Source organism: Phyllobates terribilis, unplaced genomic scaffold, assembly GCF_046119375.1.
Source record: "Phyllobates terribilis strain yellow unplaced genomic scaffold, ASM4611937v1 Scaffold_183__1_contigs__length_3771566, whole genome shotgun sequence".
Classification (NCBI taxonomy): domain Eukaryota; kingdom Metazoa; phylum Chordata; class Amphibia; order Anura; family Dendrobatidae; genus Phyllobates; species Phyllobates terribilis.
Genome location: NW_027362943.1, coordinates 3,167,455 through 3,744,170, shown reverse-complemented (window position 1 = coordinate 3,744,170; position 576,716 = coordinate 3,167,455). Strand labels below are relative to the sequence as shown.

The following is a 576,716-nucleotide window of genomic DNA, read 5'->3' as shown; positions in this document are numbered from 1 at the left end:
CGTTATACTAGAACGTGGAAGAGGACATGACACTTCAGCGTGCTTACGTACTGGAGTAGATAATAGTGTAGAAAACCGCAGCACTGCTGGAATAGGTGCGCAAGTAGGGTCTAAAACCATACAAAAGGCAAATGAAACTTGGCAATCAAACAGACATAATTTTAAAGTATTTAATTGCAGTCCAAAACAGGTACAAACGTTTTGGTCCTCAAGACCTTCCTCAGTGTGTACTGCAGCTTAAACACAAAAAAAATAAACTACAAATATCAGACAAAAACATAAAAAGTATTAATGAAAAACTGTCATAAGGTATTTCTGAAATTCATAATCATCTGAAAATCCAAAACATTTACAGATTCTTCTCAGTCACCGGCTGTGGCTGCTTTATCAGTGGTGTAGTCCGGCCGTATCACAATCATGTGATCACCATTTTGCCTCTAGACCACAACGTTCTCCTCCACCCAAAACTGTTTGAATGACTTTGTGCATTAAAAGCCCTTTTCTATAGAACTTACAACCTGGAGGATCCACCTACCCCCTGGGATTAGAAGATTACAAAATCATAATAAATACACAGGAGTATAAGCCAAACATAAGACTGTTTATTAACACAAATAACACAATACATTACTGGTAAAAAGAGAGTATCAGACATAGGCAACATCACTCAGGAAGAATGTTGGACACCAACAGCATCATGAAGGAAAAAATGCTGCAATCATAGTCGTAGACAATGATTCCCAAAAAAACACTATGCATGGTCTACATATTCATGCTCATAAATAAATGAATGAATTCAATGGTGGCAATGAATCCTAACAAAGGAGATTTCCTTATGCTGTAAACCAAACCGTGATATACAACTGACCTGAGTGAGTCAAATAAAATAAAGCAAGGAATCAGTGTGTCCTTAACAACACACAAATGTGGTGACACAGGAACTTAGGTAAAAAGAATTGAAAGTCTGCCTGAAATATGTTATATGGATGAATCCAAGTAAAGAAAAGGCCCAGAGTATGCCTAAAATGTGACGAGATAAGGTGACCTGTGTGGCTACCAATGGGACACCCCCGATGCGCGTTTCGCGTGCAGCTTCCTCTGAGGGGTGATGTAAAGGTGTCAGGAGAAGGTTTATATATCATGGCTTACCAATGACAGGTGTTTGAGATGTTCACGTTGCCTGTATCCCACGCTGGAACAACCAGGGTCGGCGTCCCATGTCACCTCCGCCCGCCCACACCGGAAGAAATTTTGATGTGGACGGGGAGAGACAAGGTAGGGATGCATTGCCATGGCGATCTGTCACCTCCGCCCTCCCACACACGTGACCACAGTGCGGGTGGGGAGAGGCAAAGCTGGGACGCGTAACCACAGAAGCCCTGCTGGCAGGGAGCAATGGACCTGTGACCCAAGCCACCTAATACCACCCATGCACTAGATCCGAATGTGGGCGGGGAGAGGAAAGACAGGGACACGCAGACCATGGCAACCCGGCCAGGTAGGAGGGGATAAACCCGTGTCACCCCTCGCCTGCCCACAATAAACACAGTGCGGGAGGAGAGAGACAAAGCAGGACACGTAGCCAGGGAAACCAGCCCAAATATGTCAAGAGTGAGCGAATGACACAAATAAACTGAATGCATTTGAGAAGAATTCATCACGTACATAACTGCCTGAAGAATAGATATTATGGTGCAATTATAAGATAAGGGACACTTAAATGTGCAAAATATATGCAAGAAAAATTCAAGATATGCATAGCTGAGTGTTCATTAGATCAGTTCGTAAAGTGCATAGTGCAATGGTTAAACATGATAAAAAAAAAAGTGCAACGTGATGTATGAGATATAATACATAAAGTGAATAGTGCATGCACAACAACTCCAATATAAAATATAATATTAAAGTGCAGAATGTGCAAAACAATCATACTTAAAAAAAATCATACATTTTGGCAGTGAGACAACGTCAAACTAGTAGGAGACGTCCTCTAGTGCAGAGGTCCCCAACCGCCGGTCCGCGGACCAGGACCGGGCCGTTGGGGTTTTTCAGCCGGTCCGCGGGGAGAGGGGGCCCCTCCAGCCTCCAGCAGGGCCGCCATCAGGGCATGACTGCCCTGACTCCAGTATGGGGCCCGGCCGGTAGGAGCCCCCTCGGAGCCCCCCTCTTGTGCGTCTCTCTCCTCATGGGGCCCCCGGCCGCATGCTAAGCGCCGGGTCCGGGACATCTTAGCGCTGCGCTGCTGCGGCAGCACCTTCATGATTCCCCTGACTTGCGGTCATGTGACGGTGCCGTCACATGGCCGGAAGTCAGGAGAACCTGGTGTCAGCGATTTGGACGAGCGCCAGGATTCTGCAGGGATCGCATGGGGGTAAGTATAACAAGTTTTATTTTTTTTTTAAATACAATTAACTAGGAGTGGGGGGAATGGGAGATGCACATGGGGGGAGGGGAGAGATGAGAGATGCACATGGGGGAGGGGAGAGATGAGAGATCCACATGGGGGGGAGGGGAGAGATGAGAGATGCACATGGGGGAGGGGAGAGATGAGAGATCCACATGGGGGGGAGGGGAGAGATGAGAGATCCACATGGGAGGGAGGGGAGAGATGAGAGATGCACATGGGGGAGGGGAGAGATGAGAGATCCACATGGGGGGAGGGGAGAGATGAGAGATGCACATGGGAGGGAGGGGAGAGATGAGAGATGCACGGGGGGGGATGAGAGATGCACGGGGGGTGGATGAGAGATGCACGGGGGGGTGGATGAGAGATGCACGGGGGGTGGATGAGAGATGCACGGGGGGTGGATGAGAGATGCACGGGGGGTGGATGAGAGATGCACGGAGGGGGATGAGAGATGCACGGAGGGGGATGAGAGATGCACGGGGGTGAGCTGCACATGGGGGGGTGAGAGATGCACATGGGGGGGTTATGTTTACATAACTTTGTTGCCTTATGAAGGGCGGGGGGGGCCCCCAAAAATTTCTTGCACAGGGGCCCACTACAGTCTGTGTCCGCCCCTGGGATGAAGTAAATGCAGCTGAACAGCAGCTGTCAGGACAGCTGCCCTGTCCTGCTGCAGGGCGTGATGGGGCCTCAGTGATGCGGCTCCTGGCACAGCACATTATGTGGGGCTCCTGGCATAGCTCCTGGCGGGGACCTGGTCTACACTATATGATAAGTATGCACTAAACTCCAAATCCCTCCATTACCCCGCCCCCATATGACCAAAGCCCCGCCCACCCCACCCCCTCCTTGCTGGGCCATGGAAAAATGATCTTGCTTCAAGCCGGTCCCTGGTGCAAAAAAGGTTGGGGACCACTGCTCTAGTGGATGTGTTCATTATCAATGAATATAGGCGATAAGTTGGAAAAGATAATAATATAGTTTCTCTCACTGGTGACAAATCAATAAATTAGAACGCTTTACATCAAGACTATATAAAGACCACACATTCACTGTCATTTAAAAATTGCACAATTTTTCTTTTATTGTTATTGGTAAATAAACGTTATATATTAATAGAGAATCTTGAGTTAGGGATCATTTGCCTTATTGCAATTAGTTAATAACTGTTTTTTGACAGCTGACACCCGGCCCTCAATGCACCGCTCCTGCTACTTTAGCCTCTTAAAGCTATTGATATCCATCGCAGCATTTAGGAGGGAGCCCCCACTGCCCTCCAATCGGCGCCCCCCGCGCCATGCTGAACCGATGTCATCATGACGACATCCGGGTCATCAGAGCTAGCAAACTTATTACACCATGCTCAGAGCAAGTTTGTCTGCCAGTGCAGCGCTGACAGTTTGTAAAGCATAGCAAAGCTATTGCATTGCTATTCTTTATAAGCGATCAGACTGCAAAAAGTGAAAGTTTCATAGTGGAACAAAGTAAAAAAAATCACAAAATAATAAAAAAATATATATATATTTTGTACATAAATATTTTTATGATAAAAAAATAAACAAATAAAGTACACATAATTGGTATTGCTGCGTCTGGAACGACCCGACCTATAAAACTTCCCGCCAGTTAACCCCTTTATTGAACACCGTAAAAATGTAAAAAAAAACAAGGCAAAAAATGTTTTATCATACTGCCAAACAAAAAGTGGAATAAAATGTGATTGTGAAGAATATTCTAGAATAATCACATGTGCCCTGGTTGTCAGGTCTCCAGGCATAGTGTAATCCGACTCTCTTGAATTCCTGTGCAGCCAGCAAAGGGGGGTGAGAAATCCCCCTCCCCTGGCAGCTGTGAGCTGAGCTGACAGGCAGGCTTCCTGCTGAGATCCTCTCTTTGTTCTGAACATGTCCTATGTTGTGTAAGGTACTATACTTCAATACCGGGCTGTGGAGTGGAAGAACTATATGTCCCAGCTCTTCACAAAATGGATTTTCTAGCTCAGGGGAAGATAGTGAATGCCAGTCTGCTTCCTAGCCCACTCTAGCGTGTAGGGAAGAGGAGATACACGTCTTAGCCTTTTGGAACCTTCCTACAACTGCTGTGTTTGGTACCCACACGTAGCAGGGGCCCGGCCGGGTCCGTTGACACCAGAATCGGTTCCCTGGGACCATCCAGTAAGGAGGTATGGGCCACGTTAGTTCTGGGAGTCTCTTAGTCAGGAAGGAACAGGGGGTGGAGACTTGGGATGAACAGGGGCAGGTAATGGGAGTTCCCAGAGAGTTGGAAGGTCTGTGTAGCAAAAGCCTATTGTCTTTTCCCTGGGGAAGCTTGTGACATGCAGACTTGAGGGACAAGTAGGGCACACATTCTTCCCCATGTGGTCACCCAATCCCTGAGCCATGCTTTCCATCTAACCAGTAATTGACTTTAAGATCTGTTATGCTTGATGTACCATGTTTTTGTATTTGTAACTCTGCCCGCTGTATATATAAACCCTGATGTATATAGTAGATTGTTTAGTGAGCCCTTATGGCGATTAAATATATAATTTAATCTTGGGCTGTTCTTTTATCTCGAACCATGAACCTTACGTCTGTTGTTTGGTCCGACGAATGCACTACCGGGCTGGTTTCTAGCTCGATATAAGTCTGTTATATCAAATAGAAACTAGTGGCAGCTCTATCCAGGCCAACAAGGCTCTGCTTCACTGGAGTAGTGAAATAGCCTCTCAGCCTGTCAAGAGTGTGGGAGGGTGTGGGGCCACATCAGCGTCTGAGTGGACCACCTTGTCCCACTCCCTGGTGCCTCTCTGTACCCGCGTGGACAGGACGTGACGGTGTAGAACTGTGCCGATCTGACCTTACGCGTCCTTGGGGGGGGTGCGGAATGTCACGGTGCAAAGGGTAGATCCGTATCATGTGCTCCGTCTGGCGTAGTGTGACATCAGGTGGATGGCTGGGTGTGGATCCACCAGAAGAAGCGGCGACAGCAGGATTCTGCGGGGCCCCCCTGGTGCTGTTTCTTCACAGTGATCAAAAATAGAAATGTAAATAAATATGGTATCTCTGAAAACGTCATCTTGTCCTGCAAAAAACAAGCTGCCAGACAGCTCCTTCAGTGGAAACATAAAAAAGTTATAGCTCTCTTAGAATAAAGTGATGCAAAAACAATATTTTGTTTTATAAAATAGTTTTTATTGTGTAAAAGCACCAAAACATAAAAAACAAGAAATAAATGTGGTATCGCTGTAATCGTACTGACCCGAAGAATAATACTGCCTTATCAATTTTACCACATACGGAACAACATTTAAAAAAAACCCAATTCCTGAATTTCTGTTTTTTATTGATTCTGCCTCCCAAAAATTGCAATAGAAAGCGATCAAAAAATGTTATGTGCCCAAAAATGGTACCAATAAAAAAAATCAACTCGTTCCGCAAAAATAAGCCATTACATGACTGTCGGCAGAAATATGGAAAAATTATAGCTTTCAAAATATGGCGATACTAGTTTTTGCAAAATAATCATCTTTTAGTGTGTGACAAAAGCCAAACTTAAAAAAACTATATAAATATGGTATTTCTGTAATCGCACCGACCCAAAGAATAATGTCGTCTAGTCACTCATGCTGCGCGATGCAAAAATAAATAAAACTAATTCTTCATCTGCTGATTTGTTCATTCTGCCTCTCAAAGATTGCAGTAAAGCTCGGCTCACATTTATCCTGCACTGAGCGCTTATACCAGGGTTTCCATGTAAGTCTCTGAAATATGTGATACAGACAGAACTCTCGGCGGAAGACTCAATGTAATGAAGTAGATGATGGCACTGTGAATGCAGTCTAGCCTATGATCCGACAGTGTCCTGTCTATTTAGGCGTGTGTAAAAGTACAGTCGGCCACAGTTTTGTACACTTCTGAAAAGAAGGGATGACGCTGAATAGACGCCAGACGGAGTCCAGAGTAACTCTGCTGCCTCATTATAGTTAATGGATCCCTTGGGGGTTTCATCTGAATCCCGTCACTCAGAGATTTATATGGAAACCCCGATGTGAGTGCTCAGTGTAGAATGTAGGATAAATGTGATCCCAAATGTTATGTAACATGTTCCTAATAAAAGATTCAAATCAATCCACAAAAAAGCCCTCACTCAGGTCCATTATCTGTCAATGGAAATATTGGAGCTTCCACGGTACTGGAAGCACAGAGGCTCTGGAAAAGTGAAATGGCTCCTCGCCCCCCAAAAGAAATTCAGCAAATTCTGCTCTCCGATATTCAAAGGCTCCCCTCCCTTCTGAGTGAGCACCACAGTGTGTCAAAACTGCAGTTAGCGTCCATATGTTTGGCGTTTCTGTAGTGAAGAGAGTCGACCTAATTTACGGGTGCATGTCTCCAGAAGCATGATCTAGGTGCAATGTACAGGAACTACAATGTACTAGGCACTGCAACGTACTGGTCACTACAACTTCTGTTTGCAATTTTCACTCAGCAACATCCACTGCTGCTTGTTTCTGGAAAAAATCCATGGAGTCAAAATCTTCACTACACCTGTAGATAAATTCCAAAAGAGGTATATTTTCCAAAATGGGGGGATTCTGCTCTTCTAGTACTTAGGTGCTCTTTATATGGAGTCTTGCACAATGTATTTCTACATTGAGCAGAAATTGTGGGATAAATTTTGGTACAATTTTTACCCATTCCCAGTGTGAAAATGTAAAATCTGAGTCTAAAATTTAATTATTTTTTCTTTACTGCCCAATAGTATTAAATTCTGTGACCCACCTGTGGTGTCCATATGATTACTGCACCCCTATATGAATTCATTGAGCGGTTTAGTTTGTAAAATGGGGTCTCTTACGGAGGGGGGGTTCTACTCTTCTGGCACCTCAGGGGCTCTGCCAATGTGATATGGCACCTTCGAACCAGTCCAGCAAAATCTGAAATCCAATATGGCACTTTTTCCTTTCTGAGCTTTGCACTGTGCCTCAAAAGTAGTTTTCTTCCACATATGTGGTATTGGCATACTCAGGAGAAATTTTACAACACATTTTTTGGTCCATTTTCCCCTGATATATCCTTGTGAAAATGAAAAAAAATTTGTGGTTAAAATATTTTTGTGGGAAAAATATATTTTTTTCATTTTTACAGATCAAAGTAAAATTCTGTGAAGCACTTGTGTGTACAAGGTGCTCATCACACATCTAGATAAGTTCCCTGAGGGGTCAGGTTTCCAAAATGGGGTCACTTGTGGAAGTTTCCCACTGTTTAGGCAAATCAGAGGCTCTTCAAATGCGACATGACACTTGCAGACCATTCCATCAAAGTTTGTGTTCCAAAATGTCACTCCTTCCTTTGCGAGATCTACCGTGCTCCCAAACAGTAGTTTCCCCCACATGGAGTATCTGCATATGCAGGAGAAATTGTACAACAAATTTTGGAGTCCATTTTTTCCTGTTACCCTGGAAAAGATAAGAAATTTGGGGCTAAAATAAACACATTTTGGTATTTTTTTTTTTATTTTCATGGCTCAATGTTATAAGCTTCTGTGAAGCACCTGGGGGTTCAAGGTGCTCAAAGTGCTCACCACACATATAGTAAGTTCCCTGAGGGATCTAGTTTCCAAAATGGTGTCACTTGTGAGGAATTTCCATTATTTAAGCACATCAGGGGCTCCCCAAACGTGACATAGCATCCGCTAATTATTCCAGCAAATATTGCATTCAAAAAGTCAAATGATGCTTCTTCCCTTACAAGTCCCGCCGTGCGCCCAAACATTAGTTTTCGTCCACATATTGGGTATCGGCGTACTCAGAAGAAATTGCACAAGAAATTGCATGGTGCAGTGTCTCCTGTTACACTTGTGAAAATCCAAAATTTAGGGCTAAAAAAACATTTTTATGGCAAAAATTTGATTTTCTGTATTTTCACAGCTTAATATTATAAACTTCTGTGACACACCTGGGGGCTCAAGGTGCTCACCACACATATTTTTCAGACTATAAAACGCACCTTACCGTAAGACGCACCTCCGCTTTAGACAGCAGAAAAAAGAAAACCACTTCTCCACCATACGCTGCACTACCCTCACCTACTGTATCCTCACCCATCCCTTGTAGATTGTGAGCCCTTGCGGGCAGGCTCCTCTTTCATCCTGTACCAGTCGCTGACTCATTTTGTTCAAGATTATTGTAAGTGTATTTGCTATATATACCCCTTTTTCACATGTAAAGCGCCATGGAATAAATGGTGCTATAATAATTAATAATAATATAATAGGAAATAATTTTTTTCCTATTAATTAAAACTTCCCTGGTGGTGTAAAATGGAGGGGTCAGTATCACAAATTTTATGTACTAGAGTAGAATAGGGAGGTAATAAATCTATTGTTAGTGTCTCTCTGCAGTGCTACATACACAACATATGCATGCACATATACACACACGCATAGCTCTAATACATGCACATGTACACACATAGCTCTGGTACATGCACATATACGCACAAACAGCTCTGCTACATGCACATATACGCACAAACAGCTCTGCTACATGCGCATATACACACACGCATAGCTCTAATACATGCACATGTACACATAGCTCTGGTACATGCACATATACGCACAAACAGCTCTGCTGTATGCGCATATACACAGACAAACAGCTCTGCTGTATGCACATATATACACACACAAACCGCTCTGCTGTATGCACATATATACACACAAACAGCTCTGCTGTATGCACATATACACACACAAACAGCTCTGCTGTATGCACATATACACAGACAAACAGCTCTGCTGTATGCACATATACACAGACAAACAGCTCTGCTGTATGCACATATACACAGACAAACAGCTCTGCTGTATGCACATATATACACACACAAACCGCTCTGCTGTATGCACATATATACACACAAACAGCTCTGCTGTATGCACATATACACAGACAAACAGCTCTGCTGTATGCACATATATACACACAAACAGCTCTGCTGTATGCACATATACACACACAAACAGCTCTGCTGTATGCACATATACACACACAAACAGCTCTGCTGTATGCACATATACACAAACAGCTCTGCTGTATGCACATATATACACAGACAAACAGCTCTGCTGTATGCACATATATACACAGACAAACAGCTCTGCTGTATGCACATATACACACACACACAAACAGCTCTGCTGTATGCACATATACACACACACAAACAGCTCTGCTGTATGCACATATACACACACACAAACAGCTCTGCTGTATGCACATATACACACACACAAACAGCTCTGCTGTATGCACATATACACACACACAAACAGCTCTGCTGTATCCACATATACACACACACAAACAGCTCTGCTGTATGCACATATACACACACACAAACAGCTCTGCTGTATGCACATATACACACACACAAACAGCTCTGCTGTATGCACATATACACACACACAAACAGCTCTGCTGTATGCACATATATACACAGACAAACAGCTCTGCTGTATCCACATATACACACACACAAACAGCTCTGCTGTATCCACATATACACACACACAAACAGCTCTGCTCTATCCACATATACACACACACAAACAGCTCTGCTGTATGCACACATATACACAGACAAACAGCTCTGCTGTATGCACATATATACACAGTCAAACAGCTCTGCTGTATGCACATATACACAGACAAACAGCTCTGCTGTATGCACATATATACACACACAAACCGCTCTGCTGTATGCACATATATACACAGACAAACAGCTCTGCTGTATGCACATATACACAGACAAACAGCTCTGCTGTATGCACATATACACAGACAAACAGCTCTGCTGTATGCACATATACACAGACAAACAGCTCTGCTGTATGCACATATATACACAGACAAACAGCTCTGCTGTATGCACATATATACACAGACACAAACAGCTCTGCTGTATGCACATATATACACAGACACAAACAGCTCTGCTGTATGCACATATATACACAGACACAAACAGCTCTGCTGTATGCACATATATACACAGACACAAACAGCTCTGCTGTATGCACATATACACACACACAAACAGCTCTGCTGTATGCACATATACACACACACAAACAGCTCTGCTGTATGCATATATACACACACACAAACAGCTCTGCTGTATGCACATATACACACAGACAAACAGCTCTGCTGTATGCACATATACACAGACAAACAGCTCTGCTGTATGCACATATACACAGACAAACAGCTCTGCTGTATGCACATATACACAGACAAACAGCTCTGCTGTATGCACATATACACAGACAAACAGCTCTGCTGTATGCACATATATACACAGACAAACAGCTCTGCTGTATGCACATATATACACAGACAAACAGCTCTGCTGTATGCACATATACACACACACAAACAGCTCTGCTGTATGCACATATACACACACACAAACAGCTCTGCTGTATGCACATATACACACACACAAACAGCTCTGCTGTATGCACATATACACACACACAAACAGCTCTGCTGTATGCACATATACACACACACAAACAGCTCTGCTGTATGCACATATACACACACACAAACAGCTCTGCTGTATGCACATATATACACACACACAAACAGCTCTGCTGTATCCACATATACACACAGACAAACAGCTCTGCTGTATGCACATATACACACAGACAAACAGCTCTGCTGTGTGCACATATACACAGACAAACAGCTCTGCTGTATGCACATATACACACACACAAACAGCTCTGCTGTATGCACATATACACACACACAAACAGCTCTGCTGTATGCACATATACACACACACAAACAGCTCTGCTGTATGCACATATACACACACACAAACAGCTCTGCTGTATGCACATATACACACACACAAACAGCTCTGCTGTATGCACATATACACAGACAAACAGCTCTGCTGTATGCACATATACACAGACAAACAGCTCTGCTGTATGCACATATACACACACACAAACCGCTCTGCTGTATGCACATATATACACAGACACAAACAGCTCTGCTGTATGCACATATATACACAGACACAAACAGCTCTGCTGTATGCACATATATACACACACAAACAGCTCTGCTGTATGCACATATATACACACACAAACAGCTCTGCTGTATGCACATATATACACACACAAACAGCTCTGCTGTATGCACATATATACACACACAAACAGCTCTGCTGTATGCACATATATACACAGACAAACAGCTCTGCTGTATGCACATATATACACAGACAAACAGCTCTGCTGTATGCACATATATACACAGACAAACAGCTCTGCTGTATGCACATATATACACAGACAAACAGCTCTGCTGTATGCACATATATACACAGACAAACAGCTCTGCTGTATGCACATATATACACAGACAAACAGCTCTGCTGTATGCACATATATACACAGACACAAACAGCTCTGCTGTATGCACATATACACACACACAAACAGCTCTGCTGTATGCACATATACACACACACAAACAGCTCTGCTGTATGCACATATACACACACACACAAACAGCTCTGCTGTATCCACATATACACACACACACAAACAGCTCTGCTGTATCCACATATACACACACACACAAACAGCTCTGCTGTATCCACATATACACACACACACAAACAGCTCTGCTGTATCCACATATACACACACACACAAACAGCTCTGCTGTATCCACATATACACACACACACAAACAGCTCTGCTGTATCCACATATACACACACACAAACAGCTCTGCTGTATCCACATATACACACACACAAACAGCTCTGCTACATGCACATATACACACACACACACTATACATTACCACATCCTGCAGTTCCTGATCGGGACCTGTACGGAGGCTGCAACAGAAGAGCATCTGCAGGACATTCCACTTGATTAAGTTAAGTACCTTTCAGGACATGTGATCAGTCACATGACCTGAAAGGTGTTGGAATTCCTGTTGCAGAAGGTACTTCAGCTCCTGCAGCCTCTGTTCTGTCGGTAAGCTTCCTCTCCTGCTCTGCAGCAATCACATAGATTAGTGCAGAGAAGGAGAGTAGACAGCATCTCTCTCTGTGATCGGGGAGAACGCGGTGTCAGAGTTCTCATCCATCATAGGAAGCTGCCTCCGGACTATGACGCACACACTTTGTAACTAATTTTTCTTGTTAAAAATTGCATCTTATAGTCCAAAAAATATGGTAGATAAATTCCTTAAGGGGTCTAGTTTCCAAAATGGTGTCACTTGTGGAGGTTTTCCTCTGTTTAGGCACATCAGGGGCTCTCCAAACACGACATGACACCCGCAGACCATTCCATCAAAGAAACGTCACTCCTTCCTTTCTGGGGCATGGCATGTTTCCCCCCACATATGGGGTATCTGCGTACTCAGGAGAAATTGGACAACAAATTGTGTGGTGCAGTTTTTCTTGTTACCCTTGTGAAAAAGCTAAATTTGGGGCCAAAAAAAACAATTTTTGTGGGAAAAATTATATTTTCTGTATTTTCACGGCTCAACATTATAAACTTCTTCTGTGAAGAACATGGGGGTTCAAGGTGCTCACCATACTTCAAACAGTTGTTTCCCCCATGTGGGTTATCGGAGTGCTCAGGAGAAAAAGCACAACTAATTTTGGTGTCCATTTTCTCCTGTTACCCTTGTAAAACTAAAAAAAATTGGATGTAAGTTAAAATTTTTGTGAAAAATAGTTAAATGTTCTTTTTTTTTTTTACTTACACATACCATTAATTCCTGTGAAACACCTGAAGGTTTATCTTGCTTGATAACTTGGAAGAGGGCAGAAAAAGAGGTCTATTATTAAATTATTAATTTGAATATCTCAAACTTGAAACACCAACAGTACCTACCCTCTATTCCCTCCCGAAGGTCCATAAGGTCCTCAGTCCATTAAAGGGTCTCCCTATGGTTGCTGGAATAGATTCGCTATCACAAAATGTCGGAATTTACATTGACTGAATATTGTGTCCTTTTGAGATCTCCCTGCCTTCATATATTCGGCATACACCTCACCTGCTTACTCAACTTGAGGGTGTTGCTGTGGCGGAGAACACCTATCTGGCCTCCATTGATGTGGAGGCCCTCTACATCAGCATCCCTCATGAGGCGGGGATACAGACAGTTGGACATTTCCTAAAATCGAGGGCAGTGGAGTGCTACAATCACAACAGACTGGTGGAGGAATTGTTGCGGTTCACACTTACCAATAACTACTTAGTCTTTGATGGTAGGTACTTCCACCAGCTCAGGGTAAAAGTGTTGGGGAGCCCCTGTGCCCCCACGTACGCCAGTCTGTTCCTGGGCTGCTGGGAGGAAACCATCATTTTTGGGGATGAGGAGAGATGGCTGCACTTCCATGTTGGCCATTGGCCCAGATACTTCGATGACAAACTGGTGTTCTGGTCTGGCTCAGAGGTCGACTTTAGGCGATTTATGGAAGCCATCAACATAAACTCCTTTGGACTCAGGTTTACATCTGAATACCATAAATACAGCATAATATTCTTTGATGTTAAAATAAAAAAGGAGAAGGATGGTTCCATAGGCACATGCACGTATCGCAAACTTACTGCAACAAGTAGCCTTTTGAATTGGAATAGTCATCGTCTTGAGAATCTAAAGCGGGGTATTCCTAAAGGCCAGTTCTTACGAATAAGGAGAAATTACATTAACATCTGCACCTTTAGAGAACAGGCCAATGATTTGTACCATAGGTTCCGTGACAGGGATGTCCTACTCGAAGACCTTGGGAAGGGACAGACGTTCGCTTCTAGTCAACCCCAATAGTAAAAGACAGGAAAAAGAGACTGCAAGGATAATAGGCACTTTTGATAATGAGTCTGAAAGAGTCTCTCATATCCTAAGAAAACACTGGGGTATCCTATTATCGGATCCAAATGTCAAGAGGTTGATTCCTCCTGTTCCAAGCATTAGATGCAGAAGGGGTAGGCCTATTGGCGACCATCTGATGCATAGCCTATATCAAAGACCTACTGAACCAGGAACCTGGCTTGATAGAAAACCTTGTGGCTATTATAGATGTGGCAATTGCAGTAGGCGCGACTGGATTGTTGTTTTTAAAACCTTTTAGCAGCTCGACAACGGGCAGGCTTTATTCTCTGAGAGATTTTGGTAATTGCAGGGCATCAGGGGTGGTATACAAAGCTACATGTACATACCCGAAAGACTACGTGGTTAAAACCACGAGGGAGATATGAACGTGTGGGGAAACATTTAGGGGAAATTAGAAATAAGCGGGATACTCCCACTGCACATCACATGAATGAAATCCATGAGGGCCGACTTAGAGAAGTATGATTTAACATGATTGAACTCATAAGACCTAAATGAGAGGAGGGAATTAGATAAAACACCTCTTAGAAAAGAATCTGAATGGATATTGAGACTACAATCGGTATCCCCAAGAGAATTAAACGAGCAGCTCTCATATTTGTGCTTTCTGTAAAAGGCTATATGATATATAAATACCATCTGAATGTATACCTGTCGCCCCCCTCGCTTTGCTCTTCCTGAATTTTTGCCTCCTTTACCCTTGTGACAATATGGGTGTACTCGTGACAGGATGCCATTCTTTTTCCTCCAATCTGGCAGAATTCTCCATTGGGAAATAACTTTATCCTGTATCTGATTTATCTATATCTATTTAAGATTGGCAAGAATCTGCCACCAGTCTCCTTTGGAGTTGTTTTTGCCCAAGCCCCATCCTCCCCTTTAAATTGACTTTAATCCCTGTATAACATTAGGGACATGTGACAGACTGGGATCCTATACAAAATACATGCAAGGTCCATATTAATTCTCAGAGAGGGGATTTATTCATTTGTTCAGAAGACTATGTTTTGCTATGATACTAAAGGTCTAAATCTTTATATGAATTTCACTGTAATGAAACTGTATATATATTTATATCAGCGGGGGTAGTGAATGATATGTTTTTATATGGTGCGCTGGTGAATACTGCAACTCAAGTCTTAATCTCAATGTATCCAGGCTGTGCCGTGATTTGAAATATATACACCATATCCTGGCGGGGTTGTGTGTATGCAAATGCGGGGCATTGGTCTAATCCGGACCCCACGTTGGTAAGTCACACCCCGGAGATAACGCGATGGCACATGCGTGGTACCTCTCTCTGTGCTCTATTGTGAGACACACGTGTCACTTCCGGGGTGGAGGTGACGTTCTAGTGCATGCGCAGTATCTCTTCTGTGCGCGCCAATGTGAGACGCAACCGTCACTTTCGGAATAGACCGGAAGTGACATGGACGCGCTAAAAACATTTTTGAATTTGCAGCCTCTAGTGCCCAAAGGTATGTGATATGCGCAGTCCATATATGAGGACAGGAGACTGCCTTTTTAAAAGGGGAGAGCTAGAGAGAATGAGTATGTGGGACTCACTAAAGAGGGATGGATTAACCTATTTAAACACCGCCTTCCATCAAATCAATATAGCTTGCCTTCATCTACCATGCATTTAGATTGACACCTCTCTGGATCACTCACTATATGGCCTCCTGATGAACCGACCGAACAGGGAAACGCGTTAGGCGGTTTCCAGAATAAGAGATAAGTTTTACTATCTGGATATATTTATTGTTATGCAGTAGTTTAGTGTTATATATGTATTAGAGCAGGCCGTCACTCATTTCCTGAATATAGCTCACTCCATCAGGGCAAGACTGGGATAGTGAGGGACGAGGGCGCCAAACTCGCTCTCTAGGGTGCCAACCCCCATGATAGGCAGTATCAGAACAGGCTACAGAGAAGGCAAGTTAAGGGGATTATCATATATAGTACACTTGTGTTCATGTCTTTATGTATTGCATTGACTCTATTAAGTCCCATGGGGACATTGTTTTTTTAGTAGGACCACCATACAGTGACATGATTTTTATCCCTTTGATCACATGGGTTTGGTATTTTTAATAGTATCTCAATAAAAATGATACGTTTTAGAGGATTTATGTTTACACAACCATTGTCTCCTGTCTCCTTGCAAAACTTAAAAAAATTGGGTGTAAATTAAATTTTTTGTGAAAAATACTTAAATGTTCATTTTTTCCTTCTACATTCCATTAATTCCTGTAAAACACCTGAAGGGTTAATGCATGTCTTGAATGTGGTTTTGAGCACCTTGAGGGGTGCAGTTTTTAGAATGGTGTCACTTTTGGGTATTTTCGGTCATATACATATTGACAAATTAACCAGAGGGTAAAAAAAACATGGTTGATGGGTATATTAAAATATTACTTTTATTACTGTTTTACTAAAATGCGGTAAAGAAGTAAATTAAAACTACACTAGTTTGTCTGTGCCCTTACTATAATAATAAGTCTCTAGAAACTGTATAGTATTAGGATACATCTGATATCATGAGCTCATTATAGTCTTACTCTATGCTTGTAGTTCAAAGATTGGTTGGTCAGATTATTTAGGACATACACAGGTTCCCTAGTGCTAACTAAAATATATACATATCATCCCCAACAAGTTTCGCCATGTCTGGCTTCCTCAGGGGGCTGGGGCTATTAGTGGCTGAACAGAGCCTGTGCCGCCCAGAGCTTCTTTTTCTGATGTCTCCTCCAGCGCCGCCTACATATTGAATAAGACACTTCCTGGTGACAGAAACAGACGTCGCACAAGGAGATCCCAGAGGAGATGGGACACACCATTTTCAGAAGCCCTAATGTTACAAAATGGCAGAAAACCAGAGCAGTAGAAATCCCCATAAAGTGACTCCATTTTGGAAATTATAACCCCCAGTGAATTAATCTATCGGAGTAATGAGTATTTTGACTTCACAGTCACTTTCCTGAAATTACCACGCAATGGACGTTGGAGAGTGAAAATTACACATTTGCCGTTTTATAACCCAACACACAGTGTCCAGATTGTGTTTCAGGAGACACACACCGTAAATTAAGTGGGTTCTTCTCACTATAGTAATGCCAAATACATGGATGCTGAATATGGTTTGGACACACTGCAAGGCTCAGAAGTGAGGGGGGTGATCTGACTTTGGTAGAGCAGATATTGCTGGATGGGTTTATTGAAGCCATGTTGCTTTTCAAGAGCCTTTGAGCCACTAATAATGTGGAAACCTCTGGTTTTCCACTGACAGATGATGGATCTGAGTGGGGACTTTTTTTTTTGTGAGATGAGTAGAAGTTTTCATTGGTATTATTTTCGCCTACATAACATTGTTTGGTGGCTTTTTATTCCATATTTGGGGGGCAGAATGAACAAGCAATTGAACTCCATGCTCTACTGGTTCATGCTATGAGGTTGTCTATTAGACTGTAAACTGTCATTGTCGAGGTGAGGAGTACATTTTTTTGCAAAACTTGCCATTTTTTCAGACCGTTTAAATAGAAATGTTCAAAAATATAAAATTCAACAATTTTTTATTAAAAAATAATAATTGGTTTTATTCTTGGCAGATGTCTGTACCAGGAGATCAGAGGGACAGCTGACATCTTCAATTTTCAAATCAGATAAGTTTGATATCCAACAGAATACAATTGAAATGAATGCCATTTCTCCAGATTTACCATCATCCCTTCACAGCAAAGATCTGTCATCTGATCCTTTGAAACAGGTCCTGTCTTCTGATTCATTACCGACTACTAAGGAAAATCAAAGTCACAAAATAAGCATTAAAAAACGAACTGCTCCTAAAGCAAATAACTCATTTTCAGGTTCAGAATATAGAAATAGGTTTTCCCTTAAAAAGTATTTTCATAAACATAAAAAAATTCACACAGCAGAGAATAGATTTTCTTGTTCCACATGTTGGAGATGTTTTAATCAGAAATCAGATCTTGTTAGGCACCAGAGAACTCACACAGGGGAGAAGCCATTTTCATGTTCAGAATGTGAAAAATGTTTTAACCAGAAATCAGATCTTGTTAGGCACCAGAGAACCCACACAGGGGAGAAGCCTTTTTCCTGTTCAGAATGTGGTAAATGTTTTACACAGAAATCAACTTTTATCAGACATTGGAGAACTCACACAGGGGAGAAGCCATTTTCATGTTCAGAATGTGGGAAATGTTTTACAGTGAAATCAACTTTTATCAGACATCAGAGAACTCACACAGGGGAGAAGCCTTTCTCATGTTCAGATTGTGGGAAATGTTTTGTACAGAAATCACAACTTAATAAACATCAGAGAACTCATACAGGAGAGAAGCCTTTTTCATGTTCAGAATGTGGGAACTGTTTTACAGAGAAATCAAATCTTATCGCACATCAGCGAACTCACACAAGGGAGAAGCCATTTTCATGTTCAGAATGTGGGAAATGTTTTGCAAAGAAATCAAATCTTATTGCACATCAGAGAACCCACACAGATGAGAAGCCCTTTTCATGTTCAGAATGTTGAAAATGTTTTAACCAGAAATCAGACTTTGTTAAGCACCAGAAAACCCATACGGAGAAGCCTTTTTCATGTTCAGATTATAGAAAATGTTTTGTACAGAAATCACAACTTGGTACATACCAGAGAACCCACACAGGGGAGAAGCCTTTTTCATGTTCAGAATGTGGAAAATGTTTTAACCCGTAAGGGCATCTTGATAGCCACCGGAGAAACCACCCAGGTAATAATGCTGCAGCCACACCCAACTAGTCTCTGTACAGACTAGAAAGGCCCTAGCTGCACAACTAAAAACGCCACCACGGACCTAACTCCCTAATAGGCCGTTGATGAGTTTCTCCTGCCTCCTGAGGAAACAGAGGGGAGGTCGCAACACTGTGAACAAGGGGGAAGGAAAGTATGAAGAAATATATGAAAACACTGAGTGAGAAACTGCAAGAAAAAGTTTCCAGTTTGTCAGGGAGCGCTTCCAGGTGATTCATTACTTACTCCAAATCTTTCAGGAATAATCCAGTTTATTTTTATATAAACAACGCGTTTCGGCTATACATAACATTAGCCTTCATCAGATTTTACCTGATGAAGGCTAATGTTATGTATAGCCGAAACGCGTTGTTTATATAAAAATAAACTGGATTATTCCTGAAAGATTTGGAGTAAGTAATGAATCACCTGGAAGCTCTCCCTGACAAACTGGAAACTTTTTCTTGCACTTTCTGACGAGTCTCCTGCAAAGGAGCTCGTTTTACCTGTTTTTGAGCTGCAGGCCAGCAGATCCAGACAACTACTCCACTCCCTAAAAGACAGGGTTACATGCTGGATAACAAGACACCACAAAGGTGAGAGCAATTTTTAATTCTAATTCGATATTGTTAAAATATTACACTTAGATCTGCGCCCCCCTTTCTTTTCTCCTTTTCCCCTTTTTTTATTCATCCTGAGTGAGAAACTAAAACACATTCATATAGGGCAAAGAAGGCAAGCTAAGGAGAACCAAAAATAAAAGGAACAAGTATAATCTCCCAGAAACCTAACATTGTTAGAATGAAAAGATACTGGGAGGTAAAGCAAACTGACCGGGAGGACAGTTTCACTTTTGATGTGAAACTTACAAAATTCATCCCCACCAACTGTAAATGTAAAAACTGTCCATTTATAATGACCATGGACAAGATAAAGATTCCCAACTCCCATTAGCACCACAAGATCCCAGGGACTTTCAGATGCATCACATCTAATGTAGTGTACTTAATTATATGTAGCAAATGTCCAACTGGGGGTCTGTATGTAGGGGAGACAGGGTAAAAACTTAGAACAAGGATGAATTCTCATCGCCATACAATTAAAGAATAGACCTACTTGTTACCAAACATTTTTGTATACCTGATCACAGCATCATGGACATGAAACTAATTGTATTAAAAGGTAACTTCAAATCTCAGAGAGACAGAGTTATGACAACCTTTGACACAGAGCAGGAATGAATGTGTCACATGGATTTGTCTTTTTACATCAGCTAAGGAATGTGCTCCTCAGACCATTTAAGGGCATCACAATCATGAACCAAACCTCAGACACAGGACAATAAAACTTTCATACTCCTTATCTTTGAACTACTGTTCTAATAATTACGGCCACAACTGCTTCTCCCTTTTCCTAGTTCTGCTTCACGTCACTTGTCTTATCTATTGCATTATTTCTGTGCCCTGTTGTGTATAAATGTGACTCTTCAGATTTTGTGTTATATTATGCCTGATGAAGAGACCTGAGTAGTCTCGAAAGCTTGAAATTTCTTACCTTTTCATGGCTAACTGAAAAGATGGTATCAACCACTGATGACTCTCAAATTTTAATATTTTTCTCCAAACAGCAATTTTAAGATCTCTCCACAGGTGTTCAATGGGATTTAGAACCGGACTCATTGAGGGTCAGAACTCTCCAGCACTTTGTTTCCTTCCATTTTCTAGGTGCTTCTTGAAGTATGTTTGGGGTCATTGTCATGCTGGAAGACTAATGACCTAGGACGCAAACCCAGCTTTCTGACACTAGGCACTACATTGTGACCCATAATCCTTTGCTAATCTTCAGATTTCATGATGCCCTGCACACAGTCAAGGCACCTAGTGCCAGAGGCAGCAAACCAATTCCCAAACATCTTTGAACCTCCACCATATTTGACTGTATAGGTTGTAAATGTATTAATTATGTTGCGCACCATGGACAAAGGAACATCTGGATCTCTGAAGATGGACCTTGAAATTGTTGATATTTTTCAACAATTTTGGTTCTTAACTCCTCAGACAGTTCTCTTCTTTTTCTGTTTTCTCCATGCTTAGTGTGGCACACAATGCAAAGATTGAATCAACTTCTCCCTTTTTTATCTGGTTTTAGGTGTAATTTTCATATTGCCCACACCTGTTACTTACCACAATTGCATTTGAAGAAGCTTCACATGCTTGAAACTAAGTTCATTTATGTTCAATTTGCCTTTTTTCTCTATTTTATTGTGTTGTTCCAATACACACAAAGGAAATAAACAAGTATAACAAAATGTGTAATTGCAATAATTTTCTGGGAGAATTACTTCATTTCTGGAACAATTTCAAGGGATCCAACACTTTTGACCATGACTTGTTTTTGTTGCCTTTTTAATTTGTTGCAGCATATCATCCTCAGCTATATTAGGAGGCTTGTGGCAAACTCCAATTAGCAGCTTTCCATTATTGCCATTTCCATGCACATTTACCCAGACTGACTCTCTACATCAGGGATATAAAACTCAAAACATGCAGAGAGCCAAAATGAAAAACGTGGACAAAGTCGTCGGACAACCAGTTTACAGGATAATGGGCCCAACATAATCCTCCATACAGAATAATGGGCCCCACATAGTCCTCCATAAAGTATAATAGGCCCCACATAGCTTTCCATACAGTATAATGGGCCCCACAAAGTCCTCCATGCAGAATAATTGCCCCACATAGGTGTGGTGGTTCTGGTGTCGCGGGCTTTCCCTCTGTGCTTTCGTTGGTAAAGCATGCAGTGGATTCTGGGCTGTGACGTGCGGTGAAATCCCGTCCGCAGACCATCAATCAAGGGGGAGTGTGTCACTTGCTCACGCCCGACTGCAGCCGGAACTTGACATGACATCAGCGGATGTCGGAGCCGGCTGCAGCCGGGGTCACGTGATGCCTGGTGATAGCGCCGCCCACAGGCAATAAAGAACAAGGAATGTATTTACAATAAGACTTGTTGCTGCTATTTAAATCCATAGGGGCAATGTTAATAGTAGTGGACAACCTCTTTAATTAATTGGGAACAAAATCTCTCCTCCTCTGGCATGGAGGACTGTAATCCTGAAAAATTCCCAAACACTGGATGAAAACTACCGCAGCTAAAAAAAAGGCAAAGTCGCGATAACCTTAGAGGAATGTTTATTTAGAGCACGCTCGGTAAGGGGCGGAAACTCCACCCGGTCTTCCTGATTAGAGGACACAAAACATCCCTAATACTGCTCTACTTCCTGGTTCATTCTTTCTGTTTGACCATTAGACTCGGCATGATAGACTGAGAGAAAAGACAATGGATAGGGAAGGAGGGGAGGTGGAGGCTTACCATGCTGAGAGAAGGAATGACTTCAGCTGGAGAAATCCTGTGGGTGCCGAACCCATCGGTGATTACAGACCATGAATGGAGAAAAAAAGTAGAACCGGCACATCCAACCAGGACATATAAAAGGGAAAAAATTTATTTGGAGAAAAAAGTTAAATCATGGAAATAAATTCAGAAACCTCAGGAAATCCTGATGCGTTTCAGGTGCAGAACGCACCCTTAGTCATAGGATGTCAGAGGTAACACATAAATGCTGCTATATATCTTAAAGAACAATGTCCATTGACTGGATAATGAATTAATCAATACTGAGGTATCAGGTGTTTGCATACACATAATGTGAGTACATGGCGTTATAAGCTGACATGAATGACATAGATATATTAAATAAAAACAAAAAGACTACCGCAGGGAAACACAGCACCGTCTAACACCAAAAGAAAAAGGGCAGATTGTATTAACATCAGAAGTATGGATCCTAGCTGACTAACTCACAACTACCAAGAGAAGCAGCGCGGCTCAAAGAGGCACATAGCACCTCACACGAGACCACCGATATCCCGCCGGAGACACCAAGGACCAACATGTCCCAGCAATCCCGGAAACCTGTCTACAAATACGAGCACAGCAGACACGGCCAACACTGCAACACAAGTGCCAAACGCCATGTTACACGCAAAGAATGAACTAGAAGAACCAGCAATGTTAGAAGAAAAGACTGCATTGTATTGACATCAGCGGTATAGATCAGGGTAACTAACTGGAAGCCAACGAGGAATAAAGTGCGGTTTATAGGGGCACATGATACTACATCCAAATACACCGACTCTGCGATGAAAACACTAAAGGACAACATGTCCCAGCAAAACGTCCACCAATGCGGACACGACGAGCATGGCCAGCGATGCAACTCAGATACCACAACGTCGCCACACGCAAGTAAAATGATTCTAGCAATCTATACCGGCGGCCTGGATGAACGGATCTGCTGGCACCTTATTGGAACCTCTGAGGAACAACTGGTCCCAGGAGTCCTGACTGACAAACCATTGCTACCAATGCAGCAGACATGGCTGACAATGCAACTGAATGCTGCAACCTGGCCGCAGGTGAGTGGAATGAATGTGAACAATTGTAAAACAACAAAAGCCAACGATCCAATGGACCGGCCGTCTACACTACTGCGATAGACACAGATGGAAATATATACAAATTCCATAAGGGAGTTTTATCGTCTCTTACTAAACGCATTGCCAGATGATTACTAGGAGAAAAAACAAGTGTGAATGGTGTATCAGATAGTGATTCACAGGAAGCAGATACATCATTTACAAAAGAAAACTGAACGTGTGCACAGGGTCCGACTGGGGAATATATATAGTGAATCACAACTGATCATTAGACATTATATAGATTAAATGTCCACATTCCTGAATAAGGAAACACATTATTTTGATGTAAAATTTAAATTAAATATACATCGCCGAGCCGAAAAATGGGGAAAATGTTCGTAGATGAAAAACAAATCATTTTTGAAGTCCACACCATGGTGGTACTTTGTGTTTAAAGTCAAGATCCAATACGCTTCCCTCAGGGCCGGCTGCTTTTGCCAGTTGCCACCACAGGCTGCAAGATCGACCTTTTCGAGTCCAAAAGATGATTAACATGAAGTATCCTGTTTATGTATTATGGTAACATGTTTGGCCGCACCAGAATACCCTTCGTTGTTGTTGGTGATGTTGATGTGTTCGGCGATCCTCTTCTTCAGTTTACGTGTGGTATAGCCAATATGCTGAAGGTGACGGCTACTGCAGAATATACCGTATACCTCGTGACTGGACTCACAATTTATGTCCCCCCCGCAAGATTTTGACCTTTTTCAAACAATAAGAGATGTAAATCGCTTTACACGGTTATTAACAGTTACAAAACATTTCTTCAATGAGTCCGAAGAGTCTTCCACTCCTAATAACATGACAGCAGAGATTATGGAGCATAATGATGCTACACTTAGGCTAAGTGCCCACCATGCAGAAATGCTGCAGATTTTTTCTGCATCTCCCTGGCAGAAAAAACGCATGCGGATTTCACATACGTTTTTCCTGCCAGGTAGAAGCGTTTTTGCATGCGATTTTAGCATCACTTGGAAAAGTGCTTGACAACTTGGTCACACTATATAAATCCATGCAACCAGCATGGATTTATATAGTGTGACCAAGTTAATAGCTAAAAAAAGAATAAAAATGGTAAAAAAAAACAAAAACATTATACTTATCTTCTGATGGCCCGCGGTCTTCTCTCTGGTGCGTCTGGTCTCTTGTACGGCTCGCGGTGGTGTAAAAGGACCTTCCATTGCGTTATTTAGTCATGTGACAGGTCACGCGACCGCCGACGTCAGCGGTCACGTGAATTGTTACATGACTAAATGACGTCATGGAAGGTCCTTTAACACCACCGTGAGCCGCTGGGGAGCCAGGACGCAACGTACAGGAGACCGGCGGCCATCAGAAGGTGAGTATAATGTATATTTTTTATTTTAAATTCTTTTTTTTAACAGGTACTATGGTACCCGGGTCTGGATGAGAGTCTCCTCTTCTCCAGACCTGGGTACCATCCGCACTTTGAATTGCTTAATATCCGCATGTGCATATGTAGTCATGCGGATATTAAGCGTTTCAATGCAAGTCAATGGCAGCAATTAAGCTGCGTGTCCGCAAAATTAATGGACATGCTGTGGATTTTTCCGCAATGATAATCCGCAGCGGAAATTTCCGCAGCATGTGCATAGCACATGCGGATTATTATTGAGGACCATCGAGCACGTATTACCAAGCATTTTTTAAGTGTTTTCGCTGCGGAAATTCCTGGCAAAAACGCTTGAAAAACGCATAGTGGGCACGCTGCCTTACAGTCATTGAACAGACTGCCTTACTAACTTTGTCTTCGTTACAGGATCCAGATTTTTCTTTAAATAAACTACAAGACAGAGGAATTAACATCATCCCTGCATACTATCCTCTGCAATCCAGGGTTCCATCTTTAGTTTTATTTCAAACTCTAACTGAAAACAACCTTAAAAAATTACATGGTGGTATCTGTAATATGAAGTATAATAGTAATTTTGATATGCTCCAGCGGTTAGAGAACTTCAACAAAATGTTAGTATAACCATCCAGCAATCAGACAAAGGTGGACGTGTTGTGGTATTGGACACTGAATTGTATTGTAACATGGCTCTTTCCATCCTCAGCGACACAAACACCTACACCACCTTAAGGTCTGATCCTACTAATGCATTTAAATCTGAGATACCAGAATGTCTGTGTCAAGGATTCCACAGGATCACAATTAATCATAGAGACCACCCACTGTGATCTCTGGAGTGAACAGTTCTCTGCTGCTCCCTATTGTCTGGACAATTGCACAATTGGCCGACAATCAATATAGGTGGCTGCAGGCTGTTCTCACTATGTAGGTATCGGCAAGCTAGCAGTGAGCGTACGGCGTACACACCACCTTCCAACGCATGGAATATATGTATACACCCTTGTACGATCACTGTCACTTCACAATAACCCAAGAAAGATTATTCTTTGCCACCACCAATCTGTTTTTCCGGCCGATTGGACGCCTTATAGGTAGTGTGTGGCTTCGGAGGAGGAACTATTACAGAGCAAAAGAAACAGAACTATTAAATTTTATATTTAAAGAAGTTGTCCACTACGTTCATATCAATGTATGATCAGCCGGCTTGCGGCATTACTGTAATGGTCCAGGGTGTGTTTTGGCCGACCATGTACCTCCCCCAGGTGACTGGTCACATGACTGTGACATCAGCACAGGTCCTGTGTGTGCACTAGAGGATATATAAAACACTGGTAGATTTGAGACAAAGGTGAAAGGCGTGAGGCCTGTTCCCGTGTGGGACACCGCTAGAGTGTGAGGCCTAGTGAAGCCTGGTGAAGCCTGAAAGGCAGAGGCTGGATCCTTATGTGTAGGCGATGCCAGTAGCCTTGGAGGGCAAGAGGCTTGGAAGACAAGAGTCCTGGAAGGCAGAGGCTGGATGTTAGGTGTGTAAACATACCAGTAGCCTTTGAAGGTACGAGGGCTGGAGACCCCCATCTGTGAAGCCGTAAAGCCACAGCTGTGGCAGAACAAACCTGATGCAGCTCAAACCCGGCAAAGGTAAAAACACTGATGGATGTGGAGATTGATATTGTTACCTTGCTGAAGGCTGTATCTGGAGCCAAGTGGACATATCTGTCACTGGAAAGGCTCTTGGACATTATATGTGTAATATGTCGGTGAGCCACTGAGATGGACTCAGTGATAAGCAGTAGTGAAGTGTAATAAACTGCTGGATTGTGAAATACTGGAAAGGTGTTGTCTGGTGTGCTTTAATTGACTCGGTGAAGCGAGTGTCCGCCAGCATGATGACTAGTGCTGCCTTACAACTTGCACTCGTCTGGCTCATCCTTGGGTACAATTTCAAGATACCTGAAGGTGCCTCGTTCATCTGTACAAACAAATATACGCAAGTACAAACAAGATGGGAATGTCCAGCCATCAAACCGCTCAGAAAGGAGATGGGTTCTGTGTCCCAGAGATGAACAAGCTTTGGTCCGACATGTCCATATCAACCCAAGGACAAAAGCAAAAGACCTTGTGAAGATGATGGCGGAAGCTGGTAAGACTGTGTCAATATCCACAGTGAAACGAGTACTATATCAACATGAGCTGAAAGGCCACTCTGCCAGGAAGAAGCCATTACTCCAAAAGAAACATAAAAAAGCCAGTTTACTGTTTGCAAATGCACACAGGAACAAAGACCTTAATTTTTGGAGACGTTCTGTGGTCTGATGAAACTAAAATTCAACTTTTTGGGCATAATGACTATTGTTATGTTGGGAGGAAAAAGGGAGAAGCTTGGAAGCCTTAGAACACCATCCCAACTGTGAAACATATGGAGGGGCAGCATCATGTTGTGGGGTTGTTTTGCTGCAGGAGGGACTGGTGCACTTCACAAAATAGATGGCTTCATTAGCAAAGAAGATTATGTGGCAATACTGAAGCAACATATCAAGACATCAGCCAAGAAGTTAAAGCTTGGGTGGAAATGGGTCTTCCAAATGGACAAGGACCCGAAGCATACTGCCAAAATGGTAACAAAGTGGCTTAAGGATAACAAAGTCAATGTTTTGGAGCGGTCATCACAAAGCCCTGATCTCAATCCTATTGAAAATTTATGGGCAAAGCTGAAAAGGCTGCGAGCAAGGCGACCTACAAACTTGGATCAGTTACATCAGTTTTGTTAGAAGGAATGGGCCCAAATTCCGACCAACTATTGTGAGAAGCTTGTGGAAGGATATCCCAAACGTTTCACCCAAGTCATTCAGTTTAAGAGCAATGGTACCAAATACTAATGAAATGTATGTAAACTTTTGACTTTGCAGTAAGTAATAAAAATGCCTTAAAAACATTCTCTCTCATTATTCTGGCATTTGGCAAATAAAAAAAATGATGGTAATCCTAATTGACCTAAAACGGGAAAGGTTTATTTTGATTTCATGTCAGATATAAAGAAAAACATGCAGATGTGTCTTTTTATATAGTGTATGCAAACTTCTGATTTCAACTGTATATATTGTATCATGTGCCCCAAAAAATCTGCACTTTATTCCTTGTTGGTTTTGAGTTAGTTACTCAAATCTATACCCCTGATGTCAATACAATGCAGTTTTTTATTCTAAGGCCCCGATCCCACTATCAGTATTCGGTCAGTATTTTTTCTCAGGAATGGGGGATAAATGCAGAATTGGTGACTTGTTTCTATTATACCTTTTCTCTGATTGTTCCTCACCTGGTTTTGGCTCCCACTCCTGAGAAAAAAATACTGACCGAATACTGACCAAATACTGATAGTGGGGCCGTGGCCTAAAATCTCTAGTGTTTCTAGTTAGGTAAGGATGAGGTTGCTTTATTATTTAACTTTCATTGCAGGGGACATTGGCTTCAGCTGGAATGGGCGTTATGGTAAGTAGTGTTTAATTTAGAACAATAAAAGGTCTCTGTGTTTATTTCAAATAAAATATTTTATTCATGGTGTTGTTGTAGTTATTTCACATATCACTTTCACTATGGGGTTAGTAATGGGGGTGTCTTATAGACGCCTCTCCATTACTAAGCTGGGCTTGATGTCAGCTGGCCTTATAAGCTGACATCAACCCCAACCCTATTACCCCACTGCCACTGCTACAGGGCAGTGGGCAGAGCGGAGGCTAAGTGCCTGAATTGGTGCATCCTATGGATGCGCCACTTCTGGGGTGGCTGAGGGCTGCTGTTTCTAGCCTCGGAGGGGGACAGTATTCATGGACCCTTCCTAGGCTATTAATATTAGTCCCCAACTGTCTGCATAGCCTTTGCTAGCTGTTAAAATAGGGGGACCCCAAGTCATTTTTTGGGGGTCCCCCATTTTAATAGCCTGTAAAGGCTAAGTATTCAGCTGGAGGGCTGATATTAGTAGCCTGGGAAGCTCAGTGGGTATTACCCCCTTCCCGGGCTTCAAAAATCTGCCCCAGCCGTCTGCTTAACCTCTGCTAGACTATAAAATTACGGGGGACCCCACACCAATTTTTTTAAATAAATACTTTAATTTAACAATAAATGACAAGTACAGTAACCAACACTGTCACCGTACTAATTATATACATGACTGACACCTTTCTATCTATCTATTCTATGTGTATAGCTATTCTTTCTATTCTAAATTGTCGGGTACTAATGTATTGTAACTGTATGCGGCTGATGAATAGCCGGCTTTTAAAGAGACGGGTGTGTGAAAATCGGAGGGCACTCGCATGGTCCGAGTGCTGTGCGATTTTTTTTCACACACTCATTGACTTGATTGACTTGCATTGGCGAGTCTCGTCCGAGATACATGGCAAATCGCAGAATGCTGCGAATTTGTTCTCAGCCCGATTTCAGCTGAGAAATCGGGCTGAGAACAAATGAGATGTCACTCATTCATTTTTTATTGCTCTTTCCCAACTAAAGCAGAGAGGGAAAGTGCGCGGTTGATGCTGGGCTGTGATGTGCGGTGAAACCCCGACCACAGCCCATCAATCAGACAACTAAGACAAGAACACACACATTTTGTGTGCCCCTAACAGGGGGATCTTCATGCGATCAGATAGACAGATTACAGGCTGGGGCTGGGGAAAACAAAGCAGTCATGTACACATTGGTACCAATGACAAAGTTATAGGGAGGTGAAAGGTCTTTAAAAATGATTACAGGGAATTAGGAGAGAAGCTGAAGTACAGGTGGTGTTTTCAGAAATACTGCTGATTCCACTACGTCACTAGAAAGTCAGCGGGAACTTAAGAAGATAATTCTCAGGAAGAAAGGGTTTGGGTTCATGGAGAACTGGGCTGACTTCTCTGTCGGCTACAGGCTCTACGATAGGGACAGGCTGCACCTCAATGGGGTGCATGCAGATGTGCTGGGGGAAAAAATGGTCAGATGAATGGAGGAGCTTTCAAATTAGTATTTGGGGGAAGGGAGGGTAGCTATGCAAATAAGGGGGTAGAGTAGACAGAGAGAGTGAGACATTCAAGGAAAGTAAGAAGGCGAGTAGTAGTAATAAATGTGCTAATAGTATTAAATGTCTGCAGGCAAATGCAAGAAATCTTGAAAACAAAATGAATGAATCAGACTCTTAGGTCAGCCACAGATTACGATGTGGTGGGCATTACAGAAACCTGGCTGGATGAAAGCCATGACTGGGTGACAAACATAGAGGGTTACACTGCATTCAAACGGATAGGAAAGAAAAATAGGTAGAGGGGTGGGTATTTTCATTAAAACCAATTTAAGACCTCAAGCTCAATGATGACATGGGGGGCAGCTTCAACAATGTACAGCACACATGTCCAACTTTTGGTGATTATATTTGACCCACGACACCAGAACCACTACACCTATGTGGGGCCATTATTCTGCATGAAGGATTTTGTGGGGCCCATTATACGGTATGGAAAGCTATGTGGGGCTCATTGTACTGTATGGAAAGTTATGTGGGGCTAATCATACTGTATGGAGGACTATGTGGGGCCCATTATTCTGTATGGAGGACTATGTTGGGCCCATTATACTGTATACTGGTTGGTACACGACAATTTTTCATTTTGGCCCTCTGCATGTTTTGAGCTTTACATCCCTGATGTAAAATCAGTTTGGGTAATGTACATGGAAATGGCAATAATGGAAAGCTGCTAATTGGACTTTGCTACAAGCCTCCTAATATAGCTGAACATGAAGAGGATAATATGCTGCAACAAATTAAAAAGGCAACAAAAACAAGTCATGGTCAAAACTGTTAGAATTGTTCCAGAAAATGAAGTAATGCTCCCAGAAAATTATTGCAATTACATGTTTTGTTATACACATTTATTTCCTTGGCATGTATTGGAACAACACAAAATACAGAGAAAAAAAAGGCAAATTGAACATAATTTCACACAAAATAGGTCGGACAAAATTGTTGACACCTTGCCAAAATTGTGGGTAAACAACTTTGTTTCAAGCATGTGAAGCTTGTTCAAACGCAACTGTGGCAAGTAACAGGTGTGGGCAATATGAAAATCACAACTAAAACCAGATAAAAATGGGAGAAATGGATTCAATCTTTGCATTGTGTACATATGTGTGGCACACTAAGAATGGAGAAAACAGAAAAAGGAGAAGAGAAATGTCTGAGGACTCAAGAACCAAAATTGTTGAAGAATATCAATAATTTCAAGATTATAAGTCCATCTTTAGAGATCCGGATGTTCCTCTGTCCAAGGTGCGCAGCATAATCAATAAATTTATAACATATCAAGTCAAATATGGTGGAGCTTCAAAGAGGTTATGGGGTTGTTTTGCTGCCTCTGTTCAGGTACTTTGTGTGCAAGGAATCATGAAATCTGAAGATTAGCAAAGGATTTTGGGGCATAATGTTGTGCCTAGTGTCAGAAAGCTGGGGGGCTTCCAGCATGACAATGACCCAGAAAATAGATGGAAACAAAGTGCTGGAGAGTTCTGACCAGCAATGAATCCGGATCTAAATTCCATTGAACACCTGTGGAGAGATCTTAAAATTGCTGTTTGGAGAAAAATATAAAAATTTGAGAGTCCTTAGTGGTTGATACCATGTTTTCAGTTAGCCATTAGTCAGTAAGCTTTCGAGACTACTCAGGTCTCTTCATCAGACATAGTATAACACAAAATCTGAAGAGTCACATATTTATACACAACAGGGCACAGGAATAATGCAATAGATAAGACAAGTGACGTGAAGCAGAACTATCAGTATGGGAGAGGGAGAAGCAGTTGTGGCTGTAAATATGTGTGGACACAAGTAGATCTATTCTTTTATTGTGTGGCGATGAGAATTCATCCTTGTTTTAAGTTTTTGCCTTGTCTCCCCTACATACAGACCCCCAGTTGGACATTTGTTACATATAATTAAATTCATTGTGAAAAAGCAAAAAGTACCTGGGATCTTGTGGTCCTGATGTGAGTTGGGAATCTTTATCTTGTCCATGGTCATTATAAATGGACGGGTTTTACATATACAGTTGGTGAGGATGAATTTTATACGTTTCACCACAAAGGTGAAACTATCCTCCCGGTTAGTTTGCTTTCCCTCCCAGTACCTTTTCATTCTAACAATGTTAGGTTTCTGGGAGATTATACTTGTTCCTTTTATTTTTGGTTCTCCTTAGCTTGCCTTCTTTGCCCTATATGTGTTTTTGTTTCTCATTCAGGGTTTTCATATTTTACTTCATACTTTCCTTTCCCCTTGTTGGCAGTGTGTTGCAGCCTCCCCTTTGGTTCCTCAGGAGGTATGAGAAACTCCTCAACGGCTTATTAGTTAGTTAGGTGTGTGGTGGCATTTTTAGTTGTGCAGCTAGGGCCGTTCTAGTCTGTACAGAGACTAGTTGGGTGTAGTTGCCACATTCTCCCCTGTGTGGATTCTGCGGTGGTTATCAAGATGCACTTTCTGGTTATAACATTTCCCACATTTTGAACATGAAAAAGGCTTCTCCCCTTAGTGACTTGTCTCGTGCTTATCAAGATCCGATTTCTGGTTAAAACATTTCCCACATTCTGAACATGAAGTAGGCTTCTTCCTTGTGTGAGTTCGCTGATGTCTGATAAGAGTTGATTTCTCTGTAAAATATTTCCCACATTCTGAACATGAAAAAAGCTTCTCCCCTGTGTGAGTTCTCTGATGTCTGATAAGAGTTGATTTCTGTGCAAAATATTTCCCACATTCTGAACATGAAAAATGCTTCTCCCCTGTGTGAGTTTTGTGATGTTTGATAAGAGATGATTTCTCTGTAAAACATTTCTCACATTCTGAACAGGAAAATGGCTTTTCTCCTGTGTGAGTTCTCTGATGGTTGATAAGAGTTGATTTCTTTGTAAAAGATTTCCCACATTCTGAACATGGAAAAGGCTTCTCCCCTGTGTGAGTTCTCTGATGTATATTAAGATATGATTTCTGGTTAAAACATTTTCCACATTCTGAACAGGAAAATGGCTTCTCTCCTGTGTGAGTTCTCTGATGTGCGATAAGATTTGATTTCTCTGTAAAACATTTTCCACATTCTGAACAGGAAAATGGCTTCTCTCCTGTGTGAGTTCTCTGGTGCCTAACAAGATCTGATTTCTGATTAAAACATTTCCCACACTTGGAACATGAAAATCTATTCTTTGCTGTGTGAATTTTTTGATGTTTAAGAAAAGACTTTTTGAGAGGAAAACTATTTCTATATTCTGAACGTGAAAATGGCTTCTTTGCATTAGAAGCAGTTTGTTTTTTAATGCTTATTTTGTGACTTTGATTTTCCTTAGTAGTCAGTAATGAATCAGAAAACAGGACCAATTTCAAAGGATCAGATGACAGATCTTTGCTGTGAAGGGATGATGGTATATCTGGAGTAATGACATTCATTTCAATTGTATCCTGTAGGATCTGAAAATTATCTGATTTGAAAATTGAAGATGTCAGCTGTCCCTCTGATCTCCTGGTACAGTCATCTGCCAAGAAGAAAACCAATTATTATTTTTTAATAAAAAATCCTTGAATTTTATATTTTTGAACATTTCTACTTAAACGGTCCGTAAAAAAGGTAAGTTATATAAAAAAAAATTCACTTATTCACCAGGACAATGACTGTCTTATAGAAAACCTCACAGGATGGACCAGTAGAGCGTGGTGTTCAACTGTTTTTTCATTCTGCCTCCCAAATATGGAATAAGAAGCCACCAAATGATGTTATGTAGGCGAAAATAATACCAATAAAAACTTCTACTCATCCCACAAAAAACAAGTCCCCACACAGATCCCTCATCTGTCAATGGAAAAACAGAGGTTTCCACATTATTAGTGGCTTAAAGGCTCTTGAAAAGCAACATGGCTTCCATAAACCAATCCAGCAATATCCGCTCTCCCAAAGTCAGATCTCCCCCTCACTTCTGAGCTTTGCAGTAGTTGATGTGCCTAAATCACATTTAGCATCCATGTATTTGACATTACTATAGTGAGAAGAACCCACTTAATTTACGGTGTGTGTCTCCTGGAGCACAATCTGGGCACTATGTGTTGGGTAATAAACTAGCCCATTTGCAATTTTCACTCTCCAACGTCCATTGCGTGGTAATTTCTGGAAAGTGACTCTGGAGTCAAAATAGTCACGTCTTCTATTGATTAATTCACTGAGGGTTATAATTTCCAAAATGGAGACACTTTATGGGGATTTCTACTGCTCTAATATTCTGACATTTTGTTATATTACGGCTTCTGCAAAAGGTGGGTTCCATCTCCTCTGGGACTTCTCCTCCTGCTTCGACTTGTGTGACGTCTGCTTCCGTCACCAGGAGCCGCCTTAGAAGTTGGAAAATAATTTGTAAGGTCCATTTGTTTCCTGTTATCCTTTGTGAAGAATTCCAAAGTTATCACCACATAAAGTGACACACGGCAGATTTGAAAAATGGGCCCTGATTAGGAACAGAAAACTGGCAGCAGGAAGAGGTTAAATCAGAGTATTTTGGGCACTAACTACTGTAGTCAAAAACTGAGTATAGACAATAACACATCTACTGAAATGATCAAACTCAACAGTCTCCATCAGTAAGCAGTGAGTAAGTAGTGGTAAACCTCTCGGGGGTAATGGGAGTATGGGGCTCGGTGGCTCTTGGGAACCTAAACTATGATAAGAACCAATATTTTCTGTCAGATGAGTGTCAAGAAGAAATATTAGACATTTAAAGTGAACCTTTTTATAATACTGCAGAGCTGAGGTATCTTAAATTTAGACCTCGGGCATTTGGAAGAGGTAATGGAGATCTTTTTGAAAGACTACCAGGGAGTTACAGAGTCACATAAGTGAGGCCGGCCGATCCCACCACAATGAAACCTGTCATAGAGAGGGAATTTGTAAAAAAAAGAAAGAATATATAAACATGTAACATCCCCAACAACAACGTATGTATGAGGGGAGAAATCCAACACTAAACCGGAGTCACGCTCATTTATGGTGGACCATTGGAGCAACTATGACTCCTGACCAGAAGAGTAGAGAAAGTATTAGTGCCCCCATTTCAGGAGAGATTGTGCAGTAATCTGAATTCCTTAGGATTGAAAACATAATGGAATTTATGACGTGGAGTGAATCCATGAAACCAGGGCTGGAGCCAACACATCTCCTGCAGATGAATAAATGTATATTACAGCCATCAGCCACGCTCAGCTTAGAGATATATCATGGCACAGGTGTAATGTTTTTATGTACGTTATCGCAATCCTATTTGAAGTTAGTTGGTTTTAAAAGAAATTGAAAAGTCAGGATAAAGGGAAACTCTGTTGTTATTGTACAGAAATTCACACTTGGCCCTCACTGCACATTTAATGCTGTTGATCATAAAAGTGAAGTTTGGTCAGAAAGACTGGACCTGGTCTTGTAGGGACCATATGAGCACATTCAGCAGCACAGAAGGGAGAGAAGGTAGATTCATCCAATAAGATATCAGGGATCTAGGAAGCCAACAGCATCATTACCCTCCGCTTTCTCTTACAGACCCATCATTATATTTTTCTTCAAGTGATTTTCTAACTTGTCAGCACATTCTGCGTACGCTGTCATTAGGCTTTATAGTTTACAGATCTTGGCAGGTAATGTCTCCTAATCCCAGGGGGTAGGTGGATCCTCCAGGTTGTAAGTTCTATAGAAAAGGGCTTTCATAATTTCCCAAAGTAATTTGAACATTTTCGGACGGAGGAGAATGTTGTGGTCTAGTGGCAAAATGGTGATCACACGATTGTGATATTGCCGGACTACACCACCGATAAAGCAGCCACAGCTGGTGACTGAGAAGAATCTGTGACTTCTCTGTATTTAGTGGTTACTACTCACCTGGGTAGTCATATGTAGGAATCTCCTCTTTACACCGCTCATCACCCCTCACATATGTCTTTGTAGGATTAATATTGGTCAGATCTTCACCCTGAAACAAATATTGTAAAAGTCACAGACAGATGGAGAAGTCCCATCTATGATCAGCTCTAATCCTGCCATCTCCACCGCTCTCATTACACTAGTATAAAACATAATAATGGTGGATAAAACAAGACTGAATACAAAATCTTTACAGCCGTCTACACATCATAGGGGAGATCTCATGACACCTTCTCTCCATCTACCTGATGATCCTGAGGAACATTGGAATCTTCTTGTTTACAGTCCTGTGGAAGAAGAGGATGGGGACATCTCTCTGGTGTTGTCCTCTTACTGGATAGATCTGGAGGAAACACATACAGGGACTGAATTCATTCTTTACATACAGATAATTATAGGCCGTGTGTATTTAGGCCTGTCTATTACCTGGTGATGTGAGGGACTGGGGAACCTCCATCATGACGTCCCTGTACAGATCTTTGTGTCCTTCTAAATATTCCCACTCCTCCATGGAGAAATAGACAGCGACATCCTGACACCTTATAGGAACCTGACACATACAATGATAAGGTCATCTCCCCAATCACTTCATAGCATTACTGTATAATGTCCCAGCATTCCCAGCAGTGTCACCTCTCCAGTCAGCAGCTCAATCATCTTGTAGGTGAGTTCTAGGATCTGGTCATTGATGTCCTCATGTATCAGGGGGTGAGGTGGAGGCCCCGTGATTAATCTCTGGTTATGGAGAGACATATTAATAAATCTCCCTCCAGACATTTCCAGAGTCCTCACCTCTCCAGTTCTGTCCATCTGTTATTCCCATAGATAAGAATGATGTAATGTGACGTCATCAGAATCTCTCACCTCTCCAGTAAGCCGGAAGAGGATCTCTAGGGTGAGGTGTAATATCCTCTCCGCCATCTTGTCTCTGTCCGTATCCATCTTTGATGGATAAATCAGGAAAATTTTCTTCTATAGAAGATCTTCACTGAGAGGATCCGATATTGTAGAGACCTGAATGAGGAGAAGATAAGTTGATGGAACATCATAAAAATCCTGTGTAATAATACATCTATTGGAGATAATGAGGGGAAACATATAAGGAGATTTATTATTTCACAGTATTTAGTTTTTTCTTTACATCTAGTAATAAAACCTTTATATTTTAGGCCACAGACAACAAGCAGTTTCTTCCTCGGAGTCTGCAGCTGAATACGTTTCTCATAGACTCATCTTCCATAAAGCTAATTCTCATCTAATTTTCTGACACTGGAATTGACATTGAGAATAACCTCGGCACTCAATGGATCTTACAGAAATTTTTTTTTTTTAATGCAGTCCAAAAACAAAAGTAAACGTTTCGGTCGATCTGACCTTAATCAAGAACTATTGGAAATTGCACAAAGAACAAAACAATAAATAAAAGAATAATAATAAATAATAAAATAAAAAAGCATATACAAATGGATCATAGCGCAATAACATGATAATATCTCTTGTTTAACCTGAACAATAGACATGCTGTCAAACAGTGCATAATATTTCATCAAACCCCATTAATGCAGATACAACATCATAGTATAGAGCAAGTATATATACAAATTGAAGAGAGGTGACACCTACTAGACTGCTGGATGGTATTCAAAGGTAGGAATTCAAAAGTGTGGAGATATGGTGACACTGGTTACTTGGGTCTGCAGAAAAGAGCAGAGAGTGGCAGACTCAGAGTTAACCGCTGAGAGGGACTGTGGAGGCAGAGATAGACCGAATAGAGCTGGACGTAGCATACCTGTGACCCCTAGTTCCTGGTTATAAGGTGGTGCTGCACGTAGTGGCATAGAGGAACGCGGTGTCCACCGCTAGTTCCTGGTGCTGTGCGCGTTGTCCTGCAAAAAGCAAACATGGCATCCAAGAAGGCGTGACAGAGTTCGGGTGAATGCCCTTCCTCCCCAAGTACTCGATAGTATGGGGCTGCCTAGTTCCTACAATACTGAAATGCCTAATAATGGTGTCTGGGCCTGCAATGTACGAAAGTCTATTAGGCCGGGCCAGAGGCAGCGTTCCATAAGTTACCTTTTAACGCCCCATAAACATTAGACTAAAGTTGCATGGAAGCACTGATTTTGGGGGTTTTGGTTGACTATATAATGTATTTGGGGGCCTCCCGACAGTCAGTCATACAAACCACAGGAAAGCTGGAATATTTGTGCGTATGGAGGAGTCTGGAGAGATAGCCGTCTGTCAAATGACCGATCAGTCAACACTTATCTCATGTGTATGGGGACGTTACTATTGCACAGGTAGTGATAATACACGGCACTACAGTAGTACAGTGCATCACCGGAGCGATCAGAGGCTTGTATGTTGTATGATGGCACTAATGAGAGTGGTTTAAAAAAGTTTATAAAAAAAAAGGTTTAAAAAAGTTTTAAAGTGAAAATATCACAGTTTTAGCAAAAATAAATATCCATCACTATAGGGAAAACATGGATATAATGGGAAAATGGAGAGGGAGGTCAGCTCACTGTTTATTCAATGTACCTTGTCTGTAGATCACCGCATGGAGCCGCCCTGATCAGGGACATTTCAAGGTTCAAGTAGAGAAAGGAGGAGAGATGGATTCTCCAGCATTGTCTAGATTGTTAAAACCTCACATTTATTGTGAGTTCATAAAACCTGTTGTGATGGCATACCACCAAGTGCCCACACACCAAACCAATGCTTATTCCTGATTTGTAACATGTGAGTCTCTGTGATACTTTTATATCATTCACTTTCCTGGGTGTCCGATTACTGAGCACTTCTCAGACAATTTAACCCTGTATTGTATGGAAGTAAAAGATAATACACAAATACAACTCATGCATGAGACATTCAATAAAATCACTGGAAATCAAAAACAAATACAATTAATTGTACCGTAATATTAATCCTGTCTGATGTTCATTCCCTGTGGGGCTCTAGTGTGTAATTTTAATATCCAATATGACTTTCTATTTAAGATTTTTCTTTTCATATCTCCACCTCTTAATGGTTTATAAGCCTTTTCTATTCCTAATATCTGAAGGATCTAATATCCCCTTTATGTTTTTGTGAAAAGCGTCTTGAAACCACAGACAGGTTTAATGCTGTGGGATTGATTGCGTCAGATAAATGTCTTCTAATACATGTTTTTAGTGGACCTGACATCCATCCCGCGTATTGTAGTTTACTCTCTATACACTCTATTAAATAGATGACCCCTATAGTGTTACAACTGATGAAATTGTGTATTGCAAATTGTTGTCCTGTTAGGTTTTCTTCAAATGTGTCGGTTTTATTAACATAGTTGCATGCTTTACAGGGTGTATGTCCACATGTAAAAAAAAAGCCCTTATAGGATAACCAAGTCACCAAATACCAGCCCATTAAGACATACTTTGTCACTCTTGTATTCCCTACTGATTGAATCCCTGGACTAGCCTAAAACACACTTCCAATCTCAATGGGAGAGAGATCTGAGTTGCACCTTAATGAGAGATCAGTGGAAGTGAATCTTCACCTTGACACACATCAATCAGCTCGCGATTTCAGGAGGCCAGCTATAAACTGCTTTCTCGGTGGTATAGGGTCCCAACTCGCCTACACTCTATATTCCCAGATGCTAGTCCCATGTGTTGGAGATGTGGGGAGGAGGAGGGTGACCTGCTACATATTTTCTGGACCTGTAAACTCCTTTTGTTAGAACTCTCCTGTTAGGTTTTTTCTATTATGCTGGTCACATGACCGTTTTTGCCTATTTAATCCTGCTCCGCCCTTCTGGCCTTGCTGGACTTCATTGTAATTTCTACTCTTAAGCTAGCCAGGTGCTTTGTTACCTTTCTCAGTCAGTTTAGCTAGGTCTTTTGACCTCTATGTTCTATGTTGTTTGTTTGTCTTTTTACTGCTACAATTACTGCTAGGAGGTGTCCATCTTTCTCCCAGTCCCTAGTTCTTGTAGGGATCCCTCCCTCACATCTATAGGTCTTCGTTCAGACTAGCTGAGGACTTTAGCGGGTCTGATCGCAGGATCAGGTTCCCCGTTACATCGTAGGGATCTAGCTTAGTTCTATTGTAGGGACAGATCTCCTGTCTTTCCTTAGTGCTTGTAGCAAATCATAACACCTTTCTCCTTTCTGGGGAAAAGTTCTACTAGTGATTAGTAAATTCACTGATCTTATTTCAGACCTTGACCCAGCTTTCGTCCTTCTCCATCACAGCAACATCCCTTTAAAAACATATAAAAACTCGATACTGAGACACTTGATCACGTCTGCTAGAGCATGTATTCCCTTGCTATGGAAAAGTAACACTATGGTTCTCCAAAATAAATGAGATTATGCTAACGGACGAACTCCCCTCCATGATCAATAACTCCCATAATAAATTTTATAAAACATGGTTCTACTAGAGTTTAAATCTTCCGCTGATTACCTTGACCTAATAGGGGAAAGCTAAGTCTATACTTCAGGAGCCTATTTGACGTTACCCTAACCCTCTTACCCATACATCCATTCCCCCACTTCCCTTTGTCTTTGTGTGTATTTGTGTTTTTAGTTTTAACTACTCTTTCTTTCTTTTAGAACCCTTATTTGTTAATCCACATAAATATGTAATGACTTAATGTTTAAGTCTGAGTCACCACGCTGGTATATCCTAAAACACATTGAACCAATGTTCTACCAGGGACTTTACTTTGGATTGTGTTAACTTCTTTCATTTTCAAATGTTTTGGAAATACTGGTTATTGTTATGGTTATGTGGTCATGTTTGACCTACTACTTGTTGCACAACTAGTACCCGGTGTTTGCATTTGTATTTCCTTTTCAAAACTTAATAAAGATAAATTTGTAAAAGGATAATCAAGTCACATTGCGTTTGATATTTTTTTATTGAAAAAAAACTAGGTGAAAGTTTTCCGCCAAGTGTAGAAGTCTTTTTGGATACAAAACTCAAACAAAATATGCAAACGAATTTACAAAGTCTGGAGGATGGATCTCAGACATCAAAAAACTAAGTTTGAAAGAGATATCAAAGACAACGAGTCAAATTCAATTTACACATGGAAATGAAACAAACCAAGACCTACTGTTCAGAAATACAGGTCACACAATAAATTCAAAGGAAATAGCGGAGAGCGGAGGTCAGCTTCACAAATCCCAATGTGTCCATGGGTTCCTCTAATTATAATTCTCCGAGGACTTATCTGATGCATCAGTGGGATCAACTAAAGACAGATGGAACAAAAATAAATTCTCAAGTATTCCCCACAATTCAGCACAAAACAACGGGCGGGCAGAAAGCTCAAACGTGCCCGGACATGTGCGTTCCATGCCGGAGTGCATCACGGTCTCCTATCTGTGAATGCGCATGTCCGGAAGCATGCGTTCCACGCATATGATATTGGATTGCATACCACCAACATAGAAAAATCCTATCTCTGAGATCAGCGTCATGAGAGACTAAAAACAAGTATTGCACATCCTCCCATCATACAATAGGCGTGTAGATCTACTTTATCACTACATAAAATATGGGATGATGGCCCACAGTATACTCCTAAATGGTCAAATTTGACCCTTATTGCATAGAGATACACAAGGATCACCACACTTGTTAGTTACTAAATAGTAGATGTGGGATATAACTGATAAGAAATAATTCTGATATAGAAGCTCAGATCTCTTGATGAAGTACAACAATATGTGAACCTCATTCACAGGGAACTGAGTAGCAATGGGTAGAGTATAAAATCCAAAAATGTAATCCAGAATGGGGCTGTATTCATACAAAACAGGCGTAGGAAATTTGCTCATTCAGTCCCTTAGGGGCTTGTGGATCCAATCTGGAAATCCACTCACTCTCCTTTTTGAGGAAACATCTTTTGCGATCACCTCCTCTCACATTGGGTTTAACCACCTCAATGATACAAAAGATGTCTCTGGTTTCACCTCGATGTACGAGTGTTCATGTGTCTCACTAATGGGGTGTCCCGACCATGACATATATCACCCAAATGCTCCCCCTCCCTCCTCACAAACTCCCTCTTGGTCTTGCCTACAAAAACTAGGGGGCAGATGCATGTGGCCATATATACAAGTTCTGAGGTTTTACAGTTGGAATAATCCCTCGGAAAAAAGTTTTTACTCGTGGAGGAACTTGAGAAAGATTTACATGGTCTCATCCAATTACATGTACAACTTTCTCCAGATCTAAAGAAACCACAGACTCTTCTATCCAGCCAAGTCCCCTTGGGTGCAGGTTTTTTGTAGAAACTATGCACTAAATGGTCCCTAATTGACCGAACCTTTCTGAAAGTTATTGTGGGAGTAGATCACACAGAACCCTCAGGTCCGTGTCAGCCACAAGTATATCCCAGTGTTTTCTGAGGATATTAACACTAGAACTACTGATGGAGTCATTTTGACTCCTTTCGTTTTTTATTTCTCTTCTGTGACTACATTTTTCAGAATTCCGGCTTGAAACTCGGTGACTTTTCCTCAAATATGATGTGAAAAAAGATTTTGTGAGAATAAATAATTTTGGTGAAAAATTTGCGCGTTTTTTTCAAAATTTACCAAGAACTACTGAAGGGAGTCATTTTGACTCCCTACTATATTTTGAGGTCCTTTTGTCACTAAATGTTGCTATAAAGTTTTGTGCATAATTTTTTCACTCTGTCTTATTTACCCTGATGTTCATATAGATGTAGTTCAATTTACATGTCAACTTTTCACATTTTCCTTGTGTTTTACCTGCTTGTATTACTGTGTAATGCTGAACAAAATAGCTTGTTTACTCTAGGCTCTTATCTTATGCTAATGAAGGGTGGTGTTTTTCTAAGGTCCTAGCAGGAGACAGTGTTCTGGATAGTAACTTTACTTTCAGTTCAGCTGAAGAGACAAAGAGAACAGAAGCAGACATACGAGCTCTGAAGTCTCATACAGGTATGAATTGTTATGAAATAGTTTAGCTGTCTGTCAACTGATTCAGCCCACCTACTTTTGAAGGTGGCAGAACAGTTATTATTTCTTTTAGTTTTCATTTCATTTCTATGTTTCAGCAGGGAACTATATAGAATTATGGAATTTGTGAGGAATATGGAGAGAAGACGTTTGATAAAGCCTCAGGATATGCTGGCTACTTTGCAATCCATACCGGAGGATGAATCGGAATCCGAATTGCAGGAACATGTATTTGATTCTGACAGTGATGAAGATTTCATTCCTCAGAACATATCAAGTGAATCTGAAGACTCAGAAGGAACAAATCCAGAAGGTAAGTAGTTATGTGTATTTATTGGTTCTTCCACACACTGAGTTAGGGCCTGTGCACACTAGCAGAATTCTGGCTGAATAGCCATCTGGATATTCTTGCCGCAATACAGGCTGTACCTGCCCGCTCATGCCTGAAGCTCCGCTCCGAACCCCGGGCTGGAGCCGCTGTCAGGGACAGAGCAGCGCTTGCTTACGCGCGAGCACAGCTCCGTCCCAGACAGCGGCTCCAGCCCGGGGTTCGGAGCGGAGCTTCAGGTATGAAACTCCGCTCTGTACCTGAGCGGGCAGGTACGGGCCGGATTGTGGTGAGAATATCCGGTCGGATATTCCGCCGCTAATCCAGCCAGTGTGCACGGACCCTTACAAAACAAAAATTCTAAATATTCATCAACTTTTTTCCAGATATTCCAAGCACATCAACTGGGGATCGGGCTCATCCAGTTATGTTGCCTCGTGACCATCCTCCTGGTCGTGGACAGAAAAAATCAGCAAAACGTCCCAGAAATGAAAGAACAACAGATAACGATGGCGGCGAAGGTAATGCAACAACAAACACCAGAGAAGGCGAATCTGAAGGAATACTAGTTTCAGCGGATGGTATTCAATGGAAACCTGTTGAAATTGGAGAACACTTGCCTGGTAGGCGTGACAGCCAAAATATTCTTCGAGAAGCACCTGGCCCTACAGGATACGCCAGAAGAAATATCATTATCGATAGTCCTTTGAGCGCATGGCGTTTATTTTTTGATTCATATATATTGACACATATAAAGAACTGTACGCTTGCAGAATTCTGCATGCAGGAACAATAATTTACAGTTTACTCTATCTGATGAGGAGCTAGATGCATTCATTGCGATATTCTATGCTCGTGGAATATCTGGCACGAACCGTCACTCGATTAGCAGTATTTGGTGTAATGACTGGGGAATACCGTTTTGCAAAGCGACAATGTCTAGGGACCGCTTTGTTGAAATTATGAGGTTTCTCAGATTTGATGAGAAATCTACTCGATCGGAGAGACTGCAAACGGACAAGTTTGCTCTATTTTCTACTGTGTGGGACAGGTTTATTGAAAATTGTATTGCGTGTTACAAACCTGGCCCATACATAACGGTGGATGAGCAACTTTTCCCAAGCAAAACTAGGTGTCCATTCACGCAGTACATGCCTTCCAAACCAGATAAATATGGCCACAAATATTGGCTAGCTGTTGATAAGGAGAGCAAATATCTGGCAAATGGCTTCCCTTATCTAGGCAAAGATGACACACGCCGTGCTGAGGACCGTTTAGCTGACCATGTGGTAATGAAGTTATTGGACCCGTTTTTGAAAAAAGGTCGCAATGTTACAACCGATAATTATTTTACTTCAGTAAAATTAGCTAAACAGCTAAAAAGCAAAGGAACAACCATCGTGGGAACACTGAACAAGATAAGGCGAGAAGTGCCTAAAGAAATAAAATCCATGAAAGAGGAATTGTACAACACTAAAGTGTTTAGAAATGAAGACAATTTTACACTTACAGTATATCAAGGAAAGCCCAACAAAAATGTTGTCATTTTGAGTTCCGTCCATCCAGATGTTGTTGTTGCGTCTGATTCCGCTAAAAAAACTCCAGAAACGGTAAAGTTTTACAATGAAACAAAATATGGAGTAGATGTAGTGGATCAGATGGCACGAAAATATACCACACGAACATGCACAAGGAGATGGCCTGTTCATGCATTTGAAAATGCCTTAGACTTTGCGGGTATAAATGCATGGATAATATTCAAGGAGATTACCCACCAAAAAATGTCACGCAAGGCATTTTTGCAAACGCTTGTGAGAGAGTTGAGTGGTCCTTATGTCACAGATAGGGAAAAGGGTTCCACGTCCCAAGTTTCTACATGCTCAGAAGTGATGGTTCAAACAAAATTTTGCCAGATCAAAGAAAAGTGCAAGAAAAATAGATCTGTCGGCAATTGTAAGACTTGTGGTAAGTCTTTGTGTGGGTAATGTACTGCCATAAATCAAAGGCAATGCCTAAAATGCGAAACACCAAATGTTTAGAAGGTGAATTCTGCGCCATATTTTCATTTTTATGCTCCTCCACCTACATTTTCTCTGCTTTTTGTTCTTCAGTTGTTGTTTATATGTGTGCACTTGAATAAAAAAAAATGTTTGAAAAACGTCTATTATAATTATTGTTATTTTCTGTAGAAAAATAAGAAAAGCAGAAAAAAAACAATCAAAAGCATTACTGTTGGATCTCACAATAATAATACATTACAAAAAATATAATTATTAATAAATAACCACAAATGAAACTCTAAAAATAAACGAAAACAAGCAAGGAGTCAAAATGACTCCTTTCAGTAGTTCTAGGCGGGGTCACGAGTCCAGTAGTCCTAGTGTTAAAGATACGGTCACTCTGATTGTCGTAAGTTTTTCTTACTTGTGTTATCCCATCTTTTTCTTGGTCTCTTGGTTAGGTATGGAGGAGTGTCTGTCTCTCCCATTTTTCTGCAAACAATGATGCGGAATCCAAAATGTGCCAGGAGTACCCTTTTTGCCTGAATCTGGTGTTCAGGTCTATTGCCTGTATATTAAAATCTGTGACATTATGGCAGTACCTTTTCAACCATAAAAATTAGCTCTTGGGTATTCCTCTTTTTATGGGGATGAGGTGGTGGCTATCCCACTTCAATAGTTTATTAGTGCTTGAAGGTTTATGGTAGATGAGTGTCCCTAGGATCCCAGCCTGATCTTTCTTGATTAGTACATCCAGGAAAGGCAACTGGTGATAATTAAACTCAGATGTAAATCTCAGGCCCACTCTATTGATGTTGAGTTCCCTGACACATTCAAAAGATTGTTCATTCGTTCCTGACCAGATGATTAAAATGTAGTCAATATATCTATACCACACCCCAATAAATGGATGCCACCACTTATGATCATCCCTGAATATTGTGGTTTCCTCCCACCAGCCCAGGAATAGGTTAGCATACGAGAGAGCCCAGGGGCTCCCCATCGTAGTACCCCTGAGCTGGTGGAAGTACTTCCTGTCAAAAAGAAAGAAGTTATGAAAAAGACAAGAGTGAATTTTAGAAGATCCTCCATGAAGTCATTATGTCGGCTACACTCTATTGGCCTCAATTTCAAAAAATGTCTTACTCCTCTGATACCATCATCATGCGGTATATTACTGTACAAAGCCTCGATATCTAGTAAGGCCTGCTCCCCTACATGCATGTATACATGCTCGAGGGTCTACATGGAGGGGAGCAGCCAAAGGGAAAACCAACTCCAGAGGAATTATTCCAACTGCAGGACCTCAGGTGGTACTGGGGGAACATTATATTGTGGGGGTCATCATACATCCTGCATAAAGGGCATAATGTGGGCATTACACTGAGGGGGGGCATCATACATGCTGCATAAGGTGCATAATGGGGGCATTACACTGTGTGGGGCATCATACATCCTGCATAAGGGGCATAATGGGGGCATCATACATCCTGCATAAGGGGGATAATAGGGGCATTACACTGTGTGGGGGCATCATACATCCCACATAAGGGGCATTACACTGTGTGGGGGCATCATACATCCTACATAAGAGCATAATGGGGGCATTACACTGTGTGGGGCATCATACATCCTGCATAAGGGGCATAATGGGGGCATTACACTGTGTGGGGGCATCATACATCCTGCATAAGGGGCATAATGGGGGGCATTACACTGTGTGGGGCATCATACATCCTGCATAAGGGGCATAATGGGGGCATTACACTGTGTGGGGGCATCATACATCCTGCATAAGGGGCATAATGGGGGCATTACACTGTGTGGGGGCATCATACATACTGCATAAGGGGCATTACACTGTGTGGGGGCATCATACATCCTGCATAAGGGGAATAATGGGGGCATTATACTGTGTGGGGGCATCATACATCCTGCATAAGGGGCATAATGGGGGCATTACACTGTGTGGGGGCATCACACTGTGTGGGGGCATCATACATCTTGCATAAGGGGCATAATGGGGGCATTACACTGTGGGGCCAGTAAAGGGGTCCTGTACTATGAGAACAATACGTTTCCCTCCTTCCTGTCTCCATAGTTGGGTCGTATGTATCTATTACAGGAAACAGAACAAAAACCTTATGATTCTTATAAAGGGGCAACACAAGACCCCAAAAGAGTCTCCATGCTGAAGGGGTTAATGCCCCCTGCGCCCAGTAATGGGGTCTCCACATACCTCCACCTGCAGAGCCGCCACCACATATATGGCTGCTCTGTGCGCACAGGAGCTGTGATGAGGTCACAGGAGGGGAGGAGTCAGGGGTCACATGATCAGGGGCCTCAGTGGATGCAGGACTCTGCTGTGCTGGTTGTCATGGTGCTGGATGAGCTGAAGTTTATGTGTGGGGTCAGGAGGGGTTTACAGTGTGGATGTAGCAGAGCCGCGTGTGTACGAGGTGTACGGAGCAGAGCCGCGTGTGTACGAGGTGTACGGAGCAGAGCCGCGCGTGTACGAGGTGTACGGAGCGGAGCCGCGTGTGTACGAGGTGTACGGAGCAGAGCCGCGCGTGTACGAGGTGTACGGAGCGGAGCCGCGTGTGTACGAGGTGTACGGAGCAGAGCCGCGTGTGTACGAGGTGTACGGAGCAGAGCCGCGTGTGTACGAGGTGTACGGAGCGGAGCCGCGTGTGTACGAGGTGTACGGAGCAGAGCCGCGCGTGTACGAGGTGTACGGAGCGGAGCCACGCGTGTACGAGGTGTACGGAGCGGAGCCACGCGTGTACGAGGTGTACGGAGCGGAGCCACGCGTGTACGAGGTGTATGGAGCGGAGCCGCGTGTGTACGAGGTGTACGGAGCAGAGCCGCGCGTGTACGAGGTGTACGGAGCAGAGCCGCGCGTGTACGAGGTGTACGGAGCGGAGCCGCGTGTGTACGAGGTGTACGGAGCGGAGCCGCGTGTGTACGAGGTGTACGGAGCGGAGCGGCGTGTGTACGAGGCGTACGGAGCGGAGCCGCGTGTGTACGAGGCGTACGGAGCGGAGCCGCGTGTGTACGAGGCGTACGGAGCAAGGCCGCGTGTGTACGAGGCGTACGGAGCAAGGCCGCATGTGTACGAGGCGTACGGAGCGGAGCCGCGTGTGTACGAGGCGTACGGAGCGGAGCCGCGTGTGTACGAGGCGTACGGAGCGGAGCCGCGTGTGTACGAGGCGTACGGAGCGGAGCCGCGTGTGTACGAGGTGTACGGAGCAGAGCCGCGTGTGTACGAGGTGTACGGAGCGGAGCCGCGTGCATAAGAGGCGTACGGAGCAGAGCCGCGTGTGTACGGAGCGGAGCCACGCGGGTGCGAGGTGTACGGAGCGGAGCCGCGTGTGTATGAGGTGTACGGATCGGAGCCGTGTGTGTACGGAGCGGAGCCGTGTGTGTACGAGGTGTACGGAGCGGAGCCGCGTGTGTACGAGGTGTACGGAGCGGAGCCGCGTGTGTACGAGGTGTACGGAGCAGAGCCGCGTGTGTACGAGGTGTACGGAGCGGAGTCGCGTGTGTACGAGGTGTACGGAGCGGAGCCGCGTGTGTACGAGGTGTACGGAGCGGAGCCGCGTGTGTACGAGGTGTACGGAGCGGAGCCGCGTGTGTACGAGGTGTACGGAGCGGAGCCGCGTGTGTACGAGGTGTACGGAGCAGAGCCGCGTGTGTACGAGGTGTACGGAGCAGAGCCGCGTGTGTACGAGGTGTACGGAGCAGAGCCGCGTGTGTACGAGGTGTACGGAGCAGAGCCGCGTGTGTACGAGGCGTACTGAGCGGCAGAGCCGCGTGTGTACGAGGTGTACGGAGCAGAGCCGCGTGTGTACGAGGCGTACGGAGCGGAGCCGCGTGTGTACGAGGCGTACGGAGCGGAGCCGCGTGTGTACGAGGCGTACGGAGCGGAGCCCCGTGTGTACGAGGCGTACGGAGCGGAGCCGCGTGTGTACGAGGCGTACGGAGCGGAGCCGCGTGTGTACGAGGCGTACGGAGCGGAGCCGCGTGTGTACGAGGTCTACGGAGCGGAGCCGCGTGTGTACGAGGTGTACGGAGCGGAGCCGCGTGCGTAAGAGGTGTATGGAGCGGAGCCACGTGCGTACGAGGCGTACGGAGCGGAGCCGCGTGCGTACGAGGCGTACGGAGCGGAGCCGCGTGCGTACGAGGCGTACGGAGCGGAGCCGCGTGTGTACGAGGCGTACTGAGCGGAGCCGCGTGTGTGCGAGGCGTACTGAGCGGAGCCGCGTGTGTGCGAGGCGTACGGAGCGGAGCCGCGTGTGTACGAGGCGTACGGAGCGGAGCCGCGTGTGTACGAGGCGTACGGAGCGGAGCCGCGTGTGTACGAGGCGTACGGAGCGGAGCCGCGTGTGTACGAGGCGTACGGAGCGGAGCCGCGTGTGTACGAGGCGTACGGAGCGGAGCCGCGTGTGTACGAGGCGTACGGAGCGGAGCCGCGTGTGTACGAGGCGTACGGAGCGGAGCCGCGTGTGTACGAAGTGTACGGAGCGGAGCCGCATGCGTACGAGGTGTACGGAGCGGAGCCGCGTGCGTACGAGGCGTACGGAGCGGAGCCGCGTGCGTACGAGGCGTACGGAGCGGAGCCGCGTGCGTACGAGGCGTACGGAGCGGAGCCGCGTGCGTACGAGGCGTACGGAGCGGAGCCGCGTGCGTACGAGGCGTACGGAGCGGAGCCGCGTGCGTACGAGGCGTACGGAGCGGAGCCGCGTGCGTACGAGGCGTACGGAGCGGAGCCGCGTGCGTACGAGGCGTACGGAGCGGAGCCGCTTGTGTACGAGGTGTACGGAGCAGAGCCGCGTGTGTACGAGGTGTACGGAGCAGAGCCGCGTGTGTACGAGGTGTACGGAGCGGAGCCGCGTGCGTAAGAGGCGTACGGAGCAGAGCCGCGTGTGTACGGAGCGGAGCCACGCGGGTGCGAGGTGTACGGAGCGGAGCCGCGTGTGTATGAGGTGTACGGATCGGAGCCGTGTGTGTACGGAGCGGAGCCGTGTGTGTACGAGGTGTACGGAGCGGAGCCGCGTGTGTACGAGGTGTACGGAGCGGAGCCGCGTGTGTACGAGGTGTACGGAGCGGAGCCGCGTGTGTACGAGGTGTACGGAGCAGAGCCGCGTGTGTACGAGGTGTACGGAGCAGAGCCGCGTGTGTACGAGGTGTACGGAGCAGAGCCGCGTGTGTACGAGGTGTACGGAGCAGAGCCGCGTGCGTAAGAGGCGTACGGAGCAGAGCGGCGTGTGTACGGAGCGGAGCCACGCGGGTGCGAGGTGTACGGAGCGGAGCCGCGTGTGTATGAGGTGTACGGAGCGGAGCCGCGTGTGTACGAGGTGTACGGAGCAGAGCCGTGCGTGTACGAGGCGTACGGAGCGGAGCAGCGCGTGTACGAGGCGTACGGAGCGGAGCCGCGCGTGTACGAGGCGTACGGAGCGGAGCCGCACGTGTACGAGGCGTACGGAGCGGAGCCGCGCGTGTACGAGGCGTACGGAGCGGAGCCGCGTGTGTGCGAAGTGTACGGAGCGGAGCCGCGTGTGTACGAGGAGTACGGAGCAGAGCCGCGTGTGTACGAGGCGTAAGGAGCGGAGCCGTGTGTACGGAGCGGAGCCGCGCGTGTACGAGGTGTACGGAGCGGAGCTGCGCGTGTACGAGGTGTACGGAGCGGAGCCGCGTGCGTAAGAGGCGTACGGAGCAGAGCCGCGTGTGTACGGAGCGGAGCCACGCGGGTGCGAGGTGTACGGAGCGGAGCCGCGTGTGTATGAGGTGTACGGAGCGGAGCCGTGTGTGTGCGGAGCGGATCCGTGTGTGTACGAGGTGTACGGAGCGGAGCCGCGTGTGTACGCGGTGTACGGAGCGGAGCCGCGTGTGTACGAGGTGTACGGAGCGGAGCCGCGTGTGTACGAGGTGTACGGAGCAGAGCCGCGTGTGTACGAGGTGTACGGAGTGGAGCCGTGTGCGTAAGAGGCGTACGGAGCAGAGCCGCGTGTGTACGGAGCGGAGCCACGCGGGTGCGAGGTGTACGGAGCGGAGCCGCGTGTGTATGAGGTGTACGGAGCGGAGCCGTGTGTGTGCGGAGCGGAGCCGTGTGTGTACGAGGTGTACGGAGCGGAGCCGCGTGTGTACGCGGTGTACGGAGCAGAGCCGCGTGTGTACGAGGTGTACGGAGCGGAGCCGCGTGTGTACGAGGTGTACGGAGCGGAGCCGCGTGTGTACGTGGTGTACGGAGCAGAGCCGCGTATGTACGAGGTGTACGGAGCAGAGCCGCGTGTGTACGAGGTGTACGGAGCAGAGCCGCGTGTGTACGAGGTGTACGGAGCAGAGCCGCGTGCGTAAGAGGCGTACGGAGCAGAGCCGCGTGTGTACGGAGCGGAGCCACGCGGGTGCGAGGTGTACGGAGCGGAGCCGCGTGTGTATGAGGTGTACGGAGCGGAGCCGTGTGTGTATGAAGCGGAGCCGTGTGTGTACGAGGTGTACGGAGCGGAGCCGCGCGTGTACGAGGCGTACGGAGCGGAGCAGCGCGTGTACGAGGCGTACGGAGCGGAGCCGCGCGTGTACGAGGCGTACGGAGCGGAGCCACGCGTGTACGAGGCGTACGGAGCGGAGCCGTGTGTGTGCGGAGCGGAGCCGAGTGTGTACGAGGTGTACGGAGCGGAGCCGCGTGTGTACGAGGTGTACGGAGCAGAGCCGCGTGTGTACGAGGTGTACGGAGCAGAGCCGCGTTCGTAAGAGGCGTACGGAGCAGAGCCGCGTGTGTACGGAGCGGAGCCACGCGGGTGCGAGGTGTACGGAGCGGAGCCGCGTGTGTATGAGGTATACGGAGCGGAGCCGTGTGTGTACGGAGCGGAGCCGTGTGTGTACGAGGTGTACGGAGCGGAGCCGCGTGTGTACGAGGTGTACGGAGCGGAGCCGCGTGTGTACGAGGTGTACGGAGCAGAGCCGCGTGTGTACGAGGTGTACGGAGCAGAGCCGCGTGTGTACGAGGTGCACGGAGCAGAGCCGCGCGTGTACGAGGCGTACGGAGCGGAGCCGCGCGTGTACGAGGCGTACGGAGCGGAGCAGCGCGTGTACGAGGCGTACGGAGCGGAGCCGCGCGTGTACGAGGCGTACGGAGCGGAGCCGCGCGTGTACGAGGCGTACGGAGCGGAGCCGTGTGTGCGGAGCGGAGCCGTGTGTGTACGAGGTGTACGGAGCGGAGCCGCGTGTGTACGAGGTGTACGGAGCGGAGCCGCGTGTGTACGAGGTGTACGGAGCGGAGCCGCGTGTGTACGAGGTGTACGGAGCGGAGCCGCGTGTGTACGAGGTGTACGGAGCAAAGCCGCGTGTGTACGAGGTGTACGGAGCAGAGCCGCGTGTGTACGAGGTGCACGGAGCAGAGCCGCGCGTGTGCGAGGCGTACGGAGCGGAGCCGCGCGTGTACGAGGCGTACGGAGCGGAGCAGCGCGTGTACGAGGCGTACGGAGCGGAGCCGCGCGTGTACGAGGCGTACGGAGCGGAGCCGCGCGTGTACGAGGCGTACGGAGCGGAGCCGTGTGTGCGGAGCGGAGCCGTGTGTGTACGAGGTGTACGGAGCGGAGCCGCGTGTGTACGAGGTGTACGGAGCGGAGCCGCGTGTGTACGAGGTGTACGGAGCGGAGCCGCGTGTGTACGAGGTGTACGGAGCGGAGCCGCGTGTGTACGAGGTGTACGGAGCAAAGCCGCGTGTGTACGAGGTGTACGGAGCGGAGCCGCGCGTGTACGAGGCGTACGGAGCGGAGCCGCGCGTGTACGAGGCGTACGGAGCGGAGCAGCGCGTGTACGAGGCGTACGGGGCGGAACCGCGCGTGTACGAGGCGTACGGAGCGGAGCCGCGCGTGTACGAAGTGTACGGAGCGGAGCCGCGTGTGTACGAAGTGTACGGAGCGGAGCCGCGTGTGTACGAGGAGTACGGAGCAGAGCCGCGTGTGTACGAGGCGTAAGGAGCGGAGCCGCGAGTGTACGAGGCGTACGGAGCGGAGCCACGCGTGTACGAGGCGTACGGAGCGGAGCCGCGCGTGTACGAGGCGTACGGAGCGGAGCCGCGTGTGTACGAAGTGTACGGAGCGGAGCCGCGTGTGTGCGAAGTGTACGGAGCGGAGCCGCGTGTGTACGAGGAGTACGGAGCAGAGCCGCGTGTGTACGAGGCGTAAGGAGCGGAGCCGTGTGTACGGAGCGGAGCCGCGCGTGTACGAGGTGTACGAAGCGGAGCTGCGCGTGTACGAGGTGTACGGAGCGGAGCCGCGTGCGTAAGAGGCGTACGGAGCAGAGCCGCGTGTGTACGGAGCGGAGCCACGCGGGTGCGAGGTGTACGGAGCGGAGCCGCGTGTGTACGAGGTGTACGGAGCAGAGCCGTGTGTGTACGAGGTGTACGGAGCAGAGCCGCGTGTGTACGAGGGGTACGGAGCAGAGCCGCGTGTGTACGGAGCGGAGCCACGCGGGTGCGAGGTGTACGGAGCGGAGCCGCGTGTGTATGAGGTGTACGGAGCGGAGCCGTGTGTGTACGAGGTGTACGGAGCGGAGCCGCGTGCGTACGTGGTGTACGGAGCGGAGCCGCGTGTGTACGAAGCGTACGGAGCGGAGCCGCGCGTGTGCGAGGTGTACGGAGCGGAGCCGCGTGCGTACGAGGTGTACGGAGCGGAGCCGCGTGTGTACGAGGTGTACGGAGCGGAGCCGCGTGTGTACGAGGTGTACGGAGCGGAGCCGCGTGTGTACGAGGTGTACGGAGCGGAGCCGCGTGTGTACGAGGTGTACGGAGCGGAGCCGCGTGTGTACGAGGTGTACGGAGCAAAGCCGCGTGTGTACGAGGTGTACGGAGCGGAGCCGCGCGTGTACGAGGCGTACGGAGCGGAGCCGCGCGTGTACGAGGCGTACGGAGCGGAGCAGCGCGTGTACGAGGCGTACGGGGCGGAACCGCGCGTGTACGAAGTGTACGGAGCGGAGCCGCGTGTGTACGAAGTGTACGGAGCGGAGCCGCGTGTGTACGAGGAGTACGGAGCAGAGCCGCGTGTGTACGAGGCGTAAGGAGCGGAGCCGCGAGTGTACGAGGCGTACGGAGCGGAGCCACGCGTGTACGAGGCGTACGGAGCGGAGCCGCGCGTGTACGAGGCGTACGGAGCGGAGCCGCGTGTGTACGAAGTGTACGGAGCGGAGCCGCGTGTGTGCGAAGTGTACGGAGCGGAGCCGCGTGTGTACGAGGAGTACGGAGCAGAGCCGCGTGTGTACGAGGCGTAAGGAGCGGAGCCGTGTGTACGGAGCGGAGCCGCGCGTGTACGAGGTGTACGAAGCGGAGCTGCGCGTGTACGAGGTGTACGGAGCGGAGCCGCGTGCGTAAGAGGCGTACGGAGCAGAGCCGCGTGTGTACGGAGCGGAGCCACGCGGGTGCGAGGTGTACGGAGCGGAGCCGCGTGTGTACGAGGTGTACGGAGCAGAGCCGTGTGTGTACGAGGTGTACGGAGCAGAGCCGCGTGTGTACGAGGGGTACGGAGCAGAGCCGCGTGTGTACGGAGCGGAGCCACGCGGGTGCGAGGTGTACGGAGCGGAGCCGCGTGTGTATGAGGTGTACGGAGCGGAGCCGTGTGTGTACGAGGTGTACGGAGCGGAGCCGCGTGCGTACGTGGTGTACGGAGCGGAGCCGCGTGTGTACGAAGCGTACGGAGCGGAGCCGCGCGTGTGCGAGGTGTACGGAGCGGAGCCGCGTGCGTACGAGGTGTACGGAGCGGAGCCGCGTGTGTACGAGGTGTACGGAGCGGAGCCGCGTGTGTACGAGGTGTACGGAGCGGAGCCGCGTGTGTACGAGGTGTACGGAGCGGAGCCGCGTGTGTACGAGGTGTACGGAGCGGAGCCGCGTGTGTACGAGGCGTACGGAGCGGAGCCGCGTGTGTACGAGGCGTACGGAGCGGAGCCGCGTGTGTACGAGGCGTACGGAGCGGAGCCGCGTGTGTACGAGGCGTACGGAGCGGAGCCGCGTGTGTACGAGGCGTACGGAGCGGAGCCGCGTGTGTACGAGGCGTACGGAGCAGAGCCGCGTGTGTACGAGGTGTACGGAGCAGAGCCGCGTGTGTACGAGGCGTACGGAGCAGAGCCGCGTGTGTACGAGGTGTACGGAGCAGAGCCGCGTGTGTACGAGGTGTACGGAGCAGAGCCGCGTGTGTACGAGGTGTACGGAGCGGAGCCGCGTGCGTAAGAGGCGTACGGAGCAGAGCCGCGTGTGTACGGAGCGGAGCCACGCGGGTGCGAGGTGTACGGAGCGGAGCCGCGTGTGTATGAGGTGTACGGATCGGAGCCGTGTGTGTACGGAGCGGAGCCGTGTGTGTACGAGGTGTACGGAGCGGAGCCGCGTGTGTACGAGGTGTACGGAGCGGAGCCGCGTGTGTACGAGGTATACGGAGCGGAGCCGCGTGTGTACGAGGTGTACGGAGCAGAGCCGCGTGTGTACGAGGTGTACGGAGCAGAGCCGCGTGTGTACGAGGTGTAGGGAGCAGAGCCCCGTGTGTACGAGGTGTACGGAGCAGAGCCGCGTGCGTACGAGGTGTACAGAGCAGAGCCGCGTGTGTACGAGGTGTACGGAGCAGAGCCGCGTGTGTACGAGGTGTACGGAGCAGAGCCGCGTGCGTAAGAGGCGTACGGAGCAGAGCGGCGTGTGTACGGAGCGGAGCCACGCGGGTGCGAGGTGTACGGAGCGGAGCCGCGTGTGTATGAGGTGTGCGGAGCGGAGCCGCGTGTGTACGAGGCGTACGGAGCAGAGCCGTGCGTGTACGAGGCGTACGGAGCGGAGCAGCGCGTGTACGAGGCGTACGGAGCGGAGCCGCGCGTGTACGAGGCGTACGGAGCGGAGCCGCGCGTGTACGAGGCGTACGGAGCGGAGCCGCGCGTGTACGAGGCGTATGGAGCGGAGCCGCGCGTGTATGAGGCGTACGGAGCGGAGCCGCGTGTGTGCGAAGTGTACGGAGCGGAGCCGCGTGTGTACGAGGAGTACGGAGCAGAGCCGCGTGTGTACGAGGCGTAAGGAGCGGAGCCGTGTGTACGGAGCGGAGCCGCGCGTGTACGAGGTGTACGGAGCGGAGCCGCGTGCGTAAGAGGCGTACGGAGCAGAGCCGCGTGTGTACGGAGCGGAGCCACGCGGGTGCGAGGTGTACGGAGCGGAGCCTCGTGTGTATGAGGTGTACGGAGCGGAGCCGTGTGTGTGCGGAGCGGATCCGTGTGTGTACGAGGTGTACGGAGCGGAGCCGCGTGTGTACGCGGTGTACGGAGCGGAGCCGCGTGTGTACGAGGTGTACGGAGCGGAGCCGCGTGTGTACGAGGTGTACGGAGCAGAGCCGCGTGTGTACGAGGTGTACGGAGTGGAGCCGTGTGCGTAAGAGGCGTACGGAGCAGAGCCGCGTGTGTACGGAGCGGAGCCACGCGGGTGCGAGGTGTACGGAGCGGAGCCGCGTGTGTATGAGGTGTACGGAGCGGAGCCGTGTGTGTGCGGAGCGGAGCCGTGTGTGTACGAGGTGTACGGAGCGGAGCCGCGTGTGTACGCGGTGTACGGAGCAGAGCCGCGTGTGTACGAGGTGTACGGAGCGGAGCCGCGTGTGTACGAGGTGTACGGAGCGGAGCCGCGTGTACGAGGTGTACGGAGCAGAGCCGCGTGTGTACGAGGTGTACGGAGCAGAGCCGCGTGTGGACGAGGTGTACGGAGCAGAGCCGCGTGTGTACGAGGCGTACGGAGCAGAGCCGCGTGTGTACGGAGCGGAGCCACGCGGGTGCGAGGTGTACGGAGCGGAGACGCGTGTGTATGAGGTGTACGGAGCGGAGCCGTGTGTGTATGGAGCGGAGCCGTGTGTGTACGAGGTGTACGGAGCGGAGCCGCGCGTGTACGAGGCGTACGGAGCGGAGCAGCGCGTGTACGAGGCGTACGGAGCGGAGCCGCGCGTGTACGAGGCGTACGGAGCGGAGCCGCGCGTGTACGAGGCGTACGGAGCGGAGCCGTGTGTGTGCGGAGCGGAGCCGCGTGTGTACGAGGTGTACGGAGCGGAGCCGCGTGTGTACGAGGTGTACGGAGCGGAGCCGCGTGTGTACGAGGTGTATGGAGCGGAGCCGCGTGTGTACGAAGTGTACGGAGCGGAGCCGCGTGTGTACGAGGTGTACGGAGCAGAGCCGCGTGTGTACGAGGTGTACGGAGCAGAGCCGCGTGTGTACGAGGTGTACGGAGCAGAGCCGCGTGTGTACGAGGTGTACGGAGCGGAGCCGCGTGTGTACGCGGTGTACGGAGCGGAGCCGCGTGTGTACGAGGTGTACGGAGCGGAGCCGCGTGTGTACGAGGTGTACGGAGCGGAGCCGCGTGTGTACGAGGTGTACGGAGCGGAACCGCGTGTGTACGAGGTGTACGGAGAGGAGCCGCGTGTGTACGAGGCGTACGGAGCAGAGCCGCGTGTGTACGAGGTGTACGGAGCAGAGCCGCGTGTGTACGAGGTGTACGGAGCAGAGCCGCGTGTGTACGAGGTGTACGGAGCAGAGCCGCGTGCGTAAGAGGCGTACGGAGCAGAGCCGCGTGTGTACGGAGCGGAGCCACGCGGGTGCGAGGTGTACGGAGCGGAGCCGCGTGTGTATGAGGTATACGGAGCGGAGCCGTGTGTGTACGGAGCGGAGCCGTGTGTGTACGAGGTGTACGGAGCGGAGCCGCGTGTGTACGAGGTGTACGTAGCGGAGCCGCGTGTGTACGAGGTGTACGGAGCAGAGCCGCGTGTGTACGAGGTGTACGGAGCAGATCCGCGTGTGTACGAGGTGCACGGAGCAGAGCCGCGCGTGTACGAGGCGTACGGAGCGGAGCCGCGCGTGTACGAGGCGTACGGAGCGGAGCAGCGCGTGTACGAGGCGTACGGAGCGGAGCCGCGCGTGTACGAGGCGTACGGAGCGGAGCCGTGTGTGCGGAGCGGAGCCGCGTGTGTACGCGGTGTACGGAGCGGAGCCGCGTGTGTACGAGGTGTACGGAGCGGAGCCGCGTGTGTACGAGGTGTACGGAGCAGAGCCGCGTGTGTACGAGGTGTACGGAGTGGAGCCGTGTGCGTAAGAGGCGTACGGAGCAGAGCCGCGTGTGTACGGAGCGGAGCCACGCGGGTGCGAGGTGTACGGAGCGGAGCCGCGTGTGTATGAGGTGTACGGAGCGGAGCCGTGTGTGTGCGGAGCGGAGCCGTGTGTGTACGAGGTGTACGGAGCGGAGCCGCGTGTGTACGCGGTGTACGGAGCAGAGCCGCGTGTGTACGAGGTGTACGGAGCGGAGCCGCGTGTGTACGAGGTGTGCGGAGCGGAGCCGCGTGTACGAGGTGTACGGAGCAGAGCCGCGTGTGTACGAGGTGTACGGAGCAGAGCCGCGTGTGGACGAGGTGTACGGAGCAGAGCCGCGTGTGTACGAGGCGTACGGAGCAGAGCCGCGTGTGTACGGAGCGGAGCCACGCGGGTGCGAGGTGTACGGAGCGGAGACGCGTGTGTATGAGGTGTACGGAGCGGAGCCGTGTGTGTATGGAGCGGAGCCGTGTGTGTACGAGGTGTACGGAGCGGAGCCGCGCGTGTACGAGGCGTACGGAGCGGAGCAGCGCGTGTACGAGGCGTACGGAGCGGAGCCGCGCGTGTACGAGGCGTACGGAGCGGAGCCGCGCGTGTACGAGGCGTACGGAGTGGAGCCGTGTGTGTGCGGAGCGGAGCCGCGTGTGTACGAGGTGTACGGAGCGGAGCCGCGTGTGTACGAGGTGTACGGAGCGGAGCCGCGTGTGTACGAGGTGTATGGAGCGGAGCCGCGTGTGTACGAAGTGTACGGAGCGGAGCCGCGTGTGTACGAGGTGTACGGAGCAGAGCCGCGTGTGTACGAGGTGTACGGAGCAGAGCCGCGTGTGTACGAGGTGTACGGAGCAGAGCCGCGTGTGTACGAGGTGTACGGAGCGGAGCCGCGTGTGTACGCGGTGTACGGAGCGGAGCCGCGTGTGTACGAGGTGTACGGAGCGGAGCCGCGTGTGTACGAGGTGTACGGAGCGGAGCCGCGTGTGTACGAGGTGTACGGAGCGGAACCGCGTGTGTACGAGGTGTACGGAGAGGAGCCGCGTGTGTACGAGGCGTACGGAGCAGAGCCGCGTGTGTACGAGGTGTACGGAGCAGAGCCGCGTGTGTACGAGGTGTACGGAGCAGAGCCGCGTGTGTACGAGGTGTACGGAGCAGAGCCGCGTGCGTAAGAGGCGTACGGAGCAGAGCCGCGTGTGTACGGAGCGGAGCCACGCGGGTGCGAGGTGTACGGAGCGGAGCCGCGTGTGTATGAGGTATACGGAGCGGAGCCGTGTGTGTACGGAGCGGAGCCGTGTGTGTACGAGGTGTACGGAGCGGAGCCGCGTGTGTACGAGGTGTACGTAGCGGAGCCGCGTGTGTACGAGGTGTACGGAGCAGAGCCGCGTGTGTACGAGGTGTACGGAGCAGATCCGCGTGTGTACGAGGTGCACGGAGCAGAGCCGCGCGTGTACGAGGCGTACGGAGCGGAGCCGCGCGTGTACGAGGCGTACGGAGCGGAGCAGCGCGTGTACGAGGCGTACGGAGCGGAGCCGCGCGTGTACGAGGCGTACGGAGCGGAGCCGTGTGTGCGGAGCGGAGCCGTGTGTGTACGAGGTGTACGGAGCGGAGCCGCGTGTGTACGAGGTGTACGGAGCGGAGCCGCGTGTGTACGAGGTGTACGGAGCGGAGCCGCGTGTGTACGAGGTGTACGGAGCGGAGCCGCGTGTGTACGAGGTGTACGGAGCAAAGCCGCGTGTGTACGAGGTGTACGGAGCGGAGCCGCGCGTGTACGAGGCGTACGGAGCGGAGCCGCGTGTGTACGAGGCGTACGGAGCGGAGCCGCGCGTGTACGAGGCGTACGGAGCGGAGCCGCGCGTGTACGAGGCGTACGGAGCGGAGCAGCGCGTGTACGAGGCGGAACCGCGCGTGTACGAGGCGTACGGAGCGGAGCCGCGCGTTTACGAGGTGTACGGAGCAGAGCCGCGTGTGTACGAGGTGTACGGAGCAGAGCCGCGTGTGTACGAGGTGTACGGAGCAGAGCCGCGTGTGTACGAGGTGTACGGAGCAGAGCCACGTGCGTAAGAGGCGTACGGAGCAGAGCCGCGTGTGTACGGAGCGGAGCCACGCGGGTGCGAGGTGTACGGAGCGGAGCCGCGTGTGTATGAGGTATACGGAGCGGAGCCGTGTGTGTACGGAGCGGAGCCGTGTGTGTACGAGGTGTACGGAGCGGAGCCGCGTGTCTACGAGGTGTACGGAGCGGAGCCGCGTGTGTACGAGGTGTACGGAGCAGAGCCGCGTGTGTACGAGGTGTACGGAGCAGAGCCGCGTGTGTACGAGGTGCACAGAGCAGAGCCGCGCGTGTACGAGGCGTACGGAGCGGAGCCGCGCGTGTACGAGGCGTACGGAGCGAAGCAGCGCGTGTACGAGGCGTACGGAGCGGAGCCGCGCGTGTACGAGGCGTACGGAGCGGAGCGGCGCTTGTACGAGGCGTACGGAGCGGAGCCGTGTGTGCGGAGCGGAGCCGCGTGTGTACGAGGTGTACGGAGCGGAGCCGCGTGTGTACGAGGTGTACGGAGCGGAGCCGCGTGTGTACGAGGTGTACGGAGCAAAGCCGCGTGTGTACGAGGTGTACGGAGCGGAGCCGGGCGTGTACGAGGCGTACGGAGCGGAGCCGCGCGTGTACGAGGCGTACGGAGCGGAGCAGCGCGTGTACGAGGCGTACGGGGCGGAACCGCGCGTGTACGAGGCGTACGGAGCGGAGCCGCGCGTGTACGAGGCGTACGGAGCGGAGCCGCGCGTGTACGAGGCGTACGGAGCGGAGCCGCGCGTGTACGAGGCGTACGGAGCGGAGCCGCAAGTGTACGAGGCGTACGGAGCGGCGCCGCGCGTGTACGAGGCGTACGGAGCGGAGCCGCGCGTGTACGAGGCGTACGGAGCGGAGCCGCGTGTGTACGAAGTGTACGGAGCGGAGCCGCGTGTGTGCGAAGTGTACGGAGCGGAGCCGCGTGTGTACGAGGAGTACGGAGCAGAGCCGCGTGTGTACGAGGCGTAAGGAGCGGAGCCGTGTGTACGGAGCGGAGCCGCGCGTGTACGAGGTGTACGGAGCGGAGCTGCGCGTGTACGAGGTGTACGGAGCGGAGCCGCGTGCGTAAGAGGCGTACGGAGCAGAGCCGCGTGTGTACGGAGCGGAGCCACGCGGGTGCGAGGTGTACGGAGCGGAGCCGCGTGTGTACGAGGTGTACGGAGCAGAGCCGTGTGTGTACGAGGTGTACGGAGCAGAGCCGCGTGTGTACGAAGGGTACGGAGCAGAGCCGCGTGTGTACGGAGCGGAGCCACGCGGGTGCGAGGTGTACGGAGCGGAGCCGCGTGTGTATGAGGTGTACGGAGCGGAGCCGTGTGTGTACGGAGCGGAGCCGTGTGTGTACGAGGTGTACGGAGCGGAGCCGCGTGTGTACGTGGTGTACGGAGCGGAGCCGCGTGTGTACGAGGTGTACGGAGCGGAGCCGCGTGTGTACGAGGTGTACGGAGCAGAGCCGCGTGTGTACGAGGTGTACGGAGCAGAGCCGCGTGTGTACGAGGTGTACGGAGCAGAGCCGCGTGCGTAAGAGGCGTACGGAGCAGAGCCGCGTGTGTACGGAGCGGAGCCACGCGGGTGCGAGGTGTACGGAGCGGAGCCGCGTGTGTATGAGGTGTACGGAGCGGAGCCGTGTGTGTACGGAGCGGAGCCGCGTGTGTACGAGGTGTACGGAGCAGAGCCGCGTGTGTACGAGGTGTACGGAGCAGAGCCGCGTGTGTACGAGGTGTACGGAGCAGAGCCGCGTGTGTACGAGGCGTACGGAGCGGAAGCCGCGCGTGTACGAGGCGTACGGAGCGGAGCCGCGCGTGTACGAGGCGTACGGAGCGGAGCAGCGCGTGTACGAGGCGTACGGAGCGGAGCCGCGCGTGTACGAGGCGTACGGAGCGGAGCCGCGCGTGTACGAGGCGTACGGAGCGGAGCCGCGCGTGTACGAGGCGTACGGAGCGGAGCCGCGCGTGTACGAGGCGTACGGAGCGGAGCCGCGCGTGTACGAGGCGTACGGAGCGGAGCCGCGCGTGTACGAGGCGTACGGAGCGGAGCCGCGCGTGTACGAAGTGTACGGAGCGGAGCCGCGTGTGTACGAAGTGTACGGAGCGGAGCCGCGTGTGTACGAGGAGTACGGAGCGGAGCCGCGTGTGTACGAGGCGTAAGGAGCGGAGCCGTGTGTACGGAGCGGAGCCGCGCGTGTACGAGGTGTACGGAGCGGAGCTGCGCGTGTACGAGGTGTACGGAGCGGAGCCGTGCGTGTACGAGGTGTACGGAGCGGAGCCGCGCGTGTACGGAGCCGAGCCGCGCGTGTACGAGGTGTACGGAGCGGAGCCGCGCTTGTACGAGGTGTACGGAGCGGAGCCGCGCGTGTACGAGATGTACGGAGCGGAGCCACGTGTGTACGAGGTGTACGGAGCAGAGCCGCGTGTGTAAGAAGTGTACGGAGCGGAGCCACGTGTGTACGAGGAGTACGGAGCAGAGCCGCGTGTGTACGAGGCGTATGGAGCGGAGCCGTGTGTACAAGGTGTACGGAGCGGAGCCGCACGTGTACGAGGTGTACGGAGCGGAGCCGCGCGTGTACGAGGTGTACGGAGGGGAGCCGCGCGTGTACAAGGTGTACGGAGCGGAGCAGCGCGTGTACGAGGTGTACGGAGCGGAGCCGCGCGTGTACGAGGTGTACGGAGCAGAGCCGCGCGTGTACGAGGTGTACGGAGCGGAGCCGCGCGTGTACGAGGTGTACGGAGCGGAGCCGCGCGTGTACGAGGTGTGCGGGCGGAGCCGCGTGTGTACGAGGTGTATGGAGCGGAGCCGCGCGTGTACGAGGTGTACGGAGCAGAGCCGTGCATGTACGAGGTGTACGGAGCAGTCGTGTGCACGGAGCAGAGTCGTGTGTACGAGGTGTACGGAGCGGAGCCGCGTGTGTACGAGGTGTACGGAGCGGAGCCACGTGTGTACGAGGTGCACGGAGCAGAGCTGCGTGTGTACGAGGTGTACGGAGCGGAGCCGCGTGTGTACGGAGCGGAGCCGCGTGTGTACGAGGCGTACGGAGCAGAGCCGCGTGTGTACGAGGTGTACGGAGCGGAGCTGCGTGTGTACGAGGTGTACGGAGCGGAGCCGTGTGTGTACGAGGCGTAAGTAGCGGAGCCACGTGCGTACGGAGCGGAGCCACGCGCGTACGGAGCGGAGCCGCGCGCGTACGAAGCGTACGGAGCGGAGCCGCGCGTGTGCGAGGTGTACGGAGCGGAGCCGCGTGTGTGCGAGGTGTACGGAGCGGAGCCGCGCGTGTACGAGGCGTACGGAGCGGAGCCGCGCGTGTACGAGGCGTACGGAGCGGAGCCGTGTGTGTGCGGAGCGGAGCCGCGTGTGTACGAGGTGTACGGAGCGGAGCCGCGTGTGTACGAGGTGTACGGAGCGGAGCCGCGTGTGTACGAGGTGTATGGAGCGGAGCCGCGTGTGTACGAAGTGTACGGAGCGGAGCCGCGTGTGTACGAGGTGTACGGAGCAGAGCCGCGTGTGTACGAGGTGTACGGAGCAGAGCCGCGTGTGTACGAGGTGTACGGAGCAGAGCCGCGTGTGTACGAGGTGTACGGAGCGGAGCCGCGTGTGTACGCGGTGTACGGAGCGGAGCCGCGTGTGTACGAGGTGTACGGAGCGGAGCCGCGTGTGTACGAGGTGTACGGAGCGGAGCCGCGTGTGTACGAGGTGTACGGAGCGGAACCGCGTGTGTACGAGGTGTACGGAGAGGAGCCGCGTGTGTACGAGGTGTACGGAGCAGAGCCGCGTGTGTACGAGGTGTACGGAGCAGAGCCGCGTGTGTACGAGGTGTACGGAGCAGAGCCGCGTGTGTACGAGGTGTACGGAGCAGAGCCGCGTGCGTAAGAGGCGTACGGAGCAGAGCCGCGTGTGTACGGAGCGGAGCCACGCGGGTGCGAGGTGTACGGAGCGGAGCCGCGTGTGTATGAGGTATACGGAGCGGAGCCGTGTGTGTACGGAGCGGAGCCGTGTGTGTACGAGGTGTACGGAGCGGAGCCGCGTGTGTACGAGGTGTACGTAGCGGAGCCGCGTGTGTACGAGGTGTACGGAGCAGAGCCGCGTGTGTACGAGGTGTACGGAGCAGATCCGCGTGTGTACGAGGTGCACGGAGCAGAGCCGCGCGTGTACGAGGCGTACGGAGCGGAGCCGCGCGTGTACGAGGCGTACGGAGCGGAGCCGCGCGTGTACGAGGCGTACGGAGCGGAGCCGTGTGTGCGGAGCGGAGCCGTGTGTGTACGAGGTGTACGGAGCGGAGCCGCGTGTGTACGAGGTGTACGGAGCGGAGCCGTGTGTGTACGAGGTGTACGGAGCGGAGCCGCGTGTGTACGAGGTGTACGGAGCGGAGCCGCGTGTGTACGAGGTGTACGGAGCAAAGCCGCGTGTGTACGAGGTGTACGGAGCGGAGCCGCGCGTGTACGAGGCGTACGGAGCGGAGCCGCGCGTGTACGAGGCGTACGGAGCGGAGCAGCGCGTGTACGAGGCGTACGGGGCGGAACCGCGCGTGTACGAGGTGTACGGAGCAGAGCCGCGTGTGTACGAGGTGTACGGAGCAGAGCCGCGTGTGTACGAGGTGTACGGAGCGGAGCCGCGTGTGTACGCGGTGTACGGAGCGGAGCCGCGTGTGTACGAGGTGTACGGAGCGGAGCCGCGTGTGTACGAGGTGTACGGAGCGGAGCCGCGTGTGTACGAGGTGTACGGAGCGGAACCGCGTGTGTACGAGGTGTACGGAGAGGAGCCGCGTGTGTACGAGGTGTACGGAGCAGAGCCGCGTGTGTACGAGGTGTACGGAGCAGAGCCGCGTGTGTACGAGGTGTACGGAGCAGAGCCGCGTGTGTACGAGGTGTACGGAGCAGAGCCGCGTGCGTAAGAGGCGTACGGAGCAGAGCCGCGTGTGTACGGAGCGGAGCCACGCGGGTGCGAGGTGTACGGAGCGGAGCCGCGTGTGTATGAGGTATACGGAGCGGAGCCGTGTGTGTACGGAGCGGAGCCGTGTGTGTACGAGGTGTACGGAGCGGAGCCGCGTGTGTACGAGGTGTACGTAGCGGAGCCGCGTGTGTACGAGGTGTACGGAGCAGAGCCGCGTGTGTACGAGGTGTACGGAGCAGATCCGCGTGTGTACGAGGTGCACGGAGCAGAGCCGCGCGTGTACGAGGCGTACGGAGCGGAGCCGCGCGTGTACGAGGCGTACGGAGCGGAGCAGCGCGTGTACGAGGCGTACGGAGCGGAGCCGCGCGTGTACGAGGCGTACGGAGCGGAGCCGCGCGTGTACGAGGCGTACGGAGCGGAGCCGTGTGTGCGGAGCGGAGCCGTGTGTGTACGAGGTGTACGGAGCGGAGCCGCGTGTGTACGAGGTGTACGGAGCGGAGCCGCGTGTGTACGAGGTGTACGGAGCGGAGCCGCGTGTGTACGAGGTGTACGGAGCGGAGCCGCGTGTGTACGAGGTGTACGGAGCAAAGCCGCGTGTGTACGAGGTGTACGGAGCGGAGCCGCGCGTGTACGAGGCGTACGGAGCGGAGCCGCGCGTGTACGAGGCGTACGGAGCGGAGCAGCGCGTGTACGAGGCGGAACCGCGCGTGTACGAGGCGTACGGAGCGGAGCCGCGCGTTTACGAGGTGTACGGAGCAGAGCCGCGTGTGTACGAGGTGTACGGAGCAGAGCCGCGTGTGTACGAGGTGTACGGAGCAGAGCCGCGTGTGTACGAGGTGTACGGAGCAGAGCCACGTGCGTAAGAGGCGTACGGAGCAGAGCCGCGTGTGTACGGAGCGGAGCCACGCGGGTGCGAGGTGTACGGAGCGGAGCCGCGTGTGTATGAGGTATACGGAGCGGAGCCGTGTGTGTACGGAGCGGAGCCGTGTGTGTACGAGGTGTACGGAGCGGAGCCGCGTGTCTACGAGGTGTACGGAGCGGAGCCGCGTGTGTACGAGGTGTACGGAGCAGAGCCGCGTGTGTACGAGGTGTACGGAGCAGAGCCGCGTGTGTACGAGGTGCACAGAGCAGAGCCGCGCGTGTACGAGGCGTACGGAGCGGAGCCGCGCGTGTACGAGGCGTACGGAGCGGAGCAGCGCGTGTACGAGGCGTACGGAGCGGAGCCGCGCGTGTACGAGGCGTACGGAGCGGAGCGGCGCTTGTACGAGGCGTACGGAGCGGAGCCGTGTGTGCGGAGCGGAGCCGCGTGTGTACGAGGTGTACGGAGCGGAGCCGCGTGTGTACGAGGTGTACGGAGCGGAGCCGCGTGTGTACGAGGTGTACGGAGCAAAGCCGCGTGTGTACGAGGTGTACGGAGCGGAGCCGGGCGTGTACGAGGCGTACGGAGCGGAGCCGCGCGTGTACGAGGCGTACGGAGCGGAGCAGCGCGTGTACGAGGCGTACGGGGCGGAACCGCGCGTGTACGAGGCGTACGGAGCGGAGCCGCGCGTGTACGAGGCGTACGGAGCGGAGCCGCGCGTGTACGAGGCGTACGGAGCGGAGCCGCAAGTGTACGAGGCGTACGGAGCGGCGCCGCGCGTGTACGAGGCGTACGGAGCGGAGCCGCGCGTGTACGAGGCGTACGGAGCGGAGCCGCGTGTGTACGAAGTGTACGGAGCGGAGCCGCGTGTGTGCGAAGTGTACGGAGCGGAGCCGCGTGTGTACGAGGAGTACGGAGCAGAGCCGCGTGTGTACGAGGCGTAAGGAGCGGAGCCGTGTGTACGGAGCGGAGCCGCGCGTGTACGAGGTGTACGGAGCGGAGCTGCGCGTGTACGAGGTGTACGGAGCGGAGCCGCGTGCGTAAGAGGCGTACGGAGCAGAGCCGCGTGTGTACGGAGCGGAGCCACGCGGGTGCGAGGTGTACGGAGCGGAGCCGCGTGTGTACGAGGTGTACGGAGCAGAGCCGTGTGTGTACGAGGTGTACGGAGCAGAGCCGCGTGTGTACGAAGGGTACGGAGCAGAGCCGCGTGTGTACGGAGCGGAGCCACGCGGGTGCGAGGTGTACGGAGCGGAGCCGCGTGTGTATGAGGTGTACGGAGCGGAGCCGTGTGTGTACGGAGCGGAGCCGTGTGTGTACGAGGTGTACGGAGCGGAGCCGCGTGTGTACGTGGTGTACGGAGCGGAGCCGCGTGTGTACGAGGTGTACGGAGCGGAGCCGCGTGTGTACGAGGTGTACGGAGCAGAGCCGCGTGTGTACGAGGTGTACGGAGCAGAGCCGCGTGTGTACGAGGTGTACGGAGCAGAGCCGCGTGCGTAAGAGGCGTACGGAGCAGAGCCGCGTGTGTACGGAGCGGAGCCACGCGGGTGCGAGGTGTACGGAGCGGAGCCGCGTGTGTATGAGGTGTACGGAGCGGAGCCGTGTGTGTACGGAGCGGAGCCGCGTGTGTACGAGGTGTACGGAGCAGAGCCGCGTGTGTACGAGGTGTACGGAGCAGAGCCGCGTGTGTACGAGGTGTACGGAGCAGAGCCGCGTGTGTACGAGGCGTACGGAGCGGAAGCCGCGCGTGTACGAGGCGTACGGAGCGGAGCCGCGCGTGTACGAGGCGTACGGAGCGGAGCAGCGCGTGTACGAGGCGTACGGAGCGGAGCCGCGCGTGTACGAGGCGTACGGAGCGGAGCCGCGCGTGTACGAGGCGTACGGAGCGGAGCCGCGCGTGTACGAGGCGTACGGAGCGGAGCCGCGCGTGTACGAGGCGTACGGAGCGGAGCCGCGCGTGTACGAGGCGTACGGAGCGGAGCCGCGCGTGTACGAGGCGTACGGAGCGGAGCCGCGCGTGTACGAGGCGTACGGAGCGGAGCCGCGCGTGTACGAAGTGTACGGAGCGGAGCCGCGTGTGTACGAAGTGTACGGAGCGGAGCCGCGTGTGTACGAGGAGTACGGAGCGGAGCCGCGTGTGTACGAGGCGTAAGGAGCGGAGCCGTGTGTACGGAGCGGAGCCGCGCGTGTACGAGGTGTACGGAGCGGAGCTGCGCGTGTACGAGGTGTACGGAGCGGAGCCGTGCGTGTACGAGGTGTACGGAGCGGAGCCGCGCGTGTACGGAGCCGAGCCGCGCGTGTACGAGGTGTACGGAGCGGAGCCGCGCTTGTACGAGGTGTACGGAGCGGAGCCGCGCGTGTACGAGATGTACGGAGCGGAGCCACGTGTGTACGAGGTGTACGGAGCAGAGCCGCGTGTGTAAGAAGTGTACGGAGCGGAGCCACGTGTGTACGAGGAGTACGGAGCAGAGCCGCGTGTGTACGAGGCGTATGGAGCGGAGCCGTGTGTACAAGGTGTACGGAGCGGAGCCGCACGTGTACGAGGTGTACGGAGCGGAGCCGCGCGTGTACGAGGTGTACGGAGGGGAGCCGCGCGTGTACAAGGTGTACGGAGCGGAGCAGCGCGTGTACGAGGTGTACGGAGCGGAGCCGCGCGTGTACGAGGTGTACGGAGCAGAGCCGCGCGTGTACGAGGTGTACGGAGCGGAGCCGCGCGTGTACGAGGTGTACGGAGCGGAGCCGCGCGTGTACGAGGTGTGCGGGCGGAGCCGCGTGTGTACGAGGTGTATGGAGCGGAGCCGCGCGTGTACGAGGTGTACGGAGCAGAGCCGTGCATGTACGAGGTGTACGGAGCAGTCGTGTGCACGGAGCAGAGTCGTGTGTACGAGGTGTACGGAGCGGAGCCGCGTGTGTACGAGGTGTACGGAGCGGAGCCACGTGTGTACGAGGTGCACGGAGCAGAGCTGCGTGTGTACGAGGTGTACGGAGCGGAGCCGCGTGTGTACGGAGCGGAGCCGCGTGTGTACGAGGCGTACGGAGCAGAGCCGCGTGTGTACGAGGTGTACGGAGCGGAGCTGCGTGTGTACGAGGTGTACGGAGCGGAGCCGTGTGTGTACGAGGCGTAAGTAGCGGAGCCACGTGCGTACGGAGCGGAGCCACGCGCGTACGGAGCGGAGCCGCGCGCGTACGAAGCGTACGGAGCGGAGCCGCGCGTGTGCGAGGTGTACGGAGCGGAGCCGCGTGTGTGCGAGGTGTACGGAGCGGAGCCGCGCGTGTACGAGGCGTACGGAGCGGAGCCGCGCGTGTACGAGGCGTACGGAGCGGAGCCGTGTGTGTGCGGAGCGGAGCCGCGTGTGTACGAGGTGTACGGAGCGGAGCCGCGTGTGTACGAGGTGTACGGAGCGGAGCCGCGTGTGTACGAGGTGTATGGAGCGGAGCCGCGTGTGTACGAAGTGTACGGAGCGGAGCCGCGTGTGTACGAGGTGTACGGAGCAGAGCCGCGTGTGTACGAGGTGTACGGAGCAGAGCCGCGTGTGTACGAGGTGTACGGAGCAGAGCCGCGTGTGTACGAGGTGTACGGAGCGGAGCCGCGTGTGTACGCGGTGTACGGAGCGGAGCCGCGTGTGTACGAGGTGTACGGAGCGGAGCCGCGTGTGTACGAGGTGTACGGAGCGGAGCCGCGTGTGTACGAGGTGTACGGAGCGGAACCGCGTGTGTACGAGGTGTACGGAGAGGAGCCGCGTGTGTACGAGGTGTACGGAGCAGAGCCGCGTGTGTACGAGGTGTACGGAGCAGAGCCGCGTGTGTACGAGGTGTACGGAGCAGAGCCGCGTGTGTACGAGGTGTACGGAGCAGAGCCGCGTGCGTAAGAGGCGTACGGAGCAGAGCCGCGTGTGTACGGAGCGGAGCCACGCGGGTGCGAGGTGTACGGAGCGGAGCCACGCGGGTGCGAGGTGTACGGAGCGGAGCCGCGTGTGTATGAGGTATACGGAGCGGAGCCGTGTGTGTACGGAGCGGAGCCGTGTGTGTACGAGGTGTACGGAGCGGAGCCGCGTGTGTACGAGGTGTACGTAGCGGAGCCGCGTGTGTACGAGGTGTACGGAGCAGAGCCGCGTGTGTACGAGGTGTACGGAGCAGATCCGCGTGTGTACGAGGTGCACGGAGCAGAGCCGCGCGTGTACGAGGCGTACGGAGCGGAGCCGCGCGTGTACGAGGCGTACGGAGCGGAGCCGCGCGTGTACGAGGCGTACGGAGCGGAGCCGTGTGTGCGGAGCGGAGCCGTGTGTGTACGAGGTGTACGGAGCGGAGCCGCGTGTGTACGAGGTGTACGGAGCGGAGCCGCGTGTGTACGAGGTGTACGGAGCGGAGCCGCGTGTGTACGAGGTGTACGGAGCGAAGCCGCGTGTGTACGAGGTGTACGGAGCGGAGCCGCGCGTGTACGAGGCGTACGGAGCGGAGCCGCGCGTGTACGAGGCGTACGGAGCGGAGCAGCGCGTGTACGAGGCGTACGGGGCGGAACCGCGCGTGTACGAGGCGTACGGAGCGGAGCCGCGCGTTTACGAGGTGTACGGAGCAGAGCCGCGTGTGTACGAGGTGTACGGAGCAGAGCCGCGTGTGTACGAGGTGTACGGAGCAGAGCCGCGTGTGTACGAGGTGTACGGAGCAGAGCCACGTGCGTAAGAGGCGTACGGAGCAGAGCCGCGTGTGTACGGAGCGGAGCCACGCGGGTGCGAGGTGTACGGAGCGGAGCCGCGTGTGTATGAGGTATACGGAGCGGAGCCGTGTGTGTACGGAGCGGAGCCGTGTGTGTACGAGGTGTACGGAGCGGAGCCGCGTGTCTACGAGGTGTACGGAGCGGAGCCACGTGTGTACGAGGTGTACGGAGCAGAGCCGCGTGTGTACGAGGTGTACGGAGCAGAGCCGCGTGTGTACGAGGTGCACAGAGCAGAGCCGCGCGTGTACGAGGCGTACGGAGCGGAGCCGCGCGTGTACGAGGCGTACGGAGCGGAGCAGCGCGTGTACGAGGCGTACGGAGCGGAGCCGCGCGTGTACGAGGCGTACGGAGCGGAGCCGCGCGTGTACGAGGCGTACGGAGCGGAGCCGTGTGTGCGGAGCGGAGCCGCGTGTGTACGAGGTGTACGGAGCGGAGCCGCGTGTGTACGAGGTGTACGGAGCGGAGCCGCGTGTGTACGAGGTGTACGGAGCAAAGCCGCGTGTGTACGAGGTGTACGGAGCGGAGCCGGGCGTGTACGAGGCGTACGGAGCGGAGCCGCGCGTGTACGAGGCGTACGGAGCGGAGCAGCGCGTGTACGAGGCGTACGGGGCGGAACCGCGCGTGTACGAGGCGTACGGAGCGGAGCCGCGCGTGTACGAGGCGTACGGAGCGGAGCCGCGCGTGTACGAGGCGTACGGAGCGGAGCCGCGCGTGTACGAGGCGTACGGAGCGGAGCCGCAAGTGTACGAGGCGTACGGAGCGGCGCCGCGTGTGTACGAGGCGTACGGAGCGGAGCCGCGCGTGTACGAGGCGTACGGAGCGGAGCCGCGTGTGTACGAAGTGTACGGAGCGGAGCCGCGTGTGTGCGAAGTGTACGGAGCGGAGCCGCGTGTGTACGAGGAGTACGGAGCAGAGCCGCGTGTGTACGAGGCGTAAGGAGCGGAGCCGTGTGTACGGAGCGGAGCCGCGCGTGTACGAGGTGTACGGAGCGGAGCTGCGCGTGTACGAGGTGTACGGAGCGGAGCCGCGTGCGTAAGAGGCGTACGGAGCAGAGCCGCGTGTGTACGGAGCGGAGCCACGCGGGTGCGAGGTGTACGGAGCGGAGCCGCGTGTGTACGAGGTGTACGGAGCAGAGCCGTGTGTGTACGAGGTGTACGGAGCAGAGCCGCGTGTGTACGAAGGGTACGGAGCAGAGCCGCGTGTGTACGGAGCGGAGCCACGCGGGTGCGAGGTGTACGGAGCGGAGCCGCGTGTGTATGAGGTGTACGGAGCGGAGCCGTGTGTGTACGGAGCGGAGCCGTGTGTGTACGAGGTGTACGGAGCGGAGCCGCGTGTGTACGTGGTGTACGGAGCGGAGCCGCGTGTGTACGAGGTGTACGGAGCGGAGCCGCGTGTGTACGAGGTGTACGGAGCAGAGCCGCGTGTGTACGAGGTGTACGGAGCAGAGCCGCATGTGTACGAGGTGTACGGAGCAGAGCCGCGTGCGTAAGAGGCGTACGGAGCAGAGCCGCGTGTGTACGGAGCGGAGCCACGCGGGTGCGAGGTGTACGGAGCGGAGCCGCGTGTGTATGAGGTGTACGGAGCGGAGCCGTGTGTGTACGGAGCGGAGCCGCGTGTGTACGAGGTGTACGGAGCAGAGCCGCGTGTGTACGAGGTGTACGGAGCAGAGCCGCGTGTGTACGAGGTGTACGGAGCAGAGCCGCGTGTGTACGAGGCGTACGGAGCGGAAGCCGCGCGTGTACGAGGCGTACGGAGCGGAGCCGCGCGTGTACGAGGCGTACGGAGCGGAGCAGCGCGTGTACGAGGCGTACGGAGCGGAGCCGCGCGTGTACGAGGCGTACGGAGCGGAGCCGCGCCTGTACGAGGCGTACGGAGCGGAGCCGCGCGTGTACGAGGCGTACGGAGCGGAGCCGCGCGTGTACGAGGCGTACGGAGCGGAGCCGCGCGTGTACGAGGCGTACGGAGCGGAGCCGCGCGTGTACGAGGCGTACGGAGCGGAGCCGCGCGTGTACGAAGTGTACGGAGCGGAGCCGCGTGTGTACGAAGTGTACGGAGCGGAGCCGCGTGTGTACGAGGAGTACGGAGCGGAGCCGCGTGTGTACGAGGCGTAAGGAGCGGAGCCGTGTGTACGGAGCGGAGCCGCGCGTGTACGAGGTGTACGGAGCGGAGCTGCGCGTGTACGAGGTGTACGGAGCGGAGCCGTGCGTGTACGAGGTGTACGGAGCGGAGCCGCGCGTGTACGGAGCCGAGCCGCGCGTGTACGAGGTGTACGGAGCGGAGCCGCGCTTGTACGAGGTGTACGGAGCGGAGCCGCGCGTGTACGAGATGTACGGAGCGGAGCCACGTGTGTACGAGGTGTACGGAGCGGAGCCGCGTGTGTACGTGGTGTACGGAGCGGAGCCGCGTGTGTACGAGGTGTACGGAGCGGAGCCGCGTGTGTACGAGGTGTACGGAGCAGAGCCGCGTGTGTACGAGGTGTACGGAGCAGAGCCGCGTGTGTACGAGGTGTACGGAGCAGAGCCGCGTGCGTAAGAGGCGTACGGAGCAGAGCCGCGTGTGTACGGAGCGGAGCCACGCGGGTGCGAGGTGTACGGAGCGGAGCCGCGTGTGTATGAGGTGTACGGAGCGGAGCCGTGTGTGTACGGAGCGGAGCCGCGTGTGTACGAGGTGTACGGAGCAGAGCCGCGTGTGTACGAGGTGTACGGAGCAGAGCCGCGTGTGTACGAGGTGTACGGAGCAGAGCCGCGTGTGTACGAGGCGTACGGAGCGGAAGCCGCGCGTGTACGAGGCGTACGGAGCGGAGCCGCGCGTGTACGAGGCGTACGGAGCGGAGCAGCGCGTGTACGAGGCGTACGGAGCGGAGCCGCGCGTGTACGAGGCGTACGGAGCGGAGCCGCGCGTGTACGAGGCGTACGGAGCGGAGCCGCGCGTGTACGAGGCGTACGGAGCGGAGCCGCGCGTGTACGAGGCGTACGGAGCGGAGCCGCGCGTGTACGAGGCGTACGGAGCGGAGCCGCGCGTGTACGAGGCGTACGGAGCGGAGCCGCGCGTGTACGAAGTGTACGGAGCGGAGCCGCGTGTGTACGAAGTGTACGGAGCGGAGCCGCGTGTGTACGAGGAGTACGGAGCGGAGCCGCGTGTGTACGAGGCGTAAGGAGCGGAGCCGTGTGTACGGAGCGGAGCCGCGCGTGTACGAGGTGTACGGAGCGGAGCTGCGCGTGTACGAGGTGTACGGAGCGGAGCCGTGCGTGTACGAGGTGTACGGAGCGGAGCCGCGCGTGTACGGAGCCGAGCCGCGCGTGTACGAGGTGTACGGAGCGGAGCCGCGCTTGTACGAGGTGTACGGAGCGGAGCCGCGCGTGTACGAGATGTACGGAGCGGAGCCACGTGTGTACGAGGTGTACGGAGCAGAGCCGCGTGTGTAAGAAGTGTACGGAGCGGAGCCACGTGTGTACGAGGAGTACGGAGCAGAGCCGCGTGTGTACGAGGCGTATGGAGCGGAGCCGTGTGTACAAGGTGTACGGAGCGGAGCCGCACGTGTACGAGGTGTACGGAGCGGAGCCGCGCGTGTACGAGGTGTACGGAGGGGAGCCGCGCGTGTACAAGGTGTACGGAGCGGAGCAGCGCGTGTACGAGGTGTACGGAGCGGAGCCGCGCGTGTACGAGGTGTACGGAGCAGAGCCGCGCGTGTACGAGGTGTACGGAGCGGAGCCGCGCGTGTACGAGGTGTACGGAGCGGAGCCGCGCGTGTACGAGGTGTGCGGGCGGAGCCGCGTGTGTACGAGGTGTATGGAGCGGAGCCGCGCGTGTACGAGGTGTACGGAGCAGAGCCGTGCATGTACGAGGTGTACGGAGCAGTCGTGTGCACGGAGCAGAGTCGTGTGTACGAGGTGTACGGAGCGGAGCCGCGTGTGTACGAGGTGTACGGAGCGGAGCCACGTGTGTACGAGGTGCACGGAGCAGAGCTGCGTGTGTACGAGGTGTACGGAGCGGAGCCGCGTGTGTACGGAGCGGAGCCGCGTGTGTACGAGGCGTACGGAGCAGAGCCGCGTGTGTACGAGGTGTACGGAGCGGAGCTGCGTGTGTACGAGGTGTACGGAGCGGAGCCGTGTGTGTACGAGGCGTAAGTAGCGGAGCCACGTGCGTACGGAGCGGAGCCACGCGCGTACGGAGCGGAGCCGCGCGCGTACGAAGCGTACGGAGCGGAGCCGCGCGTGTGCGAGGTGTACGGAGCGGAGCCGCGTGTGTGCGAGGTGTACGGAGCGGAGCCGCGCGTGTACGAGGCGTACGGAGCGGAGCCGCGCGTGTACGAGGCGTACGGAGCGGAGCCGTGTGTGTGCGGAGCGGAGCCGCGTGTGTACGAGGTGTACGGAGCGGAGCCGCGTGTGTACGAGGTGTACGGAGCGGAGCCGCGTGTGTACGAGGTGTATGGAGCGGAGCCGCGTGTGTACGAAGTGTACGGAGCGGAGCCGCGTGTGTACGAGGTGTACGGAGCAGAGCCGCGTGTGTACGAGGTGTACGGAGCAGAGCCGCGTGTGTACGAGGTGTACGGAGCAGAGCCGCGTGTGTACGAGGTGTACGGAGCGGAGCCGCGTGTGTACGCGGTGTACGGAGCGGAGCCGCGTGTGTACGAGGTGTACGGAGCGGAGCCGCGTGTGTACGAGGTGTACGGAGCGGAGCCGCGTGTGTACGAGGTGTACGGAGCGGAACCGCGTGTGTACGAGGTGTACGGAGAGGAGCCGCGTGTGTACGAGGTGTACGGAGCAGAGCCGCGTGTGTACGAGGTGTACGGAGCAGAGCCGCGTGTGTACGAGGTGTACGGAGCAGAGCCGCGTGTGTACGAGGTGTACGGAGCAGAGCCGCGTGCGTAAGAGGCGTACGGAGCAGAGCCGCGTGTGTACGGAGCGGAGCCACGCGGGTGCGAGGTGTACGGAGCGGAGCCACGCGGGTGCGAGGTGTACGGAGCGGAGCCGCGTGTGTATGAGGTATACGGAGCGGAGCCGTGTGTGTACGGAGCGGAGCCGTGTGTGTACGAGGTGTACGGAGCGGAGCCGCGTGTGTACGAGGTGTACGTAGCGGAGCCGCGTGTGTACGAGGTGTACGGAGCAGAGCCGCGTGTGTACGAGGTGTACGGAGCAGATCCGCGTGTGTACGAGGTGCACGGAGCAGAGCCGCGCGTGTACGAGGCGTACGGAGCGGAGCCGCGCGTGTACGAGGCGTACGGAGCGGAGCCGCGCGTGTACGAGGCGTACGGAGCGGAGCCGTGTGTGCGGAGCGGAGCCGTGTGTGTACGAGGTGTACGGAGCGGAGCCGCGTGTGTACGAGGTGTACGGAGCGGAGCCGTGTGTGTACGAGGTGTACGGAGCGGAGCCGCGTGTGTACGAGGTGTACGGAGCGGAGCCGCGTGTGTACGAGGTGTACGGAGCAAAGCCGCGTGTGTACGAGGTGTACGGAGCGGAGCCGCGCGTGTACGAGGCGTACGGAGCGGAGCCGCGCGTGTACGAGGCGTACGGAGCGGAGCAGCGCGTGTACGAGGCGTACGGGGCGGAACCGCGCGTGTACGAGGTGTACGGAGCAGAGCCGCGTGTGTACGAGGTGTACGGAGCAGAGCCGCGTGTGTACGAGGTGTACGGAGCGGAGCCGCGTGTGTACGCGGTGTACGGAGCGGAGCCGCGTGTGTACGAGGTGTACGGAGCGGAGCCGCGTGTGTACGAGGTGTACGGAGCGGAGCCGCGTGTGTACGAGGTGTACGGAGCGGAACCGCGTGTGTACGAGGTGTACGGAGAGGAGCCGCGTGTGTACGAGGTGTACGGAGCAGAGCCGCGTGTGTACGAGGTGTACGGAGCAGAGCCGCGTGTGTACGAGGTGTACGGAGCAGAGCCGCGTGTGTACGAGGTGTACGGAGCAGAGCCGCGTGCGTAAGAGGCGTACGGAGCAGAGCCGCGTGTGTACGGAGCGGAGCCACGCGGGTGCGAGGTGTACGGAGCGGAGCCGCGTGTGTATGAGGTATACGGAGCGGAGCCGTGTGTGTACGGAGCGGAGCCGTGTGTGTACGAGGTGTACGGAGCGGAGCCGCGTGTGTACGAGGTGTACGTAGCGGAGCCGCGTGTGTACGAGGTGTACGGAGCAGAGCCGCGTGTGTACGAGGTGTACGGAGCAGATCCGCGTGTGTACGAGGTGCACGGAGCAGAGCCGCGCGTGTACGAGGCGTACGGAGCGGAGCCGCGCGTGTACGAGGCGTACGGAGCGGAGCAGCGCGTGTACGAGGCGTACGGAGCGGAGCCGCGCGTGTACGAGGCGTACGGAGCGGAGCCGCGCGTGTACGAGGCGTACGGAGCGGAGCCGTGTGTGCGGAGCGGAGCCGTGTGTGTACGAGGTGTACGGAGCGGAGCCGCGTGTGTACGAGGTGTACGGAGCGGAGCCGCGTGTGTACGAGGTGTACGGAGCGGAGCCGCGTGTGTACGAGGTGTACGGAGCGGAGCCGCGTGTGTACGAGGTGTACGGAGCAAAGCCGCGTGTGTACGAGGTGTACGGAGCGGAGCCGCGCGTGTACGAGGCGTACGGAGCGGAGCCGCGCGTGTACGAGGCGTACGGAGCGGAGCAGCGCGTGTACGAGGCGGAACCGCGCGTGTACGAGGCGTACGGAGCGGAGCCGCGCGTTTACGAGGTGTACGGAGCAGAGCCGCGTGTGTACGAGGTGTACGGAGCAGAGCCGCGTGTGTACGAGGTGTACGGAGCAGAGCCGCGTGTGTACGAGGTGTACGGAGCAGAGCCACGTGCGTAAGAGGCGTACGGAGCAGAGCCGCGTGTGTACGGAGCGGAGCCACGCGGGTGCGAGGTGTACGGAGCGGAGCCGCGTGTGTATGAGGTATACGGAGCGGAGCCGTGTGTGTACGGAGCGGAGCCGTGTGTGTACGAGGTGTACGGAGCGGAGCCGCGTGTCTACGAGGTGTACGGAGCGGAGCCGCGTGTGTACGAGGTGTACGGAGCAGAGCCGCGTGTGTACGAGGTGTACGGAGCAGAGCCGCGTGTGTACGAGGTGCACAGAGCAGAGCCGCGCGTGTACGAGGCGTACGGAGCGGAGCCGCGCGTGTACGAGGCGTACGGAGCGGAGCAGCGCGTGTACGAGGCGTACGGGGCGGAACCGCGCGTGTACGAGGCGTACGGAGCGGAGCCGCGCGTGTACGAGGCGTACGGAGCGGAGCCGCGCGTGTACGAGGCGTACGGAGCGGAGCCGCGCGTGTACGAGGCGTACGGAGCGGAGCCGCAAGTGTACGAGGCGTACGGAGCGGCGCCGCGTGTGTACGAGGCGTACGGAGCGGAGCCGCGCGTGTACGAGGCGTACGGAGCGGAGCCGCGTGTGTACGAAGTGTACGGAGCGGAGCCGCGTGTGTGCGAAGTGTACGGAGCGGAGCCGCGTGTGTACGAGGAGTACGGAGCAGAGCCGCGTGTGTACGAGGCGTAAGGAGCGGAGCCGTGTGTACGGAGCGGAGCCGCGCGTGTACGAGGTGTACGGAGCGGAGCTGCGCGTGTACGAGGTGTACGGAGCGGAGCCGCGTGCGTAAGAGGCGTACGGAGCAGAGCCGCGTGTGTACGGAGCGGAGCCACGCGGGTGCGAGGTGTACGGAGCGGAGCCGCGTGTGTACGAGGTGTACGGAGCAGAGCCGTGTGTGTACGAGGTGTACGGAGCAGAGCCGCGTGTGTACGAAGGGTACGGAGCAGAGCCGCGTGTGTACGGAGCGGAGCCACGCGGGTGCGAGGTGTACGGAGCGGAGCCGCGTGTGTATGAGGTGTACGGAGCGGAGCCGTGTGTGTACGGAGCGGAGCCGTGTGTGTACGAGGTGTACGGAGCGGAGCCGCGTGTGTACGTGGTGTACGGAGCGGAGCCGCGTGTGTACGAGGTGTACGGAGCGGAGCCGCGTGTGTACGAGGTGTACGGAGCAGAGCCGCGTGTGTACGAGGTGTACGGAGCAGAGCCGCATGTGTACGAGGTGTACGGAGCAGAGCCGCGTGCGTAAGAGGCGTACGGAGCAGAGCCGCGTGTGTACGGAGCGGAGCCACGCGGGTGCGAGGTGTACGGAGCGGAGCCGCGTGTGTATGAGGTGTACGGAGCGGAGCCGTGTGTGTACGGAGCGGAGCCGCGTGTGTACGAGGTGTACGGAGCAGAGCCGCGTGTGTACGAGGTGTACGGAGCAGAGCCGCGTGTGTACGAGGTGTACGGAGCAGAGCCGCGTGTGTACGAGGCGTACGGAGCGGAAGCCGCGCGTGTACGAGGCGTACGGAGCGGAGCCGCGCGTGTACGAGGCGTACGGAGCGGAGCAGCGCGTGTACGAGGCGTACGGAGCGGAGCCGCGCGTGTACGAGGCGTACGGAGCGGAGCCGCGCCTGTACGAGGCGTACGGAGCGGAGCCGCGCGTGTACGAGGCGTACGGAGCGGAGCCGCGCGTGTACGAGGCGTACGGAGCGGAGCCGCGCGTGTACGAGGCGTACGGAGCGGAGCCGCGCGTGTACGAGGCGTACGGAGCGGAGCCGCGCGTGTACGAAGTGTACGGAGCGGAGCCGCGTGTGTACGAAGTGTACGGAGCGGAGCCGCGTGTGTACGAGGAGTACGGAGCGGAGCCGCGTGTGTACGAGGCGTAAGGAGCGGAGCCGTGTGTACGGAGCGGAGCCGCGCGTGTACGAGGTGTACGGAGCGGAGCTGCGCGTGTACGAGGTGTACGGAGCGGAGCCGTGCGTGTACGAGGTGTACGGAGCGGAGCCGCGCGTGTACGGAGCCGAGCCGCGCGTGTACGAGGTGTACGGAGCGGAGCCGCGCTTGTACGAGGTGTACGGAGCGGAGCCGCGCGTGTACGAGATGTACGGAGCGGAGCCACGTGTGTACGAGGTGTACGGAGCGGAGCCGCGTGTGTACGTGGTGTACGGAGCGGAGCCGCGTGTGTACGAGGTGTACGGAGCGGAGCCGCGTGTGTACGAGGTGTACGGAGCAGAGCCGCGTGTGTACGAGGTGTACGGAGCAGAGCCGCGTGTGTACGAGGTGTACGGAGCAGAGCCGCGTGCGTAAGAGGCGTACGGAGCAGAGCCGCGTGTGTACGGAGCGGAGCCACGCGGGTGCGAGGTGTACGGAGCGGAGCCGCGTGTGTATGAGGTGTACGGAGCGGAGCCGTGTGTGTACGGAGCGGAGCCGCGTGTGTACGAGGTGTACGGAGCAGAGCCGCGTGTGTACGAGGTGTACGGAGCAGAGCCGCGTGTGTACGAGGTGTACGGAGCAGAGCCGCGTGTGTACGAGGCGTACGGAGCGGAAGCCGCGCGTGTACGAGGCGTACGGAGCGGAGCCGCGCGTGTACGAGGCGTACGGAGCGGAGCAGCGCGTGTACGAGGCGTACGGAGCGGAGCCGCGCGTGTACGAGGCGTACGGAGCGGAGCCGCGCGTGTACGAGGCGTACGGAGCGGAGCCGCGCGTGTACGAGGCGTACGGAGCGGAGCCGCGCGTGTACGAGGCGTACGGAGCGGAGCCGCGCGTGTACGAGGCGTACAGAGCGGAGCCGCGCGTGTACGAGGCGTACGGAGCGGAGCCGCGCGTGTACGAAGTGTACGGAGCGGAGCCGCGTGTGTACGAAGTGTACGGAGCGGAGCCGCGTGTGTACGAGGAGTACGGAGCGGAGCCGCGTGTGTACGAGGCGTAAGGAGCGGAGCCGTGTGTACGGAGCGGAGCCGCGCGTGTACGAGGTGTACGGAGCGGAGCTGCGCGTGTACGAGGTGTACGGAGCGGAGCCGTGCGTGTACGAGGTGTACGGAGCGGAGCCGCGCGTGTACGGAGCCGAGCCGCGCGTGTACGAGGTGTACGGAGCGGAGCCGCGCTTGTACGAGGTGTACGGAGCGGAGCCGCGCGTGTACGAGATGTACGGAGCGGAGCCACGTGTGTACGAGGTGTACGGAGCAGAGCCGCGTGTGTAAGAAGTGTACGGAGCGGAGCCACGTGTGTACGAGGAGTACGGAGCAGAGCCGCGTGTGTACGAGGCGTATGGAGCGGAGCCGTGTGTACAAGGTGTACGGAGCGGAGCCGCACGTGTACGAGGTGTACGGAGCGGAGCCGCGCGTGTACGAGGTGTACGGAGGGGAGCCGCGCGTGTACAAGGTGTACGGAGCGGAGCAGCGCGTGTACGAGGTGTACGGAGCGGAGCCGCGCGTGTACGAGGTGTACGGAGCGGAGCCGCGCGTGTACGAGGTGTACGGAGCGGAGCCGCGCGTGTACGAGGTGTGCGGGCGGAGCCGCGTGTGTACGAGGTGTATGGAGCGGAGCCGCGCGTGTACGAGGTGTACGGAGCAGAGCCGTGCATGTACGAGGTGTACGGAGCAGTCGTGTGCACGGAGCAGAGTCGTGTGTACGAGGTGTACGGAGCGGAGCCGCGTGTGTACGAGGTGTACGGAGCGGAGCCACGTGTGTACGAGGTGCACGGAGCAGAGCTGCGTGTGTACGAGGTGTACGGAGCGGAGCCGCGTGTGTACGGAGCGGAGCCGCGTGTGTACGAGGCGTACGGAGCAGAGCCGCGTGTGTACGAGGTGTACGGAGCGGAGCTGCGTGTGTACGAGGTGTACGGAGCGGAGCCGTGTGTGTACGAGGCGTAAGTAGCGGAGCCACGTGCGTACGGAGCGGAGCCACGCGCGTACGGAGCGGAGCCGCGCGCGTACGAAGCGTACGGAGCGGAGCCGCGCGTGTGCGAGGTGTACGGAGCGGAGCCGCGTGTGTGCGAGGTGTACGGAGCGGAGCCATGCGCGTACGAGGCGTACGGAGCGGGGTCGTGTGTGTGTACGAGGCGTACGGAGCGGAGCCGTGTGTGTACGAGGCGTACGGAGCGGAGCCGTGTGTGTACGAGATGTACGGAGCGGAGCCGCGTGTGTACAAGTTGTATAATACCTTATTGCCTATTCTCCGATGCTCATGTCACCTGTAAAGGAGAAAAAATTATAAACCACCATAATACTCGCCTGTCGGGCGTAATCCACCATTCACTGATGTGACTGCTCTACACAACAGCCGGCTTCACACTACCTGTCATTTATTTATTTACACACTGAGACTGCGTGTGTCTGTGTAGCCGGCTGTCATGTACGCCCGACAGGTGATTATTATATATTTTTTATTTGTTCTTGTTTACAGGGGACAAGGGCATCATTAGGTGTTATACTTGCCTAACTCTGTTTTTTATTTTTAAATAAATGTGTAAAATGGTGTGGACTTTTATTTCAAATAAAGGAATGTATTCAGGCTGTGTGTTTATTTCCAAACTTTTTCTATTGGGTTACTAATGGAGGCTTCTAATTGAAATGGAAATAGAAGTGCCCTGAGAAAGTTCACCGGAGTTGATCAGCTGATGAACCCCGGTGATCTCAGTTATGACACCGCCACTGCGGTGTAACCAGCTGTCTTGTAGAGCAGTCACCGATGTGACTGCTGATGTGGATTACGCCAGACATGTGAGTATTATGGCAGTTTGTCATTTTTTCTCTTTTACAGGGGACAGTGCATCGAAGATTAGGCGTTAAAGGTGAATATTATAATGCTTTTTTTTTTAGAATAATAGTAATAATAATCATTTTTATTTATATAGCACCAACATATTCCGCAGCACTTTACAATTAAGCGGGGACATGTACAGACAATAAATTCAATCCAAGCTAAGATAGTTTAAACAGTTACATCACGAGTGAGGTCCCTGCTCGCAAGCTTACATTCTACAAGGGAATAGGAGGGACACAATAGGTGGAAAGTGCTTGTTATTTCAGGTCTGGCAATTATGATAAATAGGGATTTTCGTATAAAACTGCATGATCCGGTCATCAGCCTGTATGTTTAAGTGCAATAATCAAGTATCGAGTGCAGTTATCGTGTGCATGGAGGGTGTGGAAACAGATGAATGGTAGGGAGGAGACAGATGAATGGTCTTTTTTTTTTCTTTTCCAGGGGACAAGGACATCGGGGATTAAGTATTAGGTGAGTATAAGGCTGAGTTCACACGATGCGCATTTAATGCGTTTCCGCGGCGTTTTTGCAGTTGCGTAAATGCCACGGAAATGCATGAAAAACGCATGGTAGAAGGGAAGCAATGTTCCCCAATTGAAATCTGCATGTGCTGTGCCCATGATGCGGATTTTTCCGCAGCGTAAACGCTGCGCTCAAAAATCCGCAGAATGTCAATTAATTTTGCGTAAACGTGGCGTTTTCGCCGCCATTGACTTGCATTAGAACGCGCCAATTCCGCAAGACTGCATCTGTACTTGCGTTATTGGCGCGTTCTAATGTGCGGATGGTACCCGGGTGTAGAGGAGAGGAGAGTCTCATCCACACCCAGGTACCATTAAAAAAGCTGTAAAAAAAGAATAAAATAAAAAATATATATATATACTTACCATCTGTCGGCCCGCGCAGCGCTCCTGCTTGGTTCCCGGCACTTTGCAGTGAGTTGAAGGACCTGCGCTGACGTCAGAGTCATGTGACGGGTCACGTGACGCTGACGTCGGCAGGTCTTTCAATTCAAAGTTGCCGGGAGAACGGTTTGAGCAGGACAGCGCGGGCCATCAGAGGGTAAAGTATACATGTATTTTTTATTTTTACCATTCTCTCGGGTCACACTATATAAATCCATGCTGTTTGCATGGATTTATATAGTGTGACCTAGTTGTCAAGCACTTTCCAGGTGATGCTAAAATCACCTGGAAAGCGCTTGTCAATCCACATGCGGAAACGCATGTGAATCCGCATGTATTCCGCAGGAAAAACGCATGCACAATCTGCATGCGTTTTTTCTGCCAGGGAGATGCAGAAATGATGCAGAAATTTTCTGCTTCATTTCTGCATCGTGTGCACATACGCTAACTGTGTTTTTTCTTTCAATATTTATTTAAATTTTTTCTTTCTGTACTTGAAGCACAGGTGCCGGCTGAAGTCTATTCCCATCAGCGGCCCCTGCTCTCGCTGTAGCGAGACACCTTGCCTACAACAGGCATAGGCTGATGGGAGTAGTAAACTCTAATCAGCCGACGCCTGTGACCAGCGGTAAGCTTTTTATCGACGGTCACAGCTGTGGGCCTAAGCTATCAGAGCCCGCAGTTCTCTGACCCGTGGTAATGATTTTACCGCCGATCAGAGCCCATGTTTCCCACACAGTCAGGCAGATGACAGCGTGGGAAACCACAGATGTTCGGGCCTCCCCATTTATATGAATGAGGTTTAGGTTCAGATACCGTTCGGGTACCCAAACCACCAAACCAAAGGTTTTTTTAGATGTTCAGCAGGACCCGCCGAACCCGAACATCCACGGTATCGTTCATCACTACTCATCAGTTAAAGGTGCACAAATCTCTCCTGTAATGTGTTCAACCTCAAGAGTTTAATTTTCGTTTCAGTTACAGTAAGCAGAGGAACACGTGCGGGCTGGATCTTATGCATATATAAGGCCATACAGGAGATAGGTAAAGATAAATCATTCCATTACTCTCATCAGTGTAAGCAATCAGCAATCATTCCATTACTCTCATCAGTGTCTCAGGGGCCTCAAATAGGCTATGTGCGCATGATGCGGATTTGAAGCAGAAATTTCCTGAGCGTTTTTGCCTCTCCCTGGCAGAAAAAACGCATGCAGATTTTACATGCGTTTTTGATGCGTTTTTACATGCGTTTTTTGAAGCGTTTTTGTACATCAATGAATGCTTTTTGGAGCTAAATAAAGTTATTTGGTGGGACATTGCTTAAACCCTTGGATTACCATAAGAACTGGGGTGAGTATATTGGTTCATTTAAATTATTAAAGAATGGGTCTGTTGTATTTCAAATAAAGTGTTTATACTGTGTCTGTGTGTTTTTTTAACTCTTTACTTTAATTTAATTAAGTTTGGTCATGAAAAGGTCTGATTGACACCTTGACACGACCAAACTAAAGAGCTAGGTGTCAGCTAGTCCCATTCACCCAATCTTCATTAGCATTTCTATTCATGTAATTTATGAGGTTGCTGTGAGCTGCTAATTTTAGCCTGGGAAGGTGCCATTAGGCAGACATGGTCCTTGGCCATAATTAACATCTCACAGCTGGTTCGTTAGCCGCTATGTCCCTTCGATCAGCACTCAGCAGTTCTTTGGATACAACATGTTGTTGTTGCGTCCAAAATGCGGTGTTCTAATGCCGCACTTTTGTTGTCGGTGCATGTGAATCCACCGCATATAATGACACTTCAATCGGTTAAAATCTGCAGCGGAGACTGGCGTGTCCAACTACAGAAATTGGCATGCTGCGCTGAGTTTGGGTACGTGGCTACTGTCAGGAGCCGCTGCAGGTTTGGCGCTGCGTGTTTATATAGCATCAAACCCACAGCGTCCAGATGTTACAGTATAGTGGATGGGATCTCTAGAAATCCCATGTCCACTACCAGAATGACAATATTTGTGGACTACGTTGCGGCAGATGGGCTTTGGTGACTAATTTATAAAATGGATGCAATTGCTTTATTTGGCCACATTTGCAAAAATAAGAGCGAATGACTCTATGTCTAATCAATTTTTCTTGCACAGAGGTAGAAGACAAGGGTTCCCCCTGTCTACCTTATTATTTGCAATAGCAATTGAACCTTTTGCGGCAGTAATTAATAAAACGTCTGAGATAAATGGATTTAAATATGGGACCAAGGAAGAGAAAGTGGCATTGTATACAGATAATTTACTTTTATTCCTAGGGGATGCTCGGGAGTCTATGGAGAGCAGAAAGGCAAATATTTCTAGTTGATTTATTCCTTCTAAAGACCATACTAAGCACTAGGGGGCACTCAATAAAGGTGGAAGAATGGCCATTCCAGCAAACAGGAAAGGGTTCTTTAGTCAGTCAGACTGTGGATTGGCCTACCACAAACGGTAGTAATGGTAGACACTATAACAACTTTTAAAAAAGGGCTGGATGATTTCCTCAGTACACATAACATTGTGTGTTATAGATAATTTAGTGACAACAAATGTAGAATTGAAGGAGAAAGGTTGAACCTGATGGATCTAGGTCTATTTTCATCCTATGTAAGTATGAAACATCCCCATGTTTCTGTATGGCGACCTCCACACCAGGATATTTAGGACCTATGTGAGAAAATTCACCAAAATGAGGATGAAAACCATAATTTAAAAAAAAAAACGGCAAGAGTCCAGTGGACTGATTGATCCGAATGTTAAAGGTGAACTCAGCAGGAAGCAAGAATGAAGACCAGTCCTCCTGCTGAGCCGCAAAAAGACCTTAAAATGTGTTCTAAAGATTGACTGGCCCTTACTTTCTGACCTTTGGTTTCAGGGTGGTAGGCACAGGAAAATGTCAAGTTAATCCCCAGTTTTTTACAAAAAGCTCTCCAGAATTTGGAGACAAATTTCACTCCCTTAGCAGACAAAATGTTAAGAGGAATTCCATGCAATCTCAATGACAAATAAACAATGTGTCTCAGCATTAGGTAACCCTGACAAAGGAACAAAATGAGCCTGCTTACTGAATTGTCAACCACCACCCAAATAATAGTCTTACCACCAGACAGAGGCAAATCCGTGATGAAATCCATGGACAGATGAGTCCACTAATTTTCTGCAATTGGCAATGGAGCAAATACTCCGGCTGGGAGATTATCACAGGCTTTATCTCATGCACAAACTTCACAAGAGGATACAAAATCTTTAGTATCGTTATTCATAGGCGGCCGCTAAAAAGCCTAGTAATTAGTTTCCACAAATCTTTGACCCCAGGATGACCACTCAAGGTGGAATCATGAAACTCCTGCAACAAACGCAATCTTAGGTACACAACTACTAATAATTTGAACCTAGGAGTGGTGGAAGGAGCCACCAATTTACCTTTTTACGGATCTCAGCTTTCAACTCTGAGGATACCAAAGAAACCACAATGGCCTTAGGGAGAATGGAGGTTCTGGAGCAGAAACTGAAGTTAAACTCTGTAATAGCGCGTCAGCCTTCGTATTCTTGAACCCTGGCCTGAACGTGATAGAGAAATTAAATCTAGAGAAAAATAAGGACCCTCAGGCCTATCTAGGAGTTAGCCATTTAGGTGGTTCAATATACACTAAATTCTTATGGTAAGTGACTTGATGAACTGCCCCCTCCAGAAAACGTCTACATTCCTTAACCCCATTCTGACATTATCAGTAATGGTACGTCCCTGTGCCCTATAGACCAGGTACGTACTATTACGACTGTGTGATCGTGTCCACACAGAGGCTGCCGCTGACACCCGCCACGCAGTGTCAGGAGTGTTGACCGCACCGCTCCCTGCACTTTAACCCCCTAAATGCTGCAATCGCTGCAGCATTTAGCAAGTGAGCAGGGGGACAGATGCCCCTCTATTCTTGTATCACAAATCCTGTGCTGTCAGTGCAGGGTCCCGATCATTGCCATGGTGACCCGATGTTGTCATGACTAGCATTGAGCGAATTTGTTCGACATTTCAAATTCGGGTTCGGAGTTCCGGCTTGTTCACGCCAAAAAATCGTCTTCGCCCACGAACATCCTTGATTTGCAACGCTGTCACGCAGAAACATCTGCGTGACAGCATTGCAAATCAGGGATGTTCGTGGGCGGAGCCGATTTTTTTGCGCAAACAAGCCAGAACCCCGAACACGAACCCGAACTTGAAATGCCGAACAAATTCGCTCAACACTAGTCATGACGACATCTGGGTCACCAGGCCCCAGTAAGTTACTTTGATCATGCGCAGTGCATGTTCAAAATAACTTGTGTCTGTTGTATAGCAGTGATCCTGCACTGCTATTGTTACAATTTATGTTGTTTTACTATCTGCCATCTTGTTTTGGTTTGCTGGCTTCTAGTCTTTTCCTCTGGTGCTGGGTTTCTTGGTCACGTGATCTCTGCACTCTTTATTACCCAGCACCTGGCACCCATTCCCTGCTGGACATCAGTGTTGTAACGCTCGTGCTCTGGCTAAGTAGCCTGGTTTAGTTTTTCTTGCTTTGGACTATTGTTATCCTGGGACTTCTTGTTCCACCAGTTTTGTTTCCTTTAATTTTTGTTTCTGCAACTAACTTTTCTGTTAGGAGGTCTCCTGCTTTTGCTCCCAGTCCTTAGATCTTTTAGGGACCCCTTTCCCTTTCCTACAGGTCTTCGTTTGAGTTCAGTGCAGGAGTTTCGGTGGGGCTATTCATAAGGAATAGGGCACCCACCCCAGTGTAGGGTAAAGCTGAGTCTCAGTGCAGGGAATGCTATTCCCTCCTATTCCTTAGTTCTAAGTTGCAGTACATAACAGCTATACATATAACTGTGATCAGACTGCAGAAAGTGGAAGTCCCATCCATAGTGGGACTAAGTAAAAAAAAAAAAAGTTATAAAAATATTACAAAATATATAATTATCTATATTAAATATATAGATATGTATTTTATTAAATGTAATATGTATATCATACACACAGCTTGTTGAAACCAGAAGTTTACATACACTATATAAAAAGACACATATGCATGTTTTTCTCAATATCTGACATGAAATCAGAATAAACCTTTCCTGTTTTAGGTCAATTAGGATTACCATAATTTTTAATATTTGCCAAATGCCAGAATAATGAGAGAGAGAGAATGTTTTAAGGCATTTTTATTACTTACTGCAAAGTCAAAAGTTTACATACAGTACATTTCATTAGTATTTGGTACCATTGCCCTTAAATTGAATGACTTGGGTCAAACATTTGGGATATCCTTCCACAAGCTTCTCACAATAGTTGGTCGGAATTCTGGCCCATTCCTCCTGACAAAACTGATGTAACTGATCCAGGTTTGTAGGTCGCCTTGCTCGCACTGGCCTTTTCAGCTTTGCCCATAAATTTTCAATAGGATTGAGATCAGGGCTTTGTGATGGCCACTCCAAAACATTGACTTTGTTATCTTTAAGCCACTTTGTTACCATTTTGACAGTATACTTCGAGTCATTGTCAATTTGGAAGACCCATTTCTGCCCAAGCTTTAACTCCCTGGCTGATGTCTTGAGATGTTGCTTCAGTATTGCCACATAATCTTCTTTTCTCATGATGCCATTTATTTTGTGAAGTGCACCAGTCCCTCCTGCAGGAAAACAACCGCACAACACGATGCTGCCCCCCCTATTCCGTGAGGGATCTAGTTTCCAAAATGGCATCACTTGTGAGGGGTTTCCACTGTTTAGGCACATCAGGAGTTCCCAAACGCGACATGACGTCCGCTAATTATTCAAGCAAATTTTACATTCAAAAAGTCAAATGGCGCTCCTTCCCTTCTGAGCCCTGCCGTACGCCCAAACAGTGGTTTCCCCCACATATGGGGTATCGGCATGCTTAGGAGAAATTGCACAACAATTTTGTGTTCCATTTTTTTCCTGTTACCCTTGCGATGTGGTTTTCATCACCATGAGGGGTGCAGTTTTTAGAATGTCACTTTTGGGTATTTTCTGTCATAAAGGCCCCTCAAAGTCACTTCAAATGTGATGTGGTCCATAAAAAAAAAGTTTTGTAAATTTTGTTGGAAAAATTAGAAATCGCTAGTTAACTTTTAACCCTTATAGCTCCCTAATAAATAAATTTTGGTTCCAAATTTGTGCTGATGTAAAGTAGACATGTGGGAAATGTTATTTATTAAACACCAGCCATATCAAATAAAGTTTACCACTATCATGGAGTACAATATATCACGAAAAAAACAATCTCAGAATCAGTGGGATCCGTTGAAGCGTTCCAGAGGTATTACCTCATAAAGTGACAGTGGTCAGAATTGTAAAAATTGGCCTGATCATTAATGTGCAAACTATCTTCAGTGGTAAAGGGGTTAAAGGCTGATTTAACAACGAGTTACTCATAATTCTTAACAGCATAATTTCCTTTCTGCAGACGAAAATTTTCTTGAGAATAATGTACATGGCTGCAAATTGGTCAGAGCTTTGGAACCCTAAGAGAAAATGACCTCTACCCCGACCCATGAAGCATCTACCTCCACAATGAATGGTTCTTGGAGATGGGGTTGGATTAGAACAGGAGCAGACATAAAACACTCCTTAAATTTTTCAAAAGCCCTCATAGCATCCGGTGGCCAAACCTTGAGATCCGCCCCCTTACGTGTGAGGTCAGTAATCTGAGAAAAACCCCTAATGAATTTCCTATAATAGTTGGTGAATCCTATAAAACCTTACAATGCGTTCAGGTCACTAGGTTGGAACCAATCTATTATGGCTTTCACCTTCCCAGGATCCATCGCAAACCCATCAGCCGATAAAATGACCCGGGAATGAAACTTCCTGAACAGAAAAAAAAAACATTTCTCAATTTCATCAAAGAATTCTCCCTCAATCTTTGAAATATTACACGGACATGTTCCTGGTGAGAATCCAAATCAGGAGAGAAAATTCTATATCATCAAGATAAATCACAAGAAATCTCCCAAAGTAATCAGAGAAATATCATTCAGAAAGTGGTGAAATCCTGTTGGTGCATTGGAGAATCCAAATGGGAGGACGAGATTATCGAATAAACCCTCAGACGTTAAAGACGCCGATTCCCACTCATCACCCGTCATGGTGCAAATCAAATTGTAATAAGCCCCTCATCTCTGCTCCGTACACCTTGTACACACGCGGCTCCGCTCCGTACACCTCGTACACACACGGCTCTGCTCCGTACACCTCGTACACACGCAGTTCCGCTCCGTACACCTCGTACACGCGCGGCTCCGCTCCGTACACCTCGTACACACGCGGCTCCGCTCCGTACACACACGGCTCCGCTCCGTACGCCTCGTACACGCGCGGCTCCGCTCCGTACACACGGCTCCGCTCCGTACGCCTCGTACACGCGCGGCTCCGCTCCGTACGCCTCGTACACGCGCGGCTCCGCTCCGTACGCCTCGTACACGCGCGGCTCCGCTCCGTACGCCTCGTACACGCGCGGCTCCGCTCCGTACGCCTCGTACACACGCGGCTCCGCTCCGTACGCCTCGTACACACGCGGCTCCGCTTCGTACGCCTCGTACACACGCGGCTCTGCTCTGTACGCCTCGTACACACGCGGCTCCGCTCCGTACGCCTCGTACACACGCGGCTCCGCTCCGTACACCTCGTACACACGTGGCTCCGCTCCGTACGCCTCCCACACACGGCTCCGCTCCGTACGCCTCGTACACGCGCGGCTCCGCTCCGTACGCCTCGTACACGCGCGGCTCCACTCCGTACGCCTCGTACACGCGCGGCTCCGCTCCGTACGCCTCGTACACGCGCGGCTCCGCTCCGTACGCCTCGTACACGCGCGGCTCCGCTCCGTACGCCTCGTACACGCGCGGCTCCGCTCCGTACACCTCGTACACACACGGCTCTGCTCCGTACACCTCGTACACACGCGGCTCCGCTACATCCACACTGTAAACCCCTCCTGACCCCACACATAAACTTCAGCTCATCCAGCACCATGACAACCAGCACAGCAGAGTCCTGCATCAACTGAGGCCCCTGATCATGTGACCCCTGACTCCTCCCCTCCTGTGACCTCATCACAGGTCCTGTGCGCACAGAGCAGCCATATATGTGGTGGCGGCTCTGCAGGTGAAGGTATGTGGAGACCCCCCATTACTGGGCGCAGGGGGCATTAACCCCTTCAGCACGGAGACTCTTTTGGGGTCTTGTGTTGCCCCTTTATAAGAATCATAAGGTTTTTGTTCTGTTTCCTGTAATAGATACATACGACCCAACTATGGAGGCAGGAAGGGAGGAAACGTAGTGTTCTCATAGTACAGGACCCCTTTACTGGCCCTACAGTGTAATGCCCCCATTATGCCCCTTATGCAGGATGTATGATGCCCCCACACAGTGTAATGCCCCCATTATGCCCCTTATGCAGGATGTATGATGCCCCCCACAGTGTAATGCCTCCATTATGCCCCTTATGCAAGATATATGATGCCCCCCACACAGTATAATGCCCCCATTATGCCCCTTATGCAGGATGTATGATGCCCCCCACAGTGTAATGCCCCCATTATGCCCCTTATACAGGATGTATGATGCCCCACACAGTGTAATGCCCCCATTATGCCTCTTATGCAGTATGTATGATGCCCCCCACACAGTGTAATGCCCCCATTATGCCCCTTATGCAGTATGTATGATGCCCCCACACAGTGTAATGCCCCCATTATGCCCCTTATGCAGGATGTATGATGCCCCACACAGTGTAATGCCCCCATTATGCCCCTTATGCAGTATGTATAATGCCCCCACACAGTGTAATACCCCCATTATGCTCCTTATGCAGTATGTATGATGCCCCCACACAGTATAATGTTCCCCCAGTAGAGCCTCAGGTCCTGTAGTTGGAATAATCCCTCTGGAGTTGGTTTTCCCTTTGCCTGCTCCCCTACATGTAGACCCTCGAGCATGTATACAGGCATGTAGGGGAGCAGGCCTTACTAGATATTGAGGCTTTGTACAGTAATATACTGCATGAAGATGGTATCAGAGGAGTAAGATATTTCCTGAAATCAAAATCAATAGAGTGTAGCAGACATAATGACTTCATGGAGGATCTTCTAAAATTCACTCTTACTCATAACTTCTTTTTGACAGGAAGTACTTCCACCAGCTCAGGGGTACTGCGATGGGGAGCCTCTGTGCACCCTCACATGCTAAAGTATTCCTGAGCTGGTAGGAGGAAACTACAATATTCAGGGATGATCATAAGTGGTGGCATCCATATATTGGGGTATGGTACAAATATATTGACTACATTTTTATCATCTGGTCAGGGACGAGTGAACAATCTTTTGAATTTGTCAGAGAACTCAATATCCATAGAGTGGGCCTGAGATTTATATCAGAGTTTAATTATTACCAGCTGCCTTTCCTGGATGTACTAATCAAGAAGGATTGCAATGGGACCCTAGGAACACTCATCTATCATAAACCTTCAAGCACTAATAAACTATTGAAGTGGGATAGCCACCACCCCATCCTCATAAAAAGAAAAATACCCAAGGGCCAGTTTTTACGGTTGGGTACTGCTCTAATGTCACAGATTTTAATATACAGACAATAGACCTGAACATCAGATTCAGGGAAAAAGGGTACTCATGGTACATTTTGGATTCCCAGAAAAATGGGAGAGACAGACACTCCTCCATACCTAACCTAGAGACCAAGAAAAAGATTGGACAACACGAGTAAGAAAAACTTACGACAATCAGAGTGACTGTATCTTTCATATCCTCAGAAAGCACTGGGATATACTTGTGGCTGATCCGGACCTGAGGGTCCTGTGGGATCTACTCCCACAATAACTTTCAGAAACGGTCAGACAATTAGGGACCATTTAGTGCATAGTTACTGTCAGGGAAATATTGAGAAAGTATTAACAATTTCTCTCTGTCCCTGAAACCCCTCTTCATCCCTCCCTTATCCACCATTTGTCACCAGAGGAGAGCTGACACTCCAGCTGTTGGTATGCAAAAAACAGTACAAGAAGTTCAGTAGCCTATTCTACTTAACATACAAATGCATCTCCTCTTAGCACAGACCTGGGATAGATTGACACTTTCCAGCATAGGGGCAGAGATGGAAGGAAAGAGGAAATGGCTCGTTTAGGCTCAAAAGGGGTTTAACAAAGACTGCAGAATCTTCGGAATAACTAAAGTTTCATAATTCTCAAAATGAAGGGACCCATATTTTTAGTGACAGGGTCAGCTTGGGAATGATATGGATATTTTCCTGTCTCTGTAGGTCCCTCTGGGGGGCTGTGGCGCAAAAGTCCCAAAATAACAGATCGCAGCTATACCGTGTGAGGTCTCTTGAGAAAGGTAAAATCATAATGGAAAAAATGGTATCACTTTCGGGCCTCTACGATCAACCCACAATAAGTTATCACAAAAAACAGATATCTAATAAAGATATGAAGGCTGGAGACCAGCCCCCGTAATGTCATCCCAGGGGGTGTGTGGGCCGGTCTTTCACTTCAGCATAAAAGAATCTGCTGAGGTTGGAGTAGTATTCTTTGCGGGAGTATGTATTTATTATAGCAACGGATCTTGCTCGATAACAGTCAAATCAAGCTTAGTGTCTCCCCTTCACCTATATTGAATTGTCTCAGCGATCATTATAGTAAGTCTTCTTTAATCCTACTTATTTATTGTATTGTCCACTTTTGTAAAATCTTGTATATTTTTCATAATACTGCCTCCCTTTTGGATTAAATATAAAATTTAATAATTATTTTTCTTTTTTGCTGTAATTGGGCTATCGTGAAGCTGACAGTGACCGTACGGGGGCGTAGACACATTCCATGCGTTGGAATCTGGAGGTGTGATGCCATATGCTCACTGGTCGCTTGCCGATACCTACGTAGTGGGTAGTCGGGATCGTGTGCTCGCCACTCCTTGATGAAATCCGGACAGAGTAACGGCAACGGTGAGATATTGTGTGATCTCCCCGGTGTCGTCACTGTGGAACCCTGACAATTTTTATAAAAAACCTGCACCCAAGGGGACTTGGCTAGATTGAGGAATCTACCGTTTCTTTAGATTTGGAGAACATTGTCCATTTAATTGGATGGATCCATGTAAATCTTTCTTGAGTTCCTCCATGCTTAAAATCTTTTTCTAGTGGGATTATTCCAACTGTAATTCCTCAGGACTAGTATATATGATCACACCTGCCCCTAGATTATGTAGGCAAGATCAAGAGGGAGTCTAGGAGGAGTGCGGGGGGGCATTTGGGCAGTATACGCCATGGTTGGGACACCCCATTAGCGAGACATATGAACAGTGTACATTGAGATCAAACTGGAGACATCTCCTTTTGTATCATTGAGATGGTTAAACCCAATGTGAGAGGAGGTGATCACAATAGATGTATCCTCAAAAAAGAAAGTAAGTGGATTGTTATACTGAATTCACTGGCCCCTAAGGGACTCAATGAGCAAATTTCTTATGCCTGTTTTGTGTGAATACAGCCCCATTCTGTATTATATTTTTAGATTGTATACTCTACCCATTGCTACTCAGTTCCCTGTGAATGGGGTTCACATATTATTGTACTTCATCGAGATATCTGAGCTTCTATATCAAAATTATTACTTAGCAATTATTCCACATATACTATTTATTAATTAACAAGTGTGGTGATCCTTGTGTATCTCTAATTGTGCAATAGAGGTCAAATTTGACCATTTAGGAATATACTGTGGGCCATCATCCCATATCTTATGTAGTGATAAAGTAGATCTACACGCCTATTGCATGATGGGAGGATGTGCAATACTTGTTTTTAGTCTCCCATGACGCTGATCTCAGAGATAGAAAAATCCTATGTTGGTGGTATGCAATCCAAAACCATTATACGTTCTGGTGTGGAACGCATGCTTCTGGACATGCGCATTCGCAGATAGGAGACTGTGATGCACTCCGGCGTGGAACGCACATGTCCGGGCACGTTTGTGCTTTCTGCCCGCCCGTTGTTTTGTGCTGGATTTTGGGGAATACTTGAGAATTTATTTTTGTTCCATCTGTCTTTAATTGATCCATCAGATTTGTCCTCAGAGAATTATAATTAGAGGAACCCATGGACACATTAGGATTTGTGAAGCTGACCTCCGCTCTCCTCTATTTCCTTTGAATTTATTGTATGACCTGTATTTCAGAACAGTAGCTCTTGGTTTGTTTCACTTCCATGTGTAAATTGAATTTGACTCGTTGTCTTTGATATTTCTTTCAAACTTAGTTTTTTTGATGTCTGAGATCCATCCTCCAGACTTTTGTAAATTCTTTTGCATATTTTGTTTGATTTTTGTATCCAAAAAGGCTTCTACACGTGGCGGAAAACTTTCAACTAGTTATTTTCAAGAAACAAATATCAAACGCAATGTAACTTGGTTATCCTTGGTTAGGTTTTTTTTTAATTTAGATTGTGAGCCCCAATGGGGACAGCGATGATAATGTATGTAAAGCTCTGCGGAATATGTTGGCGCTATATAAAAATAAAGAATATATATATAATATAATGTGGACATACACCCTGTAAAGCATGCAACTATGTTAACCGCTTCCCGACCGCCCACTGTACATAAACATCCGCGCTGCCTGGGCTCTGTGCAGCGCGGACGTTTAAAAACGGTGGGTGGTCTCGCAGCGCTCAGGACCCCCAGGGTCCTGCAAGCGCTCCGAGAGCGGTGCAGAGCGTTAGCTCTGACAGGGAACATCATCGGGACCTGATTGGATCAGGTCCCAGTGATGTTAACCCTTTGCTGTCTTCTATATGCCGCGATCTATAGTGATCGCGGCATATAGAAGACAGCAGGAGGAGAGGGGGTGGTATACTTACCTCTCCGAAGACCCCTGATACCTTCCAGGACCTTGGGTTGCTATGGCAGCTGAAGGTCACATGACAGCCTCCAGCTCTGCCATATATGGTGTCCTGCCAGTGTCAGCCTGCAGCTGAAGCCTGGCAGGACACACTGACTGTGTGAAGATCTCATGTAATGTAATATATGTCTATTACATTACATGAGATCAGCGATCAGAAAAATAAAAATTAATGTCCCATACAGGGACTAAGTAAAAATGTAAAAAAAAGTAAAAAAAATGTTTTGAAACTGTTAAAAAAAAAATACAAAATAAATTAAAATAAATAAATAAAATATTAAACCGATAAATACGTATATTTATGCAAAAATAAAAAAAGTACACATATTTGGTATCGCCGCGTCCGAAACAACCCGAGCTATAAAACTGTCACACTAATTAACTCCTTCTGTGCACACCGTAATAAAAATAAATAAAAAACGGAGCAAAAAACTATGCTTTTTCCTCATATCGCCAAACAAAAAGTGGAAAAAAATGCGATCAAAAAGCAAAATGGAAATAAAAATGGTACCGCTGAAAACGTCATCTTGTTCCGCAAAAAAAAAGCCGCCATACAGCTCCATCAGCCGAAAAATAAAAAAGTTATAGCGCTCAGAATAAAGCAATGCAAAAAAAATATTTTTTCTATAAAATTGTTTTATTGTGTAAAAGCGCCAAAACATAAAAAAATATACAGTAAGTGTAATATCGCTGTAAACGTACTGACCCGAAGAATAAAGCTGCCTGATCACTTTCACCACACGCAGAACGACATAAAAAAAAACCTCAAAAAACAATTCCTGAATTGTTGTTTTTTGTTAATTTTACCTCCCAAAAAACGGAATAGAAAGCGATCAAAAAATGTCACGTACCCAAAAATGGTACCAATAAAAATGTCAACTCGTCCCGCAAAAAACAAGCCGTCACATGACTCTGTCGGCCGAAATATGGAAAAATTATAGCTCTCAAAATATGGCGATGCAAAAACTAGATTTTGCAAAAAAAAAAGCGTCTTAGTGTGTGACAGCTGTCAGTCATAAAAACCCGATATAAATCTGGTATCTCTGTAATCGCACCGACCCGAAGAATAAAGTAATCTAATCAGTTATATCACACGAGGAACGGCGTAAAAAAATAAATAAAATCAATTCTTCACCTGCTACTGATTTGTTTATTATGTCTCCCAAAGATCGCAGTAAGGCTCTGCTCACATTTATCCTGCGCTCTGCGCTGAGCACTTACGCCAGAGTTTCCGTGTAAATCTCTGAAATACGTGATTCAGACGGAACCCATGATGGAAGATTCCCTGTAATGAGGCAGATATAGGCCACTGTGAATGCCGTCTGGCCTGTGATCCCACGGTGTCATTTGTTTTAGGCGTGCATAAAAGTGCGGTTGGCCACAGTTTTGTGCACTTCTGAAAAAAAGGACACCGCTAAACAGAGGCCAGACGGAGTCCAGAGTAACTCTGCTGCCTCATTACAGTGAATGGATCCCGCAGGGGTTTCATCTGAATTACATCACTTTGAAATTTAGATGGAAACCCCGATGTAAGTGCTCAGCCTAGAGCGCCGGATAAATGTTACGTAAAATGTTCCCAATAAAAGCTTCAACTCAGTCCTCAAAAAAAGCTAGTCCCCACTCAGGTCCGTCATCTGTTAAAAATATAAGGGACTTCCAAGTTACTGGTAGCAGAAAGGCTCTGGAAAAGCGAAATGGCCCTTGTGTTAGAACCTTGCTCTTAGTTTTTTTTTCCTTTGCTGGTCACATGACCTTGTTGGCCTATTTAATCCTGCTCCGCCCTTCTGGCTTTGCTGGACTTCATTGTATATCTACTTTCTAGCTAGCCTGTGCTCTTTGTCTTGCTCTGTTAGTTTGCTTGGTCTACTGACCTCTATGTTCTATATATTTTGTTTGTTCGTCTGTCTGCTACTATTTCTGTTAGGAGGTGTCCCTTATTCCTCCCAGTCCTTAGTACTTGTAGGGATTCCTTCCCCACATCTATAGGTCTCCGTACAGACTAGCTTAGGACTTTAGCAGGTCTGATCGCAGGATCAGGTCCCCTGTTACATCGTAGGGATTAAGCTGAGTTCTATCGTAGGGACAGATCTCCTCTCTTTCCTTAGCTCTGGTAGCAGAACATAACACCTTGCCCCCCAAAAGAAATTCAGAAAATTTTGTGCTCCCAAATCCAAATGCCTATTCTACAATAATTTGTTCTCCAATTGTCAAATAGCACTCCATCCCCCCCCAGATCTCGCCGTATGGCTGAGCGGTACGATACAGCCACATATGGGGTATTGTCACTTTTAGAAGAAATTGTGTGACTCATTTCGGCACCATTTTTACCCATTGCCCTGTGTGAAAATGTAAAATCTGAGAGTAAAACATTTTTTTGTGGTAAAAATATAATTATGCTTTTTTCACTGCCCAATGGTATAAATTTAAAAATTAAAAAATACTCACTACTTCCCTAGATGAATTCCTTGAGAGGTGTAGTTTACAAAATGGGGTCACTTGTGGGGGTTCCTGCTGTTTCGGCATGTCAGCGACTCTTCAAATGTGACATGGTGTCTGCAACCTATCCCAGCCAACATAGCGCTCCTTTCTCTTCCGAACCCTGCCGTACACCACAGCAGTGGTTTTCCCCCACATATGGGGTATCTGCGTACTCAGGAGAAATTGCTTAACAAATTTCATTGTGCAATTTCTCCTGTTACCCTTATGATAATACAAAATTAGGGAATGAAAAACATTTTTTGTGGGAAAAATGTGAAAATTTTATTTTTATGGCTCAATATTATAAACTTCTGTGAAGCACCTGGGGGTGCAAGGTGCTCACCACACATCTAGATAAGTTCCCTAAGGGGTCTAGTTTCCAAAATGGTGTCACTTGTGGGGGGTTTCCACTGTTTAGGAACATCAGGGGCTCCCCAAATGCAACATGGCGTCCGCTAATTATTCAAACAAATTTTACATTCAAAAAGTCAAATGGCGCTCCTTCCCTTCTGAACCCTGCCGTGCGCCCAAACAGTGGTTTGCCTCCACATATGGGGTATCAGCGTGTTCAGGAGAAATTGCACAACAAACGCCATGGTGCAATTTATCCTATTACCCTTATGATAATGCAAAATAAAGGGATGAAAAATGTTTTTGTGGGAAAAATGTGAAAATTTTATTTTTACAGCTCAATATTATAAACTTCTGTGAAGCACCTTGGGGTTCAAGGTGCTCACCACACATCTAGATAAGTTCCCTAAGGGGTCTAGTTTCCAAAATGGTGTCACTTGTGGGGGGTTTCCACTGTTTAGGAACATCAGGGGCTCCCCAAATGCAACATGGCGTCCGCTAATTATTCAAACAAATTTTACATTCAAAAAGTCAAATGGCGCTCCTTCCCTTCCGAACCCTGCTGTGCGCCCAAACAGTGGTTTTCCCTCACATATGGGGTATCAGCTTGCTCAAGAGAAATTGCACAAACAATTTTGGGGTCCATTTTTTCCTGTTACCCCTTTGAAAATAAAAAAAATTGGGTCTAAAGTAACATTTTTGTGAAAAAAGTTAAATGTTAATTTTTTTCTTCCACATTCCAAAAATTCCTGTGAAGCACCTGAAGGGTTAATAAAGTTATTGAATGTGGTTTTGAGTACCTTGAGGGGTGCAGTTTTTAGAATGATGTCACTTTTGGGTATTTTCTGTCATAAAGACCCCTCAAAGTGACTTCAAATATGATGTGGTCCCTAAAAAAATGTTTTTGTAAATTTTGTTGGAAAAATGAGAAATCGCTGGTCAACTTTTAACCCTTATAGCTCCCTAACAAAAAAAAATTTTGGTTCCAAAATTGTGCTGATGTAAAGTAGACATGTGGGAAATGTTATTATTAACTATTTTGTGTGACATATCTCTCTGATTTAAGGGCATGAAAATTCAAAGTTTGAAAATTGCAAAATTTTCAAAATTTTCGCCAAATTTCCGATTTTTTCACAAAACGCAAGTGATATCGAAGAAATTTTACCACTATCCTGAAGTACAATATGTCACGAAAAAATAGTCTCAGAATCAGGGGGATCCGTTCCAGAGTAATTGCTTCATAAAGTGACAGTGGTCAGAATTGAAAAAATTGGCCCGGTCACGAAGGCAAAAACAGGCTCTGGTGCGAAGTGGTTAATAAAACCAACACATTTGAAGAAAACCTAACAGGACTACAATTTGCAATACACAATTTCATCAGTTGTAACACTATAGGGGGTCATCTACTTAATAGAGTGTATAGAGAGTTAACTACAATATGTGGGATTCACGTCTGATCCACTAAAAAAATGTATTAGAAGACATTTATCTGACGCAATCAATCCCACAGCATTAAACCTGTCTGTGGTTTCAAGACGCTTTTCACAAAAAAAATAAAGGGGATATCAGATCCTTCAGATATTAGGAATAGAAAAGGCTTATAAACCATTAAGAGGTGGAGATATGAAAAGAAAAATCTTAAATAGAAAGTCATATTGGATATTTAAATTACACACTAGAGCCCCACAGGGAATGGACATCAGACAGGATTAATATTACAGTACAATTAATTGTATTTGTCTTTGATTTCCAGTGATTTTATTCAATGTCTCATGCATGAGTTGTATTTGTGTATTCTCTTTTACTTCCATACAATACAGGGTTAAATTGTCTGAGAAGTACTCAGTAATCACTGGACACCCAGGAAAGGGAAGGATATAAAAGTATCACAGAGACTCACATGTTACAAATCAGGAATAAGCATTGGTTTCCTATGCGGGCACTTGGTGGTATGCCATCACAACAGTTTTATGAACTCACAATAAGGCTATGTGCCCACGTAGCAGATTTGATCCAGAGCGTTTTTGCCTCTCTCTGGCAGAAAAAAACGCATGCAGATTTACATGCGTTTTTTCTGCCAGAGAGAAGCATTTTTTCAGCGTTTTCGCATGCGTTTTTTCAAGCAGTTTTCCAAGCGATTCTGAGCATCTCTTGGAAAGTGCTTGACAAGTTGGTCACACTATATAAATCCGTGCAACCGGCATGGATTTATATATTGTGACCAAGTAATAGTTAAAAAAAGAATAAGAATGGTAAAAAATAAAAAAAAAAGATTATACTCACCTTCCGATGTCTTCCCGGTGTCATCTCTGCTGCGTCCGGTCTCTTGCAATGCTCGCGCTGTTGTGAAGGACCTGCGGTGACATCATTGAGTCATGTGATGGGTCACATGACTCAGTGACGTCATGGCAGGTCCTTCACAACAGCGCGAGCATTGCAAGAGACCGGACGGCGTGGACAAAACACCGGGATGACATCGGAAGGTGAGTATAATCTTTATTTTTTGTTTTAAATTCTTTTATTTACATATTCTATGGTACCTGAGTCTGGAGGAGAGTCTTCTATCCTCCAGGCCTGGGTACCATCCGCACATTAGAACGCGCCAATTATGCAAGTACAGATGCGGAATTGGCGCGTTCTAATGCAAGTCAATGGCGGCGATTACGCTGCGTGTCCGCAAAATTAATGGACATGCTGCGTATTTTTGAGCGCAGCATAAACGCTGCGGAAAAATACGCAGCATGGGCATTGAAAGTGCGGATTTTCATTGGAGACCATGGGGGAAGGTTTACCAAGCGTTTCCCAAGCGTTTACGCTGCGAAATTTCCGCAGCGTAAACGCTTGACAAACGCATCGTGGGCACACAGCCTCAATGTGAGGTTTTAACAATATAGACCATGCTGGAGAATCCATCTCTCCTCCTTGCTCTACTTGAACCTTGAAATGTCCCTGACCAGGGCGGCTCCATGCGGTGATCTTCAGACAAAGTGCATTGAATAAACAGTGAGCTGACCTCCCTCTCCATTTTCCCATTATATGCATGTTTTCCCTATAGTGACGAATATTTATTTTTGCTAAAACTGTGATATTTTCACTTTAAAACTTTTTTTAAACCTTTTATATAAACTTTTTTAAACAACTCTCCTTAGTGCGATCATACAACACAGAAGCCTCTGATTGCTCAGATGATGCACTGTACTACTGTAGTGCGGTGTATTATCACTACCTGTGCAATAGTAACGTCCCTATACACATGAGATAATTGTTGACTGATCGGTCATTTGGCAGACGGTTATCTCTCCCGACTCTCCCATACACACAAATATTCCAGCTTTTCTGTGGTCTGTATGAGAGAGTCGCCTCTAGCCGAGGACTATCTACAGGAAGAACAAACATTTTAGCCTCTGAAATTCAGGATCATAGATCCTTCTCTGCCCTGACATTATCTGTTGGGAGGCCCCCAAAAACATTATATAGTTTACCAAACCCCCCCGAAATCAGTGCTTTCATGCAGCTTTAGTCTAATGTGTCTGGGGGCGTTAAAAGGTAACTTATTGAACGCTGCCTCTGGCCCGGCCTAATAGACTTTCGTACATTGCAGGCCCAAACACCATTATTAGGCATTTAAGTATCATAGTAGCTAGGCAGCCCCATACTATTGAGCACTTGGGGGAGGAAGGTCATTCAGCCGAACTCTGTCAAACCTTCTTAGATGCCATGTTTGCTTTTTGCAGGAGCAAGTGGTTAAACTGCCAGGGATTTTATTGCAGCCACACCTGTGCCATCCTTGCGGTGTACATCTATGTTCTGGTGCTCAAAAGAATTCATATAAGAACAAACACAAATGTTTAACATGTTAAAAAATGACAATGTGTCTTCTGCTTTTTGCATGTTTTTTTTTTTACAAGAATTGTTGGTGACAGTTTTCTTTTGAAACTTTTTAATATCTGCTTTTTTCAGTTTTTTTTTCTTGTAATATAGGAAAGCCTAAGGCCAGAAGTAAACCCCATAATACACTGTACATGTAGACTTTAGTATCAAATAATTTCTGTCCACGGTGTTTGTGCAAACAAAACAGCTTTTATAAAAGCCTCACACTTCTGTGTGTGAATCAGACATGAGATCTAACTTGATAAAAGATTACAGTCTGGGGAAGATGGGAAACTTTCATATAGATGGCCAGTGGTGCAGTAGTCAGTGACGGACTCTGGCCAAATATGGTTTTAGAGCCTTAGTAGAAGATGTTGCCTCATCATGACGTAGTTATTTCTCATGTCACTTGTAATGAATATCTCCTGCAGTATTGCTAATTCCAATTCCATTGTCGGAAAATGAGACAAGAATTAGCGTTATGGAAGGTGTCATGAACTCACAAAGAGACGACACCGGGGAGATTACATAATCTCCCACCGTTGTCGTCACTCTGTGGGGATATGTGTATATGCCCCCGTACGGTCACTGTCAGCTTCACGATAACCCAATTATTATTGTTCGCTGCCACCACCGTCCAGATTTGAAATATAATACAGGCCTGGTCGGACGCCTGCGTTCTGGTAGGGTATATGGCTTCGGGGGAGGGAACGATTACAGAGCAAAAGAAACAGGACTATTACATTTTATATTTAATCCAAAAGGAAGGCAGTGTTATGAAAAATATACAAGGATTTTACAAAGGGGACAATACAGTACAGAATATACAGTTACACAATATAAACAGGATTAAAGAAGACTTACGTAATAGATCGCAGAGACAATTCCGTTTAGCTGGAGGGGGGCGCCCCACTTATTGATTTGACTGTTATCGAACAAGATCCGTTTATTATAGTCTCTATACCCCCCTGGCAATGAATACTCATCCATCCTCCTTGGATTCTTTTATGCCTAAGGGTAGAACTGCCCACACAGCACCTGGGATGACATTAAGGGGGCTGGCTCTACCATTTTTTCCGTTATGAATTTACCTTCCTTTAGATACCACACATGACATAGTTGTTGTCTGTTATTTTGTTACTTTTGCACCCCAGCTACCCGGAGGGACTCACAGCTACGATAAAATAAGCATATTGTTCCTTGGCTGACCCTGCCACTAAAAACATGGGTCCCATTATTAGCGGAGTTATAGAACTTACAATATTTCATATTTCGTATCAGCTCCGGACATCCTGGAGTTTGTGTTAAACCCCTTTGAAGCCTAAATGAGTTTTCCTTCAATCTCTGCCCCTGCTGGAAGGTGTCAACCTATCCCAGGTCTGTGCTAAGGGGAGATGCATTCCTATGTTAAGTGGGTCAGTAGCACCTTTTGTGCTGCATTTGTCTACAAGTGACTTCTGCTGTATGTGTTAAATTGCATGGAAACAGTTGATTTGGTCCAAATGGTGGATAAGGAAGAGGTGAGAGGGAAGAGGGGCTTGGGAGAAATTGTTAATATTTTCTCAATATTTCCCTGACAGTGAGTCTATGAGAAACGTATTCAGCTGCAGACTCTGAGGAAGAAACTGCTTGTTGTCTGTGGCCTAAAATATATAGGTTTTATTACTAGATGTAAAGAAAAAACGAAATACTGTCAAATAATAAATCTCCTTATATGTTTCCCCTCGTTATCTCCAATAGTTGTATTATTGCACAGGATTTTTATGATGTTCCATTGGCTTATCTTCTCCTCATTCGGGTCTCTACAATATCAGATCCTCTCAGTGAAGATCTTCTATATAACAAAATTTTCCTGATTTACCCATCAAAGATGGATATGGACAGGGACAAGATGGAGATGGCGGAGAGGATATTACATCTCACCCTAGAGATCCTCTTCCGGCTTACTGGAGAGGTGAGAGATTCTGATGACATCACATTTAATTATTCTTATCTATGGGAATAACAGGTGAACAAAACTGGAGAGGTGAGGACTCTGGAAATGTCTGTAGTGAGATTTATTAATGTGTCTCTCCATAACCAGAGATTAATCACAGGACCTCCACCTCACCCCCTGATACATGAGGACATCAATGACCAGATCCTAGAACTCGCCTACAAGATGATTGGGCTTCTGACTGGAGAGGTGACATTGCTGGGACATTATACAGTAACACTATGAAGGGATCGGGGAGATGACTGTATCATTGTATGTATCAGGTTCCTATAAGATGTCAGGATGTCGCTGTCTATTTCTCCATGGAGGAGTGGGAGTATTTAGAAGGACACACAGATCTGTACAGGAACATCATGATGGAGGTTCCCCAGTCCCTCACATCACCAGGTAATAGACAGGACTAAATACACACAACCTATAATTATCTGTATGTAAAGAATGAATTCAGTCCCTGTATGTGTTTCCTCCAGATCTATCCAGTAAGAGGACAACACCAGAGAGATGTCCCCGTCCTCTTCTTCGTCAGGACTGTAAACAAGAAGATCTCAATGTTCCTCAGGTAGATACAGAGAAGATGTCATGAGATCTCCCCTATGATGTGTAGACGGCTGTAAAGGTCTTTTGTTCAGTCTTGTTTTATCCACCAGTATTATATGTTTTATATTTGTGTAGTGAGAACGGAGGGGATGACAGGATTAGAGCTGATCATTAGTGTTGAGTATTCCGATACTGAAATATCTGGTATCGACCAATATTTGCGGTATCGGAGTTCCGATACTGAGTTCCGATACTTTTAGAATATCGAATACCGGAATCGGAAGTTCCCATAATGCCTGTGCTCTGCAGTGTCTCTGAAGGATGACAAGCTGGATGGCAGCGCTCAGCTTACTGTACTTGTAATTTAGTGTTAAAGGATTTATTAAAAAAAATAATAATGTTTTCATGCACCGTCTCTTTAAAAAAGCCGTCCAGCAATTCAGCAGCGGCATACATCGGTACCCGACAATTTAGAATAGAAAGAATAGAGCATCACACATAGATTAGATGCATAGAAACATGTCAGTCACATATATAAGAAGTACAGTGACAGTGTTGATTACTGTACTTGTCATTTAGTGTTAAAATAAAGGATTTATTAAAAAAAAAAATTGGCGTGGGGTTCCCCGTAATTTTAGTCTCTAGCGGAGGTTAAGCAGACGGCTGGGGCAGATGTTTGAAGCCTGGGAAGGGGGTAATACCCATGGAGCTTCCCAGGCTACTAATATCAGCCCCCAGCTGAATACCTAGCCTTTACTAGCTATTAAAATCGGGGACCCCCCAAAAAATGACGTGGGGTCCCCCCTATTTTAATAGCTTGCAAAGGCTAGGCAGACAGCTGGGGGCTGATATTAATAGCCCAGGAAGGGTGCCATGAATATTGGCCCCCTCCCAGGCTAGAAACACCAGCCACCCCAGAAATTGCGCATCCATAGGATGCGCCAATTCTGGCACTTAGCCTCGCTCTTCCCACTGCCCTGTAGCGGTGGCAGTGGGGTAATAGGGCTGGGGTTGATGTCAGCTTATAATGCCTGCTGACATCAAGCCCAGGTTAGTAATGGAGAGGCGTCTATAAGACACCCCCATTACTAACCCCAAAGTCAAAGTTAAAAAAAAACACAAACACCCAGAATAAAGTCCTTTAATTGAAATAAACACACAATTCTTTATTGTTCTAAATTAAACCATACTTACCATCACACCCATTCCAGCTGAAGCCAACGATCTCCTGCAATAAAAGTAAAATAATAAAGCAACCTCATCCTTACCTTTCCATGGTTCCCACGACGGCTCCAGCTCTGCTACATTCACATGACAGACTGGATCGCAGCCGAAAGCTGCCATCCAGCTTGCCATGCCGCAGACACTGAGAAGCTCCTCAGTGAAGCTCCTCAGTGTCTGGCTGTGACGGCATAAAGATGAGCTGAGGTCATGTCCAATGAACTCAGCTCACCTCATGCACGTTACTGACAGCGTTGGAAAATTCTCCTGCGCATGCAGTGAGCATGAGAGAATTCTCTTGCTGAAGCGCTGAGCGCAGGAGAATTTTCCCACGCTGTCAGTGACGTGCATGAGGTGAGCTCATGTCCAATGAACTCAGCTCACCTCATGCACGTCACTGACAGCGTGGGAGAATTCTCCTGCGCTCAGCGCTTGAGCAGGAGAATTCTCCCACGCTGGAATGGCATTGAGATGACAGGCTGGATCACAGCTGAGCGCTGCCATCCAGCTTGTCATCCTTCAGAGACACTGCAGAGCGCAAGCATGCCTGCGCTCTGCAGTGTCTATGAAGGATGGCCTGTCATCTCAATGCCATCCCAGCGTGAGAGAACTCTCCTGCTCAAGCGCTGAGCGCAGGAGAATTTTCCCACGCTGTCAGTGACGTGCATGAGGTGAGCTGAGTTCATTGGACATGACCTCGGCTCATCTTTATGCCGTCACAGCGAGACACTGAGGAGCGCAAGCATGCCTGCGCTTCTCAGTGTCTGTGGCATGGCAAGCTGGATGGCAGCTTTCGGCTGCGATCCAGCCTGTCATGTCAATGTAGCAGAGCTGAAGCTTTCGTGGGAACCATGGAAAGGTAAGGATGATGTTGCTTTATTATTTTACTTTTATTGCAGAAGACATTGGCTTCAGCTGGAATGGGCGTGATGGTAAGTATGGTTTAATTTAGAACATTAAAAAATTGTGTGTTTATTTCAATTAAAGGACTTTATTCTGGGTGTTGTGTTTTTTTAAATACTTTACTAGAAATTCATGGCGGTCATGTCTAATATTGGCGTGACCCCATGAATTTCGGGATTAGGTCCAGCTGATAATGCCAAGCTGGCCCTAACCCCTTTATTACCCAGTGAGCCACCGCACCAGGGCCCTGGATGAGTTGGGTACAGCGCCTGAGTTGGGTACAGCGCCATAAGATGGCGCTTCTATGAACGCGCCATTTTCTGGGGTGGCTGCGGACTGCAATTTGCAGCGGGGGGGGGCCCAGAAAGCTTGGGCCTCCCTGCGCTGCGGATTCCAGCCCCCAGCTGCCTAGATGTACCTGGCTGGACACAAAAATAGGGCGAAGCCCCACGTATTTTTGTTTTTAATTATTTCATGAAATAATTAAAAAAAAAGGGCTTCCCTATATTATTGTGCCCGGCCAGGTACAAATAGGCAGCTGGTGGTTGGGGGCAGCCCGTTCCTGCCTGCTGTACCTGGCTGGACACAAAAATATGGCGAAGGCCACGTCAGATTTTTGGTGAAAAATTCAATAAAATTTAAAAAAAAAAACACATTTAGGGACTGCATCTTTATTAAGCCATCCACGTGAGGGGTTAATAAAGATGCAGTCCCTAAATTATTATTTGTTTTTATTATTTTTTAATTAATTTTTCCCAAAAATTTTGACGTGGGCTTTGCCATAATTATGTATGCCAGCCAGGTACAGCATCCAGAAACGGGCTGCCCCCAACCACCAGCTGCCTATTTGTACCTGGCCGGACATAACAATATAGGGAAGCCCTTTTTTTTAAATTATTTCATGAATTTCATGAAATAATTAGAAAAAAAAAAACGTGGGTCTTCGCCCTATTTTTGTGTCCAGCCAGGTACAACTAGGCAGCTGGGGGCTGGAATCCACAGCGCAGGGAGGCCCAAGCTTTCTGCCCCCCGCTGCAAATTGCAGTCCGCAGCCACCCCAGAAAATGGCGCGTTCATAGAAGTGCCATCTTCTGGCGCTGTACCCAACTCATCCAGGGCCCTGGTGCGGTGGCTCACTGGGTAATAAAGGGGTTAGGGCAGCTTGGCATTATCAGCTGGCCCTAAGCCTGAAATTCATGGGGTCACGCCAATATTAGACATGACCGCCATAAATTTCTAGTAAAGTATTTAAAAAACACAACACCCAGAATAAAGTCCTTTAATTGAAATAAACACACAATTTTTTTAATGTTCTAAATTAAACCATACTTGCCATCACGCCCATTCCAGCTGAAGCCAATGTCTTCTGCAATAAAAGTAAAATAATAAAGCAACATCATCCTTACCTTTCCATGGTTCCCACGACAGCTTCAGCTGTGTGATGCTCTATTCTTTCTATTCTAAATTGTCGGGTACCGGTGTATGCCGCTGATGAATTGCCGGCTTTTCATGTCATTCTACATTATTCTTAGTTGTTTTCCTTCATGTAGAATTAACCTACAAGGAAAGAAAGGGTTTATTTTTATTCCGATATTTGTGTCCCATTGACTTGCATTGGTTTCCGGTATTGGAATCGGCGATATCCGATACATTTTGGATATCGGTCCGATCCAATCCGATCCGATATTTCCCGATATCGGAAGGTATCGCTCAACACTACTGATCATACATGGGACTTCTCCATCTGTCTTTGACTTTTATAATATTTGTTTCAGGGTGAAGATGTGAGGGGTGATGAGCGATGTAAAGAGGAGATTCCTACATATGACTACCCAGGTGAGTAGTGACCACTAAATGCAGAGAAGTCACAGATTCTTCTCAGTCACCGGCTGTGGCTGCTTTATCAGTGGTGTAGTCCGGTCGTATCACAATCGTGTGATCACCATTTTGCATCTAGATCACAACATTCTCCTCCGTCCGAAAATGTTCAATTTACTTTGGGAAATTGTGAAAGCCCTTTTCTATAGAACTTACAACCTGGAGGATCCACCTACCCCCTGGGATTAGGAGACGCTGACTGTTACCTACCCAGATCTGTAAACTATAAAGCTAAATGACAGCGTACGTAGAATGTGCTGACAAGTTAGAAAATCACTTGAAGAAAAATATTATGATGGACCTCTAAGAGAAAGCAGAGGGTAATGATGCTGTTGGCTTCCTAGAACCCTGATATCTTATAGGATGAATCTACCTTCTCTCCCTTCTGTGCTGCTGAATGTCCTCATATGGTCCCTACAAGACCAGGTCCAGTCTTTCTGGCCAAACTTCACTTTTATGATTGATAACATTAATTGTGCAGTGAGGGCCCAGTGTGAATTTCTCTACAATAACAACAGAGTTTCCCTTTATCCTGACTTTTCAATATCTTTTAAAACCAATTAACTTCAAACAGGATCGCGATTAACTATACAAAAAGCATTACACCTGTGCCATGATACATCTCTAAGCTGTGTGCGGCTGATGGCTGTAATATACATTTATTCACGCCTGCAGGAGATGTGTTGGCTCGAGCCCTGGTTTCATGGATTCACTCCACGTCATAAATTCCATTATGTTTTCAATCCTAAGGAATTCAGATTACTGCACAATCTCTCCTGAAATGGGGGCACTAATACTTTCTCTACTCTTCTGGTCAGGACTCATAGTAGCTCCAATGGTCCACCATAAATTAGTGTAACTCCAGTTTAGTGTTGGATTTCTCCCTTCATACATACGTTGTTGTTGGGGATGTTACATGTTTTTATATTCTTTCTTTTTTTATACCTTCATTCTGTATGATAGTTTCATTGTGGTGGGATTGGCCTGCCTCACTTAAGTGACTCTGTAACTCCCTGGTAGTTCTTTCAGAAAGATCTCCATTGCCTCTTCCAAATGTCCGAGATCTAAATTTAAGACACCTCAGCTCTGCAGTATTATAAAAAAAGTTCACTTTCAATGTCTAAAATTTCTTCTCATCTGACAGAAAATATTGTCCCATACGATAGTTTAGATTGCCAAGAGCCCCCGAGCCCCATACTCTAATTACCCCAGAGAGGTTTCACCACTAGTTACTCATTTTTCTCTGATGAAGACTGTTGAGTTTGATCATTTCAGTAGATGTTTTATTGTCTATAGTCAGTTTTTGACTTCAGTACTCCTCTGCTTTAACCCCTTCCTGCAACCAGTTTTCTGTTCCTAATCAGGGCCATTTTTCAAATCTGACGTGTGTCACTTTATGTGGTGATAACTTTGGAATTCTTCACAAAGGATAATAGAAAACAAATGGACCTTACAAATTATTTTTCAACTTCTCTTGAATCTGACAATACCCTATATATGGTTGTACACTACTGTCTGGGCACATGGCAGGTTAAGAAGGGAAGGAGTGACATTTAGCTATTAGGAATGCAGATTTTGCTGGAATAGTTCGCAGACACAATGTATTGGGGGAGCTGTTTATGGTCACCTGGAAGCTCAAAAGATGGCTACCACGAACAGGCTTGCCTTATCTATCCGTTTATAGATTTCAAAAATTACTTTGCTCATCACCCTTTAACCCCTCTACATGGATCTGGACTAACACAGAGACCCCTAGGCTTGGGCCACGGTGTTACCTGGTATTCGGTGGAGTGAGATGGGAAGAAGAATAGTCAGGTAACCGGGTCACAACCAGGAGGGCAGAGAAAATACAAAATCAGAAGACACAAGAGTAGTCAGTAAACGGGCCGAGGTCACAACAGGAAACAAATACACAAGTCGGGACCTGAGCACAGAGGACTGAACCAGAGGAGAACAAGGCTGTATCTGGCAGCTTCCGGCAATATGCTTCCAGCTTTAGTAGGGTGCGGTGCTTTCCAAATGGCTGAAGCAGGGAGCAGATTACTCCAGCTGGACAGCACACACCCCCATACTGCCAGACTGGATGGTACTACTGGTCCCAGCAACCCTAATCTTAGTGGTGGACAGAGCCTGCGCCACCCAGAGCTTCTGGTTCTGACGTCTCCTCCATCACCAGCGCTGCCTGCAAGATGAATAAGGCGGTGCCTGGTTAGAGAAGCAGACGTCACACAAGTCGAAGCAGGAGGAGAAGTAGATGTCCCAGAGGAGATGGTACACACCTTTTGTAGAAGCACTAATATGACAAAATGGCAGAAAACCAGAGCAGTAGAAATCCCCATCAAGTGACTCCATTTTGGAAATTATAACCCTCAGTGAATTAATCTATAGGAGAAGTGACTATTATGACTTCACAGTCACTTTCCAAAAATTAGCACACGGTGGATGATGGAGAGTGAAAATTGCAAATATGCTATTTTATTACCCAACCCATATTGCCCAGATTGTGCTCCAGGAGACACACACCGTAAATTAAGTGGGTTCTTCTCACTATAGTAATGCCAAATACATGGATGCTAAATCTGTTTTGGGCACACTGCAAGGCTCAGAAGTGAGGGGGAAACTTAACTTTGGGAGAGCGGATATTACTGGATTGGTTTATGGAAGCCATGTTGATTCTCAAGAGCCTAATAATGTGGAAACCTCTGTTTTTCTACTGACAGATGATGGACCTGAGTGGGGACTTGTTTTTTGTGAGATGAGTAGAAGTTTTTATTGTTATTATTTTTGCCTACATAACATTGTTTGATGGCTTCTTATTCCATATTTTGGAGGCAGAATGAACAAACAGTTGGACACCACGATCCACTGGTTCCTCCTATGAGGTTTTCTATTAGACTGTGAACTGTCATTCTGTCAATAACTTCCCATTTCTACAGACATTTTAAGTACAATTAACACAAGAATCCCATAGACAAATAAATAAAGATTGCATACCACTTCTAAATCAATCTAAACAAACACATCCCTGGGCTACATGCTAGTCCAGGGAAATGAAGAGATATATGCTCAAGTTTAAAAATCAATTTTATTAGACACAAATCTAAAAAATAGAGGAATATTTAAAATATTTTAAATATTCCTCTATATTTTAGATTTGTGTCTAATAAAATAGATTTTTAAACTTGAGCATGTATCTCTTCATTTCCCTGGATTACCATATAGCCCAGGAATGTGTTTGTTTAGACATTTTAAGTAGAAATGTTCAAAAATATAAATTTCAGGGACATTTTATTCAAAATTAATAATTGTTTTTTTTTCTTGGCAGATGACTGTACCAGAAGATCAGAGAGACAGGAGATTTTTAATTCTGACGATCTTGAGATCCCACAGGATACAATTGAAGTGAATGCCATTACTTCAGATATACCATCATCCCTTCACAGCAAACATCAATCATCTGATTCTATGAAACACATCCTGTCTGCTGATTCATTACCGACTACTAAGGAAAATCAAAATAAAATAAGCATTAAAAAACGAACTGCTCCTAAAGCAAAGAAGCCATTTTCACATTCAGAAAATGGAAATAGTTTTACCTTTGAAAAGTCTATTCTTAAGCATCAAAAAATACACACAGCGGACAATAGATTTTTTTGTTCCAAATGTGGAAAATGTTTTAATCAGAAATCAGTTTTTGTTGATCACCAGAGACTTCACATAGGGGAGAAGCCTTTTTCATGCTCAGAATGTGGGAAATGTTTTAATCGTAAAAAGTTTCTTGATAGACACAAGAGAATTCACACAGGGGAGAAGCCTTTTTCTTGTTCAGAATGTGGGAAATGTTTTAACCGGAAAGATCATCTTGATAGCCACCAGAGAACCCACACAGGGGAGAAGCCCTTTTCCTGTTCAGAATGTGGGAAATGTTTTAATCGTAAAATGAATCTTGATACACACAAGAGCACCCACACAGGGGAGAAGCCCTTTTCCTGTTCAGAATGTGGGAAATGTTTTAACCAGAAATCAGGTTTGATTAAGCACCAGAGAACCCACACAGGGGAGAAGCCCTTTTCCTGTTCAGAATGTGGGAAATGTTTTAATTATAAAATGATTCTTGATAGTCACAAGAGAACCCACACAGGGGAGAAGCCTTTCTCCTGTTCAGAATGTGGGAAATGTTTTAACCACAAATCAGGTTTGATTAAGCACCAGAGAACCCACACAGGGGAGAAGCCCTTTTCCTGTTCAGAATGTGGGAAATGTTTTAATCGTAAAATGATTCTTGATAATCACAAGAGAACCCACACAGGGGAGAAGCCTTTTTCCTGTTCAGAATGTGGAAAATGTTTTAACCTGAAATCCAATTTGATTAGGCACCAGAGAACCCACACAGGGGAGAAGCCTTTCTCCTGTTCAGAATGTGGGAAATGTTTTAACCACAAATCAGGTTTGATTACGCACCAGAGAACCCACACAGGGGAGAAGCCCTTTTCCTGTTCAGAATGTGGGAAATGTTTTAACCAGAAATCGGGTTTGATTAAGCACCAGAGAACCCACACAGGGGAGAAGCCCTTTTCCTGTTCAGAATGTGGGAAATGTTTTAATCGTAAAATGAATCTTGATAGTCACAAGAGAACCCACACAGGGGAGAAGCCTTTCTCCTGTTCAGAATGTGGGAAATGTTTTAACCACAAATCAGGTTTGATTAAGCACCAGAGAACCCACACAGGGGAGAAGCCCCTTTCCTGTCCAGAATGTGGGAAATGTTTTAATTGTAAAATGATTCTTGATAGTCACAAGAGAACTCACACAGGGGAGAAGCCTTTTTCCTGTTCAGAATGTGGAAAATGTTTTAACCAGAAATCCAATTTGATTAGGCACCAGAGAACCCACATAGGGGAGAAGCCTTTTTTCTAATCTTTTTTTTTAATCCAATACATTTTTATTGAGATGTTTTTCATTAGTTTTTTTTTTTTTACAAAACAGGAAACCAGTACATACAATAATAAAATAACATACCATAGGATGACATACGTGCATCTCTCCTATATATCCTTTCAGCTTGCCCATTACCGTCTGATAACTTGCAATTACTATATCTTACAATTAACATTCTTGAAATCTCTTATATAACCATAATATTGTAATAAACATTATAATCCTATACACATATAGGTGTGCTATATTACCCATACCACATTTAATGAATTCCAATATACATTACAATGAAACATTAGACCTCGCCATTAGCCTCCTTCTCCCATAAGTCATTGTCTCTCCAACAATAACCCCCTTGATGGCATTCCAGGTGTATCCAACCATAAGCCCCATATTTTCTCAAATTTATTCATTGAGTTTCATTTTTTATATACCCCTTTTTCTAATCTGATAATATTATTTACCCTGTTTTTGCGTTCACTAATTTCTGGAGGTGAGGGGTTAATCCATTTGGATGCAATATGTTTCCTAGTTTTAAATAAAATATGTGAAATCCCTATTGAAATTGGGTCAAATTCCATATAATCTTCTGATATACCTAATAGGCATTTTTTGGGTCTGGTTGAATATCTATTTTATATACCCTCTGTTAGGCGTCAGTCTGGTGGTGGATTTGAAATGGGTCCAGGACCTTCTGTGGTCTCCCATTTCAGTCCAGCCAGGGCTGATGCTGCTCAGCATCACCATCAGCCTCAACACCTAGCTGGTCCGCAAGCACTGTTTATCTCCCAGGTAGTTGTGCCTAGCAATGTTACATAGTTAGTAAAGCCGAATAAAGACTTGCGTCCATCAAGTTCGACCTGTTAGTTCTGTAATTGCTAAAGTTGATCCAGAGGAGGGCAAAAACCCCAAATGATTTGGCCAATCTTCACCTGAGGAAAAATTCCCTCCCGACTCTGAAACCAGCAGTCAGAATAAATCCCTGTATCAACCTACTATTTTATTCTATTTTTAAGTATATGCAGAAATCTGCCTGGTATCTAGAAATGCATCCAGTCCCCGCTTGAACTGGTGTAGTGAATCCGACATTACCGTCTCCTCACTCAGTGAATTCCATATTCTCACTGCTCTTACCGTAAAGAACCCCTTCCTATGCTGGTGCTGAAACCTTTTCTCTTCCAGTCTTAGTGAATGCCTTCTTGTTACCATAATATCCCTCCTTTTGAACAAATCCCGGGCAAGGTCTCTATACTGTCCCCTAACATATTTGTACACATTTATTATGTCCCCCCTCAACCTTCTCTTTTCCAGGCTGAATAGTCCTAGTTTTGCCAACCTCTCTGGGTATTGCAGTCCCTCCATTCCCCTTATTAATTTTGTTGCCCTCCTTTGTACCTTTTCCAGCTCATTTATATCCTTTCTATATATTGGGGCCCATAACTGAGCACAGTATTCCAAGTGTGGTCTGACCAGAGCTTTGTACAGTGTTCTCATCCTTTGCAGCTATACCTCTTCTGATACATCCCATTACCCTGTTTGCCCTTACAGCAGCGGCCTGACTTTGGGCACTCCAATTTAGTTTGCTATCAATCAAGATGCCCAAGTCCTTCTCCATCTCTGAATTCCCCAATGATTTCCCATTCAGTGAGTACTGGTGACTTCCATTTTTCCTTCCCATATGTATGACCTTACATTTCTCCTCGTTAAACCTCATTTGCCATTTAATGCTCCACCTACCCAGCTTATCCAAATCCCTCTGTAGGTCTTCACTATCCTCTTTTGTATTAATTGTTTTACATAACTTTGTGTCATCTGCAAATATTGCTATTTTACTATTTATCCCGTTGACTATGTCGTTAATAAAGATATTAAATAACATTGGGCCTAGTACAGACCCCTGTGGTACCCCACTAGTGACGCTTACCCAATCTGAGTATATTCCATTTATAACCACCCTCTGCCTTCTATCCTTTAGCCAGTTAGCTACCCACTTGCAAACATTTTGCCCCAGCCCCATCATTCTCATTTTGTATACCAACCTATTATGTGGCACGCTATCGAATGCTTTTGAGAAGTCGAGATACACGACATCCACTGGTTCCCCCTGATCTACTCGAGAGCTAACCTCCTCGTAGAAGTCAATCAGGTTAGTTTGGCAGGAGCGATTCCTCATGAATCCATGTTGGTTCGGGGTTAATAGATTATTAGCATCAAGATGCTCCATAATTGCCTCATTAATAAAGCCTTCAAAAATTTTGCCCACAACGGATGTCAGACTCACCGGCCGATAGTTTCCGGTGTTACTTTCTGCTCCCTTTTTGAATATTGGCACTACATTCGCCTGTCGCCAATCAAGTGGTACAGACCCAGTCTCAACAGAGTCCTTAAATATAAGATATAACGGTCTGTCTATCACATTACTTAGTTCCCTTAGTACCCGTGGGTGTATGCCATCAGGTCCTGGTGATTTGTTTATTTTAATGTTACTGAGGCGTTTCTGTACCCCAGCTTGGGTTAGATTTGTCATACTTAGTGGAGGATTAAGCTTGTCACTTCTCATTTCGCCTGTTAGTTCTTTTTCCTTTGTGAAAGTTGACGAAAAAAATTTATTTAATAGATTAGCTTTATCCTCATCTTTCTCTATGATTTTGCCTTCCTCACTTTTTATCGGTCCAATATTATCCGATTTAATCCTTTTACTATTTATATACGTAAAGAACAGTTTGGGATTTGATCTACTTTCCCTAGCAATACGTCTCTCTGTTTCCTCCTTTGCTATTTTTATTTGTTTTTTGCAGGTTCTCATTTTTTCCTTGTAACACATTAGTGCCTCCTTGCTGTTTTCCTGTTTTAATCTCTTGAATGCCTCTTTTTTGCTATTTAACGCCCCTTTTACGTTCTTGTTCAACCATATTGGTTTCCTCTTATTTCTGGCCCTTTTATTCCCATACGGTATATATCTCTCGCACTGAGTATTCAGAATTCTTTTGAAGGTTTCCCCATTTACTATTCGTATTCCTTTGATTAAGAACTTTGTCCCAGTCAATAAGTTGAAGGCTTTCTTTCAGCTGATCAAACTTCGCCCTCCTAAAGTTTAATGTTTTTGTTGTTCCCTTATTGATAACCCTACTGAAGGGCATTTTGAAGTCGATAATATTATGGTCGCTATTACCTAGGTGCCCCCCTATCTGTACCTCAGTTATTCTATCAGGCCTATTAGTCAATATTAAGTCCAACACGGCCTTCCCTCTCGTTGGTTCCTGCACTAGTTGGGAGAGATAATTATCCTTAATATTTGTCAAGAACCTTTTTCCTTTCTGCGATCTACAGGTTTCTGTTTCCCAGTCAATATCCGGGTAGTTGAAGTCCCCCATTACAATCACCTCATTATGTTTTGCTACTTTGTCTATTTGTCCTAATAGCAGTTTCTCATTCTCCTCTGTTATATTGGGTGGCTTATAGCAGACCCCCAGTAATATTTTATTATTATTTTTTGCCCCCTCTATCTCTACCCACATGGACTCGACCCCCTCTTCTCCCTCTCCTATATCTTCCCTTAGTCTGGGCTTTAGACGTGACTTTACATATAAGCAGACTCCTCCGCCCTTCCCCTGTTTCCGGTCCCTTCTAAATAAACTATAATCTGTTAAATTTACCGCCCAGTCGTAGCTATCGTCTAGCCAAGTCTCTGTTATACCTACGATGTCATACCTCTCCTCCGATATAAGCGCCCGCAGCTCATCCGCCTTATTGGTCAGGCTTCTTGCGTTGGTCAGCATGCAAGATAAAACTTTGGGGTTATTTAGCATCCTATTCTTCTCTAACGATCTAACTGTACTATCCCCACCCCCCTCTCCACCCTCATTATATTCACTTCTCCCCTTCCCCCTTGCTTGCCTCACATCCCACCTATTTCCTTGGTTCCCCCCCCCGTCTCTAGTTTAAAAACTCCTCCAACCTATTAGCCATCTTCTTCCCCAGCACTGCTGCACCCTCCCCATTGAGGTGCAGCCCGTCCCTACGGTAGAGCCTGTAGCCGACAGCGAAGTCGGCCCAGTTCTCCATGAACCCAAACCCTTCTGCCTTGCACCAACTCTTTAGCCACTTATTCACCTCCCTAACCTCCCGTTGGCGCTCCTGTGTGGCTCGCGGGATTGGTAGTATTTCTGAGAAAACTACCTTGGAGGTCCTTGCCCTAAGCTTCCTACCTAGATCCCTGAAATCATTTTTAAGGACCCTCCATCTACCACTCACTTTGTCATTGGTGCCAATGTGGACCATGATCGCTGGGTCTTCGCCAGCCCCACCCAGTAACCTGTCAACCCGATCCGCGATGTGCCGGACTCGAGCGCCAGGGAGGCAGCACACCGTTCGGCGATCCCGGTCTTTGTGACAGATTGCCCTGTCTGTCCCCCTAATAATAGAGTCACCCACTACCAGGACCTGTCTAGCCTGCCCTACACTTCCCCCCTCCCCCTCATTACTGGAGCATACACTCCCCCGGCGGTCAGATAATCTGTCGTGCTCCAATAATACCGGTTCTGAACCAGCCTTCCTATACTTCTTCCCTCTATCCCTTCTAACTGTTACCCAGCTCCCTGCCTGTTCAGCCTGCGCTTCCCCACTAAGCTCCACCCCCAGTGTTGACCCATTGAGTGTCTGCTCGGTGAGCAGCAAACTCCGTTCCATGTTGTCGATGCTCCTCAGTACCGCTATCTGAGCACTTAGATCCAGGATTTGGGCTTCCAAGTGCACGATATGCTCACATCTCTCGCAGCAGTATGGATCCCTGAGCGGTAGCTCAGGGAATGCATACATTGCGCAAGATGTACACTGCACGGCTCCGGCCAACATGGACGTCATTCTAAATATGGGGATACAGTCAGTATATATGTACAAGTACAAAACACAATTATTTATATATAGGTGTATGGACGGGGATCAATTAGGGATGTGCAAGTGTATCGATTAGATATCGGCGCGGGATCAGTTAAGTATGGACGGGGGATCAATTAAGTATCAATTAAGTATGGACGGGGGATCAGCTGAGTGGGTCAGGTGGATTAATTAAGTATGGACGGTGTGTCAATTAACTATGGACTGGGATCAATAAGTATGGACTGGGGAAATAATTAATTGTGGACTAGGGAATCAATCAATTAATTATGGACAGGGGGTTTAATTAAATAGGATGGGGGTAAAGCAAATAAATAGGTATGGACGGTGGGTCAATTAACTAAGGACTGGGGATCAATAAGTATCAATAATATCAATAAATATGGACTGGGGAAATAATTAATTGTGGTCTGGGGAATCAATCAATTAATTATGGACAGGGGTTAATTAAATATGGTGGGGGATAAGGCAAATAGATAGGGACTGGGGATGAGTAAAAGTGGACAAGGGGAATCTATTAAATAGGACAAGGGGGATCAATCAATTATGGGCTGGGGGGGTCAATCATTTAAATGTGGTCAGGGGGATCACTTTAATATGGACGGGGGGTGGTCGGGGATCAATTAAATGAGGACGGGGGGTCAATTTAATGTGGTCAGAGGGATCAGTTAAATATGGACGGGGGTGTTCAGGGGAATCAATTTAAATATGGACGGGGGTGATCAATTAAATATGGACGGGGGGGTAATCAATTAAATATGGACTAGGGAATACAATACAATTACAATACAGATACAATACAGTACAGTACACACTTGGGTTCAGTAGGGCCGCTTATCGCGGCCTCCTGCCCCTCACTCACCTCCTCTAGGGACACTGCACGCTATCACAGCGCGCTTGTCCCTCCGGTCGCCTCTTACCGGTCCTCCTGATCACCTCCTGGTCACCACCACCTGGCACCCTCCGCTGGCCGGCACTGCACGCTGCCACAGCGCTCTCTTGCGCTCGTCCCTCCGGTCGCCTCCTACTGGTCCTCCCGGTCCGCTCGGTCACCTCCGCCTGGCTCTTCTTCCTTCCCAGGAGCTCTCTCCACACACAGCACAACTCTTGCAGCACACGGCAGGCTCCGCCTCCACCACTTCCTGTCAGGCCTCCTCCCACTTCCTTCCAGGTGTAGTGAGAGAATTCTGGAATCCATGCCCTTCTTAAATTTTAACAGTGAATCACTCATTACAACTTCATACGGCAGAGAGTTCCATAGTCTCACTGCTCTTACAGTAAAGAATGCCGGTCTGTGATTATGATTAAACCTTCTTTCCTCCAGACGTAGAAGATGCCCCCTTGTCCCCGTCTCAGGCCTCAGAGTAAAAAGATCAGTAGAAAGGTCTTTGTACTGTCCCCTCATATACTTGTACATAGTAATAAGTAATATAGTAATATAAGTAATATATCAAGGATAATTATCTCTCCCAACTAGTGCAGGAACCAACGAGAGGGAAGTCTCCACACTCCAGAGAGTATAATGCACTCGCCATGGTCCTCCATACATTATAAGGCACTCGCCATGGTCCTTCACACAGTATAATGCACTCGCCATGATCCTCCATACAGTATAATGCACTCACCATGGTCCTCCACTCAGTATAAGACACTCACCATGGTCCTCCACATAGTATAAGACACTCACCATGGTCCTCCACACAGTATAATGCACTCGCCATGGTCCTCCACACAGTATAATACACTCGCCATGGTCCTCCACACAGTATAAGACACTCTCCATGGTCCTCCACGCAGTATAATGCACTCGTCATGGTCCTCCACGCAGCATAATGCACTCGCCATGGTCCTCCACGCAGTATAATGCACTCGCCATGGTCCTCCACGCAGTATAATGAACTCCCCATGGTCCTCCACGCAGTATAATGAACTCCCCATGGTCCTCCACGCAGTATAATGCTCTCCCCATGGTCCTGTATACAGTATAATGCACTCCCCATGGTCCTCCACGCAGTATAATGAACTCCCCATGGTCCTCCACGCAGTATAATGCTCTCCCCATGGTCCTGTATACAGTATAATGCACTCGCCATGGTCCTCCACACAGTATAATGCACTCGCTATGGTCCTCCACACGGTATAAGACACTCCACTCGCCATGGTCCTCCACATGGTATAAGACACTCGTCATGGTCCTCCACGCGGTATAAGACACTCGTCATGGTCCTCCACGCGGTATAAGACACTCGTCATGGTCCTCCACGCGGTATAAGACACTCGTCATGGTCCTCCACGCGGTATAAGACACTCGTCATGATCCTCCACGCGGTATAAGACACTCGTCATGGTCCTCCACGCGATATAAGACACTCGTCATGGTCCTCCACGCGGTATAATGCACTCGCCATGGTCCTCCACGCGGTATAATGTGTAATGCACACGCCCGGACTGACTGGCGTGTGCGTGTTTATGTAGTGATTCCACTGTGCCATGAACCGGAGAGTGCCTGGAGGGGCATAACTAAGTATCTGCCCGATCCGACCAAGGTCGCACAACGGCATACGACGCCAGTGCACCAGGGAGGAACCGAGCAGAGGAACCAGGGTCTACTCCAGGTCAGACTCCGGACACGGCTGTTGACCCACACCGGGGAATACAGGAACAGGCAGACTAGGGCGCAGGCTGGGTAGGGTCCAGTACAGACTGGGAGACAAATTTGAAACCTCAGACGCGGTGGACAGAGCTGAGCAAAGCGAAAACCGCAGACGCGGTGGACAGAGCTGAGCAAAGCGAAAACCGCAGACGCGGTGGACAGAGCTGAGCAAAGCGAAAACCGCAGACGCGGTGGACAGAGCTGAGCAAAGCGAAAACCGCAGACGCGGTGGAAAGAGCTGAGCAAAGCGAAAACCGCAGACGCGGTGGACAGAGCTGAGCAAAGCGAAAACCGCAGACGCGGTGGACAGAGCTGAGCAAAGCGAAAACCGCAGACGCGGTGGACAGAGCTGAGCAAAGCGAAAACCGCAGACGCGGTGGACAGAGCTGAGCAAAGCGAAAACCGCAGACGCGGTGGACAGAGCTGAGCAAAGCGAAAACCGCAGACGCGGTGGACAGAGCTGAGCAAAGCGAAAACCGCAGACGCGGTGGACAGAGCTGAGCAAAGCGAAAACCGCAGACGCGGTGGGGACAGGGCTCTGTACACACGGAACAGACTAGAAGGGAAAGGCAGAACCAGATACCCACAGGGTACTTGCAGAGAAGTAGCGAGTGGACCACAAACTCACAAACGGAAGTACAGTGACAACGAGCAGGAGTTAGGTACGAGTTCAGACTCTGCAGAAAAAAGGGAAAGTGCGAACATAGAGAAAAACAAAACAGGCTAGGAGAGTATTCAGACAAGAACAGACACAGCAGCAAGATACAGGAGCGGGTCTAGGTATGCGGTCCCTAGAAGGCGGAACGAACAGGCAGGAGCGAGTTCACACAGGCCTGGAAATACAGCCTCCAGGATAGGCAGAAGACAACAAGCTAGAAGATAATACAGACTGGACACAGTTCAGACACGGGAACCGATACCGAAGGCAGGAAACATAAACGGGACCTGGCATATCAGTGACCAAAGGCCAACTGATAGAACACAATGCTCAGGCAGGGATTCATTGGAGCAGCTGGGTTAAATACCAGATGGCAGACAGCAATAGGCTGAGGACGCACAAGGGGTGTGCCTGCAGCAGGTACAAAAAGCAGGAAGTGATCGGGTGCCGTCCTTAAGCAGCAGACACAGAGGCAAACAGACAGCATGGAGGGAAGCCAGGCTAGCAAACTGGACTGGAGATCAAGTGCGCGCTCTTGCACAGTGGGAGATGGACCACTATGCAAGGACGCCGCCAGGTATGTTACATAATGCACTTACCATGGTCCTCCACGCGGTATAATGCACTCGCCATGGTCCTCCACGCGGTATAATGCACTCGCCATGGTCCTCCACGCGGTATAATGCACTCGCCATGGTCCTCCACGCTGTATAATGCACTCGCCATGGTCCTCCACGCGGTATAATGCACTCGCCATGGTCCTCCACACGATATAATGCTCTCTTCATGGTCCTGTATGCAGTATAATGCGACAGTATAATGAACTCCCCATGGTCCTCCACGCAGTATAATGCACTCCCCATGGTCCTCAACACAGTATAATGCACCCCATGGTCCTGCGTAATGCAGCCCCCCATAGGGTAAAATGCAGCTTCCCCCCACTATAGGGTAAAATGCAGCCCCCAGTCCTCCAGTTTTATCAGTATTCACTGATTTATAAATAAATACATACTTACCGCTCCTCGTTCCCTACTGCTTCAGTCTCTGCAGCGCGTCTGTGTCATCACCTCAGTAGCTGCCAGCTCCACTGTCTGACAGAGCGTGGAGCGTCATCACGCCGCTGCGTCAGACGCAGAGGAGGAATGATGGGAGAGAGAGTGTCACATGACGTTCCCTCCTCCATCATTGCTATCAACCAGGGCCGACTCCAGATTTTCGTGGGCCCCGGGCGAAAGAGTCTCAGTGGGCCTTTTAATACATACACCATTCATGATGCACAGATACCGTAGAGAAATATAGGTATAGTACACAGGGCCCAGGCTGTCCCCTCATCCTTCATATACTGTATGCAAACATGCACACACACACATTACGCAGACATGCGCGCACACACAGCACGCAGACACGCGCACACACACACAGTACGCAGACATGCACACACAGTACGCAGACATGCGCACACACACAGTACGCAGACATGCGCACACACACAGTACGCAGACATGCGCACACACACAGTACGCAGACATGCGCACGCGCGCACACAGTACGCAGACATGCTTGCGCGCACACGGTACGCAGACATGCGCACACACAGTACGCAAACATGCGCACACACACAGTACCCAGACATGCGCACACACACAGTACGCAGACATGCGCACGTGCGCACACAGTACTCAGACATGCGTGCTCGCACACGGTACTCAGACATGCGCGCGCACACGGTACGCAGACATGCGCTCGCACACGGTACACAGACATGCGCGCACACGGTACGCAGACATGCGCGCGCACACGGTACGCAGACATGCACACACACAGTACGCAGACATGCGCGCGCACACAGTACGCAGACATGCACACACACAGTACGCAGACATGCGCACGCGCGCACACAGTACGCAGACATGCGCACACAGTACGCAGATATGCGAACGCGCGCACACAGTACGCAGACATGCGCGCGCACACGGTACGCAGACATGCGCGCACGCACGGTACGCAGACATGCACAAACACAGTACGTTGACATGCGCGCGCACACAGTACGCAGACATGCACGCACACAGTACGCAGACATGCGCACACACAGTACGCAGACATGCGCACACACACAGTACGCAGACATGCGCACGCGCGCACACAGTACGCAGACATGCGAACGCGCGCACACAGTACGCAGACATGCGCACACGGTACGCAGACATGCACACACACAGTACGTTGACATGTGCGCGCACACAGTACGCAGACATGCACGCACACAGTACGCAGACATGCGCACACAGTACGCAGACATGCGCACGCGCGCACACAGTACGCAGACATGCGCACGCGCGCACACAGTACGCAGACATGCGCACGCGCGCACACAGTACGCAGACATGTGCGCGCACGTTACGCAGACATGCGCGCGCACGTTACGCAGACATGCGTGCGTGCGCACGTTACGCAGACATGCGCGTGCACACGTTACGCAGACATGCGCGCGCGCACACGTCGCGCACACGGTAAGCAGACATGCACATGCACATACACAAACAGATACACAGATAACTACACATACAGACATACGTACATATTTGAACACATTCTTAAAAACACATAAAACAGACATAAATATATATATATATATATATATATATATATATATATATATATACAGTCATACACACTGACATACACACAAGACACATTAGAAATATACTTAATATGGGGATTGGTGAATCTGGCGACAAGCCTGTGTCCAGTCCAGCTGTGCAGGGCCGCCGGCTTGTCTGATGGCCATCACAGGCCCTGGACCATCCGAGCGGTCCACTCGCCGTTGGGGCCCACACCGCTTCCCCAACATCTCCGCAGGGAGGACCTCCGGCGGTGTTTGATTGCTGGCACTTCATCAGGGCCCCCCTCCTGCTCCACCGGCGCTGCTTAATTGACGGCACTTCATCAGGGCCCCCCTTGGGGCCTCTCTTCATCAGGGCCCCCATCGGGGCCTCCCTTCGTCAGGAACCCCCTCGGGGCCTGCCTTCATCAGGGGCGACGGCAGGGGCGACACAAGCACAATTAAAAACGCAGTGTCGCCCCTGCCGTGTCATTACTACAATACACAGCCACACAGCGCACTGCCATGCCTGAAGACAGTGCCGGTGGGAGGCGGCGGCGGCAATCAAGCAGCTGAGCGGTGAGTGAAGGAGGGGGGGACTGCTATGGGGCCCCCCCAGCTCACGGGCCCCATAGCAGTCGCTTGGCCTGCCGGATGCCACTGGCCGCCGTACTTCCTGCTGGGTTAAGCAAGTGACTTTTAATGGAGAATTTTTGGCATCACTAATCATGTTTTCTGTCATGCAATTTTCTTGTGTAAATACGGTTGAAAAAAAATCATTTGGCATATTCACTTTTTCCTCATCCACATCCACCATTTCACCCAGACTATTTTTAAGGGGGCAAACACTATCATTTTTTAGTTTTTTACTATTTATCTAGTTAAAGAATATTTTGGGATTATTTTTACTTTCTCTGGCAATGAGTCTCTCTGTCTCAATCTTTGCTGCCTTGATTTAGTTTTTACAGAATTTATTTAATTTTCTGTATTTATTTAATGCCTCATCACTACCTACTTGCTTTAGTACTCTAAATGCTTTCTTTTTGTCACTTATTGCGCCCCTTACAGCTCTATTTAGCCATAGTGGTTTCCTCCTATTTCTAGCATGTTTATTCCCATAGGATATATATTGTGCACAGGTCCTATTCAGGATGCTAATAAATGTCTTCCATTTGCTTTGTGTAGTTTTATGTCTCAGGATAATCTGACAGCAACACCTCAACTGTTCTTGGAATCAGCATAGGGTATTAGTAATTTATTAACTAATTGCCATAAGCAAATAATCCCTCAACTCAAGATTCTCTATTAATATATATATTTACCAATAACAATAAAAGAAAATTTGTGCAATTTTAAAATTACAATGAATGTGTGGTCTTTATATGTTCTTGATGTAAAGCATTCTAATTTATTATCGGAGATAAAGACAAAAAGCCGGCACCTGTGTATTTCAATTACCTTGCGCTGCTGATACTGCCTGTGAGCGGCGCTATTGGTGGCCGCTCGCAGGCAGCACGTGACCCCCGGCTGCAGCCGGCGCTGACATCCGCTGATGTCACGACAAGTTGCGGCTGCAGCCAGGGGTCCCTCTTCCGCGTTCCACCAGTGGCTGCTGGGTCACACCCGGCTTCCACCACGCGCTCTCATTCACTGGGAAAGCGTGCGGTGGATGCTGGGTGTGACGCAGGGGAATAACTCCGCCCACAACCCAGCAGCCACCGCGGGGACCCCAGCGCTGAGTCACGCCTCTCTTGTCGTGACGTCAGCGTGGGGTCATGTGCTGACTGTGAGTGGCCACCTGCTCACAGGCAGTATCAGCAGTGCGAGGTAATTAAAAGGAAGGTTGTATTTATCATTAAAACACACTGGCATTTTTTTAAAAGTACCGAACAACCCCTTTAAGCAGCAATGTTACAAAAGCAGCCAGGACACCTCATCCCATGCAAGTCGGGTGCATATCTCAATGGAAACAGTGAGCTATCCTCTGTGTCAGTAAGAGGATAGATAGCACTCACCGACTGTAAAAATACCAGTCTTTATTTCATCACTTTAAAACCTAAGAGCGGGGGAGTATGTGGAACATATTGTGGATGACGGCCGTTTCGCGCTTCCTTGCGCTTCTACTTGTCTCAAGATGAATGCTATCTATCTTCTTACTGACACGTTCTAATTAGTGATGAGCGAGCATGCTCATTACTCGAGATGCGCGAGCATGCTCGTTACTCGAGATGAGTGAGCATGCTCGTTACTCGAGATGAGCGAGCATGCTCGTTACTCGAGATGAGCGAGCATGCTCGAGCGAGCACCTAGTATCTTCAGCATGCTCAGAGTAATGTTAAAATCACTCCCGTGTGCATGATTTGCCACTGTTTGACAGCTTTAATACATGTGAAGAATGCTTAAGAAGCAGCCATTTCTCACATGTATTAAAGCTGTCAAGCAGTTGCAAATCATGCACACAGGAGTGATTTTAACATAACACCGAGCACGCTGAAGATACTCGGTGCTAGCTGAAAGGGTTAACAGAACATACTCGCTCATCACTAGTTCTAATTTATTAATTTGTCACCAGTGAGAGAAACTATATTATCTTTTCCATGGTATCACCTATATTCATTGATAATGAACACGTCCACTAGAGGGCGTCTCCTACTAGTTTGACGTCTCACTGCCAATAGTTCCCATATAATGAGGGACTAACCACATTACTGGTAGCAGAGAGGTTCTGGAAAAGTGAAAATGGCTCCTCGTCCCCCAAAAGAAATTCAGCAAATTCTACTCTCCCTAATGCAAATGCTCCCCTCCCTTCTGAGCACCACAGTGTGCCCAAACCGCAGTTAGCGTCCATATGTTTGGCATTTCTGTAGCGATGAGAGTCGGCCTAATTAACGGGTGCATGTCTTCAGAAGCATGAGCTGGGCACTATGTACAGGAACTACTATGTACTGGGTACTACAATGGCAGTTTGCAATTTTCACTCAGCAACATCCACTACTGCTTGTTTCTGGAAAACACCCATGGAGTCAAAGTCTTCACTACACCTGTAGATAAATTCCCAAAGGGATATATTTTCCAAAATGGGATCACTTGAGGGGGGATTCTGTTCTTCTAGCACTTAGGGGCTTTGTATATGGAGTCCTTTGCTCTAGGAGGCAAATAGCGCTCCGTCCTTCCCGAGTCTCGCCGTGTGGCTAAGCAGTACTGTACAGCCACATATGGGGTATTTCTACATTGAGCAGAAATTGTGCGATTAATTTTGGTGCCATTTTTATCCATTTCCCAGTGTGAAAATGTAAAATCTAGGACTAAAACAAAATTTTAGTGGGAAAAATATTATTTTTTCTTCACTGCCCAATAGTATAAAATTCTGTGCCCCCCCCCTGTGGTGTCAATATGATCACTGCACCCCTAGATTGATTCATTGAGAGGTTTAGTTTGTAAAATGGGGTCTCTTATGGGGGAGGTTCTATTGTTCTGGCACCTCAGGGGCTCTGTGATATGGCACCCTCAAACTAGTCCAGCAAAATCTGAACTCCAATATGGCACTTTTTCCCTTCTGAGCTTTGCACTGCGCCTCAAAAGTAGTTTTCTTCCACATATGGGGTATCGGCGTACTCAGAAGAAATTACACAACAAATTTTGGGGTCCATTTTTTCCTGCTATCCTTGTGAAAATGAAAAAAATTGGGGCTAAAACAACATTTTTGTGGGAAAAATATATTTTTTTCATTTTCACAGATTAGCGTTGTAAAATTTTGTGAAGCACCTGTGGTTTCAATGTGCTCACCACACATCCAGATAAGTTCCCTGAGGGGTCAGGTTTCCAAAAAGAGGTCACTTGTGGAAGTTTTTCACTGTTTAGGCAAATCATGGGCTCTCCAAATGCGACATGACACTCGCAGACCTGAAAGATCTTGAAATTACTGTTGCAGAAGGTCCTTCAGCTGCTCAGCTCCTGCAGCCTCCGGTTTCTGTGATTGGGGAGGATGCGGTGTCAGCTTCCTCCTCCATCACAGGAAGCTGCCTCCGGACTATAAGACGCACACACTTTTTAACGAGTTTTTTTTGTTAAAAAAATGCATTTTATAGTCCAAATAATAAGGTAGATAAATTCCTTAAGGGATCTAGTTTCCAAAATTGGTTCACTTGTGGAGATTTTCCTCTGTTCAGGCACATCAGGAGTTCTACAAACATGACATGACACCTGCAGACCATTCCATCAAAGAAACATCATTCCTTCCTTTCTGAGCCGTGTCGTACGCCCAAAGAGTAGTTGTCCCCCACATATGGGGTATCTGCATACTCAGGGGAAATTGCACAACAAATTGTGTGGTGCAATTTTTCTTGTTACCCTTTTGAAGAAGCAAAATGTGGGGCAAAAAAACATTTTTGTGGGAAAAATTAGATTTTCTATATTTTCACGGCTCAACATTATAAACTTCTGTGAAGAACATGGTGCTCACCATACTTCTAGATAGGTTCCTTGAGGGGTCTAGGTTCCAAAATGGTGTCACTTGTGGGGTGTTTCCACTGTTTAGGCACATCAGGGGCTCTCCAATCGCGACATGGCGTCCGCTAATTATTCCAGCAAATTTTACATTTAAAAAGTCAAATGGCGATCCTTTTCTTCTGAGCCCTGCCATGCGCCCAAACAGTTGTTTTCCCCTACATGGGATATCAGCATGCTTAAGAGAAAATGCACAACAAATTTTGGGGTCCATTTTCTCCTGTTGTGAAACTAAAAATTTCCTTCCACATTCCATTAATTCCTGTGAAACACCTGGAGGGTTACTAAACTTCTTGAATGTCGTTTTGAGCACCTTGAGGGATGCAGTTTTTAGAATGGTGTCACTTTTGGGTATTTTCTGTCATATGCATATTGACAAATTACCGAGAGGGTAAAAAAAACCCTGGTTGAGGGGTGTATAAAAAAATGTCTTATTACTGCTTTACTAAAATGTGGTAAAGAAGTAAATTAAAACTACACTAGTTTGTCTGTGCCCTTACTGTGATATTAAGTCTCTAGAAACTGTATAGTATTACGATACATCTGATATCATGAGCTCATTATATTCATTATAGTTTTCCTCTGTCTGCAGTTTATAGATTAATTGATCAGATTATTTACTAGGACATACACAGGTTCCCTAGTGCTACCAAAAATATATACATAGCCACCCCAACAAGTTTCGCCATGTCTGGCTTCCTCAGGGGGCTGGGGCTATTAGTGGCTGGACAGAGCCTGCGCCGCCAAGAGCTTCTTCCGACGTCTCTTCCATCACCAGCGTTGCCTGCAGAATGAATAAACGGTAATTACTTACCGGTAATTTGATTTTCCTGAAAGCCATGACAGCACCATACGAGAGTGTAGGATCCGCCCCTATTACCGGACAGGAAGCCATGAGCACAAAATAAAAAGGCAACTCCCACTTCCTCCTTCAATGTGTTTTCCAGGAGTCAAGTAAGAGTCACCCAATTCATCATCATTTTTATTTATACATTCACTCAAGCACATTCTTCATTGTGAGAAGAGAAGACTAAGAACCATCAACCAAAAGCCAGAGGGAGGGAAAATTAGGGTGCAGTCATGGGTTTCAGGAAAATCAAATTACCGGTAAGTGATTATCGTTTTTCCCTTCCCCCATAACAGCACCATACGAGAGACGAAAGCAACGGAGCCCTTCAATAGGGAGGGAGCACCCATGTAGGATCTTACACCTGAAGAAAGATCCCCGAAATATCCTAGTTCAACAGATTGTGATTTTTTTAGATATTATTCAATCTTCCTTCTTGAAGCACTATCCACATAATCTCTATCGATTTGGAGCTTAAACCAAAAGCACCAACAAGAGTAAAAAGGATTTTTACAACACTCTTTCCTCTTTATCTCCCAGAGAAGGGTCTATATTTAGAGACCTCACTTATATACATGGTTGAATATCTTTCACAGATTTGATTAGATATTCTGTTTTCATTAAATCAACTAACCAACAACTGAAATATATAAGAACTGGTACTAAGACTCAGCGTGTAATAGAAGCAGAAGTTAATCGATTCAGGGAACCTGGTAACCTTAACCAGGCTTTGACTAGGGTTTCAACTTTAATTTTGTTGGCATTTTCAATTGAAGGTCCCACTTAAGGCCAAGATCTGGGCCCTAAACCTTTTCTAGGGTCAATGATCTCATAATTATTCAAAACTACCCAACTCTATGCTACCAAGAGTAGATAGAGCATGCCAGATTGCCAAAATGGGGATCTCAAAACCAGCAGAAATATTTAGTACTTTATATCCCTTAAGGTGTAACGTTAAGTCCCCCCAGGAAATGTATTTAAGCCGAACGGACACTTTTATAGTTTGAGATTTCCATCCTGGGGAGTTTCTGGCTACCACAATCTAGCCAAGTACCAAGAGCTAATACAACTAGAAAGGGTAAGATACAGATCTGAGCTATTCCAAAAGAAAAGTCACAATCCACCGTTCATTCAGGAATAGTGTTGAGCTATACCTTCCGATATCGGGAAATATCGGATCGGATTGGATCGGACCGATACCCAAAAAATATCGGATATCGCCGATACCGGAAACCAATGCAAGTCAATGGGACACAAATATCGGAATGCCATCCCAGCGTGAGAGAATTCTCCTGATTGTTTAAAAGCCGGCGGGCGGTGAAAAGCCGCCGGCTTTTAAACAATCACACAGCCCCATACTGCTTCCCCGCAGCCTCCCATCCCGATCCTCCGCTCCCCCCGCCGCTTCCCATCCCGATCCTAAGTTAGGACCGGGTGGGGAGCGCAGCACCAAGGAGCGGGGAGCGAAGGACCCGGGCGGGGAAGCCAGCAGTGAAAAGACTATACCGCCGGCTTTCCCGTTCTGTGCTGCGCTCCCCGCTCCCTGATGTATGTGGTATAATGTATGATTGGTGTGTGCGCGGTGTCTGCGGGTGTCTGCGTGCAGGCAGACATAGGCCGATGTGACACTACTACTCCCATCGGCCTATGTCTGTCCCCCGTCCACTCGTGCCAGCAGGATCAGCTTGATGGGAGCAGTAGTTCCCATCAGCCTGATCCTGCTATTTAAATTGCCCTACTGTGTCCTTTAAACTGCCCCATATGTTATTTTGGCCCCCATAGGTTTATATTTTTGGCCCTATACATGTTTTATTTTTTTAGGCCCCCATATTTTTTTGTTTTTGATCCCCAATAAATTTTAAATACATTTCATTGGTGGCCAGTGGTTACCTAAAATAAATTAGTTTATACATTACCTGTCCCCACCGATCGCCACATAAAATAAAGTAAAAAATAAAAAAATACACCTATACTCACCTAGACACCTAATTCCCCAAAGCCATCAATCTCCTGTAATAAAATAATAAACCACAATTTTATCCTTACCCCTCTGTAGTAGTCCAAATTGAGTGTCCCACGATGATCTCCAGTTTATAGCAGCCACATAAAATGTGACCGCTCTAAACCGCTGCCGCCGCTACAGTGACGGGGCCGTAAAGCAGCCCCGTCATTGCATAAGCTGGTTCGCCGGAGTTCAGGCAGCGCTGCTCCAGTGAGCTCCTTTACGGCCACGCTGACCGTGAGAAATTCCCACGGTACAGCAGGGCCGTAAAGGAGGTCACCGGAGCTGCACTGACTGAATGCACTCCGGTGACCTCAGTCAGGGGCTCACGCTGCCGGGAGCAGACGTGTTCCCGGCAGTGTGAGCATACAGCAGCAATGACAGCTGTCACATCTCCAGATGTGACAGCTGTGCATGGGAGATCAGCGCAGGAACGTGGACAGGTAACTATTTTTTTTTTCTAGTAAACTAAGAATTAAATAAAATTGTGTGTTTTATTTCAAATAAATTATTTTTTTTCTGGGTGTAGTGTGTGTTTTTTCTTTTTAACACTTTGTAGGTTAGTAATGATGGGGGTGTGTTATAGACTCCCATCATTACTAACCTGGGCTTCATGGCAGCTGGCGCTGACATGAACCCCACCACTATTACCCCCTGCCACCACACCAGGGCAGTGTGAAAAAGCGAGGCTAAGCGCCAGATTTGGCGCACAAATAGGATGTGCCAAATCTGGGACGGCTGAGGGCTGATATTATAGCCTGGGAGGGGGCCTATAACCATGGCCCCTTTCTAGGCTATTAATATCAGGTCGCAGCTGTCCGCCTAGCCTTTGCTGGCTCCAATTTATATGGGGACCCTATTTTTTTTTGGGGGGGGGGGGTCCCACCTGTAGAATGGGCTGTAAAGGCTAAGCTAACTGCTGCGGACTGATATTAATAGCAAGGGAAGGGGCCATGATCCTTGGCTACTTCCCAGACTATTAAATCAGCCCTCAGCTTTCCCTCTTTTCCTTAAAAATATGCGTGAGCCCACCCTTTTTTTTATTTTTTATACATTGAATAGGGGTTGGACTAGGAAATGACATCAAATTGGCCTTTTTTTTTCTTCACTAACTTTATTTGTATTCAAAAACGCGTCAAAAACGCACATAGAATCCGCATGCCTTTTTCTGGCAAGGAGATGCGGAAATGGTCAGGAAAATTTCTGCTTCATTTCTGCATCGTGGGCACATAGCCTAATATTGGCGTGACCCTATGAATTTCGGGCTTAGGGCCAGCGGATAATACAAAGCTGGCCCTAACCCCTTTATTACCCAGTGAGCCACCGCACCAGGGCCCTGGATGAGCTTGATACAGCGCCAGAAGATGGCACTTCTATGAACGCGACATTTTCTGGGGTGGCTGCGGACTGCAGTTCGCAGCAGGGGGGTCCCACAAAGCTTGGGCCACCCTGCGCTGTGGATTCCAGCCCCCAGCTGCTTAGTTGTACCTGGCTGGACACAAAAATAGGGCGAAGCCCCACATATTTTTTTTTTAATTATTTCATGAAATTCATGAAATAATAATAAAAAAAGAGGGCTTCCCTATATTGTTGTGTCCGGCCAGGTTCCAATAGGCATCTGGGGGTTGGGGGCAGCCCGTTCCTGGATGCTGTACCTGGCTGGTATACAAAAATATGGCGAAGCCCATGTCAAAATTTTTGGGATAAATTAATTAAAAAATAAATAATAATTTAGGGACTGCATCTTTATTAACCCCTCAAGTGTCATTTAGCCTGGGAAGGGGGTAATACCCACGGAGCTTCCCAGGCTACTAATATCAGCCCTCAGCTGAATACCTAGCCTTTACTAGCTATTAAAATGGGGGACCCAAAAAATAATGACGTGGGGTCCCCTTATTTTAATAGCTAGCAAAGGCTAGGCAGACAGCTGGGGGCTGATATTAATAGCCCAGGAAGGGTGCTATGAATATTGGCCCCCTCCCAAGCTAGAAACAGCAGCCCTCAGCCGCCCCAGATTTGGCACATCCTATTTGTGCGCCAAATCTGCCGCTTAGCCTCGCTCTTCCACGCTGCCCTGGTGCGGTGGCAGGGGGTAATAGTGGTGGGGTTCATGTCTGCGCCAGCTGCCATGAAGCCCAGGTTAGTAATGATGGGCGTCTATAAGACACCCCCATTACTAACCTACAAAGTGTTAAAAAGAAAAAACACACACTACACCCAGAAAAAAATAATTTATTTGAAATAAAACACACAATTTTATTTAATTCTTAGTTTACTAAAAAAAAAAAAATAGTTACCTGTCCACCTTCCTGCGCTGATCTCCCTTGCATAGCTGTCACATCTCTAGATGTGACAGCCGTCATTGCTGCTGTAAGCTCACACTGCCGGGAACACGTCCGCTCCCGGCAGCGTGAGCCCCTGACTGAGGTCACCGGAGTGCATTCAGTCAGTGATGCACCGGTGACCTCCTTTACGGCCCTGCTGTACCGTGGGAATTTCTCACGGTCAGCGGGGACGTAAAGGAGCTCACCAAAGCAGTGCTGCCTGAACTCCGGCGAACCAGCTTATACAATGACGGGGCTGCTTTATGGCCCCGTCATTGTAGCGGAGGCTGCGGTTTAGAGCGGTCACATTTTATGTGGCTGCTCTAAACTGGAGATCATCGTGGGACACTCGATTTGGACTACTACGGAGGGGTAAGGATAAAATTGTGGTTTATTCTTTTATATTTTATTACAGGTGATCGATGGCTTCGGGGAATTAGGTGTCTAGGTGAGTATAGGTGTATTTTTTTATTTTTTACTTTATTTTATGTGGCGATCGGCAGGGACAGGTAATGTATAAACTAATTTATTTTAGGTAACCACTGGCCACCAATGAAATGTATTTAAAATTTATTGGGGACCAAAAACAAGCAAAAAAATATGGGGGCCTAAAAAAATAAAACATGTATAGGGCCAAAAATATAAACCTATGGGGGCCAAAATAACATATGGGGCAGTTTAAAGGACACAGTAGGGCAATTTAAATAGCAGGATCAGGCTGATGGGAACTACTGCTCCCATCAAGCTGATCCTGCTGGCACGAGTGGACGGGAGACAGACATAGGCCGATGGGAGTAATAGTGTCACATCGACCTATGTATGCCTGCACGCAGACACCCGCAGACATTGCGCAGACACCGCGCACACACCAATCATACATCATACCACATACATCAGGGAGCGAGGAACGCAGCACAGAACGGGAAAGCCGGCGGTATAGTCTTTTCACTGCCGGCTTCCCCGCCCGGGTCCTTCACTCCCCGCTCCTTGGTGCTGCGCTCCCCGCCCGGTCCTAACTTAGGATCGGGATGGGAGGCTGCGGGGAAGCAGTATGGGGCTGTGTGATTGTTTAAAAGCCGGCGGCTTTTTACCGCCCGCCGGCTTTTAAACAATCAGGAGAATTCTCCCACGCTGGGATGGCATTCTGATGACAGGCTGGATCGCAGCTGAGCGCTGCCATCCAGCTTGTCATCCTGCAGAGTGCAGGCATTATGGGAACTTCCGATTCCGGTATCCGATATTCTAAAAGTATCGGAACTCCGATACCGCGAATATCGGTCGATACCCGATATTTCAGTATCGGAATGCTCAACACTATTCAGGAATGATCGTATTTACACTATTCCCCTATAATAGCATTAATTCTGCAACTTTATAATCCAACCATGTAGATTGTTAGATGAAAATAGTTCAAATGAAAAATTGATTAGTTTTCAAGCAAAGAAACTACGTAAACTGAGTGATAACCATCACCTCTGATACACTTTTTTTTTTCAAAGCAACTCATTCTGAAAGAGATCTAGATCTCTTATGGTATTGGTCAAATCTCAGATGGTCTTAAGCTAAGGTATTAGCATCCCGTCCCGTTAAACATGTACCTTAAGTATGTATCATCCTGTGCTTGAGTAATAATCAGAACAGTCTTACCTCAGTGTGAAGGCATTCGTCTTAACTAGCAAAGATGCTTCTCCTTCACCACAGGAGTCTCACCGATACAAGGACATTTTAACTCATCCACTAATTCCTCCTTTTATAGGTTTATTGCAGCGCTGCCGTCTTATCACTCCAAGAGCGCACTGACTGGATATTTAACCAACTCGCCACTTAGTTGAGTCTACCAGTTTATGACTTTAATCGCAAGAATACATAGTGTAATATGGTTCCATTGACTTAATTTCCAATTTGTCCATCTGCACTTCTAACTGGGAGGATACACTGGTCTTGAAATAATTTTACCAGATCCTGCATAATCATGTCTGTCGGGCAACTCCATTAGGAAGATGGACTGAGATATTTACTGGTTCGTCAGTCCCATACCAGCGAGTCCAACTCATACCTCCCTTAGTAGGGCAGGCCGTTAGTGCTGCCCGACTCAGTACAATCAAGTTTATCTTTCCATTCCGAATCAGGAGGGTAGATTGAGGCAATTTTTGGATTATCAACCATAGTTACCAGTGAGTCCAGCTCGCACTTCCCTTAGGAAGGCTGATCGGTATAGTGCTGCCTTACTTGGCACAATCAAGTTTATCTTACCATTCCATACCAGGAGGGTAGATTGGGGCAATTGGTAGTCTATCAACCAACTCATACCTCCCTTAGGAGGTCAGACCGGTATAGTGCTGCCCTCTTGGCACAATCAAGTTTCTTATCACTGTAAGCCAGAAGGGTAGATAGGGGCAAATGTTGGATTTTCAGCCCCCCACCGGTGACTACAACTCGCAGCTCCTCCTACCATTTCCTATCAGGGGGATATGGGGTATAGAGAGTTTAATCACTTGAGGTCCAAAAGGTCATTCGAAGTGGTTTCTTTTAAGCTTAGCGTAGCCATGTTCCTCTTGCACCTTCAACCAGGAGGGAATGGGGGGAACTGAGCTGCTGATGTTTATCAGCCAGTTCATCTAAAGAGATGGAGGCCTCTCATATGATGAGAGGTTGAAAAAGTTGAGCTTGTTTAGCTTAGAAAAATAACTCCTCAGAGGGGGATCTCATTTACATCTATAAATATATGTGTGGTCAGTACAAAGGACTAGCACATGACTTATTCCCTCCAAAGACCATACTAAGGACCAGGGGCACTCATTACGGGTGGAAGAAAGGCGATTCCAGCACCTAAAATATGAAAGGGTCCTTTACTGTCAGACTGTGGAATGCCAACCACAAGAGGTAGTAAGGGCAGACACTAACAGCTTTCAAAAAAGAAAAGGCTGGATGATTTCCTCGATACACATAACATTGTGGGTTACAGTTAAATTAGATAAAATATTACACCTATAGTAGTACATTTGATCCAGGGTTCTAGGACTGATCGCCTTTTCTTGGGGTCAAGAGGGAATTTTTTTTTTTCCCCTTGATGCTAATTGCTGAATGTGTCCTGGGTTTTGCCTTCTTCTGGATCAACAGTTTTTAGGTATAGGGATTTTAGTAAAACCATTATTACAAATACAAAAAAATAAAACTAATTAAAAATTATAAACTGGTTCATTATAATTGTAATAGTGAAGTTATAATAAAAAAGGTAATAATACATTTGTGAGGCCTAGTTCCAGTAAGTTAGTGTCAGAGTACAATTGGGGGAGAAAGGTTGAACTTGATGGACCTAGGTCTTTATTCAATCTATGTTACGTTACTAATGATCCCAGATTGTGAAGATAAACTGAACTTAAATTGGTATTATTCTTTTAGCGCCCCCATTCACACCTTTACCAAGAAGACCACTGGGACATAGATGTTAAATGCAGACTAGTTCAATATTCTATCCAAGTATGAGGGATTGACTGGACCTGTTACTCAGCAGCTATCCTTTGGACTGTATTTAATAGAATCAACCCAGACCGAGGGCATCGTCCAGAGACCTTCCTTACCAATATTAGTAATATTGCTAGTAAAGGATAGTGAAGTTTTGAGACTTTAGTGAAACAGATCTACAAGCCCCAAGTTGTCTGGCTAACCAGGCAACCCCCCGTGAGGCAGACATCTGAGGAAAATCCTAGACCTAACATGGCAGATTTTTCCGCAACTATGAAGCGGTCTGAAAAAACCTTCAGACAGGCCAACGTGAGTCATAAACCTACACCTGAATTGGCATGAGGCCTAGCCGAGAGGCTCAATACGCAAGCCATGAGGACTAGCCGTGAGGCTCATTACTCAAGCCATGAGGCCTAGCCGTGGGGTTCAATATGCAAGCCATGAGGCATAGCCGTGAGACTCAATACGCAAGCCATGAGGCTCAATACGCAAGCCATGAGGCCTAGCCGTGAGGCTCAATACGCAAGCCATGAGGCCTAGCCGTGAGGCCCAATACGCAAGCCATGAGGCCTAGCTGTGATGCTCAATACGCAAGCCATGAGGCCTAACCATGAGGCTCAATGCGCAAGCCATGAGGCCTAGCCGTGAGGCTCAATACGCAAGCCATGAGACCTACCCATGAGGCTCAATACGCAAGCCATGAGGCCTACCCGTGAGGCTCAATACGCAAGCCATAAGTCCTAGCCGTGAGGCTCAATGCACAAGCCATGAGGCCTAGCCGTGAGGCTCAATACACAAGCCATGAGGCCTAGCTGTGAGGCTTTATACACAAGCCATGAGGCCTAACCATGAGGCTCAATACACAAACCATGAGTCCTAGCCGTGAGGCTCAATGCACAAGCCATGAGGCCTAGCCATGAGGCCTAGCCGTGAGGCTCAATACACAAGCCATGAGGCCTAGCTGTGAGACTTTATACACAAGCCATGAGGCCTAACCATGAGGCTCAATACACAAGCCATGAGGCCTAGGCCAAACAAACGTAGGTAGGTACGGAATCATTAAATTTAGATTCTTCCAGGCTGATGTTATCATTTCAGCGCCCAACTGGGCCCCTGCTCATTGCCACTCACATGAGGTAGCTATAGAACTTAGCATGGTGTTCCATGATTCACTGGTGTTCCATGATTTATGGCTGCTCCAGCCGTGAGCTCCAGGCTTCTACATCCTTGAGGACAGGAAACACATTGAAGGAGGAAGTGGGAGTTGCCTTTTTATTTTGTGCCCAGGGCTTCCTGTCCGGTAATAGGGGTGGATCCTCCTCTCTCGTATGGTGCTCTCATGGGGGAAGGGAAAAAGGTGGCTCCTGGTGACAGAAGCAGATGTCACAGTAGGAGAACCCACCATTTGCAGAAGCCCTTATATGACACAATGGCAGAAAACCAGAGCAGGAGAAATCCCCATAAAGTGACTCCATTTTGGAAATTATAACTCTCAGTGAATTAATCTATAGGAGAAGTGACTATTTTGACTCCACAGGCACTTTCTGGAAATTAGCACGTGGTGGATGTTGGAGAGTGAAAATTACAAATATATAATTTCATTACCCAACACATAGTGCCCAGATTTTGCTCCAGGAGACACACACCGTAAATTAAGTGGGTTATTCTCACTATAGTAATGCCAAATACATGGATGCTAAATGTGGTTTGGGCACACTGCAAGGCTCAGAAGCGAGGGGGAGGTTTGACTTTGAGAGATAAGATATTGCTGGATTGGTTTATGGAAGCCATGTTGCTTTTCAAGAGCCTTTGAGCCACTAATAATATGGAAACCTCTGTTTTTCAGATGATGGGCCTGAGTGGGGACTTGTTTTTTTGTGAGATTAATAGAAGTTTTTCTTGGTATTATTTTTGCCTACATAACATTGTTTGGTGGCTTTTTATTCCCTATTTGGGAGGCAGACTGAACAAACAATTGAACACCACGCTCTACTGGTTCATGCTATGAGGTTTTCTATTAGACTGTGAACTGTCATTGTCTTGGTGAATAATTCAATTTTTTTGCATAACTTGCCATTTTTACAGACAGTTTAAGTACAAATGTTCAAAAATATATAATTACAAGGATTTTTTATTAAAAAATAATAATTTGTTTTATTCTTGGCAGATGACTGTACCAGGAGATCAGAGGGACAGCTGACATCTTCAATTTTTAAATCAGTTGATCTTCAGATCCCACAGGATATAATTGAAGTGAATGCCATTTCTCCAGATATACCATCATCCCTTCACAGCAAAGATCTGTCATCTGATCATTTGAAACAGGTCCTGTCTTCTGATTTATTACCAACTACTAAGGAAAATCAAAGTCACAAAATAAGCATTAAAAAACAAATTGCTCCTAAAGCAAAGAAGCCATTTTCACGTTCAGAATATAGAAATAGTTTTCCCCTCAAAAAGTCTTTTCTTAAACATGAAAAAATCCACACAGCAGAGAATAGATTTTCTTGCTCCAAGTGTGGGAGATGTTTTAATCAGAAATCAGATTTTGTTAGGCACCAGAGAACTCACACAGGGGAGAAGCCATTTTCCTGTTCAGAATGTGGGAAATGTTTTACAAAGAAATCAAATCTTATCAAACATCAGAGAACTCACACAGGGGAGAAGCCATTTTCATGTTCAGAATGTGGAAACTGCTTTACAGTGAAATCAAGTCTTATTGCACATCAGAGAACCCACACAGGGGAGAAGCCATTTTCATGTTCAGAATGTGGAAACTGCTTTACAGTGAAATCAAGTCTTATTGCACATCAGAGAACTCACACAGGGGAGAAGCCGTTTTCATGTTCAGAATGTGGGAAATGTTTTATAAAGAAATCAAATCTTATTGCACATCAGAAAATTCACACAGGGGAGAAGCCATTTTCATGTTCAGAATGCGGGAAATGTTTTGCAAATCGATCAAATCTTATCAGCCATCAGAGAACTCACTTAGGGGAGAAGCTATTTTCATGTTCCGAATGTGGGAACTGCTTTAAAGAGAAATCAAAGCTTATTACACATCAGAGAACTCACACAGGGGAGAAGCCATTTTCATGTTCAGAATGTGGAAACTGCTTTACAGTGAAATCAAGTCTTATTGCACATCAGAGAACCCACACAGGGGAGAAGCCATTTTCATGTTCAGAATGTGGAAACTGCTTTACAGTGAAATCAAGTCTTATTGCACATCAGAGAACTCACACAGGGGAGAAGCCGTTTTCATGTTCAGAATGTGGGAAATGTTTTATAAAGAAATCAAATCTTATTGCACATCAGAAAATTCACACAGGGGAGAAGCCATTTTCATGTTCAGAATGCGGGAAATGTTTTGCAAATCGATCAAATCTTATCAGCCATCAGAGAACTCACTTAGGGGAGAAGCTATTTTCATGTTCCGAATGTGGGAACTGCTTTAAAGAGAAATCAAAGCTTATTACACATCAGAGAATTCACACAGGGTTGAAGCCATTTTCATGTTCAGAATGTGGGAAATGTTTTATAAAGAAATCAAATCTTATTACACATCAGAGAATTCACACAGGAGAGAAGCCATTTTCGTGTTCAGAATGTGGGAAATGTTTTGTACAGGAATCAAATCTTATTAGACATCAGAGAATTCACACAGGGGAGAAGCCTTTTTCATGTTCAGAATGTGGGAACTTTTTTACATTGCAATCAACGCTTATCGAACATCAGAGAACTCACACAGGGGAGAAGCCATTTTCTTGTTCAGAATGTGGGAAATATTTTGCAAAGAAATCGAATCTTATCAAACATCAGAGAACTCACACAGGGGAGAAGCCATTTTCATGTTCAGAATGTGGGAAATATTTTGCAAAGAAATCAAATCTTATCAAACATCAGAGAACTCACCCAGGGGAGAAGCATTTTTCATGTTCAAAATGTGGGAAATGTTTTAACCAGAAAGCGCATCTTGATAGCCGCCGGAGAACCCACACAGAGGAGAATGCCGCAGCTAAACCCAACTAGTCTCTGTACAGACTAGAAAGGCCCTAGTTGCACAACTAAAAACGCCATGGACCTAACTCTCTATTAGGCCATTGAGGAGTTTCTCGTACCTCCGGAGGAACCAGAGGGGAGGCCGCAACACACTGTCAACCAGGGGAAAGGAAAGTATGAAATAAAATATGAAAACCCTGAGTGAGAAACTAAAATACATTCATATAGGGCAAAGTAGGCAAGCTAAGGAGAACCAAAAATAAAAGGAACAAGTATAATCTCCCAGAAGCCTAACATTGTTAGAATTAAAAGGTACTGGGAGGTAAAGCAAACTGACCGGGAGGATAGTTTCACCTTTGTGGTGAAACTTACAAAAATCATCCTCACCAACTGTAAATGTAAACCTGTCCATTTATAATGACCACGGACAAGATAAAGATTCCCAACTCACATCAGGACCACAAGATCCCAGGTACTTTCAGCTGCATCACATCTAATGTAGTGTACTTAATTATATGTGTAGCACCCTGAGGATTCGGCTGCTACAGGGGTATTGCACCTCAAGCCAGAGGTGTGGTATTCCACTCCCGGGTAAGGATGGAGTGTGGAACTGAGCTCAGTAGGCTGCATGCACTACATACATCCCATTTCCGGGGGACAGATCGACGGTACTCCCACTTAATATATGTGCAGGTACGACAGTGTCTGTCCCTGGCTGGAGTGGGAGGGGGGTGGAACATCCCAGTAGTGTAGGGGCAGATAGGGGGAGCAGTCTGGGTAGTGCTAGGAGCTCATTGGGTGCTGGTCACCTGAGCTCACACATAGAGGGAGTATATAAGGTGGGAACCATCTTAGATCAGGGTCAGTCTTCTGTAGAGGGACAGTCAGTCAGTCTGTCAGTCTTTTTGCAGAGTCAGAGGAAGAGAGCAGAGGAGAAGAGCAGCTCCAAGGCCAAGAGAGAGAGAGGAGAAAGAAGGACCCAGAGGGGGAGAAGAGGGAACTCCAAGATCCCAAAATTAGACCAGAGGGTGAAGAGTTGGCACAAGGGTACCGGATCCCAAGCTGGTGGAGGGCACTAATCCTCAGCCAGAGACCGGAGGTCGTGGGCAGGATCTGCCACGACCACCCACTAAATCCACCCGGAAGGCAGACCAAGAATAGGGTCAGGGAACCCAGAGACAAGGGTTTACCAACAAGAGGCCCGAGGGAGCCGGACTTAGGTGGATCCCTGGTGGGGAAGGCCAGAGAGAAGGACAAGTCAGAAAGGGAGCTCAGGACCACGCTCCAGAATCACCTGGGGGTTGGCCGAGTCCAGAACCTGGTGGACGCAGCACGGCTCGGGCGGTCACTCAAGGCCGGAGTGACCAAACAAAAGCAGTAAGTAAAAACCCTGAACTGCACAGCCCGACTCTGAGTCTCATTACCATCCTCACTGCACCTCCACAACCACCATCCTCTGCAACTGACCCCCTGAGGCTATACCCCTCCCGTTGGGGGTTATACTATCAGAAGCTGCACACACACCATCAGCCTCAGCGGACCCTGCTGCAGCGGCGGCCGTAGTGACCGCAAATCAACGGGTGGCGTAGTCGACACTAAAGAACATCCAGCAACATCTGTAGGACTGCCACACACTGAGCTTGACACCCTGGGCACGGACCGGGTCACCGCCACTCGGAGACTACAACCCCCATCTGATCCGGCTCCGGATATCCCCCAAACAACACTGGCCCAGGGGGCGCGTCATATGTACCAAATGTCCAACTGGGGGTCTGTATGTAGGGGAGATGGGGCAAAAACTTAGAACAAGGATGAATTCTCATCGCCACACAATAAAAGAAAAAAAGAATAGATCTACCTGTGGCCAAACATTTTTTATCCCTGATCACAGCATCATGGACACGAAATTACTTGTATTAAAAGGTAACTTCAAATCTCAGAGAGACAGAGTTATGACAACCTTTTACACACTCGGAGCAGGAATGAATGTGTCACTTGGATTTATGTCTTTTTACTAGTGATGAGCGAATACTTTCGGAACTATTTGTTACTCGCACGAATAGTACACAATTCAGGCTATTCGACGAGTCATTAGCTATTCACCTCGGTATATTTGAGTGACCCGCCCAGCATGGTTGGCGCTTTATTTGTAGCCAATGAACATGCTGGGCTTGCTTGCCAATCACAGTAATGCCGTTGCCATCTTTGTTGTGGCATTACTGTGATTGGCTGGCCTTACAGCATCGTAGGGGGATATTTAAGCCCTGCCGGCGCCATCTTGCTCATATTACATCAACGTAGTGTGAGCGTAGGGAGAGTGAAAGCAGCGTATAGGGAGTGTCTTTTAAGAGCTATTTAGAATGAAGATTAGTTCTCTGTTAGGTTGAGATAGCGCAGAGTGAGATTTAATACGAGGGAGAGGAAAAGGGCGGCAGGGTGTTAGCATTGCAAGTACATGCTGCAGATCTCTGCTAGGTTGCATTGTGTATAGTCAGAAGCATATAAACCAAAGAACATGGCGGTATAGATAAACCATAGTTCATATGTGGGCACTCCCAATAAAGTACAAGCTACAAAAAGAGTGGAGTGACTGAGCCCCAAAAAGAGTCAGGTCACCATCATAATGTTTTATTGTGTATCCAAAATCTAAAAAGAAGGTCCCAACAACACAACCAATAAAATAGTAGGTCATGGGTGAAAACTACAAAAAGGACAGAGACAGCCATGTGACTCCACAAATATGGGTACATTAAAAGAAGTGACAATATTATCAATCCAAGTATCAATAATTCCAGTTACCAAGTAAATGGACAACGTAACTTACAATTAATTACCGTATATTCCGGCGTATAAGACGACTTTTGAAGACTGAAAAATCTTCTGTCTAGTCTGGGGTCGTCTTATACGCCGGTAATGCTTTTGAACTTTCAGAAATTGACATGCGGGGATACTCTGGGGGTGTTAATAAGCTGCCGTGGCCGTATCCCTGCCATGTGGGAGTTAATATAAGGTGGAGGGAGTTAAAATACAGCGGCGGTAGGTCCAGACAGTCAGCGCTTCTGTGCTGAAACTGACACATCGCTGCGTATTCCCAGCTCCGGACACAGCGCAGGGCTTCTGTGCCGACAGCTTTCACTTGTCACAGAAGCGCTGCGCTGTGTCCGGAGCAGGGAAGTTCGCATCGCTTCTGTGACAATATATGAAAAGCCAGCAATTCAGCAGCGGCATAAGCCGGCACCCGACAATTTAGAATAGAAAGAATAGAGAATCACACATAGATTAGATAGATAGAAACATGTCAGTCACATATATATGAAGTACAGTGACAGTATTGCTTACTGTACTTGTCATTTAGTGTAAAGGATTTATTAAAACAAATATTAGTGTTTTCATGCACCGTCTCTTTAAAAAAGCCGGCCGGCAATTCAGCATCTGTACCCGACAATTTAGAATAGAAAGAATAGAGCATCACACATAGATTAGATAGATAGAAACATGTCAGTCACATATATATGAAGTACAGTGACAGTGCTGGTTACTGTACTTGTCATCTAGTGTTAAAATAACGGATTTATTTAAAAAAAAATTGGCGTGGGGTTCCCCTTAATTTTAGTCTCTAGCGAAGGTTAAGCAGACGGCTGGGGCAGATGTTTGAAGCCTGGGAAGGGGGTAATACCCACGGAGCTTCCCAGGCTACTAATATCAGCCCCCAGCTGAATACCTAGCCTTTACTAGCTATTAAAATGGGGGACCCCCCAAAAAAATGACGTGGGGGTCCCCCCTATTTTAATAGCTAGCAAAGGCTAGGCAGACAGCTGGGGTCTGATATTAATAGCCCAGGAAGGGTGCCATAAATATTGGCCCCCTCCCAGGCTAGAAACACCAGTCGTCAGCCGCCCCAGACATGGCGCATCCATAGGATGCGCCAATTCTGGCACTTAGCCTCGCTCTTCCACGCTGCCCTGGTGCGGTGGCAGGGGGTAATAGGGTTGGGGTTGATGTCAGCTTATAATGCCAGCTGACATCAAGCCCAGGTTAGTAATGGAGAGGCGTCTATAAGACGCCCCCATTACTAACCCCATAGTCAAAGTTAAAAGAAAACACAAACACCCAGAATAAAGTCCTTTAATTGAAATAAACACACAGTTCTTTATTGTTCTAAATTAAACCATACTTACCATCACGCCCATTCCAGCTGAAGCCAACGATCTCCTGCAATAAAAGTAAAATAATAAAGCAACCTCATCCTTACCTTTCCATGGTTCCCAGGACAGCTTCAGCTCTGCTACATCGAGATGACAGGCTGCACCGCAGCAGAACGCATCCAGCCTGTCATCCCGCAGACACTGAGAAGCGCAGGCATGCTTGCGCTCCTCAGTGTCTCGCTGTGACGGCATCCAGATGAGCCGACAATGAACTCAGCTCACCTCCTGGACGTCCGTCACTGACAGCGTGGGAAACTTCTACTGCGCATGCGGGGAGCAGGAGAATTTTCCCACGCTGTCAGTGATGTGCATGAGGTGAGCCGAGTTCATTGGACATGATCTCGGCTCATCTGGATGCCGTCACAGTCAGACACTGAGGAGCGCAAGCATGCCTGCGCTTCTCAGTGTCTGCCGCATGGCAAGCTGAACGGCAGCGTTCTGCTGCGGTCCAGCCTGTCATGTGAATGTAGCAGAGCTGGACCGGTCCTGGGAACCATGGAGAGGTAAGGATGAGGTTGCTTTATTATTTTACTTTTATTGCAGGAGATCGTTGGCTTCAGCTGGAATGGGCGTGACTGTAAGTATGGTTTAATTTAGAACAATAAAGAATTGTGTGTTTATTTCAATTAAAGGACTTTATTCTGGGTGTTGTGTTTTTTTTAATTACTTTACTAGAAATTCATGACGGTCATGTCTAATATTGGCGTGACCCCATGAATTTCAGGCTTAGGGCCAGCTGATAATGCCAAGCTGGCCCTAACCCCTTTATTACCCAGTGAGCCACCGCACCAGGGCCCTGGATGAGTTGGGTACAGCGCCAGAAGATGAACTCTATGAACGCGCCATTTTCTGGGGTGGCTGCGGACTGCAATTTGCAGCGGGGGCAGAAAGCTTGGGCCTCCCTGCGCTGCAGATTCCAGCCCCCAGCTGCCTAGTTGTACCTGGCTGGACACAAAAATAGGGCGAAGCCCCACGTCTTTTTTTTTTAAATTATTTCATGAAATAATTAAAAAAAAAAGGGCTTCCCTATATTGTTGTGTCCGGCCAGGTACAAATAGGCAGCTGGTGGTTGGGGGCAGCCCGTTCCTGCCTGCTGTACCTGGCTGGACACAAAAATATGGCGAAGCCCACGTCAACATTTTTGGGAAAAATTAATTACAAAATTAATAATAATTTAGGGACTGCATCTTTATTAACCCCTCAATTGTCATTTAGTGTTAAAATAAAGGATTTTTTAAAAAGAAAATTGGCGTGGGATCCACCATCATTATAGTCTCTAGCGGAGGTTAAGCAGACGGCTGGGGCAGATGTTTGAAGTCTGGGAAGGGGGTAATACCCACGGAGCTTCCCAGGCTACTAATATCAGCCCCCAGCTGAATACCTAGCCTTTACTAGCTATTAAAATGGGGGATCCCAAAAAAATGACGTGGGGTCCCCCCTATTTTAATATGTTTATGAGTGACAGTTTTCCTGCTATATACCTGCATGTCATAAGAATTTAAATTAAAAAAGGACCATGTTAAATTCAAATCTGTTTTTTTTTAATTTTTACCGGTGTTTGATATGCGTTGGAAAAGGGGTAGTCTTATACGGTGAATATATCCTAAACTCTATATTTTAACAGGAAAGTAGGGGGGTCGTCTTATACACCAGGTCGTCTTATACGCCGGAATATACGGTACATTAAATGTCCTATGTTAATCCATTCCTGGACACTTCAACATGAATAAACAACCAAAATATCCAGATCAATATATACTAAACGTCTGGACAATGAAGAGATACCAGCAGCATATAAAAGGTATAGATTTTATTTCATCAAATTGATAAAACCAATTAACAAGACAGGGCAACAACCTCTATAAAGGAGCGACACATACATGAACTAGGATGGAAAATTAACCCCCTAAAAAGGCCAAAAAATTGAACGTCACTAGTAAACAAGAAATTAATTAATATAATGCCATATACGTATACATACAATGCACTTGTTACTAAGTGACATGAATCATACACATGATGGTAACATAACTTAATTTAAATCAATACTGAAGAGACTATCCTAATGAAAAAATACAGCCTAAAATGTCAAAGTTTAAGGTGCCAGTGCTTCAGTGACTATGATGGTCATACAGGTAATAGATAGGTATGTCATGATGTAAAACAGGCCAATGAATACAGGTAAACTGCAGACTGTGATATTTCAGTTTTTCTTTTTTAATAAATTTGCAAAAATTTCTACATTTCTGTTTTTTTTTCAGTCAAGATGGGGTGCACAGTGGACTTTAATGAGAGAAAAATGAATTTTTTAGAATTTACCAAATGGCTGCAATGAAACAAAGAGTGAAAAATGTAAAGGGGTCTGAATACTTTCCGTACCCACTGTATATATTAGTATAAAATAACCCCTATACATTTAAAACCCACATCTAACATAGTGATACAATAATTCACATAGACGACTATATTGTCACTGTAGTCTTCTATCCCACACGTATAGGGTCATCCGCGAGGATAGACACGCAACTGCCTTGCTTGTACAGTTGAGCTGGTCCCCCAGCCACTGGAAACGGACATCCCGCACGACCCATCAACCCAGGCAAAAGCTTTCCTAAGGATGATTAAAAACAAGCACCAATACATATACAATAAAACCATAAGATATTAAAAGAAACCCCATCTACTCATTAGGGTCACCTTGCCGCTGGTGGGACGGCTTGTATACTTTTTTTGATCAAAAATAGTTCACTAAGTACCCTATATTTATTATGCAACTTTGCTTTACATTTATATATAATTATGGTAGGGTATGAGATATATTTTTGTCTTGCTTCTTTTTTGCTAGTGTGAACATGCCTCTGTTTCTTGTATGTCTGCCATCTTAGACCTCAGTTCACATTGTCTGGTTTTTTGACTTGTTTGCATTCTGTGCAATTTAAGGGTGTGGCATGCCCTTTGTTGAGCTGATTGGTATATATGTAGCTTACCACGGGCCTAGGTGGTCTGGAGTTGGGACCCGGTCCTATTTGTCTACCCTTTTATATGCATTACTTCAACTTTGATATACAGTAAGGTTTTTAATATAGGCAGTATAGGTACCGTCCCAATTTAGGGTCACCTTGCCGCTGGTGGGACGGCTTGTATACTTTTTTTGATCAAAAATAGTTCACTAAGTACCCTATATTTATTATGCAACTTTGCTTTACATTTATATATAATTATGGTAGGGTATGAGATATATTTTTGTCTTGCTTCTTTTTTGCTAGTGTGAACATGCCTCTGTTTCTTGTATGTCTGCCATCTTAGACCTCAGTTCACATTGTCTGGTTTTTCCACTGTATATATTAGTATAAAATAACCCCTATACATTTAAAACCCACATCTAACATAGTGATACAATAATTCACATAGACGACTATATTGTCACTGTAGTCTTCTATCCCACACGTATAGGGTCATCCGCGAGGATAGACACGCAACTGCCTTGCTTGTACAGTTGAGCTGGTCCCCCAGCCACTGGAAACGGACATCCCGCACGACCCATCAACCCAGGCAAAAGCTTTCCTAAGGATGATTAAAAACAAGCACCAATACATATACAATAAAACCTTAAGATATTAAAAGAAACCCCATCTACTCATTAGCCTCAATTATAGGAAGGAACTGAACCCAAAGCTTTCATTAAGTCCAGCCGGTGCTAGGGTACCCCGTCGATAGATCCACTTACTCTCCAATTGTGATAAAATCCTCCCCAGGTCCCCTCCTCTTGCTCCCATGGTGACTTGATCAATATCTATGATGCGGAATTCTCTTGGGCTGCATTGATGGTGATGTAAAAAAGGCGTGGTAAAGTTTTGAGTGCTAGGGTCTTCCACCATTTTGGCTTTGATAATATCCCCAACATGCTCTCTTACTCAAATTTTTAATTCTTTAGTAGTAAGTCTGACATATATCTTTTTACAAGGACATTGGGCATAATGAATTACGCCCTTCGAGGTACAATTTAAATGTGCCCTTATTTCTAATGTTTTGGAGCCACCAAAATTATCAAACTTCTTTGCCTTCTTGAAATAACCACACGCCTTACAAAGTCCGCACGGGAAAAAAACATTAATCTCTTTCCTGTTATCCTGTTTATCTCTACATCTCTCCAGATCATAGTGACTGTGAACCAACAGATCTTTTAAGTTTGGACTTTGCTTCGCCACCATTGAGGGTGCTGGGGGGAGGATTTGACGGAGGATAGGATCTGTTAATAGAACTTGCCAGTGCTTCTGTAAAATTGATCTCACTTCAGGCCACTGATTGTTATATACCGAAATAAATCATACCTCCTCCGATTTGTTGTATTTTTTATTGCCATAAATTAATTGATCTCTTGGGGTTCGTGCTGCTATCCTGTAACCCCGTCTGATTAAGCTACGGCTATATCCCCTCTTCAAACCGATTAGCCAATTCTATCGCTTGTTCCTCAAATGTTTTCTCATTAGAGCATATCCTCTTGGCCCTAAGGAACTGACCTATTGGAATTCCTCTTATGGTGGAGGGTGGGTGTGCCAATTCTGCCTGTAACAACGAGTTTGTCACAGTTGGTTTCCTAAATATGTCAGTAGTAGTGTTGAGCGAACATGCTCGACACTGCTCGGTACTCGCCCGAGCATCACGCTACTCGGGATGTTCGAGCACCGAGCATTTCCGGTTTACTCGGGCGGGAGCTCGGGTCTCCGCCCTGCATGTTTGGCGCTCTTTACAGAGCCAATGAACATGCAGGGATTGCCAGCCAGTCACTGTAATGCCGCAGCCATGTTGTTTGTGGGCATTACAGTGATTGGCTGGCCGCACAGCGTCACCTCGAGTATTTAAAACCGGGCGCCGCCATTTTGGACACAGTCGCTCCGGATCAGACAGTGTAGGGACAGCGCTGCTGATTTAGGGAGAGATATATCCTGCAAAATAGTTAGTGTAGGGTCTGTAAAGGCTGCCAGATCAAACAAACAGTCCTTCTCAGGACTAATATCCATCCCAGGTATATCAGGCAGGCAGGCTGTATAGGAGACGCAGTGGTTATACCAGCAAACGCTGCATTACAGTCCTGTGTGCTGCTCCTGTTGCTGAAATTGCTGGACTTAGCTCCAGGTCCCGGGGGCCAGGAAAAATCCTTTTTTTTTTATCTAAATCCTCTTTTTTTTTTCCTCCTTCACAATGTACAAATACCCATATTATTAACCTTTTGGTGTCCCCCCCCCCCAAAAAAAAAAAAGTGTGCCTCTGATTTTTCAGACACAAATATATCTGTTGAAAATAGTCTGGTGTAGGCCAGAGAAATTGAAGTGTGGTTTTGCAGTTCTATGGGCCATTTGTATGTGAAAAAAACAGTTTGAGTGTGTCGCTCACTGTTCAGCCGCAAATATATATATATTTTAAAAAGCCTGGTATACACCAGTAAATTATTACTGTGGTTTTGATGTTCCACGGTAAAACATCTCTATTATCCTGTTTTTGGCATTTTTTGCTGTATAAAAATAATAATAGTGTCTCCCTGATTTTTCAGACACAAATATATCTGTTGAAAATAGTCTGGTGTAGGCCAGAGAGACAGAAGTGTGCTTTTGCTGTTCCACGGTAAAAAATCTCTATTATCCTGCTTTTTGCATTTTTTGCTGTAAAAAAAAAAAAAAAAAAAAGTGTCTCCCTGATTTTTCAGACACAAATATATCTGTTGAAAATAGTCTGGTGTAGGCCCGAGAAATACAAGTGTGGTTTTGCAGTTCCACGGTACAAACCTCTGTATTATCCACTTTTGGGCCATTTGTATCTAAAAAAAAACAGTTTGAGTGTGTCGCTCACTGTTCAGCCGCAAATATATATATATATTAAAAAGCCTGGTATACACCAGTAAATTATTACTGTGGTTTTGATGTTCCACGGTAAAACATCTCTATTATCCTGTTTTTGGCATTTTTTGCTGTATAAAAATAATAATAGTGTCTCCCTGATTTTTCAGACACAAATATATCTGTTGAAAATAGTCTGGTGTAGGCCAGAGAGACAGAAGTGTGCTTTTGCTGTTCCACGGTAAAAAATCTCTATTATCCTGCTTTTTGCATTTTTTGCTGTAAAAAAAAAAAAAAAAAAGTGTCTCCCTGATCTTTCAGACACAAATATATCTGTTGAAAATAGTCTGGTGTAGGCCCGAGAAATACAAGTGTGGTTTTGCAGTTCCACGGTACAAACCTCTGTATTATCCACTTTTGGGCCATTTGTATCTAAAAAAAACAGTTTGAGTGTGTCGCTCACTGTTCAGCCGCAAATATATATATATTTTAAAAAGCCTGGTATACACCAGTAAATTATAACTGTGGTTTTGCTGTTCCACGGTAAAGAATCTCTATTATTCAGGTTTTGGTAGTTTTTTCCGTAAAGAAAAACAGTAGTGTCTCCTGACTGTTGTGACACAAAAATATATCTGTTGAAAATAGTCTTGTGTAGGCCCGACATCCCAGTGTGGTTTCGCAGTTCCACGGGTCAAATCACTGTACTATCCAGTTTTGGGCCTTTGATATCTAAAAAAAAAGCAGTTTGAGTGTGTCGCTCACTGTTCAGCCGCAAATATCTCTATTTAAAAAAGTGTGGTATACCCCAGTAAACAATAACTGTGGTTTTCCTCTTCCACGGTTCTAATCTACTCTTTATTACCCTTTTTACATTGATAGTGCAAGTGTAAGCTATTTTACTTCATTTACAATGGGCAAGGCGCGTGGCAAGGGACGTGGAAGTGGACGTTCTGGTGATGGTTCGTGCAGAGGACGGGGCCGTGGCCAAGGTGAAAATGTGCCACAACCAACAGCCACATCTTCTCGCTCCCACTTCTTGTCCGAATTACTAGGGAAGCACAGAACAACACCAGTATTGAGAACTGATCATTGTGAACAGGTTATTAATTGGATAGCAGACAATACTTCCAGTTACCTGGGCACCACCACCTCCGGTCTGTCTTCCACACGGTCAACTCTTAGTAGCCGTGAGTCTCGACCGCATACTCCTCCTCACCCTGATGCTCCTTCCTCCCACCATGCCGAGTGTCGTCAGACAGCAAGTGATCCCACACTTGGACACTCTGAAGAGCTGTTCACTGGTCCATTTCCATATTTGGGCCCCTCGCCTGATACGCTTGAAGTGGTGGAAGAGGAGATCCCATGTTGCGATGCCCAAACATTTGAACAGCCACGGCCACAGGAAGTCGACGTTGGCAGTCTGTCACAAGAGGTGGACGATGACGAGACACAATTGCCAGGAAGTGAGGAGGAGGATCGTGGTGCGCAAGTGGAAGAGGAGGAGGTGGTGGATGATCTAGTAACTGACCCAACGTGGAAGGAGGACATGCAGAGTGAGGCCAGCAGCACACAGGGGGAGGGAGGCAGAGTACCCCAACAGGCAGGAAGAAGCAGTGTGGTGGCCGCAGACAGAAGGCAGGCAACCGTTCCCCGTAACACCAACACGAGGGACATTGCCAGTACAAGCGGTAGGTCTTCCAGAGTCTGGAATTTTTTTAAAGACTCTGCTGATAACCCCAAAAAGGCCATATGTTCCACCTGCCATGCCAGCATCAGCAGGGGTGACAAAACTACCAGCCTGACCACCACCAGCATGATCAGGCACATGGCAGCAAAGCACCCAACTTTGTGGGGCGAAACCCAGGGTCCACAACCAGTGTCAGCGGGTGTCACCACTGCTTCTTCCACTGTTGTGCGTGCAATAGAACCCCCTGTTGTGTGTGCAAGGCAATCCCCTGTCCATACTGCATGTAAAGATGCCTCCTCCTCTCAGTCTTCACTTGTTATGGCAGTTTCTCAAGAAACAGCATCAACGTCCACGTCCACGTCCCACCGCAGCGTTCAATTGTCCATATCCCAGACCTTTGAACGAAAGCGGAAATTCACAGCTAACGCCCCACAGGCCACAGTCCTAAATTCGCACATTTCACGACTGCTTGCATTGGAAATGCTGCCTTTTAGGCTGGTGGAGACGGAATCCTTCCGCAATGTTATGGCGGTGGCCGTCCCTCGGTACTCGGTCCCCAGCCGACACTATTTTGCCCGGTGTGCCATCCCCGCACTACACAAGCACGTGTCCCAAAGCATCTGCCGTGCCCTCAACAACGCAGTTACTGGGAGAGTCCACCTGACAACGGACACGTGGACAAGTGCTTGTGGCCAGGGACGGTACATCTCTCTGACGGCACACTGGGTAAACATAGTGGAAGCCGGGACCCAGTCGGACCTTGGGACGGAACACATCCTCCCCACACCGAGGATTGCGGGCCCTATGTCAGTCAGAGTTGCCCCCACAGTGTACAGCTCCTGCGCATCCTCCTCCTCCTCCTCCTCCTCCTCCTCCTCATGTTCAGCCTCCATCTCAGATATCACCACATCAGTTACAAGCTGGAAGCATTGCAGTACTGCCTCCGCCAAGCGGCAACAGGCTGTGCTGAAACTCATAAGCTTAGGTGATAAACCTCACACTGCTTGTGAGTTGTGGACAGCTGTGAAAGAGCAGGCAGATCTGTGGCTGAGACCGCTGAACCTACATCCCGGCATGGTCATGTGTGACAATGGCCGTAACCTGGTGGCGGCTCTGAGGCGAGGTGAGATCGCACACGTACCATGCCTGGCTTATGTGCTTAACCTCGTGGTTCAGCGGTTTCTTAAATCGTACCCCGAGTTGCCAGATCTGCTCGTGAAAGAACGCCGCCTGTCAGCTCATTTTCGCAAGTCGGCTACAGCTGCCGCTGCCCTTGCTGTGTTCATAGAATCATGTTGCAGCAGCGTTTGCAGCTTCCGGCACACCGACTGGTGTGTGATGTCCCCACACGTTGGAACTCTATCCTCCACATGTTGCAAAGGATTTGTGAGCAGAAGAGAGCAGTTGTGGAGTACCAGCTGCAACAAGGCCGTCGATATTCAGGTCAGACTCCACACATAAGACCTCAGGAGTGGACCTGGATGTCTGACATATGTACCATCCTGACAAACTTTGAGGAGGCCACCAAGATGGTGAGTGGCGATGACGCCATCATTAGTGTCAGCATCCCACTTGTCTGTCTTTTGCAACGCTCTCTGCAGAGAATTAAAGAGGAGGCATTGCAGCCAGAGTATGATGAGATGGATCAAGATGCCGTAGTGGGCGATTACACACAGCCCAGCCTCATCTCATCCCAACGTGCATTGGGGGACAATGAGGGAGAGGAGGAGGAGGAAGAACAGGAGCTGCTATCATGCGTTGTAGACGGTAGTACCTGTACAAGTGTCATACCGTCGGTTCAGCGTGGGTGGCCTGAGGACAGGGGGGAGGAGGAAGAGGAGGAGGAGGAGGAGAGCATGGTCAGTCGTCATCTTGGTGAGTACACGGAAATCTTGCCCGTTACCAGTCTGGCACGCATGGCTGACTTTATATTACGCTGCCTTAACCGTGACCCTCGCGTTGTCAAAATGTTGGGTGACAGTCATTACTGGTTGGTGACACTTGTAGACCCCCGCTACAAGGAGAACTTTCACTCTCTTATTCCTGAGGTGGCGAGGTCTACAAAAATGGGGCAATACCAGAAGGCCCTTGCTGCAGAACTCTTAAAAAAATTCCCATCTGAACACGCTAGCGGCAGAGGTCACAGTTCGTTGCCCAACCAAGGCGTACAGGCGAGAGAGATGCAACTCCAATCCAGCAGACGCAGGGGAACACTGTCAACGTTCTGGGACAGTTTTCTGACACCCGCCCAGCTTACAGGCCCTGAGGCGCAGGGTACTCTCACAAGGAGTGGAAAGTTTCAAAAGATGGTGAGGGAGTACCTTGCCGATCGTACCAGCGTCCTCCGTGATTCCTCTGTGCCTTTTAATTATTGGGTATCCAAGCTGGACACTTGGAATGAACTCGCTCTGTATGCCTTGGAGGTCCTGGCCTGCCCTGCCGCTAGCGTGTTATCGGAGCGTGTTTTTAGTGCCGCTGGGGGAATTATAACTGATAAGCGCACTCGCCTGTCAACTGACAATGCTGACAAGCTGACCCTTATCAAAATGAACAAGGGCTGGATTGGGCCAGACTTCTCATCACCACCAAATGACAGCAGAGTAACATAAAGTCAAATCCACTGTGTTATTTCTGGAGGTGTATTCACATGCACCGCTTCACACCCACACATGGGTATCCGCTTCCTCGTTTCGGCTGTTTAATCTTCTTCTCCTTATCCTCAGCCTCCACCACCACTATACCACCAGGGTGCCAGCATTGCAAGTTCCTCCGTCCTAATTTTTGGCAGCTTTTGCTGGGAAAGCATAAGCAAATACCATGGGACACCCACTCCCCAATAATGGGACTTATGTTTGTAATATGCTGTACTGCATGGCTCTTGTAAGGGGCATTGCAAGTTGCTCCGTCCTAATTTTTGGCAGCTTTTGCTGGGAAAGCATAAGCAAATACTATGGGAGACCCACTCCCCAATAATGGGACTTATGTTTGTAATATGCTGTACTGCATGGCTCTTGTAAGGGGCATTGCAAGTTGTTCCGTCCTAATTTTTGGCAGCTTTTGCTTGCAAGGCATAAGCAAATACTATGGGACACCCACTCCCCAATAATGGGACTTATGTTTGTAATATGCTGTACTGCATGGCTCTTGTAGGGGGCATTGCAAGTTGCTCCGTCCTAATTTTTGGCAGCTTTTGCTGGGAAAGCATAAGCAAATACCATGGGACACCCACTCCCCAATAATGGGACTTATGTTTGTAATATGCTGCACTGCATGGCTCTTGTAAGGGGCATTGCAAGTTGCTCCGTCCTAATTTTTGGCAGCTTTTGCTGGGAAAGCATAAGCAAATACTATGGGAGACCCACTCCCCAATAATGGGACTTATGTTTGTAATATGCTGCACTGCATGGCTCTTGTAAGGGGCATTGCAAGTTGCTCCGTCCTAATTTTTGGCAGCTTTTGCTGGGAAAGCATAAGCAAATACAGTCATGGCCAAAAGTATTGAGAATGAGACAAATAGTAATTTTTCCAAAGTTTACTGCTTCATTTTTGTAATGGCAATTTGCATATACTCCTGAATGTCAAAGAGTGATCAGCTTAACAGCAATTACTGTACTTGCAAAGTCAATATTTGCCCAGAAAATGAACTTTAACCCCCAAAACACATTTCAACATCATTGCAGTCCTGCCTTAAAAGGAGCAGCTAACATCGTTTTAGTGATTGATCCATTAACACAGGTGTGGGTGTTGATGAGGACAGGGCTGGCGATCAATCAGTCATGATTAAGTAAGAATGACATCAGTGGACACTTTAAAAGGAGGCTGGTTCTTGGTATCATTGTTTCTCTTCAGTTAACCATGGTTATCTCTAAAGAAACACGTGCAGCCATCATTGCACTGCACAAAAATGGCCTAACAGGGAAGAGTATCGCAGCTACAAAGATTGCACCTCAGTCAACAATCTATCGCATCATCAAGAACTTCAAGGAGAGAGCTTCCATTGTTGTCAAAAAGGCTCCAGCGCGCCCAAGAAAGACCAGCAAGCGCCAGGACCGTATCTTAAAACTGTTTCAGCTGCGGGATCGGACTACCAGCAGTGCCGAGCTTGCTCAGGAACGGCAGCAAGCTGGTGTGAGTGCTTCTGCACGCACTGTGAGGCGGAGACTCTTTGAGCAAGGGCTGGTTTCAAGGAGGGCAGCAAAGAAGCCACTTCTCTCCAGAAAAAACATCAGGGACCGACTGATATTCTGCAAAAGGTACAGGGAGTGGACTGCTGAGGACTGGGGCAAAGTCATTTTCTCTGATGAATCCCCTTTTCGATTGTTTGGGACATCTGGAAAACAGCTTATTCGGAGAAGAAGAGGTGAGTGCTACCACCAGTCTTGTCTCATGCCAACTGTAAAGCATCCTGAAACCATTCATGTGTGGGGTTGCTTCTCAGCCAAGGCAATCGGCTCACTCACAGTCTTGCCTAAAAACACAGCCATGAATAAAGAATGGTACCAGAATGTCCTCCAAGAGCAACTTCTCCCAACCGTCCAAGAGCATTTTGGCGCCCAACAATGCCTTTTACAGCATGATGGAGCATCTTGCCATAAAGCAAAGGTGATAACTAAATGGCTCATGGAAAAAAACATAGAGATTTGGGGTCCATGGCCTGGAAACTCCCCAGATCTTAATCCCATTGAGAACTTGTGGTCAATCATCAAGAGACGGGTGGACAAACAAAAACCAACAAATTCTGGCAAAATGCAAGCATTGATTATGCAAGAATGGACTGCTATCAGTCAGGATTTGGTCCAAAAGTTGATTGAGAGCATGCCAGGAAGAATTACAGAGGTCTTGAAGAAGAAGGGGCAACACTGCAAATATTGACTTGCTGCATTAACTCATTCTAACTGTCAATATAACCTATTGGTACTCATAATATGATTGCAATTATATTTCTGTATGTGATATAAACAACAGACAAACACTAATAAAAACCAGAGGCCAGCAGATCATGTGAAAATATAATTTTGGTGTCATTCTCAAAACTTTTGGCCATGACTGTACCATGGGACACCCACTCCCCAATAATGGGACTTATGTTTGTAATATGCTGTACTGCATGGCTCTTGTAAGGGGCATTGCAAGTTGCTCCGTCCTAATTTTTGGCAGCTTTTGCTGGGAAAGCATAAGCAAATACTATGGGAGACCCACTCCCCAGTAATGGGACTTATGTTTGTAATATGCTGTACTGCATGGCTCTTGTAAGGGGCATTGCAAGTTGCTCCGTCCTAATTTTTGGCAGCTTTTGCTGGGAAAGCATAAGCAAATACTATGGGAGACCCACTCCCCAATAATGGGACTTATGTTTGTAATATGCTGTACTGCATGGCTCTTGTAAGGGGCATTGCAAGTTGCTCCGTCCTAATTTTTGGCAGCTTTTGCTGGGAAAGCATAAGCAAATACTATGGGAGGCCCACTCCCCAATAATGGGACTTATGTTTGTAATATGCTGTACTGCATGTGACGCGCCCCCTGGGCCGTGTGTACACGTGTGTGGGATACCCGGTGCCGGGTCTCTGGGGTCTGTAGTCTCCGTGGCGGTGACCCGGTCCCGTGGCTCAGGCTGGTCAAACCAGTGGCAATCTTTCTTAGGTTTTGAGGTTAATTGTCCGATTGCGCCACCCGTGGATTGCGGTCAGGGAGTACCACCGCTGCGAGGCAGACCGCTGAGGCTGGTGTTGTGTGCGCAGCATAAAATGGGATAACTCCCCTCGGGAGGAGTATAGCCTCAGGGCAGTGAGTGTGGATGATGGGGGTGATGGTGCACGAGCGCAGCAGGAATGACTCAGAGTCTTTGCAGTGCAGTTCAAGGTCTTTACTGATGATTATAAGGTAGACCCTCCCGGGAGTACTGGCTAGCATAAGAGGCCTGGTCAGTCTGTGAGCAAGCAGGAGTTCCCCTGGCCAGGTGGAGTTGTAGGCCTCCCCGTCTGTCTGCACTCTTCCTGGCTACCTTGCTGTAAGCGGGTAGAAGTAGCCCACGTCCCTGAGTGTACCGTGTAGTGCTCACCCGTATGGCTGGTGACTTGGGGCCTTCTGTTAGCCTCCGCTCCACGACGGCGGTGCTGGTCCCTTGCTTGTGACTGAGCCTCCGGGCTTCTATGGCCAGAGGACCTGAAATCCACTGCCGGCGGGTTTTTGCTGCTGGATATATAAGTCCTCACAGCTTCGGACTCCTGTGTCCGGTTCCTATTGTCTTCTGCCAGGGCGAGCTCTGCTCAGCTTCCAGCCCCTGGTCTTTAGCTCCTAGCTGCTACAGAGCTCCTTGCTGTTACTTTCCCTTGCTCTCACTCTGACTCTGACTGTTCTCTGTTCTCTGACTCACTCAACCCCACCCCAGATCCAGTTTATAAGGGCAGAATTCTCCCCTCCCAGGACTGGGGCAGGAGGATGTTGCATGTTTAAGGGATCTTGACCAGGAAACCTCCCACTTGCTCTCCGACGTAATCTCTATTATTGTGGTGACCAGACCCCTGGGGTGCCACACATGGCTCTTGTAAGGGGCATTGCAGTACCTCATAATTTTTGGAAAGCCTTCCATTCACTGCTTAGGCCAACTGTGCACAGGAGACCCAGTTGCTATAAATGGGAAAAAAAGGTTTAGTTAACGCCCTCTGACCTCCATGTCATTTCCAAGGGGCATTGGAGTGGCTCGAAATTTTTGGTAGGCATTGCACTCACTGTATGCCCTATAACTGTGTAGCCGAACTGCTCCTTTTGTTACAGAAACATATCCTACAAGACATATCTGGTTGACTGGCCTGATATTGATGTGAATGGTCCCTGTTCCTCCTGCTCTTTCTCCTTTGCCACTACCTCATCCATCATTTATCACCTGAAGCTTTGTTTTAACGGGAGTCATAGAACTTGAATAGTAGCAGGAAAACATCCAGCAATCCTCGGAGGAGGTAGGATATGCGCCAAAACGCTGACCTCCTCAGGCCTAGCCGCTACTACATACATGCGCTTGCATTACAACAAAACAAAGCAGATGCTAACTTCTATCATCCTCATCATGCTCCTCACCTTGGCACTCTCAACTCCCCTGATGGAGAAGCCAGGGCCCACCGGAGGAGTCTGATAGTCCGGTGGGCTCGGCCAATGCTGCCCTAAAGCAGGCCAGGCTAAGAAAAGTGTGGGAAAGGTTACCGGTACAAATAGGGGTGGCTGGGGACCGAGTATGGACACCCGGCCACCCCCTGGAGGCTGGGGAGCAAGCGGGGACACCCGGCCACCAGGCGGCTGGGGACTGAGTATGGATACCAGGCCGCCGACACAACCATGGCGTGGTGGCCAGATTCCGCCTCCACATGCCTAAAAGGCCCAATTTAAAGTGCAAACAAGCAAGCAGTATGGTAATGCAGCCTTGGGGTGGGTGGGTGGCAGGCTGCATACTTGCGCTTGCATTGCAAGGAATGGGAGAGGTACAATTGAACACTGCCCTGGGACAAGGACTTGAATGGGGATAGTTGCAAGTCTGCAACGACAGGTGCAAGGTGGGAGGCCTCTTCGCATGTACCATGAACAGGGGTTTGGCATGCACACACTACAGCGGAATAGACTCTCCTTCCCACTAAATGCACTGGGGAGGGCACAGGTAATGTTTTGGTATACGCGCTTAATCTTATGTATAAGGCACACCAGGACAAATAGGGGCGGTTGGGGACTGAGTATGGATACCTCGCTGCCGAAGCAGCCATGAGGTAGTGGCCAGCTTCGGCCTCCTCTAAACTAAAAGGCCCCATTTCAAGTGCAAGCTAGCAGTATGGAATTGCAGTCTGGGGGTGGGTGGGTGGCAGGCTGCACACTTACACTTGCATTAAAAGAAAACATAGCAGATGCTAACTTCTGTCATCATCATCATGCTCCTCACCTTGGCACTCTCAACTCCACCGATGGAGAAGTCAGGGCCCACCGGAGGAGTCTGGTTCTCTGGTGGGCTCGTACAATGCTGCCTAAAGCAGGCCGGGCTAAGAAAAGTGTGTGGGGGGATGTTCCAAGGAGAAATGGGGGTGGCTGGGGACCGTTTATGGACACCCGACTGCCCCTAGGCGGTTGGGGACCGTGTGGACACTCGGCCGCGGGGCGGCTGGGGACTGAGTATGAACACCCGGCTGCCGGGCGGCTGGGGACTGAGTATGGATTCCAGGCTGCCAACACAGCCATGACGTGGTGGCCAGATTCCGCCTCCACATGCCTAAAAGGCCCAATTTCAAGTTCAAGCAAGCAAGCAGTATGGTATTGCAGCCTGGGGGTGGGTGGGTGGCAGGCTGCATACTTGCGCTTGTATTGCAAGGAATGGGGGAGGTACAATTGAACACTGCCTGGGACTAGAACTTGCATGGGGATAGTTGCAAGTCTGCATCTTCTGATGCGGCAAGGATCACTTATGATGGGCACACTTTTAGACAGTGACCTGGGAGTCAGAGATGCTTCCAGGGGTCTTCCCCATGCTGTTCCCATGTCTTTTCAGCACTTTATGCATGTGTCACACAGCACATGGCCAGATAAGGTTGTAAAATGTTAAAATGACATTTCCCGGTGAATGCATTTGTCATAGTTGAAAGCAATACAAAAGTGCAAAAACGCATAAAAAATGCTACTTGTGAACATAGCTGAAGGTGTGGAGGAGTATTTTTGTTTTTGGTCATTTATTTTAACTTATACACAAGTCTTTTCCCTGGAAAGGATGTTCCTTAACATATTTCACAGGAAAAAAGTTTCACTTTCGTTTTATTGTGAGCCTGTAAAAGTGGCTTAATACCTCTGACCACGTTGTTGACAGCAGTGACCTGGGGGTCAGAAATGCTTCCTGGGGCGATCCCCATGCTGTCCCCATGTCATTTGAGCACTGTCACTATCGTTTTGGGCACTTGTTAGGCTTTTAAAAGACTGCTGGGGGTGCCACCGCAAAAATGCTCGAGTCTCCCATAGACTAACATTGGGCTCGTTGCTCGGGTCGAGCACCCGAGTATCACGGCGAGCTCGGCCCGAGCTTCGAGCACCCGAGCATTTTAGTGCTCGCTCAACACTAGTCAGTAGTTATAATACCATTCTCAGATACCCCGATTTTTAAATCCAAGAAGTCCAGACTTCTTCTGAATTTATATGTTAGCAGAGTATTCAAATTGTTATCATTCAGCTTGGTTATAAGCCTCTCCAAATCTCTGGCCTTAGCCTCCCAGACAAACCATATATCATCAATGTATCTCATCCTTCCCTGGACCAAGTCCATCTCAACATTGGTATCCCCCTGGAATATATCCCGCTCCCACGCCCCCCAAAAAAGGTTGGCATAAAAGGGGGCACAGGAGGCCCCCATATTGGAGCCCTGTTGTTGTAAGTAGATGTTCTTTTTGAAAATAAACATGTCGAAGGACAAATTCCAGGAGGACCACGAGCAGCTTGGCCAGGGACTGCTTGAGACCATTTGACCTCAGATACCACGATACTACCCTAATACCATCTTCATGTTTGATGGACGTATAAAGTGTCTCTACGTCTGCAGTGACCATGACTATATGGTCACCGAGGCAGAGGTGATCCAATCTTTGTAGGGTGGCCTTGTTATCTTGTAGGAGGGCAGGCCAGAGACCAAGGGCTTCAAGTAGTGATCAATTACACTAGATATAATTTCACACAAACTGCCGATACCGGCAACAATTGGCCTACCTGGCGGATCAATCAGATTTTTGTGATGTTTTGGAATTAAGTAAAAGGTGGCCAAATGGGGCTGTAGTTTGCGCACCATATCCAACAGTTCTTTTGGTATCACACCCTGTTTGAATGCCCCTTCGAGGATAGACACCAATTCATCCTGGAAAGAGGATAGGGGATTATGAGAAAGTTTTTTATAACAATGGGGGGTATTCAGAAGTTTATATGCCTGCTTTTTGTAAAGGCTGACTGGCCAGACGAGGTTTCCCCCCTTGTCCGCAGTTTTAAAAATAACATCTTTCAATTTTTGGAAATATTTTAGCGCCATTTTTTCCATTTTACTTAGGTTAGATTTTCAAGGCGTACATTGTGAAAGATTCTCAATTTCCAAAGTGACCATCTTAGTGAATACCTCAATGGCAGGACATAGGCTGAGGGCTGGAAATTTCTTAGATTTGTTACATAGATTACGGAGAAAGTCACTAACCTCTGAATTACTTTCTCCAGAGATTCCAGGGTTTCCAATGCTTCCCTTTCTTCTCTGGTAGGAAATAGGTCATGTAACGCTGTTTTGTAAAGTAATTTTTTGTAAATGAGTTTCCTTGCAATTAGATGTGTATCTTTCACCATCGTGAACTGGTCTAGATGATGAGAGGGAGAATAGGTAGGGCCCTTCTCTAAGAGTGTTAGTTGAGTTGTGGATAAGGTATGGATAGATAAATTAATTACCTTATATCTGTCACCACCTACCTTTTATATGCAGCTGATATCTCTTCTTTGTCCAGACGTTTACTATATATTGATCTGGATATTTTGGTTGTTTAACGTAACTTACAAGCACGGTATACAATCATGCATATGTGTTATCCTGGCACAACTTTGTGGACAACGCCCCCCGAAGAACCTCATGCGAAACGCGCGTAGGGGCCCCAACGAGACACCGGTCCATACAGCACTATGGGTATGTTATGACTCATCTTTATGTCAGTGTCAATTTCTCTTCCCAAGCAAGGTTAGTATATTTCTGGACATCATAGAAGGTTACACGTCTTATGGGCACCTTTACTGTTATGATGCCAGGATAACACATATGCATGATTGTATACTGTGCTTGTAAGTTACGTTGTCCAATTACTTGGTAACTTGATTTATTGATACTTGGATTGATAATCTTGTCACTTCTTTTCATGTTCCCATATTTGTGGACTCACATGGTTGTCTCTCTGTCCTTTGTGTAGTTTTCACCTATGAACTACTATTTCATTGGTTGTGCTCCATTTAGGAGTGTCCGTGGGACATCCTTTTCATATTTTTAATACACAATAAAACTGATTTTTTATCTGGAACAATTATGATGTTGACCTGACTCTTTTTTGGGCTCTGACACTCCACTCTTTTTGTAGGTTGTGCATTGTGTATAATGTAGGAACAGATTATGGGAGTAGGGAGAGAGGCAGGGTTTCATATCCAGTACCATAATATACCAGCATGTACTAAACAATTTTTTCAGCTAAATAATATTCCTGGCCTATTGCTGAAATAGCATATATTTATCTAGCAGTTGTGCGACTGGCACAAAGCCTGCTGAGATACGCAAACGTCGCTATTTACCAGTAATTTTCCTGAGTCTGCTGCTGCCGTGTCTAATAAAGCTAAAACAAATTACCCACACATTGCTACATACTGGGACTTTATACATAACACATCTGTGAGGCTACTTGTGAAAAATAAAGCCAGGGATTTTTTTTTCATAAAGCGTTCAATATGGGAAAGGGTGACGTTAAAGAACGGGGATGTGGATGTGGTGGTGTTAAATAATACTTCTTTCTGTATTATTTTTCTCTATCGAGGACTTCGCAAAGTATCAATATCAAGATTTTCTTATAAAAAAAATATTGATTTATTCTTGGATTGTCCATTAAAAATAATCAGATTGCAGCAGGTACATACAATAATTAGATAGTTACAGAGTGATTGTCCATAATTAGCTTAATTGTTGAGATTCACCCATCTTTCCCTTGGATCCTGCACGTGTGTCCGGGTAAAGAACGTGTTTCCTGGGCCTACATTAGTTGCTGGTTTACACACGGATCCTTGTCTTGTGTCCTGTGGAATGGCAAGCCACCTCCCTTTCTCTAACATGGGCTTTTATAGCACCTGTTATTTTGTATATGGTAGTGAACTAAAAATACACACACAAATAGCGCATGTCAACTAGACACCCTTAGCACGAGGCTGATGCAATCTTGTATAGAACTCAGAATTAAGAATAAAATGAATATCCATAATTAATATTTAACAATAATTAAGAATAAAATAAATATCTGTAATTAATATTTAACAATTCCCCCTTTTGAGGATGAAAGACATCTGAAATCCTCAAAGAAGATAGGTTCATCATTAGGATAACAGGATCATTTTTTTCTTCTTCTTCCTTGGCAATGTAGCACCCTGAGGATACGCCTGCTACAGGGGTATTGCACCTCAACCCAGAGGTGTGATATTCCACTCCCGGGTAAGGATGGAGTGTGGAACTGAGCTCAGTTAGCTGCATGCACTACACACATCCCATTTCCGAGGGACAGACCGATGGTACTCCCACTAGAGAAATGTGCAGGTACGACAGTGTCTGTTCCTGGCTGGAGTGGGAGGGGGGTGGAACATCCCAGTAGTGTAGGGGCAGATAGGGGGAGCAGCCTGGGTAAAGCTAGGAGCTCATTGGGTGCTGGTCACCTGAGCTCACACATAGAGGGAGTATATAAGGTGGGAACCATCTTAGATCAGGGTCAGTCTGTGAGACGTCAGTCTTTTGTAGAGGTTTGGTCAGTCTGAGAGAGCCTGAGAAGCAGAGAGAGAGGAGAAAGAAGGACCCAGAAGGGGGAGAAGAGGGAACTCCAAGAACCCAAAATTAGATCAGAGGGTGAAGAGTTGGCAACAGGGTACCGGATCCCAAGCTGGTGGAGGCTACAGCACACCTTAGCCAGAGACCGGAGGTCGTGGGCAGGATCTGCCACGACCACCCACTAAATCCACCCGGAAGGCAAACCAAGAATAGGGTCGGGGAACCCAGAGACAAGGGTTTACCAACAGGAGGCCCGAGGGAGCCGGACTTAGGTGGATCCCTGGTGGGGAAGGCCAGAGAGAAGGACAAGTCAGAAAGGGAGCTCAGGACCACGCTCCAGAATCACCTGGGGGTTGGCCGAGTCCAAGACCTGGTGGACGCAGCACGGCTCGGGCGGTCACTTAAGGCCAGAGTGACCACAAGAACAGCAGTAAGTAAAAACCCTGAACTGAACTGCACAGCCCGGCTCGGAGTCTTCTTAACATCCACACTGCACCACCACTACCACCATCCTCTACACCTGACCCCCTGAGGCTATACCCCTCCCGTTGGGGGTTATACTACCAGAGCTGCACAAGCACCATCAGCCTCAGCGGACCCTGCTGCAGCGGCGGCCGTATTGACCGCAAATCAACGGGTGGCGTAGTCGACACAAAGAACACTAATAACATCTGTAAGGACTGCCACACACTGAGCTTGACACCCTGGGCACGGACCGGGTCACCGCCACTCGGAGACTACAACCCCCATCTGATCCGGCTCCGGGTATCCCCCTAACAACATGGCCCAGGGGGCGCGTCAGCAATATCATTTAATGTCCATAATAATAATAATATCAATATCGGATTATTGTTAGATAATGATGTGAATTCATGTTATGGTAAGCCGTGACTAATATTCATTTAACATGTATAATTATACTTCCCTATATCTAAATTGAAGCAATCGCGGGTCCAATCGTCATCATCTGATGTCATCGGGTCGTCGTCTCGTCTTCTTCTTGGTTCTTTTATAACACAGTCTTTAGATGAAAACTCCTTTGAAATAAATTATAGCGTGTAGCTATTGTACAGTTCGTAATTGTGTTCATCATTGTGCAGTCCATAAACTGTGCTCTTTATTAGAAAGATCATGTGTGTCAATTGATAAGAAAACAAAGTCCATGGATGAAATGTAGCTTTAATATCTGTGCGATGTCACCTGGACTTACGTTGGATATTCTGGAATCTTCCGTGTGTCCACACTGGTCTCGTGTCACTTTTGGAACAGATGTGACGTCTTTGGTCAGCAAAGCAAGGGTTAACTTGACACTTCCCTGCTTTATATAGCACCATAACCAGTACTCAGTCCTTTATATACAGGACACATATGCCAGGTATTACCTGTTCACCAGCTTTCATTGAAGCGTTGCAGGTGATAAGAAACCACTGGAACGTGATGAAACTTGAGCACAACCCAGTACATATAGGATCATCGTCCTCTGCGGTCCTGGTGATCAGTGGTGTGAATTGTATCTGACACAGTCTATTATAACACTCAGCATTCACAACATCTTTACCTTCTGAGACTTCCGGATATCGGTTGCTTCTTCTTATAACCTTTGAGAATCTCTTTGATTAATAAATATTTAAAGTCTTTTATTAAAATAGAATTCATAATTGCGATGTCTTGATTGAAGTCTTCATTCCCTAATCGGATACCAAATCTGGCAATTTTCCTAACCTATAATATCACAGCGTACCATAGCAATCAATAATATCCATCTAATTATTATCAAAATATCAAATTAATTATGTTTGGAATAATAAACAATAATAGATAGTAATTCATTATTAATCAAGTTATTAATCAAGTTCTCCATGTGATAGAATATTTTTGTGTCATGGGTGTAATTACCTTTTCCAACCCATAGATGTCAGTGTGTTTTGAAACAAATGTTTTTATCTTTATTAAACCAATAATACCAAAGAATGTATACTCATGGACCAAAATGAATAAATATATGAATGAATGACTTGTGTTTACTCAGAAAATGTAAACATTTTTTCTTCTTATATTCGAACCCCCTCATTAAATTTAATGAGGCAATATTCTTGTACTAGACATTACTTTATTAAATATTAATGTGTTTTCTCAATTGAGATATTGAACTGAAATAATAAAATCAAAAAAATGAGAATTATAAATGAAAAATGGAAAAATAAAAAAATAAGTAAGAATAAAATTTAAAAATGAAAAATAAAATAAATAATAATAATAATAATAATAATAATAATAAAAATAAGGCCTTAATATGTTAATGACAAATGCAGAGTAATTATATTCTCCATGAAAAATACCCTTATTTCCATTATCTGGATGATTTCATATTTGTCATAACCTTGTATTACCAAAAATGATTCAATTATGCAACTTTGCATGTAATACCCTTCTTAATTTTACCATTGTACCTTATTAATATTTCTTCTTCATTAAAATGTGTGAAAAAAAAGTATTGATCAAAAGTGATTATGTAATCAGGATCAAAAAACACATTTTCCCCTTAATAGCAAAAATTATTATTTTATAAAATAATTTATGTATCAGAACCAAATTAAAAAATAATTATTCTATAAATATTTTGCATAAATTTCATATGAATGTGTAGCATAGATTTGTCTGAAGCGGTGTGTACCTATTTAGGTAACCATTAAAAAAACAACCTTTAATATTATAAAATTATCATGTGGAAAATTATTCTAAATGTAAATTTGCTTTGTAAACCATATTGATGTGTAGTTGCCCTTATCCACTATTAACTAAATCAAGAAATAATAATTACTAAAGAAATATAGAAATATATATATAATGTAGATAATAATTAATTATGTATTATAATTTTTCAGAATTAAATATATATTAGTACATTCACATAAAGAAACGTTTTTTTTTCCTTGCACACGAGGTGAGGCCTGTCACAAAAATCATACTTAGCAGCTGCTCATTTACTCATCTGTCAAACATTCCACATATGACGTTATAGATATATTTATACCCAAAATTTTTGTATAATTTATCAATGCGCATAGTAAACTATTAAATGTAATGTCTTAATATTTCTTTGAATATTCCCCAAGTACATATAATATAATATGAGAGTAATTCACTGAAATTTAAGACACTTGGAAAAAAAATACTCTTGACTTGCAAAAATAGGAATGTCTTAGATTCTTTTTTTACTGGCTACCAGGTTTTAAGTTACGTCAGCTGAAAATAGAATGAATGGGATTCTATACTATTTGCTCAAAGTTCAAAGGCCGCAGCTGTCACACGTCATGCTGTAAAGCAAACACTTCATGCACAGAAAATATTAATAAGTGTTACACATAATATAGTTCAACTAGTTATATTGTTATTTTAAAATGTTATACACATAAAATCATGCAATTTTTTCCAACTTCCTGTGTGAATAAAGAAAAATCCATTTAGAGTTTGATCAAATCCTGCTTTGTAATGAAAACTCTAAGGAAACATAAGAAATAAAATTAAATATCAAATTCATAAAGAAACAGAATTATTTAAATATCTTATACATATATTGGTTGGTTCTAATATAATTCAAAATATTGCTACTTTAATTTATATATGAGGTTCTAATTTATTAAATTTTAATTATTACTATAATTATATCTATAAATACAATTATACACAATCTCTACTGTATACAAGTGTGTGTATATATATATATGAACTAGCAGATACTATGTAACGATACAATTTTACTTTATAAAATAATAAATAACTAATGATATATTGTATAACACTTTGATGCAACATATAATTAGTTTTTTCCTTAGCCATTCCCTAAACAAAATCTTCTTTCTCTGTCAAAAATGTCTAGAAAAGCTCTGTTTAGAAAAGACATTTTTTCATCCTTAAAGAGAGTCTTCAGCTTATATTCCATTATGTCATTCTGAGCCGGTCCCTGTCTGTCAATTTCAGCCATTTTTATTTTTAGGCGAAGACGGCCAGAACTTTGAAACTGTGAAGAAATTGACTTTTGCATCATCTGATATGGCTTATAACATATATGAAATCTTCTGCGTATTTCATAACATTTCATTATGGGGATGACTCAGTCTAGGAGAGTTTGATATTGGCTTTTGAGAAGATTTTACCTTTTCTGGTTTTATAAATTTAGCTTGATTTATTTTCTTTTCACGATTTTCGTGTTTTCTAACAAAATCAAGCAACTGCGCACATTCAAATAAAGAAAATTTTTGTGACACAATTAGTGTTGAGCCACCCCCGTGTGTTCGCCGAACTGTTCGTCGAACTGTTCGTCGAACACCGTTAAAACCAATGGCAGGCAAACAAAAACACATAGAAACACATAGAAAACACCTTCAAAGGTGTCCAAAAGCTGACAAACTGCTCAGAAGACATAACTAACACATGGAAAAGTGACAAGTACATATAGTCATGCGAAAAGAAAAGAGGTGGAGGAGTAAAAGGAGGGGGAGACACAGATATAGGCATGTCATGCCCTTCTAAAACCCAAAAAGTGAGACGCCGACACGGCCAGTCCGTTACTGCCCGTGCGACCTCCGTGTCGCCGGGTTTGTGCCAGAGCCGCGGTGGACCCTGACGTCCAGCCCCCCTCTCCCAATACTGGTGCCTGTCCGCTGGTGGGTCGAGCGAGCCCCCCTGTGGTGGAGGCAGGTCTAAGCTTTTTCATTTAAATTGTCTCTCTAATTTGAATGAATACACTTTAAATCCTTTTACAAGGATCTATTGGAGGGCAAGTCTCATGCCAGCAGCCGCGTAATTCCAGCTCCAGTAGCGTCCACTAAAGCTGCTGCAGTTAAAAAGTTTTTATAAGGATCGAGCTCGGCTGTCCACCGCAAGGTGTCCTACCGCCAGTCCCAGTCCCTATGCCTTGGGGTGCCTCCTGATGCTCTTCACTGAGTATCCCGGGGTCCCGAAGCATTTCCTTTGAAAAAATGAAGTGTCCAAACTACAGGTAGTGTAGCTTGCTTAACAGCTGGGATAATCCGCTGACTAGCAGACACTGCTACTAGGCACAAAGTATTTCCTGGGCTAGATGCAGTTAAAAATTTGTAATTAGATACTCTCGTTGGATGCTGAGAAAGCATTCCATAGAGTCTCCTGGCACGCCATATATTATTCTCTTAAAAAGCTTGGGGTAGGGGTCTAGGGGACCCTTTTTTAGCCAAAATCACGGCCCTGTATCGCAATACGTCACCTAGGCTGAAGATAAATGGAACTGTAGCACCCCGAGGGCTCGGTTGCTACACAGGTATTGCACCTCACCCAGAGGTGTGATATCTCACTCTCAGGTAAGGATGGAGTGTGGATCAGGACCCCGACACCTGCATGCATTACACCACATTGCCGTGGGGCAGGGCGACCAATATGCCCCTGAGATGGGCACGACAGTCCCTGTCCCTGGCTGGAGTGGGGGGAGGGAACACTGAGGAAGGGGAACCCTGTAGTGCAGGAGAAGGGAGGAAGCAGTTCCTGGGTGCATTGAGAAGGGAGTATAAAAGGTGGGCACCATCTTAGTTCAGTGCAGAGAAGTCTGAGCAGAAGTGACAGGGAGCAGGGGCTCTGCATGAGCTCTGCTCCGGAGGCGGGCCTAGTAACAGAGGCCCAGGCCTGGAAGAGGGAGAAGGAAGGAAGAGGAGCGGAGAAGGCACGAGGAACGAAGGGATCCCAGGGGTGCAGACGGGTGAGTCGTCACCGCACGCCTGAATCCACTTGCGTGGAGGGGTCAGGCCAAAGGGGGAGACCGATCCCCGAAACTAGTGGAGGCAGGAAACGACCCTCAGCTACAAACCGGAGGCTGTGACATTTTATGTGGCGCAGCCCCTCGCTACACCCGCTAGGAAGGCACCACATAGGGTCAGGGAAACTGGCGCCAAGTTTACCAAGAGGAGGCCCGAGGCAGCCGGACAGAAGCGTTGGTAAGAAAGGCCAGACAAAGGACACACAAAGGGGGTCCTGTGAAGCGCTCCAAAGTTATCTGGGAGTTGTCTGAGCCCCTCACCTGGTGAGCACAGTACGACGTGGGCAGCCGTTACCTGCAGAAGTGGTCTGGATAATAAGAACTGTGAGTAAAGGCCCTGGACTGCATCACTGACTCCGTGTCGTTACTGCTGCTGCCCTGCACCATCACCCCCATCTTCCGCATACACTGCCCTGAGGCTATACTCCTCCCGTGGGGAGTTATACTACGCTCTGCTGCACCCACAACACCAGCCTCAGCGGTCTGCCCTGCAGCGGCGGTTCACTCTGACCGCAATCCACGGGTGGCGTAGTCGGACATTTAAACATCAAAACCACATAAATAGTTCCACCACTGGTTTGACCGCCCTGAGCCACGGAACCGGGTCGCCGCCACGGAGACTACAACCACCAGCATCCACCAAAAAGGGTCCGGCTCCGGGTGTCCCAAGGCCCAGGAGGCGCGTCAGAACATTTTCATCACCTTTCATAATCACCAATGGGACAAGGCAGGGATGTCCTCTGTCCCCTCTCTTATACATCCTAGTGACGGAGCACCTGCTCTCATCAATTCGCCATAACCCCAATATTAGGTGGATTGAGGTGGGAGGCACCAAGTACAAGTGCTCTCTATTTGCTGATGATGTCCTAGTATATATCACTCAATCACATATATCCATCCCTGCTGTTATGGCTGAAATAGATCACTTTGTTACATGGTCAAATTTTAAAATCAATGCAGCGAAGTCTGAGGCCCTCGATGTCTCCATCCCCAAATCCATACAGGATTCCATCCAGTCCAACTTTCCCTTTGCCTGGCCCTCACAGGGTATCAAATTCTTAGGAATTCCTATTCATAGAGACCTCTCCCATCTATGTTATCTTAATTTTGGGCCCTTTATTGAACAACTCCATACAGACCACGGTTGGCAAGTTAGAACTGTAAGATTCACTACGTGAACCACTGGTGTTTTGTGGAAAAGCACATGTACACTGTGTTCCAAATTATTATGCAAAAAGTGTTTAGGAGTGATAAGGTAAGAATTTTTTTGTTTGTCAGTTAAACTCATTGATGGTGATGTGTGTCAGGGCTCTTTATATCACTGTAAGCAATTGCAGACACCTGTGCTAATTACCAAGCAATGTGAACTGAGGTCTAAGATGGCAGACATGCAAGAGATAGGAGCATGTTCACACTAGCAAAAAGAAGCAAAACCTACAAAAGACAAAAATATATCTCATACCCTACCATCATTATATATAAATGTAAAGCAAAGTTGCATAATAAATATAGGGTACTTAGTGAACTATTTTTGATCAAAAAAAGTATACAAGCCGTCCCACCAGCGGCAAGGTGACCCTAAATTGGGACGGTACCTATACTGCCTATATTAAAAACCTTACTGTATATCAAAGTTGAAGTAATGCATATAAAAGGGTAGACAAATAGGACCGGGTCCCAACTCCAGACCACCTAGGCCCGTGGTAAGCTACATATATACTAATCAGCTCAACAAAGGGTATGCCACACCCTTAAATTGCACAGAATGCAAACAAGACAAAAAACCAAGCAATGTGAACTGAGGTCTAAGATGGCAGACATGCAAGAGATAGGAGCATGTTCACACTAGCAAAAAGAAGCAAAACCTACAAAAGACAAAAATATATCTCATACCCTACCATCATTATATATAAATGTAAAGCACAGTTGCATAATAAATATAGGGTACTTAGTGAACTATTTTTGATCAAAAAAAGTATACAAGCCGTCCCACCAGCGGCAAGGTGACCCTAAATTGGGACGGTACCTATACTGCCTATATTAAAAACCTTACTGTATATCAAAGTTGAAGTAATGCATATAAAAGGGTAGACAAATAGGACCGGGTCCCAACTCCAGACCACCTAGGCCCGTGGTAAGCTACATATATACTAATCAGCTCAACAAAGGGTATGCCACACCCTTAAATTGCACAGAATGCAAACAAGACAAAAAACCAAGCAATGTGAACTGAGGTCTAAGATGGCAGACATGCAAGAGATAGGAGCATGTTCACACTAGCAAAAAGAAGCAAAACCTACAAAAGACAAAAATATATCTCATACCCTACCATCATTATATATAAATGTAAAGCAAAGTTGCATAATAAATATAGGGTACTTAGTGAACTATTTTTGATCAAAAAAAGTATACAAACCGTCCCACCAGCGGCAAGGTGACCCTAAATTGGGACGGTACCTATACTGCCTATATTAAAAACCTTACTGTATATCAAAGTTGAAGTAATGCTAATTAGTTTGGCAGGTGTGTCCAATGAAAGGCAAGACTACTTAAGAAGGCTGTCCCACATTATTAAGCAGCCTACATTTTCTGCCAAAATGGGAAAGAAAAAGGATGTGTCGGCTGCTGAGAAGCAACAAATTGTGGAGTGTTTAGGTCAAGGCATGACTACAATCAACATTGTGCGATGATCAGGATGAAGTGTCTTGGCAATCAAGAATTATGTAGCTGATTCACAGTACACACGTGTGCGTGCTGATAATGGAACTTGAGGACTCTTTCCTACAGGCAATTACGTCAGGTTAAAAGAGCAGCGGCAAAAAAGCCTTGTCATAGCAGCAGACAAGTTTTTGAAGCTGCTGGTGCCTCCAACGTCCCCCGAACAACAAGATGCAGGGTCCTTCAGAGGTTTGCAGCTGTGTGTAAGCCATCCTGTCGACCTCCTCTATCCACTGCACACAAGTAGAAACGGCTCCAGTGGGCTAAACAATACATGAAGACTGACTTCAAAACTGTTTTGTTCACGGATGAGTACCGTGCAACGCTCGATGGTCCAGATGGATGAAGTGGAGGATGGCTGGTTGATGGACACCCCACGCAAACACGGCTACAGCGCCAACAAGGAGGAGGTGGAGTAATGTTTTGGGCTGGAATCATGGGGAGAGAGATTGTCGGCCCCTTTAGGATCCCTGAAGGGGTAAAGATGAACTCCAAAATGTATGTGGAGTTTCTCAAACAGCACTTCCTGCCATGGTTCAAGAAGAAGAACTGTGTATTCCATTTTCATGAATGATAATGCACCGTCTCATGCTGCACATAACACATCTGCATCTCTGGCTGATATGGGCATAAAAGGGGACAAACTTATGGGGTGACCCCCATGCTCCCCTGACCTCTACCCCATTCAGAACCTCTGGAGCATCATCAAAAGGAGTGTCTATGATGGCGGGAGGCAGTTCACATCTAAGCAACAGCTCTGGGAGGGTATTCTGTACTCATGCAAAACAATTGAAGCAGAAACCATCCAAAACCTGACAAATTCAATGGATGAGACAGTTCAGAAGCTCCTTTTGAACAAGGGGTCCTATGTGCAAATGTAACATCACCTAGAATGAAGTTTTGAGTTGAAAACTGTTTGATTTCAGTTTCTAATAACCTGCTAATGCTTATAATTTCAAAAATGACCATTTTGTTGTTCTTTATTAAAATGAAAAGGTTGATCGAAGAGTGTGGGGGATCTAAGGGTGTGGCAACCCAGTAGTCAGGATTACTTCGAATTCTGAGAATCTGAGGGTCATGTTGCAGGTAGTGCAGCAAGAAGGCACTCATGTGTCTTGCGCATCTAGGTGCCCCAAAATTATTTTCCGGGCTAGATGCAGCTAAAAATTATTATTAATTTTAAATCTGGTGGAGCTTAGTATAGATGGCCTAATAGAATCAGTACTGCACACTGCTACAAAGCCCAAATTATTTTCCAGCCAAGATACAGATAAACATGATTAGTAATTTTAAATCTGGTGGAGCTCAGTATAGATGGCCTAATAGAATCAGTACTGCACACTGCTACAAAGCCCAAATTATTTTCCAGCCAAGATACAGATAAACATGATTAGTAATTTGAAAGCTTAAAACGGTTGGTGAGGTGATTTTAACAAATCATCAAGCTTTTACTCTCCCCAGGATGACACAGGGGTAGAAAAGTCGTTTCGGATCCATGATTTGTTCATCTTTATGAACGTGAGTCTGTCTACATTATCAGTGGAGAGCCGCGTGCGCTTATCTGTCAGCACACCACCAGCAGCGCTGAACACACGTTCAGACAGAACGCTGGCTGCAGGGCATGATAAGATCTCCAAGGCGTAAGTGGCAAACTCCGGCCATTTATCCAGATTGGAAGCCCAAAAAGAGCAAGGGTCCAGTGACACAGTCATGGCTTCAATGTTTACTTGGAGATACTCCTGTACCATCGTCTCTAGGCGTTGACTATGTGTCAGACTTCTTGTCTCCTGTGGCCTTGCAAAGGATGGGCTAAAAAAGTGGTGAAATGATTCCGCAAAATTGATGTTAGCAGCAGATACTGTGTTTCTGTTACGGTTTGAGTGCTGAACACTCGACGGTCCCACGGTTGGCAAGTTGGAACTGTGACATTCACTACGTGCACCACTGGTGTTTTGTGGAAAAGCACATGTAAGATTCTGCAACAGTCTCTGCTGATACTCCTGCATGCGTGCATCCCTTTCTATGGCAGGAATAATTTCTGCAAATTTACTTTTGTACCGGGGATCTAACAGTGTGGCAACCCAGTAGTCAGGATTATTTCTAATTCTCACAATTCGAGGGTCATGTTGCAGGTAGTGCAGCAAGAAGGCACTCATGTGTCTTGCGCATCCAGGAGCACCAAGTCCCTGTTGTGTTGGTGGCGAGGTAACAATCATGCTTCCTTCCTCTGTCCTCTCCCCCCAAACTCGCACAACAGAAATGTGATCAAGGTCTCCCTCATCTGATGAGTCTTCCATCAGTTCGTCCTCCACTTCTTCCTGGGCTCCTGCACCTTCGTCACTAGTTTGGCTGCTACCATGCGCCCTGGTAAAACCATCTCCCCCACCCTCACATGCCTGCCGCCTTGGTGCTGCCGACCGTCTGGACCTTGCAGATGTTAGCCCTTCCGCATACAACTCCTCCTCCTCTACTTCCTCCACCTCCTCTTGTGCCACCACCTGACTCCGAATTGTGTTTAACATGTGCTCCAGCATGTAAATCACCGGAATAGTCATGCTGATAATGGCATCGTCAGCACTAAACATCTTCGTCGCCATTTCAAAACTGTGCAGAAGGGTGCATAGGTCCCTGATCTGAGACCACTCCTCCAGCGTGATTTGCCCCACCTCTGGATCTCGTTGGCCCAGGCTATACGTCAGAACGTATTGCACCAGGGCTTGTCGGTGCTGCTACAGTCGCTGCAACATGTGCAGAGTTGAACTCCACCGGGTAGGCACATCGCATTTTAGCCGGTGAAGTGGCAGGCCCAACGACTTCTGTAGAGATGTAAGTCGCTGAGCTGCGGGATGCGAACGGCGGAAGTGAGCACACAGTGACCGTGCCCTCTGCAGAAGGCCATCTAGTCCGGGATAGTGGGCTAAAAATTGCTGGACAACCAGGTTCAACACGTGAGCCATACAAAGCACGTGTGTGACATTGCCCCGGCGAAGGGCCGCACCCAGGTTTGCAGCATTGTCGCACACGGCCTTCCCTGGTTTCAGGTCCAGTGGAGACAACCATTCATGAAATTGGTTCTCCAGAGCTGACCACAACTCCTCAGCTGTGTGACTCACATTTCCCAGACATTTCAAAGTAAAAACCGCCTGATGACGGTGAGCCCTGCTGCCAGCATAGTAAGGAGGTGTGCAGGATCCCTTCTGCGCAGTTAGAAAGCTTGTGGCATGACCAGACAGGCTTTGGGTGCAGGTGGAGGACCCAGAGGAGGTTGAGGAGGCAGAAGCAGTGGAGGAACTTTGAGATAAAGAGGATTGACACACAACTCGTGGGGACGACAAGACTTGGACAGCAGCCCCTTGTCCTGCTGTCACCATAGTTACCCAGTGCCCAGTCAGCGACATGTAACGCCCCTGTCCATGCCTACTCGTCCAAGTGCCTGTGGTGAAATGCACCCTGTCACACACACACAGAGTTTCTCAAAGAAGCGGTGATGTTGTGTGCGACATGCTGGTGGAGCGCAGGCACACCTTTCTTTGAGAAGTAGTGCCGACTGGGCATCTGGTACTGGGGCACTGCGACGGACATAAGGTCTCGAAAATCCTCTGTGTCGACCAGGCGGAAAGGAAGCATTTCTGTAGCCAAGAGCTTGCAGATGGTGAAATTCAACGTCTTAGCTTTCTCATGGCTAGGAGGAAATGGTCTTTTACTTGTCCACATCTGAGGGACAGAGGGCTGGCTGTTGTGCTTAGACGGGGTTGAGAAGGGTGTCCCCGGCAAACTGCCTGTCTGTGAGGAAGATGCAGGCGGACATGTTAGGTTGCCTTGATCCAAAGGTGGTGCTATCGATGCCGGACAGCGCTCAACACCAGCTGGTGTTTCCACCTCCAAAGAAAATGATGACCTGCCAATCACGCTGGCTGTTGTGGGTAAAGAGGTGGCAGGTCTGCGTCCCAAAACAGGTGTGACTGCTGTCCCCCCAGTCACAGAGGATGAAGAGGCTGCGGATGCACAAGATGTGGCAGACGGTTTTTGGCCCGGCCGGCTAGGCCGCATTGTAGCACAGTGAGCTTCCCACTGCAACTTATGCTTCATGTCCATGTGCCGGTTCATGCATGAAGTACTCAAACTATGTATTTTTTGGCCTCTACTTAGCTTTTGCTGACAAATGTTACAGATAACACGAGTTGGGTCATCTTTATCGATCTGAAAAAATGCCCAGGCTATGCAAGGCTTAGCACCCATGTGACCTGAAGAGCCACCACGACTTGTGGTCAGAGGCAGAGCTGTGTTTGAGGATGCAGTTGCTGACGTGCTTCCAGTACTACGTCTCTGTCCAGGAAGGTGCAACCTGACCTCGTCGTCACTAGCATCCTCCTCCACCTCCTCTGCTGACCTCATCTCTTGGCTGACTGTGGGTTGACAGTAAGTGGGATCTCCAACCTCATCATCATCACCCTGTGCGTTATCACACCCGTCGTCCTCAGAGCCAACCTGTTCCTGCCCTGACAAAAAACTAAAGTTGTCGCTCCAATCAGGTATTTGAGTCTCATCATCGTCTTCCTCATTGTCTCCACCAACAGGAGTTTCAGTCTGGGAATGAGGGTCTACATTATGGTCAGAACCTTCTGCGTCTGGTCCTGGATCCGACTCATAAAGATTCTGGGCATCAGTGCAGATCATTTCACAGAAGCTCTGGAGCCGACCTCTGATTCCCAGGCTATAGTATGAGTAAACAGCTCCGCAGACTCAACCATCTGTTCTACCCCATACTCAGACGGGTAGCTGGAGATTTGGGAGCTGTGAGGAAGCAAGTGCGATTGGGGTGACACCTCTGAGGACTGGAGTATTTGTGATGTTGAAGTTGATGTGGAGGAGAGCCCACTTAAAGGAGCACTTGATATCCGTTGAAGCACCTGCTGTTTTTGTGCCTCATCTGGAACTTGTAGCGATTGGCGTGGCCGTAAGAAAGGGATCTTATCACATTGTCCGCTAAAAGAAGTAGACATTTTAGTTTGGCTGGAAGATGGTCTTTCTTCTGCAGATGTTACTGTTGCTTTAACACCTGCCCCACGGACACAACCTTTTTTTCCCCTTCCCAACACGCCTATTCCCCTTTCCACCAGCAGCAGGCCTTTTTCCACTCATTTTGGTGTTTAACTAATTCACAACTCTGGAGTTGTTTGCACAAAAAAACAATGGATGGGAACCGAGCAGAGCTGAGTGGCCAAACTGTGGCATTAGGCCAAAAGTATTGGCTGGGTTAGATGCAGATAAAAATGATATTGAATTTGCAACCTGATCGAGGTCAGTATAGATGGACTAATAGACCAAGTCCCACACACTGCTAGAAGCCCAAATATTTTTTCAGAGCTAGATGCAGATAAAAATTATTTTTAATTTGCAACCTGGTGGAGGTTAGTATAGATGGACTAATAGACCAAGTCCCACACACTGCTAGAAGCCCAAATATTTTTTCAGAGCTAGATGCAGATAAAAATTATTTTTAATTTGCAACCTAGAGGAGGTTAGTATAGATGGACTAATAGACCAAGTCCCACACACTGCTAGAAGCCCAAATATTTTTTCAGAGCTAGATGCAGATAAAAATTATTTTTAATTTGCAACCTGGAGGAGGTTAGTATAGATGGACTAATAGACCAAGTCCCACACACTGCTAGAAGCCCAAATATTTTTTCAGAGCTAGATGCAGATAAAAATTATTTTTAATTTGCAACCTGATGGAGGTCAGTATAGATGGACTAATAGAATGATGCTATGCCCAAAAGGTTTTACTTCACTAGGTGCAGTAAAAAAATTGGTATTCTATACACAGGTGGTGTATCTTGCAACACAGATAGGCTACTCCACTGACTAACACACTCTGCAATAGGCCAAAAAGGATTAGCTTTGCTAGATTTAGCCAAATGCTGTGAAAAAAACTTGCACAGCACTGGCACAGACCTGCCTGGCAAAAACTGATAGGAACTGATGTAACTTAGTCCTGAAAAGGACTGCAATTACAATTAGTCTTTACTCCCAACCTATCTATTTAAGAGCACAGACCTGCCTGATAAAAGTCGTAGGAAATGATGTAACCTAGTCCTTAAAAGGACTGCAATCACAACTATTCCCTACTCCCAAGCTATCTGTAGATTTGTGCGAAAATTGGCTTGAAATTAACAAGGTATAGCGCACACAGCAACAGCGGTGCCGTTTAACACGCAGCAGTGAGAAAATGGTGGCGACAGGGAAAATGGCTGGGTCTTATAGGGCAAGGACATGTGACATACACTGCCAATGACACATGCCCTTGCTTGTGTGAAAAAAAGCACTTCGCTCCGTGTGTGCGCTGCTGATAGGCTGACAGACTGCACCTCCCCACTGTAAATGCGGGAAAGAGAAAAAAAAATGGAGATCTTCATTATTCCTGCAGAGATCCTTCCCCTGGCCCTCCCCCCGCCCCGCTGTACACTCAAACTGCGTATTAACATTAATTTTCATCATTACTGAGAAAAAATCCAGTTATGATTTTGGTGCACGAACAGTTATCGAACATAACCTCGAACAGCCGAATTTTTTTCAAATCGTTCGTGTTCGCCGAACGGCTCGAACACCGCCCAAAACAGCTCGAATTTGAGATTGGTGAACAGTTCGAGTCGAACAACGCTCATCTCTAATGTACAGACAATAAATTCAATACAAGGTGAGACAGTTTAAACAGTTAAATTAGGAGTGAGGTCCCTGCTCGCAAGCTTACATTCTACAAGGAAATGGGGGGGACACAATAGGTGGAAAGTGCTTGTTATTTCAGGTCTGGCAATTATAATAAGTCAGGATTGTCATATAAAGCTGTATGATCCGGTCATCAGCACGTATGTTCAAGTGCAATACTCAATTACCGAGTGCAGTTATCGTGTGCATGGAGGGTGTGGAGACAGATGAAGAGAAGGGAACAGATTCTGAATAGTATTTAGGAGGGAACAGGGGAAAGTTAGTTTACTGAGTATTTGAGGTGGTAGGCTTGTTTAAAGAGATGGGTTTTTAAGGCGCGCTTGAAGACATCAGGGCTAGGCATCAATCGGATCGTCTGGGGTAGAGCATTCCAGAGAACTGGCGCAGCACGAGAGAAGTCTTGGAGACGGAGGTGCGAGGTTCGGATTATGGGGGATGTTAGTCTTAGGTCATTTGTGGAACGGAGGGCACGTGTAGGACGATAGACTGAGATGAGAGAGTTGATATAAGGTGGTGCAGAACTGTGGAGAGCTTTGTGAGTGAGAGAAATGAGTTTATAGTGGACCCTGTAGCGAATGGGTAACCAGTGTAATGACTGGCACAAGGTGGAGGCATCAGTGAAGCGGCTGGACAGAAATACAACCCTGGCTGCCGCATCCAGGACAGATTGGAGAGGGGAAATTTTGGTAAGAGGGAGACCGATCAGAAGAGAGTTGCAGTAGTCCAGACGAGAGTGAATAAGAGCGACAGTAAGAGTTTTAACAGTTTCAAAAGTGAGAAAAGATCGGATTCTGGAGATGTTTTTAAGATGCAGGTGACAAGAGCGAGTGAGTGATCGGATATAGGGAGTAAAGGAGAGGTTAGTGTCGAATATGACCCCAAGGCAGCGGGCGTGCTGCTTGAGAGTTATGGTTGAACCCTCCAAGGTAATTTCGATGTTAGGTAGAGTTAGGTTAGTAGAGGGGGAAAACACAAGAAGTTCAGTTTTGGAGAGATTCAGTTTAAGATAGAGGGAGGACATTATGTTAGACACAGCAGACAAACAATCCTTGGTATTTTGTATTAGGGTAGGGGTGATGTCAGGGGAAGAAGTGTATAATTGGGTGTCGTCAGCATAGAGGTGATACTGGAACCCAAATCACCTAACTCTGGGTTAAGTTGTCTCTTTGTTTCCGGATAAATAGACCCCATGTCATGATACACTCAGGTGGGACAATGTTGACTGTATTGAAGGTTTTGCTCCGATCCTACACCTATTCCAACACATTTGGTTACCTTACTTTCTGTTACCTCAGCGAAAACCCTTCAAGAGAATAGATGTGGAATCAGACTGTACATTAGCAGAATAATTGGCTAAGATAACAACACTCAAATAAGTGTCTACCCCTAATTTTTTCTCAGGAGAACTGCTACCGAAACCTGAGGTTGTGAAACGTGCTGACTGGGTCCTTGTGAAGGTGATAAAGAAGAAACACTGGCACCAGCCTAAGTGGGAAGGTCCTTACCAAGTCCTATTGACCACTCCCACTGCTGTCAAAATTGCTGAACGTACATCATGGATACATCTGTCCCACTATTAAAAGGGTTGACGGAAGTCTAGGGAAAGTTAGGCAGGGAACAAACCCAGTCTCCTGAAGCATAAACCCGGCTACAAAGGGGGGTTCTCCAAAAGGGAGAATTCATCTCAAACCGGTGAAGACACCCACTTCCCTTTTCCCGGTGGACGGAGACAGGGTAGGCAGTAGAAGAAAAAAAAGATGTACTAGGGACAGTTATTTTGGGAATCCTACACATGGTTATGGGAAATTGGAAGGTAATAGATCCAGCAGGGTGGGAAAGTCCAGAGGGTTGGAGAGGTTTTGGATTTAATAATTTAAATCTCACTTTTGAAGTAGGTCAGACGGTCACCTTTTTGATGGACTTCTGCCTGTTATATAAAGGATGTGAAGATGGAGAACAAGCTGCCAAACTAACTGGGTCAGAAAAATATGTTTGTGTTATAAACCAAAATAACAGGGGAGTAAGAATGTTTACTAGTTGGTCGCTTGCTGGATGGACAACCAAGACTATGGGTATAAAATTTATGGCCACACAGATTTGAAATCCAGGTTCCTCATTAGGAAAAAATAAACTTCCCGTTGCACAAAAAAGGATGATTGTAGCAAAATTAGTATTAATCTTAAAAAAAACCTAAGATGAGAGACCAAAGGTTATATGGTATTGGATCTGATGCATCAGGAACAGACCCAATAGGACATTTCTACATAAAAGTTCAGAATAATACCAAAACACGCCCGAAGGAAAGTATGTCAGAAAGAACCATAATGGAGTCCATGGGTCCCACAGGTGGGTTCACTAACTTAATCTATGAAGATAAACTAGCTCTAGAGACAATCTATGAGGAGAAAAATGAATGGTTAGAATTGCTTAGATATACTGCAAAAAGCCTTAACAAACTAAACTGTGTAGCTTGAGCAACAGCCAGACCACAGCTAGGTACTGTCCCTTTTCCCCTACATGATCAGGAGGACCCAGAAGGGTTACAGTACATAATTAAACTATATGGAAAACTTCCTGTCTCCTCAGATAAGGAAAGAAAATGCAAAACATTATCACTTTTATTTCCCCCACTTAAAAAAACAGATATCCAACAACAGGTGATTGCTTATCCTGGTAACTATACTTGTTTCAGTCTTCCTGGGAACGGACATGACGAACTCCAGGACGACTTTTGTAGAGAACTAATCAATGTTTCCCACAACACCAACTACTCAGTCATATGGTCAAAACGGACCACCCTGAGAGAAGACATATGGTGGTCATGTGGTGACAAAAGAATACCAGCCAGATTGCCGTATGGTTCTAAAAGGGATTGTGCGGTTATCCAGCTAGTCATGCCCTTCCACCTATTGTCAACAGGAACATGGTCAAAGGTATGTGGTGGGAGTAGACAGAAGCGTGACACCCCCCCGAGAATCCTTAGATTTTAGTGTATACATAGATGACATTGGAGTTCCCAGAGGAGTGCCCAACGAATACAAGGCTAGGAACCAGGTAGCAGCTGGGTGGGAGTCCATCATATGGTGGGTGACAATAAATAAAAATGTAGACTGGATAAACTACATATACTACAACCAACAGAGATTTGTTAATTACACTCGAGATGCAGCTAAAGGGATAGCTGAGCAGCTAGGACCAACTTCCCTCATGGCTTGGCAGAACAGAATGGCATTAGGCATCCTCTTAGCAGAAAGAGAAGATGTATGTAGTATGTTGGAGGATTTTGTTGCAATTTCATCCCTAATAATACTACAGCTCCTGATGGTAGCATCACCAATGCCCTTGATGGACTGACTGCCCTATCTAATAAACTGGCTGAGAACTCTGGATATGTTGACAATTTTTCTTCCTGGATTGAAGGATGGTTTGGGAAATGGTCTGGCCAGGTCACTTCCGCGCTGATGTCTCTGGCCATTGTGGCCAGTGTACTCCCTGTTTGTGGCTGTTGTGCTATACTGTGCATTAGAGGACTCGCACAAAGACTTATTGACTCTGCCATAACAAAGACTATGTATGGAGGAATGGAGACTATGGAACCTGATGATAATGATTCTGAACATTATACCTTCCCCGAAAATAAACAAGACTCTGAAATCCGATGGGTCCTGTGAAAACCGTAATAAGAGAACAAAAGCCCTGATGGGTACAGAGATGTGATATTGACATTTACAAAAGGGGGAATGTTATAATCATTTTTGTAATAACTATATAATGTGTGTATATATATGTGTGTGTATATATATATATATACAGTATATATACAGTATATATAGTGTTACTGAAAGGTCCTGGAATGAGTGGAAAGTAGACAGATGTTCTCTTTGCGGTCAGAAACAACTGACTCTGAGATGTGTAGAGACACTAATCATTTCTTTGGAGAAACAGGATGCTTAGAATATAATCTATAGTCGGCTGCAAGAATTCATTTCCGTTGCCTCTTATCTGATTTTGCATTATATATATACTAGGAATAGGCCGGATGCTATTGCATGGGGAGTGCGGTGAAATGAACCTCTGTGTACCCTTAGTGGTGCTAACAGGAGCAGTGGCCATGTGTCACACCATTTGCGCTTTCCATCATCCCTGTTCTATATCATCCTTCCGCATTTGTGTCTTGTATTTGTTGCATCATTTGACGTCGTTCACACCTGTGCACTGTCTCTTCCTTGCTGTGTGCTGTATTTTGGTGTCTGGTGTTGTGTTTCTTGAGTGATGGTCACTATGTGGTGTCTCCCTGTGTGCGGGTTTACACTATATGGTCTCTTGGAAGCTGTTGTGACTATAATTGGATGTGGTCCATTGTTTTGTGTATTTTGATGTGTGTGTGATTGTCCGTTTCCAAGGTGGAGCAAAAAAACAGAAAGGAAGTGAAAGGATCCAATTTATTATCATGTCACAAATAATGGCAACGCTTCATACTTTACATAATAGGAACAGAAAGACAATCCATAGAAATGTTATTAGATTCTATTTTTATGTATTAGATAGATAGATGGAACTATGAAACCTGAAAGACATACTGATAGGATGTTTAGATTGTGAGCCCCAATGGGGACAGTGCTGCAAATGTATGTAAAGCACTATGGAATTAATAGTGCTATATAAATGAATCAATATTATTATATGATATAATTATATTATTTATGTATATATGGTGAAACTATGTAAGTATGTATCTATAATGTCTCCTCAATCTATATATATACAGTACAGACCAAAAGTTTGGACACACCTTCTCATTTTAAGATTTTTCTGTATTTTCATGACCATGAAAATTGTACATTCACACTGAAGGCATCAAAACTATGAATTAACACATGTGGAATTATATACTTAACAAAAAAGTGTGAAACAACTGAAAATATGTCTTATATTCTAGGTTCTTCAAAGTAGCCACCTTTTGCTTTGATGACGGCTTTGCACACTCTTGGCATTCTCTTGATGAGCTTCAAGAGGTAGTCACCAGAAATGGTTTTCACTTCACAGGTGTGCCCTGTCAGGTTTAATAAGTGGGATTTCTTGCCTTATAAATGGGGTTGGGACCATCAGTTGTGTTGTGCAGAAGTCTGGTGGATACACAGCTGATAGTCCTACTGAATAGACTGCTAGAATTTGTATTATGGCAAAAAAAAATCAGCTAAGTAAAGAAAAACAAGTGGCCATCATTACTTTAAGAAATGAAGGTCAGTCAGTCCGAAAAATTGGGAAAACTTTGAAAGTGTCCCCAAGTGCAGTTGCAAAAACCATCAAGCGCTACAAAGAAACTGGTTCACATGAGGACCGCCCCATGAAAGGAAGACCAAGAGTCACCTCTGCTTCTGAGGATAAATTTATCCGAGTTGCCAGCCTCAGAAATCGCAGGTTAACAGCAGCTCAGATTAGAGACCAAGTCAATGCCACACAGAGTTCTAGCAGCAGACACATCTCTACAACAACTGTTAAGAAGAGACTTTGTGCAGCAGGCCTTCATGGTAAAATAGCTGCTAGGAAACCACTGCTAAGGACAGGCAACAAGCAGAAGAGACTTGTTTGGGCTAAAGAACACAAGGAATGGACATTAGACCAGTGGAAATCTGTGCTTTGGTCTGATGAGTCCAAATTTGAGATCTTTGGTTCCAACCACCATGTCTTTGTGTGACGCAGAAAAGGTGACCGGATGGACTCTACATGTCTGGTTCCCACCGTGGAGCATGGAGGAGGAGGTGTGATGGTGTGGGGTGCTTTGCTGGTGACACTGTTGGGGATTTATTCAAAATTGAAGGCATACTGAACCAGCATGGCTACCACAGCATCTTGCAGCGGCATGCTATTCCATCCGGTTTGCGTTTAGTTGGACCATTATTTATTTTTCAACAGGACAATGACCCCAAACACACCTTCAGGCTGTGTAAGGGCTATTTGACCAAGAAGGAGAGTGATGGGGTGCTACGCCAGATGACCTGGCCTCCACAGTCACCAGACCTGAACCCAATCAAGATGGTTTGGGGTGAGCTGGACCGCAGAGTGAAGGCAAAAGGGCCAACAAGTGCTAAGCATCTCTGGAAACTCCATTCAAGATTGTTGGAAGACCATTTCCGGTGACTACCTCAAGAGAATGCCAAGAGCGTGCAAAGCAGTCATCAAAGCAAAAGGTGGCTACTTTGAAGAACCTAGAATATAAGACATATTTTCAGTTGTTTCACACTTTTTTGTTAAGTATATAATTCCACATGTGTTAATTCATAGTTTTGATGCCTTCAGTGTGAATGTACAATTTTTGTAGTCATGAAAATACAGAAAAATCTTTAAATGAGAAGGTGTGTCCAAACTTTTGGTCTGTACTGTATATGATATGTCTAAGGGGTGGCGTTTCTCCTTATGGAGAGTGACACACCGGCTCTGGCACGTCAAGGTAAGGAGGCTTATTCGCCATGCAATGCTTCTCTGGGAAATTGAATATGCAAATTGCCTCTTCAGAGAAAAAGACCTCCGTCCAGAGCCTCTCACCAGCCAAATCAGTTCTCATACTTTGCACTGACGAGGGCCAACAGCCCGAAACGCCGTGTCTGCAAATTGAGATTCTGATTTGGCTTTTATCCTAAGTCATATTGCACGACTCGTTAAAGGGTTGATTGTGACTTGTAGGATTGCTGCTTTCAATAGGTGGCGCTATAGAGTACAAGTCCTCTTTTTCTCTGAAGAGGCAATTTGCATATATATATATAACAACATTAACAAACATATATATGTATGTGTTTAGCTATGATGTATGTACTGTATGTACTAAAATATAGAATTATTTAAAGTATATAATATCTATCATATATCTATGTATAATATATGTCTAAAATCTACAATTTTTTAAGATATAGAGATATATATGAATATATATCTATGTAGCGATGTCTCTATCCACATGAATTAGAGCCAGAGGAGGAGATATGGTGAACAGCCGTCCCACCCATCTCTTCAGCTGTTCACAAAAAACCGAGCGCAGTGAAAAGACAAATAAGACTCTCAGCATCTTTGACACTGTAGTTACAAATATGGGTTTCCATCACCAACTGTTTAAAAGTTGATGATGCATATCTCCTCTGTGATGACCTTAAATACTTCTATATATATGTATTTACAACAAAATTAATGGTGCAAAATATATGTTATCTATATACAGTACAGGCCAAAAGTTTGGACACACCTTCTCATTTAAAGATTTTTCTGTATTTTCATGACTTTTAAAATTGTACATTCACACTGAAGGCATCAAAACTATGAATTAACACATGTGGAATTATATACTTAACAAAAAAGTGTGAAACAACTGAAAATATGTCTTATATTCTAGGTTCTTCAAAGTAGCCACCTTTTGCTTTGATGACTGCTTTGCACACTCTTTGCATTCTCTTGATGAGCTTCAAGAGGTAGTCACCGGAAATGGTTTTCACTTCACAGGTGTGCCCTGTCAGGTTTAATAAGTGGGATTTCTTGCCTTATAAATGGGGTTGGGACCATCAGTTGTGTTGTGCAGAAGTCTGGTGGATACACAGCTGATAGTCCTCCTGAATAGACTGCTAGAATTTGTATTATGGCAAGAAAAAAGCAGCTAAGTAAAGAAAAACGAGAGGCCATCATTACTTTAAGAAATGAAGGTCAGTCAATGCGAAAAATTGGGAAAACTTTGAAAGTGTCCCCAAGTGCAGTTGCAAAAACCATAAATCTCTACAAAGAAACTGGCTCACTTGAGGACCGCCCCAGGAAAAGAGGACCAGGAGTCACCTCTGCTTCTGAGGATAAGATTATCCGAGTCACCAGCCTCAGAAATCGCAGGTTAACAGCAGCTCAGATTAGAGACCAGGTCAATGTCACACAGAGTTCTAGCAGCAGACACATCTCTTCAACAACTGTTAAGAGGAGACTTTGTGCAGCAGGCCTTCATGGTAAAATAGCTGCTAGGAAACCACTACTAAGGACAGGCAACAAGCAGAAGAGACTTGTTTGGGCTAAAGAATACAAGGAATGGACATTAGACCAGTGGAAATCTGTGCTTTGGTCTGATGAGTCCAAATTTGAGATCTTTGGTTTCAACCACCATGTCTTTGTGCGACGCAGAAACGGTGAACGGATGGACTCTACATGCCTGGTTTCCACCATGAAGCATGGAGGAGCAGGTGTGATGGTGTGGGGGTGCTTTGCTGGTGACACTGTTGGGGATTTATTCAAAATTGAAGGCATACTGAACCAGCATGGCTACCACAGAATCTTGCAGCAGCATGCTATTCCATCCGGTTTGCATTTAGTTGGACCATCATTTATTTTTCAACAGGACAATGACCCCAAACACACCTCCAGCCTGTGTAAGGGCTATTTGACCAAGAAGGAGAGTGATGGGGTGCTACGCCAAATGACCTGGCCTCCACAGTCACCAGACCTGAACCCAATTGAGATGGTTTGGGGTGAGCTGGACCTCAGAGTGAAGGCAAAAGGGCCAACAAGTGCTAAGCATCTCTGGGAACTCCTTCAAGATTGTTGGAAGACCATTTCCGGTGACTACCTCTTGAAGCTCATCAAGAGAATGCCAAGAGTGTGCAAATCAGTCATCAAAGCAAAAGGTGGCTACTTTGAAGAACCTAGATTATAAGACATATTTTCAGTTGTTTCACATATTTTTGTTAACTATATAATTCCACATGTGTTAATTCATAGTTTTGCTGCCTTCAGTGTGAATGTACAATTTTCATAGTCATGAAAATACAGAAAAATCTTTGAATGAGAAGGTGCGTCCAAACTTTTGGTCTGTACGTGTATATTCCATGCATTATAATCAGAGGTGTATATACCATGTTTTTTTTTTTCTATATAATATTATACATTATAACCTTTTCTTTTTCTTTTGTTATTTTAATCTCAATTTTTCAATATTATTTGTTTTTATTCTTTTATTTCGACAACCTATAATTTCTTTACTTTGAAAAATTGGGCGTGAGGAACTATCAACACGCCCATATGATGGGGCAGTCGAACATATAAATTGTAACTCCCTACATGTATTTGTATACTAGGATTAAGAACTTTTGGTGTTCGATACGCGTACAGGATGAGATAGAAAAATGCAATGTGCCTAAGAACTAACAGGCAGGTAATTGCTCACTATCTGCCTGTTCTACCCTGTGGCGGCTCTGATCACACCTGAACTGCTCCTAACAGCGATTCTGCTGATTCACGTCAACAGAACAGCTCTTCCTCTTCCCGGCTGCTCTATCAATGAGGCGAGACTGCCAACTTCATTCTCATTGACAGATGGCTCCCTGCAGTTAGGCAGCAGGGAGCTAGCTGTCAAGTCAGCATGACATCGGCAGTCACACCCCATCAACAGAGCAGACAGGGAGCTGCAAAATCACTGGCAGGAGCGATCCGTGACCTCTCTGAAATGGCAGAGATCGGCACCGGGCCCAACAGGCATATAGTTAGCAAATACTTACCTTTTAGTTCTTAGGCCCATGGTAAAAAAAAAAAAAATAGTCGCGGACAACCCCTTTTAATAATTAGGAGCAGGAATTCTCTGAATGATGCTATAATCAAGAAAACATGAAATTCTCTGCTGCCCAGTCAGTCTGCCCGGTCTGTTACACCATGATTACCGAAACCTCGACTGAGTCCACCACCCATTTGTATTACCACATACCCGGCTCTGCTTGGCCTCTGTTACCAGGCCATTGGCTTGTCTGACTGCTCTTTCGTTTCGCCCTGGTACCACTTATCTGCATCTCCAGAAGTTTCCCATTTCTCTATTATACTTTTCAAATTACATTTTGAGACTTTCTCCTCCTGTTGTTGCACATATTTTCTTTCCCTTCATCTGCACAGGTATCATTAATCTATCAACTATAATGGCCGTACCAGGTCCTGCAGGTCCTGTATCCCGTACACATGACGTGGGCAGTGCACGGCATGCCGCTAGTTTTTATTCTGAGTGCTCTTATATACGGTGTTAGTTTTACACAATGTTGAGCCTGTGATCTGCAGAGTGAAATGTCTGACTGCTAGAACAGAAGTGTACGGCAGATTCTACAGCATGGATACATAAAGGACGTCCTGGGGGAATATACCTCCCTCCAACACTCGTCCAGTTCCTGCTTCACACTAGAGACATTTATAATAACTCCAGGACTATGGAGCTGGTCATTTTCTCATAATCTGTGGCCATTATTAGTGATCTCGCACTGTACGGTAATATCAGCCTGGAGGTTGTGATGTATTTAGTGTAATAGCGCCATCTAGAATATACAGTATATATCAGGCGATACCATGCTTTCTATAGTTAGTCGTCTTCTGTGCCCTCTATAGCTATCTATTATACTTTATATTTCTTTATAATAATTTATAATAAATTACTCGATAATTTTACAGCTTTATGATGTTTATTAATCTGCTGTAATTATAAAAGAAAGTCCAACCTTACAGTGGACACAGGTGGAAGTGTCCTCCATGATGGTGTAGGCTGAGGTGGAGCAAGTATATAGTCAGTGGGGGATCAAGATGACCAGTATTCCCCAGGGTTCCTTGTTATCAGGGAGGGACCCGGTGTATGCAATCAAAAGATCTTATCCTCTGACCGGCTGTGTGCCATCAACAGGTAATGATCCTCTGTCCGGCTGTGTGCCATCAACAGGTAATGACCATCCGGCAGTGCGACATCAACTGGTCATCACCCTCCAGCTGTGTGCCATCAACAGGTAATGACCATCCGGCAGTGCGCCATCAACAGGTAATGACCCTCTGGATATGGCCATCAATAGGTCATCACCCTCCGGCTGTGTGCCATCAACAGGTAATGACCATCCGGCAGTGCGCCATGAACAGGTAATGACCATCCGGCTGTGTGCCATCAACAGGTAATGATCCTCTGTCCGGCTGTGTGCCATCAACAGGTAATGACCCTCTGGCTATGGCCATCAATAGGTCATCACCCTCCGGCTGTGTGCCATCAAATGTTTTTATCTTCTGTCCAGTTTTCTGCCATCAAGAGGTAATGACCCTCCAGCTGTGGGCCATCAACAGGTCATCACCCTTCGGCATTTAGGCTTCTTGTCTTCTGTAAGATGCGATTCTTGAGTCTCCTGATGCTAAAAAATATTTAAAAAATCACCGATTAAACTAATAATCTATCTTGTACATAAGCATCACAATTTATAATCTATCTAGTGCATAAGTATGACAATTTAGCTCACAGAACATACACTATGCTAAAACATTAGACCCTACAAGCAGAAATTTGCTAAACTAACATAAATATAACTGACAAATCAGTAGAAAAATCGCTACCAATGGCACAGCTCTCTTCACATCAACCTGTAACCATAGTAGATAAGAAATAGAGGACAATGCTCATAGTCAGTTATCAACAATTCGGCATGGGGCATCCCACTAGAGACATTATAATATCTAGTAGATTATAGATGGCAATAGAATTTACCAACAATCACATAGTACGCCAAACTCAAGTACATAGTATGCCAAACCTCGACACTTTTTCCTAAAATAGGTTCATCAGAAGCACATACTAGACAGTGATACTTAGCAAAGCGTTCATAGATATATGCGCCATATGATAAGGTGCTAAAGTGCAAGTGTGTGACAAAATATCCATTCGATTTCAGGTGCAATGCTGCATTGTATGTAGTAAGATAGTGCCCATCAGACAGCATGTATAGGACTAACCTGTGATGAAAACACGAGCAATGGGAAAGTTCAAGCAGTTGCCTTCTCAATCTTCCTCGCCTCTAAGACACCTAAGGAAACATCTTCTCCTCTTGATTTTGGGTGGAGGTGTTGTAGGCATTTCAGGCTCTGGCATTCTAGGTTCTGACATACTAGGTTCTGACATGCTAGGTTCTGGTGTTCTAGGTTCTGGTGCTCTTGGCTCTGGAATTCTGGGTTGTTGGCTTCTCTGAAAAATCAGTGACCTCTCTTTATGCTCTGTGGAACTTCGAGCTCTTCTTCCTATATTGTGTGGGATCGTTCTGACCCAGACAATATCACTGAATGCCACTTTATAGTTGCAGCTAGGAACCTTTTTCGCATCCTGCGGTGCAGGAGCCATGGATGGAGTAGAACATTTGCCATTGGGCAGGACAGGTGTTCTCCTGGAGTCTTGCTCCTGAATCTGAGGGATGCAAATCGGCTCCTTACAAGCACTTTGTTCCTTCAGAATGGTTTTGTTCTCAGGAGTTTTCTGATTGTTTCACCAGGTTCAGACATTGCCCACTTGCTCAGGACAAGACTTAAGGCCAAATACTCTAGTATTGTCAGTAGTGTCATCACCGCAACAAAAACTGCGTCACGGAAGAGCCAAAGAGGAAGATTGATGGAAGCTTGATAGGTGCTTCTCCTGAGATCCACGGGTAGTGGGTCATCCTATAATAAAGAAAAAAAACATAATAAAGTCCTGTATATTTATACCCAATCCAGTCAAACAGAGAGCCCTTGTTATTATACAGTGATGGATACATTATCAAGCAACTTTCAGAAATATCCCATTGAGAAGATCAGGAAGAAGTTTGGGATTCACCTCCAGGGTCCATGGAATATTATTTACAGTTGGACTTTCATATGACGGACGGTCACGTGTCCAGTATGAGAAGTCTTGCAAGAGGCGATATTCTCATTAGCTGATCCTTGTGACCTCCATATTGATGAGAACATACTCGCCCTCAGTGTACTGTAATGTGGGGGGTAGAGCAACGTAAAGCACAGAAATGATAGGATGATACTCATCATCTCCAGAGGTCTCTCAGCACCAAGGTATGGTCGATGAGATACAAGCTGCAGATGGGCCGAGGCTTCTAATATACCCAGGGGTGACATCACAAAGCCCTCTGTGACATCATTGCACAGTTCTATCCATCATGTCACTGATACTTTGGACCTAACTAAATGTCTAAAAGAGAACCCTTCCACATGATTTCCAATCACGGAGCAGCTTCAGTTTTTCAAGAAAAGTTTAAAAAATATAATCTGTGCTGTGATTGGTCACAATGGCACATGAAGAAGAACGTCTTTAGATCTTTTAAAGGGAAAGTGTCAGCAATTTTTTTACAATTGTAAAATTGTAAAGTATTTATATTTATATATAAATACACATATATATTTAAAAAGGTTTTAATGGTATAAAATCTGAAAAAAATATTTTAACTGTTTTGATGTTTTCATCTTGTAAACACTAGGGGGAGCAGCTGCTGACATTTCCATAACAACAGAATACAGCTAGCTCGCATTACGACTGCAGTAAAAGTGGGCGGGATCTGCTCACATGGGTGTGATGTCACTCCTCCCCTTCTGGGCGTTTGCAAAAAGGTAAATGAGACTGTAGTTTAGGATCACAGTGCGGAGCGATCACTGGTGACTGCAAAGTGATATATAAGGGACAACACCAAAGTCATTAATCACTACAAGGACAAGGCAGGAATGTGGGAGTCAGAGGGGTCACCCCACACTTATATCCCCTCTGACTGTCACTTCCTAAGCTCCTTTCCCTGCCATAACCTCTTATTCCCGCAGGTAAATTCTTACAGGACCCTCCTCCCCATCCCCTTCCCCTGCCGCAGCTGATTCTAAACGTCCTCCATATGTAATAATAGACAGGTACTCACCGGCAGCCTATGGTAATTCACGGCGTAGAACAGGGTACAGCACAGAAACAATATGGCGATCCTCATTGTCTCCAGGGGGTATCTCAGCACCAAGATATGGCCAATGAGATATGAGCTCCAGGTGGATGGAGCCCCCTTATATACCCCAAGAGTGACATCACAACGCCCTCTCTGACATCATCACCCACAACATTCCGTCACATGACATCACCCAGCACCAGCATCATGTGACCCAGCATAAATAGAAACGGTCCCTGTTGCCTATACCAACCATTCAAAACAAAGTTTAAACTTTTCCAACAGCTAAAGGCGGCTCTGTGATGGCAGTTTCTTCTTGTGGACGGTTGTGATAAATCTGCAGAACATCTACATAACGCAACATGTAGAAAATCCTGTCTTTTCCCCTCTGTTCTTCCTCTGGTGCTACAGAGACGGATAGAAGGAGCTTTTCCAGACCTTACAGTGCACAATATGGGACCTAATCACTGATATCCCAGATCTCCTCAGTACAAGCATACCGCCAACCTATGAGGACTAGAAAGAGGGCGAAACCATGCGGCACGCGTAGTCTGACCACGCCCCTATCCACACCCCAAGCCACGCCCTTTTTATACCTTGGCAGGAGGAGACGTCTGTACAAAGCGCAAGTTATCAAAAGGCTGAAGGAACACTTTATCAACATGAATGAAGGTTTTGAAGGGCATCCACTGTCCCGGCACTACCGGAAGTTCCACAACCAATCTTATAAGGACACTAAGTTTTGTGGGATCCGATTAGTCCCCAGAAAATGGAGGGGAGGTGATTACCTGAGATTAATGTCGCGGATGGAATCCAAATGGAGCTTCACATTAAATAGCTTGGCTCTGAAGGGCCTTAATCACGAGAGTCAGCTGTATGCCTTCAACTCGCAGCGGTATATACTGTATGTATTTTTTATCCCAGTACCAATTGAACATTTACATTGCACTTTTATGAACCTCCTTATATTTTATCAATATAATATGTCTTTTGGATATATTCCTTTGAATCCACCTATTTTATATATGTATTTGTTTCTATACATTGATACCCCTATTGGAGATACAATATAATGTTTTTATTTTTCTCCTTCATTTTTTCCTTTTTATCTCTTGATGGTACTAAGTGCCGAATTTATACTATCCTTGTAATATACACTGATTAACAGACTGTTTTTTATAGCCATCAGAAATATAAGTATATCATTTTTATTCATTTTTAACTAATTGTGAAAGTTTGAACAAAGTCTTTTTTATTATTATTTTTTTCACACACAGTCTATTCTTATTGGAATTCTATCTTAGATCTATTGCACCTCCATATGTCCTTTTGCACCGTCTTGATAGTATTGGATCTTCCTCCATTTCTTTGGTTGTATTATCTTTGTGGGGGGCGTTTGGACTTTATTAGGTTACCAGTTTGACTACCAGCGAGAAGCTGACGAAGAGGAACTGTGAGTCCTCGAAACGCGTAGTTTTTTTTGGCCTATACAGGACATCGAAGGAGAAGGAGAGAGTCAATGCACAGGGATAAGCCCTCCTGATATCCAGAAGATATATATAACCATATCATATTATTGATACAAAATATAAATGCACAGAGTCAATAAAATCACTTAAAAACACCAAACCCCATCCTTACTTTGCAAGATACCTATTCCAAAGGTGTATCTAGGTTTTCTGGCACCCGGCGCAGCAGGGGCTGGCTGGCACATTTTAGCCTGGGGGGCAAGCACACAGCAGTGGCCCATGAATAGTGGCCCATCCTTAACATGTTTATTACCAGATGCATCATAAGCCTATATTCACACGACCGTATTGTCTAAGTGTTGCCCGTGAAAAAAGCTGACAGCACTTGGACCAGTTCAGATGAGTGTTTGTAGTGGTCAGACATAGTACATATTATTCTTATGTATTACTATTTTTAAAGCAGACATACCTTTTTAGAGATGTAGTACCAGGGGCGGACCTACCGCCCGTGCAGCTGGTTCATTGAACGGGGACCCCCGAGGGAGAGGGGGCCCCTCCAGCCTCCAGCAGGGCCGCCATCATGGCATGACTGCCCTGACTCTAGCATGGGGCCCGGCCGGTCATGGCCCCCTCGGAGCCCCCCTCTTGTGCGTCTCCTCATGGGCCCCCCCCCCGCAGGACCCCCCGCCGTCACATGACCGGAGATGTGCCTGCGCTCAGCATAGGCCCCATGCTGAGCGCAGGGACATCTCCGGTCTTGTGACTGCGCCGGCACAATACTTACCCCTCCCCGTGCCTCCACAGCGTCTGCCGCGTCCTCTGACTGTGACGTCTCAGGTCAGAGGGCGCGGTGACGTCTTTACACCGCGCGCTCTCTCCTGAGCTGTCACATCACAGAGCGGGAAGACGCGCGCAACGCTGGAGTCCGGATCAGCAGCAGGTAAGAAGTGAGGTGAGTATTTGATTATTTTTTTTTTTTATGTATGGGGGCATGGGGCATTTAATGGTGGGGGGAGAGTGGGTGTGACATCCTGCATGGGGCATTATATGGGGGAGGTGGTGTGACATCCTGCATGGGGCATTATATAGGGGGGGGATTGGCATCCTGAATGGGGCATTATATGGGGGAGGGGGGAATTGACATCCTGCATGGGGGCATTATATGGGGGTAGGGGGGAGGGATGTGACATCCTGCATGGGGCATTATAAGAGGGGGAGGGGGGAGTGACATCCTGCATGGGGCATTATAAGAGGGGAAGGGGGGAAGTGACATCCTGGATGGGGCATTATAAGAGGGGAAGGGGGGAAGTGACATCCTGCATGGGGCATTATAAGGGAGGGGGGCGTGACATTCTGCATGGGGCATTATAAGGGAGGCGGTGTGACATCCTGCATGGGGCATTATAAGAGGTGGAGGGGGGAATTGACATCCTGCATGGGGCATTATATAGAGGGTGGGTGTGTGACATACTGCATGGGGCATTATAAGGAGGGGGGGTGACCTCCTGCATGGGGCATTATAAGGGAGGGGGTGGTCTGACATGCTGCATGGGGCATTGAAAAGGGGGGAAGTGACATCCTGCAAGGGGCATTATATGGGGGGAAGAGGTGACATCCTGCATGGGGCATTTTATGGGGGGTAGATGTGACATCCTGCATAGCGCATTATAGACGGGTGTCATCCTGCATGAGGCATTATAAGGGGGTACAGCCTGCATGGAGCGTTACATGGGGGCCAATATTCTGTATGGAGAGTTATATGGGGACCAGTATCCTGTATGGAGCATTATATGGGGACCAGTATCCTGTATGGAGCATTATAAGGGGGTCAGTATCCTGTATGGAGCATTATATGGTGCCCATATTACTGTATGGAGGAGCATACTGTCCGGTCTGCACTGTGCGCTGTGAGGATTCGCCGGTTTCTGAGCTATTGTAGAATTTACAATAGATATCGCTTGTGTAATGGGGCATTATAAGGGGGGAACAGCCTGCATGGAGCGTTATATGAGGGCCAATATTCTGTATGGAGCGTTATATGGGGGTCAGTATTCTGTACGGAGCGATATATGGGGGACAGTATTCGGTAGGGAGCGTTATATGGGGGCCAGTATTCTGTATGCAGTGTTATATGGGGACCAGTATCCTCTATGGAGCGTTATATGGGCACCAGTATCCTGTATGGAGCATTATATGGGGACCAGTATCCTGTATGGAGCATTATAAGGGGGTCAGTATCCTGTATGGAGCATGATATGGTGCCCATAATACTGTATGGAGGACTATACTGTCCGGTCTGCACTGTGCGTTGTGAGGATTCGCCGGTTTCTGAACTATTGTAGAATTTACAATAGATATCGCTCATGTAATGTAGTAAGTGAAATCCTTGGCCTTGTACTATATATATATATTTCTCTGCGGTTTCTGTGCATCATGAATCATGGTATGTGTTAAAGGGGCCCACTGAAACTCTGTCGCCCAGGGCCCACAAAAACCTGGAGCCGGCCCTGCTTTGGTGTGAAGGAATCAATATTTCACTGCTAATAGGTGGAAATGAAAGGATGCAGAGCAGGAGCAAAGCACAGAGCTTCCATGTGAAGAGGCTGTCAGCAAAAGGTCCTTTTTAAAGGGGAATCTGTAACACTCCCATCATCTGCTCCTGAGCTCACATCAAAGACAGTCTGTATTATATGTATTTTATATGAGCACTGCACTTGGCTTTTTCTGGCAAAGAAGATGACACACCTGATCTGCCGCTCCATTTTACAATAGGAAGAAAAGTGCCCTGTCAGGGATAAAAATTCCCCATTCTTCCAATCGGTACAGTCCCAAATGGTCAGACTGTGTCACCCTGGCCTGGATGCCACAAAATCTAATAAAGCTGTGTCCGAGAGCAAGGGGGAGGTTCTCTAGTCAGGGGAACATTAGCATGCAGTACCTCCTGTCTCAGGCCAGTAGGGGGAGCAGGCTGCCCCTATAAAAGCTGGTGCTGGGGGCAGGGTTAGGGAGAACTGGATGACCTGTCTCAGTACTGAGACATGTCCCGGAGCAGAGCAGGGACAGAAAGTTGTATTGCACCTAAGAGGAAGTGTGGCAGGAGGAGAGCCACAAGCCAGAGACAAGAGGCAAAGTGAGCCTGTCTTGGCAGATAAAGGACTTAATTCACCAGACTTTGGTGTCTGAGGCTGGGAGGATTCCACATCCCACAGCAGATAACCAGTCCGCAGGGGACTGTATGTTCCTTGGCCTAAGAAACCTGGAGGCTCTGCCACAACAGAAGGGACCAGTAAAGCCGTACCAGGCCGGGAGCAGAAAGGAACCCACGTCGCAGGCCATACAGGCGAGAGTACACGGAAAGCTCAGAAACGTGGGCTGTTACCCTATAAGGAGGAGATAGCCAGAAGGAGCACAGAAAGCACGGTAGGCCTACACCCTCACCCTGACCAGGGCCAATCTCCCAATTGCTCTCAGACATCCAGGTCCCCTCCTAGCCGGGACTGTTTATGGGTCAGTTTACCTGTTGTAGTAAAGACCCTGGACTGCAACCTGTTGTCTGTGTGCTCCTTCGCGCCTCCAGCACTACCGGTAATGGGACTCTCACCACCATCACTCCCACCATCCATTATACTGCCCTGGGGCCGCACTCTTCCCGTGGGGAGTCACACCATGCCAGCTGCATACATCATCATCCCCAGCGGTCTGCCTTGCAGCGCGGTTCCTAATGACCGCAAATCCACGGGTGGCATAGTCGGACATAATCATCAGCACATAACGGACTACCACCGGCCTGACCACCCTGAGCCACGGAACCGGGTTGCCACTACTACTCCCACCGTTTCCCTATTGCCCGGATCCGAGTGCCCCACGGCCCAGGGGGCGAGTCAGCTTTGGCGTAGTCGGCAGGATTTTGTGCCCGCCACCACCGTGTACTGTGTGCCTTCAAAAGACTGTCATACCTGCCGTGGTGAAGGTTCCCGCCATCCGGAGCCGTTTCCCGCCATCTTCAGTCGGTTCCCTCCATCTTCAGCTGTTTTCCCGCCATCCGGAGTCGTTTTCCCGCCGTCGGACGCCATCTTCAGGACGCCGCGCGGGAAGAAAAGGGGCGTGGACGCCGAAAGCACGCGAGACCCGAAGCTCCGCCCCACGCACCGATTCTGCGCAAGGTCCTGGAAGGGAGAGAGAGCGACGCTGACGTCATCAGGACGCGACGCAAGGTCCTCGTCCAGAGCAGCAGCAGCGGAGCCGCGGCCTACAGAAGAGGACCGTCGGAAGGTAGGCCACGCTTAACTAGGGGGAGGAAGATGTCAGATACAGAGGCGCCCACTACCACCAAAGCAGCTGCAGCAGCGGTGATGCCATTTTCCCTGCCTTACATCCCTGGAGCGGCCTGGCTGCCTAAGTACTCAGGGGAGCCCCATGCCCTAACTGACTTTAAGGAAAGGCTGTACAGTTTGTTCCAAGTCTACCCCCTGACAGAGGAACAGAAGGTCAGCATAATAACAGGGCAGTTAACTGGCGCAGCCCAAAGGGAGGTAAAATCATGGCCCACTGAGGAGAAAAGGACCGTGAAGGGTATTCTGGCCCGGCTGCGGGGTACCTTTGACACACGTACCTCCGCTGAAATTAAGATGAGGTTCTATGGATGTAAGCAGTGGGCACAGGACAGCATCAGAGACTATGCGCTAAACTTGCAGGAAGCCTTGAAGGCCATCAAACAAGCTGACCCTGGCAGCGTGCAGGATACGGATAAGCTACTAACAGAACAGTTTATAGAAGGTCTGCTGTCTAGCTCCCACAGGACCCAGCTGCGCCTCATGTTCTTCCAGAACCCTGACCTGACCTTTGCCCAATTCAAGGACAGGGCCATAAGGGTGCTCCGTGAACCCGCAACAAGTGGCGCTATAAACTCCCGGCGCCCAGCTCTTACCTACCACCAGGAGGCGGTGCCCTCCTCTATGGACTCCGTGGGGGTTGACGCACAGGCCCTGAACCAAGCCCCGTCGAAAGATCTGCATCACCAAGTCCAGGAGCTGACCAGGAGCGTTGCGGCGTTGACCAGGACCGTCCAGGCGTTACAAGTAGACCCGTCAAGACCCATCGAGCTGGCTTCAAGTTCGGAGGATGTCCCGTGGCATCGACAGAGGAGGATCCCGCCGTCCAGAGGGAGGCCCACAGACCGCTACACAGAGGATGGACAGCCCATTTGACGCCGATGCAGCCAGCCCGGACACATTTCCAGGTACTGTAATTTAAATGGGTCCAACCTGGGGCAGAGGGCCAACCCCCAGGCATAAGATCACCAAGCCTTTATAAGTACGTTGGGGGGCGCCTGGTTTTACCCGTGGTGCTGGACGGTATCCCCATGAGCGCCTTGCTGGATACTGGGTCGCAAGTAACCGATGTTACCGATAGGATACCGAAGCTCATCAGTTCCAAGGATGTCCACCCATTTCTTCTGATACATGTTGGCACCAATGACACGGCAAAGAAGGACCTACCGACAATCTGCAAGGACTTTGAAGCATTGGGGTAGAAAGTAAAAGAACTGGATGCGCAGGTAGTTTTTTCTTCTATCCTTCCAGTAGACGGGCATGGCGTCAGGAGATGGAACAGGATCCTTGATGTGAACAACTGGCTGAGACGATGGTGCAGACAACAAGGATTTGGATTCCTGGACCACGGTGTGAATTACCTCTATGACGGACTCCTTGCCAGAGACGGACTACACCTCAACAAACCCGGGAAACACACATTCGCCAGGAGACTCGCAACACTCATCAGGAGGGCGTTAAACTAGAAGAAGAGGGGATGGGAAGAAAAATGCCGGACACGAACATGCAACCAGAGAACATACTAATGAAAGATATGAAGTGCGACAAAGAAGGTCCAAGACAAGATACTTGGAAGGGAGGTAAGAAAATTTCTAATACAATCCACAGGGAGAAGATTGGAACAAAACAAAATTGTGTAAACTGCGTGCTAGCAAATGCCAGAAGCCTGACAAACAAGATGGATGAACTGGAAGCAGAAATATCTACAGGTAACTATGACATAGTGGGAATAACCGAGACATGGTTAGATGAAAGCTATGACTGGGCAGTTAACTTACAGGGTTACAGTCTGTTTAGAAGGGATCGAAGAAGTCGGAAAGGGGGTGGAGTCTGTCTATATGTAAAGACGTGTCTAAAGCCTACAATACGGGAGGATGTATGGGAGGGAAATGAGGAGGTCGAGTCCTTATGGGTGGAGATACATGGGGCAAAAAACAATAATAAAATTATCATAGGAGTCTGTTATAAACCACCAAATATAGCAGAAGCCACGGAAAGTCTATTAATGAGACAAATAGACGAAGTAGCAAAAAATAACGAGGTGATTATTATGGGGGACTTCAACTACCCCGATATAGACTGGGAAACCGAAAGCTGTAGATCTCAGAAAGGAAACAGGTTTCTGTCAATTATCAAAGACAATTATTTGTCACAACTTGTGCAGGAACTAACTAGAGGGACGGCCCTTTTAGACTTAATATTAACTAACAGGCCAGACAGAATTACTGAGGTGCAGGTCGGGGGGCACCTGGGAAATAGTGACCACAACATTATACAATTCCACATGTGCTTCAGTAGTGTTAGAACTCTCCTGTTAGTTTTTTTTGAGTTTGCTGGTCACATGACCATTTTTGCCTATTTAATTCGGCTCCGCCCTCCTTGCCTTGCTGGACTTCATTGTATTTACTACTCTTGAGCTAGCTTGGTGCTCTGTTGCCGTTCTCTGTTAGTTTTGCTAGGTCTTCTGACCTCTATGCTTTTTGTTGTGTGTTTGTCTTTGACTGCTACTATGTCTGCTAGGGGGTGTCCAACTTATCCCAGTCCCTAGTTCTTGTAGGGATTCCTCCCTCACATCTATAGGTCTTCGTACAGACTAGCCGAGGACTTTAGCGGGTCTGATCGCAGGATCAGGTTCCCCGTTACATCGTAGGGATCTAGTTTAGTTCTATTGTAGGGACAGATCTCCTGTCTTTCCTTAGTCTCTGTAGCAGATCATAACAGTAAGTCCAGCCCAAAAAAAAAAAAAAAATTTCTCTAAAGAAAGACCTCCAGTTTTCCATCATGGTCTCGGTTCAAGATTTGGCTCAACGCTTGCAGGGACTCTCTCTGGAGGTGGTCAAGCTCCAACAACACGTGAGTAGCTGTCCTGGAGCACATTTTGTTGAACCAAAGGTACGTCTGCCTGATTTATTTTTTGGCGAACAACAAGATTTTTTTTCTTTTAAAAATGCTTGTTTATTGTATTTTCGTTTGAGACCCGGATCCTCTGGTGATGAATCACAGCGCATAGGGTTCATAATGTCACTTTTGCGCAAAGATCCTCAGGGATGGGCCTTCTCTCTCCAACCTAGTGATCCGTGCTTTAGATCAGTGGATAGTTTTTTTTCTGCTTTGGGTTTGTTGTACGATGATCCTGATCGTGTCTCATCTGCTGAGTCTGAATTAAGACGTTTGAGGCAGGGATCGGGTAATGTGGAAAAATATTATTCTCACTTCCGTCGGTGGTCTGCCCAGGTGGGGTGGAACGATTCAGCTTTGAAAAGCTTGTTTCTTGCAGGGCTAGGTGAAAGGGTTAAGGATTTACTGATTGCTTATCCCACACCTGGAAACTTGCAGGAGGCAATGCAATTAGCTATACGGGTGGACAGGAGACTGCGTGCAAGGATTAATGAGAGCAAATCCTCTGCTATGTCAGCTCCGAGTCTTGAGAGGGTCTGTGCTGACAATGGAGAGCCGATGGAGATTGGGGCGATGGCACCCCGCTCTCAGGAAAAAGACCGCAGGCTTTCTGAAAGCTTGTGCTTCTATTGCGGAAATTCTGGTCATTTTATTAAGAGCTGTGTGCTTCATATGAAGAAAGAAAAAAAAATGGTCAGTCATGCCCGTATTGCCTGTTTAAATTCTAAGGGAGTATTCCTATCTGCCACTACTGCTGCTCAGGATGAATTAATTGAATTTCGGGTATTTTTGGATTGTGGTTCTACTCTGAATGTGATTGATGGGGGATTCTTGGAAAAACTTAGATTAGAACCTAAAACTTTGTCATCCCCTATTTCTGTGGTTTCTGTTGATGGCTCTCCCTTGAAGAGTGTTACTCACAAGGTCTGTGAATTTCCCCTCACTATTAATGGTATTCATCAAGAGAATTTGGATTTGGTGGTATTGGATAATTTGCCTTCTCCAGTAATATTGGGGTTACCCTGGTTAAAATTGCACAATCCTGTATTGGATTGGTCTACCAATGAAATTAAGTCCTGGAGCCCTAAGTGTTATGACAAGTGTTGTAACGGGCGCATTGCTGCTGTGGAAAAAGGGGAATTACCTGTACCTATTCAGGATTTTTGGAGAGTTTTTTCTGAGGAGGAGTCGCAAATTTTGCCTCCCCATAGAGACTATGATTGTACCATTGAATTTGTCCCTGGAGCGACTCTTCCTAAAAGTCGTTTATTTAATCTGACTATTCCTGAGAGAAAGGCTTTGGAGGAATACATACAGACAAGCTTGGCCGCCGGTCACATTAGGCCTTCCAAGTCTCCTGTGGCTGTTGGATTTTTTTTTGTAAAAAAGAAAGATGGCGGTTTACGTCCTTGTCTGGACTTTCGTGAGATTAATAAAATTACTGTACGCAATCCTTACCCACTGCCATTGATTCCTGATTTATTTAACCAGTTAGTGGGGGCCAAGTGGTTCTCTAAAATTGATCTCCGGGGGGCATACAATTTGTTGCGCATGAAGGAGGGTGATGAATGGAAGACTGCTTTTAACACTCCTGTGGGTCATTTTGAGAATCTGGTGATGCCTTTTGGTCTTACTAATGCTCCTGCATTTTTTCAGAATCTTATTAATGACATCCTTAGACCTTTAATCGGCAAAAATGTGGTTGTGTATTTGGATGACATTCTGATTTATTCGCCTGATCTGGAGTCTCATTGGCGGCGCGTACGTGAGGTATTACAGTTATTAATGGACAATTCGCTTTTTGCTAAGCTGGAGAAATGTGAGTTCGCTGTACAGAGAATTAGTTTTTTGGGCTACATTATCTCCAGTGAAGGTTTTGAGATGGACCCGGTTAAAGTTCAAGCTGTGCAGGAATGGCCTAGGCCTATTGGTTTGAAATCGATACAGAGGTTTTTGGGTTTCGCCAATTATTACAGAAAATTCATAAAAAATGTTTCTATTATTGTCAAACCGCTGACCGATCTCACCAGGAAAGGTGCTAATGCGGTTCAGTGGACTTCTGAGGCCATTGAAGCTTTTGTGTTTCTAAAGGAGAGGTTCACCTCTGCTCCCATCCTTATGCAGCCTGATGTGACTAAGCCGTTTTTGGTTGAGGTTGATGCTTCTTCGGTGGGGGTCGGTGCGGTGTTGTCTCAGGAAAACAAGGATGGAGTACATCCCTGTGCCTTTTTTTCAAAGAAATTTTCTGAGACTGAACTTAATTACGATATTGGTAATCGGGAATTGCTGGCGATTAAACTCGCATTTGAACACTGGCGTCACCTCTTGGAAGGTGCTGAATTTCCCATTCAGGTTTTCACTGATCATAAAAATCTGATCTATCTTGATGCTGCCAAGCGCTTGAATGCCCGTCAGGCTAGGTGGGCACTTTTTTTCTCGCGGTTTAATTTTTCCGTTACTTACATCCCGGGTACCAAGAATGTTAAAGCGGATGCTTTGTCTCGCAGCTTTTCTCCCATGGTCGGTGTTGAGGAGGAAGAGGAGACCATTTTACAAGAAGGTGTTGTGATTGCTGCTTTGGACTCCGTTTTGGAGGATGAGATTCTTAAAGCTCAGGAGAATGCCCCATCTAACACTCCCCATGGGAGGTTGTTTGTGCCTAGGACCTTTAGGAGAGATTTGTTTGTTGAGTGTCATGAGTCTCGGTTGGCAGGTCATCCAGGAATTTCTGAGACCAAGAGACTTGTGGGTCGCAGTTTTTGGTGGCCTGGATGGCAGAAGGAAGTCATTAAGTGGGTGCGCCAATGTACTGTGTGTGCAAGATCCAAGTCTTCGCATGCTCCTGCTGCGGGGTTGCTTTGCCCTCTGGAGGTTCCTAGTGCACCTTGGACACATCTGGCTATGGACTTTATTACTGACCTTCCCCCCTCTGAAGGTTTCACGGTCATCTGGGTGGTCGTGGACCGTTTTAGCAAGATGTGTCACTTGGTTCCCTTCATCAAACTGCCCTGCACTAAGACACTCGCTAAGGCCTTTGTCAAGGAAATTGTCAGACTACATGGTGTTCCTACTGACATTGTTTCTGATAGGGGACCTCAGTTCGTGGCTCGTTTTTGGCGTGCCTTTTGTGACAGGTTGGGAGTTCATTTGTCGTTTTCATCCGGATATCATCCTGAGTCTAATGGCCAGACAGAAAGGAAGAACCAGGATGTTGAGCAGTTCTTGCGTTGTTTTGTGGCAGACAATCAAGAGGGGTGGTCTGAGTTTCTGCCACTTGCTGAATTTGCTCTTAACAACCATACATCCTCTTCTGCTGGGTGTTCGCCTTTTTTTTGTTGTTCTGGGAGACATCCGTCTTTTGGGTCATTCTCCAAATTGGTTTCGGCTGTGCCTGAGGAGGAGAGTTTTTCCGGTGATTTGGAGAGAGTTTGGACGGATGTGCGTGGTAATCTTCAGGAGGCTAACAAAAAAATCTAAGAGGTACTTTGATAGGAAACGGCAAGAGGTTTTGTTTGCTGTTGGTGACATGGTTTGGTTGTCCTCTAAGAATCTGCGATTGAGGATTCCTTCTAAAAAATTGGGTCCCAAGTTCGTAGGGCCCTTTAAGGTGCTTCAGATAGTTAACCAATCTGCTGTTAGGTTGGAGGTTCCTACGTCCTGGAAGATTAACCCGGTGTTTCATGTTTCTCTATTGAAAAAAGCTGATGTGTCGGATGGTGACGCCTCTGCCACTGTTCCTCCGGTGGTGGAGGACGGGGAATATGAAATTTCCCGCATCCTAAATTCTAGACGGTATAGAGGGAGTTTGCAGTATCTCGTCGATTGGAAGGGTTTCGGACCTGAGGATAACTCATGGGTGAGGGCGGATGATGTTTCTGCTTCCAGACTTGTCAGAGCGTTTCACAGGAGGTTTCCTGGTAAGCCTGGGCCTAGGGGATCCGGAGGATCCTCTTAGAAGAGGGGGTACTGTTAGAACTCTCCTGTTAGGTTTTTTTTGAGTTTGCTGGTCACATGACCATTTTTGCCTATTTAATCCGGCTCCGCCCTCCTTGCCTTGCTGGACTTCATTGTATTTACTACTCTTGAGCTAGCTTGGTGATCTGTTGCCGTTCTCTGTTAGTTTTGCTAGGTCTTCTGACCTCTATGCTTTTTGTTGTGTGTTTGTCTTTGACTGCTACTATTTCTGCTAGGGGGTGTCCAACTTATCCCAGTCCCTAGTTCTTGTAGGGATTCCTCCCTCACATCTATAGGTCTTCGTACAGACTAGCCGAGGACTTTAGCGGGTCTGATCGCAGGATCAGGTTCCCCGTTACATCGTAGGGATCTAGTTTAGTTCTATTGTAGGGACAGATCTCCTGTCTTTCCTTAGTCTCTGTAGCAGATCATAACAAGTAGGGTGCCCAGCAAGGGAGTCACAAAAACACTGAACTTCAGGAGGGCAAAGTTTGATCAGCTAAGAGATGCCCTTCACCTTATAGACTGGGATAGTATCTTCAGTAATAGGAGCACGGATAGAAAATGGGAAATTTTCAAAACAGTCCTACATAGTCACTGTAGAAGGTACATACCTTATGGGAATAAAAGGGCTAGGAATAGGAGGAAGCCAATGTGGCTAAATAAGGAAGTCAAGAGGGCAATGAAAAACAAAAAAAGGGCTTTCCGTAAACTTAAACAAGAAGGCAGCGAGGAAGCACTAATATCTTATAGGGAAAAAAACAAAATCTGTAAGAAACAAATAAGAATAGCAAAAGAGGAGACAGAGAGACTAATTGCCAAGGAAAGTAAAAAGAATCCCAAACTGTTCTTTAACTATATAAACAGTAAAAGGATTAAAACTGATGGAGTTGGCCCATTGAAAAATAACCTGGGTAAAATCATAGAGGGCGATGAGGGTAAAGCAAACCTACTCAATAGCTTCTTCTCCACTGTTTTCACAAAAGAAAACAATTTATCGGAGGAAATGCAAAGTGATAAAGTAAACCCTCCGCTAAATATCACCCACCTAACCCAGGAGAAAGTTCAGAAACGCCTAAATAATATCAAAATAGACAAGTCACCAGGCCCAGATGGCATACACCCCCGGGTACTAAAAGAATTAAGTAATGTGATAGACAGACCGCTGTATCTTATATTCAAGCACTCTTTATGGACAGGGACTGTCCCACTAGACTGGCGCCAAGCAAATGTGGTACCAATATTCAAAAAGGGGTCTAAAAGTGACCCTGGGAACTATAGACCAGTCAGCTTAACGTTTGTTGTGGGTAAATTGTTTGAAGGATTTCTTAGAGATGCTATTGTAGAATATCTTAATGATAATAACTGTCTAACTCCATATCAACATGGATTCATGAGGGATCGCTCCTGCCAAACAAACCTGATGGCCTTCTACGAGGAGGTGAGCTCACAGCTGGCCCGGGGAGAGTCAGTGGATGTTGTATACCTTGACTTCTCCAAAGCGTTTGATACCGTGCCACACAAAAGGTTGGTTTATAAAATGAGAATGCTTGGTCTGGGGGATAATGTGTGCAAGTGGGTAAATAGCTGGCTGAGTGATAGAAGCAGAGGGTGGTTATCAATGGAGTAAGCTCAGGGTGTGTCAGGGTTACTAGCGGGGTGCCTCAAGGGTCTGTCTTGGGCCCTATATTATTTAATATATTTATTAATGATCTAGTGGAAGGGTTGCATAGTAAAATAGCAATATTTGCAGATGATACTAAACTTTGTAAAGTAGTTAATACAGATGAGGATAGGGCACAGCTACAGGAGGATTTAGATAAATTGGGGAGTTGGGCCAAAAAATGGCAAATGGGGTTCAATGCCGATAAATGTAAGGTCATGCACATGGGAAAGAAAAACAGCAGTCACCCATACATATTAAATGGGAAACCGTTGGGGAAATCTGACATGGAGAAGGACCTGGGCGTCTTGGTTAATAGCAAATTAAATTGGAGTGCCCAGTGTCAGGCAGCAGCTGCGAAGGCAAATAGAGTCATGGCATGCATCAGAAGAGGAATAGGGGCATATGATGAGAACATTGTTCTTCCTCTGTATAAAGCGCTGGTAAGGCCGCACTTAGAATATTGTGCACAGTTCTGGGCTCCGGTGCTCAGGAAAGACATATTGGAGCTAGAGAGGGTACAAAGGAGGGCGACTAAGGTAATAAAGGGAATGGAGGGACTAGAATACCCAGAGAGGTTGTCAAAATTAGGCCTATTTACGTTGGAAAAGAGAAGGCTTAGGGGAGACCTCATAAACATGTATAAATACATCAGGGGGCAGTACAGAGATCTCTCCCATGACCTGTTTATACCAAGCATGGTGACAAAGACGAGGGGGCACACTATGCGTCTGGAGGAAAGGAGGTTCCTGCACCAGCATACAAGGGGATTCTTTACGGTCAGAGCCGTGAGACTCTGGAACTCTCTGGGAGAGGAAGTGGTGATGTCCAACTCACTTAATGAGTTCAAGAGAGGCCTGGACGCCTTTCTTGAGAACAATAAAATTACATCTTATGCTTAGTGATAGTTAATTAATCCAGGGATTTAATCTGACTGCCAGATTGGTGTCGGGAAGTGAATTTTTCCTCAATGAAGTAAATTGGCCTATACCGCATGTTTTTTTGTTGCCGTCCCCTGGATCAACGCTGCGGAATAGCTGCAGTGCACAAGAAATAGGCTGAACTGGATGGACGCTTGTCTTTTTTCGGCCTTATAAACTATGTAACTATGTAACTATGTAACCACTATCCCTCATGTACTTTTTAAGCAGTATTGGACTGATGCTGATATCACACGGTATCCAGACAGTAACTTGAGCATCATCGCCAGTAATGGCTTGCCCGTGCCGCAGATGGGGTTCAAGGAGATGACCATTAAAATTGGTAAAGTTGAACTGCCGGCACAGGGAGTGATTATTGTGGACATTGACCGTCGTGAAAGTCACCCTAAAATAACTGTGGGTACTAACGTGATTGAAAATTGTCTTTCAGAGGTAATTGTAATCCTACAACAGGTGGCGGTGAATGCTAGTTCCAGCCAACAGAGAGTCCTCAACAAGGAGATAAAAGCCCTGATGAGACGGCAGCAGGTAGAACTGTCTGGTGGTGAGATCGGTAGCGTAAGACTGAGTGACCCATTCCCCATTTCCATGCCTCCCAAAAGTGAAATGATTATCTGGTGTCGGACTGCAATTGGGTTGAGAGGTAGAGACTACCAAGCCATGGTAGAACCCGTGTACTCGGACAGCAGGCCCACCATTTTGACAGCCCGGGGGGTGGTTGATGTCCGTCATTGGAGGGTGCCCGTTCGCATTCTCAACATTGGGGAGAGAGAGGTACACTTACCCAGGTACGCTACACTTGCCAAACTGTTTGTTGTCGAACACAAAGCTATCAGGGCCGTGGAGCCTTTGCCTCCATCTCCACAGGCGGAGGGTAATGGCTCCCAGAAACAAAAGGAGGACTGGTGCCAGAAACTCCATGTGGGTGCTGACTCCACTCCCCTGCACCAAAAGCAAGGAGTCTACCGGGTGGTACAGGAGTACGAGAGAGTCTTTAGTAAGCACCCGCTAGACTTCAGCAGAGTAAAGGGAATAGAACACCACATCCCCACAGGGAGCCACCCACCGATAAAAGAAAGACACAGACCTGTACCCCCTGCACATTATCAGAACGCAAAGGGCATGCTAAAGAAATGAAAGAAGCTGGGGTCATTAGAGATAGCTGTAGCCCCTGGGCAGCCCCCTTGGTTCTGGTGAAAAAGAAGGATGGCAGCATGAGAATGTGCGTAGACTATAGACAAATCAACCATATCACCCACAAAGACGCATATCCGCTGCCTAGAATAGAGGAGTCTTTAGCCGCACTAAAATCAGCTAACTTCTTTTCTACTTTGGACCTTACTAGCGGGTACTGGCAGGTTCCTGTGGCAGAGGCTGACAAGGAGAAGACCGCCTTCACCACCCCGATGGGACTGAGTGAGTTCAACTGTATGCCCTTCGGGCTCAGCAACGCACCAGGGACCTTCCAGAGGCTGATGGAGTGCTGTCTAGGGCACCGAAACTTCGAGACGGTCCTCCTTTACCTGGACGACGTGATCGTCTATTCAAAGACCTACGAGGACCATCTAAAGCACCTGGCCGAGGTGTTCGAAGCCCTGGCAGACTACGGCCTGAAGGTGAAACCATCGAAGTGTCACCTGCTGAAACCGAAGGTCCAGTACCTAGGGCACGTGGTAAGTGAGGAAGGAGTAGCCCCCGACCCTGACAAGGTCATGGCAATCAAGAGCTGGCCAAGCCCCTCGAATATCAAAGAGGTGAGACAGTTCCTCGGGTTGGTAGGCTACTACCTAAGGTTCATCCCCGGGTTCACTAAGATGGCAGCTCCTATGCAGGACCTCCTGATCGGACAGTCTAAGTCCAGAAGTCAAAAGCCACCCTTCAAGTGTGATAAACCGGAAGAGGAGTCCTTCCACCAGCTAAAGATGGCGCTCACAGGGGACGAGATCCTGGCCTACCCTGATTATGGCCAGCCTTTCATTCTCCACACAGACGTCAGTAATGTGGGACTGGGAGCCGTACTGTCCCAAAACCAACAGGGCAGAGAAAGGGTGATCGCGTACGCCAGCCGGAAGTTGAGGCCCATCGAGAGGAACCCGGAGAATTACAGCTCCTTCAAGCTAGAATTCTTGGCGGTGGTGTGGGCCGTGACGGAACGCTTCAAGCATTACCTGGCCTCCGCAAAGTTCACGGTGTACACGGACAACAACCCGTTAACACACCTAGACAATGCAAGACTGGGTGCCCTGGAACAGCGGTGGATGGCCCGTCTCTCCAACTATGACTTCGTGATCAAGTACCGGGCAGGCAAAACCAATGCCAACGCTGACGCCCTATCGAGAATGCCTCAGTTACCTGAAGGTGACGAAGACCCAGAAGAGCTGGAGGAGGTAGAACTCCCCGCGTTTCACCGGTATGGAGCCGCTCAATACTCCCACCGCGTGAAGGAGGAGGATCTAACAACTGTGATGATCAATCCCCTACCTCACCACAGCTTGGCCTAGACCCAAGATAGTGACCCTGCCATCAGCCTAGTGAAAGATCTGCTGACCCAGGAAGACGCCCGCATGGATCCGGATGCTCCAGAGGAAGCCAAGCAGCTATGGAAAGAGAAGAGCAAGCTGTTCCTCTACGAAGGCAAGCTGTGCAGAAGGATTGTCAACCACCACACGAGCTGATCTGGCAAGTCGTGGTTCCAAGGCGGGATGCAGCTATGGTCCTGGGGGCTTACCATGACAGAGCGGGGCACTTCGGTTGGAAGAAACTAGAGTTCCTGCTGAGAGGACGGTTCTTTTGGGTCGGTATGGGAGGGGCTGTAGAGAAGTGGTGCAGAGACTGTGGCCCTTGTCACCTAAGGAGGAAGGACCGTGCCAGCCAGAAGACACCCTTGAGGCCCGTCATCACCACGCAGCCTCTTGAGCTGGTAGCTCTGGACCACGTCAAGTTGGCCCCAAGCCGGTCAGGATACATCTACGCCCTGACAATCGTGGACCACTATTCTCGTTTTCTAGTGGTGGTCCCGGTAAAGGACTTGACAGCCCAAACAGCGGCCAGAGCCTTCCAGCAATACTTCTGCCATCCCCACGGGTATCCGGAACAGGTCCTGAAAGACCAGGGTCCAGCGTTCGAAGCTGAAATCTTCCAAGACTTCTGCAACCTCTATGGCTGTAAGAAGATTCGGACAACGCCTTACCATCCACAAACCAACGGGATGTGTGAGAAAATGAACAATATAGTCATTGATCTCCTGAAGACGTTGCCCCTGGAGGAACGCAGCCTGTGGCCAGAAAAACTGCCGGATCTGATAGACTTATACAATCATATCCCGGTGAATGCTACAAACTGCACCCCAGCTTACCTGATGCGAGCCAGACCAGGTAAGCTGCCCGTAGACCTGGAGATGAGAGTCCTAACTCCTGAGGACACCTCCCCGGATGCGGACTGGGATACGGAAAGGCAACTGCAGTACAAGAAGGTACAGGAAAGTGTGGAGAAGAGCCTGGCCCAGGTGAGAGAAAGGCAAGAAAGACTCTTCAACCAACACGCCCCTGCTGGTCCCCTAGAACCAGGTGAGCAGGTCCTGAAGCGGAAGAGAAGGCTTCACAAGTTGGACGACCAGTGGGAAAGGGAACCCTACACCGTACTGCAATCTGATCACGACAACCCGAAGGTGTGCGTGATCACCAAGGACGGAGGAGAAACCACTAGTACCGTCTCCAGAGAACACCTCAAAAGGTGCCCCGAGCAACTCCGTAGTGCAGAAGAGGATCAGAGTGACCTTGAACCCGCAGAGGACAAGGAAGAAATGATCAGCACCGTTCTCGGAGAGTTCCCTCAGTCCTGGACTCGGATAAACGATGCCATAGTGGTACCCGTCCTGCATTTCTTGAAACCGACTGAGCAACAACCTGCACCAGAGCCGGAAGACACAGAGGAGCAAGCAGTTCCAGAGGCAGAAGAGCCTGTACCAGCAGCCCAGGAGAGTCAACCCTCTGCTGACAGTGAGCCTGCCATGCCTGCGGTAAGCCAAAGGACCCGCAGACAGCTGCCTGCCCTGCCTGTAAGTCCAGCTGGTAGCTGTACCCCTAACGCTAGTGGGGAAAGCCAGGTCGGTCCACCACCAGACAGTGGGTTAAGGAGGTCAACCAGGAGCACAAAGGGGCAGATACCCGCTCGCTGGAGAATATAGAGTGCACTAAAATTGTAAATAACCCTGTTGCCAAATGTTGAAATGTTTGCAAAGTTACATGCATGTTTGGTAATTCTGTGTTTCAGTTTCTTGCAGTTACCGTAAGGACTCAAAAGTTATGGACTTTTTTATAACCGGGACCTTGTATGGACTGCGTTCGGAGCCTAACCAAGGGATGAACTAAGACTGTAAAGGACTTGGGGTAGGACAGACCCCCACCTGGTTAAGGCTCCCCGTTGTGTTGGTGATATGGACACCCGGTCACAGACCACACTGTGACCTTAAGAACTCAATCTGTGCGTCACTTTCCTGATAATGTTTTATAGTCATGTATATTGTCTTTGTTTACTGTTTAGTCCCGGAGTACTAAATCTTACTAGGGGGGAATGTGTCACCCTGGCCTGGATGCCACAAAATCTAATAAAGCTGTGTCTGAGAGCAAGGGGGAGGTTCTCTAGTCAGGGGAACATTAGCATGCAGTACCTCCTGTCTCAGGCCAGTAGGGGGAGCAGGCTGCCCCTATAAAAGCTGGTGCTGGGGGCAGGGTTAGGGAGAACTGGACGACCTGTCTCAGCACTGAGACTTGTCCCAGAGCAGAGCAGGGACAGAAAGTTGAATTGCACCAAAGAGGAAGTGTGGCAGGAGGAGAGCCACAAGCCAGAGACAAGAGGCGAAGTGAGCCTGTCTTGGCAGATAAAGGACTTAATTCACAAGACTTTGGTGTCTGAGGCTGGGAGGATTCCACATCCCACAGCAGATAACCAGTCCGCAGGGGACTGTATGTTCCTTGGCCTAAGAAACCTGGAGGCTCTGCCACAACAGAAGGGATCAGTAAAGCCGTACCAGGCCGGGAGCAGAAAGGAACCCACGTCGCAGGCCATATAGGCGAGAATACACGGAAAGCTCGGAAACGTGGGCTGTTACCCTATAAGGAGGAGATAGCCAGAAGGAGCACAGAAAGCACGGTAGGCCTACACCCTCACCCTGACCAGGGCCAATCTCCCAATTGCTCTCAGACATCCAGGCCCCCTCCTAGCCGGGACTGTTTATGGGTCAGTTTACCTGTTGTAGTAAAGACCCTGGACTGCAACCTGTTGTCTGTGTGCTCCTTCGCGCCTCCAGCACTACCGGTACTGGGACTCTCACCACGATAACTCCCTCCATCCATTATACTGCCCTGGGCCGCACTCTTCCCGTGGGGAGTCACACCATTCCAGCTGCATACATCATCAGCCCCAGCAGTCTGCCTTGCAGCGGCGGTTCCTAATGACCGCAAATCCATGGGTGGCGTAGTCGGACATAATCATCAGCACATAACGGACTACCACTGGCCTGACCACCCTGAGCCATGGAACCGGGTTGCCACTACTACTCCCACCGTTTCCCTATTGCCCGGATCCGAGTGCCGCACGGCCCAGGGGGCGAGTCAAGACCAATCAATCACTGACCAATAAGATATCACCTCTCCTGTGGATCCTATGGAGTTATCACCTCTCCTGTGGATCCTATGGTCATAACTTGTTTTCACCAACAAAGTCCTTTACTGCAAATTACCGTAATTGTACATCCCAGTTATGGTAGCGCACAGTAAGAGGTGCAGGAGCCTCCTGTATTTTACAGCCGACGCTCCACTATAATCAGGATAATGGCTAACAGGTTTTCATATACAGCTGTAGTGTGGGCCCCTAGAATCAATTCCTATTGGGGCCCCAGACATCCCAGTTTGATCCTGGTTGGGGGTGGGGAGGGTAATTTTGCACCCTGTCATAAAGAAAAATTGTAAAATCCAAAAGACATCTCTGGAGAGGGGACATTTCACCCTCACATTGAACATATAGGATTATAACTAGAAAAGTGAGAAAGAGCTGACACTTCAACCTCTATTGACGTAGGGCCTCCTGCCGTGGTCAGGTAAATTCAACAAAGAATCTGATGAGAACCAGCCAACAAGTCTAGAATTTGCATACTCAGAGGCGGATAAGTACATTTCCGAAGCAAGGGCTTCCTCTTTTCAAAGGACTTGTCTCAGAGACTCTGAAGACTGTGGTCAGTGATGAATATTGGGGTTTGCATCGATCCAATATTCATGGGAGATGTATTTTCGACATCGTAGCAAAGGGACGATCATAACGCATTCACTCACATCATTGTAAGGCCAGCCGAACACCCCCAACTTAATATCGTTTAGATGGATAATGCTATCCATGCCATGTTTCATCTCTATAGAAAGGTAAAATCATGATAGAAAACATGACCATGATATTTCCCGCCTGAGACCTCCATGGGCGAAGATATCCTGAAAGTTGGGGATCTCATAAACTTCTAAAAGATCTAGCACACCTATGATAAGTCCTCATATGAGCTCACCAATAGAAGGTATGTCGGTGTAACCGTGATCTTATTAAATCAGAGCTTGGATTTTGGTCATTGGTCAGTCCTGGAAGGTACAGCTTGCTGTAGTTGTATCTGTTTTCCTAAGGAGTTCTTCTAAGGAGTGCTTCCTTGTGCTAAGCTCTGAGCTATTTCTCTGACACAGGTTTAGCACTTTTCTTTTATTATCTTTTTGATTTTATGTTAATGTATATATCATATTATTTGTATCATCTTTGTGTATTTTTTATACACACTGCCTACTTTTCAAGATTAGATCACTTGTTTTTATTCTGTTATTCCCACACCCTATCATTTCTTTACTTAGAAAATTGGGCGTGAGGAACGATCAACCCGCCCATATGATGAGGCGGTCAAGCATGTAAATTGTAACTCCCTACATGTATTTCTATAGCAGGACTAAGAACGTTTGGCGTTCGAAACGTGTAGGTTTCACAGAGGTCTCCACCTTTATTTATTTTATTTTTGCAATGTGTATATCTTTTTAATGGATTAACAATAAAATCACAATTTTATCTGCAATTGGATCTGGAAGCTGGCGCATCACAATGTCGGTGGTGTTATGATCTGCTACAAGCACTAAGGAAAGACAGGAGATCTGTCCCTACAATAGAACTAAGCTGAATCCCTACGATGTAACGGGGAACCTGATCCTGCGATCAGACCCGCTAAAGTCCTCGGCTAGTCTGAACGAAGACCTATAGATGTGAGGAAGGGATCCCTACAAGAACTAGGGACTGGGAGATAGATGGACACCTCCTAGCAGAAATTGCAGCAGTAAAAAGACAAACAAACAACATAGAACAAAGAGGTCCAAAGACCTAGCAAAACTGACTGAGAAAGGTTACAAAGCACCTGGCTAGCTAAAGAGTAGAAATTACAATGAAGTCCAGCATGGCCAGGAGGGCGGAGCAGGATTAAATAGGCAAAAAAGGTCATGTGACCAGCAAGATAGAAAAAACCTAACAGGAGAGTTCTAACAGTACCCCCTCTTCTATGAGGATCCTCCGGATCCCCTAGGCCCAGGCTTATCAGGAAACCTCTTGTGAAACGCTTTGACAAGTCTGGAAGCAGAAACATCATCCGCCCTCACCCATGAGTTATCCTCGGGACCGAAACCCTTCCAAGCGACGAGATACTGTAAACTCCCTCTATACCATCTAGAACCCAGGATGCGGGAAACTTCATATTCCCCGTCCTCCACCACCGGAGGAACAGTGGCAGTGGCATCTCTATTAGATACATCAGCTTTTTTCAATAGAGAAACATGAAACACCGGATTAATCTTCCAGGAGGTGGGAACCTCCAACCTAACAGCAGATTGGTTAACTACCTGAAGCACCTTAAAGTGCCCTACAAACTTGGGACCCAATCTTTTAGAAGGAATCCTCAACCGCAGATTCTTAGAGGACAACCAAACCATGTCACCAATAGCAAACAAAATCTCTTGCCGTTTCCTATCAAAGTACCTCTTAGATTTTTTGTTAGCCTCCTGAAGATTACCACGCACATCCGTACAAACTCTCTCCAAATCACCGGAAAAACTCTCCTCCTCGGGCACAGCCGATACCAATTTGGAGAATGACCCAAAAGACGGATGCCTCCCAGAACAACAAAAAAAAGGCGAACACCCAGCAGAAGAGGATGTATGGTTGTTAAGAGCAAATTCAGCAAGTGGCAGAAACTCAGACCACCCCTCTTGATTGTCTGCCACAAAACAACGCAAGAACTGCTCAACATCCTGGTTCTTCCTTTCTGTCTGGCCATTAGACTCAGGATGATATCCAGATGAAAATGACAAGTGAACTCCCAACCTGTCACAAAAGGCACGCCAAAAACGAGCCACGAACTGAGGTCCCCTATCAGAAACAATGTCAGTAGGAACGCCATGGAGTCTGACAATTTCCTTGACAAAGGCCTTAGCGAGTGTCTTAGCGCAGGGCAATTTGATGAAGGGAACCAAGTGACACATCTTGCTAAAACGGTCCACAACCACCCAGATGACCGTTTCACCCTCAGAGGGGGGAAGGTCAGTAATAAAGTCCATAGCCAGATGTGTCCAAGGTGCACTAGGAACCTCCAGAGGGCAAAGCAACCCCGCAGCAGGAGTATGTGGAGACTTAGATCTAGCACACACAGTACATTGACGCACCCACTTAATGACTTCCTTCTGCCACCCAGGCCACCAAAAACTGCGACCCACAAGTCTCTTGGTCTCAGAAATTCCTGGATGACCTGCCAACCGAGACTCATGACACTCCACAAACAAATCTCTCCTAAAGGTCCTAGACACAAACAACCTCCCATGGGGAGTGTTAGATGGGGCATTCTCCTGTGCTTTAAGAATCTCATCTTCCAAAACGGAGTAAAATGCAGCAATCACAACACCTTCTTGTAAAATGCTCTCCTCCTCCTCAGCACCGACCATGGGAGAAAAGCTGCGAGACAAAGCATCAGCTTTAACATTCTTGGTACCCGGGATGTAAGTAAAGGAAAAATTAAACCGCGAGAAAAAAAGTGCCCACCTAGCCTGACGGGCATTCAAGCGCTTGGCAGCATCAAGATAGATCAGATTTTTATGATCAGTGAAAACCTGAATGGGAAATTCAGCACCTTCCAAGAGATGATGCCAGTGTTCAAATGCGAGTTTAATAGCCAGCAATTCCCGATTACCAATATCGTAATTAAGTTCAGTTTTTTGAAAAAAAGGTACAAGGATGTACTCCATCCTTGTATTCCTGAGACAACACCGCACCGACCCCCACAGAAGAAGCATCAACTTCAACCAAAAACGGGTTAGTCACATCAGGCTGCATAAGGATGGGGGCAGAGCTGAACCTCTCCTTTAGAAACACAAAAGCTTCAATGGCCTCAGTAGTCCACTGAACCGTATTAGCACCTTTCCTGGTGAGATCGGTCAGTGGTTTAACAATAATAGAAAATTTTTTAATGAATTTTCTGTAATAATTGGCGAAACCCAAAAACCTCTGTATCGATTTCAAACCAATAGGCCTAGGCCATTCCTGCACAGCTTGAACTTTCGCCGGGTCCATCTCAAAGCCCTCGCTGGAGATAATGTAGCCCAAAAAAATAATTCTCTGTACAGCGAACTCACATTTCTCTAGTTTAGCAAAAAGCGAATTGTCAATTAATAACTGTAATACCTCACATACGCTCCGCCAATGAGACTCCAGATCCGGCGAATAAATCAAAATGTCATCCAAATACACAACCACATTTTTGCCGATCAAAGGTCTAAGGATGTCATTAGTAAGATTCTGAAAAAATGCTGGTGCATTGGTAAGACCAAAAGGCATCACCAGATTCTCAAAATGACCCACAGGAGTGTTAAAAGCAGTCTTCCATTCATCACCCTCCTTCATGCGCAACAAATTGTATGCCCCCCGGAGATCAATTTTAGAGAACCACTTGGCCCCCACTAACTGGTTAAACAAATCAGGAATCAATGGCAGTGGGTAGGGATTGCGTACAGTAATTTTATTAATCTCGCGAAAGTCCAGACAAGGACGTAAACCGCCGTCCTTTTTTTTAACAAAAAAAATCCAACAGCCACAGGTGACTTAGAAGGTCTGATATGACCGGCGGCCAAGCTCGTCTGTATGTATTCCTCCAAAGCCTTTCTCTCAGGAATAGTAAAATTAAATAAACGACTTTTAGGAAGAGTCGCTCCAGGGACAAATTCAATGGTACAATCATAGTCTCTATGGGGAGGCAAAATTTGCGACTCCTCCTCAGAAAAAAACTTTCCAAAAATCCTGAATAGGTACAGGTAATTCCCCTTTTTCCACAGCAGCAATGCGCCCGTTACAACACTTGTCATAACACTTAGGGCTCCAGGACTTAATTTCATTGGTAGACCAATCCAGTACAGGATTGTGCAATTTTAACCAGGGTAACCCCAAAACTACTGGAGAAGGCAAATTATTTAATACCACCAAATCCAAATTCTCTTGGTGAATACCATTAATAGTGAGGGGAAATTCATAAACCTTGTGAGTAACACATTTCAAGGGAGAGCCATCGACAGAAACCACGGCAATAGGGGATGACAAAGGTTTGGGTTTTAATTTAAGTTTTTCCAAGAATCCCCCATCAATCACATTCAGAGTAGAACCACAATCCACAAATACCCGAAATTCTATTAATTCTTCCTGAGCTGCAGTAGTAGCAGAAATAAATACACCCTTAGTGTTTAAACAGGCTATACGGGCGTAACTGACCTTTTTTTTTTCTTTGTTCATACGAAGCACACAGTTCTTAATGAAATTGTCAGATCCACCGCAATAAAAGCACAAACCTTCAGAAAACCTGCGGTCTTTTTCCTGAGAGCTGGGTGACATCGCCCCAATCTTCATCGGCTCTCCAATGTCAGTACAGACCCTCTCAAGACTCGGAGCTAACATGGCAGAGGATTTACTCTCATTAACCCTTGCACGCAGTCTCCTGTCGACCCGTATAGCTAATTGCATTGCCTCCTGCAAGTTTCCAGGTGTAGGATAAGCAATCAGCAGATCCTTAACCCTTTCACCTAGCCCAGCAAGAAACAAACTTTTCAAAGCTGAATCGTTCCACCCCACCTGAGCAGACCACCGACGGAAGTGAGTACAATAATTTTCCACATTACCTGATCCCTGTCTCAAACGTCTTAATTCAGACTCAGCTGATGAGACACAATCAGGATCATCATACAACAACCCCAAAGCAGAAAAAAAACTATCCACTGATCTAAAGCACGGATCACTAGGTTGGAGAGAAAAGGCCCATCCCTGAGGTTATTTGCGCAAAAGTGACATTATGAACCCTATGCGCTGTGATTCATCACCAGAGGATCTGGGTCTCAAACGAAAATACAACAAACAAGCATTTTTTAAGGAAAAAAAATCTTGTTGTTCACCAAAAAATAAATCAGGCAATCGTACCTTTGGCTCCACAAAATGCGCTCCAGAACAGCTACTCCAGAGAGAGTCCCTGCAGGCGTTGAGCCAAATCCTGAACCGACACCATGATGGAGACTGGAAGTCTTTCCTTAGAGAAATTTTTTGGGCTGGACGTACTGTTATGATCTGCTACAAGCTCTAAGGAAAGACAGGAGATCTGTCCCTACAATAGAACTAAGCTTGATCCCTACGATGTAACGGGGAACCTGATCTTGCGATCAGACCCGCTAAAGTCCTCGGCTAGTCTGAACGAAGACCTATAGATGTGAGGAAGGGATCCCTACAAGAACTAGGGACTGGGAGATAGATGGACACCTCCTAGCAGAAATTGCAGCAGTAAAAAGACAAACAAACAACATAGAACATAGAGGTCCGAAGACCTAGCAAAACTGACTGAGAAAGGTTACAAAGCACCTGGCTAGCTAAAGAGTAGAAATTACAATGAAGTCCAGCATGGCCAGGAGGGCGGAGCAGGATTAAATAGGCAAAAAAGGTCATGTGACCAGCAAGATAGAAAAAACCTAACAGGAGAGTTCTAACAGGTGCATATGCACCTTCTCTTTTTGATTGAGGAGAAGGTGACTCCTACAGGGTGAGATAGAAAAATGCAATGGGACTAAGAACTATCAGGCAGGTAATTGCTTATTACATGCTTGTTCTACCCTGTGGTGGCTCAGATTGCTCCTGGACCGCTCCTAACAGCGATTCTGCTGCTTCATGTCAACAGAACAGCTCTTCCTCTTCCCGACTGCTCTGTCAAAGAGGCGTGACTGCCAACTTTATGCTGATTGACAGACGGCTCCCTGCAGTTAGGCAGCAGGGAGCCAGCTGTCAATCAGCATGACACCGGCAGTCACACCCCATCAACAGATCAGAGCGGGAGCTGAAAAATCACTGTCAGGAGCGGTCCGTGACCACTCTGAACCAGCAGATCTCGGCGCCTGTCACAACAGGCACATAGTTAGCAAATACTTGCCTGTTAGTTCTTAGGTCCATGGTAAAAAAAAAAAAAAAAGTCCCGGACAACCCCTTTTAATATTAAGGAGCAGGAATTCTCCGCATGATGCTATAATCAAGAAAACATGAAATTCTCTCCTGCCCAGTCAGTGTGCCCGATCTGTTACACCATGATTACCAAAACCTCGACTCATTCCACTGCCCACTTGTATTACCACTTACCCGGCTCTGCTTGGCCCCTGTTACCAGGCCATTGGCTTGTCTGACTGCAAGTGCACACTTCTGAACCGGGAGTCCCTGTGGATTTTCACATCCCCTCAATTTGACATAATGAATTTCAGTGACACAGAGGATTGTTCGGCTAGACTGAACAAACTAGCATCTATTTTTGATAATAAACCGTCAGTGGTGACAACAGAACCGGATGAATTTAAAGATCTCATGTTCCAGATGGAAAACAAAATGACCAGAGAACTTAAAGTTTGATGGGATCTCACAACCTTGGACACATATATAAAAAAGGAAATGATCCCTAGAGGTCTGCGTTTAAAAGAAAGTCGCCACCACTATATACAATGACGGTTTTCAAGAAGATCAGAATGCGATGGGATTGTATTAGGCAGGTGATGAGCAGTGCCTGGTTTTCTCCACACATACCACTTAGAATTATCATTAAAAAGTTCTATCTTTGTCTCATCAGACCAGAGAATCTTATTTCTCATAGTCTGGGAGTCCTTCATGTGTTTTTGAGCAAACTCTATGCGGGCTTTCATATGTCTTGCACTGAGGAGAGGCTTCCGTTTGGCCACTCTGCCATAAAGGCCCAACTGGTGGAGGGCTGCAGTGATAGTTGACTTTGTGGAACTTTCTCCCATCTCCCTACTGCATCTCTGGAGCTCAGCCACAGTGATCTTGGGGTTCTTCTTGACCTCTCTCACCAAGGCTCTTCTCCCACGATTGCTCAGTTTGGCTGGACGGCCAGGTCTAGGAAGACTTCTGGTGGTCCCAAACTTCTTCCATTTAAGGATTATGGAGGCCACTGTGCTCTTATGAACCTTGAGTAATGCAGAAGTTCTTTTATAACCTGGGCTAGATGTGTGCCTTGCCACAATTCTGTCTCTGAGCTCCTTGGGCAGTTCCTTTGAGCTCATGATTCTCATTTGGTCTGACATGCACTGTCAGCTGTGGGGTCATATATAGACAGGTGTGTGCCTTTCCAAATCAAGTCCTATCAGTTTAATTAAACACATCTGGACTCCATTGAAGGAGTAGAACCATCTCAAGGAGGATCACAAGGAAATTGACAGCATGTGACTTAAATATGAGTGTCTGAGCAAAGGATCTGAATACTTATGACCATGTGATATTTCAGTTTTTCTTTTTTAATAAATTTGCAAAAAAATTCTACATTGCTGTTTTTTTCAGTCAAGATGAGGTGCAGAGTGTACTTTAATGAGAAAAAAATGAACTTTTTAGAATTTATCAAATGGCTGCAATGAAGCAAAGAGTGAAAAATTTAAAGGAGTCTGAATACTTTCCGTACTCACTGTATGTATCTATATACACTGCTCCAAAAATAAAGGGAACACTTAAAACAACAGAATATAACTCCAAGTAAATCAAACTTCTGTGAAATCAAACTGTCCACTTAGGAAGCAACACTGATTGACAATCAATTTCACATGCTGATGTGCAAATGGAATAGACGATAGATGGAAATTATTGGCAATTATCAAGACACCCTCAATAAAGGAGTGGTTCTGCAGGTGGGGACCACAGACCACATCTCAGTACCAATGCTTTCTGGCTGATGTTTTGGTCACTTTTGAATGTTGGTTGTGCTTTCACACTCGTGGTAGCATGAGACAGACTCTCCAACCCACAGAAGTTGCTCAGATAGTGCAGCTCATCCAGGATGGCACATCAATGCGAGCTGTGGCAAGAAGGTTGGCTGTGTCCAGAGGCTGGAGGCGCTACCAGGAGACAGGCCAGTACACCAGGAGATGTGGAGGGGGCCGTAGGAGGGCAACAACCCAGCAGCAGGACCGCTACCTCCGCCTTTGTGCAAGGAGGAACAGGAGGAGCACTGCCAGAGCCCTGCAAAATGACCTCCAGCAGGCCACAAATGTGCATGTGTCTGCACAAATGGTTAGATACCAACTCCATGAGGGTGGTATGAGGGCCCGACGTCCACAGATAGGGGTTGTGCTCACAGCCCAACACCATGCAGGACGCTTGGCATTTGCCACAGAACACCAGGATTGGCAAAGTCGCCACTCGCGCCCTGTGCTCTTCACAGATGAAAGCAGGTTCACACTGAGCACATGTGACAGACGTGACAGAGTCTGGAGATGCCGTGGAGAGCGACATCCTTCAGCATGACCGGTTTGGCAGTGGGTGAGTAATGGTGTGGGGTAGCATTTCTTTGGAGGGCCGCACAGCCCTCCATGTGCTCGCCAGAGGTAGCCTGACTTCCATTAGGTACCGAGATGAGATCCTCAGACCCCTTGTGAGACCATATGCTGGTGCGGTTGGCCCTGGGTTCCTCCTAATGCAGGACAATGCCAGACCTCATGTGGCTGGAGTGTGTCAGCAGTTCCTGCAAGATGAAGGCATTGAAGCTATGGACTGGCCCACCCATTCCCCAGACCTGAATCCGATTGAGCACATCTGGGACATCATGTCTCGCTCCATCCGCCAACGTCACGTTGCACCACAGACTGTCCAGGAGTTGGCGGATGCTTTAGTCCAGGTCTGGTCGGAGATCCCACAGTAGACCATCCGCAACCTCATCAGGAGCATGCCCAGGCGTTGTAGGGAGGTCATACAGGCACGTGGATATATATATATATATATATATATATATGCCTTTTTGTCATTCTAGTAGTAGGGCCATAATTAAGACATGATTTGCTGAAGCGTGTAGGTCTGTAAGCTATGATAGTTGCACATTTGCTGTATTCTTTGTGGAGCAGTGTTTTATATGGCTAATAAAAGCTAAGTTTTAATATTTTTTCTACTAAACAAACCTTTACGCTGGATCATTTGCACTTTTCCCTTGTCTGACTACACTTACGTTTCGCCATGGTACCACTTATCTGCATCTCCAGAAGTTTCCCATTTCTCTGTTATACTCTTCAAATTACATTTTGAGACTTTCTCCTCCTGTTGTTGCACATATTTTTTTTCCCTTCATCTGCACAGGTATCATTAATCTATCAACTATAATGGCCGTACCAGGTCCTGCAGGTCCTGTATCCCGTACACATGACGTGGGCAGTGCACGGCATGCCGCTAGTTTTTATTCTGAGTGCTCTTATATACGGTGGTAGTTTTACACAATGTTGAGGCTGTGATCTGCAGAGTGAAATGTCTGACTGCTAGAACAGTAGTATACGGCAGATTCCACAGCATGGATACATAAAGGACGTCCTGGGGGAATATACCTCCCTCCAACACTCGTCCAGTCCCTGCCTCACACTAGAGACATTTATAATAACTCCAGGACTATGGAGCTGGTCATTTTCTCATAATCTGTGGCCATTATTAGTGATCTCGCATTGTACGGTAATTTCACCCTGGAGGTTGTGATGTATTTAGTGTAATAGCGCCATCTAGAATATACAGTATATATCAGGCGATAACATGCTTTCTATAGTTAGTCGTCTTATGTGCCCTCTATAGCTAGCTATTATACTTTATATTTCTTTATAATAATTTATAATAAATTACTCGATAGTTTTACAGCTTTATGATGTTTATTAATCTGCTGTAATTATAAAAGAAAGTCCAACCTTACAGTGGACACAGGTGGAAGTGTCCTCTATGATGGTGTAGGCTGAGGTGGAGCAAGTATATAGTCAGTGGGGGATCAAGATGACCAGTATTCCCCAGGGTTCCTTGTTATCAGGGAGGAACCCGGTGTATACAATCAAAAGATCTTATCCTCTGACCGGCTGTGTGCCATCAACAGGTAATGATCCTCTGTCCGGCTGTGTGCCATCAACAGGTAATGACCATCCGGCAGTGCGACATCAACTGGTCTTCACCCTCCAGCTGTGTGCCATCAACAGGTAATGACCATCCGGCAGTGCGCCATCAACAGGTAATGACCCTCTGGCTATGGCCATCAATAGGTCATCACCCTCCGGCTGTGTGCCATCAACAGGTAATGACCATCCGGCAGTGTGTCATCAACAGGTAATGACCATCCGGCTGTGTGCCATCAACAGGTAATGACCCTCTGGCTATGGCCATCAATAGGTCATCACCCTCCGGCTGTGTGCCATCAACAGGTAATGACCATCCGGCAGTGCGCCATGAACAGGTAATGACCATCCGGCTGTGTGCCATCAACAGGTAATGATCCTCTGTCCGGCTGTGTGCCATCAACAGGTAATGACCGTCTGGCTATGGCCATCAATAGGTCATCACCCTCCGGCTGTGTGCCATCAAATGTTTTTATCTTCTGTCCAGTTTTGTGCCATCAAGAGGTAATGACCCTCCAGCTGTGGGCCATCAACAGGTCATCACCCTTCGGCATTTAGGCTTCTTGTCTTCTGTAAGATGCGATTCTTGAGTCTCCTGATGTTAAAAAATATTTAAAAAATCACCGACTAAACTAATAATCTATCTTGTACATAAGCATCACAATTTATAATCTATCTAGTGCATAAGTATGACAATTTAGCTCACAGAACATACACTATGCTAAAACATTAGACCCTACAAGCAGAAATTTGCTAAACTAACATAAATATAACTGACAAATCAGTAGAAAAATCGCTACCAATGGCACAGCTCTCTTCACATCAACCTGTAACCATAGTAGATAAGAAATAGAGGACAATGCTCATAGTCAGTTATCAACAATTCGGCATGGGGCATCCCGCCAGAGACATTATAATATCTAGTAGATTATAGATGGCAATAGAATTTACCAACAAGCACATAGTACGCCAAACTCAAGTACATAGTATGCCAAACCTCGACACGTTTTCCTAAAATAGGTTCATCAGAAGTACATACTAGACAGTGATACTTAGCAAAGCGTTCATAGATATATGCGCCATATGATAAGGTGCTAAAGTGCAAGTGTGTGACAAAATATCCATTCGATTTCAGGTGCAATGCTGCATTGTATGTAGTAAGATAGTGCCCATTAGACAGCATGTATAGGACTAACCTGTGATGAAGACACGAGCAATGGGAAAGTTCAAGCAGTTGCCTTCTCAATCTTCCTCGCCTCTAAGACATCTAAGGAAACATCTTCTCCTCTTGATTTTGGGTGGAGGTGTTGTAGGCATTTCAGGCTCTGGCATTCTAGGTTCTGACATACTAGGTTCTGACATGCTAGGTTCTGGTGTTCTAGGTTATGGTGCTCTTGGCTCTGGAATTCTGGGTTGTTGGCTTCTCTGAAAAATCAGTAACCTCTCTTTATGCTCCGTGGAACTTCGAGCTCTTCTTCCTATATTGTTGTGAGGGATCGTTCTGACCCAGACAATATCACTGAACGCCACTTTATAGTTACAACTAGGAACCTTTTTCGCATCCTGCGGTGCAGGAGCCATGGATGGAGTAGAACATTTGCCATTGGGCAGGACAGGTGTTCTCCTGGAGTCTTGCTCCTGAATCTGAGGGATGCAAATCGGCTCCTTACAAGCACTTTGTTCCTTCAGAATGGTTTTGTTCTCAGGAGTTTTCTGATTGTTTCACCAGGTTCAGACATTGCCCACTTGCTCAGGACAAGACTTAAGGCCAAATACTCTAGTATTGTCAGTAGTGTCATCACCGCAACGAAAACTGCGTCACGGAAGAGCCAAAGAGGAAGATTGATGGAAGCTTGATAGGTGCTTCTCCTGAGATCCACGGGTAGTGGGTCATCCTATAATAAAGAAAAAAAACATAATAAAGTCCTGTAGATTTATACCCAATCCAGTCAAACAGAGAGCCCTTGTTATTATACAGTGATGGATACATTATCAAGCAACTTTCAGAAATATCCCATTGAGAAGATCAGTAAGAAGTTTGGGATTCACCTCCAGGGTCCATGGAATATTATTTACAGTTGGACTTTCATATGACGGACGGTCACGTGTCCAGTATGAGAAGTCCTGCAAGAGGCGATATTCTCATTAGCTGATCCTTGTGACCTCCATATTGATGAGAACATACTCGCCCTCAGTGTACTGTAATGTGGGGGGTAGAGCAACGTAAAGCACAGAAATGATAGGATGATACTCATCATCTCCAGAGGTCTCTCAGCACCAAGGTATGGTCCATGAGATACAAGCTGCAGATGGGCCGAGGCTTCTAATATACCCAGGGGTGACATCACAAAGCCCTCTGTGACATCATTGCACAGTTCTATCCATCATGTCACTGATACTTTGGAACTAACTAAATGTCTAAAAGAGAACCCTTCCACATGATTTCCAATCACGGAGCAGCTTCAGTTTTTCAAGAAAAGTTTAAAAAATATAATCTGTGCTGTGATTGGTCACAATGGCACATGAAGCAGAACGTCTTTAGATCTTTTAAAGGGAAAGTGTCAGCAATTTTTTTACAATTGTAAAATTGTAAAGTATTTATATTTATATATAAATACACATATATATTTAAAAAGGTTTTAATGGTATAAAATCTGAAAAAATGTTTTTAACTGTTTTGATGTTTTCATCTTGTAAACACTAGGGGGAGCAGCTGCTGACATTTCCATGTAAACAGAATACAGCTAGCTCGCATTACGACTGCAGTAAAAGTGGGCGGGATCTGCTCACATGGGTGTGATGTCACTCCTCCCCTTCTGGGCGTTTGCAAAAAGGTAAATGAGACTGTAGTTTAGGATCACAGTGCAGAGCGATCACTGGTGACTGCAAAGTGATATATAAGGGACAACACCAAAGTCATTAATCTCTACAAGGACAAGGCAGGAATGTGGGAGTCAGAGGGGTCACCCCACACTTATATCCCCTCTGACTGTCACTTCCTAAGCTCCTTTCCCTGCCATAACCTCTTATTCCCGCAGGTAAATTCTTACAGGACCCCCCTCCCCATCCCCTTCCCCTGCCGCAGCTGATTCTAAACGTCCTCCATATGTAATAATAGACAGGTACTCACCGGCAGCCTATGGTAATTCACAGGGTAGAACAGGGTACAGCACAGAAACAATATGGCGATCCTCATTGTCTCCAGGGGGTATCTCAGCACCAAGATATGGCCAATGAGATATGAGCTCCAGGTGGATGGAGCCCCCTTATATACCCCAAGGGTGACATCACAACGCCCTCTGTGACATCATCACCCACAACATTCCGTCACATGACATCACCCAGCACCAGCATCATGTGACCCAGCGTAAATAGAAACGGTCCCTGTTGCCTATAGCAACTATTCAAAACTAAGTTTAAACTTTTCCAACAGCTAAAGGCGACTCTGTGATGGCAGTTTCTTCTTGTGGACGGTTGTGATAAATCTGCAGAACATCTACATAACGCGACATGTAGAAAATCCTGTCTTTTCCCCTCTGTTCTTCCTCTGGTGCTACAGAGACGGATAGAAGGAGCTTTTCCAGTCCTTACAGTGCACAATATGGCACCTAATCACTGATATCCCAGATCTCCTCAGTACAAGCATACCGCCAACCTATGAGGACTAGAAAGAGGCCGAAACCATGCGGCACGCGTAGTCTGACCACGCCCCTATCCACACCCCAAGCCACGCCCTTTTTATACCTTGGCAGGAGGAGATGTCTATACAAAGCGCAAGTTATCAAAAGGCTGAAGGAACACTTTATCAACATGAATGAAGGTTTTGAAGGGCATCCACGGTCCCGGCACTACCGGAAGTTCCACAACCAATCTTATAAGGACACTAAGTTTTGTGGGATCCAATTACTCCACAGAAAATGGAGGGGAGGTGATTACCTGAGATTAATGTCGCGGATGGAATCCAAATGGTTCTTCACATTAAATAGCTTGGCTCTGAAGGGCCTTAATCACGAGAGTCAGCTGTATGCCTTTAACTCGCAGCGGTATATACTGTATGTATTTTTTATCCCAGTACCAATTGAACATTTACAGTCATGGCCAAAAGTATTGAGAATGAGACAAATTGTAATTTTTCCAAAGTTTACTGCTTCATTTTTTGTAATGGCAATTTGCATATACTCCTGAATGTCAAAGAGTGATCAGCTTAGCAGCAATTACTGTACTTGCAAAGTCAATATTTGCCCAGAAAATGAACTTTAACCCCCAAAACACATTTCAACATCATTGCAGTCCTGCCTTAAAAGGAGCAGCTAACATCGTTTTAGTGATTGATCCATTAACACAGGTGTGGGTGTTGATGAGGACAGGGCTGGCGATCAATCAGTCATGATTAAGTAAGAATTACATCACTGGACACTTTAAAAGGAGGCTTGTTCTTGGTATCATTGTTTCTCTTCAGTTAACCATGGTTATCTCTAAAGAAACACGTGCAGCCATCATTGCACTGCACAAAAATGGCCTAACAGGGAAGAGTATCGCAGCTACAAAGATTGCACCTCAGTCAACAATCTATCGCATCATCAAAAACTTCAAGGAGAGAGCTTCCATTGTTGTCAAAACGGCTCCAGGGCGCCCAAGAAAGACCAGCAAGCGCCAGGACCGTATCTTAAAACTGTTTCAGCTGCAGGATCGGACTACCAGCAGTGCCGAGCTTGCTCAGGAATGGCAGCAGGCTGGTGTGAGTGCTTGTGCACGCACTGTGAGGCGGAGACTCTTTGAGCAAGGGCTGGTTTCAAGGAGGGCAGCAAAGAAGCCACTTCTCTCCAGAAAAAACATCAGGGACCGACTGATATTCTGCAAAAGGTACAGGGAGTGGACTGCTGAGGACTGGGGCAAAGTCATTTTCTCTGATGAATCCCCTTTTCGATTGTTTGGGACATCTGGAAAACAGCTTATTCGGAGAAGAAGAGGTGAGCGCTACCAGCAGTCTTGTCTCATGCCAACTGTAAAGCATCCTGAAACCATTCATGTGTGGGGTTGCTTCTCAGCCAAGGGAATCGGCTCACTCACAGTCTTGCCTAAAAACACAGCCATGAATAAAGAATGGTACCAGGATGTCCTCCAAGAGCAACTTCTCCCAACCGTCCAAGAGCAGTTTGGCACCCAAAAATGCCTTTTCCAGCATGATGGAGCACCTTGCCATAAAGCAAAGGTGATAACAAAATGGCTCATGGAACAAACCATAGAGATTTTGGGTCCATGGCCTGGAAACTCCCCAGATCTTAATCCCATTGAGAACTTGTGGTCAATCATCAAGAGACGGGTGGACAAACAAAAACCAACAAATTCTGGCAAAATGCAAGCATTGATTATGCAAGAATGGACTTGGTCCAAAAGTTGATTGAGAGCATGCCAGGGAGAATTACAGAGGTCTTGAAGAAGAAGGGGCAACACTGCAAATATTGACTTGCTGCATTAACTCATTCTAACTGTCAATATAACCTATTGGTACTCATAATATGATTGCAATTATATTTCTGTATGTGATATAAACATCAGACAAACACTAATAAAAAACAGAGGCCAGCAGATCATGTGAAAATATAATTTTGGTGTCATTCTCAAAACTTTTGGCCATGACTGTACATTGCACTTTTATGAACCTCCTTATATTTTATCAATATAATATGTCTTTTGGATATATTCCTTTGAATCCACCTATTTTATATATGTATTTGTTTCTATACATTGATACCCCTATTGGAGATACAATATAATGTTTTTATTTTTCTCCTTCATTTTTTCCTTTTTATCTCTTGATGGTACTAAGTGCCGAATTTATACTATCCTTGTAATATACACTGATTAACAGACTGTTTTTTATAGCCATCAGAAATATAAGTATATAATTTTTATTCACTTTTAACTAATTGTGAAAGTTTGAACAAAGTCTTTTTTATTATTATTTTTTTCACACACAGTCTATTCTTATTGGAATTCTATCTTAGTTCTATTGCACCTCCATATGTCCTTTTGCACCGTCTTGATAGTATTGGATCTTCCTCCATTTCTTTGGTTGTATTATCTTTGTGGGGGGCGTTTGGACTTTATTAGGTTACCAGTTTAACTACCAGCGAGATGCTGACGAAGAGGAACGGTGAGTCCTCGAAACGCGTAGTTTTTTTTGGCCTATACAGGACATCGAAGGAGAAGGAGAGAGTCAATGCACAGGGATAAGCCCTCCTGATATCCAGAAGATATATATAACCATATCATATTATTGATACAAAATATAAATGCACAGAGTCAATAAAATCACTTAAAAACACCAAACCCCATCCTTACTTTGCAAGATACCTATTCCAAAGGTGTATCTAGGTTTTCTGGCACCCGGTGCAGCAAGGGCTGGCTGGCACATTTTAGCCTGGGGGGCAAGCACACAGCAGTGGCCCATGAGCATAGGCGGATTATAATGAGGGCAATCCGGGCGACCGCCCGGGGCCCCGAGCCTGCAGAGGGCCCGCGGCTCCAGGTGGGGTGTCTAATGCCGGATTGCCCTCATTATATGTGCGGGCCGCCGCGGCACATAGCGGTAGCAGTGGCGGGAGGGGGGGGCCTGGACCGCTCCCCCAGCAGCGGCCGCCGCTACTTCTTCATCGGCCGGGCCAGCACTGCAGCAGTTAACTTCCCTGTACTGGCCCGGCCGCGTCACTGCTAGGAGACACGGCCCTGTGCGCGGCTGTGTCTCCTAGCTCTGACGTCACGCAGTGTGCCCCGGCCTGCAGTGCTGCACCGGAAAAGAGAGAGAGCAGGCAGGAGGAATGGAGCCGGGGGATGGTGATTGTGTGTGTGTGTGTGTGGGCAGATGTGTGTGTGTTTGTGGGCAGGTGTGTGTGTGTGTGTGGGCAGGTGTGTGTGTGTATATGTGTGTGTGTGTTTATATGTGTTGGTGGGGGGGGCAGGTGTGTGTGTGTTTTTGGGCAGGTGTTTGTGTGGGCAGGTGTGTGTGTGTGTGTGTGTGTGTATATGTGTGTGTGTGGGCAGGTGTGTGTGTGTGGGCAGGTGTGTGTGTGTGTGGGCAGGTGTGTGTGTGTGGGCAGGTGTGTGTGTGTGGGCAGGTGTGTGTGTGCGGGCAGGTGTGTATGTGTGTGTGTGTGGGCAGGTGTGTGTGTGTGGGCAGGTGTGTGTGTCTGTGTGGGCAGGTGTGTGTGTCTGTGTGGGCAGGTGTGTGTGTGTGTCTGTGTGTGTGTGTGTGGGCAGGTTAGAAAGTCTTGCCCTGTTGAACACTACACCTGACTTGAGGCCACCACCTCTTGGTTGTCCAATGTTCTTGCTTCTCTAGGGCTCTTCTCAGATATTCATTATACCAGCTCCCCAGAATACCAAAGCTAGGGTGGGAGACCGCGAGCCCTGGTGGTGGTCATAACTGCGGCCACCCAGGGGCAATACTCCATAACAACAATCCCCTGAGGTGGTGTAGGATGTAAGGACCTATTCACACTACATTCAGTGCTGCATTCAGGTCTTTACACAAGGCTTACAACTGAATCCCTGAAATTCAGGATTGTGCTGTCTGAAATGAGACATCTGAAAGCAGAGCAAATGGAGCCTAAAGATTCAGACTTTAGCCTCGGTTTGCCTTTGTTCAAATCAATGGCTATGTCAAGGCCCATCTGAATGCCATTTTTCAGGGATTTAGATAGAAGCCTGGAAAGATGAGATGAATGCATTGCAAAATTCAGTGTGAATAGGCCCTTATATCTGGAGTCTTGATATTGATGCCACATGCATTTTACTTGTTTTTAACTTAAAAAAAAATACACACACACAAATTATACACACACACACACACTATACAAATGTGGCACCCCAGGGGTCTGGTTTCCACAGTAACGGCAATGTTATGTCTGAGAGCAGGTGGGAGGTCTCTTGGTCAGGAATCCTATGCATGCCACACCTCCTGCCCAGTCCTGGGAGGGGAAGAACTTCCCCTATATAAACCTGGGGCTGAGGCAGGGTTAGAGAGTTCAGAGGGAGAGTTCAGCCAGGAGGGCTGACAGGGAGCTGTGGCTCCGGCTGGGCCCAGCTCCTGGGCCATGCCAGAAGTAGAGACAGAGAAGAGAAGCAGCTATGGGAAGAAACAACAGGAGCTCTGTGGGAGCAGTGTTACAAGGAGTCAGGGGCTGGCAGATGCAGAGCTCGCCCTGACTGAGAAGAGTTATCACCGGACCCGGAGTCCGAGGCTGTGGGGACTAACTCCTACCCAGCAGCAGAATCCGTCAGGCAGGGGATTTCAGGTCTTCTGGCCAAGAAACCCGAGGGCACGGTCACACGCGTGGGACCAGCACCGCCGTCGTGGAGCGGAAGCTACTAGAAGGCCCCGAGTCACCGGCCATACGGGTGAGCACCACACGGTACACTCAGGGATGTGGGCTACTTATACCCGCTTCTAGCAAGGTAGCCAGAAGAGTATCGTTAGTTTGGGAGGCCTACAACTCCGCCTTGCCAGGGGAGATCCCATCTGCTCAAGGACTGACCAGGCCCCAATCGCTAGCCAGTACTCCGGGAGGGTCTATCGTTGTCACCAGTAAAGACCCTGAACTACACCGTACCGTCTCTGAGTGGTTCCTGCTACCCCCATCATCCACGTCGGCTGCCCTGAGGCCATACCCCTCCCGTTGGGGGTTATACTATCACGCTGCACAATCCTACCACCGGCCTCAGCGGTCTGCCCTGCAGCAGCAGCTCCTTAGCTGTACTCAACGGGTGGCGTAGTCGTCCAACATCTACCGCTAATACAGCGCCACTTAGTCTGACTCCCTGGGCACGGACCGGATCACCGCCACGAGACTACAACCCTCAAGAGATCCGGCTCCGGGTAAGCTCCCACGTGCGCAACGCAGCGCGACACAGGCCCAGGGGCGCGTCACATACACACACATTATACACACACACACTATACATACACACACACAGATGTGTGTGGGCAGGTGTGTGTGTGTGTGGGCAGGTGTGTGTGTGTAGGCAGGTGTGTGTGTGTGTGTGTGATGTCTGTCTGTTTGTGTGTGTGTGTGTGGGCAGATGTCATTGTGTTTGTATGTATTTTTGTGTTTCAAATGTGTTTATGCGTGTCTGTAGATGTTTTTGTGTGTGTGTATGACTGCATGCGGCCTCCTGCTGAGTATAGTTGGCGCCGTGCGGCCTCCTGATGTCTCTGGGGGGGGGCGCCGTGCGGCCTCCCGCTGTGTATAGATGGCTACGTGCGGCCCCCCGCTGTGTATAGATGGCTACGTGCGGCCCCCCGCTGTGTATAGACGGCCACGTGCGCCCCCCGCTGTGTATAGATGGCTACGTGTGCCCCCCGCTGTGTATAGATGGCTACGTGCGGCCCGCCGCTGAGTATAGGTGTCGCCGTGCGGCCTCCTGCTGTGTACAGATGGCTACGTGCGGCCTCCTGCTGTGTATAGATGGCTACATGCGGTCTCCCGCTGAGTATAGATGGCGCTGTGCGGCCTCCTGCTGTCTCTGGGGGGAGCGCCGTGCGGCATCTATACTCAGCAGGAGGCCACACGTAGCCATCTATACACGTATACTCAGCAGGAGGCCGCACGGCGCCATCTATACGGCGCCATCTATACACAGCAGGAGGCCGCACGGCGCCATCTATACACAGCGGGAGTCTCGGTGCTTTGCAAGAGCAGTCAATAAATTCTGCTTGACTAATTCTGAGCACCATAAAGTCTGGTTCGCTTCTAACCTGCTGTCTTCATTTTCAGCTTGCTGAATTCTAACTCATTTACTGTCATTCGAGACGATGCCTTTGCTGGTCTCTTTCACCTTGAATACCTGTAAGTGCTCCACTTAATGTCATATTTTTGATTCTGTTCTTCTTCATCTTTTGGCATGTGCAATTGTATGAGCAAGTATTCATATGAATTTATGACCTACTTAAACCTTTGAGGACCTTAAATTTTATTCAATCAAATTTTTTTCCAGTTTAAAACTATGGGACATATATGTGCCTTGGTCCTCAAAGGGTTTTTAAAGGAGCTGCAAACATAAATACGAAAAAAATAATTCAATTAGTGCTTTTTGTGTTCATTTAATTTTTATTTGAAGTCCATTTTTTTTATATACCTTGAAATTAAGCCCTACCCCATGGAATGAAGCCCTACCTACATGACATCTGAGAGCTACATGGATCCCGCTTGTGAGGTGCCTATCCGTCACTACTATTCAGTTTTAGGGTCCACTCACTAAGCCATATATTCTCTCATGCAAGAGAATAGGGCCAATTATGCTAATGACACTCGGCTCAAACTCTGTCAGCACAGATATGGAGAAGATGGAGAACTTAATTTCTCCATCTTCTCCATAGTCTCTGTGAGTGTTCATCGGACTGCACTTGGATGACATCCGAGTGCAGTCCAATGTTTTATGTGCACCCATAGACTTGTATGGGTGCACATGGTCCGAATATCGAATGAGATTATTTTCTCATGCCAATAATCGCACTGTCCCATAGTATAACATAGGGCCGAGTCCTATCCGATAAAACATCACATAGCATTCGGCCGTGTTATACGACAGTGTGAGCGAGCCCTTAGAGTCAAGGAATATTTACATGCAGATGATGATATTACTCTCCAAGTGTATATTTTTTTAGGCGAGTTCATAGTAAATGCTTTGTCTTTTTGACATGTGATCAACTAAAGAACAAGAAAGATTTAGGACCTTCCCTATACAGAAACGGAAAATAGTTTGGAGGACTTGCATGTCCTTTTTTATTTATTATGAGAAAATCATAAAAGATCCCGTTTTTTAACCATGCTGTGACTTTCTGCTGAGGGAGAGGGAGAGAGCTGCCCTATTCAGAGTCTGTAATAAGACCTGCTGACAAAAGTGTTGAAGATACAGTCTAATGTGAATTAACAATGAAAAAAGTTAATTTCACAAATGGCTTGTATTTTTTTTAATACAAACTTTTTTGTCTTTACAGCTCCTTTAAAGGGAATCTGTCATCAGGTTTTTGCCACCTAATCTGAGAGCAGCATAATGTAGGGTTAGAGGCACTGATTCCAGTAATGTGTCACTTACTGGGCTGCTTAGTGTTGTTTTGATAAAATCATTGATTTGTCAGAAGGTAATTATCACTAGATGACTAGTAAGTTCTGTAGGACCCCACCCCCATCACTGATCAGTAGATTTCTGTGTACACTGAGCATGGGCAGAAAGCTGCCAATCAGTGGTGTGGGTGGGGCTATACAGAGCGCAGCATTCAGAGAGCTGCTAGATCTGCAGCAGATAAAACGGTGATTTTCTCAAAATGACAACAAGCAGCTGAAAAAGTGACACATCGCTGGAATCAGGGTATCTGCCCCAATATTGTGCTGCTCTCAGATAAGCAAGCAAAATTAATATTGTGCCAAATTAATTTCCCGTGAACTATCACATGATCTATCACAGGGGATCATGTGACATGTCACGTGATAAATCAGGTGTGGGGGGGGGGGCCCGCGCCTTCTAAACTGCCCTTGCTACTCTTAATCCACCCCTGGGTAAGTATAATGTTTATTTTTATTTTTTACCATTTTTATTCTTTTTTTTTAACTATTACTTGGTCACACTATATAAATCCATGCCGGTTGCATGGATTTATATAGTGTGACCAAGTTGTGAAGCACTTTTCCAAGTGATGCTAAAATTGCTTGTAAAAGCGCTTGATAACCCGCATGCGTAAATGCATGCAAAAACGCTTGACAAACGCTTCTATAAGGCCGGAAAAACGCATGTAAAATCCGCATGCGTTTTTCCTGCTAGGGAGATGCGGAAAAAATCTACAGCATTTCTGCATCGTTGGCACTTAGCCTTAGGAGGTATTTTTGTCCACTTTGATCTTAATGAACAACATGGAGCATATAGTGGCTACTGTGATCCATTTACTAACAAGGATTTCATCTTCAAGTTCTAAAGTGGGAAAAAGCTGGATTCTCAGACTCCTAGGAATTATTTTTTGATCTAGATAATTCTCAAGTGCAGTTTTGGTCCACCAAAGTTTGGTTTTCTTGAATAATAGATTTTTGTATTGACGTATGGTTTCTTTATTTGAGATGGAGGTGTCACTAAAACCACATTTACTACCTTTTTTAAAAATGTCTATAGCCTTAGATTGCCAGACCTGTTCTCTGCCTTTAAGATCCATTTTGGATTTAATCAAACAATTTTTTACTTGGACACTCTGTAACGACAGAAATAATTCAGATATCAAAAAACGTCCAATATCACTAAGAATTTAAATTCAGTGGTGTCACCCTACATGTGGAACAGCATAAAAAAAACTTCCTGAACTGTTGGTTTTTGTTTATTCCTCCCAAAAATTGGAATAAAAAGCCATTAAACAATGTCACATGCCAGAAAATGGCACCAATAAAAACTTCAAATTGTCCGGCAAAAAGCAAACCTTTACATGACTTTGTCGGTCGAAATATGGAAAAATTATAGCTATAAAAATATGGCGATGCAAAAACTAGTCTTTGCAAAAATAAGTGTATTTTAGTGTGACAGCAGCCAAACATAAAAACCCGATATAAATCTGGTATCACTAATCGCACCGACCCAAAGAATAAAGTAGTCTAATCACTTACCGTATTTTTCGGACCATAAGACGCACTTTTTTCCTCCCAAATTTTGGAGGAAAATGGGGGGTGCGTCTTATGGTCCGAATGTTGGGGGTGGGTGGTGTTTATATATGTGGGGTGTGGGGGGAGCGGTAGCGGTGCAGGAGCGGGGCACAGGAGGCAGCAGCCGCCCGCTGCAGCCTACACTGTCCCTGCTGCTAAAGAAAATGAATATTCACTGCTCCCCACGCCCCATGGGACGTGGGGAGCACTGAATATTCATGCTCCTTAATAGCGGTACACAGTGTAGCCACGCTGCGGCTCCTGCTGCTGCCGGAATCACCTGTGCACTCTGTTAAAGGGCATGAATATTCAACCTCTCTCCACGCCCATGGGCGTGGGGAGGGTTTGAATATTCATGCCCTTTAATGAGCGAGCACAGGAGATAGCCAGCAGCAGCCGCAGCGCAGCTCCGCTGTGTGCCGCTATGAAGGAGAGTGAAGTCACTGCTCCCCGTGCACACAGTCCCGGCGTGGGGAGCAGTGTCTTCCGGCAGCTGAGCTTTCTATGTGAGCCGCGCATCGCAGTGACGTCATGCGCGGCTCACATGGAAAGATCAGGGCAGGCAGACAGGACGCAGCGCTGGAGGAGAGAAGAGAGGTGAGTAGGAGTGTTTATTTTTTTTTTAATGTGCAGCATGATGGGGATTAGGGGTGCCATGTATACCAGGACAGGGATGAGGGGTGCCATGCATACCAGGACAGGGATGAGGGGTGCCATGCATACCAGGACAGGGATAAGGGGTGCCATGCATACCAGGACAGGGATGAGGGGTGCCATGCATACCAGGACAGGGATGAGGGGTGCCATGCATACTAGGACAGGGATGAGGGGTGCCATGCATACTAGGACAGGGATGAGGGGTGTCGTGCATATCAGGATAGGGATGAGGGGTGCCATGCATACCAGGATAGGGATTAGGGGTGCCATGCATACCAGTATAGGGATGAGGAGTGCCATGCATACCAGGATAGGGATGAGGGGTGCCATGCATACCAGGATGGAGGGATGTCAGGCATACCAGGATGGGGATGGGGACCACGTATAAAAGGAAGGGGGGGGCACATATATCAGAATATGGGATATTGTCAGAATTGGGGGACATTACCCCTATACTAGTGTCAGCAGAAGACCCCCTCCCCCTTAAAAGTGCATCATGACCACATTTTTTGCTTACATTTTTTTTTTCCTCCTCTAAAACCTAGGTGCATCTTATGGTCCAGTGCATCTTATAGTCCGAAAAATACGGTATACCACATGAGGAACGGTATAAAAAATAAATAAAATCAATTCTTTACCTGCTGCTGATTTGTTCATTCTGCCTCCCAAAGATCGCAGGATGGCTCAGCTCACATTTATCCTGTATTCTGCGCTGAGGGCTTACACCGGGGTTTCTGTGTAAATCTCTGAAATACATGATTCAGATGGAACCCCCTGCGGAAGACTCCCTGTAATGAGTCAGATGGAGGCAACGTGGACGCAGTCTTGCCTGTGATCCCACGGTGTCTGTCTTTTAATTAGATGTGCATAAAAGTGCCATTAGCCACAGTTTTGTGAACCTCTGAAAAAAAGGACAGCGCTAAACAGAGGCCAGATAGAGTCCAGAGAAACTCTGCTGCCTCTTTATAGTGAATAGATCCCTTGGGGTAGGGTTAGGGTTGTGTTAGGGTTAGGGTTGGGGTTAGGATTAGGGTTACAGTTAGGACTAGAGTTGTGTTAAGGTTAGGGTTATGTTAGGGTTGGGATTTTTTCAAAAGTAAAGAAAAAAATGATGAGGATATGGCGATGTCACGGGTGTGTCGCCACGAAGATCGTCACGATTACACAGCCTGACTTCTCGCAGCTGAGTTTTTGGTGCTTTGTGTTTTTCGGCAGTGAGGGAGTTAATTCTCTCTCTCTCTGTGCTAGAGGAGGTCCAGCCTCGCCCAGCTGCAATCAATGCTGCTGTAGTGAGACTCCTTCAAATGCCCGCCGGTCTGTTAGGGAAGTGTCGGTGAAAGCATTTCATGCAGACTAACAGAGCGGATCGTGGTATTTGGAGTTTCAGAGATAAGTGTATTCGGAGAGTTTTTTCCCTTCCTCGCTTTATCATTTATCTCCTTTCCCGTTGGTGTTCCCTCTGTTGTAGTTGTGTAGTTTTTGTATGCAATGTGGTTTTGGTTTTTCCCTTGTACTGTCTCGTTCGTCAAAGTACTGAGTGTGGGCATATTATTACTCGTCCCCTTTTGTTGTGATCGGGGTCCTTCTCAGGACTAGATTACTTAGGTGCAGGGATCCTCAGGAGGTAGGGGTTACGCTGGCGGCCTGGACCTCTGTACCTTTAACAGTACCTCCAGGTAGAGGGATTAGTCAGGGCCCCAGCTTAGGGTCAGCTTAGGCCCCCTACCTCCAGTACACAGAGACAGCGTGACATTTTCACCGACCACTTAGATTTTCTCCAGCTACCATGGATCCAGTAGCCGGTCTAGCTCGGCAGTTGCAGAGTTTGTCCATGGAGCTGGCGGACGTTAGGTCCAAGGTTTTGTATCCTCAGGAGCAAGCCGGACCAGAACCTAAAGTAGCTCTCCCTGACAGGTTCACTGGGGGGCGGGACAAGTTTTTTGTTTTCCGGGAGGCATGCAAGTTGTACTTTCGGCTGCGGCCTCGGTCGTGAAGAACAAAGGGTGGGAATTGTCATCTCGCTCCTACAAGGGGACCCACAATCTTGGGCGTTCTCTCTTCCCTCGGGTTCCCCGGCTCTCCAGTCAGTGGATAGGTTTTTCGCTGCTCTGGGACTCGTATATGATGACCCGGATCGGATCTCCCTTGCTGAGTCTAAGTTACGTAGGATCCAGCAGGGAGATCGTCCGGCGGAGGAATTCTGTTCGGAGTTCCGTAGGTGGGCCACGGACACCCAGTTGAATGACCCGGCTCTTAGGAGCCAGTTTTGTCAAGGTTTATCCGACAAATTACAGGATGTGTTGGCACAGTATGACTCTCCCGCGTCACTGGAAGCCGCTATGGCCCTTGCTATTCGCGTTGACAGACGGCTTCGGGAGAGGTGCAGGATAACTCCACCCCCTGTGATGACTCCACCTCCTACAAGGTCCCCTCATATGGTGGTTCCCCTGGTCAGTCCAGAGGAGCCTATGCAATTAGGAGGGACATCATTTCGGGGGAGGGGACCGGTGGTGCGCCATAAGACAGGAAGGTGTTTCTTCTGTGGGAGAAAGGGACATTTTATTGGGGGGTGTCCATCCCGTCCCTTGCAGAGTGAAGAGTCGTCGGAAAACTGTTGATCCCAGGTTGTGTGGTGGACGGCAATCTGGGAGTAGGTATTTCGTCCCTAGGTTCGTCTCAGTTTCTCGTACCTGCGGAGGTGGTGGTGGGTACGAGAACTGAGAGGATATCTGTTCTTCTGGATAGTGGGGCCGGGGCTAATCTGGTGGACGCTCGGTTTGCCCGGGTTCAAGGTATGCGGTTGAGTGAGTTGGCTAAACCCATCCCCATATTCTCGATCGATGCCAGGCCTCTCGGTCAGGGAAGTTTTTTGCAAGCTGTGCATAACGTAAAACTTCAAGTGGGGGCGATACATAAAGAACTGTTGTCTTGCTACGTGTTGGAGGGTCTTCCCACTCCTATAGTGTTGGGCCTTCCTTGGTTAACTAAGCATAACCCGGTTATTAATTGGCAATCCAGAGAGATAAGCCAATGGAGTAAATTCTGTAATAAAAACTGCATGAACACGGTCATCGGTGCGGTTACTCCTTGGGTCTTACCTCCATTTCTGGCGGACTTTGAGGATGTATTCTCGGAGAAAGGGTGTCAGGAACTACCTCCTCATCGCGAGTATGACTGTTCTGTAAAACTGCTCCCTAAGGCCAAGTTACCTAAAGCTAGGTTGTATAACCTTTCTGGTCCTGAGAGGCAGGCCATGAAGGATTATATTTCAGAAAGTCTGGCTAAGGGGCATATTAGACCTTCATCTTCACCGATGGCTGTGGGGTTCTTCTTTGTTAAGAAGAAAGATGGAGGCCTACGCCCTTGCCTGGATTTCCGTGAACTTAATCGGATTACGGTCCGAGATCCGTATCCGCTCCCACTTATTCCCGATCTCTTTAATCAGATCGTGGGCGCCAAATGGTTCTCTAAGTTGGATCTTAGGGGGGCGTACAATCTGATTAGGATGAAGGAGGGGGATGAGTGGAAGACGGCGTTTAACACTCCGGAGGGGCATTATGAGAACCTTGTCATGCCATTCGGTCTGACTAATGCCCCGGCGGTGTTCCAACACTTTGTTAATGACATTTTTCGCCGCCTGGTGGGACAGTTTGTTGTCATATATCTGGATGATATCTTAATTTACTCGCCGGATCTGGTGTCTCATCAGGAGCACGTTAGGCAGGTGTTACAGATCTTGCGGGATAATAAACTGTATGCCAAATGGGAAAAGTGTGTGTTCGCCGTACAGGAACTCCAGTTTTTAGGCTTCCTGGTTTCAGCGTCCGGTTTTCGTATGGACCCTGGGAAAGTGCGGGCAGTTCTTGAGTGGGATCGGCCAGAGAATCTTAAGGCACTACAACGTTTCCTGGGGTTTGCTAATTATTACCGGAAGTTCATTCGTAATTTCTCGTCCATGGTTAAGCCTCTCACAGACATGACTAAAAAGGGGACGCATTTTTCTAGGTGGTCTGACAAGGCTTGTCAAGCATTTTCCTCCTTGAAAAAATGTTTTGCCTCGGCACCCATACTCATTCAACCTGATGCGTCACAGCCATTCATTGTAGAGGTAGACGCTTCCGAGGTAGGGGTGGGAGCAGTATTGTCACAAGGTTCGTCCCCTGGTAAGTGGCATCCGTGCGCCTTTTTCTCTAAAAAAATTGTCGTCCGCTGAGAGGAATTACGATGTCGGCAATAGGGAACTCTTGGCCATTAAGTTAGCTTTTGAGGAGTGGCGCCATTTTTTGGCGGGGGCAGTCCATCCGGTCACCGTCATCACCGATCACAAGAACCTGCTATATCTGGAGTCCGCGAAACGTCTGAATCCCAGACAAGCTAGGTGGTCATTGTTTTTTACCAGGTTTAATTTTGTTGTTACATATCGTCCTGGGTCAAAAAATGTAAAGGCGGATGCCTTATCTCGTAGTTTCCCTGGGGCCGGGAATACGGACGACCCGATTCCTATCCTTCAGGAGGGGGTGGTGGTTTCGGCAGTATGCTCTGAGCTGGAGGAGGAGGTATTGGAGGCTCAGGGGGACGCCCTGTTGGACCTCTGGGGAGACTGTTTGTTCCAGATCAGTTGCGACAAAAGGTGATCGAGGCACACCATAACTCAGTTTTTGCAGGACACCCGGGGAGTAAAGCAACTGTGGATCTCCTCTCGCGTCGGTTTTGGTGGCCTAACTTACATAAGGAGGTGGTAACTTTTCTCGCTTCCTGTGGGGTTTGTGCGCGCTCTAAGACCTCACATACCCGTCCGTCTGGGGCCCTCTTACCTTTGAAGATCCCGGAGCGTCCTTGGACTCATCTGTCTATGGACTTTATTACGGACCTCCCTCCGTCTTCGGGTAAAATGGTCATACTCGTTGTAGTGGACAGGTTCAGCAAGATGGCACATTTTATCGCTCTTCCTGCTCTCCCTAATGCTAAAACTCTTGCGCAGGTGTTCATTGGGGAGATTGTGAGGCTTCACGGGGTACCCACCGAGGTGGTGTCTGATCGGGGGTCTCAGTTTGTGTCCAAGTTCTGGAAGGCGTTTTGTGCACGGCGGGGGATGCATTTGTCGTTCTCATCGGCTTTTCATCCTCAGACCAATGGTCAAACGGAACGAATGAACCAGAGCTTGGAGACATATCTCCGGTGTTTTGTGTCAGAGAACCAGGAGGACTGGGCTTCTTTCTTACCTCTGGCAGAGTTTGCTCTTAATAATAGGCGGAGCGAGTCCACTGGTAAGTCCCCGTTTTTTGGGGCATATGGTTTTCACCCCCAGTTTTGTACTTTCAGTAGGGGGGGCTCTTCGGGGGTTCCTGAGGAGGAACGATTTTCCTCATCACTCGCTTCAGTATGGAGAGGGGTGCTGAAGAATCTGAATACTATGGGGAACCGATACAAACGTATGGCTGATAGGAGGAGAGTGTCTGGTCCGGACCTAAGTGTGAACGATCGGGTATGGTCGTCTACCAGGAATATAAAACTTAAGGTTCCCTCCTGGAAACTGGGTCCCAGGTTCATCGGGCCGTACAGAATCAGTTCTATAATTAATCCGGTGGCATTCCGTCTTGACCTTCCCCCTACGTTTAAAATTCACAACGTGTTCCACAGATCGTTGCTTAAGAGGTATGTGGCGCCGGTGGTACCGTCACCTTTACCTCCCCCTCCAGTGGTGGTCAATGGTAACTTGGAGTTCCAGGTATCGAGGGTCATCGATTCACGCTTTAATCGCCGGTCCCTTCAGTACCTGGTTCATTGGAAAGGGTATGGTCCTGAGGAGAGGATGTGGGTTCCTGCGTCGGATATTAACGCAGACCGATTAGTTCGGGCCTTCCACACGACTCACCCGGATAAACCTGGCCCTGAGGGTCCGGAGGCCCCTCGTAGAAGGGGGGGTACTGTCACGGGTGTGTCGCCACGAAGATCGTCACGATTACACAGCCTGACTTCTCGCAGCTGAGGTTTTGGTGCTTTGTGTTTTTCGGCAGTGAGGGAGTTAATTCTCTCTCTCTCTGTGCTAGACGAGGTCCAGCCTCGCCCAGCTGCAATCAATGCTGCTGTAGTGAGACTACTTCAAATGCCTGCCGGTCTATTAGGGAAGTGTCGGTGAAAGCATTTCATGCAGACTAACAGAGCGGATCGTGGTATTTGGAGTTTCAGAGATAAGTGTATTCGGAGAGTTTTTTCCCTTCCTCGCTTTATCATTTATCTCCTTTCCCGTTGGTGTTCCCTCTGTTGTAGTTGTGTAGTTTTTGTATGCAAGGTGGTTTTGGTTTTTCCCTTGTACTGTCTCGTTCGTCAAAGTACTGAGTGCGGGCATATTATTACTCGTCCCCTTTTGTTGTGATCGGGGTTCTTCTCAGGACTAGATTACTTAGGTGCAGGGATCCTCAGGAGGTAGGGGTTACGCTGGCGGCCTGGACCTCTGTACCTTTAACAGTACCTCCAGGTAGAGGGATTAGTCAGGGCCCCAGCTTAGGGTTAGCTTAGGCCCCCTACCTCCAGTACACAGAGACAGCGTGACAGGCGACTAGTGTTGAGCGCAAGTGACATACATAACATAGTAACATAGTTTGTAAAGCCGAATAAAGACTTGCGTCCATCAAGTTCGACCTGTTAGTTCTGTAATTGCTAAAGTTGATCCAGAGGAGGGCAAAAACCCCAAATGATTTATCCAATCTTCACCTGAGGAAAAATTCCCTCCCGACTCTGAAACCAGCAGTCAGAATAAATCCCTGTATCAACCTACTATTTTATTTTATTTTTAAGTATATGCTGAAATCTGCCTGGTATCTAGAAATGCATCCAGTCCCCGCTTGAACTGGTGTAGTGAATCTGACATTACCGTCTCCTCACTCAGTGAATTCCATATTCTCACTGCTCTTACCGTAAAGAACCCCTTCCTATGCTGGTGCTGGAACCTTTTCTCTTCCAGTCTTAGTGAATGCCCTCTTGTTACCGTAATATCCCTCCTTTTGAACAAATCCCGGGCAAGATCTCTATACTGTCCCCTAACATATTTGTACACATTTATTATGTCCCCCCTCAACCTTCTCTTTTCCAGGCTGAATAGTCCTAGTTTTGCCAACCTCTCTGGGTATTGCAGTCCCTCCATTCCCTTTATTAATTTTGTTGCCCTCCTTTGTACCTTTTCAAGCTCATTTATATCCTTTCTATATATTGGGGCCCATAACTGAGCACAGTATTCCAAGTGTGGTCTGACCAGAGCTTTGTACAGTGGAAGAACAATGTTCTCATCCTTTGCAGCTATACCTCTTCTGATACATCCCATTACCCTATTTGCCCTTACAGCAGCTTCCTGACTTTGGGCACTCCAATTTAGTTTGCTATCAATTAAGATGCCCAAGTCCTTCTCCATCTCTGAATGCCCCAAAGAATTCCCATTCAGTGAGTACTGGTGACTTCCATTTTTCCTTCCCATATGTATGACCTTACATTTCTCCTCGTTAAACCTCATTTGCCATTTAATGCTCCACCTACCCAGCTTATCCAAATCCCTCTGTAGGTCTGCACTGTCCTCTTTTGTATTAATTGTTTTACATAACTTTGTGTCATCTGCAAATATTGATATTTTACTATTTATCCCGTTGACTATGTCGTTAATAAAGATATTAAATAACATTGGGCCTAGTACAGACCCCTGTGGTACCCCACTAGTGACGCTTACCCAATCTGAGTATATTCCATTTATAACCACCCTCTGCCTTCTATGCTTTAGCCAGTTAGCTACCCACTTGCAGACATTTTCCCCCAGCCCCATCATTCTCATTTTGTATACCAACCTATTATGTGGCACGCTATCGAACGCTTTTGAGAAGTCGAGATACACGACATCCATTGGTTCTCCCTGATCTACTCGAGAGCTAACCTCCTCGTAGAAGTCAATCAGGTTTGTTTGGCAGGAGCGATTCCTCATGAATCCATGTTGGTTCGGGATTAAAAGATTATTAGCATCAAGATGCTCCGTAATTGCCTCTTTAATGAAGCTTTCAAAAATTTTGCCCACAACGGACGTCAGACTCACCGGCCGATAGTTTCCGGCGTCACTTTTCGCTCCCTTTTTGAATATTGGCACTACATTCGCCTGTCGCCAATCAAGTGGTACAGACCCAGTCTCAGAGTCCTTAAATATAAGATATAACGGTCTATCACTTTACTTAGTTCCCTTAGTACCCGTGGGTGTATGCCATCAGGTCCTGGTGATTTGTTTATTTTAATGTTACTGAGGCGTTTCTGTACCCCAGCTTGGGTTAGATTTGTCATACTTAGTGGAGGATTAAGCTTGTCACTTCTCATTTCTCCTGTTAGTTCTATTTCCTTTGTGAAAGTTGTCGAAAAAAAATTATTTAATAGATTAGCTTTATCCTCATCTTTCTCTATGATTTTGCCTTCCTCACTTTTTATCGCTCCAATATTATCCGATTTAATCCTTTTACTATTTATATACGTAAAGAACAGTTTGGGATTTGATCTACTTTCCCTAGCAATACGTTTCTCTGTTTCCTCCTTCGCTATTTTTATTTGTTTTTTTACAGGTTCTCGTTTTTTCCTTGTAACACATTAGTGCCTCCTTACTGTTTTCCTGTTTTAATCTCTTGAATGCCTCTTTTTTGCTATTTAACGCCCCTTTTACGTTCTTGTTCAACCATATTGGTTTCCTCTTATTTCTGGCCCTTTTATTCCCATATGGTATATACCTCTCGCACTGAGTATTCAGAATTCTTTTGAAGGTTTCCCATTTACTATTCGTATTTCCTTGATTAAGAACTTTGTCCCAGTCAATAAGTTGAAGGTTTTCTATCAGCTGATCAAACTTCGCCCTCCTAAAGTTTAATGTTTTTGTTGTTCCCTTATTGATAACCCTACTGAAGGGCATTTTGGTGTTTTCAGAAATACTGCTGATACCACTACGTCACTAGAAAGTCAGCGGGAACTTAAGGAGATAATTGTCAGGAAGAAAGGGTTTAGGTTCATGGAGAACTGGGCTGACTTCTCTGTCGGCTACAGGCTGCACCTCAATGGGGAGAAAGCAGATGTGCTGGGGAAAAAAAATGGTCAGATGGATGGAGGAGCTTTCAAACTAGGATCTGGGGGAGGGAGGGTAGCCGTGCAAATAAGGGGGTAGAATAGACAGAGTGAGACATTCAAGGAAAGTAAGGAGGCGAGTAGCAGTAATAAATGTGCTAATAGTATTAAATGTGCAGGCAAATGAAAGAAGTCTTGAAAACAAAATGAATGAATTAGACTCTTAGGTCAGCCACAGATTACAGAAACCTGGTTGGATGAAAGCCATGACTTGGTGTCAAACATAGATGGTTACACTACATTCAAATGGATAGGAAAGAAAAATAGGTAAACGGGTGGGTATTTTCGTTAAAACCAACTTAAGACCTCAAGCTCAATGACGACATGGGGGGCAGTTTCGACAATGTACAGCACACATGCCCAACTCTTGGTGATTATATTTGACCCACGACACCAGAACCACCACACCTATGTGGGGCCATTATTCTGCATGGAGGACTTTGTGGGATCCATTTTACTGTATGGAAAGCTTTGTGGGGCCAATCATACTGAATGGAGGACTTTGTGGGGCCCATTATTCTGTATGGAGGACTATGTGGGGCCCATTATACTGTATACTGGTTGGTCCACAACTTTGTCCAAGTTTTTCATTTTGGCCCTCTACATGTTTTGAGCTTTACATCCCTGATGTAAAGTCAGTATGGGTAATGTACATGGAAATGGCAATAATGGAAAGCTGCTAACTGGACTTTGCTACAAGCCTCCTAATATAGCTAAACATGAAGAGGATGATATGCTGCAACAAATTGAAAAGGCAAAAAAACAAGTCATGGTCAAAAGTGTTGGATCCCTTGAAATTGTGCCAGAAAATGAAGTAATTCTCCCAGAAAATTATTGCAATTACATGTTTTATTATACACGTTTATTTCCTTTGCGGTTATTGAAACAGCACAAGAAAACAGAGAAAAAAAAGGCAAATTGAACATAATTTCACACAAAACCACATAAAATAGGTCGGACAAAATTATTGACACCTTGCCAAAATTGTGGGTAAACAACTCTGTTTCAAGCATGTGAAGCTTGTTCAAACGCAATTGTGGCAAGTAACAGGTGTGGGCAATAAGAAAATCACAACTAAAACCAGATAAAAAAGGGAGAAGTTGATTCAATCTTTGCATTGTGTGCATATGTGTGGCACACTAAGCATGGAGAAAACAGAAAAAGGAGAAGAGAACTGTCTGAGGACTTGAGAACCAAAATTGTTGAAAAATATCAATAATTTCAAGGTTATAAGTCCATCTTTTGAGATCCGGATGTTCCTCTGTCCAATGTGCAACATAATCAATAAATTTACAAACACATACAGTCAAATATGGTGGAGCTTCAAAGAGGTTTTGGGGTTGTTTTGCTGCCTCAGGTCAGGTACCTTGACTGTGTGCAAGGAATCATGAAATCTGAAGATTAGCAAAGGATTTTGGGGCACAATGTAGTGCCTAGTGTCAGAAAGTTGGGTTTGCGTGCTAGGTCATGGGTCTTCCAGCATGACAATGACCCCAAACATACTTCAAGAAGCACCCAGAAAATGGATGGAAACAAAGTGCTGGACAGTTCTGACTAGCAATGAATCCGGATCTAAATCCCATTGAACACCTGTGGAGAGATCTTAAAATTGCTGTTTGGAGAAAAACTTTAAAATTTGAAAGTCCTCAGTGGAGGATACCATCTTTTCAGTTAGCCATTAGTCAGTAAGCTTTCTAGACTACTCAGGTCTTTCATCAGGCATAGTATAACACAAAATCTGAAGAGTCACATATTTATACACAACAGGGCACAGGAATAATGCAATAGATAAGACAAGTGACGTGAAGCAGAACTATCAGTTTCGGAAAGGGATAAGCAGTTGTGGCGGTAAATATGTGTGGACACAAGTAGATCTATTCTTTTTTTCTTTTTTTGGGTGGTGATGAGAATTCATCCTTGTTTTAAGTTTTTGCCTGGTCTCCCCTACATACAGACCCCCAGTTGGACATTTGCTACATATAATTAAGTACATTACATTAGTTGTGATGCAGCTGAAAGTCCCTGGGATCTTGTGGTCCTGATGTGAGTTGGGAATCTTTATCTTGTCCGTGGTCATTATAAATGGATGGGTTTTACGTACACAGTTGGTGAGGATAAATTTTGTAAGTTTCACCACAAAGGTGAAACTATCCTCCCGGTCAGTTTGCTTTCCCTCCCAGTACCTTTTAATTCTAACAGTGATGAGTTTCTGGGAGATTATACTTGTTCCTTTTATTTTTGGTTCTCCTTAGCTTGCCTTCTTTGCCCTATATGAATGTGTTTTTGTTTCTCATTCAGAGTTTTCATATTTTACTTCATACTTTCCTTTCCCCTTGTTGAGAGTGTTTTGCAGCCTCCTCTCTGGTTCCTCAGGAGGTATGAGAAACTCCTCAACAGCTTATTAGTTAGTTAGGTGTGTGGTGGCATTTTTAGTTGTGCAGCTAGGTTTTTTTTCTAGTTTCTACAGACACTAGTTGGGTGTAGTTGCGGCATTCTCCCCTGTGTGGGTTCTCTGGTGGCTATCAAGATGCGCTTTCTGGTTAAAACATTTCCCACATTTTGAACATGAAAAAGGCTTCTCCCCTGTATGAGTTCTCTGGTGCTTATCAATATCTGATTTCTGGTTAAAACATTTCCCACATTCTGAACAAGAAAAAGGCTTCTCTCCTGTGTGAGTTCTCTGATGTTTGATAAGACTTGATTTCTCTGTAAAACATTTCCCACATTCTGAACATGAAAAAGGCTTCTCCCCTGTGTGAGTTTTGTGATGTTTGGTAAGAGTTGATTTCTCTGTAAAACATTTCCCACATTCTGAACAGGAAAATGGCTTTTCTCCTGTGCGAGTTCTCTGATGGTTGATAAGAGTTGATTTCTCTGTAAAATATTTCCCACATTCTGTACAGGAAAATGGCTTCTCCCCTTTGTGAGTTCTCTGATGTTTATTAAGATATGATTTGTGTCCAAAACATTTTCCACAATCTGAACATGAAAAAGGCTTCTCCCCTGTGTGAGTTCTCTGATGTTTGGTAAGATTTGATTTCTTTGCAAAAGATTTCCCACATTCTGAACATGAAAATGGCTTCTCCCCTGTGTGAGTTCTCTGATGTACAATAAGATTTGATTTCTCTGAAAAACATTTCTCACATTCTGAACAGGAAAATGGCTTCTCTCCTGTGTGAGTTCTCTGATGGTTGATAAGAGTTGATTTCTCTGTAAAATATTTCCCACATTCTGAACAGGAAAATGGCTTCTCCCCTGTGTGAGTTCTCTGATGTATACTAAGATATGATTTCTGTACAAAACATTTCCCACAATCTGAACATGAAAAAGGCTTCTCCTCTGTGTGGTTTCTCTGGTGCTTAAGAAAACTAGATTTCTGGTTAAAACATTTTCCACATTCTGAACATGGAAAAGGCATCTCCCCTGTGTGAGTTCTCTGATGTATATTAAGATTTGATTTCTGGTTAAAACATTTTCCACATTCTGAACAGGAAAATGGCTTCTCCCCTGTGTGAGTTCTCTGATGTGCGATAAGATTTGATTTCTCTGTAAAACATTTACCACATTCTGAACAGGAAAATGGCTTCTCCCCTGTGTGAATTCTCTGATGTGCGATAAGATTTGATTTCTCTGTAAAACATTTACCACATTCTGAACAGGAAAAAGGCTTCTCCCCTGTGTGAGTTCTCTGGTGCCTAACAAGATCTGATTTCTGATTAAAACATCTCCCACACTTGGAACAAGAAAATCTATTCTTCTCTGTGTGAATTTTTTGAGGTTTAAGAAAAGACTTTTTGAGAGGAAAACTATTTCTATATTCTGAACGTGAAAATGGCTTCTTTGCTTTAGAAGCAGTTTGTTTTTTAATGCTTGTTTTGTGACTTTGATTTTCCTTAGTAGTCGGTAATGAATCAGAAGACAGGACCTGTATCAAAGGATCAGATGACAGATCTTTGCTGTGAAGGGATGATGGTAAATCTGGAGAAATGTCATTCATTTCAATTATATCCTGTTGGATCTGAAAATTATCTGATTTGAAAACTGAAAATGTCAGCTGTCCCTCTGATCTCCTGGTACAGACATCTGCCAAGAATAAAACCAATTATTATTTTTAATAAAAAATCCTTGAATTTTATATTTTTGAACATTTCTACTTAAACTCTCCATAAAAAAGGCAAGTTATATAAAAAAAAATTCACTTATTCACCAGGACAATGACTGTCTAATAGGAAACTTCATAGGATGGATCAGTAGAGCGAGTTCCACTGTTTTTTCATTCTGCCTCCAAAATATGGAATAAAAAGCCACCAAACAATGTTATGTAGGCGAAAATAATACCAATAGAAACTTCTACTTATTTGACAAAAAACAAATCCCCACTCAGATCCATCATCTGTCAATGGAAAAACACAGGTTTCCATATTACTAGTGGCTCAAAGGCTCTTGAAAAGCAACATGGCTTCCATAAACCAATCCAGCAATATCCACTCTCCCAAAGTCAGATCTCCCCCTCACTTCTGAGCTTTGCAGTAGTTTATGTGCCTAAGTCACATTCAGCATCCATGTATTTGGTATTACTATAATGAGAAGAACCCACTTAATTTACGGTGTGTGTCTCCTGGAGCACAATCTGGGCACTATGTGTTGGGTAATAAAATAGCATATTTGCAATTTTCACTCTCCAACATCCACTGCGTGCTAATTTCTGGAGAGTGACTGTAGAGTCAAAATAGTCACTTCTCCTATAAATTAATTCACTGAGGGTTATAATTTCCAAAATGGAGTCACTTTATGGGGATTTCTACTGCTTCTGCAAAAGGTGTGTCCCAACTCCTCTGGGACGTCTACTTCTCCTCCTGCTTCGACTTGTGTGAGGTCTACTTTTGACACCAGAAGCCGCCTTATTCATTCTGCAGGCGGCGCTGGTGATGGAAGAGACGTCAGAACCAGAAGCTCTGCGAGGCGCAGGCTCTGCGCAGCCACTAAGATTAGGGTTGCAGGGACCAGTAGTACCATCCAGTTTTGCAGTATGGGTGTGTGTGCTGTCCAGCTGGAATAATCTGCTCCCTACTTCAGCCATTTGGAAAGCACCACACCCTACTAAAGCTGGAAGCATATTGCCGGAAGCTGCCAGATACAGCCTTGTTCTCCTCTGGTCCAGTCCTCTGTGCTCAGCTCCCGGCTTGTGTATTTGTTTCCTGTTGTGACCTCGGCCCGTTTACTGACTACTCTTGTGTCTTCTGATTTTGTATTTTCTCTGCCCTCCTGTTCTGACCCGGCTATCTGACTATTCTTCTTCCCATGTCACTCCACAGAACAGCAGGTAACACCGTGGCCCAAGCCTAGGGGTCTCTGTGTAAGTCCAGATCCATGTAGAGAGGTTAAAGGGTGATGAGGAAAGTAATTTGTGAAATATGTAAATGGGGTAGTTAAGGCAAGCCTGTTCATGGTAGCCATCTTTTCAGCTTCCATGTGACCATGAACAGTGCCCCCAATACATTGTGTCTGCAAACTATTCCAGCAAAATCTGCATTCCTAATAGCTAAATGTCGCTCCTTCCCTTCTTAACCTGCCATGTGCCCAGACAGTAGTGTACAGCTGTATATAGGGTATTGTCAAATTCAAAAGAAGTTGGAAAATAATTTGTAAGGTCCATTTGTTTCTTATTATCCTTTGTGAAAAATTTCAAAGTTATCACCACATAAAGTGACATCTGTCAGATTTGAAAAATGGGGCCTGATCATCTGCACATTCTACGTACGCTGTCATTTGGCTTTGTAGTTTACAGACCTGGGCAGGTAACGGTCAGCATCATCTAATCCCAGAGGGTAGGTGGATCCTCCAGGTTGTAAGTTCTATAGAAAAGGGCTTTCACAATTTCCCAAAGTAATCTGAACATTTTCGGACGGAGGAGAATGTTGTGGTCTAGCGGCAAAATGGTGATCACAAGATTGTGATACAGCCGGACTACACAAACGATAAAGCAGCCACAGCCGGTGACTGAGAAGAATCTGTGACTTCTCAGTATTCAGTGATTACTACTCACCTGGGTAGTCATATGTAGGAATCTCCTCTTTACACCGCTCATCATCCCTCACATATGTCTCTGTAGTATTACTATGGGTCAGATCTTCACCCTGAAACAAATATTGTAAAAGTCACAGACAGATGGAGAAGTCACATCTATGATTGGCTGTAATCCTGCCATCTCCACCGTTCTCATTACACAAATATAAAACATAATAATGATGGATAAAACAAGACTGAATCCAAAAATACAAAACCTTTACAGCCGTCTACACATCATAGGGGAGATCTCATGACTCCTTCTCTCCATCTACCTGATGATCCTGAGGAACATTGGGATCTTCTTGTTTACAGTCCTGTGGAAGAAGAGGACGGTGACATCTCTCTGGTGTTGTCCTCTTACTGGATAGATCTGGAGGAAACACATACAGGGACTGAATTCATTCTTTACATACAGATAATTATAGGCCGTGTGTATTTAGTCCTGTCTATTACCTGGTGATGTGAGGGGCTGGGGAACCTCCATCATGACGTTCTTGTATAGATCTTTGCGTCCTTCTAAATACTCCCACTCCTCCATGGAAAAATAGACGGCGACATCCTGACACCTTATAGGAACCTGACACACACAATGATACCGTCATCTCCCCGATCCCTTCATAGTGTTACTGTATAATGTCCCATCATTCCCAGCAGTGTCACCTCTCCAGTCAGCAGCTCAATCATCTTGTAGGCGAGTTCTAGGATCTGGTCATTGATGTCCTCATGTATCAGGGGGTGAGGTGGAGGCCCCGTGATTAATCTCTGGTTATGGAGAGACACAGTAATAAATCTCACTCCAGACATTTCCAGAGTTCTCACCTCTCCAGTTCTGTCCATCTGTTATTTCCATAGATAAGAATGATGTAATGTGACGTCATCAGAATCTCTCACCTCTCCAGTAAGCCGGAAGAGGATCTCTAGGGTGAGGTGTAATATCCTCTCCGCCATCTTGTCTCTGTCCATATCCATCTTTGATGGGTAAATCAGAAAAATTTTCTTATATAGAAGATCTTCACTGAGAGGATCCGATATTGTAGAGACCTGAAGGAGAAAAAGATAAGCTGATGGAACATTATAAAAATCCTGTGTAATAATACAACTATTGGAGATAATGAGAGGAAACATATAAGGAGATTTATTATTTTACAGTATTTAGTTTTCTTCTTTATATCTAGTAATAAAACCTTTATATTTTAGGCCACAGACAACAAGCAGTTTCTTCCTTGGAGTCTGCAGCTGAATACGTTTCTCATAGACGCACTGTCAGGGAAATATTGAGAAAATATTAACAATTTCTCCCAAACCCCTCTTAAACAGTGTATAATATTTCGTCAAACCCCATTAATGCGGATACAACATCATAGTATAGAGCAAGTATATATACAAATTGAAGAGAGGCGACACCTACTAGCCTCCTGGATGGTATTCAAAGGTAGGAATTCAAAAGTGTGGAGATATGGTGACACTGGTTACTTGGGTCTGCAGAAAAGAGCAGAGAGTGGCAGACTCAGAGTTATCAGCTGAGAGGGACTGTGGAGGCAGAGATAGACCGAATAGAGCTGGACGTAGCATACCTGTGACCCCTAGTTCCTGGTTATAAGGTGGTACTGCACGTAGTGGCTTAGAGGAACGCGGTGTCCACCGCTAGTTCCTGGTGCTGTGAGCGTTGTCAGGGGCAGGATGGTATCAGCTGACCAATTGCCACCAATCCCGCAGTGCTGTGTAGTGTGCACTTCGGAAGTGCACGTGTGACGTCACCGGAAGTGACGCGTTGCTCCCAGGAAGCTGTGCGTTCCGCAGGCTGGTGTAAATGCGTTCCAGTGAGCCGGAAGTTTGAGTGCCAGGGAGAGAGAATGTGGGTTCCACCAGTATAGAGCATAAGACCCAATGGGCATGAGGCAGAGCCTTTGTTGGAGTGGAGAAGGATCCAGGAGAGGGGACAAGAGTGTGCCAGAGAGGAATAATCTGCAATAAAGGATACAATATATGAGTAGGATATGGAGATCAAAACATGTATATTATTGACCTATTCAAATTGAAGACCACATTTCCAAATGTCAAATACATTTCAACATAGGGTCACATAAGATCCCTGGGTGACAAGTTTCTCTATACCAATTGTTCAATGAGAACCAAACTCCAATCATAAAAAAACCTTATATAAAAAGCCAGTAGTTCATAGTCCCTATTAAGGCCTTTCGACTCTAAGAACTGTAATTCATGAATCTAGTAGGCTTATCTACGTTTGAGAAGGCTCACTCGGTCGCTTCCCCGACGTGGTGTCAAAACTTGTTCCAATAACTGGTATTTGAATTGAGAAATACTATGTCCTGCCGTGATAAACTGTTGGGGAATGGGTAACATTAGGTTTTTGCACCAAATTGTGGACTTGTGCTTTGAAATCCTATCCATTATGGGCTGTGCCGTCTCCCCCACATAGATTCGGCCGAATGCACATTTAATAAGATATACCACATATGAACTGTCACATGTAAAGTACCCTTTGATGTTGTATATTTTGCCAGTTTGTGGGTGATGAACAATGCTACCCCTGAGGACATTGTTGCATTGACGACATTGGAGACATGGGAATGTGCCCATTTTGGGATTCTGCAAAAAACATTGTTTAGGACCTAGGTACGCTGCACCCAAATCGGCACATACCAGAGAGTCTCTAATATTGGTTGCTCTCTTAAAACACGGTAGGAAGGGTTGTTGGAACGCAGGGATCGTGGAATAACCGGTTTGTAAGATGTTCCTGTGTTTCCTAATGGTTTTATGTAAGATGTAGGCGAAGGGGTGTTACGTGTGAACAAAGGGGATTCTGTCCTTCTGTCCTGTTTGGACGATCAGTTCTGGAATTCGACGCCTGGGGATGCAAGAAGCTAGGTGGATAGCCTCGTTCAGTGAATTTGGTCGACATTTCTTGTAACCTCTGATTGCGGATAGTTTCACTGGACACAATCCGTTTGACCCTCTGAAATCGTGATGTAGGTATAGATTTCTTCATCGACCTTGGATGATTGCTAGAAAAGTGTAATAGGCCATTGAGATCGGTGGGCTTGGAATAGTGGTCAGTTAGGTGGCCCTGTGTATCCTTGATCACCATGGTATCAAGGAAACTAACACGGCTTGAATCATATGTCATGGTGAAGCGTCTTGAAACCACAGACGTTTAATGTTGTGGGATTGATTGCATCAGATAAATGTCTTCTAATACATTTTTTTTAGCGACTCTGACGTGCATCCCACATATTATAGTTTACTCACTATACATTCTATTAAATGCACTGCTCAAAAAAATAAAGGGAACACTCAAATAACACATCCTAGATCTGAATGAATGAAATATTCTCATTGAATACTTTATTCTGTACAAAGTTGAATGTGCTGACAACAAAATCACACAAAAATCATCAATGGAAATCAAATTTATTAACCAATGGAGACCTGGATTTGGAGTCACCCCCAAAATTAAAAGTGGAAAAACACACTACAGGCTGATCCAACTTTGATGTAATGTCCTTAAAACAAGTCAAAATGAGGCTCAGTATTGTGTGTGGCCTCCACGTGCCTGTATGACCTTCCTACAACGCCTGGGAATTCTCCTGATGAGGTTCCGCAAACTCCTGGACAGTCTGTGTTGTAACATGACGTTGGTGGATGGAGCAAGACATGACCCAGCTTTTGTCCTTCTCCATCACAGCAACATCCCTTTAAAAACCTATAAAAACTCGATACTGAGACTCTTGATCACGTCTGCTAGAGCATGTATTCCCTCGCTATGGAAAAGTAACACTATCCCGACAATCTCACTATGGTTCTCCAAAATAAATGAGATTATGTTAAGGGAGGAGCTCACCTACACGATCAATAACTCCCATGATAAATTTTATAAAACATGGTCCTACTGGAGTTTAAATCTTCCGCTGATAACTTTCCCCTATGAGGTCAAGGTAAAGTCTATACTTCAGGAGCCTCTCTGACGTTACCCTAACCCTTTTACCCATACATCCCTTCCCCCACTTCCCTTTGTCTTTGTGTATATTTGTGTTTTTGGTTTTAACTACTCGTTTTTTCTTTTATAACCCTTATTTGTTAACCAACATGAATATGTAATGACTTAATGTTTAAGTCAGAGTCACCACGCTGGTATATCCTAAAACACATTGAACCAATGTTCTACCAGCGACTCTACTTTGGATTGTGTTAACTTCTTTCATTTTGTTTTCAAATGTTTTGGAAATACTGGTTATTGTTATGGTTATGTGGTCATGTTTGACCTACTACTTGTTGCACAACTAGTACCTGGTGTTTGTATTTGTATTTCCTTTTCAAAACTTAATAAAGATAAATTTATGAAGGATAACCAAGTCACAATGCGTTTGATATTTGTTTCTTGAAAAAAAAACTAGGTGAAAGTTTTCCGCCTTTTTGGATACAAAACTCAAACAAAATATGTAAAAGAATTTACAAAGTCTGGAGGATGGATCTCAGACATCGAAAAAACTAAGTTTGAAAGAGATATCAAAGACGAGTCAAATTCAATTTACACATGGAAATGAAAAACCAAGAGCTACTGTTCTGAAATACAGGTCGCACAATAAATTCAAAGGAAATAGAGGAGAGCGGAGGTCAGCTTCACAAATCCTAATGTGTCCATGGGTTCCTCTAATTATAATTCTCTGAGGACTTATCTGATGTATCAGTGGGATCAACTAAAGACAGATGGAACAAAAATAAATTCTCAAGTATTCCCCACAATTCAGCACAAAACAACAGGCCGGAAGAAAGCTCAAATGTGACCGGACATGTGCGTTCCATGCTGGAGTGCATCACGGTCTCCTATCTGCGAATGCGCATGTCCGGAAGCATGCGTTCCACGCCGGATCGCATAATGGTTTTGGATTGCATACCACCAACATAGAAAAGTCCTATCTCTGAGATCAGCGTCATGGGAGACTAAAAACAAGTATTTCACATCCTCCCATCATGCAATAGGCACGTAGATCTACTTTATCACTACATAAAATATGGGATGATGGCCCACAGTATATTCCTAAATGATCACATTAGACCCCCATTGCATAATTAGAGATACACAAGGATCATCACATTTGCTAGTTACTAAATAGTATATGTAGGATATAACTGATAAGAAATAATTCTGATATAGAAGCTCAGATATCTCGATGACGTACAATAATATGTGAACTCCAATCACTGGGAACTGAGTAGCAATGAATAGAGTATAAAATCCAAAATGTAATCCGGAATGGGGCTGTATTCACACAAAACAAGCATAGGAAATTGGCTCATTCAGTCCCTTAGGGTCTAGTCAATCCAGTCTGGAAATCCACTCACTTTCCTTTTTGAGGATATATCTATTGTGATCACCTCCTATCACATTGGGTTTAACCACATCAATGAAACAAAAGGAGATGTCTCTGGTTTCACCTCGATGTACACTATTCATGTGTCTCGCTAATCGGGTGTCCTGACCATGGCATATGTCACCCAAATGCCCCCCACCCTCCTCCTAGACTCCCTCTTGGTCTTGCCTACATAATCTGTCCAAACACAAAAAATAAAACAAGAACCGGCAACTTTGTACGGGGAAGACAATTGGTCCAGGAATAGTGTACCGATGTCATACAATAAAGAAGTACGTTTTACGGACCGGTGAGTGCTACCCTTTCTTCTTATTTGCTTACATGTTACCTACATAATCTAGGGGGCAGGTGCATGTGGCCATATATACAAGTCCTGAGGTTTTACAGTTGGAATAACCCCTCTGAAAAAAGTTTTTACTCGTGGAGGAACTCGAGAAAGATTTACATGGTCTCATCCAATTACATGTACAACATTCTCCACATCTAAAGAAACCACAGATTCTTCTATCTAGCCAAGTCCCCTTGGGTGCAGTTTTTTGGTAGAAACTATGCACTAAACGGTCCCTAATTGACCAACCCTTTCTGAAAGTTATTGTGGGAGTAGATCACACAGCACCCTCCGAGCTGGGTCGGCCACAAGTATATCCCAGGTCACTCTGATTGTCATAAGTTTTTCTTACTCGTGCTACCCCATCTTTTTCTTGGTCTCTTGGTTAGGTATGGAGGAGTCTGTTTCTCCCATTTTTCTGCAAACGATGATGTGGAATCCAAAATGTACCATGAGTACCCTATAATCCCTTAATCTGGTGTTCAGGTCTATTGCCAGTATATTAAAATCTGTGACATTATGGCAGTACCTTCTCAACCATAAAAATTGACCCTTGGGTATTCCTCTTTTTATGGGGATGGGGTGGTGGCTATTCCACTTCAATAGTTTATTAGTGCTTGTAGGTTTATGGTAGATGAGTGTTCCTAGGGTCCCATCCCGTTCTATCTAGATTAGTACATCCAGGAAAGTCAACTGGTTATAATTAAACTCCGATGTAAATCTCAGGCCGACTCTATTGATGTTCAGTTCTCTGACAAATTCAAAAGATTGTTCACTCGTCCCTGACCAGATGATTAAAATGTAGTCTATATATTTGTACAATACCCCAATATATGAATGCCATCACTTATGATCATCCCTGAATATTGTGGATTCCTCCCACCAGCCAAGGAATAGGTTAGCATACGAGGGGGCACAAGGGCTCCCCATCGCAGTACCACTGAGCTGGTGGAAGTACTTGCTGTCAAAAATAAATAAGTTATGAGTAAAAGTTAATTTTAGAAGATCCTCCATGAAGTCATTATGTCTGCTACACTCTATTGATCTCGATTTCAATAAACGTCTTACTCCTCTGATACCATCATCATGCGGTATATTACTGTACAAAGCCTCGATATCTAGTGAGGCCTGCTCCCCTACATGCATGTATACATGCTCGAGGGTCTACATGTAGGGGAGCAGCCAAAGGGAAAACCAACTCCAGAGGGATTATTCCAACTGCAGGACCTCAGGAGGTACTGGGAGAACATTACACTGTGTGGGGGCATCATACATACTAAATAAGGGACATAATGGGGGCATTACACTGTGTGGGGGGCATCATACGTACTACATAAGGGGCATAATCGGGGCATTACACTGTGTGGGGGCATCATACATACTACATAAGGGGCATAATGGGGGCATTACACATACTACATAAGGGGCATAATAGGGGCATTACAATGTGTGGGGCATCATACATACTGCATAAGGGGCATAATGGGGGCATTACACTGTGTGGGGGGCATCATACATACTGCACAAGGGGCATAATGGGGGCATTACACTGTGTGGGGGGCATCATACGTACTGCATAAGGGGCATAATGGGGGCATTACACTGTGTGGGGCATCATACATACTACATAAGGGGCATAATGGGGGCATTACACTGTGTGGGGGCATCATACATACTACATAAGGGGCATAATGCATTACAATGTGTGGGGCATCATACATACTGCACAGGGGGCATAATGGGGGCATTATACTGTGTGGGGGCATCATACATCCTGTATAAGGGGCATAATGGGGGCATTACACTGTGTGGGGGCATCATACATCCTGCATAAGGGGCATAATGGGGGCATTACACTGTGTGGGGGCATCATACATACTGCATAAGGGGCATAATGGGGGCATTACACTGTGTGGGGGCATCATACATACTGCATAAGGGGCATAATGGGGGCATTACACTGTGTGGGGGCATCATACATCCTGCATACGGGGCATAATGGGGGCATTACACTGTGGGGGCATCATACATCCTGCATAAGGTGCATAATGGGGGCAGTACACTGTGTGGGGGGCATCATACATCCTGCATAAGGGGCATAATGGGGGCATTAAACTGTGTGGGGGCATCATACATCCTGTATAAGGGGCATAATGGGGGCATTACACTGTGTGGAGGCATCATACATCCTGCATAAGGGGCATAATGGGGGCATTACACTGTGTGGGGGCATCATACATCCTGCACAAGGGGCATAATGGGGTCATTACACTGTGTGGGGGCATCATACATCCTGCACAAGGGGCATAATGGGGTCATTACACTGTGTGGGGGCATCATACATCCTGCATAAGGGGCATAATGGGGGCATTACACAGTGTGGGGGGCATCATACATACTGCATAAGGGGCATTACACTGTGTGGGGGCATCATACATCCTGTATAAGGGGCATAATGGGGACATTACACTGCGTGGGGGCATCATACATCCTGCATAAGGGGCATAATGGGGGCATTACACTGTGTGGGGGCATCATACATCCTGCATAAGGGGCATAATGGGGGCATTACACTGTGTGGGGGCATCATACATCCTGTATAAGGGGCATAATGGGGGCATTACACTGTGTGGGGGCATCATACATGCTGCATAAGGGGCATAATGGGGGCATTACACTGTGGGGCAGTAAAGGGGTCCTGTACTATGAGAACAATACGTTTCCTCCCTTCCTGTCTCCATAGTTGGGTCGTATGTATCTATTACAGGAAACAGAACAAAAACCTTATGATTCTTATAAAGGGGCAACACAAGACCCCAAAAGAGTCTCCGTGCTGAAGGGGTTAATGCCCCCTGCGCCCAGTAATGGGGGGTCTCCACATTCCTCCACCTGCAGAGCCGCCACCACATATATGGCTGCTCTGTGCGCACAGGAGCTGTGATGAGGTCACAGGAGGGGAGGAGTCAGGGGTCACATGATCAGGGGCCTCAGTGGATGCAGGACTCTGCTGTGATGGTTGTCATGGTGCTGGATGAGCTGAAGTTTATGTGTGGGGTCAGGAGGGGTTTACAGTGTGGATGTAGCAGAGCCGCGTGTGTAGGAGGTGTACGGAGCAGAGCCGCGTGTGTACGAGGTGTACGGAGCAGAGCCGCGTGTGTACGAGGTGTACGGAGCGGAACCGCGCTTGTACGAGGCGTACGGAGCGGAGCCGCTCGTGTACGTGGCGTACGGAGCGGAGCCGCGCGTGTACGAGGCGTACGGAGCGGAGCCGCGCGTGTACGAGGCGTACGGAGCGGAGCCGCGCGTGTACGAGGCGTACGGAGCGGAGCCGCGCGTGTACGAGGCGTACGGAGCGGAGCCGCGCGTGTACGAGGCGTGCGGAGCCGCGCGTGTACGGGGCGTACGGAGCGGAGCCGCGCGTGCACGAGGCGTACGGAGCGCAGCCGCGCGTGCACGAGGCGTACGGAGCGCAGCCGCGCGTGCACGAGGCGTACGGAGCGCAGCCGCGCGTGCACGAGGCGTACGGAGCGCAGCCGCGTGTGTCCGAGGCGTGCGGAGCCGCGCGTGTACGAGGCGTACAGAGCGGAGCCGCGCGTGCACGAGGCGTACGGAGCGCAGCCGCGTGTGTCCGAGGCGTGCGGAGCCGCGCGTGCACGAGGCGTATGGAGCGCAGCCGCGCGTGCACGAGGCGTACGGAGCGCAGCCGCGTGTGTCCGAGGCGTGCGGAGCCGCGCGTGTACGAGGCGTACGGAGCGGAGCCGCGCGTGCACGAGGCGTACGGAGCGCAGCCGCGCGTGCACGAGGCGTACGGAGCGCAGCCGCGCATGCACGAGGCGTACGGAGCGCAGCCGCGCGTGCACAAGGCGTACGGAGCGCAGCCGCACGTGTACGAGGCGTGCGGAGCCGCGCGTGTACGAGGCGTACGGAACGGAGCTGCTAGTGTACGAGATGTACGGAGCCCAGCCGCGTGTGTACGAGGTGTACGGAGCGGAGCCGCGTGTATGAGGTGTACGGGGCGGAGCAGCGCGTGTACGAAATGTACGGAGCAGAGCCGCGCGTGTACAAGGTTTACGGAGCGGAGCCACACGTGTATTAGGTTACGGAGCAGAGCCGCGCATGTGTACGAGGCGTATGGACTCCGGCGATGACACCGCACCTTTCCAGGGACATGACAGCTGATCAGTACAGCTGTCACGTGCCCCTAACAGCCACAGGTGCAGTTGCGATCCATCCATGGCTGTTAACATGTTACAGGGAATTTGTCACCCCTGGGACCTATCTGACCTCTAATATTGGGATCCAGGTGATAGAAGTATGAATCTATACTCACCTGTATGTCCCATATTAGAGGTCTACTTGCTGTGTAATAGCTTTTTATTAAATTAGTTTTGGCAAGCTTCACGCCTATTAGCTTCCTTTCCTTATCCCCCCTCCTCCCCTGCTCGTCACAGGGGCCTGTGACGTGCAGTTCCCGGCCGGATCCCGCGCCTGCGCAATTTGCCCTGTATGGACGGCGCTCTTCTTCCTGCCATCTGTGTAGCCAGGTGGAGCAGGAAACTTGTGCGCAGGCGCCGGTGAGTCACAATTGTGAAATTGCACTTTTTTTGCAATTTCACCACACTTTGAATTATTTTCCTGTTTTCCAGTACACAATGGTGTTGTTCAAAAGTACAACTCGTCTTGCAAAAAACAAGCCCTCACATGGCCATTGACGGAACAATAAAACATTTATGGCTCTGGAGAGAAAGGGAGCAAAAAACGAAATGGAGAAGCCCAAAGTGGTAAAGGGGTTAATATCAAATAATTATAAAAAAAAAAATAGAAAAGCGTTAGAAAATATTTGTTTTTATTTCTTTCATATAGGAATCGAAGAAAACCGGCGTATGGATCTTTTCCAGCCTGGGTGCCGGGTTATCTGGGCCCATCCATCCAGTGTTGTTCATATGGTGCGAAATCTCTTCCCAGATCCCCTGAATTCCTACCTGGGATGTAAATTCCCTCAGGACCGACCCGCTGAATTCACGTCTTATCAATGAACATTTACATTTTGTTCATATTTATCCGGAACTTTTCGAAAACCGTTTAAATGGTTAACATTTCTGATTAATTCTATCATTTATTTCAGTTAAATGTACAATATAGATTTTTGGCAATGTTCACACTCTGCATCTGAGGCTGAATGGTCCACAATGTACATTATATAATCATTGTCATAGATCATTTTATAGAGAAATTCATAAACATTTTGAAATATAATAAATAGATAGTGTGGAGACATGAGGGTCAGTGGGTGGTCTCATCTTTAGAAAACCATATGGACCACGGCTCACCCCACTGAACGCCCGCTCTCCTTTCCCGTGGACACTACTCAGACCAGACAGGGTGAGGGTAACACAGTGCGCCAATAACTTATTGCACCAACACCAGCCGGTCACATACAGTACAGCCCCAGCAAGTACATAAGATTGTGCAGATGACATAATCTCACCTTTCCGCTGGCTCTGAGCAGCTGTGACTTTGGAGCGTCCAGGGCCGACTATCCCAACTTCTGGCCGGCAACCAGGGAGGAGGTAGCGGCAAGCTTAGGAAGCTGAGTGAGTGCAGTGAGGTACATAGCCAGGTGACCTGATTGTCTCAACCTGGATTCTCCAGCGTCTTTGAGGGGTCAGTGATGATCAGTGGAGCAGATCTGTGTTCCTCCAGCTGGTCGGTGGCTTGCTGTAGAGTGTGTGGGAAAAGAGGCAGATCCTACTTTTCTAGGTCACACCTCATATTCAGGTATTTTCCCACTGGATTGGGAGAAGGTCGTCTCTCATTGCTCCAGTGTTCATAGTTTGTCCTTCAATATTTGCAGAACAACCTTGAACTCACTAATACAATAGGTAGACAGCAAAACTAACAATGATCAATCTGTCAGTTAGCATGTGCCTTTGTTCCACGATGACAGCAGGACAATAAGCTGTAGGGGGCGCTATAATCTGTACACAGCAGCCATTCAAGATTCCAACAATTATTTACATCTACAACTAGAGTCACCAACAATAGCTCATGTCCCTGTGCCGACTGACTAACTGCATTTGGCAGAATTAAGAAGAAATGCTGGGTCCTCACATAGATATATATATATATATATAAATATTCAACTATATACAGTATATATAGATATGGACATAAAGTTCAAGTACAGTTGAAACCAGAAGTTTACATACACTATATAAAAAGACACATCTGCATGTTTTTCTCAATATCTGACATGAAATCAGAATAAACCTTTCCCGTTTTAGGTCAATTAGGATTACCATCATTTATAATATTTGCCAAATGCCAGAATAATGAGAGAGAGAATGGTTTAAGGAATTTTTATTATTTACTGCAAAGTCAAAAGATTCCATACAGTACATTTCATTAGTATTTGGTACCATTGCCCTTAAACTGAATGATTTATGTCAAGCGTTTGGAATATCCTTCCACAAGCTTCTCACAATAGTTGGTCGGAATTTGGGCCCATTCCTCCTAACAAAACTGATGTAACTGATCCTGGTTTGTAGGTCGCCTTGCTCGCACCTGCCTTTTCAGCTTTGCCCATAAATTTTAAATAGGATTGAGATCAGGGCTTTGTGATGGCCACTCCAAAACATTGACTTTGTTATTCTTAAGCCACTCTCTTACCATTTTGGCAGTATGCTTCGGGTCATTGTCCATTTGGAAGACCCATTTCCGCCCAAGCTTTAACTTCCTGGCTGATGTCTTGAGATGTTGCTTCAGTATTGCCACATAATCTTCTTTTCTCATGATACCATCTATTTTGTGAAGTGCACCAGTCCCTCCTGCAGCAAAAAAAATCTACAACATGATGCTGCCACCCCCGTTTTACAGTTGGGATGGTGTTCTTATGCTTCCAAGCTTCTCCCCTTTTCCTCCAAACGTAACGATGGTCATTAAGCCCAAAAAGTTCTATTTTAGTTTCATCAGACCACAGGACATGTCTCCAAAAATTAAATGAGTTGTCCAGTACTTTTTACTATGGCCCAAATGTATTTACCCTGTTAAGATAAGGGTTTTTGTAAATACTTTTCGTTGTCGTTCTGACCTGTGAGCGGCGCTATCGCTGACCACTCTCAAGCATCACGTGACCTCCAACTGCAGCCGGCTCTTCCTTCTGCTGATGTCACGTCAAGTGAGGTGAGACATCAGTGACAAGGTCCCCGCAGTGGATGCCGGGCTGTGGGCAGGGTTACCCTGCGAGTCGCACCCAGCATCCACTGCACGCTTTCCCAATGAGGAGAGGGAAAGTGCGCGGTGGATGCTGGGTGTGACGCTCGGGGTAACCCCACCCACAGCCCATCACTCACTGTGGAGCGCAGCACTGAGTCACGCCCGGCTGCAGCCAGAATTTGACGTGACATCAGTGGATGTCAGAGCCGGCTGCAGCCGGGGGTCACCAGAGCGGCCAAAAGGACAACGAAAGGTATTTACAAAAACCCTTATCTGAACAGGGTAAATACATTGGGGGATATTTGGGCCATAGTAAAAAGTACTGGACATCTTTAAGGTCTTTGCTACTGTGCAGATTTGCAAACATTAATCTGGCTCTTTTATGTTTCTTTTGCAGTAATGGCTTCTTCCTGGCAGAGTGGCCTTTCAGCCCATGTTGATACAGTACTCATTTCACTGTGGATATTGACACAATCTTACCAGCTTCCGTCATCATCTTCACAAGGTCTTTTGCTTTTGTCCTTGGGTTGATATGCACATGTCGGACCAAAGCAAGTTCATCTCTGGGACACAGAACCAGTCTCCTTCCTGAGCGGTATGATGGCTGGACATTCCCATCTTGTTTGTACTTGCGTATAATTGTTTGTACAGATGAACGAGGCACCTTGAGGTATCTTGAAATTGTACCCAAGGATGAGCCAGACTTGTGCAAGTCCACAATTCTCTTCCTTATATCTTGGCTTATTTCTTTAGACTTTCCCATGATGCTACACAAAGAAGCAGTGTGTTTCAGGTGTGCATTAAAATACAGCCACAGATGTGTCTCTAATTAACTTTGCAGTAAGTAATAAAAATGCCATAAAACATTCTCGCTTCCTCATTATTCTGGCATTTGACAAATATTATAAATTATGGTAATCCTAATTGACTTAAAACGGGAAAGGTTTATTCTGATTTCATATCAGATATTGAGAAAAACATGCATATGTGTCTTTTTATATAGTGTATAGAAACTTATGGTTTCAACTGTAGATAGAACTTTATTCACACAGATACAGTTGAAACCAGAAGTTGGGCCCCGCTTTATGTATAATTTGATCTCATTGTTTCCTTATTGTCTTAATTAATTCACTTAGACGGGCATTTTATAGGTAGCTTTTAGACGGGTAGCTACCTTCTGTCCTCGAATCATCATGATTTTATTATGTCTTGCTAATATCTTAGGCCTAATATATCAGGCCTTCTTGCCCCTTTTGGGGGCATGATTAATTTTTACATATTACTGACTTAGACATGTAAACATTAGTTTATCTTAGATCTCTTGCTATGAATTTTTATATATTTTTAATCATGATGTCCATTAGATACATATATACCCGCAATTATGTGCTCACTTGCCCTATATTGATTATTTTATATTAATATGCTGTTCTCCAGCACATGTCACTTTATCTTAGTATGCCTGTGCACTTGTCACTTTATCTTAGTATCCCTGTGCACTTGTCACTTTATCTTAGTATCCCTGTGCACTTGTCACTTTATTAAAATGCCTATTGATTTTCACATATGTGTTTTTTGCTGTATTTTCAGCACTAGTCACTTTTTTGCACCTATGGTAATGCCACTACATGGAGATAACTTTAAAGGGCATTATCATTTTTTCATTCTTATCCTATCCTACTCTTTCCTGGCACCGGCCCTGGTGCCGGTCCATTCATATAACTTTAATTAGCATCTTCACTTTCACCACACTCATCATTGTATTCACTTTCCACCAGTAAGAGGCTAGGCAGCTTTATTTATTCTTTATTTTTCATATTTTCAAAGTGATTTATTACACATCATTATGTTTCTCATTAGATATAATCCCCTCAGTGTATCATTGTGCATCATTTTCCCTGCAACACGGCCCCCCTTAAATTATTCTAATATATTCATAACTCATCATTTCATAATCTATAATTCATTATATACCTACAGTACAGACTAAAAGTTTGGACACACCTTCTCATTTAAAGATTTTTCTGTATTTTCATGACTATGAAAATTGTACATTTACACTGAAGGCATCAAAACTATGAATTAACACATGTGGAATTATATACTTAACAAAAAAGTGTGAAACAACTGAAAATATGTCTTATATTCTAGGTTCTTCTAAGTAGCCACCTTTTTGCTTTGATGACTGCTTTGCACACTCTTGGCATTCTCTTGATGAGCTTCCAGAGGTAGTCACCAGAAATGGTCTTCCAACAATCTTGAAGGAGTTCCCAGAGATGCTTAGCACTTATTGGCCCTTTTACCTTCACTCTGCGGTCCAGCTCACCCCAAACGATCTCTCTTGGGTTCAGGTCTGGTGACTGTGGAGGCCAGGTCATCTGGCGTAGCACCCCATCACTCTCCCTCTTGGTCAAATAGCCCTTACACAGCCTGGAGGTGTGTTTGGGGTCATTGTCCAGTTGAAAAATAAATGATGGTCCAACTAAACGCAAACCGGATGGAATAGCATGCCGTTGCAAAATGCTGTGGTAGCAATGCTGGTTCAGTATGCCTTCAATTTTGAATAAATCCCCAACAGTGTCACCAGCAAAGCACCCCCACACCATCACACCTCCTCCATGCTTCACGGTGGGAACCAGGCATGTAGAGTCCATCCGTTCACCTTTTCTGCGTCGCACAAAGACACGGTGGTTGGAACCAAAGATCTCAAATTTGGACTCATCAGACCAAAGCACAGATTTCCACTGGTCTAATGTCCATTCCTTGTGTTCTTTAGCCCAAACAAGTCTCTTCTGCTTGTTGCCTGTCTTTAGCAGTGGTTTCCTAGCAGCTATTTTACCATGAAGGCCTGCTGCACAAAGTCTCCTCTTAACAGTTGTTGTAGAGATGTGTCTGCTGCTAGAACTCTGTGTGGCATTGACCTGGTCTCTAATCTGAGCTGCTGTTAACCTGCGACTTCTGAGGCTGGTGAATCGGATAAACTTATACTCAGAAGCAGAGGTGACTCTTGGTCTTCCTTTCCTGGGGCGGTCAACATGTGAGCCAGTTTTTTTGTAGCGCTTCATGGTTTTTGCAACTGCACTTGGGGACACTTTCAAAGTTTTCCCAATTTTTCGGACTGACTGACCTTCATTTCTTAAAGTAATGATGGCCACTCGTTTTTCTTTACTTAGCTGATTTTTTCTTGCCATAATACAAATTCTAACAGTCTATTCAGTAGGACTATCTGCTGTGTATCCACCTGACTTCTGCACAACACAACTGATGGTCTCAACCCCATTTATAAGGCAAGAAATCCCACTTATTAAACCTGACAGGGCACACCTGTGAACTGAAAACCATTTCCGGTGACTACCTCTTGAAGCTCATCAAGAGAATGACAAGAGTGTGCAAAGCAGTCATCAAAGCAAAAGGTGGCTACTTTGAAGAACCTAGGATATAAGACATATTTTCAGTTGTTTCACACTTTTTTGTTAAGTATATAATTCCACATGTGTTAATTCATAGTTTTGATGCCTTCAGTGTGAATGTACAATTTTCAAAGTCATGAAAATACAGAAAAATCTTTAAATGAGAAGGTGTGTCCAAAATTTTGGTCTGTACTGTACATCGTTTCCTATTGAGTTCCCCTTTTTGTATTATTGCATCATTTCATCTACACAACCCTTAGTAATCCATTGATTTCAATCCGCATTTATCTGCGTCACAGAGACAGTGTGCATGCTCCGCTCTCGATGTCTCCGGGACTTCTGATGGCGCTCATCACATGACCCGCTTGCGTTCCACGCTTGCGGTCATTGGGCGCCGGAAGGAAGATTCTCATTCAAAGAAGCAGGTACAACAGCGTCATGCATCTATTAAGTCTCACATGAGTCGGGCACTCTGGGACTCCCATTGGCCACCTTTATATTTAAATATTTTAGTCACCCTTCACCCTGACATGCCCCCGGAAGAAGCTGGCAGCAAAACGCGCGTCGGGGTGAGAGGACGCAGCTGGTGACTTCTTCCACCGTCCAGGATTACTACGCTCAGCCTTACATACAAGTGTCACCTCTAGGTTACCCTCTGATTATACCTATAGGCATTTGCCATTCATATCCCTAGGCTCCCATACCAATGTTGCATCTATGCCTCACTTGTTCACTACACAAACACTGATCCTAATCACTTAGCATTATCCCTGTCAGGTCTATACTGTATGCATTTGCATTTGATATTTGTACTTTCTGGTTTGGAATTTTTTTGCTATCTAAGGCCTCTTTCACACGTTCATGTTTCTAGTACGTGTGGTGACAGTTTCTACGCGTACTGGAGACACTGACACATGTAGACCCATTCAAATCTCTGTGTCTGCGCACGTCAGTGTGTTTTTACGGATCATGTGCTCCACACGCTGACATGTCAATTTTTTTGCGGATACACGGTCCGCAAAACGTCCCACATGGATGACATCTGTGTGTTATCAGTGTGACACGTACCGGCGCCAGGGAATCAATGCTACAGTTTGCGCTGTTCCCAAGCGCCAGGTGCTGAACACTGCCCTCATCATGGTTACTGCCGGCACTGCGATCAGCACCAGCAGGCACAATGATGAGGGTAGTAGTGTCTGCTCCCCCAGTGTCCACCAGTGTAAAAATAAGATTAAAATAATAAAATTCATATAGTCACTTGACCAGAGATGTCCCCCGCTGTAATCGTGTGACTGCTGACGCTGAGGAGCCGAGGAGAATGAGCTCAGGAGCGGTGTCCTGTCACTCAATGAGTGCAGCTCCGGAGCCGCTCGCTAGAGCAAGTCATTCTACCAGGCTCCTCTGCTGAATGTCCCTCACTACCAGCGCCCCTATGACAATGACTCGCCCCCTGGGCCGTGGGGCAATCGGATCCGGGTAATAGGGGGAACGATGGGAGTAGTAGTGGCAACCCGGTTCCGTGGCTCAGGGTGGTCAGGCCTGTGGTAGTCCGTTATGTGCTGATGTTTATGTCCGACTACGCCACCCGTGGATTGCGGTTATTAGGAACCGCCGCTGCATGCAGACCGCTGGGGCTGATGAGGTGTGCAGCTAGGGTAGTGTGACTCCCCACGGGAAGAGTGCGGCCCCAGGGCAGTATAGTGGATGGTGGGAGTGATGGTAGTGAGAGTCCCAGTGCTGGTAGTGCTGGAGGAGCAAGGAGCACACAGACAACAGGTTGCAGTCCAGGGTCTTTACTAGAACAGGTAAACTGACCCACAAACAGTCCCGGCTAGGAGGGGACCTGGATGTCTGAGAGCAACGGGGAAATTGGCCCTGGTCAGGGTGAGGGTGTAGGCCTACCGTGCTTTCTGCGCACCTTCTGGCTATCTCCGCCTGATAGGGTAACAGCCCACGTTTCCGAGCTTTCCGTGTATTCTCGCCTGTATGGCCTGCGATGTGGGTTCCTTTCTGCTCCCAGCCTTGTACGGCTTTACTGGTCCCTTTGGTTGTGGCAGGGCCTCCAGGCTTCTTAGGCCAAGGAATATACAGTCCCTTGCGGACTGGTTCTCTGCTGGGGGATGTGGAATCCTTCCAGCCTCAGACACCAAAGTCTGGTAAAGTCAGTCTCTGATTTGCCAAGACAGGCCTGCTTCGCCTCTTGTCTCTGGCTGGTGGCTCTCCTACTGCCACACTTCCTCTTAGGTGCAATCAACTTTCTGTCCCTGCTCCACTCTGGGACACGTCTCAGTGCTGAGACAGGCCATCCAGTTCTCTCTAACCCTGCCCCCAGTACCAGCTTTTATAGGGGCAGCCTGCTCCCCCTACTGGCCTGAGACAGGAGGCATTGCATGCTAATGTTCCCCTGACTAGAGAACCTCCCCCTTGCTCTCAGACACAGCTTTAATTACACTTGTGGCATCCAGGCCAGGGTGACACATTCCCCCCTAGTGAAATTTAGTACTCCGGGACTAAACAATAAACAAGGACAATATGCATAACCATAAAACAATAACAGAGAGACGACGCACAGATTGAGTTCTTAAGGTCACAGTGTGGCCTGTGACCGGGTGTCCATATCACCAGAACAAAGGGAGCCTTAACCAGGTGGGGGTCTGTCCTACCCCAAGTCCTTTACAGTCTTAGTTCATTCCTGGGTTAGGCTCTGAACGCAGTCCATACAAGGTCCCGGTTATAAAAAGTCCATAACCTTTGAGTCCTTACGGTAGCTGCAAGAAACTGAAACACAGAATTACCAAACATGCATGTAACTTGGCAAACAATTCAACATTTGGCAACAGGGTTATTTACAATCTTAGTACACTCTATATCTTCCAGCGAGCGGGTATCTGTCCCTTTGTGCTCCTGGTTGACCTACGTAGCCCACTGTCTGGTGGTGGACCAACCTGGCTTTTCCCACTAGCGTTAGGGGTACAGCTACCAGCTGGGTGTACAGGTAGGGCAGGCAGCTGTCTGCGGGTTCTTTGGCTTACCGCAGGCATGGCAGGCTCACTGTCAGCAGAGGGTTGACTCTCCTGGGCTGCTGGTACAGGCTCTTCTGCCTCTGGAACCGCTTGCTCCTCTTCACCTTCCAGCTCTGGTGTTGGTTGTTGCTGTGCCGGTTGCAGGAAATGCAGGATGGGTACCACTATGGCATCATTTATGCGAGTCCAGGACTGAGGGAACTCTCCGAGAACGGTGCTGATCTTTTCTTCCTTGTCCTCTGCGGGTTCAAGGTCACTCTGATCCTCTTCTGCACTACGGAGTTGCTCGGGGCATCTTTTGAGGTGGTCTCTGGAGACGACACTAGTGGTTTCTCCTCCATCCTTGGTGATTACGCACACCTTTGGGTTGTCGTGGTCAGACTGCAGTACGGTGTAGGGTTCCCTTTCCCACTGGTCGTCCAACTTATGTAGCCTTCTTTTTCGCTTTAGGACTTGCTCACCAGGTTCTAGGGGACCAGCAGGGGCGTGCTGATTGAAGAGTCTTTCTTGCTTCTCTCTCATCTGGGCCAGGCTCTTCTCCACACTCTCCTGTACCTTCTTGTACTGCAGTTGCCTTTCCGCATCCCAGTCCGCATGCGAGGAGGTGTCCTCAGGTATTAGGACTCCCATCTCCAGGTCTACGGGCAGCTTACCCGGTCTGGCTCGCATCAGGTAAGCCGGGGTGCAGTTTGTAGCATTCACCGGGATATTGTTGTATAGGTCTATCAGGTCCGGCAGTTTTTCTGGCCACAGGCTGCGTTCCTCCAGGGGCAACGTCTTCAGGAGATCAATGACTATATTGTTCATCTTCTCACACATCCCGTTGGTTTGTGGATGGTAAGGCGTTGTCCGAATTTTCTTACAGCCATGGAGGTTGCAGAACTCCTGGAAGATTTCAGCCTCGAACGCTGGACCCTGGTCTGTCAGGACCTGTTCCGGATACCCGTGTGGACCGCAGAAATATTGCTGGAAGGCTCTGGCCGCTGTTTGGGCTGTCAAGTCCTTTACCGGGACCACCACTAGAAAACGGGAATAGTGGTCCACGATTGTCAGGGCATAGATGTATCCTGACCGGCTTGGAGCCAATTTGACGTGGTCCAGAGCTGCCAGCTCAAGAGGCTGCGTGGTGACGATGGGCCTCAAGGGTGTCTTCTGGCTGGTGCGGTCCTTCCTCCTTAGGTGACAAGGGCCACAGTCTCTGCACCATTTTTCTACAGCTCCTCTCATGCCGACCCAAAAGAACCTTCCTCTTAGTAGGAACTCCAGTTTCTTCCAACCGAAGTGTCCCGCTCTGTCATGGTAAGCCCCCAGGAGCATAGCTGCATCCCGCCTTGGGAGCACGACTTGCCAGATCAGCTCGTGCGTCCGGTGGTTGACAATCCTTCTGCACAACTTGACTTCGTAGAGGAACAGCTTGCTCTTCTCCTTCCATAGCTGCTTGGCTTCCTCTGGGGCATCTGGATCTAGGTGGGCGTCTTCCCGGGTCAGCAGATCTTTCACCAGGCGGACTGCAGGGTCACTATCTTGGGTCTCGGCCCAGCTGTGGTGAGGTAGGGGATTCATCATCACAGTTGTTAGATCCTCCTCCTTCATGCGGTGAGAGTGTTGAGCGGCTCCATACCGGTGAAACGTGGGGAGTTCTACCTCCTCCAGCTCTTTTGGGTCTTCGTCACCTTCAGGTAAGTGAGGCATTCTTGATAGGGCGTCCGCGTTGGCGTTGGTTTTTCCTGCCCGGTACTTGATCACGAAGTCATAGTTGGAGAGACGGGCCATCCACCGCTGTTCCAGGGCACCCAGTCTTGCATTGTCCAGGTGTGTCAACGGGTTGTTGTCTGTGTACACGGTGAACTTTGCGGAGGCCAGGTAATGCTTGAAGCGTTCCGTCACGGCCCACACCACCGCCAATAATTCTAGCTTGAAGGAGCTGTAATTCTCCGGGTTCCTCTCGGTGGGCTTCAGCCTCCGACTGGCGTATGCGATCACCCGTTCTCTGCCCTGTTGGTTTTGGGACAGTACGGCTCCCAGTCCCACATTACTGGCATCTGTGTGGAGAATGAAAGGCTGGCCGTAATCAGGGTAGGCCAGGATCTCATCCCCCGTGAGGGCCATCTTTAGCTGGCGGAAGGACTCCTCTTCCGGTTTATCCCACTTGAAGAGTGGCTTTTGACTTCGGGACTTAGACTGTCCGATCAGGAGGTCCTGCATAGGAGCTGCCATCTTAGTGAACCCGGGGATGAACCTTCGGTAGTAGCCTACCAACCCGAGAAACTGTCTCACCTCTTTGATGTTCGAGGGGCTTGGCCAGCTCTTGATTGCCGTGACCTTGTCAGGGTCGGGGGCCACTCCTTCCGCGCTTACCACATGCCCTAGGTACTGGACCTTTGGTTTCAGCAGGTGACACTTCGATGGTTTCACCTTCAGGCCATAGCCTGCCAGGGCTTCGAACACCTCAGCCAGGTGCTTGAGATGGTCCTCGTAGGTCTTCGAATAGACGATCACGTCGTCCAGGTAAAGGAGGACCGTCTCGAAGTTTCGGTGCCCTAGACAGCATTCCATCAGCCGCTGGAAGGTCCCTGGTGCATTGCAGAGCCCGAAAGGCATACAGTTGAATTCGCTCAGTCCCATCGGGGTGGTGAAGGCGGTCTTCTCCTTGTCAGCCTCTGCCACAGGAACCTGCCAGTACCCGCTAGTAAGGTCCAAAGTAGAAAAGAAGTTAGCAGATTTTAGTGCGGCTAAAGACTCCTCTATTCTAGGCAGCGGATATGCGTCTTTGTGGGTGATACGGTTGATTTGTCTATAGTCCACGCACATTCTCATGGTGCCGTCTTTCTTTTTCACCAGAACCAAGGGGGCTGCCCAGGGGCTACAGCTATCTCTAATGACCCCAGCTTCTTTCATCTCTCTTAGCATGCCCTTGGCGTTCTGATAATGTGCAGGGGGTACAGGCCTGTGTCTCTCTTTTATTGGTGGGTGGCTCCCTGTGGGGATGTGGTGTTCTATCCCCTTTACTCTGCCGAAGTCTAGCGGGTGCTTACTAAAGACTCTCTCGTACTCCTGTACCACCCGGTAGACTCCTTGTTTTTGGTGCACGGGAGTGGAGTCAGCACCCACGTGGAGTTTCTGGCACCAGTCCTCCTTTTGTTTCTGGGAGCCATTACCCTCCGCCTGTGGAGATGGAGGCAAGGGTTCCACGGCCCTGATAGCTTTGTGTTCGACAACAAACAGTTTGGCGAGTGTAGCGTACCTGGGTAAGTGTACCTCCCTCTCCCCAATGTTGAGGATGCGGACGGGCACCCTCCTATGACGGACATCAACCACCCCCCGGGCTGTCAAAATGGTGGGCCTGCTGTCTGAGTACACGGGTTCTACCATGGCTTGGTAGTCTCTACCTCTCAACCCGATTGCAGTCCGACACCAGATCATCATTTCACTTTTGGGAGGCATGGAAATGGGGAATGGGTCACTCAGTCTTACGCTACCGATCTCACCACCAGACAGTTCTACCTGCTGCCGTCTCATCAGGGCTTTTATCTCCTTGTTGAGGACTCTCTGTTGGCTGGAACTAGCATTCACCGCCACCTGTTGTAGAATTACAATTACCTCTGAAAGACAATTTTCAATTACGTTAGTACCCACAGTTATTTTAGGGTGACTTTCATGACGGTCAATGTCCACAATAATCACTCCCTGTGCCGGCAGTTCAACTTTACCAATTTTAATGGTCATCTCCTTGAACCCCATCTGCGGCACGGGTAAGCCATTACTGGCGATGATGCTCAAGTTACTGTCTGGATACCGTGTGATATCAGCATCAGTCCAATACTGCTTAAAAAGTACATAAGGGATTGTGGTTACTTGCGACCCAGTATCCAGCAAGGCGCTCATGGGGATACCGTCCAGCACCACGGGTAAAACCGGGCGCCCCCCAACGTACTTATCACGCCAATTATAAGGGCCTGGTGATCTTATGCCTGGGGGTCGGCCCTCTGCCCCAGGTTGGACCCGTTTAAATTACAGTACCTGGAAATGTGTCCGGGCTGGTTGCATCGACGGCAAATGGGCTGTCCATCCTCTGCGTAGCGGTCTGTGGGCCTCCCTCGGAACGACGGGATCCTCCTCTGTCGATGCCACGGGACATCCTCCGGACTTGAAGCCAGCTCGATGGGTCTTGACGGGTCCACTTGCAACGCCTGGACGGTCCTGGTCAATGCCGCGACGCTCCTGGTTAGCTCCTGGACTTGGTGGTGCAGGCCTTTCAACGGGGCTTGGTTCAGGGCCTGTGCATCAGCCTCCACGGAGTCCATAGAGGAGAGCGCCTTCTCCTGGTGGTAGGTGATAGCAGGGCGCCGGGGGTTTATAGCGCCACTGGTTGCAGATTCACGGAGCACCCTTATGGCCCTGTCCTTAAATTGGGCAAAGGTCAGGTCGGGGTTCTGAAAGAACATGAGGCGCAGTTGGGCCCTGTGGGCGCTAGACAGCAGACCTTCTATGAATTGTTCTGTTAGCAGCTTATCGGTTTCCTGCACACTGCCAGGGTCAGTTTGTTGAATAGCCCTCAAGGCTTCCTGCAGATTTAGAGCATAGTCTCTGATGCTGTCCTGTGCCCGCTGCTTACATCCATAGAACCTCATTTTAATCTCAGCGGAGGTACGTGTATCAAAGGTACCCCGCAGCCGGGCCAGAATATCCTTCACAGTCCTTTTCTCCTCAGTGGGCCATGATTTTACCTCCCTTTGGGCTGCGCCAGTTAACTGCCCTGTCAATATGCTGACCTTCTGCTCCTCTGTCTGGGGGTAAACCTGGAGCAAACTGTATAGCCTTTCCTTAAAGTCAGTTAGGGCATGGGGCTCCCCTGAGTACTTGGGCAACCAGGCCGCTCCAGGGATGTAGGGCAAGGAAAAGGGCATCACCGCTGCTGCAGCTGCGTTGGTGGTAGTGGGCGCCTCTGTGTCCGACATCTTCCTCCCCCCTAGTTAAGCGTGGCCTACCTTCCGACGATCCTTTTCTGTAGGCCGCGGCTCCGCTGCTGCTGCTATGGACGAGGACCTGGCGTCGTGTCCTGATGACGTCAGCGTCGCTCTCTCTCCCTTCCAGGACCTTGCGCAGCCTCGGTGCGGTTTTGACGTCCACGCCCCTCTTCTTCCCGCGCAGCGTCCTGAAGATGGCGTCCGATGGCGGTAAGCAGCCGCGGATGGCGGGAAGACGGCAGAAGACGGCGGGAAACGGTCCAAGATGGCGTCCGATGGCGGGAATCGGCTCCGGATGGCGGGAAACGACTCCGGACGGCGGGAAACTTCGCCACAGGTAAGTTACAAAAGTCTTTTTCAGGCACGCAGTACCCCGTGGTTGCGGGCACGAAATCCTGCCGACTACGCCAAAGCTGACTCGCCCCCTGGGCCGTGGGGCACTCGGATCCGGGCAATAGGGGGAACGATGGGAGTAGTAGTGGCAACCCGGTTCCGTGGCTCAGGGTGGTCAGGCCTGTGGTAGTCCGTTATGTGCTGATGTTTATGTCCGACTACGCCACTCGTGGATTGCGGTTATTAGGAACCGCCGCTGCATGCAGACCGCTGGGGCTGATGAGGTGTGCAGCTAGGGTAGTGTGACTCCCCACGGGAAGAGTGCGGCCCCAGGGCAGTATAGTGGATGGTGGGAGTGATGGTAGTGAGAGTCCCAGTGCTGGTAGTGCTGGAGGAGCAAGGAGCACACAGACAACAGGTTGCAGTCCAGGGTCTTTACTAGAACAGGTAAACTGACCCACAAACAGTCCCAGCTAGGAGGGGACCTGGATGTCTGAGAGCAACGGGGAAATTGGCCCTGGTCAGGGTGAGGGTGTAGGCCTACCGTGCTTTCTTCGCTCCTTCTGGCTATCTCCTCCTGATAGGGTAACAGCCCACGTTTCCGAGCTTTCCGTGTATTCTCGCCTGTATGGCCTGCGACGTGGGTTCCTTTCTGCTCCCAGCCTTGTATGGCTTTACTGGTCCCTTCGGTTGTGGCAGGGCCTCCAGGCTTCTTAGGCCAAGGAATATACAGTCCCTTGCGGACTGGTTCTCTGCTGGGGGATGTGGAATCCTTCCAGCCTCAGACACCAAAGTCTGGTAAAGTCAGTCTCTGATTTGCCAAGACAGGCCTGCTTCGCCTCTTGTCTCTGGCTGGTGGCTCTCCTACTGCCACACTTCCTCTTAGGTGCAATCAACTTTCTGTCCCTGTTCCACTCTGGGACACGTCTCAGTGCTGAGACAGGCCATCCAGTTCTCTCTAACCCTGCCCCCAGTACCAGCTTTTATAGGGGCAGCCTGCTCTCCCTACTGGCCTGAGACAGGAGGCATTGCATGCTAATGTTCCCCTGACTAGAGAACCTCCCCCTTGCTCTCAGACACAGCTTTAATTACACTTGTGGCATCCAGGCCAGGGTGACACAACAACTCCTCCTGGCAGGGGAGAAAGAAATGGTAAATGGCATGGCTAAAATTTGCCTCAACATCCGTCCCTCTTTCTATTCTACTTGTACACACACGGCTCCGCTCCGTACACCTCGTACACGCGCGGCTCCGCTCTGTACACCTCGTACACGCGCGGCTCCGCTCCGTACGCCTAGCACAAGCGCGGCTCCGCTCCGTACGCCTCGCACACGCGCTGCTCCGCTCCGTACGTCTCGTACACGAGCTGCTCCGCACGCCTCGTACACACAATTTTGGGCAAAGTAGCAGTGTGTGGTACTCATTGTATTAGGCTCATTGTATTAGGCTGCATCTAGCCTGGAAAATAATTTTGGGCATAGTAGCAGTGTGTGGTACTCATTGTATTAGGCCATCTATACCAAGCTCCACCAGCTTTGAAATTAATAATAATTTTTAGCTGCATCTAGCCCGGAAAATAATTTTGGGCATAGTAGCAGTGTGTGGTACTCATTGTATTAGGCCATCTATACCAAGCTACACCTGCTTTGAAATTAATAATAATTTTTAGCTGCATCTAGCCCGGAAAATAATTTTGAGCCTGTAGCAGTGTGTGGTACTCATTCTATTAGGCCATCTATACCAAGCTCCACCACCTGTGTATGTAATAAAATTGTTTTACTGCTTCTAACCCAGCCAATCCTTTTGGGCTAGTACCACAGTTTGGCCACTCAGCTCTGCTCGGCTTCCATCCATCATTTTTTGTGCAAACAACTACAGAGTCGTCAATTAGTTAACCACCAAAATGAGTGGCAAAAGGCCTGCTGCTGGTGGAAAGGGGAACAGGCGTGTTGGGAAGGAAAAAAAAGGTTGTGTCCGTGGGGTAGGATTTAAAGCAACAGTAACATCTGCAGAAGAAAGACCATCTTCCAGCCAAACTAAGATGTCTACTTCTTTTCGTGGACAATGTGATCCAATCCCTTTCTTACGGCCACGCCCATCGCTACAAATTCCAGATGAGGCACAAAAACAGCAGGTGCTTCAACGGATATCAAGTGCTCCTTTAAGTGGGCTCTCCTCCACCTCAACTTCAACATCACAAATACTCCAGTCCTCAGAGGTGTCACCCCAATCGCACTTGCTTCCTCACAGCTCCCAAGTCTCCAGCTGCCCATCTGAGTATGGGGTAGCACAGATGGTTGAGTCTGCAGAGCGGTTTACTCATACTATAGCCTGGGAATCAGAGGTCTGCTCCAGAGCTTCTGTGAATCCAGACGAGGAATAGATCTGCATTGATGCCCAGAATCTTTATGAGTCAGGTCCAGGCCCAGATGAAGAAGGTTCTGAGCATAATGTAGACCCTTGTTCCCAAACTGTAACTCCTGTTGGTGGAGACAATGATGAAGACAATGATGAGACTCAAATACCTGATTGGAGTGACAACTTGTGTTTTCGGTCAGGGCAGGAAGAGGTTGCCTCTGAGGATGACGGGTGTGAGAACACACAGGGTGATGATGATGAGGTTGGAGATTCCACTTACTGTCAACCCACAGTCAGCCAGTCAATGAGGTCAGCAGAGGAGGTGGAGGAGGATGCTAGTGGTGACGAGGTTAGGTTGCGCCTTCCTGGACAGAGACGTAGTACTGGAAGCACGTCAACAACTGCATCCTCAAACACAACTGTGCCTCTGACCACAAGTCGTGGTGGCTCTTCAGGTCACATGGGCTCTAAGCCTTGCATAGCCTGGGCATTTTTTCAGATCGATAAGGATGACCCAACTCGTGTTATCTGTAACATTTGTCACCAAAAGCTAAGTAGAGGCCAAAAAATCCATAGTTTGAGTACTTCATGCATGAACCGTCACATGGATATGAAGCATAAGTTGCAGTGGGAAGCTCACTGTGCTACAATGCGGCCTAGCCGGCCGGGCCAACCACCGTCTGCCCCATCTTGTGCATCCGCGGCCTCTTCATCCTCCTGTGATTGGGGGGACAGCAGTCACACATGTTTTTGGATGCAGACCTGCCATCTCTTTACCCGCAACAGCGCCAGTGTGATTGGCAGGTCATCATTTCATTTTGAATTGAAACACCAGCTGGTGTTGAGCGCTCTCCGACATCGAGAGCACCACCTTTGGACCAAGGCAACCTAACTTTTCCACCTGCATCTTCCTCACAGACCGGCAGTTTGCCGGGGACACCCTACTCAACCCCGTCTAAGCACAACAGCCAGCCCTCGGTCCCTCAGATGTGGACAAGTAAAGGACTATTTCCTCCTAGCCATGAGAAAGCTAAGAGGTTGAATTTCACCATCTGTAAGCTCTTGGCTACACAAATGCTGCCGTTCCGTCTGGTGGACACAGAGGATTTTCGAGACCTTATGTCTGTCGCAGTGCCCCAGTACCAGATGCCCAATCGGCACTACTTCTCAAAGAAAGGTGTGCCTGCGCTCCACCAGCATGTCGCACACAACATCACTGCTTCTTTGAGAAACTCTGTGTGTGACAGGGTACATTTCACCACAGACACTTGGACGAATAGGCATGGACAGGGGCGTTACATGTCGCTGACTGGGCACTGGGTAACTATGGTGACACCAGGACAAGGGGCTGCTGTCCCCACAAGTTGTGCGTCAATCCTCTTTATCTCAAAGTTCCTCCACTGCTTCTGCCTCCTCAACCTCCTCTCGGTCCTCCACCTACACCCAAAGCCTGTCTGGTAATGCCATCCGCCTTCTAACTGCGCAGAAGGAATCCTGCACACCTCCTTACTATGCTGGCCGCAGGGCTCAACGTCATCAGGCGGTTTTTACTTTGAAATGTCTGGGAAATGTGAGTTACACAGCTGAGGAGTTGTGGTCAGCTCTGGAGAACCAGTTTCATGAATGGTTGTCTCCACTGGACCTGCAACCAGGGAAGGCCGTGTGCGACAATGCTGCAAACCTGGGTGCGGCCCTTCACCGGGGCAATGTCACACACGTGCCTTGTATGGCTCACGTGTTGAACCTGGTTGTCCAGCAATTTTTAGCCCACTATCCCGGACTAGATGGCCTTCTGCAGAGGGCACAGTCGCTGTGTGATCACTTCCGCCGTTCACATCCCGCAGCTCAGCGACTTACATCTCTACAGAAGTCGTTGGGCCTGCCACTTCACCGGCTGAAATGCGATGTGCTGACACGGTGGAATTCAACTCTGCACATGTTGCAGCGACTGTGGCAGCACCAACAAGCCCTGGTGCAATACGTTGTGATGTATAGCCTGGGCCAACGAGATCCAGAGGTGGGGCAAATCACACTGGAGGAGTGGTCTCAGATCAGAGACCTATGCACCCTTCTGCACAGTTTTGAAATGGCGATGAAGATGTTTAATGCTGACGAAGCCATTATCTGCATGACTATTCCGGTGATTTACATGCTGGAGCACATGTTAAACAGAATTCGGAGTCAGGTGGTGGGACAAGAGGAGGTGAAGGAAGTAGAGGAGGAGGAGTTGTATGCAGAAGGGCTAACATCTGCAAAGTTCAGACGGTCGGCAGCACCAAGGCGGCAGGCATGGGAGGGTGGGGGAGAGGGATTAACCAGGGCGCATGTTAGCAGCCAAACTGTTGAGGAAGGTCGAGGAGCCGAGGAAGAAGTGGAGGACGAACTGGCGATGGGCATGGAAGACTCATCAGATGAGGGAGACCTTGATCACATTTCTGTTGTGCGAGGTTGAGGGGAGAGGGCAGAGGAAGGAAGCATGATTCTTACCTCGCCACCAACACAACAGGGACTTAGTGGTCCTGGATGCGCAAGACACATGAGTGCCTTCTTGCTGCACTACCTGCAACATGACCCTCGGATTGTCAGAATTCAAAATAATCCTGACTACTGGGTTGTCACACTCTTAGATCCCCGGTACAAAAGTAAATTTGCAGAAATAATTCCTGCCATAGAAAGGGATTCACGCATGCAGGAGTATCAGCAGAGGCTGTTACAGAATCTTACATCTGCTTTTCCACAAAACACCAGTGGTGCACGCAGTGAATCTCACAGTTCTAACTTGCCAACCGTGGGACTGTCGAGTCTTCAGCACTCAAACCGTAACAGAAACACAGTATCTGCCGGTAACAGCAATTTTGTGCAATCATTTCACCACTTTTTTAGCCCATCCTTTGCTAGGCCACAGGAGACAAGAAGTCTGACACATAGTCAACGCCTAGAGACGATGGAAAAGGAGTATCTCCAAGTGAACATCGAAGCCATCACTGTGTCACTGGACCCTTGCTCATTTTGGGCTTCCAATCTGGAAAAATGGCCAGAGCTCACCACTCACACCTTGGAGATCTTGTCGTGCCCCGCAGCCAGCGTTCTCTCTGAACGTGTGTTCAGCGCTGCTGGTGGTGTGCTGACAGATAAGCGCACGCAGCTGTCCACTGAGAATGTAGACAGACTCACGTTCATAAAGATGAACAAATCATGGATCCGCAAGGACTTTTCTACCCCTGTGTCATCCTGGGGAGAGTAAAAGCTTGAGGATTTGGTAAAATCACCTCACCAACCGTTTTAAGCAATTCTGGGGCAATTGATGCCACTTAAGTGGTGTCTGTGCCACAATTTTTGGAAACAATGGAGACTCCTTTTGGAGTCCCCTTGCTGTGTTTTACGTGACGTTGGCATCGTCAATTCCAGGTGGGTTGGGTCACCCCCCCCCCCCTTTTTAACTGTAAGAAACTACATACACTATGGCTTGGGGTAACACAGATGGTTGAGTCTGAAGACCAGTTTACTCAGAGGTCTGCTCCAAAGCTTCAGTGTCTGCTAGTCAGCGTAGAATTTTTAACTGCATCTAGCCTAGGCAATACTTTGGGCGTAGTAGCCCAGCTGCGAAGCAAGCTGCACTGCCTGTGTATCTAATAAGAATTTTTAAATGCATCTAGCCTAGGCAGACTGTGAAGACCCCCAACCAAACCCAGATGGGTGAGGATCGGTCACAGCTTTATTAACTCTTTATACTCATTCCATTATAAAGGCATTTTATTTCTAAAATAATTCAGCTTGTTGCAGCATGCCCTGGGTCTCCACACCGGCAAGTTGGCCAACAAGTGTAACTCTCCAACATGTTCTTTCTATTTCCAGGCCACGGAGGATCCTGCGTACTCGTATGCAGGACTCTGACCCCCATCCATCACTCTTAACGCTTGTTCCACTCCGTCCTGGAGTCCTGACAGGAATATGTCCAGTCCAATATCCATTAAGTGAACACCGTCGGGCCGTATGAGGCCTGCTTTATCTCCTTCCAGTTGTCGGTGTTGTATCACTACACAGCCTCTGTCTCTTCTAAATTTTGCCATCCCAATATTTATTACCCGCCTTGTCCGTTCGATGGCCGTGATGTCTCGCGCACCTTGCCATACCGCTATCGGCACAATCTCTGACCATACTATAGTTAGTTTTGTGAAAAATTCTCTGAAGCGCTCAGTGTCTAGTTTCATTATTGCCATTAGTTATGCGCTCTTGTGATGACCTAGGTCGTTTCCCCTGGCCTGTATAACTAAGATGACCGGACCTCTTGCCTCTTTCCCTACCTTGATTACCTCCATTAGTACCCGTGGCCATAGCAGACCTCCAATACCTCTCCAGTTGAAATATGTGTTAAGAAACTAATTTCCTCCCGCCTGGGCGGACTTTCGCCCTTTTTCTGCCAAATATATATACGAGTGGCCTATCACCCACACTGTTGGCTTAGCATCACCTGTAAAAGAGACAAACCACGTTAGGATAACAAGTCCGATCTTATGTATCTCGCCAAACACGTGGATCGCCATCTCCCTATCCTCTGAACTTCCGTTTCTGACAGTCCTGCTCTTACTGCTTCCGTGGCCGCGCCTATGCGGAATGAGTGTGTCCCATAATCTTTGGGGTGGTTCCCTGCCGATGTTATGCATTTATTAAATATAGCTTGGAACTGGTATCTTGATAATGGCATTCCATCAATGTGTGATAGGAAGAAATTACTTTGTGATCTGATGGTTATATATGTTTTTACTATTGTTACCGAACTCAGTGTACCGTTTGTGGGTTGTAGAAGTACCCAAGTGCCCCTGCCCGCTGGAACTGTTTTCGATTGGCGTATGCGTAGAAGTATTGCATTATTGGCTATGACTACGTCCTGGTGTAATAAGCCTGCACTGGTGGTAATTTTGGATTGAGGGACTAATTCGCTTATGCATAGCGCCCCGAAGAAGGCGATCGCAAATGCAGTAGACAGTAGTGTTGCTTCAAATTGTGAGTGTCATGTTAATGGTGTTAGGGATATGATGTGAGAAATCAGTTTTAGAGACACGGAACGGGACGTCTACACTCGACTTGGCTGACCCCTTTTCCACCCTTTTATGGATTGTCTGATGATGAATCTCTTTGTCACATCTCCCCAATTCAGTAGTTGGAAGTGAAATGCTACTCCGGTCAGACACAGCTGCGCTGACGCCCCTGATATGCCCCTCATCATTAGCTGGTGGAGAAATTCTATGGTGACTTGTAATCTGGCTTGTTCACATTGGTCAACCCGTCTGCCTGCTACTAGTCGTGTCCACTCTTCCCATGCCTTACCGTATGCTTGCCACGTCGACGGGGCAACTGACGCTCTGATTAATGGCATCAACTATTCGCCACTAGATCCCATAGGGAGGGTGGGCAACTGTTGCCCGATGGGTGGGCGTTGGGGATAAGATCTGTGAAAATCTGCCAATTGAATTGTGATAAAGCGTTAGCAGCAGCTTTAGACCCCTCAGCATCGTGGCTAGCACGGACCCATACATTGTGTTTTAGGCACAGGAATGCTAGCCGGCGTAGTAGGCCTAGCACTGGGAGAGACGATGATGCCATCTTATTAATGCAGTGTGCTAGGCTGGTGTTTTTTGTTATGAAGCATATATTTTTGTTAGCCAGGCGTGCGCCCCATATTTCTATTGCTACCACTATTGGGAAGAAAAATTATTTTCCGGGCTAGATGCAGCTAAAAATTATTAGTAATTTCAAAGCTGGTGGAGCTTGGTATAGATGGCCTAATACAATGAGTACCACACACTACTACTATGCCCAAAATTATTTTCCAGGCAAGATGCAGCTAAAAATTATTAGTAATATGGAACTGGTGGGGATTAGTATAGATGGCCTAATAGCATGAGTACCACACACTGCTACTATGCCCAAAATTATTTTACAAGCAAGATGCAGCTAAAAAATATTATTAATTTCAAAGCTGGTGGAGCTTGGTATAGATGGCCTAATACAATGAGTACCACACACTGCTACTATGCCCAAAATTATTTTCCAGGCAAGATGCAGCTTAAAATTATTATTAATTTCAAAACTGGTGGAGCATGGTATAGATGGCCTAATACAATGAGTACCACACACTGCTACTATGCCCAAAATTATTTTCCAGGCAAGATGCAGCTAAAAATTATTAGTAATTTGAAAGCTGGTGGAGCTTAGTATAGATGGCCTAATAGAATGAGTACCACACACTGCTAATATGCCCAAAATTATTTTACAGGCAAGATGCAGCTAAAAATTATTATTAATTTCAAAGCTGGTGGAGCTTGGTATAGATGGCCTAATACAATGAGTACCACACACTGCTACAGGCCCAAAAGGTTTTACTTGGCTAGGTGCAGTAAAAAATTGGTATTCTATACACAGGTGGTATATCTTGCAACACAGATAGGCTACTCCACTGACTAACACACACTGCAAGAGGCTCAAAAGGATTTGCTTAGCTAGATTTAGCCAAATGCTGTGAAAAACACTTGCACAGCACTAAAACAGACCTGCCTGGTAAAAAGTGATAGGAACTGATGTAACCTAGCCCTCAAAAGGGCTGCAATTACAACTAGTCCTTACTCCCAACCTATCTGTCGATTTAAGTGCACAGACCTGCCTGCTAAAAGTGCTAGGAACTGCTGTAACCTAGCCCTTAAAAGGGCTGCAATTACAAACTAGTCCCTACTCCCTACACCTTTCTGTCTATTTAAGAGAAAATTTGCTTGCAATTCAGTTACACAATATAGCGCTAACAGCAGCAGCAGTGCCGTCTAACACTCAGCTGCAGCAGTGAGAAAATGGTGGCGACGGGGAAAATGGCTGGGTCTTATAGGGCAAGGACATGTGACATACACAGCCAATGACACATGCCCTTGTTTGTGTGAAAAAAAGCACTTTGCTCCGTGTGTGCGCTGCTGATAGGCTGACAGACTGCACCTCCCCACTGTAAATGCGGGAAAGAGAAAAAAAAATGGAGATCTTCATTATTCCTGCAGAGATCCATCCCCTGCCCCTCCCCCCGCCCACTGTACACTCAAACTGCGTATTAACATTGATTAACAGTATTACTGTGAAAAAATCCAGTTACGATTTTGGTGCACGAACAGTTATCGAACATAACCTCGAACAGCCGGATTTTTTTCAGATCGTTCGGGTTCGTCGAACGGCTCGAACACCGCCCAAAACAGCTCGAATTTGAGATTGGCGAACAGTTCGATTCGAACACCGCTGGGAGGAACAATTTAATGATCAAGACATTGGTGTTAAGATAAGAGAAGGTTGGGGAAAAACCTGTAAAGCAATAACTTATGAAATGTGGAGGGAAACCCAATTTAAGATCATTCATAAAGCAAGATCCGCCTTTGATCTCCCCAAAACGCACCTTAAACCTGATAGAATTACTTATTGTCCTAAATATAAAGCTCTTTCTATGGTCTTGTTACATGGACTTTTGCTGTATCCAGAATTATGCATCTGGGGGGCTATTCTAGATTGCATTAAAGAAATGTGGAACTTTAAAACACAACTCCCTCTTGTTTGTTTAAGATCCCCCATTATTATTATATGTTTTGGTTCTATTGGCAAAGCGTATGTTACTAGGTTGTTGGTTGGAACCTTCAATCCCGACTTTACAGGATTTTATCTCACAATTAAATCTATTATATCTAGAAAGAATAGACGCAGAAAAAAATAAACTCACGAGCAAATACTTTGTTAAATGGAAAAGTTTTATTGGAAAACACTGTAATCAAGAAGAAATCACATATTGTAACGTCGTTTGTTAACTCTGTTTGGTGTCACACTGAGACATTGAGAGGGTCCCTAGGAAAACTACAAGACCCAACAGATGATTCTGCAAATATTGTTTGATACATAAGAACCTATTGGGAAAAGTAATAGATATTAGAACACATAATGAGAAACCAACTTGCATAAAGGTGTGAAATGGTTAGACAAAGATTAATAATGAATAGCATGTAGATCAGGGAAAGGAAGGAGGATGAGAATAAGAACAAATTAGAAAGGAAGGATTGATCCATGTCACAACGTATGGCTGAAAGCTCAAGAATCAACAGCAAGACCCATTTGGATTGATTTCTTATTGTGTTTATGTTTGGATGTGTTTTGAATTATCTTTACAATAAAAACAATAAAATGTTTTAAAAAAATAATAATAATAAAACTATGGGAGGCCATGAAGGCCTATTGTAGAGGAACACTTATAAGAGATATTATTAGATACAAAGCTAAAACTAAATAATTCACACAAGATTTCCAAAATGGGGTGCAACAGGCTGAGGTGCAATACACCCTAAACCCATCAGCTGGTAATGGCCGGGAGTAAGAGGCAGCTCAGAGATTATTTCATGATCATCTTATCTCTAAGGCAGAAAACAAGCAGTTCTTTACAAAGAAAAATATTTTTAACAGGGGGAAAGTGTGGAGCATCTTCTTTATACCGTAGATAAATCACAGGAGGGTCCATCTTATGTCACGGAAAATAGAGACACCACAACAGGAAACAATAATGTGCTAAATGCCTTTCATACTTACTATTCTAATATTTATGAATCAAGATTTAGAGGAAATGAGGATGAACTTGGATTGTTTCTTGAGGATAAAAAATTACCTAAGTTTAAAGAGGAAAGTAGCTCCTAGGAAATCCACTGACAATGTCTGATCTTGAGGATGCATTACAGTCCCTTGCTAATGAAAAGGCACCCGGCTCTGATGGACTGTCATGAGTTTTTAAAAAAATATAAGGATCTCCTAATCCCTAAACTATGAGATACTTTTAATGAAGCATTAGAATAGGGTCACATACCAAAATCTACGAATGAGGCAATTGTAGTGATCCTTTTGAAACCAGGGAAAGACCTGCTGTCATATCGTCCCTTTTTTCTTCTATCGGTAGACACTAAAATTATTGCAAAGGCTCTGGCAAATAGATTGTTTCACATTATTACAGAGATTATTCATCAGGATCATAATTGCATGTGAAACAAGAGGAAAGAAGGAAAGAATGTATGCTATGCAAAGAATAATAACATGATTTTAGCAAGCAGCAAAAATGAAGTAACTATAAAAGTAATTATAGCATGGATATCGATATGTCCTTTACAGCGGAAGCTGGTAAGATTGTGTCAATATCCACCATGAAACGAGTACTGTATCAACATGGGCTGAAAGGCCACTCTGCCAGGAAGACGCCATTACTCCAAAAGAAACATAAAAAAGGCAGATTAATGTTTGCAAATGCACACAGGAACACAGACCTTAATTTTTGGAGACATGTCCTGTGGTCTGATGAAACTAAAATTGAACTTTTTGGACATAATGACCATTGTTGCGTTTGGAAGAAAAAGGAAGAAGCTTGGATGCCTAAGAACACCATCCCAACTGTGAAACACGAGGGTGTCAGCATCATGTTGTTGGTTTGTTTTGCTGCAGGAGGGACTGGTGCACTTCATAAAATAGATGGCATCATGAGAAAAGAACATTATGTAGCAATACTGAAGCAACATCTGAAACATCAGCCAGGAAGTTAAAGCTTGGGCGGAAATGGGTCTTCCAAATGGACAATGACCGAAAGCATACTGCCAAAATGGTAACAAAGTGGCTTAAGGATAGCAAAGTCAATGTTTTGGAGTGGCCATCACAAAGCCCTGATCTCAATCCTATTGAAGATTTATGAGCAAAGCTGAAAAAGCAGGTACGAGCATGGTGACCTATAAACCTGGATCACTTACACCAGTTTTGTCAGGAGGAATGGGCCCAAATTCCGACCAACTATTGTGAGAAGCTTGTGGAAGGATATCCCAAACGTTTGACCCAAGTCATTCAGTTTAAGGCTAAGTGCCCACAATGCAGAAATGCTGCAAATTTTTTCCGCATCTCCCTAGCAGGAAAAATGCATGTGAATTTTACATGCATTTTTCCTGTCAGGTAGAAGCGTTTGTCAAGAGTTTTTGTATGCATTTCTGCATGCGGGTTATCAAGCGCTTTTCCAAGAGATTTTAGCATCACTTGGAAAGTGCTTGACAACTTGGTCACACTATATAAATCCATGCAACCGGCATGGATTTATATAGTGTGACCAAGTTAATAGTTAAAAAAAAGAATAAAAATGGTAAAAAATAAAAAACAAACATTATACTTACCTTCCGATGGCCCCCGGTCTTTCCTCCGATGCGTCCGGTATCTTGTACAGTTCGCAATGGTGTAAAAGGACCTGCGGTGACATCATTTAGTCATGTGACAGGTCACACGACCGCTGACGTCAGCGGTCGCGTGACCTGTCACATGACTAAATGACATCACCGCAGGTCCTTTTACACCATTGCGAGCCGTACAACTGACCGGACGCATTGTACAGGAGACCGGGGGCCATCGGAAGGTAAACATAATATTTATTTTTTATTTTAAATTCTTTTTTTAACAGGTACTATGGTACCTGGGTTAGGAGGAGAGTCTCATCTTCTCCAGACCCGGGTACCATCCGCACATTGAATTGCTTAAGATCCGCATGTGCACATGTAGTGATGCGAGTAGTAAGCGATTCAATGCAAGTCAATGGCGGCAATTACGCTGCGTGTCCGCAAAATTAATGGATATGGTGTGTATTTTTCCGCAATGATAATGGGGACCATGGGGCACGTATTACCAAGCATTTTGTAAGCGTTTTCGCTGTGGAAATTCCGCTGCAAAAATGCTTGAAAAACACATATTAGGCACGCAGCCTAAGGGCAATGTTACCAAATACTAATGAAATGTATGTAAACTTTTGACTTTGCAGTAAGTAATAAAAATGCCATAAAACATTCTATCTCTCTCATTATTCTGGCATTTGGCAAATATTATAAATTATGGTAATCCTAATTGACCTAAAACCGGAAAGGTTTATTCTGATTTCATGTCAGATATTGAGAAAAACCTGCAGATGTGTCTTATTATATAGTGTATGGAAACTTCTGGTTTCTACTGTAGGTGATATCCAGACGTCTACTGATCCTATTCTGAACATTATTGGAGAGTTTGGTGAATGGTCAGGACTGTCCATTAATCGGGATAAGTCGGTTATTCTACCATTTGAGGATATCCCTAATTCCAGCATATTAGAACATACACGAATACAAACGGCTGAGAAATTCTAATACCTTGGTATAAGTATAACAATAAGATCTCCGGATTACATTGTACTGAATCTATATCTTCTTCTGGAAAAGTATAAAAAGAAAATCGATGTGTGGTGCAGATTACCATTATCAGCTGTAGGAAGAGGGAACTTATTAAAAATGATATTGATGCCCCAACTCTCATACATTCTGCATAATGCCCCTATTTGGATCCATAATTCCCATTTTCAGAAAATTCATAGCAAGTTTCATTCTCTTATATGGAAAAATAAATCATCTAGGATAAAATGTGAATAACTACAAAGTGACAAGGAATCTGGTGGATTGGCGATTCCTAATGCACTAATATATTATATTGTAGCACAATTGTCACATTTGGGTGGGTGGCAAAGCGCTGCAAACCCAAATAGTATTAAGGAGTTAATTACCTCAGGACACCGTGGAATATTCCTATTCATATAGTGGAACTGAATGACCTCGCACACAAGAAATCACTATACCCTACACTTGCTCTACTCTACAAGGTCTGGGATAGGGGTAAAGATATAATGGAAATAGGAGACTGCAATGAATCTACACCTATATGGTTTAATAATAAATATGCTGAGTTCTGTAAATTAGAGGGATTTTGGAGTTTGGTGGATAAAGGAATATATACGATATAAAACGTTATCTGAAGGGAAACTTAAGTCCTTTGATCAATTAAAGGGGGGATTTGGGTTGACAAATAAACAATTCTATACATCTCTACAGTTTCGGCATTCATTTAATGCACAATCAAGATGGACTCCCTTTTGGGTAGAAAATAATACTTTTGTTAAGTTGGTATTAGAGAAGGGAAATACTAAGGGTCGTATTTCTGATATTTTATTGAGTCCTTCTTGATAATTATTTAACAATATTTCCTTCTCCAGCTAGACAAAAATGGATGGAGATAAAGGTCCAATTTCTGAGGATCAATGGAGAGCGGTATTAGAACTGGTTCCCCAATTATCTTTACATGAGGGGCAGAGATTTTCCCAGATCATATTAATACATAGGAAATATAAGACGCCTAGATTCCTATGTAACATAGGATACCGGACTGCTGCTGAACGTCCAGGATGTAACATGGATGCTGCGGGCCTATTACATCCGCTATGGGAATGCCGGGAGTTAGGTAAATACTGGAAAGGAGTTCTGTCTATTATAAAGAGGGTATATAAAATAGATATTCAACCAGACCCAAAAAATGTCTATTAGGTATATTAGAGGATGATATGGAATTTAACCCAATTTCAATAGGGATTTCACGTATTTTATTTCAAGCTAGGAAACATATTGCATCCAAATGGATTAACCCCTTATCTCCAGAAATTAGTGAAGTCAAAAATAGGATAAATAATATTATCAGATTAGAAAAAGGGGTATGTAAAAAACTAAACTCCGTGAATACATTTAAGAAAACATGGGGCTTATGGTTGGATACACCTGGAATGTCATCAAGGGGGTTATTGTTGGAGAGACAATGACTTATGGAAGAAGGGCAGTATTGGCGAGGTCTAATGTTTCATTGTAATGTGTATTGGAATTCCTTAACATGTGGTATGGGTAATATAGCACACCTATATGTGTATAGGATTATAATGTTTATTACAATATTATGGTTATATAAGAGATTTCAAGACTGTGGAATGTTAATTGTAAGATATAGTAACTGCAAGTTATCAGATGGTAATGGGCAAGCTGAAAGGATATATAGGAGAGATGCATGTATGTGATCCCTATGGTATGTTATTTTATTATTGTATGCACTGGTTTCTTGTTTTATAAAAAAACAAAAAAAACAACTAATGAATAAATCTCAATAAAAATGTATTGGATTAAAAATAAGATTAGAAAAAAGGCTTCTACCCTGTGTGGGTTCTCTGGTGCCTAATCAAATTGGATTTCTGGTTAAAACATTTCCCACAATCTGAACATGAAAAAGGCTTCTCCCCTGTGTGGGTTCTCTGGTGCTTAACCAAATCCGATTCATGGGTAAAACATTTCCCACATTCTGAACATGAAAAGGGCTTCTCCCCTGTGTGGGTTCTCTGGTGCGTAACCAAAGCTGATTTAAGGTTAAAACATTTCCCACATTCTGAACATGAAAAGGGCTTCTCCCCTGTGTGGGTTCTCTGGTGCGTAACCAAAACTGATTTATGGTTAAAATATTTCCCACATTCTGAACAAAAAAAAGGCTTCTCCCCTGTGTGGGTTCTCTGGTGCTTAATCAAACCTGATTTCTTGTTAAAATATTTCCCACATTCTGAACAGGAAAAGGGCTTCTCCCCTATGTGGGTGCTCTTGTGTCTATCAAGAATCATTTTACGATTAAAACATTTCCCACATTCTGAACAGGAAAAGGGCTTCTCGCCTGTGTGGGTGCTCTTGTGTCTATCAAGAATCATTTTACGATTAAAACATTTCCCACATTCTGAACAGGAAAAGGGCTTCTCGCCTGTGTGGGTTCTCTGGTGGTTATCAAGATGCTCTTTCCGGTTAAAACATTTCCCACATTCTGAACAGGAAAAGGGCTTCTCGCCTGTGTGGGTTCTCTGGTGGTTATCAAGATGCTCTTTCCGGTTAAAACATTTCCCACATTCTGAACAGGAAAAGGGCTTCTCCCCTGTGTGGGTTCTCTGGTGGTTATCAAGATGGTCTTTCCGATTAAAATATTTCCCACATTCTGAACATGAAAAAGGCTTCTCCTCTGTGTGGGTTCTCTGGTGATCAACAAAAACTGATTTCTGGTTAAAATATTTTCCACAATTGGAACAAAAAAATCTATTGTCCGCTGTTTGTATTTTTTGAGGTTTAAGAATAGACTTTTCGAGGGTAAAACTATTTCCATTTTCTGAACATAAAAATGATTTCTTTGCTTTAGGAGCAGTTAGTTTTTTAATGCTTATTTTATTTTCATTTTCCTTAGTAGTTGGCAATGAATCAGAAGATAGGACCTGTTTCATAGGATCAGATGATTGATGTTTGCTGTGAAGGGATGATGGTATATCTGGAGTAATGGCATTCACTTCAATTGTATCATGTGGGATCTCAAGATCATCCAATTTAAAAATCTCCTGTCCCTCTGATCTCCTGGTACAGTCATCTGCTCAGAAAAAAAAAACAATTATTAATTTTGAATAAAATGTCCTTGAAATTTATGTTTTTGAACATTTCTACTTAAAATGTCTAAACAAACACATCCCTGGGCTACATGCTAGTCCAGGAAAATGAAGAAATATTTGCTCAAGTTTAAAAATCAATTTTATTAGACACAAATCTAAAAAATAGAGAAATATTTAAAATATTTTAAATATTCCTCTATTTTTTAGATTTGCGTCTAATAAAATTGATTTTTAAACTTGAGCATATATTTCTTCATTTTCCTGGACTAGCATGTAGCCCAGGGATGTGTTTGTTTAGATTGATTTAGAAGTGGTATGCTATCTTTATTTATTTTTCTATGGGATTCTTGTGTTAATTGTACTTAAAATGTCTGTAGAAATGGCAAGTTATTGACAGAATGACAGTTCACAGTCTAATAGAAAACCTCATAGGATGAACCAGTAGAGCGTGGTGTCCAACTGTTCATTCTGCCTCCAAAATATGGAATAAGAAGCCATCAAAAAATGTTATGTAGGCAAAAATGATACCAATAAAAACTTCTACTCATCCTACAAAAAACAAGCCCCCCACTCAGGTCCATCATCTGTCAGTGGAAAAACAGAGGTTTCCACTTTATTAGTGGCTCAAAGGCACTTGAGAATCAACATGGCTTCCATAAACCAATCCAGCAATATCTTCTTTTCCGAAGCCAAATCTCCCCCTCACTTCTGAGCCTTGCAGTGCGCCCAAAACACATTTAGCATCCATGTATTTGGCATTACTATAGTGAGAAGAACCCACTTAATTTAAGGTGTTTGTGTATCCTGGAGCACAATCTGAGCACTATGTGTTGGGTAATAAAATGGCCAATATGCAATTTTTACTCTCCAACATCCAGGGCTAATTTTCGGAAAATGCCTGTGTAGTCAAAATAATCAATACTCCTATAGATTAATTCACTGAGAATTGTAATTTCCAAAATGAAGTCACTTTATGGGGATTTCTACTGCTCTGGTTTTCTGACATTTTGTCATATTAGGGCTTCTGCAAATGGTTTGTCCCATCTCCTCTGGGATCTGATCCTGTGAATCGGCTTCTGTCACCAGGAGTCGCCTTATTCATTCTGCAGGCGGCGCTGGTAATGGGAGTAATTAGAGTATGGGGCTCGGTGGCTCTTGGCAATCTAAACTATCTTAAGGGACAATATTTTCCGGCAGATGAGTTTCAAGAAGAAATATTAGGCATTCAAAGAGAACTTTTTATAATAGTGCAGAGATGAGGTGTCTTAAATTTAGAGCTTGGGCATTTGGAAGAGGCAATGGAGATCTTTTTGAAAGGCTACCAGGGAGTTACAGAGTCACATAAGTGAGGAAGGCCGATCCCACTACAATGAAGCTATCATACTGAATGAACTGGTAAAAAAAAAAAAAAGAATATAAAAACATGTAACATCCCCAACAACAACGTATGTATGAAGGGAGAAATCCAACACTAAACCGGAGTTGCACTCATTTATGGTGGAGCATTGGAGCTACTATGAATTCTGACCAGCAGAGTATAGAAAGTATTAGTGCTCCCTGTTTCAGGAGAGATTGTGTAGTAATCTGAATTCCTTAGGATTGAAAACATAATGGAATTTATGACGTGGAGTGAATCCATGAAACCAGGGCTGGAGCCAACACATCTCCTGCAGGCGGGAATAAATGTATATTACAGCCATCAGCCACGCACAGCTTAGAGATATATCATGGCACAGGTGTAATGTTTTTAGTGTAGCTTATCGCAATCCTGTTTGAAGTTAGTTGGTTGAAAAGAAAAAGAAAAGTCAAGATAAAGGGAAACTCTGCTGTTATTGTACAGTGTCTTGTAAGGACCATATGAGCACATTCAGCAGCACAGAAGGGCGAGAAGGTAGATTCATCCAATAAGATATCATTGTTCTAGGAAGCCAACACCATCATTACCCTCCGCTTTCTCTTACAGGCCCATCGTAATATTTTTCTTCAAGTGATTTTCTAACTTGTCAGCACATTCTACGTACGCTGTCATTTGGCTTTGTAGTTTACAGATATGGGCAGGTAACGGTCAGCGTCTTCTAATCCTAGGGAGTAGGTGGATCCTCCAGGTTGTAAGTTCTATAGAAAAGGTCTTTCACAATTTCACAAAGTAATTTGAACATTTTCGGACAGAGGAGAATGTTGTGGTCGAGCGGCAAAATGGTGATCCACGATTGTGATACGGCCGGACTACACCACCGATAAAGCAGCCACAGCCGGTGACTGAGAAGAATCTGTGAGTTCACTGCATTTAGTGGTTACGACTCACCTGGGTAGTCATATGTAGGAATCTCCTCTTTACACCGCTCATCACCCATCACATATGTCTCTGTAGTATTAATATGGGTCTGATCTTCACTCTGGAACAAATATTATAGAAATAAGATGGAGAAGTCCCATCTATGATCAGCTCTAATCCCGTCATCTCCACTGTTCTCATTACACAAATATAAATATTTGTGGATAAAACAAGACTGAGCACAAGACCTTTACAGCCGTCTACACATTGTAGGGGAGATCTCATGACACCTTCTCTCCATCTACCTGATGATCCTGAGGAACATTGGGATCTTCTTGTTTACAGGCCTGTGGAAGAAGAGGACGGGGACATCTCTCTGGTGTTGTCCTCTTACTGGATCGATCTGGAGGAAACACATACAGGGACTGAATTATTTTCATACGGATAATTGTAAGCTGCGTGTATTTAGTCCTGTCTATTACCTGGTGATGTGAGGGGCTGGGGAATCTTCATCATGACGTCCCTGTACAGATCTTTGTGTCCTTGTAAATACTCCCACTCCTCCATGGAGAAATAGACGGCGACATCCTGACACCGTATAGGAACCTGACACATACATTGATACCGTCATCTCCACAATCCCTTCATAGCGTTACTGTATAATGTCCCAGCATTCCCAGTAATGTCACCTCTCCAATCAGAAGCTCAATCATCTTGTAGGTGAGTTCTAGGATCTTCTGGTCATTGATGTCCTCATGTATCAAGGGGTGAGGTGGAGGCCCCGTGATTAGTCTCAGGGGTTTTCCCCATCCCTCAGACACAGGGTCCTGACAGCACTCACTAGAGGTCTTCTTCACTACTGTGTAATCCTGGTTAAGGAAAGACACATTAATAAATCTCACAACAGACATTTCCAGAGTCCTCACCTCTCCAGTTCTGTTCATCTGTTATTCCCATAGATAAGAATGATTAAATGTGATGTCATCAGAATCTCTCACCTCTCCAGTAAGCCGGAAGAGGATCTCTAGGGTGAGGTGTAATATCCTCGCCGCCATCTTGTCCCTGTCCATATCCATCTTTGATGGATAAATCAGGAAAATTTTCTTATATGGAAGATCTCCACTGAGAGGATCCGGTGTTGTAGAGACCTGAATGAGGAGATGATGAGCCGATGGAACATCATAAAAATCCTGTTGGTATAATACAACTATTGGACATAATGAGGGGAAACATATAAGATTTATGATTTTACAGTATTTAGTTTTTTCTTTACATCTAGTAATAAAACCTTTATATTTTAGGCCACAGACAACAAGCAATTTCTTCCTCGGAGTCTGCAGCTGAATACGTTTCTCATAGACTCATCTTCCATACCGCTAATTCTCGTCTCATATTCCGACACTGGCATTAGCAGTACTGCAGGAGATATTAATTTCACGTGACATGAGAAATAACTACATGATGAGGCAACATCTTCTACTACGGCTCTAAAAACATATTTAGCCACAAACCGTCACTAAACACATCAACACAGGCTGTCTGTATGAATGTTCCCCGTCTTCCCCGGACTGTAATCTTCTATCAAGTTACAGCTCATGTCTGATTCACACACAGAAGTTTGAGGATTTTATAAAAGCTGTTTTGATTGCACAAACACCGCGGACAACAATTATTTGATATCAAAGTCTACATGTACAGTGTATTATGGGGTTTATTTCTGGCCTTAGGCTTTCCTATATTACAAGAAAAACCCCAGAAAAAAAGCAGATATTAAAATGTTTCAAAAGAAAATGGTCACCAACAATTCTTGTAAAAAGAAAAAACATGCAAAAAGCAGAAGACACATATTATTTTTTAACACGTTAAACATTTGTTTTTGTTTTTATATGAACTCTTTTGGGCACCAGAACATAGATGTACACAGCAAGGATGACACAGGTGCGGCTGCAACAAAATCCCTGGCAGCTTAACCACTTGCTCCTGCAAAAAGCAAACATGGTATCTAAGAAGGTGTGACAGAGTTTGGCCCAATGCCCCTTCTTCCCCAAGTGCTCAATGGTATAGTTCCTACAATACTTAAATGCCTAATAATGGTGTCTGGGCCTGCAATGTACAAAAGTCTATTAGGCCGGGACAGAGGCAGCGTCCAATAAGTTACCTTTTAACGCCACCCTTAAATATTAGACTAAAGTTGCATGAAAGCACTGATTTTGGGGGTTTTGGTCGACTATATAATGTATTTGGGGGCCTCCCTACAGATGCAGTCAGTCATACAGACCACAGGAAAGCTGGAATATTTGTGTGTATGGGGGAGTCGGGAGAGATAGCCATCTGCCAAATGACCATTCAACCAATACTTATCTCATGTGTATGGGGTCGTTACTATTGCACTGACAGGCAGTGATAATACACGGCACTACAGTAGTACAGTGCATCACCTGAGCAATCAGAGGCTTGTATGTTGTATGATTGCACTAATGAAAGTTGTTTAAAAAAGTTTATAAAAAGGTTTAAAAAAAAGTTTAAGTGAAAATATCACAGTTTTAGCAAAAATAAATATTTGTCACTGTAGGGAAAGCGTGCATGTAATGGGAAAATGGAGAGGGAGGTCAGCTCACTGTTTATTCAATGCACCTTGTCTGAAGATCACCGCATGGAGCCGCCCTGGTCAGGGACATTTCAAGTAGAGAAAGGAGGAGGGATGAATTCTCCAGCATTGTCTATATTGTTAAAACCTCACATTTATTGTAAATTCATAAAAACTGTTGTGATGGCATACCACCAAGTGCCCACATACCAAACCAATGCTTATTCATGGTTTGCAACATGTGAGTCTCTGATACTTTTATATCCTTCCCTTTCAAACACCTGGGTGTCCATTGATTACTGAGTACTTCTCAGACAATTTGACCCTGTACTGTATGGAAGGAAAAGATAATTGTCACAGTTCCACCCCTCACTGTGTCTGGGATGCAGTTACTGACAGCTCAGCCGTCCAATCTTGTACAGGGGCATGCTGGAGCTGTCGGTACTTTGATTGACAGCTCGGTGGTCCAATCTGGTACAGGAGTGTGCTGAAGCTGTCAGTGTGTTGATTGACAGCTTGGCTGTCCAATCTGAGGCTGGGAGGCACTGGCTATTTCCAGGTGTTCATCATTCCAGGTGAATGCTAGGCTACATAACTGAGCTGTTTCTCCCTGACCTCTGCCAGACCTACATTCAGCTAGTGTGAGGTTTGTTTCTCTGTGCCTAAGTGTTCTTTGTATTGATATTCTGTTGCCTGACCTTGGACCTTGCTCTGCCCATCCGTCTGTTTAACTCCTTCTGCTCTGATCCGCTATCCTGGTATTCTGACCAACGTAACGTTACCTGACTATGCCTTTGCCTCTTCCCTCTGTTTATGACGTACCCTCCTGTTTTTTTACTCTGGACCCCTCGACTATTCTGTCTCACAGCTTGGCAGTGAAAAGTGACTCAGTGTCACATTACGTCTGGCCAATACGTTTTTCTTTTTCATCTGTATGGAGACTGTTCACACGCTCTGTGACCATATGGCGAATTTGAAGCTGATGACTCAGGATCTGGCTAAGAAATGCCAGAGTCTGGAGTCATCACAATGTCAGTTGCAGGGTCAGATAACTAATCTAATGAAAATCTCGGATAACCCTCCACTGCCGGCAGTGGCTGTGACGTTAGTACCCTCTGATGTACAGTTGGTCTCTCCTGAATCTGTATTAGACCTCCATGATAAATTTTCTGGAGAGAAAGACCAGTTTAGGGTCTTCAGGGAGAGCTGTCAGGGGAGGAGTTCTAGCCGGTGGGAATAATCATGTCCCTTCGGCAAGGGTGCCCTCAGACCTGGGCATTTTCCTTGTCCCCACAAGCCCCAGAACGGTTTTCTGTTGACGCCTTCTTTGACAGTTTAGGACTGATATATGACGAACCCAACAGGATCCAGGTCGCTGAGGCTAAGATCCTGGCTCAAGGGGGTCGCACAGCTGAGGACTACTGTACTGAGTTCCGGCAGTGGTCCACTGCAGTTCTATGGAACGATGCAGCTCTCAGGTGCCAGTTCTACAAAGGCCTTTCTAAAACCCTTAAGGACGCCCTGGTCCTCCATGAAGCTCCTTGTTCCCTGGCGGAGGCCATGACCCAGGCCATATGAATGGACTGTACAATCCATGAGAGACGTGAGGAACAACAAGCTGCCCATTATATTCTCCCGGAGCAGGTCCATTTACCAGAGGTGGAGCCATTGGAGATTAAAGTTGCCAGTCTTCGTGTTGTAGACGTAGACAAGATCTCGGACTCTGCCTGTATTGTGGTCTCGCTGAACATTTTCTCAAGAATTGCCCTACTTGCCCTCAGGCTAGCACACCATCAGGAGAACGTCCGAGTCTGGGTGATGGCCAAGGAGGTCACCCAGACTCCCACGTACCTTTTTCTGCTAAAGTACTGATAAATACAGTGTTATGCTTTGAGAACCAGGTGTTATCAACATTGGCTTTCATTGACTGTGGGTCTGCTGCTAACTTTATTGATTCGGGACTGGTTCTGAAGTTAGGGTTAGGGACAGTTCGTTTAGAAAGACCCAAGCAAATCTTTGCCCTTGACAAGACGCCATTATCTAGGAATTTGATCAAGAAGGTAACAGTGGATTTCACGCTTCAAGTGGGAGCACTCCACCTTGAATCCTTCTCATGTTTTGTGTTGGATAATTTACCTGTTGGGTTGGTACTAGGGCTTCCATGGTTGCCGATTCACAATCCTGTTATTGATTGGTGTCAGAGGGAGATTGTTAAATGGGGCCCTAATTGTTGCAAGAAATGTTTAAAAACTGTACAAACATGCTCCACTAGTCTGAAGGGTCTGCCGGGGTACCTGAAGGACTTTGGAGATGTGTTCTCAGAGAAAGAGGCGGAGATACTACCTCCCCATCATCCTTATGATTGTGCTATTGATCTTATTCCTTGTGCCAAATTGCCTAAAGCTCTCCTTTACAATTTGTCTGGGCCTGAATGGGCAAGAATATGCTAACAAAAGTTTACAGAAGGGTCATATCCGTCCTTCCTCCTCTCCGGTAGCTGCCATTTTTTTCTTCGTAAAAAAGAAAGATGGGGGTCTCCATCCTTGTCTCGATTTCCGAGAACTCGACAAAATCATGGTTAAAAATACGTACCCACTTTCACTCATCCACAACCTATATAATCAGCTTCTGGGGGCCATGGTGTTCTCTAAACTTGATCTTAGAGGGGCTTACAATTTGATCCGCATCCGGGAGGGTGATTAGTGGAAAACAGCGTTTTTAAGGTCTGAGGGTCTGTTTGAAAACCTTGTCATTAGTGTTGAGCGAATTTGTTCAGCATTTCGGAGCTGATTTTTTGGCGTGAAAAAGTCGGAACCCTGCACACAAACACGAATTTTAAATGCCAAACAAATTCGCTCAACACTACTTGTCATGCCATTTGGGTTACTAAATGCACATGTCCGTGTTGTGTTACAAAGATTAAGTGAGAACTCTTTGTGTGCTAAATTAGAGAAATGTGTTTGTTCTGTTCAGGAAATTTCATTCTTGGGGTTCATCTTGTCAGCAGAAGGGTTTAAGATGGACCCTTGGAAGGTACAGGCCATAATTGACTGGGTTCAGCTTCGTGATCTCAAGCCTTTGGAGCATTTTGTGGGATTCGCCAACTATTATAGGAAATTTATCAAGAGGTTTTCTCAGATTGTATAACCTCTTACTGACCTTACACGTAAGGGGGCAAATCTCAAGGTGTGATCACAGGGTGCTGTCAGGGCTTTTGAAAAATGAAAAGAGTGTTTCATGCCTCTTCCCATTCTGATCTAACCGGATCTCAAAGAGCCATCCATTGTAGAGGTGGATGCTTCGGAGGTCGGAGTGGGGGCGGTTTTGTCGCAGGGGTCCAAAACTCTGACTAACTTGCGTCCATGGGCTTTTTTGTCTAAATAATTTTCGGCAGAAAGAAGTTATGATGTTGGGAATCGTGAGTTACTTTCTGTAAAATTAGCCTTTGAGGAATGGAGGCATTTTTTGGAGGAGCGGTTCATCCAGTTACTGTGGTCAGTGATCAGAAGAATCTAGCTTACATTGAATCAGCTAAAAGATAAACTCCCACAGAGGCATTACATTCAGACCGGAGTCTAAGAATGTGAAAGCTGACGCATTATCTCGTAGTCTCGATTCAGTTTCTCCTCCAGAACCTCCATCCTCCATTATTCCTCAGGGTATTGTGGTTTCTATGGTAACCTCAGAATTGGAAAAGGAGATCCATAACGCCCAGTCATTGGCTTCTCCCGACACTCCAGGATCTAAATCATTTGTGCCTGTGTACCTAAGATTGTGTGTGTTACAAGAATTTCATGATTCCGTCTTAAGTGGTCATCCTGGGGTTACTGCTACATGGAAAGTCATTACCAGACTTTTTTGGTGGCTGTCCATGCATAATGATATCAAAGATTTTGTATCTGCTTGTGATGCCTGCGCACGCGCTAAAGTCAGTCACATCCGGCCGTCCGGGGAATTGGCTCCACTGCCAATTCTAGAAAGGCCATGGACTCATTTGTCCATGGATTTCATCATGGATTTGCCTCTGTCTGGTGGGAAAATTGCTATCTGGGTGGTAGTTGACCAATTCAGCAAACAAGCTCATTTTGTTCCTTTGTCAGGATTACCTAATGCAGAGACACTCTCCAAGTTGTTTATTTCTCATATTGTAAGTTACGTGGTATCCCTCTTAACATTTTGTCTGATAGGGGAGTACAATTTGTCTTCAAGTTCTGGAGAGCTTTTTGTAATAAGGTCAGGATTAACTTGTCCTTTTCATCTGCTTACCACCCTGAGACCAACGGTCAGACTGAGAGGACAAATCAATCTTTGGAACAAATTTTAAGGTGCTTTGTGGCAGCTCAGCAGGAGGACTGGTCTTCGTTTTTACCTCTTGCTGAATTTGCATTTAACAGTCGAGTACAGTCTACTGGAACCTCTCAGTTTTTCTGTAATTATAGATTGAATCCCCATTTTGGTGAATTTTCTAGGATTAGTTCTAAATGTCCTGGGGTGGAAGTCGCCGTACAAATACTTGGAGATGTCTGGAAGGAGGTTCAGAAGAATATTGGACCACTTAGACTCGCCAAAAACAGAAGGCCGATAGAAGACGTTCAGTGGGTCCTGTTTTTAAGATCGGGGATAAGGTTTGGTTGTCATCCAGGAACTTTAAACTTCAAGTGCCGTCTGCAAAATTGGGTCCAAAGTTTATTGGTCCAAATGAGATCGTTGAGGTGGTCAATCCAGTGGCATTCAGATTAAAGCTTCCTCCATCCCTTCGCATCCCTAATGTCTTCCATAAATCCCTATTAAAGGCGTTTATCCCTTCGGTATTATCTCTCTCATCCCCGCCTCCTCCAGTGTCAGTCGACGATGGCTTAGAGCATGAGGTTCAGAGGGTGGTGGATTCTCGTAGGGTCCGAAATTCCCTCCAATACCTCATCCACTGGAGGGGATACGGACCAGAGGAGAGATCCTAGGTCCCTGCTTGAGATGTGAAGGCCGATCAGTTAGTCAGGGCCTTCCATCTAAAGTTTCCTGGGAAGCCTTGGGGTCCAGCGGCCTCCCTTAGAAGAGGGGGTACTGTCAAGGTTCCACCCCTCACTGTGTCTGGGATACAGTTACTGACAACTCAGCCATCCAATCTTGTACAGGGGCATGCTGGAGCTGTCGGTACTTTGACAACTCGGTGGTCCAATCTGGTATAGGGGCGTGCTGAAGCTGTCAGTGTGATGATTGCCTGCTCGGCTGTCCAATCTGAGACTGGGTGGCACTTGCTATCTCCAGGTGTTCATCATTCCAGATGACTGCCAGGCTACATAACTAGCTGTTTCTCCCTGACCTCTGCCAGACGTACATTCAGCTAGTGTGAGGTTTGTTTCTCTGTGCCTAAGTGTTCTGTGTATTGAAATTCTGTTGTCTGACCTTGGACCTTGTTCTGACCATCCGTCTGTTTAACCCCTTCTGCTCTGATTCGCTATCCTCCTGGTATTCTGACCAACATAACGTTACCTGCCTAAGCCTTTGCCTCTTCCTTCTGTTTATGACGTACCCTCCTGGCTTTTAACTCCGGACTCCTCGGCTATTCCGTCTCACAGCTTGGCTGTAAAAAGTGACTCAGCGTCACAATAATACACAAATACAACTCATGCATGAGATATTCAATAAAATCACTGAAAATCAAAGACAAATACAATTAATTGCACTGTAATATTAATCCTGTCTGATGTCCATTCCCTGTGGGGCTCTAGTTTGTAATTTAAAAATCCAATGTGACTCTCTATTTAACATTTTTCTTTTCATATCTCCACCTCTTAATGGTTTATAAGCCTTTTCTATTCCTAAAATCTGAAGGATATGATATCCCCTTTATACAAAGTAACATAGTAAAGTAGGTTGAATAAAGACCTAGGTCCATCAAGTTCAACCTTTCTCCCCCAATTGTACTCCCTACGCTAACACTAAACTAACTTAATGGAACCAGGCCTCACAAATGTATTACCATTTTTATTATTACTGCACTATTACAGTTACAAATGAACCAGTTTGTAATTTTTTAATTAGTTTTATTTTTTGTATTACTCATATGGTATTACTAAAATCCCTGTACTTAAATCTGTTGATCCAGAAGAAGGCAAAAAACCCAGGACACATTCAGACAATTTGCATCCTTCTTGACCCCGAGAAAAAGCGATCAGTACAAGAACCCTGGATCAAATGTACTACTATAGGTGTAACATTTTGTATAATTTAACTGTAACCCACAATGTTACCTGTGTCAAGGAAATCATTCAGCCCTTTTTTGAAAGCTGATATAGTGTCTGCCATTACTACCTACTGTAGTAGGGAATTCCACAGCCCAACTGCTCTTACTGTAAAGAACCATTTCCTGTTTAGGTGCCGGAATCACCTTTCTTTCACCTGTAATGATTGCCCCCTGGTCCTTAGTATAGTCTTTGGAAGGAATAAGTCATGTGCTAGACCTTTGTATTGACCACACATATCTCTATATATGTAGATGAGATCCCCTCTGAGGCATCGTTTTTCTAAGCTAAAGAAGCTCAACTTTTTCAACCTCTCATCATATGAGAGGTCTACCATCCTATATAATAATCTAGTTGCCCACCTTTGAACTGACTCTAACTTCTGAATATCCTTTTTAAAATGTGGAGCCCAAAACTTGATCCCATATTCCAGATGTGGCCTCACCAGTGATTAATAAAGGGGTAACAATACGTTGGGATTGCAGGATTTTATTTCTCTTTTTATACACCCTAAAATCTTGTTTGCTTTTGCTGCTTGACATTGAGCACTGCTGCTCAGCTTACTTGTAACCAGAATACCCAAATCCTTCTCCTGTTCTGTAGTCCTGAGTATACTCCCACTTAATGTATATGCAGCAATAGAATTACTCCATCTTATGTGCATTACTCTACATTTATCTACATTAAACTTAATCTGCCAAGTGTTTGTCCATTCAGTCATCTTATCCAGATCGTTCTGCAATATCGTAATGTCAAGATCAGATTTTAATATCCTACATAGTTTGGTATCGTCAGCAAAAACTGGCACTTTACTTACAATCCCATTCCCAAGGTCATTAATAAAGAGGTTAAAAAGAATTGGTCCTAGCACAGATCCCTGTAGCACCCCACTGCGGACTATGTCCTATTTAGAGAATGTACCATTTATGACGACTCTTTGTTTCCTATCATTTAGCCAATTCCTTACCCATCTACATATAGTTCCCCCAAGTCATTGCTTCTGTAGCTTCAGTATAAGGCTGCTATGTGGTACAGTATCAAATGCCTTTGCAAAGTCCAGGTAAATCACATCAGCCACATTACCAACATCTAGATTTGCACTTATCCCCTCATAGAACCCCAACATGTTGGTTAGACACAACCTATTTTTCATGAATCCGTGCTGATTATCATTTATTATATTATTCTCTGCAATATATCTCTGCAGGTCATCTCTTATGATGCCCTCAAAAACTATGCACACTACTGATGTCAGACTTACCGGACGGTAGTTACCTGGATCCACCCTCTTACCTTTCTTAAATATCGGTACATTTGCTATCCTCCAATCCTGTGGCACTACCCCTGTTACAAGAGTGTCTAAGAATACGAGATGCAGGGGTTTGTCAATTACTGAGCTCAATTCCCTCAGTATCCGTGGATGAATACCATCTGGTCCAGGAGACTTGACAATGTTTAATTTGCTCAGACGCAGGCGTACTTCTTTTTGTGTTAAACTAGTTATATTAGGAGGTGAACTTTGATTTTTGCCCTCTTGAAAGAACCCTGAAACAGACTGTTTGTTGGTGAACACGTATGAAAAGTGTCAGCTTAATATCTCAGCCTTTTCTTTGTCCTCTATAATTATCTTGGTATTATTGTCTTTTAAGGGGCCAATACCATCTGATTTACTCTTTTTGGCAATGGAATTTAATGTCTCTGTCAATTTGTTTCTCTGTAGATAATTTTGCTAGGTTGATTTCTTTTTTACATTTCTTATTTAGGTCTTTATACTACTGAAATGCTATTTCTGTATTCTCGGCCTTCAAGATTTTGAATGCCCTTTGTTTTTGTCTTATTAAACTTTGTACTGTCTTATTTATCCATAATGGTTTATTTTTATTCCTGGTTCCTTTTTATTCCAGGGTATAAATTTTCTACAGGAATCTAGTAGTATTTCCTTAAACATGACCCATTTACATTTGGTATTCCCAGTTACCATGATATGGTCCCAGTCTACACAATTAAGCTCTTCCCTTAATTTGTTGAAATCAGCTTTCCTAAAGTTCCAGGTTTTAGCATTTTCGTTTTGAAATGTTTTATTAAATATTACATTGAAACTTATCATATTATGGTCGCTGTTTCCCAAATGCTCCCGGACCTCTAGATCTGAAATTGTATGTGGTCTATTTGACAGCACCAGATCCAGCAGATTACCTCCCCTGGTTGGTTCATCTACCAACTGAGAGAGGTAATTGTTCTGAACTGTGGATAAGAATTTGCAGCTTTTAGCACAAAAGATTCTATGTCTCAATGAAAATCTGGATAGTTAAAATCCCCCATAATAAGGACCCTATTATTATTTGCTGCATTTTTAATTTGTTCCAACATTTCGTCCTCTAGAAGTTCAGCTATATTAGGAGGCTTGTAACAAACTCCTCTTAGCAGCTTTCCATTATTGCCATCCCCATGTACATTTACCCAAATTGACTCTACATTGTCGCAGCTCCCACCAATGTTGTCATTGAGCACAGATTTTAAGTTGGATCTTACGAAAATACACATCCCTCCACCTTTTTTCTCTTTCCTGTCCTTTCTAAATGTAGTGTATCCCTCTATATTTGTCACCCAGTCATGGCTTTCATCCAGCCAGGTTTCTGTAATACCCACCACATCGTATTCTCTGACCGACAAAAGAGTCTCCAGTTCAGCCATTTTGTTTGCAAGACTTCTTGCATTTGCTAGCAGACATTTAATACAATTAGCAAATTTCCTACTCCTACTCAACTCCTTACTTTCCTTGCTTATCCCAGCCTCCCTAGATCCTCCATAGCCCCTACTCTCCCACTCTGTCTAGTCTATCTAACCCCTTATAAGCATGACTACCCTCCCCCCAGATCTTAGTTTAAAAGCTCCCCCATCCGTCTGACCATTTTTTCCCCCAGCAAAGCTGCACCTTCCCCTATTGAGATGCAACCCATCCCTACCGTAGAGCCTGTAGCCAACCGCGAAATCGGCACAGTTCTCCATGAGCCCAAACCCTTCCTTCCTGCACTAATTTCTAAGTGACTGATTTATCTCCCTAAGCTCCCGACATCTTTCTAGTGACGCAGGTGGCACCGGCAGTATTTGTGAAAACACCACCTTTGAGGTACTGGTCTTCAGCTTCCCTGTACTCATTTTTAAGGACCTTCCACCTCCCTCTAACTTTGTCATTAGTACCAATGTGTACCATGAACGGTGGGTTTTCCCCAGCTCCACCCAGCAATCTGTCTATCCGATCCGCAATATGTTGAACCCGAGCACCCGCGTTATGTTTTTGTGAAAAGTGTCTTGAAACCACAGACACGTTTAATGTTGTGGGATTGATGTCGTCGGATAATTGTCTGCTAATATAGTTTTTTGCGGACCTGACGTGCATCCCACATATTGTAGTTAACTCTCTATACACTCTATTAAATAGATGACCCCTATAGTGTTACAATTGATGAAATTGTGTATTGCAAATTGCTGTTCCATTAGGTTTTCTTCAAATGTGTCGGTTTTATAAACATAGTTGCATGCTTTACAGGGTGTATGTCCACATTTAAAAAAAAACTTATAGGATAACCAAGTTACATTGCGTTTGATATTTGTTTCTTGAAAATAACTAGGTGAAAGTTTTCCGCCAAGTGTAGAAGACTTTTTGGATACAAAACTCAAAATATGCAGAAGAATTTACAAAGTCTGGAGGATGGATCTCAGACATCAAAAAAACTAAGTTTGAAAGAGATATCAAAGACTACGAGTCAAATTCAATTTACACATGGAAATGAAACAAACCAAGAGCTACTGTTCTGAAATACAGATCACACAACAAATTCAAAGGAAATAGAGGAGAGCGGAGGTCAGCTTCACAAATCCTAATGTGTCCATGGGTTCCTCTAATTATAATTCTCCGAGGACTTATCTGATGTATCAGTGGGATCAACTAAAGACAGATGGAACAAAAATAAATTCTCAAATACTCCCCACAATTCAGCACAAAACAACGGAGAGGGGCGGGCAGAAAGCACAAACGTGCCCGGACATGTGCGTTCCACGCCGGAGTGCATCACGGTCTCCTATCTGCGAATGCGCATGTCAGGAAGCATGCGTTCCACACCGGAGCGTATAATGGTTTTGGATTGCATTCCACCAACATAGGATTTTTCTATCTTTGAGATCAGCGTCATGGGAGACTAAAAACAAGTATTGCACATCCTTCCATCATGCAATAGGCATGTGGATATACTATATCACTACATAAGATATGGGATGATGGCCCACAGTATACTCCTAAATGGTCAAATTTTCTCTCTATTGCACAATTAGAGATACACAAGGATCACCACAGTTGTTAATTATGAAATAGTATAAGTGGAATATAATTGATAAGTAATAATTCTGATATAGAAGCTCAGATATCTCGATGAAGTACAACAATATGTGAACCCCATTCACAGGGAACTGAGTAGCAATGGGTAGAGTATACAATCCAAAAATATAATCCAGAATGGGACTGTATTCATACAAAACAAGCATAGTAAATTTGCTCATTGAGTCCCTTAGGGGCCAGTGAAATCAGTCTAACAATCCACTCACTTTCTTTTTTGAGGATAGATCTATTGTTATCACCTCGTTTCACAATGAGTTTAACCATCTCAATGATACAAAAGGAGATGTCTCCAGATTCACCTCGATGTACACTGTTTATGTGTCTCTCTAATGAGGTGTCCCAACCATGGCGTATGTCACCCAAATGCTCCCCCACCCTCCTCCTAGACTCCCACTTGATCTTGCCTACATAATCTAGGGGGCAGGTGCATGTGACCATATATACTAGTCCTGTGGTTTTACAGTTGGAATAATCCCACTGGAAAAAAAGATTTTAACCATGGAGGAGCTCTAGAAAGATTTACATGGTCTCATCCAATTACATGTACAATGTTCTCCAAATCTAAAGAAACTGCAGATTCCTCTATCTAGCCAAGTCCCCTTGGGTGCAGGTTTTTTATAGAAATTATGCACTAAATGGTCCCTAATGGACCGACCCTTTCTGAAAGTTATTGTGAGAGTAGATCCCACTGCACCCCTCAGGTCCGGGACAGTCACAAGTATATCCCAGTGTTTTCTGAGGATATGAAAGATACAGTCACTCTGATTGTCATAAGTTTTTCTTACTCGTGTAGTTCAATATTTTTCTTGGTCTCTTGGTTAGGTATGGAGGAGTGTGTGTCTCTCCCATTTTTCTGCAAACGATGATGTGAAATCCAAAATGTACCAGGAGTACCCTTTTTCCCTGAATCTGGTGTTCAGGTCTATAGCCTGTATATTAAAATCTGTGACATTATGGCAGTACCTTCTCAACCATAAAAATTGGCCCTTGGGTATTCCTCTTTTTATGGGGATGGGGTGGTGGCTATCCCACTTCAATAGTTTATTAGTGCTTGTAGGTTTAAGGTAGATGAGTGTTCCTAGGGTCCCATCCCAATCTTTCTTGATTAGTACATCCAAGAGCGGCAACTGGTAATAATTAAACTCTGATATAAATCTCAGGCCCAGTCTATAAATATTGAGTTCCCTGACAAATTCAAAACATTGTTCACTCGTCCCTGACCAGATGATAAAAATGTAGTCAATATATTTATATCATACCCCAATATATGGATGTCATCACTTATGATCATCCCTGAATATTGTGGATTCCTCCCACCAGCCCAGGAATAGGTTAGCATATGAGGGGGCACAGAGGCTCCCCATCGCAGTACCCCTGAGCTGGTGGAAGTACTTCCTGTCAAAAGAAAGACGTTATAAGTAAGAGTGAATTTTAGAAGATCCTCCATGAAGTCATTATGTCTGCTACACTCTATTGATGTCGATTTCAATAAACATCTTACCCCTCTGATACCATCCTCATGCAGTATATTACTGTACAAAGCCTCGATATCTAGTAAGGCCTGCTCCCCTACATGCAAGTATACATGCTCGAGGGTCTACATGTAGGGGAGCAGGCAAAGGGAAAACCAACTCCAGAGGGATTATTCCAACTGTAAAACCTCAAGACTTATTCCAACTGCAGGACCTCAGGTAGCATTATACTGTGTGGGGGCATCATACATACTGCATAAGGGGCATAATGGGGGCATTACACTGTGGAGGCATCATACATCCTGCATAAGGGGCATAATGGGGGCATTACACTGTGTGGGGGCATCATACATCCTGCATAAGTGGCATAATGGGGGCATTACACTGTGTGGGGGCATCATACATCCTGCATAAGGGACATAATGGGGGCATTACACTGTGGGGGCATCATACATCCTGCATAAGGGGCATAATGGGGGCATTACACTATGTGGGGGCATCATACATCCTGCATAAGGGGCATAATGGGGGCATTACACTGTGTGGGGGCATCATACATCCTGCATAAGGGGCATAATGGGGGCATTACACTGTGGGGGCATCAAGGGGGCATTACACTGTGTGGGGGCATCATACATACTGCATAAGGGGTATAATGGGGGCATTACACTGTGGGGCCAGTAAAGGGGTCCTGTACTATGAGAACAATACGTTTCCTCCCTTCCTGCCTCCATAGTTGGGTCGTATGTATCTATTACAGGAAACAGAACAAAAACCTTATGATTCTTATAAAGGGGCAACACAAGACCCCAAAAGAGTCTCGGTGCTGAAGGGGTTAATGCCCCCCTGCGCCCAGTAATGGGGGGTCTCCACATACCTCCACCTGCAGAGCCGCCACCACATATATGGCTGCACTGTGCGCACAGGACCTGTGATGAGGTCACAGGAGGGGAGGAGTCAGGGGTCACATGATCAGGGGCCTCAGTGGATGCAGGACTCTGCTGTGCTGGTTGTCATGGTGCTGGATGGATACTCCGGACCCCCGGCGTGTTAGGAGCAGACGGGGTCTTTGTCCCTGGAGCTTCTCTGCTCGGTATAATGAGACTCTGATCTTGTTCTTATAAAGAGGGTTGGAGTAGAATAGAAGCTGCCTGAATATGAGGACCTTGTCTGATCTCTATGTCCTTGTGTACAGAGCTATGGAGATGGCGCTATTCTCTGTATAATAGATGTGATGTCTCTGGAGCCCTAATATTCCTGTACAGGGGTCTCTGTAGAGATAATCTTACCCCAGCATTATGGATTGGCAGAAAGGAGAAAGCGGATTGGTGACATTTTATTGTAATTTCCCTTTAAAAAAAAACAAAACCTGTAATAAAAAATAACTGATTAAAAAAAGTGGTTCATTTTCCCCCATTTTGTCTGTAGGAGGTAAAGAGCCGAGGCTGAAGATGCTTTATCTCCAGAAGTCTACAATAGAGGGAGGATTGGAAACTCCGAATGTCCTTGTCTATTTTGGGATTATGAGTTAGGAAAAGGGGCAGGAGAACATTTTCGATTTTGTTTTGGGGGCAAGAGATGTAATATTTGTCCATATAGTGTAAATATATGAATACAGGTAGGTCCAGAAATATTTGGACAGTGACTGAATCTTTGTGATTTCAGCTCTGCAGCCTACTTATTAGGATTTAAAATGAAACAACTGAGATACAATAGAACGGGAGACTTTCAGGTTTAATTAAATCAGTTCAACAAAAATATTCTGTGAAATGTTTAGGAATTGCAACCATTTCTCTACGAACCCTCCTCATTTCAGCAGCTCAAAAGTAATTGGACAAATTAACTTTACCATAAATACAATGTTCATGTTTAATACTTTAAAAGACCCAAGATAAAAACATAGTAAGTAAATACTCTTGCAGTAAATGAACAACAACAGTGAGTGCATGAAAATAATATAAGGTGCTTAGTTAACATAATTTTGATCAAAAAAATGTAAAAGACATCCCACCACGCCTCGGTGACCCTATTCGGGACGGTCCTAACCTCTAATATTAAAACCTTACCATTTGTCAAGTAGAGTGTACGTGGATAAGGACTGAGAAGTACCGAGACCCGGCTAATTGTCACCCAGCCATGGGAAACTGCATGAATATATTGTCCAGCTCAAAGAAAAGGCAGGCATGTTTAATACTTTGAAGAGAATCCTTTGCAGCAATGATGGCCTGAAGTCTGGAAGCCATGGATGTCAAAGGCTGGGTTTCCTCCTTTGTGAGGCTTTGCCTCCTTCACTGCAGTGACTTCAGTTATTGCTTGTTTGTGGGTCTTTCTGCCTTATGTTTTGTCTACGGCCTGTGAAATGCAGCTCGATGGGGTTGAGATCTGGTGACTGACCCGACCATTGCAGAATATTCCACTTATTTGCCTTAACCCCTTTACCCCCGAAGGTGGTTTGCACATTAATGACTGGACCAGTTTTTACAATTCTGACCACTGTCACTTTATGAGGTAATTACTCTGGAACGCTTCAATGGATCCCACTGATTCTGAGACTGTTTTTTCGTGACATATTGTACTTCATGATTGTGGAAAAATTTCTTCGATATCACTTGCGTTACTTTGTTAAAAAATCGGAAATTTGGTGAAAATTTAGCAATTTTCAAACTTTGAATTTTCATGCCCTTAAATCAGAGAGATATGTCACACAAAGTGATGAGCGAGTATGTTCGGTTAACCCTTTCGGCGAGTATTCTCGGGTGAGTACTGAGTATTTTCAGTGTACTCGGTGATATATTTGAATCACTCCCGTGTGCATGATTTGCGATTGTTTGACAGCTTTAATACATGTGAGGAATGCGAAAGAAATAAGCATTCCTCACATGTATTAAAGCTGTCAAACAGTTTGATGTAGGTATATTTCCTCTCCCACAATTAATTCAGCTTCACACAGACAGAGGCTGGAGGAGGAGTTGCAAGTGTCAGCAGGGGAGACATGCAGCTCTGCTATATCTAGTTCTTCAATAGCACTGGCACAGTTCACCACCTCAGATGAACCAGCATCAGGCAACTTGCTTAGAGATATGCTGGTGGCAGAAGTTCTATGCAGAAGGACTTTACCACTTTATTATTGACTATTAGTGATGAGCGAGTATGTTCGGTTAACCCTTTTGCCGAGTATGCTCGGCCGAGCACCGAGTATTTATAGAATGCTCGGGCTTTAAGTTTTCGTTGCTCCATGAACATGATTTGCAACTGTTTGACAGATTTAATACATGTGAGGAATGCTGGAAAAACAGGCATTCCTCACATGTATTAAATCTGTCAAACAATGGCAAACCATGTTCACGGAGCGACGAAAACTTACAGCCCGAGCATTCTATAAATACTCGGTGCTCGGCCGAGCATACTCGGCGAAAGGGTTAACCGAACATACTCGCTCATCACTATTGACTATACAAACTGTAACTAAGGAACTAGATAAGAGAGTATCTCACATGGAAAATAAAATGGCAGCCTTTGCGAAATCACACAACAAGCTGATAGCTGCACATAATGAACTCTCAGATGAATTGTAAGCAATACAAACTAAACTAGTGGATTTAGAGGAAACAATGTAAAATTGCGAGGGATACCAGAAGATGTGCCTCCTCGAGAACTGGAGATTCCTTCAAGGTCTGATTTAAAGAAGTGCTGGCTCCAGCTCTAATGGGGTTAATCGACAACTTCCTGTCTCCTGACTTCCTGTGTTCTAATACTATAACATAGTAACATAGTAACATAGTTTGTAAAGCCGAATAAAGACTTGCGTCCATCAAGTTCGACCTGTTAGTTCTGTAATTGCTAAAGTTGATCCAGAGGAGGGCAAAAACCCCAAATGATTTAGCCAATCTTCACCTGAGGAAAAATTCCCTCCCGACTCTGAAACCAGCAGTCAGAATAAATCCCTGTATCAACCTACTATTTTATTTTATTTTTAAGTATATGCTGAAATCTGCCTGGTATCTAGAAATGCATCCAGTCCCCGCTTGAACTGGTGTAGTGAATCCGACATCACCGTCTCCTCACTCAGTGAATTCCATATTCTCACTGCTCTTACCGTAAAGAACCCCTTCCTATGCTGGTGCTGAAACCTTTTCTCTTCCAGTCTTAGTGAATGCCCTCTTGTTACCGTAATATTCCTCCTTTTGAACAAATCCCTGGCAAGGTCTCTATACTGTCCCCTAACATATTTGTACACATTTATTATGTCCCCCCTCAACCTTCTCTTTTCCAGGCTGAATAGTCCTAGTTTTGCCAACCTCTCTGGGTATTGCAGTCCCTCCATTCCCTTTATTAATTTTGTTGCCCTCCTTTGTACCTTTTCAAGCTCGTTTATATCCTTTCTATATATTGGGGCCCATAACTGAGCACAGTATTCCAAGTGTGGTCTGACCAGTGCTTTGTACAGTGGAAGAACAATGTTCTCATCCTTTGCAGCTATACCTCTTCTGATACATCCCATTACCCTGTTTGCCCTTACAGCAGCGGCCTGACTTTGGGCACTCCAATTTAGTTTGCTATCAATCAAGATGCCCAAGTCCTTCTCCATCTCTGAATTCCCCAATGATTTCCCATTCAGTGAGTACTGGTGACTTCCATTTTTCCTTCCCATATGTATGACCTTACATTTCTCCTCAATAAACCTCATTTGCCATTTAATGCTCCACCTACCCAGCTAATCCAAATCCCTCTGTAGGTCTGCACTGTCCTCTTTTGTATTAATTGTTTTACATAACTTTGTGTCATCTGCAAATATTGATATTTTACTATTTATCCCGTTGACTATGTCGTTAATAAAGATATTAAATAACATTGGGCCTAGTACAGACCCCTGTGGTACCCCACTAGTGACGCTTACCCAATACCCACTTGCAGACATTTTCCCCCAGCCCCATCATTCTCATTTTGTATACCAACCTATTATGTGGCACGCTATCGAACGCTTTTGAGAAGTCGAGATACACGACATCCACTGGTTCCCCCTGATCTACTCGAGAGCCAACCTCCTCGTAGAAGTCAATCAGGTTTGTTTGGCAGGAGCGATTCCTCATGAATCCATGTTGGTTCGGGATTAAAAGATTATTAGCATCAAGATGCTCCGTAATTGCCTCTTTAATGAAGCTTTCAAAAATTTTGCCCACAACGGACGTCAGACTCACCGGCCGATAGTTTCCAGCGTCACTTTTCGCTCCCTTTTTGAATATTGGCACTACATTCGCCTGTCGCCAATCAAGTGGCACAGACCCAGTCTCAACAGAGTCCTTAAATATAAGATATAACGGTCTGTCTATCACATTACTTAGTTCCCTTAGTACCCGTGGGTGTATGCCATCAGGTCCTGGTGATTTGTTTATTTTAATGTTACTGAGGCGTTTCTGTACCCCAGCGTGGGTTAGATTTGTCATACTTAGTGGAGGATTAAGTTTGTCACTTCTCATTTCTCCTGTTAGTTCTATTTCCTTTGTGAAAGTTGTCGAAAATAAATTATTTAATAGATTAGCTTTATCCTCATCTTTCTCTATGATTTTGCCTTCCTCACTTTTTATCGGTCCAATATTATCCGATTTAATCCTTTTACTATTTATATACGTAAAGAACAGTTTGGGATTTGATCTACTTTCCCTAGCAATACGTCTCTCTGTTTCCTCCTTCGCTATTTTTATTTGTTTTTTGCAGGTTCTCGTTTTTTCCTTGTAACACTTTAGTGCCTCCTTACTGTTTTCCTGTTTTAATCTCTTGAATGCCTCTTTTTCGCTATTTAACGCCCCTTTTACGTTCTTGTTCAACCATATTGGTTTCCTCTTATTTCTGGCCCTTTTATTCCCATACGGTATATACCTCTCGCACTGAGTATTCAGAATTCTTTTGAAGGTTTCCCATTTACTATTCGAATTCCTTTGATTAAGAACTTTGTCCCAGTCAATAAGTTAAAGGCTTTCTTTCAGCTGATCAAACTTCGCCCTCCTAAAGTTTAATGTTTTTGTTGTTCCCTTATTGATAACCCTACTGAAGGGCATTTTGAAGTCGATAATATTATGGTCGCTATTACCTAGGTGCCCCCCTATCTGTACCTCAGTTATTCTATCAGGCCTATTAGTCAATATTAAGTCCAACACGGCCTTCCCTCTCGTTGGTTCCTGCACTAGTTGGGAGAGATAATTATCCTTAATATTTGTCAAGAACCTTTTTCCTTTCTGAGATCTACAGGTTTCTGTTTCCCAGTCAATATCCAGGTAGTTGAAGTCCCCCATAACAATCACTTCATTATGTTTTGCTACTTTGTCTATTTGTCCTAATAGCAGATTCTCATTCTCCTCTGTTATATTTGGTGGCTTATAGCAGACCCCCAGTAATATTTTATTATTATTTTTTGCCCCCTCTATTTCTACCCACATGGACTCGACCCCCTCTTCTCCCTCTCCTATATCTTCCCTTAGTCTGGGTTTTAGACATGACTTTACATATAAGCAGACTCCTCTGCCTTTCCCCTGTTTCCGGTCCCTTCTAAATAAACTATAATCTAATAAATTTACCGCCCAGTCGTAGCTATCGTCTAGCCAAGTCTCTGTTATACCTATGATGTCATACCTCTCCTCCGATATAAGCGCCCGCAGCTCATCCGCCTTATTGGTCAGGCTTCTTGCGTTGGTCAGCATGCAAGATAAAACTTTGGGGTTATTTAGCATTCTATTCTTCTCTAACGATCTAACTGTACTATCCCCACCCCCCTCTCCACCCTCATTATATTCACTTCTCCCCTTCCCCCTTGCTTGCCTCACATCCCACCTATTTCCTTGGTTTCTCCCCCCCCGTCTCTAGTTTAAAAACTCCTCCAACCTATTAGCCATCTTCTGCCCCAGCACCGCTGCACCCTCCCCATTGAGGTGCAGCCCGTCCCTACGGTAGAGCCTGTAGCCGACCGCGAAGTCGGCCCAGTTCTCCATGAACCAAAACCCTTCTGCCTTGCACCAACTCTTTAGCCACTTATTCACCTCCCTAACTTCCCGTTGGCACTCCTGTGTGGCTCGCGGGATTGGTAGTATTTCTGAGAAAACTACCTTGGAGGTCCTTGCCCTAAGCTTCCTACCTAGGTCCCTGAAATCATTTTTAAGGACCCTCCATCTACCACTCACTTTGTCATTGGTGCCGATGTGGACCATGACCGCTGGGTCTTCGCCAGCCCCACCCAGTAACCTGTCAACCCGATCCGCGATGTGCCGGACTCGAGCGCCAGGGAGGCAGCACACCATTCGGCGATCCCGGTCTTTGTGACAGATTGCCCTGTCTGTCCCCCTAATAATAGAGTCACCCACTACCAGGACCTGTCTTGCCTGCCCTACACTTCCCCCCTCCCCCTCATTACTGGAGCATACACTCCCCCGGCGGTCAGAGGATCTGTCGTGCTCCAATAATGCCGGTTCTGAACCAGCCTTCCTATACTTCTTCCCTCTATACCTCCTAACTGTTATCCAGCTCCCTGCCTGTTCAGCCTGCACTTCCCCTCTATGCTCCACCCCCAGTATTGACCCATTGAGTGTCTGCTCGGTGAGCAGCAAACTCCGTTCCATGTTGTCGATGCTCCTCAGTACCGCTATCTGAGCACTTAGATCCAGAATTTGGACTTCCAAGTGCACGATATGCTCACATCTCTCGCAGCAGTATGGATCCTCGAGCGGTTGCTCACGGAATGCATACATTGCGCAAGATGTACACTGCACAGCTCCGGCCAACATGGACGTCATTCTAAATATGGGGATACAGTCAGTATATATATACAAGTACAAAACACAATTATTTATATATAGGTGTATGGACGGGGATCAATTAGGGATGTGCAAGTGTATCAATTAGATATCGGCGGGGGATCAGTTAAGTATGGACGGGGGATCAATTAAGTATCAAGTATGGATGGGGGAATCAGCTAAGTAGGTCAGGTGGATTAATTAAGTGAAAAGTAAAGTAAAGAAAGAATGAAATACAGTCAGCAATTCAGTCCTAAGTCCTCCCTTCCAAACTCCCTGAATCCAAAGTCACTGAAAAACAAGTCACACACTTACTTTCGTTCGCACTTACGCTCCGGACACAAAACTAAGAGATTTAAAAAGTTTTTTTTTTTCCTTTTCCAGCAATGTACCCTTCACCTCAATGCACTTCCAAAGGACTTGATGCCCAACCAGCTGCCCCTTATAAACCCTTAATTATGACCCCTTCCCCTTAATTAACCCCTTGTGAGTAAATCTACACCTCAGGATTTTAGTGCAATGTAGTTAACCCTTAAATACACAGGTAGTAAACTAAGAAACTAAAACTGTAGTGAGAAATTAGATTTTAAAAAGCCCAATAAATCTAAACAGGTAGAAAAGCACTCAGCAGGTCACAATGCAGCACTCACCGCAATTCACACAGGTATTTTCTGCAGGATTCCCAATACCTCTTCACTGAAAAACAAGTCACACACTTACTTTCGTTCGCACTTACGCTCCGGACACACGCAGCTCGTTCACACTCGCAAACTAAGAGATTTAAAGAGTTTTTTTTTTTTTTTTTTTTTCCTTTTCCAGCAATGTACCCTTCACCTCAGTGCACTTCCAAAGGTTCCATCATGCATTGCACTGGCCTGTAAGCCAGCACCTAGCACACCCACCCTCCTCACCCTCCTCTATCTTCAATCTGTAGCATCTTATTGTGACACAAGCAACTATGGCTGAGGAGACATCACATCAGTGTCACAAGCTCCAGCACCAAGGACGGCACAGCCATGGTAATAAAGCTTTTATCTTTTGCTCTTTGTGATATATTTCATAGTATATATAGATTAGTATAGATATGTGATATAGAGAGATCTCACTGTACATATGTCTCATATAAGTAAATGCACACTACATATGTGGGTATATATGTCAATCTACATATACTTGTGTGCATATTATATGTGTGTGTATTTTACACCATAAGGGCTCATAAACAGGAGAGACCCCTGTTTCAGAAACGGTATATGGGCCCTTTGCAGTACAAGGGTATGTGCACCCTATCAGTATTCGCTGTGTGCAATCCGCAGCGGCCAGATGTTACAGCATAGTGGATGGGATTTCAAGAAATCTTATGCCCACTATGCGTCTCTGTGCACATGCGGATCACCCGCGGACACGGACATGCGGCGTGTCTTTCCAGACCGCTGCATAACAATTTCTCTTGCGGAGCCGCTGGTCTATCACTACAATGTATTGGATGCAGTGAATCTGCATGGTTCAATGAACACAATGAACATAAAGTATACTGCGTTCAAATCACTGACAGTACAGATGGTGTGCACATACCCTTACAGCTCATCATAATGCACAATTCCACCTTCTCTGGAGGTAGAAATGACCCCCCCCCCCCTTGCCACTTGGCTGCACAGATTGCACCAGTGTTATGTCAACCCTGATATACATACACAAATATATATATTTTTATGTGTATGTATGTAAGTAAAAAAATTGTTATTCATATACATATATTATACACTTGAATATTTTGATGCAGCGTCAGATATGTTTATATATATATATATATATATATATATATATATATATATACAGTACAGACCAAAAGTTTGGACACACCTTCTCATTTAAAGATTTTTCTGTATTTTCATGACTATGAAAATTGTACATCCACACTGAAGGCATCAAAACTATGAATTAACACATGTGGAATTATATACTTAACAAAAAAGTGTGAAACAACTGAAAATATGTCTTATATTCTAGGTTCTTCAAAGTAGCCACCTTTTGCTTTGATGACTGCTTTGCACACTCTTGGCATTCTCTTGATGAGCTTCAAGAGGTAGTCACCGGAAATGGTTTTCACTTCACAGGTGTGCCCTGTAAGGTTTAATAAGTGGGATTTCTTGCCTTATAAATGGGGTTGGGACCATCAGTTGTGTTGTGCAGAAGTCTGGTGGATACACAGCTGATAGTCCTACTGAATAGACTGTTAGAATTTGTATTATGGCAAGAAAAAAGCAGCTAAGTAAAGAAAAACGAGTGGCCATCATTACTTTAAGAAATGAAGGTCAGTCAGTCCGAAAAATTGGGAAAAATTTGAAAGTGTCCCCAAGTGCAGTTGCAAAAACCAGATGGTGTCACTGTGCATCGGTTTAGCTGGCGGGAAGCACCCCAATTCTGGCCATTATGTAACGGGACCCGTGCTACATGAAATTATGTAACTTCCTGCATGAGTATTTATCCATCTTTCGCTGGATCTTTTATGCCGAAGGGGGGACTTGGCCACACACGCCCCTGTGATGACCTCACATGGGCTTGGCTCTAGCCTTCATGGTTTTATTAAAATATCTTATTTCTGCGATAACTCCTCGCTGGTTGATTGCAGAAGTTAGCAAGTGATGCCATATTTTTTATTACGAATTTACCTTTCTTTAGAGACTACACATGGCATATCTGTGACTGTTATTTTTGTACTTTTGCATTATAGCTCACCAGCGGGGTGTGCAGATACTGAAACATATGCGTATTGTTCCTTAGCTAACCCCACTGCTAAAAATGTGTCCCATTGCAATCGGTATTATAGAAACCCCAATATTCCATATTTCATGTCGGTGCCGGCGAGACTGCAGATTTCTGTTGAGCAAAAAGACTTTCAAAATGAGGGTGACCCTGCTATTGTGTGAAGTGTGAAAGAATTCCTTTGAAACTCAAAGGAGCTGTATCCTCCTCACCAAGGTGTCTATTCATCAACTCTGTCTTTCCATTTGATGTGCTAATTAGCCTGGACACTTGGTGGCTTCTGCTATTTGCATATGAGCAACTGGTTATAACTCTTTTGACAAATAGTATAGTGGAGGGAGGAGAGAGAAATTTTCTATGACAATATATATAAAACTATATATGAACTTTGAAGGGTTTGTCCACTATTCTAACAGCCACTTCTTAGTCTGTATGTTTACTCAATTCCAGTGCCTGCACGTTCCAATGGTGTCGGCACTGTGTCTCTCCCAGCGATTGCGTCACAGTGTGACCTCACTGGAACCCTGTGGTCAATCAGTGGTCGCTTCACTTTTCCCACCTTCTGACCAACCACTTCTATCTGTAGAACGTGAACGCTGATACTGCTTTTTCTCTTCCTCTAGATGTAAGCGATTTTTACTAAGGCGAAGACAGTGAAGCAGCCACTGACCGCCCACAAGGTTCACATAATGTTACACTGTGACAAAATCACTGGTAGACACAGAGTGCCAACACCATTGGAAGTATTCAAATCACATACTTGCACTCACATGATGCTCGCTCCCTGTGTGTGTGTGATATGAGGAATCACAAGTCTCCATTCACCCCGAGTGACTACAGACTTGTAGTCTAATGATGGACAACCCCTTCAAATTAGTCTGTTAGCAGGGTGGCTAGGCATGAGATGATGGATGGCAACTCGTTCTCATGCACCCTGATGCACAGACTGCTGTCATGGGTATAACGCTGGTTACATAGTGAATGGAACATACTCTGTGCATCTTATAGACCACAAACAGTTTATGTATCATATATCAAAGGGATTGTTCAGTACTTGTGCATTACTTTATATTTATGGCCTCTCCTTCAGATAGGTCATCACTGGGGTGGCGATACGACATCCAGCACCCTCACCAATCAGCTGTTATTGGCACCAACAGCGGAGAGATCTGCTCAGTAGCGGAGCTGCCTCACTCCCACTGTACGGCAGCCACAGTGTGGTGCTACAGATCTAACCTTGTTCATTTCCATTAGGGCAGATGTGCATTACCCGGCCATGTCCACCAGGTAGTTGACGTTGCTGTTGACGTCTGGCCGCTGATGCCAATAACTGCTGATTTTATATTTATCACCTATCCTTAGGCTAAGCCATCAATGTAAATTACTGGACAATCCCATTAAATACAGTATACTGTAAATGGAATATGCATAGTGCTAATATTAATGTCTAATATTATTGTTGGTTTTTTTTAACACTAAAATAATTTACTTTTACATGTTGTGTTTACCAATAGAACTTTTGCTGCTGAACTAATTGATTATGAATCAGAGTCAGACATTGATCCAGCTTCCGAGGTAACAATTTGTTAAGTATAATTCTACATTTTCATTCTAAGGTCTATTTAGTTGCATTATTATTATGCTAATTATGTGTTTTATTTTTGCAGGAAGAAACAGAGGATGATGGTGATGATGATCATGAAGTCAGACCAACTTCAACTCACCCCCCTCAAGGCTCTAACTCTGTAGGTATATTAGTTAGCACATAACCTTGGGATTACATTGATTTCTAATTGTTCATTGATAAAGTAATTGATTAGATCACAGTTCGGGGTCTCCTGAAGCAAAGTCTATGGTGCTGACGCCGCTGCTCCATCACAGTTTAGTAAGTGGTGGTGCCGGATGCTGCAAATCTTCTCATGTTATATTTTTATTACGTTTTTCAGCAGTACCGAGCTCCAGCTAATAACGTTTGGTGTACTGGTGTGGCAACGCTGTTCTGCATTGTACACTTTTACTTCTAAAGTATAAAGTTGAAATAAATAGTTTATCTTGGTTGCTACATTCCACCGCAATCTAATATGTATTGATGACCTATCTTAAAAAACAAAACCTCTATCAAAGGGTATAAACATATACTGTGTGTAATTTTTTTTAATCCATTCATGTTTTTAACTTATAATGTTAACCAAAATTAAGAAAACATTTTTGAAGTGCAGCTCACCAGTCTGTACCATAAGAGGAGTTATTTGTTCTTTTTAAGGGATGGCAAGCCTTGCTAGACAGACTGCAGAGTCGTGTTGATGCAGAAAACTGACTTAACCCATGGTGTTTCCAAAATGATCCACAGTGAGGAACGTCCAACTCAAACACCAGATCCACATGGAAGATTGTTGAGCACAGATAATGCTCTGCAATGCCAACAGTAGAAGAAGGCGTCTGCAGCCTTGAGTATCAATCTATGTCACATATTTTAGAAACTCACTAATGTGTGACGGACGATCCGCAGCTCAACACAGAGATTCTGTCAAGAGACTTTCAAATACGGATTATTCAGTCTGTCCGTCAACTGACAGAAAGACAATGTAATCGACATGAGAATTCATAAGTAATAATCATTAAAATGTTCTCTAAATATCAAAGGCCAGTTTATCACATACATAAAGCAAACACTGTGCTCTCATTTGAATACTTGTCCCAACCACTATACATCCTGCCCCGACCACTATACATCCTGCTCCGGCCGCTATAAACCTTGCCCCGGCCGCTATAAACCTTGCCCCGGCCGCTATAAATCCTGCCACGGCTGCTATACATCCTTGTCCGGCCGCAATACATCCTTGTCCGGCTGCAATACATCCTTGTCCGGCCGCAATACATCCTTGTCCGGCCGCAATACATCCTGCCTCAGCCGCTATACACCCTGCCCCGACCACTATACACCCTGCCTCCCAACGACTATACTCCCTGCCCCCCGACCACTATACACCCTGCCCCCTGACCACTATACATTCTGCCTCGGCCACTATACATTCTGCCTCGGCCACTATACATCCTGCCCCGGACACTATTGTCACGGACGTGGTTTGTGGAACCACTGTGCCACGGACTGCGGAGAGCCTGGAGGGGCGTGACTAAGTGAGCACCGGACTGTTCACTAGAGCCTCTGATGGTGATGTTAGACTTGGCTCCTGATGAACGCCAGATGCCACTTCAGGACAGACCAACAGACGCGCAGCACCTAGACCCAGTAGGACAGACTGGATGGAGCAGCAGGCTGGGTTTGCACCAGAGTGCAGGGGGCAGGATTTGCACCAGAGTGAAGCAGACAGGATTTGCACCAGAGTGCAGCAGGCAGGACTGGTATGCAACCTTAACAACTTAGACTGTGAAACAGGAAGGTTGCTCAGGCATCTCCCTAGTGAGGGGGAAGCAATATATATGTAATGTCCCACAGCCATTGACTGGGGACGTAATAGCAAGTGCATGTGCTGGCCCTGTAAGAGGGCGGGAGCACATGCGCACATGCCCTAAGCACATGACTGGAAGCCTTGCTGGAAGCAGACGCAGCACGGGGGAGGGATGCATCAACCGCAGCGCTGGTGAGTGAAGTGACATGCCGGAGACCCTGTGTGTCAGAGCAGGAATCCGGCGTGGTGCTAACAGTACCCCCCCTTTAATGCCCCCTCCTCTTCAAGCCATCAAGGAAGTTCTGCAGGAGAATCGGAGCGTGAATGTTCTCCTTAGGCTCCCAGGACCTCTCTTCGGGACCAAATCCCTTGCAGTCAACCAGGAAGAAAGTCTTGCCTCTCACCTTCTTCATGGCCAACATGTTCTCCACCTCAAAAACATCATCCGAGGCGGTTGGCGCGGGCGTGGTACTGGGATCCTTGAAGAAGGGGCTCAGGATGACCGGCTTCAGTAGAGATACATGGAAACAATTTGGAGTCTGTAATGAAGGAGGCAACTTCAGTTTATAGGAGACCTTTTTGATCCACTTCAGCACTTTGAAAGACTCGATAAAACGAGGACCCAACTTGTAAGAGGGAGCCTTCAGCTGGACGTACCTGGACAAGAGCCATACCTTGTTGCCAGGGCAGAAGCACGGAGGGTCCAGGCGCCTTTTGTCTGCATGTCTCTTTATACGGGTGGAGGATGCTTCTAGAGTGGCTTTGGTGTTCTCCCATAACTTTCCAAAATCCTTGGAGAGGACATATGCTGCGGGAACATCAGAAGGAACTGTCACCGGGAGGTCGAACCTCGGGTTGCCGACCGAACACAATGTAGAAAGGAGACTCTCCTGAGGCTTCACCAACGTGATTGTTGTACGAGAACTCAGCCCAGGGAAGTAATTTCACCCAATCATTGTGGTGGGCATTGACGAAGTGTCGCAGGTAGTTGCCCAGGACCTGGTTGACACACTCCACCTGCCCACTGGACTGAGGGTGATAGGCCGAGGAGAAGTCCAAGACGATATCCAGATGTTTACAGAGAACTCGCCAGAATCTGGAAGTGAACTGCGAACCTCGATTGGACACAATGTGACGAGGAAATCCGTGCAGGTGGAAAATATGTTTGATGAAGCTGTCGGCCAGTTCAGGAGCAGACAGAAGAGCAGGCAATGGGGTAAAATGCACCATTTTGGAGAAGCAGTCCACAACTACCCAGATGACAGTGCTACCCTCGGATACTGGCAAATCTGTAATGAAGTCCATTGCTATGTGCTGCCATGGACCAGATGGCATTGGTAAAGGCAGGAGAGAACCGGTAGGAAGTCGTCTGGGGACTTTATTGTGGGCATAAATCGGACAGGCAGCCACATAATCATAGATCTCCCTCCTCATAGATGGCCACCAGTAGTGGCGAGAAATCAATTGTAGAGTCTTCCTTTGTCCCGCGTGATGAGCCACCTTGGACGAGTGGCCCCATGACAAAACTCGCTCCTTCTCGGATTTAGCCACAAGGGTTTTTACAGGGGGAATTTGTGACTGGCTGACTGGAGTGACAGTAACCATCTTGGATGGTTCGATGATAAATTGAGGATCCTTCTCTTGGTCCCCAGACAGAAATGAGCAAGAGAGGGTATCAGCTCTGACATTCTTGTCTCCGGACCTGAAATGTAACAAAAAGTTAAAGCGGGCAAAAAACAAAAATCACCTGGCCTGGCGTGGATTAAATCTCTGGGCAGACTGGAGATACGCCAGGTTCTTATGGTCCGTGTAGATGACCACTGGATAGACTGCGCCCTCCAGCAGGTATTGCCACTCCTCCAAAGCCATCTTATTGGCGAGTAACTCCCAGTCACCGATGGAGTAGTTACACTGTGGAGCAGAGAAGGCCTTGGAGAAGAAACCGCAGGACATTCGTCGGCGACTCGAGGAAGATTTCTGAGTGAGCACAGCTCCAGCCCCTAACGAGGATGTGTCCACCTCTAGGAAGAACTGTTTGTTCAAATCCGGACGATGCAGAATGGGAGCGGTGGAGAAGGACTGTTTAAGAGAGCGGAAGGCTTCCTCAGCCTCAGAGGACCAGTTATTTGGATCGGCTCCTTTTTTGGTCATGGCAGAGATGGGAAAGGTCAGAGTGGAGAAGTGAGGAATGAATTGTCGATAATAGTTAGCAAAGCCAAGAAAGCTCTGCATTGCTTTGACTCCAACGGGCAGCGGCCATTTAATGATGGAAAAGGCTTTCTCAGGATCCATCCTGAGTCTGGTATCTGAGATAATGTAACCCAAGAAGGGAAGGGCGGACTGTTCAAAAACGCATTTCTCATACTTGGCGTAGAGTCGATTCTCCGTAAGACACTGAAAAACTTGCCGAACTGCTCGTCTGTGGGATGCCAGATCAGGGGAAAATACCAAAATATCGTCCAGATACACAACAACGCAGGAATAAAGCAGATCCCGGAAGATATCATTGACTAACTCTTGAAAAACTGCCGGTGCATTACTGAGACCGAAGGGCATCACTCGGTATTCATAATGTCCGTCCCTGGTGTTGAAGGCCATCTTCCACTCGTTTCCCCGGCGAATGCGGACTAGATTGTAGGCGCCTCTTAAATCTAATTTGGTGAAGATCCTGGCACCCCTTAATCGGTCAAACAATTCAGGGATCAGTGGGTTAGGGTATTGATTTTTCACCGTGATTTGGTTCAGACCACTATAGTCTATACAGGGTCGGAGTGATCCGTCTTTCTTTTTAATGAAGAAAAACCTAGCCCCAGCAGGAGAAGAGGACTTCTGAATGAACCCCCTGGCCCTATTCTCCTGAATGTAGTCCGACATAGCTTGAGTCTCAGCTGGAGATAGGGGGTAAATTCGGCCTCTAGGGGGTGTAGATCCGGGAATCAAGTCGATAGGGCACTCATATGGCCTGTGAGGTGGCAAAGTCTCTGCTTCCTTTTTGTCGAATACATCGGCAAAGGACCAATAGGCAGATGGCAAACCGGGCAGCGATGCTGAATAAGACGGGGCCTTGGCCGGACGCACTGAAGCCAGACAATTCTATTGACAGGAATGTCCCCAGCGGAGCACCTCTCCAGTCCTCCAGTCCAACACAGGTTCATGCTGTCGTAGCCATGGTAGGCCTAAGAGAAAGGCGTGAGACATGTGGAAAAGGACATAGAACACTATCTTCTCAGTATGAAGCATTCCAATACGGACCTCAAGTGGTTCAGTAGCCAGAAGAACCATCTCCCGAAGAGTTCTCCCATCGACAGATGTTATAGCCAGAGGGTTTTGTAGTGGATGAACTGGGATTTGGAAGTGATCCACTACTGCCTGGAGGATAAAATTTCCTGCTGCTCTGGAATCCATATACGCCTTCTCAATAAACTGGGATACACCGGTTGTCACAGCCACAGTAAGGGTCAGGGGTAGAGAGTTGTCTTTTCCGTCTAGGGAGGCCTCTCCTACCGACCCTAGATGCTGGAGTTTCTCCGGCTTCACCGGACAGGCTCGAATGGAGTAGTCCATGTCTCCACAATACAGGCACTGGCTTTTAGAGTGGCAATCCTTCTGACGCTGACTGGCAAGGGCAAAGCGGTCGATCTGCATGGGTTCAGGTGAAGCCTCGACAGGGGAGAGCGAAAGAAAAAGCGGCCTTTGAAAGGACTAAACCAGGCGCCGTGATCCTCTTTCACCTGCTACCTCACGGACAAGCTCTCGGAAACGAAGGTCTATACGGATGGCGAGGGCGATCAGGTCGTCGAAAGTAGTTGGAAGGTCTCGACAGGCTAGCTCATCCTTAATGTTTCCGAAAAGCCCCTCCCAGAATGTCGCCACCGAAGCTCTGTTATTCCATCCGAGTTCAGGGGCCAGAGTGCGGAAGCGTACTGCATATTGTCCCAATGATGAATTGGACTGACATAAGCGGAGAAGAGCGCAAGCTGAGGAGGTCGTTCGCCCAGGTTCATTGAATACTTTGCGGAAAGCCTCCAAGAATACTGGCAAATAGGAGATGATCGGATCCTCTGTCTCCCATAATGGGTTCAACCACGCCAGGGCCTCGCCTCCAAGGTGCGACATAAGGAATGCTACCTTTGCTCGGTCCAACAGGAAGTGGTGAGGAAGAAGATCAAAGTATAGACGACACTGATTGATGAACCCGCGGTAGAGCTTTGGATTGCCGTCAAAGTGTGGTGGAGCTGCAAGTCAGGGGCCTGGACCTCAAACTAAGCAAACAGTCTGAGAAGTTTCCGGAAAAGACATGGCTGCTTGAACATGAGGGGACTCTGGAGAGATGTTTAAGGCCTCCAACTTGGTAGTCAGGCACTGCAACTGCATTGACAACTTTTCCTGCATGCCTTTCTGTCAGCAGAGTTCTTGTTACATGGTCTGATCAGGTGGGATCCGGGGTCCAGCGGGATTCATAGCCTGGGCAAACTGTCACATAAGTGGTTTGTGGAACCACTGTGCCATGGACCGCAGAGAGCCTGGAGGGGCGTGACTAGGCGAGCACCTGACTGTTCACTAGAACCTCTGATGGTGAGGCTGGGTTTACTCCAAGTGCAGCAGGCAGGATTCGCACCAGAGTACAGCAGGCAGGATTCGCACTAGAGTACAGCAGGCAGGATTCGCACCAGACTGCAGCAGACAGGATTCGCACCAGAGTGTAGCAGACAGGACTGGTATGCAACCTTAACAACTTCGACTGTGAAACAGGAAGGTAGCTCAGGCATCTCCCTAGTGGAGAGGAAGCAATATACATTGGCTGGGGATGTAATAGCAAGTGCATGCGCTGGACCTTTAAGAGGGAGGGAGCGCGCGTGCCCTAAGCACATGACTGGAAGCCTTGCTGGAAGCAGACACAGCACGGGGGAGGGAAGCATCAACCACAGCGCGGGTAAGTGAAGTGACACGCTGGAGACCCTGTGTGTCCGAGTAGGAATCCAGCGTGGTGCTAACAACTATACATCCTGCCCCAGACATTATACATCCTGCCCCGAGCGCTATACATCCTGCCTCGGCTGCTATACATCCTACCTCGACTGCTATAAATCCTGCCCCGAACATTATACATCCTGCCCCGGCTGCTATACATCCTGCCCCGGCCGCTATACATCCTGCCCCGGCCGCTATACATCCAGCCTCGGCCGCTATACAGAGAAAATGTCAGTGAAAAAAACTGTCAATCTGCACCGCCCCATTGAAAAACATGGGTGAGTGTGTTATCCAATAAACCATCAGATAGCTCTTGTGATTTATAAGGTGGTGAGAGCCCTAATGCTAATTATCTGCAGATCACCACTATATCTGCAGGAAAATAGTGTTTATAGACTTGTTCCCTCTAATCAAAATAATTACAACCTTCTTTACATCTATACGCTATACAATGTCAAATAGAAAAATAAAATATAGGTAATTTACATTCTAACACCCAGGTATCTGTGACTATCGGCGTACAGAAGTCTCACCAGCATGAGATATGGTTTTTTGGGAGAACCCCATCGTGTGCCCATTCCTTCATGTGCAGTTAATACAATAAGAGATAAATATCCTGACCCTGAAGGGGAGGACACTGGTGTTGCGTGGCGTCCCCAACATCCACAGGTCAACCTACCCACACATATAAATTTTTAATAATATTATTTTTTTGCTTCGATTAAGCTTTAATTCACAGACTGCATATTGTCTGAGGTCGGTGACTGACAATAGTTTAGGTCTGTGACTGCAAGTATTTTACATTCGTCTGAACGAGGCTGTTTCATATGTATTGGATAGTTGAGTGTTCCAAATTTATTAGCAGTTATGTAGCATGTGTACATTCTGTAACTATTTTTTATTCGTGTTTAATGATTAATAATTAAAAAATTGAATTAATGTTTCTACTATTTAAACTATATGTTCCAATTTTTATTGTAACTTATGTTAAAATAAATACAAAATATGTTTTTGTACATGACTGGACATTTTAATTATACAAGGTTATGAAAATATTCACCGTAGATGTAGTGTTAAGTGTAAAAAATTTTTTATTAATTAACAATATTTTTAATTAAACATAATATATTTAGTACAAAAACAATAATAACTTGCTTTAAAAAAAAGTTTTTATACAAAACGTGCTGAACCAGACCATGCATTAAAAGGGTTGAGCGGTCATCAAATACAAGTCAGCAGTCACTCTGTGGCCAATCAGCCGCTTCACTCTCCCACCTTCTGACCAACCACTTAAATTTGTAGGACGTGAGAGCTGATGCTGCTTTTCCTTTTCCTCCAGATGTAAGCGATTTTTACTAAGGTGAAGACAGTGAAGGGGCCACTGGCCGGCCACAGGGTTCACATAACGTTACACTGTGACGCAATCACTGGGAGACACAGTGCCGACACCATTGGAAGTATTGTAATCACACACTTGCAGTCATATGGCCGCTCGCCCCATGTGTGTGATGTGGGAATCACAAGTCTGCATTTACATACAGTCACTACTGACTTGTTGCCCGGTGTTAAAGAACTCCTTTAACTACAAGTATTAGTTAGACTGTTATTTTTAGACATGACATGTTGTTAAACTTTAGTAGTGGGTTGCCCGCTCTTCAATAATTTGTCGTTTATCCGGCTTCGGGACAGAAGCAATATTTGGTGGTAACTCTGTGCGTTTCGATCTCCAGGTGCTTTGAAGTTCCTGTTTCATAATTCGAATGTCTTGTAGAATATCTTGATGTGGGCTCATATAAACATTTTACAACCGAGCTTTGCGTGCTTTTGAAAATTCAAGATGGTGTCTAACGCTGTCAGTGCAATAAGTTGTTTCATTGCCATGTTCCACCACAACCTTCAACCTACTAACATTCCTATTGTGGTCCAAGGCTGCCAACTGGCTGCGAGCAATCATGCCATCAATAAAGAGATGTAAACGCTTAGGCTGGTATTTTAAAAATACACTAATACAATGCCAATTCTCCTGTGTGACAGAAGTAGTTGGTCTGTCTTATGTTCCGTAGAAGATTTTTATTTTCTACTATTCCTTTCAGCAGGGTCATGGCAGTTGATGTAAGCTTCAGCCATTTGATATTGTCCAATTTCTCCGCAGTGAGTGGTAAATGCTCACATGCAATATAGGGTTCAGGACCAGACCACTCATGGATATTTTTCACATGTTGCAACATTGATTTCCATTGTAAGATCACTTGGTCAGCATTTCTTCTGCAGGTACACTATGACTACTGTTGAGCGAATTTGTTCAGCATTTTAAATTCGATGTTCAAGGGCAGAGACGATTTTTTGGCGCGAACAAGCTGGAACCCCGAACACGAGCCTGAATTTGAAATGCTGAACAAATTCGCTCAACACTAACTATGACCACCATAAATTATTAGGTTTTTTTTTTTACAAATTCTTTATTTATTGAATTTTATAGCCAAAAACATAAGGATAACACTTAGAAACATAGATCAATATAAACAAATGAACAAATAAACACATTTTTACGCAATTGGTACAAATGTTTTCAAGAACTAGTTATAGAGTCTTGACTTTATAATTGGCGTATGAAAAAAAAATATTGCATATCTAGATTTCCTCCTGATAGATAAAGGTGTCTAAAACATAGTTAGCTCATATTGTTATCTAGGTTATGTTACAAGAACCAACTTCAATAAGTAAGATGTCTGATAAGTAGATACAATGTATTATGTGGATATTAATCCACCATGTAAAGGTCCAACTATTAGAACTCTTTTTGACTTATAGGACTAGAGGAAAATATGTTTTTATATTTTAGGAATAAATTCTTGTGACCATGGCGACCAAGATTTTAAAATTAGCGTATGTGTGTGTGCCTCCCAACTCGAGATTGCTTCCATCCAGTAGATCAGTCTGACTTTGTCTTGCCATTCTGAATGCGTAGGGGGAATAGGACTTTTCCAATGTATTGGTATTAAATGTTTGGCAGCCCCGATCATTAAAGTGAGAGGGTCATGTTTTTTAAGCTGTAAAATTAGGGGAGGGGCAAGAGAGTAGGATTTCTTTTAGAGATATAAATTTGGGCATGATAAGCAGGGATCTGAGCAGGGCTGTGGAGTCGGAGTTGTGGAGTCAGAGTCGGAGTTAGTTTTGGTCGGAGTCGGTAGAAATGTACCGACTCCCATCTCCAGCTTTTAAAAAAATGTATTAATATTTCAGAATTGAACTTTCATATGAATTTTATAAATGTTACTCAAATATATATGTTCTATCAAACTATGAACAACAGTGATAAGCAGTTCTGCTGGAGATAGAGACATTTCTTACTTCTTGTGTGTCACTGTTCTCCACTGCCCTTATCTAATCTTATACTTGGTTAACTTCATGCTGCCCCAACCCCCCTACTTACAATGTATGAAACTGAAAGTGAAAATGTGTTGCAAATTCTTAGTAGTAAAGCTCCTCCTCTAGACTAGATGTTTACTAGGTGTGCATCTTCCAAGCATCTCACAGCTGCTACTCAGAAGAGGAAGACTGTAAGAAGTATTATCCTTTCAACAAACTTTGCATCAGTTAACTGTGAGTACATGAGGAATAACAGTATTACTGACCACTATATCAGTTGTACGACCTGGCAATAATTTTGTACAATTGTTTTTAGGAAAAACAATTGTCATTTGGATTGTGAATGCAGAATTAAAAACCTGAGAATGTCAAAGAAGCGTCACATTAAATCAGCTGTATTTGAACATTTCACCATCACTCAAGATAGAAAACATTATGTCTGTCAGTGTATGACAAATGATCCAGACGAAAACAAATGCTGTGAAGCCAAGATCAGTGCATATTCAGGCAAAGATAAAAATGTTCCTACGAGAGCTTCTAATCTAAAGAGACATTTACAGCGCTTTCATCCAGAAGTAATGAAAGCAGTGGATGAGAAAGACTGCATCCAAACCAATGAGCCAGTGCCCAGCTCTTCCAGCCAAACAAAGGAGCAGAGAACTTTGCAGCCATCAGTTGCAAGATATTTTGTCAGTGACAAAGTTACTGTAACAATGACAGTAGATACATTTAAAAAACAGATCATAGAGCTTGTTGTAAAGGATAGTGTGCCTATTTCATTATTTTCACGACCAGCTTTTATGTGTCTGAATGGGGAAATGGCCCGCAAGCTTGGTGTTTCTCTGGAGAGTGAGAGTATTAGAAAATTAGTAATCAAAGAAGCTTTTAAACAAATGGAAGAACTTAAAAAAACTCTCAAGGGACGCTTTCTGTTTCTTAAAATGGATGCCTGCACACGTCACAGAGTGAACTATTTTGCCATCAATGTCCGATTTGCTTGTGACAAAAATGAAATAGTTACCAAGACATTAGCAGTAAAAGACACCAAAGCTCATCACACCAGTGAGTTTCTCCAGGTCTTGGTGGAAAAGGTTCTGCAAGACTATGAACTTAAAAAAAGAGCAAGTTCTTTCTGTCATAACTGACAATGCTTCAAATATGATAAGTACTATTAAGCTAATGAATGAGAGTAATGATGGTGACCAGCAGCTAGAAGAACATTCTGGGTCCACAGACACAGAAATGTTTGAAATAGAGGAACACAGTATTGTAACTGAGGAGCAAACTGAAGTTGCTTCAGATGAACAGCAACATGATAGTTTAGATGATCTTGTTGAAACTGTGTCAATACGTTCTTTCATTCATCACATGCGCTGTGTTGTGCGTACGCTACAGCTGGCTATAAGAGACAGTCTGCATGAAGGACATGCTGCTGCACTGATTGGCAAGGTGAGAAAATTGGCTACTGTTGCCAGAACCCCTAAAGTTGACTCAATTTTGAAGAGACGTGCTGGAAAAGGGGTAATTATTGATCAAGCCACACGATGGGGCAGTACTTACTTAATGATTCAGCGCTTGGTTGAACTTAAAACCTTTCTTGTAGACATGGCTAACCCTCAACTGACGCTTGATTGCTAGAGCACCCATTTTTAGGGACTAAAAAATTACAAGCAGAGGACTTAACTCCAGGTATTTTCTTAAAGGAGTGGAAGAACCTGATGTTTCGCCTGTCCCAAAGAGGAGGGTTAATTGCAAGTGGCATTGCTACATCAATGAAACGGAGAGAGGAGCTACTATTACAAAATAACATTCTTTTGGCAGCTGTTTATGTAGACCCAATGCATCGGATTCTTCTAGATGATCAACAGCTAACTAAAGGAAAAGAAGCTCTGTTTGAAATAGCAGTAAGGATGAAAGGGTTGCAGAACAGTCAAGAGGAACAAGAAGAATTTGGTCGTCCTGCCACATCTTCACCCTCATCATCAACTGATGAAGAATTTAATTTCGAAAAATATTTGGATCACAAGGACCGTGCAAAGCGTTCCCGCATAGAAGAAGAGTCATCCCCATCAAAGAACACAGCCAGTACATTTCAGCAGAATTTTTCATGTGCACTAAAAGAAACTGAGAAATTTGACCATTCATCAAAAATAACAGTGCAACAAGCGATTCCTCTGTATCCTGACATTGTCAGAGATGTTACCCGAGTGGTTACTGCTTTGCCACCAACCCAAGTTAGTGTAGAGAGGTTGTTCTCTGCTCTCAAAATAATTAGATCAGATTTGAGGGCATCCATGAAGGAGGATCTGACAGAGGCAATACTTTTTCTGAGGACAAATTTATAGATTTCTTCTTATTAACTGCATAACAGTGTTTATTGCATATTTACTTACAAGAGTTTAGAAAAGTTTAGAAAAGTTATTTGCTATATTCTAATTGTATTCTAATAAATATAGTTTTTGCTCTAAGTGGTCTGATTACTTATATGATGGTGAGAAACTGAATAAGCACGATGTTAATATTTTACAACAGTAAATTTATTGTTACGAATTGGCCATTTATGAAGGAGTCGGAGCCAGAGTTGGAGTCGGAGCCGGAGTCGGAACCTGATAAAATCCAGGAGTCGGAGTTGGAGTCGCAACTGTGGCTTACCGACTCCACAGCCCTGCATGTATATGCAGTAATTGAATAGAAGAATGGTAGCACTCACCATAGGTATGTGGGATCTGCAATCTTTATTTGGATACACATAAAGGAGAAGCGGTGCAGGAGGAGTGCGGGGAAGAACGTTACTGGAGTTATTTTTAATTTTCACGGCTCATGAAGCACCTTGGGGTTCAAGGTGTTCACCACACATTGGAAAAAATGAGAAATTGATGATAAACTTTTAACCCTTCTAATTTCCTAACATAAAAAAAATTATGTTTCAATAATGGTGCTGATGTAAAGTAGACATATGGGAAATGTTATTTATTAACTATTTTGTGTCGCAGAACTCTTAGGTTCAATGGCATAAAAATTAAAAGTTTGAAAATTGTGAAACTTTCTCCAAATTTCCGATATTTTCACAAATAAAAGCAAAAAATATCGTCCTAAATTTACCACTAACATGAAGAACAATTTGTCATGAAAACTCAATCTCAGAATCAATGGGATCCGCTGAAGCTCCAGAGTTATTACCTCATAAAGGGATGCTGCTCAGGAAGGTGAAAAAACAGGCTCTGGGGAGAAAGGGTTAATAGGACTTACAGGAGGAACCGGTCCAGAAAGCAGAAGATCCATCAAGTACCTGCCACATACAGTGGAACTAGGAGATGAATAATGGTGTTGTGTGAGGACTTCTCTGGGCTTCTGTCCTTCATCCTGCAGTCATCTGAATGGATCTAATGTGGACGGGACCCAGTTAAGCCGCATTCTGTCCATAGCTGTTACGTCACTGTTCACACCACACGAGACCCCAAAAGAGTCTCAGTGCTGAAGGGGTTAATGCCCTCCACGCCCAGTAATGGGGAATCTCCACATATCTCCACCTGCAGAGCCGCCAACACATATATGGCTGTTCTGTGCGCACAGGACCTGTGATGAGGTCAGATCTCAGGAAGTTCATTCAGGATGCTCAGGAAGGTTTACCTATGAACAAGCTTTATGTACTGCCCTCTTTACGTGTAGCTCTTCTTAATGAAGAACATGATTCCGTTTTAGCTCGGCACGCGGGTTCGTCTGCCACTTGGAGATCTCTTTCTAGGTCCTTTTGGTGGCAGAATGCTCTTAAGGATATTGGAGAGTATGATTGGAAATGCAAAGTCTGTTCCAAGGCTAAAGCCTCTCATCAAGCTCAGTGGGTTATCTCTTCCCTAACGATGTTCCGTTGCAGCCCTTGACCCACTTGTCCATAGACTTTGTCAATGATTTGCTTAACTCTGGTGGTATTATTGTTGTGTGGGTGGTGGACCGTTTGAGTAAAAAGGTTCTTTTGGTCCCGCTTCAAAAGTTGCCAACTGCTAGGATCTTAGCAACTTTGTTCATTTCTCATATTGTTAAATTTCATGGTGTTCCCAAAAACATAATTTTTGATTGAGGGGTTCAATTTCTGTTTAGTTTTAGATCCAGATTGGGTAACAAGCGGTTTTTTTTCTCTCAGTCTATCATACCGAGACTAATGGTCAATCAGAAAGATGAACCAGGAAATAGAGCAGTATTAGTGATGTTGTGTCTCCTCTAATCAGGAAGACTGGGTGGAATTTCTGCCCCTTATCGAGTGTGCTCTAAATAACCGTTCCTCAAAGGCTACCAGGACCTTGCCTTTTTTTAGCTGCTGTAGTTTTAATCTAGTGTTTGGGAATATTACAGGATTACAATCTTCCCTGCCAGAGGAGGAGAGATTTTGTCCCCAACTAATTAAGGTCTGGAGGGAGGACAAAAGGGATTTTTTGGTAGCTAGTGACCAGGCCAAAAGTGGTGCTAACTGCAGACGTAGGAATGCTTCTATCTTTAGGGTGGGGGATTTTGTGTGGTTGTCCTCAAAATATCTGTGCTTAAAGTTCACATCTAGAAAGTTTGCACCTAAATTTGTAGGTACTTATAAAATTATTACAAATTTAAATCCTGTGACAGTTAATTTGCAACTTCTTATTACCTGGAAAATCATAATTCTTTCCATTCTTCTCTTTTCAAAAAATTTGAGGGGACCTCAAGACATAAATGAGGTGGATTTGGAAGGGTGTCGGGAGTATGAGGTAGAGCGAGTTCTTAGTTCCAGGTGGGTCAGGCGCTGTCTGCACTATCTCGTTAAGTGGAAATTTTATGGTCCTTACGGTAGCTCCCAAGTTAATATGAGGGATCTTCCTGCAATCAGATAAACAGATTATTGGGTGGGGCTGGGGAAAACCCAGCAGTCATGGTACACATTGGTACCAATGACAAAGTTAGAGGAAGGTGGAAGGTCACAGGGAATTAGGAGAGAAGCTGAAGTACAGGACCTCTAAGGTAGTGTTTGCAGAAATACTGCCGATTCCACTAGCGTCACTAGAAAGTTAGCGGGAACTTAAGGAGATAAATAATTGGCAGGATAAAGGGTTTGGGTTCATGGAGAACTGGGCCTACTTCTGTTGGCTACAGGCCCTACTATAGGGACAGGCTGCACCTCAACTGGGGGGGTGCAGATGTGCTGCAGTGAAAAATGGTCAGATGGATGGGGGAGCTTTTAAACTAGGATCTGGGGGGAGGGAGGTTTTTTGTACAAATAAGGGGATAGAGTAGACAGAGAGAAAGACAGTAGGGGTCAATGAGGATTTAGGGGGCTGGGACATTCAAGGAAAGTAAGGAGGCAAATAGGAGTAATAAATAGTTAATAGTATTAATAGTATTAAACGTCTGCTGGCAAATGCAAGAGGTCTTGCAAACAAAATTAATGAATTAAGAGACTCTAATGTCAGCCACAGATTACGATGTGGTGGGCATTACGGAAACCTGGCTGGAAAGCCATGACTGAGTGACAAACAGAGGATTACACTACATTCAAAAGGTTAGGAAAGAAAAAAAGGTAGAGGGGTGGGTATTTTCATTAAATCCAACTTAAGACCTGTGCTAAATGACGACATTGGAGTGGAGCTTCGACAATGTAGAGTCAGTATGGGTAAATGTACATGGAAATGCCAATAATGTAACGCTGCTAATTGGAGTTTGCTACAAGCCTTCTAATATAGCTGAACATGTAGAGGATGAAATGCTGCAACAAAAACAAGTCATGGTCAAAGTGTTGGCTCCCTTGAAATTGTTCCAGAAAATGAAGTAATTCTCCCAGAAAATTATTGCAATTACACATATTTTGTTATACATTTTTATTTCCTTTATATGTATGGGAACAACACAAAAAACAGATAAAAAAAAGCTAGGTGAACATAATTTCACACAAAACCACCAAAACTGAGCCGGTCAAAATTGTTGGCACCTTTTGTCAAAATTGTGGGGTGTGGGTAAACAACTTTGTTTCAAGCATGTGAAACTCGTTCAAACTCAATTGTGGCAAGTAACAGGTGTGGGCAACATGAAAATCACACCTGAAACCAGATAAAAAGGGAGAAGCTGATTCAATCTTTGCAATGTGTGCATGCTTGTGCCACACTAAGCACGGAGAACAGAAAGAGAAGAAGAGAACTGTTTGAGGACTTGAGAACCAAAATTGTTCTAATCTTGAAATTTTTGATATTTTTCAAGTCCATCTCCAGAGATGCGGATGTTTCTTTGTCCATGGTGCACAACATAATCAATACAATTACAACCCATGTCACTGTAGCTAATCTCCCTGGATGTGGACAGAAGAGAAAAATTGACGAAAGGTTGCAATGCAGGATAGTCCAGATGGTGAATAAGTAGCCCCACCAAAGTTCCAAAGAAATTCAAGTTGTCTTACATGCTTAGGGTGCATCAGTGCCAGCATGAACTAACCGCTAACATTTGAATTAAATGAAACGCTATGGCAGGAGAATAAAGAGGACCCCACTGCTGACACAGAGGCATAAAAAAGCTACACTGCAGTTTGCCAAGATGCACATGAGTAAGCTAAAACCCTTCTGGGGAAGTGTCTTGTGGACAGAGGAGACCAATATAGAGTTTTTCGGTAAAGCAAATCGTTCTACTGTTTAAACAGAATGAAGCATACAAAGAAAAGATCACAGTAACTACAGTGGAATATGGTGGAGGTTCAAAGATGTTTTGGAGTTGTTTTGCGGCCTCTGGCATTGGGTGCCTTCACTGTGTGCAAGGCATCATGAAATCTGAAGATTACCAAAGGATTTTGTGTGGCAATGTAGTGCCTAGTGTCAGAAAGCTGGGTTAGCGTTCTAGGTCATGGGTAGCCAGCATGGCAATGACCCCAAACATACATCAAGAAGCACCCAGAAATGGATGGAAACAAAGTGCGGGAGAGTTGTGAAGTGACCGCCAATGAGCTTGGATCTAAATCCCATTGAACACCTGTGGAGAGATCTTAAAATTGCTGTTTGGAGAAAAATATGAGAGTCTTCAGTGGTTGATACCTTTGGCTAACTGAAAAGATGGTAACAAATTACAAGCTTTCAAGACTACTCAGGTCTCTTCTTTAGACATAGTATAACACAAAATCTGAAGTGTCATATATTTATACACAACAGGGCACAGGAATAAAACAATAGATGAGACAAGTGGCGTGAAGCAGAACTATTAGTATGGGAGAGGGAGAAGCAGTTGTGTCCATGAATATTGGAACAGTTCATTGATAAGGAGTGTGAAAGTTTTATTGTCCTGTGATTGAGGTCTGGTCCATGATTGTGATGCCCCCAAACGGTCTGAGGAGCACATTCCTTAGTTAATGTAGAAAGACATAAATCCATGCGACACATTAACTCCTGCTCTGTGAGTGTGTCAAAGATTGTCATAAGTTTGTAATTCCACATTTTTCTGTCTCTCTGAGATTTGAAGTTACCTTTTAATACAAGTAATTTCATGTCAATGATGCTGTGATCAGGGATAAAAAATGTTTGGCCACAGGTAGATCTATTCTTTTTTCTTTTATTGTGTGGCGATGAAAATTCATCCTTGTTCTAAGTTTTTGCCCTTCTCCCCTATGTACAGACCGCCAGCTGGACATTTGGTACATATAATTAAGTACACTACATTAGAAGTGATGAAGCTGAAAGTACCTGGGATCTTGTGGTTGTCTCCTGATTTGAGTTGGGAATCTTTATCTTGTCAGTGATCATTATAAATAGACAGGTTTTACATTTTTTCTGGCTGCAGGGAAAAGTTCCTGTAGCTGTTGGAGAGGACAGGGAGTTTCTGATAATGATGCTTCTTAGATTTGGGGGCTGCCTAAATCACAGAAGTGCTGGGTCTGGAAATATAGATTGTAATCAGCATCTTTTTGTAATAATGGTTGTAATTTCCATGCAGATCCCATTGGCATCTCCAGATTTGGATTGTAGGTGACTACTAGAGACTCCAGATTGCTTTCTTGTTTAGTTTTGAAATGTAGGAGATGATTCCTTGATATTCTGGTGGCTCTTGCAATCTGGTTTACAATTGTTCTTGTATGGTAGCTCTCGTTCAAAAAGGCCTTTCTGAGGCCACCAAGGTGTTAATTTCAGTACAGGAGTAGTTGAGTGTTAAGTTGATGGTGAGATGAAATTGATTAAAGTGTTCATGGAACGTCTTAAGCTGTTGCTGAGATTCTGTCCAGATGATTAAAATATCGTCAATGTAACGGTAGTAGGCAAGAGGCCTGATGGGACATGAGGACAAGAAGTCACTATAAAGCTTGGCCACAAAAAGATTTGCATACTGTGGAGCCATTTTACTTCCCATTGCTGTACCAGTCTCCTGTAGATAAATGTTATCAAATTCAAATAATTGTGAGTGAGGATGAATTTTGTAAGTTTCACCACAAAGGTGAAACAATCCTCCTTGTCTGTTTTCTTTCCCTCCCAGTACCTTTTCTTTCTACCACTGTTAGGTTTCTGGGAAGTTATACTTATTCCTTTTATTTTTGGTTCTCATTAGCTTGCCTTCTGTGCCCTATATGAATGTGTCTTAGTTTCTCACTCAGGGTTTTCATATCTTCACACTTTTCTTTCTCCTTGTTGACAGTGTATTGCTGCCCCCCCTCTGATTCCTCAGGAGGTAAGAGAAACTCTTCAACTGCCTATTAGGGAGTTAGGTCTGAGGTGTTATTTTTAGTTAGCCAGGGCCTGTCTGCACAGAGACCAATTGGGTGTAGTTGCTGCATTCTTCCCTGTGTGGGTTCTCTGGTGGCTATCAAGATGTGCTTTCTGGTTAAAAGATTTCCCAAATTTTGAACATGAAAAAGGCTTCTCTGCCCGACTCTCCTGAATCTCTTTTGCTCTTTATGATCCCAACTAGTCTCACAAAATACAAAAGGTCTTTAGTAAGCTACCTTATACAGGCTGCTAAGAATATCATTCCTCGTCACTGGAAAAGTACTTCTCCACCTACTCTGGAGGAGTGGTTCTGTGACATAGCTCTTCTAAATAGGATGGAACATTTGATTGCCCGATCCCCCACTGGTTGTGATAGATACTGTGAGACTTGGAGAAACTGGATTGAATTCCAGGAATCCGATGCCTACCGTCTTACATCACACTGATGTGACCCACCCTTTTCTCTGGTGCGTTTCTTCTCTGTCCGGATTGTGCTCCGCATTGGTTCGCGCCTGGCTGCACTATGTATGGTTTCCATTGGATTTTACAATTGTAATACTGATGGCCTAAAATGTTCCATTCCTTCCTTTTTCTTCCTATAACTTGATGTTTTATTGGACGTTATACTTATATTCTATGATATACTGATGCTGATATTGTCCTGGTTATTGTTTTTTTTTTTGTTTTGTTTTTTTGTATTTTTGTAATTGAAAATGATTTAACCTTTCAATAAAAATTGAATTTTGAAAAAGGCTTCTCCCCTGTGTGACTTCTCTGATGTTTATTAAGAGTTGCTTTCCGCGTAAAATATTTCCCACATTCTGAACATGAAAAAGGCTTCTCCTCTGTATGAGTTCTCTGGTGAATAACAAGACCATATTTCTGTTTAAAATATTTCCCACATTCTGAACATGAAAAAGGCTTCTCCTCTGTATGAGTTCTCTGGTGTATAACAAGACCGTATTTCTGTTTAAAATGTTTACCACATTCTGAACATGAAAAAGGCTTCTCCCCTGTGTGACTTCTCTGATGTTTATTAAGAGCTGCTTTTCGTGTAAAATATTTCCCACATTCTGAGCATGAAAAAGGCTTCTCCTCTGTATGAGTTATCTGGTGTATAACAAGACCGTATTTCTGTTTAAAATGTTTACCACATTCTGAACATGAAAAAGGCTTCTCCCCTGTGTGACTTCTCTGATGTTTATTAAGAGCTGCTTTTCGTGTAAAATATTTCCCACATTTTGAACATGAAAAAGGCTTCTCCTCTGTATGAGTTATCTGGTGTATAACAAGACTGTATTTCTGTTTAAAATGTTTACCACATTCTGAACATGAAAAAGGCTTCTCCCCTGTATGAGTTCTGTGGTGTTTAACAAGATTGCATTTCTGTTCAAAATGTTTACCACATTCTGAACATGAAAAAGGCTTCACCCCTGTGTGAGTTCTGTGGTGTTTAACAAGACTTGATTTCTGGTTAAAACATTTCCCACATTCTGAACATGAAAAAGGCTTCTCCCCTGTGTGAGTTCTCTGGTGCCTAACAAAATTTGATTTGTGGTTAAAACATTTCTCACATTCTGAACATGAAAAAGGCTTCTTCCCAGTGTGAATTCTCTGGTGAATAACTAAATCTGATTTCTGGCAAAAACATTTCTCACATTCTGAACAGGAGAAAGGCTTCTCCCCTGTGTGAATTCTCTGGTGACTAACTAAATATGATTTCTGGTAAAAACATTTCTCACATTCTGAACATGAAAATGGCTTCTCCCCTGTGTGAGTTTTCTGGTGCTTAACAACATTGGATTTTTTTGTAAAACATTTCCCACATTCTGAACATGAAAAAGGCTTCTCCCCTGTGTGAGTTCCCTGGTGTTTAACAAGATCTGATTTCTTGTTAAAATATTTCCCACACTTGGAACAAGAAAATCTATTCTCGGCTGTGTGAATTTTTTGATGTTTAGGAAAAGATTTTTCGAGAGGAAAACTATTTCCATATTCTAAAAATGTCTTCTTTGCTTTAGGAGCAGTTTGTTTTTTAATGCTTAATTTGTGACTATGATTTTCCTTAGTAGTCAGTAATGAATCAGAAGACAGGACCTGTTTCAAAGGATCAGATGACAAATCTTTGCTGTGAAGGGATGATGGTATATCTGGAGTAATGGCATTCACTTCAATTGTATATTGTGGGATCTCAAGATCTTCTGATTTAAAAATTGAAGATGTCAGCTGTCCCTCTGATCTCCAGGTACAGTTATCTGCTAAGATAAAAATCTATTATTTTTCAATAAAATATCCTTGGGTTTTATTTTTTAAAATTTCTACTTAAACTGTCTATAATAATGGCAAGTTATGTACCGTATTTTTCGGACTATAAGACACGCCGGACCATAAGATGCACCAAGGTTTTAGAGGAGGAAAATAAAAAAATAAAAATTTAAGCAAAAAATGTGGTCATGATGCACTTTTAAGGGGGAGGGGGGTCTTCTGCTGACACTGGTATAGGGGTTATGTCCCCCAATTCTGACAATATCCCCCATCCAGGTATATATGCTGCCCCCTTCCTTTTATACGTGGTCCCCATCCCCATCCTGGTATGCCTGGCATCCCTCCATCCTGGTATGCATGGCACCCCTCATCCTTATCCTGGTATGCATGGCACCCCTCATACCTATCCTGATATGCATGGCACCCCTCATCCCTGTCCTAGTATGCATGGTACCCCTCATCCCTGTCCTGGTATGCATGGCACCCCTAATCCCTATCCTGGTATGCATGGCACCCATCATCCCTGTCCTGGTATGCATGGCACCCCTCATCCCTGTCCTGGTATGCATGGAACCCCTCATCCCTGTCCTGGTATGCATGGCACCCATCATCCCTATCCTGGTATGCATGGCACCCCTCATCCCTGTCCTGGTATGCATGGCACCCCTCATCCCTGTCCTGGTATGCATGGCACCCCTAATCCCTGTCCTGGTATGCATGGCACCCCTAATCCCTGTCCTAATATGCATGGCACCCCTAATCCCCATCATGCTGCACATTAAAAAAAAATAAACACTCCTACTCACCTTTCTTCTCTCTCCTCCAGCGCTGCATCCTGTCTGTCTGCACTGATCTCTCCATGTGAGCCGTGCATGATGTCACTGCCATGCGCGGGTCACAAGGAGAGATCAGCTGCCGGAAGTCACTGCTTCCCACGCCGGGACTGTGTGCGCGGGGAGCAGTGACTTCAGTCTCCTTCATAGCCGGCACATAGCGGAGCCACGCTGCGGCTGCTGGCTATCTCCTGTGCCCGCTCATTAAAGGGCATGAATATTCACCCCCTCCCCATGCCCATGGGCGTGGAGAGAGGTTGAATATTCATGCCCTTTAACAGCGGGCATAGGAGAAAAAAAAAGGAGGAAAAAAGTGCGTCTTATAGTCTGAAAAATACGGTAAATACATTGAATTAATTATTCACCAAGACACTGACATTTCAAAATCGAATAGAAAACCTCATAGGATGAACCAGTAGAGCGTGGTTTTCAACTGTTTGTTCATTCTGCCTCCCAAATATGGAATAAAAAGCCACCAAGTTATGTAGGCAACAATAATACCAATAAAAACTTCTACTCATCTCACAAACAACAAGCCCCACTCAGGTCCATTGTCTGTAAATGGAAAAAAATCATAGTTACCGGTAACAGGATTTTACAGAGCCCATGATAGCACCACCTGAGAGATGGTATCCGCCCACCCAGGACAGGAAACCTGCTGAATAAAAAAGGCGGTACCTCTCCTCCACATCAGTTTTGTTTTTGAGCATGAGAGGACCTCCAGACAGTATGTTAGTACACAACTACCACCAATAAAACATTTCATACTATACACCCATATATAGAGAACACCATAAGTGATCAAAAAAGGGGAGGGGGGCATATGAGGGTGCTCTCATGGGCTCTGGAAAATCCCATTACCGGTAGGTAACTATGATTTTTTTCCCCTTCTCCTATGATGGCACCACCTGAGAGATTTATATAGAACAGACACCTTAGGGATGGATCACCGCTTGCAACACCTTTCTCCCAAAGGATAGATCAGCAGATGAAGAAAGATCAAGCCGGTAATGGTTATAGAAGGTAGAAGGAGATTACCATGTTGCTGCCTTACCTATGTTATCAATGGACACTTCCACCTTCTCAGTCCAGGAGGCTGCACTAGCTCTGTGGAATGGCCCTTCAGTTTCTCTGAAACCGGCACATTACTAGGGAAATATGCTAAGCTAACGGTGTCCCTGATCCATCTAACTATAGTTCCCCTTGTAACTTTAAGTCCCTTTCTAGCTCCCTGGAAGGAGACAAATAAGGTATCACTTCTCCTCCAAGGCCTTGTTACCTCCAAATACTGAACCAAAACCAGTCTAACATTTAGAGTTTGCAGCCTCTGTTCCTCTAAATCTTTTGGGTTAGGATACAATGAGGGGAGAATGATCTCCTGTGTTCTGTGGAATTTGGAGGCCACCTTCGGAAAATAGGCCGGGTCTGGTCTTAACGTAACTCCATCTACAGTGACCTGTGTAAAAGGATGATTTACTGACAGAGCTTGTAAGTCACTAACTCTACGGGCTGATGTTAGCGCTATCAGTATCGCTGTCTTCAGAGTGAGAGTTCTTTCTGTCACACTTCCTTAAGTCTCAAAAAGGAGACTTAGTCAGGGCTTCCAGGAACAGGTTTAGATCCCAGGGAGGCATTCTCGGGGTAGCAATAGGTCTGGATCTATCGCACACCTTTTTAAACCAGATAACCCATCTATCTGCTGCCAAATTATAGTTATATAAAGCTCCAAGCGCTGATACTTGCGCCTAAAGGGTACTGGTAGCCAACCCCATATCTAAGACCCTTTGAAGAAATTCCAGAATAGCTTTAATAGGAATTTTAACCTTAGCTGACTGCGCCGAAATAGATAGGAATTTTGCCGATGTCCTACCATAGATCTTAGTCGTCACAGGCTTCTTGCTTTTGAGCAGAGTAGTGACTAGACCTGGGGAAAACCCTTCCTGGATTACTAACAACCTTTCAAACTCCAGGCCATCAAAAGCCCGACCTCTGAGCATGGAAGACTGGGCCTTGCTTGAGGAGATCTGGAGCATCTGGAAGGACCCATGGATCTGACTGGGACATCCTCTTTATCTAGGTGAACCAGGGTCTCTTGGGCCAGAATGGGGCGATTAGTATGACCCTTGCCTGTTCCTCTCGGATCTTCCTCAAAATCGTTGGCATTAACATTAGCGGGGGGAAAGCATAGGCTAGGCCAAAGCTCCAGGGTATTTGTAATGCATCTACTTTCTTTTGGATTTAAGGAGCAGAAGATCCTTATTTTTCTGTTTCATTTGTTTGCGAAAAGATCTATTTCTGGTTGACCCCAGCGATCCACAATTTGCTGGAATACTGTTGGATTCAGCTCCCATTCGCCCTGCTTCAGTATATTCTGACTCAGAAAATCTGATCTTTAGTTTTCTTTGCCTCTTATATGCAGAGCCGAGTGTTATATTCTGCTACCAGAGCTAAGGAAAGAGAGGAGATCTGTCCCTACGATAGAACTCAGCTTTATCCCTACGATGTAACAGGGGACCTGATCCTGCGATCAGACCTGCTAAAGTCCTAAGCTAGTCTGTACGGAGACCTATAGATGTGGGGAAGGAATCCCTACAAGTACTAAGGACTGGGAGGAAAATGGGACACCTCCTAACAGAAATAGTAGCAGACAGACAAACAAACAAAATATATAGAACACTGAGGTCCGTAGACCAAGCAAACTAACAGAGTTAGATACAGAGCAGAGGCTAGCTAGAAAGTAGTTATACAATGAAGTCCAGCAAAGCCAGAAGGGCGGAGCAGGATTAAATAGGCCAACAAGGTCATGTGACCAGCAAAGGAAAAAACCTAAGAGCAAGGTTCTAACAGTACCCCCCCTTCTAAGAGGATCCTCCGGATCCCCTAGGACCAGGCTTATCAGGAAATCTCCTGTGAAACGCTCTGATAAGTCTGGACGCGGAAACATCATCTGACCTCACCCAAGAGTTATCCTCAGGTCCGAAACCTTTCCAGGCCACAAGATACTGCAAACTACCTCTATACCGTCTAGAGTTAAGGATGCGAGAAATTTCATATTCCCCGTCCTCCACCACCGGAGGAACAGAGGCAGAGGCGTCACCATCCGACACAACAGCTTTTTTTAACAGAGAGACATGAAATACCGGATTAATTCTCCAGGAGGTAGGAACCTCCAACCTAACAGCAGATTGGTTGACAACCTGAAGCACCTTAAAGGGCCCTACAAACTTGGGACCCAATTTCTTAGAAGGAATCCTCAACCGCAGATTCCTAGAGGACAACCAAACCATGTCACCAACAGCGAACAAAACCTCCTGTCGTTTCCTATCAAAGTAGTCTTTAGATTTTCTGTTGGCCTCCTGAAGATTACCACGCACATCCGTCCAAACTCTCTCCAAATCACCGGCAAAATTCTCCTCCTCAGGCACGGCAGATCCCAACTTGGAGAACGACCCAAACGACGGATGTCTCCCAGAACAACAAAAAAAAGGCGAACAACCAGCAGAAGAAGATGTATGATTGTTCAGAGCAAATTCAGCAAGTGGCAGAAACTCAGACCACCCCTCTTGATTGTCTGCCACAAAACAACGCAAGAACTGCTCAACATCCTGGTTTTTCCTTTCTGTCTGGCCATTAGATTCAGGATGATATCCGGACGAGAACGACAAATGAACTCCCAACCTGTCACAAAAGGCACGCCAAAAACGAGCCACGAACTGAGGACCCCTATCAGAAACAATGTCAGTAGGAATGCCATGAAGTCTGACAATTTCCTTGACAAAGGCCTTAGCGAGAGTTTTAGCGCAGGGCAGTTTGACGAAGGGAACCAAGTGACACATCTTGCTAAAACTGTCCACGACCACCCAGATGACAGTAAAACCCTCAGAGGGGGGAAGGTCAGTTATAAAGTCCATAGCCAAATGTGTCCAAGGAGCACTGGGAACCTCCAAAGGACAAAGCAACCCCGCAGCAGGAGTATGTGAGGACTTAGATCTAGCACATATAGTACATTGACGCACCCACTTAATGACTTCCTTCTGCCATCCAGGCCACCAAAAACTGCGACCCACCAGTCTCTTGGTCTCAGAGATTCCGGGATGACCTGCCAACCGAGATTCGTGACACTCAACAAACAAATCTCTCCTAAAGGTCCCAGGCACAAACAACCTCCCATGAGGAGTGTTAGATGGGGCATTCTCCTGTGCTTTAAGAATCTCATCTTCCAAAACGGAGTCCAAAGCAGCTATCACAACACCTTCTTGTAAAATGTTCTCCTCTTTCTCAGCACCGACTATGGGAGAAAAACTGCGAGACAAGGCATCCGCCTTAACATTCTTAGTACCAGGGATGTAAGTAACGGAGAAATTAAACCGCGAGAAAAACAGTGCCCACCTAGCCTGACGGGCATTCAGGCGCTTGGCAGCATCAAGATATATCAGATTTTTATGATCCGTAAGAACCTGAACGGGAAATTCCGCACCTTCCAAGAAGTGGCGCCAGTGTTCAAATGCGAGTTTAATAGCCAATAATTCCCGATTACCAATATCATAATTCAGTTCAGTCTCCGAAAATTTTTTTGAAAAAAAGGCACAGGGATGTAATCCATCCCCGTTATCCTGAGACAATACTGCGCCAACCCCCACAGAGGAAGCATCAACCTCAACCAAAAACGGCTTAGTCACATCAGGCTGCATAAGGATGGGAGCAGAGGTGAACCTCTCCTTGAGATACACAAAAGCTTCAATGGCCTCAGAAGTCCACTGAACCGCATCAGCACCTTTCCTGGTGAGATCGGTCAGAGGTTTGACAATACTAGAAAATTTTTTTATGAATTTTCTGTAATAATTGGCGAAACCTAAAAACCTCTGTATCGATTTCAAACCAATAGGCCTAGGCCATTCCTGTACAGCTTGAACTTTAACCGGGTCCATCTCAAAACCTTCGCTGGAGATAATGTAACCCAAAAAACTAATTCTCTGTACAGCGAACTCACATTTCTCCAGCTTAGCAAAAAGCGAATTGTCCATTAACAACTGTAATACCTCACGTACGCTCCGCCAATGAGACTCCAGATCCGGCGAATAAATCAAAATGTCATCCAAATACACAACCACATTTTTGCCGATCAAAGGTCTAAGGATGTCATTAATAAGATTCTGAAAAAATGCAGGAGCATTAGTAAGACCAAAAGGCATAACCAGATTCTCAAAATGACCCACAGGAGTGTTAAAAGCAGTCTTCCATTCGTCACCCTCCTTCATGCGCAACAGATTGTATGCCCCCTTAAGGTCAATTTTAGAGAACCACTTGGCCCCCATTAACTGGTTAAACAGATCAGGAATCAATGGCAGTGGGTAAGGATTGCGTACAGTAATTTTGTTAATCTCACGAAAATCCAGACAAGGACGTAAACCGCCGTCCTTTTTTTTTACAAAAAAAAATCCAACCGCCACAGGAGACTTAGAGGGCCTAATGTGACCGGCGGCCAAACTTGTCTGTATGTATTCCTCCAAAGCCTTCCTCTCAGGAATAGTAAGGTTAAATAAACGACTTTTAGGAAGAGTCGCTCCAGGGACAAATTCAATAGAACAATCATAGTCTCTATGGGGAGGCAAAACCTGCGATTCCTTCTCAGAAAAAACTCTCCAAAAATCCTGAATAGGAACAGGCAATTCTCCCCTATCCAAAGCTGCAATACGCCCGTTACAACACTTGTCATAACATTTATGGCTCCAGGATTTAATTTCACTGGTAGACCAATCCAGTACAGGATTGTGAAATTTTAACCAGGGCAATCCCAATATTACTGGAGAAGGCAAGTTATTCAAAACTACCAAATCCAATTTCTCATGGTGAACACCATTAATAGTGAGAGGAAATTCACAGACCTTGAGAGTAATATTCTTCAAAGGGGAACCATCCACAGAAACCACAGCAATGGGGGATGATAAAGGTTCGGGTTTTAAATTGAGTCTTTCCAAGAATCCCCCATCAATTACATTCAGAGTAGACCCACAATCAACAAACACCCGAAATTCCATTAATTTTTCCTGAGCAATCGTGGAAGCAGCTAAAAATACACCCTTGGAATTTAAACAGGCAATACGGGCATGACTGACCATTTTTTTTTCTTTCTTCATACGAAGCTCACAGCCTTTAATCAAATGACCAGATTTTCCGCAATAGAAACACAAGCCTTCAGAAAATCTACGGTCTTTTTCTTGAGAGCGAGGTGCCACCGATCCAATCTCCATCGGTTCACCACTGTTAGTACACACATTCTCATAACCAGAAACTGACATAGCAGAGGATTTGCTCTCATTAACCCTTGCACACAGTCTCCTATCCACCCGTATAGCTAATTGCATAGCCTGTTGCAAATCTTCAGGTGTAGGATAAGCAATTAGCAGGTCTTTAACCCTTTCATTGAGCCCAGCAAGAAATAGACTTTTCAGAGCAGAATCGTTCCACCCTGTTTGAGTAGACCAACGACGGAAATGAGTACAATATTTTTCCACATTACCTGATCCCTGTCTCAAACGTCTTAACTCAGTCTCAGCTGATGAGACACGGTCAGGATCATCATATAATAGCCCCAAAGCAGAAAAAAAACTATTCACTGATCTGAAGCATGTATCACTAGGTTGCAAAGAAAAGGCCCACTCCTGAGGCTCTTTGCGCAAAAGTGACATTATGAACCCTATGCGCTGGGATTCATCCCCAGAGGACTTGGGTCTCAAACGAAAATACAATAAGCAAGCATTTTTAAATGAAAAAAATTCTCGGTGTTCACCAAAAAATAAATCCGGCAAACATACCTTAGGCTCCAAGAAATGTGCTCCAGGACAGTTACTCACGTGCTGACGGAGCTCGGCCACCTCCAGAGAGAGTCCCTGCAGGCGTTTAGCCAAATCCAGAACCGACACCATGATGGAACAGAAAAATCTTTCCTTAGAGAATTTGCAGGCTGGACTTACTGTTATATTCTGCTACCAGAGCTAAGGAAAGAGAGGAGATCTGTCCCTACGATAGAACTCAGCTTTATCCCTACGATGTAACAAGGGACCTGATCCTGCGATCAGACCTGCTAAAGTCCTAAGCTAGTCTGTACGGAGACCTATAGATGTGGGGAAGGAATCCCTACAAGTACTAAGGACTGGGAGGAAAATGGGACACCTCCTAACAGAAATAGTAGCAGACAGACAAACAAACAAAATATATAGAACACTGAGGTCCGTAGACCAAGCAAACTAACAGAGTTAGATACAGAGCACAGGCTAGCTAGAAAGTAGTTATACAATGAAGTCCAGCAAAGCCAGAAGGGCGGAGCAGGATTAAATAGGCCAACAAGGTCATGTGACCAGCAAAGGAAAAAACCTAAGAGCAAGGTTCTAACACCGAGAGCATAAATTGATGTTCTGCAAACTGTAGAATCTGCTCTTTCACTAACAGGAGAGGTCGGGATCTCGTGCCCCCGATGATTGACATAGGCGACTGTTGTCCTGTTGTCTGACATGATTCGGATGTGTTGTCCCTGTAGTTGGGAACTGAACTTCATCACTGCACTCTTTACCGCCGACAACTCCTTCATGTTTTGAGGAGAAGCCTTTCTCGCTGTTCGACCAGACTCCTTGTATTACACGATCTCCCAGATATGCTCCCAGCCATCTGAGCTTGAGTCCGCTGTAATTATGTCCCTGACCTGATACGACCAAAGAACTCTCTGTGACAGGTTCTCCCGATCCAGCCACCATGCGATTGAGATGATGGCTGTATTGGAAAGTGTCATCTTCCTGTCCAAGTGTCCCCTGAGTCTAGAGACATAATTCTGTTTTTCTTGTCTTCCGGTAGCAGACAAGTCTATCCCTCTGAGTCCAAGATAAGCCCTAAAAAAGACGGAACCTTCCGAGGCTCCAGGCTTGACTTCTCTAGATTCAGTATCCATTCAAGATTGATCAGGCTGGCTCTGACTCTTGTCAATGCGAGTTTTCAATGCTCTCTTGATCTGCATACTACCAGGAAGTTGTCAAGGTAAGGGACAACTAGAGTATCTTGTTCTCTCAAATGCGCCATTACTTCCAAAATGATCTTCATAAAGATTCTTGGAGCCATGGAGAGGCCGAAGGGCAGAGCTGTGAACTGAAATTGCCTCACACGATTGATGATATACACAGCTACTCTCAGATACTGCTGGTATCCTGTATGGATTGGGACGTGGTAATAGGCGTCCTTTAAGTCGAGGACACTCATATAACAACCCGGGAAAAACACCTTAATGGCTGATATTATACAGTACAGACCAAAAGTTTGGACACACCTTCTCATTTAAAGATTTTTGTGTATTTTCATGACTATGAAAATTGTACATTAACACTGAAAACTATGAATTAACACATGTGGAATTATATACTTAACAAAAAAGTGTGAAACAACTGAAAATATGTCTTATATTCTAGGTTCTTCAAAGTAGCCACCTTTTGATTTGATGACTGTTTTGCACACTCTTGGCATTCTCTTGATGAGCTTCAAGAGGTAGTCACCGGAAATGGTCTTCCAACAATCTTGAATTAACACATGTGTTAATTCATAGTTTTGATGCCTTCAGTGTGAATGTACAATTTTCATAGTCATGAAAATACAGAAAAATCTTTAAATGAGAAGGTGTGTCCAAACTTTTGGTCTGTACTGTAGATTCCATCTTGAAGGGTCTGTAGATTAGAAAGTTGTTTAGGCCCTTCTAGTTGATTTAGGCCCTTCAAGCCGTCCGGCTTCTTTATCAGAAACAGGGGCGAATAGAATCCTTTGCCCTGCTCGCTTATTAGTCTCTCTCAGAACCTTCTTTTCCACTAGGTTTACTATCTCTTGCTCCAGGGCTGTTAGCTCTCTCGGCCTCCTGGGAGACGAAATCCTGAAGGTCTGCAGGAGAAAGGATCTGAATTCCAGTCTCAGTCCTGTCTTTATAATCCCTAATATCCAGGCACTGGATGTAATTTTTTCCCAGGTAGGCAGGAAGTGGGACAGTCTTCCTCCTACCTGGGGAGGCCCATCACTTAGGGGTTTTTCTGTTCTCAGAGGAAGGGTCTCCGAACATGAAGCCTCCACTCCTTGTCCTTCTATCTGCCCTGGTCTCTGGAAAATTTACCTATTCTATACTTCCTTTTACGAAAGGAAGTCTTGTACTGAGGCATCAACACACTGGAAAACCCGTGTTTCTTATCTGCGGCTTTATCCAGTATGTGATCCAGAGCTTTGCCAAAAAGAAACTCCCCTTCACACGGGATTGAACACAGTTTCATCTTAGACTGTACATCACCTGACCAGCTCTTGAGCCACAGAGCTCTGCGAGCTGCGTTGGATAAATTCGCTGATCTGGCGGCCAGCCTTACTGAATCTGCCGACGCGTCCGCGAGGAAGGCAGCCGCCCCCTGCATTAGCGGAAGACTGGCCAGGATTTTTTCCCTTGGAATGTCCCCTTTAATCTTGTCTTCTAGCTGCTGCAACCAGACCATCATTGACCTGGCTGTGCAAGTGGCTGCGACTGCCCGTTTCAATGCTCCCGCTGGTCACTCCCAGGTTTGTTTTAATAAGGTTTCCGCTTTTTTATCAAGAGGATCCTTGAAAGCTCCTAAATCCTCAAACGGCAGGGCGGATTTTGTTTTAGAGAATTTTGATACTGTCACGTCAATTTTTAGGGTTTTATCTCACCTGGTTGATTCTTCTTCCTCAAACGGGTATCTTCTCTTTGAAGGTGATGGTAACTGCCCTCTCCTAGCAGGTCTTTTCCATTCCCTGTCGATGAACGATCCTCTCATTGACGGGGAATGTGCGCCTCTTCTTCTGATCCAGACCCCCAAACATGATGTCCTGAACAGTCTTAGAGGTCTTGGTATCGGCTATGCCCATAGTTGTTCTGATGGCTTTAATCAGCTTATCTGTGTTTTGCGCTGGAAAACATGGCCTACCTCCTGTATCGCTATCTGAGGAAGATGATGATGAGGATAACGAGTAGGTAGGAAAGGAAATAGACTTCCCCTTGCCCTGGAATACTACAGATTCCTCTGAGTCTGATGTATGACGTTTCAGCTTCCTACTCTTTTTACGTGTAGCCAATGTCTTTAGGGAGTCCCTAACCTCCGTCTGGATTAAAGATTTTAAATCCATAGCAAAATTAGGTGTTTACTCTGATATGGTTTCTTGGATACAACTCGAGCAAAGCTTTTTAGTATAAGTGCTGGGAAAATTAACACCGCACACAGCTCACACCCCTTGTTATTCCTCTTGGCACTACACTTTTGGGGTTTTTCCTAGTACAAAAAATATGGTGAACTTTCACGTAGATCACTCACTACTCTGCCGTTCAGGGTACCGGAGATTGAGGCTGGATCAATTCATATAATTGCTCCTGGCTGGAGGTTGTGGACTCGCGACCTGCCCTGCTCCTCTGGCTGGTCTTGCTGCCGCTTGTCCGACTGCCACTGCTGCGGCCTTGATGATGGAGCTGCTGTTGCTGCTGAGGCTGCTTTGGTGGCTTCTGCTGCTGCTGCTCTGGAGATCGCACCCTACTAAAGCTGGAAGCATATTGCCGGAAGCTGCCAGATACAGCCTTGTTCTCCTCTGGTTCAGTCCTCTGTGCTCAGCTCCCGGCTTGTGTATTTGTTTCTGTTGGGACCCCGACCCGTTTACTGACTACTCTTGTGTCTTCTGATTTTGTATTTTCTCTGCTCTCCTGGTTCTGACCCGGCTACCTGACTATTCTTCTTCCCATCTCACACCATAGAACAGCAGGTAACACCGTGGCCCAAGCCTAGGGGTCTCTGTATAACGCCAGATCCATGTAGAAGGGTTAAAGAATAATGAGCAAAGCAATCCCTGGGATCTGGAAAACAGGGTAGATAGCGCCAAACCTGTTTGTGGTGGCCATCTTTTGAGCTGCCAAGTGACCACGATACATTGTGTCTGCAAACTAATCCACCAAGATCAGCATTCAAACAGCTAAATGCCACTCCTTCCCTTCTTAACCTGCCTTGTGCCCAGACAATAGTGTACAACCGTATATAGGGTACTGTCAGATTAAAGAGAAGTTGGAAAATAATTTGTATAGTCCATTCATTTCCTATTATCCTTTGTGAAGAATTCCAAAATTATTCCCGCATAAAGTGACACACATCAGATTTGAAAAAATGGGGCCTGATTAGGAACACAAAAGTGGCTGTGGGAAGGGGTTAAATCAGAGTATGTTGAGCACCAACTACTGTAGTCAAAAACTGACTATAGACAAGAACAAATCTACTGAAATGATCAAACTCAACAGTCTTCATCAAAAAATGACTAATGGAGTTTGGCCAGAAAGACTGGACCTGGTCTTGTAGGGACCATATGAGCACATTCAGCAGCACAGAAGGGAGAGAAGGTAGATTCATCCAATAAGATATCAGGGATCTAGGAAGCCAACAGCATCATTACCCTCCGCTTTCTCTTACAGGCCCATCATAATATTTTTCTTTAAGTGATTTTCTAACTTGTCAGCACATTCTACGTACGCTGTCATTTGGCTTTGTAGTTTACAGATCTGGGCAAGTAACGGTCAGCGTCTCCTAATCCCAGGGGGTAGGTGGATTCTCCAGGTTGTAAATTCTATAGAAAAGGTCTTTCACAATTACACAAAGTAATTTGAACATTTTCGCACGGAGGAGAATGTGGTCTAGCGGCAAAATGGTGATCACACGATTGTGATACGGCCGGACTACACCACCGATAAAGCAGCCACAGACGGTGACTGAGAAGAATCTGTGACTTCTCTGCCTTTAGTGGTTACTACTCACCTGGGTAGTCATATGTAGGAATCTCCTCTTTACACCACTCATCAACCCTCACATATGTCTCTGTAGTATTAATATGGGTCAGATCTTCACCCTGAAACAAATATTGTAAAAGTCACAGACAGATGGAGAGGTCACATCTATGATCAGCTCTAATCCTGCCATCTCCACTGTTCTCATTACACAAGTATAAAACATATAATACTGGTGGATAAAACAAGACTGAGCACCAGGGCTGTGGAGTCGGTAAGCCAAAACTCCGACTCCTCAATTTCCATGACACCGACTCCAAGACTCCCTCATACATGGTCCATTATTAAAGTGATAAATTTACTGTAGCACAGATTCATCTCATCTAAAAGTCCAGACCCTTAGATCAGGAATACGACAGACATTTATAGGACATTTCATAACTTTCCCAAATTCTTATGAAAAAATATTCCCCACAAACTGCATTGAACTTCTGTACCCAATTTATTATATATTTTAGGAGTCGGTCCATTTGATACCACTCCGAATCCACCAAAATGGGCTCCGACTCGGACACCACAGCCCTGCTGAGCACAAGACCTTCACAGCCGTCTACACATCATAGAGAAGATCTCATGATATCTTCTCTCCATCTACCTGATGATCCTGAGGAACATTGGGATCTTCTTGTTTACAGTCCTGTGGAAGAAGAGGACGGTGACATCTCTCTGGCGTTGTCCTCTTACTGGATAGAACTGGAGAAAACACATACAGGGACTGAATTCATTCTTTACATACAGATAATTATAGGCCGTGTGTATTTAGTCCTGTTTATTACCTGGTGATGTGAGAGGCTGAGGAACCTCCATCATGACATCTTTGTACAGATCTTTGTGTCCCTCTAAATACTCCCACTCCTCCATGGAGAAATAGATAGCGACATCCTGACACCTTATACGAACCTGACACATACAATGATAATGTCATCCCTCCGATCCCTTCATAGCTTTACTGTATAATGTCCCAGCATTCCCAGCAGTGTCACCTCTCCAGTCAGCAGCTCAATCATCTTGTAGATGAGTTCTAGGATCTTCTGGTCATTGATGTCCTCATGTAGCAAGGGTTGAGGTGGAGGCCCCGTGATTGGGCTCAGGGGTCTTCCCCATCCCTCAGACATAGGGTCCTGACAGCGCTCACTAGAGGTCTTCTTCACTACTGTGTAATCCTGGTTATGGAGAGAGACATTAATAAATCTCACTACAGACATTTCCAGAGTCCTCACCTCTCCAGTTTTGTCCATCTGTTATTCCCATAGATAATAATGATGTAATGTGACGCCATCAGAATCTCTCACCTCTCCAGTAAGACGAAAGAGGATCTCTAGGGTAAGGTGTAATATTTTCTCTGCCATCTTGACCTTGTCCATATCCAGTTTTGATGGGTAAATCAGGAAAACTCTCTTATATAGAAGATTGTCACTGAGCGGATCCAATATTGTAGAGACCTGAATGAGAAGAAGATAAGTAGATGTAACATCATAAAAATCCTGTGTAATAATACAATTACTGGAGATAATTAGAGACAAATATGAGGAGATTTATAATTTTATACTATTTAGTTTTTTTCTTTATATCTGCTAATAAAACCTATATATTTTAGGCCACAGACAACAAGCAGTTTCTTCCTCGGAGTCTGCAGCTGAATACGTTTCTCATAGACTCATCTTCAATAACGCTAGTTGTCGTCTCATTTACGGACACTGGAATCGGCATTAGCAATACTGCAGGAGATATTCATTACACGTGACATGAGAAATAACTACTTCATGATGAGGACGACATTTTCATCTTCTTCTACAGCTCCAGAAACATATTTGGCCAGAGTCCATCACTGACTACATCACCACCCGTCTATATGAATGTTTCCCGTCTTCCCCGGACTGTAATATTCTATCTCGTTAGATCTTATGTCTGATTCACACACAGAAGTTTAATGCTTTTATAAAACCTTTTTTGTTTACACAAATATTGCGGGCAGAAATTATTAGATACCAAAGTTTCCAGGTAAAGTGATTTATGGGGTTTATTTCTGGCCTTAGGCGTTCCTATATTACAAGAAAAACACCAGAAAAAAAGCAGAAATTAAAATGTTTCAAAAGAAAATTGGCACCAACAATTCTTATAAAAAGAAAAACACATGCAAACAGCATAAGACACATTTTGTTATTTTCTAACACGTTAAACATTTGTTTTAATATAATTAATTCCTTTGAGCACCAGAACATAGATGTACACCGCAGGGATGGCACAGGTGCGGCTGCAACATAAACCCTGGCAGTTTACCCAATTGCTGCTGTCAAAAGCAAACATGGCATCTCAGAAGGTGTGACAGAGTTTGGCTAAATGCCCCTCCTCCCCCAAGTACTCAATAGTATGGGGCTGCCTAGTTACTATGATACTTAAATACCTAATAATGGTGTCGGGCCTGCAATGTACGAAAGTCTATTAGGCCGGGCCAGAGGCAGCGTCAAATGAGTTACATTTTAAAGCCCCCATACACATTAGACTAAAGTTGCATGGAAGTAATGAATTCGGGGTTGGCTAACTATATAATGACAGATGATGTCAGGGCAGAGAAGGATCTGGCATCCTGAATTTTAGAGGCTAATTGTTTGCTTTTCCTGTAGATACTCCCCTGCTAGAGGAGTCTGGAGGTGACCCTCATACAGACCACAAGAAAGCTGGAATATTTGTGTGTATGGGGGAGTCTGGAAAGATAGCCATCTGCCAAATGACCGTTCAGCCAACACTTATCTCGTGTATGGGGCTGTTAAGTACACTACTCAAAAATATAAAGGGAACACTTAAACAACACAATGTAACTCTAAGTCAATCACACTTCTGTGAAATCAACCTGTCCAGTTATGAAGCCACACTGATTGTGAAGCAATTTCTCCTGCTGTTGTGTAAATGGTACAGACAACTGGTAGAAATGAGAGTCAATTAGCAAGACACCCCCTATAAAGGAGTGGTTCTGCAGAACATTTCTCTGTTCTCATCCTTTTTGGCTGTTTTGGTCACTTTTGCATTTTATCATTGCTCTCACCCCTAGACGTACATTAGCATGAGGCGGTGTCTACAACCCACAGAAGTAGCTCATGTAGTGCAGCTCATCCAGGATGGCACATCAATGAGAGCTGTGGCAAGAAGGGTAACTGTGTGTCAGCACAGTGTCCAAAGCATGGAGCATATACTGTACCAGGAGACAGGTTGTAACGGGTCTGGGAGGCGGAACCTCTGGGCTACTATACAAGGGAGCGGTCCTTGTAAGGGAGCGGGTGGCGACCAGGCAGGCAGTCACAGCAGGTGACCGGGACAGTCTCTGGGTGTACGGGCAGGAGGTCACGGCAAGTGATCAGGGCAGTCTCTGGAAGAACGGGCTGGAGGTCACGGCAAGTGACCGGGGCAGTCTCTGGAAGAACGGGCTGGAGGTCACGGCAAGTGACCGGGCAGTCTCTGGGTAAAGGGTAGGTACGACCTGTGATGGCTGAACCTCCAGGTAGGCTAGCAAGGCAGATGGAGGATGTGTGCTCCCAGGTGAGCAAGCGGGAGTCTCTGGAATAGCAGGTGGTCACAGCACGTGATGGCGGAGCCTCCAGGTAGGCAAGCAGGCAGGTAGCGGAGAAGCGCTCCCAGGTGAGCGGGCAAGAGTCTGGAATAGCTGGTGGTCACAGCACGTGACAGCGGAGCCTCCGGGCAGGCAAGCAGGCAGGTAGCGGAGAAGCGCTCCCAGGTGAGCGGGCAAGCTGGTCCATAGACAGACTGACCGGAGTTGTAAGGCAGACCGTCGGACCTCAGGCAAGCAGGCAGGTAGCTGATGTGCGCTCCCAGGTGAGCGGGCAAGTTGGTCCTTAGACAGACTGACCGGAGTTGTAAGGCAGACCGTCGGACCTCAGGCAGGCAGGCAGGTAACAGGAAATCAGGCAGGATTAGGACAGCAAGCTGGCAGGAATCTGGCAGGTAACTGGCAACGGGACCTGAGGGCTGAAGCAGAGTAGAACGGTGCAACAACATTGCTCGGGCACCTCCATTTTGGAGGAGGTGCCTTATATATGGTAAAGTCCTCCGGCCATTGGCCGGGGACTCCTTAGGACGGCGCGCGCGGCCCCTTTAAGAGGGAGGGAGGGCGCGCGCGCGCGCCCTAAGCACAGTGGCCGGGAAGGAGCGCGCGCTGCCAGCAGAGCGGGAGAGGGACGCCGGGCACGGAGCAGAGCGGTGAGGGGAACAGCGTCCCTGCCTAGCAGAGGGCAGGGACGCCGGCACTACACAGGTCAGTACACCAGGAGATGTGGAGGGGGCCTTAGGAGGGCAACAACCCAGCATCAGGACCGCTACCTCCTCCTTTGTGCAAGGAGGAACAGGAGGAGCATGCCAGAGCCCTGCAAAATGACGTCCAACAGGCCACTAACATTTATTTGTCAGCTCAAACTGTCAGAAACAGATTCCATGAGGGTGGTATGAAGGCTCGAAGTCCACAGGTGGGTGTTGCGCTTACAGTACAACATGGTGAAGGGTCATTGGCATTTGTCAGAGAACACCAAGATTGGCAGATTCCACATTGGCGCCCTGTGTTCTTCACGGATGAGAGCAGGTTCACACTGCACACATGTGACAGACGTGACAGAGTCTGGAGATGCTGTGGAGAACGTTCTCCCACACGACCGGTTTGGCAGTGGGTCAATAATGGTGTGGGGAGGCATTTCGTTGGAGGGCCGCACAGCCCTCCGTGTGCTAGCCAGAGGTACCCTGACTGCCATTAGGTACTGGGATGAGATCCTCAGATCCATTGTGAAACCGTATCCAGGTGCAATGGGCCCTGTGTTCCTTCTGATGCAAGACAATGCCAGGCCTCATGTGGCTGGAGTGTGTCAGCAGTTCCTGCATGATGAAGGTATTGATGCTTTGGAACGGCCTGTCCATTCCCCAGACCTCAATCCAATCGAGCACATCTGGGACATCATGTCTTGTTCCATCCACCAATGCCACATTGCATCACAGACTTTAATTTGGTGGATACCACAAAAAAGGTCTGTCGCGGCCTATAACCGCCAGACAAGAAGAGATTCTGACAATATAAAAATAACAATTTTATTCAATATAAATTAAAACAATACATAAAAATAGGCAAGGGAAAAACCTCCAAAAATCAGGGGAATGGAAACACACTGATGGTCCACTGCATACACATAATGTAACTGATGGTACTAGTGGGATGAACCTCAGTATAGTAAACGGTAGCACCCAAACCAAATGACAGGTATACAAATCCGAGAAATACTGTACTCAAGTATAGCGTCAGTGCGACAATAAGAGCATATTCTCGGTATGTATACAATCAATATAATCCAAAACATCAGACAGAATAAAAAGTAAGCGCGTCATGACACGCCCCAGAAGAAGCGACTGAGCGAAACGGCGTCCGTCGGGTGTGGGGAGGACTCCTCTGGTCTCCTGCATTCTAGGATCCACCTCTGCATCAGGTATTAGCGTTCCCTTTCCATTTACTAAGTACACACCATATTAGGGCTTTTATGTATAGCCTTTACAGCTTACTTTTTATTCTGTCTGATGTTTTGGATTATATTGATTGTATACATACCGAGAATATGCTCTTATTGTCGCACCGACGCTATACTTGAGTACAGTATTTCTCGGATTTGTATACCTGTCATTTGGTTTGGGTGCTACCGTTTACTATACTGAGGTTCATCCCACTAGTACCATCAGTTACATTATGTGTATGCAGTGGACCATCAGTGTGTTTCCATTCCCCTGATTTTTGGAGGTTTTTCCCTTGCCTATTTTTATGTATTGTTTTAATTTATATTGAATAAAATTGTTATTTTTATATTGTCAGAATCTCTTCTTGTCTGGCGGTTATAGGCCGCGACAGACCTTTTTTGTGGTATTAGAGTTTGGAAGCTGTCTGACCTCATGATATTTGGACCAAGTTTGAATTTTTAGTTTGGTGGAGTCATATTTCCCCACTCTGAAGGCCGTATGCTGCCATTGTACTTGGCAGGCCCAGTCCAGATGGTATGGAGATAAATGAAGAAGACCAAAGTCCAAAAATAAACTTTACTTTACTTAACAAGAACTTGATGACAAGTATATATATCAGATAGCAGGCACAACACTTTATGAATGTTTCTCCTTCATTATGCAGAGTCAAGAACTTTATGGTTACATGTGGCGGTACATAACTTTTGTTAAAAGCTACAACAGTCCAGCAAGCCATTATGGGAAGGTCCATCATCCCTGTGAGGACCATACAGGTTGAGATGTGTCGTTACAGCCCCTCAGGGCAACTCAGAGCTCCCAGTTGATTTGTGAGGACCTCACTGGCTGAGGTGCATCGGTACGACTCCTCACTAGTACTTTCAAAGTCCATTCGATGAGGGCCACACACTCATTGCTGTGGCACTGCATCTTCAGCTCTTTTTAGGAGAACAGATGTCCCAGTTATGCGACACTGTAGCTTCCTCTCTAGTATAGACAACTGTTTGTTTAAATCTTGTTTGTCTAAGATAAGGAATCCTTCCTTAACTTAATTCCCTTTACTCACAGTGGTATGTAAAGGTTGAAACACCCATGGTCAAAATTACAAAATGATAAATGGGCCGATGCAAAAGTTTGGACACCCTGATTGGTTAGTACCTAGTAGCACCACCTTTTACAAGTATCACAGCTTGTAAATGCTTTTTGTAGCCAGACAAGAGTTTTTAAATTCTTGTTTGAGGGATTTTCATCCATGCTTCCTTGGAAAATTCTTCCAGTTCTGTGAGATTCCTGGGTCGTTTTGCATGCACTGCTATTTTGACGTCTAGCCACAGATTTTCAATGCTGTTCAGATCAGAGGACTATGAGGGCCATTGTAAAACCTTCATCTTGTGCCTTTGAGGTTGTCTATTGTGGATTTTGAAGTGTGTTTAGGATCCATTATCCATTTGAAGAAGCCATCCTTTTTTCAACTTCAGATTTTTTACAGATGGTGTTATATTTGCATCAAGAATTTGTTGAAACTTCATTGAATCCATTCTTCCCTCTACTCGTGAAATGATTCCGTGCCATTGGCTGCAACACAACCCTAAAGCATGATTGATCCACTCCCATGCTTAATGGTTGGCAAGATGTTATTTTCTTGAAATTCTGTACCCTTTTTTTCTCCATACATACCTTTGATCATTGTGGCCAAAGAGTTTTATTTTAACCTCATCAATCCATAGAACGTGTTTCCAAAATGCATCAGGCTTGTTTAGATGTTCTTTTGCATATTTCTGACACTAAATTTTATGGTGAGGACGCAGGAGAGGTTTTCTTCTGATGACTCTTTCATGAGGCTATATTTGTGCAGGTGTCCCTGAAAATGTGCAACAACTAAAGAGTCTGCTAAATCTTTCTGAAGGTCTTTTGCAGTCAAGGGGGTTTCTGATTTGCCTCTCTAGCAATCCTACAAGCAGCTCTCCCTGAAATTTAGCTTTGTCTCCCTTGCTGTTAACTTAACGTGCCAGAGCTGGTGTGTCACTGTCCATAAGGAGAAACGTTACCCCATAGACCTCAGTCCAGAGCCTCTCACCTAGCCAAATCAGTTCTCATACTTTGCACTGATGAGGGCCAACAGCCCGAAACACCGTGTCTGCAAATTGAGATTTTGATTTGGCTTTTATCCTAAGTCATGTTGAACGACTCGTTAAAGGGTTGATTGTGACTTGTAGGATTGCTGCTTCCAATAGGTGGCGCTATAGAGTACAACTCCTCTTTTTCTCTGAAGAGGCAATTTGCATATTGCTGTTAACTGCAATTTCTTAATTACATTTCGAACTGAGGAAAGAGTGTAAAGGGAATTGTACTAAAATATGCATGCATATATGTGTATTTGCACGCTATCATGTACAGTACAGACCAAAAGTTTGGACACACCTTCTCATTTAAAGATTTTTCTGTATTTTCATGACTATGAAAATTGTACATTCACACTGAAGGCATCAAAACTATGAATTAACACATGTGGAATTATATACTTAACAAAAAAGTGTGAAACAACTGAAAATATGTCTTATGTTCTAGGTTCTTCAAAGTAGCTACCTTTTGCTTTGGTGACTGCTTTGCACACTCTTGGCATTCTCTTGATGAGCTTCAAGAGGTAGTCATCGGAAATGGTTTTCACTTCACAGGTGTGCCCTGTCAGGTTTAATAAGTGGGATTTCTTGCCTTATAAATGGGGTTGGGACCATCAGTTGTGTTGTGCAGAAGTCTGGTGGATACACAGCTGATAGTCCTACTGAATAGACTGCTGAATTTGTATTATGGCAAGAAAAAAGCAGCTAAGTAAAGAAAAACGAGTGGCCATCATTACTTTAAGAAATGAAGGTCAGTCAGTCCGAAAAATTGGGCAAACTTTGAAAGTGTCCCCAAGTGCAGTTGCAAAAACCATCAAGCGCTACAAAGAAACTGGCTCACATGAGGACCGCCCCAGGAAAGGAAGACCAAGAGTCACCTCTGCTTCTGAGGATACGTTTATCTGAGTCACCAGCCTCAGAAATCGCAGGTTAACAGCAGCTCAGATTAGAGACCAGGTCAATGCCACACAGAGTTCTAGCAGCAGACACATCTCTTCAACAACTGTTAAGAGGAGACTTTGTGCAGCAGGCCTTCATGGTAAAATAGTTGCTAGGAAACCACTGCTAAGGACAGGCAACAAGCAGAAGAGACTTGTTTGGGCTACAGAACACAAGGAATAGACATTAGACCAGTGGAAATCTGTGCTTTGGTCTGATGAGTCCAAATTTGAGATCTTTGTTTCCAACCACCGTGTCTTTGTGCGACGCAGAAAAGGTGAACGGATGGACTCTACATGCCTGGTTTCCACCGTGAAGCATGGAGGAGGAGGTGTAATGGTGTGGGGGTGCTTTGCTGGTGACACTATTGGGGATTTATTCAAAATTGCAGGCATACTGAACCAGCATGGCTACCACAGCATCTTGCAGCAGCATGCTATTCCATCCGGTTTGCGTTTTCATTTATTTTTCAACAGGACAATGACCCCAAACACACCTCCAGGCTGTGTAAGGGCTATTTGACCAAGAAGGAGAGTGATGGGGTGCTATTCTAGATGACCTGGCCTCCACAGTCACCAGACCTGAACCCAGTCGAGATGGTTTGGGGTGAGCTGGACCGCAGAGTGAAGGCAAAAGGGCCAACAAGTGCTAAGCATCTCTGGGAACTCCTTCAAGATTGTTGGAAGACCATTTCCGGTGACTACCTTTGAAGCTCATCAAGAGAATGCCAAGAGTGTGCAAAGCAGTCATCAAAGGAAAAAGGGGGCTACTTTGAAGAACCTAGAATATAAGACATATTTTCAGTTGTTTCACACTTTTTTGTTAAGCATATAATTCCACATGTGTTAATTCATAGTTTTGATGCCTTCAGTGTGAATGTACAATTTTCATAGTCAAGAAAATACAGAAAAATCTTTAAATGAGAAGGTGTGTCCAAACTTTTGGTCTGTACTGTATGCGAATGCATACATATACACAGGTGCATCTCACTGAATTAGAATATCGTCAAAAAGTTTATTTATTTCAGTTCTTCAATACAAAAAGTGAAACTCATATTATATAGAGTCATTACAAGCAAAGTGATCTATTTCAAGTGTTTATTTCTGTTAATGTTGATGATTATGGCTTACAGACAATGAAAACACAAACGTCATTATCTCAGAAAATTAGAATAAAAAACACCTGCAAAGGCTTCCTAAGCATTTAAAAAAGGTACCTTAGTCTGTTTCAGTAGACTCCACAATCATGGGGAAGACTGCTGACTTGACAGATGTCCAGAAGGCAGTCATTGACACACCCCACAAGGAGGGTAAGCCACAAAAGGCCATTGCTAAAGAAGCTGGCTGTTCACAGAGTGCTGTATCCAAGCATATTAATGGAAAGTTGAGTGGAAGGAAAAAGTGTGGTAGAAAAAGTGCACAAGCAACCGGGATAACCGCAGCCTTGAAAGGATTGTTAAGAAAAGGCCATTCAATGTGTGAGGGAGATTCACAAGGAGTGGACTGCTGCAGGAGTCATTGTTTCAAGAGTCACCACACACACACACGTATCCAGGATATGGGCTACAAGTGTCGCATTCCTTGTGTCAAGCCACTCATGACCAATAGACAACACCAGAAGCGTCTTACCTGGGCCAAGGAGAAAAAGACCTGAACTTTTGCTCAGTGGTCCAAGGTGTTGTTTTCAGATGAAAGTAATTTTGCATTTCATTTGGAAATCAAGGTCACAGAGTCTGGAGGAAGAGTGGAGAGGCCACAATCCAAGCTGCTTGAGGTCTAGTGTGAAGTCTCCACAATCAGTGATGGTTTGGGGAGACATGTCATCTGCTGGTGTAGGTCCACTGTGTTTTATCAAAACCAAAGTCAGCGCAGCCGTCTACCTAGAAATTTTAGAGCAGTTCATGCTTTCCTCTGCCGAAAAGCTTTTTGGAGATGGAAATTTCATTCTCCAGCAGGACTTGGCACCTGTCCACACTGCCAAAAGTACCAATACCTGGTTCACAAACAACAGTATCACTCTGCTTAATTGGTCAGCAAACTCAAATGACCTTAACCCTATAGAGAATCTATGGGGTATTGTCAAGAGGAAGATGAGAGACACCAGACCCAACAATGCAGACAAGCTGAAGGCTGCTATCAAAGCAACCTGAGCTTCCATAACACTTCAGCAGTGCCACAGGCTGATCGCCTCCATGCCACGCCACATTGATGCAGTAATTGTTGCGAAAGGACCAAGTATTGAGGGCATTTACTGAACATACATTTCAGTAGGCCAACATTTCGGATTTTAAAAACATTTTTCAAGCTGTTGTTATAAAGTATTCTAATTTACTGAGATAATGACTTGTGTGTTTTCATTGGCTGTAAGCCATAATCATCAACATTAACAGAAATAAACACTTGAAATAGATCTCTCTGTCTGTAATGACTCTATATAATATATGAGTTTCACTTTTTGTATTGAAGAACTGAAATAAATGAACTTTTTGATGATATTCTAATTTAGTGAGAAGTACCTGTATATACATGTGCATATAATGCCTTATGTGCCTATATCCCCATGTGTCCCCACACTTATATATGTCCACATGCACATGAATATAATTGTGCCTCTACACATATATAGTTGGCCCCCTTATAATCCGCCCACTGTTCAGATATGCCCAGGACAAGAAAAGTCAGGGCATGTCAGAAGAAGATGGACAGCTGTCCATCTACTGCCTGTGGCTATGTGCTGACATGGTTAATTACCATGTTAGTAGAGAGTCACACTGCTAGGATAAAAGGATCAAAGAAATCCTTGTCCTGGCAATAGCCGGTGCCTGCAGGGGTCCAGACGCCAGGACTGATATAATCATATCAGTGTGGGCGCCCAGCACTTCAAAGCGCACTGCCGCTGGGTGCGCACAGGTGCATACAGGGATACCTGTGTATGCAATGTCATCATAACGTCATGCTGGCACTCACATCCTGCATGCACGGCAGGAGGAGGGCGGAGGTCATGGCAAAATGGCAGTGCTTGCACGCTCTACTCTTCTACTTCCCTGCCTGCCTCCACCTGACCTGCCTCTGTTCACCTCCTCTCTAGCTCCACTTGTCATCCTCTGCCCGCAGTCCCTTCATCTCCTCTGCTCTCCATCCTCAGCCCTGCTCCCGTCCTGCACTGTACTCCGCAGCAGCCCCTTCATCCATGGCCTCCTCCTCCTCTCTGTGTCATCCTCTGCTTGCAGTCCCTTCATCTCCTCTGCTCTCCAGCCTCAGCCCTGCTCCCGTCCTGCACTGTACTCCGCAGCAGCCCCTTCATCCATGGCCTCCTCCTCCTCTCTGTGTCATCCTTTGTCCGCAGTCCCTTCATCTCCTCTGCTCTCCAGCCTCAGCCCTGCTCCCGTCCTGCACTGTACTCCACAGCAGCCCCTTCATCCATGGCCTCCTCCTCCTCTCTGTGTCATCCTTTGCCCGCAGTCCCTTCATCTCCTCTGCTCTCCAGCCTCAGCCCTGCTCCCGTCCTGCACTGTACTCCGCAGCAGCCCCTTCATCCATGGCCTCCTCCTCCTCTCTGTATCATCCTTTGCCTGCAGTCCCTTCATCTCCTCTGCTCTCCAGCCTCAGCCCTGCTCCCGCCCTGCACTGTACTTTGCAGCAGCCCCTTCATCCATGGCCCCCTCTTCCTCTCTGTGTCATCCTCTGCCTGCAGTCCCTTCATCTCCTCTGCTCTCCAGCCTCAGCCCTGCTCGCGTCCTGCACTGTACTCCGCAGCAGCCCCTTGATCCATGGCCCCCTCCTCTTCTCTGTGTCATCCTCTGCTTGCAGTCCCTTCATCTCCTCTGCTCTCCAGCCTCAGCCCTGCTCCCGTCCTGCACTGTACTCCGCAGCAGCCCCTTCATCCATGGCCTCCTCCTCCTCTCTGTGTCATCCTTTGCCCGCAGTCCCTTCATCTCCTCTGCTCTCCAGCCTCAGCCCTGCTCCCGTCCTGCACTGTACTCCGCAGCAGCCCCTTCATCCATGGCCTCCTCCTCCTCTCTGTGTCATCCTTTGCCCGCAGTCCCTTCATCTCCTCTGCTCTCCAGCTTCAGCCCTGCTCCCACCCTGCACTGTACTTTGCAGCAGCCCCTTCATCCATGGCCCCCTCTTCCTCTCTGTGTCATCCTCTGCCTGCAGTCCCTTCATCTCCTCTGCTCTCCAGCCTCAGCCCTGCTCCCGTCCTGCACTGTACTCCGCAACAGCCCCTTCATCCATGGCCCCCTCCTCTTCTCTGTGTCATCCTCTGCTTGCAGTCCCTTCATCTCCTCTGCTCTCCAGCCTCAGCCCTGCTCCCGTCCTGCACTGTACTCCGCAGCAGCCCCTTCATCCATGGCCTCCTCCTCCTCTCTGTGTCATCCTCTGCCTGCAGTCTCTTCATCTCCTCTGCTCTCCAGCCTCAGCCCTGCTCCCGTCCTGCACTGTACTCCGCAGCAGCCCCTTCATCCATGGCCCCCTCCTCCTCTCTGTGTCATCCTCTGCTTGCAGTCCCTTCATCTCCTCTGCTCTCCAGCCTCAGCCCTGCTCCCATCCTGCACTGTACTCCGCAGCAGCCCCTTCATCCATGTCCCCCTCCTCCTCTCTGTGTCATCCTTTGCCCGCAGTCCCTTCATCTCCTCTGCTCTCCAGCCTCAGCCCTGCTCCCGTCCTGCACTGTACTCCGCAGCAGCCCCTTCATCCATGGCCTCTTCCTCCTCTCTGTGTCATCCTTTGCCCGCAGTCCCTTCATCTCCTCTGCTCTCCAGCCTCAGCCCTGCTCCAGTCCCGCACTGTACTCCGCAGCAGCCCCTTCATCCATGGCCTCCTCCTCCTCTCTGTGTCATCCTCTGCCCGCAGTCCCTTCATCTCCTCTGCTCTCCAGCCTCAGCCCTGCTCCCATCCTGCATTGTACTCCGCAGCAGCCCCTTCATCCATGGCCCCCTCCTCCTCTCTGTGTCATCCTTTGCCCGCAGTCCCTTCATCTCCTCTGCTCTCCAGCCTCAGCCCTGCTCCCGTCCTGCACTGTACTCCGCAGCAGCCCCTTCATCCATGGCCTCTTTCTCCTCTCTGTGTCATCCTTTGCCCGCAGTCCCTTCATCTCCTCTGCTCTCCAGCCTCAGCCCTGCTCCAGTCCCGCACTGTACTCCGCAGCAGCCCCTTCATCCATGGCCTCCTCCTCCTCTCTGTGTCATCCTCTGCCCGCAGTCCCTTCATCTCCTCTGCTCTCCAGCCTCAGCCCTGCTCCCATCCTGCATTGTACTCCGCAGCAGCCCCTTCATCCATGGCCCCCTCCTCCTCTCTGTGTCATCCTTTGCCCGCAGTCCCTTCATCTCCTCTGCTCTCCAGCCTCAGCCCTGCTCCCGTCCTGCACTGTACTCCGCAGCAGCCCCTTCATCCATGGCCTCTTCCTCCTCTCTGTGTCATCCTTTGCCCGCAGTCCCTTCATCTCCTCTGCTCTCCAGCCTCAGCCCTGCTCCAGTCCCGCACTGTACTCCGCAGCAGCCCCTTCATCCATGGCCTCCTCCTCCTCTCTGTGTCATCCTCTGCCCGCAGTCCCTTCATCTCCTCTGCTCTCCAGCCTCAGCCCTGCTCCCGTCCTGCACTGTACTCCGCAGCAGACCCTTCATCCATGGCCCCCTCCTCCTCTCTGTGTCATCCTCTGCCCGCAGTCCCTTCATCTCCTCTGCTCTCCAGCCTCAGCCCTGCTCCCGTCCTGCACTGTACTCCGCAGCAGACCCTTCATCCATGGCCCCCTCCTCCTCTCTGTGTCATCCTCTGCCCGCGGTCCCTTCATCTCCTGTGCTCTCCAGCCTCAGCCCTGCTCCCGTCCTGCACTGTACTCCGCAGCAGCCCCTTCATCCATGGCCCCCTCCTCCTCTCTGTGTCATCCTCTGCCCGCAGTCCCTTCATCTCCTCTGCTCTCCAGCCTCAGCCCTGCTCCCGTCCTGCACTGTACTCCGCAGCAGCCCCTTCATCCATGGCCCCCTCCTTCTCTCTCCATGTCCCCCTGTGTGCTGCAGCGGGCAGCCTGTCACACTCTGCTGCTCACCTTCTGACCTGATCTTCTGCCTCTCTTCACCCCACATGACCCCTGCGTTCCTTCTGGCTGCAGCACCCTCTCTTCTACCATCAAGCACCTGTGGTCATCCTCAAGCAGGATCTTCAGCCTCACAGTACCTGGACTCTGTTAAATATCGCTGCTATTAACCCCTTGTTCTCTGTAGGGATAGTTAGCGATGGGCAGGTGCACTGTTATTAATGTATGTATGTTTTTAGGTAAGTGGGTGGGAAGTATAATTAGGTTATTGTGGGGCTAATTATATATTATTATTGTGTACTGTGATAGTGCGGTAATTAGTAGTATAATAACTGAAGACTTGTGTGTAATAAATATCTTTCATTGATACACGGTTTCTTCTCAGTTAGTCGCCGTTCAGTATAGTATATAGCAAGGGAATCAGAGTACGTAACATGTGAGGTATTAGCCGGATATTGGTTATTGATAGTCAAGGCTGGCATTAATGATTAATATACGGAATACCGCCCTGTAACAATGGGGCAAATTGAAAACGCTTTGCTATCTTCTTATGGTCTTCTCCTGCTTTGTGGCCTCCACCATTTTCATTTTCAGAGTGCTCGGCAGCTGCTTAGAAGAACCCATGGCTGCTGTTTTTTGGCACAAGGTTAGAGGAGGCTGGGTTTTTATAAATCTGGGAAATTTCCCTCACCTGGCCTTTCCTAACGATGATAGTGAACAAGCCATAACCCTAAGGTATGTGCGCACATTGAGTATTTGGTGCAGAAATTTCGGTAACGTTTCTGCATCTCTTTGCAGCAAAAACACAACGGCTAATTAAGGTCAGAAACCTTGGTCAAACTGAGTCTCCACAATACAGCCGTGATGTAGTGACGTCATTGTGCCTGCAGTGCACGGAGTCTCAGACTCACAGGTGAAGGCTGAATGGTGGATCAGGGAGCTTTCAACTCCTGATTCACTATTCTATTCAATGGTATCACCGTCATGGGAATGTGGATGTCGCTGAAATTGTGATGATGGGGAAGGAGAGGGAACCCGATGGCTTGTTGTGGATGTATATAAACAGATGTAAGCAATGATGCTGCTGAATAATTGATACAGTCACTACCTTACCCTATCCTGTACCTAAACAAAGCTGATACTGCCTAACCGCAGAGGTTAGCACTCTAAGGAACAATATATATAAAAATACACTGATACATTAAATAGGATCAGATATGTCTCAAGGTATATGTAAAGGAAAGGGTATGGACTCATCAGAGAATGTTTCAATAATCAGCCTCAATGCGTTTATCCAACAGGTTCATCAGGAGGCTTCATACAGGGATGATAATTCATGATGTTCAGCATAGTGTGCCTAATAGCCAGGTGTCCATGTATAAATATCCCACTTCATCCAAAACCCCTCCCAGACTAGGAGACCCATTCCCATTCCTAGAGGTGAATTGTCACAGGATATATAGAATGGAGTCTGTCTATAATAATATACTGCGCCTGCGCTACTTCTCATGCGCTCGAGGTCCGATAATGTCCATTAGATAAGGTCCTTAGTGTGCATGTCCAGAAGTGACGCGCTTTACACTGAAACACCAGATAAACTGATTGCCTCCGCCCCACTCGTACCCGTGACTGTGCATGCCCGTAGTTATGCACTCCATGCCAGAGCGCATCTAGGGTCATTGTCAGCGATTGTGCACGCCCGGATGTGTGTAATCTATGCCGGAGAGCATTACAGTCTCCTATGTACGACTGTGCATGCGTTCCACTCCGGAGCACATAATGAATTTGGGTTGCATTCCAGCAATATAGAAAAGTCCTCTCTCTGAGATCAGCGTCATGGGAGACTAAAAACAAGTATTTCACATCCTCCCATCATGCAATAGGCATGTAGATCTACTTTATCACTTCATAAGATATGGGATGGTGGCCCACAGTATATTCCTAAATGGCCAAATTTGACCCCTATTGCATAATTAGAGATACACAAGGAACACAACACTTGTTAGTTACTAAATAGTATATGTAGGATATAACTGATAAGAAATAATTCTGATATAAAAGCTCAGATCTCTCGATGAAGTAAAACAATATGTGAACCTCATTCACAGAGAACTGAGTAGCAATGGGTAGAGCATAAAATCCAAAAATGTAATCCACATTGGGGCTGTATTCATACAAAACAGGCATAAGAAATTTGCTCATTGAGTCCCTTAGTGGCCAGTGAATAATGTCTAAAAATCCACTCACTTTCCTTTTTGAGGATACATCTATTGAGATCACCTCCTCTCACATTGGGGTTAACCATCTCAATGATACAAAAGGAGATGTCTCCGGTTTCACATTGATGTACACTGTTCATGTGTCTCGTTAATGAGATGTCCTGACCATGGCGTGTATCGCGCAAATGCCCCTCTCCCCCACCCTCCTAACTAACTAACTCTTGGTCATGCATACATGATCTAGGAGGCAGGTGCATGTGGCCATATATACAAGTACTGAGGTTTTACAGTTGGAATAATCCTTCTAGAAAAAGGAGGAACTCGAGAAAGATTTACATGGTCTCATCCAATTACATGTACAACGTTCTCCACATATAAAGAAACCGCAAACTCTTCTATCCAGCCATGTCCCCTTGGGTGCAGGTTTTTTATAGAAACTATGCACTAAACGGTCCCTAATTGAACGACCCTTTCTGAAAGTTATTGTGAGAGTAGATCACACAGCACCCTCAGGTCCGGGTCCACCACAAGTATATCCCAGTGTTTTCTGAAGATATTAAAGATACGGTCACTCTGATTGTCACAAGTTCCTATTACTTGTGTTATCCCATATTTTTCTTGGTGCCTTGGTTAGGTATGGAGGAGTGTCTGTCTCTCCCGTTTTTCTGCAAACAACTGTGTGAAATCCAATATGTACTGTGGGTACCTTTTTCCTTGAATTTGGTGTTCATGTCTATTGCCTGTATATTAAAATCTGTGACATTAGAACAGTTCCTTCTCAACTGTAAAAATTGGCCCTTGGGTATTCCTTTTTTTAGGGGGATGGGGTGGTGACTATCCCACTTCAATAGTTTGTTAGTGCTTGTAGGTTTATGGTAGATGAGAGTCCCTAGGGTCCCATCCCATTCATTCTTGATTAGTACATCCAGGAAAGGCAACTGGTTATAATTAACCTCTGATGTAAATCTAAGGCTAACTCTATGGATATTGATTTCCCTGACAAATTCAAGAAATTGTTCACTCGTCCCTGACCAGATGATAAAATTGTCCTGAATATATCTATACCATACCCCAATATATGGATGCCACCACTTATAATCATCCCTGAATATTGTGGTTTCCTCCCATCAGCTCAAAACTAGATTAGCATATGATGGGGCACAGAGGCTCCCCATCGCAGTACCCCTGAGCTGGTGAAGTACTTCCTGTCAAAAAGAAAGAACTTATGAACAAGAGTGAATTTTAGAAGATCCTCCATGAAGTCATTATGTCTGCTACACTCTATTGATCTCGATTTCAAGAAATGTCTTACTCCTCTGATACCATCCTCATGTGGGATATTACTGTACAAAGCCTCAATATCTAGTAAGGCCTGCTCCCCTACATGCATGTATACATGCTCGAGGGTCTACATGTAGGGGAGCAGGCAAAGGGAAAACAAATTCCAGAGAACTTATTCCAACTGCATTACCTCAGGATGTACTGTGGGAACATTATACTATGTGGGGGCATCATATATACTGCATAAGGGGCATTACACTGTGGGGCATCATACATCCTGCATAAGAGGCATAATGGGGGCATTACACTGTGTGGGGGCATCATACATACTGCATAAGGGGCATAATGGGGGCATTACACTGTGTGGAGGCATCATACATCCTGCATAAGGGGCATAATGGGGGCATTACACTGTGTGGGGGCATCATACATCCTGCATAAAGGGGGCATTACACTGTGTGGGGGGCATCATACATACTGCATAAGGGGCATAATGGGGGCATTACACTGTGTGGGGGCATCATACATACTACATAAGGGGCATTACACTGTGTGGGGGGCATCATATATCCTGCATAAGGGGCATAATGGGGGCATTACACTGTGTGGGGGCATCATACATCCTGCATAAGGGGCATAATGGGGGCATTACACTGTGTGGGGGCATCATACATACTGCATAAGGGGCATAATGGGGGCATTACACTGTGTGGGGGCATCATACATACTGCATAAGGGGCATAATGGGGGCATTACACTGTGTGGGGGCATCATACATCCTGCATAAGGGGCATAATGGGGGCATTACACTGTGTGGGGGCATCATACATACTGCATAAGGGGCATAATGGGGGCATTACACTGTGGGGCCAAGAAAGGGGTCCTGTACTATGAGAACAATATGTTTCTTCCCTTCCTGTCTCCATAGTTGGGTCGTATGTATCTATTACAAGAAACAGAACAAAAACCTTATGATTCTTATAAAGGGGCAACACAAGACCCCAAAAGAGTCTCCGTGCTGAAGGGGTTAATGCCCCCTGCGCCCAGTAATGGGGGGTCTCCACATACCTCCACCTTCAGAGCCGCCACCACATATATGGCTGTTCTGTGCGCACAGGACCTGTGATGAGGTCACAGGAGGGGAGGAGTCAGGGGTCACATGATCAGGGGCCTCAGTGGATGCAGGACTCTGCTGTGCTGGTTGTCATGGTGCTGGATGAGCTGAAGTTTATGTGTGGGGTCAGGAGGGGTTTACAGTGTGGATGTAGCAGAGCCGCTCACTGCTGTCAACAACGTTGTCAGAGGTATTACACCACTTTTACGGACTCACAATAAAACATACAAAAATGAAACCAAAATGGATTTTCCTGGGAAATATGTTAAGGAACATCCTTTCCAGGTTAATGACTTGTATATAAGGCAAAATAAATAACCAAAAACAAAAATACTCCTCCACACCTTCGGCTATGTTCACACACAGCGTTTTTGATGCATTTTTGCACTTTTGCATTGCTTTCAACTGTGAAAAATACATTCACCAGTAAATAACATTTTACAACCTTATCTGGCCATATGGTGTGTGACACATCATCAGACATATCCATACAGTGCTGAAAAGACATGGGAACAGCATGGGGAAGACCCCTGGAAGCATGACTCCCAGGTCAGACGTGATCCTATATTACAGCGGTAATAATACAGACATTTTTGGCAACGTGACAAATATTAAACTCCATTTAAAATGGGCAAGGCGCGTGACAAGGGAGGGGGAAGTGGACATGCACGCCGAGGCCGTGGGCAACATGAAACTGAGCCTGCTGAGGGAGCACAACAGGCACCCACATCATGTCAAACTACCTTCCTGTCCCAATTTCTAGGGGGCCGCGTAATACCACTCTTGAAGCCAGAGCAGTGTGAAAAGGTTGTTGGTTGGTGTTAGGAAAACTAACACTTCCTTACTTTAGGTAAGGGTACTGTGAGAATAGAGAGGAAAACAATCTTGAATTGTGTGGATAAAACAAAAGCTTATTTAATGTTCATTCAAAGGTGGTTACAAAAATGAAGAAATATAGTTCATAGCACACAAAAAGAAGTATCAGGTTAGAAGAGAGAAAGGAAACAATTATAGGTTCTTACGTATCTAGTATAGAAGCATGATCCGTGTTGGAGATACCCGAGGAATGAGTGATCTCCCCCATTCATGTCTGGCTCTGCTTATATACCATCTCGCCTCATAGACATACAGTACAGACCAAAAGTTTGGACACAACTTCTCATTTAAAGATTTTTCTGTATTTTCATGACTATGAAAATTGTACATTCACACTGAAGGCATCAAAACTATGAATTAACACATGTGGAATTATATACCTAACAAAAAAGTGTGAAACAACTGAAAATATGTCTTATATTCTAGGTTCTTCAAAGTAGTCACCTTTTGCTTTGATGACTACTTTGCACACTCTTGGCATTCTCTTGATGAGCTTCAAGAGGTAGTCACCGGAAATGGGTTTCACTTCACAGGTGTGCCCTGTCAGGTTTAATAAGTGGGATTTCTTGCCTTATAAATGGGGTTGGACCATCAGTTGTGTTGTGCAGAAGTCTGGTGGATACACAGCTGATAGTCCTACTGAATAGACTGTTAGAATTTGTATTATGGCAAGAAAAAAGCAGCTAAGTAAAGAAAAACGAGTGGCCATCATTACTTTAAGAAATGAAGGTCAGTCAGTACAAAAAATTGGGAAAACTTTGAAGTGTCCCCAAGTGCAGTTGCAAAAACCATCAAGTGCTAAAAAAGAAACTGGCTCACATGAGGACCGCCCCAGGAATGGAAGACCAAGAGTCACCTCTGCTTCTGAGGATAAGTTTATCCGAGTCACCAGCCTCAGAAATCGCAGGTTAACAGCAGCTCAGATTAGAGACCAGGTCAATCCCACACAGAGTTCTAGCAGCAGACACATCTCTTCAACAACTGTTAAGAGGAGACTTTGTGCAGCAGGCCTTCATGGTAAAATAGCTGCTAGGAAACCACTGCTAAGGACAGGCAACAAGCAGAAGAGACTTGCTTGGGCTAAAGAACACAAGGAATGGACATTAGGCCAGTGGAAATCTGTGCTTTGGTCTGATGAGTCCAAATTTGAGATCTTTGGTTCCAACCACCGTGTCTTTGTGCGATGCAGAAAAGGTGAACGGATGGACTCTACATGCCTGGTTCCCACCGTGAAGCATGGAGGAGGAGGTGTGATGGTGTGGGGGTGCTTTGCTGGTGACACTGTTGGGGATTTATTCAAAATTGAAGGCATACTGAACCAGCATGGCTACCACAGCATCTTGCAGCGGCATGCTATTCCATCCGGTTTGCGTTTAGTTGGACCATCATTTATTTTTCAACAGGACAATGACCCTAAACACACCTCCAGGCTGTGTAAGGGCTATTTGACCAAGAAGGAGAGTGATGGGGTGCTACGCCAGATGACCTGGCCTCCACAGTCACCAGACCTGAACCCAATCGAAATGGTTTGGGGTGAGCTGGACCGCAGAGTGAAGGCAAAAGGGCCAACAAGTGCTAAGCATCTCTGGGAACTCCTTCAAGATTGTTGGAAGACCATTTCCGGTTACTACCTCTTGAAGCTCATCAAGAGAATGCCAAGAGTGTGCAAAGCAGTCATCAAAGCAAAAGGTGGCTACTTTGAAGAACCTAGAATATAAGACATATTTTCAGTTGTTTCACACTTTTTTGTTAAGTATATAATTCCACATGTGTTAATTCATAGTTTTGATGCCTTCAGTGTGAATGTACAATTTTCATTGTCAAGAAAATACAGAAAATTCTTTAAATGAGAAGGTGTGTCCAAACTTTTGGTCTGTACTGTACATTGGAGAATATTTTTACAGTTTCATAACCCAATATGGCGACTTGCTGATATATTAGTAGCTTCTACCATATTAGAACAAAACTAGTAGCTTGTGACATATGCATTTTGGCTACGTGCACATCACCTCATGTTGGTATATTTTAAACATATGGCTAGTGACCTTTAAGGATCATTAGTTATACCCAAATAACCCATATAGACAAGAGTCCTATAGGTTTGACAAACTGAACAGGTTTCTACCAAGGTCCCAGAATAACTGCACATTCTTTCTCTGTATTTGAATCTAAGCATGGTTAGAGCCTAAGCATGTTAAAGCTTATGTATATATATTTTTCTATCATAAGAAATTAATATTTTACAGTCTCCCCTGATTATGATTTAAAAAATATCATAATCAATCCTAAACTCATTCTCTCACCATTCGTATCACATTCATTCTTTATTCTGAAAACCTTGTATCGACACCTGTATTGAATGTCATCTGAGTTCCCAAAAACTTCTAAATTAAAAAATAAAAATTCACTCAAAAAGTTATATTTTTTCTTTTTAACATTTCTCTTAAAATATCATCTTCCTTTTTCATTTCTGTCTTTATTTTTTTATATATTTTCTTAATTTTACACATGATAAAAATCTGATTAACAATACACAGCAAGATCCAAATAAATATGACTATTATTGGATTTGTTAATACATTACCTGCTGCCATTTTCGCTGAAGACTGTGACCAACTAGTTACCAATCTTCCTAGATTTTTCCACCAAGATGAGCCTGACATACTTGTCCACTCATGTTCAATATCATCTAAATGACCTTGTTCATGTCCAAATACAATTTCAGCTTCTTTTAGTTGTTTTGTTAACAAACCCTTGTCTTTATTTATCTCATTTGTCCACATATCCCAAGGAAAATTATTTATTTGGCACAAATTGAACTGTATTGAAAGGATTTTTCAGACTTCTTGTCCCTATTGATGTAATATTAATACTTCCTACCTACTTGGAGATATTTTTCACATTTCCCTGAATATAATATAATATAAACCTATTGTCAGATTTTCAGCATGTACACAAGATGAGAAGAATGCAGAAACAACTTCATTTTCTGATATAACTTGGAAATTTTGTTCAAGCTTATTGGGGTCACCAAGTCATGTATCGTGTGCACATTCTCAACTCTGGCATGACATGAGGTATGATTATGGAAACACGAGTTATAAATGACTTTATCCTGTCCAGGTAGACACATTACCTTACAAACAAAATGTACAGTGGGTACGGAAAGTATTCAGACCCTTTTACATTTTTCATTCTTTGTTTCATTGCAGCCATTTGGAGAATTCTAAAAAGTTAATTTTTTTAAAGTCCACTCTGCACCCCATCTCGACTGAAAAAAAACAGAAATACAGGCAGTTTTGCAAATTTATTAAAAAAGAAAAAATGAAATATCACACGGGCATAAGTATGCAGACCCTTTGCTCAGTATTGAATAGAAGCACCCTTTTCAGCTAGTACAGCCATGAGTCTTCTTGGAAATGATGCAACAAGTTTTTCACACCTGGATTTGGGGATCCTCTGCCATTTTTCCTTGCAGATCCTCTCCAGTTCCATCAGGTTGGATGATGAATGTTGGTGGACAGCCATTTTCAGGTCTCTCCAGAGATGCTCAATTGGGTTTAGGTCAGGGCTCTGGCTGGGCCAGTCAAGAATGGTCACAGAGTTGTTCTGAAGCCACTCCTTTGTTATTTTAGCTGTGTGCTTAGGGTCATTGTCTTGTTGGAAGGTGAACCTTCGGCCAAGTCTGAGTTCCAGAGCACTCTGGAAGAGATTTTCATCCAGGATATCTCTGTACTTGGCCGCATTCATGTTTCCTTCAATTGCAACCAGTCATCCTGTCCCTACAGCTGAAAAACACCCCCATAGCATGATGCTGTCACCACCATGTTTCACTGTTTGGATTGTATTGGGCAGGTGATGAGCAGTGCCTGGTTTTCTCCACACATACTGCTTAGAATTATCACCAAAAAGTTTTATCTTCATCTCATCAGACCAGAGAATCTTTTTCCTCATAGTCTGGGAGTCCTTCATGTGTTTTTGAGCAAACTCTAATAAATTTGCAAAAATTTCTACATGTCTGTTTTTTTTTCAGCCAAGATGGGGTGCAGAGTGGACTTTAATGAGAAAAAAATGAACTTTTTAGAATTTACCAAATGGCTGCAATGAAACAAAGAGTGAAAAATTTAAAGGAGTCTGAATACTTTCTGTACCCACTATAACCATGAAAAAATGTCTAATTGTTCAGTGTTTGTACCATCAAATGCAAAATCTGTGTACTGTAATAGATAATATAGTAATTGTGTATTACTAACAGGAATGCCCAGAACAGTTATAGGAACCATGGTTTCTTCTCTTCCCAATATTGGGATTAGTGATGTTCCCATACAAATGTTCTGTTCACATCCTAACCACTTATTTACCCACAAATCTGTATGATTTAATGCAAAATTATATTCTGTAGGCAAATTTCTCATTATTCCTAAAGGGGTAATTCCACTCTGCAATGCTTGTGCAATCATTTTCAGATTGGTAGAATATTCAATCTGAATTTCTAGACATGCTCCGGCCATTGGGATTCCTGTTCACTTTCTATTAGAGCTAAAGTAGCATCTTGTAGATGTGACACTGAAGATCCCAACACAGCAGCAGTGTTCAAAACCATCTTTTCAAGGAGTTGATTCAAACTTTTCTTAATTTTTACCCCTTTACCTCCAATATACCCAATATTTTCCAAATCTGATTTAAGTGTATGAATGTCCATAGTATTAATTAAACTCCCCACTGTTCCTAATCCCCCCAAAATACCTTCTAATATCCCCCTCTTACTTCTAACATGTGTTGAAGATCTTTTCCCAAACCATTGTTCTATTTCCATCTCCATGTTGATGAGATGTGATTGACATTTGGGATATCTGGATGAGATTTTCCAGTTAGACATATCAAAAGTCCAGACCATAGTCATCAACACTCCATCTCTTAATAGAGGTTTAGACTGGAATTGATTGATTTGGAAAGGAGTAGATGGTTGAAACCTTGTCTGTGTACATACATTATCTACTGCTGACAAAAAATTTACATCTTTACATTGTTTATAATTATTTTTAGTTAAAACACAACATTGGTAAAGTCCCGAATCCCTAGGAGATCGATTATCTAGAGAAAAATCAAAATTCTTATGCAACCATCTCACATTCCTATATTGACTTCTATGTATAACATTTGTTGGACCATTTGAAAAACTTCCCAAAAATAATTTGCTTCTGGTCCAAGTTAACAAAGACTCGGGAGGTAACTCTAACCTTGTGTTGAATTTCAATTCAAGAGGAGCCATATTTTCTTGACTATGTACTGCTTGTGGTGCAACCCTTACTTCTGGAGCGATCATATTTGTTACTGATTCTCTGGAAGTTCCATGTTTTTACCCAATCTTCATCTCCTTCTGTAATAGAAAGTAATGAAGGATAAAAAAATTTCCCCAAAACTTGTGTCTTTAACACAATCTCAGTTTCGGATGTTCTAACTGTCCCTTTTGTGATCATATCATTAGTAATATCACCTGACCACACAGCTTTCTCTTCACCTCTTATCTCTATATTCCATTATAGCACATCTGTAGGATTACATTCCCATATGCCTGTCATGTCATGTGATACATAATGTATCTAATAATGTATCTAATCTCCTTGTAATTGTGTAAATTTAGACTTCGGTCCTATGGCAGCATGTAATATTAAGTGTCGTTTATGAAGTGTAGCTCAATTCAGCATTTTACACCATAACCCATGCAAATGTTTCCAGTAATATCTACTGAATCGTCCGGTTTGTCTTCATCTATTAGATTTTGTATACTTGATCCTCTTGGTTTTCGTGCATGTAAAGTTCCTTCGATATGTCCATTCACTTCACTAGTATTTGTTCCATGATATAAAATGTCTTCTGCGTAGATCACAATTGAAATAGTACAAAGTAGCAGAAATGTAGTTCCATCAAATAGTAGCTTTTCCTGGGAAACTTTTCTTGAAGGATTGGTGTTGAATCCCTTCCATCAAGGACATGGTATTCCGTATTCCAACTCTTATTGGAATCCATTTCTTCCTAAAAGAAATGCAGTATCATTATTTTGCAATACACAATTTGCATTGATCAACATGTACCCACAATTTTTGTTGTCTGCGGATATTTTTAACCATGTTGGATGCTGGTCGCACTAGGATCATAACTTGTCCCATGGTGTCGATTATTTCAAAGGGACCTTCCCAGTTACTTTCCCAAGGTCCACTCTTCCTGAAAGTTTTAATCATGACTAGAGCCCCTTTTTTGAATTTGGATTCATATGGTGGCTTCATCCTCTGCATTCATGTGGAAGAATGGTTTTCAAGTTTTCCTGCAACAATTGCAACCATTTGGACCTTGCAACAGCATCTTTTTGAGATGTGGACAAAAATGGTTCATGTGGGAAAATCAATGGCATTTTCCTTCCTGTCAATAGTTCAAAAGGAGTAAACTGAGTTGTGTAGGAAGTTGTTCCTCTAACACTCAACAGTACAAAAGGTACTGCATCCACCCAAGTATCACCTTTGTCCAATAACATTTTGTCAATTCTGGATTTTATTGTCTTATTCATCCTTTCCACAATACCAGCAGACTGTGGATGGTAAGGTACATGAAACTGTTGTTGTACCCCTAGAATAGTACAAACTGCTCGCATGATTTTTCCTGTGAAGTGACTTCCTCGATCAGAGGTAATCATTCTTGGGATCCCCCAAGTACAAAAGACACGATTAACTAATGCTCTAGCTGTAGACAAAGCATCATCTTTCCTGACAGGTAAAATTTCAACCCATTTAGAAAAAACATCTACTACAACCAATGCATACCTGAGACCATTTTTACCCGATGGTAATGGACCAATGTACTCGATTTGTAACCATGGACCGTCTGCAGGTGCGGTTCACAGTAGTGGTGGTTTCTGTCCTTTTGGACAAAGTTGCATCTTTTTCTTGTTCTTCCGCAAAAGAAGGGATATGCGTGTCTGTTCTTTGAACTGCTGAAACCTTCGAGAGGTTCAGGTTCAAACATTTCTTCTTCTGTTAGGGCTGACTCTTTGGCTAACATATCTGCAGTTGCATTTCCAACAGATCAGACTTCATCAGACTTTTTATGGGCAGGAACTTTGACAATAGCAAAACCATTAGGGGTTTTTGAAGCTATCTCAAAAATAGTTTTCAGTGTGTCACTATGTGCAAGAGTCTTGTTAGAAGAATCTACATAGCCTCTTTTTTCCCAAACTGGCAGGTAATCTGTCAATGATCTCACAACATAGGAGCTGTCACTGTAGATCACAATGGGACACTGATCGTCAGCCTCATTCAGCTGTAGCACCATTTTTACTGCTTCTAGTTCTGCTCTCTGGGCTGAAAAAATGATTCGGTAACTTGTGTTTTACCACCTGTCCTCATGTGGGATAAAAAATGTCATATCTTGTATAATAGTGCCCATCTGAATAGAATCTGGAACATCTATAAAAACTGCTTCATCTGTTACCTCTGCCTACCGTCTGAAAAGTGATGGAATCGGATCCTGAAAAGACTGGAGACAATCATGAGTTTGCCCTTCATATTGCATCAACTGACGAAGAACTTTGGCTTTATAATCTACCTCAATTTGATTGGGAGACAATGACAGTAACCAATGGGCAAATCTCTGATGTGACACACCTGAGATATTTTTCTCAAAGAGAAGTTTTAGTGTAGAATGAGGAGTTTGCAGAATGATTTTGTTGAAACCAACAAAGTGTTCAGTTGCTTTGACGGCAAAGTAGACGCCTACGAAGTGTCTGGCACAAGTTCAAAACCTCTTTCAACTGGTGAGAGAAGCTTAGAAAAATAGCCCAAAATTCTCCACTCTTTTGCCTGCAATTGTAACAGAACAGCAGACACCGCTGTCTCTGATGTGCGAACTTGCGAAGCAAATGGAGCTGAAGGATCTACTGTGGACAAAGCAGGTGCATTCTGTAAATTCATTTTCAATTGTTCAAATGAGGTTTGTTGTTCAACACCCTAAGGACCAAAGTAATCATTATTTTTGCCTTTTAAAAGATCATAAAAAGGCCTGGTCTTATCAGCAAAATCCTCAATGAAATCCCTTGAATAGTTTACAAGACCAAAAAAATGTCGCAATGCCTCGTGTGTGGTTGGGATTGGGAGAGAAGCGATTGCCTCTATTCTTTCCTGCAATGGCTGTCTTTTTCCTGGACTCAACAGTACTCCCAGAAACCTGACCTCAGTCTGCATCAATTTGACCTTTTTAGTTTTAAATTTCAACCCTGCGTCATACAACAGTTCAAACAATTCTGTCAAAAGAGAAACACATGACTCCTTATCCTCAGTAGACAACAGAATATCATCCACATATAGCAGTATGCAATCAGGCCTAGAAAATCTGGATAATACCTTCACCAATGCCTGATGAAAAACACTAGGTGACAAATGTGCTCCTTGAGGTAACCTGCAAAACAGATATTGTTCATCCAAGAAAGTGAATGCAAACTTGTACTGACAACTCTTTTCAAGAGGTATACTGAAAAAAACATTACTGATGTCTAGTACAGAGAAATATTTTGCCTTTGCATTTAGCCTTGCCATCATGTCATGAGTATCGGCAACAATGGATGCAACATTGGGAGTATGTTTATTAAGCATCCGCAAATCCAATATGATTCGATATGTACCATCAGATTTCAATACACACCATAAAGGATTGTTACTTACAGAGTTAGCCTTAGGTATGACACCTTGAGCTAACAATTCCTGTACGATCTTAGACATAGAACCAATTGAATCTGGAGGCAATTTATACTGACACTGTGGAGGAGGATCACGTCCTTCTACATTCACAATTACATCCTTCATTGTACCCACCTTATTCCTGAACTGAGCCTAAAGAGAAGGAAAACATTGTACAATTTCAGTCTGTACTTCATCACCGCCAGTTTCAGGCCATAAATTATCTGATGACACAAAACATCATTCAAGCAAATACTTCCAACATGGCTATATTCACTAGGGTCAATGACTACAGGTTTACGTCCAGTAGAATCTTTCCAGATCACTTGATTCCCTAGATCAATTACCCATCCTAATCTCTGCATAAAATCTGTGCCAAGTATATTCTCAGAATCACAACAATACCAAGTGTCAATTTCTGTTTTGAAAGAACCTGGTATTTCCAACATAACATTGGGAACGAGCTTTGCGTTTGTTTTTCCTTTTCCGCTGAATCCGATAATATTACAACTTGAAGATTCTGGTTTTACCATCAAATCAAGGTTAGTAACACTTAATTGTGCCCCTGTATCAATAAGAAACACTGCACTTTGTTCTGCCAAAATCACATTGAGAAATGGTCTTCCACAGTCATCCAATGTAACTCAAGTCACAAATTCCAATGGATGGGGTGTGGGAGCATTCTTTGCTAGTCAGAGAGATGGAGGAGATGGGAGCAGACCAGTGTGTCTTTTAAACGCACTGTCCCTGCAATTTGACTCCTTCACTGTCATTTCTCTGATCTGTCTGATTAATGGAGCATATGGTGACTGTGTTTGTGTATTGTCAGTGTGAGGGTATGTGAGACAATTGAACGGAGGGGCGGAAGGATTGTTGGATGATTTTGGAATAAGTCAGTTTTCTCTTCCAAGCTTGCCTGTTCCAGGTGTACCTGCCTCTGATTCTGCTCTCCAAAATTTCCTGCCTTGCCACTTTAAGTGTCCAGGTATACCACAAAAATAACAACGTATATTGTTACTTTGTGTGATATTTTTACCTCTATGTTCAGCGTAATCTCTGTTCCTAGATGTTAATGTGGGTTTAGGTTTTGGTTGAGTTTTCTCTGATGTCAGCTGTCTATCTTTTTCCTCATGAACTACAGCTATTTTTGCCTTCACCTGGTTCCGCTTCATGGATTTCCTAATTTTGTCGATAAAAGGTGTTGCCTCCTGCAATGATGTCTGAACACTAGTCAATGGTGCTGAAACAGGATCTAGGTACTTGAATTTTGTTACATACAATTTGATCATTAGGTTCCTCATTAGGCCCAACAGGCATCACCATTCTATAGGCCTGTTCAAATTTGACCAAAAAAGCAAACGGGTCATCATGGACACTCGCACTCAATTGATGCAAAATGTCAAGAGAGGGCGAGTCTCCTGTGGTAAATAATAGCAATTGTCTAAGTCTGTCTTCTTTTGTACTATGTGTCAGTTCATTATCCTCATTTAATCTGGGTGTGGTCTGTAATATTTTTGCCATATGTGAGGGTAACCAAACTCTGAATGTCTTGTTTTTTTGTTCATCATTAAGATTGAATTTATTTATTTGTATTAGATTCAAAAATGTCTGCATTATCATTTGCATCCATCTTCTCATTGTACTTTGGAATGTCTTTTACAATTTTCATTAATTGATCGTGTATTTTAAGATTGATTCGTGCTACTCTGTCATGTAATTTTTTCCTTTGTAATTCATTTCCCTGTAAACCTTCTACTGAAATATCTGGATCTTGTGTGTCTGGTACAAATGATGTGGAGGCATTATCTTCACTTTTACTATTGGATCTTGTATGAACAGAAACCTTTTTTATGTCTTGGTGTAATTTGGACAATAACTCTGTCCGAGTAGCAATTTGATCCAATTGTTCAATATGTTCTGCCAAAATCAAACAATTTGGACAATCAAAGTAATCCCCGTCAGTGTCCTGTGTCTCAGTATGACTGGTCTCTTGTATGTCCACCTGTTTGTCAGAATGACTGATGTCCTGTGTGATAATGCATGCTTTCTATGTGTCAGTTTTTTCAAAAACCAAATTATTGTACACACGGACCATTTGCATCACATTTTGAAGCCTTCTCTGTAACTTTTTTACAGAAAAAAAACTTTTATCAGTACTAAGATTCTCTGCTTCACATTGGCTATACAAATAGACCATAATTGTGCATCTGTATGGCTATGAACAAACTTAAATTGTATGTTACTTTTCTTAGAATAGTCATGAATAAAATCCATTTCTCACCTATTGAATGGCTTTTTCTCTCCTGGATTGATCCAACAGTCAATGGATGGTTCTTTGTGGCTTTTCTGTGTTCCGCAGACCTCAACGTGGTTGTATGCTTTGGAGACAAACTCCTCACCGTCCTGTAGATTCCGTCTGATCCTTGTGAATATGTGGAATTCCTGAGACTTGTACAACATATACAGTACAGACCAAAAGTTTGGACACACCTTCTCATTTAAAGATTTTTCTGTATTTTCATGACTATGAAAATTTTACCTTCACACTGAAGGCATCAAAACTATGAATTAACACATGTGGAATTATATACTTAACAAAAAAGTGTGAAACAACTGAAAATATGTCTTATATTCTAGGTTCTTCAAAGTAGCCACCTTTTGCTTTGATGACTGCTTTGCACACTCTTGGCATTCTCTTGATGAGCTTCAAGAGGTAGTCACCGGAAATGGTTTTCACTTCACAGGTGTGTCCTGTCAGGTTTAATAAGTGGGATTTATTGCCTTATAAATGGGGTTGGGACCATCAGTTGTGTTGTACAGAAGTCAGGTTGATACAGAGCTGATAGTCCTACTGAATAGACTGTTAGAATTTGTATTATGGCAAGAAAAAAGCAGCTAAGTAAAGAAAAACTAGTGGCCATCATTACTTTAAGAAATGAAGGTCAGTCAGTGCAAAAAATTGGGAAAACTTTGAAAGTGTCCACAAATGCAGTTGCAAAAACCATCAAGCGCTACAAAGAAACTGGCTCACATGAGGACCGCCCCAGGAAAGGAAGACCAAGAGTCACCTCTGCTTCTGAGGATAAGTTTATCCGAGTCACCAGCCTCAGAAATCGCAGGTTAACAGCAGCTCAGATTAGAGACCAGGTCAATGCCACACAGAGTTCTTGCAGCAGACAAATCTCTTCAACAACTGTTAAGAGGAGACTTTGTGCAGCTGGCCTTCATGGTAAAATAGCTGCTAGGAAACCACTGCTAAGGACAGGCAACAAGCAGAAGAGACTTGTTTGGGCTAAAGAACACAAGGAATGGACATTAGACCAGTGGAAATCTGTGCTTTGGTCTAATGAGTCCAAATTTGAGATCTTTTGTTCCAACCACTGTGTCTTTGTGCGACGCAGAAAAGGTGAACAGATGGACTCTACATGCCTGGTTCCCACCATGAAGCATGGAGGAGGAGGTGTGATGGTGTTGGGGTGCTTTGCTGGTGACACTGTTGGGAATTTATTCAAAATTGAAGGCATACTGAACCAGCATGGCTACCACAGCATCTTGCAGCGGCATGCTATTCCATCCAGTTTGCGTTTAGTTGGACCATCATTTATTTTTCAACAGGACAATGACCCCAAACACACCTTCAGGCTGTGTAAGGGCTATTTGACCAAGAAGGAGAGTGATGGGGTGCTACGCCAGATGACCTGGCCTCCACAGTCACCAGACTGAACCCAATCGAGATGGTTTGGGGTGAGCTGGACCACAGAGTGGAGGCAAAAGGGCCAACAAGTGCTAAGCATCTCTGGGAACTACTTCAAGATTGTTGGAAGACCATTTTCGGTGACTACCTCTTGAAGCTCATCAAGAGAATGCCAAGAGTGTGCAAAGCAGTCATCAAAGCAAAAGGTGGCTACTTTGAAGAACCTAGAATATAAGACATATTTTCAATTGTTTCACACTTTTTTGTTAAGTATATAATTCCACTTGTGTTAATTCATAGTTTTGATGCCTTCAGTGTGAATGTACAATTTTCATAGTCATGAAAATACAAAAAAAATCTTTAAATGAGAAGGTGTGTCCAAACTTTTGGTCTGTACTGTATTTTTAGCACAAACTCTCCCCCCTTTTGTGCAAGGAGAAGGATTCCACACAAAAATAGCACAAAAAAAATGTCAGAACTGGCTGTGGCTCGTCATTAATGTTAATTTTTCTAACACTTCCTTACTTTAGGTAAGGGCAGGGTGAAGATGGAAGAAAAGCAATCTTGAGTTGTGTGGATAAAACAAAAGCTTAACTCAATGTTCATTTAAAAGTGATTACAAAAATGGAAAAAAAAATAGTTCATAGCACACAAAAAGAAGTATCAGGTTAAAAAGAGAAAGGAAACAATTATAAGTTCTTACATATCCAGTCTTAGAAGCATGAGATGATCCGTGGTGGAGATTCTCAAGGTATGAGATATCTACTCTCCATACAACTGCCTCTGCTTATATACCATCTTGCCCCATAGACATACATTGAAGATTATTTTTACAGTTTCATAACCCAATATGGCGACTTGCTGATATATTAGTATCTTCTCCATATTAAGGCAAACCTAGTAATGGAATATGTATTTTGACTACGTGCACAGTTACCTCATGTTAGCATATTTTAAACATATTTAAAAGGATCATTAGTTATCTCCAAATAACCCATATAGACAAGAGCCCTATAGGTTTGACATATAGAACAGGTGTCTCTGCCAAGATCTTCAAAATAACTCAGTCTTTCTCTGAAAATATTTAAAACTAAACATGATTCGGACCAAAGCTTCAAAGTTTCTTATTATGTATTTTTTTATCATAAGAGATTAATATTTTACAGTATGTCACTGGAGCCTGTTGCTCATAAGACTTAACTTGCACTGGCTGTGCGGCTTCTTATTAAATGCTACTTTTCTACCGTTTATGAGGACTCTTGTCAAGTGTGTTTGGTCAGCAAGTGAAACAACCTACGTGTCTGTGCCAGAGGGTCAATACCCCTGTGTGCCTGAGAGAAGCTGCAGCACATGGTCTATGCTTGCCCTGAATAACGGTTCCCCCAGGATTCCAAAGAATTCATCAAACCTGTCTTGCCCTATCTGAACCTAGCGGCGTGTGTGTAACACCATGACATACATACATATATATATATATATATATATATATATATATATATATATATATATATAAATAATATATGCAAAAAAATGAAGACAGTCCTCTTTGAAAAAATCGATTTATTAGCCTATAAGGGCTGATGCAACGTTTCGGCTCCAAATGTGAGCCTTTCTCAAGCAGTGACAAAGTGTAGATGCCAGGTTTTTATTCATATAGATAATCATAAATTTATCATATATCATTAAACTATGGATACAGTGCTGTGCCAAATAATTTAGATCCATGCATTTCACATATACATACAGGTGCTTCTCACAAAATTAGAATATCATCAAAAAGTTAATTTATTTCAGTTCTTCAATACAAAAAGTGAAACTCATATTATATAGAATCATTACAGAGTGATCTGTATCAAGTGTTTATTTCTGTTAAGGTTGATGATTATGGCTTACAGCCAATGAAAACACATTAATTACAGTTTCCTCTTTTATTATGTATAATGCCGTCCCTTACTACATAAAATCCTCTCTGTTTATGTATGGTGCCGTCCTTTATTATGTAGCGTCCTCTGTTATTTGGGGCGCTGACAATTATTACATATCATCTATCTCACCATCCCTTACATTGAATATTCTCATTATTTTTGTTATTCACAGCGCCCTCTCTATTACATAGTGTCCTCTTTTGTTAGCTATAAAATGACTGAGTTGAAATGAGTTAAATTCCCTAGACACACACAGGCCTGATTACTGCCACAACTGTTCTAAATCAAGAAATCGCTTAAATAGGACCAGCCTGACAATGTGAAGTGGAATAAAAGATCCTCAAAAGCTATACATCATGCTGCAACCTAAAGATATTCAAGAATAAATGAGAAACAAAGTAAATGAGATCTATCAGTCTGGAAAAGGTTATAAAGCCATTTCTAAAGCTTTGGGATTCTAGCGAGCCACAGTGAGAGCCATTATCCACAAATGGCAAAAACATGGAACAGTATGAACCTTCCCAAGAGTGGTTGGCCGACCAAAATTACCCCAAGAGCACAGCGACGACTCATCCAAGAGGTCACAAAAGACCCCACAACAACATCTAAAGATCTGCAGGCCCCACTTGCCTCAGTTAAGGACTTGCTGCGCTAAATGGAACCATGAATTCTGCTGTTTACTAAAAAATCCTAAAGGAGAATGTCCGGCCATCTCTTAGTGACCTCAAGCTGAAGCGCACTTTGATTACACAGCAGGGCAATGATCCAAAAACACACAAGCAAGTCTACCTCTGAATGGTTTAAGAAAAACAAAATTAAGACTTTGGAGTGGCCTAGTCAAATTACTGACCTCAATCACATTGAGTGCAGTGGCATGACCTTAAAAAGGCGATTCATGCTCGGAAACCCTCCAATGTGGCTGTAACATACCTGGCAGCGTGCTTGCATAGTGCACCATCTCTCACTATGCAAGATCGCAATCTTAACCTTCAGTCCAGTCTGCTAGTCTTGCTCCTGTTCATACTGTGTGCTTGCCTCTGGTCTGACTGCTTAGGGCAGCGGCCCGGTTACTTCCTGTTTCTTATAGCTGCTGTGGGCATACTCCTAATGCGTCCCCAGCCTATTGCTGTGAGTCAGTGGATCTTTAGACCCACTCCACCCTGTAGGAGAGGCCTGAGCAACACTAATTTCAGTGTGCTCCTACTCTGAAGTCGCCAGGTCCTGTTCTGTTTCTTGCCTGTCCCGCCATTCTGGGGGCTGTATTCTCAGACCTGTTATCTGTGTCTTCTAGCCTGTTTCCGCCTTTCTGGGGGCCGGATACTCAGACTCGCTCCTGTATCTCGTTGCAGTGTCAGTTCCTGTCTGAACACTCTCCTAGCCTGTTTGTCTGCCATTCTGGGGACCGTATACCCAGACTCACTCCTGTATCTTGTTGCAGTGTCAGTTCCTGTCTGAACACTCTCCTAGCCTGTTTGTCTCTATGTCCATATCTTCCCTTTTCCTGCAGTGTCTGAACCTGCACCTAACTCCAACTCATTGTCTCTGTACTTCTGTTTGTGAGTTTAGAGTCCACTCGCTACTTCATTGCAAGTACCTTGTGTGTTTCTGGTTCTGCTTGTCCCTTCCATTCTGTTCCATGTGAACAGAGCTCTTTCCTCTCTGCTCTGACTTGCTCACCGCTCCGGTGGTTTCTCTCTGCCCTGCCTTGCTCATCGCTCCGGCGGTTTCTCTCTGCCCTGCCTTGCTCACCGCTCCGGCGGCTTCGCCCTGCTCTGCCTTGCTCACCGCTCCGGCGGTTCCTCTCTGCTCTGCCTTGCTCACCGCTCCGGCGGTTCCTCTCTGCTCTGCCTTGCCCACCACTCCGGCAGTTTCGCCCTGCTCAGCCTTGTCCACCACACCTGCGGTTTCGCCCTGCTCTGCTTGCTCAACCCTCCGGCGGTACCTCTCGGTTCTGCCTTGTTCACCGCTCCGGCAGTACCTCTCTGCTCAGCCTTGCCCACCACTCCAGCGGTTCCTCTCTGCTCGTCTACCGCATCTGCGGTTCTGTTCCTGAATCCCAGTCTGTACTGGACCCTATCCAGCCTGCGCTCCAACCTGCTAGTGCCTCCCTGTCTGCACTCCAGCCGTGCTTGCCAGTACCCCCCTGTCTGCATACCAGTCGTGCTTACCAGTACCCACCTGTCTGAATACCAGTCGTGCCTGCCAATACCCACCTGAGCCAGCCTAACCTGCCTGTTCCTGCATTCCCTGGTGTGGATCAACAGCCGTGTCCGGGGTCTGACCTAGGAGTAGCACCTGGTCCCTCTGCACGGTTCCTCCTTGGTGCACAAAGTCGACTGAGCCGCCGTGCGACCTTGGTCGGATCGGGTTGATACTTAGTTACGCCCCTTCAAGCACTCCCCGGTTCATGGTACAGTGGGATCACTAATCACGCACACGCCAGCCAGTCCGGGCATGCGCATAACAGTGGCTGAATTACAACAATTTTGCAAATATAAGTGGGCCAAATTCCTCCAGATAGTTGTAAAAGACTCATTGCCCGTTATCGCAAACACTTGATTGCAGTTGTTACTGCTAAGGGTGGACCAACCAGTTATTGTGTTTAGGGGACAATCAATAATAAAGATCTTCATTTAAAAACTGCATTTTGTATTTACTTATTTTTTACTTACAGTAAATTTACATTTGCCTTGTGATCTGAAACACTTAAGTGTGACAAACATGCAAAAGAATTAGAAATCATGAAGGGGCAAACACTTTTTACCCCACTCTATGGCTGAATTCTGTCACTTGTCATATGGTTTTTTGTCCTGAGGACGAAGTATGGTACTTCGTAATGCATAGACAGTAAAAAAACGCATAATATTCTAGTGTGGACCTGGATTTACTTTTATCTACCAGCAGCGCAGATTTTCCACTTTTCTTTACTTTCCACATACTACTGGTTTGGGAGACCAAATGCACGTCAGCAAGTACCGAAGTCATAACAACAGTCGGTATTGTAGAGCTTTGGGAAGCACTCATAGTACTAGAAAACTGACTCTGCAGCTGGGACTGTGAAGATCCTAGCTTCTGGTATTTCCTGGCCAGTTCCTGAACCATCTGTGTCATATTTTACACCTGATCACAGAGTGCACCAACTGGATCCATTGGTGCGGGAAAAAAGTATAGGTCATGCGTAATGTGGCGCTAGTCACAACTCATGGACAGGCTGTGAAGCAGGGTAGTCAAAAGTTCTGGGGTCAGATAGCAAGAGAACACATAGAAAACTAAAGTTAAAAGAAAAAGCCGAAGTCAAGTCATGATCTGAGGTCAGAATACCAGGAAGATAGCTGATCAGGGCAAAGGGGCTAGACAAATGGATGGTCAGGACAAGGTCCAAAGTCAGACAGCAAAGGATTAACAGAGCACAAAAATACAAAGCACACTACTGAGCAGATGCTACATCTGGAAGAAGTTTGAGACTGACAGCTCAGCTAAGTAACTGGGTAATCACCTAGAATAGGAAACACCTGAAAGAAGCTCAGCACTAGTGTTCAGCGAATTTGTTGAGCATTTCAAATTCGTGTTCGGGGTTTCGGCTTGTTCGCGCCAAAAAAATCGGCATCCCTGATTTACCACACTGTCACACAGATAACATCAGCGTGGCAATTCAGGGATGTTCGTGGGTGGAGCCGATTTTTTTGGGTGCAATCCAGCCAGAACCCTGAACACGAACCCGAATTTGAAATGCCAAACAAATTCGCTCAACACTACTCGGCACCGACAGCTCAGCTTACAACTGCACCAGATTGAACAACTGAGCTATCAATCACAGCGTCCAAGACACACTGAGCGTAGGAATTTTGACACTCTGATGTTTATTAAGCAGAAGTTTATTAAGAGTTCATTTCCATGTAAAACATTTCCCACATTAAGAACATGAAAAAGGCTTCTCCCCTGTGTGATTACTCTGGTGACTAAGAAGAGATGATTTCTTCACAAAGCATTTTCCACATTCTGAACAGGAAAAAGGCTTCTCCCCTGTGTGAGTTCTCTGGTGTCTAACAAGAGATGATTGCTGGTTAAAACATTTTCCACATTCTGAACAGGAAAAAGGCTTCTCCCCTGTGTGAGTTCTTTGGTGCATAATAAGATTCAGTTTATGGTTAAAACATTTCCCACACTCTGAACAGGAAAAAGGCTTCTCCCCTGTGTGAGTTCTCTGGTGTCTAACAAGAGATGATTGCTGGTTAAAACATTTCCAACACTCTGAACAGGAAAAAGGCTTCTCCCCTGTGTGAATTTTCTGGTGTGTAACAAGATTAGATTTCTGGTTAAAACATTTCCCACATTCTGAACATGAAAAAGGTTTCTCCCCTGTGTGGGTTCTCTGGTGCTTAACAAAATCTGATTTATTGTTAAAACATTTCACACATTCTGAACATGAAAAAGGCTTCTCCCCTGTGTGAGTTCTTTGGTGCATAATAAGATTTAGTTTATGGTTAAAACATTTCCCACATTCTGAACAGGAAAAAGGTTTCTCCCCTGTGTGAGTTCTCTGGTGTCTAACAAGAGATGATTTCGTGTTAAAACTTTTCTCACACATGAAACAAGAAAATCTATTCTCTGCTATGTGTATTTTTTGATGTTTAAGAGTAGACTTTTCACGGGAAAAGCTATTTCCATATTCTGAAAGTGAAAATGGCTTCGTTGGAACAATTTGTTTTTTAATGCTTATTTTGTGAAATTGATTTTCCTTAGTAGTTGGTAATGAATCAGAAGATAGGACCTGTTTCATAGGATCAGATGACAGATCTTCATTGTTAAGGGATGATGGTATATTTGGAGTAATGTCATTCACTTCAATTGCATCCTGTGGGATCTCAAGATCATCTGATTTAAAAATTGAAGATGTCAGCTGTCCCTCTGATCTCCTGGTACAGTCACCTGTTAAGAATAAAGCCAATTATTATTTTTGAATAAAATATCCTTGAGTTTTATATTTTTGAGCATTTCTACTTAAACTGTAAAAATAAGAAGTTATGTAAAAAAAATTGAATTATTCACCAAGACAATGACAGTTCACAGTCTAATAAAAAACCTCATTGGATGATTCAGTAGAGCGTGGTGTCCAACTGTTTGTTCATTCTTCCCCCAAAAATATGGAATAAAAAGCCACCAAACAATGTTATGTAGGCAAAAATAATACCAATAAAAACTTCTACTCATCTCACAAAAAAACAAGTCCCCACTCAGGTCCATCATCTGTCAGTGGAAAAAAAGAGGTTTCAACATTATTAGTGGCTCAAAGACTCTAGAAATGCAACATGGCTTCCATAAACCAATCCAGCAATATCCACTCTCCCAAAGTCAGATCTCCCCCTCGCTTCTGAGCCTTGCAGTGTGCACAAACCACATTTAGCATCCATGTATTTGGCATTACTATAGTGAGAAGAACTCACTTAATTTACGGTGTGCGTCTCCTGGAGCACAATCTGGGCACTATGTGTTGGGTAATAAAATGGCAAATGTACAAGATTCATTCTCCAACATCCACTGCGTGCTAATTTCCGGAAAGCGCCTGTGGAGTCAAAATAGTCCCTACTCCTATAGATTAAATTCACTGACGGGTTATAATCTCCAAAATGGAGTCGCTTTACGGGGATTTCTACTGCTCTGGTTTTCTGTTATTTTGTCATATTAAGGCTTCTGACAAAGTTGTGTCCGATTGTTTTCTGGGATCGGCTCCTGTGACGTCTGCTTCTGTCACCAATAGTGGTAGAAAACGCAGCACAACTGGACCAGGGTGCACGAGTAGGGTCCAAAACCGTATATAGTATAAGAGAAACCTCGGTACTCAGGTAATGGATTTTAGCAAATTAAATTTTAATTGCAGTCCACAGCAAAAATAACGTTTCGGTCTATACGACCTTCATCAGTGTACCACTTGCTGGGAATGAAATAGAGAAGGAGGGTGAGGACGCAGTGTCTCAGGCACGTGATTCCTTGGGACCAGAAGATAAGGAGAAATGACAGACAAGACCGCGGTATCCACTGCTGGTGTCTGGCGTGCACTAATGAAGGTCGAATAGCCCAAAACGTTATTTTTGCTAAAATCCATTACCTGAGTGCCGAGGTTTCTCTTATGCTTCTGTCCCTAAGTGCCGCCTCATCCAATCTGCAGGCGGCGCTGGTGATGGAGGATACATCAGAATTAGAAGCTCTGGGCGGCGCAGGCTTTGTCCAGCCACTAAGATTAGGGTGCCTGGGACCAGTAGTACCATCCAGTCTGGCAGTATGGGTGTGTGTGCTGTCCACCTGGAGTAATCTGCTCCCTGCTTCAGCCAATTGGAAAGCACCGCACCCTACTAAAGCTGGAAGCATATTGCCGGAAGCTGCCAGATACAGCCTTGTTCTCCTCTGGTTCAGTCCTCTGTGCTCAGCTCCCGGCTTGTGTATTTGTTTCCTGTTGTGACCTCGGCCCGTTTACCGACTACTCTTGTGTCTTCTGATTTTGTAGAAGTCCAGATTTATGTAGAGGGGTTAAAGGGTGATGGGCAAAACTGTGACTATAGACAATAACATCTCCTGAAATGATCAAACTTAACAGTCTTCTTCAGTAATAAATGAGTAACTAGTGGTGAAACCTCTCTGTGGTAATTGGAGTATGGGGCTCGGTGGCTCTTGGGAATCTAAACTATCATAAGGGACAATATTTTCTATCAGATGAGTTTCAAGAAGAAATATTAGACGTTCAAAAATAACTTATTATAATAGTGCAGAGCTTAGATTAAATTTAGATCTTGGGCATTTGGCAGTGGCAAGGAAGACCTTTTCTTTTAAGACTTACAGACTCACATAAGTGAGGCCGGCCGATCCCACCACAATCAAACTATCATACAGAATGGAGCTGTAAAAAAAGAAACAATATAAAAACATGTAACATCTCCAACAACAACGTATGTATGAAGGGAGAACTCCAACAATAAACCGGAGTCGCACTCATTCATGGTGGACCATTGGAGCTACTATGACTCCTGAGCAGAAGAGTAGAGAAAGTATTAGCGCCCCCATTTCAGGAGAGATTGTGCAGTAATCTGAATTCCTTAGGATCGAAAACAAAATGGAATGACGTGGAGTGAATCCATGAAACCAGGGCTCGAGCCATGCCAACACATCTCCTGCAGGCGTGAATAATTGTATATTACAGCCATCAGCCATGCACAGCTTAGAGATATATCATGGCACAGGTGTAATGTTTTCTGTGTAGTTTATCACAATCCTGTTTGAAGTTAGTTGGTTTGAAAAGAAATTGAAAAGTCAGGATAAAGGGAAACTCTGTTGTTATTGGACAGAAAGTCACAATTGGCCCTCACTGCACATTTAATGTTGTCTAAAATAAAAGTGAAGTTTGGCCAGAAAGACGGGACCTGGTCTTGTAGGGACCATATGAGGACATTCAGCAGCACAGAAGGGAGAGAAGGTAGATTCATCCAATAAGATATCAGGATTCTAGGAAGCCAACAGCATCATTACCCTCCGCTTTCTCTTCAAGTGATTTTCTCACTTGTCAGCACATTCTACGTACGCTGTCATTTGGCTTTGTAGTTTACAGATCTGGGCCGGTAACGGTCAGCGTCTCCTAATCCCAAGGGGTAGGTGGATCCTCCAGATTGTAAGTCCTACAGAAAAGGGCTTTCACAATTACAAAAAGTATTGTGAACATTTTTGGATGGAGGAAAATGTTGTGGTCTAGAGGCAAAATAGTGATTACATGATTGTGATACGGCCGGACTACACCACCGATAAAGCAGCCACAGCCGGTGACTGAGAAGAATCTGTGACTTCTCTGCATTTAGTGGTCACTACTCACCTGGGCGGTCATATGTAGGAATCTCCTCTTTACACCGCTCATCACCCCTCACATATGTCTCTGTAGTATCAATATGGGTCAGATCTTCACCCTGAAACAAATATTGTAAAAGTCACAGACAGATATAATACTGGTGGATAAAACAAGACTGAGCACAAGACCTTCACAAACATCTACACATCATAGGGGAGATCTCATGACACCTTCTCTCCATCTACCTGATGATCCTGAGGAACATTGGGATCTTCTTGTTTACAGTCCTGTGGAAGAAGAGGACGGGGACATCTCTCTGGAGTTGTCCTCTTACTGAATAGATCTGGAGGAAACACATACAGGGACTGAATTCATTCTTTACATACAGATAATTATAGGCTGTGTGTATTTAGTCCTGTCTATTACCTGGTGATGTGAGGGGCTGGGGAACCTCCATCATGACGTCCTTGTACAGATCTTTGAGTCCTTCTAAATACTCCCACTCCTCCATGGAAAAATAGACGGCGACATCCTGACACCTTATAGGAACCTGACACATACAATGATACCGTCATCCCCTCGATCCCTCCATAGCGTTACTGTATAATGTCCCAGCATTCCCACCTCTCCAGTCAGCAGCTCAATCATCTTGTAGGTGAGATCTAGGATCTTCTGGTCATTGATGTCCTCATGTATCAGGGGGTGAGGTGGAGACCCTGTGATTGGGCTCAGGGGTCTTCCCCATCCCTCAGACACAGGTGCCTGACAGCGCTCACTAGAGGTCTTCTTCACTACTGTGTAATCCTGGTTATGGAGAGACACATTAATAAATCTCACTCCAGACATTTCCAGAGTCCTCACCTCTCCAGTTCTGTCCATCTGTTATTCCCATAGATAAGAATGATGTAATGTGACGTCATCAGAATCTCTCACCTCTCCAGTAAGCCGGAAGAGGATCTCTAGGGTGAGGTGTAATATCCTCTCCACCATCTTCTTTCTGTCTCTAGCCATTCTTCTCTAGGAAAATTATATAGATAAATTATTAGTATCTCATATTGTATCAGACGGTAATGGGGAAGCTGAAAGGATATATAGGAGAGATGCATGTATGTCATCCTATGGTATGTTATTTTATTATTGTATGTACTGGTTTCTTGTTTTGTAAAAAAAAAAAAACCTAATGAAAAAATCTCAATAAAAATATATTGGATTAAAAAAAAAAAAAAGAATAGCAAAAAGGCTTCTCCCCTGTGTGAGTTCTCGGGTGCTTAACCAAAGCTGATTTATGGTTAAAACATTTCCCACATTCTGAACATGAAAAAGGCTTCTCCCCTGTGTGAGTTCTCTGGTGATCAACAAAAACTGATTTCTGGTTAAAACATTTTCCACATTTGGAACAAAAAAATCTATTGTCCGCTGTGTGTATTTTTTGATGTTTAAGAATAGACTTTTCGAGGGTAAAACTATTCCCATTTTCTGAACGTGAAAATGATTTCTTTGCTTTAGGAGCAGTTCGTTTTTTAATGCTTATTTTATTTTGATTTTCCTTAGTAGTCGGTAATGAATCAGAAGATAGGACCTGTTTCATAAGATCAGATGATAGATCTTTGCGTTGAAGGAATGATGGTATATCTGGAGTAATGGCATTCACTTCAATTGTATCCTGTGGGATCTCAAGATCATCAGATTTAAAAATCTTCTGTCCCTCTGATCTTCTGGTACAGTCATCTGCCAAGAATAAAAAACAATTATTAATTTTGAATAAAATATCCTTGAAATTTATATTTTTGAACATTTCTACTTAAAATATCTAAACAAACACATCCCTGGGCTACATGCTAATCCAGGGAAATGAAGAGATATATGCTGCATTTTCAAGGTGCTGCAGCCAACAACCACAATTAAATCGCCGAAAAGGTGGCCGCATAAGGTCCAGGGGACTGCGCGTCGCCCGACAAGGCCCGAGGCTACTGGCTTGGGACACTGATTGACAGGCGCAGGACAGGAGGGCGAGAGCCAGCGCAGTGAGACAACCGGGAAAGGTACATAGAACGGGGTCCCGTGCAAGTGCTCCTGAAATACCTGAGAGTTTGCTGGCTCACTACCCCGGAGGACACAGGACGACGTGGGCGGTTATAATCCGGAAAGTGCAACCTGAGGAACTTAACAACTGTGAGTAAAATCTGAAGACTGCACTCCACTGTGTCCTTGAATAATTGCTGCGCCATCACCAGCCCTGCACTACACAGCACCAACAAACATCTACCTCATAAAATCCCCGTCTATTGCCCTGGAGCTAAGCTCTGCCTGTAGAGAGCTGAACCATCTCTGCTGCATCACCATAAGCTCCAGAGGATCTGCACCACAGCGGCGGCCCATATAGCCGCATACCACAGGTGGCGTCATGAACATTATCTCTAAAAACTTTATTCCCCTTTTACTTTTCCCCTTTAATTGACCACCCTGGGTCACGGACTGGGTCACCACCACCGTGACCTCCCCCAGCATCGACCAGGACGGCTACCTAGTACCCCACGGCCCAGGGGGCGCGTCACTTCCATAAACCAATCCAGCAATATCGGCACTCCCAAAGTCAGATCTCCCCCTCACTTCTGAGCCTTGCAGTGTGCACAAACCACATTTAGCCTCCATGTATTTGACATTACTATAGTGAGAAGAACCCACTTAATTTACGGTGTGTGTCTCCTGGAGCACAATCTGGGCACTATGTGTTGGGCAATAAAATGGCATATTTGCAATATTCACTCTCCAACATCCACTGCGTGATAATTTCTGGAAAGTGCCTGTGGAGCCAAAATAGTCACTACTCCTATAGATTAATTCACTGAGGGTTATAATTTCCAAAATTTAGTCACTTTATAGGGATTTCGTCCATTTTGTAATAATAGGGCTTCTGCAAATGGTGGGTCCCATCTCCTCTGGGATCTGCTCCTGGGACGTCTGCTTCTGTCACCAGGAGCCGCCTTATTCATCCTGCAGGCGGCGATAGTGATGGAAGAGACGTCAGAATCAGAAGCTCTGGGTGGTGCAGGTTCTGTCCAGCCACTAATATTAGGGTTGCTGGGACCAGTAGTACTATCCAGTCTGGCAGTATGGGTGTGTGTGCTGTCCAGCTGAAGTAATCTGCTCCCTGCTTCAGCCATTTGGAAAGCACCGCACCCTACTAAAGCTGGAAGCATATTGCCGGAAGCTGCCAGATCCAGCCTTGTTCTCCTCTGGTTCAGTCCTCTGTGCTCAGCTCCCGGCTTGTGGATTTGTTTCCTGTTGTGACCTCGGCCAGTTTACTGACTACTGGTGTCTTCTGATTTTGTATTTCCTCTGCCCTCCTGGTTCTGACCCGGTTACCTTACTATTCATCTTGACGTTAAAGGGTGATGAGAAAGGCAGTCCCTGGGATCTGGAGTATATAGCGCCAAGCCTATTCGTGGTGGCCATCTTTTGAGTTGCCAGGTGACCATGAACATTTCCCCAATACATTGTGTCTGCAAACTATTCCACCAAGATCTGCATTCAAATAGCTAAATGTCGCTTCTCCCCTTCTTAACCTCCCATGTGCCCAGACAGTAATGTACAACCGTATATAGGGGATTGTCAGATTCAAGAGAAGTTGGAAAATAATTTGTAAGGTCCATTTGTTTCCTATTATCCTTTGTGAAGAATTCCAGAGTTATCACCACATAAAGTGACACACGTCAGATTTGAAAAATGGGGCCTAATTAGGAACAAAAAACTGGCTGCAGGAAGAGGTTAAATTAGAGTATTTTGAGAACTAACTACTATAGTCAAAAACTGACTATAGACAATAACACATCTACAGAAATGATCAATCTCAATAGTCTTCATCAGTAAAAAATTAGTAACTAGTGGTGAAACCTCTCTGGGGTAATTAGAGTATGGGGCTCGGTGGTTCTTCGTAATCTAAACTATGATAAGGGCCAATATTTTCTGTCAGATGACTTTCAAGATGAAATATTAGACATTGAAGGAGAACTTTTTATAATAGTGCAAAGATGAGGGGTCTTAAATTTAGACCTCGGGCATTGGGAAGAGGCAATGGAGACCTACTTTTAAAGACTACCAGGGAGTTACAGACTCACATAAGTGAGTCAGGCCGATACTACCACAATAAAGGTATCATACAAAATGAACCTGGAAAAAAATACAGAATAAAAGATATGTTACATCCCAAACAACAACGTATGTATCAGGGGAGAGAACTTCAAACCTAAACCAGAGCCGCACTCATTTATGGTGGACCATTGGAGCTACTATGAGTCCTGACCAGAAGAGTAGAGAAAGTATTAGCGCCCCCATTTCAGGAAACATTGTGCAGTAATCTGAATTCCTTAGGATTGAAAATATAATGGAATTTATGACGTGGAGTGAATCCATGAAACCAGGGCTCGAGCCAACACATCTCCTGCAGGCGTGAATAAATGTATATTACAGCCATCAGCCACGCACAGCTTAGAGATATATCATGGCACAGTGTAATGTTTTTTGTGTAGTTTATCACAATCCTGTTTGAAGTTAGTTGGTTTGAAAAGAAATTGAACAGTCAGGATAAAGGGAAACTCTGTTGTTATTGTACAGAAATTCACACTTGGCCCTCACTGCACATTTAATGTTGTTGATCGTAAAAGTGAAGTTTGGCCAGAAAGACGGGACCTGGTCTTGTAGGGACCATATGAGGACATTCAGCAGCACAGAAGGGAGAGAAGGTAGATTCATCCAATAAGATATCAGGGATCTAGGAAGCCAACAGCATCATTACCCTCCGCTTTCTCTTACAGGCCCATCATAATATTTTTCTTCAAGTGATTTTCTCACTTGTCAGCACATTCTACGTACGCGGTCATTTGGCTTTGTAGTTTACAGATCTGGGCAGGTAACGGTCAGCGTCTCCTAATCCCAGGGGGTACGTGGATCCTCCAGGTTGTAAGTTCTATAGAAAAGGTCATTTACAATTACACAAAGTAATGTGAACAGTTTTGGATGGAGGAGAATGTTGTGATCTAGCGGTAAAATGGTGATCACACGATTGTGATACGGCCGGACTACACAACCGATAAAGCAGCCACAGCTGGTGACAGAGAAGAAACTGTGACTTCTCTGCATTTAGTGGTTACTACTCACCTGGGTAGTCATATGTAGGAATCTCCTCTTTACACCGCTCATCACCCCTCACATATGTCTTTGTAGTATTAATATGGGTCAGATCTTCACCCTGAAACAAATACTGTAAAAGTCACAGACAGATGGAGAAGTCCCATCTATGATCAGATCTAATCCTGATATCTCCACCGTTCTCATTACACTATGATTGTAGAAAATCAATTAGTTTATTTTAATAGATTACCTAATCAGTGTGAATCAATATACCGATGATGGAATAATCTATGTGTATGTATGTATGCAAATGTGTATATGCACATGGATTATGTTAATAGTTAGTTATATATTCATTAACAGCTTCTGTTCTAATCTGTATACAAGAACAACTAAATGATTTCCTGGGAATGGCGTATGCATGGGAATGGCTGATAACAGAAAGATTCATGTCGAGTTGGCAAAGATGGCGCTGAGAGGCGAACTCACTCCCTCCATCAGAATTCCTAAGGCGTTACTCAAACCAAGAGATACATAGATGAACGAATTATAGCGTGCCGAGTTATCAGAAAAGAGCAATAAATTTTTACTAATCCCACCTAGAAGGAGAATGCTATTTAACCCCATGTCTACCTAATAAAGTATGCCATTTTGCGTGGTTCAGTTTCTGAGTGAAGTTTTTCAACCAGATAAGCAGATTTGGTTAATTAGCTTCTCTGCATGCACTCAGACATCTTTAATTTGGAGGAGAGCAGTTACCTAGTGTATCTTAAATTGGTGTAACCTTCACAAATAGTGCCGTGTCTCGGAATGTGTATGATGAAGATCATCATGATCAGTGTGTGACACAACTTAGAGCTACAATCAACAATATTCTGAACTATGTTGGAACAAGGAACCTTACTTCTATTGCTCTTCCTGCTATAAGTTATGGAATGTATGGATTTCCTATGCAAGCCTGTGCCCAAGCAATAGTCCAAGCTATACCGGAGTATAGAAGATTAAGGCTATGTGCCCACGATGCAGAAATGAAGCAGAAAATTTCTGCAGCATTTCTGCATCTCCCTGGCAGAAAAAAACGCATGCAGATTGTGCATGCGTTTTTCCTGCAGAATACATGCGGGTTCACATGCGTTTCCGCATGCAGATTGACAAGCACTTTCCAGGCGATAGCATCACTTGGAAAGTGCTTGACAACTAGGTCACACTGTATAAATCCATGCAAACAGCATGGATTTATACAGTGTGAACCGTAAAAATTAAAACAAATAAAGCTATACTCACCCCCGAGGCCCCGGTGTGTGCTGCAGCGCTCGTTCCTGTCTGGTTCCCGGCTGCCGGCATATCGCGAGACACAGCGGTGAAGGGCCTGCAGTCACATGACTGTGACGTCACCGAAGGTCCTTCAGGGCTGCTGGCATTCAGAGAGAAGACGCCGGACAGGTGAGTATAAACTTTATTTGTTATTTTATTCTTTTTTTACAGGTACAATGGTACCCAGGTCTGGATGAGAGTCTCCTCTCCTCCAGAACTGGGTACCATCCGCACATAGAGACGCATAGAAGCCGCTTGTAAAAATGTACAGTCGCAGTTTCTGTGCGTCTCAATGCAAGTCAATGGCGGGAGTTCCGCTGCACTTCCGCAAAATTAAATGACATGCTGCGGATTTTTGTACGCAGCATAAACGCTGCGGAAAAATCCGCAGCATGAGCATAGAACATGCGGAATCCCCTTGGGGACCATGGGGTGCGGATTACCTAGCGTTTTACAAGCGTTTCCGCTGCTTGAAAAACGCTACGTGGGCACACAGCCTAACTATGTTAGAGGAGATAAGACTAATCAGCAATTACTATCATAAATCTCAAATTCTCACCCGAGCTGTGGAAAGTGCCACAGCTAGATCAGACTCACTCAGCCGCCAGATGACCTCACAAGATAACCTGAATGAACTATTTCCTAGACAAACAAGCCCACCTCCTGCTATAAGAAAGGAGCATTAATTCCCTGTGTTTCTCCAGCTAACACTCCATTGTTTCCAGTGAAGAAAAACTGCAAGAGGAGAACCGGATAAATTCAGGATGGTGCAAGATCTGAGAGCTGTGAGTGCAGTTACAATCCTGGAGACCCCAGTGGTGCCAAATCCACATATATTACTCAGTGAAATTCCCCCCGAGGCAACGCATTTTACAGTAATCGACTTGGCAAACGCCTTCTTCAGTGTGCCTCTGTATCCAGACTGTCGGTATCTTTTTGATTTTACGCACAGAGGAGTACAGTACACCTGGACCGTTATGCCTCAAGGAGCTCAGAACTCTCCTCATCACTTCACACTGGCCTAAACTACCTGTCTCCAACCCTGGAAGAGTGAGAACCCTGAAGTCATATTGATACAATATGTCGATGATCTACTACTCTGTTGTCCAGACGACCAAACTTGCCACAGGTTCAGCTATTCTTTGCTCCAATTTCTGGCCACCATCGAATGCAAAGTTACTACAGCTACAGCTACAGAACTCCTCCACAGAACAGCAGATGTTGTACTTGGCCATCCTACAACTATACTGGCCCCTCATGATTTGCAAGCTATCCTTGCACAAACCCAGCACAACCATCTATCTATGCAACGTCGTGTCAGAATCCAATGTGAGCCCCTTTTACCAGAAAATATAGCTCTTCGGCAATGTACTGTCTTGAACCCCTCCACTCATGCTTCCTCTGTCAAGGGGGGACTGCCCTGAAGACTTAGGGGGGTCCTCAGAAGACCATGAATACCCTGATTCGAGTGACCATGATTGCCTTGAGGTCATGAAGGCAGAAACTTCTCACCTACCTACTGTCTCTGAGCAGCCACTGCCTGAAGCGGATCTGATACTGTATACTGACGGGTCCAGATACGCAGATGAATATGGAACGTACCATACCGGATATGCGGTGGTGTCCCCACCAACGGTTATTTCTGCTGGACCACTGCCATCTTATATGTCAATTCAAGAGGCCGAACTGTATGCTCTGACCGAAGCCTGCAAGTGCGCAGAGAGTCGAGTGGTCAATATCTACATGGACTCGAGGTACGGATTCGGGATTGCCCATGACTTTGGCCTGATATGGGCCCTGAGGGGCTACAAGACAGCCAGTGGAGCTCCAATCCGGAATGCAGCGGCAGTGAGAAGTCTGCTAGAAGCTCTGAAGTTACCTAGGCAAGTGGCTGTGATCAAAATTAAGGCTCATGGGAAACTGAATTCAGAGGAAGCCAAGGGCTGACATTACAGCAAAAGCAGCAGCTATGGAACCAATATTTCCAGAGGAAGCAGAGGTGTCGGGTGGTACGGAGGTGTTTGTGCTCACCAGAAGTCAGAGACAACAAGGAGATGAGGAAGAAACGGGAATGAGAAATTTGGGGTTGGAAGATGAAGAGGAGCAAAGACTGGAAGAGAATCTGACACACAGGACTTACGTGGACTGGCAGAATGCGGTAACGGAAGAAGGAAAACAAAACAAAATTCTTAAAGCCAGTAAAGAATTTTCACTTCCATGGCCGGAGGTGCTGCCTATTGCCCTATACTCAGTCCGAAATACCCCGAGACAACCCACAGGGCTCACATCATACGAGATCTTGTTTGGTGGGCCACCTAGAATGGGTCGATATTACCCACAGCAGCTTAGTTCAGGGAATGATAAGCTTGTGAATTTTGTTGTCAGACTTGCTAAAGAGTTAAAACTAACACATGCTACAGTGTACTCTTCTATTCCAGACTCAGATCTTGAATCAGGTACTCACAGTATCCAGCCTGGAGATTTTGTCTGGATAAAGAATCACGTGCGAGGCACACTGGATGCCAGATTTGAAGGGCCCTACCAAGCACTACTTACATCCCCTACGGCTGTGAAGGTCGAAGGCCAAACATCATGGGTCCACACATCCCATTGCAAGAAGGCGGTCTCAGACCCACAACCCTGATGTTCCTTTGTCTGATGACAGTAGCTTGGGGGGGAAGCCTTTGTTACGGTAACACGTGCATTCCAAACAATTATTACTAAAGAGAATGATATTCCAATTTTCTGGTACAACACTTCCTTGAATGTGGTGACATGAAGATTAGGATTAGATTGGAGGGCAAATAGACTGGGGAATGTGCCATAACTAAAGCAATAATGTCTGTTTACCTTATATCTGAGTCCCAGGAATCCAAAGAGGAAATAAAGGCTGTGTTTGCAGGTACATACAGGGCCAAGAGATAAGTTAACCCCAAAGGCAGTTTTGATCCACATATATATATATATATATATATATATATATATATATATATATAGATGTTCTCGGGGTTCTTAGGGGGGTGCCAGACGAATTCAAGGCCTGAGACCAAGTGAAGTTGGGATTTGAGTCCATAATACCCATAATAACCATTAACAAGAACGTAGATTGGATACATTACATATATTATAACCAACAAAGATTTGTCAATTACACCAAAGATGCCTTATAAGGGATAGCTGACCAACTAGCACCCACATCTACCATGGCCTTCCAAAACAGAATAGCTCTGGATATGTTATTGCAGAAAAAGGAGCGGTATGCAAAATGATAGGTGACCATTGTTGTACATATATCCCAGACAATACCGGCCCCACAGGGAAAGTTACTAAGGCTCTCAAAATCTATGAACAAACAGTTCCCCTTAGAACAAAAGTGTTGTACCAGAGAGAATACCGGAAGTAAATGAGTTTGTAAAGTTAATATCCATATTTCTGTGTTAGGGGTGACCCGCGATTACACAGTCACTAGATCTTTTAGGGTCTCCACCCCTTTCCTGTAGGTCTTCGTACGAGTTAGATTTAGGAACGTCGGTGGGTCCGGCTAAAAGGGACGGGCCGCCCGTCACATCGTAGGGTTCCAGAATAGCCTTAACATAGGGTCAATTTCTTCTCCCCCTCTGATTTTTAGCATATGGATATTAAAAGCAAATAATTGATTTTAGGGGGGCTTGTCAAGGTTAAATATATATATTATAGAAAATCAATTAGTTTCTTTTAATAGATTACCTAATCAGTGTGAATCAATATAGCGATGATGAAATAATCTATGTGCATGTATGTATGCAAATGTGTATATGCACATGGATTATATTAATAGTTAATGAATATATAACTAACAGCTTCTGTTCTAATCTGTAGACAAGAACAACTAAATGATTTCCTGGGAATGACGTATGCATGTGCATGGCTGATAACAGAGAGATTCATGTCGAGTTGGCAAAGATGGCGCTGAGAGACGAACTCACCCCCTCCATCGGAATTCCTAAGGCATTAATCAAACCAAGAGATACATAGATGAACGAATTATAGCGTGCCAAGTTATCAGAAAAGAGCAATAAATTTTACTAATCCCATCTAGAAGGAGAATGCTATTTAACCCCATGTCTACGTAATAAAGTATGCCATTTGGCGTGGTTCAGTTTCTGAGTGAAGTTTTTCAACCAGATTAGCAGATTTGGTTAATTAGCTTCTCTGCATGCACTCAGACATCTTTAATTTGGAGGAGAGCAGTTACCTAGTGTATCTTAAATTGGTGTAACCTTTACAGTATAAGACATATAATACTGGTGGATAAAACAAGACTGAACACAAGACCTTCACAGCCGTCTACACATCATAGGGGATATCTCATGACACCTTCTCTCCATCTACCTGATGATCCTGAGAAACATTGGGATCTTCTTGTTTACAGTCCTGTGGAAGAAGAGGATGGGGACATCTCTCTGGTGTTGTCCTCTTACTGGATAGATCTGGAGGAAACACATACAGGGACTGAATTCATTCTTTACATACAAATATTTATAGGCCATGTGTATTTAGTCCTGTCTATTACCTGGTGATGTGAGGGGCTCGGGAATCTCCATCATGATGTCCTTGTACAGATCTTTGTGTCCTTCTATATACTCCCACTCCTCCATGGAGAAATAGACAGCCACATCCTGACACCTTATAGGAACCTGACACATACAATGATATCGTCATCCCCCGATCCCTTCATAGCATTACAGTATAATGTCCCAGCATTCCAAATAGTGTCACCTCTCCAATCAGCAGCTCAATCATCTTGAAGGTGAGTTCTAGGATCTTCTGGTCATTGATGTCCTCCTGTATCAGGGGGTGAGACTGAGGTCCAGTAATTGGGCACAGGGGTCTTCCCCTTCTCTCAGACACAGGGTCCTGACAGCGCTCACTAGAGGTCTTCTTCACTACTGTGTAACCCTAGTTATGGAGAGAAACATTAATAAATCTCACTCCAGACATTTCCAGAGTCCTCACCTCTCCAGTTCTGTCCATCTGTTATTCCCATAGATAAGAATGATGTAATGTGACGTCATCAGAATCTCTCACCTCTCCAGTAAGCCGAAAGAGGATCTCAAGGGTGAGGTGTAATATCCTCTCCGCCATCTTGTCTCTGTCCATATCCATCATTGATAGGTGATTCAGAAAAATTCTCTTAATATAGAAGATCTTCACTGAGAGGATCTGATATTGTAGAGACCTGAATGAGAAGAAGAGCCGATGTAACATCATAAAGAATTCTGTGTATTAATACAATTACTGGAGACAATAAGGGAAATATATCAGGAGATAGAATGCGTAGATGTTGTATTCTCTAGTCTTTTATGGATTGGAACACAAGTTGAATTGCTGACTTAGGCTATGTGCCCACGATGCAGAAATGCTCAGGATTTTTTCCTGAGCATGTCCTGCCAAAGACATGTGGATGTGAAGCGTTCTTCACATGCATTTCCGTATGAGGGTTGACAACCGCTTTCCAAGCGATTTTAGCATCACTTGGAAAGTGCTTGACAACTTGGTTACACTATATAAATCCATGCAACAGACATGGATTTATATAGTGTAACCCCCAAAGAATGTCAAAAAATAAAAAAATAAATATATACTTACACTCCGATGGCCCCCGCAGTCTTGCTTCGCTCCGTCGTGGCTGCCGGCAACTGGTGGTGCACTGTACTGAAGGACCTGCTGTCACATGACTATGACGTCAGCGCAGGTCCTACAGTTCATCGCGAGATGCCGGCAAAGGAGGACGAGCGTAGTGCGGGCCGCCAGAAGGTAAGTATAATCTTTATTTTTTATTTTATTCTTTTTTTTACATGTTCTATGGTACCCAGGTCCGGAGGAGAGTTTCCTCTCCTCCACACCTGGGTACCATCCGCACATTAGAATGCATGGAAGACGCATCTACAGATGTAGTAATGTGTAATCCATGCGTTCCAATGCTAGTCAATGGCGGTGAAAATGCATTTTTTTCCACAATGATAACCCGTAGCGGAAATTTCCGCAGCATGTGCACACCACATGCGGATTATCATTGGGGAACATGGCAGGCCTTCTACCATGCATTTTTTAAGCGTTTCTGAAGCGTTTTTGCTGCGGTGGAAACGCTTAAAAAACGCATCGTGGGCACACAGCCTTAGACATCTCCTCCGTACTTCCAATCACTGGCTAATTTGGCCACTGCTTCAGTAAGAATCACCCAGAAACCCAAGCAGCAATGGTAATTTTATTATTTTACAACATTCTGCTTTTGTCCCTGACGTACTAATAAAAGCTATATATTTTAGACCACAGACAACAAGCAGTTTCTTCCTCGGAGTCTGCAGCTGAATACGTTTCTAATAGACTCATCTCCCATAACGCTAATTCTCGTCATATACATTACACGTGACATGAGAAATAACAACTTCATGATGAGGACGACATCTTCATCTTCTAATACGGCTCTAGAAACAAAGTTGGCCAGAGTCCGTCACTAACTACATCATCACCGACTGTCTGTATGAATGTTTCCCATCTTTCCCAGGTTGTAATCTTTTATCACGTTACATCTCATTTATAAGAGCTTGTTTGTAAGAACACCAAGACAGGAGTTATTTGATGCTAATGTCTCCTTGTACAGTGTTTTTTCTTCATGGATATTATGTTTCTTTTAGCATTTTTATGTAGGCTTCCATATATTACATGAAAAACACCAAAAAAAGAAAACCAAGTGTTAAAACATAAAATAAAATTGGGGATGGCGGCACTGTGGGATCATTATACTGTAAGTGAGGGGGATGGTGGTAATGTGGGAATATTATATTGTATGTGGGAAGATGGCGGGACTGTGACATTATACTGTATGTGGGAAGATTGCGGGACTGTGGGAACATTATACTGTATGTGGGAAGATGGCGGTACTGTGAACATTATACAGTGTGGGGAAATAGAGGTACTATGAGAGGATTAATGACCGCAGTCGCTCCTGTGACCGGGCCCAGCCAACACCAACCCCTGCTTCAGCAGGATGTGTGTTCTCGGACTGACATTCAGCTGAAGTGCCACAATACACGCTGCCGACCAATCAGAGGCCAGCAGCTGACATCGGCATGTACGTCATTAGGGGCGCGTGGAAGTAACATCATGCTCTCCTGTCGCTTCCAGCTGAAGTCAGCGGCAGCTCCAGAAAAAGACACCGCGCGGCGAAGGAGCGGAGAGAAGGTGAGTATAATGTTATTGTTTTTTTAAATCAGCGAGTACACGGTGCCCTTGGCCATACTACTACATGTAAGAGTATGGACTGTGCATTATACTACTACATGTAAGAGTATGAGCTGTGCATTATACTGCATGGATGACTATGGGCTGTGCATTATACTACATGTATGAGTATGGGCTGTGCATTATACTACATGTATGACTGTGGGCTGTGCATTATACTACATGTGTGGATTATGGGCTGTGCATTATACTACATGGATGACTGTGGGCTGTGCATTATACTACATGGATGACTATGGGCTGTGCATTATACTACATGGATGACTATGGGCTGTGCATTATACTACATGGATGACTATGGGCTGTGCATTATACTACATGGATGACTGTGGGCTGTGCATTATACTGCATGGATGACTGTGGGCTGTACATTATACTACATGTATGAGTATGGGCTGTGCATTATACTACATGTATGACTGTGGGCTGTGCATTATACTACATGTGTGGATTATGGGCTGTGCATTATACTACATGTATGGACTGTGGGCTGTGCATTATACTACATGTATGACTATGGGCTGGGCATTATACTACATGGATGACGGTGGGCTGGGCATTATACTACATGGATGACTATGGGCTGTGCATTATACTACATGTATGGACTGTGGGCTGTGCATTATACTACATGTATGACTATGGGCTGGGCATTATACTACATGGATGACTATGGGCTGTGCATTATACTACATGTATGGACTGTGGGCTGTGCATTATACTACATGTATGGACTGTGGGCTGTGCATTATACTACATGTATGACTATGGGCTGTGCATTATACTACATGGATGACGGTGGGCTGGGCATTATACTGTATGGAGGATTATGGGGAGTGCATTATACTACATGTATGGACTGTGGGCTGTGCATTATACTACATGTATGACTATGGGCTGGGCATTATACTACATGGATGACGGTGGGCTGGGCATTATACTACATGTATGACTATGGGCTGTGCATTATACTACATGTATGACTATGGGTGGACCATTATACTAAATGTGTGGACTATGGGCTGTGCATTACACTACATGTATGGGCTGTGCATTATACTACATGTATGGACTATGGGCTGTGCATATACTACATGGATGACTATGGGCAGTGCATTATACTACATGTATGACTGTGGGCTGTGCATTATACTACATGTATGACTGTGGGCTGTGCATTATACTACATGTATGACTATGGGCTGGGCATTATACTGCATGGATGACGGTGGGCTGGGCATTATACTACATGGATGACTATGGGCTGTGCATTATACTACATGTATGGACTGTGGGCTGTGCATTATACTACATGTATGACTATGGGCTGTGCATTATACTACATGGATGACGGTGGGCTGGGCATTATACTGTATGGAGGATTATGGGGAGTGCATTATACTACATGTATGGACTGTGGGCTGTGCATTATACTACATGTATGACGGTGGGCTGGGCATTATACTACATGGATGACGGTGGGCTGGGCATTATACTACATGTATGACTATGGGCTGTGCATTATACTACATGTATGACTATGGGTGGACCATTATACTAAATGTGTGGACTATGGGCTGTGCATTACACTACATGTATGGGCTGTGCATTATACTACATGTATGGACTATGGGCTGTGCATATACTACATGGATGACTATGGGCAGTGCATTATACTACATGTATGGACTATGGGTTGTGCATTATACTACATGGATGACTATGGGTTGTGCATTATGCTACATGTGCGGACTATGGGCTGTGGATTATACTACATGTACGGACTATGGGCTGTGCATTATACTACATGTACGGACTATGGGCTGTGCATTATACTACATGTACGGACTATGGGCTGTGCATTATACTACATGTACGGACTATGGGCTGTGCATTATACTACATGTACGGACTATGGGCTGTGCATTATACTACATGTACGGACTATGGGCTGTGCATTATACTACATGTACGGACTATGGGCTGTGCATTATACTACATGTACGGACTATGGGCTGTGCATTATACTACATGTACGGACTATGGGCTGTGCATTATACTACATGCAAGGACCATGGGCTGTGTATTATGCTACATGTACGGACTATGGGCTGTGCATTATATTACATGTACGGACTATGGGCTGTGCATTATACTACATGCAAGGACCATGGGGTGTGTATTATGCGACATGTACGGACAACGGGCTGTGCATTATACTACATATATGGACTATGGGCTGTGCAATATACCACATGGATGACTATGGGCTGTGCATTATACTGTATGGAGGATTATGGGGAGTGCATTATATCGTGCATTGTGAAAGTATTTGGCCCCCTTGAACTTTTCTACCTTTTGCCACATTTCTGGCTTCAAAGATATAAAATTCTATTTTTGGGGGGGAAGAATCAACAACAAGTGGGACACAATCGTGAAGTGGAATGAAATTTATTGGATATTTTAAACTTTAAAAAAAAAATAAAAACTGAAAAGTGGGGCGTGCAATATTATTCGGCCCCCTTGAGTTAATACTTAGTAGCGCCACCTTTTGCTGTGATTACAGCTGGAAGTTGCTTGGGGTATGTCTCTATCAGTTTTGCACATCGAGAGGCTGAAATTCTTGCCTATTCTTCTTTGCAAAACAGCTCGAGCTCATTGAGGTTGGATGGAGAGCGTTTGTGAACAGCAGTTTTCAGCTCTTTCCACAGATTCTTGATTGGATTCAGGTCTGGAATTTGACTTGGCCATTCTAACACCTGGATACGTATATTTTTGAACAAATCCATTGTATGTTTGGGATCATTGTCTATTTGGAAGATAAATCTCTGTCCCAGTCTCAGGTCTCCAACAGGTTTTCATCCAGAATGGTCCTGTTTTTGGCTCCGTCCATCTTCCCATCAATTTTAACCATCTTCCCTGTCCCTGCTGAAGAAAAGCAGGCCCAAACCATGATGCTGCCACCACCATGTTTGACAGTGGGGATGGTGTTTTGAGGGTGATGAGCTGTGTTGCTTTTACGCCAAACATATCGTTTTGCATTGTGGCCAAAAAGTTTGATTTTGGTTTCAGCTGACCAGAGCACCTTATTCCACATGTTTGGTGATTCTCCCAGGTGGCAGATGGCAAACTTCAAACGAGACTTTTTATGGATATGTGGCACCCCTGCGGGTTCAGTCGCCACAGAGGTACTGCATCTCACCGAGAGGTGTAGTATCTCACTCTCAGGTAACGATGGAGTACTGCCCGGAACCCACACACTAGCATGCATTACACTCCACTTCAGAGGGCAGGGCGAGATTGCTCCTAAAGGAGAGCACAGTCCCTGGTCCCTAACTGGAGGGCAGAACAATGTAGTGGGTGTGGGTGGAGGAAGAAGATCAGGGGAGCACTTCAGGAGTAGTATAAAAAGGGATGGAACCACCTAGAAGGGATTGAGTCAGAGAAGACAGTGAGAGGAGAAGTAGTGGGAGCAGGAGCTCCGCAGGAGCTCTGCTCAGGAGGAGCGTGCCTGAGTGAGAGAGGCCCAGGAGTGGAGACTGACTGAACAGAGAGGAGAGGAGAGGAGCAGGAAAGAAGGCTCCAAGAAGGAAAGAGGGGATCCTAGGGGTACAGGAAGTGCTGGAGGCCACCCGTACGCCCGAATCTACCAGGACGTGGAGGGATCAAGCCGCAGAGGAGACCGGCCCCTAACTAGTCGGAATTGCCATATTCAGCTAGAAACCGGAGGCTTCTACATACATTTTCAGGGTGCAGTTGCCACAGCCACAATTAATCGCCAAAAAGGTAGCCACACAGGATACATGGAACTCCAGGTTGCCCGCTAAGATCTGAGGTTACCGGCTTGGCACACTGTTTGCGAGGCGCAGGGCAGGAGGGTGAGAGCCAGCCCAGGAAGATGACTGAGAAAGGCACACAGAAAGGGGTCCCGTTAAGTGCTCTTGAATTACCTAAGGGATTGCTGAACCTCTCCCATGGTGAATGCAGGACGACTTGGGTGGTTATAATCTGCAGTTGTAACCAGGAGCAACGTGATAAGCGTGAGTAAACCTTGAAGACTGCACCCCACTGTCTCTGTGAATTATTGCTGCGCCATCATCCCCTGCACCACACTGCACAACAACATCTACCTCATCTATAGTCACCACAGCAAGGCCCTGGAGCTTAGCTCTACCTGTGGAGAGCTGAACAAACTCTGCTGCATTACCAACAGCTCCAGAGGACCTGCTCCATACAGTCGCATACCACAGGTGGCGTCACGAACATTAAAATATCAGCAAAAGGGATATAAACCACAAGTATTCAATAGAACGACGAGCAAAAAGTGGCAAAGTGTAATATAAAAATTAACTTTTATTTATCTATTTAAAAATAGTAGTGAATAAATAGAATTAGTATAAAACTCATATAAGAAAGAAGCGATAGCAAGTCTTGCAAACGGTACTTAGCCGCCTATAAAAAAGTAAATCTGTGGAACTGGTAACACTCCTAGTATAGTTCCTTCTGACACAGGAACCTAACGGACCACAGGTGTGTAACACTATAGACAACCACCTCAATTCCAAATAAGTTGTTCTGGTCCAAACTAAAGAGAAGACTGTCATACAATAAATGTTTCTTTAAATATACAACAAAGCATATTGAACAGACAGGTATACATCAAGAATCTCCTACACCCATGACTTTAATTCAGAAATGGGTGAGGAAAAGAGGAAGATAGACCAATTGTAATGTAGAGTCTAGATGTGACATAAAATACCTGGTGAATAATTAATATATAGAACAATCTCACCGTTAGAATGTCAGTATCATCGCTGTTGACTCATATCTATGCAATTCTAAGGAGAACCCTTTGGAAGTGGCATTATCCAGTAGAGTGCAGGACTCATTTCCTCTGGAAGGACTCAGACCAACAGGGTGAGGGGTGCTCTCCCGACGCGTTTCCTCATGTTACTGATTCATCAGGGGAGAGAGCAGTAGTACTAATGGGTCTATCAGCCCGAATAATGACAACATTTCCGCCTTTGTCAGACGGTTTTATGACTATGTATAAAGTCTTCACCTACATGTTCCAACTGATCTACGTGTGAGAGTATTGTGCCTCGGGAACTGATTAATCATTTCCTCTGTACCCCTCCCTGATCCTTGAACCCCGTGACAAACCGTTTTTTTCCCACTCTACCTAGGGCGCTGCATGATGTTTCCATTTTAAATCATCCCGTAAGCCGAATTATCCTAATGGTGACCTGATGGACCCGGGCAAATAGTATATTTACCTGATATTCCGCAGTCGTGTCTGGTTGATGTACATCAGGTTACCATCACAACACAGCAAGCGTCCGCCCAGTCGGAGGCTCGCGTCATCGGAAACGACGTTTGCATGTCATTTGCCGGCTCATGCGCTCCAAATACCGGAAGTTGAGGGGCCGGAAACCGGAAGTGACGTTACCGATGTAGCGCAGTAATACCGGCATATTTAAAAGAAGCGCGGGCACTACTTAGCAGCCGTGCCATCTCCATTTCGGGCCGATAGACCCATTAGTACTACTGCTCTCTCCCCTGATGAATCAGTAACATGAGGAAACGCGTCGGGAGGGCACCACTCACCCTGTTGGTCTGAGTCCTTCTAGAGGAAATGAGTCCTGCACTCTACTGGATAATGCCACTTCCAAAGGGTTCTCCTTAGAATTGCATAGATATGAGTCAACAGCGATGATACTGACATTCTAACGGTGAGATTGTTCTATATATTAATTATTCACCAGGTATTTTATGTCACATCTAGACTCTACATTACAATTGGTCTATCTTCCTCTTTTCCTCACCCATTTCTGAATTAAAGTCATGGGTGTAGGAGATTCTTGATGTATACCTGTCTGTTCAATATGCTTTGTTGTATATTTAAATAAACATTTATTGTATGACAGTCTTCTCTTTAGTTTGGACCAGAACAACTTAGTTGGAATTGAGGTTATGGTCTATAGTGTTACACACCTGTGGTCCGTTAGGTTCCTGTGTCAGAAGGAACCATACTAGGAGTGTTACCAGTTCCACAGATTTACTTTTTTATAGGCGGCTAAGTACCGTTTGCAAGACTTGCTATCGCTTCTTTCTTATAAGAGTTTTATACTAATTCTATTTATTCACTACTATTTTTAAATAGATAAATAAAAGTTAATTTTTATATTACACTTTACCACTTTTTGCTCGTATTCACGAACATTAAATATAAAAACTATAAAATCCCCTTTTATTGACAGCCCTGGGTCATGGAGCGGGTCACCGTCACTGTGACATCTCCCCTAGCAACGACCGGCCCGGCTACCGAGTACCCCACTGCCCAGGGGGCGCGTCAGATACCTTTGAGAAATGGCTTTCTTCTTGCCACTCTTCCATAAAGGCCAGATTTGTGCAGTGTACCACTGATTGTTGTCCTATGGACAGACTCCCCCACCTCAGCTGTAGATCTCTGCAGTTCATCCAGAGTCATCATGGGACTTTTGGCTGCATCTCTGTTCAGTCTTCTTGTTCGAGATGAAAGTTTAGAGGGACGGCCAGGTCTTGGTAGATTTGCAGTGGTCGGATACTCCTTCCATTTCAATATGATCGCTTGCACAGTGCTCCTTGAGATGTTTAAAACTTGGGAAATCTTTTTGTATCCAAATCCGGCTTTAAACTTCGCCACAACAGTATCTCGGACCTGCCTTGTGTGTTCCTTGGTCTTCATGATGCTCTCTGCACTTGAAACAGAACCCTGAGACTATCACAGAGCAGGTGCATTTATACGGAGACTTGATTACACACAGGTGGATTCTACTTATAATTACCAGTCATTTAGGACAACACTGGATCATTCAGAGATCCACTTCTTGTTGATTCTTCCCCCCAAAAAATTAGAATTTTATATCTTTAGGTTTGAAGCCAGAAATGTGGCAAAAAGTAGAAAAGTTCAAGGGGGCCAAATACTTTCACAATGCACTGTACTTCTGTTATGGGGCCCCATCACTTCTATGTTCGCCCCTGGTGAGTGTAATAGTTTATTTTTTCTATACACTAAAGAACAGAGGCAGCACAGGGGACATATACCAGGATGGGGCCTAGGATAAGGGACATAAATATACAGTGGGTACGGAGAGTATTCAGACCCCTTTAAATTTTTCACTCTTTGTTTCATTGCAGCCATTTGGTAAATTCTAAAAAGTTCATATTTTTTTCCCATTAAAGTACACTCTGCACCCCATCTTGACTGAAAAAAAAAACAAGAAATGTAGAAATTTTTCCAAATTTCTGAAAAAAGAAAAACTGAAAAATCACATGGTCATAAGTATTCAGACCCTTTGCTCAGTATTGAGTAGAAGCACTCTTTTCAGCTAGTACAGCCATGAGTCTTCTTGGGAATGATGTAACAAGTTTTTCACACCTGGATTTGGGGATCCTCTGCCATTCTTCCTTGCAGATTCTCTCCAGTTCCATCAGGTTGGATGGTGAACGTTGGTGGACAGCCATTTTCAGGTCTCTCCAGAGATGCTCAATTGGGTTTAGGTCAGGGCTCTGGCTGGGCCAGTCAAGAATGGTCACAGAGTTACTCTGAAGCCACTCCTTTGTTATTTTAGTTGTGTGCTTAGGGTCATTGTTTTGTTGGAAGGTGAACCTTCGGCCAAGTCTGAAGAGGTTTTCATCCAGGATATCTCTGTACTTGGCCGCATTCATGTTTCCTTCAATTGCAATCAGTCGTCCTGTCGCTGCAGCTGAAAAACACCCCCATAGCATGATGCTGCCACCACCATGTTTCACTGTTGGGATTGTATTGGGCAGGAGATGAGCAGTGCCTGGTTTTCTCCACACATACCACTTAGAATTATCACCAAAAAGTTCTATGTTCATCTCATCAGACCAGAGAATCTTATTTCTCATAGTCTGGGAGTCCTTCATGTGTTTTTGAGCAAACTCTATGCAGGCTTTCATATGTCTTGCACTGAGGAGAGGCTTCGGTGGGGCCACTTTGCCATAAAGGCCCGACTGGTGGAGGGCATAAGTGATAGTTGGCTTTATGGAACTTTCTCCCATCTCCCTACTGCATCTCTGGAGATCAGCCACAGTGATCTTGGGGTTCTTCTTTACCTCTCTCACCAAGGCTCTTCTCCCACGATTGCTCAGTTTGGCAGGACGGCCAGGTCTAGGAAGACTTCTGGTGGTCCAAAACTTCTTCCATTTAAGGATTATGGAGGCAACTGTGCTCTTAGGAACCTTGAGTAATGCAGAAATTCTTTCGTAACCTTGGCCAGATCTGTGCCTTGCCACAATTCTGTCTCTGAGTTCATGATTCTCATTTGGTCTGACATGCACTGTGAGCTGTGAGGTCTTATATAGACAGGTGTGTGCCTTTCCAAATCAAGTCCTATCAGTGTAATTAAACACAGCTGGACTCCAATGAAGGAGTAGAACCATCTCAAGGAGGGTCACAAGGAAATGGACAGCATGTGACTTAAATATGAGTGTCTGAGCAAAGGGTCTGAATACTTATGACCATGTGATATTTAAGTTTTTCTTTTTTAATAAATTTGCAAAAATTTCTACATTTTTTTTTCAGTCAAGATGGGGTGCAGAGTGTACATTAATGAGAAAAAAAAATAACTTTTTACAATTTACCAAAAGGCTGCAATGAAACAGAGTGAAAAATGTAAAGGGGTCTGAATAATTTCCATACCCACTGTATATATCAGGATGGGGGGTGGTCGAAATCTCGCAACGGGTCCCCATCAGACCTTAGCTATAACTCTGATTATACTGTGTGGGGGGATGGCGGTACTATGGGAACATTACACTACGTGGGGCCAAAAAAGGGGTATAATGGGGGCATTACACTGTGTGGGGTCATCATACAGACTGCATAAGGGGCATAATGGGGGCATTACACTGTGTGGGGGCATCATACATCATGCATAATGGGGGCATTAAACTGTGTGGGGGCATCATACATACTGCATAAGGGGAATAATGGGGGCATTACACTGTGTGGGGGCATCATACATCCTGCATAAGGGGCATAATGGGGGAATTACACTGTGTGGGGTCATAATACATACTGCATAAGGGGCAAAATGGGGGCATTACACTGTGTGCGGTCATCATACATACTGCATAAGGGGCATAATGGGGGCATTACACTGTGTGGGGGCATCATACATACTGCATAAGGGGCATAATGGGGGCATTACACTGTGTGGGGGCATCATACATACTGCATAAGGGGCATAATGGGGGCATTACACTGTGGGGGCATCATACATCCTGAATAAGGGGCATAATGGGGGCATTACACTGTGTGGGGGCATCATACATCCTGCATAAGGGGCATAATGGGGGCATTACACTGTGTGGGGGCATCATACATACTGAATAAGAGGAATAATGGGGGCATTACACTGTGTGGGGGCATCATACATACTGCATAAGGGGCATAATGGGGGTATTACACTGTGGCGGCATCATACACACTGCATAAGGGGCATAATGGGGGCATTACACTGTGTGGGGGCATCATACATACTGCATAAGGGGCATTACACTGTGTGGGGGCATCATACATCCTGCATAAGGGGCATAATGGGGGCATCATACACACTGCATAAGGGGCATAATGGGGGCATTACACTGTGTGGGGGCATCATACATACTGCATAAGGGGCATAATGGGGGCATTACACTGTGTGGGGGCATCATACACACTGTATATGGGGCATAATGGGGGCATTACAATGTGTGGGGGCATCATACATACTGCATAAGGGGCATAATGGGGCATTACACTGTGGGGGCATCACACATCCTGCATAAGGGGCATAATGGGGGCATTACACACTGCATAAGGGGCGTAATGGGGGCATTACACTGTGGGGGGGGCATCATACATCCTGTATAAGGGGTATAATGGGGGCATTACACATCCTGTATAAGGGGTATAATGGGGGCATTACACTGTGGGGCCAGTAAAGGGGTCCTGTACTATGAGAACAATCTGTTTCCTCCCTTCCTGTCTCCATAGTTGGGTCGTATGTATCTATTACAGGAAACAGAACAAAAACCTTATGATTCTTATAAAGGGGCAACACAAGACCCCAAAAGAGTCTCCGTGCTGAAGGGGTTAATGCCCCCTGCGCCCAGTAATGGGGACTCCACATACCTCCACCTGCAGAGCCGCCACCACATATATGGCTGCTCTGTGCGCACAGGAGCTGTGATGAGGTCACAGGAGGGGAGGAGTCAGGGGTCACATGATCAGGGGCCTCAGTGGATGCAGGACTCTGCTGTGCTGGTTGTCATGGTGCTGGATGAGCTGCAGTTTGTGCTGGATGAGCGTGCGGAGCGGACCCAAGTGTACGAGGTGTACGGAGCGGAGCCGCGCGTGTATGAGGCGTACGGAGCAGAGCCGCGTGTGTACGAGGCGTACGTAGCGGAGCCGCGCGTGTACGAGGCGTACGGAGCAGAGCCGCGCGTGTACGAGGCGTACGGAGCAGAGCCGTGTGTGTACGAGGTGTACGGAGCAGAGCCGCGCGTGTACGAGGCGTACGGAGCAGAGCCGTGTGTCTACGAGGTGTACGGAGCGGAGCTGCGCGTGTACGAGGCGTACGGAGCAGAGCCGCGTGTGTACGAGGCGTACGTAGCGGAGCCGCGCGTGTACGAGGTGTACGGAGCGGAGCCGCGTGTGTACGAGGTGTACGGAGCGGAGCCGTGTGTGTACGGAGCGGAGCCGTGCGTGTACGAGGTGTACGGAGCAGAGCCGCGTGTGTACGAGGTGTACGGAGCAGAGCTGCGTGTGTACGAGGTGTACGGAGCGGAGCAGCGTGTGTACGAGGTGTACGGAGCGGAGCAGCGTGTGTACGAGGTGTACGGAGCGGAGCCGTGTGTACGAGGTGTACGGAGCGGAGCCACGTGTGTACGAGGTGTACGGAGCGGAGCCGCATGTGTACGAGGCGTACGGAGCGGAGCCGCGCGTGTACGAGGCGTACGGAGCGGAGCCGTGCTTGTACGAGGCGTAGGGAGCGGAGCCGCGCGTGTACGACGTGTACGGAGCTGAGCCGCGCGTGTACGACGTGTACGGAGCTGAGCAGCGCGTGTACGACGTGTGCGGAGCTGAGCCGCGCGTGTACGAAGCGGAGCCGCGCGTGTACGATGTGTACGAAGCGGAGCCGCGCGTGTACGAGGTGTACGGAGCGGAGCCGCGTGTGTACAAGGTGTACAGAGCGGAGCCACGTGTGTACGAGGCATGCGGAGTGGAGCCATGTGTGTACGACGTGTAAGGAGCGGAGCTATGTGTGTACGATCTGTACGGAGCAGAGGCTTTATTCGATAATCTCGTTCTGCCATTTGGATTCTCCAATGCACCAACAGAATTTCACAACTCTCTGAATGATATTTCTCTGATTACTTTGGGAGATTTCTTGTGATTTATCTTGATGATAGAGAATTTTCTCTCCTAATTTGGATTCTCACCAGGAACATGTCCGTGTTGTTTTAGAAAGATTGAGGGAGAATTCTTTCTTTCTTTGCTGAAATTGAGAAATGTTTTTTTTTCTGTTCAGAAAGTTTCATTCCCGGGTCATTTTATCGGCTGATGGGTTTACGATGGATCCTGGGAAGGTGAAAGCCATAATAGATTGGGTCCAACCTAGTGACCTGAAAGTGTTGCAACATTTTGTAGGATTCTCCAACTATTATAGGAAATTCTTTAGTTTTTTTTTCTCAGATTACTGACGTCACACGTAAGGTGGCAGATCTCAAGGTTTGGCCACCTGATGCTATTGGGGCTTTTGATAAATTGAAGGAGTGTTTGTCTGCTCCTGTTCTAATCCAACCCCATCTCCAAGAACCATTCATTGTGGAGGTGGATGTTTCGGAGGTCGGGGTAGGGGCCGTTTTATGTTCCGAGACTCTGACCAATTTGTGGCCATGTGTTTTTTTATTAAGAAAATTTTCATCTGCTGAAAGAAATTATGCTGTTGGGAATTGTGAGTTACTCGTTGTTAAATTAGCCTTTAAGGTTTTAAGACATTTTCTGGAGGGAGAAGTTCATCAAATCACTGTGGTCACTGACCAGAAGAATTTAGCGTTTATTGAATCAGCTAAATGGCTAACTCCTAGACAGGCCAGAGGGTCCTTATTTTTCTCTAGATTCAATTTCTCTATCACTTTCAGGCCGAGGTCCAAGCAGTTTTAGTTCTGTTTCTTCTCCAAAACCTCCATTCTCCCTGAGGGCATTGTGGTTTCTGTGATATCGTTGGAGGTTGAAGCTGAGATCCGTAAAGTCCAATCGTTTGCTCCTTTCGCCACGCCTAGGTCCAAATTATTTGTAGTTGTGTACCTAAGATTGCGTCTGTTGCAAGAGTTTCATGATTTAATCATGAGTGGTCATCCGCGGTTCACAGCTAAGCAGAAAGCTATTATTAGGCTTTTTTGCTGGCCATCTATGAATAATTATATTAAAGATTTTGTATCTGCTTGTGTAGTTTGCGCACATGCTAAAGTTTGTCATAACAGTCCAGGTGGAGTATTGGCTCCATTGCAATTCCAGAAAGACAGTGAACTCATCTGTCCATGGATTTCATCACGGATTTGCCTCTGCCTGGTGGGAAGACTGTCTTTGGGTGGTCATTGACTGATTCATTAAACGGGCTCATTTTGTTCCTTTGTCAGAGGATTACCTAATGCAGAGACATTCTCCAGGTTTTTTAATTCGCATAAAGTAAGAGTACATGGGATCCCTCTTAACATTGTCAGAGGATTACCTAATGCAGAGACATTCTCCAGGTTTTTTAAGTATACCCAGGCTCGTTCCTGTATCTCGTTGCAGTGTCAGTTCCTGTCTGAACTGTCTCCTAGCCTGTTACCTGTTTGTCTCTATGTCCGTACCTTCCCTGTTCCTGCAGTGTCTGAACCTGCACCTAACTCCAACTCGTTGTCTCTGTACTTCTGTTTGTGAGTTTAGAGTCCACTCGCTACTTCATTGTAAGTACCTTGTGCGTATATGGTTCTGCTTGTCCCTTCCAGTCTGTTCCATGTGAACAGAGCCCTGTCATCTCTGCCTTGTCCACCGCTCTGGCGGTTTCTCTCTGCTCTCTGCTCTGTCTTGCCCACCACTCCTGCGGTTTCGTTCTGCTCTGCCTTGTCCACCGCTCTGGCAGTTTCTCTCTGCTCTGCCTTGCCCACCGCTCCGGCGGTTTCGCTCTGCCCTGCCTTGTCCACCGCTCCGGCGGTTTTGCTCCGCTCTACCTTGTTTACCGCTCTGGCGGTTTCGCTCTGCCCTGCTTGCTCACCGCTCCGGCGGTTCCTCTCTGCTCTGCTTTGTCCACCGCTCCGGCGGTTCCTCTCTACTCTGCCTTGTCCACCGCTCGGGCGGTTTCGCTCTGCTCAGCCTTGCTCACCGCACCTGCGGTTTCGCTCTGCTCCGCTTGCTCACCGCACCAGCGGTTTCGCTCTGCTCTGCCTTGTCCACCGCTCCGGCGGTTCCTCTTTGCTCTGCCTTGTCCACCGCTCCGGCGGTTTCGCTCTGCTCTGCCTTGTCCACCGCACCTGCGGTTTCGCTCTGCTCCGCTTGCTCACCGCAGCATCGGTTTCGCTCTGCTCTGCCTTGTCCACCGCTCTGGCGGTTCCTTCCTGCTCTGCCTAGTCCACCGCTCCTGCAGTTTCGATCTGCTCTACCTTGTCCACCGCACCTGCGGTTTCGCTCTGCTTTACTTGCTCACCGCACCAGCGGTTTCGCTCTGCTCAGCCTTGTCCTCCGCTCTGGCGATTTCGCTTTACTCTGCTAGTCTACCGCATCTGCGGTTCTGTTCCTGTATCCCAGTCTGTACTGGACCCTATCCAGCCTGCGCTCCAACCTGCTAGTACCTCCCTGTCTGCACGCCAGCCGTGCCTGCCAGTACCTCCCTGTCTGCACTCCAGCCGTGCTTGCCAGTACCCCCCCATCTGCATACCAGCCGTGCTTATCAGTGCCCACCTGTCTGCATACCAGTCGTGCCTGCCAATACCCACCTGTCTGTATGCCAGCCTAACCTGCCTGTTCCTGCATTCCCCGGTGTGGGTCAACAGCCGTGTCCGGGGTCTGACCTGGAGTAGCACCTGGTCCCTCTGCTCGGTTCCACCCTGGTGCACGGAGTCGACTGAGCCGACGTGCGACCTTGGTCAGATCGGGTTGATACTTAGTTACGCACCTCCAGGCACTCCCCGGTTCATGGTACAGTGGGATCACTAATCACGCACACGCCAGTCAGTCCAGGCGTGTGCATAACAGGAAGAGGTAGACGGACGCCTCTCACACAGACAGCCGCTCGAGCAATCGCAGTGGCAGCCGCAGGAGCAAGGTATCAAACACCTCTGGACCATCCAGAAAGGAATCATCGCGTGTTCCACTACAGCCTCCGAATCCGGTACCCGTTTGTGACTTCAGGGGTGAGTGATCTTCGTGAATGTCACCCTTTTAGTAATGGGAAGTCTCATATGTGAGTCCTTCTGTAGGATCCTAAGAAGAGTAGCGCCAAGCAAAAGCACAGGATTTGTGCCCTATGCCAAACTTTCCTTCCCATAGATTTGCAAAAACAGCTATGCCCGAACTGCATTAATAAAACCATAGCAGAAAATTCTCTGGATTTCACATCCAATCTGAAATCCATAGTCCACGCAGAGGTTCAAGGGTCCCTGAAGGGGTTGTTTGGAGGGAAGAAAAGATCCCATAAAGATGTCTCCTCCAATTCTGATTCATCCCAGTCCGAGGATCTATGGCTGAGTGATTTCATCATCCTCTTCCTCATCGATAACAGTAGACCCTGCTTCCCCATCGAGGGTACGGACAAACTGGCCAAATCAGTCAGATCAACCATGGGTCTGGGGGAGGAGAAAGCATCCAAATCCCTGGAAGACATTATGTTTGCGGGCCTTGGAGAAAAAAAGAGACGCTCCTTTCCGGTAAACAGTAAAATTCAGGGCCTTATTGACAGAGAGTGGAAGAAACCAGAGAGATAAGGGGCCTTCCCCTCCTTCTCTAAAAGAAGGTACCCCTTTGAGGAGAAGGACTCTGAGCCTTGGGATAAAATCCCCAAAGTTGATGGGGCTGTAGCCTGGTCATCCAAAAAAATCTTCCCTACCCTTGGAGGATTCAGGCGTCCTAAAGTAAGCCCTTGATAAAAAGGCTGACTCCTTTCTACGTCACACTTGGGAAGCTGCAGCAGGAGGCCTGAAGCCTGAGGTAGCTGGCAAGGTCTCTCATGGTGTGGCTCCAACAATTGGAAGACCAACTTAGGGATAAAAAGATCCCTAGGGATGGAATCCTTTCAAATCTGCCCCTAATGCAGGCAGCATCAGTCTTCCTGGCAGACTCTTCAGCGGACTCAGACTCTCGGCTAGATCAGCAAATCTATCTAATACTGCCAGACGGGCCTTGTGGCTCAAGAGTTGTCCAGGTGACCTACAATCCAAACATAAATTATGTTCCCTCCCGTGTGACGGCAGACTCCTGTTTGGCCAGAAGCTGGATGACCTTTTAGAAAAACCGAGGGATAATAACAAAGGGTTCCCAGGATTTTCAGGGGACTCAAAAAGGTTTAGTTTTCGGAGGAGAAAATTTAAATCAGGGTCACCCTCCAGGAGACAGGAGAAGATGGGGGTCCAAGAAAGAGTCAGGCTATATGTTTGGAGGACCGTCCGCCAATACAAAAAAATCTTCCCAATGACGCCAGGCTGGAGGTAGGGGGGAAGCTTTCCCACTTTATTCCAGCTTGGGAAGCCATTACATCAAGCCCCTGGATTCTGAATATTCTGAGTGGTGGCCTGAAGATACTGTTCAGCCAGATTCCTCGCCGGACCTTTATGATTACCCCCAAGAGGAAGGTCCAGGAAGAACAGATAGCTCTGGAGTCAGAAATATTGGGGCTAGTAGGGAAACGAAACGGGTCCTTCTCGAAGTTCCGATACCACAAAGGAAGAAGGGATTCTATTCCCCTCTGTTCATGATAAAAAAAAAAACAATGGGTCCTTAAGGACCACCATCAACCTCAGGAGTCTAAACCAGTTGATAGAGAACCAGACTTTCAAGATGGAGTCAGTGAGCTCGGCAGTGAAGCTCTTGCACCATGACTGCTTTATGACAGTAATAGACTTGAAGGACGCATATTATCACGTCCCAATTCATCCAGACTACCAGAAATATCTGAGAGTAGCCCTGTTCATTCAGAAAGAACTGAGGCATTTTCAGTTTACTGCCCTACCCTTCGGCCTCTCCATAGCCCCGAGAATATTCACAAAATTAATAGCGGAAGTAACAGCCTTTCTACAAATCAAAAACGTAGTGATCGTTACCTATTTAGACGACTTTTTGGTAATAGGGAAATCAGAAGTCCATTGCTCCAGTCAACTTCTAGAAGTCATGGTGGTGTTGCAACAGCTAGGATGGTTGGTAAATACCCAAAAGTCAAAATTAATCCCCTCAAGGACTCATATCTTTCTAGGTCTAATCCTGGATTCTCGTCTCCAAGCCTGATTCCTCCCAGAATACAAGGTCCGCAAAGTAATCAATTTAGTCTTGAAAGCCATGCGGTCTCCAGTGATGTCCCTAAGAGAAGCAATGTCTCTCCTGGGCTCCCAGCAGTCAGATGGGCTCAAGGGCATATGAGACTTCTTTAGTGGGAGGTCCTGTCAGTGCAGAGGTCCTTCAATGGGCATTTAGAAAGGAAGTTCTCTCTCTCCCTAGAAGCTGTAGATTCCCTTTCATGGTGGACAGACAGGGAAAATCTGACCTCAGGTGTACAGTGGTCCAGACCAGTAGATCTGGTGATTACAACCGATGTGAGCGGCTCCGAATGGGGGGGTGTCATCTAGCAGAGCTCTCAGTACAGGGTCACTGGGCATACCTCGAAATGGGGGCATCCTCAAACTTAAAAGAACTTTGGGCAGCGGAGAAATCCCTGATAGGCTTCCTTCCTCACATTCAGGGTCACCATGTCCAGGTCAGGTCTGACAACCGGACAACAGTAGCCTATGTAAATCACCAGGGGGGAACAAGGTCACGCTCTCTGATGGCTGTGGCAGACAGAATCCTACATCTGGCAGAGCAATATCTCCCATCTCTCAGTGCCCTTCACATAAGCAGGGTGGAAAATGCAAGGGCACATTTTATCAGCCGCCACACCCTAAAACAGGGGGAGTGGAGCTTAAACCCGGGGGTCTTCCGACAGATTGTCCAGTTATGGGGACAACTAGACAAAGATCTGTTCGGCTCAAGAGCAAACAGGAAAGTAGACAGATTCTGTTCCTTAAACCCAGCAGAAAATCCCCATGCTGTAGATGCCCTCCAGATTCATTGGAAGTTCAGGAAGGCCTATGCCTTTCCCCCGTTAGTAATGGTTTCAGCAGTGGTGAGGAAGATTCAAGAGGATGGCGCAATGGTAATTCTTATGTAGCGCCGGCGTCCCTGCCCTCTGCTAGGCAGGGACGCTGTTCCCCTCACCGCTCTGCTCCGTGCCCGGCGTCCCTCTCCCGCTCTGCTGGCAGCGCGCGCTCCTTCCCGGCCACTGTGCTTAGGGCGCGCGCCCTCCCTCCCTCTTAAAGGGGCCGCGCGCGCCGTCCTAAGGAGTCCCCGGCCAATGGCCGGAGGACTTTACCATATATAAGGCACCTCCTCCAAAATGGAGGTGCCCGAGCAATGTTGTTGCACCGTTCTACTCTGCTTCAGCCCTCAGGTCCCGTTGCCAGTTACCTGCCAGATACCTGCCAGATTCCTGCCAGCTTGCTGTCCTAATCCTGCCTGATTTCCTGTTACCTGCCTGCCTGCCTGAGGTCCGACGGTCTGCCTTACAACTCCGGTCAGTCTGTCTAAGGACCAACTTGCCTGCTCACCTGGGAGCGCACTTCAGCCACCTGCCTGCTTGCCTGAGGTCCGACGGTCTGTCTTACAACTCCGGTCAGTCTGTCTATGGACCAGCTTGCCCGCTCACCTGGGAGCGCTTCTCCGCTACCTGCCTGCTTGCCTGCCCGGAGGCTCCGCTGTCACGTGCTGTGACCACCAGCTATTCCAGACTCTTGCCCGCTCACCTGGGAGCGCTTCTCCACTACCTGCCTGCTTGCCTGCCCGGGGGTTCCGCTGTCACGTGCTGGGACCACCAGCTATTCCAGAGACTCTTGCCCGCTCACCTGGGAGCGCTTCTCCGCTACCTGCCTGCTTGCCTACCTGGAGGCTCCGCCGTCACGTGCTGTGACCACCTGCTATTCCAGAGACTCTCGCTTGCTCACCTGGGAGCACACATCCTCCATCTGCCTTGCTAGCCTACCTGGAGGTTCAGCCATCACAGGTCGTACCTACCCTTTACCTAGAGACTGCCCCGGTCACTTGCCGTGACCTCCAGCCCGTTCTTCCAGAGACTGCCCTGATCACTTGCCGTGACCTCCTGCCCGTACACCCAGAGACTGTCCCGGTCACCTGCTGTGACTGCCTGCCTGGTCGCCACCCGCTCCCTTACAAGGACCGCTCCCTTGTATAGTAGCCCAGAGGTTCCGCCTCCCAGACCCGTTACAGTTTGCTCGGGCCATGGAACCCGGTGGCACCCAAGCTCCCTCGCTCTCGGACCTGTGTCATGAACTGTCCCGTCAAAGGTCCCAACAGGAGTCCATCCTGGGTCACCTGCGGAATGTCAATACTCGCCTGGACACTCTGACTGTTCCACCAACAACCTCCGCCAGTGCCATGTCTCGCAATCCGGCAGCTCCGCTGTCCACTAACACCATGATATCCTACCCCGGACCTCGGCTTTCTGCACCTCCTCGCTTCGGAGGCGACTCAGCCCAGGCTCGGGGCTTCATAAATCAGTGCACCCTGCACTTTGAACTATTGTCCCACCAGTTTAACTCCGACCGAGCCAAAATTGCATTCATCATGTCCCATCTCACCGGGGAGGCCCTGGCCTGGCTAAATCCTCTATGGGAGAGAGGAGACCCCCTGGTGTCCAACTTGCCTGCTTTTCTCACGGCCTTCCGGAAAGTCTTCGACGAACCCGGACGGAAGACCTCATCCGCATCATCGTTGCTACGCCTCCGTCAGGAAAGTCTCACCGTGGGCCAATATGCCATACGGTTCCGTACCCTTGCCTCGGAGCTGGCCTGGGATAACGACGCTCTGGTTTCCGTCTTCTGGGAGGGTCTGTCCGGCCGTATTAAAGATGAACTTGCCGGTCGGGACATTCCTACCACTCTCGATGACTTAATAACTCTTGCCACCCGGATTGACCTACGGTTCCAGGAGCGTGCCAGAGAGGTCACCCGTGAGAGGAGGTTACCACGTCTAGCTCCTACTTTTCAGAAACCCGTCACTCCTTCTGTCTCTAACCAGGTACACCCTCCTGAGCCTATGCAGGTCGACCAGACCAAGATGGTCAAGACCCGTCAGGACTTACGCCGTGCCGAGGGGACCTGCTTCTACTGTGGCAGTAAGGAGCACCGGATCCGTGCCTGCCCGGAGAGGTCGGGAAACGCCTGTGTCTAGGTTCGCTCAGAGAGGTCCACCTAGACAAGAATAAATCCTCTCCATCCCTGCTGTTGTCAGTTTCAATCGTCTACGGGGAGAACCGTTATTTCGAACTAGCCCAACTGGACTCTGGAGCAGCCGGGAATCTTATTTCACAGTCCCTGGTAGAGAAATACCGCATCCCCACCAAACCTCTGGCTGTACCCTTGTCTGTTGCTGCCGTGGATGGGGGGCTCTTACCACGCCCCATCCAACTCATCACCGAATCCATTACTCTGCAGGTGGGAATGCTGCATTCTGAAAGTATCTCCTTCCATGTTCTGCCTGGACTCTCTCACGCCCTCTTGCTAGGCCTACCTTGGCTCCAGAAACATGCACCCGTTCTTGACTGGCAGACCGGAGAAGTCCTTCGCTGGGGACAGGGCTGCCATAAGACCTGTCTGGTTCCCGTTCATCCCGTCCGTCCTTCTCTTACCCCAGCTAATCTACCTGGACTTCCGATTCCTTATTGGTCTTATGCTGATGTCTTTAATAAAAAGGAGGCAGAGACACTACCCCCTCATAGACCATACGACTGCCCTATCGACCTGTTACCTGGTACTTCTCCTCCCCGTGGGCGTATTTATCCATTATCCGCTGCTGAGACCCGGTCGATGTCCGAATATATTGAGGAGAATCTGGCCAGGGGATTCATCCGGAAATCTAACTCCCCGGCGGGAGCAGGCTTCTTTTTCGTCAAAAAGAAGGACGGCTCTCTCCGTCCCTGTATAGACTATAGAGGCCTTAACCAGATCACGGTGAAGAATAAGTACCCCCTTCCGCTCATTCCGGAGTTATTTGATCGTCTGAGGGGGGCTAGAATCTTCACCAAACTGGACCTCCGTGGGGCGTACAACCTGGTTCGTATCCGTCAGGGGGATGAATGGAAGACGGCATTCAACACCCGGGATGGCCACTATGAATATCTGGTAATGCCCTTTGGCCTCTGTAACGCTCCTGCCATCTTTCAAGAGTTGGTCAATGACATCTTCCGGGACCTTCTCTACTCCTGCGTAGTGGTGTACCTGGACGACATCTTGGTCTTCTCTCCGGATCTCCAGACTCACCGGAGGGATGTTCGTCAGGTCCTGCTCAGGCTCAGGCAGAACCATCTCTACGCTAAATATGAGAAGTGCCTCTTTGAGCAGACCTCGCTTCCGTTTCTGGGCTACATTATCTCTCAGACCGGCCTACAAATGGATCCTGAGAAACTGTCTGCCATCGAGAAATGGCCCCGACCAGAGGGGTTGAAGGCTATTCAACGGTTCCTGGGCTTCGCCAACTATTACCGCCTCTTCATCCCGCACTTCTCTTCCCGGACTGCCCCAATTTCCGCGCTCACCCGTAAGGGTACTAATCCCAAAGAGTGGCCGCCCGAAGCAGAGGAGGCCTTTCTTTCCCTAAAACAGGCCTTCTCTTCCGCCCCGGTGCTGCATCGCCCGGACGGCAACAAGCAGTTCTTCCTGGAAGTTGACGCCTCCTCCTCTGGAGCCGGAGCGGTACTTACTCAAAAATCATCTTCCGGGAGAATGGTAACTTGTGGCTTCTTCTCCAAACTCTTCTCCTCTTTTGAGCGCAACTATTCCATAGGAGACCGAGAGTTATTGGCCATCAAGCTGGCGTTGGAGGAGTGGCGTTACCTACTCGAGGGGGCTCTTCATCCGGTAATAATTTACACTGACCACAAGAACTTGGCTTACCTCCAGCATGCCCAGAGACTTAACCCGCGCCAAGCCCGGTGGTCCTTGTTTTTTGCTCGCTTTGATTTTGTTCTTCATTTTCGCCCGGCTGACAAAAACGTCAAAGCAGACGCCTTGTCCCGATCCTTTCTGGTGTCCGATCTCGAGGAAGAACCTAAACATATCATCGATCCCGCCAGAGTAATGCAGGTGGCTCCCGTGAGTCTAAATCGTCTCCCTCCCGGTAAGACGTTTGTTTCAGTACCTGATCGGGAGAAGATCCTTCACTGGGGCCATTCGTCTAAACTAGCTGGCCACGCCGGTCAGAAAAAGACCCTCCAGCTTATTGCCCGGCACTACTGGTGGCCTACCCTGCACAAGGACATAATAGACTTTGTTTCTGCCTGTGTGTCCTGCGCCCGCAACAAAGTCCCGAGACATCTGCCAGCCGGACGCCTCCTTCCGCTTCCTGTACCTGCTGCCCCCTGGCAGCATATAGCAATGGACTTTATAACTGATCTCCCCGTCTCTGCCGGTTGTACGGTCATTTGGGTGGTCGCTGACCGCTTTTCCAAGATGGCTCACTTTATTCCCCTGCCAGGCCTTCCGTCTGCACCCGAGCTGGCTAAAGACTTTATCCGCCACATCTTCCGTCTTCATGGCCTGCCCCTCCACATCGTGTCGGATCGTGGGGTACAGTTCACCTCACGTTTCTGGAGAGCCACTTGTAAACTACTAGACGTCACCCTGGACTTCTCTTCCGCTTACCACCCACAGTCCAATGGTCAAGTGGAGCGGATCAATCAGAACCTGACCAGTTACCTCCGGCACTTCGTTAATGCCCACCATTCTGACTGGGTGGATCTCCTACCATGGGCCGAGTTCTCTTATAATAATCACGAGAGCGAATCCTCCTCCAAATCCCCGTTTTTTGTAGTCTTTGGTCAGCATCCTCGGATTCCTTTTCCTGTCTCCACCTCTGTGGACAACCCGGCTGCGGAATCTCTCGTTAGCAAATTTTCCTCCATATGGGAGAGTACCCGATCCACACTCCTTCTGTCATCCGAGCGTATGAAAAGACACGCTGACAAAAAACGCCTGGATCCTCCACAATTTCGTCCTGGAGATAAAGTCTGGCTCTCATCTAAATATGTTCGACTCAAGATACCTTCTTACAAGTTAGGGCCTCGGTTCATCGGTCCTCTGGAGGTCATCAGTCAGATCAACCCGGTGGCCTATAAATTGAAACTCCCAGCCAACTTACGGATCCCTAACTCCTTCCATGTATCTCTCCTCAAACCCGTGGTGCTTAACTCTTTTTCCAAGTCTACAGGTACGCCTCCTGCTCCGGTTTCTGCTGAGGACGAGTTTGAGGTAGAGAACATTCTTGCCACCAAAAGGGTAAGAGGAAAGACCTTTTTTCTGGTAGATTGGAAGGGGTTTGGTCCTGAGGAGAGAACGTGGGAGCCCCGGGAGAACATCCATGCCCCTCTCATCCTAGCTAAATTTCTATCTGGCCTAAAAAAGGGGGGGCCTAAAGGGGGGGTACTGTAGCGCCGGCGTCCCTGCCCTCTGCTAGGCAGGGACGCTGTTCCCCTCACCGCTCTGCTCCGTGCCCGGCGTCCCTCTCCCGCTCTGCTGGCAGCGCGCGCTCCTTCCCGGCCACTGTGCTTAGGGCGCGCGCGCGCGCCCTCCCTCCCTCTTAAAGGGGCCGCACGCGCCGTCCTAAGGAGTCCCCGGCCAATGGCCGGAGGACTTTACCATATATAAGGCACCTCCTCCAAAATGGAGGTGCCCGAGCAATGTTGTTGCACCGTTCTACTCTGCTTCAGCCCTCAGGTCCCGTTGCCAGTTACCTGCCAGATACCTGCCAGATTCCTGCCAGCTTGCTGTCCTAATCCTGCCTGATTTCCTGTTACCTGCCTGCCTGCCTGAGGTCCGACGGTCTGCCTTACAACTCCGGTCAGTCTGTCTAAGGACCAACTTGCCCGCTCACCTGGGAGCGCACTTCAGCCACCTGCCTGCTTGCCTGAGGTCCGACGGTCTGCCTTACAACTCCGGTCAGTCTGTCTATGGACCAGCTTGCCCGCTCACCTGGGAGCGCTTCTCCGCTACCTGCCTGCTTGCCTGCCCGGAGGCTCCGCTGTCACGTGCTGTGACCACCAGCTATTCCAGACTCTTGCCCGCTCACCTGGGAGCGCTTCTCCACTACCTGCCTGCTTGCCTGCCCGGGGGTTCCGCTGTCACGTGCTGGGACCACCAGCTATTCCAGAGACTCTTGCCCGCTCACCTGGGAGCGCTTCTCCGCTACCTGCCTGCTTGCCTACCTGGAGGCTCCGCCGTCACGTGCTGTGACCACCTGCTATTCCAGAGACTCTCGCTTGCTCACCTGGGAGCACACATCCTCCATCTGCCTTGCTAGCCTACCTGGAGGTTCAGCCATCACAGGTCGTACCTACCCTTTACCTAGAGACTGCCCCGGTCACTTGCCGTGACCTCCAGCCCGTTCTTCCAGAGACTGCCCTGATCACTTGCCGTGACCTCCTGCCCGTACACCCAGAGACTGTCCCGGTCACCTGCTGTGACTGCCTGCCTGGTCGCCACCCGCTCCCTTACAAGGACCGCTCCCTTGTATAGTAGCCCAGAGGTTCCGCCTCCCAGACCCGTTACATCTTATAGCCCCTTTTTGGCCCAAGAGGCCTTGGTTCTCCCTGCTTCCACTAATGTCGGTTTCAGATCCCTGGGTTCTACCAGAGAGGCCGGAACTTCTCATTCAGGGACCAGTATTCCAAGCCAGAGGATTCCATCTAGCGGCGTGGAATTTGAGAGGTCACTACTAAGTAACAAGGGGTTTTCACCAGGGTTAGTCTCTACCCTGCTGGGTAGTAGGAAACCAATAATGACTAAAATTTATAACAGACAAGCCTCCAATCAAAGGAATCCTGGAGTGTCTGCAAAAGGGGCATGACCTGGGTCTAGCCACGGGGACTCTTAAAGTTCAGGTGTCTGCCTTGGGGGCGCTCTATAATTGTAACTTGGCTGGGAACAGGTGGGTCTCTAGATTTATCAAATCCTGTGCCAGAGCCAGACCAGTTCGGTCCCTTACAATTCCTTCCTGGGACCTGAATTTTGTCTTGAACGCACTTACCAGTGATCCGTTCGAGCCCCTACAGGACGTCTCTCCAAAGACTCACCCTTAAGACCATCCTCTTAGTGGCCTTAACATCAGCCCGTAGGGTGGGTGACCTGCAGGCCCTTTCGGTTGATCCTCCGTACACGCAAATTTATGATGATAGTCACCTTGCGTCCAGATCCAGCATATCTTCCCAAAGTGGTATCTAGATTCCACTGTAACCAGGAGATTGCACTACTCTCGTTTTGCAGCAATCCGAAAAACACTGGGGAAGTTAGATTCCATAACCTAGACGTTAGAAGATCCCTACTACATTACATTAACATGACTAGTGTATGGAGGAAGGACCATTCCTTGTTCCTGGCTTTTCAAGGGAGTAGGAAAGGTCATGGGGTGACCAAGGGTACCATTTCTAGGTGGCTTAGGGAGGCCATTTGTTTAGCATATACATCCACAGGAGTTCCGGCCCCGGACAATGTCAAGGCTCATTCCACCAGAGCCATAGAAACCTCCTGGGCGGAGAGGGCAGACGTCTCAATCGATCAGATATGTAGAGCTGCTAATTGGTCTACACCATCCACCTTCTATAAACACTGTTGGTTGGATCTGTCCTCCTCTGACCTTACCTTTGGGAGAAGGGTACTTAAGGTGGTGGTCCCTCCATAGGGTGCTCATAATTCTCCAAAATTCTCTCAAGGTGCGCTGTCATGGGTGAGGGGAAAACACCAAGGTTACTTACTGGTAGCCGGTTTTTCCTGAACTCATGACAGCACCCTTGTCCGTCTCCCCCCCCCCCCCCCCGTTTTTCTGTTTCTCACACCCTGGTGGGCACTGTTTGGGGTGTTATATATATTGTAGGTGTTGGTTATATGTCTAACCTTTTTGGGAGGTCCTCTCAATGCTCTGTAAACAGCTGAAGTGAGGAAGAGGTACCGCCCTTTATTTCCTGTCCTTGATGGGGTGGATCCCTCTCTCTATGTGTTCTGTCATGGGTTCAGGAAAAAATGGCTACCGGTAAGTAACCTTGGTGTTCTCAGACATTTTACTAATTACTGCCGCAAGAGGTTCAGTTGCTATTGAAAACAATGAGACAGGGGCCACCCATTTCCTGGAACCTCTGTGCAACAAAAATCGATTAGCCATAGAGCCATTCGCTCTTATTTTGGCCTTTGAGTCCAAATAAAGCAAATGCACCCATTATATAAATTTGTCATCAAAGCCCATCTGCCGCAGTGTAGCTCACAAATATGGCCATTCTACACTATCAAAGGCCTTAGCCAGGATCACCCTTTGACCAATATTATCAGTCCTTGCTTGTATATCAATATAAAGCCTTCTGCGATTGATCGCTGTGGACTTATTTGGCATAAACCCAGACTGATCGGGGTGTATTATTGAGATTACTTTTGAGAGTCTGTTAGCAAGAAGTTTGACATCTACTGTTAAAAGAGAGATGAGTCACTAGGATGCCAGCAAGCTGGGGGCCTTGCCTTGTTTAGGTAACACTCTAATTATGGCTTCGTGCATGGATGTGACAATGATCCTCCTTGGAATTGTATACCTCCAATAACACTGGTAGTAATACTTCCTTATATCTCTTATATACTTCCACTGGAGGACCGTCCATTCCCGATGCTTTATCGTTGGCCATTGAGTTCAGTGCCCATTCTAGCTCTTCTATATCAAGTAGTTCATCTTATAAATTCTGAGAGTCTAAGGAAAGGACCAGGAGCGGAACTTTATCTAGGAAGGTCTGGGTATGTTCTTCTGAACGTTGAACCTGAGAAGTATACAGCTTTGCATAGTATTCCTCCAACACTTTCAGTATGTCCACTGTGGACTGTACCACATTACCCTCCCTAGTCTGCAGACTGGTGTAAGGCAGCACTAGTCATCATAATGGGGAATACTCGCTTTGCTGCGACAATCAATGCACACGTGCAATGTCTTTCCGTTTTTAAACAATGCTCAGCAGTTTATTACTTCATAAACCACAGTTCACACAGTTCATCTTAGTCCGCCACCGGCATGTTTACACACTTAACATCCGGGAGTCTCTCAAGTAGCAGACAGGCCCAAGTGGCCCAAGTAACAGCCTTCAGCAAGGTAATAAAATAGCAATGTCCATATTAATGTCCATATAACACAGGGTATTACCTTTACCGGGTTTAGCTGTCTCAGTCCGTTACTCCGCCACCACTGTGGCTTTGTGGCTTCCCAGGTAGGGGTCTCCAGCCGTCGTCCCCTCAAAGGCCACTGACATCCACACAAGATCCAGGCTCTGCCTTTCAGGACTCTTCCTCAAGCCTCTGCCTTCCAAGGCCACTAGCATCCACACAGGATCCAGTCTTTGCCTTTCAGGCTGCCAGGCTTCACTCGGCCTCACTAGGCCTCTCACAAACGGTGTCCCACACACACGGGAACAGGCCTCACGCCTCACACCGAACACACCTGTCTCAAATTACCAGGGTTTATATATCCTGTGCACACACACACATACTGACAGGACCTTGCTGATGTCACAGTCCTGTGATCAGTCAGCTGTGTGTATAGGTCCTGTGTGCTATCCCAGTCATGTGTACAGACCTTTACTGTGCATACAGGACCTGTGTGATGTCACAGTCATGTGACCAGTCAGTTAAAGGGGAAGGTACATGGTCAGGTAAAACACATCCTGGACCATTTACAGTAATGCTAGCAAGCTGCTGCATTACACTGGATATAAAGGCGGAGTCCCTCTGGGCGGCAGCTATCACAGATATAAGTGACCTGCTTTATCCCCCTCTTCACAATATTGCATCTTATGAAACATCTTCTTCCTTCCTGCAGCTGCAATGTTCCCTGATTCAGCAGGTCCTGAGCTGCTTTCAGCCTGTTTTGCGCAGTCGGCGTTGGATCAGTAATCATCGCACTCTCTGCATCTCCCAATTCCTAAAACACCAATTGATCCTGCTGCTTAGTCTGGGATTCAGCTGCTGAGATTTCTGTTATAAATATTCCTCTAAGGTCGGCCTTCATGGCTTCCCATACATAGAAAATGGAAGTTGTATTTTTATTAATCACAAGATACTCCTTTAGTTTCCCATCAATTTTCCCCTTAAGGTCTATAACTTGCAACCAAAAAGGGGTTAATTTCCCTGTGGGTCTGTACTGCATTAGGAGATTAAGCTTAGGGAGACACAGAGGAGAATGATGGGATAGCGCTCTGGGCAGGAGCTGATGTCAGATATAAGACCCTTTCATCCATTCATTTCCAAGAGCCAAATCCATTCTCCACAAAGAGGAGAATGTGGACGAGAAGCAGGAGTATTGGTATGTAGCACCCCGAGGACTCGGCTGCTACAGGGGTATTGCACCTCAAGCCAGAGGTGTGGTATTCCACTCCCGGGTAAGGATGGAGTGTGGGACTGAGCTCAGATAGCTGCATGCACTACACTCATCCCATTTCCGGGGGACAGAACAACGGTACTCCCACCAGATAGATGTGCAGGTACGACAGCGTCTGTCCCTGGCTGGAGTGGGAGGGGGGGAGGAACATCCCAGTAGTGTAGGGGTAGATAGGGGAGGGACTCTGGGCGTAGAGGTAGGAGCCCATTGGGTGCTAGTCACCTGGGCTCACACATAGAGGGAGTATATATGGTGGGCACCATCTAGAGACAAAGAGAGCAAGTTCGGAGAGAGAGTTCAGCCAGGAGGGCTGACAGGGAGCTGTGGCTCCGGCTGGGCCCAGCTCCAGGGCCAGGCCTGTAGTGGAGAGGAGGAGGAAGAAAGGCCCAGAGACGCAGGACAAGAGGGAACCCTGAGATCCCACAAGTTAACGGGTGAAGGGTTGGCAGATCAGGGTACCGGATCCCAAACTGGTGGAGGCTAATGATCCTCAGCCAGGAACCGGAGGTCGTGGTCAAGTTTTGGCACGACCCTCACCACATCCACCAGGAAGGCACACCACGAATAGGGTCAGGAAAGCCAGAGAAGGTTTTACCACCAAGAGGCCCGAGGGAGCCGGACAAAGGTGGATCCCTGGTGGGAACGGCCAGTAGGAAGGAAGAGAGGGGAGCTCAGGACCACGCTCTGGACTGCCTGGGAGTTGGCCGAGTCCCACACCTGGTGGACGCAGCACGGCTCGGGTGGTCACTCAAGGCCGGAGTGACCGGAGCAACACCTGTGAGTAAAAACCCTGAAACTGCATCGCATGTCTCTGAGCTTCCTTGCTGCACCATCACAACCACCATCTTCTACATCTGCTGCCCTGAGGCCATACCCCTCCCGTTGGGGGTTATACCATCCTTGCTGCACAATCCTACCACCGGCCTCAGCGGTCTGCTCTGCAGCGGCGGCCTCATAGCCGCAATCAACGGGTGGCGTAGTCGACACTTAAACAACATCTACAAAGACTGCCACACACTTAGTTTGACCACCCTGGGCACGGACCGGGTCACCGCCACAAGGACTACTACCCCTATCCAGATCCGGCTCCGGGTATCCCTTGAACATGGCCCAGGGGGAGCGTCAACTTTGGCGTAGTCGGCAGGATTACGTGCCCGCAACCACCGGGTACTGCGTGCCTGAAGAAAAGTTCATATTTACTGTAAGAAGAAGTCTCCCGCCGGTTCCGGAGGGTCCCCGCCATCGGACGCCATCTCGGGTCGTTTCCCGCCGTTTGCCCGCCATCTGCAGCCTTTTCCCGCCATCCACGGAGTTTCCCGCCATTAGGAGACGATTCCCGCCATCTGAGACGATTTCCCGCCCTGGCAGAGCGGACGCCATTATGGGCGTGCCAGAGGGTGGCAAGAGACCACCTCCCATCGTGGGCCTGGTCCCAGAAGAGCGCCAAAAGCGGAGACCGCCCCCACCAGCAGAGACTGCAATGATAGAGATGTCCATCAGAGCGAGGGGTCTGCCCCTGGAACTGACAATCACCAAGTGGCCCCGGGACCACCCTCAGGATGGGCGGATCAAGAACAAAAGAGAGAGGATGGGTGCAGCCTGGAGGAGTCTGGAGAGATCGCACCCGGAGATGGAGGGAGAGTCAGGCAGCACCGACCCTCTGGTCAGGAGCCTGTTGCAGGCCGCCACCCCAGAAGGCCTGGTGGAGATCCTGGCACAGCTCCCCAAAGATCGGGGGCATGCACAGACCGCGCTGGAGGGCTTGGCTCGGAAGATGGCCCGAGTGCAGCAAGAAGTGCTGACAGAGTGGAGCAGAGAAATGGCCCTGCAGGCTGGAACCCGCCAGCAAAGGACGCCACCCGGGACGAGGAGTCCGTCTGCCTCTGAGGATGGTGCAGGAGGGACGAAGGCCGGAGACGACGCCGTGGAAGGAGCTGAAGAGATGGAAGCAGGTAAAGGGGACGTCACCACCCCAAGCCTAGTAGCCGTAAGCCTGCCCCAGCTCCCCGTCGCAGAGCCCGAAATCCCACCGACCGTGCCCGTTGCTGCACCGCCACCGCTCCAAACTAGGCCTCAAGCGGCAGGAGCCGCGACCACGCCCCCTGTGACGTCACGCGCCTTAACCCTGAGCGCGGCCAAGCAGGAAACGCCACCGGCCTGGTCGCAGGGCCGAGTACCCCCGGGTGCCGCCGTTTTAACAGTGCCCTTCACCTTTAGAGTGCCACCGGCCTGGTCGCAAGGCCTGGTGAATCCGGGCGCCGCTACCACCACCGCGCCCTCAACCTCCACAGTGCTGCCCCTAGGCGAAGACCTATTTGCACAACATACTTGCCCGGATGGGCAGCCCTTTGAGTGGTCACCGGAATACCTCAATCCCCGATTCCGGAAGGAATGGCCCCTGTGTGAGCCCCTGATCCCGGCTCCGGCACCCGCCAAGATCACCCCACTCCCGTTGGATGAGGCGCAGTTCGCATGGGACCCCACCGGTGAAAACCTCATGGGGTTCACCCAAGAGACCCGGGCGGCCGCAGCCCAGCGTGCGGAGTGCTGCCGACAACAACTAGAGGTCTTCAACAAAGAACGGCGAGAGAGGCGGATCCGCGAGGAGCGGCTGCAGGTCCAAAGTGCGGAGCAGAAAAGCCGGACCCGGAGAAACCCCCGTGCAGCCCACGGTCCCCGCGCCACCAGGACTGTAATCAAGTTCCAACTGGAGCACGGTTGGGGCTTTATCAGGGATCACAAAACCCCCGGCGACTTCTTCGTTACCCGCAGGGATGTCGAGTCCCATCTGCCAGAGGGACACCGTGGACGTGACCTTTACCTGGGTGACGAGGTCACCTTCACCCGGCATCAGTGTGCAAAAGGACCATACGCCCTTCATGTGCACCGGCTGACGGAGGAAGAGCTGCGGTATGAGGAGGAACAAGAGAACCCGGACGGGTCTGAAGATTACCCTCAGGAGGAGACAAGGAGAGGACACCGCTGCTGAAGGGAAGTAGCATAAACAAAAGAGCTGTATATAGTTACCCGTCGGGGTATGAGAACTGTTACAAGAACTGTTATGTGAATTGCTGCTAAGTGAAGTGTGGTCCCCGTTGGGACTAGCGTGGAACTATTACCTGTGTGTCCCTATCCCTAACCAGGCTGAGGACTGTGAGCAGCCATTCCCTATCCCCACAGGCTGAGGACTGTGAGCAGCCATCCCTTATCCCCACAGGCTGAGGACTGTGAGCAGCCATCCCTTTTCCCCACTGGCCGAGGACTGAGAGCGGCCATACCCTGTAAATAGTTGCGCTTCCTAAGGCGCCCCCTACCGGTTTTATAGGAGAACTGCTGTTTTCTTCCAGTGACTGTGGCACTTTACCCGGTCACAAGTTGCACCGTGGCCAGAAGATCAAGAACATTTTATATGAAAAAGTTTTATATTAAAAGTTTATATTGCTAGAATAATATATAAGAAGTTACCTGTCATATTATATTTTCTGATAATGTTTATGATGTTTTACCTGTTAGTGTATGTTTTAAAAAGTTTGTATGTTTTGGTATGTTTTACTCTTTTACAGCCCGAGGACGTGCTGTGATTTACCAGGGGGGAATGTAGCACCCCGAGGACTCGGCTGCTACAGGGGTATTGCACTTCAAGCCAGAGGTGTGGTATTCCACTCCCGGGTAAGGATGGAGTGTGGGACTGAGCTCAGATAGCTGCATGCACTACACTCATCCCATTTCCGGGGGACAGAACAACGGTACTCCCACCAGATAGATGTGCAGGTACGACAGCGTCTGTCCCTGGCTGGAGTGGGAGGGGGGGAGGAACATCCCAGTAGTGTAGGGGCAGATAGGGGAGGGACTCTGGGCGTAGAGGTAGGAGCCCATTGGGTGCTAGTCACCTGGGCTCACACATAGAGGGAGTATATATGGTGGGCACCATCTAGAGACAGAGAGAGCGAGTTCGGAGAGAGAGTTCAGCCAGGAGGGCTGACAGGGAGCTGTGGCTCCGGCTGGGCCCAGCTCCAGGGCCAGGCCTGTAGTGGAGAGGAGGAGGAAGAAAGGCCCAGAGACGCAGGACAAGAGGGAACCCTGAGATCCCACAAGTTAACGGGTGAAGGGTTGGCAGATCAGGGTACCGGATCCCAAACTGGTGGAGGCTAATGATCCTCAGCCAGGAACCGGAGGTCGTGGTCAAGTTTTGGCACGACCCTCACCACATCCACCAGGAAGGCACACCACGAATAGGGTCAGGAAAGCCAGAGAAGGTTTTACCACCAAGAGGCCCGAGGGAGCCGGACAAAGGTGGATCCCTGGTGGGAACGGCCAGTAGGAAGGAAGAGAGGGGAGCTCAGGACCACGCTCTGGACTGCCTGGGAGTTGGCCGAGTCCCACACCTGGTGGACGCAGCACGGCTCGGGTGGTCACTCAAGGCCGGAGTGACCGGAGCAACACCTGTGAGTAAAAACCCTGAAACTGCATCGCATGTCTCTGAGCTTCCTTGCTGCACCATCACAACCACCATCTTCTACATCTGCTGCCCTGAGGCCATACCCCTCCCGTTGGGGGTTATACCATCCTTGCTGCACAATCCTACCACCGGCCTCAGCGGTCTGCTCTGCAGCGGCGGCCTCATAGCCGCAATCAACGGGTGGCGTAGTCGACACTTAAACAACATCTACAAAGACTGCCACACACTTAGTTTGACCACCCTGGGCACGGACCGGGTCACCGCCACAAGGACTACTACCCCTATCCAGATCCGGCTCCGGGTATCCCTTGAACATGGCCCAGGGGGCGCGTCAGGTATACATTAGGAGGACGGGCTCTCCAAAGAGCAATTACAGCTGTCTCCTTAAGTGACCAAAAGGGATACAATTGCCTTTTACCCTCTTAGCTTCATGTCTCCCTCTATCCCAGTGACAGTCCGGTATATTATTAATGTCCTCTATTATAATATAGGGGACTCGTGAGAAGCCGGAAATAATAGTGAGAATTTTATGTATGATTTTCCTGGAATATGGTGGTGGTATGTAGATAGAGATTAGTAATAGAGATTTAGTAATAACTTACAGAACAATTATACTTACTGACCCTCTGCATCTATTATCACTTTAAGATGCTCACATTGGGATTATATAATCAATTATTTTTAATACAAAATTAAATGTACCACTTTATTAGTTTTTTTATTTATACATTTTTATTTCAGCCACTGGAAGCTGTCATTTTAATTTGGTGGGGGTGTAAGTGTCTGAGCAGGACACTTACACGCAGGGAGATGGAGTCCATACACGCTGGGAGGAGGATGATGGGGGCCATGCACGCCGATAGGAGGATAATGGAGGCCATGCACGCCGGGAGGAAGAGGATGGGGGTCATACATGCAGGGATGAGGATGATGGGGGCCATACACGCAGGGAGGTGAATGATGGGGTCCATACACGCAGGGAGGTGAATGATGGGGGCCATACACGCAGGGAGGTGGATGATGGGGGCCATACATGCAGGGAGGAGGATGATGGAGGCCATACACGCTGGGAGGAAAATGATAGGGGCCATACACTCCGGGAGGAAGAGGATGGGGGCCATACACACCGGGAGGAGGAGGAGGATGTGGGCCATACAAGCAGGGAGGAGGAGGATGAGGGCCATACACGCAGGGGGGAGGAGGATGAGGGCCATACACGCAGGGAGGGGGATGAGGGCCATACACGCAGGGAGGAGGAGGATGGGGGCCATAGACGCAGGGAGGTGAATGATGGGGACCATACACACCGGGAGAAGGATGATGGGGGCCATATACACCAGGATGCACTTTATGGGGCACATTCTACTGTGGGGCACTATATGACACCATTACACTGTGGAGCAATATGTGAAGCACATTACAGTATGGTGCATTATATGGGGCCATTATACCGTAGTGCACTATATGGGACCATTATAGTGTAGGTCATTATATGGGGCCATTATTATGTAGGGCACTATATATGGCCATTATACTGTATGGAGGACTATATGGGGCCATTATACTGTATGGATGACTATATGAGGCCATTAGACTGTGGAACACTATAAGGGGCCATTATACAGAGGGCTCCGTGACTCTAATGAGCGGTGTAGTTACTGATGCCACTGCTCATCACAGCCGCCGGGTCTCATGGAGCGCAGTGGGCCTCGGAGTGGCTGCTGCAGCGGCCTATAAAGCCTCGTTCTCTGAACAAGGCTCCATAGCCTTTGGACTTCGGATACGGGGATCGTCATGGTAACATCATGGACTACGTCGGGCCTGCTTGTGTTTTTTTTTTATTCAAAAATAAATTGGTGAACCAGGGAAAGTATCGGAGAGTCATTATTCAAATAACATTTATTTTTGTTTTTTTTCCATTAGTGAGTCAGTAGTGGGGGTGTCTGAAAGACGCCTCTCCATTACTAACCCCAGCTGTTGATTGCAGCTGTGATTTTTGACAAATCACAGCTGTCATCAACCACAACTACCATTACTCTGATTGCCACGACACCAATCAGGAAGAGGCGGACAAAGCGCCAGAATTCTCGCATCTAATGTGATGCGACACTTCTGGTGCGGCTACAGGCTGTTATTTTTAGGCTGGGTAAGGCCCAATAACGAGGTACCTTTCCAGCCTGAAAATATAAACCCACAACTGTCTGCTTTACCTTGCTGGTTACCAAAAATAAGCGTTTATTTTTTCATTTATTAGGATAAATGCCTTTTAGTGCCACATGAAAGGCAAGTGCAAGATTATTATATGTAGGGGCATGTGAAATTATATATTTACAGGACATCTATCTATTCTATCTTATTACACCCCTGCACCTATGGAAGTGGACGGAGCGGGGTCACATATTACACCACTGCTCCCATAGAAGTGGACAGAGCGAGGTAATGTATTACACCACGTGTATTTTTCTGTGTGTATGAGCGTGCATGTGTTTTTTCCTGTGTGTATGAGCGTGCATGTGTATTTTTTTTGGTGTGAGCGTGCGTGTGCATTTTTCCGGGTGTGTGAGCGTGCGTGTGCATTTTTCAGTGTGTGTGAGCGTGCGTATTTTACTGTGTGTGAGAATTTTTCTATTTTCCTGTTTGTATGAGCGTATGTGTATTTTGCTATGTATAGTAGAGATCAGATGATCGCAACTTCAAGTAAGAAATACAGTATAAAGTGAAAAGCTATCTAATCCCTGCATGTATGATACTCCCCAGACTTGTGTATCTAATCACATCATCATGCACGATACTCCACAGACTGGTGTATCTAATCCCATCATCATGTGCGATGTTCCCCAGACCGGTGTATCTCATCCCATCATCATTTGCGTTGTTCCCCAGACCAATGTATTCAATTCCATCTTCATGTGCGATACTCCTTATCGGCCTCCACAGAGTAGAATGCACTCCCCATCGGCCTCCAGAGTAGAATGCACTCCCCACTGGCCTACAGAGTAGAATGCACTCCCCATCAGCCTCCAGAGTAGAATGCACTCCCCATTGGCCTCCACAGTGTAGAATGCACTCCCCAACGTCTCTATACAGTATAATGAACTCCTCATTGTTCTCCCTCTGCTCCGGTCTCTGTAGCGAACGCCCGCACATCTCAGCACAGTGGACTCCATGTAGTCATGTCATCGCCCCAGCTGCCTGCATCAGTGATGTAAGACGCAGAGGGTGATTGATGGGAGCGTCACGCTCCCTCACTCAATATTGCTTTGGGGACACTTTCAAAGATTTCCAAATTTTTCGGACTGACTGACCTTCATTTCTTAAAGTAATGATGGCCACTCGTTTTTCTTTACTTAGCTGCTTTTTTCATGCCATAATACAAATTCTAACAGTCTATTCAGTAGGACTATCAGCTGTGTATCCACCAGACTTCTGCACAACACAACTGATGGTCCCAACCCCATTTATAAGGCAAGAAATCCCACTTATTAAACCTGACAGGGCACACCTGTGAAGTGAAAACCATTTCCGGTGACTACCTCTTGAAGCTCATCAAGAGAATGCCAAGAGTGTGCAAAGCAGTCATCAAAGCAAAAGGTGGCTACTTTGAAGAACCTAGAATATAAGACATATTTTCAGTTGTTTCACACTTTTTTGTTAAGTATATAATTCCACATGTGTTAATTCATAGTTTTGATGCCTTCAGTGTGAATGTACAATTTCCATAGTCAAGAAAATACAGAAAAATCTTTAAATGAGGTGTGTCCAAATTTTTGGTCTGTACTGTATATCGGCAATAAGTCGATACAGTTCAATTTGTGAGGATGGGCAGGGGAACCAGAGCTAGGCCCCTCCCTTCACCCGGCTCACAGGCCCCACATCAGCCGCATATGATACACTACATTGAGACCTGTATCTATTCCCAGCGTGTTACTCTAAGTGTATCTAATCCCACACGATACACTACGCGTATCTAACCCCAGCTTATGAAAACAGCTAGCAGCACCATCTAACAGAATCAGTGCTGCCGGCCGTCCTCGGTGACACTGTACTCGTCATGATCACTGGCAGTCACCAAAAAAAATGGCACCACACTGTGATCCTAAATTTCATCCTCTCTTATCCTGTTACAAACACCCAGAAAGGGAGGAGAGGAGCGACATCACACACATGAGAGCAGATCCAGCCCACATTTACTGCAGTGGTAATGGGAGCTAGTTGTACACTAGGTTTTCATGGCAAATCTCAGCAGCTGCTCCCCCTAGTGTTTAAAAGTGGAAATACCAAACCTTTTAAAATTATTTTTCATATTTTACTTCATTAAAAACAAATGATATTTTGAAAAAAATTAAACATTAATAGTTTACATTTTTTCAATTGTTGAAAAAATTTTGTTTTTGATGGCACCTTCCCTTTAATATATTGTGTGTTGTGATAGTTGGCCTGTAACCACTTCTTGTCTAGTAGATGAAGTTTCTCAGAGGTAAGATGTGTTTGAAGGCAGGTTTTTCCATTTGAAGATACTGAAAGATCACCTGTCTTTTAACACAAGAAGAAAGACCCCTTACATTCCAGATAAGTATTGTCACTAACCCCGCCATATTTAATGTAGTAGATATGTCATTTCCAATATCCTATCAGCAGAGCATTTCCGTTTTAAATAGCTTGTTAAGCACATTTTACAAGATTGTCGACAATATAAAAATACCCCAAAAAATAAAAAGACCTCCACCCATAAAACCCCAACCACAATAGGCAGATATATGACACCTTTCTCCGGGTGAGAGACTGGGAGAAGTATTTCCATAGCTGTCGCTTTTAAAGTAGAAAAAATGGCGGCGCAGTCACTGTTGAACATATGGGAGAATCTCGCCTAGAATTTAAGTCTCCTTGAGGGATAATTCAACCCCAATTATACATAAGGACTGTGATATAATCATAATAGAACCTGAAGAAAAAGCAACATTTGTAAAGAACTGTCCAGCAAGCAGGGACATACTTCTTCCCATATACTCACAGATCACTGTGTTTTTGAAGAATTAGGGTTTGGACCACAGGATCTTCAACTTGTAACATCCCGAATGTGATCCCGGTGTATTTCATATTTTATCCTCTCATTCATATCCAGCCAGTGAAGGGTTTATGAATCTTGAATAAAGTGCACAGTACCTCGGGCTACCACCCTTAACTTGGCAGGGTAGATCATTGAATATCAGGATCTGGCGAAATCTGTGGATACTTCCCACACTGCTGGTTTATTGAAGACGTCAATTCAGAAAGGTTTATTAAATTGCTGTTTTTATTCAAGGAGTTTCAAAGTGACAAGCACTTCTTCAGGAAACAACCACATACAGACAAAATGGTGCAAGACAGTGTAAAGGCTTGAGTTATGAATTAAGGCTCCAAATCAACACATGACTGTCTGAGCTGTGTCAAAGTTCACTGGACTGGCAAACGATTACATCGGAAAATAACAAAATTGCATGCATTTCAATTATACAAAGAAATTCCTACTAAAAAAATCTACAGTTCATATACTATAAACCTATTCGACATTATTTAAAAATTGTATATCTATAAGTTCAAATGTTGGCTAAAATAAATGTATTTATTCACTTATTCTAATAGCAGGAGTTGGGCTAGAACCTATGTCTCTATAGAGAAAACCACTGTGTCCTGTGTTCTTTACTCATTAAGCCGCTATGTGTATTTAGGAATTAACAGATGATTAAAAAGAAAAGCAAATCCAAGGGTAGGAGAAAAGCTTGTAAAAAACTTGTTCATTGTATGTCAAAAAATTCTTGTTTTATTTATTTTATTTAATGTCTTTTTGATGAGCTAAAATGCTCTTATCCGAATTCCTCTTTTATTTTAGTTTATTATATTTGTTACAGTCCATTTGTCGTGTTTCATGTCAGAATATTATTTTGTGTCATTATACTGATATCAGTGTGTTTTATCAATTCCTGTATAATTTTATTAGAGGGAAAATAAATATCATTATCAATTCCACGCTTCCTTTTTTAATTAATTTGCTTCTCATACAATGAGATGGTGAAATATGGGGAGAGAGCGTGGTTTACCTCTGTCCATGAATACGGCCGCTGGAGTAAATATATGGCCATGTGCTTAACTTGGAAGGATTTCATCAGCGGAGGGTTCACCTAGGGCAGCAGTGACTTCACATGGGAATTAGTTCAGGGAGATCTTTCTTTTTTCAAGCCTTCGTTATCAGGGACTGTAGGTAAATAGATGACAATGGTAGTGACTCGAGTTACAATGAGGGGAGTTTTATACTCTGAGAAAAAAAGACAATCACTTAAAGGAGATCTAAATGCTTGATGTTCTGGGAGTTTGATAAAATTGTGACATCTAAAAAATATACACTACCGTTCAAAAGTTTGGCCAGACAATTTCATGTTTTCCATGGAAACTCATACTTTTATTTATCAAATGAGTTGCAAAATGATTAGAAAATATAGTCCAGACATTGACAAGGTTAGAAATAATGATTTTTATTTGAAAGAATAATTTTCTCCTTCAAACTTTGCTTTCGTCACAGAATGCTCCTTTGCAGCAATTCCAGCATTGCAGACCTTTGGCATTCTAGTTGTTAATTTGCTGAGGTCATCTTGAGAAATTTCCCCCCATGCTTCCTGAAGCCCCACAAGTTGGATTGGCTTGATGGGCACAGCTCAATGGGGTTGAGATCTGGTGACTGCACTGGCCACTCCATTACAGATAGAATACCAGCTGCCTGCTTCTTCCCTAAATAGTCCATGTATAATTTGGAGGTGTGCTTTGGGTCATTGTCCTGTAGTAGGATGAAATTGGCTCCAATCAAGCGCTGTCCACAGGGTATGGCATGGCTTTGCAAAATGGAGTGATAGCCTTCCTTATTCAAAATCCCATTTACCTTGTACAAATCTCCCATTTTACCAGCACCAAAGCAATCCCAGACCATCACATTACCTCCACCATGCTTGACAGATGGCGTCAGGCACTCTTTCAGCATCTTTTCAGTTGTTCTGCGTCTCACAAATGTTCTTCTGTGTGATCCAAACACCTCAAACTTTGATTCGTCTGTCCACAAAACTTTTTTCCAATCTTCCTCTGTCCAATGCCTGTGTTCTTTTGCCCATATTAATCTTTTATTAGCCAGTCTCAGATATGGCTTTTTCTTTGCCACTTTGCCCTGAAGGCCAGCATCCCGCAGTCGCCTCTTCACTGTAGACGTTGACACTGTTGTTTTGCGTGTACTATTTAATGAAGCTGCCAGTTGAGGAGCTGTGAGGCATCGATTTCTCAAACTAGAGACTCTAATGTACTTGTCTTGTTGCTCAGTTGTGCAGCGGGGCCTCTCACTTCTCTTTCTACTCTGGTAGAGCCTGTTTGTGCTCTCCTCTGAAGGGAGTAGTACACACCGTTGGAGGAAATCTTCAGTTTCTTGGCAACTTCTCGCATGGAATAGCCTTCATTTCTAAGAACAAGAATAGACTGTCGAGTTTCACATGAAAGTTCTCTTTTTCTGGCCATTTTGAGGGTTTCATAGAACAAACAAATGTAATGCTCCAGATTCTCAACTAGCTCAAAGGAAGGTCAATTTTATAGCTTCTCAAATCAGCCAAACTGTTTTCAGCTGGGCTAACATACTTGTGCAAGGGTTTTTCTAGGGTTTTCTAAACATCCATTAGCCTTCTTACACAGTTAGCAAACACAATGTACCATTAAAACACTGGAGTGGTGGTTGTTGGAAATGGGCCTGTATACACCTATGTAGATATTGCAATAAAAACAAGACGTTTGTAGCTAGAATAGTCATTTACCACATTTACAATGTATAGAGTGTATTTCTGATTCATTTAATGATAGCTTCATTGAAAAAAAAATGTGCCTTTCTTTCAAAAATAATGAAATTTCTAAATAACCCCAAACTTTTGAACGGTAGTTTACATAGGATATTAAAAGATCATCCTTGTACCATAATTATATATCATAATAAATCATAGCAAATGTATATAAAAGAACTAAATATTAAAACCTGAAAGGTCGAGGGTTTTATTTAAAATAATTAATTTATATCAATTGGTTAATAAAACCATGTCACAGATCATGGATAATATTGTTGTAAATAGATATTACAATAAAATATCTTATTAAAAGACCATCTAAATTATTACAATTAATACTAATGTTAAGGGAGCTTCCACATCAGGCTTTCTATCTCCAAAATGACCATAGATGTAGATTTCTTAACATCTAAAGGAACAATTCAGACATTTCATTTAATCCGTGGGGTTTCATACTGTTCAGTCTCTATATCCAGTAAATTTCCTTCCTGTTCAGTTTCTGAATGCGGTTCGGCCTATTAGCAGGAATATATTCAATTGGACTCATTTTCATTTTCTATACTCATTATTGTGCTCTATTGTACAGTGTTGAGATAACCCATGTTTAAGGAAACCCCTACGATATTGTCTCTATGTGAATGAATTCTGCTGTGCAGTGGCTGAGTAGTTCTACGCACATATTGTTTATTACATATATATTGGATTACATAAATCACAAAGTCTGTGTTAGATGTTGCTTAACTGAAAATCTCTGTCCAATAGATGAGGAAAAACTATCGACACCGTGATCTATAGATAAACAACACAAACAATTCCTTGATCCACATTTGTATATACCATTAGGTTTATCTGATTAGGTATACTGTTTGAGGAGTATGATTTGAAGCAGCGAGGGGCCAAAATATTCTTTATTGTGGGCGCACTACGACAAGTGATCATGGGGTTTCTAGGTAGAGATTTTCCAAGAATAGGATCACTTTGTAATGTGTGCCAATATTTCTGAAAAATTTGGCGTATTTCTTTATGGCAGGAATTAAACTGGGTGATAAAATTGAATTCATATCCATTTACAGACTGATTTTTTCTTATTTTCTAGTAGTGCTTTCTGACCATATTTCTTTGAATTAGAATAGGCTCGTTTGATTAATCCATTTGGGTATCTCTGAGCTTCAAATCTCTCTTGCAAGATTTTGGCTTGTGTTATAAAATCAATGTCAACACTACAATTCTTCTCAATTCTTTTGAATTGATTTTGTGGATGTTATCCAGCCACTTCACATAATGGATATAAATAACTGTTTATGTCAACTTTTTAAGAAAAAGGTTTTCGTACATATGGAATATTCCTTTATAAATACATTTATATCCAAAAAATTGATATTTACAAAATCATATAGGGGTGAGAAGGAAATACCTCAATTATTAGAATTTATGTAGCAAAAAGGATTGCATGTTATTGTTACAATTGTCCCATATAAAGAACAGGTCATCAATGAACCTTTTATATAAAGTTATATACTTTTTCCATTTATTATTTTGAATAAAAATCTCCTCAAATACCCCTATGAATAGATTTGCGTAGGTTGGTGCGACCTTTGAACCCATCGCAGTGCCTCGCGTCTGATGGTAATGTTCACCTTCAAATGTAAAATAATTATTTTTTTAAATAAAGGATAGCCCTGTGTAGATGAAGGATTTGTCTACTGGACAATCTGACATCGGTCAAATATTTTTTGAAACATGTCAATCCGATATCATTTAATATATTTGAATATAAGATGATAGATCTAATGTGAGAAAAACATAATTCGGCTCCCATTGTATCTCTTGTAGAAGTTGAATTAGATGTGTAGAATCTTTTAGATCGTTAGGTAATTCTGACACATGAATCTGCATTATTTTGTCAATATATTCTGACAGATTGCTCGTCAGAGATCCAATGCCTGATATTATAGGTCTTCCAGGGGTATTAGTAAGACTATTATGGATTTTTGGAAGGTGATAAAAGAAGGAAATAGTGGGATTTTTGATTAAGAGAATTTTTTTTTTCTTTTAGATTTAATATATTTTCCTCTATTGCTCTGTTGATCAAACTATTATTAATTAGCATCACTTTAGGTAAAGGGTCTGAAGGAATTGTCTGATAGTATTCCACATCTGATATTATCCTGTATGCTTCTCTGCAATAATCTGTGCAGTTTTGTATTACTATATCCCACCTTTATCAGCAGCTCTAATGACTAAGTTCTCATTATTACATAAGGATTGTAGGGCTTTTTTCTCAGATATTGAAAGATTATTTTTATTTTTTGTGGTGGGCCTCCTTTAATTGTAAGTTATTGTAACGGATCCGGGAGGCGGAACCTCTGAGCTATTATACAAGGGGGCGGCCCTTGTAAGGGAGCGGGTGGCAGTCTCAGGGTGAACGGACAGGGAGTTACGGCAAGTGATCAGGGCAGTCTCTGGGTAACGGGTAGGTACGACCTGTGATGGCAGAGCCTCCGGGTAGGCTAGCAGGCAGATGGTAGATGTGTGCTCCCAGGTGAGCAAGCGAGAGTCTCTGGAATAGCAGGTGGTCACGGCACGTGACGGCGGGACCTCCGGGCTGGCAAGTAGGCAGGTAACGGAGATGCGCTCCCAGGTGAGCGGGCAAGAGTCTCTGAGATAGCTGGTGGTCACAGCACGTGACAACGGAGCCTCCGGGCTGGCAAGCAGGCAGATAACGGAGAAGCGCTCCCAGGTGAGCGGGCAAGCTGGTCCATAGACAGACTGACCGGAGTAGTAAGGCAGACCGTCGGACCTCAGGCAAGCAGGCAGGTAGCTGATATGCGCTCCCAGGTGAGCGGGCAGGCTGGTCCTTTAGACAGACTGACAGGAGTAGTAAGGCAGACCGTCGGACCTCAGACTGGCAGACAGGTAACAAGTATTCAGGCAGGGATCAGGCAGGTAACTAGCAGGAAACTGGCAGGAAACTGGCAGGTAACTGGCAGGTAACTGGCAACGGGACCTGAGGGCTGAAGCACAGGTGAGACACAGGTGCAAACAACATTGCTCGGGCACCTCCATTTTGGAGGAGGTGCCTTATATATGATGAAGTCCTCCGGCCATTGGCCGGGGACTCCTTAGGACGGCGCGCGCGGTCCCTTTAAGAGGAGGGGAGCGCGCGCGCGCGCGCCCTAAGCACAGGGGCCGGGAAGGAGCGCGCGCTGAGAGCAGAGCGGGAGGAGGACGCCGGGAAGGAGCGCGCGCTGACAGCAGAGCGGGGAGAGGACGCCGGGCACGGAGCAGAGCGGTGAGGGGAGCAGCGTCCCTGCCTAGCAGAGGGCAGGGACGCCAGCGCTACAGTACCCCCCCCTTTAGGCCCCCCCTTTTTTAGGCCAGACAGAAATTTAGCTAGGATGAGAGGGGCATGGATGTTCGCCCGGGGCTCCCACGTTCTCTCCTCAGGACCAAACCCCTTCCAATCTACCAGAAAAAAGGTCTTTCCTCTTACCCTTTTGGTGGCAAGAATGTTCTCTACCTCAAACTCGTCCTCAGCAGAAACCGGAGCAGGAGGCGTACCTGTAGACTTGGAAAAAGAGTTAAGCACTACAGGTTTGAGGAGAGACACATGGAAGGAGTTAGGGATCCGTAAGTTGGCCGGGAGTTTCAATTTATAGGCCACCGGGTTGATCTGACTGATGACCTCCAGTGGGCCGATGAACCGAGGCCCTAACTTATAGGAAGGGATCTTGAGCCGGACATATTTGGACGAGAGCCAGACTTTATCCCCAGGACGGAATTGAGGAGGGTCCAGACGTTTTTTGTCAGCGTGTCTTTTCATACGCTCGGATGACAGAAGGAGTGCGGACCGGGTACTCTCCCATATGGAGGAAAATTTGTTAACAAGAGATTCCGCAGCCGGATTGTCCGCCGAGGTGGAGACGGGAAACGGGATCCGAGGATGCTGACCGTAGACTACAAAAAACGGGGATTTGGAGGAAGACTCGCTCTCGTGATTGTTGTACGAGAATTCGGCCCATGGCAGGAGATCCACCCAGTCAGAATGGTGGGCATTAACGAAGTGCCGAAGGTAACTGGTCAGGTTCTGATTGATCCGCTCCACTTGACCATTAGACTGTGGGTGGTAAGCGGAGGAGAAGTCCAGGGTGACGTCCAGCAATTTACAAGTGGCTCTCCAGAAACGGGAAGTGAACTGTACCCCACGATCCGACACGATGTGACGGGGCAGGCCATGAAGACGGAAGATGTGGTGGATAAAGTCTTTAGCCAGCTCAGGTGCAGACGGAAGACCTGGCAGTGGAATGAAGTGAGCCATCTTGGAGAAGCGGTCAGCGACCACCCAAATGACCGTACAACCGGCAGAGACGGGTAGATCAGTAATGAAGTCCATCGCTATATGCTGCCAGGGGGCAGCAGGTACTGGCAGAGGTAGGAGGCGGCCGGCCGGCAGGTGTCTCGGAACTTTGTTGCGGGCGCAGGACACACAGGCAGAAACAAAGTCTATTACATCCTTGTGCAGGTTAGGCCACCAGTAGTGCCGGGTAATAAGCTGGAGGGTCTTTTTCTGACCGGCGTGGCCAGCTAGTTTAGACGAATGACCCCAGTGTAGGATCTTCTCCCGATCAGGTACTGGTACGAACGTCTTACCAGGAGGAAGACGATTTAGACTCACGGGAGCCACCTGCATTACTCTGGCGGGATCGATGATATGTTTCGGATCCTCCTCGAGATCAGACACCAGAAAGGACCGAGACAAGGCGTCCGCCTTGACGTTTTTGTCAGCCGGGCGAAAATGAAGGACAAAATCAAAACGAGCAAAAAACAAGGACCACCGGGCTTGGCGCGGGTTAAGTCTCTGGGCATGCTGGAGGTAAGCCAAGTTCTTGTGGTCAGTGTAAATTATTACCGGGTGAAGAGCCCCCTCGAGCAGGTAACGCCACTCCTCCAATGCCAGTTTGATGGCCAATAACTCTCGGTCTCCTATGGAATAGTTGCGCTCAGAGGAGGAGAAGAGTTTAGAGAAGAAGCCACAAGTTACCATCCTCCCGGAAGATGATTTTTGAGTAAGTACCGCTCCGGCTCCAGAGGAGGAGGCGTCAACTTCCAGGAAGAACTGTTTGTTGCCATCTGGGCGATGCAGCACCGGGGCGGAAGAGAAGGCCTGTTTAAGGGAAAGAAAGGCCTCCTCTGCTTCGGGTGGCCACTCTTTGGGATTAGTACCTTTACGGGTGAGCGCAGAAATTGGGGCCGTCCGGGAAGAGAAGTGTGGTATGAAGAGGCGGTAGTAGTTGGCGAAGCCCAGGAATCGCTGAATGGCCTTCAACCCCTCCGGTCGGGGCCATTTCTCGATGGCAGACAGTTTCTCAGGATCCATTTGTAGGCCGGTCTGAGAGATAATGTAGCCCAGAAACGGAAGCGAGGTCTGCTCAAAGAGGCACTTCTCAAATTTAGCGTAGAGATGGTTCTGCCTTAGCCTGAGCAGGACCTGACGAACGTCCCTCCGGTGAGTCTGGAGATCCGGAGAGAAGACCAAGATGTCGTCCAGGTACACCACTACGCAGGAGTAGAGAAGGTCCCGGAAGATGTCATTGACCAACTCTTGAAAGACGGCAGGAGCGTTACAGAGACCAAAGGGCATTACCAGGTATTCATAGTGGCCGTCCCGGGTGTTGAATGCCGTCTTCCATTCATCCCCCTGACGAATACGAACCAGGTTGTACGCCCCACGAAGGTCCAGTTTGGTGAAGATCCTAGCCCCCCTCAGGCGATCAAATAATTCTGGAATGAGCGGAAGGGGGTACTTATTCTTCACCGTGATCAGGTTTAGGCCTCTATAGTCTATACAGGGACGGAGAGAGCCGTCCTTCTTTTTGACGAAAAAGAAGCCTGCTCCCGCCGGGGAGGCAGATTTCCGGATGAATCCTCTGGCCAGATTCTCCTCAATATATTCGGACATTGACCGGGTCTCAGCAGCGGATAAAGGATAGATACGCCCACGGGGAGGAGTAGTACCGGGTAGCAGATCGATGGGACAGTCGTATGGTCTATGTGGTGGTAATGTCTCTGCCTCCTTTTTATTAAAGACATCTGCATAAGACCAATAAGGAATCGGAAGTCCAGGTAGATTAGCTGGGGTAGGAGAGGGACGGACGGGATGGACGGGAACCAGGCAGGTTTTATGACAGTCTTGTCCCCAGCGAAGGACCTCTCCGGTTTGCCAGTCTAGCACGGGTGCATGTCTCTGGAGCCAGGGCAGACCTAGCAAGAGGGCGTGAGAGAGTCCAGGCAGAACATGAAAGGAGATACTTTCAGAATGCAGCATTCCCACCTGCAGGGTAATGGATTCGGTGATGAGTTGAATGGGGCGAGGTAAGAGGCCCCCATCCACGGCAGCGACAGACAAGGGTACAGCCAGAGGTTTGGTAGGGATGCGGTATTTCTCAACCAGGGACTGTGAAATAAAGTTCCCGGCTGCTCCAGAGTCAAGTTGGGCTAGTTCGAAATAACGGTTCTCCCCGTAGATGATCGAAACTGACAACAGCAGGGATGGAGAGGATTTATTCTTGTCTAGGTGGACCTCTCTGAGCGAACCTAGACACAGGCGTTTCCCGACCTCTCCGGGCAGGCACGGATCCGGTGCTCCTTACTGCCACAGTAGAAGCAGCTCCCCTCGGCACGGCGTGAGTCCTGACGGGTTTTGACCATCTTGGTCTGGTCGACCTGCATAGGCTCAGGAGAGTGTACCTGGGGAGAGATGGAGGGAATGACGGGTTTCTGGGAAGTAGGAGCTAAACGTGGAATCCTTCTCTCACGGGTGACCTCTTTGGCACGCTCCTGGAACCGTAGGTCAATCCGGGTGGCAAGGGTTATTAGATCATCGAGAGAGATAGGAATGTCCCGACCAGCAAGTTCATCTTTAATACGACCGGACAGACCCTCCCAGAAGACGGATACCAGAGCGTCGTTATCCCAGGCCAGCTCCGAGGCAAGGGTGCGGAACCGTATGGCATATTGGCCCACGGTGAGACCCTCCTGACGGAGGCGTAGCAGAGAGGATGCGGATGAGGTCTTCCGTCCAGGTTCGTCGAAGACTTTCCGGAAAGCCGAGAGAAAAGCAGGCAAGTTGGACACCAGGGGGTCTCCTCTCTCCCATAGAGGATTTAGCCAGGCCAGGGCCTCCCCGGTGAGATGGGACATGATAAAGGCAATTTTGGCCCGGTCGGAATTAAACTGATGGGACAAAAGTTCAAAGTGCAGGGTGCACTGATTTATGAAGCCCCGAGCCTGGACGGGGTCGCCTCCGAAGCGAGGAGGTGCAGAAAGCCGGGGTCCGGGGTAGGATACCATAGTATTAGTGGGCAGCGGAGCTGCCGGATTGCAAGATATGGCACTGGCGGAGGTTGTTGGTGGATCAGACAGGGTGTTCAGGCGAGTATTAACATTCCGCAGATGACCCAGGATGGCCTCCTGTTGGTACTTCTGACGGGACAGTTCGAGACAGAGGTCCGAGAGCGAGGGAGCTTGGGTGCCACCGGGTTCCATGGCCCGAGCAAACTGTAACGGATCCGGGAGGCGGAACCTCTGAGCTATTATACAAGGGGGCGGCCCTTGTAAGGGAGCGGGTGGCAGTCTCAGGGTGAACGGACAGGGAGTTACGGCAAGTGATCAGGGCAGTCTCTGGGTAACGGGTAGGTACGACCTGTGATGGCAGAGCCTCCGGGTAGGCTAGCAGGCAGATGGTAGATGTGTGCTCCCAGGTGAGCAAGCGAGAGTCTCTGGAATAGCAGGTGGTCACGGCACGTGACGGCGGGACCTCCGGGCTGGCAAGTAGGCAGGTAACGGAGATGCGCTCCCAGGTGAGCGGGCAAGAGTCTCTGAGATAGCTGGTGGTCACAGCACGTGACAACGGAGCCTCCGGGCTGGCAAGCAGGCAGATAACGGAGAAGCGCTCCCAGGTGAGCGGGCAAGCTGGTCCATAGACAGACTGACCGGAGTAGTAAGGCAGACCGTCGGACCTCAGGCAAGCAGGCAGGTAGCTGATATGCGCTCCCAGGTGAGCGGGCAGGCTGGTCCTTTAGACAGACTGACAGGAGTAGTAAGGCAGACCGTCGGACCTCAGACTGGCAGACAGGTAACAAGTATTCAGGCAGGGATCAGGCAGGTAACTAGCAGGAAACTGGCAGGAAACTGGCAGGTAACTGGCAGGTAACTGGCAACGGGACCTGAGGGCTGAAGCACAGGTGAGACACAGGTGCAAACAACATTGCTCGGGCACCTCCATTTTGGAGGAGGTGCCTTATATATGATGAAGTCCTCCGGCCATTGGCCGGGGACTCCTTAGGACGGCGCGCGCGGTCCCTTTAAGAGGAGGGGAGCGCGCGCGCGCGCGCCCTAAGCACAGGGGCCGGGAAGGAGCGCGCGCTGAGAGCAGAGCGGGAGGAGGACGCCGGGAAGGAGCGCGCGCTGACAGCAGAGCGGGGAGAGGACGCCGGGCACGGAGCAGAGCGGTGAGGGGAGCAGCGTCCCTGCCTAGCAGAGGGCAGGGACGCCAGCGCTACAGTTATTTTAATTTATCAAGAACTATATCATGGAAGGTGCTAATGTGATGTCCCTTACTCTCGATCGGATAAAAATGGGATTTTGTTTTTACATTCACATGAAATTGTAAATCAGTTTGTGATGAAGATAAAACAGACTGTTCTCTCACTTTATTTATTGTAAAATGTATTTTCAGTCATTTTCCTCGTAAATACCTGAAGATTTAAAAAAAGACCAAAGTCTTTGGATTTGTTTGTGGGACAAAAGGAAAGTCCTTTTGATAACATTCATTTCTCATCATTTGATAAAAGTTAGTCCGACAGATTAAAAATATTTGTGGCCCCATGGATATGTTGTTTGGGGCTTGGGGTAGGTTTATTTTCCCTCTTTTCTTCCTCCTCGTGTTCCTCTAATAGGTTTTCTCTTTTCCCTGGTTTGGGGGAGAAGTATTGGTTAATTGCCCTTTCTTGGGGGACACAGCCCGGGGTAAAAAAGGTACCAGACCTTTAGTACCAGTTGTGGTATTGTCCACTATGATAATATTGCTTGTTTTTTTAGTAGAGGAAACAATGTCTGATGTAGTGTCATATACTGAGAGGTCCAGTAGTGGAGTAGAAGTGGGATCAGAGAATTTGATTAGAGATTCAATTTCATTAGGTGGAATTAGACTTATTTAATTTATTGCCTCTAGTTGTCTCAGTTTTATTTTCTACTTACACAAGCACTTTCCCTTTCTTCATTCATTTATTCTATTTGTAGTCTAATGTTGTCTAGATGTTTTTTTTCATTAAGAACCAAAATGAAGGTAGAGGTTTTCCATTCAGAAGATGGAAGTATTGTATTTGAATTTTGTATAGGAGGAGTGTTTGTCAAATTTGTTCTCCTGCTTACAGTAATTTTTGTAGATTCAACTGATGCAATTGATAAAGGTTCAATTCTATTTGGTAGCACTTTCTCAATTATTTTGTTATTTGTTATCTTCGGTTCGATCTTAATATTTTCATTTTTTTAAATTTTTTTTTTGTATCAATACATTCATTAGCCTTGTCCTTTAGTTGTATAGGTAGAGAAATTTTAGATTTTGTTCGATCACTCAGGGCACACTTTGTGTTTCTTTCTTTTTTATAATACGATAATGATCCCTGTCTCTTTGCAGTTTTTTCGATTTATTCATTATTGGTTCATGGTCTAATTGTAATATGGATGTGATAGTGTTAGAATTTTTTTTTTTTTTATATTCCCAATGAGATTCAAACCTTAAGGCTATGTGCCCACGCTGCGGAAATGAAGCAGAAATTTTCTGCTTCATTTCTGCATGTCCTCTCCCGGATAAACGCATGTGGAATTCCGCACGCGTTTATCGTACGTTTATCGCACGATTTCCACATGCGGAATTGCCTTGCGTTTTTTCTTGCAGTGCAAAGGCAATTCCGCTTGGGGAAACGTAAAATTAATGAACATGCTGTTGATTTTTCCCCACAGCAAAAACGCTGCGGAAAAATCCGCAGCATGGGCATTGAACCTGCGGAATCCCCTTGGGGACCATGGGGGGCAGATTACATAGCGTTTACCAAGCGTATACGCTGCGGAAATTCCGCAGCATATCCGCTTGAAATTCGCTACGTGGGCACATAGCCTAATAGGTCCTTGTGACAAAACAGCTTTTTATCTTAATCAGCCAGAAGTCTACATTTGTTAAGCCAAGAGAAATCCACTATTGTGTTGACTTGTGAATGTATGTGTATTTCTGTGGCTGGTCAAGAAGGACATATGATTATTTGCATAAAGCTGAATGTTGAAAACTCTTAGTTTTTAAACAATGATATTTGTTATTATGCTAATTGCATATTTACTAAAGCCATCTTGATGTTGATTTACAAGAGCCCACTGCTATACCAACTATATAAAATGATTAAATGCTCAAACAATGAAACATGAGCCCTGTGGAATAATACCCTCCCTAATCCTTGACCTGTGGATGCATACGTTGAAAGGACAACTGTAACTATTTAAGGGACATATGCCTCTGTAGCAGTGAGAATTGAAAGAGAGAATCAAAAATCAGTCAGAGTTTTCAGGGCATCAGCTTGGTAGCATGGCTCAATCCAGAAAGACACAGATTTGGATTCTACATGATTCCAGCCTAAGGATGAACGGCCCTGACTGGAAGGATACGGAGCTGCTCCTTTGACCATCAGAGAACCCATGGATACATTTGTGGAGACCAGGTTGGGACGATGAAGTCACCTGGCCCCATGGATATGTTGTTAGGGGCTGCCAGGTGGGACCCTCGGGTCGCCTGGAACCCATGGAAACTCTCGGAGAGGCCAGGGTGGGACCCTTGAGTCTCCAGGCCTTGTACCTCGATGGACTGTCAGCTTCCTAAGCTGGCTGCTACTTCCTCTCTGAGGACGCCCGCCAAAAGCGGGGGCCACTGGTTGAGGTAGTTGGCCCTGGAAGTCCCAAAATCACAGTTCTATCCCTGACGAGTCAGCAGAAGGACAAGACTGTGTAATGTTGTACCATCTTAGGTATTTGTTGGGACTGTTCTGTTTAATGTCCGTTTGGTGGTTCAATAAAATATTGTCACACTGCTTTACCCTCACACTGTGTTGTCTGAGTAGTATTATGCCAACAGAATACCCCAGGTCTTCACAGTCCTTAGCTAAATATAGAACTTTTTCAGTTGCAGTTTCACACAATTGTGTTCTCTTTTTATGTAAACATGCTAACATAATGTGCAGACAATTATTTAAATTAGAGTCCCATTCAAGTGTAAACTTATTGTCATTAGGAAATGTTTGTAGAGCTGTCCATGTCCATAATGGATCCTCCATTTTGTCTAATAGTTTGTAACCCTTGATGATAGTCAATTTTAAAAGTATTCCATGATGTAGATATATAGATAATGCCCTCTGCAGCCGGGCTCTCCTTTGACAATTTCCAGACCGGGAGACGATTCCAAGGTACTGCTGCTGTATCCAAGATAAAACACTAGGGAGAAAGTAGCGCAAATAGGGCCTTACCCAACAAACATTTAAGATTATTTGTATCAGATTGTGCTAACCTGATCCGTATTCTTTTCTTGGCGTTTTAAGTTTGATGTTCAGCTGCTGCAGATTCATGGGTTTGTCAAAACCGATGAATATCAGGATCTGGAGAAATTTGTGGATAATTCTCGTGCTGCTGGTTTATTGCAGACGTCAATTCAGAAAGGTTTATTAAATATAATAATTGAATATGGAACATGCTGATCTCTCAGATGTTTTTTGATATCAATGAATCTGGCTCTTTGTTTCAGTCCTTCTATAGAATAATCTGGAAAGATCTAGATTTTGGACCCACTGATTGTTACATCTGGGTGATCCCTTGCCTGTCGCAGGATAATATCTTTGTCCTGGTAGTGTAAAACTTTAGCCAGCACAGGTCTTTGTGGAAGCCCAGGAGGAAGATGAGCACCCTATGACCTCGTTCTACAGCTTATAGGAGGGTTAAGGTTTCGAGCCTGATTATTAATTTCAGCCAGTTTTCAAAGAATTCAGTAGGAAAGGCGCCTTCTATTTTTTCAGGCACACCAATAAGTGGTATATCATTGAGCCTTGACCTATTTTCAAGATCATCTGTTTCTGCCAGCAGTGCTGATATTTGCTGTTCTGCAAGCCTGTTCTATCTCATCTTTAAGACCACCAAAATGTACATTGAAAGCAGATGGAGAGAATTTACAATGTACCATTGCAATGAAAATGTCTTTAACCCCTTAACAACATTAGATGTACGAATACGCGTCTGTGCCCTGGGACTTAAGAGCCAGACCTGTATTAGTAGGTCATGGCGATCGCGCGCGCGCACACAGGCTGTGCAGGCGCGATCGCCGCCGGGTGTCAGCTGACTGTCACAGCTGACACCCGGTACTATGTGCAGGGAGCGGTCACGCACCGCTCCCAGAACATTAACCCCTGTGATGCTGCGATCAAAGTCGATCGCAGCATTGCGGTGGCAAGGGGGGGTGATCGCAGATACTCACCTCCTCTTCCGGCTTCCAGCGCTGTCTGCCATGGCTTCCAGGATGTTGCCATGACGACCCGATGTCATCATGACAACATCCGGATTGCCAGACAGCAGGAAGATTTTTTGGACATGCGCAGTGCATCTCCAAACAATCTTCTCCCTAACCCCTTCAGTGAACACGGTAAAAAAAATAAATAAAAAACGAAGCAAAAAACAATGCTTTATCACCATACCGCCAAACAAAAAATGCAATAACACGCGATCAAAAAGACAAATATAAATAAAAATGGTACCGCTGAAAATGTCATCTCGTCCCGCAAAAAACAAGCTGCCATACAGCTCCATCAGCTGAAAAATAAAAAAGTTATAGCTCTCAGAATAAAGCGATGCTAAAAAATATTTTTTTCTATAAAATTACTTTTATTATGTAAAAGTGCAAAACATAGAAAAACGATATAAATGTGGTACCGCTGTAAACGTACTGACCCGAAGAATAAAGCTGCCTTATCAATTTTACCACACGCGGAACAGAATAAAAAAAAACAAAAAAACAATTCCTGAATTGTTGGTTTTTGTTTATTCTGCCTCCCAAAAATCGGAATAGAAAGCAATCAAAAAATGTCACATGCCTGAAAATGGCACCAATAATGAAGTCAACTCATCCCGCAAAAAACAAGCCGTCAAATGACTGTCTGCCAAAATCTGGAAAAATTATAGCTCTCAAAATATGGCGATGCAAAAACTAGATTTTACAAAAAATGCGACTTTTAGTGTGTGACAGCTGTCAGTCATAAAAACCCCATATGATTCTGGTATCGCTGTAGTCTCACCGACCCGAAGAATAAGGTTGTCTAATCACTTATACTGCAGGAGGAAAGGCGTAAAAAATAAACTCTCAGGTTAGGGTTGTGCTAGGGTTAGGGTTGTGCTACGGTTAGGATTGTGCTACGGTTAGGGTTGAGGTTAGGGTTGGGGTTAGGGTTGTGATGGGGTTGGGATTTTTTTCAAAAGTAAGAAAAAAAGATGACAATATGGTGACTACTGTTGAGCGCAAGTGCTCGCTACTTGAGTTTGCATCGGGTGTTCTGGTATGCATTGAGTATCGTGGGTATTTGAGTGACATGCTCGAGTCTCCACCTCATATGCTTCGCGGCCAAAAAAACTTTGCGGGGATTGCCTGCCATGCACGAGCGATCCCCGCATGTTTTTTTTTGGGTGTCTAATAACCGTGAAACATCCGGGCGGGGACTCTCCAAATGCAACATGGTGTCCGCTAACAAATTGAATGGAAAATCGGCTCAAATTGTTAGCAGACACCATGTTGCGTTTGGAGAGCCCCTGCGTGCCCAAACATTGGAGCTCCCCCACAAGTGACCCCATTTTGGAAACGAGACCCCCCAAGGCACCTATCTAGATGCATAGTGAGCACTTGGAACCCCCAGGTGCTTCACAAATTGATTCGTAAAAATGAAAAAGTGTTTTTTTTTCACTTTTTCATTTTTGCTTTCTGTGTGAGTGGGATAGTTGTGCAAGAGAATATTGCTACAAAAAAAGGGACTGGCCTCTCTGACATTCACTTCAGCAAGGGAGTAAATTGTCCTGAATCCATAAGTTGAGGACCCACCTAGGCAATGGTGGCAACAAAATCTTATCAAGTTGGGCCTAATGAAGAACTTTGTAAAGGCTATGGATAAAAAATTAAAAGCATTCATCCATCTGATTGATAACTTTCCAAGGTTAAGTGAAGCAAATATAAAAGAAGGAGTCTTTATTGGACTTCAGATTCATAAGCTTCTTCAAGATGAGGAGTTTTTTCATTCGTTGCAGGGCAAAGAAAAAGCAGTATGGTTTACATTTGCATTTGTGGTAACTAACTTTTTGGGAAACTCGAGCAGATACAGTAACTATGAAGAGTTGGGTGTTATTTCTCCTCAAAACATATAAGGATCATGGCTGTAACATGTCCTTAATGATTAATTTCTTACATTCTAGACTTTTCTTACACCAAACTGTGGAGTAGTGAGAGACGAGGATGGTGAGAGATGTAACCAAGATATTGCAGCTATAGAGAAAAAGATATCAAGGAAAATGAAATCCATCAATGCTTGCAAATTACTGTTGCATAATTTTAAGAGATGATTTGATACAGGAGTACAAGAAACAAGCAAAAAACAGTTGTCACTGAATGAGGACTAATTTTGTAGTGCAATTTCTGTAACGGTTTAAAATTCGCAATAGGGATTAGACAGGTTTTAGTTACTTGAATTGTTTCTAAGTTTCCTCTAAATAAATATCAGAAAATTGGCATAATAAAATATTCTGCATCGGTATATTTACAAAAATAATGTTTCAAAGTACTGAAACTTTTATCATTAATTATATGTAGCAGTAAAAGGAAAACTCATTGTCCAATTTGAATTCAGGAGGTCAAACTCATTAAGAAATGGCACAGTTCATAACGGAACCTAACAACTTTTAAGAATAGGTAAAACAGTGTTACATGATCTGAAAGGTCCATGAGCTAGGTTCTTCAGCTGCTCAGTCAGGACGTGCAGCCTCTGCATAGGTCCCAGTACCTTCCTCTCCTCTTTTGCACCAATCAGTTAGATAGGTGTGGGGCTTGAGGAGAGAGCAGTTCTCTCACTGATCAGGAAGGACACGGTCTCATTGTTCTCGGTCACAGGAAGCTATCTCCAGTCTATAGGACGCACTCACTTATTAGCAAGATTTTTTTTTGCTAAAGGTAAGTCTTTTCAAGTAAAACTTTTTCCACATTAAGGATATAAAAAAGGCTTCTCCCCTCTGTGACTTCTCTGATGTCTATCAAGATGCACTTTCCGACTAAAAAATTTCACACATTCTGAACAGGAAAAAGGCTTCTCCCCTGTGTGAGTTCTCTGGTGACTAAGAAGATTTGATTTCTGGTTAAAACATTTCCCACATTCTGTACATAAAAAAGGCTTTTCCTCTGTGTGAGTTATCTGATGTTTAACAAGAGCTGATTTGCTGTTAAAACATTTCCCACATTCTGAACATGAAAAAGGCTTCTCCCCTGTGTGAGTTCTCTGATGTGTAACAAGATCTGATTTCTGGTTAAAACATTTCCCACATTCTGAACATGAAAAAGGCATCTTTCCTGTGTGAATTCTCTGATGTCTATCAAGATGCGCTTTCCGGTTAAAACATTTTCCACATTCTGAACATGAAAAAGGCTTTTCCCCTGTGTGAATTATCTGATGTTTGATAAGACTTGATTTCTCTGTAAAATATTTACCACATTCTGAACATGAAAAAGGCTTCACTCCTGTGTGAGTTCTCTGGTGCTTAACAAGATTTGATTTCCCTGTAAAACATTTCTCACATTCTGAACATGAAAAAGGCTTTTCCCCTGTGTGAGTTTTCTGATGTCTAACAAGAGCTGAGTTGTTGTTAAAACATTTCCCACATTCTGAACAGGAAAAAGGCTTCTCCCCTGTGTGAGTTCTCTGATGTGTAACAAGATCTGATTTCTGGTTAAAACATTTCTCACATTCTGAACATGAAAAAGGTTTCTCCCCTGTGTGAGTTCTCTGATGTCCATCAAGATGCGCTTTCCGGAAAAAAAATTTCCCACATTCTGAACAGTAAAAAGCCTTCTCCCCTGTGTGAGTTCTCTGATGTCTATCAAGATGCGCTTTCCGGTTAAAACATTTCCCACACTCTGAACATGAAAAAGGCTTCTCCCCTGTGTGAATTCTCTGATGTCTGATAAAACTTGAATTATCTGTAAAACATTTTCCACATTCTGAACAAGAAAATGACTTCTCTCCTGTGTGAGTTCTCTGGTGGTTAACAAGATTTGATTTCCCTGTAAAACATTTCTCACATTCTGAACATGAAAAAGGCTTCTCTCCTGTGTGAGTTCTCTGGTGGTTAACAAGATTTGATTTCCCTGTAAAACATTTCTCACATTCTGAACATGAAAAAGGCTTCTCTCCTGTGCGAGTTCTCTGGTGGTTAACAAGATTTGATTTTCCTGTAAAACATTTCTCACATTCTGAACATGAAAAAGGCTTCTTCCCTGTGTGAGTTCTTTGGTGACTAAGAAGACTTGCTTTCTTGTTAAAACATTTCATACACTTGAAACAAGGAAATCTATTCTTTGCTGTGTGAATTTTTTGATGTTTAAGAAAAAACTTTTTGAGGGGAAAACTATTTCCATATTCTGACCGTGAAAATGGCTTCTTAGCTTTAGGAGCAGTTAGTTTTTTAATGCTTATTTTATGACTTTGATTTTCCTTAGTAGTCGGTAATGAATCGGAAGATAGGACCTGTTTCAAAGGATCAGATGACACATCTTTGCTGGGAAGGGATGATGGTATATTTGGAGTAATAGCATTCTCTTCAATTGTATCCTGTGAGATCTCCAGCTCATCTGATTTGAAAATTGAAGATGTCAGCTGTCCCTCTGATCTCCTAGTACAGTCATCTGCTAAGTAAAAAAAATATTATATTTGAATAAAATATTCTTGAAATTCATATTTTTGAACATTTCTACTTAATCTGTTGGTACAAATGGCAAGTTATGTAAAAATATTGAATTATTCACCAAGACAATGACAGTTCACAGTCTAATAGAAAACCTCATAGCATGAACAAGTAGAGTTTGGTGTTCAACTGTTTGTTCATTCTGCCTCCCAAATATGAAATATGCGAAAATGATACCAATAAAAATTTCTACTCATCTCACAAAAAACAAGCCTCCACTCAGGTCCATCATCTGTCAACGGAAAAACAGAGGTTTCCACATCACTAGTGGCTCAAAAACTCTTGAAAAGAAACATGGCTTCCATAAACTAATCCAGCAAAATCTGCTCTTCCAAAGTCAAATATGCTCCCTACTTAACTCAAATGGAAAGCACCACACACTACTAAAGCTCATGCATAATGCTGGAAGCTGCCTGATACAGCCTTGTTCTCCACTGGTTAAGTCTTCTGGGTTCAGCTCCCATGTTGTGTATTTTCTTCTTAGTTTCTTCTTGTGATCCCAGCTCGTTTACTGACTACTATTGTGTCTTCTGATTTTGTATATTCTCTGCCCTCCTTGTTCTGATCCGGCCACCTGACTATTCTTCTTGTCATCTCACACCACAGAACAGCAGGCAACACCAAGTCCAAGCCTAGGGGTCTCTGTGTAAATCCAGATCCATGTAGAGGGGTTAAAGGGTGATGGGCAAAACTTTGGCTATAGACAATAACACATCTAATGAAAAGATCGGAAAAAAAAAGTAACTAGTGGTGAAACCTCTCTGGGATAATTAGAGTATGGTTCTTGGTAGCTCCAGGCAATTTAAACTATAGTAAGGGCCAATATTTTCTGTCAGATGAGTATCAAGAAGAAATATACATTTAATGAGAACTTTTTATAATAGTGCAGAGCTGAGATGTCTTAAATTTAGAACTCGGGCATTTGGAAGAGGCAATGGAGACCTTTGTTGAATGACTACCAGGGAGTTACAAACTCACATATGTGAGGCCGGCCGATCCCACCACAATCAAACTATCATACAGAATGAACAGGTAAAAAAAAAGACAGGATAAAAAAATACATTACATCCCCAACAAGAATGTATGTTTGGGGGGTGGGGGGGGACTCCAACACTAAGCCAGAGTTGCACTTATTTATTTATGGTAGACTGTTGGAGATACTATGAGTCCTGACCAGAAGAGTAGAGAAAGTATTAGTGCCCCCCATTTCAGGATAAATTGCATCGAAATTCTTTAGGATCGATAATGTCATGTAATTTATGATGTGGAGTGAATCCATGAAACCAGGGCTCGAGCCAACACATCTCCTGCAGGCGTGAATAAATGTATATTACAGCCATCAGCCACGCACAGCTTAGAGATATATCATGGCACAGGTGTAATGTTTTTTGTATAATTTATCTATTTGAAGTTATTTGGTTTAAAAAGAAATTGAAAAGTCAGGATAAAGGGAAACTCTGTTGTTATTATACAGAAATTCACACTTGGTCCTCACCGCACGTTTAATGTTGCCGATCATAAAAGCGAGGTTTGGTCATAAAGACTGGACCTGGTCTTGTAGGGACCATATGAGCACATTCAGCAACACAGAATGGAGAGAAGGTAGATTAATCTAATAAGATATCAGGATTCTAGGAAGCCAACAGCATCATTACCCTCCACTTTCTCTTACAGGCTCATCATAATATTTTTCTTTAAGTGATTTTCTAACTTGTCAGCACTTTCTACATATGCTGTCATTTAGCTTTGTAGTTTACAGATCTGGGCAGGTAAAAGTCAGGATCTTCTAATTTCAGTTGGTAGTTGGATCTTCCAGGTTGTAAGTTCTATAGAAAAGGGCTTTCAATGTCCAAAGTCATTTGTACAATTTTTGGTGGAAGAAAAGGTTTTGGCCTAGATGCAAAATGGTGGTCACACGATTGTGATATGGCCAGCCTACATGACCAGTAAACCATCCACAGCCTGTGACTGAGAAGAATCTGTGACTTCTCTTCATTTAGTGGTCACTACTCACCTGGGTCGTCATATGTAGGAATCTCCTCTTTACACCGCTCATCACCCCTTTCATATGTCTCTATAGTATTAATATGGGTCAGATCTTCACCCTGAAAAAAAATATTGTACAAGTCACAGACAGTTGGAGAAGTCCCATCTATGATCAGCTCTAATCCTGCCATCTCCACTGTTCTCATTACACAAGTATAAAACATATAATACTGGTGGATAAAACAAGACAAATAGGGGAGATCTCGTGACACCTTCTCTCCATCTACCTGATCCTGAGGAACATTGGGATCTTCTTGTTTACAGTCCTGTGGAAGAAGAGGACGGGGACATCTCTCTGGTGTTGTCCTCTTACTGGATAGATCTGGAGGAAACACATACAGGAACTGTATTCATTCTTTACATACAGATAACTATAGGTCGTGTGTATTTAGTCCTGTCTATTACCTGGTGATGTGAGGGGCTGGGGAACCTCTAGCATGATGTCCTTGTACAGATCTTTGTGTCCTTGTAAATACTCCCACTCATTCATGGAGAAATAGACGGTGACGTCCTGACACCTTATAGGAATCTGACACATACAATGACAGTCATCCCCCAATCCCTTCATAGCTATACTATAAAATGTCTCAGCATTCCCAGCAATGTCACCTCTCCAGTCAGCAGCTCAATCATCTTGTAGGCCAGATCTAGGATATTTTGGTCATTCATGTTCTCATGTATCAGGTGATGAGGTGGAAGCCCTGTGGTTGGGCTCAGGGTTCTTCCCAATCCCTCAGACACAGGGTCCTGACAGCGCTCACTAGAGGTCTTCTTCACTACTGTGTAATCCTGGTTATGTAGAGACACATTCATAAATCTCACTACAGATATTTCCAGAGTCCTCACCTCTCCAGTTCTGTCCATCTGTTATTCCCATAGATAAGAATGATGTAATGTGACGTCATCAGAATCTCTCACCTCTCCAGTAAGCCGGAAGAGGATCTCTAGGGTGAGGTGTAATATCCCCTCCACCATCTTGTCTCTGTCCATATCCATCTTTGATGGGTAAATCAGGAAAATTCTCTTATATAGAAGATCTTCACTGAGAGGATCCGATATTGTAGAGACCTGAATGAGAAGATGAGCGATGTAACATCAAAAAATCCTGTGTAATAATACAATTACTGGAGATAATAAGGGAAACATTTTAGATTTATTGTTTACAGTGTTTAGATTTCTTCTTTACATCTAGTAATAAAACCTATATATTTTAGGCCACAGACAACAAGCAGTTGCTTCCTTGGAGTCTGTAGCTGAATACGTTTCTCATAGACTCATCTTCCTTATTGCTAATTCTCGTCTCATTTACTGACACTGGAATCGGCATTAGCAATACTGCAGGAGATATTCATTACACGTGACATGAGAAATAACTATTTCATGATGAGGACGACATCTTCATCTTCTACTACCGTTCTATTAACATATTTAGCCAGAGTCTGTCACAAACTACATCCCCAACGGCCGTCTATATGTTTCCTGTCTTCACCAGACTGTCATCTTCTAACAAGTTAGAGCTCAGGTCTGATTCACACACAGAAGTTTGAGGCATTTATAAAAGTTTCTTTGTTTGCACAAATACCGTGGACAGAAATTATTTAGTAGCAGTCTCACTAAGACGGGAGTTATTTGATGCCAAAGTCTCCATGTACAGTCTTTTATGGAGTCTATTTCTGGCCTTAGGCTGTCCTATATTACAAGAAAAACTCCATAAAAAAGCAGATATTAACATTTTGTTAATTATTTTAAAACAAATGTTTAACATGTTAAAAAGTAACTCTTTTGGGCATCAGAACATAGATGTACAGGCAGGGATGGCACAGGTGCGGCTGCTACACAAACCCTGGCAGTTTAACCACTTGCTGCTGTCAAGGGCAAACATGGCATCTAAGAAGGTTTGACAGAGTTCCACTGAATGCCCCTCCTCTCTCAAGTACTTGATAGTATGGGGATGCCTAGTTACTACGATACTTAAATAACCAATAATGGTGTCTGGGCCTGTAATGTAGAAAAGTCTATTAGGCTGGGCCAGAGGCAATGTCCAATAAGTTACTTTTTAATGCCCCCATACACATTAGACTAAAGTTGCATGAAAGCACTGATTTCCGGGGTTTGGTAGACTATATACATTATTTGGGGGCCTCCCGACAGATGGTGTCAGGGCAGAGAAGGATCTGGCATCCTGAATTTCAGAGGCTAATCCGTTTGTTCTTTCTGTAGATAATCCTCCAATAGAGGAGTCTGGAGGTGACTCTCTCATACAGATCACAGGAAAGCTGGAATATTTGTGTGTATGGGGGAGTCAGGAGAGATAGCCGTCTGCCAAATGACCGCTCAGCCAACACTTATCTTGTGTATGGGGCCGTTAGTATTACATACATACATACATACAGATGACACCTATCGGGCAGCAATATTCCCTTATTCCCTTGTTCTCCTGTGTGCCCATCTAGCTCAGAAAGAGAACTCACAGACAGTATGATTGCCCCCCTAATTCCTGATATTTAAAAAAAAACAACAACAAAAAAAAAACACCACACACAAACGGCTGAATGGTGGATCAGGGACCCTTCAACTCCCTGACTCCCTATTCTATTCAATGGTATCACCATCATGGGAATGTGGATATCACTGAAATTGTGATGATGGGTAAGGAGAGCGTGCTCGGTGCCGAGCCGTCTCAGTTCATGGGCACCATACAGGCCGCATGGGCGACCGCTATGGATGATACGGTCTTGCCAACTATTGTGTGGAAAATATCTCATAGATACTGGGTTCATTATTATCTGCACCAAGAATGGGGCTAAGTGAGTATTCATTCATTAGCTGTGGGGCACTACTGTGGGAACACCCCCCTAAAATAAAATATTAAACCTTTTTTAAATATATGAATTGAAAACTGGGACTAACAAGATATATATTTATTTATACTTAAAACTAGCAAAATTACCTGCTGAATGGCTTGTTGCAGGGGCGGACACAGACTGTAGTGGGCCCCTGTGCAAGAAATTTTGGGGGGCCCCCCCTGCCCTTCATAAGGCAACAAAGTTATGTAAACATAACCCCCCATGTGCAGCTCTCACCCCCCCATGTGCAGCTCTCACCCCCCGTGCATCTCTCATCCCCCCCATGTGCATCTCTCATCCCCCCCATGTGCATCTCTCATCCCCCCCATGTGCATCTCTCATCCCCCCCATGTGCATCTCTCACCCCCCCATGTGCATCTCTCACCCCCCCATGTGCATCTCTCACCCCCCCATGTGCATCTCTCACCCCCCCATGTGCATCTCTCACCCCCCCATGTGCATCTCTCACCCCCCCCATGTGCATCTCTCACCCCCCCATGTGCATCTCTCATCCCCCCCGTGCATCTCTGATTCCCCCCACTCCTAGTTAATTAATTGTATTTAAAAAAAATAAAACTTGTTATACTTACCCCCATGCAATCCCTGCAGAATCCTGGCGCTCGTCCACGTCGCTGCCACCAGGTTCTCCTGACGTTCGGCCATGTGACGGCGCCACATACATAGCCATCAGCTTTTGTTTTGGCCAAAAGATTTTTAAAGCCGCCACCACGATAAGGTAGACTCTTCTGGGCGGGCCCTACTCTAACCTATTAAAATTTTCTTAAAATATCCAATACTCTTTTTAGATATATTTTTATTTAGTTTTCTTTAAGGGAATGTGTCATATACATTTTTTTTTTAAATGACCAATAATACCACATACAGGGAATACCGCCACACCATGACCAGACCACATATTACCACAACATAGTGACCGAATAATACCACACAGAAGGGAGAAAAACTGCCACACCATGACCAGACCACATATTACCACTACATTACTAATATTACCACCACATTACTAATATTACCATAAGTGTCATTATACACGGGAGCTCTATACATGGTATGTATAACGTAAGTGTCCAGGTAATCTAGTGATCACCAGTGAAATTATACACAGGAGCTCTGTATATAGTGTCAGTGTACAGGTAATACAGTGACATTATACACAGGAGCTCTGTATATAGTGTACAGGTAATACAGTGATCATCAGTGACATTATACACAGGAGCTCTGTATATAGTGTCAGTGTACAGGTAATACAGGGATCACCAGTGACATTATACACAGGAGCTCTGTATATAGTGTCAGTGTACAGGTAATACAGTGATCACCAGTGAAATTATACACAGGAGCTCTGTATATAGTGTCAGTGTACAGGTAATACAGTGATCACCAGTGACATTATACACAGGAGCTCTGTATATAGTGTCAGTGTACAGGTAATACAGTGATCACCAGTGACATTATACACAGTGTACATGTAATAGACTGACTCACCGGTGACGTCTCTAGGTGAAGTCCTTCATCTTCGCTTTTCTCCTTCATCCAGCACAGACCGCCATCACGTCTTCCAGCCAGGACTCGTCTCTGCATAAAATAACACAGTTATCTAGAGCACATTCCCCAACTTCTACATTATGCAGCTGAATACAGACGTGCATCCACCATCAATATATGGTTAGTTATTAGGCAACCTACCATTCCAAATATAAATTGTAATCCACCACTGTGCCCCCATTAACTGTAAATAGGCACTTAATATATAATTTAATTAGAACCTCTACTCTTTCCGCCAATTTGTTACCAGTCACACTCCTGCATCCGCAACGCCCCCTACTCTATACTTCCTGCTCCCCGCATTCAATATTTACATGCACCCCCTGCCCCAATTCATTATATCATGTCCGTGCTCTCCCCACCCCATCATCATTTATCATTTACTCTCCCCCACCCCACATTCGTTATGTGCAGCTCATTATCCCCCTACTCCCAATTCCCCCATGTGCAGCTCTCAAACCCCCCCATGTGCAGCTCTCATCCTCCTCCATGTGCCCCTCTCTCACCCCCTCCCCCCCACATGTGCCCCTCTCTCATCCCCCTCCCCCACATGTGCCCCTCTCTCATCCCCCTCCCCCACATGTGCCCCTCTCTCATCCCCCTCCACCACATGTGCACCTCTCTCATCTCCCCCCACATGTGCATCTCCCATCTCCCCCCCCACACATGTGCATCTCCCATCTCCCCCCCACACATGTGCATCTCCCATCTCCCCCACACATGTGCATCTCCCATCTCCCCCCCCCCACACACGTGCATCTCCCATCTCCCCCCCCACACACATGTGCATCTCCCATCCCCCCCCACATGTGCATCTCCCATCCCCCCCCCACATGTGCATCTCCCATCCCCCCCCCACACACACATGTGCATCTCCCATCTCCCCCCCTACACACATGTGCATCTCCCATCTCCCCCCCCACGCACATGTGCATCTCCCATCTCCCCCCCCACATACATGTGCATCTCCCATCTCCCCCCCCACACACATGTGCATCTCCCATCTCTCCCCCCCACACACGTGCATCTCCCCCCCCACACACGTGCATCTCCCATCTCCCCCCCCCACACACATGTGCATCTCCCATCCCCCCCCCCCACACACGTGCATCTCCCCCCCCACACACGTGCATCTCCCATCTCCCCCCCCCACACACATGTGCATCTCCCATCTCCCCCCCCACACACATGTGCATCTCCCATCTCCCCCCACACACACACACATGTGCATCTCCCATCTCCCCCCCCCCACACACATGTGCATCTCCCATCTCCCCCCCCACACACACACATGTGCATCTCCCATCTCCCCCCCCACACACACATACACACACACATACACACACACACACACACACACACATGTGCTTCTCCCATCTCTCCACTCCTAGTTAATTGTATTTTAAAAAAAATAAAACTTGTTATACTTACCCCCATGCGATCCCTGCAGAATCCTGGCGCTCGTCCAAATCGCTGACAGCAGGTTCTCCTGACTTCCGGCCATGTGACGGCACCGTCACATGACCGGAAGTCAGGGGAATTATGAAGGCGCTGCTGCAACAGCGCAGCTCAGCGCTGAAATGTCCCGGACCCGGCGCATAGCATGGGGCCGGGGGCCCCATGAGGAGAGAGACGCACAAGAGGGGGGCCCCCGAGGGGGCCCCTACCGGTCGGGCCCCATACTGGAGTCAGGGCAGTCATGCCCTGATGGCGGCCCTGCTGGAGGCTGGAGGGGCCCCCTCTCCCTCGGGGCCCCCGTTCAATGAACCGGCTGCACGGGCGGTAGTTCCGCCCCTGGCTTGTTGTGGATGTACATAAACAGATGTAAGCAATGATGCTGCTGAACAATTGATACAGTCACTACTGTACCCGATCCTGTACCTAAACAAAGTTGATACTGCCTACCTGCGGAGGTTAGCACCCTCAACAATGGTGCCCCCGCTCACTGGTGGCTGTACCTCAGAAGCCGTAGTTAACTCTGACATATATCAAAAAAATACACTGATACATTAAATAGGACCAGATATGTCTCAAGGTATATATAAAGCAAAAGGTATGGTACTCATCAGAGAATGGTTCATCCGCCTCAACGTGTTTCCCCAACAGGTTCATCAGGAGGCTTCATACAGGGATGATAATTCATGATGTTCAGCATAGTGTGCCTAATAGCCAGGTGTCCATGTATAAATATCCTACTTCATCCAAACCCCTCCCAGACTAGGAGGCTCATTCCCATTCCTTGAGGTGAATTGTCATAGGATATACAGAATGGAGTCTGTCTACAATAATCTACTGCGCTACTTCTCATGAGCTAGTGGTCCGATAATGTCCACCCCCTAGTATGCATGTCCAGAAGTGGCGTGCTTTACACTGAAACGCCAGATAAACTGTTTGTCACCGCCCCACTCGTACCAGTGACTGCGCATGACCGTAGTTATGTGTTCCACATGGGAGAGCATAATGGCCTATATGTGTCCGGACCATCACCCTTGTCAGTAGATAAAGTAACATACGGTTAGAGGGTTTCTGTTTGCCTGTGTGTTGTATCCAGTCACCTGATTAAAGGGGCAGAATGTGGGCATCATACATACTGAAAAAGGGGCATAATAGGGGCATTACACTGTGTGGGGCATCATGCATACTGCATAAGGGGCAATACACTGTGTGGGGGCATCATACATCCGGCATAAGGGGCATAATGGGGGCATTACACTGTGTGGGGGCATCATACATCCTGCATAAGGGGAATAATGGGGGCATTACACTGTGTGGGGGCATCATACATACTGCATAAGGGGCATAATGGGGGCATTACACTGTGTGGGGGCATAATACATAAGGGGGATAATGGGGGCATTACACTGTGTGGGGGCATCATACATCCTGCATAAGGGGCATAATGGAGGCATTACACTGTGTGGGGCATCATACATACTGCATAAGGGGCATAATGGGGGCATTACACTGTGGGGTCATCATACATACTGCATAAGGGCCATAATGGGGGCATTACACTGTGTGGGGGCATCATACATACTGCATAAGGGGCATAATGGGGGCATTACACTGTGTGGGGGCATCATACATAATACATAAGGGGCATAATGGGGGCATTACACTGTGTGGGGGCATCATACATCCTGCATAAGGGGCATAATGGGGCATTACACTGTGGGGCCAGAAAAGGGGCCCTGTACTATGAGAACAATACGTTTCCTCCTTTCTGTCTCCATAGTTGGGTCGTATGTATCTATTACAGGAAACAGAACAAAAACCTTATGATTCTTATAAAGGGGCAACACTAGACCCCAAAAGAGTCTCTGTGCTGAAGGGGTTAATGCCCCCTGCACCCAGTAATGGGGTCTCCACATACTTCCACCTGCAGAGCCGCCACCACATATATGGCTGCTCTGTGCGCACAGGAGCTGTGATGAGGTCACAGAAGGGGAGGAGTCAGGGGTCACATGATCAGGGGCCTCAGTGGATGCAGGACTCTGCTGTGCTGGTTGTCATGGTGCTGGATGAGCTGAAGTATATGTGTGGGGTCAGGAGGGGTTTACAGTGTGGATGTAGCAGAGCCGTGTGTGTACGAGGTGTACGGAGTGGAGCTGTGTGTGTACGAGGTGTACGGAGCGGAGCCGCGTGTGTACGAGGTGTACGGAGCAGAGCCGCGTGTGTACGAGGTGTACGGAGCAGAGCCGCGTCTGTACGAGGTGTACGGAGCACAGCCGCGTGTGTACGAGGTGTACGGAGCGGAACCGCGTGTGTACGAGGTGTACGGAGCGGAGCCGCGTGTGTACGAGGTGTACGGAGCGGAGCCGCGTGTGTACGAGGTGTACGGAGCGGAGCCGCGCGTGTACGAGGTGTACGGAGCGGACCCGAGCGTGTACGAGGTGTACGGAGTGGAGCCGCGCGTGTACGAGGTGTACGGAGCGGAGGCGCGCGTGTACGAGGTGTACGGAGCGGAGGCGCGCGTGTACGAGGTGTACGGAGCGGAGGCGCGCGTGTACGAGGTGTACGGAGCGGAGGCGCTCGTGTACGAGGTGTACGGAGCGGAGGCACGCGTGTACGAGGTGTACGGAGCGGAGGCGCGCGTGTACGAGGTGTACGGAGCGGAGCCGTGCGTGTACGAGGTGTACGGAGCGGAGCCACGCGTGTACGAGGTGTACGGAGCGGAGCCGCACGTGTACGAGGTGTACGGAGCGGAGCCGCGCGTGTGCGAGGTGTACGGAGCGGAGGCGCGCGTGTACGAGATGTACGGAGCGGAGGCGCGCGTGTACGAGGTGTACGGAGCGGAGCCGCGCGTGTACGAGGTGTACGGAGCGTAGGCGCTCGTGTATGAGGTGTACGGAGCGGAGGCGCGCGTGTACGAGGTGTACGGAGCGGAGGCGCGCGTGTACGAGGTGTACGGAGCGGAGGCACTTGTGTACGAGGTGTACGGAGCGGAGGCGCGCGTGTACGAGGTGTACGGAGCGGAGGCGCTCGTGTACGAGGTGTACGGAGCGGAGGCGCGCGTGTACGAGGTGTACGGAGCGGAGACGCGCGTGTACGAGGTGTACGGAGAGGAGATGTGTGTACGAGGTATACGGAGAGGAGACGTGTGTGTATGAGGTATTGATATGAACTGCTACAAACACTAAGGAAAGATAGGAAAACTGTCCCTACAATAGGACTAAGCTGATTCCCTACGATGCAGCGGGGGACCTGTTCCTTGTGAACAGACCCGCCTAAGTCCTCGGCTAGTCTGAACGCAGACCTATAGATATAAGGGAGGGGTCCCTACAAGAACTAAGGACTGGGATATAGTTGGACACCTCCTAGCAGAAATTGTAGCAGAGCAAAGACAAACAAACAAAAGTACTAGTGGTCAAAAGACCAAGCAAACTACAGAGTAAGGTACAAGGCACCTGGCTAGCTTAAGAGTAAAAGTAACACTGAAGTCCAGCAAGGTCAGGAGGGCGGAGCTGGATTATATAGGCAAAAAGTCATGTGACCAGCGAAATAGAAAAAACTAACAGGAGGGTTCTAACAGTACCCCTTCTTCTATGAGGATCCTCTGGATCCTCCAGGCCCAGGTCTATCAGGAAACCTCCTGTGAAACGCTCCGACAAGTCTAGGAGCAGAGACATCATCCGCCCTTACCCAGGAGTTATCCTCGCGAAACCTTTCCAAGCGACGAGATACTGCAATCTCCCTCTATGCCATCTAGAATTAAGAATGCAAGAAATTTCATATTCACCGTCTTCCTCCACCGGAGGAACAGAGACAGTGGCGTCCCTTTCAGAAATATCACCTTTTTTCAATAAGGAAACATGAAACACCGGATTAATCTTCCAGGAGGTAGGAACCTCCAACCTAACAGCAGATTGGTTAACTACCTGAAGCACCTTAAACGGACCTACAAACTTCGGGCCCAATTTCTTAGAAGGAATCCTCAACCGCAGATTCCTAGAGGACAACCAAACCATGTCACCAACAGTAAACAAAACCTCTTGACGTTTCCTGTCAAAGTACCTTTTGGATTTTTTGTTAGCCTCTTGAAGGTTATGATGTACATCAGTCCAAACTCTTTCCAAATCACCGGAAAAATTCTCGTCCTCCGGCACAGCCGATACCAATTTGGAGAATGACCCAAACGACGGATGTCTCCCAGTACAACAAAAAAGGGAGAACATCCAGAAGAAGAGGATGTATGGTTGTTAAGAGCAAATTCAGCCAGTGGCAGAAACTCAGACCACCCCTCTTGATTGTCAGCCACAAAACAACGCAAAAACTGTTCAACATCCTGGTTCTTTCTTTCTGTCTGTCCATTAGACTCAGGATGATAACCAGACAAAAATGACAAATGGACTCCCAACCTGTCACAAAAGGCACGCCAAAAACGAGCCACGAACTGAGGTCCCCTATCAGAAACAATGTCGGTAGGAACGCCATGGAGCCTGACAATTTCTTTAACAAAAGCCTTAGCGAGTGTCTTGGCGCAGGGCAGTTTGATGAAGGGAACCAAGTGACACATCTTGCTAAAACGGTCCACGACCACCCAGATAACAGTGAAACCCTCAGAGGCAGGAAGGTCAGTAATAAAATCCATCGCAAGATGCGTCCAAGGAGCACTAGGAACCTCCAGAGGGCAAAGCAACCCCGCAGCAGGAGCATGTGAAGACTTAGATCTAGCACACACAGTACATTGACGCACCCACTTAATGACTTCCTTCTGCCAACCAGGCCACCAAAAACTGCGACCTATAAGTCTCTTAGTCTCTGAAATTCCTGGATGACCTGCCAACCGAGACTCATGACACTCCACAAACAAATCTCTGCTAAAGTTCCTAGGCACAAACAACCTCCCATGGGGAGTGTTAGATGGGGCATCCTCCTGGGCTTTCAGAATCCCATCTTCCAAAACGGAGTCCAATGCTGCTATCACAACACCTTCCTGTAAAATGCTCTTCTCCTCCTCGGTACCAACCATGGGAGAAAAACTGCGAGATAAAGCATCCACTTTTACATTCTTGGTACCCGGGATGTAAGTAACAGAAAACTTAAACCGCAAAAAAAAAAGTGCCCACCTAGCTTGACGGGCATTCAAGCGCTTGGCAGCATCAAGATAGATCAGATTCTTATGATCAGTAAAAACCTGAATGGGAAATTTAGCACCTTCCAAGAGATGACCCCAATGTTCAAATGTGAGTTTAATCGCCAGCAATTCCCGATTACCGACATCATAATTAAGTGCGGTCTCAGAAATTTTTTTTTTTAAAAAAGCACAGGGATGTATTCCATCCTTGTTTTCCTGAGACAAAACAGCACTGACCCCCACCGAAGAAGCATCAACCTCGACCAAAAAAGGCTTGGTCTCATCAGGCTGCATAAGGATGGGGGCAGAACTGAACCTCTCCTTGAGATACACAAAAGCTTCAATGGCCTCAGTAGTCCACTGAACCGCATTTGCACCTTTCCTGGTGAGATCGGTCAGCGGCTTAACAATTATAGAAAAATTCTTAATGAATTTTCTGTAATAATTGGCGAAACCCAAAAATCTCTGTATTGGTTTCAAACCAATAGGCCTAGGCCATTCCTGCACCGCCTGAACCTTCACAGGGTCCATCTCAAAGCCCTCACTGGAGATAATGTAGCCCAAAAAACGAATTCTCTGCACAGCGAACTCACATTTCTCCAGCTTAGCAAAAAGTGAATTGTCACTTAACAACTGCAAAACCTCACGTACGCTCTGCCAATGAGACTCCAGATCCGGTGCAAAAATCAAAATGTCATCCAAATACACCACCACATTCTTACCGATCAACGGTCTAAGGATGTCATTAATAAGGTTCTGAAAAAACGCTGGTGCGTTGGTAAGACCAAAGGCCATAACCAGATTCTCAAAATGACCCACTGGAGTGTTAAAAGCAGTTTTCCACTCATCACCTTCCTTCAAACGTAACAAATTGTATGCCCCCCGGAGATCAATCTTAGAGAACCACTTGGCCCCCACTAACTGGTTGAACAAGTCAGGAATTAATGGTAGTGGGTAGAAATTGCGTACTGTAATTTTATTAATCTCACGAAAGTCCAGACATGGACGTAAACCGCCGTCCTTTTTTTTTACAAAAAAAAATCCAACAGTCACAGGTGACTTAGAAGGTCTAATGTGACCGGCGGCCAAGCTTGTCTGTATGTATTCCTCCAAGGCCTTTCTCTCAGGGATAGTAAGATTAAATAAGCGACTCTTGGGAAGAGTAGCTCCAGGTACAAACTCAATAGTACAATCATAGTCCCTATGAGGAGGCAAAACTTGTGACTCCTCCTCAGAAAAAAACTTCCAAAAATCCTGAATAGGTACAGGTAATTCCCCTCTTTCCACAGTAGCAATGCAACCGTTACAACATCTATCAGAACACTTAGGACTCCAAGACTTAATTTCATTGGTAGACCAGTCCAGTACAGGATTGTGCAATTTTAACCAAGGTAACCCCAAAACCACTGGAGCAGGCAAATTATTTAATACCGCCAAATCCAAATTCACTTGGTGGATACCATTAATGGTGAGGGGAAACTCAAAAACCTTGTGAGTAATACCTTTCAAGGGAGAGCCATCAACAGCAACCACAGAAATAGGAGATGACAAAAGTTTGGATTCAAATTTAAATTTTTCTAAAAAACCCTCATCAATCACATTGAGTGTAGAACCACAATCCACAAATACCAGAAATTCAATCAACTCCTCCTGGAATGAGGTGCTTCCAGAAAGAAATACTCCTTTTGAGTTTAAACATGCTATGCGGGCGTAACTGACCTTTTTTTTTTTTTTTCTTTGTTCAAACGAAGCACACAGTTCTTAATAAAGTGGTCAGATTTACCACAATAAAAACACAATCCTTTTTCCTGAGAGTGGGGTGACATCGCCCCAATCTCCATCGGTTCTCCACCCTCCGAACAGACCCTCTGAAAACTAGGAGCTGCCATAGCAATAGATTTCTCTTCATTACTCCTAGCAGCAGTCTTCTGTCCACACGTATGGCTAATTGCATTGCCTCCTGCAAGGTTCCAGGTTTTGGGAAGGCAATCAGCAGATCCTTAACCCTTTCACCTAGACCATCAAGAAACAAACATTTTAATGCTGAGTCATTCCATTCCACTTCAGCCGACCATCTTCTGAAGTATGTACAATAATTTTCCACATCACCTGATCCCTGCTTCAAACGTCTTAATTCAGTTTCAGCAGATGAGACTTGATCAGGATCATCATACAACAACCCCATAGCAGAAAAAAAATCCTCCACAGATCTAAAACACGGATCATTAGGTTGTAGAGAAAAGGCCCATCCTGGAGGTTCTTTGCGCAAAAGTGACATTATAAACCCAATGCGCTGAGGATCTGGGTCTTAAACGAAAATATAATAAACAAGCGTTTTTAAAGGAAAAAAAAACTTGCCGTTTACCATAAAAAAAATCTGGAAGTCCTACCTTCGGTTCAACAAAATGCGCTCCAGGACAGCTACTCACGTGTTGCTGGAGCTCTGCCACCTCCAAAGACAGTCCCTGCAGGCGTTGAGCCAGCTCCTGAACCGACACCATGCTGAAATCAGGATTTCTTTCCTTAGAGTGTTTTATTTTTGGGCTGGACTTACTGTTATGAACTGCTACAAACACTAAGGAAAGATAGGAAAACTGTCCCTACAATAGGACTAAGCTGATTCCCTACGATGCAGCGGGGGACCTGTTCCTTGTGAACAGACCCACCTAAGTCCTCGGCTAGTCTGAACGCAGACCTATAGATATAAGGGAGGGGTTCCTAAAAGAACTAAGGACTGGGATATAGTTGGACACCTCCTAGCAGAAATTGTAGCAGAGCAAAGACAAACAAACAAACAAAAGTACTAGTGGTCAAAAGACCAAGCAAACTACAGAGTAAGGTACAAGGTATACGGAGAGGAGACTTGTGTGTATGAGGTATACGGAGAGGAGACGTGTTTGTATGAGGTATACGGAGAGGAGACGTGTGTGTACGAGGTGTACGGAGAGGAGACGTGTGTGTACGAGGTGTACGGAGAGGAGACGTGTGTGTACTAGGTGTACGGAGAGGAGACGTGTGTGTACGAGGTGTACGGAGAGAAGTGTGTGTACGAGGTGTACGGAGAGGAGACGTGTGTGTACGAGGTGTACGGAGAGGAGACGTGTGTGTACGTGGTGTATGGAAAGGAGGCGTGTGTGTATGAGGTATACGGAGAGGAGCTGTGTGTGTACGAGGTATACGGAGAGGAGATGTGTGTGTACGAGGTATACGGAGAGGAGCTGTGTGTGTACGAGGTATACGGAGAGGAGATGTGTGTGGACGATGTGCTCGGAGCAGAACGTAGATAACAGAAGTAGTAAGTGTGGAGCACAGAGTGAAGCACTTGCTGATTGGTGTCATAAGGAAATTGTGAAATGTCTAAAGTCAGTACAGATTTGCTCCGCTAGTCTGGAGGGTCGGCCATGGTACCTGACGGACTGCAGAGATGTGTTCTCGGAAAAGGAGGCAGAGATACTACCTCACCATTGTCCTTATGATTGTGCTATTAATCTTCTCCCTAATTCTAAATTACCTAAAGCTCATATCATATAGAAAATGTACTCATGAACCAAGATTCATAAAATATAACAATGCTTTATTAAATACAAGATAAAATACACAAAATACATTACAATAAAAAAATACAGTGGGAAACCACAAGATCCTGCCTTTTGGATTCTCCAATGCACCAACAGGATTTCACCACTCTCTGAATGATATTTCTCTGATTACTTTGGGAGATTTCTTGTGATTTATCTTGATGATATAGAATTTTCTCTCCTCATTTGGATTCTCACCAGGAATATGTCAGTGTTGTATTACAAAGGTTGAGGGAGAATTCTTTGTTTGATGAAATTGAGAAATGTTTTTTTCTGTTCAAGAAATTTCATTCCTGGGGATTATTTTATCGGCTGATGGTTTACGATGGATCCTGGGAAGGTGAAAGCCACTATAGATTGGGTCTAACCTAGTGACCTCAAAGTGTTGCAACGTTGTGTAGGATTCGCCAACTATTATAGGAAATTCATTAGGGGTTTTCTCAGATTGCTGAACCTCTTACTGTCATCACACGTAAGGGGGCAGATCTTGTCCCCTATAAAAAATAAAAACACCATATACTCACCTTAGACCTAATCCCTGAAGCCATTGTCTCCTGAAATAAAGAAAAAAATAATAAATGACCATAATCTTCACTGTCTGCCGTAGTCCATATTGTGAGTGTCCCACATCGATCTCATGAATAGAACGGCCACATCAGAAAATGTGACGTCTCTATTCTGCAGCCGTGATACACTGACAGGAGCGCGACCTCACTTACGGCACTACTGCTGCGTGGGAATTTTTTGACAGCCTGTGTCAGGCGCAGCACTTCCTGTGATGCTGAAGCAGCCTGTGACATGCGCAGTACGATTTGAGATTCTTACTTCAACAAACATGGCGCAGGATACACTCAGGCGCTTAGAGCGCATGCCGGCCAGGAATCTTCCTGGCGCTGACACTGACATGTGCGGTAGCATTTGATAGATGCAGAGTTTTGGCGCTCGATTATATGATCCAATGGGGTGAGTCATGTTATCTTTGATTATTGAAAGCTACGCATCTGGTACTTGATTGCAATTAAATGTAATGTGTGTTTTGTGTAAATCTGCAATCCGTGTATCACCAGCACTTTATAAATATACAAGGAGGTTTGCACATGTCTTTTGTACTAGGCATTTTGGTTCTGTAAAGCACTTATGCACTTTATTTATATCATTGATTATGTGACGGATGACTCTATTTATATGATGTAACTTCACTTATTCACTGCTTGAGAAAGGCTCAAATCAGAGCCGAAATGTCGCCACTAGCCCTTATGGGCCATTAAACCACATTATGTTTTCTACAAGGAGTGCTGTCCTTTATTTTTGGAGTAGATACATGGATAGATAGATATACAGATAATAGATAGATAGATAATAGATAGATACATAGACTAATAGATAATTAGATAAATAGATATATGGAGAGCTGTCTGAAAGCAGGAAAAGCGGGAATCTGTCCTGTGCGCTGACGGCTCCTTGTTATATGGATGAGATGGAGTTACTGTGTCTCCTGGACATCGTGTTCTGGATCCGCACTTCTGATTAGCTACAACACCTAGTCGATGATAAAAATGCCTCAAATAAGAACCTGAAAAGTCCTCTGTATCTGTGTGAATAAAGTCCTCTGTGTCTGTGTGAATAAAGTCCTCTGTATTAGTGATGATTGAGCATACTCGCAAGTACTCGGTACTCGCCTGAGCATCTCAGTACTCAAGATGCTCCGAGCTCGCCGAGTATTTCCGGGGTTGCTCGGGTGGATACTTGGGTCCCCTCCCTGCATGTTTGGCGCTCTTTAGCGCGACAATCAACATGCAGGGATTGCCTGCCACTCACTGTAATGCCACAGCCATGTTGGTTGTGGCATTACAGTGATTGGCTGGCCGCACAGCGTCATCAGGTCTATATCAGACCTGGCGCCGCTGTGCTCGTCAGTCTACTCCGCAATCAGGCAGTGTAGGGAGAGGTACTGCTGAGCTAGGGAGAGATTTGGTTGTATATTAGGTAGTGTAGGGAGAAAACAAGTACATTACACATATCCATCTCAACAAACAGTCCTTTTGAGGACTAATCCATCTGCAGAGATATCAGACAGGCAGTGTATATAGGCAGGCAGGCAGGGTATATAGCAGACTGCAGTGCATATAGCACAAGAGGCTCCATTCCAGTTCTGCCTTCTGCTGCTGTTAGATATTTCTAGACAAAGGCCCAGGTCTCAGGGGCCAGGAATATTTTTTTGGGGATCTTAATCCTCATTATTTGCTTAAAAAGCAATCCAGAGAACACCATTTTTCTGCGCCATTTGCTTGTTGGCACTGCAGAATACAGCCAGGTCCTTTCCATATTACAGCGCTAAAATTCCAGCTATTTAAAACTGTGGTTCGTCCGTCACACGGATCACATACAGTACAGACCAAAAGTTTGGACACACCTTCTCATTTAAAGATTTTACTGTATTTTCATGACTTTGAAAATTGTACATTCACACTGAAGGCATCAAAACTATGAATTAACACATGTGGAATTATATACTTAACAAAAAAGTGTGAAACAACTGAAAATATGTCTTATATTCTAGGTTCTTCAAAGTAGCCACCTTTTGCTTTGATGACAGCTTTGCACACTCTAGAGGTAGCCATCGGAAATGATTTTCACTTCACAGATGTGCCCTGTCAGGTTTAAAAAGTGGGATTTTTTGCCTTATAAATGGGTTTGGGACCATCAGTTGTGTTGTGCAGAAGTCAGGTGCATACACAGCTGATAGTACTTCTGAATAGACTGTTAGAATTTGTATTATTGCAAGAAAAAAGCAGCTAAGTAAAGAAAAATGAGTGGCCATCATTACTTTAAGAAATGAAGGTCAGTCAGTCTGAAAAATTGGGCAAACTTTGAAAGTGTCCCCAAGTGCAGTTGCAAAAATCATCAAGCGCTACAAAGAAACTGGCTCATATGAGGACCGCCCCAGGAAAGGAAGACCAAGAGTCACCTCTGCTTCTGAGGATAAGTTTATCTGAGTCACCAGCCTCAGAAATCGCAGGTTAACAGCAGCTCACATTAGAAACCAGGTCAATGCCCCACAGAGTTCTAGCAGCAGACACATCTCTACACCTGTTAAGAGGAGACTTTGTGCAGCAGGTCTTCATGGTAAAATAGCTGCTAGGAAACCACTGCTAAGGACAGGCAACAAGCAGAAGAGACTTGTTTGGGCTAAAAAACACAAGGAATGGACATTAGACCAGTGGAAATCTGTGCTTTGGCCTGGTGAGTCCAAATTTAAGATCTTTGGTTCCAACCACCGTGTCTTTGTGCGACGCATAAAAGGTGAACGGATGGACTCTACATGCCTGGTTCCCACCGTGAAGCATGGAGGAGGAGGTGTGATGGCGTGGGGGTGCTTTGCTGGTGACACGATTGGGGATTTATTCAAAATTGAAGGCATACTGAACCAGCATGGCTACCACAGCATCTTGCAACAGCATGCTATTCCATCCGGTTTGCGTTTAGTTGGACCATCATTTATTTTTCAACAGGACAATGACCCCAAACACACCTCCAGGCTGTGTAAGGGCTATTTGACCAAGAGGGAGAGTGATGGGGTGCTACGCCAGATGACCTAGCCTCCACAGTCACCAGACCTGAACCCAATCAAGATGGTTTGGGGTGAGCTGGACTGCAGAGTGAAGGCAAAAGGGCCAACAAGTGCTAAGCATCTCTAGGAACTCCTTCAAGATTGTTAAAAGAACATTTCCGGTGACTATCTCTTGAAGCTCATCAAGAGAATCCCAAGAGTGTGCAAAGCAGTCATCAAAGCAAAAGGTGGCTACTTTGAAGAACCTAAGACATATTTTCAGTTGTTTCACACTTTTTTGTTAAGTATATAATTCCACATGTGTTAATTCATAGTTTTGATGCTTTCAGTGTGAATGTACAATTTTCAAAGTCATGAAAATACAGAAAAATCTTTAAATGAGAAGGTGTTTCCAAACTTTTGGTCTGTACTGTATATTTGCACTGAAAATACTGCCATTTTTGGCCTCCACTCAAATTATTTTTCAGTGTCTCAGCAAAGTTTTTGACACCGGTTTGCTGTTCAAAATAGTTACCTACAGCCAGGTATTTAAAACTGTGGTTTCTCCGTCACACGGATCACATTCACATATAATTGCACTGAAAATACTGCCATTTTTGTCCTCCATTCAAATTTTTTTTCAGTGTGTCAGCAAAGTTTTTGGCACCTGTTTGCTGTTCAAAATAGTTACCTACAGGCCAGGTATTTAAAACTGTGGTTCCTCCATCACATAGATTACATATAACTTTGCTCCAAATTCAGCCATTTGTAGTGAGCGTGGAAGATATTGTCCTCCATTTAAAATGGGCAAGGCGCGTGGCAAGGGACGGGGAACTGGACGTGATGGTGATGGTGCATACCGAGGCCGAGGCCGTGGGCTAGCTGAAATTGTGCCACAACAAACACCCACACCTTCTTGCCCAACCTTCCTGTCCCAATTTCTAGGGGACCGCAGCACACCACTATTGAACCCAGAGCAGTGTCAAAAAGTTGTTGATTGGATAGCGGATAATGCTTCCACCACCACCACCCTGTCTTCCACACGGTCAAGTCTCAGTAGCCGTGAGTCTGGACCGCATATTCACCCTGATCCTCCTTCCTCCCACCAGGCCGAGTGCCCGAAAACAAATGATCCCACACTTGGACACTCTGCAGAGCTGTTTACTTTTCCATTTATAGATTCGGGCCTCTCGCCCGGTCCACTTGAAGTGGGGCAAGAGGAGATCACATGTAGCGATACCCAAATATTTGAGCAGCCACGGTCACATGAAGGCGACGGTGGGAAAGTATCACAAGAGGTGGACGATGATGAGACACAATTGCCAGAAAGTCAGGAGGAGGACCAGAGTGCGTTAGTGGAAGACGAGGTGGTGGATGATATAGTAATTGACCCAACCTGGCAGGATGACATGCAGAGCGAGGACAGAAGCACACAGGGGGAGGGAGGCAGAGCACCCCAACAGGCAGGAAGAAGCAGTGTGGTGGACGCAGACAGAAAGCAGGCAACCATTTCCCGTAAGACCAACATGAAGGAAGTTGCCAGTACAACTGTTAGATCTTCCCGAGTATGGTTGTCTTTTAAAGACTCTGCCGATAACCCCAAAAAGGCCATTTGCACCACCTGCCAGGCCAGCATCAGCAGGGGTGGCAAAGCTAGCAGCCTGACCACCACTAGCATGATCAGGCACATGGCAGCAAAGCACCCGACTTTGTGGGCCGAACCCCAGGGTCCAGGAACAGTGTCTGCGGGTGGCACCATTGCTTCTTCCGCTGTTGTGCATGCAAGCCAATCCCCTGTCCATGGTGCATGCGAAGATGCCTCCTGCCCTGCACCTTTCGTTGCACACTCTCAAGTAGCAGCATCAGGAAGCACGTCCACATCCTTGTCCCAGCGCAGCATTCAGTTGTCCATACCTCAGTCCTTGGAACGCAAGCGCAAATACGCAGCCAACGCCCCACAGGCCACAATACTAATTTCCCACATTACACGTCTGCTTGCGCCCGAAATGTTGCTCGTGGAGACAGAAGCATTCCGCAACCTGATGGCGGCGGCCATCCCTCGGTACTCGGTCCCCAGCCGCCACTATTTCTCCCGGTGTGCCGTCCCCGCATTACATAAGCACGTGTCCCAAAACATTAGTCGTGCCCTCAACAACGCATTTACCGGGAAAGTCCACCTAACCACAGACACGTGAACAAGTGCTTGTGGGCAGGGATGGTACATCTCGCTGACGTCATACTGGGTTAATATAGTGGAAGCCGGGACCCAGTCGGACCTTGGACGGAACACGTCCTCCCGATGGAAAGGATTGCGGTCCCTAGGTCAATCAGGTTAGCTCCCACAGTCTACAGCTCCTGCACATCATCCTCCTCAGCTTCCTCTTCAGCCTCCATCTCCAAAATGACCACATCGGTCACAAGCTGGAAGCACTGCAGCACTGCCTCAGCCAAGCGGCAAAAAGCTGTGCTGAAGCTAATATGCTTAGGTGACAAACCACACAATGCTGAAGAGTTGTAGACAGCTCTGATAGAGCAGGCAGATCTGTGGCTGACACCGCTGAACCTACAGCCAGGAATTGTCGTGTGTGACAATGGCCGGAAGCTGGTGACGGCTCTGAGGCGAGGCGAGCTCACACACGTACCATGCCTGGCCCATGTGCTTAACCTCGTGGTTCAGTGGTTTCTCAAATCCTACCCGTAGCTGCCTGTGACGGGAGCTAGTTACCCCATTCGCAGATGACCAATCTTCTTCTGCAGGCCCCTGGCATTGAAAGGCTTTTCTTACACTGGGATATATAAAATATGACTATCGCACAGTGTCTCCAAGATGAACTAAACTTTTATTCTCACAAGCCGGTTTTATAGAGAATCACACAAGCTATTTTTAGCACCCATTGTTCTCACCAGATAATACCCACAGTAGGCTCCCAGACAGCAGTTAGGCCAGGGCCGGCTCCAGGTTTTTCTGGGCCCCAGGCGAAAGGGTCTCAGTGGGCCCTTTAACACATACCACGATTCATGATGCACAGATACCGCAGAGAAATATATATATAGTACAATGCCGAAGATTTCACTTCTTACATTACATGAGCGATATCTATTGTAAATTCCACAATAGCTCAGAAACCAGCAAATCGTACCACACAGAATACTGCCCCCATATAAGGCCCCATACGGAATACTGGCCCCCATATAAGGCCCCATACGGAATACTGGCCCCCATATAAGGCTCCATAGGGAATACTGGCCCCCATATAAGGCTCCATACGGAATACTGGCCCCCATATAAGGCCCCATATGGAATACTGGCCCGTAATAAGGCCCCATACGGAATACTGGCCCCCATATAAGGCCCCATACAGAATACTGGCCCCCATATAAGGCCCCATACGGAATACTGGCCCCCATATAAGGCCCCATATGGAATACTGGCCCGTAATAAGGCCCCATACGGAATACTGGCCCCCATATAAGGCCCCATATGGAATACTGGCCCCCATATAAGGCTCCATACGGAATACTTGGCCCCCATATAAGGATCCATACAGAATACTGGACTCCATATAAGGCTCCATACGGAATACTGGCCCCCATATAAGGCTCCATACGGAATACTGGCCTCCATATAAGGCTCCATACGGAATACTGGCCCCCATATAAGGCTCCATACAGAATACTGGCCCCCATATAACGCTCCATACAGGATACTGGTCCACTTATAAAGCTCCATACAGGATACTGGCCCCCATATAACGCTCCATACAGAATACTGGTCCCCTTATAAAGCTCCATACAGGATACTGGCCCCCATATAACGCTCCATACAGGATACTGGTCCCCTTATAACGCTCCATACAGGATACTGGCCCCCATATAATGCTGCATGCAGGCTATTACCCCCCACATAATGCCACATACAGGCTGTCCCCCCCTTATAATGCTCCATGCAGGCTGTTACCCCCCACATAATGCCCCATACAGGCTGTCCCCCCCTTATAATGCTTCATGCAGGCTGTTCCCCCCACATAATGCGCTATGCAGGCTGTCCCCCCCGTATAATGCCCTATGCAGGCTGTTCCCCACCTTATAATGCCCCATGCAGGCTGTCACTGTCACGGGTGTGTCGCCACGAAGATCGTCACGATTACACAGCCTGACTTCTCGCAGCTGACTTTTTGGTGCTTTGTGTTTTCGGCAGTGAGGGAGTTAATTCTCTCTCTCTCTCTGTGCTAGACGAGGTTCAGCCTCGCCCAGCTGCAATCAATGCTGCTGTAGTGAGTCTCCTTCAAATGCCTGCTGGTCTGTTTGGGAAGTGTCGGTGAAAGCATTTCATACAGACTTACAGAGCGGATCGTGGTATTTGGAGTTTCTGAGATAAGTGTTTTTGGAGTGTTTTTTCCCTTCCTCGCTTTATCATTTATCTCCTTTCCCGTTGGTTGTGTAGTTTTTGTATGCAAGGTGGTTTTGGTTTTTCCCTTGTACTGTCTCGTTCGTCTAAGTACTGTGTGTGGGCATATTATTACTTGTCCTCTTTTGTTGTGATCGGGGTCCTTCTCAGGACTAGATTACTTAGGTGCAGGGATCCTCAGGAGGTAGGGGTTACGCTGGCGGCCTGGACCTCTGTACCTTTAACAGTACCTCCAGGTTGAGGGATTAGTCAGGGCCCCAGCTTAGGGTCAGCTTAGGCCCCCTACCTCCAGTATACAGAGACAGCGTGACATTTTCACCGACCCACTTAGTTTTTCTCCAGCTACCATGGATCCAGTAGCCGGTCTAGCTCGGCAGTTGCAGAGTTTGTCCATGGAGCTGGCGGACGTTAGGTCCAAGGTTTTGCATCCTCAGGAGCAAGCCGGACCAGAACCTAAAGTAGCTCTCCCTGACAGGTTCACTGGGGGGGCGGGACAAGTTTTTTGTTTTCCGGGAGGCATGCAAATTGTACTTTCGGCTGCGGCCTCGGTCATCGGGGAGTGAAGAACAAAGGGTGGGAATTGTCATCTCGCTCCTACAAGGGGACCCACAATCTTGGGCGTTCTCTCTTCCCCCGGGCTCCCCGGCTCTCCAGTCAGTGGATAGGTTTTTCGCTGCTCTGGGACTCGTATATGATGACCCAGATCGGATCTCCCTTGCTGAGTCTAAGTTACGTAGGATCCAGCAGGGAGATCGTCCGGCGGAGGAATTCTGTTCGGAGTTCCGTAGGTGGGCCACGGACACCCAGTGGAATGACCCGGCTCTTAGGAGCCAGTTTTGTCAAGGTTTATCTGACAAATTACAGGATGTGTTGGCACAGTATGACTCTCCCGCGTCACTGGAAGCCGCTATGGCCCTGGCTATTCGCGTTGACAGACGGCTTCGGGAGAGGTGCGGGATAACTCGACCCCCTGTGATGACTCCACCTCCTACAAGGTCCCCTCACATGGTGGTTCCCCTGGTCAGTCCAGAGGAGCCTATGCAATTAGGAGGGACATCATTTCGGGGGAGGGGACCGGTGGTGCGCCATAAGACAGGAAGGTGTTTCTTCTGCGGGAGAAAGGGACATTTTATTGGGGGGTGTCCATCCCGTCCCTTGCAGAGTGAAGAGTCGTCGGAAAACTGTTGATCCCAGGTTGTGTGGTGGACGGCAATCTGGGAGTAGGTATTTCGTCCCTAGGTTCGTCTCAGTTTCTCGTACCGGCGGAGGTGGTGGTGGGTACGAGAACTGAGAGGATATCTGTTCTTCTGGATAGTGGGGCCGGGGCTAATCTGGTTGATGCTCGGTTTGCCCGGGTTCAAGGTATGCGATTGAGTGAGTTGGCTAAACCCATCCCCATATTCTCGATCGATGCCAGGCCTCTCGGTCAGGGAAGTTTTTTGCAAGCTGTGCATGACGTAAAACTTCAAGTGGGGGCGATACATAAAGAACTGTTGTCTTGCTACGTGTTGGAGGGTCTTCCCACTCCTATAGTGTTGGGCCTTCCTTGGTTAACTAAGCATAACCCGGTTATTAATTGGCAAACCAGAGAGATAAGCCAATGGAGTAAATTCTGTAATAAAAACTGCATGAACACGGTCATCGGTGCGGTTACTCCTTGGGTCTTACCTCCATTTCTGGCGGACTTTGAGGATGTATTCTCGGAGAAAGGGTGCCAGGAACTACCTCCTCATCGCGAGTATGACTGTTCTGTAAAACTGCTCCCTGAGGCCAAGTTACCTAAAGCTAGGTTGTATAACCTTTCTGGTCCTGAGAGGCAGGCCATGAAGGATTATATTTCAGAAAGTCTGGCTAAGGGGCATATTAGACCTTCATCTTCACCGGTGGCTGCGGGGTTCTTCTTTGTTAAGAAGAAAGATGGAGGCCTACGCCCTTGCCTGGATTTCCGTGAACTTAATCGGATTACGGTCCGAGATCCGTATCCACTCCCACTTATTCCCGATCTCTTTAATCAGATCGTGGGCGCCAAATGGTTCTCTAAGTTGGATCTCAGGGGGGCGTACAATCTGATTAGGATGAAGGAGGGGGATGAGTGGAAGACGGCGTTTAACACTCCGGAGGGGCATTATGAGAACCTTGTCATGCCATTCGGTCTGACTAATGCCCCGGCGGTGTTCCAACACTTTGTTAATGACATTTTTCGCCGCCTGGTGGGACAGTTTGTTGTCATATATCTGGATGATATCTTAATTTGCTCGTCGGATCTGGTGTCTCATCAGGAGCACGTTAGGCAGGTGTTACAGATCTTGCGGGATAATAAACTGTATGCCAAATGGGAAAAGTGTGTGTTCGCCGTACAGGAACTCCAGTTTTTAGGCTTCCTGGTTTCAGCATCCGGTTTTCGTATGGACCCTGGGAAAGTGCGGGCAGTTCTTGAGTGGGATCGGCCAGAGAATCTTAAGGCACTACAACGTTTCCTGGGGTTTGCTAATTATTACCGGAAGTTCATTCGTAATTTCTCGTCCATGGTTAAGCCTCTCACAGACATGACTAAAAAGGGGACGGATTTTTCTAGGTGGTCTGACAAGGCTTGTCAAGCATTCTCCTGCTTGAAAAAATGTTTTGCCTCGGCACCCATACTCATTCAACCTGATGCGTCACAGCCATTCATTGTAGAGGTAGACGCTTCCGAGGTAGGGGTGGGAGCAGTATTGTCACAAGGTTCGTCCCCTGGTAAGTGGCATCCGTGCGCCTTTTTCTCTAAAAAATTGTCGTCTGCTGAGAGGAATTACGATGTCGGCAATAGGGAACTCTTGGCCATTAAGTTAGCTTTTGAGGAGTGGCGACATTTTTTGGAGGGGGCAGTCCATCCGGTCACCGTCATCACCGATCACAAGAACCTGCTATATCTGGAGTCCGCAAAACGTCTGAATCCCAGACAAGCTAGGTGGTCATTGTTTTTTACCAGGTTTAATTTTGTCGTTACATATCGTCCTGGGTCAAAAAATGTAAAGGCGGATGCCTTATCTCGCAGTTTCCCTGGGGCCGGGAATACGGATGACCCGATTCCTATCCTTCAGGAGGGGGTGGTGGTTTCGGCAGTATGCTCTGAGCTGGAGGAGGAGGTATTGGAGGCTCAGGGGGACGCCCCTGTTGGACCTCCGGGGAGACTGTTTGTTCCAGATCAGTTGCGACAAAAGGTGATCGAGGCACACCATAACTCAGTTTTGGCAGGACACCCGGGGAGTAAAGCAACTGTGGATCTCCTCTCGCGTCGGTTTTGGTGGCCTAACTTACATAAGGAGGTGGTAACTTTTGTCGCGTCCTGTGGGGTTTGTGCGCGCTCTAAGACCTCACATACCCGTCCGTCTGGGGCCCTCTTACCTTTGAAGATCCCGGAGCGTCCTTGGACTCATCTGTCTATGGACTTTATTACGGACCTCCCTCCGTCTTCGGGTAAAACGGTCATACTCGTTGTAGTGGACAGGTTCAGCAAGATGGCACATTTTATCGCTCTTCCGGCTCTCCCTAATGCTAAAACTCTTGCGCAGGTGTTCATTGGGGAGATTGTGAGGCTTCACGGGGTACCCTCCGATGTAGTGTCTGATCGGGGGTCTCAGTTTGTGTCCAAGTTCTGGAAGGCGTTTTGTGCACGGCGGGGGATGCATTTGTCATTCTCATCGGCTTTTCACCCTCAGACCAATGGTCAGACGGAACGTATGAACCAGAGCTTGGAGACATATCTCCGGTGTTTTGTGTCAGAGAACCAGGAGGACTGGGCTTCTTTCTTACCTCTGGCAGAGTTTGCTCTTAATAATAGGCGGAGCGAGTCCACTGGTAAGTCCCCATTTTTTGGGGCATATGGTTTTCACCCCCAGTTTTGTACTTTCAGTAGGGGGGGCTCTTCGGGGGTTCCTGAGGAGGAACGATTTTCCTCATCACTCGCTTCAGTATGGAGAGGGGTGCTGAAGAATCTGAATACTATGGGGAACCGATACAAACGTATGGCTGATAGGAGGAGAGTGTCTGGTCCGGACCTAAGTGTGAACGATCGGGTATGGTTGTCTACCAGGAATATTAAACTTAAGGTTCCCTCCTGGAAACTGGGTCCCAGGTTCATCGGGCCGTACAGAATCAGTTCTATTATTAATCCGGTGGCATTCCGTCTTGACCTCCCCCCTACGTTTAAAATTCACAACGTGTTCCACAGATCGTTGCTTAAGAGGTATGTGGCGCCGGTGGTACCGTCACCTTTACCTCCCCCTCCAGTGGTGGTCAATGGTAACTTGGAGTTCCAGGTATCAAGGGTCATCGATTCACGTTTTAATCGCCGGTTCCTTCAGTACCTGGTTCATTGGAAAGGGTATGGTCCTGAGGAGAGGATGTGGGTTCCTGCGTCAGATATTAACGCAGACCGATTAGTTCGGGCCTTCCACACGACTCACCCGGATAAACCTGGCCCTGAGGGTCCGGAGGCCCCTCGTAGAAGGGGGGGTACTGTCACGGGTGTGTCTCCACGAAGATCGTCACGATTACACAGCCTGACTTCTCGCAGCTGACTTTTTGGTGCTTTGTGTTTTCGGCAGTGAGGGAGTTAATTCTCTCTCTCTCTGTGCTAGACGAGGTTCAGCCTCGCCCAGCTGCAATCAATGCTGCTGTAGTGAGTCTCCTTCAAATGCCTGCTGGTCTGTTTGGGAAGTGTCGGTGAAAGCATTTCATACAGACTTACAGAGCGGATCGTGGTATTTGGAGTTTCTGAGATAAGTGTTTTTGGAGTGTTTTTTCCCTTCCTCGCTTTATCATTTATCTCCTTTCCCGTTGGTGTTCCCTCTGTTGTAGTTGTGTAGTTTTTGTATGCAAGGTGGTTTTGGTTTTTCCCTTGTACTGTCTCGTTCGTCTAAGTACTGTGTGTGGGCATATTATTACTTGTCCTCTTTTGTTGTGATCGGGGTCCTTCTCAGGACTAGATTACTTAGGTGCAGGGATCCTCAGGAGGTAGGGGTTACGCTGGCGGCCTGGACCTCTGTACCTTTAACAGTACCTCCAGGTTGAGGGATTAGTCAGGGCCCCAGCTTAGGGTCAGCTTAGGTCCCCTACCTCCAGTATACAGAGACAGCGTGACAGTCACCCCTCCTCTTTATAATGCCCCTTGCAGGATGTCACCCTCCCTCTCTTTATAATGCCCCATGCAGGATGTACCCCCCCTCTTTATAAGGCCCCATGCAGGCTGTCACTCCCTCTCTCTATAATGCCCCATGCAGGATGTCACCCCCCATCTCTTTATAATGTCCCATGCAGGATGTCACCCCCCCTCTCTTTATAATGCACCATGCAGGATGTCACCCCCTTCTCTTTATAATGCCCCATGCAGGATGTCACCCCCTCTCTTTATAATGCCCCATGCAGGAGGTCACCGCCCCTCTCTTTATAATGTCCCATGCAGGATGTGCCCCCCCTCTTTATAATGCCCCATGCAGGCTGTCACCCCCTCTCTCTATAATGCCCCATGCAGGATGTCACCCCCCCTATCTTTATAATGCCCCATGCAGGATGTCACCCCCCCCTCTCTTTATAATGCCCCATGCAAGATGTCACCCCCCCATATTATGCCCCATGCAGGATGTCACCCTCCCATATTATGCCCCATGCCTCCATACATTTAAAAAAAAAAAAATCAAATACTCACCTCCCTCCTTCTCACCTACTGCCCGCTGCTCGGGTCCGGACTCCAGCGTTGCCGGAGTCGTCCCGCTCTGCGCTCCCTGTGACGGTTCAGGGGAGCGAGCGATGGAAAGTCATCACCGCGCCCTCTGACCTGAGACGTCACAGGGAGCGCAGAGCAGGAAGACAGCGGATCTGCGGAGGCACGGGGAGAGGTAAATATCCGGCTGCCGGGGCCCTGAGCAAGCGGCGGAGAAGGGCGGGCGCTGACACCGCTCTCCTCCGCCCATAGCCCAGCGGGATGCGCGACCGCCAGTGGGCCCCCCTGCCTGCTCAGGGCCCCGGCATTTCCCCATGTGCGCCGGGTGCTGACATCGGCCCTGAGTTAGGCAACAACCCATTAATCAGCACATTGTCTGTTTGCCCCTGCTAAGTGAGCACAGGAAGGTGGGGGCCAGGAGTGCTTCGGTCACATCACAGAATGTCCAACAATATGCGATCCACAATATTCACCCCACTTTATAACATTATGTCCCATTAACTGCATAGGCGCTATGACAACCCCCATGTGGCAAAATCTTGGAGTACGGGGTTGATGAGTCACAATGCTCCCCCTTCCCGGACAGGATCGGCCTACCCAGTCTGCTCCCTGACAGATCAGCTGGAGGAGGTCCACGATTTATGAGGTTGGTAGCAGGTCAGCTTGTAGGCTTAGTCCATCGGCGTTACCATTTTGCTTGCCGGGTCTATAGTGGATGGTGAAGTTTAACGGTTGTAGCGCCAAACTCCACCGTAGTAGTCTGGCATTGTCACCGGAGACCCGATTAAGCCATACCAGGGGGTTATGGTCCGTTATGAGGGAAAACTGTCTTCCATACAAATATGGTTGGAGCTTCTTGGCAGCCCATACTACTGCCAGGCATTCCTTTTCGACGGCCACATAGCTGACTTCTCAAGGCAGTAATTTCCGACTCAGATAAGCTATTGGGTGTTCTTGGCCATCCGGCCCAACTTGGCTCAGTAGTGCCCCCAACCCAAACGTAGATGCGTCCGTGTGAACCAGGAAACGTTTAGTTGGATCGGGTGCGGCCAATATCGGGGTATTTGTGAGAGCGTCCTTTAGCTGGTGGAAGCCTTCCTCACACTCGGGGGTCCAGGTTATCTGGCGGGGGAGGTTCTTACGTGTCAGATCAGTGAGGGGCTTGGCAATGCTGCTGTAATTAGGGATAAATTTCCTATAATACCCCGCTGTCCCTAGAAAGGCCATGACTTGGGTTTTAGTACGTGGGGTGGGCCACTTGGCTACGGCCTCAATCTTGGCGGGTTCCGGTCGTTGTTTTCCACCCCCCACCCAATGTCCTAAATACTGCACCTCTGCTTTGCCTATGTGACACTTGTTGGGGTTCAGGGTGATTCCAGCTTTGTGGATCCTATCCAATACTGTCTCTAGGTGATTTAGATGCTCATCCCATGTCGCGCTGTAGACGGTGATGTCATCCAGGTAGGCACAAGCATAGTACTGGAGACCATCCAGAAGCCAGTCAGCGAGCCTCTGGAAGGTCGCGGGGGCATTCTTCATCCCAAATGGCATAACCCGAAACTGCAATAAGCCAAACGGAGTGACAAATGCAGACTTGGGAATAGCATCAGGACTTAGGGGGATCTGCCAATAGCCTTTGCATAGATCGATGGTGGTCAAATACTTTGCCCCAGCCAGCCGGTCTAACAACTCGTCCACACGCGGCATGGGATACGCATCCGTCACAGTTTTCTCATTTATCTTGCGATAGTCTACACAAAACTGGGTAGTCCCATCTTTCTTAGGCACTAACACTACAGGGGACGCCCAGGGACTATCTGACTCCTCAATGACCCCTAAACTCAACGTCTCCTGTATCTCTTGTCACATCCCTTCTCGTACAGACTCCGGGACGCGGAAGGGGGGTTGTCTCAGGGGGGTCTGATCTTGTGTCTCAACCTTGTGTTGTGCAAGTCAGGTGAACCCCGGTCTTTCTGAGAACATCCTCTGCGGCTGCCTCAGCAATGTCTCAGCCTGCTCTCTCTCCCGGGCCCCTAGGTTTTCTCCTAAGTGTACCTGGTCCCAAGTTTTCGACTGAGTCCTCTCACCTAAGACATCAGGCAAGGGGAGTTCGGCTAAATCCTCTGCTTCGGGTGCGCAGATGGCAGCTACCTCTTCAGGGCGCTCCCGGTAGGCCTTCAGCATATTCACGTGGAACATGCGGATAACCCTGGGGTCGTCACAATCGGAGACATTGTAGGTGGTGTCGGCTATTTTCCCCACTACCCGGTAAGGCCCCTCCCATGCGGCCTGGAATTTGTTCTGCCTAACCGGTTCTAGTACCAGGACCTTCTGTCCTATCTCGAAGGTGCGTCTTTAGACTGTCCTGAGGAAGTGGTGTGATCACTTTAGAAATAAAGTCTATTTTATTATTACATTGACTTGGATTCCTCTGGTACATAATTCTGACAGGCGAGCAGCGGAGTTTGATGCCCCATTCTCTTCACCCAACAAAGGAGTATGTTAGGTAAGGCAACCGCCTCTGGATACCGCGTGGTGTAATCTATCACTGTCAATATATACCTTTTCCCTGACGGACTGGGTTTGACTAACGGCCCTATCAGATCGACCGCTACTCAGCTAAATGGCTCCTCCACAATGGGAAGGGGGTGTAATTTGGCCTTGCAGCGATCTCCCCTCTTGCCAATGCGCTGGCAACTGTCACAGGTCTGGCAGTACTGACGAACATCATGGGATAACCCTGGCCAAAAGAAGTTTTGTGTCAGACGATACCTGGTGCGGCTGACTCCGAGGTGCCCCGCCAAGGGTATGTCATGAGAGATTCGCAGAAACTCCTGCCTATACTTTTTGGGAACTACCAGCTGTCGTTGTACAGTGGGGCTCGTCCCTGAGTGAGTTTGCTCTGTAACCCTGTAGAGGAGTCCCTGATGCCATATAAACTGTTCACCTTCCAGTACCCCTCTCCCCTCCTGTGCCTTCCCGCGATACCCCTGCAATGAGGGATCCTCTAGTACCTCCCTCCTAAATTCTGCTGGGGTGTCCCATGAAATGTGTCTGGCTATGGGAATACGTGAAGGGCTGTAGTGTCTTACCTGGGCCTCCTCTGAGTGTGATTCCGCCTCCGCAGCTCGAGTTGTCTCCGGGTAGTCACAGGATATGTCTCAGCCAGGGGGGCAACCGAGAAGGAAGACAACATGGGCCCCAAGTCATTTCCCAGCAGGACATCTGCAGGCAAATCCTTCATCATGCCGACCTCGACAAAGCCATCCCCGGCCCCCCAGTTCAGGTGAATCTTGGCCGTGGGCAGTCGATGTATGGCTGCCCCTGCTACACGGACCGCCACTGTTCGACCCATATTTTGGCCTTGGGCGAGATGCGACTTCACAAGGGTCAGAGTAGCTCCGGAATCTCTTAATCCCTGCAGCTGTTTCCCATTAATCCACACCGACTGTCAATGTTGTTGTCGATTATCCGCCTGGGCTGCCTGCACAGGGTCCACTTCATGCAGCACTCCCTCTTTCTCTTCCATCCCATAATTAGCCATAGCCACCGATGCCGGGTCGGCTTCGCCTTGGTAGCAGCGTACAGCGGCCCGGTTGAAGGTAGCCGTTTCCGGTTTTGGCCACTGGGTGCGCTGGGTCCGGTTGGGATAGTGTCTCTGCAGGTGACCCAGCTGATGGCAGGTGTGGCATCGCACCCCAGGAGGACTCTGGTAGGCCGGGGTATTGGTGGGTCCCCCGCCAAGCTTCTGTGGTTTAGGGGCCTCCAGACCCATGGGAGGGCCTCTTGAGACAGTTTTGGACCCTGACAATTGGGCCCTCCTGGCATCATAATGTTCATCGGTCAGCCGTGCAGCCTCCTCAAGAGTCGTCGGTCCCGAAGCCATTCTTGCATCTCGGGAGTTAACCCAGTAAAGAATCGTTCTAACGCGATGAGCTGTTGGACGTCCTCCTTCGTGTCTGCTTTGCTACCTTGTACCCACTGTAGCAGTGACCACCATAGTTTACAGGCCCATTCAGCGTGGGTATCCGTTTCCCGTTTTGTGGTTTTGCGGAACTTTTGACGGTATGCCTCTGGTGTTAGTGCATATCACTTCTTTGACTCGCTTATAGTCCATACAGTCCTTATCCGATACAGTGCGATAGGCATCCGCTGCCCAGCCTGTCAGCTTGCTGGCCAGAATCTGGACCCAATCCTCCGGCTCCACTTTATGAAGGGTACACTGCCGCTCAAAGTCCTGCAGAAAGCCATCAATGTCTTCCTCTGCCTCCCCCAACTGTCGGAAGGCATTGTATTGGATCTTTTTGTGGCTTACCCCTGCTGGAACCAGGGAGGAAGCCAGGGCTCCCCCTGCTCGCTGTATCTCCTCTCTCCGCTCCGCCATCTCCATCTTGGCTAGCTCTATCTTGGTCCTCTCTGGCATCTCCATCCTGGCTAGCTCCATCCGCTCTGCCCTCTCCATCTTTTCATCCAGATCAGTACGCACATCAGCCATCACCTTATCTATGATCTGTACTGCCGGGTTGGGAGCATAAAGTGCCAGTCTGCTCTTTACCTCCCTCTGGAATTCAGTCTCTTCCACGTTCCCGTTGGAGGTTGTTGCGTTGTCGAGCTCCATAATGGCTGCTATCAAATCCGCTTTTGTTTTGTTGCTGGCGGTTAACCCTCGAGCTTCCACAAGGTCCTTCAACGTATTCCTCTTTAGCTTCTGGTAGATGTCTTCCATTCAGTCCTTGGTTCCTGAAGAAGATGGACCGAATCCCACCGCTGCCACCAGTGTGACGGGAGCTAGTTACCCCATCCGCAGATGTCCAATCTTCTTCTGCAGGCCCCTGACATGGAAAGGCTTTTCTTACACTGGGATATATAAAATATGACTATCGCACAGTGTCTCCAAGATGAACTAAACTTTTATTCTCACAAGCAGGTTTTATAGAGAATCACACAAGCTATTTTTAGCACCCATTGTTCTCACTAGATAATACCCACAGTAGGCTCCCAGACAGCAGTTAGGCAACAACCCATTAATCAGCACATTGTCTGTTTGCCCCTGCTAAGTGAGCACAGGAAGGTGGGGGCCAGGAGTGCTTCGGTCACATCACAGAATGTCCAACAATATGCGATCCACAATATTCACCCCACTTTATAACATTATGTCCCCTTAGCTGCATAGGCGCTACGACAACCCCCATGTGGCAAAATCTTGGAGTACGGGGTTGATCCGTCACACTACCGTATCTGCTTGTTAAAGTACGCCGCCTGTGTGCCCATTTTAGAAAGTCACCTACAGCTTCCGCCACCCTTGCCGTGTTTCAGCAGCATTTGCAGCTTCCGGCTCACAGACTGGTGTGTGATGCCCCACGCGTTGGCAATCTATGCAGCAGATGTTGGGTCAGATTTGTGAGCAGAAGAGGGCAGTTGTTGAGTACCAGCATCAACAAGGCCGTCGGTATTCAGTTCAGACTCCACACATAAGACCTCAGGAGTGGACATGGATATCAGACATATGTACCATCCTCCAAAACTTTGAGGACTCCACCAAGATGGTGAGCGGCAATGTCGCCATAATTAGCATCACCATCCCGCTTCTCTGTCTTCTGAAACGCCCTTTGCTGACAATCAAAGAGGATGCATTGCAGGCGGAGCACGATAAGATGGAGCAAGGAACCATACAGTGTGATTACACACAACCCAGCCTCATCTCATCCCAACGTGGATTGGGTGACAAAGAGGAGGAGGAGGAGGAAGAACAGGAGCTAGTTTCATGCGCTATAGACGGTACTACCTGCACAGCTGTAATACTGTCTGTTCAGCGTGGATGGCCAGAGGACAGACAGGAGGAGTAGGAAGAGAGCATGGTCAGTCATCCTTTTGGTGAGGACACGGTCTTGCCTGTTAGCAGTCTGGCACGCATGGCTAATTTTATGTTACGCTGCCTTTCTCATAACCCTCGCGTTCTCAAAATTTTGGGTGACAGTCATTACTGGTTGGTGACACTTCTAGACCCACACTACAAGGAGAACTTTATATCTCTTATTCCTGAGGCGGACAGGTCTACAAAAAATGGGGCTGTACTAGAAGGCCCTTGTTGCGGAACTATTAAAAAATTCCCATCTGAAAACGCCGGCGGCAGAGGTCACAGTTCGTTGGACAACGAAGGACAACAGGTGAGAGAGACACAACTTCAATCCAGCAGAGGCAGGGGAACACTGTCAAAGTTCTGGGAGAATTTTCTCAGCCCCTCGCATCGCACAGGCCCTGAGGTGCAGGGTACTCTCATAAGGAGTGCAAAGTTTGGGAAGATGCTGAGGGAGTACTTTACCGACCGTACCAACGTCCTCCGTGATTCCTCTGTGCCTTATAATTATTGGGTATCCAAGCTGGATACGTGGAATGAACTGACTCTCTATGCCTTCAAGGTCCTGGCCTGCCCTGCCGCCAGCGTTTTATCAGAGCGTGTTTTTAGTGCCGCTGGTGGAATTATAACTGATAAGCGCATCTGCCTGTCAACTGAAAATGCTGACAGGATGACTCATAAAATTGAACAAGGGCTGGATTGGGCCAGACTTCTCAACACCACCGAATGATAGCAGCGTAACATAAACTCAAATCCAGTGTCTCTTTTTGGGAGGTGTATTCCCATGCACCTTCTCACACCCACACATGGGTATACGCTTCCTGATTTTGGCTATCTGCTCTTGTCCTCCTCCTTCTCCTCATCCTCTACCACCATATCACCAGGGTGACCGTGGTCCGTGATGCAACACCCACATAATTTTTTAAAGGGTATTTATGATGCCCGTAAAAAAAATTTTTTATACAGTATGTTCATGTATACCCCCAGGGGTAAATGTTTGTCAGCCCATACATTTAGTGCATGGGCATTACAAGTAAGGAGGCCTGCTCCTTTCTAATGGGAACATTTTTTTATGAGGCCCTCCTCCACATCTCTTCCAAGGGGCATTGGAGTGCCTCCAAATTTTTGGCAACCTTTGCATTCACTGCATAGGCAAACACAATGGGAGACCTACTTCCTAATAATGGGAACATTGTTTTCAGGAGGCCCTCCTCTAAGTCTCTTCAAAAGGGGTATCGGGGTGCATCCAAATTTTGGGCAGCCCTGCCACTAACTGCATACGCAGCAACACTATAGGAGACCCAGTCTTCAGTAATGGGAACAATAAAACATAGCCGGCTAATGGCTCTCTAAGAATAGTGAGGGCCGATTGCTGGTCCTTTAAGAATAATAAAGGGCACCTGATGGCCCTATAAAAATAGGCTTTGTGACTTTCAGAGTCCCTCCATCATAAATGAAACACGATGTGTCTGATGATATCTCACACACCACATGGCCAGATAAGGTTGTAAAATGTTAAAATGACATTACCTGGTGAATGCATTTGTCACGGTTGAAAGCAATGCAAAAGTGCAAAAACGCATCAAAAAAGCTAAGTGTGAACATAGTCCAAGGTGTGGAGGAGTATTATTGTTTTTGGTTATTTATTTTGCTTTATATACAAGTCATTACCCTGGAAAGGATGTTCCTTAAAATATTTACCAGGAAAATCCATTTTGGTTTTGTTTTTGTATGTTTTATTGTGAGTCTGTAAAAGTGGCGTAATACCTCTGACAACGTTGTTGACAGCAGTGACCTGGGAGTCAGAAATGCTTCCAGGGGTCTTCCCCATGCTGTTCCCATGTCATTTGAGCATTGTTCCCATCGAAACTCTGCAGACTGCCGGGGGGATCAGTCTGAAAAATGCTCGAGTCTCCCATAGACTTACATTGGGCTCGTTGCTTGGGTTGAGCACCCGAGTATTCCAATGTGCTCAACCCGAGCATCGAGCATTTTAGTGCTCGTCCATCATTACTCTGTATCTGTGTGAATAAAGTCCTCTGTATCTGTGTGAATAAAGTCCTCTGTAGCTGTGTGAATAAAGTCCTCTGTATCTGTGTGAATAAAGTCCTCTGTATCTGTGTGAATAACCTCCTCTGTATCTGTGTGAATAAAATCCTCTGTATCTGTGTGAATAACCTCCTCTGTATCTGTGTGAATAAAGTCCTCTGTATCTGTGTGAATACAGTCAAGGCCCCGTCACACTCAGTGATGCTACAGCGATTCCGACAACGATACATAGTTACATAGTTACATACAAGCGTCCATCCAGTTCAGCCTATTTCTTATGCACTGCAGCTATTCCGCAGCGTTGATCCAGGGGAAGGCAAAAAAATCCCATGCGGTATAGGCCAATTTACATCATTGAGGAAAAATTCACTTCCCGACTCCAATCTGGCAGTCAGATTAAATCCCTGGATTAATTAACTATCACTAAGCATAAGATGTAATTTTATTGTTCTCAAGAAAGGCGTCCAGGCCTCTCTTGAACTCATTAAGTGAGTTGGACATCACCACTTCCTCTCCCAGAGGATACGACCTGTCAGGGATCGTTGCTGCGTTGCTATGTGGTCGTTGGTGAGATATCAAACAGTCAGATGTTCCCAACGACGCAGCAACGATGCGGCGACCCGTAACGACCTGTATAACGATGCAGGCCTATGTGTCTCTGTGTCTGAGTCGTCAACAAGGTCGTTGGTAAGGTGTCAAACACAACGATGCATGCTACCCAGCGGGGCCTCAACAATCAAAGAAATGTCCAGACTATTCTGACACGACCAGCGAGCTCACAGCAGGGGCCTGGTCGCTGCTAAGTGTCAAACATAGCGAGATCGCTGCTGAGGTCGCTGTTGCATCACAAAACTTGTGACTCAGCAGCGATCTCGCTAGCGATCTCGCTTAGTGTGATGGGGGCTTCAGATGTTGTCAGTACTTTCCCTGGAGCGCTGCTCCTGTTACTTGTTCTCTTTATCAGTGTTTACCGGGTTGCGTGTACAAGTCCTTCATCCACAAAAACAGGATTGTGCTGCTCTTCCTCCTTCCATGTCACATTCTTCTAGAAGCAGATATGTCAGGTAAGGCCGGAGTCACACTACCGTATAACATATAAAACATCGCACAGCACTCGGCCCAGTGTTATTCTATAGGGCAGCTCAGATAACCGTTTATTTTCTCAGGCGTATTCGGCGTTCATGCAAAATCGCAGCATGCTGTGATTGTACGCATATATTTTGAGAGACTCGCCAATGCAAGCCTACGGGTGTGAGAAAAAAATTGGTCGCCACACGGACCATCCGTATGCCGTCCAATTTTTATGGTTACATTACCATTCTGTAGCACAGAACACTGTAAATGGTCCTGTAAATGATTGGAGAAGAATAGTTGCAGAGAAGATAAACACGTTGCATATTGATGTCATACGGATACATGGGTGAGAAAATATCGCATCATCGCTTTACACACGGATTACACACGGATTACCATACGGAGAACTCGTGCGACTCTCATCAGTGAGAATCGGAACGATTTTGTCTACGGGTAGTGTGACTCCGTCCTAAAGCTTCTGTTCTGCTCCTATAGTCTCAGAGATTAGCAAGAACACATCCTTCACAATAAGACTTTATACACACAAGACTTGTGTTATTGTGGAAATTTATACCTCGAACTGTGTTTTCATTTGAACTTTATGTCTATATCCATATATAGATGTATATATATTTAGAGATAGTTGTATATTTGCATATATCTATGTGAGGAACCAGCATTTCTTCTTAATTCTGCCAAATGCATTGTTAGTCAGTGGGCACAGGGACAGGAGCTATTGTCCCTGACTCTAGTTGTAGATGTAATTAGTTGTTGGAATCTTGAATGGCTGCTGTGTACAGATTATAGCGCCCCCTACAGCTTATTGTCCTGCTGTACTTGTGGAAGAAAGGCACAGGCTAACTGAGCCATTGATCATTGTTAGTTTCCTGTCTACCTATTGTATTAGTGCATTCAAGGTTGTTCTCATGCAAATATTGAAGGACAAACTATGAACACTTGGACAATGAGAGACGACCTTCTCCCAATCCTGTGGGAAAATACCTGAATACGAGGTGTGACCTAGAAAAGTAGGATCTGCCTCTTTTTCCACACACTCTACAGCAAGCCACCGACCAGCTGGTGGAACACAGATCTGCTCCACTGACCATCACTGACCTCTCAAAGACGCTGGAGAATCCAGGTTGGGACAATCAGGTCACCTGGCCACATACCTCACTGCACTCACTCAGTTTCCTAAGCTTGCCGCTACCTCCTCTCTGGTTGCCGGCCAGAAGTTGGGGTAGTCGACTCTGGATGCCCCAAAGTCACAGCTGCTCAGAGCCAGCGGAAAGGTGAGATTATGTCATCTGCACAATCTTATGTACTTGCTGGGGCTGTACTGTATGTGACCGGCTGGTGTTGGTGCAATAAGTTATTGGCGCACTGTGTTACCCTCACCCTGTCTGGTCTGAGTAGTGTCCACGGGAAAGGAGAGCGGGCGTTCAGTGGGGTGAGCCGTGGTCCATATGGTTTTCTAAAGATGAGACCACCCACTGACCCTCGTGTCTCCACTCTATCTATTTATTATATTTCAAAATGTTTATGAATTTCTCTATAAAATGATCTATGACAATGATTATATAATGTACATTGTGGACCATTCAGCCTCAGATGCAGAGTGTGAACATTGCCAAAAATCTATATTGTACATTTAACTGAAATAGATAGAATTAATCAGAAATGTTAACCATTTAAACGGTTTTCGAAAAGTTCCGGATAAATATGAACAAAATGTAAATGTTCATTGATAAGACGTGAATTCAGCGGGTCGGTCCTGAGGGAATTTACATCCCAGGTAGGAATTCAGGGGATCTGGGAAGGGATTTCGCACCATGTGAACAACACTGGATGGATGGGCCCAGATAACCCGGCACCCAGGCTGGAAAAGATCCATACGCTGGTTTTCTTCGATTCCTATATGAAAGAAATAAAAACAAATATTTTCTAACGCTTTTCTATTTTTTTTTTTTTTTTTATAATTATTTGATATTAACCCCTTTACCACTTTGGGCTTCTCCATTTCGTTTTTTGCTCCCTTTCTCTCCAGAGCCATAAATGTTTTATTGTTCCGTCAATGGCCATGTGAGGGCTTGTTTTTTGCAAGACGAGTTGTACTTTTGAACAACACCATTGGTTTTACCATATTGTGTACTGGAAAACAGGAAAATAATTCAAAGTGTGGTGAAATTGCAAAAAAAGTGCAATTTCACAATTGTGACTCACCGGCACCTGCGCACAAGTTTCCTGCTCCACCTGGCTACACAGATGGCAGGAAGAAGAGCGCCGTCCATACAGGGCAAATTGCGCAGGCGCGGGATCCGGCCGGGAACTGCACATCACAGGCCCCTGTGACGAGCAGGGGAGGAGGGGGGATAAGGAAAGGAAGCTAATAGGCGTGAAGCTTGCCAAAACTAATTTAATAAAAAGCTATTACACAGCAAGTAGACCTCTAATATGGGACATACAGGTGAGTATAGATTCATACTTCTATGACCTGGATCCCAATATTAGAGGTCAGATAGGTCCCAGGGGTGACAAATTCCCTGTAACATGTTAACAGCCATGGATGGATCGCAACTGCACCTGTGGCTGTTAGGGGCACGTGACAGCTGTACTGATCAGCTGTCATGTCCCTGGAAAGGTGCGGTGTCATCGCCGGAGTCCATACGCCTCGTACACATGCGCGGCTCTGCTCCGTAACCTAATACACGTGTGGCTCCGCTCCGTAAACCTTGTACACGCGCGGCTCTGCTCCGTACATTTCGTACACGCGCTGCTCCGCCCCGTACACCTCATACACGCGGCTCCGCTCCGTACACCTCGTACACACGCGGCTGGGCTCCGTACATCTCGTACACGCGCAGCTCCGTTCCGTACGCCTCGTACACGCGCGGCTCCGCACGCCTCGTACACGTGCGGCTGCGCTCCGTACACCTCGTGCACGCGCGGCTGCGCTCCGTACGCCTCGTGCACGCGCGGCTCCGCTCCGTACACCTCGTACACACGCGGCTCTGCTCCGTACACCTCGTACACACGCGGCTCTGCTCCGTACACCTCGTACACACGCGGCTCCGCTCCGTACACCTCGTACACACACGGCTCTGCTCCGTACACCTCGTACACACGCGGCTCTGCTACATCCACACTGTAAACCCCTCCTGACCCCACACATAAACTTCAGCTCATCCAGCACCATGACAACCAGCACAGCAGAGTCCTGCATCCACTGAGGCTCGTACACGCGCGGCTCCGCTCCGTACACCTCGTACACACGCGGCTCTGCTCCGTGCACCTCGTACACACGCGGCTCTGCTCCGTACGCCTCGTACACACGCGGCTCCGCTCCGTACGCCTCGTACACACGCGGCTCTGCTCCGTACGCCTTGTACACACGCGGCTCCGCTCCGTACGCCTCGTACACACACGGCTCTGCTCCGTGCACCTCGTACACACACGGCTCCGCTCCGTACACCTCGTACACACACGGCTCCGCTCCGTACACCTCGTACACACACGGCTCTGCTCCGTACACCTCGTACACACGCGGCTCTGCTACATCCACACTGTAAACCCCTCCTGACCCCACACATAAACTTCAGCTCATCCAGCACCATGACAACCAGCACAGCAGAGTCCTGCATCCACTGAGGCTCGTACACGCGCGGCTCCGCTCCGTACACCTCGTACACACGCGGCTCTGCTCCGTGCACCTCGTACACACGCGGCTCTGCTCCGTACGCCTCGTACACACGCGGCTCCGCTCCGTACGCCTCGTACACACGCGGCTCTGCTCCGTACGCCTTGTACACACGCGGCTCCGCTCCGTACGCCTCGTACACACACGGCTCTGCTCCGTGCACCTCGTACACACACGGCTCCGCTCCGTACACCTCGTACACACACGGCTCCGCTCCGTACACCTCGTACACACACGGCTCTGCTCCGTACACCTCGTACACACGTGGCTCTGCTCCGTACACCTCGTACACACGTGGCTCTGCTCCGTACACCTCGTACACACGCGGCTCTGCTCCGTACACCTCGTACACACGCGGCTCTGCTCCGTACACCTCGTACACACGCGGCTCCGCTCCGTACACCTCGTACACACGCGGCTCTGCTCCGTACACCTCGTACACACGGCTCTGCTCCGTACACCTCGTACACACGCGGCTCCGCTCCGTACCCCTCGTACACGCGCGGCTCCGCTCCGTACACCTCGTACACGCGCGGCTCCGCTCCGTACACCTCGTACACGCGCGGCTCCGCTCCGTACACCTCGTACACGCGCGGCTCCGCTCCGTACACCTCGTACACACGCGGCTCTGCTCCGTACACCTCGTACACACGCGGCTCTGCTCCGTACACCTCGTACACACGCGGCTCCGCTCCGTACACCTCGTACACGCGCGGCTCCGCTCCGTACACCTCGTACACGCGCGGCTCCGCTCCGTACACCTCGTACACACGCGGCTCTGCTCCGTACACCTCGTACACACGCGGCTCCGCTCCGTACACCACGTACACACGCAGCTCCGCTCCGTACACCTCGTACACACACGGCTCTGCTCCGTACACCTCGTACACACGCGGCTCTGCTCCGTACACCTCGTACACACGCGGCTCTGCTCCGTACACCTCGTACACACGCGGCTCCGCTCCGTACACCTCGTACACACACGGCTCTGCTCCGTACACCTCGTACACACGCGGCTCCGCTCCGTACGCCTCGTACACACGCGGCTCTGCTCCGTACACCTCGTACACACACGGCTCTGCTCCGTACACCTCGTACACACGCGGCTCCGCTCCGTACACACGCGGCTCTGCTCCGTACACCTCGTACACACGCGGCTCTGCTCCGTACACCTCGTACACACGCGGCTCTGCTACATCCACACTGTAAACCCCTCCTGACCCCACACATAAACTGCAGCTCATCCAGCACCATGACAACCAGCACAGCAGAGTCCTGCATCCACTGAGGCCCCTGATCATGTGACCCCTGACTCCTCCCCTCCTGTGACCTCATCACAGCTCCTGTGCGCACAGAGCAGCCATATATGTGGTGGCGGCTCTGCAGGTGGAGGTATGTGGAGACCCCATTACTGGGCGCAGGGGGCATTTAACCCCTTCAGCACGGAGACTCTTTTGGGGTCTTGTGTTGCCCCTTTATAAGAATCATAAGGTTTTTGTTCTGTTTCCTGTAATAGATACATACGACCCAACTATGGAGACAGGAAGGGAGGAGACGTATTGTTCCCATAGTACAGGACCCCTTTACTGCCCCACAGTGTAATGCCCCCATTATGCCCCTTATGCAGGATGTATGATGCCCCCACACAGTGTAATGCCCCCATTATGCCCCTTATACAGAATGTATGATGCCCCCACACAGTGTAATGCCCCCATTATGCCCCTTATACAGGATGTATGATGCCCCCACACAGTGTAATGCCCCCATTATGCCCCTTATGCAGGATGTATGATGCCCCCACACAGTGTAATGCCCCCATTATGCCCCTTATGCAGGATGTATGATGCCCCCACGCAGTGTAATGTCCCCATTATGCCCCTTATACAGGATGTATGATGCCCCCACACAGTGTAATGCCCCCATTATGCCCCTTATGCAGGATGTATGATGCCCCCCACAGTGTAATGCCCCCATTATGCCCCTTATGCAGGATGTATGATGCCTCCACACAGTGTAATGCCCCCATTATGCCCCTTATGCAGGATGTATGATGCCCCCACACAGTTTAATGCCCCCATTATGCCCCTTATGCAGGATGTATGATGCCCCCCACACAGTGTACTGCCCCCATTATGCCCCTTATGCAGGATGTATGATGCCCCCACACAGTGTAATGCCCCCATTATGCCCCTTATGCAGGATGTATGATGCCCCCACACAGTGTAATGCCCCCATTATGCCCCGTATGCAGGATGTATGATGCCCCCACACATTGTAATGCCCCTTATGCAGTATGTATGATGCCCCCACACAGTGTAATGCCCCTTATGCAGTATGTATGATGCCTCCACACAGTGTAATGCCCCCATTATGCCCCTTATGCAGTATGTATGATGCCCCCACACAGTGTAATGCCCCCATTATGCCCCTTATGCAGGATGTATGATGCCCCCACACAGTGTAATGCCCCCATTATGCCCCTTATGCAGGATGTATGATGCCCCCTCACAGTGTAAAGCCCCCATTATGCCCCTTGTGCAGTATGTATGATGCCTCACACATTGTAATGCATTATGCCCCTTATGTAGTATGTATGATGCCCCCTCACAGTGTAATGCCCCCATTATGCCCCTTATACAGGATGTATGATGCCCCCACACAGTATAATGCCCCCATTATGCCCCCTGTGCAGTATGTATGATGCCCCACACATTGTAATGCATTATGCCCCTTATGTAGTATGTATGATGCCCCCACACAGTGTAATGCCCCCATTATGCCCCTTATGTAGTATGTATGATGCCCCACACAGTGTAATGCCCCCATTATGCCCCTTATGCAGTACGTATGATGCCCCCCACACAGTGTAATGCCCCCATTATGCCCCTTGTGCAGTATGTATGATGCCCCCCACACAGTGTAATGCCCCCATTATGCCCCTTATGCAGTATGTATGATGCCCCACACATTGTAATGCCCCTATTATGCCCCTTATGTAGTATGTGTAATGCCCCCATTATGCCCCTTATGTAGTATGTATGATGCCCCCACACAGTGTAATGCCCCGATTATGCCCCTTATGCAGTACGTATGATGCCCCCCACACAGTGTAATGCCCCCATTATGTCCCTTATTTAGTATGTATGATGCCCCCACACAGTGTAATGTTCTCCCAGTACCGCCTGAGGTCCTGCAGTTGGAATAATCCCTCTGGAGTTGGTTTTCCCTTTGGCTGCTCCCCTACATGTAGACCCTCGAGCATGTATACATGCATGTAGGGGAGCAGGCCTCACTAGATATCGAGGCTTTGTACAGTAATATACCGCATGATGATGGTATCAGAGGAGTAAGACGTTTATTGAAATCGAGATCAATAGAGTGTAGCAGACATAATGACTTCATGGAGGATCTTCTAAAATTAACTTTTACTCATAACTTATTTATTTTTGACAGGAAGTACTTCCACCAGCTCAGTGGTACTGCGATGGGGAGCCCTTGTGCCCCCTCGTATGCTAACCTATTCCTTGGCTGGTGGGAGGAATCCACAATATTCAGGGATGATCATAAGTGATGGCATTCATATATTGGGGTATTGTACAAATATATAGACTACATTTTAATCATCTGGTCAGGGACGAGTGAACAATCTTTTGAATTTGTCAGAGAACTGAACATCAATAGAGTCGGCCTGAGATTTACATCGGAGTTTAATTATAACCAGTTGACTTTCCTGGATGTACTAATCTAGATAGAACGGGATGGGACCCTAGGAACACTCATCTACCATAAACCTACAAGCACTAATAAACTATTGAAGTGGAATAGCCACCACCCCATCCCCATAAAAAGAGGAATACCCAAGGGTCAATTTTTATGGTTGAGAAGGTACTGCCATAATGTCACAGATTTTAATATACTGGCAATAGACCTGAACACCAGATTAAGGGATTATAGGGTACTCATGGTACATTTTGGATTCCACATCATCGTTTGCAGAAAAATGGGAGAAACAGACTCCTCCATACCTAACCAAGAGACCAAGAAAAAGATGGGGTAGCACGAGTAAGAAAAACTTATGACAATCAGAGTGACCTGGGATATACTTGTGGCCGACCCAGCTCGGAGGGTGCTGTGTGATCTACTCCCACAATAACTTTCAGAAAGGGTTGGTCAATTAGGGACCGTTTAGTGCATAGTTTCTACCAAAAAACTGCACCCAAGGGGACTTGGCTAGATAGAAGAATCTGTGGTTTCTTTAGATGTGGAGAATGTTGTACATGTAATTGGATGAGACCATGTAAATCTTTCTCGAGTTCCTCCACGAGTAAAAACTTTTTTCAGAGGGGTTATTCCAACTGTAAAACCTCAGGACTTGTATATATGGCCACATGCACCTGCCCCCTAGATTATGTAGGTAACATGTAAGCAAATAAGAAGAAAGGGTAGCACTCACCGGTCCGTAAAACGTACTTCTTTATTGTATGACATCGGTACACTATTCCTGGACCAATTGTCTTCCCCGTACAAAGTTGCCAGTTCTTGTTTTATTTTTTGTGTTTGGACAGATTATGTAGGCAAGACCAAGAGGGAATCTAGGAGGAGGGTGGGGGGCATTTGGGTGACATATGCCATGGTCAGGACACCCGATTAGCGAGACACATGAATAGTGTACATCGAGGTGAAACCAGAGACATCTCCTTTTGTATCATTGATGTGGTTAAACCCAATGTGATAGGAGGTGATCACAATAGATATATCCTCAAAAAGGAAAGTGAGTGGATTTCCAGACTGGATTGACTAGACCCTAAGGGACTGAATGAGCCAATTTCCTATGCTTGTTTTGTGTGAATACAGCCCCATTCCGGATTACATTTTGGATTTTATACTCTATTCATTGCTACTCAGTTCCCAGTGATTGGAGTTCACATATTATTGTACGTCATCGAGATATCTGAGCTTCTATATCAGAATTATTTCTTATCAGTTATATCCTACATATACTATTTAGTAACTAGCAAATGTGATGATCCTTGTGTATCTCTAATTATGCAATGGGGGTCTAATGTGATCATTTAGGAATATACTGTGGGCCATCATCCCATATTTTATGTAGTGATAAAGTAGATCTATGTGCCTATTGCATGATGGGAGGATGTGAAATACTTGTTTTTAGTCTCCCATGACGCTGATCTCAGAGATAGGACTTTTCTATGTTGGTGGTATGCAATCCAAAACCATTATGCGATCCGGCGTGGAACGCATGCTTCCGGACATGCGCATTCGCAGATAGGAGACCGTGATGCACTCCAGCATGGAACGCACATGTCCGGTCACATTTGAGCTTTCTTCCGGCCTGTTGTTTTGTGCTGAATTGTGGGGAATACTTGAGAATTTATTTTTGTTCCATCTGTCTTTAGTTGATCCCACTGATACATCAGATAAGTCCTCAGAGAATTATAATTAGAGGAACCCATGGACACATTAGGATTTGTGAAGCTGACCTCCGCTCTCCTCTATTTCCTTTGAATTTATTGTGCGACCTGTATTTCAGAACAGTAGCTCTTGGTTTTTCATTTCCATGTGTAAATTGAATTTGACTCGTCTTTGATATCTCTTTCAAACTTAGTTTTTTCGATGTCTGAGATCCATCCTCCAGACTTTGTAAATTCTTTTACATATTTTGTTTGAGTTTTGTATCCAAAAAGGCGGAAAACTTTCACCTAGTTTTTTTTTCAAGAAACAAATATCAAACGCATTGTGACTTGGTTATCCTTTATAAATTTATCTTTATTAAGTTTTGGAAAGGAAATACAAATACAAACGCCGGGTACTAGTTGTGCAACAAGTAGTAGGTCAAACATGACCACATAACCATAACAATAACCAGTATTTCCAAAACATTTGAAAACAAAATGAAAGAAGTTAACACAATCCAAAGTAGAGTCGCTGGTAGAACATTGGTTCAATGTGTTTTAGGATATACCAGCGTGGTGACTCTGACTTAAACATTAAGTCATTACATATTCATGTTGGTTAACAAATAAGGGTTATAAAAGAAAAAACGAGTAGTTAAAACCAAAAACACAAATATACACAAAGACAAAGGGAAGTGGGGGAAGGGATGTATGGGTAAAAGGGTTAGGGTAACGTCAGAGAGGCTCCTGAAGTATAGACTTTACCTTGACCTCATAGGGGAAAGTTATCAGCGGAAGATTTAAACTCCAGTAGAACCATGTTTTATAAAATTTATCATGGGAGTTATTGATCGTGTAGGTGAGCTCCTCCCTTAACATAATCTCATTTATTTTGGAGAACCATAGTGAGATTGTCGGGATAGTGTTACTTTTCCATAGCGAGGGAATACATGCTCTAGCAGACGTGATCAAGAGTCTCAGTATCGAGTTTTTATATTTTTTTAAAGGGATGTTGCTGTGATGGAGAAGGACGAAAGCTGGGTCATGTCTTGCTCCATCCACCAACGTCACGTTACAACACAGACTGTCCAGGAGTTTGCGGAACCTCATCAGGAGAATTCCCAGGCGTTGTAGGAAGGTCATACAGGCACGTGGAGGCCACACACAATACTGAGCCTCATTTTGACTTGTTTTAAGTACATTACATCAAAGTTGGATCAGCCTGTAGTGTGTTTTTCCACTTTTAATTTTGGGGGTGACTCCAAATCCAGGTCTCCATTGGTTAATAAATTTGATTTCCATTGATGATTTTTGTGTGATTTTGTTGTCAGCACATTCAACTTTGTACAGAATAAAGTATTCAATGAGAATATTTCTTTCATTCAGATCTAGGATGTGTTATTTGAGTGTTCCCTTTATTTTTTTGAGCAGTGCATTTAATAGAATGTATAGTGAGTAAACTATAATATGTGGGATGCACGTCAGAGTCGCTAAAAAAATGTATTAGAAGACATTTATCTGATGCAATCAATCCCACAACATTAAACGTCTGTGGTTTCAAGACGCTTCACCATGACATATGATTCAAACCGTGTTAGTTTCCTTGATACCATGGTGATCAAGGATACACAGGGCCACCTAACTGACCACTATTCCAAGCCCACCGATCTCAATGGCCTATTACACTTTTCTAGCAATCATCCAAGGTCGATGAAGAAATCTATACCTACATCACGATTTCAGAGGGTCAAACGGATTGTGTCCAGTGAAACTATCCGCAATCAGAGGTTACAAGAAATGTCGACCAAATTCACTGAATGAGGCTATCCACCTAGCTTCTTGCATCCCCAGGCGTCGAATTCCAGAACTGATCGTCCAAACAGGACAGAAGGACAGAATCCCCTTTGTTCACACGTTACACCCCTTCGCCTACATCTTACATAAAACCATTAGGAAACACAGGAACATCTTACAAACCGGTTATTCCACGATCCCTGCGTTCCAACAACCCTTCCTACCGTGTTTTAAGAGAGCAACCAATATTAGAGACTCTGGTATGTGCCGATTTGGGCGCAGCGTACCTAGGTCCTAAACAATGTTTTTTGCAGAATCCCAAAATGGGCACATTCCCATGTCTCCAATGTCGTCAATGCAACAATGTCCTCAGGGGTAGCATTGTTCATCACCCACAAACTGGCAAAATATACAACATCAAAGGGTACTTTACATGTGACAGTTCATATGTGGTATATCTTATTAAATGTGCATTCGGCCGAATCTATGTGGGGGAGACGGCACAGCCCATAATGGATAGGATTTCAAAGCACAAGTCCACAATTTGGCGCAAAAACCTAATGTTACCCATTCCCCAACAGTTTATCACGGCAGGACATAGTATTTCTCAATTCAAATACCAGTTATTGGAACAAGTTTTGACACCACGTCGGGGAAGCGACCGAGTGAGCCTTCTCAAACGTAGATAAGCCTACTGGATTCATGAATTACAGTTCTTAGAGTCGAAAGGCCTTAATAGGGACTATGAACTACTGGCTTTTTATATAAGGTTTTTTTATGATTGGAGTTTGGTTCTCATTGAACAATTGGTATAGAGAAACTTGTCACCCAGGGATCTTATGTGACCCTATGTTGAAATGTATTTGACATTTGGAAATGTGGTCTTCAATTTGAATAGGTCAATAATATACATGTTTTGATCTCCATATCCTACTCATATATTGTATCCTTTATTGCAGATTATTCCTCTCTGGCACACTCTTGTCCCCTCTCCTGGATCCTTCTCCACTCCAACAAAGGCTCTGCCTCATGCCCATTGGGTCTTATGCTCTATACTGGTGGAACCCACATTCTCTCTCCCTGGCACTCAAACTTCCGGCTCACTGGAACGCATTTACACCAGCCTGCGGAACGCACAGCTTCCTGGGAGCAACGCGTCACTTCCGGTGACGTCACACGTGCACTTCCGAAGTGCACACTACACAGCACTGCGGGATTGGTGGCAATTGGTCAGCTGATACCATCCTGCCCCTGACAACGCTCACAGCACCAGGAACTAGCGGTGGACACCGCGTTCCTCTAAGCCACTACGTGCAGTACCACCTTATAACCAGGAACTAGGGGTCACAGGTATGCTACGTCCAGCTCTATTCGGTCTATCTCTGCCTCTACAGTCCATCTCAGCTGTTAACTCTGAGTCTGCCACTCTCTGCTCTTTTCTGCAGACCCAAGTTACCAGTGTCACCATATCTCCACACTTTTGAATTCCTACCTTTGAATACCATCCAGGAGGCTAGTAGGTGTCGCCTCTCTTCAATTTGTATATATACTTGCTCTATACTATGATGTTGTATCCGCATTAATGGGGTTTGACGAAATATTATACACTGTTTAAGAGGGGTTTGGGAGAAATTGTTAATATTTTCTCAATATTTCCCTGACAGTGCGTCTATGAGAAACGTATTCAGCTGCAGACTCCAAGGAAGAAACTGCTTGTTGTATGTGTCCTAAAATATAAAGGTTTTATTACTAGATATAAAGAAGAAAACTAAATACTGTAAAATAATAAATCTCCTTATATGTTTCCTCTCATTATCTCCAATAGTTGTATTATTACACAGGATTTTTATAATGTTCCATCAGCTTATCTTTTTCTCCTTCAGGTCTCTACAATATCGGATCCTCTCAGTGAAGATCTTCTATATAAGAAAATTTTTCTGATTTACCCATCAAAGATGGATATGGACAGATACAAGATGGCGGAGAGGATATTACACCTCACCCTAGAGATCCTCTTCCGGCTTACTGGAGAGGTGAGAGATTCTGATGACGTCACATTACATCATTCTTATCTATGGGAAAAACAGATGGGCAGAACTGGAGAGGTGAGAACTCTGGAAATGTCTGGAGTGAGATTTATTACTGTGTCTTTCCATAACCAGAGATTAATCACGGGGCCTCCACCTCACCCCCTGATACATGAGGACATCAATGACCAGATCCTAGAACTCGCCTACAAGATGATTGAGCTGCTGACTGGAGAGGTGACACTGCTGGGAATGATGGGACATTATACAGTAACACTATGAAGGGATCGGGGAGATGACGGTATCATTGTGTGTGTCAGGTTCCTATAAGGTGTCAGGATGTCGCCATCTATTTTTCCATGGAGGAGTGGGAGTATTTAGAAGGACACAAAGATCTGTACAAGGACGTCATGATGGAGGTTCCCCAGCCCCTCACATCACCAGGTAATAGACAGGACTAAATACACACAGCCTATAATTATCTGTATGTAAAGAATGAATTCAGTCCCTGTATGTGTTTCCTCCAGATCTATCCAGTAAGAGAACAACACCAGAGAGATGTCCCCGTCCTCTTCTTCCACAGGACTGTAAACAAGAAGATCCCAATGTTCCTCAGGATCATCAGGTAGATGGAGAGAAGGAGTCATGAGATCTCCCCTATGATGTGTAGACGGCTGTAAAGGTTTTGTATTTTTGGATTCAGTCTTGTTTTATCCACCATTATTATGTTTTATATTTGTGTAATGAGAACGGTGGAGATGGCAGGATTAGAGCCAATCATAGATGTGACTTCTCCATCTGTCTGTGACTTTTACAATATTTGTTTCAGGGTGAAGATCTGACCCATATTAATACTACAGAGACATATGTGAGGGATGATGAGCGGTGTAAAGAGGAGATTCCTATATATGACTACCAAGGTGAGTAGTAATCACTGAATACTGAGAAGTCACAGATTCTTCTCAGTCACCGGCTGTGGCTGCTTTATCGTTTGTGTAGTCCGGCTGTATCACAATTGTGTGATCACCATTTTGCCGCTAGACCACAACATTCTCCTCCGTCCGAAAATGTTCAGATTACTTTGGGAAATTGTGAAAGCCCTTTTCTATAGAACTTACAACCTGGAGGTTCCACCTACCCCCTGGGATTAGATGATGCTGACCGTTACCTGCCCAGGTCTGTAAACTACAAAGCCAAATGACAGCGTACGCAGAATGTGCAGATGATCAGGCCCCATTTTTCAAATCTGACAGATGTCACTTTATGTGGTGATAACTTTGAAATTTTTCACAAAGGATAATAAGAAACAAATGGACCTTACAAATTATTTTCCAACTTCTTTTGAATTTGACAATACCCTATATACAGCTGTACACTACTGTCTGGGCACATGGCAGGTTAAGAAGGGAAGGAGCGACATTTAGCTATTAGGAATGCAGATTTTGCTGGAATAGTTTGCAGACACAATGTATTGGGGGCACTGTTCATGGTCACATGGAAGCTGAAAAGATGGCTACCATGAACAGGCTTGCCTTAACTACCCCATTTACATATTTCACAAATTACTTTCCTCATCACCCTTTAACCTCTCTACATGGATCTGGACTTACACAGAGACCCCTAGGCTTGGGCCACGGTGTTACCTGCTGTTCTGTGGAGTGACATGGGAAGAAGAATAGTCAGATAGCCGGGTCAGAACAGGAGGGCAGAGAAAATACAAAATCAGAAGACACAAGAGTAGTCAGTAAACGGGCCGAGGTCACAACAGAAACAAATACACAAGACGGGAGCTGAGCACAGAGGACTGAACCAGAGGAGAACAAGGCTGTATCTGGCAGCTTCCGGCAATATGCTTCCAGCTTTAGTAGGGTGTGGTGCTTTCCAAATGGCTGAAGTAGGGAGCAGATTATTCCAGCTGGACAGCACACACACCCATACTGCAAAACTGGATGGTACTACTGGTCCCTGCAACCCTAATCTTAGTGGCTGCGCAGAGCCTGCGCCTCGCAGAGCTTCTGGTTCTGACGTCTCTTCCATCACCAGCGCCGCCTGCAGAATGAATAAGGCGGCTTCTGGTGTCAAAAGTAGACCTCACACAAGTCGAAGCAGGAGGAGAAGTAGACGTCCCAGAGGAGTTGGGACACACCTTTTGCAGAAGCAGTAGAAATCCCATAAAGTGACTCCATTTTGGAAATTATAACCCTCAGTGAATTAATTTATAGGAGAAGTGACTATTTTGACTCTACAGTCACTCTCCAGAAATTAGCACGCAGTGGATGTTGGAGAGTGAAAATTGCAAATATGCTATTTTATTACCCAACACATAGTGCCCAGATTGTGCTCCAGGAGACACACACCGTAAATTAAGTGGGTTCTTCTCATTATAGTAATACCAAATACATGGATGCTGAATGTGACTTAGGCACATAAACTACTGCAAAGCTCAGAAGTGAGGGGGAGATCTGACTTTGGGAGAGTGGATATTGCTGGATTGGTTTATGGAAGCCATGTTGCTTTTCAAGAGCCTTTGAGCCACTAGTAATATGGAAACCTCTGTTTTTCCATTGACAGATGATGGATCTGAGTGGGGACTTGTTTTTTGTCAAATAAGTAGAAGTTTTTATTGGTATTATTTTCGCCTACATAACATTGTTTGGTGGCTTTTTATTCCATATTTTGGAGGCAGAATGAAAAAACAGTGGAACTCGCTCTACTGATCCATCCTATGAAGTTTCCTATTAGACAGTCATTGTCCTGGTGAATAAGTGAATTTTTTTTATATAACTTGCCTTTTTTATGGAGAGTTTAAGTAGAAATGTTCAAAAATATAAAATTCAAGGATTTTTTATTAAAAATAATAATTGGTTTTATTCTTGGCAGATGTCTGTACCAGGAGATCAGAGGGACAGCTGACATTTTCAGTTTTCAAATCAGATAATTTTCAGATCCAACAGGATATAATTGAAATGAATGACATTTCTCCAGATTTACCATCATCCCTTCACAGCAAAGATCTGTCATCTGATCCTTTGATACAGGTCCTGTCTTCTGATTCATTACCGACTACTAAGGAAAATCAAAGTCACAAAACTAGCATTAAAAAACAAACTGCTTCTAAAGCAAAGAAGCCATTTTCACGTTCAGAATATAGAAATAGTTTTCCTCTCAAAAAGTCTTTTCTTAAACCTCAAAAAATTCACACAGCGAAGAATAGATTTTCTTGTTCCAAGTGTGGGAGATGTTTTAATCAGAAATCAGATCTTGTTAGGCACCAGAGAACTCACACAGGGGAGAAGCCTTTTTCCTGTTCAGAATGTGATAAATGTTTTACAGAGAAATCAAATCTTATCGCACATCAGAGAATTCACACAGGGGAGAAGCCATTTTCCTGTTCAGAATGTGGTAAATGTTTTACAGAGAAATCAAATCTTATCGCACATCAGAGAACTCACACAGGGGAGAAGCCATTTTCCTGTTCAGAATGTGGAAAATGTTTTAACCAGAAATCAAATCTTAATATACATCAGAGAACTCACACAGGGGAGATGCCTTTTCCATGTTCAGAATGTGGAAAATGTTTTAACCAGAAATCTAGTTTTCTTAAGCACCAGAGAAACCACACAGAGGAGAAGCCTTTTTCATGTTCAGATTGTGGGAAATGTTTTGTACAGAAATCATATCTTAGTATACATCAGAGAACTCACACAGGGGAGAAGCCATTTTCCTGTTCAGAATGTGGGAAATATTTTACAGAGAAATCAACTCTTATCAACCATCAGAGAACTCACACAGGAGAGAAGCCATTTTCCTGTTCAGAATGTGAGAAATGTTTTTCAGAGAAATCAAATCTTATTGTACATCAGAGAACTCACACAGGGGAGAAGCCATTTTCATGTTCAGAATGTGGGAAATCTTTTGCAAAGAAATCAAATCTTACCAAACATCAGAGAATTCACACAGGGGAAAAGCCTTTTTCATGTTCAGATTGTGGAAAATGTTTTGGACACAAATCATATCTTAATAAACATCAGAGAACTCACAAAGGGGGGAAGCCATTTTCCTGTACAGAATGTGGGAAATATTTTACAGAGAAATCAACTCTTACCAAACATCACAAAACTCACACAGGGGAGAAGCCTTTTTCATGTTCAGAATGTGGGAAATGTTTTACAGAGAAATCAAGTCTTATCAAACATCAGAGAACTCACACAGGAGAGAAGCCTTTTTCTTGTTCAGAATGTGGGAAATGTTTTAACCAGAAATCAGATATTGATAAGCACCAGAGAACTCATACAGGGGAGAAGCCTTTTTCATGTTCAAAATGTGGGAAATGTTTTAACCAGAAAGCGCATTTTGATAGCCACCAGAGAACCCACACAGGGGAGAATGCCGCAACTACACCCAACTAGTCTGTAGAAACTAGAAAAAAAACCTAGCTGCACAACTAAAAATGCCACCACACACCTAACTAACTAATAAGCCGTTGAGGAGTTTCTCATACCTCCTGAGGAACCAGAGAGGAGGCTGCAAAACACTCTCAACAAGGGGAAAGGAAAGTATGAAGTAAAATATGAAAACTCTGAATGAGAAACAAAAACACATTCATATAGGGCAAAGAAGGCAAGCTAAGGAGAACCAAAAATAAAAGGAACAAGTATAATCTCCCAGAAACTCATCACTGTTAGAATTAAAAGGTACTGGGAGGGAAAGCAAACTGACCGGGAGGATAGTTTCACCTTTGTGGTGAAACTTACAAAATTTATCCTCACCAACTGTGTACGTAAAACCCATCCATTTATAATGACCACGGACAAGATAAAGATTCCCAACTCACATCAGGACCACAAGATCCCAGGGACTTTCAGCTGCATCACAACTAATGTAATGTACTTAATTATATGTAGCAAATGTCCAACTGGGGGTCTGTATGTAGGGGAGACCAGGCAAAAACTTAAAACAAGGATGAATTCTCATCACCACCCAAAAAAAGAAAAAAAGAATAGATCTACTTGTGTCCACACATATTTACCGCCACAACTGCTTATCCCTTTCCGAAACTGATAGTTCTGCTTCACGTCACTTGTCTTATCTATTGCATTATTCCTGTGCCCTGTTGTGTATAAATATGTGACTCTTCAGATTTTGTGTTATACTATGCCTGATGAAAGACCTGAGTAGTCTAGAAAGCTTACTGACTAATGGCTAACTGAAAAGATGGTATCAACCACTGAGAACTTTCAAATTTTAAAGTTTTTCTCCAAACAGCAATTTAAAGATCTCTCCACAGGTGTTCAATGGGATTTAGATCCAGATTCATTGCTAGTCAGAACTGTCCAGCACTTTGTTTCCATCCATTTTCTGGGTGCTTCTTGAAGTATGTTTGGGGTCATTGTCATGCTGGAAGACCCATGACCTAGCACGCAAACCCAACTTTCTGACACTAGGCACTACATTGTGCCCCAAAATCCTTTGCTAATCTTCAGATTTCATGATTCCTTGCACACAGTCAAGGTACCTGACCTGAGGCAGCAAAACAACCCCAAAACCTCTTTGAAGCTCCACCATATTTGACTGTATGTGTTTGTAAATTTATTGATTATGTTGCACATTGGACAGAGGAACATCCGGATCTCAAAAGATGGACTTATAACCTTGAAATTATTGATATTTTTCAACAATTTTGGTTCTCAAGTCCTCAGACAGTTCTCTTCTCCTTTTTCTGTTTTCTCCATGCTTAGTGTGCCACACATATGCACACAATGCAAAGATTGAATCAACTTCTCCCTTTTTTATCTGGTTTTAGCTGTGATTTTCTTATTGCCCACACCTGTTACTTGCCACAATTGCGTTTGAACAAGCTTCACATGCTTGAAACAGAGTTGTTTACCCACAATTTTGGCAAGGTGTCAATAATTTTGTCCGACCTATTTTATGTGGTTTTGTGTGAAATTATGTTCAATTTGCCTTTTTTTTTCTCTGTTTTCTTGTGCTGTTTTAATAACCGCAAAGGAAATAAACGTGTATAATAAAACATGTAATTGCAATAATTTTCTGGGAGAATTACTTCATTTTCTGGCACAATTTCAAGGGATCCAACACTTTTGACCATGACTTGTTTTTGTTGCCTTTTTAATTTGTTGCAGCATATCATCCTCTTCATGTTTAGCTATATTAGGAGGCTTGTAGCAAAGTCCAGTTAGCAGCTTTCCATTATTGCCATTTCCATGTACATTACCCATACTGACTTTACATCAGGGATGTAAAGCTCAAAACATGTAGAGGGCCAAAATGAAAAACTTGGACAAAGTTGTGGACCAACCAGTATACAGTATAATGGGCCCCACATAGTCCTCCATACAGAATAATGGGCCCCACAAAGTCCTCCATTCAGTATGATTGGCCCCACAAAGCTTTCCATACAGTAAAATGGATCCCACAAAGTCCTCCATGCAGAATAATGGCCCCACATAGGTGTGGTGGTTCTGGTGTCGTGGGTCAAATATAATCACCAAGAGTTGGGCATGTGTGCTGTACATTGTCGAAACTGCCCCCCATGTCGTCATTGAGCTTGAGGTCTTAAGTTGGTTTTAACGAAAATACCCACCCGTCTACCTATTTTTCTTTCCTATCCATTTGAATGTAGTGTAACCATCTATGTTTGACACCAAGTCATGGCTTTCATCCAACCAGGTTTCTGTAATCTGTGGCTGACCTAAGAGTTTAATTCATTCATTTTGTTTTCAAGACTTCTTTCATTTGCCTGCAGACATTTAATACTATTAGCACATTTATTACTGCTACTCACCTCCTTACTTTCCTTGAATGTCTCACTCTGTCTATTCTACCCCCTTATTTGCACGGCTACCCTCCCTCCCCCAGATCCTAGTTTGAAAGCTCCTCCATCCATCTGACCATTTTTTTTCCCCAGCACATCTGCTTTCTCCCCATTGAGGTGCAGCCTGTAGCCGACAGAGAAGTCAGCCCAGTTCTCCATGAACCTAAACCCTTTCTTCCTGACAATTATCTCCTTAAGTTCCCGCTGACTTTCTTGTGACGTAGTGGTATCAGCAGTATTTCTGAAAACACCAAAATGCCCTTCAGTAGGGTTATCAATAAGGGAACAACAAAAACATTAAACTTTAGGAGGGCGAAGTTTGATCAGCTGATAGAAAACCTTCAACTTATTGACTGGGACAAAGTTCTTAATCAAGGAAATACGAATAGTAAATGGGAAACCTTCAAAAGAATTCTGAATACTCAGTGCGAGAGGTATATACCATATGGGAATAAAAGGGCCAGAAATAAGAGGAAACCAATATGGTTGAACAAGAACGTAAAAGGGGCGTTAAATAGCAAAAAAGAGGCATTCAAGAGATTAAAACAGGAAAACAGTAAGGAGGCACTAATGTGTTACAAGGAAAAAACGAGAACCTGTAAAAAAAAAAAAAAAATAGCGAAGGAGGAAACAGAGAAACGTATTGCTAGGGAAAGTAGATCAAATCCCAAACTGTTCTTTACGTATATAAATAGTAAAAGGATTAAATCGGATAATATTGGAGCGATAAAAAGTGAGGAAGGCAAAATCATAGAGAAAGATGAGGATAAAGCTAATCTATTAAATAATATTTTTTCGACAACTTTCACAAAGGAAATAGAACTAACAGGAGAAATGAGAAGTGACAAGCTTAATCCTCCACGAAGTATGACAAATCTAAACCAAGCTGGGGTACAGAAACGCCTCAGTAACATTAAAATAAACAAATCACCAGGACCTGATGGCATACACCCACGGGTACTAAGGGAACTAAGTAATGTGATAGACCGTTATATCTTATATTTAAGGACTCTGAGACTGGGTCTGTACCACTTGATTGGCGACAGGCGAATGTAGTGCCAATATTCAAAAAGGGAGCGAAAAGTGACGCCGGAAACTATCGGCCGGTGAGTCTGACGTCCGTTGTGGGCAAAATTTTTGAAAGCTTCATTAAAGAGACAATTACGGAGCATCTTGATGCTAATAATCTTTTAATCCCGAACCAACATGGATTCATGAGGAATCGCTCCTGCCAAACAAACCTGATTGACTTCTACGAGGAGGTTAGCTCTCGAGTAGATCAGGGGGAACCAGTGGATGTCGTGTATCTCGACTTCTCAAAAGCGTTCGATAGCGTGCCACATAATAGGTTGGTATACAAAATGAGAATGATGGGGCTGGGGGAAAATGTCTGCAAGTGGGTAGCTAACTGGCTAAAGCATAGAAGGCAGAGGGTGGTTATAAATGGAATATACTCAGATTGGGTAAGCGTCACTAGTGGGGTACCACAGGGGTCTGTACTAGGCCCAATGTTATTTAATATCTTTATTAACGACATAGTCAACGGGATAAATAGTAAAATATCAATATTTGCAGATGACACAAAGTTATGTAAAACAATTAATACAAAAGAGGACAGTGCAGACCTACAGAGGGATTTGGATAAGCTGGGTAGGTGGAGCATTAAATGGCAAATGAGGTTTAACGAGGAGAAATGTAAGGTCATACATATGGGAAGGAAAAATGGAAGTCACCAGTACTCACTGAATGGGAAATCATTGGGGCATTCAGAGATGGAGAAGGACTTGGGCATCTTAATTGATAGCAAACTAAATTGGAGTGCCCAAAGTCAGGAAGCTGCTGTAAGGGCAAACAGGGTAATGGGATGTATCAGAAGAGGTATAGCTGCAAAGGATGAGAACATTGTTCTTCCACTGTACAAAGCTCTGGTCAGACCACACTTGGAATACTGTGCTCAGTTATGGGCCCCAATATATAGAAAGGATATAAATGAGCTTGAAAAGGTACAAAGGAGGGCAACAAAATTAATAAAGGGAATGGAGGGACTGCAATACCCAGAGAGGTTGGCAAAACAAGGACTATTCAGCCTGGAAAAGAGAAGGTTGAGGGGGGACATAATAAATGTGTACAAATATGTTAGGGGACAGTATAGAGATCTTGCCCGGGATTTGTTCAAAAGGAGGGATATTACGGTAACAAGAGGGCATTCACTAAGACTGGAAGAGAAAAGGTTCCAGCACCAGCATAGGAAGGGGTTCTTTACGGTAAGAGCAGTGAGAATATGGAATTCACTGAGTGAGGAGACGGTAATGTCAGATTCACTACACCAGTTCAAGCGGGGACTGGATGCATTTCTAGATACCAGGCAGATTTCAGCATATACTTAAAAATAAAATAAAATAGTAGGTTGATACAGGGATTTATTCTGACTGCTGGTTTCAGAGTCGGGAGGGAATTTTTCCTCAGGTGAAGATTGGATAAATCATTTGGGGTTTTTGCCCTCCTCTGGATCAACTTTAGCAATTACAGAACTAACAGGTCGAACTTGATGGACGCAAGTCTTTATTCGGTTTTACAAACTATGTTACTATGTTATGTATGTCACTTGCGCTCAACACTAGTCGCCTGTCACGCTGTCTCTGTGTACTGGAGGTAGGGGGCCTAAGCTGGGGCCCTGACTAATCCCTCTACCTGGAGGTACTGTTAAAGGTACAGAGGTCCAGGCCGCCAGCGTAATCCCTACACCTAAGTAATCTAGTCCTGAGAAGGACCCCGATCACAACAAAAGGGGACGAGTAATAATATGCCCACACTCAGTACTTTGACGAACGAGACAGTACAAGGGAAAAACCAAAACCACCTTGCATACAAAAACTACACAACTACAACAGAGGGAACACCAACGGGAAAGGAGATAAATGATAAAGCGAGGAAGGGAAAAAACTCTCCGAATACACTTATCTCTGAAACTCCAAATACCACGATCCGCTCTGTTAGTCTGCATGAAATGCTTTCACCGACACTTCCCTAACAGCCCGGCAGGCATTTGAAGGAGTCTCACTACAGCAGCATTGATTGCAGCTGGGCGAGGCTGGACCTCGTCTAGCACAGAGAGAGAGAGAATTAACTCCCTCACTGCCGAAAAACACAAAGCACCAAAAACTCAGCTGCGAGAAGTCAGGCTGTGTAATCGTGACGATCTTCGTGGCGACACACCCGTGACAGTACCCCCCCTTCTACGAGGGGCCTCCGGACCCTCAGGGCCAGGTTTATCCGGGTGAGTCGTGTGGAAGGCCCGAACTAATCGGTCTGCGTTAATATCCAACGCAGGAACCCACATCCTCTCCTCAGGACCATACCCTTTCCAATGAACCAGGTACTGAAGGGACCGGCGATTAAAGCTTGAATCGATGACCCTCGATACCTGGAACTCCAAGTTACCATTGACCACCACTGGAGGGGGAGGTAAAGGTGACGGTACCACCGGCGCCACATACCTCTTAAGCAACGATCTGTGGAACACGTGAATTTTAAACGTAGGGGGGAGGTCAAGACGGAATGCCACCGGATTAATTATAGAACTGATTCTGTACGGCCCGATGAACCTGGGACCCAGTTTCCAGGAGGGAACCTTAAGTTTTATATTCCTGGTAGACAACCATACCCGATCGTTCACACTTAGGTCCGGACCAGACACACTCCTCCTATCAGCCATACGTTTGTATCGGTTCCCCATAGTATTCAGATTCTTCAGCACCCCTCTCCATACTGAAGCGAGTGATGAGGAAAATCGTTCCTCCTCAGGAACCCCCGAAGAGCCCCCCCTACTGAAAGTACAAAACTGGGGGTGAAAACCATATGCCCCAAAAAACGGGGACTTACCAGTGGACTCGCTCCGCCTATTATTAAGAGCAAACTCTGCCAGAGGTAAGAAAGAAGCCCAGTCCTCCTGGTTCTCTGACACAAAACACCGGAGATATGTCTCCAAGCTCTGGTTCATTCGTTCCGTCTGACCATTGGTCTGAGGATGAAAAGCCGATGAGAACGACAAATGCATCCCCCGCCGTGCACAAAACGCCTTCCAGAACTTGGACACAAACTGAGACCCCCGATCAGACACCACCTCGGAGGGTACCCCGTGAAGCCTCACAATCTCCCCAATGAACACCTGCGCAAGAGTTTTAGCATTAGGGAGAGCAGGAAGAGCGATAAAATGTGCCATCTTGCTGAACCTGTCCACTACAACGAGTATGACCGTTTTACCCGAAGACGGAGGGAGGTCCGTAATAAAGTCCATAGACAGATGAGTCCAAGGACGCTCCGGGATCTTCAAAGGTAAGAGGGCCCCAGACGGATGGGTATGTGAGGTCTTAGAGCGCGCACAAACCCCACAGGATGCGACAAAAGTTACCACCTCCTTATGTAAGTTAGGCCACCAAAACCGACGCGAGAGGAGATCCACAGTTGCTTTACTCCCCGGGTGTCCTGCAAAAACTGAGTTATGGTGTGCCTCGATCACCTTTTGTCGCAACTGATCTGGAACAAACAGTCTCCCCGGAGGTCCAACAGGGGCGTCCCCCTGAGCCTCCAATACCTCCTCCTCCAGCTCAGAGCATACTGCCGAAACCACCACCCCCTCCTGAAGGATAGGAATCGGGTCGTCCGTATTCCCGGCCCCAGGGAAACTACGAGATAAGGCATCCGCCTTTACATTTTTTGACCCAGGACGATATGTAACGACAAAATTAAACCTGGTAAAAAACAATGACCACCTAGCTTGTCTGGGATTCAGACGTTTCGCGGACTCCAGATATAGCAGGTTCTTGTGATCGGTGATGACGGTGACCGGATGGACTGCCCCCTCCAAAAAATGGCGCCACTCCTCAAAAGCTAACTTAATGGCCAAGAGTTCCCTATTGCCGACATCGTAATTCCTCTCAGCGGACGACAATTTTTTAGAGAAAAAGGCGCACGGATGCCACTTACCAGGGGACGAACCTTGTGACAATACTGCTCCCACCCCTACCTCGGAAGCGTCTACCTCTACAATGAATGGCTGTGACTCATCAGGTTGAATGAGTATGGGTGCCGAGGCAAAACATTTTTTCAAGGAGGAAAATGCTTGACAAGCCTTGTCAGACCACCTAGAAAAATCCGTCCCCTTTTTAGTCATGTCTGTGAGAGGCTTAACCATGGACGAGAAATTACGAATGAACTTCCGGTAATAATTAGCAAACCCCAGGAAACGTTGTAGTGCCTTAAGATTCTCTGGCCGATCCCACTCAAGAACTGCCCGCACTTTCCCAGGGTCCATACGAAAACCAGACGCTGAAACCAGGAAGCCTAAAAACTGGAGTTCCTGTACGGCGAACACACACTTTTCCCATTTGGCATACAGTTTATTATCCCGCAAGATCTGTAACACCTGCCTAACGTGCTCCTGATGAGACACCAGATCCGGCGAGTAAATTAAGATATCATCCAGATATATGACAACAAACTGTCCCACCAGGCGGCGAAAAATGTCATTAACAAAGTGTTGGAACACCGCCGGGGCATTAGTCAGACCGAATGGCATGACAAGGTTCTCATAATGCCCCTCCGGAGTGTTAAACGCCGTCTTCCACTCATCCCCCTCCTTCATCCTAATCAGATTGTACGCCCCCCTAAGATCCAACTTAGAGAACCATTTGGCGCCCACGATCTGATTAAAGAGATCGGGAATAAGTGGGAGCGGATACGGATCTCGGACCGTAATCCGATTAAGTTCACGGAAATCCAGGCAAGGGCGTAGGCCTCCATCTTTCTTCTTAACAAAGAAGAACCCCACAGCCATCGGTGAAGATGAAGGTCTAATATGCCCCTTAGCCAGACTTTCTGAAATATAATCCTTCATGGCCTGCCTCTCAGGACCAGAAAGGTTATACAACCTAGCTTTAGGTAACTTGGCCTCAGGGAGCAGTTTTACAGAACAGTCATACTCGCGATGAGGAGGTAGTTCCTGACACCCTTTCTCCGAGAATACATCCTCAAAGTCCGCCAGAAATGGAGGTAAGACCCAAGGAGTAACCGCACCGATGACCGTGTTCATGCAGTTTTTATTACAGAATTTACTCCATTGGCTTATCTCTCTGGATTGCCAATTAATAACCGGGTTATGCTTAGTTAACCAAGGAAGGCCCAACACTATAGGAGTGGGAAGACCCTCCAACACGTAGCAAGACAACAGTTCTTTATGTATCGCCCCCACTTGAAGTTTTACGTTATGCACAGCTTGCAAAAAACTTCCCTGACCGAGAGGCCTGGCATCGATCGAGAATATGGGGATGGGTTTAGCCAACTCACTCAATCGCGTACCTTGAACCCGGGCAAACCGAGCGTCCACCAGATTAGCCCCGGCCCCACTATCCAGAAGAACAGATATCCTCTCAGTTCTCGTACCCACCACCACCTCCGCCGGTACGAGAAACTGAGACGAACCTAGGGACGAAATACCTACTCCCAGATTGCCGTCCACCACACAACCTGGGATCAACAGTTTTCCGACGACTCTTCACTCTGCAAGGGACGGGATGGACACCCCCCATTAAAATGCCCCTTTCTCCCGCAGAAGAAACACCTTCCTGTCTTATGGCGCACCACCGGTCCCCTCCCCCGAAATGATGTCCCTCCTAATTGCATAGGCTCCTCTGGACTGACCAGGGGAACCACCATATGAGGGGACCTTGTAGCAGGTGGAGTCATCACAGGGGGTGGAGTTATCCCGCACCTCTCCCGAAGCCGTCTGTCAACGCGAATAGCAAGGGCCATAGCGGCTTCCAGTGACGCGGGAGAGTCATACTGTGCCAACACATCCTGTAATTTGTCGGATAAACCTTGACAAAACTGGCTCCTAAGAGCCGGGTCATTCAACTGGGTGTCCGTGGCCCACCTACGGAACTCCGAACAGAATTCCTCCGCCGGACGATCTCCCTGCTGGATCCTACGTAACTTAGACTCAGCAAGGGAGATCCGATCCGGGTCATCATATACGAGTCCCAGAGCAGCGAAAAACCTATCCACTGACTGGAGAGCCGGGGAACCCGAGGGAAGAGAGAACGCCCAAGATTGTGGGTCCCCTTGTAGGAGCGAGATGACAATTCCCACCCTTTGTTCTTCACTTCCCGATGACCGAGGCCGCAGCCGAAAGTACAACTTGCATGCCTCCCGGAAAACAAAAAACTTGTCCCCCCCCAGTGAACCTGTCAGGGAGAGCTACTTTAGGTTCTGGTCCGGCTTGCTCCTGAGGATACAAAACCTTGGACCTAACGTCCGCCAGCTCCATGGACAAACTCTGCAACTGCCGAGCTAGACCGGCTACTGGATCCATGGTAGCTGGAGAAAATCTAAGTGGTCGGTGAAAATGTCACGCTGTCTCTGTGTACTGGAGGTAGGGGGCCTAAGCTGACCCTAAGCTGGGGCCCTGACTAATCCCTCTACCTGGAGGTACTGTTAAAGGTACAGAGGTCCAGGCCGCCAGCGTAACTCCTACCTCCTGAGGATCCCTGCACCTAAGTAATCTAGTCCTGAGAAGGACCCCGATCACAACAAAAGGGGACGAGTAATAATATGCCCACACTCAGTACTTTGACGAACGAGACAGTACAAGGGAAAAACTAAAACCACCTTGCATACAAAAACTACACAACTACAACAGAGGGAACACCAACGGGAAAGGAGATAAATGATAAAGCGAGGAAGGGAAAAAACTCTCCGAATACACTTATCTCTGAAACTCCAAATACCACGATCCGCTCTGTTAGTCTGCATGAAATGCTTTCACCGACACTTCCCTAACAGACCGGCAGGCATTTGAAGGAGTCTCACTACAGCAGCATTGATTGCAGCTGGGCGAGGCTGGACCTCATCTAGCACAGAGAGAGAGAGAATTAACTCCCTCACTGCCGAAAAACACAAAGCACCAAAAACTCAGCTGCGAGAAGTCAGGCTGTGTAATCGTGACGATCTTCGTGGCGACACACCCGTGACATCGCCATATCCTCATCATTTTTTTCTTTACTTTTGAAAAAATCCCAACCCCAACATAACCCTAACCTTAACACAACTCTAGTCCTAACTGTAACCCTAATCCTAACCCCAACCCTAACCCTAACACAACCCTAACCCTACCCCAAGGGATCTATTCACTATAAAGAGGCAGCAGAGTTTCTCTGGACTCTATCTGGCCTCTGTTTAGCGCTGTCCTTTTTTTCAGAGGTTCACAAAACTGTGGCTAATGGCACTTTTATGCACATCTAATTAAAAGACAGACACCGTGGGATCACAGGCAAGACTGCGTCCACGTTGCCTCCATCTGACTCATTACAGGGAGTCTTCCGCAGGGGGTTCCATCTGAATCATGTATTTCAGAGATTTACACAGAAACCCCGGTGTAAACCCTCAGCGCAGAATACAGGATAAATGTGAGCTGAGCCATCCTGCGATCTTTGGGAGGCAGAATGAACAAATCAGCAGCAGGTAAAGAATTGATTTTATTTATTTTTTATACCGTTCCTCATGTGGTATACCGTATTTTTCGGACTATAAGATGCACTGGACCATAAGACGCACCTAGGTTTTAGAGGAGGAAAAAAAAAATGTAAGCAAAAAATGTGGTCATGATGCACTTTTAAGGGGGAGGGGGTCTTCTGCTGACACTGGTATAGGGGTAATGTCCCCCAATTCTGACAATATCCCATATTCTGATATATGTGCCCCCCCCTTCCTTTTATACGTGGTCCCCATCCCCATCCTGGTATGCCTGACATCCCTCCATCCTGGTATGCATGGCACCCCTCATCCCTATCCTGGTATGCATGGCACTCCTCATCCCTATACTGGTATGCATGGCACCCCTAATCCCTATCCTGGTATGCATGGCACCCCTCATCCCTATCCTGATATGCACGACACCCCTCATCCCTGTCCTAGTATGCATGGCACCCCTCATCCCTGTCCTGGTATGCATGGCACCCCTTATCCCTGTCCTGGTATGCATGGCACCCCTCATCCCTGTCCTGGTATGCATGGCACCCCTCATCCCTGTCCTGGTATACATGGCACCCCTAATCCCCATCATGCTGCACATTAAAAAAAAATAAACACTCCTACTCACCTCTCTTCTCTCCTCCAGCGCTGCGTCCTGTCTGCCTGCACTGATCTTTCCATGTGAGCCGCGCATGACGTCACTGCGATGCGCGGCTCACATAGAAAGCTCAGCTGCCGGAAGACACTGCTCCCCACGCCGGGACTGTGTGCACGGGGAGCAGTGACTTCACTCTCCTTCATAGCGGCACACAGCGGAGCTGCGCTGCGGCTGCTGCTGGCTATCTCCTGTGCTCGCTCATTAAAGGGCATGAATATTCAAACCCTCCCCACGCCCATGGGCGTGGAGAGAGGTTGAATATTCATGCCCTTTAACAGAGTGCACAGGTGATTCCGGCAGCAGCAGGAGCCGCAGCGTGGCTACACTGTGTACCGCTATTAAGGAGCATGAATATTCAGTGCTCCCCACGTCCCATGGGGCGTGGGGAGCAGTGAATATTCATTTTCTTTAGCAGCAGGGACAGTGTAGGCTGCAGCGGGCGGCTGCTGCCTCCTGTGCCCCGCTCCTCCACTGCTACCGCTCCCCCCACACCCCACATATATAAACACCACCCACCCTCAACATTCGGACCATAAGACGCACCCCCCATTTTCCTCCAAAATTTGGGAGGAAAAAAGTTCGTCTTATGGTCCGAAAAATACGGTAAGTGATTAGACTACTTTATTCTTTGGGTCGGTGCGATTAGTGATACCAGATTTATATCGGGTTTTTATGTTTGGCTGCTGTCACACTAAAATACACTTATTTTTGCAAAGACTAGTTTTTGCATCGCCATATTTTGATAGCTATAATTTTTCCATATTTCGACCGACAAAGTCATGTAAAGGTTTGCTTTTTGCCGGACAATTTGAAGTTTTTATTGGTGCCATTTTCTGGCATGTGACATTGTTTAATGGCTTTTTATTCCAATTTTTGGGAGGAATAAACAAAAACCAACAGTTCAGGAAGTTTTTTTTATGCTGTTCCACATGTAGGGTGACACCACTGAATTTAAATTCTTAGTGATATTGGACGTTTTTTGATATCTGAATTATTTCTGTCGTTACAGAGTGTCCAAGTAAAAAATTGTTTGATTAAATCCAAAATGGATCTTAAAGGCAGAGAACAGGTCTGGCAATCTAAGGCTATAGACATTTTTAAAAAAGGTAGTACATGTGGTTTTAGTGACACCTCCATCTCAAATAAAGAAACCATACGTCAATACAAAAATCTATTATTCAAGAAAACCAAACTTTGGTGGACCAAAACTGCACTTGAGAATTATCTAGATCAAAAAATAATTCCTGGGAGTCTGAGAATCCAGCTTTTTCCCACTTTAGAACTTGAAGATGAAATCCTTGTTAGTAAATGGATCACAGTAGCCACTACATGCTCCATGTTGTTCATTAAGATCAAAGTGGACAAAAATACCTCCTAAGGCTAAGTGCCAACGATGCAGAAATGCTGTAGATTTTTTCCGCATCTCCCTAGCAGGAAAAACGCATGCGGATTTTACATGCGTTTTTCCGGCCATATAGAAGCGTTTGTCAAGCGTTTTTGCATGCATTTCCGCATGCGGGTTATCAAGCGCTTTTACAAGCAATTTTAGCATCACTTGGAATAGTGCTTGACAACTTGGTCACACTATATAAATCCAGGCAACCGGCATGGATTTATATAGTGTGACCAAGTGAATAGTTAAAAAAAAGAATAAAAATGGTAAAAAATAAAAATAAACATTATACTTACCCAGGGGGGGATTAAGAGTAGCAAGGGCCCCGGGCAGTTTAGAAGGCGCGGGCCCCCCCCCCCCACACCTGATTTATCACGTGACATGTCACATGATCCCCTGTGATAGATCATGTGATAGTTCACGGGAAATTAATTTGGCACAATATTAATTTTGCTTGCTTATCTGAGAGCAGCACAATATTGGGGCAGATATCCTGATTCCAGCGATGTGTCACTTTTTCAGCTGCTTGTTGTCATTTTGAGAAAATCACCGTTTTATCTGCTGCAGATCTAGCAGCTCTCTGAATGCTGCGCTCTGTATAGCTCCACCCACACCACTGATTGGCAGCTTTCTGCCCATGCTCAGTGTACACAGAAATCTACTGATCAGTGATGGGGGTGGGGTCCTTCAGAACTTACTAGTCATCTAGTGATAATTACCTTCTGACAAATCAATGATTTTATCAAAACAACACTAAGCAGCCCAGTAAGTGACACATTACTGGAATCAGTGCCTCTAACCCTACATTATGCTGCTCTCAGATTAGGTGGCAAAAACCTGATGACAGATTCCCTATAAAGGAGCTGTAAAGACAAAAAAGTTTGTATTAAAAAAAATACAAGCCATTTGTTAAATTAACTTTTTTTCATTGTTAATTCACATTAGACTGTATCTTCAACACTTTTGTCAGCGGGTCTTATTACAGACTCTGAATAGGGCAGCTCTCTCCCTCTCCCTCAGCAGAAAGTCACAGCATGGTTAAAAAACGGGATCTTTTATGATTTTCTCATAATAAATAAAAAAGGACATGCAAGTCCTCCAAACTATTTTCCGTTTCTCTATAGGGGAGGTCCTAAATCTTTCTTGTTCTTTAGTTGATCACATGTCAAAAATGCAAAGCATTTACTATGAACTCGCCTAAAAAAATATACACTTGGAGAGTAATATCATCATCTGCATGTAAATATTCCTTGACTCTAAGGGCTCGCTCACACTGTCGTATAACACGGCCGAATGCTATGTGATGTTTTATCGGATAGGACTCGGCCCTATGTTATACTATGGGACAGTGCGATTATTGGCATGAGAAAATAATCTCATTCGATATTCGGACCATGTGCACCCATACAAGTCTATGGGTGCACGTAAAACATTGGACTGCACTCGGATGTCATAAAAGTGCAGTCCGATGAACACTCACAGAGACTATGGAGAAGATGGAGAAATTAAGTTCTCCATCTTCTCCATATCTGTGCTGCGAGAGAATCGGATCACACTCAGTTGAAGCTCTGACAGAGTTTGAGCCCAGTGTCATTAGCATAATTGGCCCTATTCTTTTGCATGAGAGAATATATGGCTTAGTGAGTGGACCCTAAAACTGAATAGTAGTGACGGACAGGCACCTCACAAGCGGGATCCATGTAGCTCTCAGATGTCATGTAGGTAGGGCTTCATTCCATGGGGTAGGGCTTAATTTCAAGGTATATAAAAAAATGGACTTCAAATAAAAATTAAATGAACACAAAAAGCACTAATTGAATTATTTTTTTCGTATTTATGTTTGCAGCCCCTTTAAAAACCCTTTGAGGACCAAGGCACATATATGTCCCATAGTTTTAAACTGGAAAAAAATTTGATTGAATAAAATTTAAGGTCCTCAAAGGTTTAAGTAGGTCATAAATTCATATGAATACTTGCTCATACAATTGCACATGCCAAAAGATGAAGAAGAACAGAATCAAAAATATGACATTAAGTGGAAAACTTACAGGTATTCAAGGTGAAAGAGACCAGCAAAGGCATCGTCTCGAATGACAGTAAATGAGTTAGAATTCAGCAAGCTGAAAATGAAGACAGCAGGATAGAAGCGAACCAGACTTTATGGTGCTCAGAATTAGTCAAGCAGAATTTATTGACTGCTCTTGCAAAGCACTGAGACTCCCGCTGTGTATAGATGGCGCCGTGCGGCCTCCCGCTGTGTATAGATGGCGCCGTGCGGCCTCCCGCTGTGTATAGATGGCGCCGTGCGGCCTCCCGCTGTGTATGGATGGCACCGTATAGATGGCTACGTGCGGCCTCCTGCTGAGTATACGTGTATAGATGGCTACGTGCGGCCTCCTGCTGAGTATAGATGCGGCACGGCGCTCCCCCCAGAGACAGCAGGAGGCCGCACAGCGCCATCTATACTCAGCGGGAGACCGCACGTAGCCATCTATACACAGCAGGAGGCCGCACGGCGACATCTATACTCAGCGGGGGGCCGCACGTAGCCATCTATACACAGCGGGGGGGGCGCACGTAGCCATCTATACACAGCGGGGGGCCGCACGGCGCCGTCTATAAACAGCGGGGGGCCGCACGTAGCCATCTATACACAGCGGGAGGCTGCACGGAGCCCCCCCAGAGACATCAGGAGGCCGCACGGCGCCAACTATACTCAGCAGGAGGCCGCATGCAGTCATACACACACACAAACATATACAGACACGCATAAACACGTTTGAAACACAAAAATACATACAAACAGACATCACACAATGACATCTGCCCACACACACACACACAAACAGACAGACATCACACACACACCTGCCCACACACACACACACCTGCCCACACACACACACCTGCCCACATACACATCTGTGTGTGTGTATGTATAGTGTGTGTGTATAATGTGTGTGTATGTATAGTGTGTGTGTATGTATAGTGTGTGTGTGTCTGTGTGTATAATTTGTGTGTGTATTTTTTTTTTAAGTTAAAAACAAGTAAAATGCTTGTGGCATCAATATCAAGACTCCAGATATAAGGGCCTATTCACACTGAATTTTGCAATGCATTCATCTCCTCTTTCCAGGCTTCTATCTAAATCCCTGAAAAATGGCATTCAGATGGGCCTTGACATAGCCATTGATTTGAGCAAAGGCAAACCGAGGCTAAAGTCTGAATCTTTAGGCTCCATTTTCTCTGCTTTCAGATGTCTCATTTCAGACAGCACAATCCTGAATTTCAGGGATTCAGTTGTAAGCCTTGTGTAAAGACCTGAATGCAGCGCTGAATGTAGTGTGAATAGGTCCTTATGACGCGCCCCTGGGCCTGTGTCGCGCTGCGTTGCGCGCGCGGGAGCTTACCCGGAGCCGGATCTGTTTAGGGTTGTAGTCTCGTGGCGGTGATCCGGTCCGTGCCCAGGGAGTCAGACTAAGTGGCGCTGTTTTAGCGGTAGATGTTGGACGACTACGCCACCCGTTGAGTGCAGCCAGGGAGCTGCTGCTGCAGGGCAGACCGCTGAGGCCGGTGGTAGGATTGTGCAGCGTGATAGTATAACCCCCAACGGGAGGGGTATGGCCTCAGGGCAGCCGACGTGGATGATGGGGGTAGCAGGAACCACTCGGAGACGGTACTATGTAGTTCAGGGTCTTTACTGGTGACAAAGATAGACCCTCCCGGAGTACTGGCTAGCGATTGGGGCCTGGTCAGTCCTTGAGCAGATGGGATCTCCCCTGGCCGGGCGGAGTTGTTGGCCTCCCAAACTAACGATACTCTTCTGGCTACCTTGCTAGAGGCGGGTATAAGTAGCCCACGTCCCTGAGTGTACCGTGTGGTGCTCACCCGTATGGCCGGTGACTCGGGGCCTTCGGGTTTCTGGGCCAGAGGACCTGCAATCCCCCGCCGGTCGGTTTCTGCTGCTGGATAGGAGTTAGTCCCCACAGCCTCGGACTCCTGGTCCGGTGATAACTTCTCAGTCAGGGTGAGCTCTGCAGCTGCCAGCCCCTAACTCACCGTAACACTGCTCCCACAGAGCTCCTGTTGTTTCTTCCTATATTTGCTTCTTTTCTCTGCTTCTTCTCTACTCCTCACCCTGCCTCAGCCCTAGGTTTATATAGGGGAAGTTCTTCCCCTCCCAGGACTGGGCAGGAGGTGTGGCATGCATAGGATCCCTGACCAAGAGACCTCCCACCTGCTCTCAGACATAACATTGCTGTTACTGTGGAAAACCAGACCCCTGGGGTGCCACATTCCCCCCTAGTGAAATTTAGTACTCCGGGACTAAACATATTTTAGAAAAACATAACAAGATATAACAATAACAATAAAGAAACACATAAAGGTGGTCACGGCATGTCCGTAACCGGGTGCAGTCTTTGAAGAAAGCAAGGTGTCCATTTCACCAAAACAGGGAGACGTAACCAGGTAGGGGTCTGTCCTGCCCTGAGTCCTTAACAGTCTTTAGTCCGTCCTGGGTTACGCTCCAACTATGTACAAAGGATTCCCGGTAAATCCACCAAGGACTCCTAAAAATAACTAGAAACACATAATTATACACAAGCAACAATAAACAGGTAACCACAAATAAAACAATTTATACACTTCAAATCCTCCAACGTGCGGGTAACTGGCCCCTAGTGGCCCTAGTGGACCTACAGAGCTGACTGTCTGGCCCTGAACTACAGGGTGTAGGAGCTGTTAAGGGTAAACTGGGCAGCGGTCTACGGGCCCTTTGGCTCACTAGGGATATGGCAGGCTCACTGCAAGCAGAGGGTTGATCCTCCTGGTCTGCTGGTGTGGGGTCTTCTGCCTCCTGGACCGGCTGTTCTTCCAGCTCTACCTGTTGCTCCGTAGGTGCTTGGGATGCTGGTTGGAGGAAGTTGAGTACGGGTACCACAACTGCACCATTGACTTGAGTCCAAGACCGAGGGAAGTCTCCGAGCACAGTATTAACCATGTCTTCCCTTTCGTCTACGGGTCGAGGGTCTTCTTGTTCCTCTTCAGGGTTCCGTAGCTGTTCGGGACACTTCTTCAGGTGATCCCGGGATACAATGGTTGTGGTTTCCCCTCCGTCTTTACTGATGGTACAGACCTTTGGGTTGTCGTGGCTTGAGGGCAGTACGGTGTACGGGTCCTTCTCCCACTGGTCGTCCAACTTGTGGAGCCGTCTTTTTCTCTTCAAGACCTGCTCTCCGGGTACCAGGGGAACAGCGGGAGCATACTGGTTGTAAGTTTTCTCTTGTCTTTCCCTAGCCTGACAGAGACTTCGCTCCACGCTCTCCTGTACTCTCCGGTACTGCTGCTGCCTCTCTGTGTCCCAGTCTGCTTCTGGTGAAGTGTCCTCAGGTGTCAGGACTCCCATTTCCAGGTCAACAGGTAACTTACCAGGTCTCGCCCTCATTAGGTAAGCCGGGGTACAGTTGGTGGAACCTACCGGGATGTGGTTGTATAGGTCCACCAGATCGGGCAGCTTCTCAGGCCACAGACTGCGTTCTTCCAGGGGCAACGTTTTCAGAAGATCCATTACCACCAGGTTCATTTTCTCACAAAGTCCATTAGTTTGCGGATGATAGGGTGTCGTCCTTATCTTCCGACAGCCATACAGAGTGCAGAATTCTTGGAAGACCTCCGCTTCAAAGGCAGGTCCCTGGTCTGTCAACACTTGGTCCGGGTACCCGTGTGGACGGCAGAAATGCTGCTGGAAGGCTCTCGCTGCTGTTCGAGCTGTTAAGTCCTTGACGGGGACGACAACCAAGAACCGGGAGTAGTGATCCACGATGGTTAGTGCGTAGACGTAGCCACTTCTGCTTGGGGTCAGTTTTACATGATCCAAGGCTACCAGTTCCAACGGCTGCCGGGTGACGATGGACTGCAGGGGAGTCTTCTGGCTGGCACGGTCCTTCCTTCTTAGGTTGCACGGGCCACAGTCTCTGCACCACCTCTCGATGGTTCCCCTCATGCCTACCCAGTGGAACCGCTCGCGCAGCAGGAACTCCAGCTTCTTCCATCCGAAGTGTCCAGCCCCGTCGTGGTATGCCTCCATCACCATGGCTGCGTCTCTTCGTGGCACCACTACTTGCCAGATTAGTTCATGCGTCCGGGAGTTAACCATTCTGCGGCACAACTTCCCCTTATAAAGGAACAGTTGACTCTTCTCAGCCCACAGTTGCTTGGCTTCCTCCGGAGCGTCTGGGTCAAGGCGAGCCTCTGGCCGAGTCAGCATCTCCTTCACCAGTCGGACGGCAGGGTCACTGTCTTGCGTTTCCTCCCAGTTGTAGTGAGGCAAGGGGTTAAACGTAGCGGCTTGCTTACTCCTTACCCGGTGGGAATACTGGATAGTCCCATGTCGGTGGAACGCAGGGAGTTCGACTTCTTCCAGTCCCTCTGGATCTTCTCCTACGTCCGGTAGGTTTGGCATCCTGGACAGGGCGTCCGCGTTGGTATTGGAGCGTCCTGCCCGGTATTTGATTGTGAACTCGTAGTTGGACAGACGGGCCATCCATCTCTGCTCTAGGGCACCGAGTCTTGCTGTGTCCAGGTGTGTCAACGGGTTGTTATCCGTGTACACGACGAACCGGGAAGAAGCGAGGTAGTGCTTAAAGCGTTCGATGACTGCCCACACCACTGCCAGGAACTCTAGCTTAAATGAGCTGTAATTCTCAGGGTTTCTCTCGGTGGGTCGCAGTTTTCGGCTGGCGTAAGCGATTACTCGTTCTTTCCCCTGCTGGATCTGGGACAGCACGGCTCCTAGCCCGATGTTACTTGCGTTGGTGTAGAGGATAAAGGGCTGGCTGTAATCCGGGTACGCCAGGATTTCATCCCCCGTGAGGGCCATCTTCAGCTGGCGGAAGGACTCCTCTTCCAACTTCTCCCATCTGAAGGGCAGCTTCTGGTTCTTGGCCTTCCGGGACTGGCCTATCAGGAGGTCCTGCATAGGAGCTGCCTTTTTGGTGAAACCGGGGATGAACCTGCGGTAGTAGCCTACCAACCTGAGGAACTGCCGCACTTCCTTTACACTGGAGGGACTTGGCCATTCCTTAATTGCGGTGATCTTATCAGGGTCGGGAGCCACTCCGTCAGCGCTCACCACGTGTCCCAGGTACTGCACCTTTGGTTTCAGGAGGTGACACTTGGAGGGTTTCACCTTTAGGCCGTAGCTTGCCAAAGCTTCGAACACTTCCGCCAGGTGTTTCAGGTGGTCCTCATAAGTCTTAGAATATACGATGACATCGTCCAGGTACAACAGGACCGTCTCGAAGTTTCTATGGCCCAGACAGCACTCCATTAATCGTTGGAAGGTTCCTGGTGCGTTGCAGAGTCCGAACGGCATGCAGGTAAACTCGCTAAGTCCCATCGGGGTGGTGAATGCGGTCTTCTCCCGGTCCGCCTCTGCTACAGGAACCTGCCAGTACCCACTAGTGAGATCCAAGGTAGAGAAGAAGTTAGCAGATCTTAAAGCAGCCAAAGACTCCTCTATCTTTGGTAAGGGGTACGCATCCTTGTGTGTGATACGGTTGATTTTCCGGTAATCTACACACATCCTCATGGTGTTGTCTTTCTTTTTGACTAAGACTAGTGGAGCTGCCCAGGGGCTACAGCTATCCCTGATCACCCCAGCCTCCTTCATGTCTCTAAGCATCCCCTTGGCGTGTTGGTAGTGTGCAGGGGGTACGGGTCGATACCTCTCTTTTATGGGAGGATGGTCTCCCGTGGGGATGTGGTGTTCTACCCCCTTGACTCGCCCGAAGTCTAACGGGTGTTTACTAAACACTCTCTCGTACTCTTGAACCACCCGATAGACTCCCTGTTTCTGATGTGAGGGAGTGGAGTCAGTACCCAAATGTAGTTGCTGACACCAGTCCTCCATTGTTTTCTTAGAGCCGTTACCTTCCTCCGGGTGAGATGGAGACAAGGGTTCCACAGATTGTATAGCATTTTGGTTAATGGTATATAATTTGGCTAGCGTGGCATACCGGGGCAGGTACACTTCCCTCTTCCCGATATTGATTATGCGAACGGGCACCCTCCCATGGCGTACATTAACCACCCCCCGTGCTGTCAAGATGGTGGGCCTACTGTCTGAGTAAACTGGTTCTACCATTGCCTGGTAATCTCTACCTCTCAGACCAATAGCTGCCCGGCACCAAATCATCATTTCACTTTTTGGGGGCATGGCAATAGGGAAAGGGTCACACATTCTCACGCTACCAATCTCACCGCCGGAGAGTTCCACCTGTTGCCGTCGCATCAGTGCCCGGATCTCTTTTTGGAGCACTCGCTGCTCGCCGGAGCTGGCGTTCTTGGCAACCTGCTGTAAAAGGAAAATCACCTCTGCAAGACAATTTTCAATTACATTAGTTCCTAGAGTTATCTTTGGGTGACTCTCGTGTTTGTCAATGTCTACAATGATCAGTCCCTGTTCTGCCAGTTCAACTCTACCAATTTTAATGGTCACCTCTTTAAATCCGATCTGTGGCACGGGCTGACCATTGCTGGCGATGATACTCAAGTCGTCGTCAGGGTAGCGGGTAATATCCGAGTCATTCCAGTACTGCTTGAAGAGCACGTACGGGATGGTGGTGACCTGTGACCCGGTGTCCAGTAGGGCACTCATAGGAATGCCATCCAGTACCACAGGCAAGACTGGACGTCCTCCCACATATTTGTCGCGCCAGTTTGATGGGCCTGATGATCTTTTTCCTAGGGGTTGGCCCTGTACCCTAGGTTTTGCCAGTTTAAAGGACAGTACCTTGCCATATGTCCGGGTTGATTACAGCGGCGGCAGATGGGTCGTCCGTCCTCGTTGTATCGGTCGCTGGGTCTTCCTCTGGCCGGTGGGGTCCTCCTTGGTCGACGCCACGGGATGTCCTCCGGTCCGGATGCCAGCTGGATCTTCCCTGGAGTGGAAACCTGTAAAGACTGCACAGTTCGGGTAAGCGCAGCAACGCTTTTAGCTAGCTCTTGGACCTGATGGTGCAGGTCTGGAGCCGAGTCATTGTTCAAAGCCTGCGCATCAGCTCCCACAGGCCCTGCCGACAAGGGCGCCGCCTCCTGGTGGTAGGTGGTAGTGGGGCGTCTGTGGGTCACAACGCCACCTGGTGCCGGTTCTCGGAGCACCCGGATGGCTCTGTCCTTGAACTGTGCAAATCCCAGATGAGGGTCCTGTAAGGCCATTGCCCGCAACTGGGTTCGGTGGGCATTGCAATATAAACCCTCTATAAATTGTTCAGTTAACAGCCTGTCCTCGTCTCCCACGCCGTCAGGGTCGGTCTGCTTAATGGCTCTCAGGGCCTCTTGTAGGTTCAGGGCATAGTCCCTTATACTCTCATGTGCCCGCTGTTTGCACCCGTAGAATCTAAGCTTGATCTCGGCTGAGGTGCGGGTATCAAAGGTGTCCCTCAGCCGGGTTAGTATCCCTGCGACAGTCCTCCCCCCAGGTGGCCAGGACTTTACCTCCCTTTGGGCTGCCCCGGTTAATTGGGCCACCAGGATGCTTACTTTTTGCTCTTCTGTGAGGGGGTACACCTGGAAGAGGCTATCCAGTTTTTCTCTAAAGTCCTGCAGGGTATGTGACTCCCCTGAGTACTGGGGTAGCCAGGCTGCCCCCGGGATATAGGGCATGGTGAAAGGCATGACCGCAACAGCGGTGGCGCTGGCGGGGGTTGGAGCGGTGAAGCTCTCCTCCGTATCCGACATCCTTCTCCCCCCTAGTGGACCGTGGCCTACCTTGCGATGATCCTCTTCCGTAGGCCGCGGCTCCGCAGTGGATCGTCAGGGTTGAGGACCTTCCGTCGCGCTCCTGTGACGTCGGCGTCTGCTGGGCTCCTTCCAGGACCTTACGCAACGTCCGGACGTGAGGCGGGGCTTCAGTTCTCGCGCGTTTTCGGAGTCCACGCCCCTCTTCTTCCCGCGCGGCGTCCTCAAGATGGCGTCCAATGGCGGGAAAACTCCACGGATGGCGGGAAGAAGGCCGAAGATGGCGCCGGATGGCGGGAAAACTCCACCGATGGCGGGAAGAAAGCGGAAGATGGCGCCGGATGGCGGGAATCTTCACCACGGGTAAGTTTTCACAGTCTTTTTCAGGCACGCAGTACCCTGTGGTTGCGGGCACGAGATCCTGCCGACTACGCCAAAAGTTGACGCGCCCCTGGGCCTGTGTCGCGCTGCGTTGCGCGCGCGGGAGCTTACCCGGAGCCGGATCTGTTGAGGGTTGTAGTCTCGTGGCGGTGATCCGGTCCGTGCCCAGGGAGTCAGACTAAGTGGCGCTGTTTTAGCGGTAGATGTTGGACGACTACGCCACCCGTTGAGTGCAGCCAGGGAGCTGCTGCTGCAGGGCAGACCGCTGAGGCCGGTGGTAGGATTGTGCAGCGTGATAGTATAACCCCCAACGGGAGGGGTATGGCCTCAGGGCAGCCGACGTGGATGATGGGGGTAGCAGGAACCACTCGGAGACGGTACTATGTAGTTCAGGGTCTTTACTGGTGACAAAGATAGACCCTCCCGGAGTACTGGCTAGCAATTGGGGCCTGGTCAGTCCTTGAGCAGATGGGATCTCCCCTGGCCGGGCGGAGTTGTAGGTCTCCCAAACTAACGATACTCTTCTGGCTACCTTGCTAGAGGCGGGTATAAGTAGCCCACGTCCCTGAGTGTACCGTGTGGTGCTCACCCGTATGGCCGGTGACTCGGGGCCTTCGGGTTTCTGGGCCAGAGGACCTGCAATCCCCCGCCGGTCGGTTTCTGCTGCTGGATAGGAGTTAGTCCCCACAGCCTCGGACTCCTGGTCCGGTGATAACTTCTCAGTCAGGGCGAGCTCTGCAGCTGCCAGCCCCTAACTCTCCGTAACACTGCTCCCACAGAGCTCCTGTTGTTTCTTCCTATATTTGCTTCTTTTCTCTGCTTCTTCTCTACTCCTCACCCTGCCTCAGCCCTAGGTTTATATAGGGGAAGTTCTTCCCCTCCCAGGACTGGGCAGGAGGTGTGGCATGCATAGGATCCCTGACCAAGAGACCTCCCACCTGCTCTCAGACATAACATTGCTGTTACTGTGGAAAACCAGACCCCTGGGATGCCACACTTACATCCTACACCACCTCAGGGGATTGTTGTTATTGAGTATTGCCCCTGGGTGGCCGCAGTTATGACCACCACCAGGGCTCGCGGTCACCCACCCTAACTTTGTATTCTGGGGAGCTGGTATAATGAATATCTGAGAAGAGCCCTAGAGAAGCAAGAGCATTGGACAACCAAGAGGTGGTGGCCTCAAGTCAGGTGTAGTGTTCAACAGGGCAAGACTTTCTAACCTGCCCACACACACACACACATATACACACACACACACCTGCCCACACAGACACACACACACACCTGCCCACACAGACACACACACACCTGCCCACACACACACACACCTGCCCACACACATACACACCTGCCCACACACATACACACCTGCCCACACACTCACACACACACCTGCCCACACACACGCACACCTGCCCACACACAAACACACCTGCCCACACACACACACACACACACCTGCCCACACACATACACACCTGCCCACACACACACACAAACAACTGCCCACACACACACACACCTGCCCACACACACCTGCCCCCCCACACACACACACCTGCCCACACACACACCTGCCCACACACACATCTGCCCACACAGACACCTGCCCACAAACACACACACACACATACCTGCCCACACACACACCTGCCCACACACACACACACACCTGCCCACACACACACCCACACCTGCCCACACAGACACCTGCCCACACAGACACCTGCCCACACACACACACACACACACACACACACACATATACACACACACACATATACACACACACACACACACCTGCCCACACAGACACACACACATATACACACACACACATATACACACACACACACACCTGCCCACACAGACACCTGCCCCCACAGACACCTGCCCACAAACACACACACACCTGCCCACACACACACACACACACTCACCATCCCCCGGCTCAATTCCTCCTGCCTGCTCTCTCTCTTTTCCGGTGCCGCACTGCAGGCCGGGGCGCACTGCGTGACGTCACAGCTAGGAGACACAGCCGCGCACAGGGCCATGTCTCCTAGCAGTGATGCTGCCGGGCCAGCACAGGGAAGTTAACTGCTGCAGTGCTGGCCCGGCCGATGAAGAAGTAGCGGCGGCCGCTGCTGGGGGAGCGGTCCGGGCCCCCCCTCCCGCCACTGCTACCGCTATGTGCCGCGGCGGCCCGCTCATATAATGAGGGCAATCCGGCATAAGACACCCCGCCTGGAGCCGCGTGCCCGCTGCAGGCTCGGGGCCCTGGGCGGTCACCCGGATTGCCCTCATTATAATCCGCCTATGGATATAGGGCATGGAAAACGGCATCACAGCTGCAGCGGCTACGCTGGTGGTAGAGGGTCCCTCCGCGTCCGACATCTTCCTCCCCCCTAGTTAACCGTGGCCTACCTTCTGGCGATCCTCGTCTGTAGGCCGCGGCTCCGCTCGCGATGCTCTGGGTGAGGACCTTGCGTTGCTCGGTGATGACGTCGGCATCCGCTGGATCTCATTCCAGGACCTTGCGCAGCGTCTCAGCGTAGGGCGGGGCTTCAGGTCTCGCGCGTTTTTGGACATCCACGCCCCTCTTCTTCCCGCGCGGCGTCCCGAAGATGGCGCCCGATGGCGGGAAACGGCTCCGATTGGCGGGAAATGGCCCCGAATGGCGGGAAACTTCACTCAGATATGTATAGAGTCTTTTCCAGGCACGCAATACCCGTTTGTGGCGGGTTGGTCACAATTCTGCCTACTACGCCAAAGCTGATTCGGCCCCTGGGCCGTGGGGTACACGGAACCAGGCCTTCTAGTGTACTGTGCTGATAGGGGTAGTAGTGGCAACCCGATCCCGTGGCTCAGGGTGGTCAGACCAAATGGTGGCAGTCTATTTATCAGTGTTTTCAATGTCCGACTACGCCACCCGTGGATTGCGGTTGGAGATAACCGCCGCTGCAAGGCAGACCGCTGAGGCTGGTGTTGGTGTGCAGCACAGGGGTAGGATAACTCTCCACGGGAAGAGTGTAGCCTCAGGGCAGTGTAGGTGGATGTTGGGGGTGATAGTGCAGGCCGCAATAGTAAGAGTTCAGAGTCCGCTTCAAACAGTTCAGGGTCTTTATTGTAGATATTATTAATGACCCAACAGTACCGGTTAGGAATGGGCCTGGGTGTCTGAGAGCATTCGGGCGAGCCCCACTGGTCAGGGTGAGTGTGTAGGCCTACCGTTCTCTCTATGCTCTTTCTGACTATCCCCCTTTTCGTGGTGTAATAGCCCACGTTCCTGAGCTGGCCGTGTACTTCTCTCCTGTATGGCTTGCGACTCAGGCCTTGGGTACCTGTTGCTTGCTCCTCGATGTACTGGTCCCTCTGTGTGGCGGAGCCTCCAGGCGTCTTAGGCCAAGGGACCTGAAATCCCTCGCAGGTTGGTTCTCTGCTGCTGGGCTTGTAACCCTGACAGCCTCGGACCCCAATGTCCGGTAGATTGGTTCTCTGCCAAGACCGGCTCTCGTCGACTCTGTCCCTGGCTTGCAGTTTCTCCTCTGCCTCACGGACTCCTCAGCTACAGCTGAACTGTCCCTCCTTCTCTGGGACTAGTCTCACTCCTGAGCTAGGTCGTCCAGTACTCTCTAACCCTGCCCCCAGTTCCAGCTTTTATAGGGGCAGCCAGCTCCCCCTGCTGGCCTGGGACAGGAGGTGCTGTATGCTAATTGTCCCTAACCAGGGGACCTCCCTCCTGCTTTCAGAAACAGATTATTGTTTGTGGCATCCAGGCCTGGGGTGACACACACACACTGCTCTATATTTAGTATGATGCCCCCACTCCTCCATATATATAGCATGATGGTCCCACTGCTCCATATACAGGTGCATCTCACTAAATTAGAATATCATCAAAAAGTTAATTTATTTCAGTTCTTCAATACAAAAAGTTGTCTTTCAGCTCATCTGCATTGTTGGGTCTGGTGTCTCTCATCTTCCTCTTGACAATACCCCATAGATTCTATATAATAGATTCTCTATGGGGTTAAGGTCAGGCGAGTTTGCTGCCAATCAAGCACAGTGATACTGTTGTGTGTAAACCAGGTATTGGTACTTTTGGCCGTGTGGACAGGGGCCAAGTCCTGCTGGAGAATGACTTTTCCATCTCCAAAAAGCTAGTCAGCAGAGGGAAGCATGAAGTGCTGTAAAATGTCCTGGTAGACGGCTGTGCTGACTTTGGTCTTGATAAAACACAGTGGACCTACACCAGCAGATGACATGGCCCCCCAAACCATCACTGATTGTGGAGCCTTCACACTAGACCTCAAGCAGCTTGGATTGTGGACTCTCCACTCTTCCTCCAGACTCTGGGACCTTGATTTCCAAATGAAAATTGGAACTCTAGGACCTTGTGGAGTGTGTCAATGACTGCCTTCTGGACATCTGTCAAGTCAGCAGTCTTCCTCATGATTGTGGAGCATACTTAAACAGTATTGAAGAACTGGAATAAATTAAATTTTTGAAGATATTCTAATTTAGTGAGATGCACCTGTATATACTATGATGGTCCCACTGCCCCACATACATATAGTATAATGGCCCCACTACTCCATATGTAGTATGATGGACCCACTAATCCAGATATATAGTAGGATGGCTCCACTGCCCGATCATTTAAAAAAATAAAGTTTATTCTCACTTAATCCTGATTCCCTACATCACGGCCTCTGTCTCCTCTTCCATGGCGGGACTGCAGAGCAGAGCGATGCAATGATGTCATCGAGCCACCTGCGTGAGTATGCTGACATCTCGTTAACCGCAGGCCTATGGCGATCTGTGGCATATGAAAGAGATAGTGATAGGGCAGGGAACTTGTGTCTCACTGCTTTATCATGCGACGCCTCTGCATAAGAGACATTAGGGCTACATTAGCTACGTCACAGAAGACACTGGAGCTGGAGTATATAGAATAGGAGACACTGGGGCTGGAGTATATAGAATAGGAGACACTGGGGCTGGCGTATATTCATCACAGGATACATTGGGGCTAGAGCATATACATCACAGAAGAAGCTGGAGTATATAGAATAGGAGACACTGGGGCTGGAGTATATAGAATAGGAGACACTGGGGCTGGAGTATATAGAATAGGAGACACTGGGGCTGGAGTATATAGAATAGGAGACACTGGGGCTGGCGTATATTCATCACAGGATACATTGGGGCTAGAGCATATACATCACAGAAGAAGCTGGAGTATATAGAATAGGAGACACTGGGGCTGGAGTATATAGAATAGGAGACACTGGGGCTGGCTCATATACAGTTCTGCTCAAAAGTTTACATACCCCGGCAGAATTTTTCCTTTCTTGGCCTTGTTTCAGAGAAAATGAATGATAACAAAAACACTTTTTCTCCACTCATGGTTATTGGTTGGGGGAAGCCATTTACTGTCACATTTCTGTGCTTTCTCTTTTTAAATCTTAATGACAACTAGTGATGAGCGAGCATGCTCGCTACTGCTCGGTGCTTGCCCGAGTATCTCACTGCTCGAGATGCTCTGCGCTCACCGAGTATTTCCGGGTTGGTCGGGCGAGAAGTCGGGTCCCCTCCCTGCATGTTTGGCGCTCTTTACAGAGCCAATGAACATGCAGGGATTGCCTGCCATGCACTGTAATGCGATAGCCATGTTGGTTGTGGGCATTACAGTGATTGGCTGGCCGCACAGCGTCATCAGGTGTATATCAGACCTGGCGCCGCCATGCTCATCACAGTCACTCCGGATCAGACAGTGTAGGGAGAGCTGATGCTGCGTTAGGGAGAGATTTGATTGTGTATTAGGTAGTGTAGGGAGAAAAACCGCACATTACACATATCCATCCTAACAAACAGTCCTTCTGAGGACTAATCCATCTGCAGAGATATCAGGCAGGCAGTGTATATAGGCAGGCAGGCAGTGTATATAGCAGACTGCAGTGCATATAGCACAAGAGGCTCCATTCCAATTCTGCCTTCTGCTGCTGTTAGATATTTCTATACAAAGGCCCAGGTCTCAGGGGCCAGGAATACTTTTCTTTGGATCTTAATCCTCATTATTTGCTTATAAAGCAATCCAGAGAACACCGTTTTTCTGCGCCATTTGCTTGTTGGCACTGCAGAATACAGCCAGGTCCTTTCCATATTAGAGCGCTAGAAATCCAGCTATTTAAAACTGTGTTTTCTCCGTCACACGGATCACATATACGTTGTCAGAAAATACTGCCATTTCTGGCCTCCATTTTTTCAGTGTGTCAGTGAAGCAATTCACAGCAGTTTGCTGTTCACACTACTTACCTACAGGCCAGGTATTTAAAACTCTGTTTTCTCCATCACACCGATCACATATAACTTCGCTTCAAACTCAGTCATTTGTAGTGAGCGTGGAAGATACTATCCTCCATTTAAAATGGGCAAGGCACGTGGCAAGGGACGGGGAACTGGACGTGATGGTAATGGTGCATGCAGAGGCCGAGGACAAGGCCGTGGGCAAGCCGAAATTGTGCCACAACAAACACCCACATCTTCTCGCCTGACCTTCCTGTCCCAAATTCTAGGGGACCGCAGCACACCACTATTGAACCCAGATCTGTGTCAAAAGGTTGTTGGTTGGATAGCGGATAATGCTTCCAGTCACTTAGCCACCACCACCACCACCCTGTCTTCCACACGGTCAAGTCTCAGTAGCCGTGAGTCTGGACCGCATATTCCTCACCCTGATCCTCCTTCCTCCCACCATGCCGAGTACTCAGAGACAACTGATCCCACACTTGGACAATTTGAAGAGCTGTTCACTTTTCCATTTATAGATTCGGGCCTCTCGCCCGGTTCACTTGAAGCGGGGCAAGAGGAGATCACGTGTAGCGATGCCCAAATATTTGAGCAGCCACGGTCACATGAAGGCGCCGGTGGGAAACTGTCACAAGAGGTGGACGATGATGAGACACAATTGGCAGAAAGTCAGGAATAGTACCAGGGTGCAGGAAGAAGCAGTGTGGTGGCAGCAGACAGAAGGCAGGCTACCGTTTCCCGTAACACCAACACGAAGGAAGTTGCCACTACAACTGTTAGGTCTTCCCAAGTCTGGTTGTTTTTTAAAGACAACAAAAAGGCCATTTGCATCACGAGCCAGACCAGCATCAGCAGGGGTGTCAAAACGACCAGCCTGACCACCACCAGCATGATCAGGCACATGGCAGCAAAGCACTCAACTTTGTGGGCCGAACACCAGGGTCCAGGAACAGTGTCTAAAGGTGGCACCATTGCTTCTTCTGCTGTTGTGCATGCAAGCCAATCCCCTGTCCATAGTGCATGCAAAGATGCCTCCTGCCCTGCACCTGTCATTGCACACTCTCAAGTAGCAGCATCAGGAAGCACGTCCATGTCCTTGTCCCAGCGCAGCGTTCAGTTGTTCATACTCCAGTCCTTGGAATGCAAGCGCAAATATGCAGCCAACGTCCCACAGGCCACACTACTAAATTCTCACAATTCACGACTGCTTGGCTTGAAATGTTGCCTTTTAGGCTTGTGGAGACAGAAGTATTCCGCAACCTGATGGTGGCGGCCGTCCCTCGGTACTCTGTCCCCAGCCGCCACTATTTCTCCCAGTGTGCCGTCCTCACATTACACAAGCACGTGTCCCAAAACATTAGCCGTGACCTCAACAACGCAGTTACCGGTAAAGTCCACCTAACCACGGACACGTGGACAAGTGCTTGTGGGCAGGGACGGTACATCTCGCTGATAGCACACTGGCTTAACATAGTGGAAGCCGGGACCCAGTCGGACCTTGGGACGGAACACGTCCTCCCGACGCCAAGGATTGCAGGCCGTAGGTCAATCAGGGTTGCCCCCACGGTCTACAGCTCCTGCACCTCATGCTCCTCAGCCTCCTCCTCCTCCTCAGCCTCCATCTCCGCATCAGTCACAAGCTGGAAGCACTGCAGCACTGCCTCGGCCAAGAGGCAACAGGCTGTGCTGAAGCTAATATGCTTAGCTGAAAAAACACACAATGCTGAAGAGTTATGGACAGCTCTGAAAGAGCAGGCAGATCTGTGGCTCAAACCGCTGAACCTACAGCCAGGCATGGTCGTGTGTGACAATGGCCGGAACCTGGTGGCGGCTCTGAGGCGAGGCGAGCTCACACACGTACCATGCCTGGCCCATGTGCTTAACCTCGTGGTTCAGCGGTTACTCAAATCCTACCCGGAGCTGCCGGATCTGCTTGTTAAAGTATGCCGCCTGTGTGCCCATTTTAGAAAGTCAGCTACAGCTTCCGCCGCCCTTGCAGTGTTTCAGCAGCGTTTGCAGCTTCTGGCTCACGGACTGGTGTGTGATGTCCCCACACGTTGGAACTCTACATTGCAGATGTTGGGAAGGATTTGTGAGCAGAAGAGGGCAGTTGTTGAGTACCAGCATCAAAAAGGCTATCGGTATTCAGTTCAGACTCCACACATAAGACCTCAGTAGTGGACGTGGATGTCAGACATATGTACCATCCTCCAAAACTTTGAGGACTCCACCAAGATGGTGAGCGGCGATGACGCCATAATTAGCCTCACCATCCCGCTTCTCTGTCTTCTGAAACGCTCTCTGCTTACAATCAAAGATGATGCATTGCAGGCGGAGCACGATAAGATGGAGCAATTAACCATACAGGGTGATTACACACAGCCAAGCGTCATCTCATCCCAACGTGGATTGGGTGACAATGAGGAAGAGGAGTAGGAGGAAGGACAGGAACTAGTTTCATGCACTATAGACGGTGCTATCTGCACAGCTGTCATACCGTCTGTTCAGCGTGGATGGCCAGAGGACAGAGAGGAGGAGGAGGAGAGCATGGTCAGTCATCCTCTTGGTGAGGACACGGAAGTCTTGCCTGTTAGTAGTCTGGCACGCATGGCTGAGTTTATGTTATGCTGCCTTTCCCATGACCCTCGCATTCTCAAAATTTTAGATCATTACTGGTTGGTGACACTTTTAGACCCACTCTACAAGGAGAACTTTATATCTCTTATTCCTGAGGCGGACAGGTGTACAAAAATGAGGCAGTACCAGAAGGCCCTTGTTGCGGAACTATTAAAAAAATTCCCATCTGAAAACGCTGGAGGCAGAGGGCACACTTCGTTCGACAACCAAGGAGTACAGGCGAGAGAGACACAACTTCAATCCAGCAGAGGCAGGGGAACACTGTCAAAGTTCTGGGAGAGTTTTCTCAGACCCTCCCATCGCACAGGCCCTGAGGCGCAGGGTACTCTCACAAGGAGTGCAATGTTTGGGAAGATGCTGAGGGAGTACCTTGCCGTACCGTACCAACGTCCTCTGTGATTCCTCTGTGCCTTATAAATATTGGGTATCCAAGCTAGATATGTGGAATGAACTGGCTCTCTATGCCTTGGAGGTCCTGGCCTGCCCTGCCGCCAGCGTTTTATCAGATCGGGTTTTTAGTGCCGCTGGTGGAATTATAACTGATAAGCGCATCCTCCTGTCAACTGAAAATGCTGACAGGCTGACTCTTATAAATATGAACAAGGGCTGGATTGGGCCAGACTTCTCAACACCACCGAATGATAGCAGCGTAACATAAACTCAAATCCAGTGTCTTTTCTTGGGAGGTGTATTCCCATGCACCTTTTCACACCCACACATGGGTATACGCTTCCTGATTTTGGCTATTTGCTCTTGTCCTCCTCCTTCTCCTCATCCTCCACCACCATATCACCAGGGTGACCGTGGTCCATGATGCAACACCCACATAATTTTTTTAAAGGGTGTTTGACTCGCCCCTGGGCCGTGGGGCACTCGGAGCCGGGCAATAGGGAGACGGTGGGGGTAGTAGTGGCGTCCCGGTTCCGTGGCTCAGGGTGGTCAGACCAGTGGTAGTCCTTTAGCAGTCCTAAGTGATGTCCGACTACGCCACCCGTGGATTGTGGTTATTATGAACCGCCGCTGCAAGGCAGACCGCTGGGGCTGATGATGTATGCAGCTGAGGTAGTGTGACTCCCCACGGGAAGAGTGCAGCCCCAGGGCAGTGTAGTGGATGGTGGGGGTGATGGTGCAGAGAGTCCCAGTGCCGTTAGTGCTGGAGGAGCGAAAGAGTACACAGACAACGTACTGCAGTCCAATGTCTTTTACTCACAGTTCATGTACTCCGGGTCACTTCTGTCAGCAATGACCGCCCAAGCCGTGCTGCGTCCACAAGGTGAGGGGCTCGGTCAACCCCAGGCAGTTCAGGAGCATGTCACAGGACCCCCTTCAATCCTTTCTCTGGCCTGCCTCACCAGTGACCCACTTTTGTCCAGCTGCCGCGGACTTGTGCGGGTAAACGTGGTTTCCGTTCCCCGCTGTCCTATATGGTGCCTTCCTAGCAGGTTTGATGAGGTGTCGCACCAATAAATGATCACGACCTCCGGTCTTTGGCTGAGGGCTGTTTCTCCTCCACCAACTTGGGATCCGGTACCCTTAATCTGCCTGACCCTTGACCCTGTATTCTCGTGGGTTCTTAGGGTCCCTTCTGCTGTCTTGTTCCTGAGCCCTTCTGTTTCTCTCTTTCTCTTTCTCTTCTGTTCCTTTCTGTTCTTGTTCCTTTCTGTTCTTGTTCCTTTCTGTTCCTGGCCTTCACCCTAGGCCTGCCTCGTGGAGCTGGGCCCAGACTGAGCTACAGCTCCCTGTCAGCCCTCTCTGGCTGAACTCCTTCTCTTACTCCACTCACTGAACTTCTCTTCTTCTCTTCTCTCTGTGCTGGCTGGGCCTCAGAGGCTAGGCCCGCCTACGGAGAAGAGCCCCTTGCAGAGGCCCCCACTCCGTCACTTCTTCTCTCTGACTGAACACTGTTCTAAGATGGTGCCCACCTTTTATACCTCCCTCTAGAACATGAGCCCAGGTGACCAGCAACCAATGGGCTCCTATCTACGCTCAGGAACCAACCCCTATCTGCTCCTACATCACTGGGTATTCCTACCCCCTCCCCACTCCAGCCAGGGACATGGTCTGTTGTGCCTGCATTTCTGTCTAATGGGAGCACAATTGAGCTGTCCCTCGGAAATGGGGTGAGTGTGCTAACTGAACCCTGGTCCATACTCCATCCTTACCCGGGAGTGGAATATCACACCTCTGGCAGAGGTGCAATACCCCTGTAGCGGCCGAGCCCTCGGGGCGCTACATTTTTATGATGCTCGTAAATAAAAATTTTTATACAGTATGTTCATGTATACCCCCCAGGAGTAAATGTTTGTCAGCCCATACACTTAGTGCATGGCATTACAAGTATAGGAGGCCCGCTCCTTTCTAATGGTAAAAAATTTTTATGATGCGCTCCTCCACGTCTCTTCCAAGGGCCATTGAAGTGCCTCCAAATTTTTGGCAGCCCTTGCAGTCACTGCATAGTCCAACACTATGGGAGACTCTCTCCTTTGTAATGGGAATTTGTCATTACTGTGGCCTGGTCTATGTGTCTTTAAATTCTTAGTGGGTTTTTTCCTAAACTTGGTCAGCCGTTGGACTCACTGCATACCCTATAACTGTATAGCAGACCCTCTCCTTTCTAATGGGAACATGTCATATCTTGTTACTGTGGCCCTGCTCTGTGTGTCTTTAAATTCTTAGTGGGGATTTTCCTAAAATCTGTCAGCCGTTGGACTCACTGCATACCCTATAACAGTATAGCCGACCCTATCATTTCTAATGGGAATTTGTCGTTACTGTGGCCCTGCTCTATGTGTCTTTAAATTCTTAGTGGGTTTTTTCCTAAAATTGGTCAGCTGTTGGACTCACTGCATACCCTATAACTGTATAGCAGACCCTGTCCTTTCTAATGGGAGCATGTCGTACCTTGTTACTGTGGCCCTGCTCTGTGTGTCTTTAAATTCTTATTGGGGTTTTTCATTAAAATTTGTCAGCCGCTGGATTCACTGCATACCCTATAACTGTATAGCAGACCCTCTACTTTCTAATGGGAACATGTCGTACCTTGTTACTGTGGCCCTGCTCTGTGTGTCCTTAAATTCTTAGTGGGGTTTTTCCTAAAATCTGTCAGCCGTTGGACTCAGTGCATACCCTATAACAGTATAGCCGACCCTATCATTTCTAATGGGAATTTGTCGTTACTGTGGCCCTGCTCTATGTGTCTTTAAATTCTTAGTGGGTTTTTTCCTAAAATTGGTCAGCTGTTGGACTCACTGCATACCCTATAACTGTATAGCAGACCCTGTCCTTTCAAATGGGAGCATGTCGTACCTTGTTACTGTGGCCCTGCTCTTTGTGTCTTTAAATTGTTAGTGTTTTTTTTCAAAAATTTTGGCCACCCTTGCAGTCACAGCATGGGCATAAACACTATTGAAGACCCGCTCCTTTATAAAGGGAACATTTTTTTTACTGAGACCCTCCTCTATGCCTCTTCAAAGGGGTATTAGGTTGCGTCCAAATTTTTGACAACCCTTGCAGTCACTGGATGCGCAATAACAGTATAGGAGACCCACTTGTTAATAATGGGAACAACAAAGCATAGCCCTCTGATGGCTCTCTAACAATAGCTAGGGCCGACTGCTGGCCTTTTAAGAATAGTAAGGGCCGTCTGATGTCCCTATAAAAATAGGCTTTATGACTTTCAGAGTCCCTCCATCATAAATAAAACAGGATGTGTCTGATGACACCACATTGCCAGATGAGGTTGTAAAATGTTAAAATGACATTTCCCGGTGAATGCATTTGTCATAAAAAATAACATAAAAAAACATAACAATAGGATCTTTCTTTAGTATAAAAAACAGCATCACCAATTTAACCTCAATGTAATCACATTGTTCAGCTCATGCACCTCCTCCTCCATCTCCGAAATGACCACATCAATCACAAGCTGACAGCACTGCAGCACTGCCTTGGCCAAACAGCAACAGGCTGTGCTGAAGATAACATGCTTAATGCTTAATTGACAAAGCGCCCAGCGCTGCATAGTTGTTGAAAGCTGTAACACAGCAGCTTGATCTGTGGCTCTCACCGCTGAACATACAGCCAGGCATGGTCGTGTGTTACAATGTGCGGAACCTGGTGACGGAGAAATGACAACCGGGGTAGATACGGTTTCCCTCTATGCCAGTCCTTTCACAGAGCTAAAGAATATGGCTGTGGTGAAATACAACTCCCACTGAGAAGCTGTTTCAGATTGAAAAACATTGTGCCCACCAGAGGATTTGTTTCTGAGGGCTAACCTTTCTCACCCGCTCAAGAGCCCCATAGCAGCTGCAAAGTTAGCGCTATCATGAACTCTCCTGAGGTAGAAGCCAAGGCACACCAGAGAATTCTCTGGTGGGACTGTCCAACCCTGCCGAGAAGCAGTCCTGGCTAAGAAAAGTGTGTGGGAAGATTCCAGGACACTCTATTTTTACTGAGGAGGAAACACATGCAAACATGGGGAGAACATACAAATTTCTTGCAGATGTTGTCCTTGCTGGGATTTGAACCCAGGATCCCAGTGCTGCAAGACTTCAGTGCTAACCACTGATCCAATGTGCTGCCGTTCACCCTCTAATATCTAACAGGCTGGAGAAACTTGAACCTACTGCCACTCTATCATCAGCTCCTTTGTGAGAAAATGTATTTGGGCAGCCACTCAGTCTACCAAATAAAGTTCCAGAGAAGGAAATTGAGGATGGCTTCGCTACTGGTACTGGGGGCAGTGCTAATACCATGGTGTTGTACCATAGTTTGCTGGAAATATTCCAGGCTGGTAGGAGGCAAGAAAATTCCCACAGAAAAGTACCAGCAGTAATGTTCAGGCCACATTTCAAGTGCAAGCAGCTTTAGAGGACTTCCTGGGAGAAATGACACGCAGGGTAGATACGGTTTCCCTCTATGCCAGTCCTTTCACTGAGCTAAATACAACTCTTATCAAAAAAAGTTGTGGACTGGCTCCGTACCGTCCCTGGCCACATTCACCTGTCCACGTGTTTGTGGTTAGGCAGTCCTTCTTAGTAAGTGCACTGGGTAGGGCATGGGTAATGTTGTGGGACCCGTGCTTATGGAAGGCGAAGGCGATACCGGGAAAAATACTGGCGGCTGGGGACCGAGTATGGACACCCGGCCGCCGCCTGCATGAGGTTGTGAAAAGCTTCCATCTCCACAAGCTTAAAAGGCCATATTTCAAGTGCAAAGAGCTGCCCAGAAATCTGTCAGTTTAGTGTTGCGGCCTGTGGGTGGGTGGGTGGCTGGCTGCATACTTGCAATTGCATTCCAAGTAACAGAAAACTAAGCAGATGATGGCCTCTATCATCATCATGGCCTCACCTCGGCACTATGAACTCTCCTGAAGGAGAAGCCAGGGCCCGCCGGAGGAGTCTCCGGTTCTCTGGTGGGCCCGTCCAACCCTGCCGAAAAGCAGCCCTGGCTAAGAAAAGTGTGGGGGAAGGTTTCTGGACACTCTATGGCTGATTTTTTAATGCGGATCGGCCATGCTTATGCATGTTATTTCTCAAAACGCATTACGGATCAGGCCATTTTCCAACTCTGTATTCAATAAATTAAATGCGCAAAGAAAGATGTGTGTGTGTCAAAGCACCATTGACAAGTGAGAGTTTATGTTGGATGGGCTGCCATTGCTTCTGCAACAAGCTCAATTACAGGATTTTCTGGGAGAAATGACAAGCAGGGTAGATACGGTTTCCCTCTATGCCAGTCCTTTCACCGAGCTAAATACAACTCTTAGCAAAAAAAGTTGTGGACTGGCTCCGTACCGTCCCTGGCCACATTCACCTGTCCACGTGTTTGTGGTTAGGCGGTCCTTCCCAGTAAGTGCACTGGGGAGGGCACGGGTAATGTTATGGGACCCGTGCTTGTGGAAGGCGGAGGCAATACCGGGAAATATAGTGGCGGCTGGGGACCGAGTATGGACACCCGGCCGTCGCCGGCATGAGGTTAAGAAAAGCTTCCGCCTCCACGAGCCTAAAAGGCCACATTTCAAGTGCAAGCAGCTGTCAAAAATTTGGCAGTATAGTATTGCAGCCTGTGGGTGGGTGGCTGCCGGCATTCTTGTGCTTGCATTCCAAGGAATGGGGTAGGGACAACTGAACACTGCAGTGGGACAAGGACGTGGACGGTGATTGTTGCAAGTCTGCAACGACAGGTGCATGGCGGGAGGCATCTTCGCATGTGCCAAGGATCACTTATGATGGGCACACATTTAGGCAGTGACCTGGGAGTCAGAGATGTTTCCAGAGGTCTTCCCCTTGCTGTTCCCATGTCTTTTCAGCACTGTATGCATGTGTCTGATGATGTGTCACACACCACATGGCCAGATAAGGTTGTAAAATGTTAAAATGACATTTCCTGGTGAATGCATTTTTCTTGGTTGAAAGCAATGCAAAAGTGCAAAAACGTGTCAAAAATGCTACGTGTGAACATAGCCCAAGGTGTGTAGGAGTATTTTTGTTTTTGTTTATTTATTTTGCCTTATATACAAGTCATCACCCTGGAAAGGATGTTCCTTACGCCGTAAAAGTGGCGTAATACTCTGACGACGTTGTTGACAGCAGTGATCTGGGAGTCAGAGATGCTTCCAGGGGTCTTCCCCATGCTGTTCCCATGTCATTTGAGCACAGTTCCCATCGATTTGGGCAATTTTTAGGCCCTCTGCAGACCGCCGTGGGGAGCCACCTGAAAAATGCTCAAGTTTCCCCTAGACTTATATTGGGCTCATTGCTCGGGTTGAGCACCCGAGTATTTCAATTTGCTCGACCCGAGCAATGAGTACTCGATCATTTTAGTGCTCGCTCATCACTAATGACAACCAAAAACATCCAAATAATCCTGATCAAAAAGTTCATATACCCTGGTGATTTTGGCCTGATAACATGCACAGAATTTGACACAAATGGGTTTGAATGGCTACTAAAGGTAGCATCCTCACTTATGACCTGTTTGCTTGTAATCAGTGTGTGTGCATAAAGCTGAGTGAGTTTCTGGGATCCAGCCACTGACGTTTCTGGATTTTGAGATGGGGAAAGCAAAAGAATTATCAACGGATCTACGGGAAAAGGTAGTTGAACTGTATAACACAGGAAAGGGAGGCAAAAAGAGTATAACACAGGAAAGGGATACAAAAAGATATCCCAGGAATTGATAATGCCAGTCTGCAGTGTTCAAACTGTGATTAACAAATGGAAAATCTGATGCTCTGTAAAAACCAAACCACAGTCAGGTAGACCAACAAAAATTTCAGCCACAACTGCCAAGAAAATTGTTCGGGATGCAAAGAAAAACCAACAAATAACATCAGCTGAGAACACACTTAGGGGTGTACTCACTTTTGTTGCCAGCGGTTTAGACATTAATGGCTGTGTGTTGAGTTATTTTGCAGGCACACCAAATTTACAGTTAAACAAGCTGTACACTGACTACTGTACATTGTATCAAAGTGTCGCATCTTCAGTGTTGTCCCATCAAAAATATATATATGTATTCCGGCCCATTTTTGGAGTTTTGTGTGAAATTATGTCCAATTTGCCTTTTTTTTCTCAGTTTTTTTGTGTTGTTCCAATAAACACAAAGGAAATAAACATGCGTGTAATAAAACATGTGAAATTTTCTGAAACAATTTCAAGGGTGCCAGCACTTTCCGCCATGACTGTATATGCAGGTAGAGTCCTTAACCCCTTTACAACCCAAAGTGGTTTGCACGTTAATGAGAAGGCCAATTTTTACAATTCTGACCACTGTCATTTTATGAGGTAATTACTCTGGAACGCTTCAACGGATCCCCCTGGTTCTGAGAATATTTTTTCATGACATATTGTACTTTATGATTGTGGTAAAATTTCTTCGATATCACTTGTGTTTATTTGTGAAAAAAACAGATATTTGGTGAAAATTTTGAAAATTTTGCAATTTTCAAAATTTGAATTTTTATGCCCTTAAATCGGAGAGATATGTCACACAAAAAAAGTTAATAAATAACATTTCCCATATGTCTACTTTACATCAGCACAATTTTAGAACCCAAATTTATTTTTATTAGGGAGCTATAAGGGTTAAAATTGACCAGCGATTTCTCATTTTTCCAACAAAATTTACAAAACCATTTTATTAGGGACCGCATCACATTTGAAGTCACTTTGAGGGGTCTTTATGACTGAAAATACCCAAAAGTGACACCATTCTTAAAACTGCACCCCTCAGTGAATCGGGTCATCATGGCAACATCCGGGAAGCCGCGGCACACATTGCTGGACGCCGGCAGGAGAGGTTACTATCCCGATCACCTCCCCTTGCCCCCGCAATGCTGCGAACGACTTCGATCGCAGCATTGCGGGGTTAATGTGCGGGACCTCTCCTAGCACATAGCACCGGGTGTCAGCTGTGACAATAAGTTGACCCAGCGGCGATCACGCCCGCACAGCCTGTGTGTGGGCGCGATCGCAAAGATGTACTAATACGTATCAGGCTCTTAAGTCCCAGGGCGCAGATACGTATCAGTACGTCTTGGGCTTTAAAGAAGTTAAAATTATGTGAAAATGGGAAAAGTCACAAAACTTTGCAACTTTTCAAGAGCTTTATGCCAGTTTTCTGGTAAAAACACTGGTGAATCGGGTTCATAATCTCTAATCCTTTCAGCTCCCTTTAATTAGACTACTTTCAACAAACTAATTATAAGTATTGGGTCTGTTTTTTTTTAATGCTTTTAAAATAATTGTAAATATTTTCAATCCCCTTTTGTTATAAGGATTTCCCAAAAATTAGCTAATCATAGGTTGTCCTGCATTCGTGACAGTGATTGACTGCGCGGTCACTTGGAAGTTTACATTGGCATCACTACAGGGCCGGTAAAGAAGGACTGTCAGGGACCCCCAGAGTGTGGTAAAATGCGCCAACTAATTCATAATTCATTTAATTCTCACACAATATACTAAGTTAGTGTAAGTCTACAAAAAAGCAACAAAACTTGGTGCTAAAAAAATTGGGCATAACTTTTTGAAAAATGAGCCAGGTTATGCCAAATCTTACATATTTTGTGACGTTGTGATCAGTTATCAACACAAATATTTTACTCAAATTACCAGATTGATGGATAAGCATTGGGACTTTTCCCTAAATCTCTCCAAAACATCACCGCTTATAGAAGACCACCCTCATATCCAGATCAGATTTTCTGTGAGAGATGCCCAGATTCACAATATAGTATGCCTACTGGCCATGTATGAGAAGTCCACACCAATGGAAGTCCAGTTATTAAAGAGGATTTTACTGTTTATATAAGGGGCAGACAATGACAGTGAAGGGCCCTTAATCAGCACTTCTGATCTGGGCCCCCCACCCTCCATCAGGCACCACCTACATATACATTTCCATGTATATTTATATTAGGCATACATATAAAATTTGCACATGCTAATACTCTATACACATTTTAACGTATGCATATACATAATGCACACAAACATAAAATACGGACATACACATAAGATGCACATACACAGTATAGAGTCCCGGTAGTCCTCATAGTTTTAAGCATGGACCCTGGCAAATTGTAGACGGACTTTTATTGTTCATGGGCTTTAAGGGAGAGAGGCTTCCTTTGTGGAGGACACTCATGAATGCCATTCATTTGCAGTGTACACCGTGTCGTGTCATGGAAAACACTCGCCCTGGTTTGGCTTTCTACTTCTTCAGCTAATAGCAATGAATTTGCCTGTCGATTTTCTTCTCATCACAAGATGCTTTTGTTTAGATGTTATCTTCCATCTGACTGATAAGAAAAGCTTTGCTGATCTTCTTGTAGACTTCACATTTTTTGTAAAGAAATTATTTTCTTTCTCAGAAATGTCTTGTGACATTTCTCTTCTATGTGGTGCCACTTACCCTTCTCATCAGAGGACGCTTTTGTTTAGTTGTTAACTTCCATAGTCGGCCTGGACGTCTCTGTAAGATGGTTGCAGTTCCATCTTTGTTATAGTTTTGCATCACTTTTGCTACAGTATTCTGACTGATAAGTAAAGTTTTGCTGATCTTCTTGTAGACTTCACATTTATTGCAAAGAAATTATTTTCTTTCTCAGGTTTTGTGACATTTCCCTTCTATGTGGTGCCATTGCTGATAGCATGAAATGGGAAGGAGTTTTCTTTATTAAGTAACTTCCTTTTACAGACACCTGTCTGCTGGACATCTGTTTAATGAATAATTACACTTACCTGTGGTTCAGTTCTTGTTAATTAGAATTTTGTTGTCTAAACTTAGCTTTTCTCTTAAGACTGTTACTGGGATGTTCTCATTTTTGAAACATGATCTTGAATGAGTTTGTTAAGAAAATTACTTTTTTGGGGTCTTCAAAATACCAAATCTTGTTTGCATTCAATGGCTCAAATTTGCGAGAGTATTTTGTAGTATGGTATCCCATATAAAATGATGATTCTGAAAGGAAACTACAGGTTTGCTGACAAATCTATTTGGGTGTACTGATTTATGCTAAACACTGTATATATATATATATATATATATATATATATATATATACACATATATATATATATATATATATAAACTTATAAGTTTGGTATCACAGTAATCGTACTACTGACTCTGAATCATTTTGTCAGTTTGTTTTTACAACACAATACACATTGTAAAATGAAGGAAGCCAAACCTGTCCTTTTTTCTCATTTTTCAACACATTATATGATAAAATGAATGGTGTTGTTCAAAACTACAACACTAAGCGTCAGCACACTGTGATTTGCTGATCTGTAAGATGCGTTCTTTGTGCTGTGAAAATACACAGCTGTGATATCTCACCAAATATTCATAGTGGGAACTTAAAATTATGTTTTTCTGCCATGATTAAGGATGGTTTGGATGTATGAAACATGTTGACCTTTTATTTCTATCTTTGTAGAATTAAGGCTGCATGAACCAGTCACCAACCATTATCTGTATATGTATAAATATTAAGTGCTACTGAGTGCTGTAGGAAAAACTTAGAATAGTGAGGTGATTTGATAGTCCTGCCACAAATAATCTGTTTCTACTGCACACTTAAAATCTCTGATAGTGGGAATGAACATGATTGCCTGCAGTAGTGCACTCCTGAGAGCTGGTGCAGCAGAGAAAATGTCTTGGACATGAGAGTGGGAGGTCCTGATTATGGAGGATGTTAATCTTAGCTCATTGGAGTGTAGATATGGTAGAGATGCAGGACTGTGCAGCAGTGTGGAGAGGTTTGTGGATGAGTGTAATGACTGGTACAGGGTGGAGGCACCAGTGTAACTGCTGGACAGAAATATGAGACTGACTGCTGCATTAAGGATAATGAGAAATACATTTAGTGAGAAGAAGAGCAATTAGTGAGTTACAAGTATTTGTGAATTCAAGACAAAAAGGAATCAGAGCAACAGTAACAGATTTTACTTTTTTTTAATTAATAATGGGATGAATAAAATCGTGAACATTATCAATAGACTAAATCAAAGTCAGGAAGATAGCCGAGGTCAGATACCAGGTGATCAGTAAATGACAAGTCAGACGAGCAGTATGAATACCGCGGAGCCGGATGACAGAGGCGTTACTGAAACTTGTCCAGGTTGACCAGTCAGAAGGCCACAGGTAGATGGTGAAGGTCCTTCTATACAGCTCCAGCAGTGATGATGGATCTGCTGGACTTCAGGGCGCTGGATGCTTAGGTGTCCCGTCTTTTAGATGGTTTTAGGGCAACAGTGACAGCATGCAAATGCGCGAGCAGCCCTGGATAATCCACGCCGGCAGGATGATAAGATCCGGCGGAAGATGGAACCTATGAGAAGAGAAATAAATATAATGTAAGTGATGGGACTCCATATTACATGATAATGCTGTGCAGTCACTGTGGCCGGACGGCAGAGGAATATTATCATACAGAGGTCAGGGGTCATTGTCAGCAATCATACATGTGACAATCCCATCACTGACAGATGACATCTACTCCACATGAATTATTCTCACTGACATCACACAACATGGAGTTGATTCTCACACTTACCTCCTCTCTTTTTCCCATTTTTTCCATTTTCTGAGTTTTGTTGCTCCATACTCAGATTTATTGCCGATTTTCTTTCTTCATGAGATGGAAATTCTGATGAAAAATTGAAAAAAAAATCAGTAACAATATATTCTTATAGGATCTGCTTTGTCATAATATGGATAACATAAGAGACCTATAGTATTGTATAAAACCATGTGGGAATATTTGAGCCTTGAAGTCAACATTCACATTGCTGGTGCTGTAGACATGTACATACCTGGCAATGGGGACGAGGGTGGCAAGATGGTAACATCATCGTCTGTATTACATACAGGAACAGATACTTTCTGCCTGTTTGGAGAAGAAAAACATGTAAATCTCAAGTAAACTCCATATAAAAGGGGTTGTCTCACTAGAAGAACACCGACTATGAGGCCTAGTAGGACATATGACTGTCATAGTGGGGAAGGTCTTCTGCTCAAGACTACCTTTTATAGAGAGCTGAGAGGAAAACAACTACCAAGAATGGCCGGCATTTCATACTACATCTCTCCTACAGTGAGGGCAGCACTAAAAGTGCATGACCGGCCACAATTATGGGCTGTTATGTCCAACAATTCCGAAAGCTGAAAGCACAATGACCCATAACCATGGGGCGGTGGATGCTGCATTTGATATTATGGTATTTATGTCCTATATTTGGTGTTGTGCACATATATCAGCCTGGAGCTCCCAGTAATGACCCCATAATCTACTCACATTTCTGAGATGTTTGTGTTGGATTCTGGTGTACACTCTGGAGGGGCCTTGGGATCCTCGTTGTTCACCATCCCGTTAGTGGTGGTAGAGTGCTAAATGTGGATAACAATAAGTTATTAAATATATATACTTTTTAATTTTGTAGATCCTTTTTTGTACATATTTTGGATTTATCGATCACATACTTACTTTAGAAAGCCTCTCAGAAGATGATGAAGCAAATATTCGGAAGATAAAGTTCTCATCGTCCTCACTTGTGCCCTCCTTATCCTCTGAGATCAGATGGTTGTTTTCATCAGAGTGATCTACAAGACATAGGTAAGGAAGGATTGTTAGAGGGTGTCAGTATAACACAGTCGCTATATCTCACTAGGTTACTAGATAATACAACGTAATATACAGAATACATGAAAAAAAACTCCTGTACAAAATTAGGGAAATAGGGATACAGTACGAACCCATGGTCAACATAGCTGAGATCCATGAAACATGGATAACATAGTAGACCAGAAAAACCATGTGGAAATATTTGAGCCTTGAAGTCAACATTCACATTGTTGGTGCTGTAGACATGTACATACCTGGCAATGGGGACGAGGGTGGCAAGATGGTAACAGCATAGTCTGTATTACATACAGGAACAGATTCTTTCTGCCTGTTTGAAGAAGAAAAACATGTAAATCGTAAGTAAACACAGTACAAAATGGGTTGTCTCACTATAAGAACACTGACTATAAGGCCTAATAGGACATATGACTGTCATAGTGGGGAAGGTTTTCTGCTCAAAACTACCTTCCATGGATCAGAACACAACTACCAAGAATGGCTGGCAAGTAATACTACAGCTCTCCTACAGCGTAGGCAGTGCTAAAAATGCATGACCTGCCACAATTATGGGCTGTTATCTTCTGCATTTTCTGAAGCCAAAAGTACAATGACCGTTAACCATGAAGCGGTGAATGCTGCATTTGATATTCTGATATTTATGTCCTATATTTGGTGTTGTGTACATAGATCAGCCTGGAACTCCCAGTAATGACCCTTTCTAATCTACTCACATTTCTGAGATGTTTGTGTTGGTTTCTTGTGTATACTCTGGAGGGGCATTGGGATCCTCATTGTTCACCATCCTGGTAGCGATGGTACAGAGCTAAATACGGATAAAAATAAGATATAAAATATTTTTTTTATGTACTTTTAGAGTTTTTTTTATTTTTTTTTACATATTTTGGATTTATTAATCACATACTTACTTTACAAAGCTTTTCAGAAGATGACGTAAAATTTTGGAAGTCAAGGCTCTCATTGTTCTCACTTGTGCCTTCCTCATCCTTTGAGACCAGATGTTTGTTTATATCAGAATGATCTACAAGAAATAGGTAATGAAGTATTATTAGAGGTTGTCAGTATAACACAGTCACTATTTATCACTAATATTAATGGGAACAGATGATCACATATTAGGGAAGATGAGACAAACAGTCGCTTAGTCTAGATGACGTCTCCTTCTACTTACTGATAAATAAGCTGGTGTCTGCGTCTGAAACAAGCTGAGGAACATACTCCAGCTCCTGGCTCAGAATGTTGTCAAAGTCCAAGTCACTCAGGAATGGATGAACCTTGATCTCAAATGCTCCTCCTAGAAAAAGAAAAACAAAAGTGATGCGGACATAGTCAGGGATGGCTCCATATCTGAACAGTTTATCGTAATCTGAACTAATGACAAAACTGAGCCGACATGAAGGAAATAAGCTGAAAGTCTTAGTGTGGAGAATTAGAAATACAGTAGATGAGCTGATAGAGAAATGCTGATCTTCATGGACATGAGCGATATGTCCTTGGTCTAATAAGGGAATATTAATACTAGTATATCTGTTACCTGTCCCAAGTCTATGCACAGGATTTCTTCTGAGCAGCT

At 46.3% G+C, this 576,716-nt stretch overlaps 7 protein-coding genes and 1 pseudogene across 9 annotated transcripts; 3 read left to right on the top strand and 5 right to left on the bottom strand.

Moving 5' to 3' along the window:
- Positions 1-30,954: 30,954 nt before the first annotated feature.
- LOC141212742 (uncharacterized) lies at positions 30,955-47,664 on the bottom strand. Its single transcript, XM_073665051.1, has 9 exons — positions 47,577-47,664; positions 37,816-37,912; positions 37,650-37,720; positions 36,891-37,040; positions 36,660-36,761; positions 36,453-36,576; positions 36,272-36,369; positions 35,985-36,075; positions 30,955-33,609 (listed from the first exon to the last, which is right to left on the bottom strand). Exons 4-9 carry the CDS (start codon positions 36,966-36,968, stop codon positions 32,615-32,617), a joined length of 1,488 nt encoding a protein of 495 aa, XP_073521152.1. The 5' UTR covers positions 36,969-37,040; positions 37,650-37,720; positions 37,816-37,912; positions 47,577-47,664; the 3' UTR covers positions 30,955-32,614.
- A 57,049-nt stretch (positions 47,665-104,713) lies between these two features.
- LOC141212752 (uncharacterized) lies at positions 104,714-114,997 on the top strand. The gene is made up of 6 exons (XM_073665063.1): positions 104,714-104,984; positions 105,114-105,215; positions 105,290-105,413; positions 105,497-105,585; positions 109,463-109,523; positions 112,891-114,997. The coding sequence occupies exons 1-6, from the start codon at positions 104,745-104,747 to the stop codon at positions 114,480-114,482; spliced, it is 2,208 nt and encodes a 735-aa protein (XP_073521164.1). The 5' UTR covers positions 104,714-104,744; the 3' UTR covers positions 114,483-114,997.
- A 23,714-nt stretch (positions 114,998-138,711) lies between these two features.
- Positions 138,712-142,904, top strand: LOC141212741 (uncharacterized). Its single transcript, XM_073665050.1, has 2 exons — positions 138,712-138,768; positions 140,701-142,904. The coding sequence occupies exons 1-2, from the start codon at positions 138,712-138,714 to the stop codon at positions 142,489-142,491; spliced, it is 1,848 nt and encodes a 615-aa protein (XP_073521151.1). The 3' UTR covers positions 142,492-142,904.
- A 107,811-nt stretch (positions 142,905-250,715) lies between these two features.
- LOC141212753 (uncharacterized) lies at positions 250,716-479,807 on the bottom strand. Of its 3 annotated transcripts, XM_073665067.1 has the most exons (9): positions 257,528-257,942; positions 257,362-257,432; positions 257,160-257,213; positions 256,845-256,994; positions 256,614-256,715; positions 256,407-256,530; positions 256,226-256,323; positions 255,931-256,021; positions 250,716-253,967 (listed from the first exon to the last, which is right to left on the bottom strand). In XM_073665067.1, the coding sequence occupies exons 4-9, from the start codon at positions 256,920-256,922 to the stop codon at positions 252,355-252,357; spliced, it is 2,106 nt and encodes a 701-aa protein (XP_073521168.1). In that variant the 5' UTR covers positions 256,923-256,994; positions 257,160-257,213; positions 257,362-257,432; positions 257,528-257,942; the 3' UTR covers positions 250,716-252,354. The 3 variants fall into 3 exon arrangements, with proteins under 3 accessions (XP_073521168.1, XP_073521166.1, XP_073521165.1); XM_073665065.1 differs by lacking the exon at positions 257,160-257,213; XM_073665064.1 differs by lacking the exons at positions 256,845-256,994; positions 257,160-257,213; positions 257,362-257,432; positions 257,528-257,942 and adding exons at positions 476,285-476,434; positions 479,719-479,807.
- LOC141212724 (uncharacterized) lies at positions 296,035-379,436 on the bottom strand (annotated as a pseudogene).
- LOC141212723 (uncharacterized) lies at positions 385,342-426,450 on the bottom strand. The gene is made up of 18 exons (XM_073665031.1): positions 426,380-426,450; positions 413,980-414,130; positions 413,671-413,850; positions 413,465-413,588; positions 413,284-413,381; positions 407,626-407,716; positions 406,284-406,300; positions 402,895-403,018; positions 402,714-402,811; positions 402,496-402,586; positions 398,857-399,569; positions 390,058-390,229; positions 389,222-389,616; positions 389,003-389,174; positions 387,954-388,061; positions 386,017-386,172; positions 385,607-385,675; positions 385,342-385,373 (listed from the first exon to the last, which is right to left on the bottom strand). Exons 1-18 carry the CDS (start codon positions 426,403-426,405, stop codon positions 385,342-385,344), a joined length of 2,817 nt encoding a protein of 938 aa, XP_073521132.1. The 5' UTR covers positions 426,406-426,450.
- LOC141212719 (uncharacterized) lies at positions 471,354-476,063 on the bottom strand. The gene is made up of 4 exons (XM_073665028.1): positions 475,976-476,063; positions 475,772-475,895; positions 475,335-475,688; positions 471,354-473,261 (listed from the first exon to the last, which is right to left on the bottom strand). Exons 1-4 carry the CDS (start codon positions 476,033-476,035, stop codon positions 471,568-471,570), a joined length of 2,232 nt encoding a protein of 743 aa, XP_073521129.1. The 5' UTR covers positions 476,036-476,063; the 3' UTR covers positions 471,354-471,567.
- A 47,541-nt stretch (positions 479,808-527,348) lies between the features above and the next one.
- Positions 527,349-531,364, top strand: LOC141212751 (uncharacterized). The gene has a single exon (XM_073665062.1). The coding sequence runs from the start codon at positions 528,471-528,473 to the stop codon at positions 529,911-529,913; it is 1,443 nt and encodes a 480-aa protein (XP_073521163.1). The 5' UTR covers positions 527,349-528,470; the 3' UTR covers positions 529,914-531,364.
- The last annotated feature ends 45,352 nt before the right edge of the window (positions 531,365-576,716 follow it).

What these genes read in the sequence shown, in the direction of transcription:
- LOC141212752 (XM_073665063.1), top strand. Translation starts at nt 104,745, where the DNA reads ATGTTTCCCCTCGTTATCTCCAATAGTTGTATTATTGCACAGGATTTT. An exon ending in TTGGGCTTCTGACTGGAGAG is followed by an intron (nt 105,216 to 105,289) that starts GTGACATTGCTG and finishes TGTATGTATCAG; the next exon opens with GTTCCTATAAGATGTCAGGA. An exon ending in CCAGTCCCTCACATCACCAG is followed by an intron (nt 105,414 to 105,496) that starts GTAATAGACAGG and finishes TGTTTCCTCCAG; the next exon opens with ATCTATCCAGTAAGAGGACA.
- LOC141212741 (XM_073665050.1), top strand. Translation starts at nt 138,712, where the DNA reads ATGGCAGATTTTTCCGCAACTATGAAGCGGTCTGAAAAAACCTTCAGA. An exon ending in AAACCTTCAGACAGGCCAAC is followed by an intron (nt 138,769 to 140,700) that starts GTGAGTCATAAA and finishes CAGATCCCACAG; the next exon opens with GATATAATTGAAGTGAATGC.
- LOC141212742 (XM_073665051.1), bottom strand. Translation starts at nt 36,968, where the DNA reads ATGGATACGGACAGAGACAAGATGGCGGAGAGGATATTACACCTCACC. An exon ending in TTGAGCTGCTGACTGGAGAG is followed by an intron (nt 36,577 to 36,659) that starts GTGACACTGCTG and finishes TGTATGTGTCAG; the next exon opens with GTTCCTATAAGGTGTCAGGA. An exon ending in ATGTTCCTCAGGATCATCAG is followed by an intron (nt 36,076 to 36,271) that starts GTAGATGGAGAG and finishes TATTTGTTTCAG; the next exon opens with GGTGAAGATCTGACCAATAT.
- LOC141212751 (XM_073665062.1), top strand. Translation starts at nt 528,471, where the DNA reads ATGAATGACATTTCTCCAGATTTACCATCATCCCTTCACAGCAAAGAT.
- LOC141212723 (XM_073665031.1), bottom strand. Translation starts at nt 426,405, where the DNA reads ATGTGGTGGCGGCTCTGCAGGTGGAG. An exon ending in TTAACCAGCAATCATCTCTT is followed by an intron (nt 390,230 to 398,856) that starts GTTAGACACCAG and finishes ACATCATTGCAG; the next exon opens with GAGGCAACACCTTTTATCGA. An exon ending in TACTGGAAACATTTGCATGG is followed by an intron (nt 385,676 to 386,016) that starts GTTATGGTGTAA and finishes TTTCTATTACAG; the next exon opens with AAGGAGATGAAGATTGGGTA.
- LOC141212719 (XM_073665028.1), bottom strand. Translation starts at nt 476,035, where the DNA reads ATGAATGACCAAAATATCCTAGATCTGGCCTACAAGATGATTGAGCTG. An exon ending in TTGAGCTGCTGACTGGAGAG is followed by an intron (nt 475,896 to 475,975) that starts GTGACATTGCTG and finishes TGTATGTGTCAG; the next exon opens with ATTCCTATAAGGTGTCAGGA. An exon ending in CCAGCCCCTCACATCACCAG is followed by an intron (nt 475,689 to 475,771) that starts GTAATAGACAGG and finishes TGTTTCCTCCAG; the next exon opens with ATCTATCCAGTAAGAGGACA.
- LOC141212753 (XM_073665064.1), bottom strand. Translation starts at nt 479,766, where the DNA reads ATGAAGGAGAAAAGCGAAGATGAAGGACTTCACCTAGAGACGTCACCG. An exon ending in TCTTCCGGCTTACTGGAGAG is followed by an intron (nt 256,716 to 476,284) that starts GTGAGAGATTCT and finishes CTCCATAACCAG; the next exon opens with AGATTAATCACGGGGCCTCC. An exon ending in CCAGCCCCTCACATCACCAG is followed by an intron (nt 256,324 to 256,406) that starts GTAATAGACAGG and finishes TGTTTCCTCCAG; the next exon opens with ATCTATCCAGTAAGAGGACA.